The sequence below is a fragment of the Stigmatopora nigra genome, chromosome 19 (assembly GCF_051989575.1).
Source record: "Stigmatopora nigra isolate UIUO_SnigA chromosome 19, RoL_Snig_1.1, whole genome shotgun sequence".
Lineage (NCBI taxonomy): Eukaryota > Metazoa > Chordata > Actinopteri > Syngnathiformes > Syngnathidae > Stigmatopora > Stigmatopora nigra.
Window position 1 is genome coordinate 2444401 of NC_135526.1, and position 552396 is coordinate 2996796.

Genomic DNA, 552396 nt, shown 5'->3' on the forward strand with positions numbered 1-552396 from the left:
TCATCCATTTGGGTTTGAAGAAGCTATTTTAGCCATTTTGATGTGTTCACTTCATCTAATGTGTGCCTAATTTCACCAGTTCTGTCTTTGCAGTCTGATCAGCATGAACAGTGTTATGTCTTTTATTATTCATGGCCGATTTTTCATCATAGGATTCTAAGTCTAAGGTAATCGACCTGCCGACACCACGTATAAAGTATCATCGTCAGCTTCGTGGTGTGTTTTCCAAGACAACACCAAGGCTGACAAGTGTTGATATCGTATCGAGTTCCAGTGGATCCCGCATCGGTTTTCGAGCACATTATTGACAAGGCGAGTGGAAGGTGGTGTTACACGATGGAACTTGATGCTGAGAGAACACATGTTTCTCTGTCATTGATGGCAATCGATGCCTAATCTATTTCAACACGGAGGGTTGGCAGAACTTTTTTTACTGCCATTTTTCAATGAAATTAAACAATTTAGTCACCGCTTATCCTCATATGGGTGCTGGAGCCTATCCCATGAGTATGAGAATGGTAACCACACATATATATTGTGCCCATAGTTGGCTGGGCTGCGCTCCAGCACCCTCCGTAACTATTGTGAGGATAAGTGGTACGGAAAATGAATAAATAAATGAAGGTATTAGATATTACGGAATATTTTATGGTTATTTTTTGCATTTAGGGCAAAAGTTCTGTGCCTGGTTGCAACTAATGATGCTGTATTGATACAAATAATGTCATCTTATTTTCCATTTTTTTTGTGCCAAGCTTTAAATTTGCAAAAGAATATTCCCTACTTGTTTTATTGTTCCCATTCCATCTTCTTAGCTTTTTTTGCTGTTGGCACAACAAGCCAAAACCAGTACTTGTCAAACCTATGTGACGCAATTTTAACTGATGTGATAAGAGGGGATGTAGACAAGAACCCAATTTCATCATTGTGGGGACTTCCTACTGCCCATTTATGGTCACAGCTCATGTTGCATCCGTCAATGATGGTGAAATATTCCCTCCTTGCTTCCTGTCTAATGTCTCACTCACATCCATTTCTGAAGGTTTCTTCCAACATAATTGACCTATAATTAACAGAAGTGTTTTTTACTACATTTTTCAAACTTTTTTTCCATCAATCTCGGAATGTTGTGCAAGGCCTCGGTGACATGTTCTACTATACTATAACCCTTATGTATACGCATAAAGTGCATTAGTTTCCTTACTGATAAGAAAATTCTAGTCTAAATGTTAATAATTTCCTACATTTTTTTTTTTTAGGTTAAACTGATTTTATACACTGACAAGTGTGTTGTTTTGGAAGTGAGCAGATTTTAATAGCTGGGGTTTTTTTTTTGGAGCTATTTGCCTAATTATTTGAGAAAAACATATTTTGTGGAATCATAGATTTAAGGATTTGACTCTTTTTCGTGTGTCATGTTTAGCAGGCTATAAAATGTCCGACTGCGGCTATAAAATGATAACCATGAAGAATTTTGAGTCATATCTGTGACAGGAAGTATCAGACTTTATGGTGCAATACAATACATTTGTATCAAATTTAATGGTTACAGAACCCTCTCTTTATCAATTTTCCTTCCGATTGGCATTTTTTCCTGGTACTTTCATAAAAGTGTCATCCAAGCAGATCAATGTTTGGGTCGCCGATTTGAACGAAGGCAAACAGGCGGCGTCATTCCTGAGGACAATCGTAAATTGTTCACCGGTTCCACCTTCGGTCAATAGGAATGGTGGTGGTTCCATTGACTGCTATTGATGGCCACAAATGTCCAATTTATTCAAACTGGGAAAGGTTGGCAGTGAGAATTATTAGTTTGTCAATGCCAGCCAATGAGTCACAAAATAAGACACTGTTACTGTTCTTAAATGCTAAATAGGGCGTCGTCAGCTTGCAACTTGGCCATCATTCTCATTAAGAAAAGGTTGCCGTTAGACAGGAATGCAAATATTCCGGTTTTTTGTCTAGCAACCTGTCTGATGTTGCCGCTTTGATCAAGATACATTAAAAATACATATAAATGTTCCCTTTTTGTTTTAAAATCGAATCTCCAAATAGGTTTCCCCGACTAAAACTTAAAAAAAAGTGATTAGATCACATCTAACCTTTAGCCAAATGGAATTCATCATGTCTTTTCCCGTTTTCCTACTTCAGGATTATAATAAAATCTTTTTTTTTTTTACCTCTGTGTAATTATGTGTCATTTCAGACCAATTAAATGAGAATTAAGACTGACAGGATCCTCCCAGTATGATGACCTGAAACGACTTGCCATGTTTTTATAGTAATGTTTTGTACTCTTTTCGAGATGTTTTTGAACTTAGTAAAGTATGCGGGCAGACAAGAATAGCAAAGTTTCTACCCTGGGAGAAAAACATACAATACTGCACAACATAATCGTGTCCAAATGCTATGATCTTTTTATACTTTTCCATCTCAACCTAAATTTAAACTATTAATTCCAATTATGACTATTATGATGTGTTTTTTTAACACATCCAGGGCATTTGATAGAGGCTCCAGAACCCTCCACGACGACTCTTGTGAGGATAAGCAGTTGATGAATGAATTGATGAATAATAAAATGCACAAACATTTGAATAGCTGTACTAGTGTAGTGACAACTAGTTTGTTTCACATTATTCTTAAATAAATGTATAAAGAACATATATCATTACTGTTTATCCTCACAAGGTTTGGCCTGCACTGCCTGCTGGCCAAAGTTGCCTGGGATATATGCTCCAGCACCCTCTGTGATGCTTGTGAGGATAAGCGGTATGGAAAACAAAGGTATGAAAATGAATGTTTGTATTTACAAGATGGAAAAAAGATTAGTATTTGTGTATTTTTTCCTGTATTATCTGATGTGCTACCAAATTAGTACTATTATAATAATACTCAGAAACTGATGTATATATATTACACTGATGTATTAAAACTTGAAAGATTGTATGTTTGTTTTATTCGAGACAAATCTGTGCCAAGCAAGTCATGTGTAGTGGACTTCCTGGTCATTTTTCAGGTGAGTCCAGACTCCTCCTTGCAGCCGATTGGCCAGCAACACCTGGTCTCCTCCTCTGATTGGGAATTCCTTTCTTTAGACTGAGCTCAGGTAAAAGCAGTTCATCAGAACAACGTGGAAGGCTTTCCTGGACTTGCGCTGTTGCGTCTTTCAACTGCGGTAAATATACATACCCCCATAATAATAATAATACATGTGCTTATAAACATAAACTTTCACCTGAAGGGAACCTTTTTAAAAATGGCAGCGAGTGTAGCGCCGGTCATGAATCCGCCGCAGGGGAGCGACGAACGGGTTGTTTTCACACAGCTAAAGCCGGTGAGGATGTCCGGAGCGACGGACGGTGCCGAGGACTCATCCGTGTTTGAGGACGTTAAACCCGGGGTGAGAGTTGCCGCCGACAACAACAACCGGAGCTCCGGCTCCCCTCTTTACGCTTTTTACTATTAATCCGGTTACATGTGCGGATTAATTTGACACCTGACCCATCGGACGATATGCTTCGAGCTTTTAAAAGTATTTACACGGTGGAATGACATGCAAAACATACTTTTAAAGTGATGTTTTTTTTCATTAAATCATAATAGGCTCCTATGTTATTCATGTCAATTAATGGGTTGGACGTCTATAGCCATCAGTGACATTCATTCATTCATTCATTCATATATGTTCTGGACTGCTTAATTGTCGCAAGGGTCGCAGAGGATGCCGGAGCCCATCCATGTAAACATGGATTTACTAGCAGCCTCTCCAGGTTTGGAGAAATCCAACTTCTATTGCCGTTAGTGAGAGATAATGACTGTTTCTAGCAAAGCCTCCCTCCTTCCTTCCCTCCCTCCCTCCCTCCCTCCCTCCCTCTCCCTGTTGTTTGAATTGAGTGTCTGTGCCGTGACAGCAGTATGCGGTCAGACCTGTCTGAGCAGGGCCCACATCTCCATAAGCCGCCTTGGGGCACCACAGTCAAAGGCCCACCGCCATGAGAAAGTCAAGTAGTGGAGGGGGTGGAGGCTTGTACGGGTTTACCTGTCACATGCGCTTTCTTTTGTTTGGATCCATCCTTCTTGTATTTGCATGTCAGAGTAAATGCTCGGATCTTTTATGCGTCACATGTTCACATCATTTTTCAATTCCATGTTGAAATTGTTATCTGTACAGTTCAGTTGTATATTTCACTTGGAAATACTAAATATTGCCAATTGATTTGGATTGTTTGTTCAATTGTGTTTATGTGATAGGATCTGGGTATTAGGGTGTTCAACTTTATATCAATTTTCTCGTGTTACTACTTCAGAAAGTTTTTTTGGACCAGGTTGAAACTTTTGATAGCGCTTGTGACAATTGGAAAATGTTATGGTAAAGCCTAAAGTCTAAATTCTTGTCATTGTTGTCAACATGTGAGCTTTTAAGTGGAATCCCGCTTTGGATACCATTACAGATGGAATATTCATGGGATAACTTTGTCCATTCTATAATCATAGTTCTGTTTAAATACATTTAGATATGTATTATTTCTGGAGTGACCACATTCCATGAAGTAGGAAAGGGGTCTTGTATTTTTTTTTTTTACACAACTATAGATGTTACTTTGATGAAGACATCCCCTCACGGCATGAATGGATTTGGTGTCCCACCAGCCGTAAGCGTGGAATCAGTAACCCGTACCAAAAGCACTCACCGGATTCTTTAGCTGTGATATCAGCGGTCCTAAGACGACAGCACCGGTTACACAGTAACCCAGTGGTCACGCCTAATGATCCACGCAGATCAATATTCAGATAGGGGAGGACACGACTTATGACTGAAGGCCTTAGCATTATTGTGCCTGTCTATCGTCTACACAGGAAGTTTTTGACTAACCTTTTGACTTCCACAACAACACGTTCACCATATTTGCATGCATTCAAAACAGCTACAAAGGATTCCCTTAGACACCTGAATACTTATAAAGGATAATGTAGTACCACTTGAAGTAGGAAGTTAAAGTTTTATTTAAGTCACAATAGTTTTCCAAATAGCATCCACCAGTGGTGATCCGTCTCCATTAGAAAAGAAATCTGCTTAGCAACAAGAATCGGCACTTCTGTTGTTCATCAGTTGTCAAAATGTTACAATAGTAATGAATAAAAATGTTATATCTATTTTTTATTTTGTCATACAAGTAGTCATGCAACACGTGATCAGAATGCGCCAAAAAAAATGCTTGCTTCTCTCTCTCGAGTTTGATTTTAATCATTTGTTTTCGTTCTTTGTTGAAATTATATTATGGTGACCCGTGGTGCAAAATTGCGTGCAAAGATAACTCGCTCTTTAAGCTGCTTAACTTCAGTCCAAATCTTTGTTGCCATCTAACGTCTTCAAATGATTACTCACTTACTGAAATGTAATAGTTTACTAAGTAAGTTTTAATATCATGCCTTGTTAATGGAAGGAAACGTACATTCTTAATAATTCAGGACTAACTTGGTTTTGATTGGTGCAGTTTCCTGGTTGCTTACATCATTCCCTTTTGTTTTGCATGCCAACACAAGGAAGTCATTTTGATTAACTTATTGAATGATATTTTTAATCCTATCCCTCATTAAGATGTCATCAAATATTACCAAATTTAGTTTTTGTGCATGCCAGTTCTCTGGATGCTTGCATTTGATAAATTAATGTCATCCTTAGAACTGATGAAACATAATAGCAATCCAAAACATTGTTTTCTCCATTAAAAATGTAAAAAGTTCATGGCAATTTTGAAATGATTTTTTTGCATTTAACAACACACCATGTTAATAAAAAATAGGAAGGAATATTCAGTCGTTAAAATGAACCATGCACGTGCAACTCAGACAAAAAGATGCAGCGTTCCCTTCAGCAAAAGCAAAAACAAAGGCATCAAGTATGCCAAAAACGTGGTGAAACGTAAACATCGTCAAGCCAAATAGTCTTGAAGAAGAGGGTGTGAGAAAAAAACAGTAGTAGAACATAAGTATTCACTTAAAAAACAGGTTTGAAATGAGGTTGAACAACATAAGACAGGGAAGCTAATCCAACTGAGATATTGAAAAAAATAAAAGGGTTAGTTGCTTTCCGTTTTTTTGTGTGTGTGCGTGTGCTTATAATTCCGAAACTCAGATGATATACCGAACAATAACTCCAGGCATCCATTATGGGTTAATGATTGAAAAATGTGCTCAAGTGATCCCGCAATGAATCCTGGCATCCGATGATAACACGATAGTAAGAGTGGCTTATCAGTTCCCTTCTTGACTTTATTGGAGCAAGAGGGGAGTTTCCATACTTCCGGTCCATCTCACAGTTGATCCTGAGGTGACCTCAAATCCCTTGATATCAAAAGCCTGCTGGTTTTTAGAAAACAGGAAACATGTGGTTGTTGCTCTCCATTCAAAACACCGACAACAAACACCTTGTTAATAGGAGTTCAGTATAGCCTCTTTTTAAATGGAGTATTAAGGATTAAAGTCAGTATGAGGACTCATAGTATGTGACTCTTCCTTCCAGGCCCCATTGGAGATGGACAAATACCTCCCCCAGATCCCCAACTCACTCTTGAGTCCCGCCATCGACCTAAGCGACAAAAAGTACAGGCGGGAGAGCGCCTCAGTGGTGGACGAGTACTTTTCCGAGGACAAGACGGGCACTCCGTACAGCCTCAACATCAACGTCATCCTCCCCAGCTCTTCCCACCTTCGCACGGGACTCTACCGCCACAACGCCAAGACCCCGGCCCCCACGCAGATCAAGACAGAACCCGGATTGGAGACCCCCTGCTCCTCTGCCGGCACCCAGGCCTTGCCGGGCTTCACCTCCGTTTTTAACGTACCGCCCGCAGTCAATGGCGTTTTCGTCAAACCGGACCAGGTTTCCGGATCCGTCGGCCATTCCGGCGGCTCGCCGCAACGGCAGAGTTTGGATACGGAGCTTCAAATCGGACCTCCCGCCCCCCAACCGCAGGCCTACCACTTGCCGGTCAACGGCACAGCTGACCTCACCATGACTCTATCCTACTCCGGAACTTCCACGTCCGGCTCTCGGACCATGCTCAATCTAGGCAACGGCGGTAGCGGGGCCGCCTACGTGTTGGCCGAAAACCAGCTGGCCGCGCACCACGGTTACTACCAGGCGTCGAGCGCCCGGCATACGGACCCCCACAGCTTGCCACCCTCGCCTCCCAACTCGCAACCGGGCAGCCCTGAAGCTCAGGCTGAACTGTTGAATTTAGCCAGCCCGCCGCCACCACCTCCATACCAACAGCATCTGGTGGGCGGGATCAAAGCTTTTTCGGGGCTGTCCCCGCACGCTATGCTGATGACACACGGCCAGGGGGTCCTGACGGGGCCCAAATACAATCGAAGGAACAACCCGGAACTAGAGAAGAGGAGGATTCATTTCTGCGACTACCCAGGTTTTGATTTGTCTTTTCATCTTAATGCCTGTGTGTGTGTATACAGAAACAATAGTTAACCTTGACCATTTTGGACTCCTTAATACATTTTAAAGATGCAGAAAATTCTACAGAAAATCTGCTATGCTTCTCAAAACATTACGTGCAATATTTGTAAATTCAGCACCTCAACTAGTTGAATTTACCAACCTTCAAATTTGGTAAACATGTCTATGAAGGCAGCTAATTTTAGACCATTATGACTGCTTCCTGATGGATAGTACTTGTCATTTTTTTTTTTAAATCTAGTATCAAGCCCTGGTTTCTCTGATCCACAGTTGATAGACATGTCAATCATAAGTAGGGCTACCAAAACAATTGACAAAAAAGAAGAATATTAGTTTGCAAATTGTCTTTCGAGGCCATTTTGGCCCTTTCTCGCACGTCCAATTAATTTTCACTCAGTTCAAATGGATGTGGTATTTCAAGCTCTCAATGGCAGTAAAACATGTTCATTCATAGAATAATTTCTCAGAGTAATTTTCCTCCTTGGCACAGGTCTCGAAAACATGATGTTCTTTTCCTCCTTTGAAACTAGGTTAAACATTCATGTATGCAAATCTTTTTCTTTTCATTTGTTTCACTAAGGGTGCTATTAACTCTGTTGTTAAATTGCAACTTATCATTTTTTGGGGTGGTCTCTCATGCACATTTTTATTTTTGCAGGCTGCTCAAAAGTTTACACAAAGAGCTCACATCTGAAGGCACACCAGAGGACGCATACAGGTAAATAAAAGTAAATAAAAACTGTTGACACACACTAAAAGGGTCCAAGAAAGTCTGCTAATATATGGTGATAACTATATAAGAATTCCTCATTTTCTTCGTCCGTGCCGCGTGTTTGTACCTGCCCGGTTAGCAAGAAAGAAAGAAGAAAAAAAAACACAAGAGAGGGAAATGAAGACCAGCCGAGGCTAAAACCAGTTCCTCCTGATTTCTTAGTCCTTTTCAAAAGACGATCGAAGGTTAGGTGGGTTGTTCTTTGAGTATTTGTTGAAGAAAGCTAGTTTCGATACCCGCATTGTAAAGAAGAACTTAAGGATTCTTATTAAGTGTGCTTTCTTTTATTTATTCTTTTAACTCCAAAAAGTGACGTGGGAAAGAGTGTCAGTGTCATAAATAGATAAAACTGAAGTGTCCTGTGTGAAAGTTCTTAGTGTAAACAAAAATGAGGATGTCAAACACACACACAAAAAACTGTATATTCACAGTTCAAGACTTTATTTGGGGTTTATTGTTCTATTTAAGGCTTGTGAAAACATGTGTGTTGGTACTTTGTAGTTATTTTTTCATGATTTCGAAGATATATCTAAGAAGTATATCGGGTGGACTAATTGATCAGTGCTGATTGAATACATTTGAGGTGATTATTACTAAAAATTTAACAAAATTTAACTGCTGATGGCCTCTAACATCGTTTAGTCACTATAGTCCGCCAGCATTTGCACATTGACTGTTATTAATAAGCACATAAGAGCACATATTTTCATAGTTTTCTCAACCCTAACATAATACTTATGATTTTGAAGTCTGTTAATCCTTACTCAGTCTTTCCTTTGTGAGTGAATTCAGTCAAATAATGGATGCTCATATTGGATTCACATTCAGGCTGTTCCTGGATTAGATGCTATTAAGACGCAAAAAAAATGGATGCTTAGAAACCTGATATCATGTTAAAATTAAATCAATTCCATTAAACATTGCCTTCTTTTTTGTAGAGCAAAGTCTTAAACAACCCAGTTTTTTACTGCTGCACGATCAGTTTAAAAAAACAGTTTTTCCTCTAAAAATCAATGTTTTGGCCCAAAAAATTGTGATCAGCCAGGTTTGGCTTGCAAAACGGCACTTGTCCCATCTTGTTTTTTCCGTTGGCTTGACGTTGATGACTCACGAGTGGAGCATGTGGAATGGCGAGAGCTTTGCTGACGACTAATCTGAGCAAAAAGAAGAAACTTGCGTGTTGTTGCCAGTGCTTGCGCAGCAATAGACGGCCAAAAAAAACTTTACCAACAGTTGTTTCCATGGTAGCACAGGTGAAAAATACTAAATTCTAACATTTAAACAAGTTATCAATATACAGTTAACCCCTCCTATGTATATAAAAGACTGTGTTTGAGGTGGGCAACCTTGAACATGGACTTATTATGTGTTCGGACCCCCAACCCTCTTTCTAAACACTAGGTTAACTGATAAAGACTTTATGAGTGTCCTGTAGAAGCTTGTTAAGTGTTTGCTCTTTGCCTCAGTAAAAGCATAAGCAGGTGGTCGTAAAGTGGCGCTATTCTGATAAAAGATACATTTATGGAGGAATGAAGGAGCCGCAATGGAGGAACAAAAGTTTTCTTCAAGTGGCGTCGTCGTAGCACATTTGGGGGGGAAAACAAGTCGGTGCTCTTGTAAAAGGCTACACAGAAAGGCTTTGTGTGCATGAGAGAGTGATGGATGCGCTTTTGCAATGTTTTGTTTTGCACTGTTTGCTGGGGCAAACGTTTCATATGAGTGTTTTGGGTTACTCATATGCCAGCTGCTCAAACAGTTGAAGTTCCAAAGCTTTTTTTAACGCTTTCAATGCCAGTGGAGGTGATAGGTGGGTGTCCAATCAAATGAGGCCTGAAAAATGAATTAAAACTCTTTAGTTTATCACTCATAGACATCCAAGCACTGGGAAACTGCTGGTGAATTAATGTATTTTTCTTTGGGTTTACTTACACAGTTTTGCAGATATATTATGTCACAAACATATTTAACTACAGGGTCAAATTTAAATTTAACTCCTAACATAAAGCTACTGCCATTAAAGTCTGCAAGCAGAAAATCGTGTGTCTATTTCAAAAGTTTTGGTAAGAAATGAATAAAACCTAATCTTCTTAATTATTTCCCATGAAAACTCCCACCCCCAATGTAAAATGTACCCCCCCCCCCCCCCACAAAATCTTAATTTTCAGTCCTAAACATGGCGATCATAGCCCAATAACCTCCCAATATTTGTTTAAAAGCCACGCCATTTCAGAGTGTTTGTTCTGCACGAGTCAGATTTCACCCGCCGATTTGCAAGCCCGGAGGATAATAATAATTGTAGTCGAGCCGCCATGCTTTTGACCAAACACACCTGTGGGGCCCTTTTTTAATGCATGCCACGTTGTATTGTATTGTGCCAAAAGCACTACTACAATCTATTGAAACCTAAGGAAGTTGACGTTAGTTAATTGCGCTCACCTGCTGTTTGCTCTTTGGACCCGCTGGACAGCCGCCGCCACTAATGGCTGTCGTCCCCTGTTGATTGATTGCTCAATAACCGCTAACTAATCTAATCTAATCCACATTGGTAATGAGCACTGGATGACCCTTGTAGTGGAAAAAGACGTTCACCCAATGCGAGTTTTCCTTAAAGATTGCCACTTTGGATCATTTTGTAATATTCCGATCAGTTAGACTGTTTGCACACCGTTAAAAAAAAGTATCTGGCTTACTTATCTTTTTCACATTGTGTTTTTTCTCTCTACCTGCTTTTGAATCTCAAGTGTTTGTTGTAGCGTGTTTGCTTAAGAGCCCATTCAATAAGTGGCTGTTTGTTGATGATTAGCTTTGGCAGCCATGCAATATGTCAAATGTTGGGGCAGGAATCATCAAATTACTTTAAGACAGCCTGCCTCATTATTTTAAACCCTTTAATGCACAATCTTTTTATTCGTTTACCTTTTCATTATGTTCATGTAGGACAGCTTTTATTGTCCCGTAGCAAATTACCAAATTATCATTAACTATTGCCTACTAAAGAATCTTAAATCCAGCCTACATCTTATTGCATTTCTATGTTTTACCACTAGAGGGTAGTCACTTAAACAATGCCTGTCCATTATTTTCAGGCGAGAAGCCGTACCGGTGCACGTGGGATGACTGCGACTGGCGCTTCGCCCGCTCCGACGAGCTGACCCGACACTACCGTAAACACACGGGCGCCAAACCCTTCAAGTGCGTGGCCTGCAGTCGATGTTTCTCGCGCTCCGACCACCTGGCGCTGCATATGAAGCGCCATCAGAACTGAAAAAGCTCACCGGGCGCTGTTCGCCATGCATGGGCTCGCTGATAAATTTGGGAAATTGAACTTTCTTTCTTCTCCTGATCCCAAAACTCTATTTTATTATTATTATTTGGGATTAGGTCTAAAACAAAACGATTCAAATGTCCCGAATTAATCCCATAAAGAAATTACAGGTGAAATTCATCAACTATTTCCCACGGAAAAGAATATTGACTCATATTACAATGTCCAAATTGGTTAGTCATGGCGAGGCAGAAACCTTTGTAACCACTGACATTTTTTTATACACATACCCAAGTAAGTATAAAGTAAAATTCAAGCCCCCCTTTTTCAGTTTTTATTTTGTCTTTACTCATTTAGTGATGAGATTTGTCCATATAAATTTTTCCTCTTGTTATTTTCCCAACTTTACAGGAGCACATGCTGCCATGTAAATAATGTTTATATATCTTTTGTGTCTATTTGTTTCTGCGTGGGGGGGAAAAATGAATGTGTCTAGATTTATACTTGACTTTTTTTCATGATTTTTTTTAATACTTCGCTAAAAATCAATTTGAATTAGTAAAAATGACCGGTCATGCCTGTTTTAGGGCGCCGCTAATGTTTGTTATGGTTACTTAGATGGCAAGACTGTTAGGTAATCAACAATTTTATGGCATTTTTTTTTTGTATTCATTTAAAAAAAATACTCCATAGTCAATGGATGAATGCAATGTTGTAACATTGTCTATTATTTCAACTAAAATAACATTTTGCAAGGAAACAAGTTCTCCAATTGCAATGTGTACATAAAAAAAACATTTTGGATTTTTCTTTTAGGCTTTTGTAAATATGTTGTTGTTGTTTTTTTGCATCATTTCACCAGGATTTTTATGTTGAATCTGAATATTTGACGAGAGCTTTTGTCGACTTTTCTGCTTTTTGGCTACCAACATTTTGCTATGAGGAATTAAAAAAGTTATGAAATATGTGATGCTCATAATTCCTACTCAGGAAAAAAATACATTTTGAGACACAACAATTTTTTTTCCACGAGGACAATGTCCACACTTATAATCGTCATAATTTTTTTACTTAAATGTGCTGAGCGTGTTAAAGCAAAACGTCTCTGAATGTGCATACATTGCGCTCACTAGTGGCAAGTACTTAACATTGCAACTAATCCTGAAATTCATTTGGAAAAAAAACCCTAACTAGTGCACATAAATTGCACCAAAACAAGTTTATTTAAAAAAAATGGAGGATGAGAAGTCATCACAAGTATACAGAAGAGAAAAACAAAGAAACACCAGAGTAGAGTCACAGTATCAAAAAGTTTCTTTTCTTTTTTTTTCCTTCCTTGTCCATCTTGAAACCTTTTTGTTCTGTACACAAATACAAAAGAAATTATCATAACCATAACTGCATTGCACTGAGTAAATAGAGTACTGGCCCTCAAAAAGTTACTGCATTCAAAAGGGATGGAAAAAAGTATTGAAAATAAAAGTGGTGAGGAAGAGAAGGAGGCACTCATACGCAGTCGCCACCTAAAAAGCGGCCTTTAAATTTTTTTTAATATATATCTATATATATGTATATTTTTTTTCTAAACATACAGAATACGTTAGACTAAATAAGGCTGCAAAGATTAAACTGGGGAGGTATCACAAGTATTCTTTAATCACAATATTGCTAACATGTTAGCATGTAGCTAATTAGTACTAGCATTACTTGTGTGTATGTTGTGTGTAAATATCTAAAAATGAGGTGAAATTGACAAAAAAGGTCAAAATATTGACCTGTTTACTGAAACACTACTTTTTGTTTCATGGAACAAAATTAAATTCAACAAATCAAAACAACATTGTCAAAACGCTACCCAGTTAGCATCGTAGCCGAAAGAAACATCGGTACCGACATGGGACATTTTGTCTTTTTTCCTTAAAGGTTTTGTGCGGAATATATCAAATTGTTATTTTTTTTATTAGGAATACATTTTATTCTCTTAAAAAGTCGGATGTTTGGCGTGCGCGCACACTGCGACATGCTCACTAACGTCACTATTGGAAAAACAAGAGGGCCACTCTCCATGCAATACAAGTATGCACAACACAAGTGGGACCAATAGTATTCTTATTATTATCATTTGAAAGAAACTACACAAAACAAAACAGCGGGAAAGAAGAATAACAAAAAAAAAAGTAGAAAGGAGGGTGAAAAGGGGGGGTTCACATTATCTAGTCAGTGTTAAAAATAGAACTTCACCCGTTACATTTACTTTTTGTTTATATACATTTATGTACATGGATTTTTTAACTCTCTTTTTTGTTGTTGTCGCCATCCTTAATGTTTAAAAAAGAATGCATAAACCCTTCTACAAAGATGTGCTTTTTCCGTTGTTTTTTTTTTTTTTTAGTTCGCTCAAGCAAAAGGAGGATGGCGGAAAACGAAATTCTTCCAAATGAGAATCGGATCAAGAGGTTTTTGGCGTCGGAAAGTTGCAAAAGTTGGAACGTTATCACTCGCAAATGCAAGTTTTTTTGATTGATGGGTAGCTAACTCACTGGCAGAAAAACTAAAATAATATCTAAAGTATAAACATTTATAACTAGGATTAGTTTCCCCTCATAGAAATTCTGATATTTGGATACTTGATCCTGTTTTACTTCAGTTCTTAAGGCTCAACAGGCAGGATGTCCAAATACCCAGAACACGTGCTCATTAATAATTTTTTTTAAATCAATAAAACACCCAATCACGGAATCCCCCATCCCCCCCCAAAAAAAGCGTATGTGCGAACACTCGGAAAAAAAGCTCCTGTATTTCCCTGCTAGAGAATTCTAACTTCTCCAATAATGACTTCTTCACAGCGTTTCAAAGACGACCAAAAATCGTTAATAAAACGACAAAAGAAAGCAACGATTCTGTGTCAGGAGGAGGGCAAAAAAGTCTCAATAACACGCAAATACTGTTTTTTTTATGATATATAAATCATGTACACGAGACAAAAGATATGCAAAAAACAATGCGATGTGAAAATTCTTTTAAAAAGTTCACAGTTCTCATAGAGCGACCAAATATATATCAGGTGTCCCAATGCCTACTCCTAAATATTTTTGAAACTTAACGCCACAACCCTAAATGTCGTCCAACGCCTCTATTGAAGAAAACGCCGATTATTTTTTGACCAAATGAAATTCCGCGCCCATAAAATGAAATATGATGGCTTGTGCTGCAGTCGGAAAAAAAAAAAAGTTTGCAGTATAAGTCTCAATATGGTTCAGAAGTCCTATTGCAGAAGCAAGAAAATAAAAAAAGCTAATTTGATTGTCGGCTATTAAATTTGACAACTACAAAGTAAATTCCTGACCCTTAAAAATGAAATAGGCTAAGAGTCTGTGCAGTGAGACAATCTGGCAACAAATTTGCTTACAAGATTGAGTAAATCCCTTCACAAAACTTGCATGGAAATTGAGAAATGTGCTTTGTCTGGATGTCAACTTTTTGATTGGAAAATATGAAACGCCACGCCGCGAAGATGAAACATACAACTTCCATTTGCTGTGCTGCAGTGACACCACTTGATAACAAGTGATCCCATAGAGTGAGGAAGTTGTAAAGGTCAAACAATACCATTAAAAAAAATGAATGCCGTACTCAGGTGCTGAAATAAATGTACATTTCTTGGGCTAAAAGTTTAACCAATGCATAAAATGATGAAAAAAATAGGGTGGAATCCACAAGAAATGAGGTTTAGATCACTTTTAGATCATTCAAAATGAGACACCGCACCCTTAGGATTGCGTCACCTTACGTCAACTGAAATCCAGTGTTCATTAGTCTTTAAAATTAAACACCAACGTGGGATTTCTCCGCTCGTCAAAAAAGATGGACGCAAAAGTAAGGGGAAATAATCCTGCGTTAATAATACCTGGCGCATCCCGTCCAAAGCGAGCCGTAGGTCTGAAGTAGCAACGTTTTGTTGGGTAGGCGGCGGATGGAAAATCCAAATGAAAAGCCTTCACATCATCACGTGGCGCCGGCGATGCAGGGACAGGTGGTCGGAGCGCGAGAAGGATCGGTCGCACTCGGTGCAACGGAAGGGCTTGATGCCCGTGTGCTTGCGGAAGTGCCGGGTCAGCTCGTCGGAGCGGGCGAAGCGCCAGGTGCAGCCCTCCCAGGTGCAGTGGTACGGCTTCTCTCCTGGAAAGGCGAGTGAACGTAAGCGGGTGCGCGCCCGCGACCTATCTCTGACCTGACTGGCTTCACCTGTGTGTATCCGTCGGTGAGCTTTGAGGTGGGAACTCTTGGTGTAGACTTTTTTGCAGCCTTCGTAATCGCACATGTGGATCCGACGCCGCTTCACGTCCGGGGAGTCGGGGTCCGCCGGCTCCAATTCCAACAGCGACCTGAAATGTAGCGTACTTTGAGGCTCAGGGGCCATTAGGTGGCGGCAAAGGGCTGCTCAAGTCACGATAGTTATGTCCATTTCCATCGCCAGTAAATGTTTAATGTTTATTCCATTTATTGTGTATTTGGCGAAATGTATCATATTCGAAAAATACATTTTGAGTAATGTGATTCCCCGATGTATTATATACATATGATACAAATTCATGACAAATTATATTTGAAATATGTCATTTTTTTGATTCTGAATGATAATTTAAGGCATTGCTGTCAATTATTTAATGGTTTGGGATTAATATTCATTCTTATTTAGCACGATGTAAAACTTCATTTGTTGTTATATTGTGTGTGAGTTCTAATTAATGGTGTTCTATATGTATTTATATAAGATCAAATTCATATGTATGTACACTATTTATATAATATTGTTACATTTATATTTGTTATTATTTATTAAGCCTCATTTGTATTTAAAAATGTGGTGTTATTGTAGTTTCAAGTCCACTTTATCTTGACAAAATCATTGTTATAGTTGTTTCTAAAAGATATATTTCATTCATAGCACATTTGAAATATAGTTATATGATGACATTTTCTATAGTCCCACCTAACTTACTTCTCATAACACTTACAGATAATGTTTTTGTTTTTGTTTGCACAATTTATTATTTTAGATAAAGAATCCTGCATGGAAATTGCATTCCCTTATTTATTGTATTATTTCTATATAAATGACCTCATACGGTGTTATAGTTTTAATTCATTTGCCTTATTACATGTTCTGTTCTGGCCCTTTCTTGATAAAGGAAGGTGACACAGTAAGAGGTAGTAGCCTGGAAAACAAGGTGTGGCAGCACACGGACATGCACGCACGCACATACATCAGATTACAGCTAACCTATGAGGTCTCCACCCAAACTTTCCGTTAACGCTGCGGCGCCTCGCCCAAATTGGCTTCAAGGAGACACTAGTAGTCTAAATGTCCCTCCTACGCTCAGAGAATTATAGAAAGCTCAGCTGACTTTCATATTTGTGTGTAAGGAATATATTGTGATGTGCGCTGGCTGGCTCGCTCACCCTGCGTCGAGGCTCTGGGCGCTGAGTGAAGCCGACCCGGACTCGGTTCCACTTTCGGCATCGCTTTCACTGTGATATTCCACAGGAGATGTCGAACCGGGCTTGATGCGGACTGAGATGAACAAGATTGACAGACAAAATTGTCAAATTCAAATTCAACTGTGCTACCAACTTCAAATGAAAAGGTTGACTCAGTATTTCATCTCTACATGGTTTCACCACAGGATGAGTAGACTGTAATGCTACTTATATATTAAGTAGCATGTGCAAGGATATTTATTTTATGATTTTTTTTTTAAATATGCATATCACTGGTTAGTTTTTTGTTTCCCATTGCTCTTCCTTTTTCTGTCTAGCTGATTAGTCTGACTAAACAAAACCATTCAAACAATGACACATTACAACTGTTCGGCCAATCATTTTTTACATTCCTATTCTTTGTCTCGATGCAGCTGAACAGGACGGGTTAAAAAAAAAATTAATTGTAAGTTGAATAGTTCGCTGGAAGCGGCCTACCCTTAAGTGTAAACAACTTTCACCCAGGACCAAAGTAAGAGGGAAGGACTGAGGGTGTGGCACAGTTTAAATGTGACGCACATCATTTTGGGTGGTGCACTCACATAAAGGGCCCTGAAAAGCCAAGAGAAATCTTCTTTTCCCCTGGAGACAACGATTACGCCCACTTAAACTTTGACAACGCCCATTTCAAAAAAAGAAAAACACCCTGTACATGTTCTCTCCTTCACCCTCACTTCCTTTCTGCCACAAATTCCCCATTGTAACTCATTCATTGCCACTGACACACACCAAAGTTTGCCTATCCCATTCAAAATGAATTGGATTCGTACAACACTGATACACCCCGGCGGATTCCTCACCCGAGCCTTCCGAGCGTCCGTCGCTGCCAATGAGGGGCACAGTGATGGCGGCGGTAGCGGCGGCGACGCCATCCGCCGGCACGGCAGTGTAGACTACAGGTAAAGACTGTACAACCACGGGAATAGTCTGCAGTTGGCCCACCTTGCTGGGCATGCTGACCGATGGGATGGTGTGGATGACGTGGAGGATCTGCTGCCCGCCTGCTCCCTGTGTGGCCAAAATGGAGCCCGGCGATAGAACCTGGCAGGATGGAAGAAGCACGGCATGGAGTTTTGCTATGACTGATTTTTGAACTTTTGATTGTAGTGCATATTCACCATGGATCCTATGGACTGCACAGTGGTAGTGACGGGCGTAGCCGTCAAGCCGGGTGGGGCAGAACCGCTTCCCGGCGCCGGATTGAGGGCTAGGCTGACGGTGGTGGGTGGCAGCGAGGAGGACGAGCGAGGCTTGTGGAGGGATAGGTCCACCGGTTCCGTCTGGTCCTCGGCGAGGGACGGGCTTGATGAGGAGGACGGTTCGGCTTTGCAGTTCCAAGCTTCCGTCTTAATGCCGGGATTGCTTTGGTGGGAGCGCTCGTTGCCCGCGTCGGCCTGATGATACGTACACAAAAGTATACAAAAAACAGGACACATTTGTTTTTTGTGTACATATTTCAAGACTCGTGATGGAATTTTCTTATTTCAATATTCATACTACTTCATACTATAGTATTCCTTCAATTTTCCTGATTAATCACCTGGTATTAAGTGAATTTTCACTGAGTATGAACCATATATATTTATATACACTACTAAAGCCTATATATATATATAACATCCCAAGCTAAAGAATGTGCAATTCAGAGGGAAAAAAAGTCACACTGCAGTATAAATAGTATTTCTGTAATAACAGAAAATAAAAAATATATATAATGATAAAATTCAAATGGCCAACAACAGACTAAATAAGCATCTGCTAATGTGACATATCAATATTTTTTTTTCAGATAACTATAGATTGAAAAGGGTTAGGTAATACAGCAGGCCCAGCCAAAGTATTAAAAACGTATGACTTATATTATGGAAAATACGATATTCCACCATCATTATAAACACCCTTGTGCAAAAATATTTGTTCCAATACCCCACTCCTCTATTCAGTCTCATTTTACTTCTTGTACGATTTGGATTTTTTCCATAAATTGCATTTTGTCGGTCACTTTGGACACGGGCGACGAAGCGAATGTAAAAAAAGCCTTCTCCCCGCTGGCGAGGACGGCTTTTCCCGCGTGTCGCTTAGCGAGAAACAATGGGCCGCTGTGTGGGATGCAGCGAGAAAGAGGGGGTAAGTAGACCAGAAGAAGAAGAAGAAGAAGAAACTGGCCAGCTTCCAGTTCAGCTGAGCGTGGACGATTCTGGGCGAGAGCCAGGACGCGAGGCCTCATCTTGGCCCTTTTTAAATCGGGTGAGGCGGGACCAACCGGAAGGCCCAAATAAAAACCATTCTATCCTTTTTCCAAGCGAGAAAGGAGAGATGACGGCGAGCTGGAAAGAGGTGAGGAGCTGAAAGGCGACGAAGGGGGAAGAGTGGGCGGGAAAAAAAACAAGGGCCTCGTGTCGCCATGGAAACTGGGGAGCTATCTATCGGCCGCCTCGGCACTCCTTCGCCTTCCCCGGCAACACCCCCGCCCGTCCTCACTCACCTTTCCTTCCCTCCCTTCCTTCATTTTCCCGCGCCAACCACGCCTGCCCCAACTCTTCCTGCGCCGCCATTTTGTGTTCCGAGCTTTAGAAAGTGTCTCGAGCGCTTGTTTGTCTCGCCGCCAGTAGGCAATTTTGCACGGAATTCTTTCAATGCCTTTCATTGACAACGATAAAGGTCCAATTTATTTATACTGGGAACACTGGCTATACATGCTCATCATTCAGTTCCATTGACTTTCAGTCAAAATGGATTGGATATTTAGTGTCGTCAATGGCAACTATTTTAGTAGGATTTTAATGGTAGTTTTTCCATCCACACACTAAACACACATACATTCAACAAAATCACCAAAGCTGTTTAGTCCGACTGAGTTTCATCTAATATCATCTCTTTTATGGTCTAATGATAATTGTATTCTATAATATTTTTAACTGCAATTCAACATGAATGAGGTGAATAAGGATAGAATCTAATTAGATTGAATAATAACTCAAATATACTCAAAATAGTGTTGATTTTATTCAAATTTAGTGACGTTTTTTTATATTTATAGTATTTAAATGTATGTGACCTTGTATTTCATTTAATTTTTACATGTATTTTGTCATCGAATTGAATTTCTTACATTTTGACACGCCCATATTTCTCATGACTGTTTCTCATGATGTCACATGATTGACAGCCTCATTAACTTTCAATTGCTCTCATCTTTGCCACCATTTCACAAAGTGTGAACAAAAACAAGGACAGCTGTCTTGGATTATACGCCACAAAACTCGCCCGGGTCACCCTTCCCCCTTTTGCCTCGCCCACCTGTTAACGTGGCCCGCTAGCCGCACCCCAAAATTACCTCATGCCGCTTATCGACCACTTGAATACCCACTTTTGGAGATTTGTGCTCTACTAGTACAGCAACATCCTATACTCGATGTTGCATTGATAAAACAATACCTAACAGGTTTTATCACATATTTGGCTGCTGGTGTAATAATACCATAGAATCAGGAAACTACTTTAATACCCGTTAAACCTATTTTTTTGTACAGCATCTACTTGACCTTCTGTGACCCCTCCTTTAATGTTAAATGCTGACAAAAGGGGGAGGAAGACACTCATTGAGCAAACATTATCAAAAGCATATATCTATAAATGTGAGAGAAAATGTCAATGTTAGTTGTTGTAAAGTGCTTGTTTTCCATCTGTTTGTTATGCTAAAATTGATGAACTCCAATAGAAACTGTTGTGACCTCTGGAGTGACATGTCTGGACTTGTTAGGGAGGGAGGAGCTTTTCAGCAAACTTATCCACACTCTTATCCACAGGAATATTTTAATCCAAAGAAAACCAAAACTAAAAAAGTCAACTTTTTAATTCAACCTTTTCAGGGACAGCAAAATTGATGCTTTAACCCTTTATAGGTGAAAGTGACTCTTTTTTTAAAAATGTCATTATAATCAATTGTTGCTATAACATTTGAATGAAAAACATGAAGTCAGATGGAATAGGCTCCAGAACCCCCTCCCACGACTTTTTTGAGAATAAATTTTGAATATTTTTACATATTAATCATAAAAACAGTATATACTAACACTGTCAATAAAAGATCAAGTCAATGAAATAAAAATAAAAAAAGAAATATTCTAATTAAAGCTCCAAGTAATAAAGTATTTTGTTTAGGTGTCTTTAAGTAATTCATTGCATGCCATTGGCAGCAATATTATTAAGTGGAATAGAATATGTCAACTATGTATTTATCTGTCATAAAGCTAATATTGTTACATTTGAAATGACACACTCGCACAATAACATAAATACACAGCCATAATAGAGTGGCAATTTATGCCATAACTCCGCCATGAGGTCTAAAAACTCCCGTTGGTCCGGCCAACGCAATCCGTTTGAGCCATGACATCATCAACTCGCACCAGCCTAGGCGTCGCCGCATTTTCTACCGCGCCTTTCCCCTCCCCCCCAAAAAATGTGAATGTTGTGTCCTTCCACCGATTTGTCACACAAACACACATGAGCAAAAAAAAAAAAAAGCCTCCTGGTTAAAGTGCGAGCTGGCTAACCTCTCATGACACACAAACACGTGTGTTTGTGTGTGTGTTGCCGATGTCGTGCATGACTGCTCGTTTGCTGGAGGACAACCGGCTTGTTTACGTGCACACAAACCCACACACACACACACACAAGGCCTTGTTTGTGCGAGTGTGTATACCAGAGAAAGAGAGATTACAAAGCTATTCAGTTTGCAATGATGGTAGCTATTCGGTGTGTATGTGTGTGTACGTGTGGTTTGCTAAAGTGGAAAAAGGTGGCGCAGGGAGGGGTGGGAACGGGGGAGGGTCTGCGAGTCTTTTTGGGCAACTCCCGCCGCCGCGGTTGCCACGGAAACGGCCAGCGGAAGCGCAATCCGGCCGCTCCCCTCGACACATCCTATTAAGGGTGAAGAGTTTTGAGAAGAATGAAGGAAGACGAGGAAGTAAGAAGCGATAGACGGCAATGTCCACACACTGAACTTTGACCTCTGTGTTGGATTTAACGCTGTTTACATGTTGGAGTCAGGCTTCCTTACGTACAAGCATCCCCAGTGTTTCTCATCAGCTGATACGGTCGGTAGCCAAAGCGTCATGTGATGTTGATACGGAATGAAAAAGGGGCTGAGCGGCCAACCCTGGGGATCTCCTCTGATAAAAACCACTACTATGTACCGTGGTTCTCCGGAACAAAGGCTGACAGTCTTTGGTTATGAATGCGACCAAAATGTGTGATCGTTTTTGTCTACAGCTGAACCTTTGACCTGATACGTTTCATTAACAGACATAGATGTTGAATCCATTTGAAGAGGACCTACAGCTATCAATCCCAAATGGATTGAACATTTAACACCATCAATGGTTGCCAAGAAGAGGTGATGATGCAACTGCTGACTCAATCTGAATCAATTGATATCATAAAAATAGAAAAATAATCCTCATTTTTAACCAGAAGGCTACCCGAGCCCACACTCCGCCTTTTTTAAACTTAACGTCCATAGATGTCAATGGCAGCCGGGAAGATGTGATGCAACTAGTGACTCAATTGGAATAAATGTATAGAAAAGATTGGAATCAATATTAAAATAACTGCCTGATAAAACTGTCCCCACCCACCCTCCAGGCTCCTCCCCTTCCTCACCGTGCAGTCCATCTCCTCTGGCTCAGTTTTGATCTGGACCGAGGGCATGTCTGACGCTTCCTCTTCTTCCTCTTCTTCCTCCTTAGGCGGCGAAGGCGGCGTGGCCTCCTGCGTCAGTGCGGCCGGCGACGGCTTCTTCTTCTTCTTCTGGGCGCCGCTCCTCCTCTAAAAGAAGAAGAAGATGTCGTCAATGAGCAAGGGGGTGTAAAGGAAAAAAGTGCAAGAGGAGGATGTCAGAAATGCACATTTACCTCACTTTGAAGAAGGGAGGGGAAAGTACAAGTTTAAGAAAAGAAGAGAAAGGAGCAATAACTGAGGCCTAACATTGAGGCTTGAAGCGAAAGAAGTGAAATGAGGAGCCGGCGAGGAATAGCAAGCCAGAGAACGCCAGCGAAAGGGTGGAGGGGCAGTGGGGGGGCAGGGAGGAGTCGCCCCTCCCTCCCTTTCAGCCAGGCAGGCGGACACACCCTTTTCTGGAAGCTCGCACACACAGACGCATGCACACAATGAGGTGTGGCGAGGCCTTTTCTGTCCAAACAGCCACATACACACACACACACACACACAAGTACTCACATTTACATAAGTCCCAACTCTTGATAAACCCTCATTTCCTCAAAGAACTTCTTCTACAGCATCATATATGATCAAAAGTAGCTCATCAAGTGGTTCTCACACTTTTTATACCTCAAAAATAGACTTGCCTAACAAAAAAATACAAAAGTAGGGCCAAGTAACTTTTTAAAAACTTTTTATTCCCTTTATCTTGGTAACGCATGTACTCGTGGCCAACAACGAGGTACTCTAAAGTGGCCATGCATGAGATCTATATCATTATCATGATAAAAAAAACATTTTCATTTATATTCATAGGCCTTTATAGATACTAAAAGCATTGTTTTAAGGATTTATCCCCAAATATCTAAATGTAATACAATAACAATATATTGCAATACATTTAATTTGACATGAGTTAAAGAAGATGTAAAAGAAAATGAAAACCCAAGCATGGTGTTGATGAACTAAAAAGCCCATGAAGCAAGCGTATTGGTCCTAAAGTAAACGCGCATTAAATACTAACTCCAGTCACCCAGCAATGAAAGTGAAACAAGCCTATTCAATTATTGACATGCTGAAATGCGAGCTGCATTGAAATGGCTTTGCAAGCTTGTGAACTGGGAAGAATAACCGTAAAATATCCAGTTTCAGTTCCATGACAGCAAAAGATGTCCAATCCATTTGACCTTTGCAAAACCCTAAATGGATTGGACAACCATTGTCATCATCCAAGGTAGTAACTACGTACAGTCAAAATAAAAGATAAATCAAGTATCAGAGGCTCAAAACTATTCTTGAGTGATTTTCTCCATCTACTCATAGTAGAAATTTCTACTAAATTCAATTTTGGCAATTAAACCTACTTTAGGAGTTGAATTTTAAACACATAAAAGCTAAATGTGACTTGGAGATGACCAAAAAATGGTTCAAAAGTCCAGCTTTTCAGCATGCACTAATTTAAGCGTGGCTTTTTTTGTTTTGTTTTTAGCCTTTTCCCTGACAATTAGTATGGACCTCTGCAGACTCAGCAGTCGAACAGTGTTTATCATGTGACCTGGCTCTAGTGGATTCCACACTGAGGTGTGGCCTGAACCAATCAGACACGGGGTGTGACTGGCAGAGCAACCCCTCCCTCCCATCCACGCAAACACATCCACACAGACACCAATGGCCCTCTAGTCCTATTGTAAAGGGGGTCAGAGCCCCCTCTGTGCTTCCAAACAAAGGTAAGGCCTCTCCATGCCATACCTTCTCCCCTTCAGCTGACCAACACAAACCTTTTTACATTTCAAACCACACATAACAACAAACTTGCTTACTGTAAAAAAAAGAGAAGATACACACGAGATGTCAACTATTTCACCCCAAATCTTGTAAATCTTACTCCATTGTGAGCACATACAGGAGTCCGGAGCCTAAGTCTTGAAACTAAATAGGAGAGCACAACAGGAGGGCCAGTTGGGAAACTGTAAGGACAACCAAAACCACACCCCACAGTGTAGGAAAACAACCGCTGTAGTTAAGCAAGCGGCTAAAACAAAGAAGATCCTCCAGTTCAATCGTGCAAAGATCACATCACGACATAAGGTCATGACATCCGGTTTAAAAAAAACAAAAGTAAAAAAAAAAAACATGGCCAAATGGTCAAATTACCAATCTGGAAATAAGAACCATGCTGAAATCCTTCCACTTTCATTTGCTAAAGAGAGGATTGAAATTAGGAATTAAGGTTATTTTTAAGTATTAAAACATTGACAGCAATGAATGATGTCCAATGCATTTTAACCCTACTCAAATTGATTTGGACCTCAATAGAAGTAGAAGACGTTATTGCACTGAGTGAGTGAAGGGCCAATGGGCAACAAAATAAAGATAAAAACAAAAAACAACACCCATTCTTTAAAAGTCATCTGGATTCCAAGAGCGGTCACTCGGAAAAAAAGGGCAACAGTGGGACCTCTTCCGACAATCCTACTCGGACCAGGCAGTCTGGGTGGAGACCACTGTGGGATGGGATTAGGGAAGGGGGTGGAGGGGCGGGGGGTACAGTTAATGTGCGAGACCTTATGAGGACCACTGCACTGCGAGAGGAGGGAGGGGTCTTATGCTGTTAGTGCAGAGTTCCAGGAACTAGAAAAAAAAAAGGGTGGGGTGGGCGCGACCCTGTCAGCTTGTGATCTCCACACAGGAAGTCAGTCTGGAGGGGCGTGGGTGGGGGGTGTTCTAGCCAAAAGGACGACTGAAAATGGAAATACAAGAAGGAAAAACAGAGAGAAGTCTGACATTGAAAATATTCGAAATTGATGGAAAAATCATGGCACATTGGTCAAATCAATGGATAGTTTATATCTCTACTAAGAAAAACAACTACTGGTATCTTGGTACTGAGTAACTACTTAGAAGTGTGTTTAGGAGCTCCATTTTGGATCCAATCAGATTATAGTCCTGCATTTCTACATCATTTGTCAACAGGGTGAACAATACCTGAGAAAAGTGAAAGCCAGGAAAAGAAATATCTAGTTCATTTTAGTCCCGCTATCCCATTTTTAAGATGGTCCGATTGAAGTATTTCTGGAGTGGGCTTCAATGGCGTCTCCATAACGCCGCTTTTTAACAAGCTATTTTTATCGGCTAAAAGGCCAGCCGAGCGTAAGCAGAGTCCACGGGTGAAGCGACCGGAGGACACACAAGAGTCATCTAAGGTACCATGATCATATTTCAGTGCCATCGATGTCAATAGCCGTCACTTTCCAAGCTGAAAAAGATTGGACATCAATTGCTGTCAATGGCAGCCCAAAGGTTTTAGTCACTGACTTCTGATAAGGACAGATCAGTGCTTCCTCCGGACGTGGGGTTACAGTGAAAAATTTCAACTCATATTTTAGGAATGGCCTGCAAATATGCCATCATGTCGTCCCAAAACTGATAGTACAATCGCCCAAATATTGACATAACCCAAAAAACTTAGAATGTATAGGCTTTTAGCTCATCTTAGTTGGTGATTAGCAGATTAGAATATTACCATAGCTTAATTTAAGTGTTGTAACATGCATACGCACACACCCCTTTCCACTCCACCCTCTTTACAGCGTGAGAGAAAGAGGGCGGGGCACCGGAGTCTAAGTGGGTCAGCACTCTGCTCGCTTGCTGTCATTGCAACCCCCCCACTCTGGTCCTCACTATGTATGTGTATGTGTGTATTTTGAGTGGGGGGTGGGGGATTGCCCCCTGCAGGATGCACACATATGTGCTCGGAACGCGGCTGCCCGCTCCCACGAGCTGCTTGGAGGCGCGGCAACCTCCCCCAAGGCACCCCCAGCAAAAAAGAAAAAGAAAAAAAAAGGTATATGCTCATCACATCACAGGGGATTTATTTTCTTTTTTTTTTTGCGGGAGTAAAAAAGGGTAAAAATACAATAACCGCATGATCAGGGTTCATGTCAAGTTCACCCCAAAGAAGTGGTTCTGACACACTGGATTACTTTGAGATAGGAAATAAAAAAATGATAGGATGGAAATGTGTTGTAAGGCAGAAAAAAAATGTAGAAATGAATCTCGACTCCAGCTAAATTAAAATGTTTAGGGAGAATCCTCACATTCGCATTGCACTGATTTCAATTATTATTACATAAACTTGTTTGTTGTTTCTTTCTTTCCAAGATAAAGTTTGGAGAGTATTGATTTAAAACTCTAATTCCATGACAATACAATATTCAATCTTTGGGCATGAAATATTTTCATATCACAAAGAATGCAAGCATTTGGATTTGGGATTTGATCGATTTAGTACTGTTACGTTTCACCCAAATATATCAAAACCAGTTTAAAGCTACTGCACAAACACACACACACACACACACACACACAAATACACATTCCGCTGCACCTTCACATCTTTCTGTAAAAGTTAATAATTTGGACTTTTGATTCCCCCGAACACAAGTCAAAAGAACTGTGGTGGCATTTTGGATTAGGGTGGTGCACAAATTGAACTTCAATTGACCTTCTCATATGCTCTGTCAATCTTTTTGATTGCAATGTTAAAGTCTAAGGCCAGGAAGCATATACCGATTGGAATATCTCATGATTTGTTTTGGAGCAAAATCAAAGCAAGATCCCTAAACATCCAATGGTAGGCTGATAGGATACTCTAAATTGCCTGCAGATACGAGTCTGAATGTGAATGGTTGTCTGTTTCCTTGTGCCCATGCGATTGGCTGGCCACTAATTCAGGGTGTCCCTCGCCCTCTGGCCCCAAGTCAGCTGGGATGGGCACCAGCATCCATGGCCATGACCCTTGTGAAGATAAAGCGGTTCAGAAAATGAATGAATGAATGATGCTCGAAGGCTAACAACATGCTACTCACGGTGATGGAACCTAGCCAGAGTTGATCAATAACATTATTTAGAGTAGTAAATATGATTGCGTATGGAGTTAGGATCACTGTATTAAACACAGTGTTCTTTTACCAAATGTTTATAATGAAAAATACAATATGTATTCAAATGCTTAAAAGAACGCGATGTTTACATAAAATAAAGACATACCTTTATTATTTGCTGATCTCTTTATTGTGAGCGCATGGCTTTATTGTTGGCACATAGCTTTAATGTCAGTGCCTTCATTGAACGGAGTACAAATGATGACATGAAGTTAACTAACTTTTACTAAGGAAACAGCTTAAGATTGCATATTATTAACATGAACACATTTTTGGCAACAAATACAGATCAGTTCAAGCAAACTGCTTTTATCTTGAAAATATATCACTCCAAAAGGTACCATGTTGAGTAACTGGTCTTTCATGCAAACACTAGCTTAACCAGTCACCATACTTTTGCTTGGGACCATGCAAAATTAACTCATACATTGCCATTGACGACAATAGACCATCGGAATTGGGTGAAGCATCAATCTACCATCAATGGCAGCCATCAAGTTAAATTCCAGCCACTGCTTTACTCTCTTTAGTCTCCTCCTGAACGAAACGCGCCTCAATTTTGCAGTCAAAAACGACCACCCTGAAATGGCGAGACCAATCGACAGACGCTAGCGCGCAAACGAGTGTAATGAAACACCGGGTGTGTCCTCCATCTGGCGAGCAGCTAGGCAAGCCGGCCGGCTGCCTCTTATCACACCACACCCTGCTGACGCAAAAGCCGGCCACCACTTCCCTACACACCCTCTTATCCGCACAAGCAGTAGTAGACAAAGCATATACACACACACGGCACCAACAAACAAACACGTTTGAGAAGCTTCAGAGCTTCTGTGGTTAGATGCTTCCTCAAACTGGTGGATGCACAACACGCTAAGATAATAGCAGTCATTCAACTTCTCGGAGACATTTTTTTTTCATCCAAATGGAGACAAAGGACATGAAAAGTTGTATTCATGTGTAAAAATAGCAATCGGGTAGAAATCAACGTCAAAAAGCTGAAGGAAATGAGGCAACTTCTTTTTCAGTTTCTTGCCCCAATAACTTGCCTCAGAATGACATCATTTCATAAAGTAGCCAGTATAAGATCCATAACTCTGTTACAGTATTGATTTTAGAAACACAGTTGTGGTATTCTCAGTCATTCATAAAATGTATATTTTTGAATGGGTGACTACAACAAAATGAAATTGGTCATATTTTATTGATGTTTAGTGGTAGGTCAGGTTGTAAAATTGTTATGGTATTAAAAAAGGAGACTGTATTTGATGTATGAATAAATTGAGTTTTGAGCATTAATGTCAAGGAACCACAGTTTCTTTGTGCCATACCGCAGGAGAGACTAATACCAATAATGCATCCTTTACACACTGGCACGTTAAGCAGTGGACTAAATTGTACCACAGCATTAATTTCACCTCTGCGCTTCTGCCACGAGCCAGCGCTCGTTAATCCTCGCTGACAACGTTTCTACTCGGCGACCCAAGCGCGCGGCCACCCGCCGCCGCCGGCCCTGGGGCCGACCCGGGAGCATTCGGCCCGTTCCTCACTTTGCGTCGGCCAAATTCGGCGAGCACGTATCTGGTGGACACGCATGCGCACAGAAAACAGAATTGGCCAGCTGGTCAACTAACCAGTCATCCGCTCAAGCCACCTGATACCAAAATACTGAGCCACCGCGTGAAACAAGCTTCTCCCGTATCAGCTTCTCTGTGCATAAAACTTTCCTGCCCTGACAACACAGCATAGTTTATACACAGGGGGTATAGAACAGATAATTGGAGATCAATTTAAGGATTGGGCTGAAGTTTCTAGATGAAAATGGACCTCCCTGGCGCCCAATGCCAACACACACACACACACCAACTCAGGAGTGTGATCAAACTTTGTCCAGTCTTGTTAACGATTGACAACTCTGCCCTTCAGTTGATGCATATGCTCACCTGATAAAATCCTGGAAGGACTGGAAAATGGGCTTACCTATCACGATTGTAATTTGTAACTACTGCAGAAACCTGAGAAATTCCAGCATCCGAACAGGAATCGGGAGTCAATCAACACATTGTATTATGGACTTTTAAAAAAATAAAGTTTAAAACTTTCTATTCTCAGCTATACAATATAGGCACATCAGGACAAATGATCACATATAATCAGCTAATATTGACAGGCTACAAGTCAATTACAAGGAATATATTGTATATTACGAGGCAGAAACAGATGAATTAATCTGGTCACCAGTCAATCACATTGCTATTTGTTTCCTTTTTATTATTTAAAGAATTAACATCCAGGTTCAACCTGTCCTTAGATCACGACCCCGCCCCCCTGCCCCGCCCCCTAAAACATGCAATCATAATAAACAAAGGATGCACGCAATGGTGACCGGAAGTGTACCTGACCCCTCTTCAGTGCGCATGCGCGTTGAGAAAAAGGTCCCGCTGGCCCTTTAAACGGTATGATGGTGTCCTGTGAGGCTGCAGCTAGTTCCTTCCGTTCCCCCCCGCTTCGCCCCCTTTTCACCAGCCACTCCGCCCGTTATCATTATTAAAGAGCCCCACTGTACTGACAACGTCACAATGTGTCAAATAGAACGTGCACTTACTTTCTTGTGGCGGCTCTCCGTGTGCATCTCGTGGAGGCGGAGGGAGGGAGAGAGGGAGGAGGGGGGGTCGGGGGGCTTTGGGTGTGTATAGCTTCGAATGTGGGTAAAGGGGAGAAAGGAGGGTTTATGCAAGAGGACAAGGAGAAGGAAGGGGGCGTTGAGCTGTGGATATTCGGGATATTGGAGCACGGTGCTGCGTGCCTCTTCTGTTCAGTTCATATCCGCAGCGTCGATGTCTTTGCGACCCCCCCTCCAAAAAGTGGAATAAATCAGCCAAGCGTTGCGCCTCTGGTTCTTGCCGTTTGCTGCCGTGCATTGAAGGGCTGGGCTCTCTCTCTCTGCCTGTTCCTCCTCCGCCTCTCCCTGCTTGTGACCCCACCCTGCGTCCCCACCCCTCATCTCTGTCAGTGACAGTCACTCACTTGCTGCGCAGAGAGAGCCCTTGGCCGTGGAGCCCGAGCCGATCCGCTACAAGAGGAGTGCATGTGGTGCGCCGGGGAGCACGAATGGACCCAGATCGAACATGCATTGACACTGCGTGAGCCCCCATCAAAGCCCCGTAATTATTTGCCATGCAGCTATCATGCGCGCAAGAACGCCCATGTCACCTTACTGACGTCATGCAGAAGGCAAATTGAGGACACTCCAGCAGGGCGGGGAGGGCTTTGGTCTCCGCGTGCCCGGGTGAAGGGGGCTTTGCAGCATTGGAGAAATATGACACTGTACACATGGTTGATATAAAGCCAAAGCGATGATCTATTATCACTGTACAATGGTGTCATTTAGCAGAACAAGAACGGATTTGACAGCTGGCTTCCAACAAAGATCTCTTTATATAAACGATAACAGCAGCTATAAAAAGGGTATTTTGTATTTTAATTCAATATTGTTCATCTGAGACCCGTATTACTACGAGAAATAATCAAAGTCGGTCAAAAAGGTGCGTTTTAAGTGTTTCACCACATTTCCCATAATGCATTGGTATTTGAATGGATACATTTCCCATGGTGCAACGTCCCGGAAGTAACAGTCTGACGTAGAACGATGCGAAGGTAAACAAAAACTTCTCATTCCTCATTTGGTGTCTTTGTTCAAGTAATAAGCAACATTACTAAATCATTATCCAAATTTTGTGTCTATTGTCAAATCCTACATGCAATTACCCGTCGTTGTTGTGATAATGTTAAGAAAAACAACCGATCCTTCGATATAACTTTATCTTCTCAGTTGCTATATGTATTGCTATAGTATTATGTATCATGTCGGCCTCACACTTTTACGGTCGAGGGTTTGATCCCAGGTGGTTCCTCACTGTATAAGGGGATGCATGCGTGGGTTTCCTCCCACATACCAAAAAACATGCAAGGTAGGCTGGTTGAACACTCTAAATTGCCCTTGGTTTCCTTGCAGCCTGGGATTCGCTGTCCACTGAAAAGTGCTGATTTTATTTCTTGGCGTGTATCTTACAAGAGTGAGCCGACGACCATGCGACGACGGTCCACTGTTGGAAGAGCAGGAGACTGAGGGACAGCGGCAGCTTCACGGCCTCCTACTGCGGCAACTCCACACCCAAGTTGACTTTGACAGGTGACAAAAGGGCATGGACCCAAAACATTATGGCCGTGTTAAAATTGTCAACCCTCGAATTAACAGATGTGTGGCCAAAAAAAGAAGTTTCGCACCAGCGGCACTCTACAAGCCATTCGGTGAGCAGGTGTCCGGCGTGCGGAGCTTGTCTCAGTTCCGGGAACTGCAAGATGATGAGCAGGGGGTGGCCAGTCTGCGAGAGATGGGCCTCACTGAGCCTGAGATTCAGCTATGGCAAAGTCGGGATGATTCAGATGTACCCGAACAGGTCATTGTTTGGGAATCATTGCTTATTTAGGTTTCTGAAGCGTGGCAAATTTTGGAAGATGTTTTATTATTACTGTGATTTTTTTTTTTCCTACAGGGCCGTGGCGTTTGCGCGGCCCCCGGCGTCAAGCGTCAACGCCTGCAGGCCATTCGTGACAAGATGGCGGCAAGGGCAGAGCTTTTGGCCCGGCCTCAGCGCTTCGCAGCCAGCCAGCCACTTTCCCGTCGTGAGATGGAAATCGAGCAGGCACTTTTCCAGGGCAATGACCGCCAGAGTTTCCTCACTTCTCTCTACCATCGAGGTGAGGAGATCAATGTCACTGCCCTTTTGGAAGAATTAGATAGGCTACGGTTTGAGAAAATACCAATTTTTCTCTTCCCTCCAGATAAAAATAACCAAGACAGCTTGCAGGGGCTGGCACCAACAAATCCAATTGACACACTCTATAGAGATCTTCTGAGCGAGTCGACTGTAGATGGAGAAGCTCCATCTGAGCCATCACATAGCCCACCAAAGGAAAGCCACAACCAATCAGAAGAAGTCTCACCTGAAATGCCGGAGCGTCCCAGCACGACTCGACTTGAGATCGGCCGGCCAATTGGCAGCCTACGTGGGCCGGAGGGTTCCGAAACGGGGCAGCCGCTGTCCATTACCGGGCGACTGGATGCTGTGACGGACCAAGATATCCGGGACAACCGGGAAAGTGAGGAGGAGATCCGCAGCATCCCGAGATTCCGGAACTATGAGCCTGGAAAAGCCTCCAAAGTATGGCCAGAGATGTCTCTTATACGTCAGGTATTGCTAGTGTTTACTTGTACTCATGGTGGATTTTCCTCCCAAGGTTATATGCGTCAAGAACTTGAGCCCACAGGCGACGGTGGCCCAGCTGGTGGCCCTGTTTTCCAGGTTCGAGGGGACCGGAAGCAGCCCCCCGCTGTTGTACCGCCTCCTGACTGGACGTATGAAGGGTCAGGCTTTCGTCACTCTGCCAGGTTAGAATGCACCCGCTGCTTAAAAACTGGATGTTAAATGTACTGTTTATTTATTTGTATGGTTTTTTTTTGTGTTGGTATATGGAGACACTGAAACAGCCCAGAATGCTTTGCAGCTTCTCCATGGTTACCGGTTGTTAGGGAAACCTTTGGTGCTGGAGTTTGGCCGCCAGCGAAAAGAGGCCGAGCGACAGGATGAGAAGACGTGAAAAGTAAACACAAACTTTACACCACTAATTTAAGCTGACAGTTGCTTTCTTTTATTTTTTATAATACTGTTGTTGTATGTGATTTTTGTTGTTATAGTTTTTAATTAAATAGACATTTTTGACTCATTGTTTTGAGGCATTTGAGTTGAATGTTTATCATATTCTAAAATATATTTTCTGAATTGAGATTGACAAAAATATGGAGAATTTAATTAATATAACTAAATATAATGTCTAAATAATCTAAAAAAAACATTTTGGACAAAGCAATATTTTTTGGTGTATTTTCTTTATTTTGAACGCTAGGTGGCAATATTATTCATTTCATTTATTTATGAATCATTTTGTAATAATACCACGACATAGCACAATTCCATCATGCCAATGAGACGCCAAATCTGTTTTGTCCCCCCCCCCCCCCCCCCCCCAAAAATGTACATGCATCCTTGTCAATGGCACTAAATCTCAACCTGATTGAGCAACATCTTTGTTCTTAGTAGAATTGCTGTAGGATTATAAAACACCCCAATTAGTTTCTGGTGAATGGGTCTGGTTAAAGAGCTGCAGGCCAGCGGCTCAGGTTTTTGTGCTCCCCCCCGCTGGCCTGGAATCTGGGGAATTTAGATTAAGCCTTCATTGTTCTAGATCATGATTTTAATATGAAATACAGTAAAAGTCACAAAGTGAGAATGGTCAACTTCCTAAACGTTTGAATTCAAGATTCCTTTCTTCTTTTATCCTTTTCCATGTATATTTTCCCTTATAACATAAAGCACAAGTAACAAAGCAGTATTAGGGCTCCATTTATATTGACAAAAATACCAGTTTGGAACTCATTTTCAATGACATCATCACACATAGATTGATTCTATGGTTGGTTTTACTGCCTTGTAACTCCAAACACTGCTTCGAGGCAGCGTTTCCGCCCTTTCAATCCTGACAGGGCTTTCCATTTGCTGGACGTGGCTTGGATAAGCCAACGGCACGACATCTTTCGTCACGTGAGGGTAGTTGGTCACCACATAGGGAAAGTCATCCCGACGTCCTCTGCACTCTTTCCACTGGCAGAAAGATGAAACCAGTAAACTGCCACCCATTATGGAGGCCAATTCAGCAAAAATTCCCAAGTAGATACATTCACCCAACTCTAATTTTAAAACACCAGGCCTGCGGGGGGTGAAATAGGTGGAGATCACCCTGTGGGCCGACCATGAGACAGACACCAGGGTCAAGAAGCCGGCGACTAGGACGAAGCATCCGGCCGATCCCACCATCCTCCTTTTAGACGATTTGAAGCCCTGCATCCAGACAGTGCACTTCATCCCAATGACGGCGAGGACCAAGCCAAAAGTGGAGAGAGCCAGCGAGATCACCATGAGTATTCGGGAAACTTGAACGTAATTGGGCAGATCCAGGATGGCGCCGAAAGCTTTGCAGGTGAAGAGTCCGTCCACCATGGGTATGCATTCCATCCAGAGGCCTCTCATTCTGCTAAAGGACTTTAAAGTCTTGTTGTCCATCACTGAGACTTCCCAAAAGGGGAGCACTGTGCAAATCAGGCTGGCCACTAAGCCCATCAGGCTTAGGAAGAAGCCACTCAACTCCAAAACGATTTTTCCCATTGCGATTCAATACTTTTATGGCTGAAAAGTAGCAAAGGGGATAGTGAGCACACATACATCATAGCTAACAGTAGAGTACCAACAGTTTGAAGTACATACACTTACTTTTTTAGAGTGTGTCCAGAATCGACAACAGAAGAAGTGTTAAAAATAAAATCATTCTCCTCTCTTTCTCCCACTTTGTTTTGAGATGAAAGCTTTTGATATTTCTTTGCTTTATTGCCTCATCATCACAGGCAGCATTTCATTTTTTTCCCTACAATTAAACATAGGTTTCCAACACATAAAAGGTTATGTGTGTTGATTTCCAAATTGACTTTGGTAATACATCATATTCTTATTTTGCAATTACTCTGTGGCATCAAAGCCAAAACGGATGGGGGTCTACATGTAACAGTTTATTTGACTGTGTTATTGATCGAATTTGCTTAAGCGTGTTGTTGTTTGTTTTGAGTTTGTAGGTCAGGTACTGCTCTATAACTGGACTTTAATGTGTACTTGACTTTTATAATTTAGGTCATGGAAGTACTTTACTGAAACCAATTGGAGAGCAGGAACACAGTACTCAAAATAAGTAAAAAGGGCTCAATTTATCTCCCAAAATCACCTAAACATAAGGCTTCTACAGGTATGAACTAGCAACTTTATCTCTAGAATTGCCTATTATACATATCTAGTATACTATATCTACAGAGCCTCTTTTTGATCTAACAGTTCTGTTAATGTAAAGGATCAATGAGAAAAGTAACCAAACACATTCATATAAGAAATAGGAAACCGTTTATTTAGTCCGTAAAAAAAAAAAAATCTCAGTCTGTAACTTTAACATCACACATATCCTGTAACGTCATAGCCTGCTGCTACTGGTTTCCCATGTACTGTACCAAGACTCCCATTACCGGTGGGAACCAGTGTCTGTCCCCGACTGTTCACATTCATGCCTCCCATTTGCAAGTTGGTGGTATTCCGTGTCGCTGGTAGACCACCCGCTGGGTACGGGTATCCCCCGCCATGCCACCTCCCCGGACCTCCTCCGCCCTCCTGGCCCTCGCAGAAGGATGCCGATAGCATAACACCGCCCATGATGGAAAGCAAAGCTGAGATGATCCCCAAGTAGAGGCAATCCCCCAAATCGAACTTGAGAGTGGCAGGCAAATTGGGATTGTAGAAATTCTGGATCACCTTATTAGTCGTCCATGAAACAGGCACCAGTGTCATAAACCCTGCGGCCAGGAAAAAGCATCCGGCCACGCCCGCCACTCGTTTCTTGACCTCCGCTGATTCCTCCAGGCAAACGGTGCACTGCATCCCAAGGACCGCAATGGCCAGGCCCAAGGTGGACAGCACCAGGGAGACCACCATGAGGGCCCGAGACGCTTGCAGGTCGGACGACAGAGCCAGGATAGAGTTGAATGTCTCACACTGAAAGGCCCCGGTGCTTTGGGTAACGCATTCCATCCACAAGCCTTTCACCGTGCCTGAGGCTGTTACTATATTGGAGCCTACGTGCGCCGTGTTCTCCCAGTATGGGAGCACCGTGGACACCAGGCTCCCCAGTAAGCCCAGCAGACCAAGAAAGAAGCCCGCTAGCTCAAGAGCCGCGGACACCATTGCGTTCCAACAGTCTTGGGGAGGACTCTAACCAGGGGAAAGGGAATATATACACTGTTAGATGACCACACGCAAAATAAATGGTAGGTCAGTGACTAGAGTCTAATTGGAGAGCAAGCCATTTAAGATCCTGTTTAAATGATAAGTAATATCTTGTAGTTAACAGCAATACCTCAAAATTGTTGCAGTGTAATCTCATTTTTTTACTAAGTGAGACATTACAATGGATTGATTGTTCAAACCGGATGGTGTTGTTGTTATATAAAGTCTACAAGTGTATATTATGTTTTTCTTTAAACCTTTCAATGTGTTTATTGTTTGACAGAATTTAATGCACTTTTTCAATTGAAGATTTTATAGATTTTGTCAATTGAGGTCTTCATACTTCACATCATTTTAATCACTTCTCTGATACAGCAACAATATACGGTACATCACAACTAAAACAATTTTGGCTTTCTTGTTGCCAGATAAACATTTTTTAAGTGGTAAAAGAGCAGAAAATAAACATTACTCACATTGCAAACTGAGTGAAGAAATCCTTATCCCAGTTGATTAATCAAACTTCAACATTATTACATGTTACAACATTACACTAAAAGTAACCTTTTAAGACTTTGAATGGATTTCCAGAGGCAGGTGGATTTGAAAGGCAAAACAATGGAGGTGTGTGTGTGTGTGTGTGTGCGTGTGTGTTCATCCTCATCCGATGCCGGGCGCCGCCGTCCGGGCCGTCACCTCCTGTCAAACACACGCGACAGTTAATCATTCTCTCATCGGCCAAAGAAAACAACCTTTGCCATCCTTCCTCTGTTCGCTGTATTCCTGCCCTCACGCGGTGCTGTAATGGGATTAGAAAAAAAGCGGAATAATCCCAGCGTGGTGCTGCGTTGCTGCCCAGTGCAACGTCCATTGGTCGAACACACTGAGGCCTTTATTGGGAAATGGAACAGAAGGAGTTATTATATATGAAAATAGGCCATTAAAATACAAGAGTCAACATCTTTTTTTTATTGACTAAGATAGTACCACTAAAATATCTGTTCCTGTGTTGGCCAGATAATATTACATTTTAGAAAATTTGAAATTCTGCCTTTTTTATTAAACAAAATGCACATATAAACGTCTTGCATGTCCCTTTAAATATTTGGCTTTGAATTATTACCAGTAATCTTTATACTTTTATTTTGTGTCGCAATTTATTTAGCTTTTAACCTTGTAAACTACTTAACAAAAATGAATATACAGTATACTTACTATAGTATTCGTCGTCTTGGGGTTTTCTGACCCCTAGTGAATGTTTTGTGAAAGTGCACAACAATGACATCACTTTCCAATGTCCAATCAGGTCTTTTTAAATCACACCGGCTCGGAAGTGGATGATGCAAAATTCGCAGAAAAATTGCAATCCCAGTTTTGGTAAAAAAGTGATTGTATATAGCATTAAAGATCATCGCGCGTGAATTTCTTTTTTTAGTGCATTTACACTAGTCACGAAGTAATGAAATTATAAATAAGTTTGCTTTGACATGGGCATCTAGTGTATGTTTCTGTCATTGCCAGGTTTGCAAACACCAAACTCCTTTCCAAATGTATTTTCTTTAAGAATAACTTGTTTTCCAGAACCATATATATTAATTTTACACAACTTTATGCCTATTAATTATAAATATCAATTCAGATTTTCAGATCGGCATGTGTTTCATACCATAATGGGATCTACATTTTCCAAAATTGACACACGTGTATGTGTTTATTTCGGATGATCTAAATTCCACGATGCATCGATGAAGATGGTGAGTGACGACATAATCTATTGTGTTATTTGTTATTGTGTAAATGTTTCCTTATTTTGAGATCACCGAATGATGCTATGGTGTCAATAAACCAAAAATGTATTGAGAGTAAAGTTAAAATTGATGTATTCTATCTAAAAAGTGGGGATTGTTTAAAAACCACACGTTTTTAAATGGCCTTTCTCCGTTAATAGGAAGAGGAGGGTAGGGTAGGGGGTAGCTTGTAGTCATCTCATCCGTCCCACAGGAGGCTCTGCTTCCCCGGCCCCCTTTGTTCCGTGTCGCCGGTAAGCGGTTCAGTCGGTTACGGGGAGGCTGCGCTATCCCCCCTCATCCACAACAACAAAACATCGCAGAGAGAATCGAAAAGACAAGGGCTAGAAAAAAGGAGGAAATCAGATGAAGACGGGGGGAGGCATTTCCAGAAGATAACAAGAGACAAAAGTTGCTTCTGATGCGTTCGATGTTGCGGGGGCGAGTCGGACATGCGTTTTGCGGAGTGCGAAAACGACACCTCGATGGGAGATTAACAGCGGCTTTTACGGCTCGCTTTTTTTAGGGAAACTGGGTGCTAAGCGCTCCTACAGATCAACGCGGCGGACTCTCCCTTTTCCCACCCTGAGCATCCATATTTGCATCCCCCCAGCCCAGGGAGTGGCATCCTCCCTTTTCCCTGGAAGGAATATTCCAAGTGGACCCTTGTGACTCAGCGTGAGTATCTACTGTGGCTTTTTTGTGGTCCTTTGTTGAATGAGAGTATGCTTTTTCTTGACTTGCTTGCCGCAGTCAGTGCTTTAAAACAGATGCATTTTTTTGTGAAAGTGCGCATTGTGAACCCCTTTTCCCATGCAACCTCCACAGCATTATCAGGTGCAGGCCCTAAGATGGTGGAGGCGTTCATATGGATGGATCAATTAGCATCATCTTTGACCTATTTAATATCCATGCATGTGTCAATCATAGCTGCATGCCACAATGTGATGGACAGTGGGGTTGGTTGTCACATGGTCATGCTGATATTTGGCCGTGGGATATCCTTGCAAAGGTTTTGGTAGAGCAATGTGTTTGTTATTAGACTTGAAATTAGAGAAGCACTGCAGTGCAATGCTCAGAGACGCTTGTAATGTTGCAGCAACCTCATTGAAGGAATTAGGAAGGCTCAGTTGATGGATAACTTATATTTTAAGTAGAGAAATTAGTAGATATACCAAATTATAATGGCTTAAATGCTTAAATGTCCAATTTTCAACAGGCTAACATTGCTTACATGAGAAAACCATTTTATGATGTAAAAATGAAGCCAATATTTATTTGACTCAAAGTCGATGATCTCGAGAAATTGCATTGGTTAATGCGTCAGCCTTACAGCTCTGAGGTTGAGGGTTCAAACCCCCGGTGAGTTCAGACCTTCCTATGGGAAGTTTGCATGTTCTTCATTGGCTTGCGTGGTTATTCTCTGGGTAGGCTGGTTGAATGGTCTAAATAAGGGTATGAGATATGCTCTAGCACCCTCCCTTGTGGGAAGTTTGCATGTTCTTCATTGGCTTGCGTGGTTATTCCCTGGGTAAGCTGGTCGAATGGTCTAAATAAGGGTATGACATATGCTCTAGCACCCTCCCTTGTGTGAGGATAAGTAGTACAGAAAACGAATGAATGTAAAATTGTCTTATTAAATGCAATATAAAAATTCCTGACGACTGTTTCACTTCAGCTTTGTTGGTTTTCCTCAATTCTGCTAACATTTTCTGTGTTTAATTCCAGCTGTAAAACATGGACAGAGACAGTCACCACTCCTTGGCTTAGTGCCTTCACTACTAGCCTTCACAGCCTATTTTTATTCCCCAAATCATGAACATGCTTAAGACCAGTGGGTTAAAGATCCCCGGGCGTGGGCCCAAACATTCCAGCCCAATGGGAAGGAGCGGAACATCAAGCTCCCCTGTGCCCCCCAAAGACAGTAAGTGATTTCCTCTTTCTTTTGCCTAGAAGAAAAACATCTGTGGGGCTCTTTTAAAAAAAAAAAAAAACAACTGACTCATAGTGCAATTTCACAGAGTACACACAGAAACTACTGTCTTCTCAGTTCATCCATCCAGAGGTCATGTTTGTTTCCTCTTAGTTTAAATGACATCACGCAATGACTATCCACAATCAGGAATGAAAAAAAAGATAATCTCACAAAAGGCCGCACATCTGTTCACCGCTTGTGATCTGTGTGCTACTACGATTTAAACAAACTAACTAAAATGGCCTGAATAGTGCAAATGACTACTTTGTATATTATATGTCACTTAAAATTAAAAAAAATGTTTTCCAAAAAAGTATATTGGTGGATAATATCACTCACCTATTGGATTCAGAGTACATAGTATTTGGGCAACAATATCAATGATCAATAGTTTTTCAAATATCTTTTATGAATGAATTTCAATGAAAAAATAACTATATTTATATAAAATGCCATTTAGGGAGAAAATGCATGGGTCACTTCTTATTGATTTCGAGTCAATTCTTTTTTATTCTGGGGCATTCTTGAGTAACTTTCTGCAAAATCCAAGTAATTTCCTGTTTTTTTACAAGGGAATTTCCTTGAGAAACAATCTCTGTTTACGGCCTGATGTAAAAGCATTTTTTTTAGAGTTTTCTTACTATTCCAATGAGTTCCAACTGTCATTCCAATGGAATTTCAGAAAAAGTAAAACATGTTCCCATATAAGCAGTGGCTGGAGATAAACAGTTTGAAAACATCTGGTTGATACCACCACACTGGATCAGTCCACACAAGCTAAGTTTATTTATAGAAAAGAAAACAGGAAATGGCAAACATTTATCCGCCAGCAAGTAGTCCGTCCTCTGGCTGGGCCCACATTTGTGTTGCTATGGCGACTTGAGGGGGGTTCGAGTAAAAAGCCAGCCAATGTAGAGCGAGGACTGGCTACACAAGCCTCCACTTTGACCATTGTGCTGAGGCTCTGTGAAAACCCACCATTCATCCCCCATCTAGCACAATGAAGTCTCCACACTAGTTCCTCCGCCTCCCAACCAACGTTGGCAGCAAACACACCTCTCGGACGGCCTCGGTTATTTACGACCGCTTCAAATGCACAGATGGAAAAGGCCCTAGCTTTAGGATGAAGTCATTTACAATGGATTGAATGTATATTTTGTGCAGGTGTCACTATTGTGTCATTCCTTATTTGCGTTTAAGAAGAGCTCTGTGGTAATGAATCAAAAGAAACACTAGGATCCATTTTTTTTTTATTTCACAGCTTTAAATTAGTTCTTTTTTTCTCACCAAGTGCTCACTTTTAGGTCAGAAAAAAATGATTTAGACCTTTAAAAGCTATAGAAATAAACTAAGATATTTCACAATGGTGTTTCACAATGATAGACGTCCAAATCCATTTACTACCTTAAAAAATGCTTTGGAAAAATGAATGCCCCAATTAAAAAGAATCAATTTCAGGCATGAATCTCTGAGTTATTCATATGTTCCAAAATTTTCAGTAAAATCAGTGCAACTTGGCTATTTTTTTCCTAAACTTTCCCGGTCACATTGTTTATAAAGTTTGCCCAGCCAGTTCATGTAACCGATATTTGAGGGAGGAATTTTTCCCAACTTTCTTAGCTCTTTTGTCATAAAAATGTCTCGCCCCCCCAAGTGGCTTCTTCAAATGTTGATGAGTGACTTTTCACTGCACAACGGTAACATATGGCAGCAATTGGGGCATAAAGCTACAGCAATGGGGCCATGAAGCCTCGAGCAGGTCTTCAAGTCGGGCGGGGTCTTATGGAGAGGCCACCAATTCACGCACACGCGAATCATAGCCCATGTGTGTGTGAGAACGACGGGTTTAATCGCAGATGCGCCTGGCTTTGCTGACCCACTTTTCCGGTGCCAATTAGTGTCCGGCCACACAATCTGCATTTCCATGCCGCACGCTGACACACACACACACACACGCAACTCGTCTTTTTGTCTGGCACAACACGGTTAAAGGGAACGGAAAGACGACAGTCTCACAATGTCACCAGTTTTTTTTCGAGATATGGATGCTTATCGTACTTTGTCCCCCCTCCCAGGTGCTCCGGCCAAACCCGGCACACCGCCCAAAGTGTCCGAAGAGGGCGACGAGGTGGCAGGTGACTACACGGTGGGCGAGCAAGTGTGGGTAAACGGCGTGAAACCCGGGGTCATCGCCTACCTGGGAGAGACTCAATTTGCCCCGGGCCAATGGGCCGGAGTTATCCTCAACGAACTTCTGGGCAAGAACGATGGCTCGGTGGGCGGAGTTCGCTACTTTGAGTGCCAACCCTTGCAGGGTATCTTCACCCGACCCTCAAAGCTGACTCGACAGCCGGCGGCCGATAGCAGCGATGGCCTCTCCGCCGAGTCGCTCTGCCTCCATAATCAGACCCTCATGGCGCAGCGGGCAACGGTACCCCTTCGAGAAAGTTTTCTCAACAGCGCCGTCAAGACGGGAAACGAGTCCGGCTCCAACATGTCGGATAGTGGATCCGTGAAGAAAGGCGGTGGTGATAAGGATCTCAAGACTGGTGATCGGGTTTTGGTGAGTGTACATATTTGGCTTTGTCTTCAGAAAAATAGTGTTAAGTGAATATTTATGTGAATTTAAGTGAATATGACAAGTTAACATAAATATTACCATTTGGTATACAAGTGTGCTCAACATGACTCAAATGTACTTATGTTACATATATTTTTATTATTATTCATCTTTATGGTATGCTCATATTTTTGTTTTTAAAATGTTCAAAACGCTATTAAATTGTATGAATAAAACTACTACACTCTGGTTATGGCCCAAAATACTCAACTCTAAATTTCATACTACACATTTGATAATCCCTTTATTCGCTCTTAAGTTATCATGAAATTCCATTTAGGAACTGAATAATAGACTCCGCCTTCTATAGGTTTGCCCTATTAGCAGAGGTGACTATAGAACATGTACAAGGCAATTTTTTTCACGTATTTCTGGTCAGGTGGGAGGCTCCAAGATGGGTGCCATCCGTTACATTGGGGAGACGGACTTCGCCAAGGGCGAGTGGTGCGGCGTGGAGCTGGACGAGCCTCTGGGGAAGAATGACGGCGCCGTGGCAGGCACCAGGTTTGAATCCCATGACCAGCTTTTGCATTCATTTCCATGGGAAGACTGAATAATTCGACATGGCGCCACCATGTGTGCAGATATTTCCAGTGTCTCCCCAAGTTTGGGCTTTTTGCACCCATCCACAAGGTGATCCGGATCGGATTCCCATCCACCAGCCCAGCCAAGGCCAAAAAGAGCAAGCGCATGGCCATGGGCGTGTCATCGCTGGCCCACAGCCCCAGCAGCTCGTCCATCAGCTCCGTCAGCTCGGTGGCCTCGTCGGTGGGCGGAAGGCCCAGCCGCGCCGGACTGGTGAGATCACGGCTCGTAGATTTTTTTGATGCTGACAAAGCACACGTGTCGTCAGAAATAATCAAACGGGGTAGACGTGCCATTGATTATTTGGCTTTGACCGGTTTACGCCCTTTTTTTTATTTTTTACTTTGCTTGATTGCTTGGCAGCCCTCGTCATCCTCTTTATTTGCCGTCTGTATTGGAGATGGCTTCGTAAGCAAAAACACTCGCTGTGAGTGATGGTTGAGACTCTCTCTGTGATAAAGCATCATTGATTTTGTTGAAAAATACCTGCAAGTGCACGTATGACAGTCAATGAAAAAATAGAAAGGTCATATACTATTGTAGGACTAATACATTATTATCTTTGTGTTAAAAAAAACTATGAATGTGTTTTAATATTATTATCATTTTTAATTTGAGTTATTGATAAGGGTCCCAATACACAATTATATTTTAAAATAAGATATTATATTAAAAATAAGAATAATATTTTAATATTGAAAGTATCCATTTTCTTTCATAGTTTAAAAAACAAGTTTGCAGCCTCTATCATTGTTTCACATTTTATCTGTTATAATAAATCATCATTTCAAAGAAAAATGATCACATCTTTGTGTGCTAATGATGCACAAACAAACTATTTCAGCAATGGTTACTTCAGTTGTTGTATTTTAGACAAAAACAAAATCACCATGATTCATTCATTTAGATAAATACACCCATCATATTAAATCATCATTAAATATTATTTTGTATTTTAAAAATGGTTGTATGTGAAACATTTCCACCCAAATACTTTTCAACAACTTTTCTGTATTCACCTGTATATTCTGTTTGGTCCTTCAAGCTAACAGAGACGTCATCCCGCTACGCCCGCAAGATCTCCGGCACGACCGCCCTTCAGGAGGCGTTGAAGGAGAAGCAGCAGCACATCGAGCAACTTCTGGCCGAGCGTGACCTGGAACGTGCCGACATGGCCAAAGCCACCAGCCGCATCTGTGAAGTGGAGAAAGAACTCTGTTCCCTCAAATCGCAGCACATACAAGTAAGAACATTCACAGACTCGGGCAAAACCTTATAAGGGAGCCATCCAATGTGAGCCCATGTCCTTCACAGTACATTTCCGAGAATGAAGGTGCCCTGCAGCAAGTCACCACCGCCTTGGCAGGTGTGCAAAAAGCCAAGGTAGAGCTCGCCAATCAGCTGGAAGAGGAGAAAAGGTAGGATTCCCTGTTATTAACCAAAAACAAGAGAGTGGTAATTATGACTATTATCAACTGTGAATGTGCTCTTATTGCTTTCAGGAAAGTGGAGGATCTTCAATTCCGAGTGGAGGAGGAATCCATCACTAAAGGAGACTTAGAGGTAATACAAATGTTTCTTGTAACTTGGAAAAATTCCCCCCCAAAAAACGTCCTACACTTTCTTCTTTTAAGAAAAAAAAGTCATATTTTCAGGGTTGGTTTACTGACCAAAGTTGTCCAAAGTATTCCTTATAAGGGCCATAGTAGGTGCATACCGATGAGATTTCGTCTGCCATATAAGGTAGTGGATTTCTGACAATTCTGATGTTAGAGCAATTTTTTATTGTGTGTAGTCCCATGTTGCTAAAACAGGTGGCGCACAAAGACAATGGCTCTTGTAGAAGGGAGCTGGTGACCTTTAAAAAATAAAAATACGTGTTTGACACGTGAGGGGACATTGGATTCATTGGAAAGGCCGCAGACGACCGTTTGAAAAAACTTTGCTCTTAGTAGATAAAGGAGGGAGATATATGTCATGCTGACCATGGAAATTGCTTTTTTTTGTGCATTGACAACATATCTCTGAGGTGATTGTCTTATTGTACCATCACATATTTCTTGGCAGAGATAAGGAAGCAGGTTGTTTATTCTATGTTTTCCTCCACTGATTGATTAGATGCTGATACTTACAAAGTCAAGTTTTGAGTTTCCATCAAATTGATGAGTGTGGCTTAACAAATGATTTTATCAAACCAGATTAATGTCTTATTAAGAACTCCATGTGTGAAGAAAATCCCTCAAAAGTCATTGTTTAAGTTTAATTTAGGTGCAGTAAAGTATGTTTTTGCCAACAGGGAAGACGCAAGTGTGACTCTGCATTCTTCAGGGTAAGAGGAAGGTGACCATTTCTTTCTTTTCTTTCTTTTTTTTCTTATTAAGACATGATCTTTTTTGGGGATGCTGCTTAATAATCTTTAAAAACACTTTGCTCTTCTTCCTGGTGTGCTGTGATGTCTTCGATTCAAATCCAGTAGTGGCTTGCGAAGTTAGAAACGGTTAATGATCTTCTTGTTTTGAATGGAAGGACGCTTGTTCTTTAGATGATCCGGCTATGGATGCACTCTTTTCACAATTTTCACTCTTTCATTTGGCACGTCACAGTCATAATCCTATAGGAAATGTTGGGATGTACGTACATCCAGGCAGGGAGCCGAACAAACATTCCGTGGTGGTCTGCATAGGAATGTATTTATAAATATTGCAAACATTTCTGTGTCGTTTTTTTTTTTTTTTAACATAGCAAACCACGGTGGAGGAGCAGAGTCGCATTGTACAGTTGGAGGAAGAGCTCACCCGGACCAAGGCTGAGGTGGAAAGTCTGAGAGATCGGTTGCCGGGGGGCCGTGACGGCCTCAACCCAGAACTGGGCTCCTCTGGTGGCCCGGCGGCGTTCGACTCCGACATGACAGCAGCGTTGGTGAAAAGCCAGAGGGAAGCAGAGGAGTTGAGAATTTTGGTGGAAAAGCAGAACCAGGAGGTCTCTGAATTGAAGATAAAGGTCCAGCAGGCTACTAAGGAGAACATGGAGATGATGGATACCTGGAAGGTAGTCGGCCAATCACAGGGCATAAAAAAAAAAAAATCAATAGTTGCTTTCTCACTTTTCCTTTTCTGCGCAGTCTAAATTCGACTCGTTAGTAAGCGAGCACCAGCAGTCCCTGGAGGAGCTGAAGGCCTCGTTCTGCAGCGATCCATCTGGGCCAGAGGACCGAGAGCCGGCTACTCAGGAGCTACGTGCCAACTTGGAGGGTCTGAAAATGGAGCACCAGCTGGAAGTGGAGAACCTGAAGGCTAAATATACAATTGAAGCAGCCATCCTCACCAAAGAACGAGAGGACCTCGCCGCTCGCCTCCGGGAGGCTGAGAAAGGCGCCGGCGGACATTCCTCAGAAGAGGCTGCCGATAAATTAAGGAGGGCCGAGAAGAAGCTGGCGGAGATGGAGGCGCTTACGCGAGAGCGTGACAGAAGCGCTCGTGAGTTGAAGGAACGACTAGAGAGTTCCGAGAGCGAGACGTCAGATTGCAGGGTGGAAATGAAGAAGCTGCAGGAGGAGCTGAGGGTGACGGCCAACCAGTTGCGGGTCCTGCAAAACCATCGCGATGCTAATGTGAGCACCAAGAAGCAACAATGGCTTCTGCTGTCTGATTGGTTGTCGTTTAACACTTTGTTTTGCCAGGTGATTGAGGATAACCAACTTTCAGATGACAAGGGAAAATTCAAGCAGAATATGGAAGGTAGGACTTTATTTTATAGTCTGTTTACCAGCAAAGCCACTTGTGCTGTAAACTGTCATCTTTTTTTTCAGAAACCTTGGAAAAACTCCTGAAACGGGAAAAAGAGGTTTCCACTCTTACCTGCCAAGTTGAAGCCCTTAAATCTCAAATCGCAGGTCAGAAATGCAAACTAGAAGACAACATTTTCTCTTCAAAGCTAGAGTTCTATTCTCGATTTTCCTTTTTTTTTTTTTTAATGGCAGTTCTGGAGGGCAAAGTTCGAATGGGGGAAAGAAGAGCTGAATCCCTCACTCGGGAGAAGATACGTCTAGAAGCAGAGCTAGAATCCATGACCAGGAAGTCTCATGATGCATCAGGGCAGCTACTCAGCATCAGCCAGGACCTCTTGAAGAAAGAAGGGTATATTGGATTTATAAACTCAGTCCTAATGATCCCCAAATTCTTTTCCATTACACATGTGTCTTTTATTTTTTATTTTTTATTTTTACAACAGAAGCTTAAATGAGTTGAGGGTTTTACTCCTGGAGTCACGTCGACACTCTCGTGAGTTGGACAAAGACCTGAACCGGGAGGTCCGTAAGGCGGAGTGGAAGGTAAAGGAGCAAAAACTGCAAGATGACATTAAGACGCTGCGTGACAAACTCCTAATGCTGGTGAGGAACCCAAGACAACAATTGACCAATATAGAGCCATTTCTCAATGACTTCAATGTTTTTCTCCTACTTCAGGGCCGCGAGAAATTCTCCCCGGACCACCGCCGTCACTCCATGCTGGACCCCTCGGCTCTGGACTCAGAAGTTACCCGACTACGCCAACAGCTACTCAGCACTGAAGACGCGTTGAGGACGGCCTTGGAGCACAACCAGCAAGTGGATCAGCTAGTGCAAGCGATGGGTAAACATCCAGAAAAAAGCCCGGTAATGTCACCTAAAATCAATTTGACATGGGATGAACATCCTCAGAAGGAAAATATCAAATAAATACTTTGTTTCATATATTTCAGATGCACGGAGCGCATAAATCGGCAAATGGAATACACCATCAAGAGCCCAGCAGCACTCAGGAAGTCTGTATCATTTTAATTGACATTTTCAAAGATGTAATTATGATACTAATATTTCTCTTCTTTGGGGACGGAACAGGGTTTTCAGGAGGAGCACTGACACGACCTGAGAAAGCCTCAATTGGGGCTAGCGGAGGAACATCTATCTTTCTACAGATGAAGTACTGTAATGTAAACATCTGGCGGAATTGCCAATCTGCAAAGGCAACATTTTCTTTTTGTTTTACAAAAGAAAGCATGCCTTGAATCCAAGAATTTACCATTGGAAGACTTTTGTGATTCTATTATTTGCTACTTTGAAATGATCTACCGGGTGACACTTAAGGCTAACAACGAGATCCCCGTGTGGTTTGATGAATTCGGGTCGGAAGGGTTAAACCATTAACGGGTATTAATCGGTGGACATTGAAGTGTAAACATGGACACCAAGGTACGATCAATGTCTAGATTCTCATTATTATGCAGAAGCCCATCAAAAAGCACTAGGCATTTTTTAAATAGAAACCAACAAAAGGTAGGGAAACTGTTTTGAACCTGTTCTGGCTACAGAAAGACAACAAAGTAAGATAGATAGCCATGATTGGACTTCCATTGGTACAGAGGCCACTATGTATGCCCAGATTTGTTATCAGACTGATATAACTGATCAACACTGAGCCCCTACTTCCCCACACCTCAAAGAAATTACAACATTGGTCCAAATCTTTCTCCCCGGTGATAATATAAGTTGAACACCTAGATAACTGGTTAACAATTTACTTGTTGTAAATGCAGACATACACCAAGGGAAGGTTAGAGTGTCCATATCAAGGTTCACCCCTAAAAAAATGGCATGGTTCCCAAGTAAAAAAAAAAACAAAAGACTATCAATTAAGAGTACAGGTTGATTCTTGAAGACTAACAGCCACACAGTCAATAAAGAATCCAACATTATAAGGTGGAAAAGAGGGCATCGGTGGCGAATGTTTGTACCCAAAGGTGCCCCATTTTTATCGATAATTGCACACAAGAACATATGGTTAAGCTACTGTCTGTACCTGTTCTAGGGCAAAATAAGCATGGGTAAATGTACAAAAGAAGGTACCACTACAACAAGACATTGTGCCTTCTCAGTCCTGCAGCACAAAAAGTATGTTCCTAAAATGTAAACAGAACTCTTAAAAGTGGTGGTAGAAGACTGTTGTTCTCCAAACCTATTAAGATTCTGAGGTACTGTCTTTACCAAGGAAGCTCCTCAATATTTAGAAATCAAGGTTCCAAAGGCAGGACCTTCACCAGTTATATCCCAGTGACAAACATTTACCCCGACTTTGGTGGTGCAGGAACAAAAATAGCAAGACTGGCAGTTTCTTGGGCTCAAATTTGCCAGCATCCAACATCATCCGACTGCTGTCTCTAGTTACTCTCTGTAGTCCTATCTGGTACTGTATCAGGAATAGACATAAGGATTCCTGCCACAATGCATTCTGAGATTGACATATTAAACATTTACAACCCAGTTTTCTTCTGGCTGGTTCTTCTTCATATACACAAGTACTTAAATGCAGCAAGATGGTATATCTTGTAGTACATATTGTTTATGCACACCATGTAGCACACACTATCTATATATGTATGTATGTATGTGTGTATATGTATATATGTATATTATTTTCTTTAATAATACATCTGATACAGCAAATCAGTGAAACAAAAGACACAGTTTTTTTTCTTCACTAGGTAAGTTTATTTTTTTCTTTGAAAACATTATTCACTTTTCACATCAAATCTTTAAAAACAACAAACATTAGATTATACCATATTATGATAACTAAACTGTTTTCCCTTCTATAGTGCATCAAGTACCTAAAATAGGAATTGCTATTTTTGATTGTTTTAAACATTTCATGTGTTGTTTGTTTGCATATCCTGAAGTGTATACATTTTTCATTTGTTTAGATAATAAGATGATGAAAAACACTTAGAATGTCATTTTAACTCCTCTTTCCTCCCATCTCTTCCATCCCGTTAATCCTGAGCGACCCCGGGCGGAGCCAATGGACGCAGCCGTTGAGTTCGGGTTGGGATTAGCAGGAGGGCGAATGATTTTCAATTTTACTGGATTACAGAACAAAGAAAGAGAGGAGGGCACGAAAAGGACATTTGTACTACTATTGCTGTCGTGGGGGTAAACAATCGACACTGGGGAGATATTATTATCTTGATTGGGATTACGGCCGTTTCCTGACAGGCTGCGTTAAACGACATTTGTGCGTTTTTTCCTCCCAACAATGGATTAAACAAAACCTATTCCGGGATTGACGGCAACCGACCAGGCAGATTTTAATCGCGAATTAAGGTGAGATTTCGCACTTTTTTCGACCTCTTTTAACCCTAATACTTTAGATCCACTTCAAACATCTAATATAAATGGATTTATTTAGGCATCGGATGTATGTAAAGCATAGATTATTTGGACATGACAGAGGAGGTGGGATGGGGGGAGTGCTAACTAGCTGGCTACTTAGCTAGCCTGTTAGCTAATTAGCCAGCGCTTGCTTTCTCGTTGAACTTTAAATCGGAACAATGTCAGCGACTACAGGCACTCAGCAAACAATCTAAGAACTCTTTACTCTTGTGCTATAAAGGCTACGAGTGCCTAACGATCCTTGTGTTTTTGTTATCTACGATCGTCCTTTGCCAAAGTGCCTGTTTAAAGGTGATTAGGCTAACACAACAAAGCCAACTGCTGTCTCGTCAAACGGAGCCTTAAAGTCGTCATTTGCGTCTTTTGCCATATGTCATGTTGTCAATAAAAGCAAGAGGGGTTATTCATCTTAACTTTGAAGCAGAGTAAAAATAAAAATGTTCATAACACTGAAAGTCCAGCTCAAAGATGAACTCATTTGGACTGCACGGTATGCCAGTGGTGAGCTAGGGGTCTGCATCACGGTTCAGAAGTACAGTGCCCGAGCCTCAAAATTTGTCCTTAAAACTATTGCGACATATTTGCCACACCCCCATTTCTCCACTTCAAAGAAACTTTTTGTGGAGCGTGCCCCATTTCTATTTGATGTATTCATTGTTTTTGTAGGTTATTTTTATACTTACTTCACATAAAATACAATTTATTTTGTTTGTTTTCTTTGGACATGTATCTGCCTTTCCCTACAATTTATATATAAAAGTAAATATGTTGCCACAAAAACCCTAACCTAAGTTACCCTCTTATTTGCTCAACATTTTAATCACATCACATCTAATGATCAATCTGTCTGCCATATTTTCAATAATAGTTACAGAAATATTTAGCTGTCAGTTCACAGGTTTTCCACATAATTACCTTAAACTATTTTTAAAATCTTTGTTTAATAATGCACCAATTACCCCAAATTCAGCTAAAACGACACATTTATATGTGCATCATTTTTCATCCATTTTCCTGATCTGAATTTTGTGTTGAGGTTGCTATTTTCATGCCCTCATCATTTACATAAGAAAAGGACATGGGTGTAATGTTTGCTGTGGCCTCAGGGGGAAACGTGTTTGGACGGCCACGCCCGGTTCATCATCATCATCATCACTGTCTTCCTCATGCTTCTGTCGAGCCAACGGCCAGCATAATGTGGTTGGCAGCGTCTGCAGAGATTAAAGGGCCAGTGCCACATTGTTTGCATGCCCCGAGATTAGTTTCCCGGGATACGGGTTGTGGTTGCCGTGACAACACAGCAGCGAATGGCAGTGAATGATCATGTTTCCTTACCAATGACACAAATAGACGTCCAATCCATCTTGACTTTTGTCAACACTAACAATCATTAGGGAGCCTCCGATTTCAATTATGCTGGGACCTTTTTAATCCCATCACTGGAAGTCAATGAGATTGTGATCAAATGTAAAGTGTGGCATGATTGTTGTGGGTTCAAAGGTCATGTCTCAGATGAGGAAGCTGGCATGCGATGGTGTGCGACCCACCTCCCGCTGCGACTCTTCAGTTCCGACGGCGCCGTCAGCCAGGCAGGAGATCCTCACCAGTCTGGTGTCGGCCCTTGACTCGTTGGTAGGTCTGCCATCCTTTGCTGTCCTGTACTGACCTTTCAGTTATGTGCAGCATTGTAAATAAATGTTTTATTGTCCAGTGTATGGCCATGTCCAAGCTGAATGCAGAGGTGGCCTGTGTCACCGTCCATGAGGACAGTGTCATTGCACTGGGCACGGAAAAGGGACGAATATTCCTCAACTCCAGGAGGGAAATCCAGACTGACTTTTACAAGTTTTGCCGTAAGTTCCTCCAACGTTCTGACAAGAATTTGCTTTGGCAAGGTCACCATATTTTTGACAGTTTTTCTTGTCAGTTTTCCCTACACTATTTCCACAAACTCTTAATTGTCAATGAATTGTGGGTGCACCATATTTAAACTTACCTATGTTTAAATTTAGTATTTTTACACTTATATTTCAGTGAAATTCTTTAATCTGTTTGGTTTCTTGATATTTGGCACCAACTACTTTCCCGTGGGTAATCCTTTACATTCAATATGGAAGCGACAGTGGGACAAACAAGTCATTAATTCTATCAACTGCCATTTGTCAAACTTGACACGTAGATTACTTCTCCCCCAAGAGAACAAATCTGTCACTTGTCTGGTCCAATGACGATGCTCAATCATACTGAAAAGAAAATGAGCCAGACTTTGAATGCCACTTTCGTCCTTTTCTCACAGGGGTGCAGCCATGCCCGCCCAATGTAAACCCAACCAAAGACCAGGATGCGGATATGGTAAAGGAAGGCGAGCACGCCAAAACCAGTAGAGCGGCCCCCCTACCACCACCACCGCCACCACCACCGGCAGACGCCCAATCCAATGTGTTTGTCCTCAGAAAAATGGTGGATGAGGTCTTTACTGTTCTTTACAGTGAGTGTTTCATTCCAGTCATTCCAACCGGTTACTGTAGAGGCATACAACCCTAAACTTGTTCACCAGTATTAACATAAGTGCTTTGGTCTGCAGGTGAAGCGGCCGGAAAAAGCACTCTGGTTCCCGTGCCTTATGATCGGCTCCAGAAGGAGCCTACTTGCCTGACGGCCTACGGCCTGCCGGAAGGCGTCTCTCTTAGGAAGCCATCTGAATATGATGCCAAGACGCTCATTAAGATTCTGGAACAAAGCCACCGGATACATTTTACCGTCACAAGGTCAGCATACCATCCGAGACATAAGTGGGGTTGCCAAATAGTCAACATGATGATTGAGCCTTGTTATTCGCACAAATTCAAAGAAATCTTTAGGCGCTCCAGATGACTAGGTCCATCACTAGTTTGGGGATTTTTTTTTTTATTCTGGTTTGACGACATGTTTAACGCGCCTCCTCTGATTTGTGCACAGGCCGACGGAAGACTTGACTCGCGAAGCCAAGTCAGAAAGCACTGATCTGGGCCATCGTGGCTCATCCGGCAGTGCCGTGGCTCCGGGCAGCCCCGGCCCGGTCAAGACTACTGCCCAGGTAGTCACGCCGTCAAGTCCCGCCACTTGCGCCAACTCTGTTCTCTCAAACTTCCTGTACGGCATGCCCATATCCTCCAAACCCCACCCAGATGGCACGCCGGACTTCAAGCCCACGTCACTCCTAGGCCTGGCCAAGGACCGATTGGCCAATTGGACAGACAAGGGCACAAGTGCGAAGGATACAGCCAGCAATGGTAACTAACACCTTGGGATTTGTGCCCAAAACGCCAAGTAGTTTTTGGTCAATTTGGCTAAATTTGTGTCCCTTTGTTGTCATTTTTTTTAGATGAAACAGCAAGAGTTGCTGGGGAGCAGGGTCAAACACCTGCGAGTATTCACATATCCAAGAGATTACTCTTCTCCATTGTTCACGAGAAATCAGGTAGAGCTTTCCAGCAAATTATTCATATTCCTGCTTTTTTTAATTATAAGGTTGCCACTATGTGCAGTAATGTGATGATCACGAATTAGTCAACCATCATGTGGCTAGTAATAATAAGTTAACTGGCACTTGACTGCGGTAAACACAATCATTAAGGGACTCATAAATCGTTGGTGGCTGAACTCCTATAAATCAACTCGGGCTTTTTGTCAACTCAAACAGAAAAGAAAGCAAAGAAAATAATTGGATTTTCTTTTTGTCATCCGCTACAGAAAAATGGGACTCATTCATCCGAGAAACAGAGGACATTAACACATTGAGGGAATGCGTCCAGATACTGTTCAACAGCAGATACGGTGAGGAGTCAACTGGTATACTACACTGTAAACAACTTAACACGTTTTTTTTTGTGGACTTAAATGACCAACTTTTTAGGCATCTAGAATTGTTAAAAAACCATGGAGTTGAGAGACTTAGGTTCAAATTTGATCAAAAAAAATGTTCAAGTGAAAAACTAAATTTCCAATGTTACTAACCAAACATGTCATGAATTGTGAGAATACATTTTCAAGGGCGTTAACACCATACAAGAAATAATCAACTAAAACAAGCTAAAATTGTTCTCTTTTTTTGTGTGTACTGTAGCTGAGGCCCTGGGTCTTGACCACATGGTGCCAGTACCCTACCGCAAGATTGCTTGCGATCCGGGGGCTGTGGAAATTTTGGGGATCCCAGATCAGATCCCCTTCAAGCGTCCATGCACTTATGGGGTCCCCAAACTAAAACGAATTCTGGACGAGAGACACTCCATCCGTTTTGTGGTCAGACGGTACGTACCCAACGTCGTACGTGCAGTTTGCCAATTTGCCAAATCTGAAATTGACTCATAACTTATCGTCTGTCATGCAATGCAGGATGTTTGACGAAAAGATTTTTACAGGTAAGTGTGTCCCTTTCATGCTAAGTGTATAAATACAACCTTAAATGATGCTTGCATGTATTTTACCGTTGTGGTTTCCTCCAAGCTGCCGGCAAGATGACGAGGGAAGAAGGCAAACATGACAGTGGGGGCGCCGTCCCCGAAGAAATCTTCCCAGAGAATCTAAGCCTCACGCCGGCCCCCTCTGGCGCCGCTGACCTGCCGGTCAATCCTCACAGTGGCCGGTTAGAGCCCATCATTTCGCATACTGCAATTCCATAAGCGTAATGGGAAATACTGTACACGTAAAACATTCTCAAGGTCCACAATAATGTGTTTTTTTTTTTGTATATGGTAGTGTGTTTTTTGTATACATTTCCGATAACCTTGGGCTTGGTACGTTTTTCTAACACATACCTAGACACCATCTCTGCATACCTAATGAGCTGTCTTTGAACAGGTCGACAAGTGGATGCGTGAGTCCCCTAGCTGAGTTTGAAGCAGGTAAGAATGAATGCCAATGACGCCCTTCCAAAAAGAGGTGACTGTACTAATGTACGGAATGCCGGCAGGGCCATCAGGAGATTGCATCCCTTTGAAGAGGATTAAAACCGAACCTCCAGATACAGACATAATTCAAGTCACCGTGCCAGCAGGTAAACCACATAAAGGGGTATAACTTTTGCTGATGAGAACCGTTTGTGAGTGCGAAAGTCCATGAGATATACATGATAACTAATCTTTCACTCATCCATTAACAATGTGTGTGTGTTCAGAAGGGAGCTCCAGCATGGAGGAACCCAGCGAGCCCGCCTCCTCTCCCTGCGGCCCCTCGGCCCTCCACCAGCAGGCAGAGAACCACCCAGGTAACCTCCCCAACTCCTTGATGGTTGCCTCCTTACAAGCCGCCCCCTCCTCTTCCAGGACTGCCAGCCAGGCCCCTACCTGCTTGTTCTTTAGGGCCTCACGTATGAATTTTCAATTTCAAACCCCACCTTAGTGACACCGCTCAAGCCAATCCCGCCCTTTCCCCGACCCCAAAATCACCCCCACCCACCCCCACAGTAGCTCCTCACCCGCTAGTACCTCTCACACGAAATATTTAAGCTAAAAAGAACAGAATGAGAATCCACACCAATGTTTTCTTGGGTTTTAGCGCCAACGCCTCCTTATTCTCATCTTTTCTTTTTATTTTCTTGTTTTTTTTGACTGTGCTTTGCTCAAGTTTCTTTTCTTTCACAAATGACCCCTGCAGGAGACAAACCGGAGGTGAGTGAGTGCACGCGACAGAACGCAGCGTTCTTATGAACATCAAAGTACACCACCCCACCCATTAAATAAGCCATAACTTATCAAAAGGCACTACACTCCGACAAGCTAAAATATAATAAAAGTCGTTTGGAAATATTTTTGGTTGAGGTTTGGAAATGTATAAAGATGATCTTATGATATTTTTCATCTTTCAGCTGGCGAAGCATTATCACCTACTGCAGCACCCCAGGGCCACCGAAGACCCCCTGAAGGTAATGTGGAGACACATGGACTCATCATTTTTGTTAAAGCTCTTAATTAGTGCATTCCAGAAATGGTATTATTTACATTCTAATGTGATGACATAATCATAACAAGGAGTTATTGTGAAATAATCACAATAAAAACAAGTTAAAATTAGTCAAGGGATGGCCACTGTGTAAATACTTTTCAAAACTATGTATCAATGTATGTAAAGTCAAAAGCCACATGGAGTCCTACCTCATGTTTAAAGTCTTAATGAGGACTTTGCAGATGTATTTTGGTCAGTAATTGCTCATGTAAGCCAAAAAAAGTGTTTTTTTTCTTTCTTCAATCGCTTCTCTTACGTGTTCTTGTGGACATTGTTTTGCTCAGCTGGAAGCCTGGTGGATGATATCGGTGAAATGATTCTTCAGCTGCGCAGACAAGTGGATAACCTGTTCAGTATCAAGTATGGTAAGTTTTCCTCAATGTTTTTTTTTCTTTCATTTTGGCAAAAATGTGTTCGTAAATCAATATTTTGTCACCCAGCGGAAGCTTTGGGCCTCCCTGAACCGGCCAAAGTGCCCTACTCCAAGTTCCAGATGTACCCTGAGGACCTTTTCGTCACCGGGCTACCTGAAGGCATCGCCCTGCGACGGCCCAACTGCTTTGGGGCGGCAAAGTTGCGCAAGATCCTGGCCGTCGCCAGCCACATCCAGTTTGTCATCAAAACGTGAGTGGAAAACCTTAGCTTTTTGCTTCGAGCCTCACTAATATGCCCTAACATATATCCGTAGGCCCAAGCTCCTGAGCGATCAAGTCAAACAAGAGATGCCTTCTATCTGCGATACAGGTAGACAAAACATGGGATTTGTAGAAACTAAAATGTCTATTAAAGGTCTGTCGGCCATAAGGGAAAATGCCAGCTTATTAGTCTATTTGTCACACATAAGAGCCCTTTGGATAAAACAGTTATTAAGGCGTGGCTTGTGACAAAAAAACTGGTTTAACTTTTTGAATGGTTCCTCCTTAAAGAATTAGACGTCAATGACAAGACTTCATTGACAGAAGACAATATGGCATTGTCCAAAAGACCTGCTTTCTCAGGTAAATACAGACCAAAAAGATGTCAAATGGTCTTATAAGAGACAAAACTGAGAGGCCTGGCGGGGTCATTTGTCTATCTGCAGAGTGCCTGGAGTCCAAGCTGTCCAGGATTGATCTGGCCAATACGCTACGAGAGCAGGTCCAGGACCTGTTCAACAGAAAGTACGGCGAAGCATTGGGCATCAAGTACCCGGTGCAAGTGCCTTACAAGCGAATCAAGAACAACCCAGACTCTGTCATCATTGAGGGGCTCCCACCCGGCATCCCTTTTCGGAAACCCTGCACCTTTGGCTCGCAGAATCTGGAACGCATCTTGGCTGTCGCTGACAAAATCCATTTCACCATCACCAGGTTAATATCACTCACCTATTGTCTACGTTCATTACAAATAAAAACACCTACATATATACACATTTTTAAAAACGTTCCTTCTGATTAAAAGTTGCCTATTTTTTTTTATTTCTAGACCTTTCCAAGGCTTTATTCCAAAACCTGGTAAGAACAGAACATATTATATCATATCTGGTGAGATTATAAAACCCATTCATTCATAACTTGAGTTATGTTATGTTACTCAGCACCTCGTCGAGTCACTCTTCTTAAGAAGGCGTACGCGACCATTGGCGGTGAGTTACTAGTTAACCCAAACGATGATTTAAACTTGGCTTCTTTTCTTAAATGCCTTTTAATTCGGCGCTAGATGACGACGACCTCAACCGAGTGGGGGAGAAGGTGCTCCTCCGTGAGCAAGTCAAGGAGCTGTTCAACCAGAAATACGGTAATATTTCAAAATACCACATCCACATCATTAGTTTCACGCAACTACTTATCCAGGCCAGGCTTTGGGTCTGGACCGGGCCGTGGCCGTGCCATACAAGCTGATCCGCGGGAGTCCCGAGTGCATGGAGGTCGACGGGCTCCCCGATGACGTGCCCTTTCGGAACCCGGGAACGTATGACGCCGCCTGTCTGGAGAGGATCCTCGGCGCCAAAGACAAAATAATCTTCAGTGTCAAGAACCAGCTACAGTGAGAATATAACCTGTTTTCTCAGCATTCCTATTGAGATGGATACAAGTTGAACTTTTTATTTTCTTTTTCTCAGGCCTTTTTCAGAACTGTGTAGTCAGCCCTGCAACACAGGTACACAAACACAACATAATGGCCTGTTTATCACCCTTCATGAGTGGATAATGAGATGCCATGCATTTTTTTAGCGCTCGCATCCGAAGCCTCGACCAGTCGGCGGAAACGCAAGCGAGTTCAGGAAAGCCAGCGAGGCCCCGTTGCATCCGCTTCAGAGTTGGCGGCCCAGTCAGCCAATCAGATTCCCATCATGGTATGTTTTGGCTTTTGACTCATGTAAGATTTCATGAGCAAAAATGCCTGATTTTTTTTTTTCATTTTCTATCCTTAGCAGTGGCCCATGTACATGGTGGACTACAGTGGCGTCAACATGCAAGTATCAGGAAAAGTCAATTACTGACGAGAGTCGGTGCCCTGAAATGGCGTCACCAACAATCGGTGTTTTGTTCTTTTAACTTTAGCACTAAAAAAAAAAAAAAAGAAGTTGCGATGGTCATGCTCGATTAACGACAAACACAAAAGTGACGTCATATGTTAATGTTTGTACCTTTTATTTTTAATTTATTATATTTATTGAACTATAACGCTGCCATTAGCAGTAATGTTAATAACTATTACTGCTTAGCAGGAAAGTTTTTTTTAATGCTGCAGCCAGCTCTATAAATGTTGGGTACATTGATACAACTCTTTTGTTTTTGGTTGATTAATGGCCATTTATCTTCAGTCCAATCTCAATTTGATTTCAGTCAGGTGAGTAACTTCTATATCTCTCAAAAAAGGCAGGTAAGTGTCTGCAAATATTAACAAATGACCCCCCTGCTGCCTTTGTCCAATTCTGTTGTAAATACTTTCACTTAAAGCTTGTTTTTTTTTTCATTGTGAAGACATTTAAAGCCAAAAACAGAATGTGTTGACTCAATACTTATGGACTCGACTGTATCAGAATCATTTGTTTGAGTTAAACTAGCTTTTCTTTTGTACGTAAGCGCATTTATCGGAAGCCGTTTCAGCGTTTTATTGCGGAGCCAACTTGTCTGTGTATTTTATAAGCTATAAAGCAGATATCTGGAATAAATGCTCAAAAGGCTTTCCACACTTATTAGCATTATGTACCATAACATGAGTCAGTTTGAATGTATCAAGTAGGGTTTTATCCCTGACTTAAAGAGTAAAGAATGCTATAATGACTAACTAACCCCCTCGTAAACATGCTGTACCTTAACGCCAATTAGGCCTTTCCAAATAAAATGTGTTGCCTTGCTTGGTTCGATTGTTCACATCATTCACATCAAGTCTTTTTTTTTTGAATTGTTTTTATTGCAGTGACTTGTACAGAAAGTGAGGCCACGATTGTCACCGGCAGGGAGCTCTTTTGGGACATTGAGGTCAAGTTTAGGAAAGGTACACTTGTTTGTTGGTCACATTTGTCACTTACTCAACCATCATTTATGCTGATAGTGGATGTCTATCGCTATCAATGGCAGTTGAGAAGTCTAAATAGATCGAGTGGGTGCAGTGTTAAATTCAGTTACAATAGTGTCCTATATCTGTACTAATAATTCACTTTCAAACTTTTTCCTCCCATCGAATTGTTGCCACTTCTCATCAAGTATGCTTTTCATTGCATAACTCATCCGTTTTTTTTCTTTAAGTTGCAGTTCTTAATGCGCCGTAACAAGTAAAGTGCTTTATGAGCGTCGGTGCCGTTGTGGCGACGCGACAAGGAGCTGCTATGAGAAAAAAAACAGCATGGGTGTCTGTCTTGCTGGTTTCACCAGCTACATGTAGGTGAGCCCAGAATAATTATGATGCTGCTGAGCAACTTATGCCGGTCTATGCTTTTTCATTTTTTAGCAGAGAGATGATGCGACTGAAGCTAGAAAGGCAAAATTCACAACAACAAAAAATGATTTTCTGGTGTGAGGGCTTGCAGGAATGTAGACCCTTTAGCAGAAGGCGGGTTTACACAGTCTACCAATGTTTCCTTTTCGGCATTTGGGACTCTGTTATGGTTCTAATACGACCCGACCCCCCCACCCAATTGTGGAAAATTTGCTGGGTTCTTCTCCCCGATTCCAGTGTCTGTCTGTTTGACGTTTACACCGCAGTCCGGTGTCAAAGGGGTTCCCTTTAGGTACGTCAAATTTTTGGGGTGGGTGGGTGTTGGGTTTGGGGACTTTAGCTATCGCCGGGGGCTTTGAGGCAATCCTCGGTCACGCCCTGAGAGGCCAGCTCGGACAGGACGTTGTCAAGGTAGTTGGGATCCGGAAAGCCGTGTCCCGACAGATTGGACATCATCTCCGTCTTGTGGTGGATTCCATTCCACACCACTGTGTCAGGCTCCCCGGTGGTGCTAGACGTGCCCACTGTGAAGATGAGGCGACGCATCCATGCCACCTTCAGCAGCTCCAGAACCTTAAGACAGGGAACAAAAACAAAAATGTACAACTCCCTGGCAGAATCTTGACACTAGGATAGACGAGTAGAAGAGTTGGCCAAATGACCTTTCTGCCTTTGTCACTGTCCGGCAAGAAGCAGAAGCGAGGAAAACCCCGGCAAGTGTACGGCTGTCCTGGGTTAGGATGCTCCGGTCCCTGCCATATCATAAAAGAAGGCTTGAGATGCCAGCTGCCATTGTGACCACACATTTTGTCAAGTTCATCAGTCCCACCTGTACTCCGAGGGGGACGCTGTAGATGATCTGTATGGTTCCGCAGTCTGGATGTCCGGGCAGCGCTTGAGGGATGCTGTATATCTCCATCTTGCCTTTTGGCTGCGTGCCCGTTTTCTCGCCGTAGATGGTCTTACACGAGGGGCACTGCAGGCTTCCATCCTGAGGAGATTAAAGCCGGCCAGGTCATCAATTAGTCATCAATTCAGATATTGTAAGAGAACCTATTGATACCTTAGTGCCGTTGTTGTACATGGCCAGCATACAGAGCATGTGCAAGGTGTGCCCACACTTGACAAACTTCCCCACGGCAGCAGGTGGGATGCCCTGACTGGCCTCTTCCGTTGTGGATGATGATGCTGGCATTTCATAGCCAGAAGGATTGGACAGCTGATCCATGCAGATGATGCAATCCTGGGAGGAGAGAGAGAGAGATGGCATTAGGAAAACAAAACAAAAGCTTGGCAGCTTTCGGGTGGACGCTACCTCGTCGGGGACGCCAGGCACCGCCTCCATGTAGCGCCGGATCACCTCCTCGGCTCTCTGAGCAGAAGCTGAAACGAAATGTGGCCTCAGGAGTCATTCTCAGGTCTTTGCAACTTTTCTCCTGATGCATTTTTGCTCAAAAGGAAAAGGGGCTTTTGGTCAGGGTAGACAGGACATTCAAAGATGGGAAATGATGAACACACCGACTCCTATCCTTGTATAAAAAACTGAATTGGCCGCTCACATTTTGATACAGAACTGATGATACAACAGAGCCAGGTGGCAAAAAAAAGACTGGGATATTTACAGCAAGTTGTTTTATCTGGGTGCTCAGCTTCACTCCTACCGAGAGAACAAAGCCTCAAGGATGATTTACCGCCAACTAATGTTTGGCAAGGCTGTTTTGTACCACTTTAGGAATTCTTTTGTTGTCAGATCTTCAGCCCTAGTCTTGAAACACAGCTGCGTGAAATGGATGGGTGGATGGATGGGGGGGGGGGGGGGGCAAACAGCACATCACAAGACGGAATGAGGGGCCGGAAGACGTAAAACGCGAGGATGGATGAAGGTGACAACGTGCTCCTCCGAGCGAGGGCGTTCGGCACGGTAGCTACCTCTTCTGTGCTGCCTCTTGGTTCGCTTAACTGAACTGCCGCTGGCGCCGGCGGAGGGCTTGTTGGGCCTGCCGGCGGGGGGGAACCGGACGGGAGGCGGCAGTGGCGGCGGGAGCGAGAATTGCTGGAGCGGCAGATGCTGATGCGGCGGAGGAGGAGGAGGCTGCGGGTGGGGGGCGGCGGCGGTGAAGTGCACGCCCAGTCCGACCGCTGACATCAAAATGGAGGCCATGCCTGGAGCGAGGGGGGGGCAGGGGGAAGTGAGGGTTCCGGGCGGAAAAGGACCGGGGCGGGCGGGCGAGCGGGCGGGGCAAAGCGGGTGAGGTGCGGGAGCAGAAAGGAAATCAAAAAAATTGAAGAAAAAAAATATATAAAAAGGGGATGAGATGGAGCAGCGACAGATGCACCCACTGCCAATAGTTTCAAGTCACAATAGAAATACCTTTTCCCAGATTAGATTCCCTCAAAAACAACCGTATTTGATGTGATGCTTTCTGTACAATTTTGGTCATTTTAAATGGAAGTAATTGTTTACATAACAGTAGCTTTTACCTGCCAGGGCTGAGCTGACGCTGGTGGATCCGTTGAGCTGAACAGGGATGGAAGGAATGCTGTTGGGGAAGCAGAAAGGGTGGCAGTGAGTGGGTGGGTGGGGGTGACAAAACAAAACACTCGTTCAGTGGGTCCCAGTACAAACATGGTCTTCTTTCGACATCATCAGATTATTTGCATCCTGAGCTTGTGAACCTCCAACGTGTTAAATAACAACAGAACACAGACAAACGCGATAACCGTAATAATAAAGCCTTGGTGCGAGAAAGATAATGAGCGCAGCAGCAGCAGCGTTAGGCTGGAGGAAGCGCAAGTGACCAGCATGTTAATGTCTACTCATTAAAGCAGAGCAATTTCGACCCGTGGGGAACAAGAAGTAAACATCATTCAGCAAACTAATCATTTAGTTCAGGGGTCTCCAAACTATTTGGGTCAGGTGATGCTTGTTTTAGTAGAAAGCAAATATATTATTTCATCTAACTTTACAGCAGGTATTCATACTTTAAATAGCTACTTTTTCAAGGATTTAACTTTCTGCAATTGACCTTATTTTACAGTTGATACCAACCTTAAGCCGTTTGCACCCGAAGAGCTACTCAGAAGGGGGCTGGCTGAAGCCGGAGGCGGCCAGGGGCTGCCCCATGACATAGCCCCGACAGAAAGGGGTCTTCTGGGGTAGGGGGAATAGACAGAGGTTGGATGCGCCGCCGCTGCCGTCACTCTACTCGTCCCCTGCAGACTGGGACGGTTCAGGCTAACCGACGAGAAGGAGTGGCGCGAGCGGCTAGGAATGGGGCCCGTACCCCCATGGCTTAGACATTGCTGGCAGGAGCAGGGCGGGGCTCCCTGAGGAGAGACCAGGGACAAGGGGACACTGGCAGGGAGCGCCGATGGCCCCGACGGGATGGCCGGGGGTCCGAATGAGGCCAGTGGGTAGGGGAGGTTGCATTGGCGCCGCACCTGCCGCCTGAACCCGGATGACTTGTTGACCTGGGCCAGGGAGGTCAGATCCACAATGTAGTTATAGCCATGAGGGCCCAGGTCAGCTGTGCCCTGCCGGGCCTGGTAGCTGTGCTCCAAGAGGATGGAAGTGCGCGTTTCGTAAGGGGTCCAGCCGCCCTCATCGTTGGCCCACTCCCAGTATACGCCGCTACCCAGGCCCGACGACTGGGCGAACAGGGATCGCCTCACGGAACGGGTTTTTCCTGAGGAAAAAAAGTGAGGAAACAGAATTTGAACTCAGGATTGATTGTTTGATGCAGTACTTCTCATAGACAACCTATGAAAACATTTGTTTACATTGACACGTGAGTTTCCCTTTGTCAGTTTGGACATGGATCTCCCTCACGTTTAAGGAAATATAAACAAACTTTTTTTCTCATGCACGAGTCTAAATCTCAAACAAATACATGATTAGAACTTAATGGATTTGTCAAATCGGGTCATCTGATAGGGTCAACATCCCGATGACAACTACGCACATCCGTCATCTGTTTTCATGCTAATCTACCTAGCCGGGGCCTTTCAAGATAAAAGCCACGAGACAACAATTCAAACTCACCCGTGTCCTGTCGAAACTGCTTCAGGCTCGCCACGTCAATAAGATAGGGTGACAAACTAGGGTCCGACTGTCCCAGGCAGATGGTGGCGGCACCGATCGGGCCCCCCCGGTGGCCCCGCGGCGAAAGGCAGCGCTCTATATAAGCGCTCACCTGGCCGCTGTACGGTCGCCAGTGGCCCAGATCGTCCTGCCATTCCCACACAGCGATCATGGGCTGCGAGTGACCTGACATCGGAGAAGGCCCCGGGGTTGCCGTCGCAGCTACCGCCGATGTGGATGGACCGCTCCGGGATCCGTTGACCCGAACGCAAGAGCCGGACACAATCGCCATATTCGATCGGCCCCGGTTGAGCTTTAGCTCGATGCTATTGAAAGAAAGGCTAGGCTGACGCTAGGTTAGCTGGGCTTGCTGAAGAACACCATGGCGAACAGGTTGAAATCGGCGATGTGGCACCTAACACAGCACTTTCTCCTCTAAAATGAGATGTAAGTACATTTAGATCGAAAATGCTAGTCACCAGAAGAGGTGCAAAAAGATAAACGTTGTTGGTATTTTGCGACAGCGTTGCCAGGGTGTTTGGTTGCTTGCGTTTCCTACCACTGCTGCATTCAAAGACACTCGATAAAAATGATTTTGTTAAAGTTCTCTACCGCAGGAGTGTTTAATGTTGTCAAAATGAACGTGTGTTTTATGAGACGTTATACAAACACAGACATATCATGTAAATAGTTATTACACATTTCAACACTACTACTTGTTAATAACCGCGTTTGATTTGCAATGAGCGTTACTTTACTATTTCCAATTGTTTCGAAGGCAGCATGTTCTCTCTTGTGACAGACGCATCTTTTGTCCAAGTCATAAATACGCGCAATGATCCAACAGGGATGGGGCGTCGTCTATCGTCGGTTGATTTTTACGTCTGTGCCATTCAATAATCACAATATTAAAGAAGCTATAAAATGTTGTTTTTAAAACCGTTTAATCTGCTTGTTTTGCAATAAAAGTAATTTCCTGCACACTTGCATACGATTCATTCCTAATACTTACTCTGGTTTGTGATAAACTACTCTGTTTGTTAATCTAGCAATATATATGAGTTAAGTGCATTTATTTAAAATAATACAAATAAACAAACACTTTACACCCTCTCTAGGCGTCTATAACTTCTATATAGCTAAAGCCAGAATTCCCAAATACAGTAATTGAGACAGAGGGAGGCGGCAACGCTCCATTAATGTTTTGGCTGTCGAGCGCTTAATAACACCAAAAAGATCCAGAGTAATACGAAAACTAGTGTTTGAGAAAGAGAATTGCACACAACGTATTATTACGGAAGATGAATGTTTATTTTTTGATGCCAAATTGAAAGTTGCATTCATACATAAAAAAATATCACCAAAACAATAAATTTGGCTGCATTTGCACTCTGACCTCAATTTAAAAAAATCCTCGATAAATCTCTGTGAATATTCCGACTCTTGAGAGCAACCTGACAAGCATTTAAACGTTTTAGCATCTTTTTTATGACGCAGTATACTTATAGTTTTACTCTTGTAAATCAGAACTGGATAGCCATTACCCTCACAGTTAACCTTTTTAATTGCAGCCATTTGACCCCACATATCTAGGGGTAAAAGTAACCAGTAACATTAATACTACTCTACTGCAAGGCATCCTTTATTAAAACCATTAGTGGTGCTGCTCTATTTAATCAATGGTCCTCTCATCAATAACCTTAATTCAATAAATGACAATCAGACTGCCTGGCTCGTCTGCACCACTCTCCAGATTAATTTTGGGGGATAAGAAGAGTCCGAAGCGTCTTCAAATTTTCCACACTCCAAATGGGTGAGTCCATATACTCCACTTCCGTTTTACAAAATAACACCATGTCTCTTAACTGATGTTAAACATTCCATGATTTTGACATTCATTTTTTTTCAGGAGTCAATGAAAACATAGCATACGATGTAAAAAAAATGCTAAAATAATGAATGATATTCTTGATTAAATATTAAATGGTAGTATTGCATTGTTTTTGGCTGCTAGTTAATTCAAGGTACATGTCAAAGTGACATAAATAGATTTATTTGAGACAAATGACTTCTTTGTCGCCACCTTGTGGCATTTTAATGTACGTGAAGGTCACATATTTGTCAAGATCTCATCTCATCTAAGTTTCTGAACAACTTTGTCCTCATTAGGGTCACGGGGGGTGCTGGAGCCTATCCTAACTGACACCCTGAATTGGTGGCCATTGGAGAGAAACAACCAATCACCCTCACACTCATATCTAGGGGCCTTTTTAAAGTGTCCAATTAGCCTACCATGCATGTTTTTGTAATGTGGGAGGAAATCGGAGTACCCGGAGGAACCCCATGCAGGCCCTGGAGAACATGCAAACTCCACACATGTGGACGTGACCTGGATTTGGACCCAGAACCCCAGATCTGTGAGGCAGACGCGCCAAACACTCATCCACCAGACCTGGGCAATTCATTCCACACATAGCTGCCTGCAGTGGTTGCATGTTTTCGTTCCAACCCCTAAGAGGAAATATTTGCACCAATCTGGTATCTTGGAAATGCAATCAGTGGATCGCAGTCAGGTGCGTCTTATTTCAGGAATCGAATTTGTCAAACTGTCAGTGCTGGATCGGTAAGAACGAAAACCTGCAATCACCCCTGCCCTCCAGGATCGGATTGCCCAGGATTGTTTTATGACAGTCAAACAGATAGCCAATGTTTTCGCTTCTCTCGTCTTATTTTGAAAGGCCCAATCGGAATCGACTTGTATACTAACATAGTGGACTTGATAGCTTCAAATCAACTCGATTGTCAGTAAGGTGCGCACGCTCACTTTGAAAGCGTTTCAATAGACGGAACGGAAAATCAACCGGTCCCCCCTCGTGCAAAAATAAACCAGATAGACGATCATCAATCCGGGTTTACGTGAGTCCAAAGAATTGCAAAATCTTGGTGGGACTCCCGTTACTCGCGAGGATGATGCTCCGCATCATTCGCCTCCACAACCCCAAAGTAAAGCGGCAATAAGCGAAGGGGGAAAAAACTCGCCGGACTTCAATCGCGCTCCCCATCCACCCGGATAAACAAGCCACGCCAAGCCAGCCAAGCATCCTTGGAATCAGTCGTGACCACCTGTCCCGTAAAATGCACTTTCAACCCTGCATCCTTCCTCGGAAGAAACCCGAGAAGCGTGAGTGACAGGTCGACCACCGCGGTGCAAATCATCCGGTCTTTCTTCACTCAAGGAATTCATATCTCCCCCTAATTTTTTCCCTGCGATCGCTCCCCTTTTTTTACAAAACAAAAATTGCACCGACTCCGTTTCAAGGAGGAAGACGACATTTGCTGTGAGATTTGTGAATTTTGGGGTGTTGCTTTGGAACTTCCAGAGAGGGGGGGCGCGTGCGCTCTTTTTTTTGATCGGGAAAGGAGCCACATTGCCGGGGCTTGGCTTGTGAACTCACCCGTTGAGGGTGCCAGTCATCCAGCCACCGATTCATCTGAGAGAGATTTACTCCTTCTTGGATTTAATCACTCTACCTGCTGGGAATTCTACCATGTCAGGTGTACGGGATTGCAGAAGGACGCCGCTCCTCCTCCTCCTCTACGTGATGGCTGCGACGCTTTCATATGGTAAGGAGACCCCGACCCCCGTGTGCACCCCTAATAATTCCTTCCTATGGGTATTACAATTGTGATGCATAGACAAATGATTAGTCACTCCGGGAGATGGACACGTATGCTTTAATACTTTTTTTGGAGGGGTTGTTGGGGGGGATTTGTGATGACACAAAACAAATATGACTGAAAAATGTGCAAATCTCAAATATCAACACTGGCCATTTTATGCCCAAATTGCATAATTTTACGATGCCTACTTTGAATTATTGGATGTCTTAGTCACTCTTATACAAGAGATAATCCTACTGTTTGTCCTACATTCACCGGTGGATGCGCAAAGATGATTTTTCAGCATAAATTGAACATATTTCTGAGCACTTGTGCAAAGGCAGCAAAGTACAAGGTACAAGTTAATCTTCATGGATGAAGGTACTATAGAGAAATTGGTTTATGAATTGGATAAGGTAAAATAAAGTGATAGAAGATACCAACATTTTTGAGAATAATTTGGAATGTGTAATATGTTACTCAAAATAACAAAATGCCAACACTGATCATGACATTGATACATGAATGTTACCTTTGGAAATGATATGCAGAATGATATAGTTAAGGTAAGTGATATTAGTGCAATGTTAATTTTTTACCCCCCACATTGTTATCGAAACTATTTGAAACGTGAATGTTCCTCGCCCACTCTTCCCAGTTCAACTGGAATAGAACAACCGATAACTGTCCAGAATTCCTCTTTTCTATCGTATTTCTGTGGAAATATTTTCTATGAAAGGCAAAATATCTTCAAAATAACGTTGCCTTGGGAAGAGTGTACATTAGGACTCGCCAGTTGAAAAACAACATATAATCGTACTGCTACTTACTTACCAATGCCTTTAAATCCGCAATTCTTTGATATGATACGCAGAAAGATTTCGATCCTTATATTTTTCTGAAAGTGTCCCTCCGAACAAAAACACACAAACCATCTCCGCAGCCTTTTAAGTCATTTTCTGGAGGGCCACAATTTATAATGATGACGTGACTGCAATTCAAGCACCTGAGCCACTGCAGCTCATCGCCTCTCCCCGTATAATTGGCTGCATAATGCAGTTTGCACTTTGTGTATCTGCGACGCGGTGGGATCCCATTCTGTCATGGCTTCACAATCGCCTCACTGTCTTACTCATTTTCTACCCTCAATTTCGTTTCATTACCGCACATAAGAAACACCTACCTGTGCGCAAAAAAAAATGAAAAACAAAACAAAACACCCTAGCGCTTTTATTGACGGTTTCGCTACTCAAATTCACGTGCACGCAATCACGCTATTAAAGGGATTGGCGGTCAATGTTGTTAGCACCACCTTTCTGGACTACTACAACGCCGCTGTCAGGAATAATTGTGGTCAAGGCTTTGGCTTGAGGCTAACTGCCTCCCAGCTTCCTCAGGAATTCACAAACTTTGGAACTCGAGGACCAAAGGTCCCCCAATAAAGTCAAATAAATGAATTTAAAAAAAAAAAACAGGTTCAAATATAAATGTGAAAATGAATATGGACATGAATACATCATTCATTCAGTATAACTGAATACAAAAATAACTCAATAGTGACTTTTAAGGCTTTATCCAGTAGGCTCATTTGCACTGTATTGCACATCAGTTAAGCTGCCTTGAAGGTTGGCTTGTTTTTTATATTTTTGGGACTATTCATTACCATAGCCAGTTTTTGTTTACTACTTTTTGTATTTTGAGTCTTTTCACTAGTTTTGAAAAGAAGCTTTTGTCAAGCACTTTGATTAGTGTGCTCAGTGAGAGACATTGCAATGTAAGGCTTGGCTGGAGTGAAAGGACAGCTTCATTTTTCTGGACAAGTCATTTGTGTATAATTTCAAGTTGGTCAGGCGACCATGTATATGTTGTGTTTGGGCCTGGAGGTCATTTATTAATGTAGTCAATTTACCAGCGTTGATACTATAGCCAAGCAGAGACAACACATGTGGCTCCTCTCACAGTTCAAATGAACTGGACGTCTGTCGCTGTCCATGGTGCTGAAGTATGTTTTTGTCATTGTTAGACTCTGTTTTTTTTTAGTAGTGCAGTGTTCTTGCCAGTGGAACACATCCACTTACTCTTAGTAATCAGTTTGTTCTTGACTGCTTGAGTAGTTGTTGCTGCTTTGTTTTGACATGCACAATCATGCAATCAGGACTCCTTTCTCAAGATGAGTGGACTCTTCAAGGACAATTCTGTCATCCTTTTTGCCTGCTTCTTCCGCCACTTTAATGACCGTATGTCTAATTGCGCTGTTAACGTGTCACCACAAGGTCCATACATCAGCACATTAAATAAGTTAGCAATCTTGGCACACGTGTGCGGAAAACGTTCAAATAAACTGAGTCAAGTACAAGAAGTTTTTGAATTTTTAAACGTGTTAATGGAACAAAGTAAACTTCAAGTTGTCACTAGGGATGTAATGATTCTTTTATTTTTCTTTTCCGATCCATTTTTTTTCATACATATGTTTTGCAGATACCTATCCATATTTTTAGAGCAGTAAAAATAATACAAAAATAATCTAACCAGTCAATAATGAATCTTTTTTTGGTACCTCATCAGAAATCTACTATAGTAGAGACAATTGTGTTAAACAGAACATAAACAATCAGGTTGTTATTGTTAGAAAACTCTACCGTTACTAAGGAAATGACAATATAGTTTATAGTTTCAGTCCTAAGCTTGAAAATTGAGAAAAACAGATGACGGAGAAATGTCACGCTGAACCACACAGTATGAGATCTAAAATTATTTGGTGCCAAGATCAAATATCATGGAAAAAAATCTCCCCCTTCAGGGATAACTTGCTATCTAAATGTATATTTAGAAAAACATGCATTGCCAAGAGGAATACAAATATAGGTGACAGGTGCAGCGACAGCAAACGTCAAAAACCCTGAGCGCGATAAAAACCAACATTGGCTTATTTTAGTGAAGTTGTCGCATTTGCTAACGAGGAATTGTTTTCCAGGTTAAAGAACATGGAGAAAAATAGCAACTTTTAAACAATCATTTGCAAATGCACAGACACGGATGAACAAATCTACTAATTGCATGAGCTCACTGTAGAAGTCTTTGTCTTGCTTGCGTTGGATTAAAATACAGCGGGTTTTTAAACCTCTAATTAGTGGTGATCAAGTGTGGGATAATCCATTTTGTATTTCACTGTCTGCAGAAAGGTGATTTGTACTTAATTTGCACCTCTTCCAGGTAATGATGCGTAGGTATTAGTCTTTATTTTTTTGTAAATGTCAGGTTGGACGGTAAAAGGAACACACCAAGTTGTTATGGCAAAGACTTAAAGAAAGAAGGAGCCCTCAAGACAGCCTATTTTCAGCCATGTTTGTGTATTTTGACCAATCATCAATGTCTTTTTAAGTGGGTGACTTATCTAACGGATGTTTAACAGTGAAGAGATTCTACCCACCACCAGCGACTTAGTCTAAAAAGACATGCAAATGCTGCAAAAGCCTAAAGCCAATCGAAAATAGGGTGGGTGGATTCAATGTATATTGTGGATAATGAGGCAGGCCATGATGTTAGAACATAGCAAGCTCAAAGCATTGAAAGCTATAATTAAATATTCATTTGCAAAAATTGTTAGTGCGCTTGGAGGTGTTCGTTTTCAAGGTGATACACTTCAATATCTTTTTGTTTTGGGGTGGCGAGGGAGGAGAACACAATCTTGTGATATTGGTAATTAGCCAAAGGGTTAGAGCAGAGTAGCAAAGGGTTAGAGCAAAGGTGTCCAATCAAAGAGCAGGTAAGCAAAAGGTTAGAGCAGGGGTGTCCAATCAACTGGATTGCTGTGAGCTCTCCAAGTCAAAATGAATTGGACGTGTATTGCCGCCAATGGCAGTTAGGCATTATTACTCAATTCCATACATATCATTTCTTTAACATTCAATGGAAGTGAATGTATACACATATATACACATATTCACACATATATACACATATATACACATATATATACACATGTACACATATATACACATATATATACACATGTACACATATATACACATATATAAACATATATACTCATATATACACATATACACGCATATATACGCATATATACGCATATATACGCATATATACACATATATACACATATATACACATATGTACACATATATGCACATATATACACATATATACTCATATATACACATATACACACATATACACACATATATACACATATATACACATATATACACATACATGCATTTACATATATACTTATATATATTTCGTTATCACATTTATTTCAACAACTCAGGTTTTGGCCCCTTAGCTAATGGAGAGCTGATGTTCAAGTTATTTGCTCCATCTGGTGCTATAGATGAGAAATGCAATATAGGTTGGATGTAAGATTCATATGCTATCATATTTTCATGAAATGTATTGAAATAAAACTTGGACAGCGGGCCGTAGTTTGGTCACCATTGCCTTAACATATATTACAAGTTATAGTAGTGGTTCTAAAGATCAGGAACAACATTAAAGCATGTGTGTCTGCTTATTGTAGTAGGCTACATGGAAAAAGTCAAGTAATCATGCTGGAAATTGAACAAGGAGTTGGACAGGTTTGTTAGAAAACAGACATTTTGAGTGAGCAATATCAGGAAGCTGTCCTCCTGACCCCCACTCAGTTGCCATTATTACAAAGGCTCCAACTGGATCTAAAAAGTACTTAAAGTGTCTTTTTTCTATAGAGTTTGATACAGATGCCTACCCATTAACCTGCTGTCAGTATGCTTTTGTAAAATGTTCCACTGGATGATAACATTTTAGAGCTTTACTGAGGTTTTGTATTTGGTTTTGAGACATTTTGTGTTCAGGTGCACTTACTGGCTTTCTGCTGTGTAGCAGCGGGGCAAAGGAATTGTGACACTCTGGGTTTTTATTTGCTTCTTCTGTAATAAACCTGTAGAAATCTGCACCGTGAAAAAAAAAAAGCAGATGAATTATGCAGTCTACAGTGCAGCCTTCCTCAAGAATTACGTTTCAAATCTTGCTTGTATTGATCTTGACATGCCAAAAGAAAAACTTTACAAATGAGGACATTCCAAAAAATCAACTGTGCTGGAATGTGTTATCTACGAAATGACAAAACTAGGCCCGTCCGTCATTTTTTTTCTTTTTTTTTCTGCTTCTGGTCTCATCATGTTTAATTCAAAGACTCTTTCTTGTGCGTCCAACAATAGGAAACTTTTTTTTTTCTGAGCCTCAAAGAAAACTGTGATGAGAAATGAGACTGCATGGAAATTGAGTGTCGTCAACGTTCCCTGTGATTGGCTACAATTCCACTTTGAATAGCTTTCTTTTTGCTTTTCTTTGACTCAACTCAAATGTCTTAAACTGCCGCATTTGTTCATTCAAATCCTCCTAGTCATAATGTATTGGATGTCCATTGCAGTCACTGACACCAAAAACATGGCCATTGGTAGTCAAGACCTCCCATTTTAATTTTATACATATATACATATATTTTTTTCCATAGGGAAAATCTATTGTGAATCTACTTTTTTTTCAGCTGTCAAAATCCCACTTATTACTTCATCCAGCACAATCTTATGCATGTTAACATTATTGCATAAATAAATTGCATTCATTTTTTGTTCTGTTACTTTTTTAGTAGAATTATGCTTAGAATCGGGCACAGTTTTGAGCCAGTATCCTACCTGATTTGTACACAGCTGTTTGGGCTATTATAAATGAATGAATGAATGAATGAATGTATTTTCCGTTCTGCCTTTATAAGAGTCTTGGGGGTGCTTGAGTATATCCTAGTCAATTTTGGGCAGTAGGGGAGAAGGGATACCCGGAATTGTTTGTCATAGCTAGTGAAGATTTAGATAGGCTTGTTGAAAAATAATGCATGTTTTGGGGGTTGTAGGAAGAAACTGAAGTACCCGGAGAAAAGCCACGCAGGCGTGGGGGAGAACATTTGAAATTATACATAGGAAGGTCAGAGCATACTGGATATTGAACTCTTGACTTCAGCACTATGAGGCCATTAAAAATATTCAGTGGGATCAAGAAATGTCTCACGGCCACACTTTAGGTCACTTTGGCTAATCAAAAGCCTTGAAGAAAGTCATTGAAGATGTAGCACAACATTACTTTTTACTGCTTTTACACACATCTGTGTGTGTGTGTGTGTTCTTGCAAACAGTTCATTCAGTTCATTGATTTCAGGATATTATCCAAACTGTGTCAAACGGAAATTCATCTTGAAATCATTAATCCAAATGAATGAGTTTCACAATCCAAAGCAATTCACTGCATTTTGAAAGAAGCTTGTCAGCAGCAATGGAAAAGAATTCAGGCTCTTCATAAAATAAATGCGACCAGCTTTTTAAATGTTATTGGGAGCGCTTGTTCTGTTTTAATACGAGTACAATTTTCCAGGACGACTTGGCTCGCAGCTACGTTTTTACCACTCGTCGCACGGTCTATGAAAATGTCTTTTTCTTCTACCCTGGAGCCCGTTTGAATCGATTCTTTTTATTGGGGTGCATTGGAGAGAAAAGGAATTGCGACGTGTTGCGAGATGACATTTGTCATCTTTTTTAACAGATGCTACCCAAAAGAATTTAACTGCCATTTTTTTCTCTTCTTTTGCCCACATTGTTTTGTACCATGCAGCATTTTCCAAGTAGGAATTATCAGTGGCGTTTATAAAAAGTGATACTCTCTAATTACAGAAATCACTCTGGATATTGAAGCCATAAATTGACAAATTTATGTATTTGTAAAGTCTTGTGACCTCTAAACATTTTGAATGAGGTCCATGGGAATGTTTGTTTCAGAAGGCAAACACGCAGATGGAAAAATTTGTTTTGGAGAGCGCAAATCTCATCTTCCCGGCCAAGTAATCACACAGTCATTGCCATTGATTAAAACCCTATTAAACTCCTGCAGATAGTAGATTATATTCGCTTTTCAGCCCCTGGGAGAGACAAGTCTTAATTCTACCCTACAGTAGTTTGCCACCACGTTCGTTAGTGCCTGATTAAGTGTGGAAAAATAGTTGAAATTTACTCTGTCTTCTTTCAAGAAGAGTTGATTCAGTGGTTGAAGCGGATTTTGGTGGGATAACTCTACTACTGGTACGTGAAGAATAACCAAATTAATAGCTTAACTCTGTTTAGCATTAGAATGGCTTCATTTAATGGACGTTTTATCATTTGCTTTTCTACCTGTGACCCTTGTGAGGATATGCGGTTCTGAAAATGAATGAATGGTCGTCTGTATTTTGATTAAAAAAATAATGAACTGAATCCTATGAGTAGATAATCTGTAAATGATCTCACAAATTGTCTAATTCTGATTTTGCTTTCGATCTATGTCCCATAATTGAGTACATTCAACCTCTATACAAGGGTCTTCCAATTTTTTACGCAGCAAAACAGTATTTCCTGCCTGAATGGAAGACTCAATGTGATTAAATCCTGACTCATTTGGGCACTGAATTATAACTTGTTCCGCAATGCTTTGTAGATGCGATCCCACTGCTTTTTGAGCATCCAGCGTAAAAAGTCTTACCAAGATGAATTAGTCATCATCGTGATCTCCAAGGATACACATTTGGGTGCTTTGTTGTTGGTAGTGGGGGGGGTTGGGGGGTTGGGGTTGGCCTAAATGCACAATGTTCCCATATTTCCTTTACAACGGAAGTAACCACTCGCCACATTTAGTGGCTAACCCTCGAGCTAGAACAAACTCTACTGGATGCTGATGCCATTTTGCTAAAGTCAGACAACAATCTGTACTGAGTGACTAGCATATTTACCAAACTGAACGTTAAATCTTTTATTTTTTTCTTCCAAAAATTGACTGCATCATTCTAATATAGCAAATAATAAATAAAAGAATGATAGCAATTGTTGAGTGATGAGTACATTGATGCACTCATAATCTGGTGTGCTTTATGTATCAAAACTTTAAACAAAAAACAAGAACATTTGAATTGACTTAATTTGATTATATTTGATCTTCATGTTTAAGACAAAATTGGAACAAAAAAATTGCAAAAAAAATCTATTTTTTTATCCACTTTTGTTGTTCTGCATTGAAATTGTATTTTTTGTTACTATACATTGATCATATGCATTTATTTTTTCCACCAAATTGTATGAAATATACCTCTAAATCATCTGCAAACCATTTACTAACCACTTAAAAAATGGTAAGTGGAATCTAGTTGTACCTTTTTGAAAAAGGGTTGTACTTTTATCTGGTATTGCCACTGACCAATGATAATGAATAAGTTAATGACTGCAGCAAAACTAAAGGTTTTAATCAACTCACAAACTACTACAAAGTTCCCACTGATACACATTCGTCAATTGGAAATACATAGCATTCCACCTCCCCATAAATGCTCAATTTTCTGACCCAACAATTTACTGGTGTTATAATTGGCTGTAGCCGTGGTCTAAATACTGAAATTAAATTGTCATCTCACAAAAAAAAAAAATCGGCTTTCCCTCAGATGAGGTATGGAGGGCGCCCACGGGCCCGTCATTGGCCAATCAATACAAACCCTTCGTCTCCAAAGTATTTTCTAATTGAATCACTTTGCTGTTCCAAATGATGTTATCAAATATGTGAGGGAACATGTCGCAAATTTCCGTGCAGCATGAAAGAATACTTAGTTATCTGTTGTACCCCTCTAGAATGACTGCCAAATGTGGGTAATATCGCTGACCGATGACGAGGGAGCATCATTGCCATAATTAGTCATTAACACCAGATGTCCCCTCCAAAATGTTGATAGGAAACGCGTTTTATTATGTCAAATGGGCCATTGCTGGGTGGAAAAGCTTGGATCTTCAATACAGCATCAGCATAGTGTATAGGGGTAGGGAACATATGGCTCGGGAGCCACTTGTGGCTCATTTGATGGGTGCATACGGCTCTCCGCTAACCTAAAAATATGGAAAGGGCTGGTGATAGTGCTGAGATACTACGTCTAGAGCTGCTTTAATCTTCCTTTTTTTTTGTATTAGACTTCCGGAATGCATACTCATTGATTAGCAAGAATGTTGTCAAAAGTATTCCGTTTTTTCTACTTTAAAAGTGGTGAAATTACAAAAAAGGGCACCCATTTACATGTATTTTGACTTTTAAATTCAGAGTATGCCTCCCAAGGAATAAGATTAGAAAATATGAATTGTTTGTGGCTCTCTTGGTCAAAAAGGTTCCCCCCGACCTCTGACATAGTGGAATAGAGGAAAATAGGCCAGCAAAATGCTCAATTTACAAAGCAAGTGAATGTAGTGAATCCTTCCAAATTTGCAATCATACGTTCACAAATAATATTTTGTCATTTTAGTGAGCTCTGCTCAAGTGAGCAGATCAGCTTGGTTCAATTTGGTCCTAGCCATGAAATGTTGGTCAGAAAATAAGGCAATACTTTCATTAATTTGGTATATATTTCCTTGGTATATTTAGATGACCATATCTCTTGACTGCTAGGCTTTCTTATTTTACACCTTATGCCACTTTAATAAGAAGAAATCCGAGCAGGAAAACATCCTCAAAGCCAAGACTCTCTCTCTCTCTCTGGTTCTTTTTTTTTTCTTCCTTCTTTTTAAATAATGACATTATCATTTGCCTTTCCTATAAGCGAAAGGGCGGGAGGGGTACCTAGATTGTATTAAGGCCCATCGCTCAGCCCAAGCTAACTTAAATGCAAAGTAGCGGACGAAGAGAAATTGAGTAGGCGACTAGAAAGCATGTCATCCCGCCGCCTATAAATACCCCCGATGAAACGTCGCCTTGCCAAAGCCGCACCTTTTAATAAATCAAAGTTACAGCGGCCTCCTGGGAACTCTTTCCTTTGGTGTGATGACTATGAGGGCAAAGTATTCCACGGACGACGAGATTGAGGTTGGGTTAGAATCGACCCCATTTGACGTTTCCGCACCCCGTCTGTCGCACGCATGTCGCATTTCCAAATTGTGTCTGATTGGCCTCAGGGAGGGCGCTTGTCGCGGCATATGCTCGCTCGTACATCATGCATCTTTCATGCTGATGATTGCCGGTGAAGGGACGGTCTGTGGGAACGTCAGCAATAGCGCAAGTGCTTTCTCCTCCTCCTCCTCCTCCTCTACCGCATTTCATTGGCTTTCATTTACATGTTTTTACATTGTATTTAGCATAGTGCTTAGAGTTGTAAGGGGAAAAGGACATCAAATGCTTATCTTGTAAGATACTGCTGTTTTGTAGATAGCTATGCAAGGAGAAATCGAACCGTTCAGGTCTAGTCCCCCGGTTCGTAATAATATAAGAATAATAACCATAACACAATTCTTTTCTCCCCCAAAAATGTAAGAAATATTTGCTTGAATAAAAGTAAGATGTTGTATTTTATGTCTGGTTAAACAAAAAGCCTACCTGGATCTCAATTAAGGTAAAACTGATTGCCCTCAATGAATTATTATAAGAATAATAAGCAAGAGTGTGCTACAGCACACTACAGGCCGTACTCTGGTCCTCGAGGGCCCATATCCAGTGTGTGGATGGAACTGTAATAGTAGTAGTAGTAGTAGTAGTAGTAGTAGGTAGGATTTGTGTCATATATCAACTAAATGGAGATGTGTTTAAGAGAATTTCATACAATACTGATATTGATCCATATAAATGGCGCATAGTCTTATAAGGCGCACTGTCGTACTTTAGTTTCAACCAGTTGAACTGTTGTTGTTTCAGTCTTAACTCAAATCTGCTATGAATTAAATAAATAGTGAAAAATATGCTTTTTATTAAAGGCTGATAAACTGTCACCGCTGATGTAGGAAATGAGCTTTTTTGTTGCATTTAGAGAAAATGATTTGTAATTACAGGCTAAGGTTTTGTTAGATTTGCGGCGGTGTTAAATCATTTGTAATTCTTTAGAGTGAAACTATAAAAAGCGCCGTCGCTCACACGCATGGATCTTGTTTTCCACAAGTCGCTATACATTAGAAGCAAAAGTGTTGACGTTAACACTTTTTTTTTTTTGTCTATATCTGTCCTCCATACGGACTGCTCACTCGAGCGAAGCCATCTTCCACTTGAGCTAAAGTAATTCTTCACTTTGTTTTGTGGAGTGTACGTCTCTTCGGCATTACTGTTTGTATAAAAGAAAAATATAAAAAAATAAAATAAAAAAGCAATGTTCCTGTGAATGTGATTTCACGGTTAGCTGATCAACTGAAGCCGAATACAAGCTCCAGGCAGAAAGGCGGGGGACTAGTGGGAGAACTCCCCCAAAAACATTGGCTGGCATGTTTGGAAATATTGGAAACCCTGCAAATTTGCCCATTTTGGTGGTTTATTTTGCATATTTTAACGACATGGCATAGTGTATGTGTACATAGTAGATGCATGCAAGAGTAAATGTGATTTAAATACAGTATAATCCAATGAATGGGGTTATTATGAGATAACAAAGATGGCGGACCTATTCATATATGCAAAATAAAGTGATATTTGTTTGTGATAAATTGTTTTGACGTAGTTTCCTGTTATATTCTATAAATTGTTACACGTCAAAACTTAAAGAATATGACTTTCAGCATAGGAAAACTCTTGCAAATGATCAATTTAATATTATTTTTTATAAATCTGCAATATTTGTTGTTATACATAGAAAGTAAATATGAATTCATCCCCACTCCTGCTCATTTTGCTCTGTTGCTAAAGTCATTATCAGGCCCTTCATACGCATACGCTGCTGGAGGGTGCAAAATATGAAAGACTCGACACCCACCATTGCCATTATGTCAATGTTATTTTCGCACACCACTGGTGGTCTCGTGTTGCATTCCCCGCTTTCTGGGGCTTGCTAATTAATTAGTGTCAAAGCGTTAAAGTCGGCCAGTCTGTTAACAACCCGGCATCTCACTGTGAACTCTCCCGCCGTCGGGGAAGCTGTTGGAAGCGCAGGGATTTTATGTCGTGTCGACAGTAAGCTATGCTCAATGACAAAAGGCGCAACAGTAAAAGATGGTCTGTTTTGTCTTATGCAAGTTAGAAGACACTGATCACAACCTCTTATTGTGGAAAAGTCAACCCAAATGTCTCCATTTAATTTCATGATATTAAACCTACATTTTGCACAAAAAAATGCCATAACAACTGGATGAAACATCTTTATATTCCGCTTTGGTACGTGAAAATAAGCATAAGTAAACCACTGTAAACACAACCCTCCAATTGAAGACTACTGTGTGGTGATGGAATCCGACTTTTTGGTGACACTGATATCGCTCCTCGATGCTGTTGTCAATTCACCCAAAACCCAATTTACAAACGATTGAATTGCTTGTTTCATTTCACACTTGAGGGATATTCCACATACTCCGGAGAGCCATTTATTGCTATCCAAGCAATTAAAAAGTCAATTTACTATAGTATGTCCCCTTTTGAAGATCTTCTGTCGTGGCTTAGATGGTTGAAAGTGCTTTATTAAAACCTTAATTCTTCTATCTGTTGCATACAATAGACACGTTATTGGTGCTCTTCCCCTGCGTGATCAATCCCTGACATGTATTGTGGCTTTACTCATCAAAATTTTGCTCTTTTATAATCCATCTGAGCCGCCTGGCTTCGCTATCGTGCGAAGATTTGCGCGGGATTTGACAGTCGTCACGGGGAAGAGAGCCTTATCCGGAATGAATGATGGGAGGTCCAACTCCCTCAAACAAGAGCGTCGCTAACCCCCCCCCCCCCCCCCCCCCTTTCCGCCTCTTCCAAGATCCCTGGGGAAATCAAAGGAGCAAACCAAGGAGCGCAAGGTTCATCGGCGCAATGTTGAGCAAGTCATTTCTCACTGCGCGATGAACAAGCCCAACGTTTTCTACGGGTGCGACAGCCAAGTGAACTCATAGCGACTGCCATGGTTTAATGAGGATTAAAAGGCCGCCGCTGCTCCATTTACACATTCCCCAGATGCCGCTCGTGTATTTGTCGGAGTGGTCCTCCATGGTCATAGAGGCGAAAGGTGTCATGGCAGATTGAATGGATTGAATCCACTTTGTTATTTTCATAAACGACATTGGATTAAAGTTATCAAGTAGGAATATTTAGTCCACTCACAAAAAAATGTGGGGTTATTTCCTCTTCTGGGTGACATTTCGGTAACTTAACCTCAATGAATCGTTGTTTTCAATTGTTTACAAATGGCATTGCAATATATATAATAGAAAACATGTTCACTAGTAACATTTTTATAAGTTTAATGCCAGTAATCCTTTGTTCTTAAGTACAGAGCTTGTGTATTTTATGCCACATTTGATAAACCGAGTCAGTAAAATTCTTATTTGTCCTGGGAATTCTCGCTGTTGGCCAGTCTGACTGTTAAGCAGTGGGCGTCGTCTATTTCGTCAAAACAGGTCGTTGAAATATTGTTTTCATTTAGGTGCGTCTTATTTCTGACAGCAATATTTATTTTTTGGTCTTTGCAGTTCAACATTTGCAAATATCACCCCTTATATGCTGAAAAAATATATTGTTGAAAACTTGTATTGGACTCCATCCAATTGCATCTTAGTATTTAGACAGAAATTACATCAGCAATTGCAAATATACATACAAATATATTTTTTTTCAGTCAATTAATAATACGTAATGTTTTCCTTTCTGTATACATGAATAGAAAAGCTCAATGATTTGTTTTCATTATTGTAGTATATAAAGTCATTAGAACTATGCCAACCAATGACTTTATCTGTTGTTCAAAAGCCTTAAGAAAGGTTTATAGTGGAGTACTGTTAAAATGAAGATGATCTCTATGAAGTTAACAGACTTTTATTGGTATGTGTCTTGGCCAGATCTTGCCCTAGGCCCACCCTTCAGTTTTCTACCCAAACTGTAAAGCTTATACCTGTTGCAGGAAATCTGATAGTGTTTGAAAGTCAAAATGTTTGCCATTGGCAAATTAAAGGAAAAAAAAACCACTTGGCAAGTCATCATCGGACAGCGCCGTTAATGTTTCCCATCAAATGGCGCACAGGTGGTTTACATCATCTGTTTCATCTGGCGAGCTTTCCGCCTCCAGCTAATGCAACGCATATATTCGAACGAGACGTCTGGCTAATGGCAAAATCAAAGCCCCGTTTTTTTCCATAGACGGTCACGGCAGTAATTTCCCATTAGGCCTGCACACCAATAACCGATGACCGCTGAATGATCAGACGTAAACGCCGGGAGCCGTCGCATGCTCCAGCTGCCGTTTGGCACTTTTGCCAGTGGGCGACAGATAAGGGGGGGTGTTGTTCATCTCCAGATGGGGGCCGCCAGCAGCATTGACTTTGCAGGGGAAATGCATCCACGAGGCGACCTCCTCATCAGAATTCTGCCGGCATCTTTGCGGCGTAATGAGATTCGAACCGAGATGCGTTTTGCCATGACACACGGTCACGTATCGATTGGTCGCAGGGAGCTCGCCTTCATTGTTTTTAATGTGAACGTTAATTTATGGATGTAAGACCTTCACCCCTGCAAATGCTGAGATATCACGCTATCATAACGGCTAATTGGTGATCTCAGATTTATTGGTGTCTGTCTCTTAATTGCCTCCCAAGAGGCTTTTTGTTATCGTCAAGATACAAAGATTCATCAGTTACTCTGCTTCAAGGCATACTTTCTACACTGCCTGTAGTAAATACAGCAATGACTTTCATTTTAATGAAAACAAATCCTTTCCAAGTACCTCATTTTTTAAAACACTGCTTAACTGTTTTTGATTGAACATTTATCATGGTCAGTGGTATTTATACACGATCATTTTATGCAATAAAATTAATTTGAAGTTCATTCCTGTCAATGACAACCAATGACCATTTTTCTTCTTTTTCTATGACCACAGAAACATTTGCCTATGGATATTTTGTGATGCGTTTGTACTAATTTGTATCACACATGCTTTTGGCAATGCTGATGTGTTCAAGGACATCGGGCTACATTTGGTTCATTCATTAAATCGTTCATTTAGGCTTTGGAGTGGGAGTAGGAGTGACATGTGATCTGCACATTGTCGGCCTGCTGCTCCACTGTGCCGCCATCTGTTTGTTAATCCACTATAAGTAGGTATTACACTACACTGTTTAGACTGATACACACACTTGTTTTTTTATTGTTGTTGTTGCGGGGGTGGATTTAAACAGCAGTTGCAGATTCATTCTTTTTCTTGCTTGTGATCTTAAAAATCATACTGGCTGAATATTGTGGTGGACTTTTCTAGAAGAACTTGCTACCTCTAAGACCTGAAGCTGCAATTAAACAGAAAGTTGATTATTATGGTTTAAATGGACTTCTCTACTTATAAAAGGACTTTCATTCTTGGCCTTTTTCCTACTGAGAACCATGGGTTCAGATTTCAGACTCTGTTACCAATGGTTCCAGTGAGAATTGGATATAAAACGATAACTAAAACATAAAGGTAGTACATACTAAAAGGAAAAACATTATTTCACAAGCGAGGTGAACCCCCCCAGGGGGTTCTGGCCCACCATTTAAAAAGCACTAGGTTACGCCAACCAGATTTGCACATAATCAAGAAGAACAGTCACGAGGAAAAGTCATGATTATTTTAAATTGCAGCCAATGATTAGCATGGTATGAGCAATATCGAGTCAATTGGATTAAATGCATACCCTGCGTGAAACGCTTTCATTTACTCAAAGCGCATCTGGCAGGTAGATTTTTGTCTAGACTTCAATGGCTGTGATCCTTTTTCGTACCTATGGCATATTGGCCATTCGCTGTGATTTGTGTAATTTGCTGCTTCGTTACTCTGAGTCGAGACAGAAAAAGTTAAGGTAGCGTGGATATTTTGCATTTGTTTGATTGCTGAGGCGTAATAATGTAGTTTAATGATTGTAATTCCACATTTAAAAAGGTGGAATATACTGTGTTAGGGCTGCTGACCCAGAAATACCACCATTTCCAAGTTTAATAGTGAATTTAATACATTTCATATTGCCACTTAACAGCAAACTTAAATACTGTCTTACAAGTCCCTCCATTTTTTTTCTGTATTGTGCACCCAAAGACTTTTAGAATGGAAAGACAGTAAATTGTGTTTTGGGATGACAGCCCAATAAAGGGTTAAGTCATCATTTGCCAAAATGCTGATTTACACACTAGTTATCAGAACAAAGTGCACCATGCAAAAGTTTCCTGGCAGTTATAAAGCATTGGCAGCCCTAGTGCATGGTGCTAAGAAATAATAAATAATATATATATTTTAAAATAAGCCGAAAAGCAGAGGCGCCAGAGGCCATAATGTTCACACGGGGAGCATCGGACGTGTGACAGTCCATCCTTCACTTTCAATAGAGTGTCTCTCATGGCACATATTTGGGGGGCCGGGTGGGGGGCGGGGGCTTCTTGCTGTAAAGTTGAAGTGCAGGAAACTTTATGGCTTTGATACAATTTTATGACATTCTTGTAAAATTTATCAGAGCTCTCCTGAAAAAACAACAACAACAATATAGTCAAGTTGTCGGCATCAAGTGTTTTTGCCTGTGTATCGTAGGTTTAAATCTAATAGTCATAGAAAAATAGGCAATGGTTGTGGGGTCCGTAAATAAGAATCCTCCAATTCAACTTCTTAAGCTGTTGTTATCGGATCCGGCCAAACTTTCAAATGAGAAATCCCGAAAAGCATCCATAAGAAGGCTCAAACTCTGCTGGAAACTCGGCAATATAAACAGCAGAGGTAGAAGAAACTGATTAAAAGTGAGCAGTAAAATATAGAAGAAAAAAAACTTCTTTTAGGGTAGACAAATCACACACTATTGTCAGATCCATTAACTCTCTGACCCTTAGAGTTAAAAAAAGGACATGTATTTGTCTCAATGGCAGTGAATTAGTCATTGAGCTTCTTCTTAGTGTCATTGATTAAACAGTGACAAAGATTGAGGCAAAACATCTTAATCTCAGGATTAAGTAGGCCCACCCAACTCTTCTGTGGTGTCCAGTACTCAAAAAAAAAGAAAACAAAAAAACAGCATACCCCCCCACCCATCAAAAGTACTCCTCTCTTATCTCCTTGTAGCTGGAATGATCCGCTTGTTGACTGTTTTGATGGTTTCATAGAGGAAAACATGACATAGTTCATTTTCTGGATGAAAATAATGCCAGTGAACCCACACACACACACACACACACACACACACACACACACACACACACACACACACACACACACACAGGTTTTTTTTTAGAATGTAAAGACATGTTTTATTGGATTGCTTCCCAATTCCCCGCTATGCCTGGAGGTCATATATTGGAAAGTAAAATGAAACTTGCCAGCGTAGAAAAACACAGACCTCAGCAAAGACTCTCTCATTCTAAATTGGACCAGAAAGTTCCGTGATGTGCCAGAGTACAGAAGATTTACATACTTAGTTTGAAGTTTTGAATGAATAATCCTAGAGATTCTCTTGAGAGACAGATTAGCAGAGGGAAAAAGTCATTAAAAATTAAAAGACAATAAAGTCAATGTGATCTTCATGAAAATTTCATTATATTTATTTGCACCTTGGACTCAAAAACAAATAAAAATATGATGGAATTAGTATCTTAGTGGAAAAAAAAATAAGCTGTTAACAATTACTGATGAAATTAGCCTTCCCAAATGTTGATTTTAATTAAGCGGCTAAGACTATTTAAAAAAAAAAAAAGAAAAGTATAAAGGAACATTTTTGAATAATTAGGCCTTTTGCTAAATTTTGCTTTGTTTTTCCAAGTATTCCATGAAATGTTTTACAAATTTTTGCCCCAAATTCTACTAATTACCATTTCCTATATTATATAAATAACTCTTGAAGTTGTTTTTCATCTTGCAATCAGTCAACATTTAACTGAACATGCTAAAATGTACAAGCATCATGAAATTTGACACATTATTTATCAAAATCGGACCACAAATAGTTCATCTGCATCCAGTAACATCATTTAAAAATGTGTATATTTTGTAGTCACAGTTTCAATTTCAAATCATCCTTGTGACAACCAACGGACAGACAAGTATTTGGCATTTTTCGACCTCAGGTGTTATGACGCGCATCTATGTGTACAACTACATCGAGGCCAATCAAAGAGCCTCCCATGCCGACGCACACACATGCTTTAACCTCCCTTCTACCCCCCCTTACCCTGCAGACAGGGTCTGTCCTAGATTCATCACACTATCTCTCTGCTTGGCTCACTCATTCACCCACTTGAGCTACTTGAGGTGTTCGCCCACACTGCTCAACACTGATTTTATTTTTATTTTTTTCGGGGGTATACTCCGCTTTCCCCGCTCTTAATCGATGCGCAATTAGTACCCAAACATGCACGACATCAACTGTGTCCGCATTCGTTCAGCTGTCTGATACGGTCTTTTCTTTTGAGTTATTTGTTCTGCGGCTAAGCTTTGTCAATAATGCGGCTCAGTAAGTGTAATTAGATATATTTATAATATAGTATTTGCTTGATATGGACAGGCAAGTGGCTGCCATTTATGGAAGTAGATGTCCAATGTATTTTGACTTGGAGAATGGTGGAGAACATGGTGATTCGGTGCCATCCGTTCCAGTTCAAGTGGATGTGGTGTCTATTGATGTCAATATGAGGCAATTAAATTCATACTATTGGGGAAGAAAATGACTTTGGAGTGTATTACCGTTGGTTCTTGACCTTATACCCACAATGCATTTGTTTTTCTGCTCTGGAGGTGATAAAGGGAAACAAAACCAAAAGTGAGAGTCTCAGGGTGTGTGTTCAATTACTAATGAAGGAGTACACATGATTCAAAATTGGACTCTATTATACATCTCATTTTCAGTAAGAAAAAAAATAGGTGTTATTTTGAGTATTAAGGTTTGTATGTTTCCATTTTGGAAGGAACATTCCAAAAAAGTTTTCCACTTTAGCAGGTTTTGACAATGAAAATGTCTTTTGAGTCAAATGTCTGGTATTTCTTGTGTCATTGGAAGTGAAAAATGCAGGCTTTGGATACCTATAATTTTGAGTAGTGCCAGTGTGACATCATGAATTGAAATTCATTTTAGTTAGTGTCTGTTTGACAGTTTTTTTTCTGTTCAAAAACAGCTCAATGAATTGCGTTTTGATTTTGTTATCTAAGAGCAGGCAACCCAGTGAACTTTGTTAATATACTGTTTTCATCATAGTGAACTTGATAGGCTAGACTGGAGGAGCTCAGGATTTTACTAAACACCTTCAATGCCCAGATGCTGGGGGGGAAATTCCATTTTGAACCACACGGCTCACTATTCACTATTTTTTTGGGTATTAAGGTCAGCAGTTTGGTGCCTGACAATCCCGAAGGATTCAAATCTCCCAAGTCACTCATAATCTTGAAACAAATCTGCTTATGTTCCCCCCCTTCCTCTCTCTCTCTCCTCCACCTACTGCCCTCTCACTCACTTTCAATTGTTTAGTCATTTTTCCAATTTTAAAGCAATTCTGTTCAAATTAAAGTCCCAAATCTCAATGTCGTTTCTTTAGGATGTTCTGAAACTCGGTGGTCAATTCAACAAACAAGTTTTAATATCTTGATATTAAAAGACGTCATCTGCGCTGGATATATCTGTAGATTTAACCTGATTTTTACGGACATTAATGTCGTTATATAGTCATACGAAAGGAATACTAATGTTCATTAAAAGAGCAATGAAGCCTAAAGTATTAAGTCTAAATTGCAGCACAATTATTTCGTCATTTTGTTCTATTTTTGGTCAATCTTGACGGTCAGATTGTGAAAAGAAGCAGATGAGGTCACGGGTCTTTTTATTAAACTGAAATCGTGCAGCACCGCCATCTTTGTAATTGAAACATAAAAAAAAACGTTTACTTGCACTTTCCAAATGAGAAAAAAAAATGGACAAAAACTAAAGTGATAGTTTTCAGACGAGTACTAGGAATTTAGTTAGTAATCCGTTCCAGACACTCACTAGTATTAAGTAGAAATTCTAAACTTTATAGAGAATGCACTTATGATATAACATAGGAGAGTAATGATTAAACAACACTTTTATCTTTATTAAAGACCGTTGTCTTTTAGATTATGATAGAACATGTAAAAATTGTGACAGGTATTTTTCCGGGAAAGGATTCTGGCTTAATGTCAAACTTCCAAGGCGAGTCAGAAAATGAAGATTAATAATCTTAACTTTAAAGTCAGAATTCCAGAATTCGGAGAATGAAGCCAAAACTATGACACTAAAGTCATTTTTTCCACTTCATCGTCATTTATAGTCAATTCTTCTTACCCCATTATAGTTTCTTAAAAAAAAAATCATCAAAACATACTATGATACCAACTTTACAATTGCCAGTTGTAGTAAGTGGACAGATCTTGTATTCTCTTAAAAATTGTCATAAAACACTATCCCCCCCCCGAAGCTTCAAGATGTGTGAACTAAAATTGTGTATGTGTTTTAAATGCTCAGTAATTAGTTCAGTTACCCAACTATGGTCCACAGGCATATTCCTGTCAACTATGGTTAGCGCTTGATAGATATCTCCTGCGTTATATGGATAGCACTGTACCCCGAAGCGACGTGACTTGGCGCTATAGTCGGTGGGGGTGGTGGTGTGGTGGTTTAATCACCGAAATGTCAAAACACCAACATGTTCGCGTGGTTAAACGGGTACGGCTGGTGCTTTGGATTCCGCCAAAAGAAACGTAAACGTTTAAAACACAGATGACAGACATTTTTTTTTGTCCAAAACTTGACGCCATATGGAAAAAAGATATCCGTCAACTGAAGGACATACGTAATCTGTCCGCGTTGACTCTCTGCCCTCCGAATCTATAAGCCTCTTTTACAGTAGAAAATCTGGCACTATGCACATTTATTTATTTCATTCTTTTAATGTTCATATTCAGACTAGAAAAAGACAAAAGGTTGAAGTCTGTTGTGGAGGATTTTTCGGATTGGCGACCGCTCTCTTCAAACAAGTTAGAGCTCTCGGTGGGATTGCACAGTAATGCGTTGTAGTTAGTAGAGAGTCAATAGAAATGTTGGATTACAGTAAAAGCTCTGCACTACTGCATAAATCTCTTTTGTTTATCCTGTTTGGAGTTAATGCTGGATGCCAGGAATTATCGTATGATTGTGAAAATGCTTAATCAGCAGTTTTAAATCTTCCTGAATGAATTTTGGTTGTCTGTAATATGCAATGGTGACCGTGTCCAAAAATGAAAATGACTGACTGCGCAAATGTAATTTAATGTGTAGGAAACCGATTTTTGGTCCTCACATATGTCTGTTTCTTGCCATTTTGTAGTTCGTCTATCAAAAACACTTTTGGTTGTGACATCACAACCAGAATTAACCATCAGTGTTCACTTCCTAGTGCATTTTGAGCGAATGACAGAACGGTCAACAGTCATTGTAGTATTTCGTGGCACATTTAAAGTGGGAATTCTTTACAATAGCTAACTGTTTTTTTCCCCTCCACCCGCACACGGGGACACTAACGACAAATAGGAAAGAAAGAAGTTCTAATAAAGGTCGGCAGTGTATTTATTCCCAGTGAGAGAAGCTGAGGCCTTTGGTGATTTCTACACTTGCCAGGCGAGTGTAATGCGGCGCCTTAACACGCCATTGTAATAAGTGTACCCATTAAATATTAATGTTTCGTACATATAACGTGTTATTAAATTATTTTGGGTTTTTTCTGATACGCATATACAATCCCAACCCAATACACACGAGACCCTAACGATGCACATATTTTTTCTGCCGCATAGGGAAAGTAGTTCATGGGATTCATCTTTTGTTGTAGTGTGATACATTTTGTAGTCTTTGTCTTATCAACTCAATGTTTTTATTTAACAGAAATATCTTAAATCATTGGCTACTAATGATGGAGAAAAAATGGAAAAACTGTAAAAGAAAATCTACAGAAAATTCAGGATTTTTAAAAAAGAAATAACACTCATCTTACTGCCACATCAAAATATCTTCTGAAATTTGCTATTTGAAAGTCATTGGAATATTCCAACTGTCTTTTCCATTTTTCATAGAACATTTACAACATATATTTAGTAAACATCAGATCGTGAAGCCGTTAGTACTATTGTCATTTCCAAAAAGCGTACGGTTTTCTACCAGATGGACAAAGACATTATGTACTTTCATTTGCAAACCTAATAGAGAAGTAAGCTTCAAAGAACCCCCAAGGCTTTTTTTCTCCATTATTGATGCCTACTTTATGAATAAAATGTATTTCTCTGCCAGATGGAACCACGACTCTGTGTAAAATGTGTCTGCATTGGCCGTATCGTTTACGCTCTGCACCGTTCTTCTTCTTTTCTTTTTTTTTTTCCGGAGTTGTCAATTTAGCATCTATCAGCAAGCGAGCAGATGAAACGGCAAAGAGGACAGTGATGCGTCTCCTGTTAAAATTTCAATTTTCCACCTCAGAGGAGACTTGCTCCACATGATAGAGGATGAGTATGCATTTCTCAGAGGTTGAGGAGGGGGAAAAAAAGACCAAACACCTTGCAGGTTTTAAGTAAATGCTGTAAATGAGGCAGGGAATTGGAGAAAAGCAGCATGGGGGCAACATTTTGGAGTTAAGACTTGCTTGGGTGTCTTATCATTCAAGGGAGCGTATAAAAAAAAAGTTTTTACTTTTATTTACCAATTTTAGGGGCCAGTGCACACAAGTTGCCACGCCCGGGAAAAATATGTTTAGGGTTAATGATGAGATACATTTTATGTCATACTAGTGGACATGTATTTCAATATAATACTTGAAAATATATGTTTTGGAAACTCAAGACTTTGTGTGACTATATTTTGGTCATTAAACACTTATTTTCATCGCAATACGAATAAATATCCTATTGTGAAAGTCGGAAAAAAAAACATGTGGATCCCATACATGCTTGGGAAAAGCGCTGATGTACATTCCAGTTTCAACCTGAAGGTGCAAAACTGTTGCAAATCAATGATGCGCTATTTCCTGAAGACTTCAAATTCAATCAATTGATCAAAAGAGTTTGTTCCGGACAGAAAGCATTTTTTCTCTGCAGTAGAGCGAGACATCTTTCATGCCCGTGAAACGATTCCTCCTTAGCTATTTTTCAATTCCCTTTCAAGTCTTATTCATTCGACCACTTCTTGACGTTTGACGGAAGGTTCGGCACAGCTGGTCAGGGACGCTTCTTCTTTATTCTTTCATGGCACCTTTTATCACATCTCCACAGTTTTTTTTACCCCCTCTCTATGAACTGAAAATCAGAAATTCAGCACTTCAAAGGCATGGGTACCCCTTTATGCTACCCCACCACTAACAAAATATATATAAACCGAAGCCATCTTCCATGAACCATGAGTGGAGGAAATTTAAGACTTTTAAGTGCGCCTTATAGTCGTGAAAATACAGTAATTGCCATTGACTTCCAGGTATGAAGCACTCACTACTTTACAGTCACCTCTAGAGCCAGCCATTGTTGATGTTTTGGATTTTTTTGTATTAAATCTTGCAGTGGGGGAGGAGCTATATGATGGAAGATTTTGTAAACTAAGATGGCATCTGCATATTTAACAGTATTGTTTCAGTACAGGCGTTTGTGTTTTTTTAATATCCGACAGTGGTGGTTTTTGGCTTTCTGTTTTTTCCATATATAAGGCGCACTGGATTATAAGGCGCACTGTCTATTTTGGAGAAAATTTAAGACTTTTAAGTTCGCCTTATAGTCGTGAAAGTACGGTAAATCGGTTTTGGATTATTTTGAATGACTCCTCATAAAATGTTAACCATTTTTGTTTGTCATTGTTTTTATAGAAAATTTCAAAGGTGTTTTTAGCATGCTTTTTTTTTTACAACATCAAATATGAAATGACATCACATCTGCGTGGGAAAACCGTTGCGCTCGGAATAGTCTTTGCATATTTATGAACGCTGTCTTGCTCGTTCTCTTTTATTCCCATTTCTCATGTCAGGGAAAAGTTTTACAAGATGCCTCGACAAATTACAGCAGGGCCGCACTATTGAGTATTGAAGAATTGGCACGTCCCGAAGCGCCAAAGACAATTTCAAACAATAGCGGGTGTGGGTTTGACACTTATGAAAATGTCTTGGAAATGCGCTGAAAATCGCCCATTTTGACTTGAGTTGGACATTTTAAAAGCCGGGCAATACTATGCTTGATTTTCCAAAAAAAAAAAACAATCATACCCCAAAGTCTTGTCAGTTTTTTCAGTCGTATTATATTTGTTATAGATGTCTAACGGGGATAGTCGAAAGGGTTTCAAGAGCTTGAGACTGAAAAGTGAAAACGCAAAAGAAACATTGCCATTTTTAAACAGCCATTTTATGATAATTCTGGCCCTTAAAATAGTAATTTAAAGCTCCACTAACATTAATCCTTACACCTAAATTAAATCATACAATCATGACAAAAAAGAGTCTTTAAAATTAATTATAAAGACACAACTATTGAAACTATATGAAAGAGAAAAAAAAACATCTCTTATGTAACCTTGTGGATCATCCTTCTTAAAAAACCAATGACTTCATAGAAGGACGTGATCCGGCGTATTACTCGATGAAAAAAATTATAGACGAGTACTCGTGTTTATCATGTGACGTTTTGGAATACAAAATCCAAAATGGCCCAGAGGAGGATTAAGCCCCGAAGAAGATCAGATTTGACCGTAACAATCAGGGCCTCCATTTAAATCAGATCTAATAAATGGTAAATATCTTACTTTTATGCCCATTGACTTTAAAAGCAAGCTTGGCAATTGAAAAACTAATCTGAAACTGCCATTTTTTTTTACTGTTACGCTTTTGGCAATGCTAGCCAGGGCCAAGTCATTTTTTTTTTATCACATAACGCTCAGCACAAACCACATTGAGCGCAACGTGGTCACGCAAACGGTCTGACGATGCAATTAGGTCGTGACAAATTCCCCAGAAGCCAAAGGGGTCATACCACCAGGGTCTTGTTGGCAACACCCATCCAGGGACACGGAGAATTAGTCTGCACTTATCTCTAGTTAACACTCATAGCAGTTAATCTTATCCAAGCAGGCCTGCGTTTTAAGCGCACTCTTGTTATTCGCAGGTAGGAAGTGTTTGGGTGCTTTTTTTGAGAGAAGGATTAGTGATTTGTAAAAGGAATTTTTCCATTTTTTCCCCCCCTGTCTGACATACGGGTTAAGGTACTACTTGAGTAAAACTTTCTTGCAAGTTTGATTTTAAAGTGGTAAGCTTGTTTCGGATTAGTTTGGTATAAGTTTTATCCGGATTTTCCAATGTGCAGACTGCTGATTGTGAATAGAAAATGTTCACTTTAGGTCAGACTGTCAGCGATTATGATGGTCTATTTATGGATTTTCTCTCAACAGTCTGGATAACGTTGGGTATGCTCATGTCAACATTCAGCCGTATATTACCATTGACACTATGATCGCGGTTGGGGAGCAGTAAAATATATATTTTTTAGTGGCAGACAAGTAATTGGTAGGAGACATCAGAAGAGATAATTAAATATAAAATATATGTTGTCAGGGGTTTTTTTAAATCTAGAGTAACTTGAGTTGTGTGGCCAACAAAGTTACTTTTTTTTAAAAAGTAAAGAGGTATTGTTGTTGTTACTTCTCTGATGAACTTATCCAATTAGCTGATATAGGCTCCAGCACCCTCGGGGATCTTTGTGTTCCCATCTGAAAAGCCTTCAGTCTGTGTGATCTATACTTGCCATGACAGTGTGTTTTGGTTTAAAAGTGGTTTTGTGTGTGTTTGTTAGTAAGCCATACTAGTTACACCTGCCCTAGTCTGTAAAACTGTTTCTGATGCACGTAACCTGACATCTTGCACTCTGTTAGGCAATCAATAACCTCTTTTGTGACATACTTTATTCTACATTAGTGAGAAGAGCTATGTGGACTCTAGAGGGTTGGTCATCATGAATGATGCAATTTGAGAGGACCATGGAAAAAGATAGTACCAGAGATGTCTGTAAATAACAGGTAGACTTACGTGCTTGTAGTGCAGCAGTGCTCTTGAACATTGCCTGCAGGCTGACGGATCTGGACCAGTTGAGGTTTGGGAACGATGTGTCGTGTGGGATGGGAGAGAGCTGGCGGGGGTTCTGTTCAACCAAAGACAATCGTGTTTGCACACAGTGTGCTTAACATGCTTAACATAAGTACAGATGATGTTTCATTTGGTAGCGTTTATACAGTAACTACAGTGCCATTATACATAGAAAAATGCAAGGCGTTACGTTAGAAGTTACAGCAAAAAAAGTAGTCGTTTTGTTATGTAATGTCACAATGTTTTAGTTACAACACACATCTTTTCCATATTGTACGATCTGGTCAATGTTACTGAGATATTCTTATTTACTGCTGTCCCTTTTAGTTGCTAGAATGTGACATTGTCACTTTAATATTCCTATTCTGTACACTACGCTTCATTAAAGACGCATCTTTATATATGAGGTATTCTAAAGCAAATTTCCTTGGAACAGAGAAATTGGAGATTGACTCCCCCACATCCCCATACTTTTTTTTTTAAACTAGGCCATATTCCGGTGGTATTTTTTTTGCCATGCTTGACAAGCCTCTCAGATACATTGGCCTGTCAAGCTGATCATATCTGACAGCTTGTTCGCCGCCGTGATTCTGCGTTATTTTCATCGGCGACGCCACCACCTCATATAAACAAAGATCCTCCACGCCTCGCGCTTTATTAAATAGCGCCGAGATGACAGTGTGTCACTCGGTGGCAACGCACGCCATGTTCCACTTGACTGTTAATCATTCAGCATTTTTTTTTTTTGTGTGTGCCAGAAATTCAGTTAGGGAGTCGCAAACAGGCTCGTTCGGGAAATGCATTTCTGTTGTGAAGGCACATCTGTCTGGATTTGAGAGAAGAATACACTTCAATTTTTTCACCTCAACGAAACAGACAGTCGAGAGAGTCTTCAAATATCAGGAGATGCCTTTTGTTGAGAGGAAATGTGTCGCATTTGTCGGTAAATTTCATTCCGCGCTTTTCGGACAAAAAAGCCTTCCGAGCAGGATGGAATTCCATGTTCACATTATCAAATGTCAACTAGCAAGCAGTCCTTTTTATTTAGTTTTCCGCATATATATTTTAAGGCATTTGTTCACCAAACTAAAAAAATATAACCTTACCTAAATTCATTTGTTAGCAATTTTAAGGGCAATTTAATTATGCTCATGAAAGGTTATTTAGAAATGAAGTACTAAGAAAGTAGAAGTATATATCTAGGATGGAACATAAATGAATTAATATTTTTTTGTTCACAAAAAAAAATAATTCTCCATGACAAAATCCAAACACAACATTTAATAACCATAATTATTACACTCTAAGCCACTATTTTTTTTTCTGGTCTGCTTTGAAGCTTGCGGCTTGTAGTCCTGTGTGGTTTCTTTATGGATTCTAACTGACTAATTAGCGGCAAGACTTTTGATGTATGTATCCCATAATGCAATGTGGTTACCTGTGGTTTGCAGTCCAAGTGCGGCTTGTAATTGAACAAATCAAGTCTGATGAAATATAGTCGATTTGGCTTATCATTGGGTGCCGGATATAGTCCAAAATTTGCCATAGTTATATACAAAAACGACCTTAATGTCTGCCATTGATACAAATAGATGTCCAATCCACTTTGACTGGGAGGGCAGCCCCCTATTTAAAAAGTTAATGGCTACAAACAACAAAATAATCCTTAGGAATATTGCCAAAAAATACATATACAGTGATACTATACCGTATATTGATGTTGAACAATAACTTAGACTTGACTCCCATTCAAACATAAGCAAACATGACATTTTTACCTTCCAACTTCTATCTGTAATGAATTTTCCCCTCTTTGGTGAACATTAACAGCACAGAGTCCAGAAATCCTCTTAATTCTCTGAACCATTGCTCACCTAAAATAATGAAACGCTGACATTTTCCCAAAGTCAAAGGTCATTTCTCCTCTGTAATCATAACATTTGCTGTGGCCGTAAATCCGAAGCGTCTCCCCATCTCACAGAGATGAACTCCATTACATTTGAGAGGTTGCCATGGCCTCAAGTTTTAATTACCAGTCATTTACTTACTCATTACTTCTTTTTAGGTGTATCAATTTGTGCAATGGAAGTGGAAGAGTTAATAATCCCCCCCCCTAAAGGCTTCCTGACCAGTTGCTCGCCTGTCAGCCACTGGAAAAAAAGATTTTATGGACTTTTTTTTTCCTCCCGAAGATGAATTGTAAAAACAGTTTAGCCTGTCAAGCTTGGATGAAAAGTCTTTCTATTTAGGACAACTGAAAGTTGGCACAATTGCATTTTTTGTGTGGTTATACTGGCCTTAATGGAGTGGCTAGATTGGACTATCTCATTGTTGGAGAGGAAGTGGAGCGAAGCCAATGTACCGGAGATGGAAAGATCCGCCGTGTGCCGAATAGAAGTGAAATAGTCTGATTTTTAGATATTTATTGAGTTGCTTGGAAGTAATGTGGTAATTGTTGGATCATGTCTTCTGCCTTTTTGATTTTTTTCTTAGTCAGATTGTCGTAAATAAACATCCAAAGGTCTCTAAAACCTTTAGTCGGCATTCGGTGAACTCTTTGGTTGCCATTGACAAAGCTAGATGTCATAATTTGCTCATTCACCCCCATAAAGAATTGAACAACAAGCACCATTAATGGTGTTGGAAAAAAAGTGAAATTGGAAATTAAAAACAAAAGTGCCATTAGGGGCTATAAAAGGCGTATTCTTTTCCATTCATTTTGTAAGTGACACTTGATCACCAGGTTTTTTATGGACTGAAGTATTCGTTTGTAAATGTGTTATTTGTTATGTTTCATCTACCATATTGAAGCCTAGTAATGCCACGTATACTTCAGCCAATTTTCTGTCCATAGTTTTAATCGGCGTCTAGCTTCATCTCTCTTTTCATTTCTCTTAAGTGCTTTGTTCAAATTAACTCCATTTGCCAACATGGAATTGTCCTTGTTTAGAGAATAGTGTCTTCATCCAATTGAGGTAATCATAGGTGAAGTTAATTATTATTATTTCCAATTTGCAGGACCTTTTTCGTTTTCAGGCAGCATGTGATAAACGGGCTTTTGTGATGACAGTTAACAATAATCCACCAGCAAACAAACTAGCTTTTTATGTGATGTTTGACAGGGAAAAAATGAAGCTTCATCGCGCTTCCGGGTGAAGGCCCGCTATACAATTCCCTCTCGTGTTGTCATTTTGGTGAGGAGAGCACAAGTTACGTGTCATTTCAATTAAAACCACTCATCACTGAGCAAGTGTACCGCCACAGGATGATTTACGTGTCCAAAAAACACTCGCACTCTATTTTAATTAAGAGCCACGCAGGCTTTTCTGGCAGCCGAGCACATTATGTAGCCCGGGTGAGAAATGTGTTTATTGGCCACGTTGCCGTCGTTGTTGTGCATCAATCGTGCTTTAATTGTGCCGCTTTCTCTGATTAGTCTTTCATTGAATACTGGATTCAAAATATAATGAGAATGCAGACTTTCCGTTTTGACAATCTCGCCCACAAGCTGTTTGATCTCGACTTTGTGTTCCAACAATGTTGTGTTTCTACCTTTAAGATAAAGATGGACATATGGAGTAAATGCTTTCCATATGTCCATATGATGGACGCTTGTTTAAAGGTGTATAATTAGATATTAGTCGCATTACCTGAGCTAATCCACTAGTCTGTCCCGAGTTCCACGCATCCTTCCCCTCTCACAATGCCCATAAGCCCAGCCAGATGCCAGAAGGCAGGTACATAGCACCATGTGAGCGATGGCGGCCATATTGTGGATTACCGGCCCCCTCGGGTGGGCTGGCGCCAAGCTCATCCTCTGGTTTGAGTTACGAGCCACCTCGCTCGTAATACCCTCTCTTCCCTCGCATTGATCTCCCGGGTGTTTTGGAAACAAGCTTACTTTTGGCATCGCCGTATAACCCCCCACCCCACTCCGACACCCTCCAACCTATATAGTAGTCTGCACCTGAATTACATCGCACCCTTTCGCTGTTCATCACTTGGCCGTTGTTACACTTACAGGCCCGCGCGGACTTGGACAAATCTTCCGGGCTTTGAACCCACATGTTCTGACAAGCAATTTCTTCAACTGAGTGTAGGTAGTTTCCTAAAATACTCTCTTGCTGTTGTTAGACCAACTGGTGTAAATCTCCTTCGTATTCATTAGAGCTGAAAGTCTGATACCTTGTAAAGTCCATTCATTCATTCATTCTATGTACAGCTTATCCTCACAAGGGTGGAAAGGCTGTCATTGGCAATCAATGGGTTAGTACCTAAAAAAAATACATCATTTAAAATTAACTTCATATTTTTATTTAACCAATTCCAATTTGATAAAAATGACGTAATCAGGCCGATTTTTAACGGCTATGTTATTTTTATAAAATCAACCTATTTGCTTGAACAATGGCTGCTAATCTTCCCAGTTACAATGTGTTTGATGCGCATCACTGTCATTGGCAGTGAAAGAGTTAAACCATTCATTCAGCACTTGCTGTTCGGACCCTAAGCAGAACTTTCAGCAGCTATAAAGCGCCCTCGCCTGGTCAAAGATGGGTGCTGACCGCATTTGGCACAGTGACATTTGTGCCATAAATTGCCATGTTGCTGTGACACTGCTGGCCAGAGAGAGGTCCAGGCCATTTGAACATGGTCATCCATTAAAAGATTACAGTCAGTCTGACCTTGGATTTATTCCTCATGTGCATTGAAACAGTCTCAAAGTTCACTTTTCATCTCCCCTTACACATTTCTTCTATCTGCTACGCCGCTATTAAATCGCTACCTCCCAAATCTGGCGCCCGATGGGCGGTCAGCACCACGCTGCGACAACATGCCCTCGCCATTGAGGAATGCTCCGAACAGATGCTTGCCCGTCACTAAGCCGTCTGCTCGCCTCAATGTTTGATAGGCTGGCGTTTAGACAACGGCTCTGCCTTGCCTGTCTTTAATTGGCTAGTGTTTAGACTCGGCCTGTGAATATTTCATGAGATAGTCAGACTCCATGCACTCCACAATTAACCGCAGATGGTTGATTACCAAAGAATGGCCTGTGTTATTTTCAAATGGACACGAAATATCCGATACTGGTTGAAAAATCTCTGTGCTTCGTTTTGGGTTGGACGAGTGAGTCGTACTGTTTCACACTGGTAAAAAATGGCTATGATTCGGTCAATTGAATTGTGGTAACAAGCAAGTTTTTGGAGTATTTTTGAGAGACTTGTAGAGCTCCGAGTTTTGATCTAGCGTGTTTTAGATCATGGAACTTTACCGTGTCTGTCGAGTTTTGAAATTGGTCTTGAAATGTGGTGTTTATACAATTTTTGGGGGTAGTTATGGCTCTCATAAATGCGAAATATGGTTTGCTTTTACTTGGGTGTGTTGCCCAATGCAGTGATGGCTACTTGACTTGAAGCATGATTTCAATGCTTTATTTTCCTTGAGTGAATATCCTTTAAAAATAACAGATTTCAAGAGACTGAATTGATTTTGAAAAGTAACAATCTTGAATTTTGTCTATCTATCTAAGAATATTTTAGAATGTCTTAATACTATAAAACTATGTTTTGACACCTGGGGTTAAAATCAATAGACGAGCATAATCACAAATTCATCATCAAATTGGATTTTTAACACTTGACGTGCCAGTCACACATTGAAAAACACATGATCTGCCCAGTGTTGTTTACTGAGTTGATTTACTAGCTGGCTTCTTTTCCCAACGCATCTGTCCGAGCAAACAATAAGTTACCAGAGCGATGAGTCGCTTTGGCCGTTCATCCATCATTCCAGATAAAGAGAACGCACAGCCAAAGGAAAGCATTTCCGTTTACCCCGGTGAGATCAGACGCTTCTTGTTATCGATGTGGCGGAGCCGGCCGACCGGCCCTGCTGAGACGAGCCATTTTGGAACCATTAGAAGCAACATTGGCGAGGAAATAAGCAAAGTCTTATCAGTTTGATTGATGTCAGTGAGACTTTTATTGAAAAAAACAGCTCTAGCCTTTCAATGAGACTAACGAAAGGGAAAAGTCAACTATCTAAAAGAAGAGATTTGCAGTGCACCCAACTGTTGCAAAATGAGGCTTCAAGTCAGGTTTTTGTAATAAATTCCATTTGGAAATGTATTTAAATTATTATTATTATATCTTTCCTCTCTCTATGTTTTTCCCCAATCTTCTGTCCACTATGTATTTGGGCATCAAGAGGTAAAAGCTGTTAGTACAGCAGTTGTTCATGCTTTTTCAGAGTTTCATACTATGGATATGATGGGTAAACCGCTCCCCATAGGCCACAGTGGCTTCTGGTGTGTTTTTTCTCTAGCAAATCCAGAAAAGACATCTTAACTAATTAGGTTTCTTCTAAAAACAAACTGGACCTGAATGAAATGAAGTCCTTACACAGACCAGATTGGTGAAAAGGTGTCCTGTTGATGGCTTGGGCCTTTGTGGAATGTTGCAAATGGTAATGTAAGGTCACTATGGAATTGCTCAACTCATATTCATGTATCATCGATAATAGCATTCATTCAATGGGTTAAACGTGAAGGAAGAATCTCTCAAAAAGTGTGCAATCATTCTTAATCATTGAAGAAATTGAGAGCCCCATTGGACGAAGGGTTCTTCTGAGATCGAGGGTTCAATCCCAGGTTCTAATCTTTTAGTGTGGGGGGGGGGGGGTTTGCATGTTCTTACCAGTTTCATCCCAAGAAATTAGTGTTTATCTAGTCTAGTTCAGTTTGTCACCCCTACCTGCTACTGACTGTTCACTGGGATCAACTTCAGCACCCCCTTCCATCCTTGTAAGGATAATAAATGAAGTCATTGAAAAAAAAAAGGTGTCCCAGCAAAACACTCCTATTTGCACATTTAGAATCACTTGGGAACTGCATTGGGCCGATAGCCGTCATCTGTCACGCGTCTTGACGATCTCCCCATCGATTAACCGACAGAGCCCGGTTGAAAGAAAATCCATGCAGTCCCCGGTCAATTTGGTCAATAAACTCCCAACCTTTCCGCCGATCCGGACACGTCGTCGCCGGGCTAATCGGAGAGGCTGTCGATGTACACGGTGGCGCCATACAAAAGAAAGCCTCGGGACCAAGCCTTCCGCCCCCGTCGCTTCTGGGTGTACGGCACGGATTAGCCGGCAGCATGAGGGCAGCATCTGAATGAGGGTGATAAAGCGTGCAGGAAAAAGGAGAGGTCGTGCAAGGATCATTGCTTCCTGTCGCCGTGATAAAGCCGCCCTAGGCCGGCAAATAGATCCGTCAATCCAACCCTCCCATTCAATACGACACACTCGTGCCTTGGTTTTCGAGTTGGACCAACTCACGAGTTTTGGCTGGTCGTCTATTATTGGTTGTACAGATTCCAATGTGTTTCGTCTTTATATCTGACTTTTGGTGTGCCTGTTCAGACATTATTTAAGCGAGTGTCCATCCAAATCGGAATTGTGCCAGTTCAGACTGGGCAGCATTTTTAAGCCATCTGCAACAAAGGCACTATTTACCATGTGATAGGGGAACCATACCATTATATTAGCCAGTGTATATCACCATCTTCTTATATAAATATATATATATTAGTCGGAATATCTCCTTATGCTTATTCACTGACACCATGTTTATTATTATTATTATTTTCTCCATTATTTTAACTAGTATTTAACTAAACATGATCTTTCATACTAACTATTTTTTATTTTTTAATGCTTACATGGTTAAAAAATGTATTATAACATATCTAAATATGTCGCAACTGATCTAACTAAACTCACTGAAAAAAATGCCTGTTCTAGAATACTCTTTTATAAAATGTTGATTCAATTAATTCATCAACTTAATTTGATTTATAGCATTGACCCATGAACATTTCTGTTGAAGCACAAAGAAGGGAACATAACAGGAAGATTAGAAGAGACTTAATAAAAAAGAAAGAAAAATAGACAAGGCACGAGGCTTCGCTTAAAAAAAATGATGTGATTCATATGCTCTGACCTTTCCTCGGGAAAAATCCACAACAACAACAACAACGGCAAACCACCACCTACGTGAGATTTGAGTAAAAAACGCCGGTCCAGTCCTTGCCAAGCAGCCCTCCGGTGCTTTTAGTACATCTCAGTGAAGACCTTAAACAACAGCCAACCTTGTTTCATACATTAATTGCAGCCTCACTAAAGATTTGCCTACGGTTTAGAGAAAATAGCTCTCTTGGGATGCACTTATAATGTGGAAACATCTTCATTACAAGTTTTCACTTATTCACTTTCTTGCTCACTTTCTTCCAGATGATCTGACACATTGGAATTATCAAATGTACGATTATATATTTTGTACTTGAAATGCATCAGCCATCAAACGGCAGCCGATCAGAAAACATAAAATATCACAACTGTTAGTCAAAGGATTACGATAACCAAGATCATACTGTTAAATTGTTAGCTAACCAATCAGCTACTTACTTTGATGGTTGGATAGTCAGAGTGATAATTAGGATCTAGTTTTTAATCAGTGTAATAGTCAGATGCTTTTATTTCGTAGAGGTTTTTCTTCAGTGGAAGAAATAAGAGATACAGATTCAGTTCATGCATTATAACCCCTTGCCCCCCCCCCACCACTTCTACTTCAAAACCAGCCCACCCTCGCCGAGCCACAGCGACAAGGCGGGCTTCTCACAGTGGCAGTAACCTGGGCGCGGCGTCCATTCATCTGTCTTCCACTTCATTAAGAGGGCTGCTGCCATAATGATTGGACAGATCTGGCTCCCTTTTTTCGTAGACGTCATAAAAGAGAAACACATGAGATGTGCAGGAAATAGCTGTGAATTATTAATTCTTTTATGTCCCTAGAGGAGGTTTGTCTGAGTATGTATGTATGTATGTATGTGTGTGTGACTCTGCACACACTGCTGGCTACTGCTCTCCACTTCATACGGGTTGATTCAAAATTTATGTTGCTGCTTCCTTTGCACGAGAGAGTTATTGCAGGGAGAGAAAAAAAAATAAATGAAAGGCTGAGGTAATGCCGTTGAGATGTACGGCCGGGGTATGTTTTCTTCGCAGCTCGGGAAGTAAAAGAGACCCCGGCTGGACTGCGGGACACAGGCGTAAACCAGAGTTAATTCAAAAAAATTCGGTCGGGAGAGTCACTGTTTACGTCAGTGACAGACAAAAACACTTTTTCATTGATGCACTTTATCAATATGATAGGTTTTTTGATAGAAATTCAATAATTCAAGGATCTTTGACTGATTTTAATCCTTGATCATTAGATCAAAGCAGCCTCAATATATTTTTTTTAAAGATTCCTGATAGAATGATTCATTTTCTGTTCCCGCTTATCCTCACAAGGATCATGGGGGTGCTGTAGCCTAACCCAACTTTGAGCATTACCCAGTTTTTGTTGTTTGTGTGGCAGTTGCAAAAGGGATGAATCCCTTTATTAATTTTGTGTAATGCTACAAAAAATGAGCTATATAACGGAAAAAAAAGTTGATGTCTTGACATTGTCTGGTTTTTGGAAATACACATATTTTGGGGCGACTTTTTTTGGGCCATGCCGCAAAGAATTAAAGAAAAACCAGCAAAAGATGCTGGCAAATGGAGCAATTATCTGCTACCAGCCAAACAAATAAAAGGCTTCCTCTTCATTTAGCTAGTAGGGAAATTCATTCAGCGACAAATCCGCGGGGGTAGAGGAATTTCCGAATACCTCCGGGTGCATTTTTTGCAAGAGGCCGAGATGAAAAGCTTTTCAAACGCCGGTTGCAATGAATAGTCGTTCTGTCCTGGAATTACACTCAAGATGGGATATATTCGAGTGGTTTTCATTCAATCAGGAATGGACGCATTTTATTTAAAAATCTTTTCTTTTTTTTTGTCGGTGAGGGTATTGGTAAATCGCTGTCTCGCCAAGCTTTTTCACTTTGTCTCATACGCGCGGCGGGCACGTCAATTTCAAAGCGTTTCTGGAAACTATGAATTTTTAACGTTAAATCTAACCGCCGGCAGTCAGCATTAATGCCTTCTGCAGCAGAAACATCAGATATGATGCTTTGGTAATATTTAAAGAAGGGAAGAAGGAGTATTGCAGTCACCGAGACTAACTATGCAACTCAAATTAAATTTGGCCTTCTGATTACGCATAGCAAATATCGTTTGTGAGCGTTGTGCATTCACAAAATTAACGTGATACTTTTGTGGAAATTGTAAGATATGCTGGCAAAAGCAAGACTTCATTAAAACAGCTGCAGTTAGGAAAGTTACAGTCTATGTGAATGTAATTAGTTTGACGGTTGGTTAACACTTTTTCCATGCCTTTATACGGCTTCTTAAGACTCAATTCCGTGAGCAACCGAGACTAAACTGTCTAACCTGTCTAAACTGTCTAAACTAAAATGTCTAGTATTGCTATCAATTGCAGCCGTGGCCGGACATTTGGTCGCTGGTCTTTTGGTCGCCGGTCTTTTGGTCCCTTTTGGACACCGGTTGTACTTAGATATTAAACAGTACTTGGATATTAAACTCTCTCTCTTAGATATTAAACTCTCTCTCTCTTTAGCTATTAAACTCCTTCTCTTAGATATTAAACTCTCTAACTTTTAGATATTAAACTCCTTCTCTTAGATATTAAACTCTCTCCAAAAGGGACCAAAAGATCGGCGACCAAAAGACCAGCGACCAAACGTCCGAGCACCATTGCAGCCGACAAATTATTTATCTTTATTTTTTATTCATAAAAGGTATGAATGGTAAGTCCTGGGTTTACGCCAGGTTCAGTATTGTGAGCTATTTGCTGTAACAATTTGTTTACTCCTGCACTAAATCGGATCTTCGCACTTTTACCGTATTAAGTACTATACCTTTTGACATATGAGAGCCTTGGTGATCTTGATACCGCTGTTGTTATTATGCACAGTGGCTTCTATGCAGTAAATTCCATGCTGCGTTTCAGGGAAACAGTACTAACCTTTTTCGTGAAAACAATTCTCAACTACCTCGACCTTTTTATCAATGAGGAAGCTAACAATCCCACAGCCGGGTTTTTTTTTTTTTTTGCTACTCCATCATACCGCTGTCACTTCCAGGCTAGCTTCTCCTGCTGACCTTTTTAGTCATTCAAGGAAATACAACATGTATTGCAACATGTGTCTGATACACTTTAGCTGTTCAGCAAATGGGGTTATATTTTATGTGGTTGATGGGGAGTAAGCACAACCCTTATCCTGAAGGCACTCGTTCTAGAGTTGTAAAATTCCCAGGTTGACCATTTTTTGTTGTTGTTGGCCTCAACAGAACAGAGCTAGAGAAGTGTCAAGTATTAAAGTCTTACTATCACCTCAAGGGGTACTTCACTGAATTTGATAGATTGGACTTTGCTGAGCTACAATCCATACTCCTTTTTTTTCTATAAAATCAACCAAAAACGTGTGGAAACTGTTTTCCACTCATTTGTTTTCAACTTTAATCCATTTTGTATGTTGGCCAAATACTGCGTTCTCCTCTATTTAGGTTCATTTTAGTGGTGGTCAGGGTTTTGGTTGTTTTCATTTAATCATTTTATGGTAAAATCGTCTTGTTTAGGAAATGTGTACCACACCAATACTCCGATATACGCCTGTATTTTACTGGATCTACCCCCAAAGCTGTAAAATTTCCAGTTATCCTGTTTTAATGAAACCATCTCCCAAATGTATATTCTGACTTCATGTTAGATTAAATGTATGATCATTTCTGTCGAGGACACTTAACGCACTTGTTAAGGACAATGACTTAAATAGCTTTTTATTGTTGCCATTTAAGCGGTGCTAATAAACTCTCCTCTTTGTTTTTTTCCCTTTCTTTCTTTCTTTCTTTCATGCATCGCCGCGACGTCCTCGGGGTCTACGATACAGGTGAGTCAACTAAAGTATTCATTGTACTAATAAGACGAAGAATGCATGTGTTGTGTTTTCTCTTGTTGTTGGTGTCAAAATTCAACAGTCGCCCTGGAGCGACCGCTCAATGGAGCTTGCAAGTGACAGTATTTTTGAGTGTAGTGGTAAAGAATTGTCTCTAGATGCTCTTTGATCATAGACACAGACTTGAAAAGTCTGTGATGTTTCACACAATCTGAACTGCTTTGTTCATACAAAATGAAAGGATATTTGCTTGTACAAACCCGAAACAATAGGTCAGTTGACAAAATATGCCATCTTAAGTCTTACACCAAACTTAACTCTTAGTGTATTGACTTTAACGTTACAAATACTTGGGGATAATACCTAAAGAAATCAATTTGTAGACACATTGTATTGGAATTAATTGATCATTCATTGTCATGATTGACAGGCATGACATAACCAAAGTTTGTATTCAAATTTGTTAGCTTGACAAGAAGAATCAATCATGCTGCCGTCTCCAAAAAGTTATTAACTGTCAATTCATCTTGCTACAAATAAGTAAAAAAGACTATTTTAACTGAGTGTTTTGACAAATCACAACATTTTCTGTGAAAAAAAAGTAGAATAACCAGTAATACTTCCACCCAAAATAGTTACGTTTTTTTCTGCATTACTCGATTGCAAACATCTGCTACCCAAATGTTTACATGTGCTCCTATTGCCTTAATAGTGTATTTACGTGCCTTCTGATGGTGTAGAACAAGCGTGGGATCAATTCCCGCTTGGTGGTTGTATAATTGGGGCAGGTGAATAGTTGCTGTATCCTATGGCTGACTGGCGACCAGTCTGTAGTAACCCTCCCGCCCAAACTATCTTGGGATAGGCTCCAGAAACTCCCTCAACACTCGCAAGGAGGATACGCAGTACAGAAGAATGAAAGTATATTTACTTACCATAAATGTTATGAAAACACAAGATTCTTTGTAAATATTTCTATAATGCTAATGGCAATAGATGGGGAACGTAGCCCCAGACATGGAGAAAGGTTTATCGTGCAGTAGTTTGCAGGCTCTCCCCCGTCGTTCTCCTAATAAGATGGCGAATTAACGAGATTCTGTAGGAAATTTGTGATCTGGTGTCGTTTTTTTTTTGTTTTTTCTTTTTACAAGCGCTAATTGCCTCCGCAACCCAGACGGAGAACTGCGCAAGGATTCGCAACGGAGGTCATAAAGCGGGGGGAGCAGACGAAAAAAAAATCCCGTTATTGTCGGGGTTGTTTATTTGAAGGATGGTAATAGCTCTGAAAATGCTCCCCAAATAGCCAATAAAAAAAGCTCTGAGATGTCTGAAAAAGGGGAAATTGGAGCAGCCAAATGATTGAGACGTGTTGCGCGCAAAAAAAAGTTGCGACCATCAGAAATATGCAAATAATTTCACTTGCACCCACTGAGACTGTTGCTATTTTTTTTTTATCATTGGGAGTGTGACAAAGCAAATGCATTAGTTTTATAGCTTGGGGGTCGTAATGGGTACGTGAACCCAGATAACTCATTCAAATTGCAGGCTTTCAAAGGCAAATGTGATGGCAAACAGATTAATATGTTAATGGGCAAGAAACTATTTTTTTTTGGTCTTTTAAAAACAAACAAAACATTACCATCTCATTGGGGACCTTGTAGGTCATAATGTTAACATGTGGCATACTTCTCCAGCCTACAAAATGGGGATTCATTCATTCATATTCCATACTGCCTATCCTCATGAGGGTTGCGGGGGTACTGGAGAGCCTCTCCGAGCTAACTAGAGTGGGATACAACCTATTTGTTGGTAGCCAATTGTAGCTTACACAATCTGTTGTCCACATATGTGGAGTCAAGCTTTGGTTTCTATATATTTATATCGATTTTTTTTAGATTTGTATAATTTTTGTTCTCAGATTGCGGCAAAGGCTGAGTTTCACATATCCGGGAACGTTTAATAATGTCTTTTTCGTCTTCTTCTCTTCACGTTTGCCGTCGGAATGCCATCCCTGTGATTATAGCTGACCGTTTTTTTTCCGCGCATTCGGCCTCATTTCCACCCGCCGCTCGAGAAAATATTTTCTGGCCAGCCTAGTCCTTTTGCTGTGAATTATTCATGTGATCCCGCCATGTTTACATTTGACACATTTAGACACATTTACATTCATCAGTTGGAACATTTCTTTACGTGCTGTCTGCACATGCATTGGGAGTTAGGGGTAGTATTTGACCCCAGCTAACTTGACGGTTTTTCGGTTTTCAAAATGGCTTTTTAAAGTTTTTCATTCAAGTTGCAGGGTGTCATGCAAAAATTTGAATTTCAAATGACCCATATTTTTGGCTACCTCCCTTTTTTCATAAAGCTCAATTTTGTTTTGATTCTGTGTGTGCCTTGATGCATTCAGGTGTTGACAGACAAACAAATAGAATGGCTTGTAATCTTGCCTTTCACATCTGATCGTTGTCTGTCAGAAAGAAAAAACAGGGAGGAGGCATTGATGGAGCAGAATGACGATAAAATACATTTGTCGCTCCGCAACTTGGCAACTGAAAAAGGACAGCTAATGTGTTACTGTTCTTTAACCTTTTATAGGATATTTCATCCATTCATTGCTTGCCATAAGATTTATTTTTCTTCAATCTAATCAAACTATTTTATCCATTTTAATGTGTAGGTTTATCTTAATAAGTGGTAGGGCACACATAGAATAAAACAACTCACAATCACAATGCCGGGTGGCTTGTAGGATTGTTCCTCTTACTTTTAGTAAGAAGTACTTTTTACTCTTAAGACAGACCATACTTTGGAAATCATTTTTCACCTCAATTTCAATTTGATCTGGTAGAAACAGAGCTACTAGGTTGTCTTTAAAGCTTTTATTTTGAACTCGACCAGTGTTGTATTCAAGTGTTATTCAGAGAAGAGATCAAAAATTATCCCTTCAATTATCAGTTGGAAACAAATAAAGGTGATAGAACACCAAAATGTAATACAGAGAGTGGAAATGAAGTACAAAAATATTAATATGTAGTATCTGTGAACCAATAGGAGATTTTTTATTATTATTAGCATTTTCAATATGGCAGTATTCTATTGCAGATCAAGTTGAAAATGTCCTTTCGAGCTTAGTACCAAAAAAACATGATGAAGTATTGAAGTATGAAGTATTTTTTTGTCCCTAGTCAGTAGAGAAACGTGTTTTATAGGGTTTGCCCCGCGTTACTGATTGAATTGCTTGCTTTTGTAGCAGAGATTTTAAATGAAGCTTTGCCAGGCCGCTTTGGTGTAGTACTGCCTTCATTTGTATTCACTGAGTGGATAAAGCATGACCTTATGGGGTTTAAATCTGGCCACTGATGTGATCTCTTTCAGCTTGAACGCGTTTTCCTTCAGTATTGCACCCACGCAGCTCGCCCAAATATACTTTGATAATCTTCATCCTGATAGTTGAGTAGGCAAAGAGCAACGTTGTGGCTTGTGTCGCCTTGTGGAGAAAAAAATACAAAAAAAAAACATGCCGCTCTCCCAGCTGCATGTTAATGCAGTCATTATTTCAGCCTCCCTTTTGCTGATACTGCTTTGACCTTCCCCGTGCTCATTTTCTTGCTGTTCTTCTTCTTCTTCTTCCTTCCTCCTTTCTGTTGGCTGCCGAACAGAAAAGCTTTTAGCCGTCTCGCTCCTGAGAAACGAAGCCGCCCAGGCGGCCAAGTGAACAGTCGGAGGAATTCAAGCACGCGAAGAAGGCGAGGCATAAAATGCGTCGGCCGGCGTGGCTTGAAAATGCAAATGCTCTCACAGTATTGACCGGCTTGTCTCTGTGTGAAAGGGCAATTTTTTTGGAGGACTGTGTAACAAATGACAGAATTTACATAGAAAATACTTTTATATTCATGAAAAAAGAAATCCAAGTCACTAAACAAGTTCTGGAACCACTTAATTTGGCAAGTAGGGGTACCACTAAAAATGTGTTATGGTCATTAACTCTCATCCAAAGCTTTTGTTGTGCTCACGGATTGATTATCCCGCAGAGGGCGTGAGGGAGCGTCCTGCAGCTAATTGTTATGAGCCAGCACGACTGTGACGCTCCCCTTCTTATTACATTACCCCGCCGTGTGTGTTCGTTCACTCCAGATGTGCCTTGACAAAGGACGAATGACGGCTCAGAGTGGATTGAAGTGAAGGTCGTTTGACGGCCTCTCGTCGGCTCAATTCTTTGATTTAGTGCGCGACGTGTGGGTGTGTGGGCCGGTCGGTCGGTGTACATGTTTTTGTTTTCTGCTAAATCATGGGCGCCACTTATGAGGCGCAGACTAGGTCCATTCAATCCCCTTGAAATATTGATAAGAAATGACGTTGCCATTGTGAAAGCTTTAATAACTCTACAGGCAATCTTCTAATCAAATAAAACTATGTACTCCCTTGGAAAAGAATATCACCAAGTATTGTGATTTAAAGATAAAGAATACAAACAATGAGAGAAATGCTTGAAAAGATACTTTAAAAAATGCATTAAATGAAAATAATCAGGAAATAGATATTTACAACAAAGCATTTAAATAGATTTTTTTTAAAGTTTAAAAATATACTTCTAACTTTGGGTGAGAAAAATTAAAAGAAATATTGCATAAAACTTCAATTAAAAAGCCCCCCCTTCTCAATAAGGTTTTAACCTTTTTAAATCCCAATAATTCACCGCAAATACATTTTTCTTCATTTGGTATGGCGGCAATGGTCTTTGTGTATAAAAATGGAGTTTTTTTTCAGAGGAAAAATATCATTTTGCCCAAAATTTGACATGTTTAGACTTCATTCATTCATTCATCTTCCTTATCACACAAGGGTTGCAGGCTTGTTATTGATAAAACTTTGTTTATAACTACTTTATCTTGTAAATATAGGTGACAGTTTCCAATTATTATTCGCCTTGAGATTTTTGCACAAAACTCTGTGTCAGAGTTCAAAAAATAGGTAGGAAACACTGACTTAGACTATAACTATTTCACACTGAGTTGGAAAAGGACTATCTGTGGGAGTCAAACTGGCATGGAGCTGGTTCGTATGGGGAAGGGGGGGGGAATGGCGCTCATCTCCAAACAAAAGATGACTTCTTACGTGTTGCGCTGAAGTGGTTTTGGCGGCGTCAAGGTTGAGTGAATTGATTTACGAGTCACTCATCTGCTTCTAGTTGTATTTTTCTTCTCGCCCCGTTAGCTAAATTGATTGAGGCATCGGGGTGCGTTTAGCAGCTGTCGTTAGGCGTGTGTGACGTGTGCGTGTATGAAACGGCATATGAGATCTAAGCGCGTGTGGAAAAAGCGCTCATTTGTCAGCCAAAGTAAGCTTCTTTTCTTCTCTTTTGAGGAATCTCAAATGGATGTTAATCCTCAAGGAGAATCCAACATGGACACAAGTGAGATTGAGTCAGGCGTGAATGTTTTCCGCCTTGAAATGTCGGAAGATGAGACTCTAGTCGTTAATCGTCTTGAAATGGGATCTGTCGGAATTTGGGGAACTTTGGTTGGAAGGTACGCATACGCTGAGAAAAAATCGCTACCCTTTTCTCTCGAGATTGAAAATATCAAGAATAAATGGCTAAAATCTAAAGCAAATGACATGAAATGTCCAAAATATACAGGCCAAAATCAACAGAAATGACCTCAATCTGCAGGAAATGACTCCTATATGCTCAAAAATAACGTTTTCAATTTTGTCAATATTGTTCCTCCATATGCTTTTGACCTCCGAGACATTTAATCCCTTTGAACCGTTAGAACTGGAGGTCAATGAGATTGTTTGAGTGCCATGAACAGCATGCATTTAGCCTTGGTTTTAACACATCAAAGTAAGGATCCAGGCAAGGACAAAAAGACAGGACAAACAAGTACAGCTGGTGCTTTTTTTTGCAAAACGAAAACATAATCCTACTGTTCCCGAAAAGTAAGGTTTCCCCTCCAAATATGAAATTGGCACTCGAGTGAGGCTGTTTGATCTGCGCTGACAATCATCCGATGCGACGCAACGACCTGGGAAGGACGTTCTTGACTGGAAAACATATTTGACATTTCATTTCAAAAACATTCTTGTTTTTTGTATTCCTTTAAAAATGAGAATACTCCGGTTTCCTCCCTAAGACATGCACGAATGGACACTCTAAATGAGTGTGAGCATGAATGGTAGTTTGTCTCCTTGTGCCCTGTGATTGGCTAGCCACCAATTCAGTGTGCCCTCCGCCTCTGGCCCAAAGTCAGCTAGGATGGGCTCCAGCAGCCCCCCCTGCCACCCTGATTCGGAAAATGAGATGTAAGGGGCATGACAAGACCACCCGAAGACCATATCAGGCCCCAGCGCTGTCTGGATGGGGTGACATCATTTTCTCACCTTGGCTTTCAGTACTGGAGACAACTTACATTTGCCAAAGCAAGTTTATCACTCTCCCAGCATTCTATGCTGAGATAAGTAAAGATATGCTCTCTCCTGCCTAGACTCAAGGACAGATTTTGTCCTTCTACAGTCCTGTTATTAATGCTTGGCTAGAAATATGCACTATATTCATTCCGTTTGTATTAGACTTAACTCATCGCCAGCAAATGTGGAAGTGCTTCGCTGTGAATATAACATAGAGACTCATCAAAAACTCTGAAGATTTTTCCGGAAGTACTTCTTCATTGCCTGGTTATGTTATCCACATTTAAACTCGTGGAACCTCTCAGCAACTTTTTTTTTTTTAATTCTCTGCTAAATAGCAATTTGGAATAAGTTAGATGTGTTGATTCCGGAATAAAAGAAAATTCTTAGTCTGAAGAATTACATTCGAATATGCAGGAATTTACTAGCCGGGCGGCTGAGTGGTTAGCGTGTCAGGCTCATAATTCTGACATTCTGAGTTCAGTTGGAGGTCGGTTCTCTTGTGTGGGGTTTGCATGCTTTACCCTATCTTATGTGGGTTTTCTCTGGGTACTGTGCTTTCCTGCCACATTCCAAAAAACATGCATGGTAGGCTGGTTAAACACTTGAAATTGCAATTTGAACTGTATGTCCAAAACAGATGGGTGAGCATAAATTGCAAAACAGTTTTTGCCAGCGCCTTTTGGGCAGAGCAGTGTTTGACAACTCGCCATAAAACTGAAAAATACTAAAAATTCAACACCTGATGCCAGCCTGGCTTTGCAACTTGACATTTGGAAGCAATGTCAAAATCATGCAAACCCATCAAAAAGTCAAGATGACTTTGAAAGACATGTCACGTTTACCATTTAGGCTTTCAAACTAGGTCATTACCACCATTTTTTTTTAATTTTATCGGCAAAGAACTTCCCATTCAATGCCAATTCCAATACAGCCAATCATTTGAGTAAGTCTTCCTGTTCCGCCTCCCTCCACAGTGTCCTGCTTTGAATGGGTTTTGCATAATGAAAGCCTTTCAAAACATCACTGACTATGCTTCAATATTCACATCTCATTGAATTCGCCATTATTCATTCGATTAGTGTAATTAACTGGTGGGAAAAAATACTTTTCTCCCACACTCGCATTGGAAAATGTCCTGGGATTATTTGTGTGTGCATGTGTGCACCGTTATTTAAAGTCTCTCGCATAAATAAAAGTCGACAGTCAGTCTTGTTTACATATTTCAATCTTTGGCTGCCATTGACGGGGCTAGACATCCAATTCATTTTGACTGAGAGAGGCGAATCCATTCGGAAAACCCAAAACAAGTCAACTTTGAACTTTTTAGAGGGAGTTTTGTTTGTATTCTTTTTAGTTCATGAATTAAAAATACAAAAATATTGATTATTCGTATAGGACTTAGGCCTACATGACTGAAAGTGATGTGCACATAAGTGGAGACCATTTCTTAATGGAATTATCATTTTTTAATGACTAAAAAATAGGCCCTTGCCATTAAAAAAAATGAAACAAAACATTTTATGCTCATACAGAATCGCATTAGGGATATTAGAATTGCACTACATTATTTAGAGAAGAGATTTTGAAAATGTAATTCAAAGGTTTCCACACTTATACCCTTGGGTCTACTTTATATTATTGGCTCACAGAAAATTCTCAAAAAATATCATTAAATATGGCCCGCACAAGAAGCTGGAATTTGGCCTAAATTAAACAGTGCATCTCCTTTATTATTATTTGCTCAAAATCTGACAAAAATAGTGAAATTAATGTAAGGAACAGCCAAACAACAAAATGTGTGTAACAGGTCAATTTATTGCTATGTGAAGCTTTAATTGTTCTTAAATTTAGAATTCAAACATGAAGAGGCTACTTTGCAAACTGATAAGATTTCAGTGAGAAGAGTCTGTTTTCCTTTTTTTTAGCGGCCTCATTCTCCTCTCCAAACAGGACCGTGTCTTCTTTTTTTTCACTTTAGATCAAAGATGAGATGATCAAGCGTTTTAACTTTAGAACAATTTGCCTGAAGAAATCTGCTGAGCTAACCGCCGGAACGTTTTTTTTTTTCATTCCTCACTTGAACGTAAAAAAAGTGAAAAACAAAGTATCTGCTATTGTAGTAACCAGGTGGTTCCGTACTCAAGTTTTCTTGGAGACACTGACATGCAACAACATAACTGTTGTTCATGTTTTTTTTTACATTCTACTGATGATTTTTCCGATAACACTTGATCGCTTGAAGGGTTCCCCTAAGAGGAAGGATAAAACAAATCCATGAATAGCATCGTACAGATTTCAGTGTCTCCTTATGTAGACGGGAAAGCTTTCTGGACAGTTAAAAGGCTTTGAGTGTACACTCTTCAATGTGTATATTTGTAGTTATTGATCAGGAATAAGGAATTCGTACATCTTGTCTTTCTATGTATTGAGTGAGGAAATGTGTGTTGGGTAGAGTTTGTCCTGAACTTGTTGAAAAGGAGAAGAGGCTTCAAAGCAAACATGAAGATTTGTAAAGAGTTTTTAGACATTTTTAGGTATGCTCACTAAAGCCCAGAATTTTTTTTTTTTAAACTCACATCTGCTTGGTACATATAAGTTCATATATCCATTGGTCATGATTTAATTCCAAAAAAATCTGGCCAAATTCACCAAAAAATGGGTCATGCCAAGTCAATAGGTTAACGTTTAAAAATGAAATTAAAGAAGATTTTAAAATCTGATCCTTTACAGCAGATCCCCCTAAAAATGACCCAATCGGACCTGATTTACAATCACATGATTCGATTTAGAACATCCCAAGATGCTTCAAAACTAAATGGCAGACTTTGTGTGTGTTTTCTGAGACGTTTTGTGTGTCAAGTCATGGTAGAAATTTGGAAAACAATACTTACCAAATGCAAATATCTATAGGGCTTTAACTTTCTTTTTTATGTTTGTTTTTGATCCCAATATGTTAAATCTTTTCTTGCCTTTTCACTCCATGATGGGAACACTTTATTTCAGCTTCAATCAGACAAAAGTTGGAAAATGTAGTTGTCTCGGAAAGTTAATCGAGGATGATTATATTGACATTTGAAATGGCCGCTTCACACAATCCTGGCAACCTTTTTTTTTGTCTTCTTAAAACCTCTTTGTGGGTCCAGTTACTCCAGATGTGCAACAAAATTCATCTTCCACAGCCAAACAGGCTTTGGGTTTAATTTTGGGAAGATTATTGTGGTGGAGCTATTACTTTTTTTTTCATAGTGAGTGATAAGATTTGCTTGGCATACTTTTTTTTTTGGATTTGTATTGTATTCCTGAGACTTTTTTATGGGTCTACTCTTGGTAGTGATGTCTACTAAACTCGAGGTTGTACAGTGGAATACTCTTTGGAACCTGAATTTTTAAAGCCAGTGGAAATAGGTGATTTGTGTGTTTATCTCGGAGTAAAAAAAAAAGTCACCCTTATGCTGCTTTCTTACCAAATTAGCTCACTGACTTCCTCTTACCACCTCCACGTTCAATTCCATTTTTGGACCGACTGTGGCAGTGGCTCTGACTCATCGTCCGCTTTTTTTTCCTTGGTGAGTCAATACAAACTTTGTAAGTGACACGGTGCTCATTTTACCCCCATGTCGCTGTCTGGGGATTTTATTGAATTAGCATTTGATTTTCAAGTCAAACAATAGAAAAGGGTGCGACCGACCCAATGGCGACAGTGTTTGCCAAATTACCCCAAAAAAAAACAAATCTAGTGAGCTTTATAGACTTGTATACACAAAGCAGTTTAAGACCATACATAACAACATGTAATGTCATGTAATGTATGCATTAAATCATAAATATGAAATATAAAACCCTGATAAAAGGTTCTTTAAAGCAGGCTTTGGACTATTTCCAATAGAAATACAATACAAAACAGCTCATACTATAAACCCCCAAAGCTAAAGCCAATTATATTTTTTGTTCTTTGGCCATATATGGTAATCAAGATTGATTTGTACTTATTTTCATCCCAGGAGCTCTTTTTCGCCCACCTTTTCACATTGTAGAAGTTGTTCAACATGTACATCTGTTCTCAGTGAAGCGTAGACAGCCTCAAGTACATAATCTGACACATCTGATACCACCTCCCTCCATCCAGTCAGCCCCCCCTTAGAGCTAATATTAATAGTCATAATGGCTGGTGTGGTTTGCTGTTCACACTTAGGCGATCCTTTATGAAGCTGTCACAGAAGCTTGTTCCTTTTTCTCCCCGACTTCCCTTGTGAGACTTCAACATTCATCTTCATTAGCGCCAAGAGCAATTATCCACGTGCCTTCTTCACTTCAACATTTGGCCCTGTAATTTATTTGCAGTGTTTCCTGTTGCTTTTCCAGATTTCAAGCTTTAAAAAAAAAAGAAACGTAAATAAAAATAGCAAAGACGCGACACCACGGACTAAATAACCCCTCGTTCTGTCGTCCAGAGAGAGGAAAGAGCCTGTCGCTGGAAGCCTTTTTCTATTTATCTCGTGTTTGTGAGTCGTGAGCTGTTGGCTCGGCTTTAATACACTGGAGATGGGGGAATTTTTTAGGGGATGAAGCTGCTGCGCACCTGCTGTCGTGCCGGCACAATCACCCAAGTCACTGTTTTGGGAGGGATTCCGATCGGATGGAATATGATTAGCAAAATGGCGTAATATTACGAGATTCAAGTCATTCTCTTGTTATTACATTACATGATTTTTTTGGTTTGACGGGCTTCAACTTTTGTTGACATTAAGTAACGTTTGAGTACAACATTTCTTATCTTGTAGTATTTGTATTATATGTAATATATATAGTTTTTTTTTTTAGTATGTTTTACCAATTTCGTCATACGCAGCTGGGTATGATGACAAAGCACTATGTCCAATTATTATTTGGAGATTTAAGTGGAGATGTTACTTATTTTTACATTACGTGAACATAAAGTTGTTCGATGTCCACAGGTATCAACTTTTGGCCACATTAGGTCGGTGTAAAGAATTCAATTCTGGAATAAGTTGTTACTATTGCTGATATTGTTTTGAATTAGAAGATTTTTAGCTAGTGGTGTGGCTTCAGATTTTTTTTTTTTACTATGCTAAGAATGTGGTGGCCCAGCTCGAAATAGGTTTGGAAACACTGTGCTAGATGACAGGGATCATCATCTTACGTAAGAGAGACGTGATGTAGCGTCCACGAGGGGATTTCTAAATGAAGTCTGGTGCAGATGTGCCTGTTGGCAATCATGGCTGCGGGTATAGATTGCAATTCGGCAAAATGTCAGTACGGTGAAATGAATAGCGGCTTAGTGAAGAGCTAGAAAACACATGCTTACAAAACAATCATGTTGTTTATTCAGTTTTGGAAAAGTAGATATAGTATATTTAATTTCATGTTTGTTTTTTTTCATCATTTGGCCCATTTCATTTCTTACATGGATGGATTTAAACCAAGCAGGGGTGGGGCGCTTACTTCTGGTTGAGTTAAATATCGATGAAAACATTAAAAAACATCAATCTCCTCCAAGGCAAACAATTACCAGTAAGAATATCAAAAAACCAAAGACTGTGACACGTTGTTTTTAAAGGCTTGGCTTAGAGCCACTTTTTCTTACAGTTCATATGAAGACACTTTCACTAATTACTCTTCCAACCATGCCAAGGCAATATTAGGAGACATAGGACACGGGAGGCAAGATAGGACATTAATAGCCTCGCATTGTCACATGTAATGACCCTATGAGACCAACTACAGCACCCACTTGGCCCTACGTTATCCTTTCGTCCACTGCTTCCTCTATTATTATGAACAATATGGCGGAAGGAGCACAAAGCGAACATTTCTGAGGCCTCTTCATGTTATAAACGCTATGTGGATTGGGTCACCATTATTGCCCTGTGGATGGCATCCTTGATGGAAGGCTGGTTAATACGCCCCGCGGCATATCCGCTGATTATGCTCATTAGCCAGGGCGTCATCTTCCCACGCTGACCCTTACGGTTCAAAATGAATTTGACATCTATCGCCATCAATGGCCCTCAAACGTGATTATTCAGCCTTCCACACAGGACTAAAGGCTTTATTATTCAATGCTGTGTTTCTAGGAGAAACAATTCTACAATCCTTGAAACTATACAATGTGAGAGGAAAAGCAGCAAAGTGTTGCCTTTTGACACAAGACAAATAACCCTGCTGAAAGTGTACACTTCCAATTTTGATGGATGAGATTGTTTACAGTGGCTGGGAAGAGAGGGGGGTGCGTAGTGGGAAAACGGGGAATGATGAGAATGATGTCAAGGGGCACAGGCCAAATATAAGAGGCGGACCCTTAGACTATTAAAACGTGATGGATAAGATGGTGTGTGGGCTAAAAGTGGCAACGAAAACAACTACCATGTCGCAGAGGGAGGTCGCTGTCAAGTTGCTTGGAGCCGTGTTTGGATCCCCCTAGATTTGCCTGGTGACTAAGCATATAACTATTGAGCTGATCTTGTTTTCCAATTCAATTCATCTTTTGATTCGGAATACGTTATAACAACCAAATTCCGGCACATTTTTCCAAATAGTAACTAAAGCTGTATTATATATTTTTGCCTGCAAGCTACCTGATTTAGTTTTCCAAAGTAAGTTGCAATATGTGCAGTCAAACTTGAGAAAAATCATTTTGTGTCTTTTTTAGAAGGCTTTTTGTATGACCTTGCACTCCATAAGAAAGTAATACCATATCCCATTTCATCGCACACCCCAAAATGCACCCGCTTAATCATCGTCTTAAACCTCCCGAAAAATAGTAACCCATTTTCTGCATTGATAGTCAACTACGTAATATCATTTTATTTTCATCCCATTGGTTTCTAACCATTGCTGCGTACACGAAGGTACCTTAACACATTTCCCGCTTATTCAATTGAATTATTAATGATAACTTGTATTAGTTTGTAAGAGACAGAAGTGGATTAAGTAGTGTGCTATGTACTGACAACTAATACAAGTGTACCCTCTCCGATGCACCACTTTTAGCAGCCCCCGTCCGTTTTATAAGCTGCTTAGCGTACAACAATGACTTTAGTTTGCATTGCAGATGAAACAGCCGCCAAGTACACAATTTAATCAACATGTAGGTCACACTTGATTCCTTGTGCATCGTCGTAGCTTAGAGAAGTCAGTTTGCCGCGCAAACTTGAAAAAATAACATAGTTAGATGGATGATGATGTGATCCTTCTACTGTGTATTTAAATACCTTTATTGCTAGTTTAATACTACACATTTAAAACATTTACACAAGGGAGGGTTGACGGCAAAAGAATGTTCGCTCCTTCGTCCGGTCGCATATTTTCCATAGTTGAGTCAAAGTGACCTATTTTTTTTTTATGCATGTGCCAATCCCAAATCTGATCATTTAGAAGTGTAATAACGAGGGAAAAATAGCACATCTGCATGTGTTTATTTTCTCAATTCCAAAAGTTATTTTTATTGCACAGTTTCAATAGTTTTGGATTTGTGTAAGTCAGGATATTTTATTTTTGACTATTTTTGACTGAATTATATCATTTACTAGTGATAGTAGGACTTGGAAGTAGGCGATATTATTTTTGAATATTTTTAAGTGAATTGTACCATCTACTAGTGATAGTGGGACTTGGAAGTAAGTAGGCAATATTATTTTTGAATGTTTTTGACTGAATTGTATCATTTACTAGTGATCGTGGGACTTTAAAGTAGACGATATTAGACGTTGTCTTGTCAACCGAATTAAGTGTACAAGCGAGTAACCCTCACACTCTTGATTCCATGGAATTGGATACCCCTCGGCTTGGCACTAAGCGCCTTGCCTCCTGCCAGACAGATAGAAAGACAGACAGACAGATACTGGTTGCTCCATTAGTGTTTCCAAACAAGTGCAAATTATGTGCTGGTGTTGTTGTTGTTTGCTACAGCAGTCACGTTCATGAAAAGCCACTTTTAGCCCCCTATCTGATTTAGTGAAATACAATTAAACAGAACAACTCCCCCTCACCTTTTTATTTTTTTCAATTGGTTCTCTAATTGTATCAGTGCAGTTTAAAGCTTTTCAAGAGTTATCTGTTGCTTAATGAACTTACTTTTAATTGTATCTTCTGTCTGGTAATTGAAAACAATAAACATTCCGGTAATTTCTTACTCCACATTAGAGGAAAAAACTATTCTGTATTGTTTAGCTTTTTTTTTTTTTTTTATGAGGTACACTTAATGCTGAGCACGGACAGAAATCAGATGATTTAGTGGTTTAGTCACATAAAAGTTGCACCGGTTAAAATGATATGACAGTAAATCACACAAAATATGCACAGGTAAATGAATGATATCAATATTAATGAATGAATGAATGTAATTAGTCAACCATAAAGGTACCCCAATATTGTGCAGGTTAAAATACAATAATAAAACTAGAAAAAAACTTGCACATCCCACAAAAGAGTTTAAATTTTACCACTAGTACTGTAAAAATCACCCGAGTTACAAGCATTGAAATGGCATACTTATAGAATACCATAAAAGCCATATAGGCTACAAACACTTCTCCCTTAATCTATTAAAAAAGACGTTAACATTCACCCATCCATTTTCAACACTGCCTGTCCTCGTCAGCATTACATTGTGCTGAAGCGGATTGGCCGATATAGGTAGACAAAACCCTTAACTGGTCGCCAGCCAGTAACAATTTTGACTAATTTCAATCCCAGATAATAACAAAAATCAATTGAGTCTCACAGTGAAATGAAATGAGTATTTTTTTCCCAGACGTTAACACTTTAAGTTAGCTTGAATTTATAAATGTTGCACAAATTTCAATAAGAATCTTGTAAAATCCCTTGAACACTCGAAATCATCTATAAGTTGCCAAAAAATGACAAGGATTTTGGCTTTAAATTAATTGAAAATATCCTTATGGCTTAAACCATACAGGGCAAATCATCAAATGAGGGCTCCATGGTTGACCTAAGTACGGTGGCCAGCTCATGATTTATGGATTTGACTAGCAGTAATTGCGTTTGATGGTTGAAGTTTTGGTTAGCGGCGGGTGGTCCTCTCAGCCTCAGATCAATACACATCGATGGGGGCTGGGACGTGACTCTCCCGGGATAAAGCTGAGTGGAGAGTACAGACTTCCGGTTCTTTCTTTCTTTGTTCTTTCTCTGTTGAACCCTTACAAAACATTGCCGAACCCCTCCCCTCCCAATCCTCCATCACCTTGCCCCTCTAATGAAGCCGAGGACTTTTGAGAAGCACTTACGGCTCCATAGACAATCCCAGATGATTTCCAGCCAGACCACAATTAAAATTTCAGAAGACAATTCAAAGCTTGTGCATTATTGAAGCACCTGAAAGCGTCCAGAGGCCAAGTGGAAGGAACAATGAAGGGCGAGGCCACACGTATGTCTTTTCATCTCTTGGATTTGGCCTCCTTTATTCCAGTTGTCTTCATCTACCTTTTTTTTTTGCCCAATTCTTTGTTCCAATAATTAATTCATAGCAATAACCTGGCTACACTTTTGTTTTGTTTTTTTTAAGCCTGTAAATGGGAATTTTATTGCCGTTTTCTCCACAACATGGAATTTATAGTATTTTTTTTTTTTTAATCTGGAACAAACATACAATGTTTGATTTTGGTAGGCAATCTACAACACTTTCATTTTTTTTACCAGTGCAATTTTGGCTGGTTTGTTCTTAGTAAATATCTTCACCGAAGTAATTAAGAAGAAAATCTTAAATATTTTTTTTTCCACTCTGCAATTTTTGAGAGATTTTTTTTTGGTCACCATATTTTAACATCTGCATTTTTTTGTGCGTTGAACTCTTCTGTTTTTCTGCAATTTTTGGAAGTAGTATTTTCAGGGATGTTTTACTTCTGCAACTTTTAGCAGATTTCTAGTATATTTGTCAACCTTTTAAATCCCTAAATATATATACATATATATTTGTCTCATATTTTTACTATCCATATTTTTTTTTACCAAAGAAGTATCACATTGCTCAAAATGTATCCATCAAATATGATACATTTGGCCATACAAGGTTAACCTTTACAACTTTTGTGGTATTTACCGTAGTCTTGTTTTTGCCTGCAGTGTACATATATGTATGTTAGTATACAAGTATTTACAAGAGGATCGTTGGATTGATTTAAAATACAGTTCGAAAAAGCTTGTTGGCATCACGCAAAACATTTTTATGTGTTACTGACCTGGAGGGCAAGACTTTTTCTCAAACCTTTGGACCTTTGTGTTATATGTTGTTACACATGGATTATTTAAGAGGCTCCAAAACAGTTTTGCTGCATTTTCTACTATTTTTTACGCTTGGCAAAGATATCGACCACCTATTTGGACAAAGGTAACGCTCATGGGCATGTAGGAAGAAAAAAAACTACTTCTGTTGTCAAGTGGAACTTGTTGTAGTATATTCTCTAGTATACATCATATTGAATTGCTTTTAACATGTTAGATCAATCAGGCTGGCTCCATCTCAACTATGTTATATTTCAGCTATGCTTGAACCATTTATAGAGCACTCACTTAACTCATATTGACTTTTTTGACGTCCATTTAGACTCGGAGGGGCGTATTTTGCCATCAATGACACTGAAAGATGAGTATACCCAAAAATTGATTTGGCGAGTAATTCAGGGCGTCAGGGTTAGCCTAGTGTCTAAACCACATGTGTCAAAGTGGCGGCCCGGGGGCCAAATCTGGTCCGCTGCATCATTTTTGTGTGGCCCGGGAAAGTAAATCATCAGTGACCACTGACTTTATGTTTTAGGATCAAATTCAAATGAAGAGTATAAATAGATGTATAATACATTTCCGGATTTACCCCCTTTTAAGTCAATGATTGTCCTTTTTAATCCATTTTTTCTTAGTTTTTAGTTCAAAAATCATTTTGTAAAATCTAAAAATAGATTTAAAAAAAAAGCTCAAATGAACATTGTTTTAGATCTATAAAGAAACTGAATATTCAGGGATTTTATTCCAGTTCTCTTAATCCATTCGTAAAAACGATTAAATCGAAATATTATATCTAAAATGGTCCGGTCCACATAAAATCGAGTTGACGTTAACGCGACCCGAGTCTGACACCCTTAGTCTAAACAGTACAATTTGGCCTTCATAACCATACAATAATACATTGCGATGATATTGTTCATATATACTTTAACACCATTGACCTGCTGCCATTCAAATGGAGTGGACGTATATCGACGTCAAATGCAGTCAATAATTGATGTGGCGCATCTCGTAGGCTTTCTCCGTTTAGCGTACCCTGAACTGCCTTAAGCACATTGGCCGCAGATTGAACTAATCCACTCAGATAGATCAGGTGTGCCAGCTGTCACACTTGGCATGGGCCGCATAGCAGACACTGTTGGCCTGACCTGACAGCCGGCGAGCAGCCATAGCGAGTGGACCCATTAAATAATCCATTAGTTAAACAGACTCTTTACATGTGGTGTGCTTGCAAAAAAATGGAGAGAGAGAGAGAGAGCAGATTATTATTATTATAATGATAGCCTAGTCACTAGACATTGCAAGCGTGGCGAGGATAAATTGCCCCCCAAGAAAAGGCGAGGTTCAGCAGTGTGCTGGAGCAGAATGCTTCATTGTGCAATCGGCACAAAGCCACACAGGCGAGTCACTTGGTCGGTGACTTGTTTAGTAACACAATAGAAATGACCACAAGGTCATGCTACAGTCAGAGTAAAAGCAAAATAAAATGAACAAGCAGTACAAATGCAACCTGACAGGACATGTAAGCTACACACACACGTGCAAAACCCTTTTTCTCTCTTTTTAACCGAGAAAATTGTCCTGTATTACGTTGCCATGTGTCTCAATACTACGTTATTGTTGGAAGTCTCATAATTACACTCATAATTCGAGGGGCATTTTACATGTAAACGCTCTAATTCATTCCAACCGTTTAAAGATTTCCAGTGCTAATCCGAAACCTTTTAAAATGATAAAAGTATACCAATTTTGTATGAAACGCATGAAGAAAAAAGATAAGAAAATTCTTTATGGAGCCATGTAAATTAGTAATAATAAATGGCAGGCGCAAGATGAGGCAAACGTTTGGCAACGCATAAACGTGCGTACGCATGCATTGGCACACAATTTAACTGCAGAGAATAAAATACACCGACAAAAACTCAAGACACACAGTGTTAGAATTCCGTGACGAAGGATTGTCAAAGGCACTCGAATCAGAAACTCCCCGGCCAGTCGAAGCGGCTTTGCCAAGGTCAAAAAAACGCCCAGAAAGTGGGCTTTTGGTCTAATTGTCACACTCAATCACCTCTAGTAAGCACTAGCCTGCTAATAGCCAATAGGAGAGCAACTCTATCTTTGTCATTTTAAAATAAAATAAAGAAGGCCACAAGAAAAAGCTTGAATTTTTTTAGATTTTACCTTTTATAACGTGTAATTTCGTAGGATCTTGAAACAAAATGTGCCCATTTGAGTCTTTTTGTAGTCCGAATCTTTTTGTATGCAGAGACTTGTATTTTGTTTCCTAGTAGCCATTTTCACTTAAATTCAGATAGCAAGTTATCGCAGCAAACCGGGGGCAAGTCAGAATGAATCGGACGTGAAATGTGATCATTCACTGCCTGCCCTCTGAATTTTAAGTTCAAAGTCATCACTTCTTCATGAATACATATGCTGTAATGGCAATCTATCTTTTTTCCCAGCCTCAGGCTAAATAGTCTTGCAACAATTAAGTCCTCTCTAGCGTTTCCATTCTTTACATCTTCCATAGATTGTGCCCGAGCTCCAATGAGCAACTTGTCATGACGATCGCCACGGGCAATGCGTGTAAAGACGCTTGGTTCAAGTTTTTTTTTTTTCCTCGGCAGCATTTCTACTCGGATCAGATCTTCTGATGCGTTGGGTGAAAAAAAGGGGAAGTTATTTTTTTTTCTTATGGATGGAATGAATAAAAACGACCAAGAAAAAAAAAATTGGGCCAGTCGAGCGTACTTGCCTCTAGGCACGCCTGACTCACCACTACCTTTGCTTTTGCTGCCTTACACTTGGTCAGTTTGCCCCAACGATGAAATGTCCCACAATGTCACATCAGTGTAGTACTGATTTTACACAATGTGGGCTAGAATGTCATATTCCTATTGGTCAAAAATTACACATGATTCCTATAGTATGTATATAATGTATACAGGGATATTAGTTAGGATAGTAGTATTGAAAATCCACAATGTAGGATGACAATGTACAAAATGGTTTTTTTGATTAAAAATCATTATTTATGATTAGTTAATGGACTCTTAACCGAACAAAAAAAATGTGAAACGTTCAATTTAACATTTCATTTAAACAGCGAATTTCATTTTTCTCTGCTAAAACACAGATTACAATAAATCAATGAAGTACACCTTCAAAAATCGATTGAAAAGCCACTTCTCGCAAGTAGTTCAAGGTTAGTCTCGAAAGGGATCAGCTAGTTCTTTGAGGATAACCAAAAATGATACTTGCGATGAGTTTGTTTGCTGGTAAATGGAGCATTATACATAGGATGCACTGTTTTTTTGTTGCCAAATCAGTACAGATTCTGGAAAAACTGCATTTTCAGGCACAACGGGCATGTTTGTACATTCAAACAAACTCTGAATAGAGAAATACATTGCGAAGCTTTGGTCTTAACCATCTGTAAATAAATGACGTTATTATAAAAAAAACATTCAGAATAGGTAACACTATTTTAAAACCACAGTGTGTGTGGACTGTCATGTTTTTCCAGATGCACATTCAAACCTCTCCTACACATGCGGCAAGAGATGAAACAGAATATCATCCATATTTTACATCACAACGGTTCCCCTCTGCGGTTTCTTTTTTTCCCACTGATTAAAATATACCCAATGGTGAGGTTATGAACCATGACGTTTTTTGGGGGGTTGTCCTCAACTGTCGCTGTGGTCCAATTTAGCCAAGATTCACACACTGGCGTGCATATCCGCGTGTCTGATTCCAGATTTTCCATCCTTTTCCTTCTTCGCTGGCAGGGCATTGTGCACTGACCATGCACCGAATAGTCCAGGTTGATTTTCAGCCGGGGAAAAAAGCCTCTTCCCCCTCTCTCCTTCCCCCAAGTCCGTGTTAATGGTGAGCCCTGAGGGTAGGCAAGGAGTCTGAGATGCGGGATGAGTGAGCAGCTAGGGACTTGAGAGAAGAGACTGATGTAAATGTGAAGAAATAAGCTGCGTGGATGAAAAAGGCGCTTGAAAAAAAAGGCCTTCTCGGGCCGCCCCTGCGGGAACGTTACGCTCGGTCTTGTCAAAGCAAGGATCACAAAACTCATTTGATCGCAGCAGGGAAGATGTGGAGCAATGTTGCTGTGTCGCCGAGCTGAAAGAGAACATGCGGAGTCGTGCCTGGATCCACCAGTACGGAGCCTTTTAGAGACGTGAAGTCAGTCAAAACAATGAATATCAGAGTTTGGGCTTTTTTTTACTGTTATCAAAACTTGGCTCACATCCTTTGCAATGTCGGAAAAACAAAATGTTTTCTGTGGCAACGTTTAAATTTGGTCAAAGTAAATAGATTCCAGTGTCTTTGGGTTTCTTTGGTATTTTTAGATGGTCTCCTCCTTTACCGAATGAATGTCATGTCCCTAATTCATTCATATTTTATGGCATGCAAAGATTAAAAAGTGCCACCATAGTCATCTTTTTACAAAAAGAAGCATTCGGCGAGCATACTTGTTTTAATACTTTGTATCAATCTGACAATATCTCTAAAACCAGTTTGTTTTTACACTGGGAAAATGCCAAGGATTGTTTGTTCATGGTTGTTAGATGAGAATGACTGGAAGGGGGATTAAAAATTCTGCATGCATGTCTTCTCCCAATCTGTTTATATTAGTGATACCTCTACTTACTCAATTAATGAGTTGTTGGATATTGTTTTCTAACATGGATTATTCGTAAATAGAGAAGTACTTTATATGTAAATTCTCTCATTTGTTCCACAATCCTTATAAAAACTACAAAGTCAACCTTTTAAAAAAATGAATCATAGTCTCCCAATTTTGAATGAGGCATTTATAATTTGAATAAATAACAGACAAAAACATTTTACTATATATCTATCCAGGTGCATGTGTAAGAAAGAAGCTAACATTAGGCAATAGAACAGCACATAGACAACAAATAGAACTCCAAAGGAGAGAAAAGTTTATTGTTCAATACAGAGAGGCTATGCATTGTCGCTTTTAATGCTTCCTTGTCCTTCACTATCGTAGTGATGGTAAGTGGGTTATGGCCATACTATTCCCTTGCTATACATGAAAAGTTCTTGTGAGACAGCCAATGGGAGTTCAATGGAGTGCAGGACACAATGCTACCGTGACAATTTCAAAATACAATACCGAATACAAGAAATGTATTGATATTTTGGGGGATTTTGTAACTTGTGCTTGATTTTTTTGTCTATTGGAAAATGTATGTAGAAGCATTCTTAAGTAGAAGTACAAGGCAAAGAGAAAATAGGATGGATTCGTTCGACAGCTCGACATCTTTGACTCTAATTGACTAAAGCAGAAAAATGTGTGTTCCTTTTTAATAACCCCAACATTGTTCCTTATCAATCCAAAAAGGTATTTGTGCAAATTGTGACAACCTTGTCTTGAGTAACTTAATGTCCTCCAGACATAGTTTGAGCAAATCTTCTGTATAAACAACATATTTCAGGCAAGCGCTGATCAAAAAGACAGTGTGAATCGTTTGGTTGGAGAAGGAAATCAAATCCCTTCCCGACATTTACCCTTCATTCTCATGAATCCGTCACACAAAAGACAATTTCCTAGCTAACTGCGAATTACGGCCAGGATAGATCTTTCCCGCAGGCCATTCTTATGTTACTACTTGGGAAAAGGGACGGCAAAGTTATCCTAATTTATCTGGCATAGATCAGACGGAACTCCATCGCTTTATCGCCTCACCTGCTTTTCACCCCTATTCTCCTCAACGCTATCGCACTTTCTTTCAATGTCTCGGGAGTCCCAGGCTTTTAATTTGGCGGCATCCACTCCCCGACCTTGGCGCCGTGGCTTGTAGATTCGGAGGTTTCAACGAACAAAAAAAAAAAAAAAAAAACGGATAATAGCGCTTGGTGGGAACTAGAGATGGCAAATGGTCTCTTGGCAATTTTCATCAAATGGCTTAAAAGGACAGTTTATGTGGTTTGAGGCCACCCTGGACAGTGAAAGTAATACCAGCTCTTGGATTGGAAAGAGCTAAATTAAAAAAAAATTAATTAATGCAGTGGGGAAAATGAGCTGTGATGTTAAATACTGAAAATATGCTGAGATAGTATATAGGTGCAAAAATTGCCTCCCATCTGCCACCATGCGCATCCCTCAAGCACAGTTTGGCCTCTTAGAATCTGGCACGGACATATTTTGACGTGCATCGACAGCAGCGTGTTTTTTTTTTTTGGGTCCTCAGCCCATTGCAATCAGACGACCGTAAAGCGGAGCTATGGCAGAAACAAAACAAAAAAACTTAATAGCGCAATTCCATTTGTTTGTGATCACATCAGCAGATTTCTTTTCTTCTGTATCTGTGTGTGTGTGTAATTGCCAGGTTGGTTGTTTTCATTGTTGTCATTAAGTACCGCAGTGACATATTATCAGTATTCAAAGCTGTTGACGTTGCCAGTTAAGAAATTGTGAGATCTGAACATTATATCTACTCTCTACTCACTTTACAACTAGACACTGAATAGTTGCTGTAAAAATGTTGCAAAACATTGTTCACTTATGATAATGACAATAACAGTTGTGGATTATTATCCTTTTGGAATGAGACTGTAGTTTACTGATTAATATACTGGCCTTAGGATTTCAAGGCGCCTCATTTAAAGACATTGAATTGAAGAAAAACATATATTTCTTTACATTTCTTACATTTTTTAAACTGGTAGAATCACACATCAGACTCCATGGCAACATGAGACCGCTCGGGGTATTAAAAAAAACCCTGAATCGAGCACAAAACATGCATAGAGCGGTGGCACAAGGACATAAAACTCAGTTTGTAGGTTTGAACTGGCACCAAATAAGACATTTTACTCATTCAATATTTCTTCACAGCTTTTTTTCCCCCTCCAATGTTAAAAAAAATGAATCCCTCAACACTCTTGCGAGCCATTTTCCCCCTGCAAATCCAACAACTAAACAGACCATCTGCCAAGCACTCATCGCTGCTTAAATTAGTTGTCACACAGTAAAGGAACAAAAAAAATGCAGATCATCTGTCACATTTGTGATAACCCAAACCATATCTGTTTCTACTTTGGGAATGGATTTTACCATTTTATTTTTAGACCTGTGAATATGCCGAAATTGTGCTGCTTGGGTGTTTTTTTTTTTGAACAAATTACTTTCCTCCAAAAAATCTATACGTGCCATGTGAGAATGGATTGAAAGTTTGTATCAGAATACGCAAGGACGGGAGGGGGCAAGTGTTCAGGGTGCAACAAACAGTGCTTGGACCACGGCATGAATAATTTACTGGCTTCAGTCTTAAAACGAGAAATGCATAAACGCGCTGCTTCTGCCAAAATAATGGAGGTTTAAGCGAAGGCGCAGAAAGAATTCACGTGATATATTCCCGTTTGTAATTACTCTTAGAGAAAGAGATGGAAAGGTTAGTGAGTCGCATTAACCTTTTGGCTAGAGATCACATTTATAAGTCTACCGTTTTGTCCTGCCTGCAAAGTAGCTGTGAGCATCACTACTGGCATTGGTTGACACTGCATCCATTTGGAATGCAGCCTGCCTGCGTGAGAAAAAATCACCGTAAGCGCATCAAAATTAGATAAACGCTCTTTCAGTGTTTAGAAATGCACTTAACCGATTCGTCAAATAAGAGTATTGGGTGTCATGGGAGATTAGACATCAATTGCTTATTTATAATTGTTTTTTTTTTTGGGTTAAAGATCACGTGAGGCGCTGGAGCCTATTTGGATGTTGGGGGGGATACCCTGAATTGGTGGTCAGCCAATCACAGGGTACAAAGAGACAGGCAAACATATACATATCCAAGGGGCAATTTAGTAGTGTTCAACTAGCCTACCTTGCATGTTTTTGGGATGTGGAAGGAAACCAGAGTACCCAAAGAACCTATACAAGCCCAGAACATTATTTCACTGTTGCTAATCAATGAGTATCAATGAGAGTATGCATGCAGAAGAGTCTAAGGAAGAAAAATTATGATTTAAAAAAAAAAGGCGCTAGGTTCGCGGAAAGCCATATACACCCATCAAAATAACCACATGAGGCTCCCGAGCCATAAGTTCCCCTACCCCTGTTTCAGACATTATATTTGCTCATCATTCTGGAAAAAAAGCGCCACCTCTTAAACAAAAAACAACCTGAAAACCACTGAACTTGTCCTATTCATTCAGTTTAATGTGATGAACGCTCTCCAAGGTTCATTTGTTGTATGGCAATTGTTATTGGTCTGACTTTTTTTTGTCATTGGTAGGTTTGGTAGCACAGTATTCCTTTTGACGCTGTTCAAATTTTAATGAGCCTCCAGAGAGGATGAGGAGGCGGTCTTGTTTACAGGCAGGCGCCCGGCTTTACGGGCAGGTATGGAATATTGACGGCAATTGCACACACACAAACACACACACACACACATACACACATACCTCGTCTTCCCGCAGCTGTCGTTATTTTACTGTGCCCACAAATCTTTAGAGGCAATTTAGATTTTGCTCTTTAGCCTCATGTCGCATTAAAGCGAGCTATTTTTGCAATGATCCTTTTTTTAACCCCTGTGTAGAAATATAAATATATTTTTAATGCCACTGTTAAAAACAAATGGTGCACCCTCACTTAATAGAGGCTCCTTAAAAGATTATCGACAGTAAAACCTTGCATGTTTAATGTGTCGTGTGGCCTAATAATTCAATGTATTCTTCTATCAAATGACCTTTACCCATTTAAGACTTAAGTGCGCCTTATAGTGGTGAAAATATGGTAATTGCCGTATTGACTTCCAGGTATGAAGCACTCACTACTTTACAGTCACCTCTAGAGCCAGCCATTGTTGATGTTTTGGATTTTTTTGTATAAAATCTTGCAGTGGGGGAGGAGCTATATGATGGAAGAAGTTGTAAACTAAGATGGCATCTGCATATTTAACAGTATTGTTTCAGTTCAGGCGTTTGTGTTTTTTTAATATCCGACAGTGGTGGTTTTTGGTTTTCTGTTTTTTCCATATATAAGGCGCACTGGATTATAAGGCGCACTGTCTATTTTGGAGAAAATTTAAGACTTTTAAGCGCGCCTTATAGTTGTGAAAATACGGTATATGAATATTTCTGGAACAGGTACAGTTGTTTCTTGACAGGCCATACTACTCCTGATAGACTGTAATGAGAAAGGGTGCCGTAGCTTTTCCCCAGCACAGGAGGCGTTTTGGACAGGTGTAAATAATGACACGGCTAATGACTTCCGTATGGCGCCTTCTGTCTCGGGGCGGAGATAATCGTCGTCCTTTTTCCACATTGTCTAGGTTGGCATGGTGAGACATTAGTACCAAAAAAAAGCCATTGTTTGAATTCTTAGGAACACCTGTGTTTTCCTCGCCACGTGACTTGCTTCATTGTGTGGCGGTGGAAAATAGGCTTAGCGCTACCCAAGCGGCATCCTGGAATATTTAGCCTTTTTGTGAGCAAAAAAAAGGGAGCGTTTGTGAAATTACATCACGCACAGATAACAAAAGATCACTGGACACTTCTCCGACCTCAGCCAAGGCCAAACAATAACATTAGATCACGATAAATGTCTTTAAACTTTTCTGCAAGTGAACTACTGCTTTACAATAAAATAAAGTATAGGAGGTGATCTTCCACTGCAGGTCTGTGAAATTCAAAAAAAAGGCTTCACAGTATCCTGAAAGTCATTCAGACAATACATACTAAAAACTGGCTCTTTGAAATAAGTGTACTCAGGCAAAATTGATGTCAGGAGTGGGATGCTTGACCCCCTGGAGGCAGTAGGACTGTGATCCTCAAAAATGTTTAACACACGTTGAGAATTACAGCATCGCTGGGTGAAATGCATCCTCTAATGGTATGAGTGTAAACCTACAAACCGTGCATAATATGAATTCAACTTTTATGTCTAATATCTCTGCATCTTGAAACATCCCAGACAGCTCCACGTATAAATGATGCCCTTCTGATACCCAGGAAGAAATTGCTTCCTGCTTTTAATAGTATATAAGCAGCGAGTAATAGTATATAAGTAGATAGTGGGTGAATGGTTAGCGTGTCGGCCTCACATTGGGAGTTCTGGATTCAAATCCAGTTTAGTCCACCTATGTGGAGTTTGCATGTTCTCCCCTAGCCTGCGTGGGTTTTCTCTGGGTACTTTGGTTTCCTCTCATGCATGCAAGGCTGATTAGACACTATAAATTGTCTCTAGGTATGGTTGTGAGTGTGAATAGTTGACTGTCTCCTTGTGGGGCTGGCTACCTTTACATGGTGTCCGCCTAATGTCAGCTGAGATAGGCTCCAGCACCCCCCCCCCCCCCCCTATGACCCTAATGTGGATAATGCTGCTTTGTCTTGTGGGTTCTGTCAGCAACTGCACTGCAACTTTGATTAACATTGGTAGGGAGACTGAGATCCAGCAGTGTGAAAATATTTCACCCAAAAGGACAATGGAAACTATAAAATTAACAACTGCAACATGATAAGAGAACATTTTTTCAGGGGCGCAGATACCATCCTGTCTCTGATGCCAACTCTGTTGCCAAAAAGTGGTCAGGTTGACTTTTCAAATTTTGTGAGAGTGCCATTTTCAGTGAAAATTGAGTTAGTAAAATGGCAGTTTTAAAGGGCAGTGTAAAAGGATTAAGAGCTACTTCAACAGCTTTTGCGAAAACTAGAAAACTTCTTGGTTGACTTTGGTTGTCTTGTTATGTCGAATGCCATCCAAACACCCAGTCAATAAAAAAGGCAGTTTTTTTTTTACTGGAAATGAAACGTCTCTCACAGATCTCTCTTCACAAAATCCCATTGGGTAGAGACACAAGGCAAAAGGAGATTCGTAGCTATCTTAAATACTAATACTCCACTGAGACACATTTCTGCAAAACTTTTTCCTCTATCTCTCGCAGTATAGTTCTAAACATAAACTAAACTACTATCTTGTGTACTGTGGCCTATGTGGGTGTTACACCAACCTTGCATTTAGCTCCAATTCCCAATTTCGAACCTCTCAACTATAATACATCTCAAATTGAGTATAATCCAGGCACCTCTATCTTTAAAAATTTAGTTGGTGCTATCATTTCTTGTCTTTTTTTCTTCTTCTTCTTGGTGGGTTATCGTATGAATTGCTTTTTCTGTACTCGATAGCACTCCTCTCATCTCCTCTAGTGGAGTAAATCAACGCAACGGGACCGCTCAGCCTGGCTGGCCAAGGTTAGAAATTTCCCAGCAACAGAGTGGCATTTATCATCTTCTCCCCAAGCAGAGAGAGAGAGAGAAAGAGAGAGTACTCGCCCACCAAGTCAATTGCTGATAATGGAGGAGAGTAATCATGAAAACGCTATATATTTCATGTGGGGTTGCAAAAAGAAAAGATGAAGGGGACATATCTAGCTAGCCCTTTGCATATTACTACTGTTCTATGTGTATCAATGGTTTTGATTGGCCAGAGTAAGACCAAGTAGTATTTCCCAACCTTTTTTTGAGCTGCGATATACTTTTTTTGCATTGAGATCATCTCAAGGCACATCTGAAAATCTTCCAATTTTAAACTATTTTGCCTATATTAAAAAAATATAAAGTCATTCTAAATTCAAAATTTTAGGAACAGGAATAGCCAAAATGTATTCAAAAATGTCTAAAACTTGAACCCTTCTGGTTCAGGTTATGTAAAAAAAAATGTAACGCAATGTTTTTAATTTCATGATTAAATGAATTTTACTCGCAATATTACTTAAATCTCCTATCATGACGTGAAAACCAGTGTATTCGCGCAAAAAAACACTGGCCTAAAGTACTTCTCACAGTAAATTGAGCAGATTTACTTCAATAATGATAAATAAACCCCAGTGGACTATTATATGATTTTGAAAATATGAATAAATGCATGAAATACATTTCGATTTAACGGTTGTATAAGTTTCGGCAAAAAAAAAACATGGTGTGAGGTCCTTTTCAAGCGTTCAAAGCTTTGGAACCTCAAGAAAACTTATATATATGTGTAACACAACTGGCAGAAATACATATTGAATGGGTTTCTGTACTAGAAGTTTTACTGGTGCAGGCCATTAGTGGTCACTCACCACTACCAAAATATATATGACTTGTTGAGGATGTGTAAAGGACAGTTCTGACTCAAAGTACTATAGTTTTTTGTCTTCTCCAGTTTTGATATTTGACTATGTGGCTTTTAATTGCAGTTTGATGAATTGTCTGGTGATAGGAACATTTCTTAGATTTGCAAACCCATTAGTTCATGAACGGCATCATGGAATGAATTCTAATTTATCTGTTTCGCTAAATTTTATCCAAAAAAAATTCCACCATCTGCATATTGCAAGCTCTTCTATTACAGTTAGTTTTTAGATGTTTTTTTTTTTTTAGTATGAGACAGTTTGAAGATATCTGGTTAATATCTTGACCTAAGTACAGACTCTTGAAGGTTTTTATAAGGTTGAATACAAAGTGTATTTATTCACCTCACTCACGTACAGTATCTTGTTCTTCTTCTAACAGTATGAAAAGAGCAAATGCACCCTGAAGCGGATGTCAAAGCTCCTAACATTCAAAACAAGACGTTGAATTTATTTACTCTCTTGTGTGCTGTAATCCCGCTTCAGGCTGTAGCACTTGGGGGGGGTTGACGCTGCTGGAAAACAAAGCTGGGACCACAGTAGCACTGTGGGTCACAAGTAGTTCCTTCTCTACACACACACACACTGAAAGAGTGTGTATAGTAGAGGAGCGGGGTTTAGTACCGCCCATGGAGACCACACTCATCCTATTTGTGCCTCTCTGACACATCAGCAAAGTATACCCAAGTGGTAAAGATAGCGTTGAAACGGGGCAACCTGTAGTGAGGGCTGGGACTGTCACTGCTTGGCACACTTGCTACCGTTCACTTTCTTTCTTTTCTGGGACGTCAGGGGGGATTTTGTACTCACTGCTTTGTCAGTTAGAGCAGCAAGACTATTTCCCAGGGTTTTGTTGAAAAGCTTTGCCAGTTGTGACTTGAAATGTCAGGCAGGGGGCGAGGTGGCGGCATGATGGCTTTGACTGTGCATTTAGAAGTCAGAGCTTTTCACACTTGAGTCTGGAAAGATCTAAGCACTGCATTTGTGTTCATTCATCTTCTGAATTGCTTATCCTTACAAGGGTTGTTGCAGGGGGTGCTGGAGCCTATCCCTGAAGTTTTGTCCAGCCAATTGCACGGAAATGTCGCTGTTCTTCAGAACTTTTTCCCAGTTGTATCTGTAAAATTCGCCATTTTCTGGATTCCCATTAAGGTAATCCATTCAAACATGGGATGGATGATAATTTGCAAGAAGTGAGTCCAAGATGCACAGCTTCCAGCTGTAGCCTCTTAATTCTTTACCTTAGCCATCTGGTCCTATAAATGGAAGCGAGGTACAAATCTGCCAATTTTCTCCTCTAAAAAAAAAAAAAAAGTTGCTTTTTGATATTAAACACGATTTTAGTGCACTTTTCCACCGCCAGTTGGATTGTGGAATGCGGGAGGACCGGTCTGCCATCTGTGACGAGTTTTGGCCAACTCGGCAAGTGGATGTGGCAAGTGGACAAGTTAGGCTTCACATGAATACAAAGGCTGATTAGAATACCAAATAGCATACACTAGAGGCTATTCTATATGCATTTCTTACATGCAAGCATTGTGCTATAGTTTAAGATTAGCAGATTCAAATGCTATAAGATTCCTTCTCTGCTAAATTCTAAAAGCTACCGTCATCCGAGGTTTACTTTGTAACACTGAACAGTACTCTAGATAAATTGCATACTTCATTTATTTCTTGGGTTGCATTTGCATGCTTACAAAAAAAGCAAGACTAGTACATGAATAATTCACGCTGGCTGGCACGTTTGTTTTTATTTCACTGCTTTGCAATGGAGCATGTTTTCCCTTCGCGATGCTTGGCAAAAAGTTGTGTTGACGACGTTAAAAAGAAACAAGAATTTGTGGCAGTCAAGCAACAGGTGGCACGTTTTTTTTAAGTGGCTTTGTAAAAAGATGTAAAACAGCATATCAAGTGACAAAAATGAAACGTATTTGATCAGTGATGGGGAAAAATAATTAATTGGACATAGATATTAGGGAATTTCAGTCGTGTTCCTCATTTTCTGAAGTAAAAATGGAGGGTAAAAGGTAATTGTCTGTCCGATTTCTGTATTCTGTTTGAGGCTTGGCTACTTTTGATTTATTTTTGTTCCTTGCTTTGCCTCATGAGAAGTTCCATCAATACACAAACACAAAAAAAAACACATTTGCCAGCTGTCAGCTGCAGCATGAATTGGAAAGACGGCAAAGGTTATTCAATGGAATGCACTGAATGCCATATTAAGGACAAAAAAAAAGATTGTTTTCTGAATATTTGTGTGTGTGGACTTTGCCTCAGTTGCCAGGCAGCGTCTCCACTATTTGCTGACATTGCAAAAAAACTATCAAACAAAGGCTTAGTGCTTGGGAATGACCCACAAACTGGTCTTACCTCTCAGAAAGCACCAGCAGCTGCCGATTAAGTTTTTAGGCTGAAGACAAACCAAACAGCTGTTGTTTTGTTAGAAGATTCATTTGACAAAATCTGTTGTTGTTACTAAACTTTTGCCCTTCGTTCATGGACTCCAAAATGGTTGGACAGATGGCTACATAATTGACATTTTCGGGAAATATTCTCTCCAAAAACAACCTTTGACCAATCATTCCATTCATTTCCAGTTTGAACATTTCTGAATTTTTCACCAAATTTTTCATTTTTAAGTCCATTTATTAACTGACGATACACAATCAGCCCCTCCCACTCCAAACAGATTAGACATGGACTGCTGTAAATAACATTCTATGACTTAAACATTACTTTCGTGAGAGCCTATCAAATATTCTCCTTTATAGCCCCACATGTAAAAACGCCAATCTTCCAAAATTGGGGCCCCAGACACGTGCTCTCGAAAAGCGGCCAAGCGCAAAGGCGTCAGCATAATGAAATTAGACAGTGTCGTTAGTGCCGCTGCATTGTCCTTGCTCATCCCCCCCCCCCCCCCCCTCTTCCACAGGATATCGCTAATGCTACACAATGGTGGGATTAGCTGAGGACAACGGGGTCTGAATGTCAGAGTCCAGCCTTGCTTCTCGCCACCGGCAAACTGCAAAATATTACTCCGAAAATACTCCCCGTGAGTGTTGAAGGGGCGAACAGATTAGCCATTAAAGGCTTTATGCCTATATTGTAATATCGGCGTAATTATCTACGTTATGATTATATCCTTGGCAGATCTTTCCAAAACACGACTATATTATTAACATTGGTTGTTTTTTTTTTTTTTACCAAAATCCGAAAGTTTATTTTGTTCGATGATAATTCAACCAATTGTTAAATATAATTTTGAATATATCATGAAATATATGAAAATATAAAATGTCAATTTAAATAGATTAAATGTCATATTGGCTTCCATTGACGGCAACGCCCATTTCAAAGGATTGAACATATATATATCATCTTCATTGGCAATGACACACTCAAATATGTCGGAAAGACTGTAAACAAAAGTTGATCCTGATTAGAACCCACCTGAAGATTTCAACCAAAAACTGATCCCAAGCCAGACTTGTCTGCACATTAACCAAAACAAAGACTCACGACACAGAGGCCACTTGGCAAGGCGACCAATCACCAGCTGGCAATCCAACGCCGCCAAGCTGATTGATACCGCCGGCACGTTTAATAAGCACCATTTACTGGAAAGAACACAAGTTCTCCTTCACGTGCCACCTTGTAATGTCGTATCACAAGCACTAATTCAATAATCGATAAAGGCATTTACTGGCGGTGTAGCCTCGTAATTTAATGCTCTGGACTGAATCATATCAAGAAATGAATGTGATTGGTCGCAGAGTATTTCATTAACAATCATTTTAGTCTTGCGCATGACAGAGACCCAAAAAACTTTTAAGTCTAAAATAAAATGTCATTCTAGGCCGATATTGCCCAAAAAAGTACATGGAATTGCCACAAAATCAATACAAGTATCCGAAAATCTAAAAGAAGTGACTTAAAATAACTCTAAAATCATTTAAATTTAAAAAAAAAACATTTTTAAGGATACTTTGTCCCTGATTAGTGGGTCTGGAACTTGTGCTTAAGTCCACACCAAGAAACTTTTTATCAACCAATTCTCAGGACAAATCTTTTCTTATACATAATTATATTTAAAATAATTTTCTGCGATATCCAGGAATTTTGGTACCAGAGTTGATTTCTTCTTTTTTAGGCAGCCCAATAAGTCACCCAAAAGGGCAAAACAAAAGGCCAAGTCATTAAAAAAAAAAAAAAATCTTTCAAAACTCAGCATTTTATTATGTGAGGGAAAAAAAACAAGTATAGATTTTTCCAGAGCATCCCCTCTACCCTGCCAGGTGCAACAACAACGATAACATTTACACCCCAAAACGAATAAAACCAGGAAGAGCAGATTAACGCGACTCCAAAGCAAACGGAATAAGACGCATACATTATCCTGCAAAAATACATACTCTATAGCTCTGTAGAAATTCTAACATTCAACTATCCTTCTATTCTCCCTCTTTTTTTATTATCCAGTGTGATACAGTGAGTTCTCACCGCTGCTTTTATTGTTCCAGCAACCGTTTGATCTTAATCTGCTCATTTGTAGCCAACCTCCAGCCAAGCAAATAACATTAGAGGCTTATTCTAATTGTCACAGCACACGACTTACTCGAGCAAACATGCAGTGGGTGTCACAACAAACGATTCTCCAGTGGTAGCTTTGCCTTTTCTCTAAAAGGCGTGGAACGGGAAGGGCGTACGTATTCCACTCTTGCTGTTACTTGCAGTATTCAAGGATGATTAAAAATTCTCATTAGCACACGATGGGAATTGAAAGTGTGTTTGTTTTAAGGCAGCACACAAATGTGAACTCGCAAGCTTCCCGGATGTGACACTTACAAGAAAAATGTCACAATGCTTTATTCTTTTCATTCGTTTCAATATGCCACTGTTTTTTTTTTTTTTTTTTTGCATGTCCTGTGATTCGCAGGCACCTTTTGCTGATAGTTTTTGCAACAGTAGTCGGTGATAATCCTGTAAACGGACAGTCAAGGACACAATCAGCATTCTACCAGTGTTGTTGCAAACTGACCTTTAGCTGTCAAGACATCTTGGTTTTTTTTCTCTCACTCTTCAGGTACTTACTTGACTTTCTTCTTTGGCCCTTCTAGCCTGATAACAATGAAACCAAATATAGAAACAGCACAATTTGACTGTTTTCCTGCTTCTGTCAAAGACAAATTGGCTCCTAAAAACAGAAAAAAATGACGTCATTAGTTGGAGGAACTGAAAGAATCAAGTAATGTACGCCCAAGCTTTAAGAAAAAGCAAAATATCAACATTAATCATCTTGTCAAACAAAAAAAAAATAGGTTTCTTGTTCTGGAAAAGAAAGTCAACTCTCTTCGGTTTATTTTTCTACGAGTCCTGAGCATGTTGTCCCTAAAGCATGGCAGCAAACAAAAGTAAATTAAATGTCAGGCAGTGCAAACATGTCGGTGCAATAGTAGTCGGATATTCTTGTCTTAAAAGTTTTGGCGTGTTATTTTCATTTAACTTTGTGTCCTACTAAACAAGTTTTGAGTATAGAGCTGACCGATATTTGGGATTTTTGGGTGATGGCGATTTAATGTGGTACATATATGTTAAAATTTGACAATTTTGTTGGCTTAATCTTGAAATAATACAAGTGGAAAACTACTTGATTGTCTAGTTTCCCTCCTGTTTTTGGTCTTTTGTAAATTGAACAGCTTTACATAACTTGGAACAATAGTTTACATTTCGTAACTTGAATTCTTTTGTTTGTAGAAGTATTCGTAAGTAGAGGTACCTCTGAATTTTCCTTTCCCATCTTTTTCCAGGGAGCCATTAGTTCTAAAGAGACACATTTTGGGATATGTATGGTATCGGACGATGTACATACATTGTGGATACACTTATATACCTTCTTTGTACATTCTTAGTCACTCGGCATTGTTGAACTTAGGTACTTGAAGTCCTTGTAACTTAAATTGGTGGCCCCGAGATCTTGGAATTCACACACATGTATTTTGTTTGGCTCCTGCTGACAATCTTTTCCGTAGCAGATCTCGACTAGCATGTTATTTCTTCAGTTTGTTTAGTGATAATTCACAGTGTTTTTTTTCTAAACGTCACACAATTATTCAAACCAACTTTTGTTTAGTAAAAAAAACCTCTAAATTATCCAACTTGAGAATACTTTATAATTCTAATTAACATGAACTTAGTGCCCTTTTTCTGTCCCAGTTTTCCTCATTGAACTATTTAGTTTTAAGCTTCAAAATCTGTCTTTTTGATGCTGCTTGTCATTTTATTTTATTTTATTATAATGACTCTGAAAACTAAGTGAAGTCGACGCTTTCGAAATAAGCCTGTGGCATTCGGGGAGTTGGTTTGTCATGGCCTGTACAAGATGAGCTGTCGTAAGCGACACCTGTCTGTCACTCATCTAATCCGCTGGGATTCTTTGAAAGTAGTGTAGATTTAACAGCAAACATAACCGTCGGATGTGTTTCCACTTTTATGTTTTTTCCGTTGAAGGTGAACATTTTGGCATTTAAAAGATTTTGGGTTTCAACTTTCTTTGATGAAATGAAAGCACGTTGCGACGATGCTGCTAGTGATGATGATGAATGAATGAAGAAAAGCCTCGAAGGACTCCAATTAAATATTCACATAGCCATGAGAGTGGTGGATCAAGCTGTTTCTGAACATCAGAAATGATAGGGAGCAGATGGTGCAAGGGATTATGGGAGATTTAGAACAAAAACAAAGTTAAAGACAAAAAAAATCCAAACAAAGCAGTGATGCGAAAACAAACAGTGCTCAGACTGTTTTGGTAAGAAAAACAAAACATCAGGAAGAAAACAGCGCAAAACATATAAACTCAAATAACTCAAGTTAAAGCTTTATATATACATCATCAACATTATTGCTGAGAAAATTGTAATTCTACTAAGAACGCTGTGGAAAAATATAAAATAAACAAAAAAACTGCCGTTGCAATTGGATTTGTTCAATTTATACTTTTTAAATGGTTCAATGATTTTAAATTTGCCCAAGATTAAAAATAATCTTCCCCCCAGTTGCGTAAAAGCTTGAAAACGTCCCTCATCTGCCACCTTTTATGTACTTACTAAGGGCTGCCAGTTTGCCGATGTCAATGTCGACTTAAAAGTTGAAAAATCCTAACACAGGCTTTGCCAGTCCAATAACTTCCCGTCTGTTATCCTCTGTGCTGTTTAACTTTCTAGCAGGTGTCACATTGCGCTTACTAACTGCCAAAGGGGATGGATGATGGCCTTTGTTCACCGGGGGTCATCTGGTGGCCTTCATAATGGGGTTTTCTTACAATTGCTCATTTTTACTGCATAAAAGCACTATAAACAACAAAGCCTGAAACACAGATAGGGAGTCGGTAGGAAAAAAAACGTATTCCTTCTGTCTCACAAGGGATTTGTTCCATGTCAAGCACCTTATAACACAAAAAAAATCATGGCGGAGGGAAGACAGGGAACTTGCCAGCTCACGTAAAGTAGCATAATAATAATGAGAGCAAATAGAAGCACTTTTTTGTGACTTTTTTTACTTTACAGGGGTTCAAATAAAGTAACAACTCCAATTTGTTTTAATCCATAGAATGACAAGGAGTTAAGTACACTAAATGTGTACATTTCAACATACTGTACTGTAGCGTATCATTGTTTGAGTACTTCAATTTAATTAATTATGGCAATTATAAGAGTAATGAGAGAAAATACAAATTGAATACTACATGACATACAAATTACACTTAATGAAGTTAAATTAAACCCAACGGTATCAAGTCAGTCATTTATAATTCTTTATTAAACTGAATAAGCGACCCTTGTGAGGATAAGTGTTTCATAAAATAAAGGAATATGCAAAGTATAGTTCATTAAATATATTATAATATTTATTAAATAAACAAGTAAAGATTTATATCAAATAAGCACCATTTTTAAAACGAAATGACATTCAGAAAAGTGAAAAAGCATTTTTTTCATATTTAGTCTTATATTTAAATATGCTTCCTTCTGTTACCAGAAAAAAAAACTCATCTGGAATGTATCGTACATCTAAAAGGTTAGTGAAGAACACACACACTCACACACAGACACACACTTCTATTATTTTAACAGAGTCTTTCAGTAGGTCGTATTTTTAGGCGACTTTGAAAACAATCGTGAGATTGAAAAGTGGCACTAAAGGAGAAAGGCGCTTCGGTCCCTAATGGCTCTCATGTAGTATTTAGAGGAACAGAGGAGGGGGGGAGATTGGTTGGAGCCCCGAGGGGAGCCCCCTCCTCACCTGCTGAACTGTGACAAGACCAAGGTACCAAAGTAATAGCCGTGCAGCACAATCGATGCCAGCGTGTCGTATGCATCACTGTTTTCTTCAATCTAAAGGACTTTGAATACATTGCTATCTCTACTTAGGAATGCCTTTAAATACACCATTTTCAGGTTACAAATCACTTTGATATGGAAACCACTGTTCCTATATAGGAAAACAAGAAGTTTATACATTTGTTTCATTTTGAAAGTGTCCTGGTTGTCACTTTGCTGGAAAATGAGAAAGTGTTATGTTGTTGTTGACTGATATTCCAAGGCAATATGGGAGCATCCCTATAGTATTGAAGCAGCAAATATATAATAATGTCAAACTAACAGAAGCATTTAAAGCGATGACTTCTTGGCATTGGTTCTTTGTAAGGAACAATGAATTGAAGAGACTGTGTTATTGTTACTGGGAGGGTAGCCCAAGTGAAGGTTTTCAAAACCAAAGGGAAGACAAGCAGCTGTGACAGATGGTAAATAATAACCAAGGTTATCGGGATCAGAACTTTGATCCCGATGAGACCCGAATGATTATTAATTGATTAAGATATGTATGTTCATGTGTGATTTTGCGATGTTGCTGTACAAACGACACATTGAAATTAACAGACTCGATTTAATAGTACCTTGGCCTTCTACGTACTGAGTACCCCGATTTAGATAGTTCAATCAGCCTAGTATGCATGCAGAACAAAAAAAAACATGTAACCACAGAAAGAATATCCCCACTCCACACAGAAATGTCAAAACCCACCAGGGATTTAACCCTCAATCTCATAACCGTGAGATAGACATGCTAACCACTCCACCACCTGTACTGCCCTGTGTGTTTATATAATACAAATATTCTCCCCGGGTATTTTAGGAAGCGCTCACCTAATTGCTCCAGTGTTAGATTCATGTCGAACATTATGTGCTTGACAACAACAGCTGTACAGCCACAGGACGAAATTAATTGAAGGAAGTAGGAGCATGGCGTTCTTAGAACGCTTGTCGCTTAGGAAAAAAAACAGGCACTGTATTATTTATTTATTTTCCAGCCTTTTAACATAAAGCAATGATGGTGGGAATAGGTCCGTTTTTACCATAAGTGTTTATTCAGGCCTATCCTCATCTACTTCTTGATTTGTTCCATAAAAATCCTTCTTTCTTGATTTGTTTTGACACAGCAACCCTTTTGAAAGTGCCTCAGATGAAGAGTGACCCACTAACTCATTCATTTCTTTTATCCACCTGTGTGAAAATCTATAGCAAAGGTCTGATGCAGGACTAAATTGATATGCTTTTCAAATCAAAAGAAAAGCGCAGCCAAATCGATAATGAACCAAACTGGCTTCTATTCAGAAAATAGCAGCCAAAGAATGAAAAATGTTGAATATTAAACTTCACACTGCGTATATTGACTAATTTGTAGTGCACTCAAAGTGAGAAGCATTGTGAGGCTTGGCCGTATGGTCCATTTGCTTCAAGGCCAGCAATCGTGTTATGTAGGTAAAACGCTACCAAAATGAGACGACGTATTCTACCGTCAAACTGAATGAGCCGTAAATCAAGTCATGGCGGTCTCGCGGCGTCGGCGTATAATCTGATTACCCCGCTACTTCGGTGATCCAATCAAGGATTCCACTTATCCAGAAAGCTACTGCGCCTTTCACTCGTTCGACATCTAGCTTTAGTTTCCAACCCTCCCAGTTCAAATGGATTGGATGTCTATCGTTGTGAATATCTGGACTTTTAGGATTCGATAAAACTGCTCACGCCAGAGGTTTTAGTCCTCCATTGAAGTATTCCAGATGTTCCCACATTTCCCGTAGTAGTTATTAGGGTTGACTCAATGAATAGAAGGAATCTGATTTGTTTTTTTTCCTGCCGATTGTCTGTAGAAGGCGATTTAGGGATGAAAACTCCCGTAGATGGTTTCCCCCTACTATACGTCTCATTTCACTCTTCTTCATGACAAAGGCTGTAGTGTACAATAGCAATACAAAGTACTAGCTAGAGTATCTACTGGAATGTAGTAAATGTATCTCTTTGTAGGAGGATAAAACCTTCGCTATGACATTTTCGAACAATATTTCAAGCAATCATGCTGCCAAGTGGGTTCAAGTGGTAGAATGGCAATACATTGGTCTTTTTTACATGGCTCATTCAGGGGATTGTTGATATTTTTCTTTTTTTATTCATTTTTTTTCACTGTGAAAACATGGGCTGTGAATGGCTGTTGTTGACGACGATGGATGTCCAATGTGTTGGAACTGGGAGGGTTGGCAGTTCAGTTTTAAAACTCGTACCGTTAAACAAAATAAAATAGGTTCATTTTATTTTGTGCCTAAGAAGTGCAGTTATTAGGAAATGTAAAAGACATTGTACCAATTTAAAATTAAGAAAAGAAACAATTATAATACAATAATCTAATTAACAATGTTTACGTTTCCCACTTATCAGTTTGGACCTTGACATTGACCTTTGTTTGATTATTTAATTTGCTATGCTGACCTAAGTTATCCCTGTTTTTCAAAGTCTCACAATTATTTCCGTCTCTATTTATCAGATAATTTACCCTTGAACAGGTCACTTTGGCCCGGGAACATGGTTGCTAGGTAACGAATAACAAAACAGTTGATGTACTTGTTGAGTTAGTGCTTGCATATTAATCTCAGGTTCCAAATACAATTTTTGGAAATATTTAAGATGAGCATCCAAAGCCAGCTCTCCCAGTTTAAGTGAATTGCAAATATATTGTTAATTTGACTCTCACTTTGTCATTTTAGAGTACTTACTTCTTCCATGTTCTGGACTTTTTCCGAGTGAATTTCTGGACATTTTCTTTTAATATCCCTTTTTTTTATATACAGCATCTAACTTTGGAAAGAGTCTGTCTGTAGTTTACTATCCTTTTTTGTAAGCCTAACTCAAGGATGCTGAGTTATGTTGATCACCAAGGTACAATTTGTAAATTCCTTGAGAAAAAATAGACTTTATTTCATTTTTTTTTGTGTATACTCGAAACAAGTACATTAAAGTGAGTGTACACATTGTAGGGGCGTCACAACAACGGTCCAATTGCTGATAAATCTTAAAAAATATACTATACTATATAGTATTTATTTTTCCCTCTCCACCATTTTGATGGGTAAAAGATTATCTCATCTAGGGAAACTTGAAAATACGACTTCAATGGTATTCATTTGCAATTTTCGGCTCGACTTAGAAGTTTTCAACCTAATTACACCACACCGCATGAAGGCAGTATAAGAGTATCTATTTCATATCAAGTCCTATTGATGCACTGAACGTTCATAGGCCATCGTTTGTTAAAAACGTCTTGACAAGGCCAACAAAGACGACGGAGAAAACACTCGCCAAACACTATGGTCCGGTCACGTCCCGGGGGCGGGGACGCTAGAGATGTCCATAGGCGAGGCTGCCAAAAACAAGGCGAGTGACTAGAATTGAGAAGAGTCAAGGCGACAGGAGGGATGAGCGGCGATAGCAACGAGCGCATGACTGATGAGACGGTGAATGAAGAAGGAAGGCGGGTGGGGGGGCATGAGAAAGAGGGGAAATAGAGAAAGAGGTAGGAGGTTAGAAAAACAAGATGATGATGAAGCGTGATAATCCCTAGTGTGGCCGGTAAATAAACACATCAATATCACGTAGTGGTTACAAGTAGAGAAGACTTGTCGGGAGGGGCGGGAGGTGGGTCTACGAGGGCGACCCAGCCTCCCGGTTACGGACCTTCTGATTAGCGGCGGCGTGCTTTGAGTCAACCGGCCGTGGCTCGCATTTCAATAGCCAGGCCGCGATTTATGTTGACTGCAAATCAGAAACGGGGAAAATCCAAGTGGAGCCTGTTCCGGAAAACTGTTTCAAAGCTTGACCCAAGCCATGCGTAACATATGCTTCAATTATTCCATCAGGAGGAATACTAAAACATATTTGGCTCACGAAATGTTTTTTAAAACTTTCATATATAGACTTTGGTTTGAGGCTATTATTGCCTTAGAAAACGAATGAATTTAAAGTCCGAAATTCAAGGCACCAATCGTTCAAATCTACACTTTAACAAAACAACTTTTGAATTCATTTTCTGACTTTGCCAGCGATAAACTCCAAACTAGCGAATGAATATGAACTTGATAATAGAAAAGCCCTATTAGGTAATTATGTACTATTTTTATAACTGCCCTTGAGTTCTACAACGTGAACCCTGTTGACGGAATGGAATCAAGCGCTCCCACCGGGGAAGAAACATTAATATGGACAGCTTTTATTGTTTTTACCCCCCCCCCCCCCCTCCCTTCCTCCCTGTCTTGGGAGAACATTTCAGTGTCAGTTTAAAGACATCCAAAAAAAAAAAACAGACTGGCGTTCTTTTGTATTCCGAGAGAATTTTTACAAGGCTTTATAAGCCTTGAGGGCCCATCAAACCACACAGTTGTGGATGCTTAAAAAATCAAAACATTCAAGCCAAGCAAGTCTCAGTCAGCATTCCCCATTTCCCCAACCCACATGTCCTTCGGCAAACACTTTAATTACGAGCCTCCACCTTTCCGGCCGCCGGTCTACGCTGACCCGGCTGACCCTCGGCAAAGCTGTGACAGGCCGCCAATGTGGCTGTCAGTCATCCTGAGCGATGATGGACGCTCGGTCCTCCTGCTTCACCACCCGACATCTGCCAGAGCAAAGAGGTTGATGCACATCCTGACAGCGAGGGCAAATGGACAGCTAGACTACTATGTTTTATCACAACAACAAAAAAGACTTCCCATGACCATTACGTCTAAGTCTTTACATTTAACTCCATCAGACCCAAAGACAGATTTTCTCGTTTTGGTAAAAAAAAAGGGGTTCGTAACACCAGAGACTGCTTTACTGTGAATTATATATATATTTTTATACAATATTAACTCATAATTCGCCTCTGATGACCATATCGTTGATATAGCTGTCATCTGCTTTGAATGGGTTAAAAGAGCAGCTATTTATCTGGAAAATTTCCTGCACAATGTTGTTCCCGGGGATCTTAACACATTTTTTTTTGAATGACAGTAAAAGGAAGTGTCGTGAATACAAAAAAAAAAAGGCATCTTTGAACTTCAACCTCGGCTGTCAATAAAAAGCCCACAAGAGGTTTCCCGCCTGTTTTTGGCTGCTTAAAAAGCGATAAGACTCTCAGTTGTGCCACTCACTGTCACGTCGCGTGAGCACAGCAGGGTTCCGACGGCCTGAGAACAAAGACGTCATCCCGAAATAAGTTGCTTATATTTTATTTACACCAGGGGAGAAAATCCCTTTTTGTTTTACGCCGATAGTGGGCTAAAAAACTGACAGCTATTGCATGGCAAACCTCCTTCAGTTGGTGATCAACTTTTTGATATCTCAATTCGCCTTGCTTTTGTGAGTTGGCTATTTTTAAATTGTCTGTTTTAACAAACCAAATGTCATGGGAACGCACCAGTTCTTTCTATACTGGTTAAAGTCGAGGCTAATTGTGCTGCACCTGAAATCTTGAACGCTTGATCTTAGTACAAATATTTGAACACAGAGTCAACTCGGTGGTTAAAGTGCTGGTTTTCCAGTTCGCATGTTCTCCCTGGGCTTGTGTGAGTTTTGTCTGGTTGGCAAGTGCGAGTGTGAATAGTTGTCCATCTCCATGTGCCCTGTGATTGGCTGGCAATCCATTCCGGTGCCCAATTAATGAAAATGAACCATCCCTTAAGACTACAACTTCCAAATGTGTTGTGAGGCTGAGAGTTGGTTGACTTGTACCCTTGTGCTGTTTTGATTTCAGTACACCTCATCACTTCTATTTATATGCAAGGTTTTGTGGGGGCTAACGTGTGTGGGAATGAGGGGGTTGTATTCACATTTTCTTCTTTTTTTTTGCTGACAAAACAGCAGTTCCACTGACTCTTGATTTGACCTATTTAGAGAATATATCAGTTCAAAGCACACACGTTTTCCTGCATTACTAAGTATAAAGGAATGCATTTTTCAATGCAAATTTGCTAATATATCATACTGTTGTTTGAACTGTCTCAAAACATACACTTAAAATTGTGTACCTTTATTTCTATTTCAAAACATTCTAAACCTGACAAAGATTTTGCATAAAATAGAGGCTAAATTAAATAAAAAGCAACAGTTCAAAATCCAAACTTCCAATTTTGCACTTGATTTTTCTGCAATGAAATATTCCAACTTGATAAACTTACATGAACATTTGCATTGTATTGGAGCCTTCTCGCGCATTAAATAACAACTTTTTTTCTATATGAGAGGAAAAAAATCAAGCTGCATATAATGTAAGAGCAAGTAACTTCTGCGTTGATAGAGAACTCTTCAAAAATAGTCAAGCTCTCTCTCTCTCTGTCTCTCTCTCTCTTTTTCTCCCCCGAATCCCAAATTGAATGCCGCCAGGAAGTTTCAATGTGGAGAATGAATATCAAAGATCCTTTTAAGTGTGAAAGGCAAACACAGCCGTGCCTCCGTTTGGTCCAAAAGGCTTGCTCATACACTTTTTTGCACAATTATCTACACCACACACACACATGCTTGACTCAAATTGTTGTTTACCCAGCAATGCTTGATTAAGATGACATTATTTGGAGATGTTTATCAACCTCTCAATTAATGAATATCTTCAAAACAGATGCTAAAAGCACAGAAATAATGGTGAATACACATTCGGAAATTTAAAGCAAATATAATCTGTAGTACAAAGTTAAAACCAGAGCAAAGCATGCCCAGATTGTGCCCAGAGTTCAGTTTTTGTTGGAATACGAAAGTTATACTTGGCCAAGTGTTTAAATGTGCCATCTGAAGATAAAGCATAGATACAATTTCAAATATCAAACACTAAAAGTTTGTCCTCGTAGCAACTGTTCCCAAGTTTTGTGCAAATAAATGTCAGAAGGAAGGATCCAAAGGGGAAAAAACGAGGATCTCGAGTTAATCCTTAATTACAATCCTCCAATTTGTGTTAGTATGTTTTGTTTTTGTGCGCTCACATTTGCTCCTTAGTCTGAATTTCAAAATTGCTACAATGGCTAGATTGACTTTAAAAATTTGACAGATTGGCCGGGTATCACTAGCTATTTCCATATTTTAGCTCACAGGTTAACAAAGAGCTAGATGCACCCATCCAAAGAGCCACATGTAGCTCCCGAGCCATAGGTTCCCTACCCCTAACCGTTAGGGCAACAAAATTGCAGGTTGATGTGTTCCGGTGAAGGTAAACATCCCATCTTGACTGAAAACCTTTGAAAAGTAGCTCTTTACTCAAGTGCAAGAAGTGGGAATGCCTGATGGCTGTTTTAGCTCGGTGCCCCCCGTGAACTGCCTTCGGATAAGCGGGACACGCAATGTGATGAGATTAGATTTGAAAATCTATTATGCAAAGAAAAATAATAGTGATTTTATTTTGGAAACATAGCGCCCGTATTGCTTGCGAGGACTAGATTAAGGAAAACATTGTGGATGCACGCATGTAAGAGTTCCTCTCCCACAATGCCGAATAGAATAATTCACTAAATCGTGTACCGGACTATTGAATATCTTGATAAAGTATTTTTTAGCCTTTGCTTGTAAATGTCATTAGAAAAAGTAACATTAAATGCACAGTATGCTTCCTTGTCATGGTTGTTTGTAGACAATTCTCAAAGCAAGGGGAGAGGCAGGAAGGCAACATGCCTGCTATTAATCAGGCCTCTCAGTGTGTTACTGACAAACACTCAAAGTGAAGGAGCAAAGCGGTGGGCGGCCTGATGGCTGTGAAGGATATTTGCATTTGTCCATCATTGTTTAGCACCAGTCGTGCTCATCAGTGTGATCGCAAAAGCACAAGAATATTTTTTGGAATATGTGCTGCTAAAAAACACAAAAGACTTAAGATAGAGTATGATTTTTTGTATGATTGCATGGTCAAACTTATGGTTTTGCCAGTTTGTTTTAGTGGTGGTAATGGTTGAAATACTAAAAGACCGCTCTTAAAACCTGATGTTAATTGGTGCTGGAAAACTTTTGAAAATGAGTTCTGCACTTTGCATTATTTTTCTTTCTCTTTACCATACAACTTTGCTCAATGAAGTGAATTAAGTAGTTCAAATACATAACTTGACACCCCACAAAGTGTAACCATGCAATATTTTTCTTTTTGGTTTAACTGAGATTGCAAAGTATGACATAAGTCGTCTAATATGATCAGTTTAGTGAGAGGCTAACAGCCCTCTCAATTACACTGGCAGAATGTTTCTCCTGCCTTGCTTATTCAGTGAGCAACACTCAGCCATGTCGGGCCCGATTACAGTCGCACCTCCCACTACAGATGCTCACCACTGGGAGATTGCCGCAAATTGGCTCACATCACCCATTTATCATACGTCGCTCTCTTAAGCACTGCTGTCCAAAAAAGCATAGCACTAAATAAACGTTTGACATGATGACATGTTCTTTTTTTGTATGTTGCTTTAGCACCGACTTCATAAAGCCATAATATTCTGGGCCACAACTGTAATCCTCTGATGCATGCATTATCAGATTATTTCAAACTCTCAAGCAGATGACTTGCCGTCTCTTTTTGGAGCTGACCCCTCCCTCCCTATCTCTCTCTCTAGACTTTACAGTTTGGGACATAAGCCACTAATCTATGATCACGACATCAAAAGATGCTGTCTTTACAAAAAAAAAGATGGAGGAGCTCAATCATGATTGACGTCGTCAAGAGTGGAATTCAAAAACGTGAAAGCCACCATGCACTAAAGATATCAATGTTATCGTTTAACTCAGCCAGCAGAAGGATGCCCTTAACAACAATGGTGGTACCTGTCATGCATGAGATGCTACTGCTGCACATGGCTTTATTGTGAACAAGATTCTGCTCATGTTAGTGTGAGGAGTTAACTCCAATAAAACTTTGGACTAGCAAAATATGACTATGCCACAGAGTAGGAAGACTATTGTTCTGAATGTCATGTGCAAGCCATAAAGGTCATGACAATGTCAATGAGCCGAGGTCTGAAATGATGATGTTAAGCTGCAATTGCCATCACCGCTCTCACAACTTCATGGTGTTGTTACTGTTGACGAGCACGACAGATGTTGGCCGCGACACAATCAGCATGTTGCTATTAAAGAATGATGGACAGATGCAAATGTCCTTCACACCCTTCAGGCCGCCCACAGATTTGCTCCTATCACTTTGAGTGTTTGTCAACCACCATGCTGAAAATGCCTGATTAAAAAAGAGGTGTGTTAACTGCACCTTTTCATCAACTGGGAACAAACATGACGGCAGCTGTCAGCACCTTTGCAGATTTTTTAAATTATAACACTTTTCTGAAGCTAATTCTGAATCAACACTGAAGGGGGTAAAAAGTAGTTATAATAGGGGTGACCCTACTTTGTGATTTTTCCATTATTGCGGCCATGTCTGGTGTGTATTAACCGTGATATTCGAGGGAATACTGTATTGGTCTTTCATAGTTTGTTCTACATGGTCTTGGTCTGTTTTTCAAAAGGTTTAAGGTGTTTACATAAATAAAGTAGGGTTCTGGTTAGGGTTCAAATTAGTAAAAGAGTAGGTAAGTTATTGTGACTCGCAGTTTGTGTTGAAACAACAGTGCAGATGCTCCAACAACTATCTTCACTTCTTTGCCCATGTGATGCAGTTTCTATGAATTATTAATGCTCCCATCCCAGTTTCTCTTCTCAATTCTGACTCCTGGGAGCTCATCAATGAGATCTACTCCAGCTAAAAAAAAAAGAAAAATGGAGAGAGAGAGAGAGAGAGAGAGAGAGAGAGAGAGAGAGAGAGAGAGGGGGAAGCTGACAAACTTGTACAGTCTCTCACGGCGAACACAGCGCCACCCTGCCGTCCGAGTGACGGCCACAGTTCCTACACCTTGTCGACAACTTTGTTATATAGCTCTACTCAGTACCGCACAGCGAGCGATCAATTCCAGAATAAAACCTTAAAACACCTTAAGAGTTGCCTGCAAATGGACTATGGCTTTCTAGTTGGACGAGCCACCGTTTGATGGGAGTAAAATAGTGTGACAGGATTTAATTGTTGTATCAATTGCCTTATATGGCATAGATGCATTTAGGTGAGTGCCTCATGGCCACAAATGCTACAATTAGGCTTTGTCGTGGCTCTTTTAAGGAACTTATTCCACCCCAAATGTGGAATATGTCCATGTCCGCTGTAAACCCACAAAAAAAATCACCAGTTCTTGTTTATAGCTTATATTCCATGTCAATACTTTTAATCCAGACTTTGAATGAAACAATACAAACTCTCTCGCCCTCTAATCATCCTATGTATATTTTGACTCCCTTACTGTTTTTAAGCCGTGGAATATTTCCAATTTAAATTTGCCTACACCGATACTTGTCATAATGTTGGCTTCGGGTGCAACTCTTTATTTGGTGGATTTGCTTGCCTCTTTTTCACTTACCTAATTTGTCACTTTGTCAAGTCGTTGGTTAATTGAGACATTTCTCAGGAAATAACTTGGAGTCAATTCAGTATTGCTCACTCAGTTTTCCTTCTCGTTAGTCAGACATTTACAGTTGGTTATCTAGTCATTTTGTCAGATGAGCATGTATACATTAAAGAGTGTTGACAGCTATTGTGTGTTATTATCTGTTTGACAATAGAATTAATTTGCTTTTTTTCTTCCTGACACCTTTGTACAACAACCTTCCTAATGATATGATAATGACATGGCCTCCAGTAGTCATATTTAAATGTGTAGAAAGACAGGTATATTTGTAGAAACGATGTAAGAATGGAGTTGCTTTCAAAGAAAGTGGCCTTCAACGCTTCTTTGTAGTCTTTACGAGGCGTTTGGAGCATCCTCGCGCCTGTCCTTCGTTCTAATAGACAGCGGCGGACAAGTAACAAGTAACGCCGTTGTGGCTAATCTCCCTTTCTCGACATATTTTTTTTATCACACTGACAGAGAGCGAATTGTGGAGGGTGTGTTACACCCCCTCTTTCCTCGCCCTCATCACTCATCCCCCCCAAAGCAAGGGCTGTTTATTCAGCCCCTCGGTTGCATAACAGAGGTTTTGCGCAAATCTTTTGATGAGCGCTGTCTGATTTGTGTCGGAAACATCTTTTTCCTATCATTGAAGTAGTATATAGCAAAGATCCTGATGTTCGCGACTCGCAGAAGCAAAACTCAGAGGAAGATTTTTTGTTTTTGTTGTTGTTGTTTTGCCATAAGAGAAATAAGTTGGGGAAAAAAAACTGTTCAGAGTTTGCTTCCGGAACTTATTCAAATTTAGTAGTTAGTTGCTCACTCATTTATTCGTTCCGTCCCTAGTTGTTTTGAATGATTGTTCCCAGCTACCATCGCCATCATCTATGTGGTAGAAGCTTGACAACAACCACGGAAGCAACCGAATACCCTCTGTCACACGATTCCTCATTTTCAAACTTCAATCCGTCGTATCTCCCCAGACAGCTGGGTTATCTCGAGCCCTTTTCGAGCCCTTCTGGATGCTTCCTTGCCGCGATAGCAGCCCACCCTGAGCATTCCATTAACCCTGGGTTGGCACAATGTTAACCTCCGCCTTCCAGGGGGGGCAACAGGCAAGCATTTTTCCCCTGCACTCAGTGTTCTATACCCTTATCCGCTCTGTAAAAGGTTCCCCTTTTAAGCCTTTTATAAATAACAATCACAGACTATTGTTCTTACAATCAATAATACAAAAGCCTCCACATTTCTTTATTTTTTTTGATGGGGTGAATATTTCATCAGGGGCTTGTTTGTCTTGCAATGCGAGATCATTGACTTTGGATTGTTTCCTTTCATACGGACCATTTCATGCAACAATAGAAGCTCCAAAGGGACTACAGAGTGCCTTGTAGGTCATGTGACTGCATGGCTACATTGTGTGTGCATATTTAGTCTCTTGTGCCTGTTTGGAAATCCATAGAAAATAACATTGTGTTACAATGTGCCATAGCATTACAGTTAACTGCAATAATTTGATATGGACATTTTAGTTTGCTTGTAAAACACTGGAATAATGCCAGATGATAATAACGGCCATACCGAGATGAGTTTTCTTACCTTTTATAGAGCAAGTGACTCATTTTGGTCATTTAAAAAAAATATATACATAAAATTTAACCACATAAAGATGTGGTGTATACAAATGTGTGAGGTATTGGACACAAATGTATTTTAATGTACTTAAAAGTCAAATAGAACAGAACTATGTTTTGTAAAAATTCTTTACAAGAACTCTACTATAATTTTCGACTTTGCTTTTCCGTTGCTGTTTTTGTAGGCCGAAGCCAAGAAATGTAATTTAAAGCAAGATGAGCAAATTCAGGTTGATTTTTTTTTTTTAATTTAACTTTTTTAAATGTGATATTTTATTGGATATCTTGGTTAGTGGACAATAGATCACAGCACGAGCCAAAAACCACGTAGGTAACACGAACTCACCCACTACCAAATGGCCCCAAAGCACTTCAGACTTGTTTTTTTGGACTTTACGACCGCAAATTACTTTCAAATCCTGCAAACCGAATCGTTCTTTTAATAGCCGTCGACACATTTGCCGACTTTTAACACGTCGTCGCCTGATGTTTTACAGTGCTGGATTTTAATGGGAAATGCTTGCGTAAAAAGATTTACGGTGTTGCCACTGAAACGCTTTCTCTTTTTTTTTTTCCCCCCGCCTACAATTTTCATTAAACCCCCTTGTTGATTCCAATCCTTCCATCCACAACATTTCCATAATCTGCTGCTGGTACATTGTCTCAAGATCCTCCTAAAAGTGAAGGGGAGCAGCCTTTTCCCAGGACTCCTTTTTTTTTCCTACTGCCATTGGTTGTTATGGTGACTCGCCATCAAATTGTGTAACACCATCACCATGAGAACAAAACCCAGCACAAACTGCACGTGGATGTGTGCGTACTTGTATTTGTGTGCGTGTGTGACAGCGATACGAAAGGAGATGTTGAGACAAAGCTGGCTTTTTCTCTGTGGAGTCACTTAGAAAGCTGCCAGTGTGAAGAGCAGCTGGATAATAGACAAACTTTGCTCACAAAAGCGAGACGGTGCCTCTGGTTTCGCCGACATGATGTGGGAAAAACAACCGAGGGCTGTGTTTGGATGTTTTTTTGGGGTTTTTTTGGTGAGATTTCACACCGCAAATCATAGGGACCGCAGTGAGTGACTTTGAGGGACAGAGAAAGTCATGTCTCATCAAAATAATTGCAATTATACATTTGTTAATGATAAAAGACAGATGCATGAGGTGAATATGGAAAACATTACAATCCCAAATTCTAATCCAAAACATTGTGTTGGAAAACATAGAAGTGTTAAGGTTCCTTGAAGCAGAAACTCTTCCTAAAAACTCCAATTTTCTACACTGATTTGAAAGATAATTAACATTCCAATGATAAGATACGCAATTAAAAAAAATCTGTTATTGTTCAATTCCCTTAAGGATTTATACTGATTGATTTTGGGAGGAAAAAAAAGGCCAAAACTCAAATTCTCTACACTGATTATAAATATTTTAAACATTCCAATAAGATACACAATTAAAAAAATGTTTTATTGTTCAGTTCACTTATATATATACTGATTTATATATTTTTTAAAGGCCAAAAGACACTGATGATAAACAATTGGTTGGAAAAATAACCTTTTAAATCTTAATTTTTTGGATAATCTTATCATTAAGTGCCACAAGGAGGTCTCATTTTCATTTTTGCCTTGAAGGGTGAAAAAATAGATCATATTCATAGACAAAAAAGCTTGTGCAAGCTTTAGCTGATCGCCCATAAATTATAATGCTAATGAAGTGTTTGTATTCCCAATTAAATGTTAAAACTAAAGTAATGTGCGATGGATTGCAAACACTGAGCTGTGAATAATTTGTTCATCCTGCTGAGAATCATGTAAACAAAGAATGTGATTAGCAATAGGTGGTCAAGAAGCATTACTCTTAATATTATTTCACATGTATTAAGATGTTATGAAGGCCTTCGAGTAGATTTGTCTCTCATACCAGCACACAGAAACATACAAAATAGTCGGCCATGTTGCTAAGGAGCAGCCCTATTCTGTATTTTAAGCTATTTACTTTAACCAGAAATGAGAAAAGGGGCATTTTTTAATGTCGAAGAATGTCAATTAACACTTTTTTTTCTGAAAAATAGGCAAATTATTCTAGTTGAAAGCTATACATATGTTGCTGGAAATGCAGAATCATTAAAATGTATCTACTCTGAAATATTTAATTTATCCATTGATCAAAACTATAGTTAAGTTGGAGTTGAGTTATTTTGTCCTAATCAATAGCAAATTGGTGACAATAATACCATAAAACAATTCAATAGTTCTATTAACAAAAGTTATTTTGTTCCCAAAATATTTTGTAACTTGAATTTTTCGTAAGTAGAGTTGCATTTTACATCTAAATGGCCTAATCCAGATAAAAGCATATATAGTTTTAATTGACATCCATGGCTTTTTTTGGGTCATATAGGCCATAATTGTATGCCAAATGTTAAGAGTTTGTCCAAAATATGAGTATTTATAGGGTCAAATTAAGGTTATCTTTTATAAGTACCAAACTAAAGGTACATGTTAAGTACATATCTAATATTTGTAGCCATGGCAAATCAATGAAAAGACGCAAATGCCCTGGAGGTGTCTCAATAACATCTGACGCAATCGAAAAGTGTTCCAGACAGGCAGGGCTTTTCCCATAAGGGGAATACTTTGTGTAAGGTAAACTGAGCCATGATGGTATCGCATCGCCGCTTCTACAAAAGGACTCGTGAAACAAAAGAATTGCTCGATCTTATTAACTTAAACAGTGAAAGCACCAAAGTAAGAAGAAAAAAAAGTACACTTTGACACTTGTTTTAGTTATTACATAAAATCAAATGATCAGGTTTCAATTTTTGTATAAAGCAGCAATTTTTCTATAGGACATTTCACATAACAGTCACAAAAATATGAACGTATCACTTTGTAAACAACGAACTTGCTAATATGCCGTGCATTACTTAACTTGTGTATTGCACTTACATTGTGTCAAAGTGCTTAACATTCCACATCCAAGCTTTTAAAACCTAGGGCTAGACAACAAGTTATCTGTTGTTTCCGCCAAGTGCTTTAACTAGTAAATACTACTACGTTCATTAAAATACCCGTGACTATTTTTTGAACTGACATCCATAACGATTAACATGGGCTTATTTGGCTTAATGGCGGTGGGCACGACCTGCACAATACAACAAACCATGGATATTTTGGTGTACTTTGAAAAGCCGTCTGGCAGATATATCAGTCTACAGGGTGTTATGAAACGTCTATTACCTGAGTAGCTTGAATAATGGATGGTGTCTTTCATTGGGGTGCCATCACTTGTCTTGTCTTAGCCCACGTCGCCACCCAAACAGCGTCCGTCCAACCAGATAAGGCAACTGTCAATATAAATTATGGATGATTTTTTTTTTTATGGGTGAACATAAAAAGTTCCCTTTCCCTTAGCTCTTGTCACACTGGTTATATATTCTTTTTTTTTTTTGAAAAAGCTTGCATATTATGTGTGATTAAAGCTGTACTGTGTATAATATAATGCTACATTATAAAAGGGAGACGGTACGAAAGAAGAGCCTTCATCTCTCATAATTAACACTCTTAATCACACCGCAGTGTATTGTACTTGTTATAATAGCTGACAAAGAACCTAATTTAATTTGGTCAAGTCGGGGATTAATGAATGCATGCTAATTTATTTTACCTTGAAATGCATATCATCTTTTTCCACATTGGTTGTGTATTGTTATTAATGCAATTTACTTAGGTTTGGGAAGTAGAAAAGTCAGCCTTTTTTGAACAGTGATTGGTGTCAAAAGTAGAATTTGGAGTTTTGTGAAGTGCGAGATGTTGACTCATTAATTGGCTGCCTTTGACAGTGATAGATGGCATTGGACTTGCAACATGAAACTAAAAGAAAATGTTCAAAAAGTGCTAAATTAGTCCTGCACACATTCTCAGTAAGCCTCACAGTTTCAAGTTGGATACGTTTTTATATGTTGGTAAACACGGAAAAAGATAGTAACTCGTTTTTCCATCAAAATGTCATAAAAATACATGAAATATACTGGTTTGGTGGAGTGGTGTTAAGCATGTACGTGTCATAGTTCTGAGCTGTCGTTGTTCAATCTCCGTTGAGATCCGACCTTCCTGTGTAGAGTTTGTTTACTTTGCAAGTTTTCCCCAGGAAATAATACTTATTTCTTATCAGTAGTCTTCATGTTGTTCCAATTTCCAACAAATCATGTATTAACCATTTTCCGTTAAACTGAATGAATTTCTTGGAGGAAAAAAAACAACTATTAAAACGCTGTATTAAAACTAAACGGAATAGAATGTGTATGTGAAAAGCCTGTTTGTTTGTGATGTCCAGCAGCAAAATAGGATTAAAAACTGTTTTGCGATTTTATTTTTTTGGTATGCTTTACAAAATATGGACTATGAGGTGTGTGGTTGATCAAAATACAATCCTGTCAACTTGGGTAAAGTATACTCCTACATGATAGGGTTTTTAAATGATGCTCCAATCATCATATTTTTTTCTTGAGCTTTCCTGAATTGTGGCGTCACTCTCAAACGCACATCTTGTCAAACATGACAAACGGCCTTAGGCATGACTGCTTTCCGTTCTAGCCCAAGTGACAATTCGGTGAAAATTGCCCTCTAGCTCAAATGGAGCAATTCGCCCACATGTGACTGAAACGTGTTATCTGAAAGAAAGAAGAGAAGAAGAAGAAGAAGAAAAAACCCCAAATCAATTGGGAAATCCTCCATGGTGGTGAAACATTAACATTGCCTGGAGAGAACAGCCCATTTCAATGAGCTTTCCCCTGACCTTTTCGCTGAAGAGACATTTATGCACTTCTCCTTCTCAAGACTTGATGTCTGCCCTTCTCATCACATCCTCTCCATGTTCACACTCACTTGGGTATGGTTTAATATCAGGCAGCTACGTGGACTCGGTGGCACTCTAGGCGCTCCTGAATCCTGACACGAGTGCCTTTATCCGACCCAAAGTGGATTTGAAGACCAACAAGAAAGACGAGGGATCTGCACTTGAATATATTTCCAGGATTTTTGCAGGGGGTTCGTCGAGTTTACCAAAACCCGTGTACTGCTTAGTTTATCACTCATAGACGCCCATTCATTTGAACTGGGACCACCCTCCGAGTTCAAGTAGGATTTGACGTCAAGCATGATTATTTGTAGCCTTACAAAGCTCAGATTGATTGTCCAGTCGGCATTGCAATTGTCCACAACCATTGTGTATTTCTAGTTCATGTCATGGCTTTTTGTAATGTCTTTTTCCCTCTCCTGCATTCCAATTTAGTCACAGTAGATTTCAGAGCTAATTAATCAACAACCAATTTCTACTAAATCCTTTACAATCAATTATTGGGTTATTACGCGCATGCCTTAACAAGACAACAGACTTGGGATGAGCGATTAAAAAGGCTTTAGCACCCGACCTGATGTTTATTAATGGCTTTGAAGTGACTTAATGGGATAACTGTTACCCCCCCCCACACACCCCTTTAGATAGTCAGCCCTGGCAACCCCCCCTACAACAGATGTTAGTTTGAAATGGGAGTGCAACAGGAAGTGAATTGAATCTTTGCCTGACCCGGGGTGTAATAGGACATCGAGTGGAAGAGGGGAAAAGGCATCGGGTTACACTGGAAAGCCCATCTGCGTCCACTCTAACCCGGGGAAGAGCGGATATTGTCTAGAAGGATTTGTTTTGATGGCTTTCAATAGAAAGGTTTTGAGGGTGACCTTGAGACACCGTGTCAATGTGTGGCTCGCCCTCCACGCTCAAGGGGTCCGCCAAATCGCCGCCCACTCCACTAGTGGCCTACTGTCCTGCGTGGTGTGACTTTTTCATTGGCTCCCGGCGTGTAATGTTTGCTTTTTTTAACTCTCGACATTGCGTGTTATGGTGTTTTACTATTATAGCGTTATTTGTAGATGTGATTGGCAATCGAGCCCGAACAAAAGATTGGGTTATTAAAATGTATTGGCATTTTTTTTCTTAGTATGACCTAATTGGCTACAATTCAGTGCAATAGACGTTCAATCTATTTTGAGTAAAAATAGATTGGTAGTCAATTGCAGAAAAAGAAAGATTGCTCAATGCCAGCTTTTACAATTGAAATGGATTTGATGTCTAGAAGAGAAAGAGTAAGGGCTACAGACAACAACAACGAAAATCTTAGGCCTATTGCAAAAAAATACATATTCAGTACTATTCTATATTTAAACTAGTGAAACAAACTGCAAAACAAAGAAAAACTGTGCAGCAACAATATAAAAGTGACGAAAAACAATCACGAGAGCTCAATTTAACACACTTCATTATTTCTTATATACATGAAGAGGTACATTGCAAAAAAAAGGCATATATTGTGTACATTTTATAAATGTTTTGCTAATAACCATCCAATATGCCTTAAATGCTGGATCGCTTTGTTCAAATTAAGTCATTTGGATGTCTATTTTCCCCATTTTAATACATTGTATCCACAGAATCACGTATTTTGCTCCCTTCCTATCGTATTTTCCAGTTGGCCTCTCATTTTTATCTGCTCAGGAGACATCATTTGATTTTTTTGTCAGATCATTACAAGCCCTCCGTCTGTCAAGCATGTCTCACATGGTGGTGAGAGACTTATGATTTGCCAATTGGGCAGTTATCATAGCTAATAAGCGGTTTAATATGCAAAATAAGATATCATTTGTATAATTTGAAGTACTTTTTGCCTCTACTACTGGAAACTCTGCCATGGAAGGTGTAGAAAAATAAGATTTGTCTACTCTAAAAAGGAAACCTGCTTAAACATATTCACTTCCATTGAGTTAAAGTTTAAAAAGGGAAGTCGAGGAGTTGTCGTTGTTGTTGTTGTTTTTTTCCTTCTTGATTTACTCTGCAAAGTCTTCCGGCTTGTGTCGTATCTGGTTGTAGTCTGGAATGATTATGCGAGCTGTCTTTGGAAGATGTCTCACCTCCTTGTAATTTACGCGGTGACATGAGGATAAAGTTTCAGTGGAGTGGAGCGTAGTGCTGTTCTCTCCTCTAAATCAACCTTTTGAATGTGATAAAAACAAAACAAAAAAATAAAAGCAACAAAAAGCAAGCTCGAGAGAGAAAGAACATTTTTGGTGTCATTCAATATTCCTTGTCAGAGTTGTATTTTAGTTACTCAGGAAATCAGAACATTGTGTTAAAGCATTCTTTTTCCAACTGGGTTTGAGCCACTGAGAACTACACTGGGAGACACTTAGTTTTTGTTGACTAAACTTTGGAATATTGCCTATGAAGTTGACCAAAACTTTGCCTTTAACTTGGAAATTTTATTGCTTTTATTGTGAACAAACCAGTATTTTAATCAGAATTTGTATGTTTGTTTTTGTCGTACCAGTTTAAATTAAATTAGAGGAATTATAAGAAAGTTTTGGGTAAATTCAGTTCAAGTTATTAAACAATATAACTGACACAGATTAACTGTTATTAATAGTTGCTCTGAGCCCTAATCTGTTTTTTTGAGGATCATAGATATCAAATAATATTTACTGTTGTGAGGCTGATAGGATTTAGACAATTTAAAAAAAAAAGAATGAAAATATTTGTTCAAGGTGGCCTGGCGACAGTTCTGGGTTTGAATCCAGGTCACTCCACCTGTGTAGAGTTTGCATGTTCTCCCCCGGGCTGGGTTTTCTCTGGGTACTCTAATTTCCTCCCATATTCCAAAAAAAAACCCTGCAGAGTATGCTGGTTCAACACTCTAAACTGCCCTTATGTATGAGTGTGAGCATGAATTTGTCATCTGTCTCCACGTGGCCTGCAATTGGCTGTCCACCAATCATGGCCTAATCATCTGGGATAGTTTCCTTTAGCCCCACGACCCTTGTGAGGATAAACAATTAAAAAAAAAAAGAATGCATATTTGATCACTACCTGGATTGCCTTTACTTTAATAAACTAACAAAGAGCTGAAACAGTAAACACTGACCAAGAAGGACTCATCACTGACATATGAATCAGCCAGATAATAAGCTGCAGATTTAATTGGAGCCATAAAACCTAAATTGCAAGATAAAATATGGAATTTGCCCACATTAGGGTTTTGTGTGGGTTCTGTCTCTGTTACCAAGTAATGACTTTGTTTGCAATGCGCTCCCCCGGCCGGCCTGTTGATCTAACAGCTAGACGACTGCGGCCCATCAGTGACAACGCAAACAGCCCAACTGTGTGTTGTTCTGGCCTGACGAACTCGCACGCAAACATATCAGACGCAGCCTGCCTTCTAATGGGATATTCTCACTTTTTTTCTCATGAACAGATGCCAGAGAGTGAGAAGAGACAAACTGTGTGAGACAGTGGCACAAAAAAAACAAAATTTGAGGCTATTTACTTGTTGTTTGCTTTCACATGGGATTTACAAATAGTCATAGATTTCCTTCATCAAATGGACTTATTAGCTGCCATTGATAGTGACCAAAGTTCAATCTTTTTTTATTAAAAGGGCTACAAAGGTGCATACATCATAGAACTAGAGCCAAAATGCCATTTATAATGTGGTCATGCACTGCAAATAAATAATATTTGACATGATTTATTTTGTTAAATCAAGACAAATATTTAGATGTAGAAATATAAAGATATATATAGATGTTTTTGTTCCTATTGGGCCCATACATCACAAAACAAATGCACTAAAGGCAAAGTGGGTGCAAATTTGTTGGAGGAACCAGCAGCTGACTGCAATAAACTGATTGAGAACAACTTGGTGGGTTGGAACTAACAATTCTGCACATACTTGGCACTTCCTGGAACTAGTTTGACATGTGTGTCATACATTAAAACAAAGGTTGGTCATTTTTCACCTAAAACTAATTCTAGTGATATTTTGTGGGTGTTTCTTGCTTAAAGTGTAAAAACTCAAGTTCAAGTTTTACACAGTTGTGTCACACATTTGACATCTGAGGTTAAATACTACTTTCTGTTTCCATTTCAAGCTGTGTTGGTTAGTTTTGCACCATTTAGTGTAGTTTAAATAATGTTTGAAATAGGTATGCTGCTTTTCTGAAGCTGAACTTTGATGAATGCAGTATTTTTCTTCCCATATCAGACATTTTCTTGAACTATCATGGTATATTTTTGAGGCATTATTGTCCACGTATGCTTCACTTTTATTCTATTTGAAGAAATTGCAGTCTTTCTTTTTGATCGGTTTTGGAGCTCAAATTGCCATGGAACACTTTATTATATTGGTCTTGAAAGATGAATCAAATTCTTTAAAGTGTTTGCCAATAAGGGGGATTCCCCCTCACTTGAAGTACTTTTCCAGACAACATTCTGGACTTTTTCCATTGGGATTTTTGTTTGTTTGATAAGATATCATTTTTTGCCAACTTTTTCATTACATTTATTTACTTGCCAATATTTGATGGCATCTTAAAGGGGGGAAGCCTGTCCGTTAAGAAGCCGCCGCTGGATGTCGTTTCTTCCTCTTCTTTTGTCGCTTGGCGTCCCCCCTCATGCACACACACATGCAAGGAATTCTTTTTCTTTTATGATGGGAATTCCAGGCGTGTGAGGTGCCCCCGTTTCCCCCTTAATCTCCCCTCCTCCAAGGGCAACATGCCTCCATTCTCATGCATTTCTCACGGGGTTGGAGGAGGAAAAGCCAGGCTAATTCATCAATAATCTTAACCTAATCCTTTCTTCTTCTACTACTCTTCTACAACTACTGCCTGGAGGCTGGAGTAGCATCCTCATGCACACACAGGTCTGCCTGAACACGTCCATAAGGGAGCATAAGTGTGTATATGTGTGTGTGTGTGGTCGGCTAAGAAGAGACGAGGTGCGGCTGGGATGGGGCGGCGTCCCGACGCTTTGTCTGCGGCACGGCCCACCGAAGGGGGGTGGGGGCAGGCTTCTCTCTGGCGTCTGCACCCGGAGCCGCATCAGATTGGCGTGGGAGCCAGACGCAAACACACACACGCATAGACCGAGCCCAGCAATTGGAATCCACAAGTTTAAGAAGAAGAAGAAGACTTAACATTTGGTTGGAATAAGGAGTAAAGAAAGTAGAAGTGTCAGTGTTGCTGCAAGTCTACCAAAACAAAGGAAGTTGTTTTGATTTTGGAGGAGAGGATACAGGAAGAGAAGAAAAAGGGGGATGTGTTTTTCAAAGTAAAATTTGGAATATGGGACTTTTAAGACATGAATTGGACCATGGGAAGAGCAAGTCATGTTTCTGCGCTCATCTCTGGATCGTTTTGATAAGTATGTTGACATCATGGTAGCTCGGGCTAAATCCACTGCCATGCGGTTGTTGTTTGTTCAAGCTTCACTGGAAGAGGTCAAAAGGGTCTTTTGCCTTGCAATATCATTTGTTTATTGTCAATACATAAGGGGAAATTTAAACAAATCATGTGATGCTTTATGTTTCTTATTTAAACAACATTTCTCACAGTGAAAATGGATTTTTTTTCAGACATTTTTCCCCTTTTCCCATCATTGACCGTGATGGACGCCAATTTGAGATGGGTAGGGCTGACCCTACCCAGAATATTTGCCTCGCTTTGGGGCAGAATTTCATTGTAAATCTTGAAATATTAGACTTAAAATCACACAGATCATGCCATATCTTGGAGTATTGACGCAATATAATGCTTTGTTGCTTATACTAATTTGACTCACTGTCATTAACTTATGGCAAAGGTGGCAGATTTACTTTATTGACATGATAGGTAACAATAATCATTTGGTTATTAATTTTAGAATGCTAAGATATTGTGTATGTTGATAATGGCCCATTCTGTGACCTTATGACTTATGAAAAATGGTTATATGAAAAGATCTTTGAATTATTAACTCCACATTGTGATTGATGCAGTCTTTCCATGCAACATTAAATAATCCAGACTTCGACATGAACTAGGTTAAATGTTCTGAACTCTTTCTTTTGTTTCTTGGCAGCTCTCGCAGGCAAGATCTCTCCAACCAGTTCCGATGCCTTCTTCAGTTCCTCATCGGTTACGGTCAATCCCTCGCCGCCGACCGTTTACCTCCCGGCAACTTTCAAGATGTCCAACGTACAGCTGGCGTTCTTCTTGCGAGAGGTGGCTCAAGGGTCAGGGCGGACCGTGGGCGGGAGCGGAAGAAGTGCGGGTGGTGGTGGTGGCGGACACCCGCTGCATCGTTCGGAAAGTTTCGTGGTTTTCCAGACAAAGGAGCTGCCGGCTGTCAACATAAGCCTAGGGCCTTTTACCCGTGACCAGACGCTCTCCAAGGAATTGCTCCAACCCACCAGCCCACTGGACATCCCGGGCCAATTGACGGTCAACTGGAAAGTCCGTGCATTCATTGTCCAGTCGCGGGTATTCTCCAATAACCCCACCGTGCAGGTGTTCTTCTACATCGCTGGCCGAGATTGGGATGACTTCAAAGCTCAGGACAAGCTGCCCTGCATTCGCCTGCACGCCTTTAGGGACGTGAGGGAGACTAAGACCTCTTGCCGCATGAAAGGGAACCTGGCGCAGTGTTTGGCTCAGCTAGAGCTGCCGGCGCCTTGGTTTAATGTCAACGTGGCCCCTCTGGGCCGCCGCAAGGGCTCCGGCGGAGACGGGCTCCTGGACGGGATGTCCGGCGAGACCCTGCAGGCCGAGCTGTACTACACTCTGCACGAGCCTGACGTGGACGGCCGATGTGGCGAGGCAGTGGGCCGCAGGGGTGGCCGTGGAGAGGCGCCCTCGCAGCACCCTCTGCTGCGCATCGGAAGCATCAGCCTGTATCAGGCCAGCCAGGAACAGCTGCTGATGGACAAGCAGTTGGACAAGAACATGTTCCTCAGGCTACCTGAGAAGCCCCTGAAGCCTGGAGAGACCCTCAGGATCTTCTTGTATTTGATGCCCAACTCTACTGTGGAGCAGTTCAGCCTCAAGTAAGTCACTCACACTTAAGTGCTGCTTTTGCTTCCACTAGCTCTTCTTGTCCTCTTAGACTGAAATACTGAATGTGTTATTCTGTTAAAAAAAATGATCTGAAGTGACGTGAAAAGGAACCTGGTTTGAAGTATCTTCCAACACTAGGACTATAGCACTCTTAACTCATTTGACCACCATTGATAGATTTCCATTGCATTTTACCTGGAAAGTTGGCAGACATCATATGCTGTCCCCTTCAATGTCTCAGCCAATGAGGTAAACATTACTAAAGTCATTAACTTAACAACTACGAGGAATTGTCAAAGTAGAGCTTAAGTACTTAAGCAAAAGTAATTGGGCAGTGCCAGCTTCCCTTCTCATATGTTACAGGGCAGGGCAAGTCAATATTTACGGTCATTTCAAAAAAAGTTAAGGGTTCAGGACATATATACTTTTTAAAACCGTTTTTTTTTTAGAAAACCGATTAGTCAGCCATCTGTAGGATAAGATTTTAGACTCCTGGTGATGAGCAAGCGATGTTCTCTCCAGACTGCAAGACTGCTTATATGTTCATTATTTTATAACTGTATTGAATTTGATGTCATTTTCATCAATATTTATCTTTTCACTATTTATATAACCATAAAAAGCTATAAAATCCAAAGACTACAACCAGCAGATTTCCCCAGATATACCACAATAGACAAAAGTGCAAATAAGATGGTAAAAAAAATGAAATCCATCCCAATGAATGGCATCCTACAGTGCAAGCAAGTGCGACTAACTCTATGTAAGCTCATTCTGTGCGTTATCATCCATCACGCCGTTGCTCTGTTTTAGCTCCGAGGGGCCTAATGAGCATGTAATCACTTTTTTTTCTTCTTTTACCACCCTCATCTTTCCTCATAATGCTGAGTCATGTTGAGAGAGAGTGTGAGAGAGCGAGGGGGCCGGGTTAAAACGTAGCGTGGCCCGGTAATGTTATCTATGGCTTTTGGAGGACTGCTGTAATGCTCAAGGTTTGCCTCCTGTTCACCCTCTTTTGGAAATGCTGCTTAAAGCACTTTTGAGTAGAAAAGAGGCCAAACGAAAGGTGTGCGTGTGCATTTGACCAGATAATGGCTTTGTCATTTCCAGGCACATTTGAAATAAATCTAATGGAATGTAGTTTTTTTTGGGGTAATCTTTAGAGGGCACTCATTTTACTCCCTCACTAACAGTAACTGCACTAGATGTCCATTGCATTTTGATTGAAGTGGACGTCTATTGCTGTCAATAGTATGGAGTAATTAGGTCATTCATTCATTTTCTGAACCGCTCATTGTGTGGTAAGGGTCGTGAGGGGTGCTGGAGCCTGTCCCAGCTAACAATGGTAATTTCTTGTTGATTTTTGACAAGGATTTGTCCAAATTGTCTTTTGAGCCTCTTAATAGGAACTATTTACTATATAGAAATAATAACAATAATAATAGAAACGTTTTCCTTTATGATCTCGCATCTTTTCTGTTTTTAATTAACTAGGAAAAATTGCAACTTGCGTGTTTTTTTACATTTTTAAAATTGAACTATAAAAGGGGAAAAGAGTAAATACATTTTATGTATTTAAGTTGTAGATTTTACATCCTTATGAAGGTTTTTGGGTGTAGGAAAAACGGAATATTTGTTTCTTTCATTTATTCATTTTAGTATTCCATACCACTTATCCTCCCTCACGAGGGTCACAGGGGGTGTCGGAGCCTATTTGTGACTTTTCAGGGATTTTACTTTTTGCCGTTGGAGTCAAAAAGTAATTCACCATTTTAGTCAAAGCAAGAAGTAGTCTGTACACTCAATTAGGCTTTATTTTAAATTGTTCACTTTAGTTTTAAATTATATATGGAACAATGAAACTGCAGTTTAAAAATTGTAATGGTTGAGTCACTTTTTTCCAGATGTACTACTTTGCTCTCAATTTCCGTCAATGTTAAGTCAGCAATGATGTTGCAAATAATTACAATTTTTTTTTCAGTTCCAACCCGATGGCAGTGTATTTGAGTTTTTTCCCGTTTTTATATTGCTCGCCTAGTGAAAGTGTTGAGATATTAGGCAATAACTTAAGGCAAGATGATGAAACGTTTTCTTTGTAATCTTAGCATAATCGTCAGCACACGCTTGTTAAAAGTCGCAGATTTGCTGAATAATTATTAAGCTTGGCTGACTCATTAAGCCTTAGTTTGGAATAGGGAAAAGTGTATTGTCTCTCCCCACAGACAATTTCAGCATTAATGGTGATTTATGCTAACAATAAAAAAAAACTAAAGAGGGAAACTTAAGGCCCAAATTAATGGAAATCAACAGTGAGGCTTTGTTTTTTTTTTAATAGGAGAATGTGCCTTGGTAAACAAAGTACTCATTGGCATTTAACACCGTTTCGACCGTGGTAACATGATGATTAACACTACTATTTCTGTATGGAGGCAATTATATTTTTCATGGGAAAGCTAACAGCAGATGTATTATGTAGAAGTGCACTTTGGATTTGTTTATCAAAAGATGAGATAATCCAACCTTCAGCCTCCCTGAAAATGTGACTTGTTTAGGCAATTTTTCTAGCTAATTGACTGCTTGAGGTTAAAGGACGTCCAATCTGGTTAAAGTTAGAAGGGTTGGCAGCTTCCGTTTACAATAGTTTGGATGCCTAGCGCCATCCATGTCACTAAAAACATGACTTCAACTGATCAAATGGGAGGAAGTTGAAAAGGGAAAAGAGATGAGGGAGGATGGGTCAAGACCAAAGCGGAATCCAACAAACGATGCTTCAAGTCAGACTTGGATTCCCAGAGTCCGAGTTGAGTCCTCCGGAGGAAGAACATTAAAGATGCAGTAAGGGAAATCTTAAAAGATGCATTACTGCTCGCCTCCTTTGAATATCACTTGGAGTGGTCGTTTCTTTCAAGGGCTTGTCAACTCTCATGCCCAACGATATGCCAGCATCACACTCTGTCGTTCGTCTCTGCCTTATTTTCCAGTTCGAAGAACATTGTTCTTGTATGTGGAAGAGGAAAATATAACATTTTAAACACAGATTCACAAAGATCTATATTATTTCTGCTTCGCTGCAGTATAATAATCCATAGTCTCCCCTTTGCTGCCATGACATACTTTACTCATTCTCTCTAAGCCATATTGACAAAATTACTAAAACATAAAGTTCAGTTCATCTCTGTGTCCAATCAGAAAAGCCACACACTTTGTCAGGCCTCCCTCAGTGATCAAATTATTTTCCAAGAACCATGTGTGAAGAGCCAAACATAAAACCACAAAACATAAACACTTGTTAGACTTTATGTGAGGTTATTTGTTCCATGTCAGCAGAATCTGTCCTCTCCAGGTTCTCCATTTTTGCTGAAATTGCCTGCAGTCTCCAAACCTAAAACTATATTAAGTATATACGCTACATGAATCATATTTTGAGTCAGTCATCGTTCAAAAAAGAATCATTATTGAGCCATAGTCCTTTGTGTTGATGACATTTGACTCATTCTTTCTTACTGTCAAATCGACCGTTTAAATGACAACAGAAATGTTTGTTTTTGTTTTGTTTGGTTTGTTTGCAATCATTCGCCGACACATAGTCTGCCTGGGGAAAGTTGAATCTGGCATATGGCCAATGTAGACAAGGCCTAGTAGGGGAGATCCTCCAAACAAAATGATGCCAGGTCGTCCACAATCTGTCACATCATTAAAAACATATTTTAGTGGTCGAGTGAGCCGGCAACGTCGCGCCATGTGGTTTGACTTGAGCTGGCGGATTCTGTCAGCACCATCTGTGAACAGTTTTGACAGGGCTGTTTTTTTTTAGAGGAAATATGTTTTTATACGTCTCCCTTTTCTGAAATGACTATTGTTACACACACAGTAGCTTGTCCGTCATTTCAGCTGATGTAGCAGTTTATTGGGAAAGGTAATGAATGGCTAGCCAAGTGCAAGTAAGTAGCTTAAAGTCGGAGTCCCGCAGGTCATATCAGGCCAAGTCTCCCCCCGAATTTGGTGAGTCATCATCGCACGGGACACGAAAGGGGTGGCAACGGATTCTGCAATGATCATGTTTCAGTGTCATTGACGGTTATGGATTTATAATCCATTTTTGACCAGGACGGCTGACGGCAATTAATCGAGATTAGTGAACATTTTTAAGAGAAAATATCATACCTCAGCAAGCCGTGAAATGACTAAAATGTAGGGAAAAAAATCAGATTTTCCATTTTCTTTGGTATAAAATACGTAAAGTAATTTACTTGTTGGTTATTCCTCAAACTTTGTTTAGGGTTACTTTACAATCAAAGTAACTAAGTAACTTATTGGTTATATTTGACCAAATTCTCTGCAAAAAAAATCATATTTAACTTTTATTTGGTATAGATTCCTTAAAAAGTAATTCAATTGTTGATTATTCCTCACACTTTATTTATAGTTGCAGTTATAGTCAGAGAACAAGAAAAATGGCCCTAGTTCCCAATTTTAAGTACAAATATAATTATTTCACTTTATTTGAAAATATTATGAAATCACAATGTAGCCTGTCTGGCTTAGTAAGGAAACAAACGGTAAAGGCTCAGCGTCATCTCGTCTCTCCCGCAATAACATGGGCGACTCCTTATGACTCTCAAAGCCGTGCCGCAGCCGCGGGAGACATGGAGCGATGCATTCAGCTGATTTTTATCAGCACTCATCTCCAATAAAACAAGACGAGGTCAGGCAAACCTCTAAAGAGCTTACAAGTCTCATTCCGCTTCGGCAGCACTCGTGCGGGCAATCGATTCATCATTTCTTGCAGGCAAAACTGACTGCAGGAATTCACCTTATAGAATCTTTGGGGAGCACTCAAGCCAACCCATTTTTCCCATAAAAAAAATAAGAATACATTTAAGATATAAATATAAAGTAAGATCTCAATACGTGTTGAATTCATTCTAACTTGGAAGGCTTGAAGTGATTGGTTGGGGTTGTAGTAGTTGGGGTTGTAGTAGTCGGGGTTGGGGTTGTAGTAGTCGGGGTTGGGGTTGTAGTAGTCGGGGTTGGGGTTGTAGTAGTCGGGGTTGGGGTTGCAGTAGTCGGGGTTGCGGTTGCAGTAGTCGGGGTTGCGGTTGCAGTAGTCGGGGTTGCAGTTGCAGTAGTCGGGGTTGCAGTTGCAGTAGTCGGGGTTGCAGTTGCAGTAGTCGGGGTTGCAGTTGCAGTAGTCGGGGTTGCAGTTGCAGTAGTCGGGGTTGCAGTTGCAGTAGTCGGGGTTGCAGTTGCAGTAGTCGGGGTTGCAGTTGCAGTAGTCGGGGTTGCAGTTGCAGTAGTCGGGGTTGCAGTTGCAGTAGTCGGGGTTGCAGTTGCAGTAGTCGGGGTTGCAGTTGCAGTAGTCGGGGTTGCAGTTGCAGTAGTCGGGGTTGCAGTTGCAGTAGTCGGGGTTGCAGTTGCAGTAGTCGGGGTTGCAGTTGCAGTAGTTGGGGTTGCAGTAGTCGGGGTTGCAGTTGCAGTAGTCGGGGTTGCAGTAGTCGGGGTTGCGGTTGCAGTAGTCGGGGTTGCGGTTGCAGTAGTCGGGGTTGCGGTTGCAGTAGTCGGGGTTGCGGTTGCAGTAGTTGGGGTTGCGGTTGCAGTAGTTGGGGTTGCGGTTGCAGTAGTTGGGGTTGCGGTTGCAGTAGTTGGGGTTGCGGTTGCAGTAGTTGGGGTTGCAGTTGCAGTAGTTGGGGTTGCAGTTGCAGTAGTTGGGGTTGTGTTATACATTCTCTTTAAATCCACTTAATGGAACATTAGTAGTAGTAATAGTGGTAGTGGTTAAGAGTAGTATTATACATCCATTAGATGAAGCTTTGCTAAAGGAAATTTCATACTATGATTAATTAATATTGATCCATATGTAAAGTTGGGTTGAATTGTATTATAAGGCACAGTCTTTTGGTGGCGCCTTATGGTGTGGAGAATATAGTAGTTCATTTGCTGTTTTTAAAGTGTAGCATCAGCCGGTATTTCTAATTTTAGAGTTTGTGTTTTCTAAAGAGGGACGCTTGTTTATGTTGCCAATTTCTGCCACTAAATATCCCGCTTCTGAGCAGTTGAAATGGCTTTAAATTATTAATAGAGTCTAGCAAGGAGTGAAACTCAATCAAAGTCTGGGCATGCATTTTGGCACAGATTGACAAGCGTCTGTTTATTTTTATTTATTTTTTTGCCTCACAGTTTCTCTACTGTGCAAGCCCTCGTTTGTCCAAAAAAAAATGGAGATGGAAGGGAAGTTTTCCATTTAACTGCAATAGCTTATTTCACATTCTCTTGTGTTTAAAGTATGTTGTGTTAAAGTGATGTGTCATATTTTGGAATCCCTGTCTTAGTTCTGTCCCACATGTGATTAGTTTGTACACTTTACTTCATGTCTACTGCAAAGATATATGTAGCAATAGACGTGGCATGAAGGATTGTTGCCACTCAGTAGGCTTCAGCTTCAAAGCAGGCAGCGTTGGTGGTGAAGTTGAAGAGGTTTTTTTCTTCTCTTTTTCCCCTCTAACTTTAGCCTTTTCTTTTTAATGATGCCGACGTCCTCTCAGCCGTTACAGAGCTTTTTCTTTCTTCTTCGTAGCCTTTACTTTGCTTGAAATCCAGTACACAAGGATGAAGAGATACTCTGTTTACGGTCCCTTTGGAAACGATACGGACTGTGTAAAAAGAAATTCCAACACCGGAAAAATAATTGGAGGTTACTCTGTAAACTTTCAAATGTCAATTTTGGTGTCAGTTATATACTAATGCTCCCAAGTATGATCATATTTTCTTGACACTGAAAGAGCTTTTTTCCTGACTCTGTAAAGAGTAAAGAGTCTAGTAGGGCATTTGGCTGTTATCCAATCATGTTGCTCTTTTTGTCCGTGTACTGTAAATTTCAACGAGTTTATCACTGGTAACAACTATCCACTCCATTAGAAGTGGGAAGGATGGCAGCGCATCAACTTTTGTTCAATTTAATGGATTAACCAAAGCATTTTTTTCCTTTTCATGATCTTTTGTAATTTTATGAAGGACATTGACATGATTTTTTCAACTTTGGCGGTAATATTGTACAAGTTGCCTCTTCCTCCAGTGCCTGAAATCGACTCTAATTTCCCACCTTTTCACATCTTGTACTATTTTTCCACTTTGGTGTTACTATAGTCTCAGAACATGGATGATACCTATATCTCGGGCCGCCCCCACTAAGCCAGTCTTAAGCCGTACCTCAGCTCCTTTGACATGTTGTCACCATTACAAGAAAAAAAAAACCCATGCATAACCTCACCGCCACCCCGTAGCCACCCACACGTTCTACCTCGACTCCGCAGAACACCAGTGTGGGAAAAAAAAGTCTTCTTCTTTCATCTTCGCTGCTCCTTTTGAGCATCTCAGGGGAGAAGTGGGCTCCAGAGTGGTGGTATGTGCCTGCTGCCAGAAGGGGGAGGTTGTTATGTTCCATTCATTTCAATGAGAACAATTCTAAGCAGACTCTAGCCAACTGATGCAACCTACCCTGGCCCAAGCGGAATGTTTTTGTTTCAGGATTGGGAGATTTTCAAATGTTTCTTTAGTTTGACTGGAAATATAACGTTTGGTACTAATGATACTTGACAATTTTTTGTATTTCTAGCCCTGTAATACATGTTTTGAGTGCTCATAATTGGATTTAATTTGAATAATGAACACTGATGACATCAAGTGTTTAGCAAGTTGGCTTCAAAGTTCTGGGGTCGATGGTTCCACTTTCCTGTGGGGAGTTTGTATGTTCTTCCTGGGCTTGTGGGGGTCTTTTCCAGGTACTAGAGTTTTGGCTCTTTGAATGGCAGGCTGGTTGAGTGCAAGCATGACTGGTTGTTCATCACCTTGTGCCTTAAGATTGGTTTCACTGTTTCAGGGTCTCCCCAGACTGGGGTGGGTTTCTAGCAGCCCCAGATAAGCGATTTGGAAAATGAATGAATGAATATATGAAACATGATATGATAAACACAATGAGTATACTCGTTTCCCATTAAGTCGCGCAGCCACTGCTGATTCCTATCCTTCCGTTACGTCATGGGTTTTCACAGATGCTATTCCACAATGTTACATAAATTATTTGATCTTGGTTGTTTTTGGATACTTTTTCATAATAACAATAATAGTAATAATCTGACATATGTGTGAAAATCTTTGATAGTTGCAGAAATGTAATTAGAATCACCAAATTGTCCTACTTTTGCAAGGAATTCATTTTATCATGAAATATTCTCCTGCGTCAGTGTTGAACAAGTTGACTTGTTGTTGAATGGCTCCAGGGAAGCACTCTCATGTCACGATTCCCCCGTTGGCAATGCCGAAAAAAAGCAAAAACAGCTAGAACTGCTCCTCCCCAGGATCCAAAGGACGATGTCATTCACCATGCGCAACCTGCCTTTTGCCTTAGAAAGCTGCAAGCCTAATTCTATTTGCATCCACCCTTTAATCCCTCTAGATCCAGATTTCTGGATCAAAGTGTGTCATTTATATTTTGGTAGGAAATCATTCTGATGAGAAAAATAGTCCGTATGCAAAACAGTTGTTTAGAAGGAACTGATGTCGGGTAGCAAGGCTCTACAATTTCTAGTCTATATTTTTCCAAATGTTCTTGAATTCAATTATTACTATTAGAGGTGCAGATAATTTCAGCTCTTCAAAGGTAATTATTCTCTCCTTTTTGTCGTCTTTCATCAAAGCAGATTGATTTAGTTTGTTTGATTAAAAGAAAAAAAGATGGTCATACTTAAGGTTTTTATTTGGAACACTATAATCAAATTTATTGTTGATTTTCTACTGACCGAATTAGAACACTTTTTGTGTATTTTCCTCATCTTGAAATACTTGTTTGTGTTGGAAATGAGAAACATTTTAGTCATTCCGATTAATCAAATTAAATGTTATGTTTTAACATCATTTCTACCAAAGATGAGCACACTGTCTATGAAATAATATATGTATATAGTTCTTATACTTATTATTAATCCAGTATATCCAAGTAGCACTGTAACTTGTGGCAATGGCAGACACTCTCCGTTACCCTGGTAACGCCACAGCGGTCGTCGTTTTTCCCCCAAATCCTGACTTGCATTCCCTTTTTCAATTATAATGACAAAAATAATCTTAAAAGTCCTTCCAGGCTAGATCAGCATTTAACCATTTTTGTGTTACTAGGCAACAAGCGTAAGCGTGGCAAGCTGTTTGACTGCATATGTTGATAATATTAGCACTTTATTTGCTTTAAGGGAGTTGCTACATGTCCATACGCAAAGAGTAATTATTGTTTCCTGCTCAAGCTACAAATTTGAATTTTTTTTCATTAGATCTGAAAAAACAGAGTAGTAGAATGGAGAACAACACGCTATATACGCAGGCTTTTACCAAAAAGAAGCTCGGGAACATTTTAAGTCGCACTACAGTTTTGGTCTAGAGTACCAACTAAACTTAAGTACTAGTAAGCTGTTCTGAAATTGCTCTAAAAAGGATTATACATCATTAGATTGGACATCTATTGGCGTCAAAGGCACTATACAACATCATCATTTACTGTCATTCCTCTAAGTTTAAATGACATGGACGTCCATCGCCATCAATTGAGGTGAATAAGTTAAACGGTCTCATTAATTCCTAATATGGGACATGAGTTCTGAAGCGTTCATGTTGATGTCAATGTGTTGACATGTATGCTGCACATACTAAAAACAGCCTTAACCTTTCAGCACCAGAAACCACAGCAGCGACCCATCATCGTCGTTCCCCTTTGCACATGCTCACTCTCTCTCTCTCTCTCTAGAGGAAATCCTCCGATGCGTGAAAACGCCAGGGGCAGCAGGCATGCGCCTCGTACTATCGAGGCCATCAGAAACACCTTAAGTGGTCACGTGATAGAGTGAGTGACTCATTTTTGTGGCATATGTGGTGTAAGAACCAAGAAGGGGGAAACAATATTTGCCAACCTGCTGAATAAAGATGTCATGTGAGAGATAAATGTTGCGGTGACTGCCGCAAAAGTTCCGAAAGAGCCGTTGTTGTGTTGACTCTGACATCGGGTGTTCTTCCGACTCGTTGCTCGCGCATTCTTAGGATGTCCTGGCTGTTGCTGTCGCCGTTAATATCCACACGCTTTACGGGCACAGCCTCACAAAAGTGAGTACACCACTCACATGTATGTAAATATTTCAGTGGATGTTTTCAAGGGACAACACTGAAGAAATGATGACACTTTGCTAGGTAGTGTACTCTATCACAGGGTGATGTCACTGTGCTCTCAAAATAACTGGACACGCAGCCATTAGGCCATTGGCCAGATAAAATTGAGTGTATAGCATCTTGCAGGAAAAGAGAATGTTAAAGGTAGATCTTGGTTGGTGATTGATAAGCAGTGACACTATGACCAGTTACCAGTTGGATTATCACCTGCCTTTATTTATAGGAATTTGCCATGTTTATAGCAAGTCTTTCTAATGTCGTTGTTCTGCCTGACAGGCACTTTGTAGCTCATCCATGCTCTGCATACAGAATTGCCTAAAATACATATATTTTCTGACATGGATGCCATTATAACCAGAATTTTGTTAGTTGTGTGATCGAGTGCATGCATTAGTGGACTTTACGCAATTTTTCCTCAGCATTCACAGTCATCAGATGTCTGTTCATTTCTTATCTCTGCTATAACAACTTCTGAACCTTGCACTGGGAAAGGAAATCTCCCTCCAGCCACTAAACACATTAGTTTTATTTCTCTTAGTGAAGTGATGGACAAATTAACCCCCACCGTTGGAGGTGAAATGGAAATGCACTCCTTGCGCTTCATTACCGTCACCAACCCAAACGTCTCGGCGATGTAAATAACACTTGTGAAGCCCCGCAATTTGACTCCAATCTTTCTTGTTTGACAAACAAGAACATTTTTTAATTTAGTTGGTTTTCCCAGATTTTCCAGTCGAGCTTGTTGAGTAAAGTATTCCAATCCTTTTTGCTTATACCCTACTAATACACCCCTAGAGGAATGTCAAACGGAAATTCATGGCTCTTTGCATCAATTTGGAATCGAAGTTTCATTTATTTATGTGTTTTTCCAAACACATCCATTAGACTGAATAGTTCTATACACTGAAAAAAATGTATGTATGCAGTATTTTCACAGTTTGGGGGTTGGAAGCATTACTTTTTATATTCGTCATCCAAGAAAGATATATATTTTTAAAGGCGCCATTATTCTTCTATAGAAAAAAAGATTTTAACAGAAAATAAAAACAATAATGGGCAGAAAATCCCCCCCAAATATTTTTCGCAGATGTCCATACTGTTTGTACAGAGATGGCGTTTTAAGGGGGTTTAAACCATGAAAATTCTCCCACAGTAGAAAGCCGCCACCCTCCCGTCACCATCTAAATGGTGAAAATGTACAATTGAATTTTGGTCTCATCTGTTTCCATGGTTGCCAGATCTTGGAAAACAGTCTCCAGCCCAATTGCATTGTGAAAGCTGCCAAGTTCAATAAAAAAAATAAAAACTGGCCAAATTACAACCTCTCAGCCGAGATGAGTTATTTTTTTCTTAAAAGTAGCCAAAATTTGATGAACAGCCTCATACATGTTTATCTGGCTCGGAGTATTTCAAAATAGTCCAATTGATCAAATAATCTTTTAAAAAATCTGTTGAGAAAGAAGATACTTTTGACCTCATTTCAATGTCTAGGCTTTGACTTTGATGCAATCAAAATGCTCTTAGGTCGGCCATGTGGGCAGAAGGGATAAAAGGTCTTTTGCATGCTTCTGCCCTGAATTGAAATGATATTCAAATGTTCCACTTTCAATAGATTGAATATCTAAAGTTGTCACTGGCAGTTAATGAGTAAAACAGCATCTGACCAAGCAAGGGAATTACTTCACAATCATTTTCCTCTGAATTTATTAATTTCATATTAAAAGCAAAGAAAGTTATCAGTTGGTATAGACCCATACCGCATCGGAATTGAGAAAAAAAATCGGTGCAACACTGGAAGAAATATTCACTCATTAACCAGCAGTGACAGTGATAGACATCAAATCCCTTTAATCTGGGAGGGGTGCCAATGAGTGAGCATGGTTCACTGCCATTCCCAGCTATAGTTGTCCAATCCAATTTGAAAGGGGTGCCTGGTACTGGTCGTAAGATTGCCTGTCAATCCTCCGAGTCAAAATGGATTAGATGTCAAGTTGGATGCCCTCATTTGGCCATTGAAAATGATACTGTTCTAATCTGGCTGGTGGTGGTGATGGTATGCTTGAGTGCGAATGGTCGTCTGTCTCCCCTTGTGCCTGGCGACCAGTCTAGGGTGTAGTCTGCCTATTGCTCGAAATGGGCTGGGTTGGCTCCAGCAACCTCCTGTGTATGAATGAATGATTTTTCTTAAACTTCCTAGATAAGAAACAACATGGTATGGTTGATGTTGTTCAGCCAGCATCTGTGTGTCCACCTGGTGTTAAGGATTTAGCTATAGTTAGCCTAGCATTGAGCGCAAACCCACACGCAAAGCCGACAAATCGCACTGCCAATTAAGTAAGCCGCTCGGTCGGATTAGCGCACCTTCAGCGCAGTTGTTTCCGCCATGGGGATTTGAATGGTTTTATATGACAATTAATGTCTTTCACCCCCTCTGGTCCCTCAACTCGTGTGGAAAGCTGGATCTCGAACGTCAATTATCCAGACTCAATGAAGTCGCTGGCGTCCAATTTATTTGATGAGGCCAGTCGGGTTCAGATGTGCAGAAGGGGCAAGCGAGGCGGAGGTCGAATGTAGGAGTAAAAAAACCAAAAACAATAAGCCCTGAAACCTCATCTCGTAGTTGTAATAATAATAACAACAATAGGAGCAGGGGTCGAGCAGGCGGCACTCGGCTTTCGGTCCGCTGCACTGACTCATGCTTCAAAGCTACGTTTACGCCACAATTGGAGCGGTCGTCCAAGCATGACACGACAGCAGTGATTACTATGCGGTATGGTTGGAAACAGAGAGGACAGAATACACTCAAGGTGTTTTCTCCAAAGTGCACAAAACCACGTGATGTAAGAAAAGAAGGTCAGAAAGTCATAAGTCATCAAAAACTCAAAAACTTTTTCAGTAGAATCTATAAGGTTGAAGTATATTGTGATAGTATATTTATATATATATGATATTGAATTGATGGTTGATATATTCTGTAAATGTATTACTTTTCAAATCAATGTTCACAATTAAGAATTGATGTAGTATTGTATTTATATTTTTAGAAATATTTTACAATACAAAAAAAGGTGCTTAAGATATTTTTGTGACTGAATTACAAATTCAATGAGATTATTCATATTTGATAGGTACATGAAATCAACTAAAAGTAGCTCTAGTTACATTTATCATTATTTGTAATTAATTTCTTATCAATATTTCATTTTCATGTACATTGTGACATTTCATCTTTATTTTTTCTAAATGCCCAAATTCCTCTATTCTTGCCAATAATATTTACATTTGATTGAAGGTTTATTTTAATATTGATGTAGACCCTGAGACAAAACAAAAAAAAACAAAGCCAGTCCACAAATAGGAAAACATAATGTATTTATATTCAATTTGTACAAATCCGCTGACTTATAGGCTTCAATCAAATTTCCTCAATCCTTCACCTAACATCAATGGACAGGAGAACTATCAGGAGAAGTGCGGCTGTAATTCAAAGTCGCGTGGGCGGGACATTGACTTCTGATGCACTCCGCTTTTTCCACATGCGCTCACTCCCCAGAGGACCTCCTCTTTCAAATTGGAGCGCTTCGGGTAAAACGAGCTTTCTCCGGGGACACTCACAACCTCGACTGTAAGAAAAGACATACTGGCGTACTCACACACATACTTACACACACACACACACAAAATTGAATTTGACAAATCACAAAGAAATTGCCCACAGCGCCCCGCCATGCAAAGCTAATGATGGCACAGCTGAGGGCATCCAATTTTTTTGAGCACAAAAAAATAACTTTTTCTTACTCTTATAACAACATCTACACACTGCCCTAAATTATAGGAACAGAAATTCAGGACATGCGGAAAGATTAAACATTTATTCCATTTGTGAATGAAATGCAAATTGGTCCAAAACAGGCATTTAAAGCTTTTTGTACACAACAACGCCTTAAAAATATTGACTGGTATTTATTATATATAGTTCATTTTGTAGTTGAATACATTTTATTGCCAAAATATTGCCACCAGAATTTGACAAAAACATCCCATATTATTTCCAATTCCAAGGGGAACAAATGTACAGAAAGTGAGACAGAAATTTCTATAAGTATCCTTAATTTAACAGTTGATAAAACTTTAAGAACTATGGGCAGAGTATTGACCCCTTATGCACTCCAATGACCTAAACTGGAAAAAAAATGCTGCAGAAAAATGGAAGATTGTGACATAAAACAGTAGATATATTCCACATTCCTCGCAGTGGAATCATTTTCCACACTCCATAATACTGTAACTTCTCCTATGACATTTTTGCACCATATTTAGCGTCAACTGTAATTCCCACAATGCAAACAGACGGACAAATTCCCCGTCTACTTTTCCGCTGGGTTCCTTTTTATGAGCTGCCAACTCCGATTACCGTAAATGACTCTGGGAGAGAAAAATGTGCATGCGGCGCCATTGTATTTAAACGTTACTGGAGGAAGCTTTGCCAAAAAGAAAAAGGAAAAAAAAGGAAAAATAGGCTTCCTTTGCTTTGACAAAATGATCACTTAACTTGAACGGCAATTCTAGTGAAAAGCCGGCTTAGAAAGGACGGCAAACGCTACGACCAACAATAACAAATGAGTCTTTCTCCAAGATCTGGGCAGTCAGCTGTAACTCTCTCATTCATTTTCTGAACTGCTTACCCTCACAAGGGTCGTGTGGGGTGCTGGAGCCTGACTCAGTGTCCAGTCAATCAATCGTAGACCAACCATTCACACTCAAACTAATACCAAGGGGCAATTTAGAGAGTACATTCAGACTACTATGCATGTTTTTGTAATGTGGGAGGAAACCGAAGTACATGGAGAAAACCCACGCGGGCCAGGGGAAAGCTCAGCTGTAACTCTCGCGTCAATTAGGGGACATTAACATAAAAGTAGTACATTGTAAAGCTTGTGAACATTGTGCAAAAATGTGGAAATGTGCAAAAACAATGATTACCAAGTGACCTGAAAGCTTTTTGCTTAAAAGGTTGTAAAAATTGCTGGTTTAGTTACTAGTCAGGATGTGGGGGAAAGCAGTGCTGATAGTGTCATTTGTTCATTTTTTTATATTAACTTAACTTAACGTATTCAAATCCAGATGCCCGATGTTGTAGTGGTTCACTATTCTTCTGTGGCTTTCAAAATTGAGAGCTTTTTTTACAGTCCCTTAGTTGATTTTTGTTTTTGGGTCGGTGCATTCCTTAGGTTGCCTGGTAACAGTTTCCATGGCTTATGGTTTCTTCACCTGTTCTTGTTTGTTTTTTCTTTTCTTTTTTTTAACAGCTGTTATCCGCTGGCTTTTCATTAAAACCTTTAGGATGCTGAACAATTTCAAAATAGTACATCTTAGTATGTGTGAAACCTTTATTTAAAATATAACAAAAACTAATAGTCATATTCCAAATATGTTTTATCTCACTGCCCTTTTGCCAAACTACCACAGCAGATTAATTTCCAGTGAATATATGTCAGATGGGGGGGAAAAATCAATGAAATATCACAAACGCTCACCCGCATACAGAATGTGAATGTCAATGTTAAAACCCTGCAATTTTTTTTAAAGTGTTTACTAAAGCTGAACAAACAACTTTGCTCTAAATCCATCCAAGTGAAAATAAAATGGAATTAGTACAATGCCTTTTTAACTCAGACAAAGCAAAACAAACAAAAAAGACAATGGCCTTCGGCTCAATTAAAACTACTTTGACCAATTGGAGCAGCTTTTCCTAAACTGTAAAAAATGAGATGGTCATTGCGTCAATGCAAGATCGCGATGTGATGTTATTGTTTATAGAGCGCCCCAACTGGCACGTGCAACATTAATGCTCACTATGATCCCTAATGAAAAGTGAATCCATCTATATAAAAGACTTAAAAAATGGAACAACAGATGTACGGCAAGCACCAAGCTTGCCAAAAGCTCCTTAAAGTACTCGCTACGCGGTGTCGGCATCAGGGCAGATGGCACTCGTCTGCTAATGATTATTTTACTGCGTCTACTTGTCGCCTGTCACAGAAATTTTAGGTTGGGATTGATTCGATTTCTGCGATAAATGGCCGCCGGAATCATCGTCTGACGATCTGAACTTTTACAGTGGGTCTTTAAACGCCTCGGAAGATGTGATATTTTGGAGTTTATCGAACATTTTTTTGGCGAAAGACTTTCAGGAGTCCATCTGTTGATGCACTGTTTCGTTAGTATCTAGCTGCCAGGTATTCGGCGCGTTAGTATGGCGGAAAGAGCTCATTAAATGTTTATCTACAACTTAATTGAAAATCAGGTCTTAAGATGAGAATGAGAATCTTTTTATTTGATTTTTTTTGGGCCAAGTGCACAAGAAATTCTGTTTTTTTAGTTATTCACAGACTGGCAAATCACCCAATGTTGGCGGCCAAATATCTTGGAGGAGATATTTGCATTCCAAAATTTCAGATTAACGAGAGATGAATATGTTCACAACTACTCTATAGTCTAGCCACTATCTATCTCATTGAAGAATATAATAAGCTGCAAATGTATTCAAGTTTTTTTGCTACTATAAAAAATAATGCATGTGATTTTTAATACTATTCTGGCATTGGGAGCCACCATATTATGCCAAATTGGCATCAAATCCAATATTTTTTATTCATAATGATCATTTTCAACTTTGCAAGTTTATTGAATGTAAACATTGTGCATTTTAAAACTGAGATAGATTAGAAGCCAGCAAAAAAAAAGTATTTTATTTGATTTTATATGACCACTAAATAGACAACTTCTGTTTAATCTGCAATAATCTTAATTCTCTCAAAACCCAAGCACTACAGTAAAAAAAAAAACACAAAATGCCAGCTTCTTACCTAAAAAATGACATGCCTAGATATGAATACTCAACCACTGCCATTCACTAAACATTTAGTACTACCATCAATGTCATCCAATGAGTTCCCTAAAGGCTTTTAAAATGACTTTTTTAAAAGAACCTTTCAGCAAAAAAATGAATCTGCACAACAACAACAACAACTTTTACCCTGGTGGTACTTGTTTTTCTGGAAGAAAAGCTATTTTACTAAATGTTGCAAGAATTATATTTTTAGTTGAGTCTATTTTCTTAAGCAAAAGAGAAGTCTTTGCAAGTGGTGGTCGCTGTGCCTGATGGATGGTGACTGCAGTCCAAGTAAACAAGCAAGCAAGCAAGATGTCAGCACTTAAATGGCCACTGAGCACTTTTCGCATTAGCGGAAGGCAACTGCTAAAATTGGACAACCGGGGTCCATTTTTTTTTTTCTTCTTTCTATCCCATCCATCCCCTAAAGGAAGAAGCTCCATTAGTTCCCTTGGCGGGACACTTTGCGCCACCGCCAACACGACAAATTTGGTCCAGGCAGGATATGTATAATTCACACTAAGTGCACGTTGGCATTTGTCGTTTTGTTTTACTTTTTTGCTTGGGTGGAACACTGCGTTTTTTGCGCTTTGATATAGAAACGGCGATTGAGGAGGTCACTGAGGGAATATTTTGGTGCTACCACAGCAACGCCATCCAAAACATTCAACAAAAAAGAGCAGCATATTCATCCATTCAATACCTGAATCGCCTGTCCTGACAAGGGCCGTGGGGGGTGCTGGAGCCTATGCCAGCGAACTATTTTTTTTAAATTTTACATTTCAACTATATGTACGTATATAAATAACTTCCACTTTGAGGATATAATGGTTCAAAAAATGAGATGAGATAAGATTTTTACTTCATTTCTGTTAAAAAAAGACATCTTAAATAAATAGTAATTGTAAAATGGATCAAAAATAAAATATTTTTGTATATTGTATAAAATATTATATTTGGTTATATTTTTAAAGGAAAAATTACAAAACTCATAAGTTAGACCTTTCAGATATTCCTTTAAAACATTTAGCAATATTAGCAATTTCCTTCAAATGAAACAATATTCAAACAAAAATGAAGATTGTTTTTTTTTTTTAATCCAATGTTTTCTTCCTCTCTCAAAAACTTGATAATCCCCCCAAAAAAGTGTATGTTTGTGTTAAAACAAAGTGAGGATAACTGGCAGGTAAAGTCTCCCTCAATTCCGCCCTCACGGTGCTCATCATTGCGCTCATCATGGCTCATCTAATGTGACCTTTCCTAACGACTCGGTGTAATTACTCCTTCCCAGTAGTCCCCAAGGGAAGGAGGCTATATTTAACACTCGGAGATTAATTGGCAACAATGACGGAAGTGTTTCGTCTTTATCCCGCAGATGTGACATTTGGTAGCTCCGGGTCCTCCGACACCCTCCTCCCTTTCCCCACCAACACACACACACACATACACGTACAACACTACCCATTGTGATTGTCTTCCCTGGAGGGAAAATGCTTGCACTTTTGCTAAAAAGATAAAAGGGTAAATAGCTGCACTTTGCCTGTGGTAGTCAATTTGCCACCGTCGGAGATCCCGCATCAAACACACAGAACCGCGTGCGACCATAGATGTTCAACAGTTGTTAAAAGACACCCGACTGTGGTGTCGCATCACCCGAAGGGTCCAAGGGGAGTTAAAAGCATGACTTCATAGTCTGGCCACTCACATTTCTATCTTCTAGACAGAATCGGGAAAAAGGAGCCTGGTTTGTGGATCTAGTAGATCTTATTATTACCCACGTGAAATCCGAATCGCATTACGTGAGCTCACCACCCAGAGGGACTGGGGAGTAGAGATAGGAAAAATGGAAGGGTCGCAAAGTTGATGATGAGAAGGAGAAAAGTATGGTGGAAGGACAGTCAACTGTTGTTATCAATGAAATAGCATTATCCTTTTGTGGATGAAACTAGCCATGCGCTCTAATCTAAGTGGTTGTCTGACAACTGGTGTAGAAGGGGTTTGAATTCATGTTTAAGATCAGGTTTAGTTTTGTCAGTTGATCACAGATCAAATTCAATTCGCTCTAAAAACACTCATAGTACAAATATAACATTTTGATTCAAAATTTTAGTTGGAAATTATTTTTTTAGCAACTTGTGATGAATGGTTAGTGCGAGTCGGCCTCACAGTTCTGGGATCCTGGATTCAAATCCAGGTCAGTCATACATGGTAGGCTCTTTGGACAATCTAAATTAGTCATAGGTATGGGTGTGAAGGGTTTTCTATCTCATGCCCTGCGATTGGCTGGCCACCGATTCATAGGATAGGCACTATCACCCGTGTGACCATTTTGAGGATAAGTGGTCCAGAAAATGAATGAACTCAGATCTGATAGTTAAAGAAAAATAAGAATCCAAATTTAAATATAATTGGTTCCAGTTTATTTCGTAATATGGATTTTTTTTTGTAAGTAGAGCAGCCTGCTGATGCGAGTGGTTAGTGTGTCGGTCTGACAGCTCTAAGGGTCCCGAGTTCAAATCCAGGTCACTTCCACCTGTGTGGAATTTGCGTGTTCTCCCTGGGGCTGTGTGAGTTCCCTCTGGGCACTCTGCTTTCCTCCCACATTCAAAAAAAACATCATGGTAGACTGATTGAACACTCTAAATTGCCCCTAGGATTGAGTGTGAGATTCAGGGTGTCATATGTAGAAGCATTGGTAACTAGCTTTAACAATGTCTATTATAATTGATTCTGCTGGTAGTATCTTTGTCATTTAATATAGAAAACATCCTAACTTTTGGACATTTCCAAAAATGTAGCTAGTGTCTCTTTTTGGGGGCGATGTCAAAATGCAACAACAATATATTTCTAAATTTCAACTTGTTACAATGCATGTACGTACTTCTATGTTTTGCAAGTGTGTGAACAACACTGCTGCTGTATGTTTTCCATCATTTTGAAGTCATTCTCATTAATCAACGTAAACGGTCTCCAACTGAGAGTCAAATCGCGTACACCCCTCCTGCAGGGTCCCGCTGTTTCGCTCTAGTTTAGCAAAACCAACGCGTCATTGTCGGGAGGGAGAGGGTAGGGGGGTGAATTACATTCTATAGTGAATGAGGTACAGAATATAACATGGTCTTCAGAAGATTAAGTTAGGCAAAGGTAACAGCAGTGATGGGATTAGTTCTTATATTCTACTAAATGGGATGACAGTTCCAAGTATTTGTGTTTATTAATCAAGTAGCAACTGGGTCACCTTGTTTAGCATCTCCCTTTTGTGTTTTTTTTTCTAAGATGACATCAAACGAAAGATGATTTGTTAAGCGTTACATATTTCCGTTTCATCTCCCCATTACTTGTCAGCTAATCCGCAAGCGTCGTCTCTAATGAGAGGAGCAACAAGGAGAAACAATGTTTCAATCCCTGCAACCTGTGACAAATGCTTCCGCTATATTTTCTGTTGATTTGATTTTAATTTTTCAAAAGAACACACTGGCATATGCAATGGTACTTTTGTATTTCAAAAATACATGATTTGTTTCATTTCAAAATCCAATTGTTTTCAACAAAATGCGTTTTTTAACCGAAAATTCAAAAATTAACACTATTTTCATTCATTTATTTTCCAAATCATTTATCCTCACCGGGATCACAGGGGGTGCTGAAGCCAACAACGGGAAGTAGGCGTAGTACACCATGAATCAATTGCCAGCCTTTTGCAGAGATCATTTAAATATGTATCTTTTTCTTTAAATCTTTTTTAAATACTAAAATGGGATATTCTCTTGGATGTACAAAATGAATATTTCAAAAATAATATATCTTTTTTTAATTATTATTTTACTTATTCTCATGAATGGACATGAATGAATAAATTTTCTTGTCTAAAACTACAAGTGAACACATTTATGCCATTTATGACTTCAAAAATGGAGTACATTTGTTCTTGTGTATATAAAAACAAGCTTCAAATATATTTTTTTTATTATTGACCCTGCAATTGACCATTAAGTTGCATCCTGAGACACTAAATAGGCAATACAAAAGATCATGGAAGGTATTCAAGGCTCATTTTTCGGCAATTCATTGCAACCATGTGAGCTGACAGCAATCATTCTCAGTACATAGAATCTCAGTACATACAAAAAAATGTCTGCAACACCCGCTGACCCGAGTGCGATGGCGGCTTTTTCCGCACTGGTTTATTTCTCCTTTCATTCATCTCCCTCATTGATTCATCTGCGGAATTGCTCAGGAGGGCCGGCAACCTCTGACCCTCAACGTAAATCATCTCCCATGTTAAACTCTACCTTTCCTCCCCCGCAGGGTGAAAGCAAAGAAAGGCGTAAACCTGATACAGACCACGTCGAAGAATGCCCAGTGGAGGGTGGATTGGGAGGTTGTGTCTGGTGCCAAGCATTCCATCACCACCATTGATGTCAACAAGAACAAATCAGTCAAGCAAGGGTGAGTCCATGTTTCATCCACAAACAGTATTTAGTCTAACATTACATCTCATAATATTAGAAGTTTTTCCTCCAAAATGATCAACTCATCATTGTTATGTCGCATTTCAATGTCAATTCAAAAGAATACTTTTGAAGCGTTATGACAAAAACAACTGGTACTTATTCTGGTGACATTTTTGTATTAGAAGTTTAGCTTTTTATCCGATTCCGATCTTCTGAAAATGACGTACCTGGGCCTGATTTCCGATGACTTGTTCGGATTGGGGACATCCCCTAATTTATTCTAACATTACAATTTTTTGTCGTTGATATTACATTCTGAAACTTTTTTCCCCCTCCAAGATAACCTAATTTTCTCAAATGTTTATACATTTATTTTTCTAAACTTATAACCCAAAGGTATTATTTCAAAGCTGTATACTATTCCATAAAATCTAACATTGCACATATCTGTTAAGTTTTAAAACATTGCTCCTTTTATCTTCTATCTTGTTCTTTGTGAACCATTTTTTAAGAAAAAAATCATCAATGAGCAAGACGAAATATTGAAAAGAATCAGTTCAGCCCTGGAAAAATCATTGTGTAGCAGTAGCATTTTTGTTTTGAGGTTTTGTTGTGCTATTCTTTAGGAGGTGAATTGATAGGTGACATGACAAAGGCTCCCAACGTGAGTGCTTGTCGGAGAACAGTAATCATGTCAACAGCTTCTGGGGCGAGCTTGCCTCATCCATTATTTAGACGACAAGGCGTGAAGGTGCCGCGACACCTGCCTTTGACATCGAACATGTGCAGGGACAGGTATTCGAGAGGAATGGCTCTTTTGCCTTATCATTTGATATGGAAACTCATTTTGCTAATAGGACTCTGTTTTCATGAATGTTTTATCAACGCAATCCTGATGGCGATAGATGTCAGCACATATTTAAATAGGGACCCTGCTAGTGATCATTTCCAGTCCTTGTGGATCTGTTGTCAATTCAGAAACCGTAGTTTAAGAAAAATACAAAACATAAAGCTGATTTTATCATTGTTTTGTTATATGGCTGAATTGTTGGCAAGTTATTAGTAGAATTCCCTCTTTGAATACACATTTTTTAGTCAGAAAAGAACACTTGAGATGTCCAAAACATTTGTGAAAGACATTTTCAGTGTGGATTCCAGTCACTGTTGTCCATTTTTTGAAATAAATCAAAAAGCCAAAGGCAAAAACCCCATTTACTAGCTCCCAATCTCTAGTTCTCTAGTTCTTATTTTTGTCCTCTCTATGAGAACATGGACGAACTCATTGACTTCCAATGGCAGTCAATTAGAAGTCAAATTTCAGGTGAAACCTAACATTAGCTTTGCTTGTAATTTTCCTCTCCAGGATCCTTTTCTTAGACTAACAACAACGTTGCATTAAAGCTGATAATACTTAAATGCTCCACTTAGCTAGTACCGACAAACCCTATTCTCTTTTTATGATAAGGTCTCGTAAAAGACATTGTATTCTTTTTTTTCTCCACCCTCTTTCACGCTCGAGTAGCCTTTACGGGGAAAGCTTCGGGTGTTACGCTTGAATACTCGGATTCATAAACGCATCCGGAATACCTGTTTTTAAAAAATCCTCCAGGCAATTATTCCCAGTGTGTCCTCTTAAATTCCAGTCATATGTTAGGAGTATCACTAAATTCAATAAGTTTTGCGCTTTTGTCCTCTGCGTAACCCGCAAAAAAAGAGGAGGCAACGCATCTCACGGCCGATGACGAAGAGGTTGCGCTCCGACGATCTTCACTTCATTATTCTATTTTTTGCCTGACGTTTGCTCTTCATCACATCACACCCGCGGTTCATTTATCTTCTGTGACCTCTTTTTTTCTTCTTCTTCTTCGCCATGTAGCAGTTTCTCAACCCTTAATCTGTGTGGGCCGATATATTATTGATCGTGGTCAATGGCTGTTCCATATTAATAAAATAATAAAAACAGCCAACAAGGTCGTTATTTGGGGAGGGGGGTGTTATTTATATCGAAATAAAATGTCAACTTTTGTAGCTTATTTTTCAAAAAGTTAAGGCAGGGGGTCGGGAAGCTTTTTGAAAGAAAGAGCCGTAAACATATCCCAATTTCTAATGTTATTCCTTGAGAGCCATACTCACAATTTAAGAGTCAAAATACATGTAAATGTGCACATTTTTTGGGAGCATTTTCCAACTTTTTATGAACAAAAAGTCTCTGAATTATTACATTATTATTCTGTCGCTAATTAATGAATGTCAATGAGTTCGATGAGTATCAATGAGAGAGAGAGAATGGATGCAGAAGACTCATGAAAAAAAATGAATGCTTTTTTTGAAAGTTATTTTAATATTTCTTGATACATTCCTTTTTACTTGACTTTGTACTTTATACTTTTGACTTTAATGATGAGTGATGAGTATGTTAATACTTTTGTCCTTTTTTCTGTTTATGTTTCATATGTACTGTTAACGGATGCACTTTTTTAGTTGTATCCTATCTTGTGCTGACGAACGTCGTGCAAGTGACAAAACTATTTAACAAAATAATCTTGTTTTTTTTATTTAGTTTAAAATTATTTTTGTTGAAATACGTTAACCTTGATAACCTTTATTAGGTTCGAAAATCTCCTACACATGCGCCACAGATCAAGTGATAATTTCAACAAGGTCACCTTTTAATCCCCAAATCTTTTTTGGTCGTAATTGCAAGAAACAAACCGGCAGCATCGGAAGTGTGAGAGGATTTTTTGTTTCATCTATTAAATCATTATGTTCAGATTTTATCAACAGCGTCAAAATGTCAAGTGTGGGTAATTACATCGAGATGGAAAAGTAACTTTTTTTTCTCGGCCCGGGGGTCTTGTTGTCGACACATCTTCACCATGATTGTTGACGAATCCCGCCACAGTCTTCCCGAGGGTAGACCTCTTGCCGAAAACCCGACATTTTCATTAAAAGACGCTCACGTTGAAAGGCAGTCCATGACGGACTCCAGTTAAACGTCTGGCTTGGGTTTTATTGACACTTTTTTTTTTATTATATACGCCAGCGAACTCCAAGACGGGCAAAGTCAATTTGAACTCCTTTTTCTCACGTATACAGTCCAAGGGCGATGGTGGGGGGGAAAAAAGACAATCAATCGACACTGAGAAAATGGCCCGAACTGGCAATTATTTGCAAGTGAGAAGACCCAGCTAAAATTTGCAATCTCCACCAGTCTCGTTGGGGTCGGCGATTAAGGTGCGGTGATTGTTTATTGACGAGAGTTGTTTTCATTGGTGCACGAGGGTCCAGGTGAGCCGCTGATTAATTCCTGGACTTTTGATATGGTAGGCACTCTCGAACCAACAATGAAAAATGTCACTGTGTTCTTTTGTTTTCATTGGAAGTGATGTTTCAAGTCATTGGAATCTGGAATCAATCTAAAAGTGCCAAGTGCCAAGTCAAAAAATAGTTCTATCTAATCCAACGATATGTACCCATTTAAATGTTAAGACGTGAGCCCCTTAGAGGACAAGTGTGGACATTGCAGGGTGAATGGAGCTCACTGTGTGTTTTGTTTTATTATTCAGGGAGGTGGAGGGAAACGCTGAAGTGATGCAACTGGATTTTGAGATGGAGAACTTCACCAGCTTGTCTGTGACACGACGCATCAACTGGAACATCGATTACAAAGACCAGAGCCCCACCCTCGAGTCCGAGAAAGTGGTCACTGAGCTAACTGTGGTCCAGCGGGATATCCAAGCCATACTGCCCTTGGCCATGGTGAGTTCAACACCTATCATATCATATCAGACATGGATGACAGAAGACTAGAAATAAGAAAAAAAATGTATGTCCAGCTAAACAAATGTAATACTAGTAACATGAGTAGATATCCAATCCATTTGGTGTGTCGCGGTTGCAGTTGGTTTAAAAAAAAAATGTTGTATTGGTACAATATTGGGTGCTCGGATGTTTGGTTGCTGGTCTTTTAATATCTAAGTACTGTTGAAAACAGTGGATATTTAGATATTAAACTCACTCACATGAATATAATTTTGAGAGCTGGTTTCAACAGTACTTAGATATGAAACAGTACTTAGATTTTAAACAGTACTTAGAAATGAAACAGCACTTAGAGATGAAACAGTACTTAGAAATGAAACAGTACTGAGATATGAATTAGTACTTGGATATGAAACAGTACTTGGATTTTAAACAGTACTTAGAAATGAAACAGTACTTAGAAATGAAACAGTACTGAGATATGAATTAGTGCTTGGATATGAAACAGTACTTAGATTTTAAACAGTACTTAGAAATGAAACAGTACTTCGAAATGAAACAGTACTTAGAAATGAAACAGTACCAAACGTCCGGTCACGCAATTTTGGCATCTGTGACAACACTAAAAGTTAGTATACATAATGCAAAGTAACTTTTATAAACAAATTCCCTGTCAGGGTCGCAGAGTGCAGTATCCTATCCCAGCAGACTTCTGAGATGGCCCTGTGCAGTTTGTTGTTGTCCTTTCGTCATGCCAGTTTCACGGCCGTATCTAAGGTGTAAATCCCTCATAATGCTAGTTCTTTTTTTTTTTTTATTCATAGTGGTTACCACTCGCCTAGTGTCCTTGGAAAAGGATATTGTGTCCGTCTTCCGAATGTTGGCTTATTCTTTATTGGTAAAAATGCACGGTAGATTCATTTATATGCAGCAATGGCATGATACGCCTTTGGCATAACAACTTCACTTTTTCGGTCACTGTCATATTTCGTTTTTCTTGGGCTCATTGGCGCTTAGGAGGCATTTTCAAGGACGATTCTAAATTTTAAAAAGTGGGTTTGGGGTTAGTGTTTCTCCAAAGGTAATGTGCGCCATTCAAAATGTAATCCCAAGAAAACCCGCAAATCAGAAGACGCCGTCCTTTTCGGCCTTCTCATATTATTCAATGCGTCATTCTTCTTCTATGGTAACTGCCAATTTGTCATCCCATTTTCCGCTTGCGAGTTTCAGCATGAATGTTGACATTTTCATGTACTTTGTTATTTACTTAATATAAAAAAAACGACAATGTACTGAAGCTGCAAAGTGGCGAAAGATCACAGTATTCATGTATTTATTCATTCATGTTAATGTATTATCATTACAATTGTCAATAGTATTTACCCAACATAATTGGAAGGTAACACGAATACTTGTAGATTAGCATTGAAGTATTTTTTGTACTTGCACGGGCGCATACAGTGCAAAGAACGCTGGCAAGTCTCAGTGGGCGAAGCATTTTGACGCATTTGCATGCTTGCGAACACCACACAGCCCATTACACATTCTCCAAACGGAGTTGCACATCTGCCGCCAACATAAGGCTCTGGCCACGCAGCCGCCAGTCAGCATCTTCCTAGCCCCCCCTTGACATTTGGGGAATTAGCATGCGTCTTGTACGCCCATGCAAATTTTACACTCCACGCCGCCTTGACTTTTACTCGTAAGCCGGCGCCCTTGTTTTCCTCGCTTGCGTTCCCACCTGTTCCCGGCACGTTGTGGTGCTAGGGCGCATCTTTTGTCAAATTGTCAACAAGGCCAAGGCGAGTGAGTGCACCATTAGGTACCTTTTGCTGTGCTGGGTTTTTTTTTTTCTATGCTTGTTTAACAAGTAGTGATGTTCCAAATGAGGTGATCAGAAATCGGATCCGATTAGATTGAGGTGTATTTATGAACTTATTACACATCTATTCATGTCTAAAATGCCTTTCCTATTTCTGAATCCTCACCCTTTTGCTACTGTGACAATGAAATTTCCCAAATAGGGGATAAATAAAGCTATCCAATACAATCCAAATTGAACATAGGTGGACTGAGCTGGATTTAATAATTTATTAAACAAATTGATGAGGTCAGAAATGCAAAGTCAGGTGACTGGAACTCAGGTGCAATAAGATTGGACATATATAAGCACATATACATACACATACATATATAAGCACATATATACATACACATACATATATATACATACACATAGATGTACATGCATGCATACAACATGGAACAGGACGTTGACCTGGCGTATGTCGTCTTTACATCTGCTGTCTGTTTATCATAACGGCTTTTAATACATTCATTGTTTGCACATTTTACCATTAATGATTTTCCTAATCTCTTGTTTTGCCCACCCCTCCCTAACTTGATAATCACACACGTACACACACACACACCTCAATAAACGTTGGGGGAGGACAACACGACAACAGTCGAGCCGGGGCGATATTATCGATTGGTCGCACGGGGGAAAGAGTGGAGCGCCGTGACCTTATTCATCGATCGGTCACCGAGCGGCGGCTCTATTAACATAAGGGTGTCTTGACAGAGCGTTTGTTTATTACTTTGCTTCGTGGTATAGTCGGCGCAGGGACAAGTCGCCAATTTAATGGACTTGACTTGTTTGCTCCTGGAGTACTTCCTCCAAATAGACGCCATCGGGCTTAAGCTACATCCCACTGAAATGCTCTAATTACAATTTTAGAGGTGACACTTTTTTTTGGGAAGCTATTTGATTCTTTTTTTCTTGATAAAAATGTAAGGGAAAATACAGTCAAACTAAAATATGTATTATGATGATATAATATAATGAACAAAACCAAAATGTCAATGACATTAGATGAAAAGGTTACTGTCATTAAAAAAAAGGAAAGAAGTACATAAAAAAATGAATGCAAATGTGCAAGCCATATTGATGTTGAAGGAGAATACTGTCATTTTTAAAGCATTACATCTGTCCCATAATAACGATTTTAACAATTTAACATACACTTGATCTTAATAACTGTAAAACCTCAAGTTTATCATGTCAAATTTGAATTGAAAAAGTATCCCATGACTTCAAATTTACCATGTTATAATTTGATACAATTTTAAGACTAACATGTTAACATTACAAACCGTAAAATTGACCACTTTAAAAAGTGAAATTGATTGCCTCTTATCGTACATTTTTCCCCAGTCTAACAATGATATAGTTCTGTGTGATTTTTTTTTTTTTGAAGATGAAGAGCTTCTTTCAACTCCACCTTTTTCATGTCTATTTCCATCTAGATATCAATATATATATATTTGAAGTAGTTGATGAAATCCTCTGAAATGTGCCAGAAGTTTTAAAGACGCTCTTTCAATTATTCACACAGGACACAGAAATTATCAACACAGCCATCCTAACTGGTCGCACAGTGGCCATCCCCATCAAAATGGTGTCCATAGAGATGAACGGCGCCGTCACTGACGTGTCCGCATTTGTACAGTGCAAGTCAGCCAACGAGGACATCGTAAAGGTATGTCCGAAACCAAACTTTTTCCAACTACTCCCTTGCAGTCATCAGGATACTCAAATGGAGTTTAAATGGCCTAGAAATAAGAAAATCGTCCCCTTTCCCAGGAAAAAAAGGCAAATTTATAGCAAAGCCGACATTAAACAACATTCACTAATAAGCATTACATAGGAAATAGACCGAATTATTGCTTCCCTAAACCATTGTTTTACTGGTGATTCAGCACCATGGACAGCGGTCACATCTGTGTGACTTGAATTGCTGGGATCGGACGAAGTTTACCTACTGCTTTGCAGAGAACGCACATTGCATAATAGCACCCTTGGCAACTTTTCTAGTGAAGTCTCTTGAGTTTGTGTAGCAGCATCAGGGCTTTATTTGTGTCACAAAACGTATTTGAACTATTTGGATACAATCCACGCAGTACTTTTAAAATATTTTCATCCAAATGTTCATCTATTGTGTATTTCAGTGCCTTTAAACCCACTTTAAAGCCAGAAAAAAACTCATGATGTCCACTGAAGGATTCCACTTCCTAACTGTAATTATTTCAACGTGTAAAAGTATCCATTCAGCGCAGTACTTTTGGAGTTTTCATCCAAATATTAATCCGTGGCCAAAACATGCATTTTGCAATGTGAAAAGCACTTAAAAGTAGTCCGTACAGTATATTTCATCCAAAATAAAACTCTGGTTTTCGAGATATGGTTTCAAATCACAATAATATAGATACATGTATTCCTAAAAACTTTCTCTACATAGACTTAGATGTGTTCTGTCATAATCCCATGAGGGGAAAAAAGTCGTATTTTCTTCCCGACCACCGAGCAGCTGAGCCTAGTCTGTTCGAGGCCCCTAGTTTTCGACCGGGCGCTATAAACTCCGTCTCCCGCCTGGCCGTAGAAGTCAATTTGTGCCAAGTTAATCCGGTTACGTAGCCTCGGCACATGAGCGTAAACCTCCCCTTGCGGTGCCTCTTCTCAGCGTGTCTTCCTGATTTGATTCCTCAAATAAAATCAATAGTTCATAAAACACTGAGATACATCAATGCAGGAAGAGCAGTAAAAAGCTCCCCGATGTGCCTATCGGCCGCCTTGTCTCATGTAGTCCGGCCCTCATGCTGTTAACTTTAGTGCTATGTCTACAGGCGAACTAGGGAGCAAAAAAAGAAATGAAGTAAATAGAAAAAAGCTCTTCTAAGGATGCAGAGCTTCCATAGTGTCGTTTAGTTTTATTGACGGGTGGTGGCTTGTCAGCATGTGTTTCGTTTTGCCCAATCGATTGTTCGATCAGTGCCTAGTTGGAGAGTCAAAGGTAAAGTGGTAGATGAGCACTATAAAATCAGGAATATAACTCCAGTCTTGCAATTGGGAGACTTAAAAGTAGCATTCCTGTGCCTAGAAGTCAAATAATCTTCACACAATCTTCACTATTTCGCCACTGGGCATGTGAGAGTCCTGTGTCACATGGTCTTGAGCAATGATAGTGGATATATATATAAATATATATTTATATAATGCATTGCTGTGAAAAAAGATGTCATAAAGGTATTGCTTCACTATCAAGCCTCGTCTTGATCTCTATTGGAATCATCAAATAATCACCCTCCTCTTGTTTCCCCTCCAACGCTGAATTATTAATTGAAATGGATCTAGAAGGAGCTTTGGGGCCTACCGTCTCAGATTCATCCAGTGGTTAGGAGATGATTTTAGGATCTAATCTCCCGCAAATAGGAGACAGTCAGCCCAGACATCACTAGGGGACACATCATAACCAGTAAGGCAGTGAGGGGGGGTGGGACAGGACTGTTGTCAGGTAATATATCCCGTCTCTCCGCCATGAAGACAGGCTGGACAATCTGTCTTCTTGTTGGGTTAATGCAATTTTGCCGGAAGTTGACCTTACGTGGGCTTTACTGCGTTGCAAAGTCTGCTGATGCGTATCTAGATGATGCAGACTAAGATACGACGTAATTCACTGTGATGAGCGCAAAGCGCCTGATGGCCGGTCGGCCTTGGCACTAGAAATACTCCCCCTGGAGCTCCCGCGCCCATTTTCCGCTGATAAATTTGGTCTGCTAATTGCGAGTCGAAAGCTGTTAGCAAGTGCAGCGGGTGTTCCGCTCGCTGGGGTAGCTTTACAAGCACCCTCAACCCCCCCACCACCACCACCGCCACCACCTCGAACTCTCCGCCGCAGTGCTACTAATGCGCTGTGGCATCCGCCGCGGTGCCAGCAGATTGCTCAGGCGGGAACGCGTCACATTGTGTCGTATTTAACGCGGGATAAAAATGTGCCAGGGTTAATAAGGTCAACGTCACCCAAGGGCCTTTTTCACACGTAACATCAATCTAACCATTTGAGGAATGAAATGTCTGTTCTTCAAACTAGAGATACTTTATTGCCATGCCGATATCAATCTTCTCTCACAAGATACTGTCATCGTCAAATACATTTTGGCAGCAATCTGTCAAAATGTGGAGGAAAAACTCCAAGTTGGCCCTGAGAGAACCGCTTCAATCTACAGTTTGTCCGCTGCATTCCAAAGCATTTTTTTGGGGGGGACTTTTGTAGTTTTGTTAAAAAAAAAGCCATCGCAAACTGAAAAAGCCATTTTGGACTGAGATAGCAGACTTCCAGTTCATTTCAAGTATGATTTTATGAGACTTTTTTCTGGTATATACTGAGTTTTCACTCAAATTTGAAGCTAAAATATTAGTCATTTTGTTGGTCAATTTTTCAGAGCTTCATGCCAACTACAAATATTTTTTTGGGGCTCACCTGCTTGGTATTTTCACACCTTTCCATGGACTTTAACGTCCAAATGCCCGTGGCCACCGTCAGTAGTACTTTTGCGACTGAATGAGAACAAAACCCCTTACAGCAGTTTCCCTCTCTCCCAACTTTTTTTTTTACTTCATTTTCCCAGGCTAGCAGATTATCTTCAGCCTCATTAATCCGAGTAACAAGAGGCTAATATACGTGTAAGTGTGTGTGTGTGTGTGTGTGTGTGTGGGCCGCTTAGACTAGCCGGCTAAATTAGCTCGCATCCGTTTAACACACATCCATCACGGTGGCGAAAGCTCCTTAACGGCAACGCCGTGCCTGCTAATACCGAGCCATGTGTCAGCTTTCATTCCATTTAACACGCCGTCGCTGAGGAGAGAAAAAAAAAAATACTAACCCCGCCACCACCGCAGGGCGGGCAATTAATCAGGGGACGTCGGAATATGAGAAGAGATGATGGCGCTTTCTTGTTCCCACATATCATTCATGTGGCATTCATTTGTGACACGTCCTTACAAATTGAAGGCGATTAGGCCTGTTTGTGTGTGTGTATTTGTGTGTGTATGTGATCTACTTCAATGATAGCAGGTAATTAAAGGGCGGCAGCATCTGGACACTCCCACCTTTTAAAGAACGGCTGTCCTGGTCAGATCTTTCTAGGCTAAAAAAAAAAAAAACAATCTCATTAAGGACTGGTATTTGTAATCGAAGCGTCTGCAGCTTTTATTTTTTACTTATTTTAGTCCATTTTACTCATTTTAGTCCATTTATATAGTTGGGTAACCCCTTTCTATTCAATTTATCACAAAAGTCCAACTCCAATTCCATCTAAATCATTTTTTTCGGTGACAAAAGTGTATGCGCTAGGTTCAGGTAGTCGGCATTGGTAACGACCGCAGGCGTGAGATGTGACGGGGTGAGACAAGGTCTTATCTTTTCTTGCTTTCACATGGCATCTGTGAGTCATTGCGCCTTAGGAAAGTGGCATGGGGGAGGTCTACGACAGCAGTGTGGGATGGGACGTGTTAGCTTATCTTATATTGATATGTGCACACTACTGCATGAATCAAGAGTAGATTTTCATTCCCGTTCCATCGAGTCCCGATGTTTTGCAGGTTTTTTTTTCCCCCAACCCTTCAAAATGTTGTACCAATGCGCAAGTACTATTTTTATTTACCTATTTCATTGCCTCCAAATATTTTGACATGTTTTCCTGTCACATAATGCATTTATTTTGATATTTATTTAAGTCTGATATTTATATTTGCATTCATGCTGGAGGCTATCCCAGCTAAGGGAGGACACACTGATTTGGTGGCCAGCCAATCAATCATAATCAACTGTAAATCATAACATGAGGAATACACTATGTATACATGCCATAATCCATTTCAAGGAAATGCCTCTCATCCTAATTTTTCATAACGGGGAGAGCTGCTCAAAAAGAAAAAAATATGCTCTAGTTTGCACCAATTGGAGTGGAAGGAATATAAAACAACACAACACTGTTTTTAACTGTTTTTGGGGGGGACTCATTGAACTCATTGGTTAGTTTATCTGCACCTTTGTCCTCCACAACTACAGATGAAGCCTTCCAGGAAATCTTGGTTCCTGGCTCTAAAAAAAAACTTTGAAACAATTACTACATTTGGAGCTTGATTAATGATTGTGGCTGAACAACCTGATCCAAAAGCATAGCTTTCACTTTTTGCTACAGTATATTTATCAAAGCTGCCATCCCCCATCCCATACATTCCTTGGGCTTCCCCGCGGTCCTCTTCCAGCCCTGACAAATGACCCCACAACTACTGTACAGTAACTGGAGATGGATATTGAACTGTCAAGTGTATTTCCCTTGCATGAAGGTCTTATATTAATTAACAGAGGCTTGGTTATCAACCAATCCCACTCAATATCACAGGACAAAGTTACTCGTGGCATTAATGGATAATGAATAATGATCAACCATGTAAGTGAGATACTTCTAATGTACTTCAACACCTGTTCCTCTCCGCAATGGTGTTTTTTTTTGTGTCTGTATAGGGGCCTTTTCTGCACATCACACTTTTTTTCTCGGTTATGTTGATTCAAAAACATTTGCATAGAAGACAACAGGGGCGGGAAACAAGGTGACACACATACGGGTCCTACGTTCAATATCCCGGTTTCGCCCTGTAAACTCTTATGATCCGCCTCGCCCGACCTTGAGGATACAGGCGGATTTTATTATCCTGCTACCCCATATGGATACCGATACCCCCCATCAAGGAGATTTTTTTTCTTTTTTTGTCATAGTGAGTTATTAGTTTTGATCGATTTCCCAAAAAAAAAGTGGTGCGGGTGAGATATTTAATATAATATTCTGGTACATAAAGCAGGAATGCTAAAATACTATAAAAATCTTTTTTCTAGTCTTGAAGAAAATGAAGTGAGCATTCTTTGGTCTTAATTACCTCATGCCAAATGATACACAAATGAAACATACACCTTTTCTGTGTTCCTGCTGGCTAATGTTATGCCATGCCATATATTTGCTGTAGAGTCAACCTTGAAAAAGCAAATAAACTCTAGCATTGACAGCCTTCCATGTACCACCCGCCCGCTCCATAAATCACGCCTAAAGCTGAAATGACCATTACCATATAGACCTATACTCTTTACCTTGACTTTCCCCCCGTTCTGTGTGCAGGTCTCCATGAATTGCGACTACGTTTTCGTCAATGGCAAGGAGACGCGAGGCTCCATGAATGCCAGGGTCATCTTCAGCTATGAGCATCTGAGTGCTCCCCTGGAGCTCACAGTCTGGGTGCCTAAGCTCCCCCTGTGGGTGGAACTGTCTGATAACAACTTGAGCTTCATCAAAGGATGGAGGGTCCCCATTCTGCCTGACCGCAGGTAAGGGTCTTACACACACACACACACACACACACACACACACACACACATAGTCGCCTTCAAACCCAGAACGATGAGGCAGACGCACTAACCACCGGGCTGGGCCGCATGACAAGATGATAATCATAAAAATGAAAGATTGGGGCTGCTGATTTTTTTTTTTCTGGATAAGCGCTGCACTAAATATGAAATTATGCCATTAAGGCCATTCAAAATGTTGTTTATCTTAATGAGTATTTTATTTTTTTTAAACCCACACATTTATAGGCCGAAAAATGCACAAAAGCGACAGTAAAATTGAAGTCCCTTCTACACACACAAAAGCGCACATATACATATGATATAGTTTTAAGTCGATTTGTACTGTTTTAAATAGTATTTCAAAGAATTTCACTCTTTTGCATCCTAAACCAACACCCACACACACACACATTCGCATTTCTTAGTTTTTTTTGTTAGTATACTGTTTCCTTTAGTAATTTATTCATTCATTTAGTCAGACTATCTTGGATTTGGGGGTTACACCCATGGTGGACAATTTGTATGCAGGCGCCAAGGTTATATTTTTATGGCGGTACAACCAGTCCAAAGAACTGGAATGCTGCATTAAATGTTGGATGCTCACTTTCTGGATCAATAGAAGTGTCTGAAATCCATTGATTGTTGCATCGAAGCACAAACGAGGCCTGATAAAAAAAACAAATATGCGCTTGTGTTACAACGTGCAGACAAACAGCTGGATCAAATGACCTCTAGTTTTCCATTTTGGCTTCACTGCAAATAGATAAAGGCCATCATGTCCTGTTCATTTGCATTTGTTTATAGAATATAATCAAATCCTGTCCGTGTTGCTGTGAGAAAAACAGGGCCAGAAACAAAGTGGCAGCAAATCATGGCAACCATCATAATATTAAGGATTTACAGCAAGAAGGTCCAAACTATGGCTTGTGGGCCAACTGCAAACAGTTGCCCTCTTTTTTTATTGGCCCCCCATTACATATTGAAACATAATTAAATATCGGCCACGCAAGAAGCTTGAGTTCTATTGAACTACTCACCTTTGATACTAGATGGTGCTATTCACTTAAGTCAATGCGGGCCGATACAGTCCTGACGACTTTCGATTTATCTGAAAGCCTGCCTTCCGAAAATATTTGCAGTTTGGACACTGCTTTACAGTGTCTGACTACCTTCAAAACACATATTCCCCGGAACTTGAATTGATTGGCACTGATTATTGAAAGAGCATTGGCCTTGTTAGAGTGAAAAAAAAACCCTTGAAAGGGTCTTTGTCGGTCTTGTTTTGTTCCAATTAGACGGAACATGGCACAGAGATGTAGCCTTGCCAAAGAAGGCTCTCAGGTGCAATTTCATCAGGTTTGTGGTGGCCACACACTCAGGCATCTCCCCACACCTAACCCCGTTAGTCACTGTGGCCGAGATGGAGACTTCATTAGCGTCGTGAGGACAACTACCCGAGGCTTGTCAGAACAAAGAAGGGTTTTTCCACACCTCGGCGGGGATGATGAGAGTTTTGCTCAATACATTTGATATTGAGGACCCTTTTTTTTCTCTCTCTCTCAATGGCAGTCATTTAACTTGAGTGTGCTTGTGTTTTTTTTTTCTTTACATCAATGGTTGAAGATGAATTCCTTTATGCTAGCTTGTGCAATTGAAGGCAAGATATGTTGCTTTGTTGATCTTCCAAAGACTTACTTGAAACATAGGACAAATTAAGTCGCTTGGGTCGTAATTTATTGGCAGACATAGACAGCCATTGACATCCAATTCATTCTTTCAATGCCACTGATGATGATTTTTCTTTTAATTCTGTCAATTCAAGCGTTTTTATCACTGAAGGTAGCTTAATAAAATTAATAGAGGACCATCTTAAAATGATTTATTTGTTAAATACAAGATTAAATCAGGTTTGAAATGTAATTGAAGTATTAAATCATTGACTACCATTTTATACAGATAGATATCCACTTCGTTTTGACTTGAAGTGGACTAGGATTGGCTACCAAGAAGGCTGACCTAAAGTTAGCTGGCATTAGCTCCAGCACCCCTAGGAAAGGGGTTTTGAAAGATAAATGAACAAGATTACTAATGGATAGGGTGTATATCTCTCTCAATGGCAGTGAATAAGTTTACAAAAGCAGCCAATAGGAGATTGAAACTCATTGAATGCCTTTGACGCGTATAGAAGTCAAAGAAGCCGTCCTCCGATGACTAACGGCTGTCCTGACGACAAACGAGCCCGTAACACTTCATTTAGGGGATACTTAACGGCGCCGCGCTTGGCTGCCGTCCTCGCCGCCGGAGTACATCATCCACCACGCAAAGTACTTCAACACGCGCTGAATGCAAACGCCACGTTTAAGGAGCTGGCTAAGGGACGAGGGGGGGATGTTGGAGGGGAGTTCAATAGACCTTGGGTGCCTACAAAACATATTGCAAAGGCTCCAATCTCTCTTTTTTTTTACGTTTTAACTTGTCTATCCAGTCAGTCAACTGCCATTTATGGTCGCAGAGTGCCTTTCAGAATAATTCATAATACCCGAGATTAGTAAGCACCATATGGAAAACATTAGTTATAGCTTTACCCCTGTCAGTTGTATTATTAAAAAAAAAAAAAGACACTGTAAATTTGGAAAATATAATATTCACCATGAAATTCTATTTATGATAAAGTATGGCAAAAATTGTTATTTTGTTTAAAAATAAATGTGTATTTGAAAAAAGGAATCATTTGAAAAGAAATGCAGTAGAAAGAATAAGAATTTTAGGATAAGAATGTTGTTATATGAACAAACTAATCATTTTAAAAGAATAAATATTCTATAAAGGTGATAAATCACGCATTTTATAACAATTCCAACTTAACCAAGAATAAAGAAGGAAAAAAAAAAACAAGAAACATTGCAACTCCCCAAAATATCACAATGGAACCCAATTTACACTGTAATTTTATCATTATCTCACTGGATTGGACGTTTATTGCTGTTGATGGCAGCTTCTTTCTTCCAGTCAGATTCCACTTGACTATAGTCAGTCAGACTAGACGGGAGCTCAATTGGATAAGACAGAATTCATCTGGCCAAGGAACAATATCAACCTTACTAAAACTAAACTGCAGCCTGAGTGCTTTCTGTCTCTGTCAGAGAAGAAGTAGCGCCTCCGTGTCTGCGTTTTATTTCTCCCCTTCTTGACTCTCAAGTGGTCCGCTAAACTCACTTATACCTGAGCGTACAGTGGCCTTGGGGCTCTTGTTTGACTGGCACGAGACATTACGCAAATCCCAGATGACAGTCAGGCGCGCGCTGTAAATGGATTAAATGGATGTGGATTAAGATTTGAGTTGGAAATGCTGGAAAGAAATTTCAAAAAGTTTATTTCAGAATTAGATTTTTTTTTCTAGCCCATACAGGCAACCCATTTAACCCATTTGCTAACCATTGATGGGGCTAGATGTCCATCCATTCCAGTTTAACCGGGAGGGGCATCCATAGTAACACTTGAAATGAGAAATGAAGTATTATTGTGGTTGTAATCAATATTTTTTCTGTTTTGTATTCATTCAATTTAATTTAAACAAGATTGTGTTGACCTTTCTCTCCATTTCAAAATGAAATACATTAAAATTATTGTTATTTATATACCATATTTTCACTACTATAAGTCGCACCCTCAATGAATGACACATTTTAATTTTTTTCCACTGGATCATAAATGTAAGACTTTTAAGTGCGCTTTATAGTCGTGAAAATACGGTACGAGTTTGACAGACTATATAAGACTATTATTGTCTCTAATGATATATTATCATTTTGAAATCCTATCAAAGGAGTGCAAGGGACAGCGATGCAGACGAAGACGAGGACGACCGCCGTGTAAGCCGTGGCTGCACGCTACAGTACCAACGGGCGCTGGTTAAAGTATTGACGCAGTTCCACACTACGTCCAGTGAAGGCACCGACCAAGTCATCACCATGCTGGGGCCTGACTGGCGGGTGGATGTCACCGACCTGGTGCAGGACTCGCTCAAGGTGGCCGATCCACGAGTTGCCGAACTGGTGGACAGGACGGTTCTTGTGGGCCTGGAGCAAGGATCCACCGTCTTAAAGGTTAGACAATGTTTTTTTTGTCTTTCTTTGTTTTTTCCTACACGGGCCATGTCGTCAAATTGATTGACGGCTGTTTTGTGAAGCCGAATGACCATTGCGAGCCTTCCACGCTATTAACCTCAAGGTTAAAAACCGGCGTCAATGAGACAGGGTCGAGGTTCCTCCGTTAAAGCGGGCGTCACCGGTTACGATGGCTGCCGAGCTGATTTACAGACACGTGGACGCTCTTTTTTTTTTTGGCGGGCAGGGAAAGTTAAGCTAAAGTTGGGATGAGGGTGACGAATGGCGCTTTAATGGCGTCAGGGGCGAATGCGCCTGCCTGATGGATGGACGCCAGAAACGAGCAGGAAAGATACAAGGCGCCCATTCCTCATCCTAAACGAGTAATTGATCATTTGCAATCTTGCCAAGGCTCTGTGGAATCTGCAAGCAGATGTAGCTCACCCACATTGAGGGATCAATGGCGTACGTGTTCACGCCGTATGCCATTATTGGATTGGCGTGCTAACAACAGCCCGGAGACCAGTCGAAAATCCTTTTGGTGCTTCTCTATTGGAAAGGAAAATTCAAGAAAGGGAGCAAACTGTCATGAATTTCTTATCTTTTAAATCTTGTAAATGGCCCTCAAATAGTTGATTCAAACCTAAATGACTTTTTGTAATGATTGATTTTTTTGGAACTGGTATTGAAGGCTCTTTTTTTCTTCCCAGTCAAAAGGAATCTCCGTCAAGGGCAACTTAAAAGTGATAAAATTAAGTCTTATTTTAAGAAACAGTAGTTAAGCATCCTCATAATCAATGTTACTGAAAATAGATGATTCAGTCCCAGTCCTTGCAGTTGAAATTAATTTGATTTGTCGTTTTTTTTTTACTGTAAATGGTAGCCATTGACTTGAAGGGTTTAGTGGAATATTTATACTAATTTTCATAATCCTGTATATGGAATTTCACCTCTTTTTTTAGCATCAACTTATTGAACATATTCAATATATTTATATTGTTTGACAAAACATACTAACATTTAAATTGTGTATACACTATCCTTTTTGCCCCGCCTCCTCACTGAGTTTCTAATACAAACTATCGATGGTAGTTTTTTATTCCTTTTATGAGTAGTATCTCGTGTCAGCTGTCTACTCGTATATCAAAATGTGTCTTGTATCTCAAGATAAATATTTGCCCCAAATTTTACTCGTATCTCAAATTGCTCGTATGTCGAGGTACCACTGTATATATATATTTTTTTGTATTGCTTAGTGGGTAAAGTCAATTTGAACTGATATTGACAAGTTTTTCTTCAAACAATAAGTCAAAAAACTTGTTTAAAAAATGTTTCGAACCATAAAAAGTAGTCTAAAATAGTTCTTTCCATTAGTTTCGTATATATGGTGTCGTGGTGCGTGTAGAAGCCAAATGCTACATTTAACATTTTAATTTGTCTTTTTGCCCATCCGTGCTTTTAATATGCTTTGCCAGCTCCTTGACGTTCATGCATCATCATCGTAAATAACGTCTTGGAAGCGACTTGAGCCGCCCCATCGCGCCTCAATTGCATATGCATGTTGTGGTGATGGATTCATGGGCCACAAATTCAGTGGCTGCTGAGGCCTTACAGGAAAGAAAGTTTGAAATGAAGGCTAACAGAGGTGAAAACCTTCGGGGGTTGACGGAGAGAACCAATCGATTCATGCTAAAAAAAATGGAGGGGGTGATTTTAAATGGCTGTTTGTGTGCTATCCAAATTTTGATATATATATATATATCGTCTTTCTTGGCTATGAGAAATTATTGAGCATGCATTGAATGGAAAAAAAAATCTATAATGCTAAAAATTGCTGTATAAGAATTTGGGAAAAAAAATACATCATTGGCTTTCATCTGTGCCATTGCCAACAACTAAAACGGAATAAAGTCCAGTTTGGTCATTTATTAGAGCCCCAAAATCCATGTTGAATATCATAGGAAAGAAAACATTAAGAATAAAATTGCAATATTTTGATCTTATATTTTCCAATAAGGTGGACGTGTGGATAGCATGAGCCTTTACAGTTCTGAGTTCGATCCCGGGTCCATCCTCACGGTGTAGTTTGCATGTTCTCCCTGGTCTTGTATGGGTTTTCTTAGTATACTCTGCCTTCCTCCCACATCCAAAAGTACACTGGTTGAACACTGTAATAGGAACTGGAATTAGGGTCCAATACTAAAGTTCTAATATTCCAAAAAAAAAAAAAAACTAAAAGTTAGAAAGTACAATTTTTTTGTCAACAGATCAGAATTGACAATGTTAGGGTCATATTTTCCCATTATATGAACCAAAGTGGTTTGTAAATTGAGTTAAATGTGTGTGTGTGTGTCCCCACAGGTGGACTCCCCTCTGGCTGTGGATGCGGCGCTGGGCCAGGCGGCTTTCTCCGTTACCGACGACAAAGTTTCCATCAGTCAACTGCGCGTCCACGCCATTTCAGGTTTGAGCCTGTCGCTGCAGCCCAGCCCCGGTAACAGCCACACCACGGTCGCCAAGGCGACCGGACTCCAGACGCTCGGTGCTCCCAAGCAGGTAAGCCCAATGTACACATTGCGTTGCGCCGGTTTGGTTCGCGGTGTTATGAATTCCTAAAAATAATGTGGCTGGAATATTTTTCTGTCATGTGGGAAATATGTTTTTGAAGTAAGAAATGATGATGAGGAGGGAAAAAAAAGTCTTGATTTATTTTATTTTTTTGCCTTTGATGTTCTGTAATCAAAGCTTTTGGTAAAATGAAAATATATTGCATTGGAATTGAATAGTGAATTTAGGGCAAAGAGTCATTTTCATAAAGTTATTGGAAAAAATAAGAAGGAATATATACTCTAGAAAAATAGATTTGCCCCTCTCAAAAAGAATTTAATATGGAGATATACAATTATAAGTCAATCTTAATATTAAGTATGATACTTTTTTGCAATAACATTTAAAAAGCATTCCATCATCAAAAATTGAATAATTGTAACATATAAATATAAAGTTTCTTTTATAGTTTAGCTGTTGCATATTAATTTAATGTAACATTGAAATATAGGAAGATAATGTGAATTTAATGAAAAGGGAAATAATATACCGGATATATTTTGTACCCTTATGAAAATAAAGTTATAATTCTAAAAGAAATATTTTTACTAGTGTTGAAATATGATAAGAATATTTATTTATATACATGAGAAAATGTCCCAATATTAAGAGAAAATATGTTGTTAGTTTACTAGTATCAATCTGTCAGACAATTTGAAAATAGCACTTCATGTGAATAGAATTGGAATGAAGATGTGTTCACATATAAATTATAAATAGTTTATTCCTCACGAGGCTGCAGAAGTAATTGGCAGCCATTTATCACCTCAAGCCACGTGTTTGAAATGGAACAACACATTGGCATGTATGCAAACACACACACACACACTGACAGGTATTTAATTCCCATTTTGCATGCTTTCTGCCTGTTGGCCACCTTGAAATGTAATTATTGCTATGTATTGTTTTAAGTGCTCCCCCAGGCAATGAAAGTCGGTCACTGGGTCCTCCCAAAGGATTTCTGCAGCTATTTAAAGCCTTTTTTTGATTGTGCGCACAAATTTCCCGATGGTCTTTGCAACACCTGGAAAGAGTAGAAGTGGTTTATTAACAATTGCGCAAGCATTTTGCTTATCCTAATGACTTGTAGCTGTTATACCGTTGCACATTTAGTTCTCCTTTCTTCAATGAGGTGTTTTTTCGTGTCATTAAAAGACTGGAGGATTTGTCGAACTTGACAAAATCTTGTCAAAGAGAATCTGTTACTTTACGCACCCCGCTTGAACCCCAAGTTACCTCGCTTGCCTTCACACTGTAGGATAGATCCGAGACAGCTTCCGACGTGGAAGCTTAGAATCTAAAATGCAGAGTGACACCAAAGCGTAGCCTAGGGTGCGAGACCACCTCCACATGGGGTGTTTTGACAGAGACGCCAAAAAGACAACTAACTATATGTGTCCTCAGCTTTTTTTTTTTTTGCCATGAAAATACAAAATAAAACGGAGAAGCTATAAAACATACTCGGTACATTTGACTTCTTATTAGCCTGAAATGGAATGAGAATAAAACATTTTTTTCTCAGGAAAAAGAAGCATGTCTTTTCTTTGGCATAATCATAAATCCTAATATTCCGTGAGCCAAAATGGCTACCAATATGGATTTGGTTCGTCACATTCTGCTCCTAGTCGGCTTGTATTTGCATTACAGAGATTTCATTACAGAGATGCTATGAAATGCTACAACAGTTGACTTTAAAAGCATAGAAAAGCATATTTTAGATTCAAATCTGCCAGAGAAAATGACAGAACAGGTCTTCCACCAGCACTGGTTTAACCCAAGGACCTTTGTTTTCTTTACAGGAAGCCAGTTTATCTGTATGGATGCTCTTCAGCGACAACACGGCCGCCACGCTTTCCTACTTTGACCCCAGGGACTACAACTTCAACGCTTCCACATTAGACGACAAAGTGGTCTCCGTGTCCCAGGAGCCCCAGCAACGTTGGCCGGTGGTGCTGGCGGAGGGCGAAGGCTCCGGGGAGCTGGTACGCGTGGAGATGACCATTGGCGAAGCCTGCCAGAAAACCAAGCGCAAGAGCGTCATCGCTTCGGCTTCCGTCTACGTCAGAGTCCGCTTTGGCCCCGAGGAGGACGACTCGGAAGAAGAGGTGACCACCGAGGGCGAGGTGGAGTCGCCGGCCGTCACCGGACGCCCCTTTCCGGAGGCAGATTCCGACTCTGGCGGGCGAATTTACGAAACATCCAACGAGCAACCGGCCAGCGTTCCCATCGACTACACAAACTTCCCCACGGCAGGGAATCGGGAACGACCCACTGAAATGGACGACGAAGAGGACCAAGAAGAAGAAGAGGAGGAGGAAGACGACGACGGCGACTTTGTACACTCGCCCCGCAACATGACCGACCTGGAGATCGGCATGTACGCCCTCCTGGGGGTCTTCTGTCTAGCCATCCTGGTTTTCCTTATCAACTGTATCGTCTTTGTGCTGAAGTACCGCCACAAGCGCATCCCACCCGAAGGGCAGGTTAACATGGACCACTCGCATCATTGGGTCTTCTTGGGAAATGGCCAGCCTCTCAGAGCCCAGTGTGACCTGTCCCCGCAGCAGGTGGACAGTCCCGGCAATCCCCTGGACGGCGTCCAGACTTGCTGCCACGGGGACCACCACAGCAGCGGAAGCTCGCAGACCAGCGTCCAGAGCCAGGTCCACGGCCGGGGGGACGGTAGCTCCGGAGGCTCGGCCAAGGAGAGCGGCGAGGAGGCCAGCTCGCCCACCTCCAAGCGCAAACGGGTCAAGTTCACCACCTTTACCACTCTTCCCACCGAGGACATGCCATACAATTCCATCCCCGTCGCCGACGAGGAGGAAATCCAGTGGGTGTGTCAGGACATGGGTTTCCAAGACCCCGAGGAACTACACGACTACATGCGCAGAATAAAAGAAATCGCCTGATGAAATCATTCCGGAGAAAATAAATGGCTCCTTTTTATCACAAACAAAGAGAGAGAGAGGGGAGGGGGGAGGCCAACTGTCATTTTGGTTAGTTTGTTATGTTTAGTTTGCACAGTGCTGTAATCTTACCACACTGAACAAAACAAAACAAAAAAAGAGAAGGGCGCATAAAGGAAGCCAAAGACTCGACGACCCGGAGAGCAATGGCGGCGACAAACAAAGAGGCCTTTGATGAACACTCAAATACTGTCAAAGACTCTCGTACAAAAAAAATATATATATATATATAGATATAAAATGTTTTTTTTCCTGCCAAAGTAGGTACTTTTTCTTCACGGTCTTTTTTTTGTCACTTATGATTTGCTTATATTTTTTGACATGTCACGGCCAATCGGAAACCCCGTCAAAGACGACGCCCCCTCCGCTCCCGCCCCTTAACTGTCCAATGCCTTACAACCACACTCACTCGTCGTATCAATGGCGAATCGGAAGCGGTGTAGCGTCTACTCTGTAGCAAGCAGCTTTGTGTCTAGGATGAGGATCTTTGCATGGAAAGATGAAGTGCAATCACTTTTAATATTTTGTAATCTGGTATGCACCTAATCCCAGTTACATGCCATTTTTAATAAGAGCAGTGTGTACATGTGCATTCTTTATTTTACCAATGACATGGGATTTGGTTCATGGAAAAAAAATAACAATCTTGGTAATTTTTTAATTTAATTGAAAGAAAATTCCTTGTTTTGCAGTTTGTGGTTTAGGTAGCCTGTACGCGATCCGTGGAATATGGGTAATATATATATATAGATATATATAATCTGACTACCAATTTGTTCAATGTTATCCATGTCATTTTATTCTGAGTAGCAAAAATGTCAGGTGGTCTAAATTTACAGATTACTTTGCATGATCCATGTTTAATTGAATCCAGTGATCTATAATTTGGGTTCAAATCACTATTAATCCGGGTTAAATTTACTCTGGATTGCATGCAATCTGGGTAACACGTCATTTGCAAAAGTGTCAAATAGTTCCATGTTCAAAAAAAGAATGATGCTGGGTTATTTTTCTTGTGCATTTGAGGCTTACATTGAATTTTGGAAGCAGCTCAACTGGGTTACATGCAAATGGGATTACATAATCTGTTACATGAAATTTTATTTTGAATTTCACATTCTATTCATTTTATTTGTAAATGTTTGGACGCTACCAATATAACTCTAACCTTACTGAAGTAATCACTCGCATGATACATACCAAGATCATTTTTTTTTTCCTTTTGGTTTACTCTGCACAAGTTTTTTCTTTTCTCCATATAACCAAAATCATATTGTTCCATGCATATTTGATTTTTTTTTAATTTCCAAAACTGATCCGATATCATGCAGGAAGAAATAGCTGTATGTAGCTTACCTGTAATTTTTTTAATGTTCCATGAAATCTGGGTAACACATATCTGAAGGAGTCAAATTTGGATAACATTTCTCTTGTTTCAGTGCCACTGACAACGACGGAGCGTTCAATCCATTTGAAATGGAAGGGCTAGTAGCAGTTGGATTGGACATCCGTCACCCCCAATGGTAGCCAATTAGTTAACATGCATACAATTTGGGTGTCAAAATTTCAGTTTGCTCATACATATATGTAGATATGTATATATATGTATGCATGTATGTATGTATATATATATATATATATATATATATATATATATATATATATATATATATATATATATATATATATATATATATGTAGGTAAATATATATATGTATGTATACATATGTATGTATATATATGTGTATATATATATATATATATATATATATATATATATATATATATATATATATATATATATATATATATATATATATATATATATATATATATATATATATATATATATATATATATATATATATATATATATATATATATATATATATATATATATATATATATATATATATATATATATATATATATATATATATATATATATATATATATATATATATATATATATATATATATATATATATATATATATATATATATATATATATATATATATATATATATATATATATATATATATATATATATATATATATATATATATATATATATATATATGCATGTATGTATATATATACATACATACATACACGTATATATATACACATATATATATATATATATACATGTATATGTATATAAATGTATATATATATGTGTGTATATATATATATATGTATATATGTGTATATTTATAATGCTATGGCAAGTGTTATTTGAATTAAAAAATAACTCCAGTGGCAGCTGAGCTTATCCCACTTTTAATTAGTGTCCCGCTTTGATGGCCGGCACTATTGACGCTCATAAAACAAGCTCCCCCTTTTCCGGCCTAACGAAGCAACTAGGAGATGAAAAATGCTTTTCTTGCCTAACTTTTTTTTTAATTTTTTTTTTGCCTTTCGTTCCAAACAGCATCTAAAGGCTCAGATGTGTTTTTCTTCTCGTCTTTCTTCGTGGCAGTAATTAGCCCTGGTTTAATCGCGAAGCTTTATTAAAGAGCCCATCCAGAATTGTTCTACTGTAGCGTTACAAATGTCAAATGACACATTTTACTTTGAAAGTCTTCAAAAGTAGAGACCAAGGACTCAAGTATTTGCTACATTAATTTAATTTCTCCGCGGACGGTAGCACACGTCTCCCGTTTAATTTTATCAAGAAATCACTTTACCCTGACAAAATGCGCGTCAGGAAAGCCTTGACCTCCACTGAGTCCGATATGCGAAAATGCAAAGTTGAAATTTAATGTTCTCCTGACTTTTTTTGCAAACATCTAGCCTTGTAACTTTTTGAATAATCTTTAAAACTCTGAAATCAACAAACACAATTTGCTTGGTTTTGACACAGACAGACTTGTAAATATTAGTAAAAGATATATTCAGTCCATGACCTAAAGTATAGTTTCTTTTCAAGGATACTAAAGTACAAAAGTTAGGAAAATTGGGCAGAGGTTTGCTTTGCAAAATGGATGAATGTTTTTGGTAGATTTTGCTTTAATGGACATGATGGGCCAGCCACTTCTGTTTCAGGTTATTTCTTTCTTAGCATTTCAGTTCTTTAATTCGTCAAAAATTGGCTTTTTCAAACCAAAATGTTCCCTTTTTTTCAGTTCTGACTTTTGTTTTTTGTTGGTTTTTTTTAGACATTTTCTTGTTATGGTAGACGTCCAACCTAACTCACATTATTTAGTGAAACTGATATTTTTTAAAAACTTGAATACCCAGTAATTTGTTTATACTTCCTGTTCCATTTCAGAAAAGAATCCTTAAGGCAAAAAAATCTTCAAATGAAAATCTACTTTAAAGCTGAACTTCCTAACTTTAATTTTGACTTACTGATTGGACAACAAAGTTCACTTTCCAAGGGTGAATTCCAACAAAGTGAATTCTTAAAGTCATGCAATCCTGTCCTGATTTCAACCCTGATACCCATATCACACATTCCATTTTCTAGTCTTCTTGTTCTCAGCCATGTTTTGAAATTTCTTATTGGCCAACTTTAGCTTTATCAGAATGAATGTACGTCTTTGTCAATTCCCTCACCACGAATCCAACAAACCGGCTGCTCTGTGTTCACTGTAAATCCTCATGGGTCAGTGGCTTTGCTGTACAGATGAAGCGCGGCTTTCTCTTGAGCTTCATTTTTTGTTTTTTTATTCATTCATTCATTTAAATATTTTGCCACGTTTGGTTTTGCCTTTTTTTTTATTTTAACGCTGCTCGGGTGCACTCGTTTGTATTTTTCTTACAAGCTGCTAAATGAAAAATGGTCCTCCCCCACTACCACATAACGCCGCCACATTGACCGCCATGTTCATGTTACACAGCACTGATCTATTTCCTGTATTCTCTTGGAAGCAAATCCTTGTATTTTCCCCTCTATATGTAAAATACTAAAGAAAATACATAAACGCTCTGAAAGCCTCATGGATTTTCTTTAACGATCTATAGAAAACATATAGCTTTTTTTACATGGCAATTTGAAATTTTTGTCCAGATTTATTTCATTGATTCATATAAATTTGAAAAAACTTTGCAAGAGGGAGACAAACTTTAAAAAATGTCAAAACCCATCATAGAAGTGTTCACAAATCCTTCTTTTGTTATCCCGGCATGCCACAGTGGACTGTGATCACCCATCAAGTTGCCGCAAAGGCGCCTGACAGCCCGAATATCTTTTTAACGCCATAAAGCATCAGCTGTAAATGTCACATTTCAGCGTCAGTCCTTGTAAATCCCACTGAAAAACATGTTCTTTTCCTAGATGCATTATTTTCTCTGGCCTCCAGCAGCAGTACATCACAAAGCGACGTAGAGACATTATAAAAAGGGCGAGACTTTCTGTTTAATTTAAAGGGTGGAGTCAACTAACTTTTTTTTTTAACTCATAGATTGTCATTTTTCCATTTTTTTTTCCAGCAAACCAATGTGTGTACAAGTCAGCCCAGTGGAAAAGTGGTTAGTGCATGGGCCTCACAGTTCTGGAGTCGAGGGTTCAATATCAGATGCGTCCTCACTGTGTGGAGTTTATATGTTCTTGCGTGGGTTTTCTCCAAGTATTCCAGGCTCCTCCCATATCCCAAAAACATGCTTGATAGAATGGTTAAACACTAAATTGCCCCTAAGTTATGAGTGTGAGTGTGAATGTTTGTTTCCTGGTGCCGTGCAATTGGCTGGCCACCATTTCGAGGTGTACCATAGTTGGCTGGAATAGGCTCCGGCACCCCATGCGACCCTTTTGAGAATAATTGTGTGTATAAAGAAAATGGTCTAGTAGAATAAACAACAAAGTGGATTTTAGTGGCAACTTTTAGTTAAGCTCCACCCTTCAGTTATGGTCTATCTTTACTATCTTTAAAAACAAATAGACAACTTCATCTATTTTCAATACAGCTTATCCTTGTTAGTGTCATGGTGGACTGGAGCCTCCTATCCCATCTGATTTCAAGCTACCCTCTAAACTGGTTATCAGTCCCAAAATAAGTCCAATGCAATTCTAATCAAGTGAAAATGAACTGAGCACTTTATATTGCTTACTACTGGGTGTACGCCTCCACTCATAAAAACCTCTATGCTTTCAGAGTTGTCACGGTAACCGCAGCTTATTGGCCCAATCAACACAATATTGTCAACATCTCCTTTTACTCTGTAACAAACATCTTTCAGCTCAGATTGCAAGTGTGTTATTCTCTATTCCAGTGGAAGCAGCAGGCTTTTTTTTCTTCTTCTTCTCCCACTTGTTTTATTCGAGGCTTGCAGCCAAGGACAAGTGAGTCATTATTCATGGCACAGGGCCGATTCGGGCTTGGACATTAAAGGCACCTTTGTCAAGTGTTACCTGTTTGAACCCTGATCAATGAAAGCTTAGCCTCCCTCTCTATCCTCATGATTACACTTTCAAGGTTTTTTTTTATTTATCTTCTGTCACAGTGGGAGTGTGTGTGTATCTCACGGACAAAGAAAATGAAACTAGAGGGAATTTCCAAGCTTTTTTTTTTTTTTGGATGGTCCACCTTATGCCAGGAAGGAGACAGCGAGCGGCGACACTGCCATCCAGTCATCATGCATGTTTAATGCAAACTAGGGTCCAAAATGTTTTTCGAAAGTAGCACGCATTTGTCGACATGTCCTGCAGAATAAGGGCTAGGGCATAAGGCTTAAACTATTATTCATGAGAAAGTTCCAACAGATTCCAGTGGCACTAAAATTGTCCGTACTGAACTAAATATAAAGAAAATGTCAAAAAGTTGCTCCTTCTCACACAAACTTTTTGCATTAAACTGCAGAATGGGTTGATTTCGTATAGAAAATGGTGCACTATTGTCATTTGCTGGCAGTTGTGCGGAAATAAAATTGTTTTTGCGCATAATTGATGAATATGCTGGTCAATGTTTAAATTATAATTGGTGAGTGGGTTGCCCGGCGACTGAGTGGTTAATGTGTCTGCCTCACAGTTCTGGGGTCAAGGGTTCAATCCCAGGTCGGTTCTCATTTTGTGAAGTTTGCATGTTCTCTTGAGCTTGCGTGGGTTTTTTTCAGGTACCTCAGTTTCCTCCCACATCCCAAAAACACTCTAAATTTCCCCTAAGTATGACTTTACCTGTCCTTTGTCTCCTTGTGCCCTGCAATTGGCTGGCCACAGGTTCAGGGTGTCCCCTCCCCTTAGCTGGGATAAGCTCCAGCACCCCTGGCAACCCTTATGATGATAGGTGATTCAGAAAATGATTGATTGAATGTGTTAGTGTACTCCTCAATGATAGTGAACCATTTTATTCAAACTATGTCAGTTTAATTGAACAATAATCTTTTACACTCATTTTTCAGAACTATTTGTGCATGTTTGCTTAGCTTTTTTAACATTTTTTTACTCATGGGTTGCCATTGAAGGCTATTGATGGGCGCCACTAACCCACAAATTGGATTGGGTGTCTATGGCCGTCCATGGAAACCAATGAGTTTTTTCACCTTGTTCAAAATGATTCCTAGAGAGTTGAGTACATAAACGCGCCCCCCTTTCCAATACGGCTGCTGTTAGTGGCTCGTATATTACCTGCGATGCACTCACAGAACCACCCGCATTGGTCGCAATTGAGATTTTACGAGTTGTGACGCCAGCACGCGGCGTCTGCGGGAGGCTGATAAACTCCAGCCGACATGTCCGAGCCACTTCATCACGGCCCCTCGGTGGGAAATGCCAACAAATAAACTTCAGTGCCACTCAAAACCTGGTCCAATATGAGACAGACCCAGCTGGAAAAGGGCCCTTTTCATATTTTATTATCCTTTTATTTTTTTTTTCTTTAGTAGATGTGTTTGATGTCCAAACAGTACCAGTGAGGCGTTATGGCCGGACGCATTGCAAATTTGGCTGCGCTGTCGTGCACATTTTAAGCTTTGATTTCAGCCCAATTAGCTTCGCTCTTCGAGTGGAACACTTTTTACTCCAACAAGTACCAGCTAAAAAAACATAATTAGCTCTCAAAGTAACACCATCAAAACGAGAGAGCCCAGCGTTGATTCACAAAGTGTGGAATGAGGATAAATTTGCACATGTATCGTAGGCAAAGACAAATGGGACTTTATTTTTTTCTGGATGGTAGTGAAGTGTTTGGAGACTCTTCTCTTTCCTTTTCCTTTTATCAGCCGTGTCGTTTGTTTAGAATGAGACGGGTAATCAGCTGGCGAAGATGGGATTGTTGCAATAAAGGTGTTTACTTGATAGTGGCTTCGAGCTTTTCGCACATTTTGGTTTGATGGCTTCCGAGCGGCCTGCTGGGACTGCTGTAGTTACCATGACGATGGAGAAACTTTTCAAAAGTGGAGTTAGAGGGGAAAAAAATGGATGGGTGAGTTTCTTTATGATATATCAAAATTCGGTCTTATTATAGTATTTCATTTGTTGTATGATATATACATTTTCTGAACCGCTTATCCTTTGTTTATTGCAAATTATACAGTTTAAATCTATATTGTGGAAATGTATGTAGTTTTTTATGAACCCCTTATCGTCACAAGGGTTGCAGGGGGTGCCGGTGCCTATCCCAGCTCATTCACACAAGCCTTCCCTACATGTTTTTGGGATGTGTGAGGGAACTGCTGTACCCCCCAAAAAAACTTGTAGTTGATTATTTATGTAAATAAAAAAGAAGTATGAATAACTAAATATTTGAAAATAATAATTATTGGTGTTTTAATGTATTGCGTCTATTGCCATCAATTGCAGCCAATGATTTAATATCAACAATATTTGAAACGAGTCGTGAGCCCATTTCGCATACTATATAGTACTAGATGTACAACTACTACTACACTACATTGCCAACAATGCATTACGGTTGGTTCGATTTCCTCGTGCGCTGTTTGATACGGAAGATCCATGTGTTTACAAGTCAATACGCGCAACTATCCCAAGGCAACGAATATAATGATTTTAGCTATCGATCGGCAACGAATATAATGTTTTTTACCTACCGATCGACTTATTGATCGATTGTTTAACTGTTTTTACCATAGAAGTACTTTATTTGACTAGGTAACGATACCAGATGGTCAACGCTCATCCTCTAACATTACAAACAAAAGCACGCTCGCTCACGAAATGAGCATTTTTCATACTTGCGATTCAGTATTTCTTACTTTTTTAAATTTTTATCCATGGTGCTCTTGCGAGAAGGAATGTGTCCCGGACTGGATCAAGATCTAGTTCGACGATTGCGAGATCTTCACGTCAAAACAGGTCAACAAACTTTCCTACAAAATCTTACTTAAATGACAAAATATATCATTTTTTGTGTCCGATCTGTCCTACAGTGGAAGACTATGTCTCGTCAGACATCGAGGACCTCGCAAGGAAATGTTCGGCATCATATCAGGTATGTATTTTACGTTTTACGGGGATTAAATGACACTTTGACGCTCCTTTTAGGTCAGACGCTCCCAATAAGCTTTTTTTTTTGGTCGATTTACATAGAATTTGGAAATCAAGGTAATATTACACAGTCATACGTTTGGTCTGACGTATACATTATTTTTTTTTAAATAGGAATTATTCCCATTTTCAGATAAGGCTTTTAGTCCTAAAAGTTGTACTGTTTCCAACATATAAATTCAGTCATGTATTGCATTTTTTACACAGTTTTTGTGATGTCACCAAAAAAAAAACCTAAAGTATTCAGCTTCTTAATATTAAGATGAGCTTCAAAATATTTTTTAATTTTTATTAAGCACCAAATATCACAGAGCCCTCATTAGCAGCTTGAACGCATAAAAAACATCACGTTTTAATCATTTTCACTAAAATCAAAACCGGAGAGCTCTCAAGATATTAATTTCTCAAGGTTGACCTCATGAGTAGCCAAAAGGAAACTTCATTTTTATACATAAGTCTTTTCCAGCCATGTTTTTTTTCCCCTACCGCACAAATAATGATAAAATGGGACTTTTGGGAGAGGCCTCACTTGCTATGCGTGGGCGGTAGAGGTCACAGAAGGTTTCTCCAGAATTTATCGTTTCCCTTCCCAGAGCAATTGTCTCGGCACCCCGTCACGAACTAAACTTTTTCTTTAACTGTTGCGAACAAAATCTCCTGCAGAGTCCATTGTGAATTTGATATCTGAAACTGTCATTGGCTTTGAAAGATTTAAGGGTCAGAGATGGGACATGTTTTTTTTTATGCTAATTAAACACCTCTTAAGAAGCATGTCAATGCCATCTTACTTAGCGACTGCCGGAAGGTGAAATGTCATCTTTTGTTTTTTCTGACAGGCTCTGATAGCCATCCGTAGGGTGCTGCTGGCCCAGCATGCCGCCTTTCCTGTGTCGGGGGCCGACCTCTATGATGAGCTACTTAGCTCTTCTGCCATCCTCGCCACAGGAAACCCTGAGTAAGTATTTTACAGACTATATTTCTCAATTTTTTTTCATAATTTGCTTGGCCCTGCGACTTATACTCAAGGGTGACTTATGTCTTTTATTTTTGCCAACAACTTCTTAGTAGTTATCCAAAAAAATGTAATATGTTACATTAACAGATGCTCATATTTGACTCTTGTTCTCTATTTTCTATTTACTATAACGTATATTGTTGTGTAACTTATAGTCTAGTCTATAGTGCAACTAGAGCATGTAAGCAAATGAAAGTACACTGGATTTGACACATCTACAGTTTTCAATGGTAGTCAATGAGGTAAAATATCCAATGTGTTTCTTCTTCTGGCCAAGAAACACCCTCCCAAAAATTGAACATCCATTCATTGCCAACCCTCTGACTTGAATCTGATTGGATGTCTAGTGCAGTCAATGACAGACTAGTTAAACAGTGACTAAACCATGTTATCCATTATTTTACAGTCAGTTAAGTAATTTAGTATTAATTACGCAACAAAACGTAGGGGTAAAATATCAGCCGATACCACACACTTATTAGAATGATTGTCGAGAGCCAAAATATGATGTTTTGATGGAACATTGTGAATTTGATCCTTGTTGAAAGTGGAGGACACATGTAAGTCAAACCAACCACACATGAGATATTTCTCTTCTGGCGAGCAGCTTCCACTGAACGAACGCCTCCCCAATCAATCACAGCCAGAGTCACGTCGTCGTTCAAAAATTGAATTTGCATCGAGCCGCGTCGCCCGTAGCGGAACATTCCGCCGAGCGTGTTGCACAGCCAAACCGTCTTCTAAAGGCCAGGCTTGTCCCATTTGGGCCCTAAGTGCCGTGTGATGTATCAACCGCATTAACGCCGGCTCCGGCTCGACTACTTTTAAACAAACAGTGGGGATGGAAAAGAAAGCCTTCAAAAGCGTTGTGAGGAAAGATTCCTCACTTAGAAAATCTTCCTTCAGTCCGTCTTGTTGGTTATTTTTAAGAGTCAAAGTTTCTCAAGCATGTTAAAAAAGGCTTGAGAAACTGGGAAATGTCGTGGCTGCCCTCTAGTGGTGATGAAATGGAAAGGGTTGACTTGCAAGATACTATTAAGAGACATAATGTACCTCTTGATTGATAAGTCCAGTTTTGGATTGATTTGACAAATATTTAGATCTGTTTGTCATGTTTAACTGCATTAAAAAAGACAAGTTATAGGCAATACATCTTCAAATGAGCCTTTTTTCCCCACTGCATTTTCGTTAAATAAACTGTAGCTGGAGATCAAATGTGTAATCTTAGGTTCATGTTAAATACTCATTGACTCACTGTATTTTCTAAAATCTTTTGTGTCAGTAAAAGTAGCAAAGTAGTTTTATTTTAGTCAAAACTTGAACTTTTTAATTGTAATTTTTGTCTTATAATAGTCAGATATGTCCAGGTAGAAATTAAAAAGCAATCTTGCATCTACAGGTGTGTAGTAGTATAATGTTATTTTTTTCTTCTTTTTGTTTCAGCTTGGATGCGTTGCTTGATTCCGGCGTGTACACGGGTGAGGTCACCGAGCTGGCGGGTGGACCTGGCAGTGGAAAAACTCAAGTAAGTCCTCCAAAAAACACAAATAAGTTACAAAAAATCATTTATCAAAACCATTACAAAGCATTTTTTGCACCTCTTTGTAATTTTGCCTCCTTTTCTTGCAATGTATCTCCCTAAACTGAAAATAATCCATCAAATTTGGATTTTCTTCTGATACAGTAGCATTTTTGTTGGAGGATGATACACTTAGAAATCATGCATTTTAGTCCTAAATGGCCTTTTTTTCTGAAAATTTTACGCTTCAAAAAAATAACAGGTGTTTATTTTCCTCTGGTTTGCAGGTGTGTATGGGCCTAGCGGCCACCGTGTCACAGCACCTGAAGCAAAATGTGATTTATGTGGACACCACGGGGGGGCTGACAGCGGGCCGTCTGCGGCAAATGCTGCAAAGCCAGACAAGTAGCCACGAACAGCAGGTAGCTTTCAATCTATCAATAACGTATTTACACACATTCTGCGCCAACATAGTGAGTTATTCCTCTATAATCCATTGTACAAAACTATTTGTCCTAACAATATGTTATTCAAATATTTAAGTTAATAGCTGAATTAAATATGCACTAGCGTGAATGTTATTAACACATGCCAACTCCAAGCAAGAAGGTCTTCTTAATCCATCTGGGATTGAACCCTTGATCTTAAAACTGTGAGGCGGTTGTGTTAAACTATCTCATCTTATTTTCTGAACTGGTTTATCCTCACTAGGGTCGCCGGGCTAAACCTGTCCATCAAAATAATAGAAAGTATCCCTAGCCAAATTTGGAAGAAGCATAAGTGTGCCTCTGCAGGACCATATTTAGCTCACAACAGTATTGTTAAGTGGTTTAGATAATAATAATATTAATAATAATAATTGTATGGCAATCAATATAGTGTCACGGTGTACCCCACTTTTTAGGCTCAAGCTTACCCCTCGAACCTTGTGAGGATAAGCAGTTCAGAAAATGATTGATGGCATGTTATCATGTAAAGAAATGAATAGAAATCCCCTCAGAATAAGCAATTACAAAGACGTTTTATTTTTCCAATGAGGCTTGTTTGAATGAACAGTTATTTGTTGATATAACTTGTTTTTAGCTGTGTGTTTTTCCGTAAGTATCATCTCACCATCACTCCTTAAAGTTTTGTCATTAACAACACAGAACTTGTGTCATTTCTTTTGCCTGCAGACAGAAGAAGCCTTGCAGAGGATTGCCGTCTACCGCGCACTTGACATCTTCTCACTGCTCGACTGTCTGCACCGTCTCGGCGCCAACGGCGGCGGGCTTCGGCAGGTGCGTTTGAAACTCATCCCCTGCAAATCCCCACGTCAAACGTTGATTTTTGTCAACGCGGCGCCGTCAGGCTAGCGTCGGCGGCGGCTCTGTCAAAGCGCTTATTGTGGACTCGGTGTCGGCTGTCATCGCGCCTCTTCTGGGTAGCAGACATCAGGAAGGTGAGTGTTGCACAGAAGTAGATTTTTCAAAATTGTATTCTTTATTTGTATTTTTTTTTTATGTGTAGCCATGATTATGATGACCCAAGTGGCAATCTCCCTAAAAACCATGGCCAAAGATTTCAACTTAGCTGTGTTGGTGAGGCTTTAACACACACTTTTCCAGACTTTTGCCACTTCTGAGCATGACGTCCGGTCCGCAGGTGACCAATCATGTGAGCCGGAATGACGAGGGGACGGTGCAACCGGGCCTGGGGGTGGCTTGGAGTCACGTCCCTAGAACCCGAATCCTCCTGGAGCGACTCCCCGACGCTAACCGACCCGCTCTGCGATCTATCACCCTCATCAAGTCGTCCAGACGGGTAAAAAGAAAATGACGCATAATTGACTTTACACTGAGACTGTTGAGTTTTCTTTCACTGTTGTGTTTTTGTTAGCCGTGTTTGATACGGGCCGAGTTGGACCTTCAATGGTGGAGTACATCCAATTCCCAGGCTTCAGGAAAAAGAGAATTGGACGTGAATGATGAACTTTAAAAGGTAAGCATATACAATTGTGTCCCTGTATTCTAGAAATGAGTAGTCCCCATTTAGAAGTAGAGCACATGGAGATAGACAACAATTTGCATTGTTTTGCTCATGATTTTATTTGAAAAAAAAATCTCAGCTCTAGTTTACACTTTCTCAGAGCTCATTTCATGATTTTAAATAAATGACAAATGAAAGAGTGCATCCTCACCATTATATTAATAAACAACAAAAGCAAAAGGTTGACATAAACAAATGACAAGTGTTTTTCTTTTGTTCCTAGCAGGGAGCCACCACACGCCTCTTGCGGATGCACTCCCAGATCCAGCCGGGCGACACCCGCTGGGCTCGACCTCCGCCCGTCTCTTCATTATCATCAACCGGGGCTACGGCGTGAGTGGCTGAGTCGCCGTCAAAGTCGGCCACCAGGTCACCGTCATACGCCACGAAGTAGCGGCGCAACTTGCCAAAGTCGTCCACGTCGCGTGGTAGGAAGAGTTTGACGCCGCTGAAGATGTCCAGCAATGTCTGCATACAGAAGGCAACGCAGCTAATGAAAGACACTTTGTAGGTAAGTACACCTCACACACACACACACACACACCACACTGTATACATCACACATCCACAGTGTGGTGTACATGTGTGTGCGGGTGTTGTGAACATGTGTGTGTATGTATGTACAGGTGTCAACTGACCTCATCTTTGGTGGACTCCAGCATCTGCGGCGGACGAGGAGGCGTTGCTTTCTCCATTTTGGTATGCCCATTGCTCTGCACACTTTCACTTTTCTTCACCTGTAGAATAAAAACACCAAATCAAAGTTGATCATGGCTCTTTTTTTCCCCCCAACTTCCAGTTTACTACCTTCTTGGGAGCGGGAGCTTGTGGGGCGGGTGAGGTCGGTTCCAATTTTACCGCCTTGCGTTTGGCCGGGGTACTGTTAGCTGTGGAAAAAATATCTTTAGTGTTCTCATGGGCAAATACAACTTTTTGTATATCAAAACACTAGTACTGGGGTCAGACTTAAAAGTATTTGGGGATGTCTAGATAATGCACATACAGTGGATATGAAAAGTCTACACACCTATCAGTGTTATCTCTTCATGGGATATGCCACTCACCAGCCTTTTTGGTTGCCCGCGATGCAGAAGATGATGCGGGGGCAGGTGAGTTCCCTCCGCTGTCGCCTTCTGACGAGCCCTTGTCTTCGCCGGACGGTCCCACTGTCACTTTGAAGTCGCAGTTCTCTTTGGAGATGCGATACAGCTCCTAAGATAACAACCCGACAATAATAAGCAATCAAAAGGTGATGGAAAGGAAGCGGCGGTGCAGTACTTTGAGCTGTGGCAGGTTGGTGGCGCTCTTCCAGTCTTTGTCGTCACGGATGCGCGTCATACGAGGGAAACGGATGGAGATGCCGTCTGCCGTGTGCATCTCCGACTTGGAGAATTCGGCGCCGGTGATCTCCCATACAGGCGCTTGCTGCCAACGAAACAACACAATTGGAGAAAACATAAGTACAAATACTTAGTATAGTAAGGCTTTTTCACGCAAAAAAAGCCTTACTATACTAAGTCTTTTTCACGAAAAAAAAGCCTTACTATACTAAGTCTTTTTCACGAAAAAAAAGCCTTACTATACTAAGTCTTTTTCACGAAAAAAAATAAAGTACTAAGTATTTTCTGTGAAAAAACGACATAGTATAGTAAGGCTTTTTGCTTAAAAAAACGACATAGTATAGTAAGGCTTTTTTTCCTAAAAAACGACATAGTATAGTAAGGCTTTTTTTCTTAAAAAACGACATAGTATAGTAAGGCTTTTTTCTTCGAAAAAACGACATAGTATAGTAAGGCTTTTTTCTTCGAAAAAACGACATAGTATAGTAAGGCTTTTTTCTTCGAAAAAACGACATAGTATAGTAAGGCTTTTTTCTTCGAAAAAACGACATAGTATAGTAAGGCTTTTTTCTTCGAAAAAACGACATAGTATAGTAAGGCTTTTTTCTTCAAAAAAACGACATAGTATAGTAAGGCTTTTTTCTTTGAAAAAAACGACATAGTATAGTAAGGCTTTTTTCTTCGAAAAAACAACATAGTATAGTAAGGCTTTTTTCTTCGAAAAAACAACATAGTATAGTAAGGCTTTTTTCTTCGAAAAAACGACATAGTATAGTAAGGCTTTTTTCTTCGAAAAAACGACATAGTATAGTAAGGCTTTTTTCTTCGAAAAACCGACATAGTATAGTAAGGCTTTTTTCTTCGAAAAACCGACATAGTATAGTAAGGCTTTTTTCTTCGAAAAAACGACATAGTATAGTAAGGCTTTTTTCTTCGAAAAAACGACATAGTATAGTAAGGCTTTTTTCTTCGAAAAAACGACATAGTATAGTAAGGCTTTTTTCTTCGAAAAAACGACATAGTATAGTAAGGCTTTTTTCTTCGAAAAAACGACATAGTATAGTAAGGCTTTTTTCTTCGAAAAAACGACATAGTATAGTAAGGCTTTTTTCTTCGAAAAAACGACATAGTATAGTAAGGCTTTTTTCTTCGAAAAAACGACATAGTATAGTAAGGCTTTTTTCCCTAAAAAACGACATAGTATAGTAAGGCTTTTTTTCCTAAAAAACGACATAGTATAGTAAGGCTTTTTTCTTCGAAAAAACGACATAGTATAGTAAGGCTTTTTTTCCTAAAAAACGACATAGTATAGTAAGGCTTTTTTTCTTAAAAAACGACCTAGTATAGTAAGGCTTTTTTCTTCAAAAAAACGACATAGTATAGTAAGGCTTTTTTCTTCGAAAAAACGACATAGTATAGTGAGGCTTTTTTCCCTAAAAAACGACATAGTATAGTAAGGCTTTTTTTCCTAAAAAACGACATAGTATAGTAAGGCTTTTTTCTTCGAAAAAACGACATAGTATAGTAAGGCTTTTTTTCCTAAAAAACGACATAGTATAGTAAGGCTTTTTTTCTTAAAAAACGACATAGTATAGTAAGGCTTTTTTCTTCGAAAAAACGACATAGTATAGTAAGGCTTTTTTCTTCGAAAAAACGACATAGTATAGTAAGGCTTTTTTCTTCGAAAAAACGACATAGTATAGTAAGGCTTTTTTCTTCGAAAAAACGACATAGTATAGTAAGGCTTTTTTCTTCGAAAAAACGACATAGTATAGTAAGGCTTTTTTCTTTGAAAAAAACGACATAGTATAGTAAGGCTTTTTTCTTCGAAAAAACAACATAGTATAGTAAGGCTTTTTTCTTCGAAAAAACAACATAGTATAGTAAGGCTTTTTTCTTCGAAAAAACGACATAGTATAGTAAGGCTTTTTTCTTCGAAAAAACGACATAGTATAGTAAGGCTTTTTTCTTCGAAAAAACGACATAGTATAGTAAGGCTTTTTTCTTCGAAAAAACGACATAGTATAGTAAGGCTTTTTTCCCTAAAAAACGACATAGTATAGTAAGGCTTTTTTTCCTAAAAAACGACATAGTATAGTAAGGCTTTTTTCTTCGAAAAAACGACATAGTATAGTAAGGCTTTTTTTCCTAAAAAACGACATAGTATAGTAAGGCTTTTTTCTTAAAAAACGACCTAGTATAGTAAGGCTTTTTTCTTCAAAAAAACGACATAGTATAGTAAGGCTTTTTTCTTCGAAAAAACGACATAGTATAGTAAGGCTTTTTTCCCTAAAAAACGACATAGTATAGTAAGGCTTTTTTTCCTAAAAAACGACATAGTATAGTAAGGCTTTTTTCTTCGAAAAAACGACATAGTATAGTAAGGCTTTTTTTCCTAAAAAACGACATAGTATAGTAAGGCTTTTTTTCTTAAAAAACGACATAGTATAGTAAGGCTTTTTTCTTCGAAAAAACGACATAGTATAGTAAGGCTTTTTTCTTCGAAAAAACGACATAGTATAGTAAGGCTTTTTTCTTCGAAAAAACGACATAGTATAGTAAGGCTTTTTTCTTCGAAAAAACGACATAGTATAGTAAGGCTTTTTTCTTCGAAAAAACGACATAGTATAGTAAGGCTTTTTTCTTCGAAAAAACGACATAGTATAGTAAGGCTTTTTTCTTTGAAAAAAACGACATAGTATAGTAAGGCTTTTTTCTTCGAAAAAACAACATAGTATAGTAAGGCTTTTTTCTTCGAAAAAACAACATAGTATAGTAAGGCTTTTTTCTTTGAAAAAACGACAGTATAGTAAGGCTTTTTTCTTCGAAAAAACGACATAGTATAGTAAGGCTTTTTTCTTCGAAAAACCGACATAGTATAGTAAGGCTTTTTTCTTCGAAAAAACGACATAGTATAGTAAGGCTTTTTTCTTCGAAAAAACGACATAGTATAGTAAGGCTTTTTTCTTCGAAAAAACGACATAGTATAGTAAGGCTTTTTTCTTCGAAAAAACGACATAGTATAGTAAGGCTTTTTTCTTCGAAAAAACGACATAGTATAGTAAGGCTTTTTTCTTCGAAAAAACGACATAGTATAGTAAGGCTTTTTTCTTAGAAAAAACGACATAGTAAAGTAAGGCTTTTTTCTTCGAAAAAACGACATTGTAAAGTAAGGCTTTTTTCTTCGAAAAAACGACATAGTATAGTAAGGCTTTTTTCTTCGAAAAAACGACATAGTATAGTAAGGCTTTTTTCTTCGAAAAAACGACATAGTATAGTAAGGCTTTTTTCTTCGAAAAAACGACATAGTATAGTAAGGTTTTTTTCTTCGAAAAAACGACATAGTATAGTAAGGCTTTTTTCTTCGAAAAAACGACATAGTATAGTAAGGCTTTTTTCTTTGAAAAAACGACATAGTATAGTAAGGCTTTTTTCTTCGAAAAAACGACATAGTATAGTAAGGCTTTTTTCTTCGAAAAAACGACATAGTATAGTAAGGCTTTTTTCTTCGAAAAAACCACATAGTATAGTAAGGCTTTTTTCTTCGAAAAAACGACATAGTATAGTAAGGCTTTTTTCCCTAAAAAACGACATAGTATAGTAAGGCTTTTTTTCCTAAAAAACCACATAGTATAGTAAGGCTTTTTTCTTCGAAAAAACGACATAGTATAGTAAGGCTTTTTTTCCTAAAAAACGACATAGTATAGTAAGGCTTTTTTTCTTAAAAAACGACATAGTATAGTAAGGCTTTTTTCTTCGAAAAAACGACATAGTATAGTAAGGCTTTTTTCTTCGAAAAAACGACATAGTATAGTAAGGCTTTTTTCCCTAAAAAACGACATAGTATAGTAAGGCTTTTTTTCCTAAAAAACGACATAGTATAGTAAGGCTTTTTTCTTCGAAAAAACGACATAGTATAGTAAGGCTTTTTTTCCTAAAAAACGACTTAGTATAGTAAGGCTTTTTTTCTTAAAAAACGACATAGTATAGTAAGGCTTTTTTCTTCGAAAAAACGACATAGTATAGTAAGGCTTTTTTCTTCGAAAAAACGACATAGTATAGTAAGGCTTTTTTCTTCGAAAAAACGACATAGTATAGTAAGGCTTTTTTCTTCGAAAAAACGACATAGTATAGTAAGGCTTTTTTCTTCGAAAAAACGACATAGTATAGTAAGGCTTTTTTCTTCGAAAAAACGACATAGTATAGTAAGGCTTTTTTCTTCGAAAAAACGACATAGTACAGTAAGGGTTTTTTCTTCGAAAAAACGACATAGTAAAGTAAGGCTTTTTTCTTCGAAAAAACGACATAGTATAGTAAGGCTTTTTTCTTCGAAAAAACGACATAGTATAGTAAGGCTTTTTTCTTCGAAAAAACGACATAGTATAGGAAGGCTTTTTTCTTCGAAAAAACGACATAGTATAGTAAGGCTTTTTTCTTCGAAAAAACGACATAGTATAGTAAGGCTTTTTTTCCTAAAAAACGACATAGTATAGTAAGGCTTTTTTTCTTAAAAAACGACATAGTATAGTAAGGCTTTTTTCTTCGAAAAAACGACATAGTATAGTAAGGCTTTTTTCTTCGAAAAAACGACATAGTATAGTAAGGCTTTTTTCTTCGAAAAAACGACATAGTATAGTAAGGCTTTTTTCTTCGAAAAAACGACATAGTATAGTAAGGCTTTTTTCTTCGAAAAAACGACATAGTATAGTAAGGCTTTTTTCTTCGAAAAAACGACATAGTATAGTAAGGCTTTTTTCTTCGAAAAAACGACATAGTATAGGAAGGCTTTTTTCTTCGAAAAAACGACATAGTATAGTAAGGCTTTTTTCTTCGAAAAAACGACATAGTATAGTAAGGCTTTTTTCTTCGAAAAAACGACATAGTATAGTAAGGCTTTTTTCTTCGAAAAAACGACATAGTATAGTAAGGCTTTTTTCTTCGAAAAAACGACATAGTATAGTAAGGCTTTTTTCTTCGAAAAAACGACATAGTATAGTAAGGCTTTTTTCTTCGAAAAAACGACATAGTATAGTAAGGCTTTTTTCTTCGAAAAAACGACATAGTATAGTAAGGCTTTTTTCTTCGAAAAAACGACATAGTATAGTAAGGCTTTTTTCTTCGAAAAAACGACATAGTATAGTAAGGCTTTTTTCTTCGAAAAAACGACATAGTATAGTAAGGCTTTTTTCTTCGAAAAAACGACATAGTATAGTAAGGCTTTTTTCTTCGAAAAAACGACATAGTATAGTAAGGCTTTTTTCTTCGAAAAAACGACATAGTACAGTAAGGGTTTTTTCTTCGAAAAAACGACATAGTAAAGTAAGGCTTTTTTCTTCGAAAAAACGACATAGTATAGTAAGGCTTTTTTCTTCGAAAAAACGACATAGTATAGTAAGGCTTTTTTCTTCGAAAAAACGACATAGTATAGGAAGGCTTTTTTCTTCGAAAAAACGACATAGTATAGTAAGGCTTTTTTCTTCGAAAAAACGACATAGTATAGTAAGGCTTTTTTTCCTAAAAAACGACATAGTATAGTAAGGCTTTTTTTCTTAAAAAACGACATAGTATAGTAAGGCTTTTTTCTTCGAAAAAACGACATAGTATAGTAAGGCTTTTTTCTTCGAAAAAACGACATAGTATAGTAAGGCTTTTTTCTTCGAAAAAACGACATAGTATAGTAAGGCTTTTTTCTTCGAAAAAACGACATAGTATAGTAAGGCTTTTTTCTTCGAAAAAACGACATAGTATAGTAAGGCTTTTTTCTTCGAAAAAACGACATAGTATAGTAAGGCTTTTTTCTTCGAAAAAACGACATAGTATAGGAAGGCTTTTTTCTTCGAAAAAACGACATAGTATAGTAAGGCTTTTTTCTTCGAAAAAACGACATAGTATAGTAAGGCTTTTTTCTTCGAAAAAACGACATAGTATAGTAAGGCTTTTTTCTTCGAAAAAACGACATAGTATAGTATGGCTTTTTTCTTCGAAAAAACGACATAGTATAGTAAGGCTTTTTTCTTCGAAAAAACGACATAGTATAGTAAGGCTTTTTTCTTCGAAAAAACGACATAGTATAGTAAGGCTTTTTTCTTCGAAAAAACGACATAGTATAGTAAGGCTTTTTTCTTCGAAAAAACGACATAGTATAGTAAGGCTTTTTTCTTCGAAAAAACGACATAGTATAGTAAGGCTTTTTTCTTCGAAAAAAACGACATAGTATAGTAAGGCTTTTTTCTTCGAAAAAACGACATAGTATAGTAAGGCTTTTTTCTTCGAAAAAACGACATAGTATAGTAAGGCTTTTTTCTTCGAAAAAACGACATAGTATAGTAAGGCTTTTTTTCTTAAAAAACGACATAGTATAGTAAGGCTTTATTTTCTTAAAAAACGACATAGTATAGTAAGGCTTTTTTCTTCGAAAAAACGACATAGTATAGTAAGGGTTTTTTCTTCGAAAAGACGACATAGTATAGTAAGGCTTTATTTTCTTAAAAGACGACATAGTATAGTAAGGCTTTTTTTTCTTAAAAAAAAACTACATAGTATAGTAAGGCTTTTTTTTCTTTAAAAAAAACGACATAGTATAGTAAGGCTTTTTTTCTTAAAAAAACGACATAGTATAGTAAGGCTTTTTTTTCTTACAAAAACGACATAGTATAGTAAGGCTTTTTTTCTGACAAAAACGACATAGTATAGTAAGGCTTTTTTTCTTAAAAAAAAACGACATAGTATAGTAAGGCTTTTTTTCTTTAAAAAAAACGACATAGTATAGTAAGGCTTTTTTTCTTAAAAAAAACGACATAGTATAGTAAGGCTTTTTTTCTTTAAAAAAACCACATAATATAGTAAGGCTTTTTTTCTTAAAAAAAACCACATAGTATAGTAAGGCTTTTTTTCTTAAAAAAAACCACAGTATAGTAAGGCTTTTTTTCTTAAAAAAAACGACATAGTATAGTAAGGCTTTTTTTCTTAAAAAACGACATAGTATAGTAAGGCTTTTTTTCTTAAAAAAACAACATAGTATAGTAAGGCTTTTTTTCTTAAAAAACGACATAGTATAGTAAGGCATTTTTTCTTAAAAAAACGACATAGTATAGTAAGGCTTTTTTTCTTACAAAAACGACATAGTATAGTAAGGCTTTTTTTCTTAAAAAAAGACATAGTATAGTAAGACATTTTTTCTTAAAAAAACGACATAGTATAGTAAGGTTTTTTTCTGACAAAAACGACATAGTATAGTAAGGCTTTTTTTTCTTAAAAAACGACATAGTATAGTAAGGCATTTTTTCTTTAAAAAACGACATAGTATAGTAAGGCTTTTTTTCTTTAAAAAACGACATAGTATAGTAAGGCTTTTTTTCTTACAAAAACGACATAGTATAGTAAGGCTTTTTTCTTAAAAAAACGACATAGTATAGTAAGGCTTTTTTTTCTTACAAAAACGACATAGTATAGTAAGGCTTTTTTTCTGGCAAAAACGACATAGTATAGTAAGGCTTTTTTTCTTAAAAAAATGACATAGTATAGTTAAGTATTTTGTCTTAATGAAATGATATAGTAAACATGGTATTCTCTGCTTAGTAAACTTATCTAACTTTTCCCACTTAAAGGTACAATAAAGTACTAAGTATGACCTGGGAGTGAAAAGAGCAAAACCACAAATACTACTAACTAATCTTGTAGAGTGGTGGCCCAGTGGTTAAGTCATCAGTTTTCCACTTCTTTGGTCCTGGGTTCAAATCCAAGTGCATGCAAAGATTTTCCCAATATTATTCAGTCAAAAGAATTAGTACTAAGTACAAGTACCACTGCTTTCTCTCACAAGGTGGTGGCCCAATGGAAAAGTCATCAGTCTGTCACCTCTGAGGTCCTGGGTTCTAATCCCAGTGCAGGCAAAGATTTTCCCAATATTATTCAGGTAAAAGAAAAAGTACTAAGTATAAGTACTACTGCTTTCTCTCACAGGGTGGTGGCCCAATGGATAAGTCATCAGTCTGCCACCTCTGAGGTCCTGGGTTCAAATCCCAGTGCAGGCAAAGATTTTCCCAATATTATTCAGGTAAAAGAAAAAGTACTAAGTATAAGTACTACTGCTTTCTCTCACAGGGTGGTGGCCCAATGGATAAGTCATCAGTCTGCCACCTCTGAGGTCCTGGGTTCAAATCCCAGTGCAGGCAAAGATTTTCCCAATATTATTCAGGTAAAAGAAAAAGTACTAAGTATAAGTACTACTGCTTTCTCTCACAGGGTGGTGGCCCAATGGAAAAGTCATCAGTCTGCCACCTCTGAGGGCCTGGGTTCAAATCCCAGTGCAGGCAAAGATTTTCCCAATGTTATTCAGGTAAAAGAAAAAGTACTAAGTATAAGTACTACTGCTTTCTCTCACTGGGTGGTGGCCCAATGGATAAGTCATCAGTCTCCCACATCTGTGGTCCTGGGTTCAATTCCCAGTGCAGGCAAAGATTTTCCCACAATTGTTCAGATAAAACAATAAGTACAATTGCCTAAGTGTTTAACTGAATAAGTGTTTAAGTGTATAAGTATTCAGTGGTGTATGAAGCATTTTGTCCAAAAAATGACTAAGTGTTTCACCCCATTTCCTTGGATAAAACGTTTCAACACCCTTGTATAAGTGGGGCACGAGTTGGTGTAGTGGGTTGCACACTCGCCTTTGCACCGAGAGAACGTGAGTTCGCTTCCCGGTGTCGGCGGTTCACTGACCAAGCAAGCGGTCGAGGGTCGGCCGAAGGCCGACCCGAGAACGCCTTTCGCACATACAGGTCCATCAAGTGTCTTCCGAACTGCCGAAGGCAGTTCGGAATATAACCTTTTGCTGAAAAGTATGACTAAGTGTTTAATAAAAATTCAAAAGTTTTTCTTTTTTTTTTCTTGTTCCATTTCCAGACTACTTGGTTCGGTGATCAGCCAAACGACGGCAGCGGGAATCGAACCCAGGTCTCCCACACGGGAGTCCAGTGATCTAACCTCTGCGCCAACCAAGTGACTACACTTTTCATTGTGATCATTTGAGTATTTTTAGAAGAAGTCCACAGAAACAACTAAGTGAAAAAGTGTCCAAACCGGGAATCGAACCCAGGTCTCCCACACGGGAGTCCAGTGACCTAACCTCTGCACCAACCAAGTGACTACACTTTTCTTTGTAATCGTGAGTCTCTTGACAAGAAGTCCACAGAAACAACTAAGTGAAAAAGTGGGAGTCATGAACAAACCTCTAAGCCACAAATATACATAAATATATATACATATATATATATATATAAATATATAAATATATACATACATATATAAATATATATACATATATATATAAACATATAAATATATATATACATATATATATATATATATATATATATATATATATATATATATATATATATATATATATATATATATATATATATATATATATATACACACAGACATTCATACATACATACATACATGCAAACATGCATACAAACACACACATGCACACACACGTGCATGCATGCATACATACATGCATGCATATATACATATATGCATGCATACATGCATGCATATATATACATGCAAGCATATATACATATATGCATGCATACATGCATGCATATATACATGCATACATGCATGCATATATATACATGCAAGCATATATACATATATGCATGCATACATGCATGCATATATACATGCATACATGCATGCATATATACATGCATACATGCATGCATATATACATGCATACATGCATATGTGCAGCCTGTGTCCATGCTTATATTCCTTACATTGCATCTGCAGATCCCAGTAGCAACTCACCTCAGGGATGCGGATAAGGAAATCCGGGTAGTAGTTCTTGACTATTTTCAGCCAGCCGGGAATTTTACTGGGATCCTACACAAATGGCGCATGAGACTAATTGTCGGTAGCAGAGCTTGGAGCCCGTCATGCTGACCTTGCTGATCTTGACGACGTCCAGTTCGGTCTGTAGGCGAGCCAGCATAGCGTCGTCATAGCCTCCCGAGCACTTGGTGACAGTACACCACTTTTTGGTGTCCGGATCGTAGCAGCCCATCAGGAAGCTTGACATGATGCCCCCTAAATATGGACAGAATCATTACTAAGGGGGAGAGTTAACGAGCAAATGAGCATTATTTAATACTACGTCACCGTTAGACCCTTTCCCGTAGAAGGCACCCAGCACCACCAGGTCAGCAGTGTCAGCCATGGCGCCCTCGTTCAAGTAGTCCTTCTTCACCTTCAGCCAATGACGTTTACCCGGTTCGTACGAGCCCTGGCCGAGGCGCATTTGCGGTCAAGACATGGCGTCATCTCGTCAAAGGCATTTAAATGTCTCACCTTTACGTCTTTGAGCACAAGGCCTTCCAAACCTTCTCGGATGACTCTGGTGATCATGTTGGCCAGGTCCCCGGCACGCTAATGTGCACACAATGTATTTAGATGGCAGAAAAGTATAAAGTAGGTAGATGAGTAGTCGTGTACCGTGACGTGCTTCATCTCTGAGAACAGGATACGGTTGGGCACTTCCACCATGTTGTCGTGCAGGAATTTTCTCCGCTCACACAGTGGCCTGCAACACCAAGATTTTTTTTCTTTTATATACTAATTTACTTAAGCTAAGATACAAAAACATGTCAGTTCCTATTTTTCGTTAATAGGCTATAGTATGGAAATAATCCCTCACACAAAAGTCTAACTTAAAATTAAAAAAAAAATAATAATAATAATAATAATTTCATTGCAGTAGTTATATATCTAACCTAAGTCATATTTTAAACGCGGTATTAATAAAAAAAATAAAACCAGATTTTCCAAACTATAAATCTCACTTATTTTTTTCATTTTGATGATGGATTACCTTTCCATAAGGCTGTTGCCATTGAAGTAGATGCAATCAAAGACAAAAAGGCACACTTTGGCATCTTGAAAAGCAGCTTTCTGAAGAACAAAAGTGCAAACGCTGCCGACATCAGCTTGCATTTGCCAAAATTTCTACCAAATCGTGTCAATTCTCGCACCTTGTGCACGCCCAGCGTCCCGAAGGGGAGGGGCTTGCTTGTGTTGGTGTCGATGAGCAGCACCTCCGCATCCAAAATGATACTGTGGCCACCGGGAAACGCCAGCGGGATGTATTCCTTGAAATGGGCCACCTGGAGACACATACAGGGGGAAAAAGGTCAATATAGTACAAAAAACTGTATTTACTTGGATATAATCGCATTTGCCCGACAAAAAATGATGACTGGATGGACAAAAGAGGCTTAAATGTGAGTAAATACGATATAATCAGAGTTCATACTCTGTGTGTGTGTGTTTGTGTGTGTGAGACTAACTTTGTGCGGCAACACAGGTTTGAGACTGCGGCTAAAGTAGCTGAAGGTGTCTCCGTTTTTGTGAACCTGCACACGTTCGCCGTCGTACTTGATCTCCGAGTACATGCCATTGGGACACTTTTTCATAGCCTGCTCGATGGATTTGCACGCCTCGGCCTGTCGGGAGAAAGCATCACTGAAAAATGGCTTCAAAAGGGGAAAGTAGATGTGTTTGACGCACCAGCATTGGCTGCACGGGGGTCATGAGCGAGGCCTCCACCGTGAGCAGCTTCCTGGGCCCCGAGCCATTCGATGCCTCCTGCTGGTTCCTCAGCACGCGCTCGATCACGTCGCCCAGGTTGCGGGATGCTTTGAAAGCATCGTAGGCGTTGGGATCCACTGCGTCCAACCTGCCCAGATCAAAAGACAAGTGTAAGAAAGAGTATTTGGCAGTGTGATAGATTTAAAAAAAAGAGAGGTCACTTACACATGCTTGGCTCCAGAGCTCATCTTGAGGTCATGCTTGATGAGGCGGATAATACCCTTCAAGTCATTGCTGGTACACCTGTGGACGAGGCAAGACGTGTCATTAGAAACGCGGTAAGATTCAGACTCGGCGACGGCTCTTTTACTTTTTGGCGATTTGCTCCAACTCTCCCTGCTGCTCGTCTTCCTTGGTGAGTTGTGCCAAGCGACACAGCGAGGCGTCCACCTCCTGGATAGTCAGCAGGCTTTTGGCAGCCGGAGGGAAGGATTTGCTCTCATCGAAGAACATGCGAACCGTCTCGGACACATCTCCCTGGTTAGAAAAACGGAAAAATATTCAATTTAAACCTTTTAGTGTAGGGCAAGTGACTATTTTAGCAACAAAAAAAAAACATGGTAAATTTCCTATTAAGAAAAGAAATGTGGCCCAGACTGTAATGTCCCCAAATGTGGACCTCCACTCTCTAAACAGTGGGGCAAATAGACAAACATTTTCTGTATCTCCTTTTCACAAATTCACAATAATTTGGCCCATTTCTCCATGCAGATGGTGGCTGACCAAATACTTCTTTGCCCCACTATATATAGAATTAATTGTTTTTTTAACCAATTTTAATTTAATTCAATAAAGTGACTGTTGAAAAGCAAGCATAAAATATCATTCCATATGCAAACAGATTTGGATTGACATACATACCTTCTCTAAATCTCGCACCATGTCGTCCTGGTTGCATCGGAAAATACGGCTGAAGAGTTTAACAATCTGCTTATCGTTGAGGTTGTATACGCTCTTCACCACACCGGGCAGCAGCAACTTGACCGTCAGATACAAGTCGCCGTGGAATTTATCTGCCATGGAAATGCAAAATGAAGCCAATGACGCAGTTACATGGATGCGTACGAGTCTTACCTCCAGATGTGCCTTTGCGCAGGAACTTCTCAATGATCTGCGTCTTACTGTTGTAGCTGTTGACTTCAGCTACCATAGCGCACAGTTTGCGGAACTCCCTAAACAGGCAGTCTTTGTGCTGCGGGTTGCAAAGTTGGGTAGCCAGAGAGCTGCCCTGATTGGCCTTGGCGGGCGAGGGTGATGAGAGGGGCGAGGATGAGGATCCGCCCGCCTTGGCAGCTAAACGGACAGAACACAATTAGAAATGGCGACTGGTAAATGTGTCGCCACTTTAACATTGTTGATCTAATATGAAAGAAGGCCATAAAGAGAATTGAGCGAAAGATTACCGGTGAAGCCTGAGAACTTGCGTGGTGCGTTAAGTGAGGCTTCGGGGGGTGACGTAAGCTTGCCTGCCGCGCTTGTCTTGGCCGGCGTCTTCTTCTTAGGAGTTGAGTTGGCTTTGGCCATGAAATCTACAATGGGAACAGTAACACATTATGTTGAGTGGCCACATTTATTTTGGTACTTCAATTTTAAAGTCATAATAAATGTTTAAAATATGAAATTCATTGGTTTCCAAAGTGGTTTTGGGAGAAAATCAGGAAATTTACTATCCATCCATACTTTTCATTTTAATTTGATCCTAAAAAAGGAAGTTGAGTTACTTTCCCGGACCGCACAAAATGAAGCGGCGGCCCAGATTTGGCCCGCGGACCGCCACTTTGACACCGTTCTCTAAAGCAATTAAAAATGATGAAGGTATACCCATTTTGTATTCATTACGCAAATAATACATGTATGCAAAAATAGGGTGAATTTAAAAGAAACTACAATGACAATCAAAATACCAAATAATACAAGGTTTACTTATGTTTGTATTTTTCTTTGAATTCGTTTGACTTTGTTTATGGAATATTTTGTATATAAAAGCATTCATAAGTAGATATACCGCTGTATGTAACTTTTGGATGAATCTATGACAGTCATACTTGTTAAAACAGGTTTTCATTGACTAGCATTTCCGTACCTGAGACATGTTTATTAATGATCTCCTTGTCTTCATCTTGCAGCTCCTCCCAACCCTCCAAGTCGGTGATGTCCTCGATCTTCTTGGTGGTGGCGCGGGCACGCTCTTGCTTCTCAAAGATGCACTTGACGTGATACCATTCTTTCATCTCACCAGCCGACTCACTGAACGGGTTGGGTACCACTTTTCCGACACGTGTGACGCCCTTGGCGATCTTGTCCTTGCACTTTTTGCAACCTGCCGTGCCACGCTTGGCGTACTCCACCACAAAGCGCTGCTCCGCCATCGTGTCGAAGGGGAGTGAGGAAAGGCGGCGGAACGGGGAGAACGGGAGGCCTCCGTGACGCTCAGTTGAAGGATAGCCACAGAAAAGTTTGGGAGGCGGAGCTAGGAGGAGACGTAAATGATGGAGCTGAGGGCCAATGGAAAAAGTCCTCTTCAATAACAAAAGGAAACAATTCTGCATCAACACTCCCAACTTAGAACCTGAGGAAAGAAGAAGGTTTTAAGTGTATTACAACTTCACCAGTTGCTAAACAACAACAAAAATATATACATATGACATTTGAAAACTATTTTTGGACGAGATTTTTTTAACTAAAAGACGGGGTGGAAGAAGAGGAATTTGTGATTTCATTTGTTTAACATTATTTTTATTGACCATATGAAAAAAATGACAAATATTTAACAATCTCATTAACTATGTACAAAATGTGCATGCATATTGTGAGTAGACACAGTGAATAAATAAGTTATATATATAGATCTAGATATATATAGACATATACATAATTATATATTACATAATACATGCAGATGAAATGAAGTATTTTATACACATGTTTGTTAAGAGATCCTCACATGCATTTTTTTAAGTAAGCAGATGGTCCAGCCTGTTTTATATCAACTTGCTTTATGCACCAAAATCCCATCGAACAAAGATGAGTGTGCATGGATCTAATCGACACTCAAAATAATATTTTTAAAGTAATCAGAATCGTGTGCGTAAGCCCGATCGCTACAAAAATGATAACAAAACGTGGGGGACAAAAAAAAATCTGATGTTAACTCACTATGGAATCGCCAGCGTCTAATACATACTAGCCCACGAGCTAACTAGTCAGGCAGCTTTTCGAGCAACAACTGTCACGAATCTACCCACGATCGTGCTTATCCAGAGCCATGCTTTGAAATAAAACTGTTTTACAAGGATCATTTGGATGTTTAACCGGATTTGGAGACCATACCTTAAAGAATGTAGGAAAAGAGTTGAAGCGAGGTTTAAATGGAAGCTCCGTGGCATTGTTGCAGTAGCCTGTGGAGTCAAGTTAGAGTGTGTTGTGTTTTCAGGGTTTTTCCGGTTAACAAAATAAAAGCAATCACTTTGTACTTCTTACTTCTGCTATTTTCGCATGTTGAATGGTGTTTATGTACCTTAACGTTACATAATGTTATTCATATATCACAAATGGATGATAATAAAGTAAGTAGTATTTCTAACTATTTTGTAGTACTTCCGGTATGACTTCCTCTGCACCGTGCAACTTTACATCGTGAGCGACAACGGGTGATGCGCATGCTTGTTTCGATGAATGGATGCAACTAAAGGGGCGGCCATATTGGGCCGGTGACTCTGACTGACTTCAATTTTGAGAAATCTTTTTGAAAGAGTCCAACTTCAATCTGACATTTTGTGGTTCAAATCCTTTTTTGATTTGATTAAGGATTTTGACTTATATTTTTAAACATCTTTGTCCATAAATTCCTTAAACAGAAAAGCACTTCCATCATTTTCATTCATCAACTGCCTGCGCAATTCCTTATTTTCCTCTTCCAGAATGAGATTTTTCTGAAATGTTTTTGAGTTCTCCTCCAGAACCGTGAGGTACTGCGTCAAGGCGATCTCGGCGGCATCCCAGATCCGGAGCTTCTCTTCCGGTACGACATTGACCATACTCTCCCAAAAGGCTTTATCTGCATCAGAGTCCCAATCCAGAAAATGTCGCAGTGAAGAACTCTTTATGCAATGCACGCGGTAGCTGACAAAGCTCAGAAATGCAGGTAAGATATTATTGGGATGGATGACATGCTCTGATCCGCAGGCGGGTTCGTCGTCGGGCCGGTGCTGCTCCTCGTATTTGAGCAGAAACGCCGCCAGCCGGTTGAGGTCGTCGTCGTAGAAGTCGAAGGCATTGAGGAGGCCGAGGAGCTTCTCGGCCGTGTGTTGCTCGTTGTACAGAAAGCTGAGGTGCTCACTGTTTTCCATCAAGAAGCCCAATTCTTCGCTGAGCAGCGCCAGCAACGCCGCCATGGTCTTAGAGTCCACCTCAGCCACGCTCTCGGAATACACCTGCGCCGCCATCTCGAACTTGTCCTGCGGCTGGATGGGATAGCTTTGCTCCATGGTAGTCACGGGCCGCTCCCACTTTAGTCCCAGATGGGCACAGAGATGCGAGTCGGCCGCCAACGCGCTCTCGGCCAGAAGCTTAACCTCGGCCACCAACATGCGCGACATGTCCACGAAGGTCTGCGCGTCAGTCAGGGCAAAATGCTTGATCTTCTTCTGGATGCGCTTGTGCTGCTCGATGCTATGGCGGATGTCCTCCAGCAGGTGTTGCTCGCGTCGATTGAAGCTCTCCTCCTCCATTTGGATGTTCTTCATGATGTCGCTTAGCTGTACCTTCAGGGTGTTGACACGCTTGCGCAACAAATAGATGACCTCGGGTTTCTCGTCACAGCTCAGCTTGCGGGCCTCCAGCACGTTGCGTTTGCCCTTAATCTCCTCCTGCTCTCGCTCCAGCTCCATCAACTTCATGTCAATGTTGCGTTTGGACGTATTGCACTCTTCCTGAGTCAACTCCAGGATGGGCATGGCCTTCTCGTACTCCTCCATGGCCAGCTTCCTCTGGGTCAACCACTCCTTGCGACGCGCCTTCAGCTCCGTCTGGTAGCCGTCCCACTCGCGCAAGCTCTGCTTTAGGAAGATATCATGCGGGCTCTGGATGTGGGCCAGATCCTTATTGGCCATGGTCTTCTCCCGGACCTTGTCCATGCGTTCGATCATTAAGTCCAGAGCCTCCGATTGCTTGCGGAGGTCAATGGAATGGCGCTCGTCGTTGTCCAGCCATTTCTTCTGCAGCTCGGCAATGAGGTCCATCTTGTGTCCCATTATCTCCGAGCACAGGGCCTGTTGACGGTCCAGTGCACCCAAAAGGTCCGGCAGTGTGGTCTTGGTGGCGGCCTGAGCCCATCCCTCCTTGATTTCTTCCAACTTCTTCTTGCTGAACTCCCTGGAATTGTCCAGGCGCTCCGTACGCAATCGCAGGGCCTCCTCGTACTTGGTTCGCCGCAGCGACTGCTTGGCGTCGGCCCCCGTCTGGAGGTCATTGAGGAAGGAGAGCAACTCAAAGTGCAGGCGGATGACACGTTGAGCAGTCATGGGTTCTTCGCTCACCGCAGCTTTCGGACCCTCCTGGGTGTCCGGCCTGCTCGCGCCACTTTCCTGGCTCTGCATTTTAAGGAATTCTCAAGATTGAACCGTGTGCTTAATTCCAATCTGGCCTGAAACCAACAAACGTCGGTGACACGTCATAACTTTATGATAGGATGACGTTGTAACTACATTCCAGTCTGTGATCAGACGATGTCATTACATGACCTCATAATGTAAGGATTCAACTAGATCCATTGTGGTCAATGATTGATTTGGATTTTTCAAATCACTTTTTACGAAGAAAGGAATTGGACTCGTGAAAATATCCAATGTTTTGGCTTCCTTCTTGCTAAACCCTATTATATCATTTGTTTAAATCAGACCAAAACGGTCCTCAAGCACCACTGTGGGTGCAGGATTTTGCTCCAATCGATCCGACACAAACAATTGAACCAATGAGATTTCTAGAAGATGTTGGTTGTCCAAATACAGGCTGGAGGCGATGAACAGTGATTTAAAAGCTTTTATTACAGAATATTCTGTGCACAGGAGAACCACAGGCAAGGCAAAACAGATAACTTACATTGACCCTCATTCTCTCAAGAGGGTGGAACCGAAACCGAACAGGGATGGGGTTTTCCCTTACATCATACATTCATACAATACGCTATTGTTATGAACCGCCAAATAACTAGAGACATGCAAAATACACATTACAATATGAGACCCACTTCAATATGCATGATTCATTCATTCATTTTCTGAAACACTTATGCTCAACGCATTGGCATAAGTATTAATCTTGAAGTTTCTGAAAACCATTAAAGCTGCATATAAATTGCCCTATCTCATTATTTCTAAGAAGCACACACTCCGTTGAAGAGGTTAATTTGACGGACTTGTGATGACACTCATTGACATTGGCTCACAGCGCGTATTAGACATCTAGATTTACATATATGATGTCTATGGCTCGATTTACTAGACCTGTACTGCGTCTGGGCGGAGTCGGGTACGAAGCTAACCTCAGTGATGCGTTTACTGACGTAAACTACGCATAAACAAACACACACCACCGCATCTACACAATAATGGAACGTGGTACTGTCGGATTTAATTCCACTTACCTCCTCCGGTTGATTTTCAACGTTTTATCCCGGGGTGAATAGCCTTCCCTCCCCTCAAACGAGGTTGGCGGCGGCTGGCGGGCAAGCTTAGCATTGGATATAGGCTAAGCTAAACAGTTGCCTTTTGGTTTCTTACCATTTTGCAGAGCTACCTGCCAAGATCGACTGCCGGAGAAAATGGTAAGTGTCGACTTGTTTAAGCCACGTAGCCTGATTTCGCCGAAAAATGAATTAAGACAAGTTTGTTTTGGAGGTTGATGAAGGGCCGAGCAATGCAAGCATAAGCCTAGCACTTAAGGTGGACACGCTACACAACATCAACAAACACTCAACAGCTTCATTAACTAATTAAAGAAAAAAAAACAATAACTTTTTGCAATCGTGAATACACCAAATTTAGGACGCATTCAAGGGAAGTCGTAAAATAAGATTTTTTTTTCCCCAAGAAGAAAAGGTCATAAAACATCATCAACAAGCTCAATGTCATTTTAATATTGGTTTTGGAACCATTTGTAAGGACGTCACTTAGCTCCATCACTAAATCAACATTAAGTCTCACTTTAATGGTGTTTGCAGGTGCACCTTTTAACCCCTCTGGAGAACCTAAGAAGCTACATCAACAACCGCCCACCATTGGTCATCTTTATGATCAGCGTTAGTGCCGTAGCCATCGCTTTTCTTACCATCGGCTATTTCTTTAAAATCAAGGAGATCAAATCTCCAGAATTGACCGAGGTGGGTTCATTCCTACATAAAGGTGGCACTAATCATGAAAGACTAATTGGAACGTACATCTCAGGACTGGAACACGTTCCTGTTACGCTATAATGAGCTGGACTTCTGCGTGTCAGAGAACGAGACCATCAAGCACGGCCTTAACGATTCCACAACGCCGGAGAGCCTGTCGGCGACTAGCGGACAAGCGCGGCCCAGCACGTCGGCACCGCTACTCTCCGAGGAATCGGGCTTCATCAACATTTCGGTGCCCATCACTCTCACATTGGACCCCCAGCGGCCCTTTGGAGGATACTCTCGCAACATCACGCATTTGTACGCTAGTGTCTTGGGGCAACAAGTCGGCTTGTCTGGTGAGACAGAGTATTTGTCCTTATATCTTGATAAATAGAGAGAAAGATATGCACCAGAGAAAGAGAGAGAAATAGGCCAGATGTACAAGAGATAGAGATATGTTAGGAATTCGGTTAAGTTTTTGGTTGCATCCTTATGAATCATGTCTTCCAGGCCGAGAAGCCCATGAAGAGATCAACATCACGTTCACCTTGCCGGTGTCCTGGAGCGCCGATGACTGCATCCTACACGGCCACTGCGAGCAGGTGGTGTTTAGCACGTGCATGACCATCACGGCGGCCAGTAACATCTTCCCAGTCACAGTGTGAGTGACCCATCTAGACAGCAATGGAGAGCTATGTAACAAATCTGGGTGAAAAGTGACCATTGTTTTTTTCTGTTTTCTCCTTTCTAGGCAGCCGCCCCACTGCGTACCGGAGACATACACCAATGCCACATCGTGGTACAAAGTTTTCACCACTGTGCGCGACTCGGACACCAAGTATAGTCAGGACTACAACCCCTTCTGGTGCTATAAGGGCGCCGTGGGCAAGGTCTACCACGCCCTCAACCCTAAACTCACAGTTATTGTGCCCGATGTGAGTAATTCATTTGAAATGAATCATTCCGTTCAATCCTTAATCCATTTAAACACAATTTCTTCCCGTCTCCATTATTTTGCCAGGATGACCGTTCGCTAATTAACCTGCACCTGATGCACACCAGCTACTTTCTCTTCGTTATGGTCATCACCATGTTTTGCTACGCCGTTATTAAGGGCAGGCCTGGAAAAGTGCGGCAAAGCACCCCTGATTTTTTCCCCGAGAAGGTAATGCACTTAACACGGGGGTAGGGAACCTATGGCTCGGGAGCCACATGTGGCTCTTTTGACGAGTGCATCTGGCTCTTTGCTAAGCTGTGAGCTAAAATATAGAAAAATCACTGGTGACAGAACTGAGATTTCACATCTAAAACTGCTTTAATTTTCATTTGTTTTTGCAGTAGACTCTTCTGGAACGCATCCTCTCATTGATTGGCAACAGCATAAGAATCTTTTAAAAATATTCTTTTTTTTTCCACTTTAAAAGTGGTAAAATTACAAAAAGAAATTGAAAAGGCACTCGTTTACATTGATGTATTTTGACTTTTAAATTTGTAGTATGGCTCACAAGAAATAACTTTTTAAAACTTGGTTTCTTTTGTCTTGCAGGTGGCACTTTCTGACGGCTAAGATGCTATGAGAAGATCATTTGAGGTAAAGATGACAACTACCCCCCTCCAAAAAAAAATACAATAAAAACCACGCAGCGACATCTCACCGAGTTGCCAGGTGGACTCCCAAAAATGATTTCGAAACTCTGCTCGCAATGATGTTGGGATGGTCCAACCAAAGATACAAGTGCCTGCCATCTGTAATATAGTTAAGACGCATTGAGGAACATTTTTTTTTCCATTTTTTTTTTTTGGGGTGTCAATAATAGGTGGATTATTTAGTTGATTTTGCCTCTGGAGTCTTCCGTTGCCATATCGGGACAATGCAGTAGAGGGAGTCAACGTCACTTCAAACATACCTGAATAAAACACAGGAATCAGATAAGGTATTTTAAAAAAAAATACAAAAACAAAAGGGACATGAAAGAGAACTTTCCAGAATTGGATGTGTTTCTTTCGTCCTGCTAAATTTTTTGGTGTTTGGTTTGTAATTGTTAATTGAATTTTATGCCAATCTAGTCAAGAATGTTTATTCATCAGAAACGATCAGATTCAAGATTGACATTTTTTTTGTCTGTCTAATTGTTAGTATGTGATTTCCTGACAAACATTACAAATGGCTCAGGTGGGAGCTAAAAAATTCCGTGAGTTTTTCATTGGGGAGATTGAGTTGTAAAAAGTTGTGACTCGTAACTCATCAGCTGTCACTGACAGATTTTGAGTAAGAAGGTTTGAAAAGGACCTTTTTTTTTAAGTTTGCGCTGCTTTTGGCACAAGAGAAAGTTGCCTTACCTGCGATAGATGAACTTGCGTCATTGTCGTTTATTTGTGAAATTCATCTTTGAGTTCATATCAACAACACCGGAAATTATTTCATTTTGGGGGTCATTATTTTCTTTGTTTAGATAGTGAACGCACATGGTAGATTTTTCTTGCACATTTGGACTTGATTTCCTTTTTTTCTTCTTTCCTTCCATTTAGTTTTATTCCTGCACCAAAAAAAATATTTGTATACTTATATTTATGATTAAAGTAATTTATTTTTTTCTGTAACGATAATGTACAAAATGACTGAGCGTTTGGACGAGATTCTCTCATAAACATTTGACAATCATTTAACGGAAATCAAGTTCAAGTTATCATTTGTTGCTTTTTAATGATGAAGCGAAATCCTGCCGAAATCTGCCTTTTTCTGCATTATTATTTTCATACCTCTTCTTCCATTGACTTCCATGTAAAGCACCTGTTGAATGTACTTTATTTTTTGCCCCCTTCAATCCTGCAATACAAAATCATAACACCATTTCATCAACTTATTAAAGGACCGTGTTGGCACAAATACTCTCCCATCTCTTCATTTATTGTCAAGTTAAAGCAGACTTAATACATACAAAAAAAGGATAAATATGCTAGTACAACTTTCTACGATTTTAATAGACATTTAATTAAAGTTGAAGTTGCACATCATTAAAACATTGAAGTTATTCAATTTGCTTTTAACTTTTCAATTTTTTTCATATATTCATTTATTAAAATTAAATAATGCTTGTTTAAAAAAAAGAGGCTCAATTTTCGCATAGGCTCCAGCACCCTCTGTGACACTTTGTGAGGGTGAGTGGTTCAGAAAATGAATGGATGTTTTTAAGAAAGGCTTGAAAAAATAAATGCAATTATTATTAAGAATTTATTTTATAATGTATTCATTAAAATATAGCACATAGAATTAGGTGTATTGTCAAATTAGATTTGAGTTTTTTTAATTTAATAAATATAAGTCATTCTATTGTTTTCAAATTCAGTTAATAGATACTTGAAATACTTTTATATAGTTCTGTAATTGTCTTAATTGAAAATATGAATACACTTTTAACACTTAAGTGCTTTTTAAATGAGCCCATTGGCTTAGCTTTCTTTTAAATCCACATTGAAATTGAGTGACAGTTGAAAAATGTGCATATAAACCCTTGTAAATTAATACGAAGTGAATGAAAGTGCCTCAAAATCATGCTGGTGCCTTGATTTCTTTCAGTATATCTAAAAAAAAAAAAATCCCCCAGGGGGCAAATTTGTAAGCATTATTTTTACATCAATTCTTATCATTTCTTATAAGAGGTTTCTTTTAAAACTGTCACCACCAGGGGACACTCTCTTCTAAAGCAGAATCTCTGATGTTAAATTACTCTACTGTGTGCTTCAATTCGTTATCTGTGTGAATGTGTTGCTAGAATGAGTTGTTGGTGGTGATAACAATGGCCGATGGCACAATTGGCTGCCTCACTTTTGTCAGACTGCCCCCACGGGTAGCTTTGTCTACTATACTTATTTGTCATCTTTTAGTTTGGAGCCAATGAAAGTAAAGTGTCTGAGTATCCTGAGAAATTTAGTGTCCAATCAGCCTATCATGCATTTTTTTGTTTTGCACGCAGGCCTGGGAAGAACATGCTGACTCACACAGGTGGACCGACCTGGATTTGAACCCAACTGCGAGGCTGACATGCTAACCACTCATCCACTGGGCCACCCTCAGTTAAATATGCTCTATCTATTTATGTATTGATACTGGGTGTATTAAATGATAGGGTGTGGTGGAAGCATCAAAGTATGCTTCCTCATAAACAGTATAAGGTTTAGTAGCCTGAGAAGGGAAAATGTGAAAATGTGTTATACTTTAGTGACCCAAAACCAACCACTTTTGCCCAAATCAAAAATAAGTGAATCCAGGGGTTCTTCTCAATACACCTTGAATCGTTCAGTGATTTCAACCACTGGTGACCCTAAGTGAGTCCTAAACAGTCTGACCCGTTCATCTCCCGTTACTTTTAAAGCGAATTCTAATGTCCCCAAACTCCGTCGCCAGTGACGTGGAAATGAAGCAGCAGTTCCTGTTTACCGGGCGGTTGCCGGGCAGCAACATCAGCTGATCCCGCAGCCACCCCCCTCCCTCGCTTCCTCCCTTCCTCCCTTCATCCTTCCCTCCCCGGATAATCCCTCCACTCTCCCCTCGTCGGCGCACTCCTGCCTCCGCTCTGGTGCAGATCGACAGCCGTGGGTGGAGCACGGGGGTCTCCGAAAAAGAGAGCGGGAAGGCGGGAGGGGCGGCAATCAGACGGCGTGGGGGGTCTGAGGAGGTATCTGGCACGTCCACCCGAGAGGAGACGTCTTTTTGGATTCTTTTCTATTTTTGTGGGTGCTGCGCTTGGGAGAAGGTTCCTATCTTGGACCGCATGCATGACACAACGCAAAGGCGAGAAACCCACCATCAGCATCCAGGAGCACATGGCCATTGACGTATGCCCCGGACCCATCCAGCCCATCAAGCAGATCTCGGACTACTTCCCCCGCTACCCCCGGGGCCTGCCGCCCGTCGGGGGCCCGTGCGCCGCCCTCTCCTCCTCCACCCCGGCCGCCACCTCGGAAAGTGAGGACAGCCCGGATCGGGCGTTTGCCGGCGCCTCGGCTTCCAGGAGAGACGACGAGCCCGACGTGGAGGCGTACGACTCGGATGACTCCAGTAAGTGACGCGGCGTTGGTTGCCAGGCATCTCCTCCTTTTCTTTTTTTCTCTTTTTTTTCCTCCTCTCATTCTGAATGGCAACTGGCCGCCTCAACGCAGACAACTGTTGCATTCGCTCCGAAGCGCCCCTCCCACCCGTCTTCCGCTGCGCTCCATCTCTTGAGAGCGACGCCTAGCATTTGACAGCATTTTTTTCCCCTTCCACAACTCCTCGAGCTTTGCAAAGGCGTGCAGTCAAGGGTGCATTTCCATCCACAGGTGACCAAATTATTCTCACTGTGTTAGAAGAGCACAGTGCAATCAAACCCTCTTCTCAAACGTCGCCCATCCTCCACTGCACTCCATTTTTTAGTGATGACATGCGGCTTTCTAGTATGGAATAGCTGACCCTAAATTGAGGAGATGTTATTTACTAGATAAACCTAAATCACTCTCAGTAGTCAGTAGAAGTTTCATCAACAGGTGACTCAATATTACCCACTCACAGTACAGGTGACCCTAAATGGCTCACTGTTTATCTACAGGTGACCCTAAATAAACCACATATGTGACAATTCTTCACTCTTAATTCCACTAAATTACAAAATGCTAGGTAATTATTTCATCTCATCACTTGGTAGAAAACATGGCAAAAAGACTCTCAAAGCTTTACGATAGAATGTCATTTAGATGACCCTAAATCCATCACATGTTTCCTGTAGGAATGTTATGCCTATTAATGAGACATAGGTCTTATAGGCATGTGACCCAAGGTCAATTGGTTGGTGGCTTTTAATTCATGCATAAACCAAAGCCATTATCAGATTCCCTTCATTTCATTTTGCCCAAACAAGTGATAATTACCCTCCACTCAACCAGGATGACACTTATTGGAGCAAATGGTGACCCTTACACCTTATATGTTCTCCCTGGGCCTTCGTGGGTTTTCTCTGGGTGCTTCCAAGTCAGCTGGGTTAGGCTCTAGCACCTCCCGCGACCCTAGTCACAATAAATCGATTCAGAAAATGAATGAATATTTCTTCATCATGAATACATAAACAAACACACATAAAATAAGAATACTGTGAAGAATATTAAATACTTCTAATTTACCCCTGTCATCTTAAAAAAAAAAAAGATACTAAACATATGTCAAATTCTAATTGAGCCCTAGTGTCCATACACGGGATTTGACACTAAAGAAATCATTTTCTTGGTGTCAGACCCCTAGCTGTTATTTTTTTTAAGCAATGGGGGGGTCAACGTGTGACACAAACTGAGTTAATCCGGCTGCGATGGCGTGTAGCAGCAGGAGGGGGGGAGGAGCTGAGCGGGCGCAAGGGTTTAAAGCCACACTAATCCTCCAATGGCCCAAAGAAGGGAGGATGACTATGGTGGCGGTGGTATTTATCATCATGGCGTGTGTTTTTCTGTGGGACATTATCTTGGGTTGCTTTCATCAAATGATGGGGCCTCGCCGTTGGCCGACTTGCAAGCGTCACTCGCAACAGGTGTTGCACGGCTGCCTGGTGCTGAGCAAAAGCTCCGTCTGCTCCGTCCATCTCGCTAATAAAGCAGTTAGTCACTCACCATCATTATAGATAATTAAGCCATGTAGACTGCCATAAATAGAGTGGTAATGCTTGAATTTCTTAGGTATGAAATGAATCCAATAACTAAATAATGAAGGGCAGACCGAGAGACAGTCATTTTGTACAATTTTACTGGTTTTTATCCTCTTCATTCAATAACAATCATGCTCATTAAATCATCCCCATGTCAATTTCCTCATCAGGCATGGCAAAATCAATGTCAATTTTATAGACGAGATATTTAATCAGTCATTCAAATGATGATCAAGTGACCCTAATAAAACTGCTTAATTAAATTCATGCACAAGTGACTCCAATTTCAATTTCATACATTTGACCCTGAATTAAACATGCATTCATTCATTCATGCATATTTTTGTTTGTATTGACAATTTGTCCGTTTTTATCTTTTTTTGTAAATTTGACACTTTTTATGTCACCAAAAAAAAACATTCAGACCAATTTTAGATTAAAAAAAAGTCACTCTTTGAAAAGTGATGAAGCCGAATAGAATAGATAAAATTGGAAAAGGTTGTGTAGAATTGCTGGCATTATCATTACATAACGTGCCTATCCAGACGAAGCCAAGGGTCAGAGGTCATTCCCAATGGAGTATAGCGGTAGAAATGATGTGGCACATCATTCTTAACCCTTTATAGGGCAAGTAACTATTTTGGGTAATAAAAAAATAAAAAAAAGAAGACCTGGCCATTGTATTGAATAAAACGCATAGGTATTTAAAACGAAATATGACAAACTGTTCTGTATTCAGGCAAATCATGATTTAAAAGTTCTTGTTGGAAAACTGGGACACCGTGTCATCTGCATTAATGAGGACAAAAACAATCGAAATTGTTAAGAGCACTCATTATAAAAGCCAGCTTTCATGAAGGGGGTGTGGCATGGACATTTTGCTTATCTGGGAATAAAAAGCCACTGTGAAAGCAGAAGCAAGACTGAGAGGGATGGCGGCAATTATTCGCTATTTGCTTCTCCTAGTCAAAAAGAATTTAATGTCGAGTACCATCAGTGGCAGCCAGTGAGCGTATTGAGTGTCCTAAATTGATAACAGAGTTCTGTTTTGAGTGCAGTGTGGCTCGGGGGAATTTAGAGTGGATTGACGCCAAAGTCCGCCAGCAAAGTTTTGGTGTGAAACCAAAAAACAGGTCAAAAAAAAAAAACAACAGAAAATTTCCCCCCAAAAATATACATTTTCTTCTGGTCCCAACACTTAGATTATCTGGAAAATGTTCACCATCAAGGTAAAACTGCTCTCATGAGGGGATTCAAGCAATAATACTCCTTCAAACCCACCTCTAGCAACAAACAATTGTCTTTGAAGCTTATCTCTACCAAACATAAGAGCGGTGTCTGTTTGGTGGCTCGCGTCGGCTTTTTCTTTGCAGCCCGGCGAGGACGTGATAGCCTGGCCTGCCGCTAATCGGCCTCTGGGTCTGCACTTCAATTAAGGAAGTCAAGGTTGAGCCGCAATGAGTGGCGTGTGTGTGGGGCGAAATGGTGCTTTTATGCAGATTAGCCGCCACTACCACAATGCCCTCTCTCGCTTCCATTCGCTGGGGACTCGGCCCCACCCTGTCCCCTAAGGAAGCGCGTGTACAGTACTGAGTCTCGCGGGATCCAGAATTGACAATCTGGGCCTCGGCGGCTTAGTTGGAGTCAAAAACATTCTCATTTGCTTACAGTCTTTGGAAGACGGATTACCCGGGATGATACACTATTTCACGTTTTATTTCCGCAATGGGTATTTTTTCCTCTTTTTAAACTGTGAGCGGTAGAAAGTAAATTCAGCCGTGGCTTCCCGAGAGGCCGACGGTGTGCGGTCACCAAAATGAAAAGTCATTGTGGGAACAACAACAAAAAAAGAGGGAGAGATGAATGAGAAAGTTGGCGTGTTAATGAGGCAGCACTAATCGAGGCCACGTTTGGTCGCAATGGTTCAAAGCTTTCACGACGTCACCGCGGGATGCCAACTAAAGAGACAAGCGCTACCACTTGAACATTTTAATTGGGTTTTTAGCCAAATGGCACTTAAACGAGATGGTGGCGGGGTGCCGAAAATAGCCATTTAAGACAATTAGGAGTATCATTTCAAAAAATGTCAAAAAGCTGTGGTATCCTGTGACAAATTGTTGACATGAAAATCATTGCTATTGAGTTTTTAAAACACACTTAATTGAATGGCTGTAAAACATCTGTTAAATGGTCCTAAATTACCGTGAAATGGCCTCAAGTTTGCCTTGCGTTATACGATAAAACTAAAATAAAACAACTTTAAGCGCAGAGGAACTATTTTCACTATAAGTACAGTATATAAAGTAGTTACATTTTTCAACATATACATTATATTTACACATTAATACATTACAGTCTTTTCACATGCGTATAGCTGTAATATTTAATAAATATACACTTTTTGATAATTGTACGTGTGTACTTGTATTTCTGTAGAGGCTCGAAAACATGTATTGTGGTAGTTATACTTATAATGAACTTATATTAGTTATACTTCATGTATTTTTGTTTGTGGTGGTCATATCTGGTTTACATTAACAGTGATATTCGAGGGATTACTATATACCTATACTATACTATACTATACATACATATACTTTTATTTTTACACTAACGCCGTAAAACCAGAAAATGTGAGTATGACTGTTCAATTCATTTTGACAGGGATATAGCGCCATCAATGGCAACCCGTCTTTTAACTTCTTTGGCCAAAGATATAAACTAGCCTGTCCCACATGAGCTTTAATTTCCATATAAATGGCCCACAAACCAAAGTGGGTTGGACAGCCATGTTCTCCAACTATGAAGAGTGTGTCGCCGCTTTCAACTGGTTCCAAAAGTCACGTTGGACGCGAAGCGTTTTTTCTTGATGCCGAGGGCATCAATGAATACATATTAAGAATAGGGCCATTTTTAATGTCAGAGATGACAGCATCAACATTGCACTTTTCATTGTATCTGATGACATTTCATTGACATTAGGTCCAGCATGCAAATTGTGGCTGTGCCAAATCAGCAGCATGGAGGCATTTGGGTTAAATTTTCAACCAAAAAAAAAAAAGAAATAGAGTGAAATCTTCAAAAAACTAAAGCATTTTATTAAATATGCAACATCTAAATGCAACAAGTATTGTGACACATAACTTTATGATCAAATACAATCAAAAGCCTTCATTGTCAATATACACAGCTGCTTATAACAAAATTGTTGATGCTACTCCACAAAGTGTGTTTTCCCATTAAAAACATGTATAAGTAATATAAAAATGTAAAAAGTCGTGTCTGGGCAAGGTAAATTCTCAAATTCTAAAATATTGCTCACTATTCTAATTTATAATATAAATGGATTCCCTTTGAAATGAATTAAATATCATTTTTATTAAAGACAACAACAAAAATCTGAAATAAAATGTAAAAACTGTCTTTAAATATCCTAAAAATATTGTTTTTAAAAAGCCATTGCTTCGAAAAAGTGAGCCAAAAAGGTCCCTGCAGTTTGGAAGTTGTTTTGGAAACATAACGCATTATGGTTGAGTAGTCCACATCCAGCTTTAGGCTTTGCCATGAGCTCCATGCTGCTTCACCACAGAAAGTCTTCTCGGCTCACATTCAGTAGCCGCAAGCATCACAATACAACAATGAGTACAAAAAACAAGCGTGTTGATTAGAATTTTCCTCCTAGCCAGCAGGTGAACAATTTGACCCAGCAAAAAGCAGCAGGATAACTATTGTTCGCCATCCTCGCACTTCCTCGTAAATGATACTAGGGGCCTGCTTGGAAAGGCCACCCCCCCTCCTTGTTGTGCAGTCTGACTCACTACTTTTTGGTTTGTATGGGTATTTTTTGTGTGTTTTTTTTGTGCGATTCCCAAACAAAAGTACATCACGACGCCCATGCACCGTTTCCGTCGATTATTTCCTGGCAGATTGGAATGAACCGTCTGCGGGTGATTTTATAAGTCTATAAAAGCAAACTACCCAAACAAATCACTTTCTGAGAAAACAACACATAGCCAGCAACTAACCTAGGTGTTTATTTTTACTGCACGGGTGTCCAAACCCGTCTTTCGTGGACTACCTGCAACCTGCTGCCAATGTTTTATTGGTTGATTCTTTAATACAGTGGTACCTCGAGTTAAGAGCTTAATTCATTACAGAACTGAGCTTGTATGTCGCTACTCTCGTAATTCGAAGGAACGTTTCCCTTTGAAATGAACTAAAAACAAATGAATTTGTTCCAACACCAAAAACAGGATATTGGATTGGAAAAACATGTTTTATTTCTTCAAATTTGCAATCTATTAACAATATAACACATAACTAGTGTTTTAATATTGCTAAAATGTGTTTAATAGTACTAAAATGAGAGGGATGGACAGAGAGGGGGCGGGGGGGGGGGGGCAGATATCTATTATACATGAAAGTGATGCGGCAAAAAAGACAGTGTGCTAAAATCTTAAACAGCCTCTCATATCTTGGCCACCTGGCTTTCTCGTATCTCTAAATTTGTCTCGTAAATAGAGATAATTATTTCCTGGAAATTTTACTGGTATCTGGAATTGCTCGTATGTCGGGGTACCAGCGTATTGTCCAAATTCTGTTCCATTTCTCAGCTTTAATACGAGTTGGAGGTAGTCATATAAACAGAGCCATTTCCTGTGGCACACCTGACCATCACTCACAGCACACCATGATGTCACAACGCAGTGGTTGGGAAACTCTAAACACTGTGCTGAGGTTTTTTTTTTTATGGGGTCTATGAGACAGACTGCTGAGGTTCTGGCAGATTGATCACTGAAACAGTGTCTCCAACTAACAGCAAAACTCCCACTGGAGACATCTGCTGGCCTTTCATTCTTCTCCACGTTTGTTTGTGGCAAGGCGACAACATATGGGATCAAATGACTTGTCATGGTGACTGTTTCTTTCAAAAAAATGAGCAAAAAAGATGCAGACTCAATAGCCAGGGAGCCAATAGAAATGACTGACAAAATGTAAATATAGGGGGAAAGGAATCCTAACTCCTAATCTCTTTCTGATTAAAATATTTTAACCCTTAAACTCACTTGTTCTAATTGTCTTTTTGGAAAAAATTGCTCATTAACAGTGGCTTCTCAACATTGATTGGAAATGACCGACCGGGCCAAATGGATAAAAATGTTTGGAATAACTCTGCAGATGAAAATTATCGTGTCTCATTAACATGCATTCAAATCTTTTATTCATTAATAGCAGTGAGACCAATCAAAAATTGGAATTGGGATTTGATTTAAGTCCATGGCAAGCGTTTTGAAGCATTTCTTTGTTATTTTTATATGCTATGCTTCTTCTGAAGTTGTTGTAATTTGGGCAGATTATTGTATCATGGAACAAAATGTATATTGAAGCATTTGTAGGTAGAGGTATCACTGTACTTTGTTTTTAAAGTTTTGATAGTGACCATTCACCAGCCCATTTTAAATGAATTGAAAGTCTGTGACTGTCAATGGCAGCCAATGATTTAAATTTGAAGTGTAACTTAAAGATAGCTTGTTGTGTGTCCATTCGCATTTTTTTTTTTAGGGCTGGTGATTGCACAACGCAACAAAGAAGCCCAATCATGGGCTGGGTCAGGGACGGGGGGGGCAATCAAGTGATTGAAGAGGGAGCCCTGGAAAATGGTGGGATGGAGGGTGCAGTCACTTCATGTACTCTTCAATGCGTTCCTCCAAAATGGCCTTTTTGAAATTGTCGGACGAATTAAGGACATTTCTCCGCTTTGTGTGGTGGCGGCCTTGGGGAGAGAAAAAAAAACAAAACAAAACAAAACGTCCAATGCTGTTTTCAGACAGTCGCCAAGCGGTGCACTCAAAAGAGGCGGTAGAGAATTAAATAACAAGAACTCTGTGACACTGGCGGCAGCTGTTGGATAACAACCTGTCAATTTTACCCCTGCTGGCAATATTTGAATATTCTTAAGTGTCATTAAAGTAACACCGAAACAAACAGCAAGTCGTCATGTACAAACATGGTGAAAGCCAAACAAAACAGGCACAAGTGACCTAGAGCAACTCCTCCTTCCGAAGACCAGTGATTGACAATGTAAGGAACCCTGACCGCTTCATTGTTTATTTACAATCTGTGCATGTTTCTTTTTTTTTCTTTCTTTTCGTGGCTTTCAATTTGCTCCTCTGGCCTATCAAGCTATAACTCTCACCACGACCTCCAACCCACAGCTTGTTCCTGTCACGGGCAACCACGACGTGATAAACTGCTTCAATTTGATGCATAAAATTGCCTGTGACTTAAAGAGAAATATAGGCCTTATATGGCACCCAGTACTACAACATTAGTTTGTTTTTTTTTAAACCGTTGACGATACTTATAGGCCTACTTTTATGAGTAAATGATATAATCTTGTCAGACTATTTAAAATTATCAAGAATCATCCGTAAATATTAAAATTGTAAATCATTTATATAACGTTGCTATCAGCTTTTTTAAAAAAATGGTTTCACAGTATTGAAAGAAGTACAGGTCGTATCCCTCAATAGAAGCAGGTTATGTAGACAATTTTTTATTTATTTTAATGTTCTATTTTGGTACAGAATACATATTCATCATTTACCCATTAAATGATTGAATTGCCTGAGGAAAAGAACCCAACTAAAACTGTAGAGTAAATTAGAGATCATGTACAGCAAAATCCTATCCAACTGTATAATGGGATTAACTTTTTTTGTGCTTTTTTTGGGTGTATTTTACTCGGAAAAGGACTTTGGGTAGTGTCTCAGTAAAGTCCAATCTTTCGAATTCAGTAGAATAGCCCCCCCATGTGATCTGGGGCCATGATTGGGACATACTTGGTTGAATACCCAAGTAGAAGATGAACAAAGTATGACCTCCACTGCTTGAAACCAATATGGCTGACCTCCTGTTCAATTTCACTCATGGATTCTTCAGACTTATTCAAGCATCCTGTTATGAAAGATGTGTCCACCCAATTTTATTTCACTGGGTTCCTTTCGAGCTCTGCAATTTGACATAAATTGTCTGCTTCAAACCAATATGCCTCACTTAATATTAGATTTTCCGCATTGGTTCGAGAGACTTTTTTTTGGTGTATGATTGACATTTCCATCAAATTTCATGTCACTGGGTAAAACTGGGAGCCATAGGTTACCCCTGCTATGGATGCTTGTTTGTCACTCCTACAACCCTATGGAAGATGAATTAATGACTGAATGAATGGGTGAAAATGGTATTGTGTTTTTCCATAGGCCTCTTTTGATTCAGAAAAAAAAATGAAACACACTGCAAATGAGCACTATCATTAGTTGTTGCTCTAAATAAAAAGAAACCTCCAGTAATCACAGGACAGCACACGTGATTGTCTTGGACTAGGCTTCATTAGAGTGTTGATTACTGAGATTTGCTGCACACGATGGCTGCAGCAAATTGTGGAAAACACAGTTCAATTGTTTGTCCACAGCACAAATAATGAAAAAGACGGCATTCCAAAGTAATTGCAAAGCAGCCAGTGAAAAATAATAAACAAACACGAATTAGAATGCACCCATCATGCAATGTGTAAGGAATAATTATAATACGTAAAGCATATTTTCTAAGGGTTCCATAAAAAGGAGTTTTTTTTTTTTTTGGACTATTAGGCGTACTAGATTATAAGGCACATTAGTGGATTAATATGCTGACTTTGGACTTTTTTTCCTTATCTTTTGACATGGAAATGATTGTTAGATATGTTATATTTTTTTTATTTATAATTTAATCACCTTAAAATACTCTAGCCTTGGATGCACAAGACTGTGAAAAACAGGGTGTGTGAGGATAATATGATTTCCATTCATTTTCTCCTAGTGGTATCAATAGGAGAGATGTTTTACTGTTCTACCCGGCGATAGGAAGCAAAAATCAGTCAAGTCATATCTGACAGCGGTGTATTGATCTCCAGTGAGAAACCAAAGGGTGCGTAAATAATTCTCCTTGCAATCGGTCCCTATCGTGCCGGAACATCTTAAATCCGTGAATTGGCAGGCGCCCTGAACGAATGAGATATGTGACGTGCGACCATTCGTGAATTTACATGTCGTGGCCCGAAAAACAGTTCTTGATCTCTCTGTGACCTTTCGTTTCTTTCATTTAGCCTGTAATCTGAGACTTTTTTTTAAAATACAGTTTATATGTACAAATTGTACGATTAATTCCGTCACAAAATGCTTGAAGGTGATCTTCATGCGAGTGACGTTAAATCACAGCCGACAGACAGCTTGACTGAGCGACATCTGTCAGCAGACATCTTTACGCTGCTGTTGAATTACCTCGCAGTGTCATGGTAGATTGAGACAGCCTGATTTCTTGGATTGAAATATGGCCATTTGACCCTTAATGGTTTATTTATTATATATTTGATGAACTCATTTCATAAACAGTTCCACGGTCCAGAAAATGAACGAAGGACAGTTAGATGACCAATCATTGAATTGGCCCAAGGTATTCACCACAGCATTTGTGAATTCATGGAAATTGTCGGCAAGCACCTTGAAAATAAGCATGCAATGTAACAAATAGAGTGTCCAGAAAATAGACCACACTTGGCTTCATTTTCCACATGACCCCCTCTGCCCCCAGTTCCAATCTTCCACAGCAGCCCTTTATCTCCTCCTGGGCTCAAATTAGATCAAATCCAGCCCAATGTGACGACCTAGTTGACGAGTGTACAAAACGAGGGCCGGCACAACCGTCGGCTGGACTCGGGCACTTCCTGGCAACCAACAAGATTAGTTGTTCTGTTTCCCCTTTGGGAAGATCCAGCGTGAGGCCAGATAGAGTAATTCACTTAGGGAGACGTAATGGTCGCATGTGGCCAGACCCAACGTTCAAATCATAAAAAAAAACTGTGGTTTCAAACACACCAGTCCTGGGAATACTTTTCCGCGACACTATATTACGGATGAGATTTAAAAAACAGCCTTACGCCCGTTAGGATTTCAAGGCATTTAGCAAGGTTTTCCAGGCGTAAAGTGTCTCAGTGTGTCGTCCGTGCCTGCCGGGGGGAAGAAGACAAAATCCCATAATGGACAATAACGTGCAATGATGATGATGATGGCCAGATAAGCTGCCAAAGCAGGGACGCGGATGGGATTACTGTCAGAAGTAGAACGGCCGCTGTGCAAAATCATCATGCGTGACGGAAAAAAAAAAACATGTCAGTGGGAAACAACGCTTCCATCAAAGAAAGCCCAAAACACATTTAGATTTTATGGCAGTTTTACGACTAACGCAGGTTAGCACTTACAAGTGTGAAAAACGTGTGTTTAAAGGTTGGGCTTAGGTTTCAAAACAAAGGCTATCCCTTTCATGCATAAATTATTCATTCATTCAATTTCTCGACTGTTTATACTCACAGATTTTTTAATCTTTACACAGCACTTCATTATCTAATTGTTAGCCTTTGACAGTTATAGAAATTAAATCTATTTCTCCATCTCAGGCTATAAAAATACTAAGTTCACATAGATTGGACTTTTGTCACTTGTATTTTTTTTTGTCTTTCCTTAAATGGCTGATCAATATTAATCTATTGAGTCATTGATTTAATTCATAGAAAAAGTGGAAATCTATTTTTGCCGAAAATAAAAAAAATACGAGTCACTCAATCCTCCTATCTTGTGAAAGAATAGTGTCTGTATTATATCTCTTCTTGCTTAAATACTTATATCTGCTGTCCATTACAAAATCTCTGGCCATTTTTCTCACCTATCTCAAACTTAGTCTCTAAGCTCATTGTCTGCTAATGACTCACAAGTCAAGTTTGTCATTTGTATTAGACTACTTGGACGTCTACTCCCAAATTGTTTTGGCCTTTAATTTTGCGCCACGTGCGGATAGAAAAGACGCAGCGTAAATAGTCGTTGCCTGCGTGTTCGGACGTTGACGTGATCTTAATATCAATTGAGTGGATGCGCTACGTGTCGCCATGCCACTTGTTATGTGTTGCGCCCCATGCAGAAGTGTCAACCACCTTGAACCCGCTTCAGCAATGCATCGCAAATGCCGTTAAATGCCCTTCTAACAAGCACACATACACATACACACACACACACAAAGCATCTCTTATCCCGCCTCACATGCTCAAGGTCCACTTGTTGTCATTTAATACACTTTATGGATCTTCTTCAGTTGTCATGGCGACACCTTTAGAGTCAGGCGATTCACACGGCGCACTTTTTAGAAGCTCTCCCTCTGTCGGGGCTTCTATGACGACCGAGAAACCGCACGGGAAAGGTGTTTTCGACCCGTTTTGATTGTTTGCCGGATTTCTTTGCAGTCTCGTATTCGTTAAAAATAGGTGCCGATCAATCAGATATTGGGAGAAGCTACTACTTTTTCTCATCAGGTATTTTAGTGGACCATGCGGATATACCGTATTTTCCGTGATAATAAGTAGCAGTGGTAGTCGTAGTAGTAGTAGTGGTTGTAGTAGTAGTAGTACTGGTAGTAGTGGTTGTAGTAGTAGTACTGGTAGTATTGGTAGTAGCAGTAGTAATAGTAATAGTAGTACTAGTAGTCGTAGTAGTAGTGGTAGTGGTAGTAGTACCCTGAATTGACGGCCAATCGCAGTATACGAGGAAACAACTAGGACAACCAGGCAATTGCCTGGCATGCCACCAGTAGGCAAGGGAGTAAAATATATGTTTTTTTTTTTTAAATTGGTACAACATTGCCATCTTCTTTTTCGAGGTGATTACACCAAACACATCATTTCTTTTTGTTCCACTCCTGTAGCTATTTTGCGGTCCGTTTTGGCGCATTTCCACTCCGTGTCGAAAGCTTTTCTAACATTTGTGATATTTTTAGAAGCATTTGAGGCGATAAAGCACTCGTTCAACTCTGTGTTAACAACGGCTGATGACTCACAATCACACCTGCGTGAAAAGCAGCCTGCAATCGACACATCGACTGCACACCTGAAGAGCTGTAAAAGTTCATTTGTGCCATACGTTGTTACTAAACAAACTAATGCAATTTCAGATACCCTTGTTTTCTTCTATTTTGGATATGTCTCCATCCATTGATAATACCATATACATTTTTTTGCTGCAGGCCACTTAAAGAGAAAGGTTCACTAATCCAGGTAGTATTAGATAGACACAGAGGCTAATGTCGTAGATTAACAAGCGTTCCATCCTGCTTTATTAAAAGGGGAGATGTAAATTAATCTCTTGGGATGCTATCCCAAACGCGTCTGATTCTACACAGCAAATGAAGTTATGTGGAAATAAAGATCTAAGGATTTTATGAACTCTCATTTACCGCCTTAGTCCATATGTCCTTTGTGTGACTTTGGTTGTCAGGCTACTTTGTTAGATGCAAATCAGTGGAGAGTAGATGCCAAAAAAAATGGGTGTAAAAAGACACTTGTTCTCATTTTAGTTATGTTAGAATTAAATTGCAAAGAATGGCATCCTAACACTTTCAGGGACAGTGGTCGCTACCCTTAATAGTTATTTAGAAGTTGACGCTTGAAACCTTTTGAACCAAAATTTGCCCTGCCCCTTCAATGAATTAAATGACTATATTATGGTTCTAAAATATAAGTCATAATTTACATATGAAAGAGTTCATACTTGAAAAATTTGGATTAGAATTGATGGGAATCAGTTGTAATTGAACAGAATGGCATTGTAAAATATATATATTTATATAGAACTGTTTGAATCGCAATTTCTATTTGGGAAAGTTAATTCTGGTTGCAGTAAATGATGAAAGTTAAATTGACTGAATGGTTCCACATGGTTTGTTATAGGACTCCATCTCATGGCATTTACACTCAATCGGGTTGTATTGGAAACAGTTTAAATTGAATCACATTTCGCATTGGTATCGGTATGTTGATATCACAACTTCCAAAAAAATTTCATCATATGGTAATTTGAGTCAATCTCATCGTAAATTGTCTAAACGGGACGTGGAAATTCAATTCCATCTGAACTCATCCCAGCTTGATCTAACTGTATCGGTGACACAAAATGTTGTTAAAATACCTAGTTTGAAATTGGGGGAGTAACATAATACTGTGTGTCACCTTCACGATAAAGAAATGTGACTGCAAACAATGCCAATTATTTTTGATTTGCTCTCCTTAACCCTTAATTTGGAATAATGATGAGCTTGGTTGGGGCATTTGGAAAGGGTCAGAAAAATCAGCCATTTATTTTTGATCAGTATGCAAATGCGTAAATCATTTCTGCCGCCGTGATGGGAAGGAATCGCTTCTGTCAAGCGGGCTGCCTTCTTTCTATTTGGCCCCTCAATAGAAGCCCCCCGAGGTCAGCCGCAGATTGTTGTGTCAAGTGTCTGTGTCTGGCTGTTGAACAAATTCCAAAACAACTCGCTTTCGCTAGCCGACTGAAATCATCTCTTTGGTAATAAGCAAAACAAACAACACTTTTTTTTCCCCCGTTGAACAGAATGTGACATCCCACTCTAATGAGAAGGAAGTAATAGGATGGCACGGCAAAGCACACTGGAAAATTGCTCATTGGAGCTTGGCACGGACAAGTAAATGATCACTGAGACACTTTTTTTTCTTACAACCACATGTTTCCAACCAAAGAGTGTCTGTTTGCTTGTACGTATTAAAAAAAAAACTACCTATACCTTGCTACCATTGACAGCAGTAGATGTCTAATCCACTGCCATATATAACCCAGAACTGTATAGCCATTGGAACGACTACTTTTCCGTCTAATTTGTAACAAGACATCTAAAGGCAAAGCAGGCAAAGTTTAAGCATCTGCTGACATTGTCCTCCAGGACCAAAACTGTTAAGCTAAATCAGGAAAACGTTGCTGAAGTGGCACGTAAATGCCATTAAAACACAATCGGCAGAGTGCAGGAATTGACTGGGACTTGCTTATTCCTGCAATAATGCAAGACTCCCTCCTCTCTTCAACGTCTCACATCCTATAATTACCCCAAGCATGACCATATATAGAAAGTTGGCAAATTGACCAAGGAAATTTGATTGTTTTTTAGGATATCGTACAGGTATTGCTGAAAAACAATGTATCTTAAAGGGAAATGATTTTTGCTGTAGAATGATGGTTTTTTTTTATGTCTTTGGAATTGGAAGAAATTGAAGGCAAAATTTGATAAAAATGATGGGTTTTTCTTCTTCTTCTCTTGACTTCTAGCTACTCTTGGAACTTTGGACTTCAGCTTGCTGTACGACCAAGAGAACAATGCTCTTCACTGCACCATTAACAAAGCCAAGGTAATCATTATTCCACTCCAGTAGCTACTGTAATTACAGTCAAACTGACATCCTTTTGTCTATCTCAATTTTGAAAGGGAAAAAAAAATCTATCCCAGGTTTGTTAAAAGTATCTCATCGTAGTTCCTTGCAATAGTATGGAAACTTTATTCTTTTTTTTTTTTGCTACTTTTGCACCCATACACTTGGTATCGAACTAAAATGATTCAGACGAAGTATTCTGCTGGCATTTTAGCAAAATGAGTTAAATAAAAATCATAATGTCTGTAAATAAGTGTAAATCTAGATTGACCTTTAGTGTATGAGGAATTTTATGGGGGCGCTTGAACTTGAGACTATAGACAGCTGCCTAATGCTGCCTCACGGTGACATGAGACCACCACCGTCAAATGAGGACTATGGCCTGACTTGATGTTTATATGCCACTTAATTGATCTGGTGGCCCACACGGTCACTGGGCTTGCGTAAGAATTAGCACATATTTTACATACTAATGCATCAAAGGCACAAAATGGCACTTATGCGCCTTGCCTTGATTAAAGCAATTACCACTCATGCCTTTGCCACTGCTTTTTCCTTCGCAAGACAAATGAGGTTATTTCCACTCCCCCGTCTATCTTTGAGTGCTCCACAGAGTAAAAATGACTGGTACCTCGGCGACATACACACAACGCCTCCGTAAGGCTTCCTCGCTCTGTTCTTGTTGCTCTAATTGAATCAGCACCAAATCGAAGCGGTTTGTTTGGTCAAGCGGGTTCCGTAGGAAATGAAATCGAGTTGTTGTGTTTTTTTCGCACTTCTCATTCGTAAACTTTGAGTTTGGTGTTTTACCAGGAGTCAGGTCAAAAGCAGCGATAGGAAAGAAGATGTTTTTTATGTCAGCTTTCTACATGTTTCCTATAATGGAGGTTCAACTCGGGAATTGAACGTAGGCACAAAAGTTAAGTCCATGGTCAGTACCTATTATTACAATTTTTTTTACTGGGGCACTTTTGGAAACACCAGGGCTATTAACCCCATCCCATTTCATTCTTAACTATGTCATTTGTCACTGCAGTTAAAAAAAAAACCCAATTCATTGGCCAAGCATCATTTGTCACTTGGTCAAAGCAATCTTCAGTAAAATGTTAGGATCGAAACAACAGAATAGACTGCCTACTGCTCCTTTCCCACTGCTCAATTCACTCAGTCAGGCGGAGAAAAAAAATAGAGGATAAAATGGGCAGTGTTTGTAATGTAACAATTTCCTATACGACACATTTGAACCAATTTACCAAGTAATTGAATTTCTTGGAAAAACAACTAAAACCCTGGTGGCCACAGTAATGAAACTAAACAGAAGACAAACCCGCCATCCACGCATGACGTTACTCGGTAGCAACTCTGACTTTTTGGTCAACTGCAAAATAGAATGAAAACTGTTTTTTTTTTTAACATAACAAGGGACTATGGCTTTGAGTGAATGTTTATGTTTCATTTTCAATTTCACTTATTAGCAGTAGACACTAGTAATCTATTTGGTGTTTGAATCACAATTGAATGGAAAAGTTGTTTCTTTATGTTGTCGCTTTCTCTTTCTCATAATTCTGTTGTCTTCCTCCCAACTCATTTTTTCTTTGCATGCCTTCATCTGCATGTTGCCGTTTTATATGCACACACACACACACTCACACTCACACACACCTACACACACACACACATCCATCCGCAACAGCTTCCTGTTCCCAGGTACAAAAAGGTAAGCCTGTGAGATAAGCAAGCTCCAATCCTTGATTCAATCATTATGCCTTATCTACGCAACCGCCCGTGAACCCTGATTGACATCCCACCCCTGAACCCCCCCCCCCCAAAAAAAAAAAAACCCTTCTCACTTTCCTCATTGTGATTTCCCACCTTACACCACTGGTGTCAAACTAACAGCCCAGGGGCCAAATGTGGCCCGCCACATGACTTTGTGGGGCCTGCAAAAACAAAAATCCTGTTTCGTGCTAAAATTCAAACGAAGATTATAGATATATAAAGAATATTAATCTTTTTGCCTTTTTTTTTTAGAAAGTCAGCTTGAATCTGACCATTATTACCTGATCATTTCCAGGAAGCCTTTTTCCCCCCTCTTTCTATTGTTATGAATACATTCGAATGACTAAAATCAAAATAATAAATAAATAAAAAGGCTCCTTCACCACCATTACGCTCTGACACCAAACTCACCTGGCGCCATGCACTCCTTCCTGTGTTTCCTGGGCAAAATAAATGAGTCTGCATCAAGCCGTCCCCTTGCGACCCCCCCAAGCCGTAACTCCTCTCTCCCCCCTTGTTGGTGCCGTCACCAGTGATGAGTTGGACCCATCTGCTCGGTTGGCCACATTACCCACCTCCATCACTCGGGGGTCTGACGTGGAGGTGCTCCCCGACAAAATCAACCCTTTGGGCTTGGGTTATTAATCCCTCCATTAACATTGTTCTTTGTATGAAGTCCATTTTTTTTCTCAAGAAGTTAATGATAATTATTCAATGGTATAATGGTGATTAATGTCCAATTCATTAAAACCATAAGTGCTAACAGCGAATGAACATCACTACCAGGACTCCGATTTCAAATGATTTGGACATCTACTAATATACTAAGTATAGTACTACTTAACTCAAAATATCACGATTTTTCTCAAATAACAATGGCCATATTTTCCCAATATGAAAATATTTAAATTTAATGCTCCGATCTGAATTACATTTTTATAGCATCACTTTTGAATAGAGAAAAACGATAAATCAATGCAACTTTTAAAAAAAGGTATAGAAATATATAAGCTCTGATAACATGTTTAGTATTTTAAAATTCAATAGTATTTACAATTCCTTTTCTCCATTTGATAGGAATAGAAGTCCCACTCCTTATAACGGGTTGTACTTAGCTTCAATGGGTTAAACTTGTTTTTTTTTTTTTTTGTTTCTCTATTCCGTTCCTCTAGTTAACCTAAAAATACTAACTCTCCCAGTTCAAATTGATTGGACGTGTGAGTTAAGAATGATTTTTATTGGTGTCACTCACTTGTTAGGCAGAAGCACATAAGCAGATGTTTTTTTTCTTATCGTGCCTTACACGCAAATACGACATTGTGATGCATGTCGTCCATCTGGCTTTTCACCACAGTCGTCCGTCTCTAATGAATCGTTAATTACGATCAATGGAGTCTCCAAAAGAGCGCACCGCTGCAGCTGTCCCTTCAACAGATGGGGACTAAAGTACATACGTACATGGAACAGATGATACTTCTAAAAGTATTTGTCCCCCCGTGTTGGCCACTGCTGTTGTCCATCCAACACCTACGTAATGACTGGATAGACTGGAATGGTGGAAATTCCAATTAGGTTTTTTTTATTTAATTCTCAGCCGTCTCTTTAATACGATGTCCACCAAGTTTTGCCTTAAAACCCTAAAAAATAACACCCACCCCCGGAGAAAACCCATGTAAGCCAGGGGAGAAACATGCTAATTCCCCCCCTATTGAGAATTTTGACCTATAACTGTGAGGCGGAATTATTTTTTTTAATAATTTGGATATTTTTGGGGGTGAAATGCATTTAGCTCTATTTTTAGTGCATTTGAAATACTGTAATAAAAGGAATAGCGCCATCCGTTTCCGCGGAAGTTTGCCGTTTGCTTGGTGGCGTGGCGGTAGGCCCTCCTACCTTCCTTCTGTTCTTGTATGCGCCAATATCCACAGTATTTCATGGGCGCCACACTTGCACTTGGCAGGGGTGCCGTTCCTAAACATTACCGCCGTTGTTTCAGACTCGCTGCCCGTCTAGCATCTTGAAATAGATAAAAGCAGATAAAAAGGAAACAAGAATAAAAAAGGGAAGCCGTAAAAGCTGTTGTGCATATTAAAACAAACGAGCTGCTGCAAAATCATCAAATATTGGCCAGGCGGATGAGTGGTTAGAGCATCGGCATTGCAGTTCTGTGGTCTTGGGTTTGAGTCTAGGTCATTCCACCCTGTGTGGAGTGGGTTTTCTCCAGGTACTCTGGTTTTCTCCCACATTAAAAAAAAAAGACATAGTAGGCCAGATGCCTGAAGTCAGGTGGGATAGGCTTCCGGTGAATAACATCATAAATATACTCTGTGGCCTGCAACAAAAGCTACAAATGTGACACCCTTGAGTTAAGACAACAATTTTGCAGTGTTTTTATACATTTTAATCTTTTTCTTGGGGCAGGGGCTCAAGCCGATGGACCACAATGGGCTTTCCGACCCCTATGTCAAGCTGCACCTGCTACCTGGCGCCAGTAAGGTAAGTTTTGATCATGTTAGCAATGCATTTAACAGAAAAAAACTATTAAACTAACCCAAAAAAAAAACAGTTTGACACCCCTTCATTAATCTTAAGTGGCCAAAAATGAACTGGTCCTTCCCACATGAGCTCTAATGTAACCAAACTGATTTAACACCCCAGCCTTAGAGCAAAGACAAAAGAACATCACGCTGTAATAAATTCAATATACTCGTTTAAATGAAATTTTGTTGGACGATACCGTCTTGGTGTGCGAAGGTCAAGGTGCTCATCTATCTCTGGGGAAAAGAACACCTTGAGTCTCTCAAACACTTCACCCGACAGTCCTTAAGCGGATTGTCGGCAGGACGGCCAAAAAAGTTGCCGCGTGTTGAATTCCGATGCCATTGGCGCTCCACACAGATGTCGAGACTACCAGAACTGCCGGCATTGCGGCCTTTTCCCTTAAAAGATTTTGATGTCATCTTGGCAGCATGTCAATAAAACGCACAACCGAGGAATGAAGCGAGGCAGCTCGTCGATGGCGGCCATTCTGTCCGATACGTCGACCTGTCTGTCCTTCCGTTGGTTTGTCTCTCTAATTTTCTTACAGGCTAATAAACTTCGAACCAAGACCCTGCGTAATACGCTCAACCCCGTCTGGAGTGAGACGTTGACCTACTATGGCATTACCGATGAGGATATGGTCCGAAAAACACTCAGGTACCCCTGATACCTTTTGGGTGGGTCTACTCAATGTTAATGTTGGATTGATGACAAAACTAAATCCTTAAATACTTGTGGGGATAAGTGATGCAGAAAATGAATTAGATTAGATACCGTAAAACGTCTATTTCAACAGCATGTCGTTCTTTTTTTCAAACTCTCCCCGTAGTGCCGTTCAATTAGAGGGTACTGTTCTACTTTTCAATTCTTCCACCAAAGTGCCATTCTATTAGAGGTGCCGTTCAAATAGAGGTGTTGCTCAATTAGAGGTTTTACAGTAACTTTATTCATCCCGTATTCGGCAAATTTCATTGTCACAGTAAATAAACAAGCGTGTTGCTGAAATATATATAAATATACATACACATATACATATATATATATCAATATACATATACATATATAAATATACATACACATATACATATATATATATATCAATATACATATACATATATAAATATACATACACATATACATATATATATAAATATACATATACATACAAATATAAATATACATATACATACATATATATATAAATATACATATACATACAAATATAAATATACATATACATACATATATATATAAATATACATACATATATATAGATACACATGTACACATGAATGAACAAAAGTATATTAAATTAATACAAAGTTGACCAAGAAAAATATGTTCAAAATGAGCCACATTATTGAGTCATCTGACAGGTTGCCGTGGCAACAAAGGCATCATCCAGCGCATGTCGTGTTTGACGTGGCAGGCAACCAACGTTATTATGACTTTATATTAATCTGTACTATAGGACATTTTAATTTGAATGCATTAAGCTGGTATCCCAGGGTTTTACAAAACGTGCAAATCTCATGATAATTAGGTAAAAAAATTAATTCAACGTGAACGACCTCGATGCCGTGTTTGACTCTTTTATTTTCACCACAACAGGATCATTTTAAATGTGTCGGTTGTCATCGAAACAACTTTTAGTTGCCTGAAAAAAATCCAACACTGTACATTACTTATCACAAAGCATTATGTAACCTACTTGATAACCCGATAAAAATAAAGGAGCGCAGAAGTCACACTTTACACCTTGCATAACAACAGTGTTGTTTTTCATCTTTTAAAAAGTTGAAACATTGCTTCTTCTACCACATTTCATTCTCAAAATAGTCTCGCAGCGATATCATTATTTTATCCTCGGATACCTATTGCACATTTTTACATTCAAGTCCATTTGTAACTGGCAACGTGTTGGAATTTAAGGACGTATTCAACTCAGGAAGCGCAAGAGTTTGTTTTCTTTGGACCAGACCAAAATTCAGTGTATATTTTGTGTTTTTTTTCCCGCAAAATTCCTTCGATTTGACAACAAATATCGTTAAATAATTGGGCGAAAACAGTCTGGGTTGGGCAACACTGTAAAAAATGTTCTTCATCATAGGATGAAACATCTCAAACAACATTGATAACAACTTTTTATGTGTCCACCACATTAAAATGAAAATCTTTTTTAACTCATTGGTTGCCATTGACAACAATAAACATCCAATCCATTTGAACCCTAACCCTAAAAAAAAATCAATTAAAAACAAAAACCAAGTGGGTAATAACATTTATTTCATCATTTAGAGAGCAATTAATTAGCCTCCCATGCTTATATTCAAAATGTCGAGCCATTGTTTGGAGAGATTTAAAGATTATGGAGTCACTCATTATATTCAGATAAGATAAGTCCATCTCATTCGGGGTTTCATCATCCAACTGCCTCGTGTTTCTTCTTCTTTTTTTTTCCTGCAGCAAATTGAAAAGAAGAAATAGAATTGTAAAGATCACTGCTGATTTCCAAACAATCATTTAATCCGTACAAGAGCGCAAATAACAAAGCTTTTGATGTGAGCTGTTGAAAATGTACTGTGGTGAATTTATCGTCGGTGTGAGCGGAAACCTTATCGACGCTCTGCAAACAGACGTTTTTTTTCTTTTGTGTGTGTGTGTGTGTGTGTCATCACTGATGAAGCCTTTTCACAATCATCGGTGAGCGAAGAAGCCCTTGCACATTTCCACAGCGCACATCATTTCTCTGGCTAAATTGAATTCAGCAGTACGCGTCCATCCGTGCAGCATAGGCTTGTTTTTTTTTTCTTTTCTCCCCTCCTTTCCCTGTCATTTCATGGTAATGCCGGGGTCACGATACGCCAAGCAAACACTCAGGTGGGCAAAGGCCACACGGCTATGCTGATGGATTACGTGGAGCCAAGTGCTTGAAATGCACATTTATGCCATCATTTGGGTTGTTTTATCTAGACAATGCAGTGTTTTGAATTAAAAAAATGGTCTGATTCCACAATGTTTTCAAAGGAAATTGGATCATTTGGAGGCAGGAAACGGAAGCGCCCCAAACTGCTGTTTTGTTTTTTTTGTAGTCTGTTTATGGCGAGTCCGCAAATTCGAGTCAATGAATCAAATCTTCTGAGTCGACTGTGCTTTTTCGCATAGTTTGCACAAGTTGACAAACTGAATCTGATGAGTTGCTAGCGTGAAATACTTTAGTCTGCAATATTTACCAAGAGCACATTTTTGTAAGTGAGACGAATCATTAGAATCTACAAGACTTTTAATTAGGCCCACAAAATCAGCTATTGGAATCTTTTGAGTCAAAAAACGTGAGCTCATGTGGGCCTAACTATTTTAGATATAATATTTAGTTGTTGTGTTTTTAATATTCAGTTTTTTATAGATCTGAAACAATGTTTATTTTAGCTTTTTTATATATATTTTTTTAGATTTTACAAAATCCTATATGAATTAAAAACAGAAAAAAGATCATTAAAAAATGATAATTATTGATCGAAAAGGGGGAAAATGAGGAAATTTAATATACATATATACTCTTAATTTTAATTTCATCCTAAAACAGAAAGTTGGCACTCATGATTGACTTTTTCGGGCCGCATGAAATGATTCGGCGGGCCAGATTTGGCCCCCAGACCGCCACTTAGATCCCTAAACCTGAGTCAAATCATTGGAGCCTGACTCAAATCAATGAATCCCATAATTCCACTCTACTATCTTTCACATTTCTCTTTAGGATTTCAGTGTGTGATGAGGACAAGTTCCGCCACAACGAGTTCATCGGCGAGACCCGAATCCCCCTCAAAAAACTGAAGCCCAACCAGACCAAGAACTTCAACAACTGCCTGGAAAAACAGCTACCTGTAAGTGGCTGAGGCCATCTTTGGTTTCTGTTCAAAATAAATGTCACTCTCAGTGTACTTTTTATAACTTTTCTAAATATAAAACTATCAAAGTAAAGAAGAAGCTTTGGACTTTGAACCTGAACTAAAAAAGGCTGCCTACTGTGCTTTTTTGGTATTTTTTTTAGGTGTGATTTTGGGAAAATAGAAAGATGCAAAGTCCAACATGAAATCCTTTTACTTTCATTTGTTAAAAACTGGATAGTGGGCCGTATTTGTTCCCGCAAGCTGTAGTTTGAACACCCCTGAATTAGCTCAACTCGTACGTTATGACACTATTTTTATCACAAAGGCCAACATGTGACTAAGACCTCCTGCAAAGCCTATTCAAAGAAAATGTCATTTTCTTTTGAACTTAGACCTTAATGTAAAAAAAGGATGCCCACCTGAGCCCCTTGTTAACAATATCCTTCAAGATATCAAAGATTTTTTTTCAAGCTTGTAAAGGGTGTAAACAAAAAAAAACAAAAAAAATATTGGGGAATTTATTCAGGCTTAAATTATTGGCTTATAAATTCAGCCCAAAGTGTTGCGTTACTAGAGAAGCATTTTTATTTTGGTCCAATTTTACGACAAATCATCCGTTGAGTCACTGAACTGGAATTTCTAAATCCATTAGATGTCACAAAACACCTACATTTTACTGTATTTTTTTTTCCGGCTTTTAAACACCAGAAAATTGTCATTGTTTTTCAAGAAAGAATTTTCATTTTCAATATATGAAGTATATTACAGAAAAGTCTATTCAGGTGGGAAATTGTCTCCACAACATCAGAAAAAAATATTCAAAATAAGGAAATAAAACATATTGTAAGTAAAAATGCTATTTTTCAGACACAGCACTCCTGTTATGTCACTCTTTAGTGAAAATTGATGTTATCTCATATGATTGTTTTTCTCATTTTGGGCCAAAAATGGGGAAATATGTATTTGGTGTCACTTGGGAATGTCATTTATGAGAGAACAATACAATTTTCTTCCATAATATGTTTCCTTGGCGAAAAACACCCTCCAGGCACCAAGTAATACCTGAAAATGGAAAATGGGGGGTGCTGGTGCCTGGCTGCTGACGGACACTTCACGTATCAATGCTTGGCTGACCATTCCGTTCAATTAATGGATATCCTCCAACAGATGCTAATTGATTTGCATTTAATCATGTCATTTGGTCATTTGTGGAGCATTCTATTAATCCAATGCACAAATCATACTACAAATATGGAAATGTATGTCCTTATTGTGTGGACACTCTAAATTGGCCGCCAATTGAGGATGTACCCCATCTCAGACCCAGCTGGGATAGGCTCCAGCCCCCCTGCGGCCCTTGTGTAGGTAAGCAGTTTGGAAAATTGAAAAAAAAAGGAATTGATGAGCAGACTCTCGAGTGACTTCAACTTGTCAGTTGTTTTTTTTTGCGCCTTCAACTCATTGCCTAACAAATGACACTCGCACAGTGGTCCAAATATATTAATAGGCATCCAATGGAAATGGCCCTGAAATTCAATGGGGAAAACCCACATTTGCACTTTCAAAGAGCCCTTGATAAGCTTGATGTGTGTTTTGTTGTTGTTTTTTTCCTTTTTGAGGCCATGGTGTGCATTTTCCTTCGCTGATACAGCACTTTTTTGGCGACATTTGATTGAAAAGTGTGGTCTGAAGGGACGGCACATTCACACAATCAGCGACTGCAGGGTCGCTTACTGGGAAATTGCATTGTGTGACTTCTGTCGGCCGCAAAGAAGAAAAAAAAGTCTTCCGGTGGACTGAGCAAAGAGATGTGAAGAGCTTTGTTATGCATGTGTGTGTTGGAAAGGCAATTAAAGCTATATTATAAGAAGAGTGCTCTCGAGATGAAGCTAATACACCAGCAACTTCTCACTCAACTTAAAACTCTAAACCCTGATTCTAATTAAGGGTTTGTCCACAATAGTTCTCCCAAAAAATCTCAAATTGAAATTTCAAGGGATTTCTGAAGCTTGGCGCAAGTAAAAAAAAAACATTTTTCTTGGTGTAATTGTGGTTACAGGTGAACAAAACGGAGGACAAGTCCCTGGAGGAGCGAGGGCGCATCATGATCTCCCTGAAATATAACACCCTCAAGTCTTGCCTGGTGGTGGGCATCATACGCTGTGCCCATCTGGCTGCCATGGATGCCAATGGCTTCTCAGACCCTTACGTCAAAACGTACGTACAAAATACTTGATCAAATACTTGCCTGAATGCACTCTTTTTGAAGGGAACTACACAGTCACCTCTAGAGCCAGCCCTTGTTGATGTGTTGGATTTTTTTTTTGAACAAAATCTTGCAGTAGAGGAGGAGCTATGTGATGGAAGGTTTTGTAAACAAAGATGGCATCTGCATATTTAACGGTATTGTTCCAGTTCAGACTTTATTTTTTATATATATATCTGACGGTGGTGGTGCATTTTTGTTTTTTTTTTGTCCAATACTTTAAGATTATACATATAAATGGTTTCAATTGACTTTAGTGTTGTCTTGATGACCAACTTTTTAGGCATAAAGTCATGTATGATATGATTATGGTATATTTCCAATCCATTTCCCAGTCAAAATAGACAGTCAAAAAAAACAATGAGTCTTCCCCACAAAGTTAAACGTTTCTGCAAAAAAAAATAATATTTCAGGAGCCGAATTTACAAAACTGTTGAGTTATACATTTAATTCAGATTGACACCAGAGTCCATTGTCCCTATTTTACAATACATACGCTTCTCTCATAGAAACTTCTTGCGCGTGACTCATGTTTCTCCAAAAAAAATTGCCATATTGGGCAAGCGGGAACCAGTTATAATACATTGTAATCATCTCTCCTCAGGTCCAACTGGCCTCTGATTACATCAAGCGGTATAAAAGCCACAATTTGAAGGAGAGTTCTTTTTGTCTCTCCCACTTGAGAGTTTGCCTGCTCCTTTCATCCGGCCGACAATTAATTTTCAAGGAACAAAAGCAAAAGGAATCATCCCTTTTGGGGATTTTTTTTGGGGGGGGGGGGGGGAATTAGAAGGGCAATGTCCGTTGTCTCGTGGGCTTTTGGGGTCCTTCGTTGGGTACCGGCGGCTGAATAATTACGTCCGCTGTAACATTTTGCGTTACCTTGGAAAATTGAAAGTGAAATGGCTGTGTGGAAAAAAAAATGTGGTTGCTGAGAGTGATGAAAATGCACAAATTATGAGAGAAGGCGCAGTTATTTTTTTTTTATCAAGGTTGCAATAAAAGGAAAAAAAAGGCACTGATTTGAATTGAGTTATGCTTTGCCCTCATTGAATTGGATTTTCTTTTTAGAAAATTTTAGATCCGTTGTTTTGATAGCAGACGGCCTGCCGGGTGGTGGTTAGCGCGTTGGCCTCGCAGTTCTAGGGCGCTGGGTTCAAATCCAATTTAAATTGCTCCTAGGTATGAGTGTGAATGGTTGTTTGTTTCATCGTGCCCTGCGATTGGTTGGCTACCTCTTCAGGGTGGAGTCATCTTGAATAGGCTCCAGAACCCTCTGCGATTCTAGTGAGGATAAAGCGGTTCAGACAATGAGATGAGATTTCAAAAAACTTTTTATATATGTATTTTTTGGTTAAAATTTGGTAATGTATCAAGTTTGCTTCCATTGCAAAATGACATGTTGATGGAAATCAAACCCCTTTTTTTTGTTATCATAAATCAACGCTCGTGTGTAATTAAGTCAGTGCGCATGTGGTGTGAATGGCAGACTCCACGCTCCCTCTAGTGGACAACTTTGTAATAACATGATGTTGTTGCGCTCTGCATCAGGTACCTGAAGCCCGACGAGAACAAAAAGTCCAAGCACAAAACGGCGGTCAAGAAGAAGACCCTCAATCCCGAGTTTAACGAGGTAACAAACATTTTTGCAGGGGGGTGCAGGTAGGATGCCCCCCAACCTCTGCATGCCCACTCAAAGGCCAGCACCTTGACATTTGATTTGACATTTTTCCTTGGTAGATTCCGCCATCACCTCTTGGCCTTTAGTTCCAACACAAACATCTGTTTTAGCTTTGATATTAAGACACTCTAGCAAGTATGACTTTTAGGAACTCATGAATATGTTTTTTTTTTCCAAATGAAAATGCTCAAAGATGAACCCGATACACCTATGTACCTTGCACCTTAAAAGTATCGGGATTTAATCTAAATAACGCATCGGTTGCCATTCAAGGTGAAAGTTGAACCAGAGTTGAACTAAAAGTAAACCGTTTTATTTTCTTGTACTATTATTTAGTTCATGTTTGTATCATTGTTTCATGAACTCTTCATCTTGATCTTGGACTAACAACTGAACCACTCTTTTGCAGGAGTTTTGCTACGACATCAAATACGCAGACCTTACAAAGAAAACCCTTGAAGTGACCGTGTGGGACTACGATATTGGGAAATCCAATGATTTCATCGGTAAGTTTGGGGGAGGGTTGGGTTTCTGGAAAGATCTTCCTGACTCCATTCCCCATCCATCTCCAGGCGGTGTCTCTTTGGGCATCAACGCCAACGGTGAGCGTCTCAAGCACTGGTTTGATTGCCTCAAGAACAAGGACAAGAAAATCGAACGCTGGCACACGCTAACCAACGAATTACCCGGCTCACTAAATGACTAAAATCCCACATGACAGACATCGGACCTGAATAATTTCCACCAACCTGGAAAGTGGAGGTAGCACAAGAATACATACAACAAGGCTATCTATACACAGCAAAGAGCAGAATAAACATAGTATTTCTCTTTATAAAGCACTGTGCAATGGGTTCAAAGATGAAATCCATCTTGAAATATTCTGGTTTTAAAGATGGCATCAAAGTCAAGACTGGAATTGTAAATTATAAAGATATATACTACAATTATACCCATAACTGAATGGAGAAAATAGTACCATTTTCAATCTGGCTCTGGTGATTAAAATTGACAAGTATTTTCTCACTCAAACCAACAACAAAAAAATGCCATTTGTTTTCCACATGACAAAGTTCTTTACGCAGATATACTAACAATTGACAATTTTCTGGTTTTGGAGGGTAAAAGCATGTTCATAAGGCAATTCTGCAATGTTGTAACTAGGGTTTTTAACACTTGGGATGCACTTATACGAGGACTTTAGATCTTTTTTTTTCTCCTGTGTCACTGTTGTGCATAAAGCATGTCAATGCAGAATGAGAGATACATATGTACTAAGTAGACCTGGCAATTTGGCAATAATATCAGAAGTGCAACAAAGGCTGGACACCTTTGCTTGGAATCCTGGCACTTAAAACCGAGTACAACCAAGTACCAGATTGCGCACAAGTTTTCCTGCTGAATGAAAATGAAGTTACTGTGTCATGTGTCATTGTATGATGATGCTAACAAAAAAAAGCATGTCTTGTTTACAGACTTTTCTTGGTGTTGTTTTAGCTGAGGTGGCTGGAAACCAGTGGAGTGAGAAGGATTCTTCATTTTTTTTGTTATTGTTCTGTAACTAAAAAAAAACAACACACAGTGCAGGGGTGTCCAAATAATGGTCCTTCAAATTCTTGGCTGGTATCAATTTATGTGAATGTTGAATATGGGCAAGAAAAGATGACTAAATTCAGTCAGTCTATGTTCTGGTGGTGCATTTCTTAGCTTGAAAAGGAGATAGAATTAGTAAGTAAAACTGTGCCTCTGCATTATTTTTTTTGTTAAACTGCACAATTGTTTTACATCAATACACTTTACAAAAAAAAATGGCAATTTATCATATTGAATGATCTTACTTGTGATTTTCTCCTTGTTTTTTAAACGTAGTTTCACTAAATTTAAATAAATATTTACATACTATCTTACTGCTATCTAAAAATGATGAATTCAACAGTTAACTCCCGATGAATCACTTTTTGCATGTTTTAAGTGCAAAATAATTGTATACTTCAATCTTATTTTTACAGGATTGTTCTTATTGGTAGCCCTAACTCTGCCATAGACATAAAAAAATAACACTTCAATGCCATTGACATTGATAGATGTCCAATCCAATTTAAAAACAATTCAAAAAGTCTGGACACCCCTGCTATATTGCCTGCAAAATCTTTATATGTTAAACAACATGTAAAATGCTGCCCATTCATTTTGGAAAGTAGCACTTATTGACCCTATTGCACTTTATTTCTGCATCTTTTTTTCCACCTACCTGAAAGTAATATGACATGTAAGAAGAAGTCAATGAGTCATTTTCCATCCTTGAAGGAAGTAATAGACACAAAATGGTGTCTGTGAGTGATGCCATTGAGAAGCAGGCTTTTCTTTACTTTGTGAATTTTGTCCCGCCTTGTTGTGTTGGTAAACGCTTTCTGTTACGACGAATCTGCTGCATGAATTTGGCGGCATCTCCGTTGAATGTATAAGTCGCGCAAAAGCGCCCCAAGAATGTGCACCTCAGTGTTCCTTTGTGCAATTAATGTTGGGATTTTAAGACCCTTTCCCCTTCATTTTGGTCAGTTTTTTTTTATTTGATGGTGTTCTAGAGGCTCCCTAGAATGTCAGCAGTAAAAGTCAGCCAAATACAGGCTAGGATGCACGTGGTGATTTTTTTGGGGGGGACTTATTTATGGGTATGAGTCTGCATCGTGACCTTTTAGTGCAGACGTTTTCTTCCCTGCGAAAAGTGCAACCGTGCACGGACTGCTAAGACAAAAAAAAAAAGTCAAAGCTCTCATCTTGTCAAGGCTCAAATTATTATTATTGTTATTATTTTTTTGTATTTGATTTGCCAGTATTTGATTCATTTAAAAGCACTGTATTTTGATGTCAATGATTTAACTGGAATATCAATTATTTGTAAAAAAAAATACATATATATATACCTTCATGTTTTCATTATTTTAGTATTTGTTTTGAATCATTTTTTGTGATGTAGTCTTTTTAATTGTTTTCTCATTTTATGTGAGTTTTCATGTTTAAGTCCTATTAAACTTGTTTTATTTTCATTATGAGTTTAATCCTACTAGAAGGAATTTGAATGTTAGATTTGTTTACCTTTTCATTTCATTCATTTTAAATGAATCGTACTTAATAGATTTTTCCTAAGTCACTGCATTTAATTGAATGTAATAGTTGTAACATTGTGCAGGTAATGTATTTCCTTTATTACCTTTCATTTTATGCCATACAGTGAATTTTCCCATGATGTATTCTATTTTAAATGATTAAGTTTTAGACAAACAAGAGCCAGATTGACTTGGCAGTTGTTTGTTTGATGAAGCGTTACAAAGTCACCTTTATTTATTGTCATGATTCTTACAATTAGGACAATTATAATTTGTGCTTCACCCTCGTTCGGCACTGTACAATCCAAGATATCGACCCCAATAATCCCAATAATCCCAATATCATGCAGTGAGCCTGACCAACACAAACTGACCGAAAGCGACAATGTGATTTTTGTAAACCATCTGCCTTTGTATGCAAGCTAAATATTACAAAGAAAGAAAAAAATGCACGTGTATGCACTTGTTTTATTTATTTATTTTTGTCTTGAGATGATCTCATGTTTGATACTGTTTTCAGTATATAAAAGTGAAAAAAAATCAAACAAAAAAATGGAAACGTTCCAATAATGATGCTTTCTTCTGGACTCCACTTTGTACCTGTTTGGCTGCTTTGATGTGAATAATGTTGGTTTGTTAAATGTTTGTATAAGTTCTGATGTCAATGCTTTATGTCAAATTATATTTTGGTCACAATCGGGGAGAAAAAAAAGGGATTAAAGTGGATCTGTTCTGTTTGCACTAAGAATCTAACTGTGTTAATGTGTGAGATCTGGCAACCAAATGCATTTCAGTTGTCAATGGATTTAAATGAGTATTTTTTGGATGCCAATGACAGAACTCAACGTCCAAAACATTTGAATGGGGAAACCCTGTTAAAGTAAAAATGGAAATTGGTCCTTTACTGATAATATAGAGGTTCACTGCAAAAAGAAACAGCTGATGAAATGGACCACATGCAACTATTATTATTCAATTATTAAAAAAATACTTTTGCCAATTATTTGTCCAGTGTTAGGGCTGTTTTTTTTGTTGCTGAAGGACCATGAAAGCATCAACAACACTAAGAACACATGATTCTTGATGATGTCATCTGTGGGCCTGGTTTAGGGTGAAAGGTAAGCAAGACAACATTTCCCATCAGACCTTCTGCTGGGCTTGATCTGATCCCCTCCCCATCCCGTTTGAATAAGCAGGTTGTTGTTTTTTTCCCTCAGTGCAACCAGCTGCTGACTATTCCAGTCTGAAAGCAAACACGGGGAGAAAGAGGCAGGCTGGCAGGCAGGGAGCTCCTGCTTGTGCCTCTTTCCCATTCAGGACCAGCGCTAACCTGCTGCAAGTAGCTTCCGCTTTGACTCCCCAGGCTTCAAAATAAGAGGAACTTAAAAAAAAGAATACAATTCAATCATTCATTCTAAATTTGTTTTTAAATCTTTTGAGACAAAATTCAAAGTGATTGAGATGTACTATTTATTATTAAATTAAATCTTATAATATTCAATGATTTTCTCTAACTGTTTTACTCACAAAGGCCAAAACTATATAATTTTTATATTAAATTTGTCATTGAAAGATATGTTATAGAAGTATCAAAGTATAGTTTCACAGTGAATATGGATTTTCAATTTTACATGCAAATACAGTTTGGGTTACTGAAATACTGTTAAAAATAAATTTAAATAGCATATTGCAATGAAATGTCTAAAATGAATGTTAAAAATACAACATATCTGGAATGAAAGGACACATATAAGTAGTAACGAGCAAGTCATTTGGACTTTTTTTTTAATTTGAAGAAATTTATTTTATTTTGTAAATCCATGAACCGGACTTGCGAGTGTTTCCGTCTCTACCTTGAAGCAGGTCCGTTTTCTTTCCTTTTTTTTTTACCTCTTGCTTTCTTCCTCCCTCTCTGCTTCTCTGTATCTCTCTCCTCTTTCTCTATTTAAGACGACTTTCGGCATCGGCCCGCAAGTATTTATTAATGCCATCGTTTTATGACAGCACGTAGCTTTGTTGAGTTTCGTTATACTTTGTTTTTCGTAGCCGCCCCTTTTCCAATGAGAAGACGTAAAAGATGGAGCTTCACATTTTAGAGCACAGCCTGAAAGTGGCCTCTATAGAAAAGGAAGGCATCCAGATTTGCACTCACGGATTAATCAAACTCGCCTTCCTGGCCTCCAAAACCAGGTACGTCCATACTTGTCATTCACGTCTTTAACCCTGCTCGTCAATGTCGACTTTAAAGGCAGCTAGCGTCAAATGTCTGTCATTTTCACTGGGTTCGCTAGCTTCCCGTGGTGCATTGAACGCACCATAATGCTCTTTAAATGTTTTTGTGTGTGCGTGTTTGTCCGTCCTAGCACGGCTTTTTCTGGACATTTGCGTGCTTTGTGTCATCTATGGCTGGGTCCTCGCCAACTCGCTGTGCATAGAAACACATATGAGAGTATTTTACTGCATGCGTTGGCGTCAAAAGTATTATTTAATCGCCCAAAGTGGCATGATTGCTGCTGTGGGGCGTTCAAGGACCGGCTTCAAGACCCGGGGAACGAGAAGATCGTCGTGCGAGGGGAGGCCTTCGCACTTGTTTTTCACCGCCAGACTATGATTAATGGGAGGCTTAATCATGTTAACTTCTCCGAAATATACCGTCTGATCTCTCATAAGCTTTTCCCTTAATACTTTTTGCTCTCCAGTGATTCATTGACGACGGATTTGATTTTCCCAAAAGGGAACGAATGGAAGGAGAACTGTTCATTACTCAAGCAGTTGCATTTTCCAAATTGTCAAGATCCATCTTTTAACGACTAGTTATTTGAGTTTGATAAAAGTTGAAGCAGTAATTTAACTCATGTACGTGATTTGAAAAAGTACTGGTTTTTTGACTTCCATTGACAGAAATACACGTCAAATGCATTGGACGTCTATTGCAGTCAATGGCTGAATTATGATCATTCACTGCAAACACAATATAACTCATCTTTTATGGTTTACACACAGTAATAGCGTGTTAGAAACTATTTTTTTCCATTTTTCTGTGTATTCCTGTGTCTTTTAACTAATTTTCTTTTCAAAAGCAAAGCGCTAAAACACCATAGTACGTATACTTTTGTCCTTTAACTCTTCTTTTTCCAATTTTTATGCCCCAGCATTTGAGCTACCCTCATAGATCTATTCAATGTGCAAATATAGTTGATTGTTTGATTGATAACCCCTCAGTGCCAATAGATTGTCTATTGTCTTCAATGGTGGCCATTGATTTAATCAAATGAATCCTTAAAACAGAGTGTATAACCATTTTCTGTTAAGTTTAATACTTCATGTAATGATAATCTTATTGATCACATGACTTTATTGTCTCTTCTCATTTTGTCATTTAAAAAAATCATTTTTTTTCCCCCATAAGAGTAAAACCTATTTCTCGGAAGACTAGAGTTCCCGTCACTAACATTTTATTCACTTAGCGTTTGCATTCTGTCGAATACTTGTTCTTTGTTTGCCTGGGAGCATTTCAGTCCGGTAAAAGTTAATTAGCATCCAAATGCTAAATAGCTATCATTTTTAAAACAATCAGCGTCCTCCTGTCGTGATCATGTTCACAGCAAATCCACCCACCCACCCCTACAAGCCTTCTGGCTCCCTTTCTATCCACAAATATTTGATGTCATTAATGCTCCCCGCCTGGTCACGCAGAGTTCAGCGGCAACAAAAACAACAACAACAAGACTCTGTCAAAGAATCCTTGTAAAGTTCCTTACATGCATTGGGAATCTGACTAATGCGCTGCTTGAATGAGCTCATTAGCAAGAATAGAACATCACTAGGATGAGCATCGAAAGGACAAAACAATGCCAAGAGAACTTTAACACTGGTTCAAAAATGTTTAGCTACTTTGAAAATACTACATGCAATGGTTTTTTTCCAGCCTGTGGCAGCATAGTTCTTTGGGGTTAAATTTGCGTTGTTGCAAGGATGGCTGCAGGTCCATGATTTGCATTTTATTGGGCGCACAACCTTGGCGCAGGTCATGCTCGCAATAGCTACACGTCAACGATTAACTTGTTCACACACCGGTGTTTTCTCAATTTATAATGGGGGAAAAAATTCCGCCAAAATGTGAACTCGGATTGGGGACCATCTGGCACATTTCCCGATTAAAAGACAATGGCACAACGCTCAAGCTCATCTCACATTATTGCTAATGTATAATAAAACAATTATCAATATATGGGTCACCCTATTATTACTAGCATGTTACATTTTTTAAAACCTATTCAAAAATACAAGTGCAATTATCAAGAAGTGTATCTATTGCTTTAATGGTCACAAAACAAGTTCTTAGAACCAATTAATTTTGTCAAAAGAGAGAGGTACAACTGTATTTCTAAATGTAAAAATAATTATTTTTTTGCACCGTCGCGGGCAATCTGCAAAAAAAAAAATCCATGCAGACTGACAATATTTCTGTATATCAACGCATCAATACTATATCAATACAGGATATATCGGTAATGTATTGGGATAAAAAGTATTGTGATGAATCATCGTCACACTGCTACGGCCTTTGTAAGTTATTCTTCCAGTGCATTTTTCATGAGGATAAGAAGAAAATCAAACAGTCCTAAAGCACGCACGTTTGACTTGTCCTTTTTTTTTCTCCACTCAGGTGCAAATTCTTCAGCTTGACAGAAACGCCGGAGGACTACACCATCATTGTGGACGAAGAGGGCTTTAAAGGTGAGACTGGCTGGTCGCCGCGGCAACTGTGACATCATTCCCTACCGCGTTGTGTAACGAGAGTCACTACGTTTCACTAGGCGGCCCGTGATGTTTGAGCACACTTTGTCGTTAATGGTGGAAGGCCACAGTGTGTGAATGCACCTCATCATATCTCCTCGGTTACCCTGGAGAGTACGAGTGTTTTTTTTTTTTGTGTGTGTGTTTTTGGCTGTGTTACTGTGACTTCCCAAAGGCTAACATAAACTCTCAGGTGTATCCCCAAAAAGATTACGTGGTCTTTATCTTTTGACCGTTTCAGAGCTGCCACAGTCGGAGCACATCAGCGTCGCCGAAGCCACGTGGTTGGCGCTCAACGTGGTGTCGGGCGGCGGCAGTGCGTCCAACTCTCAACCCATTGGCGTCACCAAGATTGCTAAATCTGTCATTGCACCGTTGGCCGACCACAACATCTCAGTTTTCATGCTGTCCACGTATCAGACCGACTTCATCCTGGTGAGTGTAGACTAGGCCTTCACGATATATCCATAAAGTCCCTTAACGTGGACTAAACGGTCAAAACTTCAGTGTTTTTGGTTTGGGGACTAGTACTGGCAAAATGAGTTTTGTTTGTAAACCAGTCCAATGTTGGTGTTGCAAACCAGTCCTAGTTTGGTCAGAAATTAATGTATTGGGTGCACTAGTACCCCAGAATATGGCTTTATGAAGAAATCCTCTCTCAGCAAAGCTTCCCTAGCCATGGGGGGTCTCTGGATTGCTTCAATGTCGGGGGGTAAAGATAACAAATTCTGCTGAACATATCTACCATGGGAAAAAAAGAAAATGGTGTCCATGTTGACAAACTGTTACATAAAAGCTGTTCAGGAACTGGCTGCTGGAATTCCAGGTATCGTACATTTGCTGGTTTCCTGTCTGCACTCTGGCATCTCTTGACATATGGTCATGATTACTGGGCATTCTGATAATACCAAATGTGACTATGACCAATCAGTCAGTGAGGCTAAAAGTTTGAATGGGGAGGTTATGCCAAAATACCCTTCAAAGGCCTTTGTGAAGTTAAAAGACGTCCTTGAGGACTCACTGGACGCTTCTCCCACCAGGTCCGAGAGCGAGACCTGCCCATGGTCATGCACACGCTTTCCTCGGAGTTCACGTTACTGCGAGTGGTCAATGGAGAGACTGTGGCCGCTCACCACCTGGGGGTGACCAATGGCTTCGTCAAACCCAAACTTGGTATGTGACCAATGTAGGAATAGAGTGACAATTGTTATTTTCAGATTGTTCTCACCGTAGTTTTCTCCTTCTTTCCTTCAGTGCCACGTCCAATCATCCACCCGCTGTCCAGTCCCAGCAATATGTTCTGCGTAACCAGTTTGGATCCAGACACGCTTCCCTCTGTAGCCACTCTGCTAATGGATGTCATGTTCTACTCTAGTGGGTGAGTACCAACCGGCCAGGCTGTGAAAAAAAAAAAAAAGTTCAAGTTTAAAAGTAAAATGTTCCAAGTTACACACATGCTTGACCGATATATGTATTCTTAAAACATTGCAATGTGTGGCAGCCCAGTGTTTGAGTGGTTAGCACCACGGCCTCGCAGCTCTGGGGTCCTGGGTTCGAATCCAAGGTCAGCTGGGATAGGCTCCAGCACCACCGCAACCCTTGTAAGGATATAGTGGTTCAGAAAGTGTCCCATCAAAGGATTTTTTTTTTTAAGCAAGCATGGATGCCTTTTATATACAGTGCTCTCCATTCGTCACAGATGAATCCCCTTAGCCTGGATTAAGCCGTATGATATTAATACAGTGTGGTCATGGTGAGTCAACTAAAGTCTTCCCACACAAAGTTATTCAACTCCTGGTGGGAAAAAAATCCATTTTTCTTATTGTAACATATATGGCAGACCCTCAAAAACTGTGATCCGACCCCCCCCCAATACTGTTCAGCCCAAGTTTTAGCTTTTGTTTTATCTCCAGGTCGAAAGAATCCGCTGCATGCGGGGAAGATTCCAGCCACATCCGATTCTTCTCTTTCTCACTCATCGAAGGCTACATCTCTCTGGTGATGGATGAACAGACCACACAAAGGTTTGCAGGAAAATCCTGACCGCAGCTATTTGGAATCTGGCTAAATTAACCTCTTTTTTTACTTTTTTTGCTCCAAAAAGGTTCCCAAACAACGTTCTGTTTACCAGTGCCTCTGGCGAACTGTGGAAAATGGTCCGAATCGGTGGACAACCTTTAGGCTTTGGTGAGTTTAGCACCTTTGCTCAAGCTCATGATTCCCCCAACTAAGTCTGCAATTATTTTTTTTTTTGTACAGATGAGTGTGGCATTGTGGCTCAAATTTCAGAACCTCTGGCGACTGCCGACATTCCAGCGTACTACATTAGCACGTTCAAGTTCGACCACGCCTTGGTGAGCGTCTTTTTAATTTTTTTTTTTTAAAGATAATTTGTTAAATGAACTCAAAAAACCTACAATGTCTTCTCCAGGTTCCGGAAGAAAACATCCAGAGTGTGATTGGAGCACTCCGAACTGAGTGTACTCTAGCATAACGAAGATGGAGGAGAAAAAGAAAAAAAAAAGGTTTTAACTGCCAACAGCTAACTAGCGCATGTTTTCCTTTTCATGCCACCCGAAGGTAAGCCCCCCATCCCCCCAAAAAACGGGGGTTTGCCCTCGGCTAAGCACCCTTACATGTCTGACCGTGTTAGTTACAAAGACCCCATATTATAAGGACGATGAATGTACTCACGCAAGATTTGTTTTCTGTTGCTTATGTTCTGTTTCATATTTAACATATTTTGGCTTCCTTTTTTTTTTTTACTGTTTTTCCTTTTGCTACTCTTATTTTCTTTAGGGATTTCCATTTTTTCCCCACTTTTTTGTTTCCATTTTTCAGTTTTTTTGTGGGTGCCAATGTTTTTTTTCTTCTTATTTTTATTGCCTAAAGTGATGATGCCTTTTGTTGTGCAATTGAAGGTCGCGCTTTATTCACAGCCGCAAACGTGAAGTTGTTGACCCATCTGGACGAGAGTTTTTTTTTTGTTGTTTTTTTATTTGCGTGTGCAAGCGCTCACACACTGCGAGCAACCGGTCGCTTCCCATTCGGAGTTTTGATTTCAATTCTCCCGCCATTGCCGGTGGGTTATATGTAGCATTGATAGTTTGAATACTTGATTGCGAAGAGAGGAAAAAAAACTAACCTTTTTGGCGCATAACCTTACAATACAGTATATTAAAAATCAGTGGCGGGCCGTGAATTTCAATCCTTTTTATCTGTACACAAAATCCATTCATATGAAAACACATCTGGAAGCAGTGCAACCAGGGGGAAATCAATGAAAAGGAAGCTGACAGACAATTTGGAATTATTTAATAAGTATTCATAGAAAAAAAACATAATTAACCTCAGTCTGTGAAAGCCAGACGGTCCACCACTGTTATTAACGTAGTTCCTGAGATATGGGTTGTTGTTGTTACCCCCCCATCATCCACTGTTAGCAAAATTTTTGTACCGAATGAATGTTTCAAGCTCTTGGTTTTACATTTTTGCAAAGCCAGTGTCGTAATCACTGGTTAGCTTTTGGGTAATGTGGAGGAATTTGGAAAAATAAAATGTCAAGTTGTATTTAGTTTTACATTATCTTACTAAATTATCACATTCTTACATAACTTGACAATTAACTGGAATATTTGAATTGTAATTATAAGTTTAACAAAACCCAAAAAGATCATGTTGAACTGAAAAATAGTTCAAAAACTAAATTTTTGGGGGTCAAAACTAGCTTTAAAAAAGATTTTTAAAGCTTTTTAATCTACCACACCCTCCAAATTAGCCAAAGTAGCAATTTTAAAAATGGTTTTGGTAAAGTTGTGCTCCCAGCCTTTGTCATGAAGTCACTCAAAAACACTAATTGACTGCCATTAACAAGGATTAGATAGTACTTTGAAATTTTTCCTGCTTAGTTTTATTCACTGAAAATCTCTAAAAGTGTTTGTGTCAGCCGCGACATCGTTGCTCTCAGTGTTGGCGTTTTTTTTCTTCTCCCAAAATGTATTACCGAGCCACTTTTCCGACCAGAATAATGACAAGGTAAAAATAAGCTAAGGCACGTTGGAGTTTCCTTCTGCGTGTATTTTCCGGTTTTGAAGCTCCGCCTCTCCTTTTTAGATCTTGACTAGTTTTCTGCACTATAATAAAGATTATCCCCTTACCCCACCCTAACCCAAACCAGGCCTGCTGTATACTGATGAGCAAAGATGACTGTTGGTCTTAAGCATTTGCTGATGATAAAACAAAAAAAAAAGTTTTTTTGTCGTTATTGTTGATGATAGTTTCTTCACCTTTCAGACCCGAATAGTTGATACAATTTTTTTGTCAGTGTTAAACATAAAAATATTTCTACAGATTTCCATTTCAGAGCTTTTTTTTTTGGTGTGTGGAAAATAAAACCAGCTTTTAAGAATAGTTTTTTTGTTTTCCTCTAATAAAAGTTGTGACTTTGGTGTTATTTTTGTCAGCTCTCAATGATCTGTTCCCGATCTGTACTTTAATCAATAAACTGGTGACACTGCAGTATCAGTGTTTTTTTGTGTATTTATTTATTAAATTAAAAGAGCAACATTTAACGAAGGTACTGGAATATTTGGCAAGTATTGGTTGTTGAGTAAACTGAGGATAGTATAATAGTTTGGCAATGACCTAGGCCTTATCTTACAAAAACAACTATTTAAAGTCCATCCCATGTTCGAGTTCCACAGCGGAGCGCTCTGCACGTTTCCTCACTGCACTGTGGGGTGTGGAGACCAAAAAGTGGGATCCTGTGGAGAGCAGCTGGCTTGACAGAGCAAGTTGCTTCCCTTTAGAGTTTAATTTAAAGACTTTTCTTCCGTGTGGAGCATACTGAAGGATGATCTCTGGTGGGGGACATACTCTCACAGTGAGGGCCTTTAACCCCAGAATCCTGCAGAGCCAGTCAAGAATCTTGCTTTGCTCTGGAAAACCACTCCAGTGACATGATCCTGATTTTTGTTGTTGTTTTATTTTTATTTTTGCATTTGAGTACCTTTGGAAAAAGGATGAAATATAGTACTACACATTAATTCAGCTTGGCATTCATACTCATGTTAATGAATAAACAGCCAATATAGCCAATAAAATATAAATATAAAAATACAGTACACATTTGCATGGATTTAAATTATGAACATGCGAGAAAAGACAATACACAGGCTAAAATTGATAATTGAAAACATTTTTTCATTGCACTGTGAGTTTCGACACAAGATGGCGGTAGCGTGCCCATTTACTACACAACCTTGTGATAAAAGCGAAGAAGAAAATGCCGTGTTGTTATTGGAAATTGTTACAGAAAGGGGTGGGGTTAATCCACCATCGTTTTCAATACAATCGCATCTCCTTCCATTCGGTGGTTAAACCGTACAAAGCATCGGTGCATGCCAATTTCTCGTTTTATGGGAAACATTTTGTGGGAAATCTGGACGTCAGATGCCGCCTGCATCGTTCATCAAAACAAGATCATGTAGCTTCCCTTTTCTACTTGACGTCGTTTAATCCAGGTAGGACGAAAATTCTTCTTTACGACGATATCTTTGGTAGGTGAGCGACAGGAGCTAACGTAAAGAAGACGCTAGTTAGCCTTTTGCATTATTAATCCCTCGTCAGGATCTCATATTTCACAGATTGCTTTTATGTCCAATGGGTCCTTTCATATCATATTATCGTATGATGAGTGCATCCACAAATGCTTTCATGTTTAACTGAAAATATTGCATTCATCGTTCAGCCTCACCAGACAAATCATTAGGAACACCTGCTTAATGTGTCAACATGTACTTAAAAGAAGAGAAGGTATAGATTGTTTATTTTAACATTTCTGCATAATGCATTACGCTGAATGGTGCTTTGTTAGTCGCCTCAACAATTATGAGGTAATAGATCGAATCCTGCAGCAAATGAAAGGAAGGATTTTGGCTCCTTTTTTGCATTACAATGACATGTAATAATGGGCAGCAGTCTTTCAATGTATCTACTAATTACTACTTGCGTTATAATTGTTAGATAAGTATTGGACATGTCCGTATTTTTTTTTATTCTGATCTGATCTCAATAGGAAATCTCCCTAGTGTCAAAAAGTGTTTCTTTCAATTTTAGGTGACAATTTCTCTACCAAGTGCACACGATAACGGATTCAAACTGGCAGAAATGGATGAACAAAGTGTGGAGGTTAGTGTCTCGATGCACAATTCCTCCTTGGAGTGCTTCAAATACTCCATTTTTTTCTGAACAGAGCATCGCTGAAGTGTTCCGCTGCTTCATCTGCATGGAGAAGTTGAGGGATGCTCGCCTCTGCCCGCACTGCTCCAAGCTCTGCTGCTTTAGCTGCATACGCGTAAGTAATCCAAAAGAAATCCCATAATTTGAGGCACCCATTCACATCGGGTGTATTATTAACGCTAATGTAATATGTCATGCATTTTTATTCACAGCGCTGGTTGACGGAGCAGCGAGCACAATGCCCACACTGTCGGTAAGACCACCAAAGTTGACATTTTCTTGGAAAGGAAGCCTACTTTTTCCCCAGAGTCCTATCTCAAAGTTTTTTGGTGTTATGTGTGCGCACGCAGAGCTCCACTTCAGCTGAGGGAGCTGGTCAACTGTCGGTGGGCTGAGGAGGTAACGCAACAACTGGACACGCTGCAACTTTGCAGCCTCACCAAGCAAGAAGATAACGACAAAGACAAGTAAGATCCTTCCCCAGTAGAATATTACCTCCAATTACAAAATTAATTAGGCTCAGCACCCCACGTGACCCTAGTGAGGATGAAGCGGTTCAGAAAATGAGCTGAGGTAGTTAAACACAATAAGGGCGATCCTACTTTGCGGCTACGTCTCGTCTGCATCAACTGCGATATTTGAGGGATTACTACATCCTTTTAATAAAATCATAATAAGTGGTGCCTGTAGGTGGCAGTAGTGGCACTCAAATTTCTTGACATTTTCCCACAGATGTGAGAACCATCACGAGAAGTTGAGTGTCTTCTGTTGGACGTGTAAGAAGTGCATCTGCCACCAGTGCGCTCTGTGGGGGGGCATGGTAACCAAATCTGCCATTTTACTGCTGCTAGGCCCGTTCTTCTCTCCAGTTTTGTGATGATGTATTCTTTGCGTGCAGCACGGTGGTCACACCTTCAAGCCGCTTGTGGAGATCTACGAGCAGCATGTGACCAAAGTGAAGGAAGAAGTGGCCAGGCTGCGCCGACGTCTCTTGGAGCTCATCAGCCTGGTGCAAGAAGTGGTGAGTGCTGTTCCACTTCCCTCAAAGATAAAGTTCTCCATGGTGACATAAATAGGAGACTGAGTTCATGTCCACATGCAGATAAGCACTAAACAGAAAATATCTTTAAAGGAATAATAATAAGAATTCTGTTTAGTACCATAAATCTGCATTTATTTTTTATGTATTGGTGATAAGCCAATTTTAGAAAATATCAACTTTGTGTTGGCACGCCTAAGAATTAGGATAAAGAATGATGTTGGTGTCATGCACTAGATAGCACTAAGGTGTCGCTGTTGTGTCAGGAAAGGAACGTGGAGGCGGTGCGGGGGGCCAAGGACGAGCGGGTCAGGGAGATCCGCAACGCAGTGGAGATGATGATCGCTCGTCTGGACAGCCAGCTCAAGAACAAACTCATCACCCTCATGGGTAGGCTGGCCGGCCGGGCTCCACATGCAATGGAAAGAAAGTCCATGAAAATGAAGGCCTTTCCATCGCTATGCACAATATAAAATATTCATCCGACCACACCAAACATAAGCTCAGCCATGCATCAGAGCCTTCTATTTATACATGCGAGTGCTCTGAAAATAGAAACACTTTCCTTCTCCTCCGTCATCAGGCCAGAAGACATCCTTGACCCAGGAGACAGAGCTGCTGGATTCCTTTTTGCAGGAGGTGGAACATCAGGTTTGAGCCTTGCTTTCTGTTAATGACTCTTAATGCTTCAAATAACATTTTTCTTCAGGAGTTGGAATAGAGATAGGTATTTACTCAAATCAACTATTTAGAACATTTTTGGACTTTTTATGGTAGAGCATTATCTTGTCTAAAAGTACCAGATTGTTCAGATATTGCAGTAGTTCAGGTTTTTGCACCTATTATTTTGGTCCTTCAATGAATGAAATGAATTAAATTTAACAGAAATTTCAGTTCATTGTCCACTCTAGTGGAAGTCTGAATATATTTCAGCTATATTTTAACTCTTTGGCAGCTCCACTCGTGCAGTAAGAGTGAACTGATCTCCAAGAGTCCAGAGATCCTGCTCATGTTCCAGCAAGTCCACATGAAGCCCATGCAGTCCTTCGTCACGACCCCTGTGCCCCCAGACTTTACCAGGTGAAAAAAATCAACCATTTCTACAATTACTACAATTACTTGTATGTATAGAATAGATTTGCCCATTTAATTTCCATGGTACTTCTGTGTTTTCTTATATATATATGTGTTTGGGACTTTTTACCATTTCAGTGAGCTTGTTCCTGCTTATGACTCCAGCACTTTTGTATTAGTCAACTTCAGGTATGTTCATCAACACCCCGACATCATTAATTCATACGATATATGTACAAGCCAATTAGTTGAGGTCATTAACTAACTCACATGTTCTTAGCACCCTGAGGCAACGGGCTGACCCAGTTTATAGCCCTCCACTGCAAATATCTGGACTCTGTTGGAGGCTCAAAGTCTACCCGGTGAGTTTAATTGAAGTAATTTTTAGAGTTCTTTCAAGCTTTTTGTTTATTGTTGATCACAGAAAAAATACACATCGATTTTTGTTCTTTCAGGATGGTAATGGTGTCGTTCGTGGAAATTACCTGTCCGTGTTCTTGGAGCTTTCCGCAGGACTCCCTGAAACGTCAAAGTAGGTCGCGACAGATATGGATGGGCTCAGTCCCAATCCTCTCTTCTCCATTGACGATGCTTTCTTCCGCCTAGGTACGAGTACCGCGTTGAAATGGTCCACCAGGCCTCCAACGACCTGAGTAAGAATATCATCCGAGAGTTTGCTTCTGACTTTGAGGTGGGCGAATGCTGGGGCTACAACCGCTTTTTCCGGCTGGACCTTCTGGCCAGCGAAGGCTACTTGAACACGCAGACGGACACGCTGGTGCTGCGGTACGTGGATTGGCGGTGCTCACGGTGAGCGGCGTGTTGCTTTCAGAAGCGGGTCCTTCAATGAGTGCTTTGTTCAGATACCAGGTGCGATCGCCCACCTTCTTCCAGAAATGCAGAGACCAATACTGGCATATCGGCCAGCTGGAAGCGGCTCAGAGTGGCTACATTCAGCAGATCAACAACCTCAAGGAGGTGAGTGACTAAAGGAATTTGAGGGCATTTATATTTCAAATATTCCATAAATACAATACTAAGAGAAAATATTGGAATACGTAGCATGCTGGATATTAAGATATTTCTTAAAATACTAGATAAGTGTGGTGCTTCATTTTTTTTTCTCTTGTGTCCAAATTAAATCTCAAATATAAGTTCAAATGACAATTTCATTTAATTAGTTGCATTTTGTCTTCTATTACCGTACCCATTTTATTTCTGTTGATAAAGCAATGAATGTATATGCAGTTTATAGTAGTGCAAATTTATGCCTTTTTTATGTATCTTTTTAAGTCATGTAACCATTTTATGCATATAATAATAATTATTTTAAAATTATTAGAATATAAGATACTCTAATTACTAATTTTAGAGTATTAGAATTAAAAATAAAGACTAGTTTGTGTGATTTATTAATGAATATTTAGTAGACAACTACAAAAGTACAGACCTATTTCCCCAGAATTTCTGGAATGTCCCTTATGTTGTTTCCCCAGCGGTTGGCCTTCGAGCTGTTCCGCCACCGCTCCTCGCCCCCCGAGTCCAGGCCGGCAGCGGCTTCGGAACGGGACCCCCGCGCGATCAAGAGTGACGGCGACATTCAGACCACACTTGGCGATGCCAAAAAGGCCGGCGACACCGACGACGGGCGGACCTCGCGCGATGACTCAAACGTAGGACCCGCGCGACCCCAAACCCCCCCCCTCCCCCAAACAGGACGTGACTGAAAGCGCTTCCGTTTCAGGACTTGTCCGACGGGGACCTGGAGGTGGACTGCCTTACCGAGGAAGAAGTCAACCCGCTGGATGGAAGCAGCACTTCGGGGAGCTCCACCGCCACCAGCAACACCGAAGAGAATGACATTGATGAAGAGACCATGTGAGTAGCACTGAAAAGACAGATGTTAGCGAACCATTTGTTCTGTCGGTATATTGCATTTTCTTTCTTTCTTTCTCAGGTCTGGTGAGAACGACGTGGACTTCATTGGGAACCTGGACACGGAGGAAGGAGAGCTACCTGAGGACTTTGATGAAGGTGCAGGCATGGCAATTCATTCTTTCAGTGTCATTAGGATCATAGACGTTAGATCAAGTGGCTCTTAAAATAATCGTAAAAATCTGTGGGAGGGCTGGCTAGCGAATGAAGGAATCGGCACTATTGAACCAAAATTTAATTATTCATATATTTGCCTGCAGCCATATCACTTTTAATGCAGACCTAATGCCAACAATTGCAGCCAGCTCTAAAATGAAGAGGAAAAAAAAGACTCATTTCCATTGCAAATGTTTTATTTCTTTTTAAATAATATATGCATTTATGCATAATACACTGGCCATATTCTTGATAAGTAAAAACTACAAATCTTAAATTATAATTTCATATCACTGGTGAGCTGTTTTCATTTTCAATAATTATGGATCACTGTAGTTCTTTAAAAAAAAAAAAAGCTCATTGTGTCTTTTCTTTTAGTTACATCCAATTCATTAATTTGGGTAAAAAATGATGACAGTAGGACTTAAAACCCGTTCTGGACATATATATGGCTAAATCTTTTGTATGCATACTGTTGGATTCCCTGGTAGATGGTGACTCATAGACTCTGCCGTCGTCTCTTTATCGTCTTATTTTCGGGAGCTGGAGTCAAACAAAAGCAGTCGTGTTGTTTGCATTTTTAGCGCTGGCTGGCTGGCTGGCAGAGACAAAAGCCCCCTTCACTCATCAGCTGACTCGTGTTGGTGTGGAAGGCATGGAGAGTATGAGTCACAGTTGCTCCTCTAACTGGACGCTGAACCAATATAGAAACACTTGTCATTGTACAATTCAAAGGCACATTTATATAATCCAAGTTGTTTGAACTCCCGACCGACTACAAGAACTTAGAATTTTAGTGCATTACCTGGGAAAAAGAACTTGACATTTTATGTCTGCTTAGAATTTTTGTGGCGTTCTTTTGCTTTGCTGTCCAATATTGCTTTCAATTGATGAGTTATTAAATGTTCATTTCTTTTTAGGTGGTTCCAGCTCCTGCTTGCGTTCATCACTCCTCAGTTCCGCTCTCGGACGTGTCTGCGGGAGAGGCGGCGGGGCTTCTTCCGCCGCTGGTGGTGCAGCCGGCGGAAGCAACAGCTTTCTGGACATGGACCCGGTTATCCTCATCCATCTACTGGATTTGAAGGAACACGACAATGTGGAGTCCTTGTGGGGGCTTCAGCCTCGCCCACCGGAGTCCATTCTCCACAGCCAAGGTATACCGACCCATTACTACCCAGAATCCCCCATTATTATGTGTGAAAGTCATGCCATCAAATGTTACGAGTTTAAAGTTATAACTGATCTGATGTAGTATGACATTTACCCAAGCAAGCGCTGTATTCCCTCCAGCCGGGATATCTTCAAGGAAAGAGCGAGAGCGCCGTCCTCAAGTGGTGCGTCGCTCCGCCCCGGATTCGGCGGTCCTGGTGCGACTCAAGGCCCAGATGGCCGAGGTGCGCAGCAAAATGTCCGACATCAAGAACCAGGCGCCAGAGCCCCGCGCAAGCGGAGAACCTAGACCCGGTCCTTCGGCCATCTCGCACCGCGTCGAGCCGCCGGAGCCGTCCAACGGTCGCCCCAGGCTGTACCGTCCAGGTAAATGAACATAGAATCAGGGTTAAGTCTAAAATGGACTAATGTTGCCAAAACGTAAATACATTTCCCATCCCAGTTGATGTATTATGTTCAATGCCCTCTTTCCAGGCCAGAAATGCCTGTTGTCTGTCCTGGAAAGTGGCGACGCATCTGGGGGATGTCAGAGGAGTTCGGATCGAACGGAGAAAGATGGCGTGGAAGTCGGCCCCAATCTCAAAGAAGCTGTAGACGGTTGTTCAGGGGGAACAAAGCACACGGAGGGTGCTCAGTTGCCGACCGAGCAGTCGTCCTCAAAGCGTCAGCCGTGCACGCCGTCGTCAGTTCGCAGGGATGACATCTTCTCCCTGGTCGGATCCAGTTACGCAGCAGTGAGGACGCTGGGGTACGGCCCTTGGACTCGGATCCAAACCAGGGGGTCGGAATTGAACGTGTTTTTCCCCACCTTTGCAGCTCGGCAACATTGGACTCCGAAAACGAAAGCTCCGGAAGCTCTCGTCATGGCTCGCGAGAGGCGTCGTCTTCACAGCCGCAGTCCGGTGAAGCTCAATTTGCTCCAGGTAGGTTTTAGGGCTAAAACATACTTTTTCTGGGGGTGCACGCTGACGTGGAAACCCCCCACTTGCAGAGCCCCCGGCGTCCGTTCTGGCCGCGCCTCCGCCGACGAGCAGCGAGAGCGACAGTGAGGACGAGGACGCTCTCCTCCTCACCGCCAGCGCGCGTTACGACAGCCAAACTCCGCCTTGCACGGGTAAGCAATGCTGCAACATCCAATGTAAAGGCTAACGGGCTAATGAGAAAAATGTATTGACATTTGTCTTTGTATTTTTGTGCCCTCAGGGGAGTCGTTGTCTGAAGACATGACGGACAGGTGATGGACCTGCCCCACAGTAGGAAAAAAAAACTTTGTAAACAAGGAAAATATTTCTAAGGCCTTTTCCATAAGATAGCAAGTCAATGTCCACTTGACTGCATGATTTCAATTAGAAGACAGAAAGATGTCACTTTAACATTCCATTTTTTTCCCACACCACCGTTTTATCAACACGCTTTAAAGATCTTTGGGCAGGGTTGCCGTGGAAACTGTCTTCCGCTGCATTAACACGCTTAGCCAAACTCATTTTGCACTAAAACGGAAAATGAAGATGTTTTTGCACGTTGGGGCTGCTAGAAAAACTTTTTTCCATACTTGACAACCGCAAGGGCATTTCCCTTTCTGCACTTTTTAAAGTCGTTAACTTAATGCGGTACGTGTCCACCCGACATTTCAGTCAATTTACTTTGTAATGGGAGCCGAGAGAACAAGGTTTAACATTTTCACATTATCTTAATTGTTCCTGCAATGCACTGATCGTCTTTAATGTTGTCTACTTTCGTTTTACACCTAATAAAGTTTCATCAATGTTAAACTGCCTCGTGAACTATCTACAGCTTGCTGCCTAGTTACATTTTGACAATTTTCATTTCAAGTTTTTTTTTTTTTTTGAACGTTGCAACTTTTTGAATGTAACATTTGACATTTTTTATCTTTTCAGGTTAAGAAATGCCATTCACTTCAAAAGAATACTTACAGCACTTGATGTTCCCAGGCGTATGTGTAGTCCAGAGTTTCCAATAATGACGAAGTAAAGTGTGGTCCCTTCATGGTCTAGTGGTTCACTCACCTGACTCCCGTGTGGGAGACCTGGGTTCAAGTCCCGGTTTGGATGCATTTTCACTTAGTTGTTTTTGTGTACTTCTAGTCAAGACACTCAAATGATTACAAAGGAAAGTGTAACCCAGGAAGTGTCCCTTGGTGGCGCAGAGGTTTGTTCACCGGACTCTTGTCGGGGAGACCTTGGTTCAAATCCCGGTTCGGACACTTTTTCACTTAGTTGTTTCTGTGGACTTCTTGTCATGAGACTCAAATGATTACAAAGAAAAGTGTAGTCACTTGAATGGCGCAGAGGTTAGATCACAGGACTCCCGTGTGGGAGACCTGGGTTCAATTCCCGCTGTCGTCCTTTGGCTGAAAATACTTGGAAAGAAGAATTGGTCAATGGAATAAGAAGAAGGGGGAAAAAAAAAGAAAAAACTTTTTAATTTATATTAAACACTTAGTCATACTTTTCAGCAAAAGGTTATATTCCGAACTGCCTTCGGCAGTTCGGAAGACAGTTGAAGGACCTGTCCGTGCGAAAGGCGTTCTCGGGTCGGCCTTCGGCCGACCCTCGACCGCTTGCTTGGTCAGTGAACCGCCGACACCGGGAAGCGAACTCACGTTCTCTCGGTGCAAAGGCGAGTGTGCAACCCACTACACCAACTCGTGCCCCACTTATACAAGGGTGTTGAAACGTTTTATCCTAGGAAATGGGGTGAAACACTTAGTCATTTTTTGGACAAAATGCTTCATACACCACTGAATACTTATACACTTAAACACTTATTCAGTTAAACACTTAGGCAATTGTACTTATTGTTTTACCTGAACAATTGTGGGAAAATCTTTGCCTGCACTGGGAATTGAACCCAGGACCTCAGAGGTGGCAGACTGATGACTTATCCATTGGGCCACCACCCTGTGAGAGAAAGCAGTAGTACTTATACTTAGTACTTTTTCTTTTACCTGAATAATATTGGGAAAATCTTTGCCTGCACTGGGATTTGAACCCAGGACCTCAGAGGTGGCAGACTGATGACTTATCCATTGGGCCACCACCCTGTGAGAGAAAGCAGTAGTACTTATACTTAGTACTTTTTCTTTTACCTGAATAATATTGGGAAAATCTTTGCATGCACTGGGATTTGAACCCAGGACCTCAGAGGTGGCAGACTGATGACTTATCCATTGGGCCACCACCCTGTGAGAGAAAGCAGTAGTACTTATACTTAGTACTTTTTCTTTTACCTGAATAATATTGGGAAAATCTTTGCCTGCACTGGGATTTGAACCCAGGACCTCAGAGGTGGCAGACTGATGACTTATCCATTGGGCCACCACCCTGTGAGAGAAAGCAGTAGTACTTATACTTAGTACTTTTTCTTTTACCTGAATAATATTGGAAAAATCTTTGCCTGCACTGGGATTTGAACCCAGGACCTCAGAGGTGGCAGACTGATGACTTATCCATTGGGCCACCACCTTGTGAGAGAAAGCAGTGGTACTTGTACTTAGTACTAATTCTTTTGACTGAATAATATTGGGAAAATCTTTGCATGCACTTGGATTTGAACCCAGGACCAAAGAAGTGGAAAACTGATGACTTAACCACTGGGCCACCACTCTACAAGATTAGTTAGTAGTATTTGTGGTTTTGCTCTTTTCACTCCCAGGTCATACTTAGTACTTTATTGTACCTTTAAGTGGGAAAAGTTAGATAAGTTCACTAAGCAGAGCAAACCATATTTACTATATCATTTCATTAAGACAAAATACTTAACTATACTATGTCGTTTTTTAAGAAAAAAAGCCTTACTATACTATGTCGTTTTTTAAGAAAAAAAGCCTTACTATACTATGTCGTTTTTTAAGAAAAAAGCCTTACTATACTATGTCGTTTTTTTAAGAAAAAAAGCCTTACTATACTATGTCGTTTTTGTAAGAAAAAAAGCCTTACTATACTATGTCGTTTTTGTAAGAAAAAAAGCCTTACTATACTATGTCGTTTTTGTAAGAAAAAAAGCCTTACTATACTATGTCGTTTTTTAAGAAAAAAGCCTTACTATACTATGTCATTTTTTTAAGAAAAAAAGCCTTACTATACTATGTCGTTTTTGTAAGAAAAAAAGCCTTACTATACTATGTTGTTTCTTTAAGAAAAAAAGCCTTACTATACTATGTCGTTTTTTAAGAAAAAAAGCCTTACTATACTATGTCGTTTTTTAAGAAAAAAAGCCTTACTATACAGTGTCGTTTTTTTAAGAAAAAATGCCTTACTATACTATGTCGTTTTTTAAGAAGAAAGCCTTACTATACTATGTCGTTTTTTAAGAAAAAAGCCTTACTATACTATGTCGTTTTTTAAGAAAAAAAGCCTTACTATACTATGTCGTTTTTTAAGAAAAAAAGCCTTACTATACTATGTCGTTTTTTTTAAAGAAAAAAAAGCCTTACTATACTATGTCGTTTTTTTTTTAAAGAAAAACGCCTTACTATACTATGTCATTTTTTTTAAGAAAAAAAAGCCTTACTATACTATGTCGTCTTTTAAGAAAAAAAAGCCTTACTATACTATGTCGTCTTTTAAGAAAATAAAGCTACTATACTATGTCATCTTTTAAGAAAATAAAGCCTTACTATACTATGTCGTTTTTTCGAAGAAAAAAGCCTTACTATACTATGTCGTTTTTTCGAAGAAAAAAGCCTTACTATACTATGTCGTTTTTTCGAAGAAAAAAGCCTTACTATACTATATCGTTTTTTCGAAGAAAAAAGCCTTACTATACTATGTCGTTTTTTCGAAGAAAAAAGCCTTACTATACTATGTCGTTTTTTCGAAGAAAAAAGCCTTACTATACTATGTCGTTTTTTCGAAGAAAAAAGCCTTACTATACTATGTCGTTTTTTCGAAGAAAAAAGCCTTACTATACTATGTCGTTTTTTCGAAGAAAAAAGCCTTACTATACTATGTCGTTTTTTCGAAGAAAAAAGCCTTACTATACTATGTCGTTTTTTCGAAGAAAAAAGCCTTACTATACTATGTCGTTTTTTCGAAGAAAAAAGCCTTACTATACTATGTCGTTTTTTCGAAGAAAAAAGCCTTACTATACTATGTCGTTTTTTCGAAGAAAAAAGCCTTACTATACTATGTCGTTTTTTCGAAGAAAAAAGCCTTACTATACTATGTCGTTTTTTCGAAGAAAAAAGCCTTACTATACTATGTCGTTTTTTCGAAGAAAAAAGCCTTACTATACTATGTCGTTTTTTCGAAGAAAAAAGCCTTACTATACTATGTCGTTTTTTCGAAGAAAAAAGCCTTACTATACTATGTCGTTTTTTCGAAGAAAAAAGCCTTACTATACTATGTCGTTTTTTCGAAGAAAAAAGCCTTACTATACTATGTCGTTTTTTCGAAGAAAAAAGCCTTACTATACTATGTCGTTTTTTCGAAGAAAAAAGCCTTACTATACTATGTCGTTTTTTCGAAGAAAAAAGCCTTACTATACTATGTCGTTTTTTCGAAGAAAAAAGCCTTACTATACTATGTCGTTTTTTCGAAGAAAAAAGCCTTACTATACTATGTCGTTTTTTCGAAGAAAAAAGCCTTACTATACTATGTCGTTTTTTCGAAGAAAAAAGCCTTACTATACTATATCGTTTTTTCGAAGAAAAAAGCCTTACTATACTATGTCGTTTTTTCGAAGAAAAAAGCCTTACTATACTATGTCGTTTTTTCGAAGAAAAAAGCCTTACTATACTATGTCGTTTTTTCGAAGAAAAAAGCCTTACTATACTATGTCGTTTTTTCGAAGAAAAAAGCCTTACTATACTATGTCGTTTTTTCGAAGAAAAAAGCCTTACTATACTATGTCGTTTTTTCGAAGAAAAAAGCCTTACTATACTATGTCGTTTTTTCGAAGAAAAAAGCCTTACTATACTATGTCGTTTTTTCGAAGAAAAAAGCCTTACTATACTATGTCGTTTTTTCGAAGAAAAAAGCCTTACTATACTATGTCGTTTTTTCGAAGAAAAAAGCCTTACTATACTATGTCGTTTTTTCGAAGAAAAAAGCCTTACTATACTATGTCGTTTTTTCGAAGAAAAAAGCCTTACTATACTATGTCGTTTTTTCGAAGAAAAAAGCCTTACTATACTATGTCGTTTTTTCGAAGAAAAAAGCCTTACTATACTATGTCGTTTTTTCGAAGAAAAAAGCCTTACTATACTATGTCGTTTTTTCGAAGAAAAAAGCCTTACTATACTATGTCGTTTTTTCGAAGAAAAAAGCCTTACTATACTATGTCGTTTTTTCGAAGAAAAAAGCCTTACTATACTATGTCGTTTTTTCGAAGAAAAAAGCCTTACTATACTATGTCGTTTTTTCGAAGAAAAAAGCCTTACTATACTATGTCGTTTTTTCGAAGAAAAAAGCCTTACTATACTATGTCGTTTTTTCGAAGAAAAAAGCCTTACTATACTATGTCGTTTTTTCGAAGAAAAAAACCTTACTATACTATGTCGTTTTTTAAGAAAAAAAAGCCTTACTATACTATGTCGTTTTTTAAGAAAAAAAGCCTTACTATACTATGTCGTTTTTTTAAGAAGAAATGCCTTACTATACCATGTCGTTTTTTAAGAAAAAAAGCCTTACTATACTATGTAGTTTTTTAAGAAAAAAAGCCTTACTATACTATGTCGTTTTTTAAGAAAAAAAGCCTTACTATACTGTGGCGTTTTTTAAGAAAAAAAGCCTTACTATACTGTGGCGTTTTTTAAGAAAAAAAGCCTTACTATACTATGCATCATTTGGTGCGGTCCGAGAAAGTAAACCATGAGTGCCGACTTTGTTTTAGAATTGGATTTTTTTTTTTAAATAGTACAATATACTGCTTTTTTGGTGTCAAAGTGGTGGCCTGGGGGCCAAATCTGGCCCACAGCATCATTTTATGCGTCCCAGGATATTATTGATTTGTGTCCTTAAAATATAAAAGACGAGCCACTGTAGAGTTGTTCTTGTCTTTATATACATGATAGTTACCAGTTACAGTACATGTATTTATTTACTGTATATACTAGAGGAACACACATCATACAAGTACTGATTATTTTTACTTGAATACTTTGTTAAAACTTAACCTGCACATGGTTTTAAGGTTTTGTGGACAAAACCCCAAAAAAGGCTAACCCCACCCACCCCAACACTTTATTGCTTACAGAGAAAAAAAAGCTTTTTTTTGTGTACATTAAGTGGACACAGTGCAGATTGATGAATGGCTCTTATACACGCAATCAAAAAGATATGAGATTAATCACTGAGAACAATAATGAGCTTGCTTGCTTGCTTGGTTTTGTTAGTTTATAGAAATCTGACATGTTAACGCTGGTTTAAAAATCGAGCTTTAGTTCCAATTTGGACATTTGTACAATTGTGGCAGTCCAGTTTTCGTACTTGACAATGAAGTGTAATTGAGTGCAACGCTTGCCCAAGTTCGATCCAAGATGGCATTAGATCGTTACTAGTTTTTGTTTGCAAAAGTTAGAGTGAAAAATACTGACTGTATCCCAGTTGTGGTTGAGTCCAAAATCATTGAAATTCTGTCAAAACAAATCAGAAGTATTGCCAAAAAAGCAATTTGCAATTTAAGAAATGAATTGCCTATTGATGAAACAACAAATACTTTGTGTTAAATGTTGATATTCCTGAAATATGACCATATTGCACGGATAACTGTAGTAAAGAAAAAATACTTTGGATGGTATTTTGGACCCATTTAATTTAGCGCTGCTTTTTTTTTGTCCTCAGAATCCAACTTTGATTTATTGCTCGAACAGTTTGAATTTAGATTTTTTTTTGCCGGATAAATTACAAACCGATTGGAATTTCAAAGAAGTCACTATTGTAAGGTGCGTTGTGACTTTTCAAATAAAAGCCGATGATATTCCGTTCACAAAACGAGTGCCATATTGTGATTGGTTTGTTACAATTGCAGAAATCTGCAAAGTCTTTGTAATAATATTATTAGTGGATTTTAACGTACGTCACGGTGACCATCTTTAACAGACGGGTGGCGCTGATGCAGTCACTCAACATTACGCAGAGAGCTTGCCAATTAGCCAGAAATGGCTGTTTTTGCGCAAAGTGGTGCGTCATTAGATGAATAAACGGTCAAAACAATGACTTTGAACACAAAAGTGAGTGTCCAAGCTTTGCTCTGCCCTGATTTGATCTTTTTCGTCAAACTCAAAGTGGCAGGCTACTCACTTTTGGCCATTGGCCGTGTATGCTTCATTCCGAAGTTTAAGAAGACATTTTTGTGGGAAAAGTGGCACAAATACGATAACGATGGGGACTAAACGGTGACGTTTTTGAGGAAAGAAGGCTTTAACAGAAGGCACGTGTTCTGTAGCTTTCAAAGAGTGTGTTTTGGCTTCCAACAATGTCAAGGACGTCAACGTACGTAGTCAAAACGGCCTATTGTCCTCTCTCAAAAAACTAAATCCGCCCGAAGCGGAGAACGATACTGCACTTAATCAGGTAAGTGACCACTAATCTCACGTAATCTGCCGTTTAAGTGCTCTTATCTGTAGACCGGCCACGCACGGGTAGATAATGGTTTGGATCGCCGGTAGAACCGGAAAGGTCAGTGGCGGCGGAGCCCAAAAAAAAAACATTTAAAAAACAACCCAAATTTGACATCGGCGTGGGCGCCGTTTGTTGGGTGATTTTTAGAAAGAAGCGCAACAACAACAAAAAATGTGAGCTCATCTCCTGGCCAATGTGTGTTGACTTTGTAGCTTTGGAGATGATGCGCTATACTTTGGAGCAAAGCTAGTGTTTGTTTGGCGGGCTGGCTGACATTTAATTCCTTTTTTTTTTCTTTCCTTTTGTGGGGGACAGACAGGACCAGTCAATCGTCACATTCACGAACGCGGGGGCCACAACTAGCTAAACTATTGGAAAAGAAAGCGCCCCAGAAAATGTGTCGGGTTGGCGGAAGTTATACTGGGCGAGGGCGGCTCCGCCTTTTCGTGCGGTGGCGACGGCGGCGACCACGCCATCAGATGATGGCGTGGCGGGGCAGCCGGGGTAGGGCCACCCCCGGCGGCCTAGGGAGGGCACGTAGGGGCGGGGCGCCCAAGGCCCCGGCCAATCGGCGCAGCCGCCTCGTCCCGGCAAACGGGCGGCTCGGCCCGAGGTAACGGCCGAAGGGCGAGGCGCTCCGGGGCCCCGGCGGGTCCGTCAAAGTGCGGCGGGACCTGCGCCCGGATGGGCGTTGTTTCTCTAGGAAGGAAGGGATGCGGCCTCCCCCGAGCGCGGGTCCCGACAGGCTCAGGCTGGTCCTGTCCGTGAAGGAGTCCGTGCGGTCTTCGTAGGCCAGGTCGGCGGGGGCCGAGCACTGCTGCAGGGGCCAGCCGCCACGGCTTTTCCCACCGTTGTCCGCCGCGGTGCCCGCCTCGCCGCCACGCTCGGCCCGGCCCGCCTCCTCCTCTTCTTCTTTTTCTTCTTCTTCTTCCTCCTGTTCCACTTGGTCCTCCGCCTGGGCGGCGGGCTCCTCTTCCGGCTCCGCCTGCGCCGGGCCTTCGTCCTCGTCCTCTTCGGCGGGCGCCGCCGCCGGCGGCGGGTTCCGGGGGTCCCGCAAGAAGACGGCCACGACGGTGATGTTGTCGCTGGAGCCGGCGTCTCGGGCCGAGGCCACCAGCTTGTGAGCCACCATGGCCGTGTCGCCGGCGTTCTCCTGGAGGTGGTCGCTGACCACGCGTACCGCCTCATCCGGACTCACCGTGTCCCAGAAACCGTCGCAGGCCAGGAGCAGGTAGTCTTCCGAGCCGTCCAGCGGGAAGGCAGCGTGGTCGGCGTCCCCGCAGATGTACGGCTTGTGCTCGGAATCACCTGGAGGGGGAGAGAAAAAAATGAATTTGGCGGTGACAATTGCGCTTTGGCGGCAGAGGGCCATGTTACCTATGGCTCTGGATACTGAAAGACTTCCGTTAACCCTCCACGTCCCGAACCAGATGACGCAGCCTCCCAGAGCTTCAATTCTTTGTTTCTCATCCTGTAGACATTTGTATGAACATTTAGGGGAGAACTGGGTTGGTGGTCACACCGGTTGGCTGACACACTTGTTAAAATGCAACTAGTGGAGGAGGGTGCCTTTGTAAATAAATAATCAGATTAATAAAAAAAACAATGGCATGAATAAAGTTGGAATAAAGCGGCAAAGACTGACCTCTCTGTCCGGTTTGTGCGGTTTCATCAGCTCCACCCCTTCACCCCGGCGAACCAGAATGACTTGGGAGTCCCCCAGCCAGGCCACGTGCAACGTCCGACCCCGGAGGAACGTCACCACGCCCGTCGTACCGCAGCGCAGGTTCTTTCGGGAAAAAAAAGACGGACGGCATAAAGTCGGGTGCCGACCCAACCCGAAAAGGAAAAGCCGTTTCTCAGACCCCCCTCTCACCTCACGCGACGCTTTCTTGACAAAATGCTCGTCGGTGATTTTGAAGGCGCGACGCAGGGCCTCGCCGGGGTCTTGGGATAGCGAATCCTGGCGTGCCAGGTTGACGTGGAGATGGTTGGCGGCGTAGATGGCGGCGTCCACGCCTCCGTGGCCGTCAAACACGGCAAAGAATGCCTGTTCTTCCTGGTCCTAATGGACAAGACGTCGCCATAAAATCCATCTAATTTTAGTCATATTCAACACATTTGAGTACTATTAAACCACTAGTTATTTGTTACTTTGTTACTAGATGGCGAATAAGAACAAATAATAATGTTTTTCCAATCCAATATCCTGTTTTTAATGTTATTTTCAGATTGTTAGAACAAATTAATCATTTCTATGGGAAACGTTCATTTGAGTTACAACTAACTCGACATATGAGCTCAGTCCTAGAACGAATTAAGCTCGTATCTCGAGGTACCACTGTATATGGGTGCCATTGACTTAACATTCATTGCACCTCCCACTTGAAATAAATTGGACAGCTAGCTCTGTCAATGGCAAACACTCACACACAAAAAAATGCTATTTAGTTAGGCCGTTACCTGAATGTTAAAGAGCGTATTGAAGTCAGGGATGATGAGGTGTCTGTCCTCCATCTTGCGCCTCATGTTCTTGATGGCATGGATGGAAGTCTCATAGTAGGGCTGTGGACGACGGCGGTAGGGCAGATCCTTGGCCCACGCCGTACACGTCTCGAAAAGTCGCCGGAAGATAAGTCGAGCCAACCTCATCGCTTCCAGCTCTGCAAAAAAAAAAAATCCAAAATAAAGCAAGATCTCGCGCCATCAATGGCAAATGCAAACTTGAGTACTTAGAGAAAACACACAACCTGGTATCAAACCCTCGACCCCAGAACTGTGAAGCCGATGGCCAAACCACTCCAAATATTTTGAGTACTTAGCATTTCAGATACCACAATTTTTTTTGACTTGAATGATCAAATGTTGAGGAGCAAGATGATTTTGTGAAAAGTAAGCGCCACATTTCCAATTTAGCAAAGCCCCCGTTTCCATTGCCAGTGACACACATTTTGTGAAAGTCAAAGCCCCGGCGGGAGCTGTTTTACTTTTACGGTGAGGGGCGGGGGGGCAAAGGCAGAAGTTTCAAGTTAAGAGCCAGAAGGATGACCTATTAATGCTCATAGCAGGTGAAATGGTCAGAGGGAAGGAAGATGGAGCTGGATTGTAAAGAGGTCAACTTCGGACTTTAGTGGAAGACTTTTCTAGAACACGGTTCTAACCTAACCTATCATTTTGGTTGTGTTAAGTTGACAAAGATTGGACTCACGTGGTAAAGGTCCCACTCCATCTTCACCGCTCTTAATCAGGTGGTGAATGGTCAGGTCGCTCTGGAGGATGCTGTCAGATGTGGCCCTCGCCAAGGCCGCCGCCAGCGAGCACGGGCAGTTACTGTTAAAAGTGAAGAACACACTCTTAACATCTTTACTTTTCTTCAAATTCATTTTGCCACTTTGATGCTTTGAATATATATACATTTCTAAATAAAAATGAAAAATCTTCCACTTTTATTTTCAACATTTACATAGATAAATTAAAAAAACATTTACTGTTAAAATATGAATGATTATTTAATGATTTTCACTCTTTAATTCCAATAAAAAACAAATTATTGATAAGATTGAATGTTTTTCCTCTTTTTTTGTTCATAAAAAAACTTAAAATACAGAACATTTACTAATAAAGAGGATTTGCAGAAATGGATGTTTGACACTATTAGAAAGAAAAGTCACGATTCAAGGGGAAGAAGAAAAAAAAATCTGAACATCCATTCATAACAAGACCCCCCCCCCCCTTCCCTCGATGGAGGGGGCGGCTATCGAAGCGACAACCTACGATTGGTCCGCGCACCAGTGAGAGCATCCGCATCACAGTCAAGTCATGCGGCGCGTAGGCGGATAAAAAGAAGCGTCTTTAAGTCCCCACACAAGCGCCACTATGCCAAACTAAACAGTGAACCAGCCTCCTCCATCCCCATTGACAACCATACAAGTCCAATCCAATTGAACTGGTGGTCTGTCTTTCCCCTTAAAGGGCACCTGCAAGCATAGTGACAAAACAAAATGATGCTTTGCGCCACCGCATCCGGGAGGCCGCCAATACGTGTTCGCCGATGACTCATGCATGCGGCGGTCACGCTTTTCTCTTTTTTTTTTCTCTCTCTCTCGATTTTACCCTGCAACGGAGCATCAAGGTTGTTGCCACGGTAACACAGAGCCAACAGACAAGATGCTCAACCGTGTTCCGATCAATCAAAACGATGCAACCCCAAAAAAAATGTTGTTGTTTTTTCATTTGTGTGCGCACGGCAAGCGCAGGGTTGAGAGGACACGCTATTCTCTAGAGGCGGAGTTACATCATTTGCTTTTACAACGGCGGCTTCCTGAAGAAGAATTTATTGGTGGCTTGGCAGACGCACGCAAGCTCGCCGTCAGACGTTAACGGCGATGGACGCCCACGAATTTGGAAGAGGAGACATGAAAATGAAAACGTTTCCGACCGACCGACCGATTCTTCAGATTTAGTAGTGTTTGAGACTTAAAAAAAAATGGTAGTTTTAATAAATGTGATATTGTGGTACGTGGTGAAGCTTTAAATCTCATTATAATTGAATAATGACAATAAAAGTAATGAATTCATCAAATTGAAAAATCAAATGATGTGAAATGCTTATCATATGCTTTGTTTAGGTTACATAGTAATGATTTTTTTTATTAAGGTTAGAGAAAAATAAAGGTTTTGGACATCCCGATATTGAACGGCTGACTCTGTTTAATGTCATGTGCAGGTTAGCCATGTTAACTAAAAGGAGCCCCTCCTTTAAGCCTTGACACCCTCCCCCCCATTTTTCTCTCTCAGGAATTCTATTTTTAGGTGCACCTCTGGATGTTTGCTGGTGATGTAACACTCACATGCAGCCAAGAACCCACGACGGCCCTCCCGCGGTTCTGTCCGCTTCCCATCTACTGCATTTTTGGGGCTTATCTTTCAGCACCAGTGCCTTTATGTTGACTACTTCTAAAAAAAAATGCTCAAGTATCCCAAAAAGACGGCGGCAAAGAGCCTCCTGAATGGGAAAGTAGTAATTTGGGAGCGCGCCCTGGCCAATTTCCCACGACTCTGTCGCAGGAACTCCAGTCGCCCCCGGTGCTAATCCCAGTGAGACGCTCTTATTAAGGGATTACTCCTGCCACTAATGTCAAAAGGATAGCCTCGGATAGCCAAGGATAGCCTAGGATAGCCTGGGAAAGTGGCCGAGGCGCTGTACAGAAGAACTTCCTCAATACTACAACACATGCATCTCAAACAACACCACATCTGATATCACATTCAAATTTCCCTTTGAGCCTCTCAATAGCAATTATTCTCTTGTATTTAAAATAATTACTTAACATGTAATAAGGAAAAAAGGGTAATGTTACATTTTTGTACCTTTTTTCTTTCAATATTTTTATATTAATGAAAAACAAGTTGAACTTTTAATTGTAAGAGTAAAAATATTCCATTCTATTGATCTATTTTTGATTTCCAGCTTTATTTTATAAATAAAAGAAAAATATGAACCTTATTAATAGAAAAAAACTTGCTTATGTCTGAATAAAAACAAAAAAAAAATCACTGGATATCAATAATCTTAATTTGAACATTAGCATGAATCTAACTGATTGGCTAGATTTAGACCGCAAACCCTAGCTTTGACACCTGCCATGTATTTGAATATGATATATTAATACAAATGGTTTTGAGTCATTAACTCATTACCCTTGCCTGTGATAAACTTCCCGTCTCTTTCAAAAAGTCCACACTTTGAGAATCCCTGCATCAAAGGACGATTAAAATATCTACTTCCCTTGGGATAGTCTGCACGAGGTTAAAGTAGGTCAAATGCTTTTAAAGATGTGTGTGTGTGTGTGTATAAACTGGAGTAGCCCAGAAAACACCTCCGGGGTATAAAGCAGGGTAACCCACTTTAACCATGGCCGCGATTTCGGGACCAGTCTGATTGGGAATGACTGTCATAGTCCGTTACCCACATTTTTATTTTATTTTTAAAACCCTCTGCAAAAGTTACTTTAGCAAGACTCGAATTGGCGAAGGAGAGGCGTCTTGACTGAGATCAAATCTCTTGATTAAACAGTGAAAAGCCAACAGGCAGACAAACAGATGGCGGACAACTTACAGCAAAGTTCTTTGCGCTGTTGACATTCACTTTTCAATCCGATTCAATTCATTTTTTTGGGTGGAATAACAGTCGTTTGAAGTTTTTGACGACACTTGTGTTTCTCTTGGTCATTGGAATCCAGCTGGGTTCCGCATCATCGCCACGGTGACGCACATTGGCGGCGCGCCCGCGGGATTCCGCGTCCTAAAAGCGGGATGCTAATGGCTCTGTGTGGAAATGAAAAAAGCTCAGGGCTTAAAAAGGTGCTTACTATGAGACACAATGTCCCACTGTGTCGTAGACCTTTGGTCCGAGTCGCTAGCCTCTCCATCTGTCGCGCCCGATGGCGCCGTTTTGTTCCAAACGTGTAAAAAAAAATCACTGATTAAAACATAGGAAGACGCAACCCCATGGCGAGAAAAAGACTGGCCTGTATAATATTGTCCTTTAAGTGTAAACGATGTGCAAATAGTTCTATACTTTTCTTTATAAACCAAATAGTTGATCAAAAAAACTTCCATTCCAAAAGAAAAATGGCAACAGGGGCAAAATATGACCATATTTTCTCACATATAATTCATATTTGTAACTAAAAAAAAAGACTTTTATATGCACAAATGACACTTGACATTCAGTTACATGCATTTAACTTAGTTAAGACAATTAGTATTCATACTGAGTCTCAGGTCTTGCAAAAATACCACTAGTACTACATCAGAATGAGTCACTTAGTAGTAGTAGAGTTAGTCACCACTCTGAAACTTTCAAAAGAATTCACATTCGATTTTTTTTAGTCGAAATGAGCTCCTCCCACCCCTTTCGATATCATGGCATTAACTTGATTAGATCCGCACGGCGTCTTAAGTGCGTCTAGGCCCCCAATTTGGCAGAAAGACGGTTGTCATGACGCCACGGCTGAACTGTCGGCATTCATTAGCGCCGTAGCACTTTTCCCACTCGTGCGCTAACCTTAAATGCGTGGGTGGGTGTGTGTGTGTACGTTGCAAAAGCAGCTCAACCCCCCGTGTCTTAACAGCTGTGAGAGACGTAAAAGAGAGGTGAGCCTCGTCCAATCTTTGTGACCAGTCCGCTTTTTTAACTCATTGGCTGCCATTGATGGGGCGAGACAACCCATCTAATGAAATAAATGGTAGGACTAACAACTGATGGAAATGACCAACAAATTGGGGCAACATCGACACTCTACAGCTCAATAAAAGTTGGAAAAGCTACTATGATACACATGACAAGCGCAAAACAACTACCACCTCCTCAAATGTGTTCATTTTTCTCCAACTTACTACTACATCTTGCATAACACTTGCATAAATGCCACTGTGAAAAAAATATGATGGCATTTACTGTACTTGTTTGCATATTAGCTGCCTCAGCATATAAGCCATCCCCTTAAAATGGTTGAATTTGCCAATTTCTCTCGTATAAGCCGCACCCCGGATTCACAATTTTCCCCTCCATATTCATGGTTTTAATAAGTTGTACAAATGTGTTATTTTGAAGGAAAAATCTTAAGAAAAATCATCCCACATGGTATTTCTGAGATACTGTATTTCAATGGCTATTAGTACAACCTAAGAGTCCACAGAGCAATTTGGTTTCATTTCCATACTGAGGAAGACTTTTGGCTAAAAATAGCAAAAGACCAAACGGCAAATGTCCAACTGGTTGCCCACAGTGAAGTTTACATACAAGGCCATTAGCCAGGTACTCATCTGACCTATAATTGCAATCCCCGCGAGGGAGCCTGTGCTGTTGCCATGACAACTATTGTCCATACTGCAAGGATGTGTCAGAGTAGACATTTCAACAGCTAAGATTTTTTTGTGGCTTTTGCCATACTGCTACTGATTTTGGGAAATGCCTGATAATCAGACATGACAATATTGATTTCTATTGCGTTTAACCCCCCATAGAGCAAAAAATAAGTCCCTGGACCTTACGTACTTTGTCAGCACACACTAATCTTGACCACAATATTATATATTGGTAACATGATACAAAATTTGGAGTTCTACATATTGTAATTTTTCTTCAAATATCAGGTGACCTCATTGAAAGTACAAAGTTATAAAATAAAAGCAGTGTTTGTGCAGAAACAGGAAGTTCCCGGAGGAAGTAAAGAGGGTGGTGTCTCCCTCTGGCCTTCAACACAATCACCAATCAGTTGTCAGGAAGGAAGTCGTGACCTTTTCTTGCTTTACTGCAAAATGGTTCATGCCAAATGCAAATGCGATATTTTCACTGGACTTATAAAACAAGAACGTGGCTTGGATTATGTTGAAAAATGGGAAATACTTTGTATCACTAGGGTAAATATAAATATATAATATAATATTTACTCTATGTATTTTTCCAATGCCTCTGGGTTATTTTCATTTATATAAGAAATAATCCAATGTGATAAAAGCTCTCCTGATTGTGGTTTTCTTGAATTTTATAATTGCTCACTGGAATTTTTCATTGTTTGGAAAGAACACTATAAAATACTAGATAGACATATTTAGAATACACTATATATTTTTTAAAAACCTGATCTGTACCTGATCCCAATCTTCTGTCAATGACATGATTGGGCCTGATTTCCAATCACATGTTTGGATCTGGCAACCCAGTTTTATAGATATCCCCAAATTGCCTGTCAAACATCTGAAAAACCATTTCCATGAAACTATTTGTGAAAGACTGCTAACTCTAGTTAGGCCGCATTTCCGCCAAGGCCGAACAGGCATCCAATTCCATCCGACACCCTTAAAAACAGCAAAACCGTCAACATGGAAATGATGTAACGCTTTCGCAAGTCGCTCCTCGGTGTTACTTCTCTCAACTCGATAAATTGACAAGTATTCTTGGATGTTTATCAGTGTGCTCCACGATTGACGGCCATTGAAATTGCTAAAAACATCTTCCTCTTCCCTTGATATCTTTACGATTAAGCCTTTTTTCCCGCACATTCTCGGAGTACCTCAGAGCACCTACGCACGCCCACGTGATGTTTAAAAAAAACTACAATCATACTTCTTTCCAGACAAGAATGTGTCGCGGGTGCCCTAGATGAGAGCTTTCCTTGCCAGTGTACTCCTTTCTGCACCTATTTTGGATTCCAAACCAGGCCAGCATCTCATTTTCTCACTTTCTTTTCTTCTTCTTTTTTTTACCATTTCTGCCAAGTCTGTTCACTCACACACATAATCGCACGGACACATTTAATCCAGTTCTAACCGCACACTTCATTATGTAAGAAATGCATCATCCACTTGAATACGTCTTGTGTTGCTGCATTTTTACTGTCTGGAATTTGACAAATGGAGGCAAATAACAGAAGCAAGTGAGGTTATTTTTAGCCTGGGAGAAGACGATGGTCTTCCTCAACCCCCCCACAGCCGCCTATGCAATGATGACGTCGGCCTGTTACGCAAAATCGGGGGTTCACCTTCAGATTCGGGGATTTTTTTTAAAAAAAAATACAAGTACTTCTGCGGCACAGATGTAAGGAAAGACTCAAAGTAAAAAATATGCAAGTGGGTTTTAACAGGGGGGGGGGGGGTTTAACACGCCCATTGTGGTCGAGCGTTAAGCGGGCGTGTTGAAGCGTGTACGTGAACTAAGCACATTTGTCACGAGCATGCAAAATAAAGGTTGACAAATAAAAGATGGACTTAACTATTTGTAGAGGTGTTGCAGACACAGATCGAGGCATTCCCCCTCCACTTCGTCTTCACACACCAGATCCGTCAAAGGGCGAGAGGGCAGGGGGTCACTGTCCTGCAGAGGAGGGCTCATCTCCCGTAGAAAGAGCTCCAGGAACCGTCGGAAGGTTTTCTCCTCTGCTGCACAGCCGGCCATCATTGCTCATTCCCGGACACGCTCACGCTCGCAAACGCAGCTGAGTCCGTCGGTTCGCTTTGCTGGCCCGGACAAGAGGCTGGACACTTGGCGTTTTTTTTTCTTTCTTCGATTTCTTCTTGGAGGATGAGCGATCGAGCTAGCGATCGAGCTAGCTGTGGTGCCCGGCGATGGCAACAGAGATCGAGGCTAAACTATCGGCGTGGCGAAAGCAAAGAGACGAGGGAGATTTGAGTTGGAGTGGCCCCATTCACGGCCGAGTGGGAGCGCGACGCTTACTGGGATTTCGTCGTATATTGGATCGGAAGGCGGGTGACGTCAGTAGTGACGTTGGCCTGCAAGATGTGAGCGCGCACGCACGCACTGCAGTTATTTTGGTCTCGTTTGTTTTTTTCAAAATACACGAAAACGACGAGTTCAAGTGTACGGAGCCGTATTGCATTTACATTAAAAAGATAAAATGCATCATTTTGGGGAGTTGTTTTTTACTTATTTATTTATTTTTTTCGAAAACAAACGGAAGTGTGGTTGGTACGTCTGTATTTTGATTCCGCGATGAAACAAGTCAACATGGCCGCTCCAGTGAGCGTTGATGCTCTCCTCCGAGCGGCCGTCTCGGAGGACGCAGATCATCGGGACGACGGGCTATGCGTGGTGGGCCTTTTCGGGAAAAGCAGCACGCAGCTGGGCGTCCTCAAGGAGTCCCTCCTCAACACCCTGGCGGACAAGCACGTCTTCTCTGTGTTCGGTGGAGGCGACGAGGAGGGCGACGGTAGTGGCTGCGGCATCCAGGCGCTGTACGACCCGGACAACCGCATCCTGTACCTGCTGCTCACATCGGTGTGCGACGGCCGCCGGCTATTGTGGGCGTGTCGCTCCCAGAGCGCGAGCGCCGGCCACGCCGAAGCCCACGACTTCTGGAAGGGCCTGGAGCGACAACACTGCCTCCGCCTGCTCTATCTGTTCTCGGTGTGTCACGTCCTGCTGCTCGTCCACCCCAACCACACGTTCGACGTCACCTACGACCGGCTCTTCCGAGCCCTGGACGCCCTGAGGCAGAAGGCGCTTCCCCTCATCCGTGCGGCCGTCAAAGACTGCCTGGTGTCGAAAGAGTGGAAAGTCAACTGTCGGCCATGCCCTCCTCGGCTCCTCTTCTTTTTCCAGATGAGTGGAAGTCTCAAGGTCCACCTTTTACATTTTATACATATTTACTCAAATAGTAGTATTCCTTCCCAGGGGCGGTCCTGGAAAATGGTGCGCCCTGGGCAGACAACACCCTCCGCCCCCCATAACATACACAAATATATCATTTATCTTGACCTAATTCCCGTCCGGGTACTCCGATTTCTTCCCACATCTACATATTTATACTTCTGAGTGTTACCCCACAGGTCCCCAACGGGTCCGAGTCGGGCGTCCACCCGGACAAACCCAAAAAGCACTCGCCCAGACGCCGCCTGCAGCACGCCTTGGAGGACCAAATCTACCGCATCTTCCGCAAAAGCCGCGTCCTGACCAATCAGAGTGGCAACTGCCTGTTCACCGTGCCCGCCAATCAAGCCTTCGTCTACGTGGCGCCCGCCCCCGAAGAGGACCCCGCGGGCGCCCTGCTGTCCCAGCTGCGCTCCAACTGCGCCCTATCCGAGCACGACCCCGGCGCGGTCGTGACCGGGCCACGACGCTACCAGCAGATGCGGCGCTCGATCCGCCAGGTGACGGCGGAGCACGTGTCAATCACGTCGTCGGCACCGCCGGGCGGCGATTGCACGTTGAAAGAGTTCTTGTGGCAACATGTCGAGCTGGTGTTGACCAAAAAAGGCTTTGACGATAGCGTGGGTCGGAACCCTCAGCCGTGCCACTTTGAGCTGCCATCTTTCTCCAAGTGGGCGCAGGTGAGTTGGCTTGAAGTTTTCCCCCAAAAAGACACCATTTAGCTCGGCTCTTTTTTCACCAGGTGGCGCTAAAGATCCATCAGGTGCTGTCGGGCGGAGTCGAAGACGACTCGACCGAGCCGGCGCTTCGGGCTCAGGCCCAGCTCAAAGTTTTGGACGGCTTCCTGGACGCCGACGCCAAGTTCTCGGAGAACCGGTGCCAAAAAGCGCTGCCCCTGGCGCACGGCGCGTACCAGTCCAACCTGCCGCACAACTACACCACGGCCGTGCACAAGAACCAGCTGGCCCAGGCGCTGCGGGTCTACAGCCAGCACGCTCGCGGCGTGGCCTTCCAGCGCTACGCCCTGCAGCTGCACGACGACTGCTACAAGTTCTGGAGCAACGGGCACCAGCTGTGCGAGGAACGCAGTCTCTCCGACCAGCACTGCGTCCACAAGTTCCACCTGCTTCCCAAGGATGGTAAGCGGGGGGAATGGGTGGCTGACTTTTTGGCTGTTTTTCTATTGATTTGCCCTTTCCTCACTCGTAGGAGAGAGCACAGACGTCGATCACAACCCGCCCATTCTAAACCACAATAGCAGGGGGCGCTCCACCAGCTCGTGCAACTGCGGGAGAAAGCAGGCTGCCCGGGAGGATCCTTTCGACGTGCATGCGGCAAACTACGACTTCTACCAGGTGGACCGACACACACGTTATAATTCTACTTTTTTTTTTCAATGTACAGCTGTCAAAAAGTTGACACTTGAGACATAAACAAGGGGTGTCCAAACTGTGGCCTGCGGGCCAACTGTACTTTAACACCTTAGAGGTCAGGGCTTTGCAGTCTAAAATAAATCTAGCAAACTATGTTGACTTTTAGTATGATATTTGGACTAATTAATTCAAATATATTTATCTATAATCCATGCATGAAAGAGTTTAAAGTGTGGGAATGTTCTCTTTTCAGGGCTTAGAAGAGAAATGTTGCAGCAAACTGGAAAGGATCAATTTCCCCGTCTTCCAGCCGAGCACTCCCGACCCATCGCCCGCTTGCGACCGGACGCCACGCTCTCTGTGCGAGGCCGACGGCGAGCGGCCCAAGGAGCCTAGCGGCGGTGGTGGTGGTGGTGGCGGCGGTAGCGCCCAGCCCAGTCACACACCGGGTGACACTAGCCTGAGTCTGGCTCTCAGTCTGGGCCAGTCCACCGACAGTTTAGGCCCTTACGGCGAAGGCGAAGCGTCCGGCGAGGGCCAAGCGCCGCAGAAGCGACCCAGCCTGGCCGACCGGCAGCCATCCACCGTGGAGTACCTCCCGGGGATGATGCACTCGGGCTGCCCCAAGGGTCTCCTGCCCAAATTCTCCAGCTGGTCGCTAGTTAAGCTGGGCCCGGCCAAGTGGTACAATTGCCATGTGGGTTTGGAGCAGCCAGGCTTTCTCCCCGCCGCCTCCTTCCTGCTCCCGTGGGACCTTTTAGTGCGCTCGCGCTCCGACGACGACCCCTCGGAGGCCCAGGACGGCGGCGCGTCCTCCTGGCCGACCCCCAATAAGACGCCGGCCAGCAAGAGGGGAGGAGTGGGGGGCCCGGGTAGGAGCCGGAGGCGGGACGACACGGCGCGGGCCTACGTGGGCTTCGAGTATGAGGACGGACGAGGGCGGCGATTCATCAGCGCCGGGCCCGACAAGGTGGTCAAGGCTTTGGGATCGAGTGGAGCCAAGGAGCCCGCCGCTAGGGTGCTCAACGCGGACATGCCCCTCTACGTCCCGGCGCCCTCGCAGGGACGAGGAGTCAAGCCGCACTTTGCTCAACTGATACGACTTTTTGTGGTCGTGCCCGACGCTCCGCTTGAAGTTACACTCAGCCCTCAGGTAAATTGAAATTTCAAATATTTTAATTTGAAAATCCTAAAAAAAGGATAAAAATGTTTTTATGCACCAATGTCTCCAATTTTTTTTCCCCGCCCCAGGTACAACCCGGCCCTCCGCCTTGCCCACTTTTCCACCCGGAGCTGGCAGAAGTGACATTACCACCCGACGGTGTTTGGGTATTACGCTTCCCCTATGCGTATGCCACCGATGTGGGACCCTGCTACCCCCCTAAGGAGAACCAGCCGCTCGCCAATTACAAAGTGCTGCGAGGAATTCTCCGCGCCTCCGCCACCAACACCCAATGAATGACAAATCTGGATAGAAGAGCAAATGTTTGGGTGTCCATTATTTGGCTTAGTAGACATTTTCACTTGGGCTTTTGTTTTTAAAGGGTGTTAATAAAAAAATAAATAAATAAAAAACATTTTTTGGGGTTTTTATGTCTTTTGTTGACTGCGATATGCCTCCATGGACGACACACAATGTTATCTGACATTTGTCTCACACACGCCACCTGAAAGTATGTGACTAATAATAACAACGTGGTTAATAACAAAGCTGGAAGACCTTTCAAGGTCATCAAGTGGGACAAGAGAAGCACAATTGCCTAGAAATCAAGTGGCTTTTTCCACTTGAGTTGTACTTGTTGCCAGCAAGTGGGTCCCGTTTTTTTTCCCCTTTATAAACTTTTTCATGCATGGATTATGTTTATCTTTTTCTTTCTATAGTTTTATTAAATACATCCCATAAGAAGACCCATATATAATTTTAAGGGAATAGATAGGATAGGAAATGACTAAAAACAGTAATTTAACAAGGATGTGCAATACAAAACACATCAAACTAAATAAAATAAAGTTTTTAAAATAACTATAAACATGTTAATACATTGAAAAATGTAAGACATGAATAAGTGCATTTTGCCTTTAAAAAAAATGTGCAGCACTAAAAGTGGGATTATAATAGCAAGACTATATCCTAAATGACCTTTTGAGTTCCATTGGTGTAAATCTGGGCGAGTGTTGAAAGCAACAACAAGCAGAAAACAAAACAGCTAGAGGGTTTTTTTTTCCCTTTCCTTTTAGGTGGATAAGTCAAAGCTGGGGGGAATTATTTTCATCCACAGTGTGCCAAAGTTCACCTGTTAAGGCGGGACAAAAGGTGGAGAAAAAAATTCCGAGGACGACTCTAGAGAAGATGTTGACAGGTGAACGTCATTCTACCAGGAGAACCTCCGGACATGATCAAAAGGTGAGCGAGATCGCAACTTTAAAAAAAAAAAAAGATCTCAACGGTTTATGCGACTAGTTACATTTCAACTAGGTATAGAGAAAAAATAATGGAAATGGAAAAAAAATGGAATTATGAAGGCAAAAAATGAGCACTTAAATGTGCTAAAAATGAGAAAAATGATTAAAAACCACCCCGTTATTGTAACCAACATGAAAATAAGGTTAAACTAAACTGCTCTTGAATTTTGATAAGATATTTTTTTCAAGTGTTTATATCTTTTCAGTTTAATTTTTAACTTTTGTGGCATTATAGCTGGAACTAATTGACTACTATTTCCCCTGGTCAAACTCTACGGTAGCTTATCGCTAATTATTTACAGTGTATAATTATCCATGTTAAATCCATGTCCAAATGTCAGAGATGTATAAAATTAGCAGCATACTTTACTATATATATATATATAAATTCTGTATATAATATAAATAATTTGTTAGGAAGAAAGTTTGCAAAAATTGTCAAGATTTCTTGAGTCAAGTGTATTTTTGAAGGGGAAAAAAACTCACAACTCAAGTTTACTACAGAAGAAGTCTAATACTTTTAGATGGCCATCGATTACTAACATTGCCGACTCACTAGCTTTATAAAATAGTCACAAAAGAATAAAAATTGGGAGAGTAAAGGGCAACTTACGTAACAGCTGATGAGCCAAATTGGTTAAATCCTTCCCATCACTGTGTTTTCTTTCTCAGTTGTTGTGAAGAAACTGCATCTAAAAGACAAAGCGCAATGGCGGTTGGAAAGGCGGAATTCCGTCGTCGAATCGTCTCCAAAGACGGCCGCAACAACGTGCGCATAAACAACGTGGAAGGCATGGTCAAGATGTACCTGCACGACATCTGGACCACGGTAGTGGACATCAAGTGGCGCTACAAGATCACCCTGTTTGCCTCCACCTTCATCATGACGTGGTTCATCTTCGGGGTGCTCTTCTACCTCATCGGCATGGGCAACGGCGACTTCGAGGCCAACCTCAGTTCCAACCACACGCCGTGCCTGGAGAACGTCAAAACCTTCACGGGGGCTTTCCTATTCTCGCTGGAGTCGCAGACCACCATCGGCTACGGCTTCCGCTACATCACCGAGGATTGCCCTTTGGCCATTTTCACTCTGGTGGCTCAGCTGGTCATCACCGGCCTGGCCGAGATCTTCGTCACGGGGGCCTTCCTGGCCAAATTGGCGCGGCCCAAGAAGCGAGCCGAGACCATCAAGTTCAGCCGGTGCGCGGTGGTCTACCGCCGCCGGGGTCAACTCTGCCTGGTGGTTCGGGTAGCCAACATGCGGAAGAGTCTTCTAATCCAGTGCCAACTCAGCGGCAAGCTTCTTCACGCCAACGTCACCCGGGAAGGTGAAAAAACGCAAGTCCACCAGACCTCGGTGGACTTTTTCATGGACTCCAGCAGCGAGTGCCCCTTCCTCATTCTGCCGCTCACCTTCTACCATGTCCTGGACGAGCGCAGCCCATTGGCCGGCCTGACGGCAGAAAATTTGGCCAGTCGTGAGATGGAGCTACTGGTGACGCTCAACGGCACCATGGAGTCCACGGCGGCCACGTGTCAGAGTAGGACGTCTTACGTTCCCGCCGAGATCCTGTGGGGCTACGAGTTCAAGCCGGTGATCTACGGCACGGAAGGTGGCCGCTACGTGGCCGACTTTAACTTTTTCGACAAGGTGCGGCGGGTCAGCAACGACGACGGCTTCTTGAACAATGCCGAGAAGTTGAAGCTGGAGGAGGACTACAAGAAAGAATAACTGGAATGGGAGATGTTTCGACATCTTGGCCTATTAAACAAAGACAAAAAAAAGCAAAAATAAATTACGTATTAGTCAGATTATGAATACGTGTTTAGCAGATGCTCATAAAGTCCATGGTCACTTTTGAGGGGCCAAAACTAAAAAAATATGTGACATTAAATGACTATGGGTAGCCCAATACAAATGGTTAGCTTGTTGGTGACACTGTTCTGAGATTGAGGGTTTGATCCCAGGACCAAAACTTTGCATGTTCTCCCTGGGCTTGTGTGGGTCTTCTCCCGGGGTCGGCATTAAATAATTGGTAGAAAAATATTGTAATCCATGTCCATAAATATATTTTCAGTTGAGCTTTTACAATGTAAGTAGATTGGTTTTATGCTGAAAAATGATCAATTACTGGTCGCTGGACCAAAATTATTTGGAGTAATTTTGTTTAGCCATTCTTTGCGTATATATATTATAAATTGACCCTAGGTATTGAGAGCTTGTATGGTTGCCCATAATAAACTCAAGCACCCCCCACCATTATGGAAAATTTTGAAATGACTAGGGTAAAAGTGTCGTCCTACATTTCCAATTTGTTGTTGTGTAATCTCCTGTTGTGACAACATTTGCAACTATTTTCTGTAAACCTTTTTACCCACTACTATATATCTATATATAAATATAAACACAAAAAGTCCATTTGCGTTTGATTGTCTTTTCTAATGTACGAGGAAAATATTAATTTGAAAGAAAACTGCATTATGTGAGGGTAAAAAGGAATATATGCATTTTGTAGTGGTTAAATGTCAAAATTGCATTGAAAAACAAGCTTAAATATATAGTGAAGTGAAGTACGTTCTAGTGACACTTTCAGGACGTTGGGGGAACTACACTTAGGCAAAACTCAACACGTACCTGTTGACTTCCCAGCATGTCGCTTCGAGTACTGGGAGTGACGTCACAGGCCAGGGCCGACTAAATTGACAGTCACAGTTGAGGCGTCGACCTTAATCTTTGTACAAAAGATGCCGTCATTGGCGATCACGCGACGTCCGTCTGTGGTCACCCGTGAGTCGCCGTGACGTCACACTGTGAATTGGAGTGCGCCACTTCTGCTCCTGTGTTGTAGTCCTCTTGTCACTCAGCCTCTGGAAAAGACGAACACAATTGCATTTTTTTTTATCTATTTCAATTTCTGCTATGCTGTAAAGAGCTCCTGCTGTGTTTATTTGCAACACAGGTGAGTCCTACTGACATTACAAGTGCACAATTTAATAAACTCAATCCAAATGATGCACTTTTGCAGGAATTAAGTGCTAAAATTACTTTCAGAGTGTGTTAAATGCTTAAAATAAATGATTTCTTTAAAGTAATTCTGTCATATATTACACTATTTTTTTTAACCTGTACAGTGAATATGCTACAGAAGATCATTGTTGAACTTTTTCTCCCCAAAATTAAAATACATTTTTTTTATCAAGTTGTCATGAGGATAAATAGGCTTGGTTTTGATATGATGGTTTGTTTTCTCCTGTTTAGAATCCTCTTTAGACTGGAAAAAAATAACAGTGTAAATGAGGAAAATTTGAGTCAACAGAACTCAGGTCTTCCCAGAAACTGACATTTCTACCGAGGATTCGACTTTTCAGCGAGCCGTCGTCCGGGGGCGTCATCAAACCGATGACGTCGTTGAACCTGTGACATCGCTTCGCAGCCACCCCCGAGATGGAGGTCGACTATTTCCCGAAAGAAGTGATTCTGGAGCTGGTGAAATCCAGCTTCGAGCAGATCTCCGCAGCCCAGTGGGCTCTGCTGGTGGCGGGAACCCCCGACTCGGAGACCAAGGCCATCATCGCAGACACCATCAGCGATGTGATCCAGAGGATCTCCTCCGACGTGGTCAGGCACCTGTTGCCCGCCATCAGCGACCACCTGCGTGGACAATACTCGCAATCGCAGGTCAGAATTCTTAATGAAGTCCTTCATCATTTTTTTCCTTGAGCCCCGCCCCCCAAAATAACATCATCCCAATTCCTTTTGTGGGCCGCAGATGAGTATGGCCATCGACCGGTGCAGTCCCAAGCTGAGCGGATGCCTGACCGAAACCTTCGCCGCCGCCCTGGACCTCCCACCGCAAAAGTACGAGGGCTCCGGGGAACTGACTACGCTAGTAGAGTCTGAGGTGAAGAACCGCGTGACCTCGGCCTTGTCCGTGGCCCGCAACGCCTCCGAGTGGCCGTCGGACCCCACCCTCTTCATCCGCGGTACCATGTCCAGCGTGGGCAACCTGTCCTCCATCTTCCGTAAGGCGGTGGAGTACTTGAGGCAGGTGTTCGCCCGGGCCCGCACGCCCTGCGTGGTGCTTTGCGGCCGCTCGGCCATGAAAGCCACCGACATGACGGACGCTGTGAGCGGAATCCTCTTGAAGTGGTCTCGCCTGAGCAAGTGCCACAGGAGACGCGATAAAATCATCAACGTGGAGAAAGTGGAGAACAGTTCCGACGAGGAGGGCTCGGAGCAGAGAGTGAGCAGGTACTCTGACTCCCAGGCGGTGGAGAGTGCTAAATCGGCCGCCCTGGACATCACCAGAAGCATCATCCAGAAGCCCCTCAGCAGCTCCGGCGGTCGCGTGGAAAGCCGGCTGACCCGCTTCAACCTCAACCTGAAGCTCATCTCCAACAAGGTCAAGAATTTCTTCAAGACCCAGGAGAAAATCAGCCCGGACGGCGACGTCAAACGCCGGCGATTCCACTTCTTCCGCTTTGCGCGTATGCAGTTTGGCCGAATGTTGGGCGGACTCAAGCGCGCCTTCAAGAACCAAGAAGGCTGTCTGGTTTCCCTGCGATCAGATAAACCCAAGTCCCCGAGGGGGGACTCCAAAGGAACCTTCAGGAGCAGCACGTTACACGTCAGGCCGTCGCAGAACCCCAAGTTCGAGTTCGAGGCCATCCAAGAGATGGTGTCCAAGCTGTTCGAAGAGCTCAGCAAGATGGATCCGGAATCTCGCAAGGCCGTCATCCAGCGCTACATGGACGAGAACCTGCAGAGCTTCTCCCAAGATCTCACTTCTCGCCTGTACGAGTACATCATGTCCAGTCAAAGCGAAGTCTACGAGGTGCCCTCCAGCCGCTCCAACACGCCTTTCGTGGACTCGGTGCTCTGGGGACGGCGCGGGAAAAAGAACTGGGACGGCGGGCAGAAGTTCTCCCCCGAGGTCTTGTACGCCATGACCGAGGACGCGGCCTGGAAATTCCTTCAGCAGCTGTTGCTGTGGATCGAGACCGAGCCACAAGGCGAGGAGGTGTACGCCGACGAGGTCTCGGGCGCCGTGGGCGAGATCAACCAGCTGGTGGTCACCGCCCTCAACACGGCCGAAGATATGGACGAAGACATCGACACGGAAACCCCTTTTAACGATACCTTAAATAGCGAAAGCCTAAACCGCTCTTCGTGTGTCCAAGAGAGCTGCGTCAGGACGTCCAAATCTTCTTCTGAAGGGGAACCGCTGTCCATGCAGGACCTGAGCGAGGTCCTAGCCTTCATGCTAACCACTCAGTTGGGCCAACGCCTGCCTAGAAATTGCAAGAAGAATCTGAAACCGGACGACTTGATGCTGGCCACCCAGCAGATGTCATCCATGGCCCTGAGACAGATCGGCCCGGGGAACATTGACAACATCGAGACGCTGGCCAACCTGGAGGAGGTGATCCTACCCGTGGTGACCAACGTCCTGGCCGAGTTCCCAACACCGGAGCAACTGGTGGGGGCGGTGTCGGGCGCCGACAATGTCTTTGACGACGCGGTGCTGAAACACCTTTTGATCCAACTCAACGCCCGCAGAAAGCCATCCAAGGGCATGCTTTCGTCCATAATGTGCTGCTACCCCTGTCGCTGATTCCGTCGGAAGCATCGATCATGTATTTCTTGACATGGATCGACTATGACAAACTGAAACATCTCAGGTGGAGCCGCTGTCCCATAATTATTAACACCACCACATGGAGAAGAAGCACTTGGCTTACACCGGAGGTGCTAGTTCACCATTTTACCATGTACATAGATTGCGTTATAAGTGACCTCAATGCTTCCTTCAAACCTGAAAGAGCACTTTAAAAAGACTTGTTGTTTTGTAAAACCAAATGAATCAAACCTGGATTCTTCAACTGATTTATTGATCCATACAGAACTCCTCTCCATTCAGACCCTGCATAGCTTCAGCGGGAAGTTCTCCGTGATCAGGTGGTCGTCGTGGAGAACCGTGACGATGTTGATTTCAAACTCTGCGGGGAAAGTAACAAATTGCTTAGCTCATTGCATAAACTCCAAGATGTCGATGTACTACAAAGTGCATGATTCGAATTATGGATCTGACAGAAAAATGGTATGGATTTTTTTTTTCTCTCATACTCCCATACTTAGTGGGAACACGTTGGTTACTTTTTAAATTCCAGCTATGTGAAATGTAATAAATACAATATTTACACATAGTGAACTTATTTTTACACTGTCTTTTAATGCGAATGCTTCAAACGTTAATGATTGACTTTTGAACAGATGATTTCTATGGGGAATTTACTTTCAAAGTGGAGTACGCGGAGCATGTGCCATGCTAGTTGGTTTATAGAAAGTGCGTCATGATGGTGCGAAATGAATGCAATGCATTGAGTGATCTGTAAATAAATTATTTTGCCATTGAATTTGCCAATTCTCCTTTTATCCGTGTTATGCCTGGACATCCAAAACTTTTCAAAAAAATTCTTTATTAAAAAGCCCTATACTGTCAATAATCTGAATCAAATGTTCTTCAGGTTGTCGCGCACGTGAGCTGGGATGGATCTACTGACCCACTTTAAAGTTGGTGGTTTCCAGGGTAGGGCAGGTGAAGAGCCTGGGAAAAACCATGTAGATGGGAATAGGCAGCCCGCGGCAGACGTCGCCTTCGGCTATCTGGATGTTCTGGATCTCGGTGGGGTCTCGGGCGTAGCCTTCGGCGCAGCCTGCGTTTTGTGACATTGCCAATGAGCCGTTCGAGTCAGGTGTATTTCGGGAAGCTGGCAAAAAGGACGACTCACCGCACGTCTCCACCCGAACCAGCTGCAGGTCGATGCTTTTGATGGGAACGTCGGAGCTCTCCACCGTCAGTTCTCCGGTCAGGGGCCGGCTTATGATGCAGGTGGTGTTGTCCAGGTGGCCTCGGATGAGGAATTTGGGCAGAGAAGTCCGCTGAGGATGGAAAAATGGGTGTTTTGTGAGTAGAACTGTCAGCAACAAAGAAGCAAGTCAAAGATTTGGTTGGTTCACCTCACGGATGTTCTGAAGCGTGTCTGGCGTGATGGTGAAGTTGACTGGGGTGGCGCCCAACTGAGATTTCTGTGGCTAATAAATGAGAGATACGTCACACTATACAAAAGTGCATATTAAGAAGGTGCAATTTTGTCCACTTTCTCAAAATGTAAATTTGATTTAGTTTTAGTCACTTCATTCAAATGGTATGTTACAACTCACATTTAAAGACACATTTGAACATGATTGGTTCATTCTAAACAGTACACACAGGGAATTGGTGGCCAGCCAATCACAGGGCACGAGGAGACGGACAACCATTCATGCTCACACTCATACCTAGGGGCAATTTAGAATTTATATAAATTGTAATCTAGTGTGTTTGACTCACCTGACTGTGCACAATAAACTCACAGTTCCTGCTGAGGTCTTTGGCCAGTAGGGAGCGCTTCAAGTCACAGCGGAGAGAGTACTACTTGGAAGCAACAAGGTATGAATGATATTTTATTGCATTACATTATTAACTCATTCACTGCCGTTGTTGGCAATAGACGTCAACGGCAGCGAAATACTTAAGCTAATATGTGCATACCTGAATGTTAACAAAGACGCCGTGGTAGGTCTCATACAGAGTTTTATTGGCTTTGGCGTTAAGGGGGAACTCGAATGGAACCTCAGTCTTGCCTCCTGGGATCTTTCCAGCCTTGGCCACCTCGATGCTACTGCCGAGCAATGTTATGGGCTGCGGAAGAGAAGCTTCACAAGTTAAACACTTTCTTTACAATGACAAACGGACAATGTCGTCATATATTTCTTTACCTTGACTGAGTTGTAGAAGGCCTCAAAGACACCTACGCTCTTGGAGCTCAGTTGCAGGTTGACCAGGCCTTCCATGCTCAGGGAGATGCCGTGGTGCTGCATGGGCTCCCTGCATGCCAGCACGATGACACCGGCCACAGACTCCTAGAGATTGTTCAAAATACACCCCAAAATGAAAAAAAAGGTAAAGACGTATTTAAAGCTATAAGGGCAACTCCGTTCCCCAAGGGTACCTATCTAGTCTGTTTTCCGATATCGGGTATATGGGTTTATTCACCCTTTTTGTTTGAGTCTATTTGTTATTGCTTTAAATTGCGAAAAGAAGGGCGGTACCCCCGCCTAATGAATTTATCACAAGTAAACGCCCAATCCATTTGAAGGATGAGAGTGGCAGCGAAAGAACGTCTATAGTTGTCAATGGCAGGGAATGGCTTTATTTACATTTTTTTTCAATCAGCTAGTAATATAGCAACACATGCGTTTTCACAAAAAAAGACAACATTAACAAGATTTATTTTTGTGCAGTAGTCATTTTGAAAATATTTGATTCGACAAAAGACCAAATGTTTTGTTTCTTATTTCTCAGTATTCGGATGCTACGTCGTCGTTTGTGAACTATGCAACAATGCTTTTTGATTGTTAATAACATCTTATCGTGCCTAAATCATGAGACAAATGGGATGACGCTTCCTCTGTCAATACAGACGTTAGCTTCGTTTTTTAGCATTAGTTGATTTTCAACGAACTTACCCCCTCATGATAAACTTTGTTGGCTCTTTTGAGTCGTATGTCCAAAGTGACGCTCATCTCCGGTCATCACACGCCAAACGTTTGAAAATGTTTACATGCTGAATAAAATGAAGTAATCAATTACTTCCTGGTTGCCAGCGGAAACTAGACATTTTCCTGTATAGGATTTTCGATGTAAAAGTCCACATATTCGCATCTAAGCGTATAAATGTTTAATTTTACCATATTGGCCAAAACAATTTTACTTAAAATGGGTACTGTACTATAATGCATTTTGTAATACAGAATAATTATACCATAGAGTGAGACCTTTTGAGTCATAACTTTATCACCACATGTGTTATAATTCATTATGATACATTTTGCATCCTATAAAATATCAAAACAATTAAGTTCTATTCTTTTTTAGAAAAAAAGGCACACACGTACAAATATCAAATAAAAATGAATAAACAAAAACACTACTCAAAACTTTTGTTTGTCTGTTTTTATGTCACTTATTACATGCTTTTCACAGTGCCAAAAATCCAATTGATTTTGGCTTTAAAATGAATTGAAAGGGTTCAAAAGCAACTTTTCCATTTTATATGGCAATATTCATTATGGAAAAATGTGTAATTCATCTGTTTCATGATTAAAACTTGACTTTTTTCTTATTGATTATTTTCCAATAAGTAAACATGGCAAAGGAGGTCTTTAGGGAGAACACACGCTGTTAAGTTTGGCGAAACAAACAAGAAAAACAAAATATATAAAAAGAACACTTGGCTCCCATTATTGAAAACGTGTGACGTAGTGGGGGAAAAACTCAAAAGAGCGCTGACATATTTCTCCTAACTCAGTAGTTGAGGAAAGACAAGGGCACCACAACACAGTAAGTCAAATCGTAAATGAAGTGATGTCACGGCTGGTCATGGCCCACCACAGCAAGACGTCTAAAGTTCGCCGGTGATGTCACCTTTTGTACAAAGATCAAGCTTCACCGGGTGGATGAAATTTGACAGAACCACTCATGAATGCGCGACATTCTATTGATAGTTCTGCGCAGCCTAAATGTAGTGAACCCGAACTCGTGACGTCGCCTGTTCTGCCCACCGAAGCGACCCCGAGATGGAGACGGACCGTTTAATCAAAGTGGACGCCATCCTAGAGTTGGTCAAGTCCCGATTCAATCTTGTCTCCTCGTCCCAGTGGGCTCTGCTTGTGTACGGGACCCCTGATTCGGAGACCAAAGCCGTCCTGGCTGACACCATCACCGATGTGATCCAGAGAATTTCTTCCGAGGTGGTGCGTCAGCTCCAGCCTGCCATCACCGAGCATCTGTGCGGACAATCATCTCAGGCTCAGGTGCGCAAGTGGACAATAATAACAATTCTTATTTTTAATATACATATGATTATTATATATTTTTAAATGTATATACGTATATGTGTGTATGTAAGTATTTTACGATTCTCCAATTTAAAAACGCAAAAAAATGGTCGTGAATCTGGATCAATATGTTTTAACTGGCAGTTACTCTACATAAAAGATAAACATAGACAAAATTTTGTATCTTGTTGTTTTCGAGCCACTTTGGCTCAACATCAAGTATCAAAATACTTGATAAAGCTAACTAACATCAACTAACAAAAAAAAAAAGAAAAAAATAGATGACTGAAAACGTACCAGTTTTGTTGCTTTTCACTGAAGAGTCCTAAACTTAGAAGTACCTTCGCCGGTTTGTTTTTGCACACACTCCATGGTAAAATTGTAAAAGTATAAAAAAAGCAGAAAGAGCAAATAGAAAAAAACAGCACTAATAAATTCCACTCGGCAGGTAAGTAACGCCATCGACCGATGCAGTCCGAAGCTGAGCGAGTGCGTCACCGAGACCTTCGCCGCCGCCCTGGACCTCCCGCCTCAAAAGTACGAGGGCGCCACGGAACTCACCACACTGGTGGAGTCCGAGGTGAAGCACCGGGTGACGTCGGCCCTGTCGGTGGCAAAGAATACCACCGAGTGGCCCAAGGACCCCATCCTCTTCATCCGAGGCACCATGTCCAGCGTGGGCAACCTGGCCTCCATCTTCCGTCAGGCCGTAGAGTACTTGAGGCACGTGTTCGCCAAGGCGCGGACGCCCTGCGTGGTGCTCTGCGGTCGCTCCGGCATGAAGGCCTGCGACATGACCGACGCCGTGAGGGGGATCCTGTTGAAGTGGTCCAACGCCAGCAAGAGGGCCAAATCCAGCGAGAGGGAAAGCACGACGGATGTGTCCAAAGCCAGCAGAAGCACCAAAGCCAGCGAAATCGAGAGCTCCTTGGACGTGAGCGAACAATCGGCTAAAGAGAAAGCTCTGGTGGCGGCCATCGACATCACCAAAAGCATCATCCAGGAGCCCTTCCGCGGCTCGGGCGATCGCGTGGAAAGTCGCCTGACTCGCTTCAACCTCAATCTAAAGCTGATCTGTAACAAAGTCAAGAATTTCTTCAAGTCGCAGGAGAAAGCCAGTCTGGACGGCGAAGTCAAACTACGGCGATTTCGCTTCTTCAAATTTGCACGCATGCAGTTTGCACGAATGCTGGGAGGACTCAAACGGGCCTTCAAGAACCAAGATGCATGTCTGGTGTTCCTCAGGCTGGATCAGCCAAAGTCACCCAGGGACTCCAAAGGGGGCATCTTCAGGTCCAGCACGCTACATGTCAGGCCTTCACAGAATCCCGTCTTTGAGTTCGAAGCCATCCAGGACAATGTGGCTAAGATGTTCGACGACCTTAACCAGATGGAGCCGGAAGCCCGCGAAGCCAAGGTCAAGCGCTATATCGACGAGAAGCTGCGCACCTTCTCCCAAGATCTCTCCGCCCGCCTGTACGAGTACATCATGTCTAGTCAAAGCGAAGTCTACGAGGTGCCCTCCAGCCGTTCCAACACACCCTTCATGGACTCGGTCCTCTGGGGCCGGCGGGGCAAAAAGCACTGGGACGGCGGGCAGAAGTTCTCCCCCGAGGTCTTGTACGCCATGACCGAGGACGCGGCTTGGCGTTTCCTTCAACAGCTGCTCCTCTGGATCGAGACCGAGCCGCAAGGCGAGGAGACGTACGCCGACGAGGTGTCCGGCGCCGTCAGCGAGATCAACCAGCTGGTGGTCACGGCCCTCAACACGGGCGAAGACCAGAACACCCCCAAGAGCCGACGAGTGACGCCTCTGAAAGACGAAGAAGGCACACAGAAGACCTTCTCCCGGGCTTCTGGCTCACGTCAAACGCAATCGACCTCCCAGCGCTCGCCGCTCACGGAGGTCTCGGAGCCGTCCACTGACACGTCGTGCAGGTGGGAACGTACGGCGTCCTTCAACCTGAAGATGACACGCCTCCTGGCGTACACACTCACCACACAACTGGGCCAGCGCCTGCCCAGGAAGTGCAAACAGTCCCTGAAGACGGACAACCTGATGCTGGTGGTGGAGCATCTGTCGTGCAGAGCAGTGGAGGAAATCAGCGCCTGCTACATCCGCGACATCGACACCATGGCGAACCTGGAGGAGGTGATTGGGCCCGTGGTCAAGAAGATGCTAGCCTACTTTGGCTCGCCGAGTAAACTAATGGAGGCGGTGACGGAGGACGAGGCTTCTTTCGACGACGCCCTCTTCACGCTCCTCCAAAGCCAGCTGGCCGTCCGCAGGGAGCGAGCCAAAGGCGGCAAGGGCTTCTTCTCGTCCGTGGCCAAGCTGTGCTTTCGCTCCACGTGACCTACGTTCCTTCTTCCAGGAGGCGTTCCATAACATGACTGCTCAACTGTGCCTGTGTATAGAGTGTAGATATTTTTATCATGCATGTATACATTGGCGCGTAGTGATACTTTTTATTCACCAGGAAACCCGGACTGTGACTTTTTGCAGTTATGAGAAGTTGCTTGGTCAATTTTTGGTTTAGATGTGTCTCCACTTGGAAGATATATATCATGTATATATCATGTGTATATATTACAATAATACAAAGAAAGAGGAGCGATGGGAATTATTACCTCAATTAAACAGAGTAATACTGTGAGGGGTGGCATCTTAGCTCTTTCAATTGCTTTACGGAGTTAAGCTTTTTCTTTATGACCAAAATTGACCACTTGCCCTATAAAGGCTTCCATTTAGAAAAGAAAAGGTACCACTATGCGTACATGTATCGTGGCTTTTTACAATACAACTTGAATATTTTAGCGTATTCTTAATATTTATTTTCTTGTAGGCTTGTAGCTTAGAGAGGGAACAAGTAGTGTTTTGTAGCCAACAATATGCCCTTATGCACTGCATGTTTTGGTATCGTACTACTGCATTTTCTAATGTATAAAATCAAGGAATAAGGAAAGTAAGTCATGTTCAAGACATTTCAGAATGCTTTTGCTTACAATCATTTTGATTGACAAAAAAAAAAAGTTCTTTACACACAAACCAACTTGGAAAAGAACCGTGACCCAAAAAAAACTGAGTAAAGAAATCAATTGTTTCATTTGAATGACTCTTCATTGGAGCACTGATGCACTTTAAACTGAGGGGCTATTTGTATATTGTGCTCTGACACTCAAATGATAGAAGTATTGACCATTTATATACATATGTATTCATATATTATTATGTATAATTATATGATTAATATATTTATATATGTACATGTGTATGTGTGTGTATGTATATGTATGTATGTGTATATATGTATGTATATGTATGTATAGGTATGTATATGTATGTATATGTATGTATGTGTGTATGTGTGTATGTATGTGTGTATGTGTGTATGTATGTGTATGTATGTTTGTATGTGTGTATATGTGTGTATATGTATGTATATGTATGTATATGTATGTATATGTATGTATGTATATGTATGTATGTATATGTATGTATGTATATGTATGTACTATATGTATATATGTGTTTGTATATATGTATGTATTTGTATGTGTATATATATGTATGTGCATATACGTATGTGTATGTACGTATATATATATATATATTTTTTTTGCCCGATTTAAAAAGAAAATGGAAAATGATCATGAGAGAAACTGAGGAAATTTGTACTTTGTGTGACAAATAAAAAAGCAATCAGATATTTGTTTGTTTGTTTTTAAAAACCACCTAAACGCAAAGGAACAATTAAAAAGAACAAGTTGAGATGGTGAGTCAAGGGGCTTTGCGCCTGCAATTGCGCAGCACGGGGAAGTCGTTAGGCGACAAGGCAAGCTTGCGGCAGTTGGGACACGTGCTGTTCTTCGTCAGCCATTGCTCGATGCACTAGACACAAAGACGTTTTGAGTCAAGTTGCTGAGCTTGAAGTGGGAAGATCGGCATCTCACCTGGTTATGAAACGTGTGTCCACACTCAAGAACACAGTGGTCATCTTGTCTAATTTCCTCAAAACAGATGACACAAGAGTCGTCCAAGTTTAACTGCAATTATTAATAAGTACCTTTGAGAAACTCATTTTGACAAACCAGGTATTCTCAATTGATTTTTTTATTGCCCTTACTTCTCTGGGTTGGGCTGGTTTTTGGTATCCTGTCTTCCAGTAGACAGGAGGCAGGTCTAAGCCCGGGGTTGCCATCGCAGTAGCCCCCTGAGAGAAAAGCGGTCCAACGTAAGTAGTGAAGACGACTTAAGACCATTTGAAACGGTCTACCTGACTGTCCAAAATTTTCTGGCTCACAATGTTGACCACTTCTTGCAAGTTCACACTGCTGCCATTCGACCAGCTCGATTCATTGAAAAACTTTTTAAAGTCAGACCTAGAGGGAAGAAAAAGGCCAAAATGTTTCAGAAACATCATTTTACAGTTAGCAGTTTTTTTTAAGTGACGAGTATTGGGTGTCAAATTTTCAGCATTGTTTATTATTTTGAAACTATTAACAAAACCTGAGGATTTTTAATTTCTTTTTTTTTAATAGCAGAAGGATACAAAGAGTAACTTGATTGGATGTTTAGTATCTTTAACGGCACTAAAAAAAAGCTAATAGCAAATATTTTCCTTTTTTTGTCATACATTTTTTTATTTAAAGGACACATAGGCTCAAAACATTTACCAGTGGATTTAAATTGTTCTTTGTTTACTCTTTTAAAATGAAAATATGTGAAAAAACTTTTTTTTGTTCGTTGACATTTAAAAAAAAGTATTTGTACCTAGTAAAAAAAACATTTGGTATTCACCTATTGTAGTTGGGAAACATGGTACCCAGTTGTTTTTCTGCCTCCTCAAACACGCTATTTGAGGCCGGTTTCCGAGTTTCTAGCTCCGACGCGGCCTGCATCCAGGGCCCAATGCGAAGTGATGCTATTCCTGAAAACAACTGCGAGGTTTGATGCCAAGGTCAGGAAAGTGTCCAACAGTAAACAATTTTCTACCTCGACTTCTCACCGGAGAGACCTCTGCGTCGATCTGGTTGACTCTAAGCAATTCCGTGACACTTTTGCCATTTCTGACTTGCATCAGCTCCTCCTCATATGAGGCCTGTGGAGAAAATGACGTCTATGAGCCATTGTATCAAAGTCAGTCTGGCAATTATGTCAACCTATGTACCTTGGTGGCGGCAATTTTCTGCTCCACTTCTTGTACTTTTGCACAGGCGTTTTGTCTGTACGCTTTCAGTTGAGGAAATCTGAAAAGAAATATAGAACAGCATCACCTAAAATCTTTCCAGCTGCACTCATCGTTCATCATTTTGACACTACAGACGCTCCCTTACTTATGAACGAGTTAGGTTCCGAGCGCTTGTTCATAAGTTGAAAGTGTTCATAAATTGAAAGTGATCATAAGCTGAAAGTGTTCATAAGTTGAAAGTGTTCATAAGTTGAAAGTGTTCATAAGTTGAAAGTGTTCATAAGTTGAAAGTGTTCATAAGTTGAAAGTGTTCATAAGTTGAAAGTGTTCATAAGTTGAAAGTGTTCATAAGTTGAAAGTGTTCATAAGTTGAAAGTGTTCATAAGTTGAAAGTGTTCATAAGTTGAAAGTGTTCATAAGTTGAAAGTGTTCATAAGTTGAAAGTGTTCATACGTTGAAAGTGTTCATAAGTTGAAAGTGTCCATACGTTGAAAGTGTTCATAAGTTGAAAATGTCCATAAGTTGAAAGTGTCCATAAGTTGAAATTGTTAAAAAAAAGGGTTAAAAACACTTCCTTACCGCTGCAGATTTTCATCCAACTTCGTCAGGAAAATGGTGGCATCTTCCAGTTGAGTGTTGAGGGTGTAAAGACGCTGATCCAGACTGGTTTTCAACACAGACAACTGTGGAAGAAAATGAGGGAGTTTTGTTTTTTCACTTAAAAATTTATTTCTCCAAAATAAAAAGAAGATGAGCCACAAAATATTTTTATGAAAAGCTTACTTGGGCGGCATGGGATCTTCTCGTCGCCACAGCCACGGAGTTGTTGTAGCGTTTGATTTCATCCTCGAGACTCATCTTCTCAGCTGCTGAATGGTTGCTTGAAAATGGAATTATATCAAATTATATGTATCCAGTCATTGACGACAACAAGAGGTCTAACCTATTTGAAAAGTAAAATGTACCTGAGCTCCAAAAATTCCCTTAACTTGGCATTATAGCAGTCATTTCCTTCTTTTATTCTTTTGGCGAGACTGCGTAAAATCGAATAAAACCTGAAGTTTATTAAAAAAAATTCAATTTTAGGCTCTATTGGATTTCCATACCTCACATTTTCCGCTACTATTTTTTCCGTTTCCCTTTTGAGGGCCTTCCACTCCTCCTGGTTGGCCGCCTTCTCTTTTTGATCATTCTTGACCTCTTCCTTAAGCTTCTGCTGGAACATGATCAACTCTTTGTGGGTGACCTTAACAGGGAGTAGTGGAGAGTGTTTAATTAGAGATGTGCCAGATACACCAAATCTGCATTTCTTACTGATGTATTGGTACGGATTTCTTGGATCTCTTTGTTCAAGGACTCCAAGGTCACATGGTGCTTTTGATCCACTTTTTCACTTAAGTTAATGTCACCCTGGAGAAAAAAAAGACAGTTACATGAGTTTGTATGACATCTGGATGATAACTGCTACACAAGAACTCACATGGACGCTCTCATAAGGCTGCAAATGTTCCGTGTTCATGGCAACGCAGTTTTTAATATGTCTGTGGATGGATGGAAAAAGTGCAGTTTTATTGGATGAATTTCGATTTTATTGGATAATATTTTCCTAGAATTTTCTAACCAACATAGTCACTAGCAGAATCATTTTCAAAAAAAAAAAGGTTGCTGTATAAAATAATACAACATTAATAACGCAGTCCATATACAAAGCGAAAGGTTAACGCATACCTGCCTTTATCCGATTTCAGGCAAAAGGCAAGGCAACACTACACAGTCTGTTAGATCCGACTGTATTTTTTTAATAAAACGTTGAAATGAACTTAATGACTTAGAATGTGTGATTTTGGCTCCGTCGCATCACAAAAAAAGCTGTAAATCATACGATCTAATGTGCATTACTTACCACTCTGTTGGCGTCAACGGTAAGACCAAACGAGGTAACAGATAGCAAGACAACTCGTATACCTGACGGAAATTTTGTGTACAAAAACAAACACGGACAATTCTCTTCGTTTAACCCTCGTCGCTTGTAAACAAAATGAAATGAAATGAATGCTTGTCAGTTCCAAATTTAGACACGCCCATTTGTATTAGAGACATGATATGTAAAAGGTGCTAGATGCGGTATCAGTAAACAGCGGCCATCTTAAAGCGGTGGTTTCCTCTGTCATGTTGTGTGATTTTCCCTACTAACATCTAAAGTTTAGAGTCTAAACTTTTTAGAATGTTTTGTTGATAACAAACTGTATTAACATGTCTGTGAAAAAAATCCAAATTCATTTAAAAAAAAAACTCTCATTGTCAATCCACATTCACAATCTAGTTGGTGTCAAGCTCAAATGCATCAACTTGTGTGAGCAGTTTCTGGAAGACTTTTTGGGGGAATAAGAAAAAGCTTCTGCTATTCTCCAGGTCCTGTGCATTTATGATCCGTGTGACGAGAGCTTGCTGGATAGCTGGAGACTCGCAGGGGTGATGGTGCACACCGTGAGACACGTTTCTCCCCGTCTCGATGAGCAGAAGCCCCTCTTTCCAGACAGATTCCCCATTTCTGGAAACGTTGCCATGGGTTGTCTCATTGAAGGACATTTGTCCAGATGAGGTCCTATTGGTTGAACTACTTAACTGGGATGAGTGTCGAGCGGGTGCCGATGGTGCGATTTCCCGAAGGTTCCTGTGAAGGTAGACAGTGTAACCTTGAACCAGACGGCTGAATGCCGTTTTGTAGGACAAGCGAAGGGACGCCGCCGAACCAAATGGCACAGAATGAAGACGAACCTGGCGAAACAATAAGGCGACCTTTGTGAGGATAAGCAGTTCAGAAAATGAATACATGAATGTATCAAATAGAAAATAAAGATTCTGACCTGGTGTATCCTCATATGGAGATGAAGAGCAGCTCCAGTCAACCACTGCTGCATGGAAAGTGAACTCATTCTCTTCTTATTGATCATCCTGTGGTAATGGTCCAGCATTTCCAGTTTGAGCCAGTTGTCATAGATCTCAATGGTCTCGGCCATCATCTCCCGGTCATTGGCGAGGCCTGGGATCAGGCTAAGGAAGCTCTGTGCAATCCCGCCAATTCTTGAGGAAACTGGGATTCCAAAAAGCTTACCAGATGGATCAAACTGAGGTGATTGACCGGCCTCTGCTGAAATGTTGCCTCTGACCTGAAAATAATGATACTATATTTATTCTGGAATGCCACAACTTTAGTCAACAAACAATTTCTGTGATGTATCTCAGCTGAATTTGGAAATTATTTTTCAGATATGAAATAAACTAGTCATTCCCAAAATGTGAGCAGCAATTTTTTTTATGTATCGTGACAATACGTATTTTTTGATACAAATTTTCATACAATTTGGACAAATTCAAATTTATTTCAGATAACTCATCAATTATGATATGGTAATGATTTTTTTTTTTTAAAGATGGTTAGGGTTCTGAGATCGAAAGTTTTATTTCAACAATAAATATAATATATCCCAAGGAAATTTCTACAAACCTGTTGGGCAACGTGGTCCAACAGCATGGACAAAGCCAGCGCCACGACGCCGACGCCCCCGTGAGTGACCTTGGGGCCTTTGAGCTCTTGTTGAAGGCGGACACCCAATGTCGTCCGCTGTGTTTCGTTTAGGCCCCTCCGCAGCGAGGCGTACTGGTGCTGCAACGCCGGCGGCGAGTCCAGGGACAGGAAGGCGGCGAGGGCCGGGTCTAGCGAGATGTTAGGGATGGCGTTGGCATCCTGGGCCGCCAGAAAAATGTTCTGGACCGTGACCTGTGAAGGCAGGCACAGATTGTGGCCCAGCAGGATCATGGCTGGAGCGCAATGGCTGTGCAAGAAAACAACATGCGTTAGTCAGCACTATCTTTGACCTTGTGTTTGTTTACTTATGGTCGGTTGGGAAAAAATGGGAATCTTTTCCTTAATGTTTTTAAAGCCCGTGACGATAAAAAAATATTGTTTATTTTACATGCATATGTTGTATTATGGATAAAATACAAAAAAAATTCAACGACTCGACTTGAATGACACTCGGCTATTTCCGCCAACTTCCGAAAATCCTGGTATTCCGTTGCTTCGTGACGTCACGATAGAGTATCACCTCTCATTTGAAAGCTGCAATGTGGACCCAATAAAATAGGTACAATGTGATATAACCCGCTCAATTACGGATTAAAATCAGCACGCGATTTTATTCCTTATACCATTGTTGACATTTCCGAGCATTACCCAAAGAAGATCCTGGAAGAAGCTCTTCGCTGTGTCCAGTAAACTTAATCGAAGCCCTGTGAAAAGATCTTCAATATTTGCGCTTGAAAAAAGGTACGGATTTGACGGCGTGTATATCGTATATATTGTGTTAGAAATAGCATCAAAATCCATGGGTTTCAGTTCCAGTAATACTCGACTCATTTCTATGCTTAGCTACAACAAGAGCTAACGTTAGCATCGTGGTACTAAACGTGTAATTACTTCATACATTTTGCTTTTTAGATGACTAAAGGCCAAATGTGTAAACTGTCTCGATCTCTAGAAAAGCGGTTAGTATATTTAAAATTACATCAAATTCCTGCTCAGCTAGCAAAATCATGTAAAGTGGAGCCCCTTGTGGTTGATAGAAGTATATGGATGAGGAAAAATATCTTTTATACGGTAGTATCTAACATTATTTACTGTCATGACCTTGCAAGGAGAATCACTGATGTACTATTTAATTTTTTTTAGAGACAGTATGAGTCAAAAGACGGAGCGTCGCGGCATCCACGTGGACCAATCGGAGCTGTTGTGCAAAAAGGGATGCGGTTTCTACGGTTACGGTGCCTGGCAAGGCCTCTGCTCCAAGTGTTGGCGTGAGGAATATCAACGGGTGCGCCAGAAGCAAATCCAGGATGATTGGGCCTTGGCTGAAAAGTAAGACTTTGATAAGTCCTTAAATAAAGGCCATTTAAGTATAACAGTGCCATTAAGAAACCATAAACAATGCGTGATGATGACTTGTGCTTTTCCCAGGTTGCAACGAGAAGAGGAGGCGGCTGCCTACGCCAGCAGCCATGGCACGCCGCTCCCGACCCAGTCCACGCCACTCCCTACAAACCAGTCTCAGTCCTTGCTGGGACCCTTTTCCAAGTTTGAGGAGAAGAAGAGCAACGAGAAAACCCGCAAAGTCACCACCGTTAAGAAGTTTTTCAGCCCATCGTCACGTAGTGCTTCCAAAAAAGGTACGGTTGGAAAACCAGGAAAAACTCCAAATAAAAATAAATAAAATAAAATCAGACATAGGCACTGTCACCAGCATTGAATTGACAAAAAGCCTAATTGTCATCATACGAAATTGGTAAAAACACAATATTTCCAGCCGGTCTCGAACCAGGAACCTTTCACGTGATAGGCAAATGTGATAACCACTACACTACAGAAACTAGATGTTCATTGATCAGACTCTCCAGAAGTGAAGACCAGCAGTCCGTCCACGCTTCGCCATGCCGGTTTTGAATCGGATCAGGCGTCCAAGGACTTTGTGGAGTTTTTGAAGAACATGCAACGACCTGTACGGGAAATCCACAAGCAGTGCCACAGCTTCCTGATTAACGTTTCCAGCAAGAAGGTGACCGCTTGAGAAAGAGTTCATCAACCCATAGTTATCACTGACATTGTTGAAAAAAAAATGGTGTCAATGAATGCATTTTTTTTAGGACTTAAGTACTGAAGAAATGTCAGAGTGTGTTCAGGACTTCTACCAAAACCTGTCCGACCGCTTGATGAGTCATTTCAAGGGTGAGCAGCGAAAACAACTCCTCATTTGTGATAAATATGACTGAAATGAAGTTCTTCTAGGTTCCTCCGAGCCTGTGGAGCAGGTGATGGACCAGGTAGAGAAGTACATCATGACCCGACTGTACAAAAACGTCTTCTGCCCGGAAACCACCGATGACGAGAAGAAGGATTTGGCTATGCAGAACAGGATCAGGTTAGTTCCTCCTGTCTTTTAATGTTCTGGCGGCTTAGGTTACTTACTTATCCCACTTTTTATCTCAGAGCACTACACTGGGTCAACATCCACATGCTTTGTGCGCCCATGGACGAAGAAGTTCCGGAAGCTTCGGGGAATGTAGTCAAAGCCATCACCGGTAACGTCTCCTTCATTTGAGTCGAGATCTCTCGTTGGTGTTTTACTGAGATAAAGATTCCATGCAGATATTATCGAGATGGACTCCAAAAAGGTCCCCCGGGACAAGCTGGCGTGTGTGACGCGTTGCAGCAAGCATATTTTCGCCGCCATCGCCGGAACCAAAAGCGAACCGGCGTCGGCCGATGATTTCCTGCCGTCGCTCATTTACGTGGTCCTGAAGGCCAACCCTCCTCGACTACAATCCAACATCCAATACATCACACGTTTTTGCAACCCTAGCAGGCTGATGACTGGCGAGGATGGATACTACTTCACTAATCTGGTCTGTTTTCCTTCCATTCATAGAGTCTAATGAAGAAAAAATATGATTTCAAAAGGCAATAGAGTACCGTATTTTCACGACTATAAGGCGCACCGCATTATAAGGCGCACCCTCAATGAAGGACATGTTTTCCATATATAAGGCGCACTGTATTATAAGGCGGACTGTATATTTTGGAGAAAATGAAAGACCTTTAAGTGTGCCTTATAGTCATGAAAATACGGTATATAAATGTCTGAAATTCCATAAGCATGATTAAATCTGAAAATGAATGGAAATTTGTCAATATTTTTTCTAAATCCACCAAAACAAAAAAAATGAAAAGACAATTTCCATTAAAAAAAAATATATATCCATACATTTTATACATTTTTGAGATGGCTGGGAGTACCCAGCAAAAACCCACACGATAAAGCAAATAAGGACCAACCTGGGATTGAACCCTCAACCCAAAAAACTCTAATCTAAAGGCAACAACACACTAACCACTCATCCACCTGACCACTATGAAAAGATTTTTCTATATAGTACTCCATTTTCCTCCCAATATCCCCCAAAACATGTACTTTCCTATAAATGGCAATTTTGTTTCTTTTTTTTTTTATCCAGTGTTGTGCAGCGGCCTTCATTGAGAAACTGGACGCGCAATCCCTCAACCTGACCCCGGACGAATTCCAGTCCTACATGTCGGGCCAGGTTTCTCCTCACTCTGAGCGGAGCCGCACCGACGCCCCTCCAGACTCGGGACACTCGGCACCCGATGGTCCTCTGGCCCAACTTCGCCGTAACTTGGACCTCCTTTCGGAGCTGAGCTCACGTCAGGAGGCCTTGATGGAGGCCGCCCACGTTTTTCACGCCGAGCTCCTGTCCTGGCCCGACGGGGTGCGGCAGGAGGTGAGGGACGCCGTGGCCAAACACCCGCTTAACGTTAGCAGACCCACTGCCAATCCACTCGCCGACCCGACGAAGATGTTCGCGGGGTAACAAAGTCCAAATGTGACACTCCTACTTGCTAAAATTCTGTGTTATTTGATGCCATAACCGGTGTATTTCAGTTTTTCATTGTTTTTATTTTGATTAATTCTGTTCTCTTTCATTAGGGGGGGTTTATTTAGCTATGAGTGCCGTTTTTTTAAATGTATTTATTCTTTGAAATCAATTCTCTTAGAGTTGACTGCAACAATGCCATATAACATTCTAACCTGATCCTAAATGTGCTGTGTGTATTTAGATCTACAAACTCATTATCTGCCATTGAGGATCACTGCTAGCCTTCCCTGGCCCAAAAAATTGGACATCACTCACCATCAGTGGTAGCCAATGAGTGTAACACTGCAGTATTCCAATGAAATAAAACACTGTAAACATACAAACTACCTAAACGAATCTTGTTGTTGTTCCTTCACAACCACAATAAAACAACATCCCAATATGCAATGAAAGAGTTTATTTATCATACTTATGCTCATACTGTATGGTGAATTATCAGGTTTTCCAAGGAGCTATTTTAAGGATTTGTACTGCAACGGCGGCTATCTATATCTCGAAAAAATAAATGTATGAAAAAGCATTTGTTTTTTAAAGGGTAGTTCAAGGTCATGGCTTACCGCCTGAAGTGTGGAGCAGGTGTGTAGAGCAGGTGTGTGGAACTTTCCACAAGCAGCTGGTGGCGTTAGGGATGGGCCAAGAGAACGACAAGGGGCGGGGTTTACAAGGGAAGAAATTGTCCTTGTTTTTTGTAGCAGAAATAAAACACGGCAGACGGGATTAATTCATGTTTGTACATGCGCCAATATACACGCAGAACACATCATTAAGGACACCTCCGCCAACGCAAATGATTGGACAGTAATCCCTCGGATATTGTGGTTGAAAAAAAAGATGGATAAATTGAACGGACACGGCCGCGATAAATCAAAAAAACGTGAAATAGGAAACTAGGAAATAGGATCATCCCTATAATAACTACCTTTTATTTTCCCTTCATGGCCGAGTCCTCGTAGCAAGCGAACGATATTAAAAATAATAATTTAAATAAATGTTTTTGTAGTGAAGCTGCGAAAGTTGAAGCTGCAATATTCCAGGGATTACTGTAATAATTACTCATTGAACCTGATGTGACCCCAGAATGAACATTTCCGGGTGACAAAACAAGTTAAAAGATGTTTTAGTAAGGCATAGATTATGTACAGGTCTAACCTAGTATCAAACCTCTGGCAAATATTCACACGGCAACTCCCCAGTAAAGCTTCCAAACATTTCGTGATATGTACAAAAATACTCAATATTAAAGGTCCCTATAGGTATTATCAGATTAGAAAAAAATAAGAGGGTCTCCGTTATAGTTTTTCTTTTTTGGTGGAGTTAGACTTTGGACTCACTCTCGGCGTTGGAAAGGTCGCCGTTCCGCTCGGCCCGCGCTTCCTGGCGCTCCACCTCGGGCGCCGGTCCCTGCTGGCTCAACTTGCTGGCCACGGACCAGGTGAGGGGGAGTCGGCCGCGGCCGTTCATGTCGGCCAGCTGCCGGGCGCTGCAAGTGGGCGTGTTGGTCTCGTAGATATCGTGGAAGCTGTTGTAGTCCACCTCGTAGAAGCCGTCTTCCAGCGTGAGCACGGGCGTGAAGCGGTAACCCCACTTGATCTCGCTGCTTACGTAGGAACTCCGAGCTTGGCACGTCATACCTGAGGACCACAAAGTCACCGAGTGTGTGTTTACATTTCAACAATAGGTCTGATCAGTGTTACTTTTGCTCCGTTTTGATTGTCTGTCCATTTTGTCTGACAGTGGCCATCTGCCAGTCCCTCCCTTGGCGTCAGTCGTTTCATTGGTCTATTCGACAGCACCTGCTGACCTCATCTTCAACATCAATCAGTCCAGGTCTGTCACAGTGTCTGTCAAAAACCCACGCAATTGGTCCATCGGTCCTTTCATATTTCCATTTTTTCTTATTTCTGTCCCTTTTTGATTGTTGTATTTGTCTGTTCTTGGTTATTCTTATAGGCTATTGATCTGAATGGGCACTCAATAGGGCAAACACGCCGTATACGCGAGAAAATACGGTAATTGTTGATCTCAGAACTGTGAGCTGACCTTAATAAGTAGTATTACTGTTTGGATTGACCTTCAATGGCTTGCTATTTCATAACATTTCATAAATCCACCCAATTTCATATGTCCATCTGTCCATTTCAAACTCAATCAACCACAATTGTTCAATCAGTCCGTCTGTCCACACTGTCGGTCTACGAGCACTTACAATATCACAGTCGATATCCGTACATTCAAGTTCCGTCACCGTCAATCTTAGCCTTTCAGTCATTTGGTAGCCTTAGAGCCAAAATGGTGGCAAATCTGAGTTTTCCGCGGCGACTTACCCGTGGCCTCGACCATGCCCTCCAGAATCACCACGATCTCCAGCTCCTCCTTGGCCAGGTGAGCCGGCGAGACCTCCCAGAAGGGACTGTTCTGGTTGATCTCGTGGCAGATGATGAGCGGCGACACCAGGAACAGCCGGTCGTCGCCCGTGCTGTAGCCCACGTTTATGTCCGTCTGGTTCAAGGGGATGAACTCTCCCTCCTTGGTCTGTTTGGACTTTATCAGTTTGGCACGGATGGAGGCCTCCACGATGTGCGAGTTGCGTAGATCCCCCACCCGGAACATCAGGCACAGGCGTCCGTCTCTCATGGAGATGACGGCGTTGGTGGAAAAGACCAACGTCTCGGCACGCTTCTTAGGTTGTGAGATCTTGACGAACATGCAACCCACCATGAAAGCGTTGACGATGGATCCCAGCACCGACTGGATCAGGAGCAGTAAGATTCCCTCGGGGCACTGGTCCGTGATGACCCGGTACCCGTAACCGATAGTGGTCTCCGTCTCGATTGAGAACAGGAAAGCCGACACGAAGCTGTTGAGATTGTTGACGCAAGGAGTCCAGAGGTTGTCGGCCAAGTGGTCCAGGTCGCCTCGTAGGTAGGCGATCAGCCACCACATGAAGCCGAAGAACAGCCAAGTGACCGTGTAGACCAACACGAAGATGAACAGGTTGAAGCCCCACTTCAAGTCCACCAGCGTGGTGAAAATGTCCGTCAGGTAGCGATAGGTTTCGCGCACGTTGCCGTGGTGGACGTTGCACTTGCCGTCTTTCTGGACGTAGCGTTGGACTTTGCGGGTCCGCTCGACGGCCGCCAGTTGTTTGGGCAGGTTTTTGCCGGCCGGGTGACCCGACTTTCCGCTGATGGCTGGGCTCTCCACATCCTGCTCCATGAGGGTTCTGGATGGATTCAAGGCTGCGGGGGGGGGGGGGGGGGGGGGAACGCAAATGAGGTTAGCAGCAATCGGATGTCATTGACGTAATTTCTCGCATTATAGGCGCCTTTTGGTCCTTCAAATTGCCTTAAAATGTTTGAATTTGACTATTTATCTTGTATAAGACACCCCCTGATTCACAATTTTCCCCTCCATATCCGTGGTTTTAATTGAGGGGTACAAATGTTTTATTTTGAAGGGAACATTTCGAGAATTTCTATTGTATTTATGACTGTATAAATCGAATTGCAAATTCCCGAAGGAGTGTTCCGTGCACGTAGAATTTTTTTTTAAAGGAAGTCTTGTGATCAGTACAACCAGGATGTGTGTCTCGTTTGTAATCTCTAGATTTTCACGTCTTATGCTAGGCTTTTAGGCCCGTTCCTTGTATTTACCAGCGGAACAAATGTCGGCGTGGAAGCTGTTGAGTACTCCATCCACAGGGGAATATTTTGAGCTTGAGCAGCGCCGGTAACCATGGCAACACGCCACTCCGTCTATCTATCAAGGGCTCGCAATATAGCAGGAATGTTCTGGAACGGGCCGCGGCTTTGGGAAACTGTACCATGTCTATCGGCGTCATTGGCGGCGAAGGAGTGAAGATTTTTCAATGGCGGTTGAGCCGCCACATTGTGTAATACAGTCAAAAAAAATCCTAAAGCCCGATGGAGCGTCTGACGGTCGTTGCTAGGCGACCATTGTTTGGGGATTGGGCTTTAGCAAACAGAAAATGGGATTGTTTAAGCAGGTGTGCGGCACAATGGCCGACGCCAGCCAATTATGTTTTGATCCGTTTTGGAGTGAAAGAGAAACCCTTGCTCAGTCTGAGGAAATTAAGTAGATTAAATTGATTGTATTAAATGTATACTAGTTCTTGAATAGAGAGGAAGAGTCTGCTATCAACCACTTGACTAAAAAGAAGGGCAAAAACTGGGATTTTAGCTCAATTCAATCGAAACGAATCTGTAAACAATGCAATGACAATCCTGCCTGAACTATTTGAGGCGGAAAAGGAGAGGGAGGGGGCTCGTACAGGAAGAGGCTGTTGTCATGGAGACCAAGGCCAGGTTCTAATACCAATCCTTCTAATATTTTGCTGTGAATTCTAACTGGAGCTGTTTTTAGAAAGCGACGCAGGCCTCGGGCCCGTCCGGATGGCCGGCGAGGTCTCCCGTCGCCCCCCGTCGCCTCCCCTCGCCGTTTCTCCTCCCCCTTCTCTTCGGAGGTCTCATCACGTCACGGAACCGACACATGTCGCCACCGTTTCCAGCGTCCTCTTCTAGTTACGCAACCCGCCCCCCTGTCGTCCTTTTCTCAACCCCCCCCCCCTCCCTCCGCGAGAAGGTGTTTGTCATCATTATGGCGAGCATAATCAGAAAGAAGACTTTTACCTGCGACAAATAGGCGGCCTGGGTCATTCCCGCTGGCTTACTTCCCATCAGATGAAGCGGATGGCTTAGAAATGGCCTTTTTCTTCTGCCTCCATCATCCTTGCTGCAGCGAAGCTGAGAGAAGAGAACTAACTGGTCGGCCCGTCAGCCTCCTCCCACAACCGCTATCCCCACCTTCTTTCTCCTCCTCCTCCCCCTCCAGCAGCAGCAGCACCGGCAGGACCACCAACCTTGGCCCTCCTCCTGGATGGATGAGAGACACTGTCAATACTAAAGAACCACAGACAGAGAGAGAGAGAGGTAGAGAGACATTGAAATTGATTAGATTGATGCCCAATTCATTTTTAAATGGTAAAAAATCGGGAATTTCATTTTTTTTCAAAATGTTAACAATACTACAACTGTAAGGATTAATGTAGAAGATTCATTTTTTTGTATGCTTCCTGAAAAAAACAGAGGCCCAGCAACATGAGTGGTTAGTGCGTCGGAATCACAACTTTGGGGTCCTGGGTTCAATTCCAGGTCAATCTGCCTGTGTGGAGTTTGCATGTTCTCTCCAGGGCTGTGTGGGTTTTCTGTGGGTACTCTGGTTTCCTCCCACATGACACAAAACATGCACGGTAGGTTGATTGGAGACTTTAGGGTCTAACACCCCGTTCCACCCTAGTGAGGATAAAACAGTTGGGAAAACAAGATGAGATGGGAGTTGCAATTATGATTATCTATATCAGGCTCCAAAGATGACTATACTTACCTTAGATGGACAAATCTATCAATGCCAAAGACAAATATATACCTACATTTTTTTAAATGTTACCATAACAATTTTAATATTAGCTTTCCAGGCAATTTTAACACTCCTTTGTATTATACTGCCTCTAGTGGTAACCATCAAATACAGCACATAGCATAATAACGCACCTTTTTTAACCTTCAAAATTATTTTATTAAACACAATCTACTATATTTATGATTGTTTTGGAGGGTAGAACCTTTTAATGGGAGGTTGAGAAGGTTAAATTACAAGCGTGGTCACAGAACAATCTTAAACACACTTCTCAAGGCACTGTTGTACTGGGAAAGCGAGGTCATTTAAGCAAATATATATATATGAATACACTTCAATTTGTCAGTCAAAAAAAAAAAATGTACAAAGACTACAGCTTCCTAGAAGCCAAAAAATATTTCAGATGATACAGACAACACAATAAGTTGCTTGCTATGAACATCAAAATAAGCAGGAACACTGACTGATACATTGAGGTAAAAAATATAAACCTTCAGGTGATGTAACACTACTTCATAACTTTTGCTTCTAGTGAATTATAAATAATAAAAAGTGTGGAATGCTTGAAATAAGAAGAGTAAAATTGGGTTAATTATAAGTACATGTACACTACAACATTTTACAATTTTGGGCTAGGATCTTTTCCCAAGCAGATCAAAATAAAAACTAAACAAAACATCTACAGGATAATTATTTGACAGATATCTGCTAATCTGGTTATAATCAAAGTGGAAGGGGTAAAAATAGCTTATATTTTGGTCAATTAGAAATAAGTGTCGCTACTTTTAGCATTGACTTTGATGGCGGGGGGTGCTGGAGCCTATCCCAGCTACTAATGCTGACTGAAGGGGAGTTTTCCAACTGGTTCAAACCATCACAATGTGTGTGTATGCCCTGATTTGAGTGAAAAATGCATTCCTGAACATTTTTTGTAAAGATGTTACAGAAAGCTCCATTCGGTTCCAATTCCGATTAAATGTAAGTTGCCTCTGGGATTATCTTAAAAAAAAAAAAAGTCCAAAGCGGGACTTCACCACCACGTGATCTTGAACTCGTAGATGGGCCTCTTGCAGTAATAGTGATTAACCAGATGCTTGTCGCACACGCCTATGCACTGCTGCTCTGCGGTGACCCCCAATTCGGACAGGTCGCCCACGATACAGTGCAGCAGGTCGTAGACGTCGGCCACCGCCTCCCACGGCCCGAAAGAGACGTCCACCTCGCAGTGGTGTTCGAAAAGCTTAGCCTCACCCTCGGAGCGCTCGAAGCGTAGCGAGTTGAAGAGTGGACGCTCATACGGCGTGATGGGTGTCTCCTCTTTGTAAACGCAGACCTTCAGCTTGGCGAAGCGAGCCTTCTTTTGCGTGGCACGCAGCTTGGCGATCTCAACGATGCGCTCCAGATTGTCTGCGAGGGCGAAATATTCCTCGCTGACTGACGTTGGATTTTTTTTCTGGTTTGAGCGAGCACGGGAACTCGCTCACCTTTGTAGTAGGGCAGCAGGTCCAGGAAGGCCTGACGGACTTTCTCCCCGGTTAGAGGTTGCGTGTCCTCTAAGCGCTCCAGTAAGGGAGCGATGGAGTAGTACTGGGCCTCCCGGTACACCGCCCTGATTCGCTCCCGGTGGGGAAGTTCACCCTCACGCAGGAAATTCAGGATGTCCCTTCAAGAGATGAAAAAGACATTTTTTCTATTTTTGCAATTGATTCCAGTACTACTATCATATTTCACTGATGTCAATCTGTTTTTAACAAGCAATTGCAGCCCAGTTTACCCAAAGTAGGCACCGTCCCGGTCGATAAAGAAGCGTCCGTCGGCATCACGCGGGATGTGGTGGCGTCCGCTGAACATGGCGGCCAGCATGGTGTCGTCATGGCGGCGCAGCGTGGAAAGGCGGGTGGTGAAGTGAGAGCCGCCCACGTTCAGGGAGATCACCTCGGGAAACGTGAACTAAAATTAAAAAGTCAAACAGTTTAGGGATAGTTGGGAACATTTTAGTATTTTCCATGTAGCCCGTGGATTATTGCTCCATCTAACAGTAAATAATGATTCATATTTTATCTTTACAGTTAAAAATAAGACATTAAAATACTTCAGTTTTGTCAAATTTACACTACTGGTGATTAAGATTTAAGACAAATTGTGTTAGTGTCGACCACGGAGGGATTATTTTGCCATGTTTAGGCTTCTAATCACGTTAGTAAATTACTACAATCGCCACGTGAGGCACTGTCTACCAATCAGACTGCTGCAATAAAACCACCTATTTTACGCCGCCCGTGGCATTTAGGCGCTTATTTATGACGTCATGTATTGTACTTCTCGCTGACTTCATCAAAATATGTTAGAATAACAAAACTTTCGAGTTACTTTGGTACCTCTTGTTCCTGCACGGCGTCCAACGGGCAGCGATGCGGCTTGCCCCGGCCGACGCTAGCCGGGGAGGCCGGCTTCCGGGACTCTTCTTCGGCCACGGCATCGCTGGCTTTGTCAACGTCGCTCGCGGCCGAGAATACGACCATGACTTTGGGCAGCGGGAGCGTTCGGCGCTCTTGGATGAAGCGCCTTACCCGAGTCGTCGCCGCCGCTGGCAGCAGGAGGCTCCGGGATGGAGATGGAGAGTGTCGCTCTCCATCCCCGCCGCCTTCGCAGCCGTTGGAGCTACTCGCTCCATTCTGCTGCATGCGCGTCGAAAACAACGCGACTGCTAATGACAGCCAGTCTACCGAAAGCCTACACGAGCACAAAATGGAGCAGAATCGGTGTCATTCGAACGGATTCAGTTTAAAGATTAGTTAGAACACCGCTTCGGTTCAGGGGGGTGTGTTTCTATTTATATTCGCTTCTACGTACTACTACAGCGTCGCGAGTGACTTACGTCATCACGTCGACGGAGCTATCGACAACAGAATCATTTTAATAAAAATCATTTTAATTTTATTTTAAAATTACACAGAGTTGTGTGTGTTTGTATATCAATGCCTACAACAATATTTTATAGTTTTATAAAAAAGCGTCCTTGAATGTAGCATGATTAATGAGCTCATCACTATTTTGTTTATTCATATAAAAATATAATTGACACCTGCTTTCTGTGTGGAATTTGTATGTTATCCCTGGGCATCTGTAGGTTTTCTCTGGGTACTCCAGTTTCCTCCCAGACCCCCAAAATGTGCATGGTAGGCTAATTGAAGCCCCCAAATTGCCCCTATGTATGAGTATGAGAATGGGGGTTCGCCTCATTGTGCCTTACAATTGGCTGGCAACCAATAAGGGGTGTCCCCCACCAAATGTTGGCTGGGATGGGCTCCAGCACCCCCACGAGGATAGGTGTTCCTGAAAATGAACCATTGACCCAAAATGTCATATAAACAGTATTTGGACACCAGGTCTATTCTGCCAGTTTTTTGACTGGCCAAAAAATCTGATGATAAATCACATTTTTTTTTATTATGAGAATGTACAAATATAAGCTACAAGGTATTGCCAGCTCCACATTTTGTGATTGTGAATTTTACAAGCCTAAAATGTCAGTGAAACCACTGACTATGAGCACAATATCACTCATTTGGATCAAATTTAAGATTCTATTTTCAATGTCTACATGAATTTATAAAGCTTTTTCAGTCTGCCCTGTATCTTGAACATGCAGTGGATGGGGTGGATTTTTGTTAAAGCCGGCCCACGCGCTTGGTCGCCGATTCCAGCGTAAGCAGGAAGACGAGCAGTTCAACCACCGACGGAGCAGTAACGCAAATACTGCTGTGATCATCTTCAATTTGGTGAGCTCATGTAAAATTTCACTTCACTTTGGGGCTTGTTTTGGTTTTTGAAGAAAAAAAATCCAATAAGAGCAATGTAAAAAATAAATCAAATAATTTTCAATGTGACTAAAATGTTTCATTTTGTTCTATTAATTTGTTTGATAGTGTTAATTCAGAATGAACCCCATTTATGTTAAATATCCACTAACAATAATCTGTTTATCATTTGTTTAGTATGTATTCTTTCTTTGGCCCCTTTCCCGTTGGTTTTATTAACTGCCTTTAGCCACTAAAAGAGGTCAAATATATATAAGGAAAATAGAAGCATGAGTACCATGTGTCCATTTTGGACATAAAACGTGGATATTTGGAATAAAATAAATAAAAAGTTCATTTGATTTAATGGGTAAGGTCTGTTCAAGTAGATGACTGGTTAGTCCTCAATTTAAATTGCATGAGAGAAATGTTTATGGGTTTTGGCCAACCACATCCTGGAAGCACAGATCTTTACATGTGAAAACAAAAGCGAAGATGCTGCCTGTATTTGGACTACAAAGACAATATGTTTTAATATGAGCTGCTTTCAGGTATGGTGGGAAATTCCGGCGAGCGGTGGACAGTTGTGACTGTTGTATTGCTAACCACACTGAGTCTGTTGGCCCTTCTGTGTCTGAGATGCAAAAGGAAATCTAGTAAGTACTCATAACATGGAGTACCTTTTCTAACATTTAAAAAAAAAAAATCACCCCCCCCCCCCCCATTATGACTAAACTGTTAGTATATGTGTAATTTTTTTTCTTTTTGTCCACACAGAAACCATACACGAAGAACCTCAAATATACAACCCACACACATTGTAAGTATCAGGTTTTGTGACAAAAATCACCAAAAAATAACTCACTTTTATGAATAATGACACTTTTTTGACAGCCAGCGTGAGGGGAGCAGATTTGCTGTAATGCGATCCAAAACTGGTAAATGCAACCATTTCATGTGTAATAGGTCTTTCTATACATTGAAAAAATGTACCATTTATTTTTTCAGTCACCAAAGCCAATCAAATCGCACCATCATCCTCAAAGTATGCTTTTGCCATAAAAAAAAATCTAAATGTTATCTAATTCATGCCATCTTAACACTTTGTGTTTGCATTTTCCAGTGAGGATTCATTTGCTGGTAAGTTATGGATAATTTTTAAACAACAAAATTATTATTTGAGTGGCAATACATTAGTCCTGGTAAAATGTAAACATTTAACTTTTCACTATTAAAACAGCTACATATTCAGTGCCTGCATCACCAATTAGAAGTTGGGAACCCATTTATGTGTAAGTCATTAAAGTAGGTACTAATTGAAACCTCAATACAAACTACCATTGATAATTATAAAGTGTACTTTTTTTTTTGCAGACATCCACTCCCCATTACAGTTTATGAAAATGACAATGTTACACCATTAATGATTAAAGGTAGGTTTGTTCTATAGTTATACCATTCAAATTGCATTATTGGTAACAGGTCCAATTAACTGTTAACTTTGGGTGTTTTTATACTCAAAATATAACCAAATGTCATTGAATTTTCTTATGTATCAGATTTTATAGGGATTTTTTCTAAAGATGTTAGCTTCATGAGAAGAAAAAGTAGGCTAGTGAATATTTATTGAGCTAAAGTTTTAGAAAAGTTTAGTCATTTATTGTCCCAGGCAGGCTATTCAAAAAAAGTATTAGTGTAAAACATATGAAATAGTAGAAGTATGACACTAGCTAATTGAAACACTAGATGGTAAATAATTGAATAAAAACACAGGGTTGTCTTTAGGTTGGGATCCTGCCACAGCCCATTACGCCAACGTGGCAGAAAAAAACGACGGTACGGGACGACGTCACTCATGGGCGTGGCATTGCTTTCACTTTAAAACTTGACAAAATTGCTTTTGTCACCACACAGACGACACCAACGTCTATGAAAACTTGGCATTCCTGGCGCAACAAGCTCAAGAACAGGACAATGGTGAGTAAGGACTCTTTTTGTCCAAACATGAACTCATTGGCTGATTTACAGATGTCCAATCATTTTAAGTGGCCGGGGGTCATTTAAATTTTTAAAAACTAGCATCTTTTTTTGGGACAGATTTGGTGTACCAGAATGAAAGAAGACATTTTCTATGGAACCAACACTGCCGCCCGGTGGTCAAACCGTGATTCCCCTAAACACACTTTTATATTTATCTGTCAGTGGGTGCTTTGAATTTGGTTGCTTAGGCAGAAAAAGTTTTTTTCTGAAAGCAACACTGTCAAATGTTTGTTTATACTCAGTCAAAAAGAAATAAAAAAAGTACACCAAAAATGTTTTTGGGGACATTTATTCACTTACACAGGCGACCGGAACCACTGTAAAGTACACAAACACCACATGAACCGTTCTGTGTGGAAACCCAATATGCGTCCAAGTTGTGATGTTTGCAAAATATCCATCCATCCATCCATCCATCGCGCGCAATTTAACAAGGAGGAGACTAACGTGCTGTCTAAAATCCATAAGGATGTCACATTTATCACGGCAAAATAAAATTCCACCGTAACAATCCTTCTACTCTTGGACTCGCCGAGTCGTGTTGCAATAAGGCAGAACTTCTAATCCGTTCTAACGCCAGTCTGCTTTTAGTAGCTACTCACCTCTTAGCATACACACATTCACGCGCTCTCACACACACGTCAGCGGGTTTGACGCCAAGGATGTTTAAACGTTGCTGAGGGCGTCCACTCCGGGAAGAACTTTGCCTAAAAGACAACATGCACACACACAATTATTATACACAGAGCCCTCATAATTTTAGGATTATCATGATGTTGTTCTTCCACGCACCTTCCAGCAGTTCCAGGCTGGCTCCGCCTCCGGTGCTGACGTGGCTGACCTTGTCTTCGGTGTTCCACTTGGCACAGCAGGTGGCCGTGTCGCCCCCACCTGTTGTCCATGACACAAACGTCAATTTTTCAAAAAACGCACCACAGCTGGGGCCTCTTACCGATAATTGTAACACAGCCCGACTTGGTGACCTCCACCACCTTGTCCATCAGGTTCTTGGTCCCCTTGGCGAAGTTGTCCCACTCAAAAACGCCCACCGGGCCGTTCCACACAATCTGCTTGGCCCGGCCCACCGCCTCGCCATAAGCCTTGGAGCTCTCCGGGCCGCAGTCCAGACCCTAGCGGGAAGACACTGCCGACTTAGAAACCCCCAAAAGGGGAAAAGGCGACTCGGCAGCTTCTTACCATCCAGCCGGCGGGGATGCCGGCGGAGACGGTGGCCACGCCCGTGGTGGCCTTCTCGTCGAACTTGTCGGCGGTGACAAAGTCGACGGGTAGTGTGATCTTGACGCCGTTCTTCTCGGCTTTGGCCATCAGGTCCTTGACGATGCCGGCACCCTCCTCGTCGTACAGTGAGTTGCCGATCTGACCAGAGCCCAAGAAAATATTTCAAGTTTTCTCGAGGATTTTTTGGATATTTCAATTTTTTTAAATTTTAAGGTATTTATCCATTTTAAGGTCTAGCAAACGTCACACATTCTCATTCATTGGTACACAGTACATGTTGCAATAAATTATCTAGCCAAGCAAATAGTGGCCCAGATGTACATTAGGTCAATAAGAGTTCAATGTGTGGGGCAAAACAATAGTAGATACGTAAAATAAAGAGTATTATTTGACAGATTAGCTGGGTTTTGCTTTTTTTCATAGGGTTGTGCAAGCTGTGGTTCATTAAGAGTTCATTCCTGACTTTGTTTCACTAATAAATGTCCCTTCTATTTACTTGTTGGAAGAAAATGGCTCATTTTTAGAATGATGCACGTGTTACATCACATGACCATATTCTCCTCCAATCAACATGAATCATTATTGTTGCTCTCCTGCCTCACCTCCATGTTGTTGAGAACTTTGAGGAAGGTGAAGGCCATACCACCACCAATGATCATCTCATCCACCTTATCCAGCATGTTGTTGATCAGTTGAATCTTATCTTTAACCTTTGCCCTGAAAAAAAAGAAGAAAAAAAAACTTGTATTGCACAATTCAAATGGACTCTGAGCTCTTAACTAGTAAAACAAACTGATTGTGAAGTTGTCTCACCCGCCAAGGATGGCCAGGAAAGGCCTCTGGGGTTTCTCCAGAGCCATGGCGAAGTAGTCCAACTCCTTCTTCATAAGGAAGCCAGCTGCCTTCTGGGGCAGGTTGACGCCCACCATGGAGCTGCGAGTGGGCACGGCGGGATGTCAGATGGTCATCCGACGTCGGCGTTCCCGGGCCGCGGCTCACCTGTGGGCTCTGTGAGCCGTTCCAAAGGCGTCGTTGATGTAAACGTCTCCCAGTTTGGACAGAGATGCCCGGAAGGAGTCAATCTGCTCCTGAGAGGCCTTTGTCTATCAACAATTTGAAAGGAAAAATGGGTCAAAGCCACACAAAGATAAAAAATAACATATTTTAGGTGTTGTATTAAAGTGACCATTTACTAGGGATAATAAGTATTATTGTGTATTTTAAAAAAGGAATATAAACTGATTGTTTTGCATAATAAATCAAGCAAGTCAAGAAGGCTTTTGATTTTCCTTTTGTCAATTTGTATTGTTTGTGATATATAGTTATATTTTTGCCAGTCATTTTTTTTCATGGTGGAAATTTCAAGGGAGTTAAATTAAGGTAAAAGTACTTTCAAAACAAAAGCAATCAGTAAAAACCTTGTTTCATGTTAAAAAAAAATGATCAGACATAAATTTGAATATGAGAAAAGTGAATCTAATTTGTTATCATTTTATTTTATGTTTAAAAAAAAACCCTGAAACTTTACATAAATTGCATGAATTGAAAATGCAATACACAAAGTATAAATCCATCACCCCTAGATCGCTATATTATAATCTTACAACGACATCTAATGGAGCAATTGGTACATGAGAAATGAATCTCAGCGGGTTGCATACCAAGCACTCCTTTGACGACAGGAAAAGCAACAGTGACCTTCAGGATAAATGTCAGCAAGTTTCAGAATGCTTTCTCATGTTTATTCATTTTAGCGCCTTTTTTTTTCATTGACCAATCAATGCGTTAGCCTCACCTTGTTTCCAGAGGAGTCTTTGCCCTTTCCTTCCTCAGCCACGTGGAAGCGGAGGTTCTCCAGCAGGATGACGGACCCGGCGGCCGGGTTGGCGCAGGCCGCTTCCACGTCGGCACCGACGCAGTCCTTCAGGAAGGTCACGTCCCTGTAGGCGAGGAATGGATTTTTGGAAAAGCTGACATTTTTTTTGTCGCCCAGACGATCTTACTTTCCCAGCAGGGTCTTCAGCTCGGCGACGACGGGCTCCAGCGAGTACTTCTCGGGCACAAAGTTTCCGTCGGGGCGGCCGAGGTGGCTCATCAGGACCACCGACTTGGCGCCGTGATCCAGGCAGTGCTTGATGCTGGGGACGGCCGCCTTGATCCTAAAAGTAAATTGAGGAGGTGGTGATCCTTTTTTTTGTCACTGAAGAACGAGTGAGGAGGATGAAAAATGTTCACCTTTGGTTGTTTGTGATGTTCTTGTCCTTCATGGGGACGTTGAAATCAACCCTGGTGGGGGGGAAAAGAAAAAAAACTAAGTTAACTAAGTTATAAGAATATTTTTATTCAAATAAATATTATTAATAAATGTCAACTGATTGATCTTTATGTTCACTTTTTGGTTAGGCACCACCTCATGGTGAGTGTTTTTGTTTATGGTGTCTATTTCATATTATAAAGACTTTTAATGATTTAACTCAATTCAATTGAATTTGCCCTCTAGCGGCCAGTGTACGAATCTGCAATTGTGACTTGCCATTTTTGCCCATTTCATGTGTATAATTGTTCCTATACTATAACCTTTTCATATTTAATTGGTGGATCCTAGCCCAAAATATATATCTTCTTATCAAGATTTGTGATTCATTTTGAACTCAAATGTTTTGTTTCATAAAATCTTTATTCATGCAGATAAGTCGCACCCCTGCTAATTTGGCACCTCAAGGTAAAGTCATTTTTGACCAATGAACTGAATGCTAAATTAGATTTCATGCAGTTCATGCAGCATCCCTGATATGCCAGCGTTACATAACTCTCCCTCCTCCCCACCTGATGCACTCTAAGCCTAGATCGGTGTGCTCACAATGCCTTAAAGTACTGTAAAAGCATTGTCTGGTCTGGAACCCTACCGGTCAGCTTTTCATTGGCATTTTTGGCAGCCGAGGCGTACGTTAGATGATCCCGCTGCCTTACAAACACAGCACTTTCGATAGTGGCGGAAAGCCGTGTCATTATTGGCATCTGATACGGCCTAACAAACCGACAGACCGAGCAGATTCTTGGCTGCCAGAGCAATTGTTGCCATAGCAACGTACCGCCTCGCCCCGTTTTCTTTCGGATTGGCGTGCCGAGGCCCGTCCCGGGTTGGGATGCACACGCCGTTAAGACGCATTGCCGGATGCATTTCGCGGTGAACTTTGACCTTTGTCGCCCGTGGTCGAAAAAGTCTAAGTGGAACCTCTGACATTTTCACAGTGGGGTGAGTGTCGGGTTTAAGTGTGGTGGTGGAGTTATGGACGCAAGCATGAATAAATACTTGGTTCTAAATTTTGCAAAACATGCGTTTTTATGCAGAGTGCCTCAGGGAGTCCATTCAAAAGCAAAGCTTTTTTTTGGTACTTTCTTTGGTTTGGTACTTTATATTATGAATTTAATGCACGTCGGTAATACAATTTTGACACTAAATAAGTGAATTTCCAAAGTCTAATCTCACTAGTATCTATTGTTTCTAAAAAGTTAACATTTGGCAAATAAATAATAAGTGAGTTTGATGTGTGTTGGAATTAAAATAAATAGATTTTGTTGCACATTTCAAATACGTTAAATATTAATATCGCGATACTACTGAAATATGATGTAAATATGAAACGTGACAAAATGAACATCCGCCGTAGTTAAAATGAGCACTCCACGCCCCCTCAGTCATTTCGGATCCTTATAATATCTCTCAAACTATAATCGCAATAAAAAAATACTAGCTATAATAACTGTAAGACTAATATAACACGAAAAAACGTAGTTAGCCTGCAAGCTAGTCCAATCTCCAAATATTTTTCTCAGTTTTCTACCTCATGATGACTCGCTTCCCCTTGACGTCCACTTTATCCAGGGTGAGCTTGTTGGAAAGAGACATTTTGTTCGTCTTTCTGGTTCGTCACGTCGCGTTCCTTGCTGTGTCGCCTCCGCTTCGGTGGCTCTGAGGGCTCTTCGGTGGGTGGCTAGCTCCCGAATGACAGCGGTGACCTTACCAGCGCGCCGGGATAAGGAGGTAGAATGAGCACACGCCCTCCTCAACATGATTGGCTGTTGCGCAGAAGGAGGGCGATACGTTTGATTGGCCCTTCGTAATGTCAATCACTGGACTTCTCTCAAGCGAATGCAGTAATGCATATGTAGTACACTACTGGAAAGTGTACTGCATACATGACCTCAGTTGGGTAAATCCATACAGTAATTTAACTTAAATCTTGTGATAATTTGGAATATTTCATCAACTTTGTTTAGGTTGGTTGAACACTTTAAACCAGCAGTGGCCAAGATCAGTCCTCGAGAGCCTGTTTTCGATATCTCCCTCCACCAACACACCTGAATCAAATATCCATATCCAACACTAATAGTTAAAACCTTTAAAAACTTGGAACAACCCAATAATTACATTTCATTTATTTTGGACAAAATTTAAACAGGCAGATATTTTCTGTTCATCTGTACAGTAAGCCTAACATTAAGGACATGATCGTCACCACGGCAGCTTGTTTTTTTTCCTCCTTTCTATTCCTCTGCCTCTCTCCATGGTTTAGGCATGACCTTCCCAACAGGAGACAGATTCCAGGTGATGCCAGTCTGAGTCAGCACCTGCAAGGTACAATTGCACCAATTTTGCATTTGAGTTTTATAATGAAGGAAAATGAACACAATAGGGTGAGCTTGACTTACGTATGACCAGACAGCTGTGCAGAATGCAAACCCACCAACCATCAAACCAGTACCATACTTAGCATGGAAGTCCTGGGGAGCAGTAGAGCTGTGTCTCACTTGTCTTGCAGATTGACCTGAAAAACAAAACACATTTTTTCTCATCAATTGACACACTTCTACCATGTAATTCTGTATGTGCTATTCGTCTATATGTAACAAAAATCCCACTGTTGTCGTCATTTGAGTAGATATTAGTTTTATTTTGTGTTATGAGCATGACGCCCACTGTCAATTCATGACTTAAGTCCGCCGCCCAACGTGCGTCCAATCACGTTTTCTTATGAATTTCAACCCCGCAGTAAATCCACACACAAACAAGAACAAAATATGTTAATCAATATCTGCAGTACATTTCCCAGACTTATTACAGCCATAGAAAAAACGGAGGTGTTAGCATTAGCATGCAAGCTGACCGCGGTGACCCACCGGAGATACTGTTACAGACCCATTGCCGGTCAAATAGCTAAATACAGGACACATTTCGGAAAAAAATTACTTATTCGCTCTTCAACATTGACAACATAGGTTACCTGTGATGTTCACAGCGGCTTTTGCGAACCTGTACATGTTGACTTGCCTTACGTTTAAAATACCCTTGAACAGCGGAAGTTTGAGTAAGGCCGATGGAAATGACGTCTGGACACGTGGGATTGGTATGAGCAGGCGCAGTTGCTGTCTTTTATATTTTGCGTAGGCGAAATGGCTGAATGTAATGTTTTATTGTACTCTTCTGCCCTCTAAGACACAAATTCGAACGACTTTGTTCATCGGAGCATAAGGAAGAAGTTATCATTATACAATGTACTAGTGTTGTTAAATTTGTATAAAATGCAAAGTTTCAGCCGGCTAAGTATCTGTGTCAGGATGGCCGAGTGGTCTAAGGCGCCAGACTCAAGGACTAAAATCCTTCCAGTGAATGGGCATTCTGGTCTCCGAATGGAGGCGTGGGTTCGAATCCCACTTCTGACATGAGCTTTTGTTGAAAGAAAATCCAATACGTTTTTATTTATATTACGTGCCTTTTTAGATTTGTATCAAAGATAAAGGCAAGTTTACAATAATGCCAGTTATTTGACACTCTTGTTTCATGAATGCCTTTTTTGTTTTGAAATAATTTCATTGTTATTTTCTAGCGAAATATTTTTTAAACAGCCTGAGCAATAATATTCATGTCAGAGTGTAACTACAAGAATGAAAGACACATCAGCAATAGAGAAATTATTGCTTTATATTGGTTTATTTATGAAATTGATATCATGTGCAGCCTAGCAATTTTATAACATTCATTCTGTATGTGCAACCTCAGGATATGACCGTTATCAAATCAATGGATGTAAATTAATGGAAACCATTTGGCGTGTTTTAACTGGAATGACGGCTAGAAAAGCAAAGCATAATTTGAAAATGAGCGCTTTATGCTTGGTCCCAAAAAAATAGATCTCTAACTGTTTACATTCCTTCTGATTGGCCCCTATTTCCCCACTTATGGAGGGTCGTGCGTCCATCTGCTGGCTCAGCCTAAAGTCATCCATTACTCGCAATTATTAATAACACTTATTTGACCCCTTTGTTTGCAAAACAACGATCCAGTTCACCCTAACGACATCAAGGGGCAGTGCAGACAAAAGGCAGGATTTACCATAAGTAACTTACCGTTACCTTTGTGTGAACAGCATTTCAATAACATCACGCATAATACAGCATTAAGGCGTCGACATCGGTTTTTCCACCAACAACCCTCCATGTTTTTATTCTTTAATCTGCTTTCTTGTCCTTCCCTTCCTCGTCATCCGTGTACTCTGCCGGCTCCTCTCCGGGCTTCAGTAGCTTCCCGATTAAGTCGTATTTAGCTGCAAAGGCAAAAATAATAATAGTAAATCATGAAAATTCAAAATTACAATGAAATTTAAGACAATTAAACGTTTTCCCCAACTTTTTCCACACACTGTATGCTAGATAAAATCAACAGGAGTCAATATTTGCACTCAAGAGAGACATTTCCGGGCCCTCACAGGTAAACTGCTCCTCCCACTCGGCAAGGCTCTCCTGTTGCGCGGCGTTCAGGTCGGACAAGTCGTCGTGTTCTTCTTTCAAGGCTTCCTGGCCCAAGCAGAAGGTAGCCAGGCCTCTGGACGCATCCCTGCCGGCAAACACGCCGTATGGCCCGTCTAGAAAAGGCAAAATGTTAGTTTACTGCTCACACGTGGGAGATACTGTATCAGTAGTGGGTGTGTGCGGACTACGAATAAGTTAATTTGTGTGTTTGGAATGCTGGTCAGAGGTCATGCACAACAGAAGTTGCCACAATGAGATTAAAAAAAGTCCTATTTACTTTAATGCATGTTATATTGCTAACATGAAGAACTAATAATTTGAATACAATCGACATGTCTTTAATGCCTCCACGGTCATATAGTTTTTTATGTGCATGGCCTTAATCTGACCTTGAGGTTTGGCAAGGGGGGGATGGGCCAATGCGAGCAAAACAAAAGATACAAAAAGAGATGTTGGAGTAGTAGATAATGTATGAATCTAGCTCAAGTTAAACTGTCAAAACAAGGGACAACAAAGCTTCAAGTAAAATAGTTTGCTAGGAATATAGGCAAAACACAACATGATCTGTTTTAATTTGTTGAACAATAATTCCAAATAAAAAAGTTTAAAAAGTAATTATTACCAAAAAAATAATAATTATGCGATAAATTGGAAAAAAAGAACAAATCATTCAAACAAATGTAGCCTGTGTGTATTTTGCTCGAGGGATTTTATTTATTTTTGTCTTGTTTCCTAAATCTTGTGATCTTAAATACCTATAAAAAAAGAAAAAAGAAAGGGCGCAAGCACCAACTTGTTCAAGTTTTAACTCATTAATTGCCATGAACAGCAAGAGAGGTACAATCTATATTAACTGGTAGGACAATACGTTAGATCGGTTGCCAGTTGAAATGGATTGGACGCGTATAGTCGTCAATGGATATTTCCATCGTAAGTTTCACTCTGACTAGCGTGAATGAGTTCATCTGTTAATAACTTTTAAACAGATATCCATTATACTTTAAATAACAAAACAAACAAAAACAAGGAAAATATTCATGATATATATTTGCGTTTTTCACGTTTTTCCTTAACGCAATCTTTTTAAGGCTACTCTGTCAAGGAACTACAAAAGAATAGAGAAAACTCATTTTATACATTAAACGCAATTTGTAAAGTGATCGTATGAAGTTACCCGGCCCGTAGAACTTTTTGCCTCGAGTCACGTCGAAGACTTTTCCACTGACAGCCATGAGGATTCTCGGGTTCTGCACGCCATCGTAAGGCTTCAATTCTTCCAGGGTGAAGTCTCTTTTTTTCAGTTTGGGGAGCGGCTGGTCCACCTCGTCCTGCACCTGCGGCTTGTCCCCGCGGAAGATTTTGTACAGAAGGTACAGACTCAAGGCCAGAAGGGTCAGGTTCAAAGGGGACGTGAAAATCTCCTGCAGGATCCCGACAGAAGTTGACTCGCGGTCCTCGGCTTCGGCCATGTTGGATCTGTCCGTGTTTTCGTCTGTCTGGAGCCTGGCCGATTTTTTAGCCAATCTGTGCCAAGGATACTGTGATCCCCACCAGAAGGGTTGACCAATCAGATTAGAGTTCGAGTTTACCAGCTTCTTATATAAAATGTAATAAATCCCATGAAATTTTTATGAAACTCCTCCTGTCATCCGTTATACAATCACAATGTTTTCTTTGTTTAGTTGTTTCTTCATTTTTTAAAACGGTTATATATGATGATGTGATAAAATGGGATGCTTTCATTAGGTTAATTTAATATGTTAATCATTCGTATTTATTTTTCATTATCAAACGTATTAAAAAAATCAAAACATGAGAGTGAGGTATTTTTGAGTCGCAGCCCATTTCTTCCGTCTAGACACAAGGTGACTTTAATTTCTTGTTCCTCCCATTATGTACAGCCAAACAATGATGAAATCGAGAAATTTCCCCCTCGGACGAGTCGCTTGGTTCTTTTTTTAGAAACCCGTTCGGCATTTTCCAACATTTTCCATTTTGAAACGGCGAAAATATGTAGATTTTGTGTTTCTGGAAAAAAATTGTAACGTTGGTGTTTTGGGGCATTGCGCAACACGTCCGTAAATAGCAGCCGGGTCCGCTTAGTCTAGCTTTGTTTAGATTGAATAGGTTGGGCTGAGATGACAAGTCTACTTTTTGTGCCCCCTTAACAGCTTTAAACACATCTATTCGTCAGCTTCTCTTTTACGGATTTTTGTTGCTGTTGTTGGGGAGCGACAATGAAGACGTTTTAAGTCAAGCTAGCTGCGAGGTAAGCTCTCTTGTTTTTATAATTCCATTATTTACTGATTTGCTTTCACTAGTTTTCTGTAAAAGACTCAACAAACAAACCAAAAATATTAAATAACTTCACCAAAATCAGTGTTGATTTTTGATCTCAATATGATTTGAAATGTTTAAGAAATATTGTCTTTCTTGTTTTCCTCCCATGTGATAACGTTTTAATTAGGTGAATAAGTCTGAAGTTTATTTTTTATTTTATTTTTGTAAATCCACATTTAGCCGAGATCTATGTTTATGTTTTCATGAAAAAAAAAGTAATTTTCTTGTTGTTATTTCCGATTTTACTATGAAGAAGTTGGGTTTCAATTAAAAAAATTGAAATGTTGTTTTGGAATTCAATTCACCAGACAACATTTCAAACTTATTCTAATGTAGGTATTGTTATATTTCATGCATTTTTTCTTCTTCTTCTTCACAGGTCAGCTTTTTCTTCATTCCTTGCACATTTACTTTCCACTAAATTGTGGAGGATTATGAGCGCCATGCGGGTGGATGCAAAGGTCGTGATGCTGGGCAAGGAGAGCGTGGGTAAAACCAGCCTGGTGGAGCGTTACGTCCACCACCGCTTCCTGGTCGGTCCTTATCAGAACGTAAGCTCCAATATGTCAATCTATATTTGGCTGTACATGTGAATATATTGCAAGATTACCCATTTTTTAGAATGCATAAAAAAAATTAAACAGTAGTATCGACTAACAAAATTAATTAGTTACAGAACTTGTTTCGTATCTTGGATTTTTCGTAAGTAGAGCAGTATTATTACAACTAAGTCTTAAAAAAATAATCAAAGTGTCTCAATTTTGTATAATTTTATTTGCACCAGTAATTTTAAATAAAAAAAACTGCTTTATCCACAATCAAAACAAACATGGGGAGTTGTTGTTGTTGTTGTTGTGAGACAGCCAATGGGAAGCGAGCAAAGTGCAAGGAGATTTTCAAGCAGAACATTACTCTAGCATGACAATTTCAAAATAAAATTCCGGATACAGGCAATGTATTTACATTTAGAGGGATGCTTGATTTTGTAACTTGGATCTTGTTTTTGTATATTAGAACTGCTATTTGCAAATCAAAGGCTTTTGTAACCTGAAAATGTTGTAAGTAGAAGCATTTGTAAATAGAGGTACAATTTTGCACATCTTCCCTCCAGACTATCGGCGCCGCTTTTGTGGCCAAACCAATCCAGGTGGGAGACAAAGTGATCACTTTAGGAATATGGGTGAGTCACCGTGACTGTGCTAAGAGTGTGCTCTATCTAATCATTTAAATCACATGACTTGAAATGTTTTGTTTTTCTAAGGACACGGCCGGGTCAGAACGCTATGAAGCCATGAGCAGAATCTACTACAGAGGAGCCCGAGCTGCCGTTGTCTGCTACGGTATACTCCGGCTGGCTGGCCATTTTGTGTCAAACTGTTGCTGGACTTCATTTGTTTATTTATTGTTTTTAGACTTGACGGACAGCAGCAGTTTCCAGCGAGCTCGTTTTTGGGTGAAAGAGTTGCAAAATTGCGAGGAGGTAAATTTTGCTTCTCAGAAAATCCCTGGCTCTTATTTCGGTTTGATATTTATTTATTTCTATGTTTCTAAGCATTGTAAGATCTACTTGTGCGGTACCAAGAGCGACTTGATCCAAGGAGACCGAAGTCTGCGTCAAATCGACTACCACGATACTCAAGACTTTGTTGAAGGTGACGACACGACCGTTCCAAAAGAGGAAACTGGGGTTTCCGTTAAAATCAAATCAGGCTTTGAGGAACAACTTGTCAAGTGCTCTGATTGTAAAACACTTCCTTTGCAGTCACATCCGGATCGCCTTGACTAATACGCTATGTTTATTCAACTCTGTAGAAATCGGCGCGCAACATTTTGAGACCTCCAGTAAAACGGGAAGCAACGTGGGTGAGTCACAGACACCCGCAGACACGCGTAGGCATCTCACGCTTGTATTCTTTTTTCCAAGCACATTAGTTTGTCGCAGCAGTTTTTGATAGAATTGCTCAAGAATGAAAATGAAAGTCATCTGTTATTGACGCAGACGAGCTGTTCCAGAAGGTCGCTGAGGACTACAACAATGCCGCTTTCCAGAACATGACAGGTGAGACTTGTTGTCACTGATTGGAAACACTGTAGGTTTGGAAAAAAAAAAAATCAAGTGTGCACTAATTCAACACTAATAAAAAAAATACAGATTTTTTTTAATGTATTTTACAAATTAGCCACAAAAGGCATCTGTTAAAATTCACATTGAGGCTGATTTCATCTGGAATGTGACTAATTTGCATCAATAGGCTTCAAGGGGTTAAAGGCTAAAGGTCATAAGCATCTACTTTGAAATAGCTCTCCACTATAGTGACAAATGTTTTATTTTCAGACAAGTTGGACATTCATTAACTTATTTATTGCCTATTTTATTTATGTCTAAAATGTATATTCCTGTATTCACACCCTGTATACTGGGCCTTTTCAGCAGAAGAGACGGGAGTCAAGCTGGGCTACAAGAAAGACTCGTACTTTTATTCGTGCTGCAACGGCAACTGACTCTCGACTGGGGAAAACAGCAACACGTTGGATGGAAACACACAAAGCAACAAACCATTCACTTCTCTTTTGCCACAAGGAACCTCTGCCGGGTGGAGGCTGAAATCCACTTGGGTTTTCATCCAGAATTGTGCTGATGATAAACTGACTTTTCTTTTGGGTGGGTGCATTTTTTTGCCATCCTTATTTGGGAGTTTTAGTCAAATTTAGCACGATTCTGCCAAAATATCCCATGGATCAGGAGTATGATGACCACCTACCTTTTGGTTTTTGAATGGACAAAAGACATGTCTCGGTCGTGTGTCCATTTCTTGTATGTCCTCATTACATTGTTACGTTGTCCTTTGAGATGCCTCAATGAAAAATTGACTGACTTTTCTATCTTAAAACACTCAAAACTGAATTGTTGACGTCTAGAAGTCATGTTTGCGATATTTATTGCCTTGAATAATCACGGTGCCGTTTGACACTTGGTGAAAAATAAATGCTTGAATGTTTTTTTTTTTTTTAATTCATGCTGCAAAGCGTTTAATGTAATAAAAGATCTTGACGAATTCCACGTTTCATTTTTTGATGGGAAAGTCACAGAAGAAGTTAGTGTTCATTTATGGATTGCAAATGAGGTCGATATTACTAAATATTTGTCTGGTGCATTTAGAAAATGAGCAATATTACCAGCTTTAAACATCTACATGGAGTTTTTCATAAACTGAAATAAATGTGCAAGAAAACACTTGAAAAATGTGTTTTTGGATATTTTACTAGTAGCAACCAATACAAAATGGCTGTTCTTGAATTTTAAAGATGCTTAAAACATACAAAAGAGACCAAAAAACCCATTTTTTAAAATGACATTTAGCCATTTGCAACTCTACTTTATTTTGGCTTCATGTTGGAGCAAGTAAAACAAAAGAAAATGAGGCCAGTACAAAGTGCTTATTTCACAACATCATATATATATATTTTTATATATATATTTACTGTATATTTATGTAGATTTGCGCTGTATGGATGATTGAGACATGGAACCGACCGGAATGAAATTAGTAAGGGGCAAATGATCCATTCCATTAAAACAGCTCCTGGGAAAAGACACTTTAAGGCATACACACTCACTCACTCACTTATTCTCACACACTCTCACACAAAATACTTAATTTAGTCTCGAGGACGACAAACGCACACTCTCACATCATGGTGGCGGTTGTGTCACAATTACAGTACTAATACAAATAAAAAAAAAAACTACGGTGTACACACTTCAACTCAGTGCAACTGCGTTTCAGTGTTAAGACCAGTTTTTGTTGATGGAAATCTCGTCCGACCAAAAACACTGAGAATGTCCCAATCGTTGCAAGTATAAGAATGGTCCAAAATGTGGGAGGGGGGCTATAGTGGTTCTACAACCCCAATCATTCCCAAAAAATGATCCAGGGCGCAAGTTTTTAGTTCATCCGATAAATCTGGAACAAAATTGTTGTCCATGTTCTGAATTTATATTGTCATCGGTCCATATGTCCCAATGCTGGATAGACAAAGTCTTGGGAAGTGACAAGTTAATCCCATGGAATAACAAAAACGGGAAAGTATACAGTCCAGAGTGATGAAGGGCTCAGTTCTACTGAGGCTGCTACTTGGGGGGGTCAATATGGTGATTCAATATGAAAGCTGCATCAAAAAAATGGCCTTTAAACACACGGCAAAACATTTTTTTATCGCTTACTGCTACTCTACACTATGTGCATGTATTTGTGAATATTGTAATCAATATTTAAAATTTTCAGACACTTTTTTGTTGTCAGGATTTTCCAAAACTATTTTAACTTTGGATAGGGTACTCATTGGCTACCATTGGTGTACAATGTATTGGAGGTTAATTTATTTAGTAAAGGGACAGCACATATGTTCATGAACATATGTAAATATGTAAGATTGTAGCTGAGGGCTAATTTCATCGATTTCATTGATTCATTATCCGTACCGCATATTCTCATGAGGGTCGCGGAGGGTGCTGGAGCCTATCCCAACCAAGTAGGGGGCATCAGAGAGGGAGCACCCTGAATTAGTGGCCAGCCAATTGCAGAACACAGAAACAACAACAATCATATCCATCGTGATGTGTGTAATAGGCCAAAATTTGTGGCAGCAGCTTTCATATTGGTTTTGCTGTGTTGTACTTAAAGAACATGGATGAAGGTTGAAATGAGGTCACGGAATATCGTGTTGACTTTTTTTTTTGGAAACTTTTTTTTTTTTTTACAGTTGTCACTAGTGTGTGTGTGTGTGTGTGTGTGTGTATGTGTGTGTGTGTGTGTGTAAAGGCTCCTAGCTAGTCAAAAGCGCTTCCTGAAATGTAACTCACTCCTCCTTGTCGTCGTCGTCCTCATCCTCTTCATCATCTCGGATCTCGAGGTACTCCAGAGTCCCCTCATCCAAGTCATCCTCGTCCTCATCTTCATCCTCATCATCCAGCATCTCTTCCTCGTCCTCCTCCAAAATGTCCCTGTCGTCCTCGTAGGAAGAAATGGGCGAGTACTGAGGGAGGTGGAAGGCGCCCGGAGGAGATGAGGCCGCCGTCGACGAAATGGGGATGGTGATGGGCACCGGGATGGAAAAAGCCGCAAATGACTCCTGGCTGACGTCCGGGACCGGAGGCGCCGCGGAAGGGGGGATGCCTGGCCCGCCCAGAACACCCGGCGCGCCGACGACGGTGGCGGAGGAGGAGGAAGAAGGGTTGATGACAGCCATCCCCAAACCCGACGTCAAGGCCCGCGACTGGGGGTTGTACTCGCGGATCTCGCCCGGCTCCAGCGGGTGCGGTCCGCAGGGGTCGTGCTCGGTGCACGAGAGCTTGCCGTCCAGCTTGGAGATGAACAGGAGACCCTCGCGGTGCTGCGCGCAATAGGAGCTTGGACACATCTCGCAAAAGGACAGCGCCTCTTTGCCGCAAATGTCGCACTGGTGACGCGGACACTCCCAGCGTCCTGAAAACAAACATACATACATACATATCCACATATATACATATACATATACACATGCATATATACATAGACACATAAATACACATGCATATATACATATACATATAAATACACATGCATATATACATATACACATAAATACACATGCATATATACATATACACATGCATATATACATATACACATACATACACATGCATATATACATATACACATACATACACATGTATATAAGATACTGACCGGCGGGCCTCCTGGTGAGGTTGAGGCAGTCGGCGTGGTAGACCTTGGGGCATCCAGGCTTCTTGCAGGAGACCATCTGGCCACCATCGCCACAGCTAAAACACTCGTCTTCGCGCTCTTTGGTCACCACCACCTTCTTCTTCCTCCTACCGTGACCGCGCCTCTTCATCTTGCGACCCTTGTCATCCGACGGTGGGGGGTTGTTCTGAGGCCACAAGTCCACCGTTTACAACAGATGGCAAGTGATGCACCAATAACACCATGTAGAATTAGCGGAAGGGACGGAAGCTTACCTTGGGCCTGACGCCGAGAAAACCGCTGCAGTTGGGCGCTCCACATTTGCACACCGTCTTGCCATTGCCCAAACACTCCAAGTTGTAGTTGAAGGTAAGTTCAGTGCCTGAAAGTGGAAATACTCGGTCGGTATCCATCCAGAAAAGACGTTTGTAGTGGGCGAGCCTACCTGCCGTGACATCCACCAAGGCGAAGAGTCCCACCCGCGTATCGCCGCTCACCGTCCACTTCTGCGTCTCGCAGTTGGGCTGGCAGCAGTGGTTCATGAAGCGGGCCTCGTTCCCCTTGGGACCCGCGTCAATGATGCGATCCTGGCCGGTTCAAAGACGATTTATATATTCAATCAGTTGCAGAGCAACACAATTGGAACTTACTTTCTTCCGAGTATTGCTTCTATCCTTCACATACCTCGACATAGGAGTGCTTTTAAACCACTAGTTATTTGTTACTTTGTTAATAGATGGTAAATTAGAACACATAAAAATGTTTTTCCAATCCAATAACCTGTTTTTGGTGTTTTTTCAAGCGGGTTGGAACAAATGAATTTGTTTTTAGTTCATTTCTTTGGGAAATGTTCCTTTGAGTTACGAGGAAATCATCAACATACGAGCTCAGTCCCAGAACGCATTAAGCTCCTATCTCAAGGTACCATAGTATTAGAATGGAATCCAAATACCTTGTCCAGAGTGAGCATATAGAAGTTGCAGATGTCGTGTTCCTGAGCGTGCCTGATCCTACTCCTGCACTCCTCCTCGTCGATCACCTCGCCGACGTACTCGCTCACAAACTGCCCCTGAATGGAAACCAACGAGAGATGTTTCACCAAGTTGGATTGGTTAGGAGAAATGGGTGCGCCGTGCCGCATTTTTGCACCTTCTTGATGTCGTGCACGCAGCGGAGCCCCCAGCCTCGAGACAACGTTCTGAAGATCTCCACTTGGCTGTATTGACGCCGGCTGAACGTCTGGTTTAGGCAGCGCTCGCCCGCCGGGCAAACCTGGATTGCAATGACGTATACTTTTTAAACCAAGTGTACATATATGTGTATAACTACTAATATACAAGTACAAGCGGCATTTAAAGTAGTTTAGTGAAGAGAAGTGACAATACCAAATTAAAAATACAAAGAATTGCATAATAGCACTGTCAGTTATTAATTATGGTGGAAAAATGAAGCATTGTTTTTGCTACCTGCGGATGGCATTCGTAGAGAAGCATGCGGTTGATGCATTCCGAGTCCATGCCGCACGGGCTCTCGTCCGTCGCCTTGCAGTTGCAACGTGGGATTTCCGAAAGGTCGGCCGTAATGATTTGGACCTTTCCTATTGGCCGGTTCACCTGTTCAAATGTATATTAATATCGCTTTATTTCCGAAACTTAATTCTGTGCGATATGGGGAAAAAAGAACAATACAAAAACAATGTCTGACCTTAATATGTTTGTATGGTGGTGGTTTTCTGTCATTTTTTCTGTCCTCCTGAAGTTGGCGAAGTTCCTTCTCGGCCTGGAGCTGGCGAAATCGCACCGCCGCTTCCTCCAGCGCTGCAGGTTAGAACCGGTCGGTAAATTGTCCGCGTCCGTTCAGACCGGCGGAATCTTTTCTAACCTTTCTTATATGTGGCGTCCACACCCTTTCCCATCTTCTCCTTGCTGTTGGCGTCCACGTCCATGTAGGGAAAGACACGCGCTTGGTAGGTCCACAGGTAATCGTTGGAGCCGAAGAAGTGGACGGGGAACTCGCCAATGTCGTGCCTCATGCGTTGGATGTTTTCCGGGATGCTTTTTGGGTGGCTGACTTCAGCGGGCCACCACCTTGGCAGACCAAAAGCAAAATAGAAATTGTTACAGTATCAATAAGTGATATATCACAATATTTGTATAAGGTGATGGCTTATTTTAAAATTTGTTTCATATATATAAGGTGCACCAGACTATAGAACGCAGAAATAGTAGTGGGATGTGTTAAAAATCTACTAGATGGAGTTGTACTAGTGGTTAGGAGATGTACTATACACCAACTAGTTGAATCTGTGGTCAAGGGAATTTCATACAATGGTTAACCAATTGGCTTTTGTCAAACTTTAACTCTTTTAGTTAACCTTATAGTACAGAAAAAGCAGACTGTTATTGTGAGTATTGTATTCAATAGTAAATTGTATCAAATCGATGGATTAGGTATCTATAATCGTGACGAGTCCATTTGATGAAAGGATTTGAAGAATTGTGCTGTACTTCTATGAGAAATGTAGTCTGCCACTGACCTGTAGCGTCCAACCTTGACCCAGAGAATGTCCTTGAAGCGAGGCTTTTTGCCAGCCTTGCAGTCGTTGCAGTACCAGCTGCCCTTGGGCATGTCCATGTTCAGACACTCGCGGTGGAAGGCCGCCGGGCACGACTCGCAGCACAACAGACTACCGCCTGTAGAAGAGAAAACCGCCATTGACGTCCATCTCCGTCAGAGATGGGGTGGTTTTCCGTTACCTTCGGTGCACACGAAGCACCAGCTGACGTTCACGTGCTCGTGATTCTTCACGCCGCGTCTGGGCGTGAAGTGGTTGGGGCAGATGACGCTGTTCCCGGAGAGGATCACGCAACCAGCGGCTAGGCACATGTCGTTGGCGTGGTAAGCCACCGGGCAGCGCACGCAACGCAACAGGCGACCTGAAGGCGAGAACGTGGCGTCATCACACCAGGTTTGGGCCGGGGGGGGTCCCACGTTTGGATCTCTTACCTTTGGAGACGGAGGCACCGCCGGGGTTGGAGATGAAGCAGGTGAGGCAGACGTGAATGGAGCAGCGGAAGCCACGGTTGACGGGGACGGTGGGCGCGTAGGCGGCGATGCACTCGCCGTGGTAAAATTTGCCGCAGACTGGGACCATGCATCGCCGTACGTCCTCACTGCGCTTTTTGCACACAAAACAAGTATGGACACCTGCAGGGACAGAAGCAGACCTGTGTTGACGTTGACCAAAGATTCCCCTTATGATAAAACATCCCCAATGAGCTTATTATGTAAATCAAATCCATACACATTCAAAACCAAAGTGTGTGTGTACACTTGCTAATTGTTATTACGTCTATTTTGTTGACGTCGACTACAGCTTCTACCGAGCGGTGTGAGCGTTCTTACCCGACTTGCACTCGGGGCACACAAACTTCCCTTTAGGGGCCTCGGCCAGGGAGATGCAGGCCAGGTGAAAAGCTCCACAGCAGTGACCCTCGCAGAAGAGCAATTCCCCCGTCTTCTCGCACACCTGACAACACACTAGTCACCATTATTAAATTGAATTGAAGGCTTTATTGTCACTGTCCTGCCATTACGTTAAATACCATAGTTTTGATCAAAAAATGCATCCCAGCAAATCAATTTCTCATCATTTTTTTTCATTTTTGTCTGTTTCTCGCATCTTTCATACAAAATTGGGACATTTTTAAAGGGTTGAGTTGGTGTTTTTTTGAGGAAAGTGGAACAAATGAGGGAATTGACATATAAAGTACTGCTCTACTTACAAAATATTCAAGTTTTGGAACCACTCAATTACGATTGTGTTAATATTTTGGAATTCAATTCCTTTTTGTATGAGTCATATTATAAATAAACTCAATTATAACTAACAATATAGCATAAGGGGAAAGGAGTGCAATTCATTTCGATTTGCTGTCAATCAAAATGGATTGGACAACTAGTGGGTATTCCGATTTTGCACACGTAAATAAGGTCACCTGGCACACGTTCTCCTTTAAAGAGGCGGGTCCCCCTCGTTCCCCGATGGTCTTTCGGCAGGGTCCGAGCGAGTCGTCACATGGCGACGAGTCGTCTCTGGTGGACGAGAAGCTCTGATCCAACATGGACGTTTCCCCCTAAAGGAAAGAATGGAAGCAGGATTCAAATTTTAAAAGGTCCAAACAATTGTCAATACTGCCAAGCTATCTTGGTTGTGATTTTTTTCACTATTTTGGACATCATCAGTCAACATTAGAGAAATTCTAATAACATGTAAAAATTATGATGTGTATAATGACAATAAAGGCTTTTGACTTTGACTAAAACAAAAGAAAATGGCTGCCGATACCTCCGATTCCGTCGTGTACTTGTAACTGTCGTCTACTTGGGCAGCTTGGACATCGGCGGACGCGTCCTCCACCTGTTCGGAGAGCGCCGGCGCCAAAACGGGGGGACCGGGAGGAATAGGGGATGTCGGTTGGATGCCCCCAGATGATGTGGAAGAAGCCGTGGACACCGCTGGGCTCAGAGGTTTTAAAGTCGGAGGATCTCGATCCGGATAAACTGTAGGACGAGAGGAATCAGGTGGTCAAAAAGTGGGGTTTTTTTGCACATTTTAATCTTTAAAGCTGACCAATTTGCTACAAGTGCAATCAGTGGATTACAGACAGGTACCTCTGGTTTGGGTAAAAACCTTAACTGGCCCTTGAGGACCACTAAGGATTTCTAAAATATTTCACTCACCAGTTTGAGAAGCAGCACTTGTATTGTTCCTCACAATTTTGATCTGCAAAAAATAAAAAATAAACAATTATTACTGGGAAAATTGTCAATCACAACAACTACTTTCAGTCCAAAAAGTTTGGGGTGTTATGGTATACCAAAATGTAGTTATTATTTGTTTTGCTTGTTATTATTTCCGTGCACTTTGTACTGAAGCTTTAAATCTCTTTATGCTTGTATAGTGACAATAAAAGCATTCAATGTCATTCTATTTGGTCAAATACTTTTTCAGTTGTTCTCAATCCAAGTATGAGACAAGAAATTTATGGATATTGTTCAAAAATGATGACTTACTTTCTTCTTTGGGCCCACCGATGATGCCTCGGCTTCGAGACAGTATTCCAGAATCTTGGGTGTGGGTTTTCTCTTCCGCTTCTTTTGCAGCGAAGAAGCGGGGCCTGCCGACAAGAAAAGTCGTCCGAATGACGTCGGGACGTCACAAAGAGAGACGACATATGTTATCTCACCGTCATCTTCAATTGGCGGCGGTTCCACTTCAGTCTCCGGAGGCGGAGTCAGTGTATCGATGGAAAGCGCCTGCGCTTTCTGCGGTGACGGATTTACCGCGCTGGGGATTTGGAGTTGCGTGGTCAGGGTCATTTCCTCCGGAGGTGGCGTCTGCATTTCGGGAAGTGCGTTCAAAGATGGGGCCTCAAGCGCCGTCTTGTCCACTATCGGCGTCTGGGATGCAAGTGCTTGCTCGTCCTATTAAGAAACCAAATGTAACGGATTTTGATAAGACAACCATTTTTTTTGAGACATTTCTTACCGTAATTGATGAAAGGGGCTTTTTGTTTTTCTTCCTGGAAGAAAATATCTGGTCGTATTCTTCGGTCCATTCTAATAGTCTCTTGCTTGGTTTCCGTACTCGTTTTTGGGCTGAAACACAGAAATGTATTCATTTAAAGTGATTTGTATTTTCATATTTCATGAATTTTCTTGTGTTTAGCTATGAATTTGGTGGTGTCATTCAAGGTGGAGTTGGAAAAAGTATTAATGATTGCAATAAACGATAAAAAGCAGTACAAATGCAGTATTTGCTCACATAAAGCACAGTTTGGATTAGAGTCGAAATGGTTAAAACAAGATTGGTTTTACAAAAAAAACATACCAAATTCTACACAAAAGATTGAAATGATTAAAAAAAACAAATAAAATCAAGTTACAACTTACAAGTTGACAAGTCTGTCAATTGTCCTTACCCGATGAATCGTCATCAATTTCTTCGCTATGACATTGCAGACTAGTCTGAGCTTGTCCGCAATCAGAGACCAAGCCATTCATCTGTTCAAAGTCTCCGTCCCATTTTAAAAGACCTTCATGGTTTCCAGGATGGCCCTCCCATTGGCAGGCCCCCACGTCCAAAAGGGATCGGACCTTGGCCGAGTAATCCAGTACGGAGGTAAAATCGATTCCTAGCAAGGACCCTACACCCGGGTAACCGGGTCCTGACCTAGCAGGACGAGCGGGCACTTTGCGGTCAGCTTTACTCTTCGTCCATTTGGAGCAGCTCTTTTTCTTGTAAGGACCCTTAGAAAGGTGACTGCCACACGAGTCCACATACGGGTTAAAATCGGGATCGCCCGGTTCTAGCGTGGCGGTTCCCGGCATCACTGATGGTTCTTCCTTGACATGGGCACTAGGTGGTCCGATATCCAGTTCCAAGGGGGCACCGTCCCGCTCTCGGGTATCGTGCATGTCTTTCATCATCATGAGAAAAGTGCTGAATTTATAGTTCATGTCTGGTTTGAAGGTGACGGCCTGGCCGCCGTTGGTCCCATCGCTCAAGGATTGGAAAGATACTTCTTTGACATTTTTTAAAGGATTCATGAAGGAAAACGGCGAGGGAGGAGACGATAAAGACGTACTTGGGTCTAATGTCTTGGTCTTGGGGTGAGATGTTAGGGGTATGAAGTCCATTGGAGGTGTGGAAGACACCGATGGGACATCTTCTTCGCTCTTGACGACGTCATTTGATATGGGAGGAGTGGCATTAGTGCTTGGAATGGAGTCCTGATCAGAGTCGGAAACTGGACCATGTTGACCAGAATTGGTTGATTTTTGTTCAGTTAGGACAATAGGATTTTCTTCTAGAAATGTGGTTGTTTTCTTGGAATTGCCCATTTGGGTTTTTATACGACGCAACAAGAGTTCTTTGTGGGCAGCTTTCTTCTTGGCTTTTCGCTGCTTCAACTTTTGCAAAACCTTCATGGTTTTTAGGGCTCTTGTCATGAGTCGATTGCTGGCCGGAAGATGGGGAGCTTCAGTTAGGGCTGGAATTTTGCCTAATTTATCAGGGAGCAGCTTTGGTGAAATGCCATTGTTGTCGGATGAAGTTTTGGGAAGCGGAGTTGCCGTGGACACTAAACTTGGGAGCAAATTGGGATGTTGCTGTGTCATTTGTGGAAGATAAGAAGAAATGGTTGGACTTTTGGAGGCGCCGCTATCCAATTTGGCTTTTGTTTTTGCCAATGCTGTCGGAGGTTGGGAACTCTTGGCGCTATTTTGGAAAACTATTGTCTCATTTCTGGACACATTCTTGTCTTCAGTAGTTGGAATCACAAGTTTTTCATCTGTTTTGGGGAAGATAGTGTTTTCCTGACTTTTTTTGGACACAATGCTGTAGTAGTCCTGTTTTCTAGGAACATTTTTATCTTCACTATTTCGGAGAGCATTTTTGTCGTCCAAAATTCTTGACACGTTTTTGTCCTCAGCATCTTTGAAAGTACTTTTAACTTCAGGATTTCTGGACACAATTTTGTCCTCACTTTTTTGCAACACAATTTTGTCTTCACTCGGGCATTTTTCTTCAGTTTGAGAAATAATTTGATCTTCACGAAATCTGGACACACTTTTGACTGCTTTTTTGCTTTTGTCCTCAACATTTTTGCGATGACTCTTTTCGTCACCATTCCTAGGGACACTTTTGTCTTCAGTATTTCTGGAGAACCCTTTATTTTCTCCAATTCCAGACCGCCCTTTTTCTTTAGCAGCAACAGTGACGTCGTCCATGTTTGTAAAACCAATATTATCATCCCTATTTCCAAAAACATGTTGATTTTCGCCATTTCCATAAAAACATTTCTGCTCGCTATTTCTACCAATCATTTTTTGATCACCATTTCCGGAAATCCATTTGCCATCAGCAATTAAAGAATCCTTTTTGTTGTCTTTATTCCTCAAAACATTTCGACCTTTGCCATTTTCCAAAGTATTTTGATCATTATTTCTGGACATGATTTTCTGGTCAATATTAATCAAATCTTTTTTGTATCCGCCATTTTTACAGACACTAACTGGTCCATCAAATCCAACTAGTGAAGGTCTCCTGTCATTTTTTCTTGGGGACTTTTGAACATTTGGACATTGACTTTGTTCATTGAAAGCAATAGCAATTTTAGACTTTAAGTAATTCTGAATATTTACATCTTCACGCATCAATTTAACATATGGTAACTTGCAACTGGCAATTAGGGATTTTTCAAGATCAAAACGCTCTTGCTGGTCATTTGACATGCTTAATTTGGACTTGGTCTTGGTATTATATTCCCTTTCTTCTGTCTGGTAAAAATGACGTCCTGTAATCTTCGATTTAGGATAATCGCTTTGACTACTCGTTTTGACGGTGCATCTTTTAACATTTGTGCTGCTGGTCTGTTTGGTCGTTGGCCTACGATTAGAGATCGTTTGCTCAGCCTTGGTATAGCTACACTTTTCAGCAGGCCTGCGGGAATCCGCAGACAGTTCTGGGGAAGGATAGGAATCCCTGTACTCCAGTTTTTGGGGTGATACCCGATGTTCAGATGGTTCTACCGACTTCTGCTTGTGGGATAATCTTGGGGGCTCTGATGAATCAACTAACTTGTGCTTTTGCGTTCCCGGACTGTGAGAAGAATCACGGCACTTCTGCTTTTGTGACGATCCTCGGGAGTCGGAAGAATCCACCGACTTGGGCTTGTGTGAGGAAACTCGAGAGTCTGAAGAATGTTTGGAGTCCTTGTGTTGCTTTGGTGAGGACACTCGGGGGTCAGATGTATCCCTGTAATGCGACTTTTGTGTTGAAGTTCGAGGTTCAGAAGAATCCATGGATTTATCCTTATGTGAGGATCTTTGGTTCTCCAACAAATCTTTTGATTTCTGCTTGTGAGATAAATCACCAGGGTTGGAAGAACCAGTGGACTTTAGCTTTTGCGAAGAATCCTTTACGTCAGAGGGATACTTGCAGAGCTGCTTTTGTGACAATCCTCGAGGTTCAGAAGAGTTCCTGCCCACCGGTTTATGCGATGGTCCTCGAGGGTCTGAAGAACCCACAGACTTTGGCTTTTGTGATGAAGACTGACGATCAGAAGTATACTTGGCTAGCTGTTTTTCAGAAAAATCCTTGGACTCCAGTTTATTGGAGTCACTAAAATTCATTGACTTCAGCTTTTGTGACAACCCATGAGAGACCAAAGAATCCATGGACTCCTTTTGGGTCAATATTTGGTCATCTAATGAAACCAGTGACTTCTTTTGTGGCGACTTTGGCCGGTCAGAAGAATCCATAGACTGCTTTTTTGACCATCTCTGGATGTCTGAGGAATCCATTGACTTATGCTTTTGTGACGATCCTTGAGGTGAAGAAGAATTGACTGCCTTCTTCTGCTTTAGTGATGACCTCTGGTAATCTACAGTATATTTGGACATCTGATTTTCAATAGCCTTCTTCTGGGATGTTTCTCCAAGGGTAGATGAGTCTTGCTTTGGCGATGATTCTTCAAGGTCAGAGCAATACTTAGACTCTGGCTTTTGAGAAAAAGCTCGAGAGTTAGAAGAATCCCCGGAGCCGTGCTTTTTTGACGAGTCACGGGGAACCGAGGACTTCTTTTGTGACAATCCTCCAGGGTCGTGAAATTCCACAGACTGCTTTGCTAATATTCGTTGGCTATTTGAGAGATCCTTTGCCATCTGGTTTTGTCGAGGTTGAGACAAATTCACGGACTTTTGCTTTTCTGATGACCTTTGGGGAGCCGGAGGATCTACAGACTTTAGATTTGGTGGCCATTCTTCAGATTGGGAAGCATCAACTGATTTTTTCAGGGATGATCCTCGTCGATGAGAGGGATCTATAGACTTCCACCCATCTGACATTGTCTGGGGTTGACAAGAATCATAGCTCTCTTTCTTTTGGGAAACACCTTGATGACCAAAAGAATCCACCGAGTGGTGTTTTTGGGTGAATGCATGGTGCTTTGAAGATTCCCCAAATTTCTGCTTTTTGGGTGATTCTCGTGTGTCTGAACAATAATCCCTGGACTGTTGTTTTTGCGACGTTTGGTGGTGAAAAGAATTTCTGGATTTCTTTTTTGACAATCCTTGAAGATCCACATCATTTTCTGGTTTGCGATTTTGGGAGGAACTTCTATGGTCATCCTTGGACTTCTGTTTTTTTGAAAGTCCTTCACTATCAGAGGAATCAACAACCTTCCGCATTTGCGACGGTCGTTCTGGATCAGATGTGTCCACCGATTCTTGCTTTTGTGAGGATTTTTCAAAGCTTGAGCAATTGGAGGATTTTTGCATTTGTGACAAACTTTTAGAGTTTGAAGATTCCTTCAACTGCTTATGTGAAAGCTTTTGGTGGCTGAAAGAAACCACCGTCTTCTTTTGTAAAACTCCTTGAGAGTCAAAAGATTTAATGGACTCCTGTTTTTGTGATAATCCTTTACGGTCATAATAATCCAGAGATTTCGGTTTCTGCAAGATTCCATCGGGAGAATCCACAAGCTTCTGTTTTCGTTGTGATCTTTGAGGGTCAGAAGAATCTGAAGATCTGTCCTTTTGTTGTGATGTTTGAAGATCAGAAAAATCCAGAGATTCTTTAGGGGAAAATGCTCGAGGGCTAACAAAATCTACCAACTTCTGTTTTTTAGACGATCCACGACGATCGGAAGAATCCTGTTTTGGGGACGATGCTTGAGGGTTAGAAAAAGCAACAGATTTCTGCTTTTGTGCTGGTTCTTGAGAATCATTGAAAGATGCAGGTCTTGGTTTTTGCAATGATCTTGGAGAATCAGAAGAATTCAAGGATTTATGTTTTGGGGATGTACTTCGAGCTTCAGGCTTGTGTTTTTGCGAAAATCCTCCAAGGTCAAAGCAATTCCTAGAATCGTGTTTTTGTGCAAGTCCTCGAAGGGAAGAAATATCCTCAGATTTTTGTTTTTGGGACCATCCTCGACACTCGGGCGAATCCCTACTAGAGTCTGGCTTGGGTGACAATACTCCATGGTCAGAAGGTAGCAAAGAGTCTTGTTTTTGAGGCAAGACTGGAGTATCAGAGCAATGGTTCGAATCCAGATTTTGGAAGGAGACTCGAGTGTCTAAAGTACCCACGAACTGCTGATCCTGGGAAGATCCATGAGTTTCAGATAAGACCAGAGACTCATGCAATTGGGATAATCCAGGAGGCTCTGGAGAATTAGTCGAGCGCTGATTTTGCGACAGCTGCTCAGCGTGACTTTCCAAAGGTTTATTGGCTACATGGATTTTTATAGCTTCCAATGGCCCCGACTGTCCAGACATAATCTTTGTTTCAGAGTTTACCAATCCAAGATGGTCGTCTTCCATAGCATTGGTGGTGGAATCCCCTTGCGCTAGATGGCTTTTACTAACAGATGAGATTTTTTTCTTATTGTGCATATTGGTAAAAAGGGTACGATCTGAGCGATCTGGACTTACAGTTTTGGGTCGCCTATCTTTGCCGGATTTACTAAACCATAGGCCACTATGCATTTCTGGTGGTTTCTTTTCCTCCTTGTTGCTATTAGAAGATGACTGAGTCAATGAAGTTTGACGTTCAAGTGCTTTGGGACACAAAATCTTAGGGACCGAGTCAAGGTCCGAGTAAGGGCACCCTACATTCTTACTTGATTGGTTGTTGGGGCTAGTATAGTATTGAATCTTTTGAGATTGCTTATTTGAGGAAGGCCGGTTTTCCAGCTTGTTTAAAGTGCCTTGCTGATTTTCCATTGGGGAGGTTACCTGGGAAGATAACGATTCATTCATTGTTTGCAAATTGGAGGCAGCTATGCTACAAAAGGGCTTGGTGGCCATTAGGGAATAGTCTTGGAAGGCAGGGTCTAGGGTTAAAGAGTCTAAGTTGGGTCTTTCCCGCAGAATTGTTTCGGCTTCAGCCACGCTAGCGTTCCAAGATGCCTCGTAACGTTTGGCGATCTGTAGAAAACACAAAGTTGTTGGAGATCCAGTTTAGCATACAAATTGTCACATTATGGCTATGAATCAAGAACAAAGATGAAAAATTACTGTGTATTTCTGGTTCTGTCCCTTTTGCTTCCCTTTTCGGCGAACTTGTGCCAGTTGCTCGAACTGGAAACCCCCATGAAAAATATGAGTGGACTTATCCTCCACCCAGGCTTGCTCCTGCGGAACTCCAAAATTTCTGACGTGGTAGAGTCGACAGGGTCGGTCACTGGGTTCTAAAAAGGTCAGAATTATTGATTAGCATGGAATTTTGGCAAGTGTGTGACCGGAACCTCCCATCAACAATGCTATTGGCTTACCTTTCACCCTGTGATAGACTCCCAACGCCGGGTCAACAATCACTTCACATGGCCACCACGGCCGTCGGTTAAACTTGGCCCAAATGACCTCGCCTTCTAAGAACTTGACAGGTGGTACAGAGCTCCGTTTCGTGTCGTTCTGCTTTGGATAATGACAAAAAAATGTCAGCCGTGACACATTTAATAGTGAATGATGTTTAGTACTCATTTGTCATGTCGGTTCTGGGACCAAATGCAACAAATTTAACCTTAAATACAAACAGGTCCAGTTTACTATGGTCTTGCACTAATCTGGTTTGCACTAGGAACTGTCACTAGAAGGTAATAACATTCTGCCATTTTATCCGACAGTATTTATATTTTTTTAGGTAAGGTTTTAGAAATGCTTGCTAGTTACAGAATGACTTTTAATAAAATGTTAGTTAGGCCTCCACCAAGAACCCAGAATGCAAAATTGGGGTAACACTTGCCGTCAAATGCCTGGAGGGGCTATCACCAAACAGGAAGAGATCAGTGTCGCTATCCCACTCGTCGTCGGAAACGTCCCAATACCTTCTCCGAACACCCGACGACTGAGATCGGGTTATGACCTTGGCCGCTGAAACATTTGTATCCTTGGATTCCGATTCCAAGTGGGCCGAGGTGGACTGAAGCTCGTTCGCTGGGGATTCCTGTTTGTGAGGCGACTCTACATCAGCGGGGAACATCTCCTGCTGCTCTTTTTCACCGCCATTGTTATCCTCATCCTCGAACAAAGAGGATTCAAAGTGAAGGAGACCATTTGCAAAAGGGCTGTTACTATCAAGTGAGAAAGCCGGGCTAGGCGGGCACGAGAAGCAAGCGTCCGTCTTCCTCTCCGAGACATTTGGACTGCTACAGCTCGCCGCCGCCGCCTCCTCCTCTTTACAGTTTCCGTCCGCAAGGTCCGCCTTCTTCGCAAAACTGTTGCTGTAGTAATCCCCACCAGCGCAATCGACCCAAGCGTCCTGCTCCGGCTCCTTCTGATCGGACCCCCACGCCCAGTTTTTTCCTGTGCGAGCAGGTAGAATGAGGTCAGGCTGGCTCACCATGGTGGTGAGATGCTGCAACCTCCTCAGGGGGCTGTAGGTAGATGAGGGTGGTGACGAGTCCCTCTGCGCAAACCCGTAGATGGAAGTGCGTTGTAGGGAGGAGGAGGTGGCGGCGGACATGGTTGGGCGAGGGTCCTTAGTCTGCTGGGTTTGGGGAGATGGAGGGATGTCACAGGCGGGGGTTACTGGGCGGCTGGACTCCCGGCTTGGGCCTGCATGTAGCCCACTCATGCTGGCATGGTTACTCCCTGAAACAGGAACAGTGTCATCAATATTTTATTGTTCGAATATGTCCCCACCACTTTTGCCAACAGTTTGGAGTAGATTTTCAGTTGGGAATTAAGTAAAGGTCTTAAATTATTGTCATCTCTGAGGGGTTGGTTAAGGTATTGAGTGGATGGATTAAATAGTTGAGAAAATGGATGTAGATTAAAATCGCATTATTTTGATGTTGAGCTGAAAATTGAGCAATGGCAATTTACTATTTTAACTGCATATCAGGATTTTTTTTTACTAAGAAACATTTCAAATGTAGTCTTATGTTAATGCAAAGTGCATTTTATACAGGGTTGATTTTTTTTCTTATCTAAAACTCAAAATTGTAGAGTCCGCATAACATTTGAAACAGCAGCTTGGTACTGATTTGTTTACATTCATAAGCAAGTCATTGGATTTCATCCTTTGAATTATATATTATAATATTTTTAACCCTTTATAAGACATGCATTTTACTAATTGGCTGTAATTAAGAGATTAAATGACGGTAACAAGCTCTGCCAGTCCAAATGAATTTGACATCTGGAGCCGTCCATGGTACTGAAAGGTGAGCATTCACAGCCAATTTCAGCACTTTTGAGGAATAGGTTAGCCATCGTTGTCAATGGCAGCTAATGGGTTAACCCTATGCAGGGCACCCATTTACTCATTGGCTGATAATAATAGCACAAGGATGTCCCATCTATTTCGACTGGTAGAGATCCTTTGCTGCCAGTCTTCCCAGTCAAACTGAATTGTCGTCAGTGGCACTGAAACATGAGGATTGGCAGCCAGTCCTTCCATTCTAAATGCATTTGACAACTATTGAAGTCAATGGCAGGTGATGATTTGACAACAGGCTCCATCTATGTGACAATAACAACTATAGTAGGTGACATCCTTCTGCAGGTGGTGCATTCATTACAGAATATACCTGTGAGGAAAATCACCTCCTGTAAGTGCGTGCGTGTATTTTTGTATGTCATGTGTGTTGCTTAAGGATACACACAAATATTAAAATGGCCCTGATCGTGCGTGTGCGCGTGAACCCGTGCCCAAATGCGCGTTTGACAGTGTCAAAATAGAACAAAACATGCAACAGAGGACGACGCCAGCACGCACATACACAAACGCGCACGCACATAGATAGGAAAGGCTCGAGTCTTATTAGTGTGTGTGCGCGCGCATCAGTACGGTTAGAGAGGCGTGTAGAGAAAAAACACACATACACAAAAAAATCAGGCAAAACGCATGCGAAAGCGGCATCCGAGGTCAAAATCTTACCATTCCCACGTCGAGTCGTTTCCACGCGAGCCCCGCCGCCTCCATTGTGCCCCCAAATAAGGCAATTCCCGGATTTTTGACAGCGGATGAGAGCAACGGGAGAGTCCCGGCGGCGGCACTACTAGGCCCGGATCCCGAGGAGCACTCACCCCCACCCCTCCTCCGACTCTTCTTCCTCCACCACCACCACCACCCTCCTCCTCCTCTTCCTCCAACACCTCCCCTCTACCTTCTAATACATTCTATTGCAAGATAAACGCATCCCCCTACTCTTTTCAAAAACTTTACACACACAAAAAAACCCTGATTTCTACCTGTCCTAAAGATCCATTTTCTGCCTTAACACCCCCCTTTTCCTCATAAATCCACCTCGCCTTAACGAGCCGTCAATCACGAGCGGTCAACAATGGTGACGTCACGCCCCCGAACTTCCACCCAGACGTGCACGTTAAACCAATGCGAAAAAACTCCAAAGTATTCAGACTCAAGAAGAAAACACGCGTGGGTCTAGTATCTCTATTTTCTCCCCTGCCCTGAAAGACGAAGAGTTGAGTGGCTGCACACCCTTCAAAATGGAGTCCTCCACTCCACTCTCACGGGAGGTGGTGATGGTGGTGGAGGGGGGGTGTACAAGGGAACAAATAGGCCATCAAAGTGTAAACAAGCGTGTGTTTTCACTACGGCTTTATTGTGAAGGGGTTAAAATAGTCAACTATGTATTCCCCTCTGCGCGCCTGGCGTGAATTTTCACGAAAAGGCGCTCGCGACATTGAAGCCCGGAAGCGCTACCGCAAAATGGCAACCTTCCTCTTCTCGAACCGAAACCTCAATGTAAGGGGTAAACAACCATGCCAGCGCACCATCGTGAACGCAGTGAGCAAAATGGTGCTGATTCGCCTGCGTCATGGCGAAATTGGTGTGTGTGTTTTTACGATTAACAGCGAAAGGGTCGTTTTTCGGCGTGAAAACAACGAGCGGAGGAGAGAAGAATGTGGTGTCGCTGACAGGCTGACAAGGGCCCATGAGCAAAGTCAGAAGGCTTGTTGGTGTACATCAGCGACTCCTGTGGTTAGACGTGCGCAACTACAGGTGAGCCGCTCGTCGTGCAGGCCCAATTTTGCAATTTTGATGGTTATTCAACACAAAGCCGACAGAACAAAAGCAAGCTGAAAAAAACACTTGATATCCAACAAAGAAAGGGTTCAATGACAAAAATAACAATATTCTGGTTTGGTGGGCCACACATTGGCAGTCCTTAACGGCGATAAACGTCCATTCTGACTAGATTGGGAGTGAATGTCCATTTGGGTGTTTTTATTCTGTTGCCCTTTGGGATGGGCTTCATTTAGGTGTGCTCGTATCTCGAGTCATCTCTGTTAAATCCATTCGGGGAAGAAATGAGCCGAATTAGAGCTAGTATCAAAATTGTTAAACAGCTAGCGTGCCATGTAATGAGTAGGGTGATTGATAATATAAATACTCTCTGAACGAAAAGGAATCAGACTTAAACCCTTCTAATATAGAAATGTCTAATAATACCAACGATGAGAAGCGCTCTGTTGTTTTTGTCGTATGCCTGCATGTCGATAGTAATGCCACAGGAGGGCGCTAGTGTTCCTCAAATGAAACATTGTGAGGCCCAAAAAAAAAAAGTAAGGGATTGCATGGGGTTGGTTCATCATCCCATGTCAGTGCCACTGGCATAGATAGACGTCCAATTAGTTTTGAATGGCAGAACGTGGTGGTGATCAATGCCAGTCTCCCATTCAGTTTAGATTGGACATCAATGGCTGTCAAGGGGTTAATGAGCTGAAGTCATTTGACAAGAGCACCTTCAAGTGGATGGGGCAAGTCATTGATGACTATACCTGTAAGAATGTGCGTCAGTGAGTGTGTCTTCCTGTTGTTTAGGAATCTGCTTGTCTTCCCCCACCACACAATGTGACCTTTGACCCCAGCTGAACTCAGCTGTCAGCTGTCCCGGCCCGCGTGGGACCACTCTCTCTCTCTCTCTTCCTTTCTCATTCCATGATCTCTCACTTGTCTCCACACAAAGCCCACCAGACATTGATTTTCTTCAAATTTGTGAAGGAACGTTGAGAGGATGACGTTATTGGAGCAATCTGATTGGATGACCATAAATCTCACTAGTTCAGAAAAATTAGACGGGGGCCAATTTTAGAAAGTAATGATGTTTTTTTTATGCTCACAAGTGTTAGAACTTTAAATAGCTAAATTGTGCAATATAAACATTGCAGTCATGCTTGTTTATTTTGTTGTAGTAGGGAAAAAAATGATAAACATGTAATGAGGCTGGGTCGGGGTGTCAATACAACAACAACAATATTTGTACAAAAAAAATGCCTCTTGAATTTGATGAGGAGGACTTGGACTAGGATAGAAATCCATCGGCATCAACTTATTTAGATTAAAGACAAAGGTGGGACAAAAGCTTTTGTGGCCAGACTCAAAAGTCTATGGCAAGAACTGGGAGTGGTTTTCAGCGAATGGCCGATTCCTATCCAGAAGAACTTGACGTCTATCATCACCACACCAAAAACGTAATACTACTTACTATGGTCACTCCTTCCAGGACAACATTGCTCTAAAAACAGAAGTCATATTTAAACTCTTGTTTGTGGGATTCCAAACGGCCGCAAAACATCCTAATTAAAGGCTGTGTTTTTGGCTTGCAGCTTAAAGACACCATTCAAGCAAATGAAGTGTCACATGGTGGCCAAGAAGCATATTTTGCTATAGAAATGGGAGTCCAATTTGACATGGTTAGCCACACAATGAGGTGGTTGTCAAGATTTTGATTTCATATTTTTATACTTTTGCTTGAGGCGCTTGAACAGGTCTTTAAAAAAATGCTGGTGTAAAGTCAACGTTTTTAAAATATAAATTTTCTTCGACACTCGCATTTTAGCTTTTTTTTTGGATGAATCAATGCAGAAATTCCACTTTCCATCCAGAGACTGTCCCGGCATCTCCATTTGAGTTTGGCGACCTGTCATCTGCCACATCAGATTGACACGTAAGCTTTGAAAAGAGGAGGCAGCACCCACGACCCCGCAGTGGCGGCGTGTCATGTGGCCGACAGACAGAGACGTCAAATCATCAACGGGGACACAAACGCTGCCGTCCAAAAACACAAAGAGTGGTCCGAGTCGGATGCGGGTCAGCGGGCTGAGTCGCTTGGGTGTGGGGTGAAAGTTGGGATTCTTCCTGACAGCTTTGCCCTTTCTAAAGACTCCCCGACTGGACCAGAGACTGAAATTGAGCGCACATTTGTCCTCTCATCTGTCTGCCGCCTCTTCCTGCCAATTGGTTCCCGGCGGGCCGATTGACAACTCAATGAGACCAACGGCGGCGTGCTTTTAGTGCGGCCATTTCACGGCGCTCTTTGTGCGCATTATAGCCTCACACATGGGCACCCTCCAGTGAACACTTATTTGACCTACCGGTCGCTCAACGTCCAATCTGTTTCCATCGGGGCACCGTTCCACCCATTATAGTTTATGACACATAGATGTCCAATTCATTTTTTTTAGTGGGAGGTTGGCAAGGAATTCACTCATTCACTGCCAACCCTCAAACTTCAAATGTATTGGACGTCTAATAGCGTTATTAGCAAATACTACTAATACTTCTACTACTACTTCTAATACTAATACTTCTACTACTACTACTACTACTTCTAATACTGCTACTACTTCTACTACTTCTACTACTACTACTTCTACTACTTCTACTACTTCTACTACTTCTACTACTTCTACTACTTCTACTACTTCTACTACTTCTACTACTTCTACTACTACTACTACTTCTAATACTGCTACTACTTCTACTACTTCTACTACTACTACTTCTACTACTTCTACTACTACTACTACTACTTCTACTACTACTACGACTTCTACTGCAACTACTACTATTACTACTACTACTATAACTACTACTGCAACTACTACTACTACTACTTCTACTGCAACTACTACTACTACTACTTCTACTGCTACTACTACTATTACTACTACTACTATGACTACTACTGCAACTACTACTACTACCACTACTACTAATACTACTATTGCTACTACTATGACTTCTACTACTATTACTAATACTACTTTTACCACTACTAATTCTACTATTACTACTACTACTTTTACCACTACTACTTCTATTACTACTACTACTTCTACTACTACCACTACTACAACTACTACTACTAATACTAGAATGCTCTGTAAGTGCTTCTTTGTACTAGCCGTAGTCTTTGAGGGGCAAGAAAAAAGATTTGAGTGTATATTCAAGAGACTATTGGTGGGGATTAGGAGCCAAAAGTGTTTGTGGCCGCGTGTCTGCGGGCTGACCCGTAGCTGTGCGACGAGACGTCGCCGGCAGCTTTGAGCCTGGCGGTCACCGGGGCCCTCGCCGTGCCGTCTGGCCATCCCCGCGGGGCCGCGAGACAGACGGGAGCCTGAGGTCTGAGGTCGTGTCAATGCAAATATTAGGGACGCCAAGCCAATGACGTCCAAATGTGGGATCCGGGCGAGGGCCGAGGTATTTGTCGAACATTGCGGTGGCCCTGCCGGGGTTAACCGCAACATTAGCAACACCTTTTGTGCAATGACATCAACATCCATCCATCAATAAAGGAGGGCTAAGAAAGTAAACTGTCAGACTGGCTGCCAATACCCATTATTACGTGCCATACTTCCAATCTGTTTTGATTGGGAGGTTGGCAGAATTTATGTGCTGCCATCCCTCCCAGTCCAATCAGCTATTTTTAAATATGCTCATACCCACAGGTATACAGTATATAATTTATATATATATAGCTCATTTTCTTGACTATGAATCACATTGTTGTTTTTGTCTTGAAATGAGTGAATAGCCGCCATCCTTCAAGCTTTCTTTTCAACTTTGTTGTCCTCAGAACCTAATTTGTTTGTTTGGGGGAGCCGCTCCCCGGGAAATCCTTATCTGGCCGTCAGAGCGACTTAGGGCACGTAAACAAAGCGCAGATGGCGGCTTTCCTATCAAGAATGTCCGAGAATGCGAGAAAACACATCTGGACGCGGTGGTTGGAGCCCGATACGCCCGTTTGACGCACGTTCTCCCCTTTAACCACGTCTGATAAGGCGCGACCTACACGCGCAATTACAGGCCCAATTCTTTTGGAGCGCACCGTAATTGTTCACATGGGCCCAGTGACGATAGCTTTTAAAGTAAATGCCGGATAAATGTTGACACCTGGAATTGAAATGAGTCTTCCATTGGAACGTTAGCCACAACATTATTGGCTTTTGAAAAACGGCTTCATTTTTGTCACATATCAGATTTATGGTTCCATTACAGATCATTTATAAACTTTAAGATTTGGTTCAAATCTGTTTTTGAGCCCCTTAATAATTACTACTACGGACTTGGACCCTCGATCTCAAAACGGGAATGGCCAAGCTAACCACTCGGTCACCCTAAAAATTAATTTTGAATGAAATAAATTGGAAAAAAACATATATATAATAGATAAAAAATATTTCAATATTTATTGAACACAGAATTGTTTGAAGGCATTAAAACCAAAAAATTGCATGGTAGGCCAATTGGACAATATAAATGACCCCTAGGTATGAGTGTGAATGGTTGTTTGTCGCCCCCACCTCAGGCCCGATGTCAGTGAGTCTAGGCTCCAGCACCCCCTGTGACCTTAGAGAGGTTCAGAAAATGAATGAATTATATTACCCCACGTCTATCTAGTGGTCAATGGCAGCCAGTGAGGTAATATCTGGACCAAGTGGAGCGCAGACTTGAGTCTTTTTACGAGCACCCCCCCACCCCCTTTCCCCCGACCACTCGGGGCCTGGTGCCCCCGCTGTGCCTGACATGAGTTATCACCCGGCTCGGGCAACATAAATCTGCTCCGACACCAACGCGCGGCCCAACAGGAAACAAGTCAGTCAATAAGTCAGTCAGCGAGATTTACTCCACGAGTATTTGGAAGGTACTCGGAGGAATCGGACTCCAAAGTTGGGTCCGACCGAGTCTCTTATTGGTCAAAGGATTGGTCCATTTTTGTAATCGGACCGATCGAGTAACCAGTCAGGCGTTTACAAGGATGCCGTCGACTTTTATAGTGTAATAATACGCTCTATGTTTGTGGTGAGCGCTACGTCTTGTTTCCTTCGGCTTCCGAGCCCGGGTACCCGGAGGGGGCGGTTGGGGGGGTCCTGCCGGAGTGATTAAGATTTTAGGAAGCCGGCTGGCTGCTCCGGGGGTCAGAGGGTAAAGAGAGTGGGGATTTATTAGGGCTGTAAATTAGAGCCAGACGTCTTCAGGCTCACCCGATTCGCCCTCGCCATTATTTCCAAGTGCAAATTTCCTTTCACGATGAACGCAAGGCCCATTCAATTCCAGCGTCTATTTTCTGTCCTCTAAATCGCTCTTTTGTACTTCAATGTACTCGTCGACGCATTCGTCTTATTTCATCGCCAAAATGGAGGATTGTAAGAGAAGGGATTGGACCTTGCCATTGAGTATTTGGCTAAAGACAAGGCTGCCATTGAGGGGGTTTTGGGGGGGTCAATAAGAGTAAATGATTCTGCTGTAATTACGGGCGGCGCTCCAATTCGTCTCCGTCGTAAACAAGGGGAGAAAATAACAAACATTTTTCTTGGATTGGCTGCCTCTTGAAGCCTATTTTCATACTAAGGATGCTTTTGTGTGGCTGAAGGGCCACTGTGCGTTTTGGCCCATGCCAGACCATGCACAGGGTCTCAAATGAAAGAAATAATCACTCCCTATAAAGCCTCTTAGACAAGAAATAATCATGTCCAACCGTATGTATACATGTAGTACAAATCTATGTGTATGTATGTATACATGTACTACATCTATGTGTATGTATGTATACATGTAGTACAAATCTATGTGTATGTATGTATACATGTACTACATCTATGTGTATGTATGTATACATGTAGTACATCTATGTGTATGTATGTATACATGTACTACATCTATGTGTATGCATGTATACATGTAGTACATCTTTGTGTATGTGTGTATACATGTAGCACATCTATGTGTATGTATGTATTTTAATAATTTGCTGCAGGCCGTTAAAAAACATCCGTAGTTTGAACATACTGCCGTAGATGATTCGAGTTTGGTCCAGGGGGTCGGAGGTCAGGCCTCGCCAGGATGCGGTCGGTCAAGTTTATTTTTCCTGCCGGGAGGGGGGCGGGCGCAGCGGATGAATGAATGAACGCTAGTGGAATCGTGAGACGGGATTCTGTGAATGAAGTGTTATGTGCATTGTCCGCAAACACACACACACACACACACACTCTCTCCACTGAAAAGCCCCCACACTCGAGATTCATTATCGGGGGGTCACGACATAACATCCTGCAGGAAGTAAACATACACTTTCACACTTTCTTGTGTCATTCTCAGATTTCACTGCATAACATCCTGGAGGAAGCTTGGTGTGTATACAAATTACTATCAGGTGATTGTGTGTGGGATAAACTCACTTTAGGGACTATTTTTGAGTAATTGTGTAACATTCTGTTGATTTCTTATAGATTTGAAGTATTTTCACGGTGACTTTTTGTATATTATGATGATTTTTAGGCGTTCAACCTATTTTAAGTCTACTTAAATGTCAGAATGAATGCCGTCAATGAAGTGCATTCCTACAAGAGCCAGTTTGACACAGAGTCACATTAATCCGGTTTGATCATGAAAAATGATTCACTGAGTGTAGGAAAGGATGAAAAGACAATTATGAGTCATGTGTGAAAAAAGCCCTAGTTGTCTTACTGTGGTGGCACGAAGCAAACGAAGAGATGACGTATGTGAGTGGGTGGGAGTTCCAAACCCCCTAAACATCAGTCCCTTAAGCTATTCCTGTAATCTCACTATAGATTCTCCTCGCATCAGAGCCCCCTCTTCCATCTTCTTCCCTGCAGGAGTTACATCAAAGAACTGTGTGTTATCTGCGTTCCTTTAGCAGAGCCCCCTTGATTTATCTCTTTATCTCATCCCCTCCAAAAGTAACCTTTTTGCATTATAGACCAAAAAAACAACAAAGTGCCTACTAGGCAGGGAATCCAAATGCTACAGAATTAAATAAGAAGGAAAAATCCTCATATGGAAATCCCTTTTAAACTAAAACACATTCACTAATATTCAAATTTATGAACAGAAGTCAGATTATCAGTGTTATAATAATAGGGAAAAAGTCCAAAACATGAATATGAACACTTATATTGGACATGTAACACTAATATGACATTGATAAAAGGATGCATCAAGAAACAAACAAAGTGGTCATGTATACACAAATGTGCATTAACGAGACATTGCGAACAGGCGGGTGGAGACAATAGTGGAAAGCAATGGGCAATCACAACGACAAGCTATAGAGAAACTAAGATTATATCAAAAATAGATGGCAAAAGAAGACAAATTGAACATCTTGCTTGCAAACAAAGAAGGATTTCTTCCCAGTTGAAATGGATTTGATATCTACTGCCCCTTTAAATATGAATTCCTCTTTGTTACTAACCATCACAACACCTGCTCTGTGACCTGGGGTAAGTTATGCAAACTTTTGAAGGAGTTCCACTGTAGTAATGACTGAAGGCCTTAAAAGAATGCTAAGCATTGAACACGTTTTAAAGACAAAATTACATAAACTAACCAAATCAATGGTATTCAGATATGTTGTTTGGATTTGGTGCTGCCTTTCAGCTAAGAGTCATTAATGAAGATAATGAACACACTTTTAGTGAAGGGGAGAGAAGAAGAAAAAAGCAGTCTGACTTGTAAAAGCATGGAAATAGTCATTTGTGCACATAATCCATGTCATTATGTACAGGTAGTACTTTTTCTTTCCCACTCTCGCTACGCTCCATCACCAAATGTGCAGTATTTAACCTTTGCAAGGTCACCAATGTGACACCTGGATGCCATTAAGTGCATTTCTGTTCCAATGTATGAATTATATTTGTAAAAATAGAAAACTAGCAACTGTTACGCCTGAAGGTTAATTTAGCGATTGCTGCAGAACTTTTACAGACTAAATGGATTTGCTGTGTATTGTCTTTAAAGTAATTGAACATTGATTAAATATATATATTGGTCATATAATTTTAGGTGGAAAAAAATGTATTTTAATCAATTAGCCCTACACTGTTGCCACTGTGTCTGTCATCTTTCGACGCCATCTCCTATTTGTTAACTTTAACGCCTGGCGATTACAGGGCCTCGTAAACGGGCTGGGATGCGGACCCCGCCCTCCTCGCCCCATCCTCCCGCTTCAAGGCCACCCAAGACGCCTTGCATCAATGAAGCCACTTACGACAAGGTATTTCTTCCTTTGTTGTTTTGTTGTTTTTTCCACCCCAAATGAGAAGTTGGCGCTCATTTAGCAAATAGAAGCCCATAAACACAGAAACTGAGATTAATGGACTGTTTACAAGCAGTAGAAAGGGGCGGGACTTAAATTGGAGTAGTTGAGTGACGTGTATTGCAGTTGACTGTGGCCTGGACTAATAGAGGATGGTTGAAAACAACCTTTGTAAACTGTCACTCTTGTTCAGTTGGTGTAAAAATGGATGGGATGGAAAACATGCGTGTAGCGTCTTTGTCCTGAAGTGAAGATGCCATTTTACCGAGTCGAGGCCAAGGGGGTCTTTTCTCTTTTTATAATTGTTATGCAAATCAGGCAGCGTTGCGGACACCCTGGTCACCGAGCGGAAAAATTATTCGGGCAGTCTTGACAGCAGACGCTTCTTTGGGAGGAGAGCACAAGTGGGAATCCCGCCAGGGAAGCTTTGACGCGCAACATGAACTAAATCAAGATGGACCTGTCAAATGCGGAACTGATAGAATTGTAGGTGGAATTAATGCTGAGGTAGTATTGCCAAAACTAGGAATGGAAATCACTCTGCAACTGTAAAAACAACACTTCCATGTTGTGATCACTAAACGTTTTATGTAAGCAACACAGATTTTTTTAAGATTTGTCATCCAATTCTTATTTGAAGTATAGTATGGTATGTAGTAATAACAAGGGTGATCTTACTAGGTATTTTTTTCATCCCAAGTACTATAAGGGAAAACTAAAAATATGAGATATCCCTCATATAAATCCTTAAAATCGGGTCCGAAAACGGATTGAAATCGGGTAGAAAATTGTTTTAAACTAATTTAATCTTCAATGGCAGTAAACATAATGTAAACATAATCAGTCAATGTCCAAATTTACAGTATAAATGGATTTGATATCTATAACTATCAATTGCAGTAAAAGTTAAAGGCTACATAATAAAAAAATAGTACGATACTATCTGATTTAAACTGCTGAAACAAGTTTTGCAGAATAAAGAGAAAAGGTCTGACTACTGTATAAACGTCACAAAAATCCCCATCACATTAAAATAATACAAATTTGTATTGCAAAAAAAATACACGTGTGGTATAAAAAGTACTCTTTATATTCATTTTAGCATAAAAAAACTGTAGAATCGAAAAAAAACTAGTTCTAATTTTCTATCATTTTGTCAATGGGAACCAAATATAAAACGTAAATTGCATTGATCACAAACCTAACATAGTCTAGCACCGTTTTCTTTTTTTTTATCGTCCAGCGGAGACAGCGAAAGGTATTCTCCAAAAACATTGGGGCATTAGCAGGAAAGCCTGTTTTTACAATCCCGCCAAAGCACAATAACATTCCTGCACATATTATTTGATGGCCAGCCAATCTGCATCACACCCATCTGAGCCTAAAAAAAAAAAAAACCCCAACACGTCCTTTTGCATTTTGAGTTGACCGGCTTTGATCGGCCCTTTGTGCGAGCACTGACGCTGAAGAAAGAAAGACCTGGTCCACTGTAGGATTAAGAAGATCCTTTTGGAGGATGATGGGACACGAAGAAGAGGGTCGGGGTTTTTTTGGGGGGGGTGGTGACACTCGCTGGAGATTAACACTTTGCTTTGGTTTTCCCATGCAGCCTTTCAATCCCTTTGGAATGTTGGGTATTCCCAGTACCCTCCAATGATTGCAATGTTTTCACGTCACAGCCGGGATATTCCTCAAATTCCACTGCTTGGGAGTCATGGCACATTGTGAAAATATCTCCAATGAATTTTAAAAATGGATTTGACAGATGCCAAAAATTCTAAGCAGGACTTTGTAATTCAAATGTGAGGAAAACAGCACATTTTTAAGACAATTTAACTCAGAAAAACCACCATGGTGACTTGTGCAGAAGAATCTAAGACAAAGTAAGAAGAATGATCTTGAATTGGACCTGAAAATGCTCCAAAAAAATTTTCCTCTGTCTATTTTTTATCCCAAAATGCGGAAGAACAGATTTCCAAGAAGAAACAAATGAACTAAAATGTAGTTTATTACACACTTGTGGATGTCACTCTATATATTTAGATATATTTTCACTCATCCAACACTACAAATATCAGATATAATTAACCTGTTGCTACATTAAGACCTTTTTAAGCTGCTCACTTCACATCTAAAGATGGATTGGGACATCATCACCCGCAAGCGGACAAACGTTCCGCCACTGGCGCTGAAAGTAGGAGATTAAATTCTAAAGCCCTCATCGTCTAACATCTCATTGTCTCAGTCACCCCCAGCAAATCCAAGCCACCTTTAGAAGAAGCTTGGCAACAATGTGGCCCATAAAACCCCACCACCACCTGGACAAAGAGAGATTCCCTCAAGTCCCTTTTCTTCATCTTGATCCTCCTCCGTGAGGAGCTCTTCATCAAGGGCCAAACAATGAGGCTTCCAGATTCCTGCTTCTTTTAGACTAGGGGGCCCTGATCTAATAAGCGGGGTACGGTTGACATGGGGAGAGGGGGGTGTGGGGGTGGCACCCTGATCCAAGGGATTAGTGGGAGCGATCTGACCAGGAGAAAGCTTGGAACTGGGAATGGAACCCATCAACAGTGTTGGCATGTGGAGGACATCCCAAATAAAGGGCCTTCTTCCCTATTTTATTGGGTGGTTTTGGACACTTTCATGTTTTGAACTGCATACCTGGCAACCTTGGCCAATTGCTCTCCTTATTAATGATAGCAATTCCCCTCTTTAAGCAATTAAAAAAAACGTACAAATGCAACGCGACACATATTTACTCACATAGGGGTGCACTTAAAAGTCTAACATTTTCTCCAGTAGGTGCACTAAATTCAAGATTCTGTAGATGTTGCTGTCAACGGTGACGGCGCTCCTGTCTGGATACATTGCTTGTTGACGCGCTATATTTATGTAGGGGGAATTCCGTTTGCATATCATGCTTAAGGCCTGACACTCCACATAGTGGGTCAACCCTACTGTCGAGAGGTTCCAATTGCCAGAACCAGGTTTTCCCATCAGCTGTCTGCACAATTCTCTTCATACTTGTGTGGCTTTCTCCAGATGTTCTCCAAACTTCCATTCCTAGATGTATTCAATATGATTTGGTTTTCACACGCTGCATATGGCAACCAGTCTAGTCCAGAATTCAACCAATGTGGGATTGAGGCAAAGTAATGGATCAATGGATGGATATGAAGCAGAAGCCTGATTGGTTGAGAGGAGAGGAAATAGAAGAAGAAGGAGAAGAAGAAGCGTTAAGGAGGCCCAGAGCTTCCAGGCGAGCCTCCAGCTCGCCTCTTTGATTCCTCCAACCTGGCCTCTCAATCTTAAAGCCTCCCTTCATCCCCCGAGCTTAGCCAACTCTTAACCCGGCCATCAACCCCTGAGGCCCCCCCTACCCTCATAACTTCTTCATCCTCCCAAGTTGTGACCACACCCCCTTCTGCCCGAGTCTGCAGGTGACATCCATTGGACCCCATAGGACCAAAATATACAAAGCCTTATATGCTGCGTTCAGACCGGACCTTTTTAAGTCACCGAAAATTGAAATGAGTTTACTCCAATCATCTTCCAGAGCACATAACATAACATAAATTATATAGCACTTTAATCTCGTCTTCAATCTCTTAATATTCCATATGGCAAAAGTCGATTTGTGTTGATACATTGCCAAAAGTCTCAGCAACTTTGGTTCATTAAATGTAAACAGAAGCAACAAACAACTATATTCTTGTAATATTACAAATGTAATCTTGTACTAGCAGTACAGAACCAAAATGCTCTCAAAGGACACCTTAAATAGAATAACAGACCTGGTCCAGTTTGGAGAAGAAAATGGAATCTGCAATAGGTCAGCAGCTTGGTCTGACAAAATCATCAGGTGTTTGTGTTTGTGTGAGAGTTTGGTTTTCTGTTTTTTCTGTTTCCCCTGTAAATAATGTTGCCTGTTTGCATCTCCCCCGTTAAGATTGTATTTTTCTTCATTTCATCCCAGTTTTTCTCTAAATATTTTTGTATAGTTGTTTTTCTAAGTGGTCCACCAGCACTTCCCTGCATGTTTGCCTGCTCCCTCCAACTAAATACAACAAATGATTGACATTGACCAAATACGTATACTATTATCAACCATCATACCATTTCTATCAGTCCATTTTTATCTTGGGCGAAAGAAAAGACATCTTAAGAAATTGCTCCGGCATTTCCCATCCCTAGAAGGACAACAAAGACGATAAGATGAATCACTTGTCAGGGGGTAGCGTCTTTGTAGCCAATTGTTTCCGTCCTCTCGCACGTGTTTATTGAAGTGCAATGGTGAATAACGCTCCGCATGTGTAACACGTTAACAGGATTTCCTCTGGAACAGCGCGAGCGGGCGTCTGCATTCACTCGCGGCTCAGCGTTGAGGTTAACCAAACATGTCTGTGTATGGACATCCTGCGTGCGTCCCGCCGTGTTTGGAGGGCACTAATCTGGGCCGGTCATGCCCCGTCGCTGCCAACTGTCTGGAACAACGCACTCCTCCACTCGCTGTCAATTACTACCTACTTTTCTATTTTGAATAGAAAAATACATCATGATTTAAATGATGTTGTCACTACTTCACTCGTAAACTTCCTTCTGGTTGAGGGAAAAACCTCCCACCAATTAGTTGATCAATGGTTGATGTCCAATTCGTGTCAAAGTGGGCAGGACGGCAGCAAATGAATGTTGATTCATTCAGGATAGAAATTATAATATAGTGAGTATGTGTGAACTTGCATGGAAATATTTGGATTTTTTTAAAGGTTTCCCTTTATGAAACATTGCTCATTACTTTAATATGTAAACAAAACTTGCATATCTGCTTGTAATACACATTAAGGTGACTTTGTTTTAAAGTCCACTATTTTGAAAAATGTATTTTGAATGCAATAAGAGATTTTGATTCCAAGTAATCAAGTGAAATAAGTAGAGTTGGGTTTAATTTGTATCTATAGAATTTTTTTTCTTTCCCCAGTATTTCAGTATTTCCATTTTAACAAGAAGTGACAAAGGAGATTGAGCAGGCAAAAGCATAATGAGCAACACAGGTATTGTGCTCAACTGCAGGTTACCAAAGTTGAACTGTGCCACCCATGCCGCATTCTTCAAAGGCTGACCCAAACAAATAATTAACAAAGTCAGTGAGATTAATTAAAGTGGCGGAGTTCAAACAGGGTTCATCCTTCTGTATGTGACGGGATGGAGGGGGGGGGGGGGGGGGGTCGTGCCGGTCGGGGTCGGGGGGGTGGTGGATCTTGCCTCCCCTGCTGGATGTGATTAGGAGAAGAAAGGGAGAGAAGAGGCCAGGGCAAACAGTTCTTCTCCATGATATCCATCAGCTTTGTGTGTAAGCAAAGCGTGTGTGCGTGACCACTTTCAAAGTGGACCGCGTTAAAACCAAAACACACCCGTGTAAAAGCCACGTTTTGGATTGGTGCTTGCCAATTAAACATTTGCTGTTATGGACATGAGAATTAACACAATATTGATGGTATTGATTTTTGGTTTGTTTTTGTTTTGCCAGGTCACCAAAACATCAGATGGCATGTTTTAATAGGAGTGTCTCTTGCTGAGGGGACCCTCAAGCAACCCCGAGTGACCGAGCCCCCCCCTCCAATTTGACTGATCTCTACTTTGGCAGCAGTGATGCACCCCCACTCTGAATCACAAAGACATGTCCTCAAACATGTCCTTTTGTGTTGCGAACGTAGCAGGTAATCATTACCACAAACACACTACGCTACAATGAGGTCAAAAAGTGTGAGCTTGATTGAGAACCAGAATCGCCATTTTGGAAAATGTTTACACTTTGGTTTATATTTACTTATTTGGGATGATGCCAGATCTTAAACCAGTACCGTTCAGGGGGAAAATATCAAATGTAATTTCTTACAAATTGAAATTTGGGCCAAAATTTCTCTTGACTCTTCTATTGATGTTTTTTAAATATATAAGTCGTATATATGTGAGGGCATTTTTTTTTCAAGGATCAAGAACATGCAGAAAAGTAACTAAATTGAGAATAACAGGCAAAATAGGCATTTTTTTTAAAGTTTTAAATGTTTCAGATAATTATAGTATAAAAAAAACATACCAAACATAAACAAACGTAAAAGTCGCACTTGAGTAGTCGGCATAGGCCTAGCCAAACTATTTGCTGAAAAGCACGGCTTATAGTCCAGAAAATACGGTAAAACGTGTTCGTAAAAATGAATAAAAACACAACATTTTTGTTTTATAGTATTTCAATTGTTGGCAACAATAGACTTCATCCATTCATCTAAAGTGGGCGGACTGACTGGCTGGGAATTCTCACTCTTCAGGGCCCAAAAAGTAAAATAAATGCCATATAAGGCCTTTTTTTTATCAAGTAGTAGTATTGGGGTTATCTTTGTATCACCTAAACACCTCGGGCCAAGATAGAATCCAAATTCTCGGGTGCTTTCATCTGATGACATCAGTGATATCGGCTGGTTCCGCTCCCAGATAGAAATGATAGTGCATCCTTTGCATACTTATGCTAATGACCTATGTGTGTGTGTGTGTTGGGGGGGGGGGGGGGGCTGACAACTGATAACAAATTTGGCAGGGAGGGCGTTGGGGGTAATGATAATGATTGGTTGAGGTTATGTGGGGAGGGAAAGTGAGGTGGACTAAAGGTCAAGAGGAATGCACGAGGTGTGGCTGCTCGCTCATTAGTCGCTGTCACAGCAGGGGTGGGGGGGCTATGATGGCAACATCAGGGCCTTTTCACATTTAAAGCCCCTCTCCCCCCAACAATTTTGCATCTTCTTTTAAAAGCATGCTACATTTGCATTTAAGTGATGTCATATCATGTCACATGACCTGTTGCTTGGTCCTAAAATTCCCTTTTTGGGGTTCTCATTTTGGCAAGTATGGATTTTAAAAATCTGGTGGTGCAGAAACTAAATGAATTAATAATTTGTTAGACATTTGGATCCCTATTACACTCATTCTCTTCATTAAAAAATAAAGTAAAATAACATTCATATTAGATTGTGGTCCTAAACGTGGCCTGCAGAATAATAATATTTGGCCCTCATTTCACATCCAATAATAGTAGTTGTAGATGTGGTGTTATATACTGCGAAGATTTATTAAAATATATCTTTATACAAACCATTTAAAAATAGTACTTTTCTAGATGCAAAACATACTACCACAATACATATTTATTTCACTAAAATATGCTAGTTAATCTGTTATCTAATGATAGGCTAACTCACAACTGTCCAATTGGATCGAACTGGGAGGGCTGATGGTGACAAACCCAATTAAATACAAGGAAGCATGTGATCCGACATCCATGTACAGAAAAGAATCATTTTTAAATCATTTCCTATGAGAAACCTGAAACAATCTGTAATACATTTTACAGTTTGCTTAACCACAATCGTTCAAGTCTTGAAGTAAATCAACTGCCGTAATGTTGCCAGATTATCATTGCGCCTCCTCTTGTATTTTGACGATAAACAGGATGTGCATTGTAGTGCGTAGGGGCGAGGGGGGGGGGGGGGGGGGCAATCATAAGCTACAAAGGTCCTGACCCGGATTCAAACCGCAGTTACACGATACCTGCTCCAACCAAGCGAGTCACTGCCACTTAAAAAAAACAGTTGTGGGGTTGCGGCGTGGGGGTTTCCCACTTTGCACGGGGGCGCCAAATAACTCGGCGAAGGGAAGGACGCCACCACGAGCCGGCGTTTCGCCGCTCAAGTGTTGACATAAATTTCGGGCTTCGGCCTTTGGTACCACTCGGGGTCAGACCGTGCTTTACGGCGAAAGTCAAAGTACACAAATAAAGGAAGTCATAAAGTAGATAAGGCCGCCGCTTAATGGCCACTGGCGCTGATCGGGGAGGGGGAGGGGCAGGCGTTTGCGTTTGTGCACGTTATGCACGTTTGCGTTTAACGTGGTTTTCTTAAACTTGTCACAAAACTTTATGTACGCTAACCTTTGGGATGTCATGCAAAAGAGAGGATAGGTGGTCATAAAATATGGTGATTTATGACCCTCGCCTTGTCGTTGAGGAGAGCGTCTGATGTTGTGAAGACTGCATTTCCCATGATGCATTCTGGGTATCAGCAATTGTGCTTTAAAGACCGTGCGGAGTATAATTGGAGGTAGTTTTAGAAGATGTTAGCTTTGATGAAGGGTGCACAAAGACTTAAGTTATATTGGAGGAGATACAAAAAAGATGTATGGATATTTTTTAAGCAGTTTGATAGTCAGTGAATTTGCGTGCCAATGTGTCATTGAAATAGTGGCGGCTGTAGAGCGCCTCATTGCCCGCAATGAGGGAGTGCAAATCGTGCATAGAAAGGCAAAGAGTGATGAATTATGTTGGTTTGTTTGTCTTGGAAAAATCAGAGTTGACAAGCAGCGTGTGGACAGGGTTTTATGGATCGTGTAATATTGTTTTAATGACTGGTTGTTGCCATAGCATTTATCATTTTTGCCATTTTCAGGACTAAATGATAGTATTTTATTTTGTGGTATTATGGACAATCGAATAAGAATGAAAATAGATATGGGCTTCAAATATAGTTTTGTCATTGTATATGTATTGTGCATTAAGCTTAATAGTAAAGTAAAATGATATTTTACAATACCTAATTCTATAAAACTGCTTAATTTAAGCAGTATTCTATCAATACATTTTGAAATAAGGATAGTATTCACATTGCATTTATAGCTGATCATTTTATGACTTTGTGTCATTTATATGTAACTAAAATGGCAATAGTTTTTAATTATAAAAACATTTTGACTACTCATGACGTCATTAGCCACCATTGACTGCGATAAACGTCCAATCCATTTGAACTACTGATAAACCTATTTAAATTCACATCAGAAGGATTTAAAAAAACGTGATTGAAGTCCATCATCATCAATGGCAATGTTAATGAGATGATTAAAGCACATCAATTGTTTTTTTACACTTCCATGGAGTGTTAAAGTATAGAAAAATGCTTATTCTTGCAATATGACATACCATCAAGTGATAGGTTGACGTCTTAATAAACTAAAAAGAAATCTATTACACCTTAATGGGATTAAAATTTGTAGTAAATTCACAAAGCATCCCTTCAATAAAGCCACTTAATTGGATGCGAAATCTACCAGAAGGACCCCCCATATACCCCCCTTCACTCAAACATTTGCATAAAGGGTCATTAAGACGCTATAAATATGTACTTGTCAAAAACAAACATTTTAATAACTATTTATGACTGGCATGACACGCCACCACAAAACTTTGGCTCCAATTTACAACTTATATAAAAAAAAAAAAAGATTCCACTATTTTCCTGATGATTTTAATATTTATTTACAGGGTTTGGGAAGGATGAGGGGAGCCCAATCAGAGGGAAGGGGGTAACAGAAGCACACCCTCCCCTCTTTTCTATTACCCACCCACACACACACACACCCTCCCCCAGCCACTCACACACACACGCATACACACACCATTGTTGTTGTGACTGCGTGCCGGTTTAGCGGCAGTGCAGTTGGAGCCCGACTGACGCACACACGCACATACACTCCCTCTTAAGACCCCGCTTGTCTTGAACGGACTCCTTCCTTCCTTAGCGGAGGTACGCCAAAACTATCCCGGATAAAGGCGCACATCGGAGGAGAGTGGGGACCGATTGGACGCTCCTTCAAAAAAGACGCACCGGGCGGCTCAAGGATAAGGCAAGACTTTGGGGGGGCTCACCCGGAGAGGACCGGAGAGGAGTGGATCGGAGAGGAGAGGAGAGGAGAGGAGAGGAGAGGAGCCCCTCCATGGATGTACTCTGAAAGCTTTTCCCCGCTCCTCGCACCAGGGACCCCGGCAGCTGTCGCCACTCGAGGGGGCGGGGGGCGACGCTGGATGCTGGTTCTGGTGGATTTATCCCCCCCGCGGATACACGAGGGTCCACTTGAGCAACTTTTTTTTCCTGACAAGTGGACTATATGAGCCAAAAAGGAGGATTTCTGCGTTGAAATACTGGGATCAAAACACAAAACAAACACAAAAAACTAAACAAAAACAAGGAGACGACGAGGTGCGTGTGCTTGAAACTTGGTTGCGTTCACGGTCCCCTGTTTAAAAAAAAGTATTTTGAATGTGGAGTTTATTCGAAGTAGATATTCAAAGCTTTGTTTGCGAGATCCAGCCAAACAAATGTTAGACATTGAACCCGGTGGACGAGCGCTTGGTGGGCCAATCGCGTGGAGTTTGGACTTTTGGTACGTTTACACGACTTGCAAGTTGAAGTACAATTAGCTCATGGGCTGCCATTGACGGCGATAGGCGTCCAATTCAAATTGGTCTGGGTTGATGGAAAGATTTGGAATGAAATGCAACTAAATGAACTGGAAAGAAGAAGTACATTCGTTATCTAGCTGACTACAGAAAGCTGTCCAATTCATTTTGAGTGGGAGGGTTGACAAAATAATTGCATTACATGGATTTGATGGCCATTAATGTCAATTGCAATGTATTACAAGTCAACTTGGTTCAAAATAAGTTGGGTCGTGTGACATTTTTAAAAGTTCTCTACTTGGTCTCCACTTATCAAACTCTTATTTTTATGAAAGCCATACTGTAAAATGTTATATTCGGAGAATGATAGTCGCAAATATATAATTAAGGAAAGTAAAAATTGGAAGCTGAATGACATGTTTTTGCCAAGGAACTGCATTGAAGTACACTTTATACCCTGTAATCCTAAACAGTTCAACTGTGTGTACTTTGCTATTAAGTTTTGAACTCTTAAGATTCATGGCACTTTAACTGAAAGTGACTTCAAAGTCTCTACATAGTTTTTTTTTTATCCCATGCTTCAAAAAATGTAGGAATCGCCCACTGTGTCACACAAATATGCTCTAATTACAACTGACTTTAAAGTCAAATTTCACTGTACATTAAACTACTCATTCTAAATTGCGGGTTAAAAAAATCCCGATATAAAATAAAACATATTCGTACAGACGTGGTAATTGGCTTGAGGGAGCCAGAACGTGCCACTTTATCTCTGTGGTGCATTTAAATGTTGTTGTCTTTTGTGATAATAAAACCAGATAACTGGAGACGGAATTTGCATTAAAGAGAGTCTCCAATGTGGGGGACATCACCAAGACAGAAAATGATTGCTTTAACAAGTCTGCTAACATGGATTAGTTATTTTCTTTCACCTTAATGTTAAAGAAAACATTGGAGAGCGTTTCCCTCATTGGTTGGGTAAAAGCAGAGTTCGATTCCTGGCAATTTTCAAGTGTTTTTCATTCTTTGGTTGGTTTTAGGCTTTTGCAGGGGGCACCTAGCTAACCACCCACATTTTGTCTTGTTTCTGCAGGATCCACGTTTGGGGACCGGCAGAGTCGCCGATGCCAGAAGCGGGCGCTTGATTGGCCGACTCCGGGCTTCCCAGAACATTTGGAAAAAGTCTCAAGGGGTTCGAGGATGGCGAGGGTTTACGCACTGTGCCTGGTCCTGATCTGCTGCTTGGACAGAATCCCGGCCAGAACCCACAAGGGGGCAGGAAGACTGAAAGGTCAGGAAATGGTTCTTTGTTGCTTCTTCATTTAAATCGGCAATATCTCATTCTAGATTGGGTATTTGTACCAATTTTACATACGGGAATAGTTTTCCTAAAAGACAAAATTCAGTTAATGTGTCAATCCGTCCAGGTTTTATTCTCCTTATTAGGCTACCAGATGAGTTGGCCTCCTGGGATTGGTCACTAGTCAATCATTAAATGTCCCAACCCAGAATTTGAGAATTCATCCATTTAAAATAGGCTAATTGGAATCTGTTATTTGAGCTAAACTCCAATCTGAGACTTGAAAGGGCTTTTTGACGTGACTATTTTCCTCTTTCAATTTGGCTAAATTCCAACATGATTTCTTTCGGTGGTTCCACTGTAAATTCCACGTCGCTTCACCTCCAGCTAGATGGAGAGCACAAAGGGGGCAAAGTGTGTTTGGGCTGCCTTAAAAAAAGTGCTACCTGATCTGCTACATGCCCCCGGGCTCGGAAGTGTAAATCTGCTGGGTCGCATGCCAGCTGGAGAAGACCAAGAAGAAGAAGAAGAGGAAGGGGGCGGAGGGAGGAAGGAATAGGGCGCCGTTCCTTTGACCATTTTCCCCCCCCGTTTGATGCTTTTCACACAAGTGCCAAAAGCAATAAGAGCGAGGTTTTTATACGTGGCTTAAATGTTTTTCCACGCATGGAAATGAAAGGTCTGTCGAAAGACATTGTTGACGCTCGCTGGGGGGCATGGAGCCAGCGTGGAAGGTCTAACCTGAGGCAAGGCTAGCCGAGGCCTGCTCCATAGACGCTCCGACGACTATATTTGCCAGACAAACCAGTGAAGATGCATTGTAGATACACCAACAATTTAAAGACATTCCGAGCTTCTTTTAAGATGTTGGTATGCAGAGACCACAAGAAAGAATGCAACTAAATTGCCCTTATTGAACATTGATTCAAAGTTAGGGAAGTTAGGCAGAAGAACTTTTTAAAAGCAGCGTCATTGCAAAAGTAATACCCTATTTTCTCGCATGTTTTTCACTCAAAAAATGAGGACTGAATCAAGGTTGCTTAAATTAGACTTGACATGCACAAAACTGCAAGGTGACAAAGACAAAACGACATACAGTTTGTCCAAAATACAATGTGCAATATTTTTTCTTAATATTTTAAGAGTATGGCTTATATGCGGAAGTGGCTACTATGCAAGAAAATATGTAAGATGAAAATTGTGAATCAGGGGGCGTCTTATACAAGGGAAATTGTCAAATTCAGCAATTTTAAGGGTGCGGCTTCTATGCGAAAAAATGAAGTACATTTGCTTGGGTTAAATTTGTCATTAGGATCTAGTTAAAAACTGTACAGTAATTGTCAACAGTATGTTATGTGTGATCTCGGACAACTACAAATGAGAGAATAAGAGCTAAAAGGCATAAAAAATGAGGCATAAGTTGCTCCAAAAGAGGATTGTTTGAGCATGGCAGGGGTCCTTGTTTAAATATAAGGCATCCTCTTTAGCAGACAATCAAAAGAGCAAAAGAAAAAGGGGATTATTTGTGGTCTGAACGGCGGCAGGGGGGGGCTAGCGACATCAAGGACTAGCGACTGTGCCAAAGAATCTTTAATTTTTATTTATTCCCGAGAGTGCATCTGCTGGTCAGGCCTTTGAGCGGCGGGACCACCGAGAGGCTGGTTACTCTGACAGCTTGACTTGACAGGCGCTTTGGCGATTTGACACCCGCCGTTTGAATTTGTGGACAATTGAGCGATTTAGACGACAAAGATGCGCTGCCAGCCCAGTTTGTTTATGTTTTGTGACTTGTTTTGTTTGCCCCCTCGCCTCCGGGTGACAATTCACACCCGGACGCAGGTTCAACGGCAGGGCACGGTGGTCCCGGCAAGTTCATTAGCGCCAGTGGTCGGGCGGATTGCGACGACTCCATCGTTTCCCGAACTTTGCGAACAACACCGATTTGTGTTTTTTCCCCTTACGGTCTTTTTACTTTGTTTTTTTTTTCCTTCGATGCTCAATGTTGCAATTGTGTATTCTGTTCCTCAGTACATTAGCAGTGTGTGTACTTTGGGGCAGTTAGTAAAAAGGGGAAAAAAAAGGACAGCACTTCACTCTGACAGGGGAACAGATTGCCTTTTCACTAAGCACTCGCAGGAAGCAATCAAACAGAAAATTGCCCTGGAAAATTGCTGGTTCTGAGTGACTGAGCGGTAATGGAGGTCCTCGGCCGGGGAGCGTGTATGCCAGTGGGCCGGCGCATGAATGGAGCGAGTGACCCAATGAATGGAGGCCACTGTGGCCGATGGTGACACGATAGTAGCCGGGTTATCTGGGCATTCAATCGCCGCTTCCTGGTAGCATTAAGCCAAGCTTGTTCAGGTAGGAAGACATTCTCTGGATGACGGCTGTTGCGAGGGCCAACTGTTACTGTGCTTGTGTAATGTTTTCTTTCATAGTACAAGACGGGATTTTGACCATATCTGTCAACTTGTAGGTTTTTTTCCCCGTATTTTATATGTTTTTTTGATCATTTCAAAATTGTGTACACAAGGCAAAGCATCAGTTTGCATTCAACTTTGACTTTGATTTATTTCATAAGGGACAGCACATATTAATGAACATATTCATGTTAATCATCATATACATGTATAGAAATCTTAGAAAAAATTTGCTTTTTGAGTGTTGTGATCGCAACATTTGTACAGAATTTTTTTTATAAGTATGTTTTTTAAGTCTATTCTGGATTGTTTTGGTCACTGGTAGCAGAGGAAAATATTAGATTTTAAAGTGCGCCCTATGTAAGTAAATATATGCCGTGTTGTGGTTGTATGCTTCATTATTAGCGCCTAATAAGGGGAATTGCAATCATTAATAAGGGGAGCCAATTGGTATGTTTGATTCAGTTTGTTTTCACCCTTTTAGATCGTCGACTGTCGAGGCCCCTAATTGTGCCGGGCTACCCGGAGAACATCACGGCGTCAGTGAGCGGTCAGGCCAAACTGATGTGTAAAGTCCATCGACCGTCATCCACCAAGGTGCAGTGGTTGAAAGTGGGGCTTGGTGAGCCTGGCCAGGGTGGACCACCCCCACGTCTCAGACCACTCACGGTGAGCGATGATCGACAGACAGATAACCCTAAAAGTTACCTCGCTAAAAAGTGCCTGATCTACAGCCCCTGCAAAGCAATATGTCCAAGATGAACGTGCTGCATCTGTACAACATCAGCCTGGAGGACGCTGGCGAGTACGTCTGCATGGCCGAGAGCAAAAACAGAGGCAAAACTGTGCAAGCTATGCAGTCGGCGTGGATGAAAGTTCTTCCAGGTAAGATACTGTGTCCTGGAATTCCCGTCTAACTGACAGATATCACCTAAATTTGTAACACCTCAACCTTCTCACACAGGGGCCATTATTTCCAAAACAATGGATTCGGCCAAAGCAGCAATTCCAAAAGGTAATGCCAATCGTTAAGATTTTTTTTTCCTCAAAATATGACAATAGTTTTGTATAGAAGTAATGAGACATTTTAGAAGATGGTAGGAAAGTGAGACCTCTAGATCTTGGTAAACATTTGCACCAGTACTCGGTTTAGTGTCACACTTTGACATGTTCATCAGCTTCATTCTCTCCTATGCATTTGTTTAAAATGAACTGGGGTAACAGGGATTTTGCCACTATCGCTTGGTCGCTCTCCACCTCTCAGTAAACCACAAAAGGGACGACGACGGCGACATAAAGGAGCTCAATAAGTGGGGGTGGGTCAAGTCGGTCCATCCCCGTCTCCATGGCGATGTCATTGTTTGGGGGTGCGATACAACGGAAGGGTGACCGACTGCCTTTAAAAAAATTGGATGAAGAGCTAACCCTTTGACTGGTCTGATTTGAAGACTCATTGTCCACAAGTAGTTTTTGTTCAAGCTTTTTGAGAGTGATCTTCTCATCATCTTTTTGTGATATTTCTAAACAGTTGTTGGGCACCAGAGTGACAAAAGCACACAGCAACTCCTATTAGAGCCTGGAAATGTCCTGAAACTGCGCTGTGAAATGACCACTCGGCCGGGAATGGCAGTCAACTGGTACAAAGCGGGAACCCGACTAGTACCCACGCCAAGAATCCAGATCCGAGGTGCTGTCCTGATGGTCACCGACATTACTTATGAGGATTCTGGAGTTTATGTATGCGTTCTACGTGGAACCAGAGGACCCGTGAGGAACTTCACAGTCACTGTCACTGGTAAGGATGCAAAGAAAGTTACCTATTTAACGGTATAGTTCCAATTCAGGCGTTTGTGTTTTTTTTTTAATATCTGACACTTTTTTTCCAATCACTTTTAGTGTTGTCTTGCAGGCCGATGACTAGTAAATCATGTGTAATATGATCATTGTGTCAAAACATTTTTTTCTGTATTTCATAGATTCATTGGGCTCGGGAGATGATGATGATGATGAAGACAACGGCTTGGATGACCCATCAGAGATTGAAAATGATCAGGTTTACGTTTCCAGAGGTGAGTTTCAGGCAATTAGCAACATACAGTAACTTGTTCAAGTCCAACCAAAGGCTGAAACCTCAACTGGAATTTGGTCTTCACAGGTCCTTACTGGACTCACACCCAACGTATGGAGAAAAAGTTGTATGCTGTACCGGCGGGCAACACGGTCAAGTTCCGTTGTCCGGCCATGGGCAGTCCAATGCCTGGAATTCGTTGGCTGAAAAATGGAAGGGAATTTAGAAGTGAACACCGTATCGGTGGAATCAAGGTAAGACCGTTTTTCCCTTTCAATTCAATTGAGAATAGGTTTTATTGTGTTTTTATTGTTGTTTTTTTGCTAGTTAAGGCATCAACACTGGAGCCTGGTAATGGAGAGCGTGGTGCCGTCAGACAGAGGAAATTACACCTGCGTAGTGGAGAATAAATATGGCTCCATTTCTCACAGCTACGTCCTTGACGTCTTGGGTAAGAATCAGAAAGTTTGTGTCACTCCAGTCGAAGTTTCCTTTCGCATTTATTGTATCGAAATGTCCTGAAGAACATTTTTTACGGCGTCAGACCTGGCTCGCCTGCTTCCAAATGTAAAAAAAAAAAAGTAATGTGTTCCCTGGGCTGAGGTTGTAAACAGTAAGTCTATAAAAGAGAATTAGATCTTAAAAGTTTGAATTTCAAGCCGTGCCATCTGACTGACTGTATTCATGGTAGGCCCGGCAACGGTCATTAGTTAGCTCTTATGGAAAAAGCATCGCGCCTGCAAATGAAAGCCTCCAGTGTGAGGTGGGGGGTGTGGGGGGTGATAATCGGGTGAGGGAAAGGTGACGGAGTGCCTTGGCGGCCAGAATGTGGACGGTCAGGCGTCCAAAGCAGTTTTCTACCTGACCTGTGACTTGAGATGGAGGAAGGCGGCGAGCTTGTTTGTTCATTTGTTGGCTCGCCATCCACAGCGGGGTCAATTTCATTTCCCCGGCCCACTCGGGGGAAAGGACTAACGAGATGGTTAACGAGATCACAGAGCCAGACTAACCGCTGATCAAAGAAAGCCCGGTCGGTGGCCAGCTGACAAATAGCTATGCCATTCAAGCTCCATTTTTTTTTTATCTGAAAATGACATTTTTTTCTTTCTGTGGCGCCAATGTGGCATTGGCAACTACCGTATTTTCTCGCATATACGCCGTAAAAAATGAATCAAGGGTATGGCTTATATGTAGACAAATTAGACCTGACATGCACAAAGCTGCAAGGTGACAGACGGAATGCTAAAATGCAAGACAATGTTCATTCATTTCAAAATAGAGAAAAGATTTTCCCTTCAACGTTACATTTGTACTTAAAATCATGAACATTGAGGTAAAAATTCTGATTTGAAGGGTACAATTGTGAATGTTATCCACAGAGGTGGCTTATATGCAAGAAAATATGTATGAATAGTTTTCCAAGTATTGTTTTGACTACTCCAGTTTTTCTGCTACCCTCTTCTTAGCCTAGTGACCCTTGATCTCCATCCATCTATCAAACCTGAGATAACTTAGCCTTATTCCTTTGCCCATTTAGAGCGCTCCCCCCATCGACCCATCCTCCAAGCAGGTCTACCGGCCAACACCACGGCAGTCGTGGGTAGTGACGTCCAATTCCAATGCAAAGTCTACAGCGACGCACAACCACACATTCAGTGGCTCAAACACATCGAAAGGAACGGCAGTCGATACGGTCCTGATGGGACACCCTACGTCCAGGTCCTCAAGGTTGGTGATTCTTCTGTATTTTATGTCTGGACTGTTATTTTTTTACAGGTTCTTACTCTGTTTTTTTTTCCTCTGGTATTTGATGTAGACTGGCAGTCTGAACACATCTGAGGTGGAGGTCCTCTATCTGTCTAAAATCACCATGGATGATTCAGGAGAGTATACATGTTTGGCTGGAAATTCAATCGGTTATACTTACCAGTCGGCCTGGCTCACCGTCCTGTCAGGTAAAGGAAAACATATTCCATGGGGGGGGATTGAACCACATCTGGAGGCCATATTTGAACGACTAACGAATGGATTCCATCCCGCAGAGGAAGAAGCTGTAGACGCCGCGGACGCCATCGAGACAAAGTACACCGACATCATCATCTACGCCTGTGGCTTCCTGGCTCTGGCTATGGCCATCGTCATTGTGGTCTTGTGTCGGATGCAAGTCCAGCCGAGACGTGAGCCCTTCGACGTCCTTCCGGTGCAGAAGCTTTCAAAGTTCCCTCTGCGCAGACAGGTACGTAATACGCAAACGCCGGTCTGAGCAATTGACGAGAAAGAGATAACGGAGCCTTTTATTTCCCATTTCAGTACTCGGTGGACTCCAATTCATCTGGGAAGTCCAGCGCGTCTCTAATGAGGGTCGCTCGCTTGTCATCCAGCTGCTCTCCCATGCTGGCCGGAGTGATGGAGTTTGAATTACCCTACGACCCCGATTGGGAGTTCCCAAGAGACAAGTAAGATATCCATACCATTGTAGATTTTGCTTGAATCTATCATGTAACCAAAAACATCTGTCTTGAGCTTCAAAAACAGTCATTTCTCCACAGCTTGGCTTAAAGTACCCAAGGCTTAGTCACAAAATTTTAAATTGTAGCTTTCTGGTCATGCAGGGGGACTAAAAAGAAACCTATGTTTGAAGAAATGGGCGCCCCAAATTATGCCTGTGTACAATTTTCACTCCAAGGCATTTATTTTTAACCAAGCCCTGTCATCTTTCATAGCTTGACACTTGGGAAACCTCTGGGCGAAGGCTGCTTCGGCCAAGTGGTTAGAGCCGAGGCCTATGGCATTAACAAGGACGCTCCCAACCAGGCAACTACTGTGGCTGTTAAAATGCTCAAAGGTAAAAAAAAACAATACCCTTCAAGTTATATCTTCTTAAGAAGTTAGTTAAAGTCCCTAGGGATATAGAAAAAATATATATTTTATTGTCAAAGATGATGCCACGGATAAAGATCTGGCAGACCTCATCTCCGAGATGGAACTAATGAAGGTTATGGACAAACACAAGAACATCATCAACCTGCTTGGAGTCTGCACACAGGATGGTAAGTTAAGACCCATGGATGACTTAACCAAGCACCAAAAAAAAAATGGTCAGTTGATAAGTTTTCCCATTCTTTTTGCTCCCTTAACTGGAAAACCAGGACCTCTGTATGTACTGGTGGAGTACGCTTCCAAAGGCAGTCTGCGAGAGTACCTCCGTGCACGTCGGCCACCGGGCATGGACTACACTTTCGATGTTACTAAGGTGCCTGAGGAACAGCTGACTTTCAAGGACTTGCTGTCTTGTGCCTACCAAGTAGCTCGAGGGATGGAGTATCTGGCCTCTAAAAGGGTAGGTCTTGACTTGAAATGGACAAAAATTGAACCCATTGGCTTAGTATACACAACCCGCAAAACCACAATAGGTGATAAGCAATCACGATAGACCGTATAATCAATAAAATATTGCTTACAATGCCACAATTTAGTGGTGCTTGCAACAATGAACCGCAATACAGCACAACCATATCAGATTTGGACCATGGTTTCTCCAGTGTTTAAACTTGTTTATTTAGAGTAAAAGCCAGATGTTTTGTGGTCAGTCAGTTGCTCCGGGCCACTTGCTGCAGTTTTGGATGTTAATTCAACCGCCAGAATGCGTTTGCGAAGAAACGGCGCCAACCTCGTAGGAAACTCAAAATCGGATATCCCGGAAGGGTCAATATCTCCTAAATTGTTCATGTTTAAGTGCAAGGGTAATGAACTGTCTTACAAACTTGGAATTCACAGTTAGGCGAGCATAGACATTCCTAAAGACGGGAAAAAGCGTATTTGGAGTTAACAGCTTAAGATCAATACCCCAGATGGGTCTTTTTGCCATCTTTTTGTTGATTTCCCATAGCATACTCTCTCTCTCTCTTTTTGCGCTCTCACTTATCAACATACTTCTTTGTCCAGCAGCCACGGTCTGAGACTCTTGTGCTGTTTACTCTCCTCCACCCATCTGTCGCTCCTCGCCATCTTCAGGCTTTTGTCCCTTTTAGCGCCGCCATAAATCTGTTAGCAAACAGACTGTCTGGGCGGAGGCATCGGGTTTCTGGGCTGTGAGGCCATTGCCAGAGACTGAAAGCAACCCTCCATTATGGGGAGGCCCGCAAAACCCCGGGCCTGCAGGTTCTGCAAAAAAAAAAAAAAAAAGCCTGAGTCTATTTCGAAAGAAAACCAAAATAAGCTTTAATGACACCCATTCAAGTGGAATAAAATGTGCCTTTCACAAGATTTTCTATATCAAGATGTTTGCGTTGAGGAAAATACCACATATGTATGTTGACCTATGTATACAAGAAAAAGCAAAAAAAAACAGATAGCATGGTCAGCACTCTTGCCTGAGGTTCTGGGTTTGAATCTTAGCTTCAGCATTCCTGTGGTTTTTCTAAATGTATTTGTTTTTCTTCTTCATACAAAGAACCAGAATATCATTTTTGGATGAAAAATGTGGGTTTATCGCAACATTACGCCACCAATGCCAAAGGGTACTGGTCATAAAACATGACCAGTTCAGATACCAAGATGGAGGGCTCTTTTATTTCTCTGTTTTCTCTCAAAAACAACCAGACAAGAAAAACTTTGCATTTGTTTTAAGCCTTATTCCTCATTTTTATCTACTATGAGTGTATTCTGCTTGACCAGAATAGATTCAGAGTATTAAATCCCCTCTTCCGTTGGGGGTCTTTGTTTTTGCAGTGCATTCATCGAGATTTGGCAGCCAGGAACGTTCTAGTAACGGAAGACAACGTGATGAAAATCGCCGACTTCGGACTGGCTAGGGGTGTCCACCAGATCGACTACTACAAGAAGACCACCAACGTGAGCTTTGCACACTTTACATCCAGACGCCGCTCAGATGGCTAACTCTTGATTGGCGTGAAGCTTAATGGGATGTAATTAGAAAGGAGGGTAGGAGGGGGGGGGGGGGGGGGGGCTAAAGCTCTGGCCAGACTTTAGCGAGGGAGGTGTCTTTTACAGTCAGACAATGAAAGTTGTACTTTTTAATGCATGCAGCTGTGTTGCCTAGGCAACTCAGGGGTGGGGTTCTAATGCCTGTCTGCCCCCCCCCCCCCCCCCCCCGATGCAGGGACGCCTGCCAGTGAAGTGGATGGCACCGGAGGCCTTGTTTGACCGAGTCTACACCCACCAGAGTGACGTGTAAGCACCCCACGGCCACGTAAACAAAAAACTTTTCTAACTGTCCCTTGACTCAAATCTCCCAATCTGGCAGGTGGTCATTCGGGGTCCTCATGTGGGAGATCTTTACCTTGGGGGGGTCGCCGTACCCTGGTATTCCCGTGGAGGAGCTTTTCAAATTGCTGAAGGAAGGACATCGCATGGACAAGCCGTCCAACTGCACCCATGAACTGTAAGATGGAAGGCAAAGTTTTTTTGTTTTGCTCAATTTTTTGACCATTTTTTTTTATGATTATGAAGCTACATGATGATGCGGGAGTGCTGGCATGCCATGCCCACCCATCGGCCCACTTTCAAACAGCTAGTGGAGCAACTGGACAAGGTGCTGCTGTCCATCTCTGATGAGGTAAGATGATCATTTGATGGTGACTCCGCCATTTTTTTGTTTTGTTTTTGTGACGTCAAGCAAGCAAAACGTATGATTTCAACCTCATTTTTTTTAAACATAATCTTTTGCCCATCTGTCACTTTCCGAGCAAAATGTAACCCCAAATTTACCCTCTACTACAGTGCGCTAACACACATGCATGCCAGATGGGCTCCATTCTAACACCGGGATGTAAAATTTGGCGCAAAAACCCCAAAAAAACAAAACAAAATGCTTTCTATCCACAGTGTGCAGCAATTATATGTTATTGATTTTTTTGATGAACAACAGATGTTCTCGGAATGGCACGTAAAAGCAAAGTAGCCACAAATGAGACCAAAAAAAACGCTATTGGCACCACATTCTGCAAAAAAAAAACATGTCATTACAAAACTAGCATTCAAAAAGTGTATTAAGACATTATTTTTGGACCAATGACGATGCCGGAAAGCTCCAAATTTCCGCAGTAACTTTATGATTGTTCTAATTTCCTCATCTGATTAACACATGCCTTTTCTTTCTCTGTCTCTGTACAAGCAGTATTTGGACCTGTCGACGCCTTTTGAGCAGTACTCGCCATCTTGCGAGGACACGTCCAGCTCGTGCTCTTCGGACAACGACTCAGTTTTCGCTCACGACGCCGTTTCTAACGAGCCCGGCTTACTGGGCGGATACCGGGAGACGCCGTCATCATGCGTGGACGCCAAGACGGCCCTCCGATAAGACCCCCTTAACAGAACTCGCAAAGACGCTACGCAAACAGAGCACTGAGGACCGAGACGTACTTTGAAAAACCCGTTCCAGGTAAACCGTGGCACTAAAAAAAAAACATACCCGAAGAAATGCCAGGAGTCGGAATTTTCATTTGAAAGACTTTTTTTTTGTTTTAACAAGGAAAAGAAATATAGATTTATTTTGCTATGTTAAAGAAAGGAAGTTAATTATAAATCTCTCTATATAAGATTATTTTACTTTTCTGTCGCTTATTTAAAAGAAAAAAAGTCTTAAATCTCAGGATCTCTTGTGCTTAAAAGAAGAAGAAGAAAAAAGGTGGAAGAAGTGCCTGAATTTACGATTTCCTGTGAATATATTAGAATAACTAAAGTATTGTATGTATATATATATCTATGTATATATATAGATATATATATATCATCTAGCGGTAACGCAAATACAATTGCCTTTATAAATTATTTTGTACGACACAATTGAGTCACGTGTCAAATGTTTGGACCAAAAGTAACAAAAAAAAATCTTTCATTCATTTTCAGCACTGCTCATCCTCACCGGGGGTGCTGGAGCCTATCCCAGCCTGCTTTTGCCAGTATGCGGGAGGCATCCTGAATTGGTGACCAGCCAATCGCATGTCACATAGGGACCAATCATGCTCACATTCATACCTAAGAGCAATTTTTGAGTGTTCAAACTATTTTTGTGGGATGTGGGAGGAAACTGGAGTACCCGGAGAAAACCCACACAAGCCCAGGGCCACACAGTCATGTTTCATCTCAGAATTGTCAGGATAAAAATATGCAAATCATTTTGATTTATTTTTCTTCTAACTGAATCCTGATTGGATTTTTTTTTAACTAAAATATTTTTTGTAGATTACAGAATTTTGGAGGCTTTAGGATACAAAGGCTTCCTATTTTAGGGTTTTGGGGGCAATGGGGGGGGGGTGCGTTCTTGTGAATGTAAAAGCCAGTGTGATTGATTTGAAATAGAAGAGCATCCATAGAAAGGAACTGGAGAGGAGGATGGTGGGGAAGGGGAGGATGGGGGGGGGGGATCTCTCATTGGTCATTCCTTTTGTGAGACACTAACCCTTCACCCAGGCCCCAGAGTGGTCCCCGGGTGGGTCCCCGTGCGGTTGGGACAATGAGAGCCTTTAAAACGGGCGTGTCTGCTGTCCCGTCGGCGCTTGTGTGCAAATGAAAAGGGGCTCTTATTATGTTAATAAAAGACATACCCTGATACCAAACCACCCCACCCAACCCCACCCACACAAAGCTAACCTTCCAGACCCCCAAACAAACACCCCCACTATCTTATGGCCAGGACACAATCTTTGAAAAGAAATGTCTTAATTCATGGACTCCAATAAGAGCAGCTGCAGATCACATTGGTGTAGCCTTTATTTTAGTATAGCATTTTTTCATTCATTCATTTTCCTAACCGTCTATCCTCACCAGGGGGGTGCTGGAGCCTATCCCAGCTGACTTTGAGCTCAAGGAGGAGGACAACTTGAATTTGGGCTTACACTTGGGGGCAATTTACAGTGTTCAACCAGTCTACCCTGCATATTTTTGGAAGGAAACTGGAGTACCCATAGAAAAGCCATGCTAACCCAAGTAGAACATGCAAACAAGGGCCAAACCTGGGAAATGGTTCAAATTTCATGAATACTTTATATTTACATGGAAATGTTTGGTTGGTGTTTCATAAATGGCAACACTTCATTTGTCTGCGTAGAAGAAGAAAAGCAAGAAAAAGTGACACGACAGAGACGAGAGACAGACGGGCGCTGAGGAGGAGACACGGCCAGACAAACCCGGGTGGGTTCAAAGGTCAAGAGGAAGGGTGGAGAGAGCAGTGGGCGTCCTCGTCGGCTTTTTCAAGCCTTGGCGTCTTATCTCGCCGCGTGCTTCACATGATCTTGTAGCACATTCAAAGACGCTGTGTGGTCTTCTCTGTATGTGTGTGTTTGTGTGTGTGTGTGTGTGTGTGGGTACAATCACTCACGCCCGATAAATCTCAGTTAGTCGGCACGTCCAGGGCACCCTGGGGTCTTCGGGCAGGTCATGCTGAAGGTGTCCCAATGTTGTCTGGGGTCCTAAATGCCTAAAGTTGGTCAAGTCAACTTGTGTTTTTTTACCGAAAATCAGTTTGACCTAACAATGTTAAACTAAGTAGGCCCATTTATGACGAAGAATAGACCCACACATGGAAAAAAAAGTCTGCCAGGAAGGCACAGAATGTCTGCTGTTCTGCTTTGAGACCTCCCTTTTCCAATCGTTTTGAGCCGTTTATATGCTACGTCCGTTCCTAAAAGTGCTTCGACCAGTCATTCTGTCTAACTCGACAGTGTCAGGAATAACTAAAGCAACAATCTCTTTCCGGCAAATGAGAATTTTGGCCTTTTTATGCCAACGTGGGGGTTCCAATCATACTTTTAGCCACTTCAATCTGTGAACACTTCCTGGAAAAAAATCAAATAAAATAGTATAGTACATTTTTAACCCTATATTTTGGAGTATGATTTGAAAAAAAAAACATGCCCCATGTTTGGTTAAAAGTTTAAAACAACATGTTCCTCTCATGTGTGTGTGTGTGTTTGGAGCCAGCTAGTGATTTTACAAGGCTGTCATTATGCTTCCATGCGCTTACGTTCCGGGCCAATGAAAACAGCCTTTGACTTCCATTTCCCCGATTGTAAGTGTACGGCTCAAAATAACTCCGTCTCAGCACTGTCGTCCGTCTATCCGCAATCCGTTTTCTCATTAGAGGCGCCGGGGAGGGATGGGCACACCCGGACTGGTCGCCAGTCCTCAGAGGATGAGAGTGTCCTTATAGACAAAGTAAGTGGAATATTTACTGCTTCTCCTTGTTTTCAAACTTACTTTTGATATACAAATATATATTTTTGCTTTTTCTAATGTTTTTTTTAATTCTATTAATAAAATAAAACTAAATATATTCTGTTTTCCATTTTTTTCATGTAAATATACCTATAGGTTTTCACTAATTATATTTTGTTATTCTGTTTTTTTAATTAAATGATTAAAATATTTTCAAATATGCAAATTATATTTAATTTCCTGTTCTTTTTTTATGAAAAGAAAGAAAATAACAGAAGATACTTTCCTTTCCTCTTTTAATCTTATGAATGAGAAAAGTCTAAATGCAGTATCTAATGTTTTTCCATTTTAATTTAAAAAAAGGATACAACAATCAAACATAAAATAATAAGAAAACAAAAATAAAAGAGAATATATGGCAATTACAGACTCAAAAAGAGGTTTTAAACAAGTCTTAATATCTATAAATAATCTAGTGGCAATCCGGAAACGACCATTCATCATTCGATTAATCATAGATATTACTTTGACAGGACATACCACTGAGATCGGAACAGAGCGTGATAAGCAAGCCGCCATTTTTTCCACATTCAATATGGCGGCGGGACAATATGGGCGTGGTTACGACCGTTTTCTACCCAGGTGGTTAAATTACGCGGAAGCGCAGTCTCTCGGCCTTTCAGCAGCCATTTCTGCGTGGACTCCATCGAGGTAAGACGTACAGCCATTGACTCGCCTCAGTGCGCTTTTATCACGATACCGATCGATTTATTAGGACTAAATTGAGCCCAACACGCCAACAAATCTGTTCGTATAATGTCAGGTTAAACACACCGTCGATCATTTAAGTTTGGTCACCTATTGACTACCGGTTGTGTGCCACATTTGACTTGTTATCTTAGCAATAGCATTAGCTTCGCGATGACGCTCCCCATTTGACTTTAAAAAGTATGTGATCCGTTTTCTCTTTGTTATTGAGCCGTGTAGAAAGACGTTTAATGTAATCGAGCAGAGCTGAGACACCAACGCACAGTTTGTTGGGCATATGGTCACTCAAAAATGACATCCAGAGGTACGACTTAGTTCCTGTTGTGTTGTATGTAATGATAACTTTAAGGCAACAGTCTCCTAGCTGTTAACATCAGTCTGTATATTTAATCGCCTTGGCTGGAAAGGGGAAAATAACACGGGGCACTCACTAACTTATTTACATTCTTTATGTTGACCGTTTAATATCTTTCTCTTTCCTGTAATAATTGTTTGGCAACTAAATAGCTTGCTTAAACCGCTTTTTCCTTGTCTAGCATCAACGTGTAGCACCATTGTGATTCCAGGAAAGGACACTGGGCCAGATCAAGGTAAAATTATTTCCCCAAAAAATACGCTTAAACCTATCTATTGAATTTCCAGTCTCTATATGTGCTAACTTTTGCTCTTTTTTTTTTTGTTTCCCCTGTTTATCATCAACGTGCAGCTCTTCTTGTGTGCCCACAACACTCACAGGAGAGGTGATTGGGTCAGATCAAGAAGATGAAACTACTTTCCACCTCAGCCTATTTGTTCCATCTTCAGGTTTTATTTATTAACTGAAAATCCAAATGAAATAAAAGCCTAATTCATCATGGTGATAATTCACTGGCCATTCATTTCCACAGCTCTTTGAATCATTTCTTGTTGGTACAGGAAACCTATGTTTTATTTTTTTAAGTGTTTATTCCCCTAGTTTTTTTCTAATTTATATTTTCCAAGTATTTATTCCCCCAGTTTTTTTCTAATTTATATTTTCCAAGTATTTATTCCTCCAGTTTTTTTCTAATTTTTATTTTCCAAGTATTTATTCCCCCAGTTTTTTTCTAGTTTATATTTTCCAAGTATTTATTCCCCCCGTTATTTCTAATTTATATTTTCCATGTTCATTCCCCCAGTATTTTTTTCAAGTATTTATTCCCCCAGTTGTTTTTTCTAGTTTATATTTTCCAAGTATTTATTCCCCCAGTTTTTTTTTTCTAATTTATGTTTTCCATGTTCATTCCCCCAGTATATTTTCCAAATATTTATTCCCCCAGTTGTTTTTTCTAATTTATATTTTCCAAGTATTCATTCCCCCAGTATATTGTCTAAGCCCCCAGTTTTTTCCCCATAAGTGTTTATTCCCAATTCATGTTTTCTCTGTTCATTCCCCAATTTTTTTCTAAGGGTTTATCCCCCTTTTTTTTCTAATTGTTTATCCCTCATTTTTTTTTCTAAGTGTTTATCCCTCTTTTTTTTTTCTAAGTGTTTATCCCTCATTTTTTTTTCTAAGTGTTTATCCCTCATTTTTTTTTCTAAGTATTTATCCCTCATTTTTTTTCTAAGTGTTTATCCCTCATTTTTTTCAATGTAATTTTCTAAGTGTTTTAATTTCTTGAGTGCAATTAAAATGTGTTCCTGTTAATAAAATGTTTTAACTTTATTTGTTACTTGCAATTTTTGTTAGATAAGACAAACACATGCATACATTTAAAAGCTTTTATTTTGAAAAACTCTAGTAAAATGAAGTAATTCCTCCAGTCACCAGCAGGAAATCCAGGAAATAAAAGCTCCAGCTTTTATTTTGAAAAAGTTTGTAGATTGGTTCCCGTTGTTGGTCCAGCATCGTAAAAAATCGAATCTTCTCCACCCCCTGGTGGAGAAGATTCGAAAACTGAAAAGGGGGGTTAGTACACAGTTAGTTCAAAAAACAATGAGAAGGGCTCACCTTTTATTTTGAAAAACTTCATAAACTGGGGCTGTCTGAGGCTATCTGTTCATAGGCAGAAACCAGGTCCCCCCTGGTGGAATTCTGATAAACAAAAAAAGGGGTTGAGTACACAGAGTTAAATAAAAAACCATTGAGAAAGGCTCACCTTTTATTTTGAAAAACTTCATGGATTGGAGGCACCTGAGGCTATCTGTATATTAGCAGGAAACCTGGTCCTCCTTGGTAGATTCTGCAAAACAAAACAAAAAATGGGTTAAGTTAAACATTCACAAGTATGGTATTATCTGAATCAGGGAGATCTTTTATTTTGAAAAATGTCTGGCATAAAAATAAACATTCACAAGTAGGGTTTTACCTGACATGGGAAATATTTTATTTTGAAAAAAAATATTTTACCATGTTTAAATGAGTCAAAAATTACCCCTGAACTATGGTTGAATAAATGCCTCTTACATTTTGTCAAAACTACATTTTAAACTAAAAGGGGTTAGGGTCTTTTATTTTGAAAACATAAAACACTTGGGGCAGAGCTTTTCCGTCAATTTCCTATCTATTCGTTCTTAAAAAATAAATCCCAAAAACCTTCCGTTTTGCTCTTACGCCAAGAAAAAAGGTTATTTTACCATATATTTTTAAATGATTCCAAAATGACCCCTGCACTATGGTTGAGTAAATGCCTCACTTATATATTTTGTCAAAACCACATTTAAAACAGAAAGTTAAGGGGTTAGGGTTTTTTTAATTTTAAACACTTATAAAACACTTAGATCCTACTTTTGCCTCGAGTTTTTCAGTTATTTCAAATCTATTTGTGCTTAAAAAATAAATATTCCAAAAAGCTTCAATTTTCTCTTCTTACGCCAAGAAAAAAAGTTATTTTACCATGTTTAAATGAGTCAAAAATGACCCCTGCACTATGGTTGAATAAATGCCTCACATTTAAAACTAAAAGTTAAAAAGTCAAAGCCCTGGGGTCTTTAAGAGGGTAAAAGTACATTTATTTAATCTATCAAATATCACTGCTTCATTTTTTGCAGTTCCACTACATGGGAGATTATTTTGTTCTTTAAATTCAGAAAAATGTGAAAAGCCACATTGAAACTCACAAGCGGATGCTACTCCTTTACTTGCAATTAAAGTATTTTCTTTAAATTAATTACAATAGGGATGGCCCTAATTTGTGTTTTTTCCTTTGTGACAAGGTTTACATTAACCGCGATAATCGAGAAATTACTGTTTATTCGTTACGCATCCACTAATGGCATTTGTGTGGGTGACTAATCCACAGGTTTTTGTTACTAAAAAAACAAAGTTAATTAGTGTTTTCATGCGATATTTGAAAAACGATCCAATTGCGCAAATCCTTGGAATACTGAAAGCTGACGGTGAAATATTAGATAGATGGAGAAAATGGAACCATTTCAAAATGACTCACTTGGTTATGGCGTCGACAAGCTGCTTCTTTCTGGTCGTTTTGGCCACATTCTTGATGTTTCCCAGCAGTCTGCGCTCGTTGAGGGGCTGAAACAAACAAACAATGCAATGATTACTTTTGAAACAAAGAGCGATCGGTAACGCAATGTAGCCAATTTGTTTGCAAACATTTTGCAGTCATGGCTAGATCGCGCTAACGGATCATGCTACCGTCAAAAATCACTCTTAAGATGAGAACTGGGGCTTCGAAATCCCCAAACGACAACATACTGAACGTGCTGCAACGATCTTGGAGAAGTTTGTCGACCTTTCTTCGGCAAATCGTCAGGTCTCTGCAGTGCACGCCCGTGCAGTGTCATCCGCCATTTTGGGGTTTGACGTCGGCTATTTGAACCCTGACTTCCGCCACGCCTACTAAACATAGACACACACAAAGTAGAAATTGTTGTCATAGTGACATGCATTAGTCAGTGTGTGTATGGGGTTGGGGTCGTTTTTTTGGGGGACTTTAATACTTGGAAAAATACATTGTTTTCATAATAACATGCATTAGTCAGTGGGTGGGGCGGGGGCGTGCCTGTAAATACGTGTTGAATGCGCTTTCATACTTTAAAAAAGATACATTGTTTTCATCATGACGTGCATTAGTTAGTGAGGGAGCAGTAAATAATAAGGTAAAATTTAAGTCAGATTTGTGCATATTCTAATGACATTTATGAAGATGTTTTATTCATAGATATTTTTCCTTTGTTTTCTGAACCGCTTTATTCACTCGCGGGGGGTGCTGGAGCCTATCCCTGCTGACTTTGGGGCTGGGGCGTGGGACACCCTGTATCGGTGGGCAGCCATGCACACACATACCCTTACCTAGGGGCAATTAAGATGATATTAATCATTACATTTTATTATTACTAAATCCTTTTTTGTGTAGTAGACATGCACCTGCTTATGATGATGTTGCTCATACTGGTATTGAGTGTGCCCAGACCAACGAAAAATTAGAGGGAACATTGCTCAAGACCATCTTTAGAAATCACACAAACATCAACACACAAGCGCCAGCTTTCAGGGTGGACATTTTTAGTGTGTGTGATTCCCACCCGGGCACAGTCTGTCTTTCATTGGTGTCCAGCCACGCTGACATCGGTAGGAAAATCACCCAGTGAGCTTGACAGGTCGATGAACGAGATGATTCAACGGGAGGGAAACGTTTCAATAAGTGGTCTGAGTTTTGGGGAAGGCTGGGGGGCCGCCGCGTGGTGCGGGTGGCAGGAATTGCTGAGATGCGAGAAGTGGGTGGTTCTGACTAAATAAGACACTTTAAAGCCAGCTGTGCGGTCCAGAAAGAAAGAGCCAATGTTATAAGTAATATAAGTTGTACACCACGAATGCAAGCACCTTCCAAAAAAAGATGGATGACGTCAAATCCATTTGAATTGGAAGGACAAACTAATATAAAATCATTGCAGAAGGATGAAAAAGGGCTCTATCTTTCCCTTTAAGGGGATCAAATGGTCCAAATCAGTTAGAGGCTTAGCGCTGTCAATGGCAGCCTATCAGATAAATATTTAAATAGGTTGGCTGATATTATTGCCCCCCAAAATAAACTACGGCCCGCCATATTTTTGTGATTCATGCATCTCTTCAAAAATAATAACCAATCTTAATATAATGTGGTTTCATTTAGTATAATGACGATTTGGAAATATTTTATCATGTATTATAGTGCACATATGGAAGGTGGCTAAATCTCCTCGTCTGGAACAAAGAAGCACTTATACAAGCAACAGCTAAAAACATCTTAAAACTCCATGCTAATTCTTATTTCCAATATTCAGCATTTCAAATGAAAAAGAAATCAAGCAACATGTCTCCTAGTACAAAGTTTGACAATACAACAAGTGGTCATTTGTTTATGCCATTATGCCACCAAGTGTATCAAGTCATGTCAGTGGCTGGCCTGACAAGCCTCCAAAACAAATATGGAATGGACGCCCAGCTCTCTCTTCCGCCCGCCCGCCCGCCTGCCTCCCGTCTCGCTTATCTCCCGCCCTTCCTCCAATGCCAGCTGTTGTTTTGAAGGCCGTGAGAGTGGCCGGGGTCCGCGGGTCAAAAACCCCGCGCTCCTCCACCCGGACAAACGCATCTATTGTAAGTTGAAGTGCGCGGGAAGAGGCATGGGGGGGTGTTTAGTACATGAGCGTGATGTGACAAACCCCCCCCCCCCCACCCAGCCGAGAAAGTTAAGATTTTTTTTTTACACTTTCAGTCATCTCAAAAATGTCAATGAGTTGACACCAAGGTGGTTGACTCACGACATCTTCATTGAACAGGTTGTCAAAATTTCAAAGACTAGCAAACCAAAGATGAAAACCAGCATCTATGTGGTATGTGCCTAAAAAGCACATATTAGTTTTAGCCAGGCCAAAACCCAAAGGACTTGAGTGCAGTCTCGCCCGAGCCTCAATGCCAGCATTGTCCCGTCTCAGAGTCAAGAGGAAAGAGCGCGGTTTTCTGACCTTTAACCTGTGAACCCCACAGAGGTCACATGTCCCTGGAAGCCATTTCAGAGGCCCCGAGCGGGGGGCAGCTGGGAGATCTCAATGGTAAACGGCGAGAGTGTACATAGCAAAAGGGTATCTGTATTTTGCGGCGCTCGGCCCTAAGTGAGCCATCTGGGCTTTTGTTTGCTTCAATGATCTATTGGGGACATACTTGCTGTGAAAGTTGGATTTTACTTGACGGATCTGATTGGACAATGACATACACTACTACACTATGATGGGTTTGTGGGTACTCTGGTTTCCTGAAGTCAGAGTGTCTGTCTGGGAAAGAACAACACAAGACATGGTCACTCACGGCAGCATTCTACTACTTGTGTGCCAAAGGTGAGGAGGGTGAGTTTAACCTCTGACATGCACTGGGGTCACACAAACCAGAGGTGTTGCACTATGTTAGCTGAACGTTATGTATACTCGGTACACCTGACTGACTGACTGACTGACTGAATGGGAATTCTCATGCAAAGAAACCAGGCAAAATGTCAAAGATGCGTTCCCATTGAAAATAATTCATTCATTTTTGGCATGTGGAAGGAAACCGGAGTACCCACAGAAAAACTACGTAAGCCTGGGAAGAAACTATAAAAAAAATCTATAATCCAATAAACATTGACATACATTCGAATTTGGGTTATTTCCGAAAATCAATGACTACAGTTAATATGAATGTCCTTCCTTAACTCCATCACTCTTAAATGTGTCTCAAGTTTTGTAAAAAAAAAGATAGATTAAAGTCTGGACTGCATAGACAGCGACCAGATTAGGTAACAGATCCGAACTTTAACCTTCGCCCTCGAGATTAAAAGTCACATGTCTTCATAAGCCAAAATCTGTTAGAGTTAAAGCAAGTTGCTGAGAAATATGGCTATTTACAACCTTAGAAATAAAGCTAAGTCAATGTACTAATCTGCACTTTTCCCCCGAGTTCAGGCAGTTACTTTATGAGCTGGCAACTTTTTTAATGTTAAAAATAACTCTCCTAGTTTGAGTGTGTAGCAGCTGCGTGTCTCTCCAGTAAGGTTAGTCCGTCGCCTTTAAATCAAACTTAATTCATGTCGTCAGCTTCACTTTGTTCCACGTCTGCGGAGACCAGACGCCACATGCGGCGCGGGTTACTCGGCAGAACTAATCGACGATGCGGGTGGTCCCGACGTCACTGGCGGGTAGTCAGTCGCCGGACGCCAAATGAGCAGCGTCGCCCTGCTGAAGAGAAGCGTCGCAATTGTCAGTTCAAATCCATAATGTTCTTGAACTTAAACTTGAGGCCACAAAGTAGTCACCTGGTACGTTCTTCTTCCCTAAAAAAATGCACTGTGGAAAAAATCAACATTTAATGGTGAATTATCATCTATTGACTTCATTATAGGGCTTTTTTTCAGTCTTTTTCAACATTTTGGCATCATAACCTTGTGTTATCTTATCTTAGCTCCTGCTAGATTGCTCAACCAGTCATATTTCAGGATTCCTGCCCTGCATAATTGTGCTTACTATTATATTCAAGCCCATTAAGTTCCTCTGATGTGCTTTGAACCCACCCACATTGCATTTTCTGATCTATATTAAAGGCAACAAAACACACTTTGGAACCACCTCCACTTTCCTGGAGACGCCGAGACCCGCCGCTGAAATAGGAGGCGGATATCCTGCCGCGAATAACTTGCTAATTAGATTTGGCCCGTAGCGGTTGCCATAATCAAATCTATCCGGTGCAACCCGGCTGAGAGGCGAAACACCATCTGCAGTCCAAAATTTGCGCTCTGACTTTTTCTCCGGTCTGTTTCCTCTCTTGGATTGTCACACTCAAGGCTCTGCCAATGATGTTTTTTTTTTTTATAGAGTTAACTTAGCTTGGAGGCTAATAGGAAGTCAAGACCTGAAAAGTTCACTCAAGCGATAATACCTATGCGATTGCTGTATAATCATTTTTTCCAGTTTTATTGTATTATTTTAATGTAGGACTGATTCGACCCACGTTTACACGCTTCTTGTAAAGGAAGCGGAAGCACAGCTGAGAGAAATATTCCAGCAGTCATCGCCTGTGGACTTGCTATCCACCCACCCACCTGTTCTCCGTCCCAAGAACTACTTCCTCATCCGGATGTGGGAATTTGGGAATACGGATGACTTTGTAAGAGGAAGCAAGATCTTTTCTGTTTTTTTTTGTATGTTTTTGTGTCTTTGAATAATCCGATGAGCTAGTCTTAATAACACTCCGGATGGAATTTAGTTGCGGCGGAGAACGTGGCAGCCGTGCAAAACCTCGGCGTGCCTCAAATATGCCGGAAACAAAACAGATTGCATTTTGGTTGGCTAGTCCAACTTTTACATTGAATTTGTGCCTTGGTGGGCCTGGAGAGGGGGGAAAAAGGCCTTCCTCTGTGGTTGCTTCATTGTAAACAATGTGGTGAAAGTTACTGTTACGCAAACAACATTTGGCCCTTTGTCGATTTTATTAGTCTTAAAGTTTGTTTAATCGCCATTTAAGGTTTTTATAAAGGAAACGTTTTGGGTTTTTTTTCCAATTCTGGAACTAGTATCTGTTCTCATGAAAAGCATAAATGTTTGATTTTTAACCCTTGAAAATTCTATTTATTTAACAAAATGTCAAAACAACCAAACTTCCAAATTTGTGAGTTTAAAATTAAAGCCTTTCAAAGCGGATCTGAAAAGGCAATAAGTTAAGGTTAGACTCAGTTTTCCCTCTACATTTTCATATATTTGGGCATACAGACAGCCTAACTGAGTACACTGACGACCAGTGTGAGCAACATCAGATGTGGGTCAAAAGAGTGGATGCTCAAAATAGACATCCCGTTTAGTCCAAGCATTACGGTAACCCCATTCAGAAAAAAGGACACGTACAACTATGAAAAATCTTGATATGTATACATCTTTGCAACTTTCATTTCAATTGTATCCAAATTGAATCTGTGAAATTGCATAATATTAAGTTGGTGAGTAGTGTATGTAAATGTTTTGATTTACAGTACCATAAACAAATGGGAAGTGCCACGATGAGTACTCTTGTTTTGAATAGAATTACCGTAACGCTCGGACTAAGCGAGCGGACTATTTTGAGCGTCCAGTGGCCACACACCAGTATTACACCTGTAATACCAAGTGCATTATAACTACCCATTAATGATCTATCCAAAACATTTCATTATAAAGAAACCATACATATAGCATCTTAATAAATGACACTATCATTTGCATAAATCTGACTTACCTTATTTTTCACATTCACTGTCCTTGAGGGTGTATAGTTTCTTTAAATGTTTTCCATGGAAAAATCGCTCACAACTTTATCTTGCAAAACAGACCTTTTGCACTCGAAAAACAAAAGATGTACCCCAGTTTCAACGCTTGTTTTTCTATTTGCAAATATTCTGACAGCCATTACAACTTAAAAGATGCACATTTCTTTTTAACGCTGGTTTAGGGAGTCAAGCTTTTGCCTCATGCGCAAGTGCGGTCAATGACGTGTATGGCTGCGTAGCGTGCAGTTTGCGTCGCATCCCATGATTGCTGCAGAAACACCTGTTTTGATTCTTCTTCTTTACCCAAATTCAGTTGTATCAAACTAAGTTTGGGCACTATTTAGTGGTTGATAGTGGAATTGCAGCCAAATAAATGAGTAGATCTGGAAATAAAGCTTCATTCATTCATAATTCAATAATGTTCCTTCCACTAAAATGTTAGAAGTACAGTATTGGCAGTTGCATTGACTGTGTATTACCAGTAGTTGTCGCCGGTTGACGTGGTCTGAGATTAGAAGTATATACAACATGGATGTTTTTTTTGGTTTTGGTCCAAAACAGAAGATTGTCAAATAGCAGAGGGAAAAAAGTAATGTTTTTTTGCAAAGCATTCTCTTGCACAACATGCCAAATTCCCATTTCATCATCACCTCCGGCCAAAACGATGGACACAGCAGACCGGCGGGGTGGAGCCGGCCGGCCGGGGCCTGCCGGCGGGTCACGCCGGGACCGGAAACCCCGGGAGGAAGCCTTTAGTTGATCCAGCTGTTTTTCTCCCCCTTTGCTCTTTCCTACTTTTCACTCGCGTATCGAGTGTCCGAAGGGGGGCATCTGGGGGCCAACAGGTGTCTGACAAGTTGGGCTAACTGCTGCCCGCTCATGTACGCATACTGGTTGGTGCTGTAGAAAAACACACGGCAGGCACAGCAACTGTACACTCACACAGTCTCACACACATACACAGATAGGAGAGTCAGCATTTGTCCATCTGTGACAAGAATTCCCAGTAATCCATGAGAATTTTCACATGTCATGGATGAACCCAAGTGTATGCGATGCGTGCGTGTACACTTTTACTGGTCTTGTAACTTGATCGTTCAGCCACCTGCAACACGAATAGCAACCATCTTGAAAGTGCCATACTCACGTCTAGGCTAGTTAAATGGCACTTATATGCATTTTCAGATCCAAAGTCTTTTGTTGCTGTTTTCATCTGTTGAATGACAGCTCACCAGCTACTAGAATGTTAAATTGACATATCATAATATGTATTGGGATTCTGGGCTTCAACTTACAATATCAATTTCAAGGCCAGACAATAAGTTAAAAATGTATTTTTTTTTTTAGAGAAAAAAAATCATCCTAATGTATATGTGTATATATATATATGCGTGTCTAATGGGTTTGACATTTTTATTTTTTGAAAGTAGTTCATCACTTAAGACTAATGATGGAAAAGAATGTTTCAATTAAAAAATAAGATTCTGGTGGGCAATATTTTGTAATCAACCTCGGATAACTCAATTCTAGTGTTATGAAAAATATTTTAGAATTTAAGATGACATAAAAATAATTGAACCAGGTTAATATTTTTGACATTTAAGTTTAAATAGTAGTTTTTTTTGGCCATGTACGAAATAAACTACTCAAATCTAGAATTGTCATCAAATAGTGCTGTGGCGGTGCAACAGTGCCGCCCTGTGGCAAAAAGTGGAAATAGGAGTTATTTTACTAGACTGTATAAATCATAGCACTCTACTTAAAAAAGTATATATAATGTATTCAAAATTGAAAGAATAAAAATATCTCGAAGATGATACATGATGTAAAACTTTATTATACAGTACTGTATCCACAACATGGATGAACATACGACCAGACCGCTTTACTACCAGTCTTTCGGGATCGAATGTGGTCATAAGTAGACGACTGCCTGTATTCCATCATGTAACACATGCACAACTTGCAACTTTGCCAGAAAGTAAGACGACCAAAACGCCACTAACGACGATGATGACAAGCTGTACTGCAAAAAAAAAAAAAAAAAAAAAAAGGCTTTTTCCCCTTTTTTTTGTACAAAGCAAAAATTCAGTAATCAATTTCCACCCAGTCAAGGACAGGTAAGACTTGATACTCACTGACATCACTTATTTTGACATGACTGCAAGAACGCTGTGAAATGCAGGACTTGTTATCCACCGTCAATGACTGTAAAAGCGGAATAAAAACAAGTTAACCGTACAGTAAAACATAAGAGAAGAGTTCCTTGGAGCAATTTCTCTTGAGTAATAAAGTTACTTCCAGTGTTAAATTGGAACCAACAGAGCACATCTGGATGTTTTTTTTGTTTGTTTTCAAAATTGTTAAATCAACAATGGGTTAAGCGGAATATAAATTGTACTGATATACAGAACAACTATCTTGGGTAGATCATTCAGTTAAAAATCATCTTGTATTTTTTTTTTTTTAATGGAATGGAATTATGGGATACGATCAGGGAATACAAAGAGACCCTTCCTTGCGTCCTTTTGTTAGGATGGATGTCTTCAATGCGGTTGAGTAAGTAGAATGCTGACTCAAAAGTCAAACTGGTATTATGTAGTGAAAAAGCTGCCATAATATGTCGTCACAATTTTTACCTTAAAAAAAAAGGGTTACATGAAATAAGTTCAAAATGCATCTTCATTCGGGACTGTTAACAATAGCTTTTGACAGCTATTAATGAATTCAACAGAAGGACTGCGCTGGGTTGTGGCAACCATATTGGTTTCAGTCAAATTTCAATATCCAGCAAATGTATTATTTTTATGCCAAAGTTGTCCTCCGAATATAACATTGGCAAAAAGAAATGGCATGCTGAAAGAAAAAAGTTGCGACGGTGACAGACCTTTCGTAGCAAGAAAATTAACTTGAAATGAATCCGGATTCTACTTCTTAAAGTAAGAAAGTATTTTTTGTTGTTGTGGTGGTGGTTGAATAGCGGTAGTCGTGTTTTGGCATATCCTGACTAAATCCGCCATAGTTTGGTGATAGACCAGGTCTTCAGGTTCTACTACTTGTTGGGAGTAAAGTATTAGCTGTTTACGTTAAACTTGTCTTCAGAAGAAGGGAAAATGTCGCCTCCTATTCCGAAAAAGTTGCCGTCCGCCTCGAAACTTTCCGATACAAACGAGTTCTCCGTTGACGTGTAGTGCTGGTGCTCTTCCCCGTCATTGCCCAGCTTGTCGTTTGTGGCCGACCGCTCGTCTCCGTCGTTTTGCTTGTTTATGGGAGTGGACGTCGGTGGGTCGTCTGGTTGGCCCAAGCCGTATTTCTTCATTCTGTAACCAAGTTTTAAGGAGTGTCAGCTGGACGCATCATTGACATGAAATATGAGAAATCCAGTCCAGCATAGCATAAAAAAAAAATTCTAAAAGATGGTACACATACTGGTTCTTGTGTTTGGCTCCGCTAATGTGAGACTGGTACTGGTCCACAGAGTTGAGCTTAATGTTGCACAGCTTACATGGCAAGCCTTTTGTTGCGGATGCTGTGGAAGACAGAAAATGTTGAGTTCACAATGTGCAGTAATACTTCAAATGTTGTGGTTGATGTTAAGTTTACGCTTGGATTTTTACATTTTTATCAACTTTAAAAAAACTAAATAATGAATTAATGATTAATAGAGGATGTGCTGCATTGTATGTGTATGTTTATTTTTTAAATCAGTGAATAAGGGCAATTGCAATAAGGGGAGCAATTGGCCGAGGTTGCCAGATATGCCATTTAACAGTCTGTGGTGCTAATGGGACAGTGTATGGAATTGCTGCTGACCTGGGGTGGCGGATGAGGTGTAAATCTTCAACAGGTCCTGTTTGGCTAGGTTCTTTTTGTGCTTTTTGCCCGAGTAGTGCTGCTGGGCCATCTGCGCATTGTTGAAGGTCGCTTGACAGATGGAGCAGACGCGGTTCGGGTCGTCCTGTTCGCACACACTGCTAGTCGGAGCAGTCACCATTGGCTCGTCTACCGTCGCCGCCGCCACCAGTGCTGCTGCTTTCTTCTTGGATGATGCCGGTGTGGCCTGTTGGACTACTATTGTAGAGGAGTGGAAAATATGGCATTTTAATGATGTGGGAGGAGCCCAAAAGCCAAAGGACAAGCTGGAGGTTGCATACAGCTTTGAGGATCTGCCGCTTTGAGTTTCAGGTTCTTGGCGTGGATCTTGCCCTGGTAGTGGGAGTGCGCCATGACCGCCGACGTGAACGTCATCTTACACATGTCGCAAATCTTCATGGGGTCTGATTCGACTTCGTCGTCCGTATCGAGCTGAGGAACAAAAACGGGTCAGCTTTTTCCTCACAGCAAAGAAATACATTTACATACACAGTTGGAGGTTGACAATTTGAACTTCTTTGACTCTGGCTCCTTGTCGTTTTGAATGGACAGATAACGTCGCATCTTGTTGCCGTGTTTTTTACTCTGGGGAGAGGGAAAAAAGGGAAAATAAGTTTTAACAACGCCGATGAGAAAATCCTAAAATTCCACACCAACCTGATAATGAGCCAACTTCTGTGACTCGGAAATAAGCACGGCATTGCAAACGCTGCAGAGGTTATCTGTGAACAGGTCGCTATGTTCCTTTATCATCTTGTTGACTGCAGGAGAGAAGACAAAAAAGAGGTAGAAGTGACAGAATGAAGGTTTCTGCACCACTGAAGGGCACCAGATGTTGAAAAGTACTTTTAAGTTCATGTATATTTTTTTTAGGGTTGCACTCCTTTTGCATGACTCCACAATTAGTGACACCAATAACAACAAAATCAAGCACTCAATTTTCACTTGAATAACATGAGTGAGAAATGCTAGTGCAACGTGCAATCCAGCGAATAGTCATTTTACACTGCAAAAACAAGCCCTTGAGGCTTCTATATTGCCATTGAAAGTGAATTTCACTGTCATTGTTCACAAGTTAATGGGGGGTAATTGCAGCATGCCATTTAGCTACAAGCTAATGACTTCAACGCGGGGGCAGCTAGCCGCAGTCCACATGTGGCAAATCAACGGGGGGACAGAACGTCAAAAATCCCGGTTCTATGCACAACGCATCGGGGTCGTTGAACCGGAACCACCGTTACAGTCCCAAAACGCCAGCAGACAAACACGAGCTCTCCTCGACCTTGGCAACGAATGGGCTCCCGTTAGCTTAGCCTAAATTAGCATCATTCAATGTGCAAGAACCTTATATGACTTCATTAGGATGATGCAGAAGCTAATGAATGGTAGCTTCGCTAACTGTTTATTTTCAACAACAAAAAAACGTGTACCTTGCTCCAGCCCGGAGGGCAAGTAAGGGAATTGGTCCGTCTCCATCGCGACCGCCATCATAACTTAATCTCTTGCAGTTCGGAGAAAGAACGCATGCGCAGTCATTTGGCACAGCCAGGGGAAGTTTGAAAAAGAGGGGCGGAGTTTGGAAAGAGTGCACACTCTGTTTAGTATTTGACTTCTTTGGACCATCTTGCCAGAGTAACAACAGGCGATCTTTGTGCCAAACAAACGATCTTTGAGCCAGCGATCCTTTGCGCATGTGGCAAAAAAGCAGTTGAAAAAAGAGCCTGCGGGTGTCGCTGTAGTCATACAGAACTGCAATTATGCAATGTAAAACGTAAATAACTATCATTTTCATCACAATACTGCCCATCATAAAACAGAGAATACCATTTAATAGTCTACGGTTATGATTTAATTGCAAATATGCCGATTAATTCAACAGATGTGCAAGGAATTTTATAAAACGTGCTTTTCCCCAGAGCAGTTGTGTAATGTTAAGCCTTGTAATTAATTTGTCATCTCTGTTAGCAGATTAAGCCTAAATTAAGAAAGTTGAATTTGGGTCTTCATTTTCAAAGAAAGTAGTTTTGCATTATCCTTCGTCACACCAGTGTTTAGACTAGCCTTATTTTCAGATATTATGTAACGACATGCATACGTTTGCAGTCACTATTAACATTTGTCAGGAAACAAGGATATGAAAATATATGTGCAAATAATATGTGCACTTAAGTTAATACCAATCCAAATACTTGAAATGACACATTTAACCAATGGTGACTCGCTTATTCATGCAAATGTACGATCCTCCCAGACCCCCACCAAAATGTGATCCCAGTACATTTATATGAATCGTCTCCAAAGTTGACCTTCTCAGTATTCACAAATCCTATTATTTTAATCCACGTCCGTGATTGTTTTTTTTTTTTTTTTGACAGAAAAAAAAAACTGCAAGGGAAAAGATTTCTGGGCGGAAAATGACCATATATGGCCAGTGGAAGTGATGACGAAGAGTGGCAGACTTAAATGTAGGACAAATCCGACAATTCCGATCTTGGTAGTTGGAACTGATTCCGCAACTCCAGATGGGATTCCATTTGGAGTCTTTATATCCGAATTCATAATCGCTAGCCAAAATCTCAGAAATGCATTTGCCCTGCACGAAAATAAAAAAAAGCTCCATACCAGGAAGTCCGCTGGCAGTCCAACAGGAAAGTCCCGACGGTGTCCAAATATGGGCTTCCGTCTCGCCTTATTTGGTAATCTACGTCACGGCAAGAGTCTTTATAAAGGCCGCTTCACCGAGGAATCCTGTCTGACTTTATATTTGTCACTGCGTGAAAACACAAGCCGCGCGCGTCATCCCCTCAACTCACCTCATCCGTCCACCTGGACCAGACTTGCGCGCGCGTTGGCCTCTTCCGAAGGTACGAGCCCCGGCGAAGAAGCAAGCCGGGTCCTCCCGCACGGTCCCCGGGCAAGTGGGCACAGCCGGAGAGAAGTGCTGGTGCTCCGGAGCGACCAAATCCCAAGGAGATGGCTGCCACCAAAGCAGAGCTGCTCCTCTCAGCCCTGCAGATTTCAGAACCCATCGCCGGATTTCAGACTGTCGGGTCGTCGCTGGACGGCTACCCGAAGCTGGAGGAGCTGCAGATGCTTCTGCACAACGCCGCCGAGGGTGGAAGTCTGTTGAGTGGGGAACCCGGAGACTACGGAGGTGGGTGGCATCTTGGCATGTTCTTGCGGGAATGACTGACACTTGTTGCTATAATGATAAAATATCCCAAAGTGTACTCAGAAAATGACAATGACGTTTGATATACGATGCAATATACTTCTTTGCTGGTGAAAGCCTTTTAAACACTATCAAAGAGGTCCAATTCATTTGCATTGGGAGGCTTGAAAGTGAAAATATATGATATGCCCTCTAGTGGCATCTATACGCAAATACATTGGACGTCTGTCAACATCGTTCATTTGCTCTGGGGTCCAGTTTTGTGATGTTCTCTGCTCTTGTTTCAGACCTCCTGTCAGAACTGGCTGATCTGCAAAGCCTCCCCCCACTGACCCCCCGCATGCCTTCACTCACATACAGCGGGCGCTTCACCTTCGAGCCATCCTCGGGGGCCGGAGGGAATGGGAATCTGTGGCCGGAACCCCTTCTCAGCCTCTTGGGCGGTTTGGTCAGCGTGGCGGCTCCTTCATCTTCGGCGACGTCCACGCCCAGCTTCAGTGTCTGCGACACGGGCCTCTCTGCGGCGCCGACCTTCACCTCCAATCTGGCCCCCCAGCCGGCGGCCCATTTCCTCTCACAGGGCCTTCCTCCGGCCTACCCCGCATCCAAACCACCCGTGCTCCCAGACTACATCCGACCTCAGTCGCAAGAGCCACCTCGGCCACACCTAAACCGTCGGCGGAATCCCCCACAGCCCCCACTCACCCCACTCTCCGCCATCAAAGCCTTTGCCGAGCACCCTCCGCCGGGCGCCCCCGCCTCCCAGCCTCCCAAGACATGCAGGAGAAAGCCACAGGGCAAAGCCCCCACGCAGGAGCGTCCTTACACGTGTCCGGCGGAGGGCTGCGACCGGCGCTTCTCGCGCTCAGACGAACTGACTCGCCACGTGCGCGTGCACACGGGCCAAAAACCCTTCCAGTGTCGCATCTGCATGCGCAGCTTCAGTCGTAGCGATCACCTGACCACGCACATACGCACCCACACGGGAGAGAAACCCTTCGCCTGCGCCGAATGTGGACGCAAATTTGCCCGCAGCGACGAGCGCAAACGCCACGCCAAGATCCACCAGCGACACCGGGACCACCACAGCAGTGGCGCCCCTCCGATAGTCGCATCCACGCCACCTTCCTCTTCCTCGGCCTGCTCCTCGTCTTACTCCTCACCCGCTCACGAGTCGTCCTCGCCCACGCCGTCCATTTTTAGCCCTTCCTCCTCCTTTGCGAGTTTCCCCAATTTCCGCTGTTCTACGTCTGCGCAGTCGGAGCGGGCTTTGCTAACGTGAACTCTGACCTCTGACAGTTTCACTGAGGGAAAACATAACAAAACAATTTAGCTGCAGGCACTAAAATGATCATGAAAACTGTCAACTCATGAGTTACTGTTTTACTTTTATTTTTTTGCCATTGTCATCATATGTTATGATTACAAAACTGCATTTGACGTTTACATGCCTTATCTCTGTTGTAAGGGCTCCACATTTGAGGAAGGACCAAATCTTGCTTCAACTTAATGGCAGTGACCAAAAAACTATATCTAAAAAAAAAAGTTCTCTTTATGAACTACTTTTGTAAATATACATATACATTCAATGTATTGTATTGTATATATGTACATTTAAAAATGAGTAATATTTTTGAACAAATGTATATTTTACTTACCTGTCATGAAGTTTTGTATGTTCATACGCACTTCTAAACAAACGTTATTTTTGAATAAAATTATCACAATAAATACATGTCATTACTGCAATGAAGAAATAACTGATTCGAGATTTAAAATACTACAATGATTGGGTCAGCCAGCATAAAATAATCTTAATGCATTTATGTAACTGTGTGTGTGTGTGTGTGTGTTCCACAAAATGTCGTTCCTTTAATGCCATATTTAGAGTTTCCTGTGGCTGCAGCGGATGTCCGTAAGCCCAAATAAGGAGCTTCCTGCTTTCTTAATGAGGAAACCGTCCCATTGCGCAAGCTTATAACACACCTAGTTTTCCTTGGCCCTATTCCCTTTCGTGATTTAAATTCCTGGTGAATAAATGAAAACCGAGTCATAAACTGGCCAGACTGGCTGAACTGGGCTACCATAATAAAAGGCATACTCAGGTCAAAACTACCTTTAAAAAAAAGAGGTAGACACTCCTATTTATTTTGTTCTTGCTGATGATTAATATATTGAAAATAAATAAACATGAAGGTAGAGAACAGGAACTTTTAAAAGGTATGAACAGCAGCTGCTTGACAAGCAAGGGAAGAGGTTGTGCTAATTTTAACTCCAACAACTTGACACATGTTAGAGATCCTTGACGGAAGGTGAAAACACACTTCCCGCTTCCCCCCTTGTATGTTGCACTGCAGCTTTTGTCTTTGGCACAGGCTTAAAGGAAGCACAAAACATCCAATGGTGAGTACACTCTCATAGATATAAACTGTATTCAAACATATCATAACATAGGAAAGACAGTAATGGAGAGGTTGGATGTTATTGCTTTCTATTCCTGCGCCATGCTAATGGCATATTTTTATGTGTCAGCACACTCACTGTGGGTCATGCTACAGCACGCTCTGCCGGGCGCAGGTAGAGGCGGGCGTGTGCTGCGCTCTGGTGGCATGCCCACTGAGCTGTGGGGCGCTCTTTCACTCCTGCAAGGAGGAGGAGCACCTCCTGCTCTGCAACCGCGTCCGCACGCCTTGCCTGAATTTCAGCTTCGGCTGCCCGGCCAGACTCCCGCGCGGCCAACTCGCTGCCCACTTGCGGGTGTGCCCGGCTAGCGCTGTGGTCTGCTGCGTGGAGTGGAACCGCTGGCCTGCCAATGATGCCCACTCATACCCGAGTCCAGAACTGCATGGCAATTTAATGAAGGAATGCAAGGGGGGTGCACGTGAGGACTTGGACCTGGCTATGGCGATGAAGGATCAGATGCGGTTGTTCCACTCGTTGAAGATGAGGGAGCTTTTCCCGGAACTGACCCAGTGCGCTGGGGAGGAGGAGAGAAAGGAAGAAGAGAAGAAGAAGAAGGAGGAGAAGAGGAGGATGGAGGAGGCTTTAAAAAGGGAGTCTGCTCCTAAGATTTGGGCGTCTTTTAGCCCTTTTCAAGTCAATGTTGCTACCAAGGAGGATGATGAAGAAGAGGAATTGACACAGCAGGAGCGGGAGGCACTGGCCAGGAAGCCTTTGGATCAGGAAAGTCGAGCCCGGCTGGAAAACTTCAGCAACTGGGAGAGCATGTTCAGTATGGCAGAAGGAGGCTGCAGAGAAGCGGGGAAAGCAAAAGAACAGGACAGGACGGAGGACGAGAGGCCGGGTGGAGTCACCGCCCGCTATGTAGCGCCCGCTATGTCGCCCTCCGGCGGAGAGGAGGCCTCCGGTTGCAACCGTGTGGAGCCTACGAAGATCGTGACCGTGAGGACTTTCAAGATTCCCAGCAGCTTCTCGGCCAAACAAGGTCGAATTCGCAACCCGGGATTTTACAAGAGGGACAACAAAGCCGTGGACACTGCAGATCTGTGGCGGCCTGACACGCCCTTCTGGGAGGAGGTTCAGGCCTCGCTGCTGTGCTCTCTGGAGAAGGAGCAACGAGGTCACCTGATCGCAGAGAAGGTCTGCACCGACGGCCTCCTGCAGGATGAAGGCACGCAGACTTTCCAATTCCTGTCGGCGCCATTCGCCAACACCGCCTCCCTGGCCGACTTGACGGCCGGCAGGGAGGAGGAGCTACATCTGCAGCTGCAGCTGGAGAGCGTCAACAGCCGTCACCACAAGGCTAGCTCCGCATTCACCGCTGTGTGTGGACAAAGCGTCCGGAGGCGAGATTATGCCGCACATTACAGGTTTGCTTTTTTTTAAACTTGCATTGTAGAACCCCAACAAGGAATAACTTTATTCCTGTTTCTGATTCAGGAATGTCCACAGCGACATCCAAATGAACGTCAATGGATGGTTCCAGCAGCGATGTCCATTAGCGTACTTGGGCTGCACCTTTAGCCAGACCAGATTCACGCCATCCACCCATCAGGCCAACGTGGTTTTCACGTAAGGTTAATGTAGAACTCAAATTTGAGGGGACAATGTCCCCAAGCAAGGATTTACAGAATCTTTTCTTCAGGGAGGATCTGGGCTGTTTCCAGCTGCGTCCCGTCATCCCAAACGGAAGCCCTTCTTCTTCCTGCGATGCTCTGAGCTCGCTTCCCTTTGAGCTCCTGTGTCTCATGGCGGCCTTCCTGGACACTTTATCGCTGTCACAATTGGCTTTGGTGTCCCGCCTCATGAGGGACGTTTGTTCCACGCTTCTGACAACACGCGGGACGGTCTCTCTGCGGTGGGAAAAGGTGGCCCGGCCCGGAGTGAGGGTCCGATGGAGTCCACAGAATAAGGTTAGAACGGGTCAGTTCAAGGCCAACTAACTCTTTTAATTCAGGTTGTTTGTGAGCAGGTTTGGCACTTTAGCAGCAGTTTCTCCGAGGTGGACAAGTGGAAATTCCGGGACATTTCGTCCATGTCGGAACACCTGCGGGTGTGTCCCTATTACCGGCGAGAGAGCAGAAGTGAGCGTGTTTTGTTGCCGGACCCCACATGCAAACGTCTACGTGGAATGCAGTCCAATGATCACCAATAATAATAAATTGTACAGGAATAAAAATCAATTCCAAGTAAGACATGTGACTGTTTATTTCATCTTCTGCTAGCTAACACACAACAACAATGGCACTTTGTTCCACTTTGTTCCACTTTGTTTCAATAGTCCAAGGAACAATAGTCCTCCATCCCAGAAATTCCACCAGTCCTCTTGATATCCTGTGCTTTCTTCTAAAAAAAAATATCCTTGAACAAATTTTGTTGCGCTTTGAAGTCTCCACTTCCGTGCTCAACTCCACTAAAAGACTTTCAGGGCACGTCGTTGCTTAAAAGTGGCAAAGGGGTGCGGCTGGGGGCGGGACTTGTCTCTAAGCAACCATCTCGCTGGGCGGCGTAGCGTCGCCTCCTGTTGGCTCGGTACTCCTCCAGCCTCTCTTCTTCTGCCCAAGGGTCTTCCAGGACCCCCTCCCACCTCAGACACTCCCTGACCTGCATGTCCAGCTCTGCCACCTCCGGCTCTTCGACGGGGCTTTCCTCTTTGGTGGGCTGGGGGTCCCTTAGAGGGTCTTTGTTCTTCTTGGGTCGACGTTTGGACATTTGAACCCGAGGTACTGTGGTCACCTGCACCACCTCGGGGGCCTTGACCACTGGATTGGCTTCATCTGCGGTTAATGACAGCCTTAATGAGGGTTGACTGATATTACGGCGACATGCCACACAGCTCCAAAATTTGAATATCAAGAAGAAGAAAAAGGTCTATATTTTGGTTATTTTGATTTAGAAACAGACACAGGACACCCTCAATTGATGACCTGCCAATGATGGGCAACCAATCATGCTCACACTAATAGCTAAGGGCAATTTAAATTGCATTTGGATTGTAGTTTGGAAATAATGAAAGAAGCAGAATATCCAATTTTGGAATATGGAATTATCACATACATAAAGCGATTGAATCACTGTTGTTGCCATTAAAGGCTGTTAATGGCGACAACAGCAAATTTTTTAGTAAGCAACATTAGAAAGAGATTTTTTTTCTTCAAAATTCCAAACATCTGTAGTTACCAGGGAGTTGTGGAGGTGAAACTGGGGTGTCAACTTTCTTCCTCTTCTTTCTTTTCTTCCTTTTCTTTTTCTTTTTGTCATCCCAACTGCTTGAAGCCTTAAGTTTTAGGTTCTCTTCATCAGACATGCTTGCAAGTTAATAGTCACCCCGACAAGACGTTATTGTGAAAATTCCTTGCTTTTAAGATTTGAAAAGAAAATGACGTGAGTCCTGGGCTAAACTAAATTTGGCTACTCGCTTTCGCTACTTGTCGTTTCCATGGCAACGGGATGCAAGAGTCAAGACGGCTGTTTAGGATTCCTCATTTAAAACAAAAAAAACATATTTTCAAATTATAAAGCATTAAATCAAGATTTAAATTTCAGTGAATGTAACGACTTAAAATACATATGTTACCATGTTTGGAAGGTTACGATGGACTTTGAGCGAAAAATTTAACTTCCTGTTTATTTCCGGGGTGGGGAAACCCAAGGGAAATACAACACTTGTGAAAAGTCTAATAAAAGCGTCATTAAAGCTCTACCATGATGTAATTTCAGCACGAATCGTCTAATATAAAGGCACGCGATTCCAAGTCATCCAAATAATCGTTTGTAAAGACATTTTGCACATTGACAATAATCTCTTTTCTAAATAAATGAATAAATAAATTACCCAGCAACTACCACCATTTTAACCAGATACAACTCAAAATATGCTTGCTCCCGAGGTACGGTTAAATTACGTTACATTACATTGCATTGCATTACATTGCATTGCATTGCATTGCATTGCATTGCATTGCATCGCATTGCATTGCATTGCATTGCATTGCACTACATTACATGTTACTACATTTCATTAAATTACATTACCTGCATGTGCGTTGACGTGACCCCCACCTCGTCATCATCCTCATGATCGATATCTATATTTCTTCAATCACTCCATTGCTATTTGAAGGGGTGGGCGGGGGCGAGAGGCGCGGCCTCGACGAGTCAGCTGACTAAGCAGCGACAACTGGTGTTACGTTGTCACGCAGGCAGGCGTCTGTCTCATCGGCGTGTGAAGCCGGCGTGGCTCACTTCCTTACTTGGACGCGATCGAGCCGGAAGAAGAAGGAAAACGACAAGGAGGCTTCGGACTTTGGTTCGGAACGTCTTCGTCTGCGTCCGTTTGTGTGTCACTGCTGTCGTGGCGTGGATGAGTGGATTTCCTAGTGGCGAGACTTTGGGAGGACACTGCCTGTCTCGGAACCCTATTGAGTCCTAAAGGCTTCGGTCAGGTTCGAAACAGGCCTGCTCGTCTTCATGTGACAACGCAATGTCACTTGTCGACAACTTATGCAACAACATTCTTTCTTCGGCTGTCGTTGACGGGGTTAGACGTCCAATCCATTTCGACTGTCGGCCCCTCCCAGTCAAAATGGCCTGGACGTCTGTCAGCGTCAAATTTAACCATTCGGTGCCAACTGGGTCGTTAGACGTCTATTTCCGAGTTTACCTTCTCATGCACAAATAAAGGACTTTTTTTTAATACTCTTTACAGGGCATTTATTTATTATATATCCACAATTTCTTTAAAAAAAATTCCACTCTTTGGCATCATTAAAATGATAATGAAAATGATATACTGGTCTTGAATACAACTCCCAAATACTGAAAGTACCTTTTTTTTCCTTGGCAGGATGGCTCGAAGAAGGAAAGCCAACAAATATGATTGGCTGATGCTCAGAGCAGTTCTTCACTCGTGTGCTTTACGTTTGTGATGCTTGCTAAAGCTGCCAGCTGAAGAACTCTTCTGCTCAGCTCTACCACCAAACATGGAGGAAACTACTAGTATATATACAAAGATGACAATCATACAAGTACCAACACCAAGTAGTATCCAAATGATGATGAGTTTCACTGCCAGTGGTGGCGAGCATGTGGCTCTCGAGCAGCATCTGGCTCTCGGTCAAAAGGAATGTGTCTATTGCTCACTATCATTATTATTATTATTTTGACTAATTCCCAAATATATCAAATCACACAAATATGAATGATACTGTAATGACGTCATATGTATAATATGTTTCATGTACATTGATCATGCAAGTTCCACTAGCCTGCCAGTCAAAATGGATTAGTCAATGAGAGCCAATGAGTAAGCAAAGATGATGTAGTTTCTCATTATCAACACTTGGTGGCACTGGCAATCTCTTGCCTTTCTTTTAACTATACTAGTATACTTCCAAAATATTTATGAATCCATAAATATTAGGAATGGGATTTTAATAAGGTCATATGTATAAGGTGTTTAATGTATATAGAGACAATAGAAATAAATCCTTCAAAAATCTACTCTGTCCTCTCTGCTTACCGCTATTAGCAACATTAGAGCCAAGTCAATAATTGATGATTGCAAGCATTATTATATCCATTATTACATTTCACTTTGATAAGCAGGTTCAAGCGACACGTGATGTCATAGCCGATGAATAAACTCTTAAAATCAAGTATATGTTATCAACTTTATGGCGACCATATAAGTCCAATTTACATTGGGATCCTTCCCCATCCAAATGGATCGGACGTCTATCACTGTCAATGGCAGTGTATCATTTAAAAACGTGTACTTTAACTGTCCGTGGCACCGAAAGAGTTAAGTGGCAATAACTGCTCTCTATTTCCGACTTTCTTGGCGGAGGTCGGGGGGTCCATTAAGCGCGGTACCGGTTCGACTGAGCTGTGCACTTTTGAGCACCCGCGTGCACGCGCACATCTGACTCAGCCTTGCTCTGCGTAAATGGAAAGCTTTTACGCGCTGGCCGGCGTGCACGCGCGCGCTAAGTGTGGCGTGTGGGTGTGGGGTTACCTCGGACCTGGATGAGAGCACCAAAAGCTCCCCGATGGAGAACCTGTGAGCTTGGCCTCTCCCGAGAAGACTGCAGGACTTTCGAGCACTTTGGGATTTCAACATGGCCCTCAACACGGATAGCACGGTTCTGGTCCAAAGGGATCCGTCCATCCACGGAGACTTGTTCGATACCGAGAAGCTGTTGAGCGCCGGCGGCAACCCTCCTCCCCCGTCCGGCTCGCTGGATTTGCGGGCCAGCATCCGCTCGCTGGATGCCGAGCAGAACGGCCGGCGTTCGCCGCTCAAGTCCGGCTCGGTGGGGCAGCTGGCGGCCGCGCCCAGATCGTCGTCCCGCCTGAGCTTGGCGTCCAGCGTCCCGACCGGCCCGGTGCCTCCCAGTTACCTGTGGCTGGCCGTCTTGTCGTGCCTCTGTCCGGGCGTGCCGCTTAATGTGTGCGCACTGTGGTACGCCAGCGTGGTAAGAACATTTCAACATAAAGTCCATATATACATTTAGTACTTTCTGTTAGAATACATTTGACATTTTCATGGAGCAAATGAACTTTGTGTGGTCCCCAACCACCGGTCCGTGGACTGGTACCGGTCCTGGGGCCACCGGGCGCCGGTTCGTCAGAGTCATAACAGTCAAGTGTGTGTATGTGTGTGTATGTGTGTGTGTGTGTCAGGCACAAGTCCTTCTTTGCCTTAAAAAAAATTGCTTTGCTGCAAAGATACGCCAAAATATGAGTAATTGTGTACTATATGTGCCACTATGTGGTAGCAACACACGAATTAATCAGAATGAAATTCTTCAACTCACTTCAACATGCTTTATGATACAATGCCAATTTTCTTCAGTTTGCCACAATTTGATTCATTTAAAGGTCTTTTTATCAATTGAAAATGATATTATTTACATATTTAACCCTCTTAGTGCATTAACAGAAAACAGTACACATTTCTGAAATAAATTGTGTCATTAAAATATAATCATATAAAATCTTGAGAGACAATTTGAACTGAAAAAATGGATTGGATTGGACATGTATGGCCGTCAATGGCATTGCCAAGATGATGAATTTGGTTGAGGGTGGTTGTCTGTCTGTGTTTGTTATGACTCAATAACCAATCAAGGGATTTGTATCAAACTTTTCAAGTGGACAAATCGTCATGTGCTAGTCACGGACTGACCTCTGACCTTTAACCTCCCTCTCCTCTCGTCGTCAGTCTCGCTCGGTGCTGAACAACGGCGACGTGGAGGCGGCGCGCAAGTATGGCCGCGTCTCCTTGCTACTCAGTTGCTTGGCCATGCTGCTAGGCGTGGCCGTCATCGTCTTCATCTTCTTCACCATTGGTACGGAGCCATGTCACTGTATGAGATAATAATACATCATATGTCATCATATCTACAATATATGAGAATTTGGCATATTTTGACAATATAGTAGTATATGTATACCATGTACCATATACCATGTATTTGAACAAAGGGAATTGACCCAAAAAGTATCACTGCATTCCAAATGATATACTTCAGCTAATAGTATGACACAGTATATTCATGAAATGATTATATTTACTTTTGTTTTCTGTATGCAGAACTCCAGCAGTGAAGTTCCTTCCCTCAGCAGGAGCGGCATCAAAACCTCCTTTGGACTCCGTCCCAAATTTTGCACAAGGAAGGAGAAGAGGAGGAAAAGCACAAATGGAGACGGAACCGATACGACGGAAGACCACCGACCGACCGACTATGACATCCGTCTGCAACCGCTTGACCCTAAACAACCCCTGAGGTCAGAATCACAGGAGGGAGCGCCTTAAAACACACACCTGACACGACAACACACACACACACACACACAGACAGGCAAAGTTCTCTCACTAACCAGTGGTCAACGGCTGCAACCCGAATTGAAGCCCCCCCAAACCCCCCCCAATCCGCAACCCCTCCTCCCCACGTTGACTCTTGAGCGGGTGCGACCCGTGTGTCCGTTGTGTTGACGTGTACTTTGTATGTTTCTACTGTATGACTGACACGGTGTGTGCCATACGTTTGTTTGCATGTGTCAAATAAACTGCAATGAGCATGTGCAAGTCAAGGAAGGCACTTTTCTTCACTAATTTGTTAAGAATACCAAAGTATTGATGCTATGTGGCCAAATAAAAATGTCTTAATGAGGGTTGAATATACAAAAGTCACCAAATTAAATAACTGATATATAATAATTGATAAAAATGCATTATGAAGTCTTTTAACAAGTTCATTCAAACGAGTCACACTGAATCATTTCCATCAAATCTGGAACTGTAAAATGTCACATATAGGAAGCAATATAGTACCAAATAAAACAGTTAAATTTAAGACAGCACTAATTAAAAACTAAAGGGAAAATATTGGTGGAGGAATCCTGTTGGCAAAGTGACTGGACTTTGTGAGTGGAAGAAGAAGCAGTGAAAATGCAAGCAGCACTTTACCGACTGCTCAATCACCCCCCCTCCCCAAATCAATAATGTTTTCGACGCATCCGGTCTCTTTCCCCCGCATCCCTCTCGTCCCTCCGTTTCTAATCTTTCTTGCCAAGTCATCTGCGAGGGAGTGCAACGTCGTCCGCCGACTGGAAGAGGGCGGCGGCGCCTGTTCGGGAATATCGCCACTCTTTCCCGATATATTTTTACACAGATACACCTCGTAAAGTCACCAAAAGCCATTGTCATTAGAGATTGCACAAAAGCCACCAAAAATCCGGCTCAAATCCCACCCCATGCCTCCTTCCCCTAGAGTGAACAAAGTGATGATTCCTCCTCCATCACCGACTTCCTGCATTAAAGGCCATTAAAGCGATTAGCGCTGCTTAACCCTCAGCATCTCTTATTTACGCCGCCGCCTCTTTCTCTCCTCCTCACCCTCCTCTTCATCACAGCCGCCGGTCGGCGTGGCGACGAATGGCCGCGGCAGAGTTAGGGAACTCCAATTTGTCAATGACAAGGATCGGGCAGGCCGCGTGTAAACACTCTTGCGAGCGCCATTCTGTGGTTTCATTTACTGGACGAGGCACTTAGAGGAAAGCGGACCCCCAGAGATGAGGTGGTGGAGGAAGGGGGAGGGGGGGGGGGCGCTTCCTATTACAGGCGTAAACTTTAAAGGGCCCAAATCATCTACTGTGTGAAATGTTCCTTTCTCTCCAATGGAAAGACGCTTAACTATGATAAAGATAAGTATATGTAGGAATACTAAATTAGGCCTGGCATATAAACTGTATTGGTAACAAAAAAATATGTCTGAATCAAAGGTACGACTTATATGCGTATAAGACTTGCTAACCCAAAGTATTATTTACTATTTGTTGGTTATATTTTGTTTTGCAGTAAGAAAACAAGTATTACTGGATGAATTAATTCCTTATATAGTGCTTTTGATTGATACAGTATCTCAGAAATACCACAGCTGATGATATTTTTTCCAAAGATTTTTCCCTTCAAAGTAAGATTTGTACTCCCTATTAAAACCATGAATATGGAGGTGAAAATTGTGAATCAGGGGGTGGCTTATATGTGAGAAATGGTTCAATTAAACGGTTATAAGGCAATTTTAAGGGTCTGGCTTATTTGCGAGTAATCAAGCAGTGAAATTAGCTTTGGGCAAAAGACAAACTCCACTCTAGACTGGTCACCAAACGTGCGATTGACGTTGCGATTGGACATCTTTGTTCTTTTTATTCAAATGTGCTGAATAGAAACTGCTGACAAAGCCATAACAAGTTGGCACCTGTCTTTTCACGACTGGGATCGAGCCAGAACACAAAAGCGCCGCAGACGACGGCCAAGAAGCCCCAGTCCGTCCTGGACCGGAGTTGGGAGAAGGACTAGAGAAGAAAGAGGACTTCAGTGCTGGATCCTCCTAATGGATTGAATCTGGGGGGTCTGAGCGTGGGAACCAAACTCCCTGTAGGTCTTGTACTCCCCACCACGGCAGTCTGACTCCAGGATGTACTGCTGCCCTCGGTAGCCGGGGAACTGGTAGCACACGAATCTGGCGCAGGAAAATCACTTTGACTAACTGACCGCCATTGACATCCATCAGCCTCAATGATAAATCATTGCAGTGGCGGAACAAAGTTGTGTGGTGGCGCTAGGGCCTATTTTTTTCCAAATGGGCCTCCCTTCTTAATGTCCAGGATCCAGTTGAGTGGAAATGAGGGCTAACCAAGATATTCTAATACTCATTCATTCATTTTCCTATTTGAACTAGGGTGGCGGGGGTGCTAGATACTATCTCAGCTGATATATATATATTTAAAATGACTTACGCTCCGCTCTGGATGTGGATGGATCCAACCTGGTTGTTCAACCACCCCATGGCCTGCAGAGAAGGGTAGTCATCGGACAGCTCAAACTGGCGCCCCTTCATGTTTTCCATCTCGTAGATGGTCATGCGAGCTTCCTTGTTGTTCTAAAAAAAACAACAGCAAGATGATGAACACAATGCCGCCCGCCACTCATTGGTAAGTCTCAGGGGGCGTTGGCTTACGGCGCAGCAGATGGGCCTGAAGGAGATCATCCTTTCGATGCGGTTAGAGCTGCTGCCACTGTAGGCCTCCACGCGAGGGTAGTCGCCTTTCTCCAGAACGAACTGCTGGCCGCAGAAGCTGGAGTGTTCGTAGCCCACCCAGCTAAATGCAACAACAACAAAAAAGGAGCCAAAATGGAACAATGTATTCTCAATCAGATTTTGACTTGAAATTTTAGTCCCTCATTGTCAACAAAAGACTATGTTACATTTGCATTAAAACAGTGGCAGCTGGTTTTCACCCAGTATTTTGAATTGGGGGAAACAAGCTACATTTTACAGCTCAATTTTCCTCACATTTCAGCATTCATATTGAATTTCTTCTTGAAAATGTAAATATTCACTACCCGAGTCTGACAATAATTCAGCCCTGTACCCAAATAAACAATCTGGCTGTTTTTTTGTTGTTGTAGTTTTTCACTTTTGGGGGTACATACGTACGCGCCACACTCCACTTTAAGGGATCGAATGTTGTCCAGGTTGCATTCCACGATGTTCTGGCAGCTAGCCGTGAACTCCACACGCTTGCCCTGGAAGTGCTCCTGGTCGTACACGGTGATCTGTACACATACATATACACATGCTTAAACTAAGTACCATAAAATGGAAGTGAAAACAAAACAAAGCATGCCACTCACTCACCTTCCATGGACCTGTGGGTGAGGGATTGGTCGAAGCCATCTTGTTCCTAGGTAACATGCCAAAGCGTGTCAATGACAAGTCGTGCACGTGTGAGCACAAGCTAGGAAAGTGTCGGCAAAGTACCCACCAAAGTGCCGATCCGAGTGTCGCAGGGTTTCACTGGCGGGGCCGCTGGGGGATTATATACCTGGCGCTCGGGGGCCCGCTGGGGGATGACCTGGTGTCAGCATTTTGCTTTGGACTTGACACTATTGTTGGGACACGCACGCATGATGGCATTCCCTTCAACACGATTGGAATCTCTCCATTCAAATGGATTGGACGTCCATCGCCGTCAACGTCGGCCAATGGGGTGTCTTATTTGACCTTTTTTTTGTCTGCGTTTTTGCTGACACATGCACCTCTCATGTCGGACAATGGGAGATGCAAACTCAGCAGGCCCTATGGGTGGTGACCCCCCCGAGACCCTCACACCAACATTACTAATGACACATGCCATTATTGTACATTTGTATAGAGTTCATGTAATGTTAATGTGTGTGTAGGTAGGTTATTTCACACACGTATAAAAGACATGTTCGTCATTTTATTGTTTTCGTTATGCTAAAAATTCTTTATCTTTATCATTTTCTCAACATTCACATACTGTATATTATGATGCATTTTTTTATGAATGATTAAACAAACATTACACTGAGAACTTGTAAAATTTAATCTTATTTAAAGATACGGTGTTGTGAATACTTACAATTGGAATTACACTGTGACCATAGCATGCTTCTGTAAAAAAATATAATAAAATAAATGTTAGTGTCATTCATGCTGATTCTTTAATAATGCATTGTCTGACATGTTTTATTTTTCTAACCTAACATTTTTCAATACTACCTTGAAATATCCAGTTGTTAAAAAATGTGAAATATTTCAGATTAAAATGATTCTTGGGGGTGTTGAACATACACAGACGTTAACACAGGTGGGTGCGAATGCTATTTATTACTCCTCTATTGAAAAAAAACAAAGAGCAATGTGTTTACAAGCAAAAATTGAGTGCGCGCATGTATGTATGTACCAATCATTGGCAGGCTGATACAACACAAACACACACAATATGATGAAATTAAAGAGGCACGGCCAGCTCCGACGAGATGGTGTAAAAAGTGCAAGAAAAACTACGACACGCATTTTGTAGTTGTTACAGTACAAGCATTACAAATAATGACCAATGTAGAACCCCCCTAAAAAAAAAAGAAAAATCAAAACACCTGTTGTTTGTTACATAAGCATGCGTTTCGCTAAACAAAGAGTTGAAAAAGCCAGTACGACATTTACTACAAAACATAAACGTCGAGATGTAAAGAGCGAGCAGACGTACACTTGGACTAAGAACTAGCTGGTGTCATTTTTTGTTTGTTTGTTTGTTTGTTTGCTTTTTTGGGGCAAAAATTCGGAGCCAGCGCGACCAACCACGAAGGCGGCGGGATTCGACAAGCGTGGTTTTGGCAGACTATGTGTTGTGGTAGTTAGCAGGTTTCTAAAGACAATGAATTTTCTTCTTTTAGGGATATGAATGAAGATATTTCTTGGATTATATGTCATTAAATCTTTTTGTATAATCAGTTTTCATCACCTGTTAATCACATTTTAGATGGGATTCTGGCCACGAGACTATGTTTGTGTTTAATGAATAAAATGTACATTAAAATGTTACGAGTGTATGCTGTGGTAGTTAGTAAAAAAAAACAATGATAATAGTAATAGGATTGGAAGTCTAGTATTACACTTAATGGCAGCCATTGAGTTCCTCAATTTTGGGAAGGATGGGCAATGGATATATGCAATTTATTTGTATTGTTGTTTCATCTCCAATTCGTAAAACAACTTCAATTTGTTTAATTTTTTTTTTTAAATCACTGTGTTAACATTAAGGCACAGGCACGGACGGAGGGGCGCCGCCTTTACATGGTGGTCGTAGCGTCTGGTTACCAAAGTAATTTGGTCAAAATTATAATAATACTAATGAAAATAACACATTTGACAACTGGCAAAGTTGAAAAATGAAAAAAAAATGCAGGGAAGTCCAGAAAAAAAACACTTGTACTTTCTGATATGAAATTTTGGGTGACAAATGAGCTGTTTTTTGTGCTCCAAGGGAGGCCATACAATGTCTGCCATCTGTTGGCATCTAGCAACCATGGAAAATTGCTAAACAGAGTTATGTAGCTTTATTTGGACAGTTCATCGGTATTTGCGGTTGAAAACATGTTAGAACCTTGAACATTGGACATGACTCCACTAGGCGGCAGATCTGAGCTCATCTAGAAGATTAGCAAAAACAAAAGCGGCCTTGGCCTTGAAAGCATTGCAACATGATGTTTTGACTGACACTGACCACGCCCACTTGGTCACACACACACACTCACACACTTACAAGGAGGTAAAGGACCCTGATTGGCTGAAGAAGAGCTTCAGCATCCACGTTTATTATTTGACAAGAGTAGCACACGGAAACACCTCCGAAGAAGAGAACAACATTTACTGGCGGGAATTCTCTCTCCTTTCTTTTCCGGAATTGGAAAAAATGCCACAGAGTTCCCGTCGTATCCCAACACACATACACACACACACACACTTGACAGCCAATCAGCCGGCGTTTGACCCTTCCACAGAACTGGCAAAGTTTTGCTACTTCAGTCGTTTTGGAGTGAACGTTGACCGTTTATTTTTTTGAGTGGATTTTGTTGCCGAGCATGTAAAGTTATTTGAGAGAAAGGCCATTAAAAGTCCAGATTTGAGTCTCGGTTGTTGGCGTGCCATTATACAGTACAGTGATATAGAACTTCTAAGCCCCACCCTCCCCCCTCGTGAAGTCACAAGTAGAAATCAGTTTACAAACGCTAACAATATAGCTCTCTAAGCTGTACATCACCCTGAAGAAAGTCAAAGCACAATCACTTTTTTCCATAGGAAACCTCATCTCAAGGCAAATGGATCACCGCCACGTCGCCAAGTCGACCGTCGCGGACCAGGTCGTAAAAACCCCCGCAGCGGTCCGGGTCATCGACGGTCGGGGACCGCAAAAAACCCACTTGGCCAGATCGCAGCCCTAAATCGTAGGTCAAAAAGACCACGGTGACTGACGGAACCACGAGGAGCGGCCTATCAAGTACACTTGCAGCATTCACACGAGGCCTTTTTTTAGCAGCAAATGGAAGAAAAATGCTTTGCTTTTTCTTTGTTTCCTTTTTTTTCAATTTCTTTTTTTTGGACAAAGTGCAATTGCGTTAAACATATATAATATTCTCGACATATACTTTATGGATATATATTTATATATATCTATATATATTTACTCTTCTATATTGTAGATATCAAGCACACTTATCTTTGTGATTATTTACAAAAAAAAAATGGACCAGGACGGGAGAGGAGAGGAAAGCGAGTGAAATCAAATTCTCGGATTATCATTCCCAAAGAGCACCAAGTTCTCCCTTCTTCAAACGGAACCACGTCGGTAAAAATATAAAAGATTTCTACATTGAATACATATTGTACGTCTGCACGTGTAGAGCAAGCTGCTAGTCAATGTCACCATGCAAAGACGGACGACGGGGTTAAGAGAACATTCTCTAAAACTCTTGAATGTCAACTCCATGCGCTCTACTTCCCTGGGAATGTAAGCGTTTCCTGCCGCTCACTTTGTTTAAAACCTTCATTGCCGGAGAGCCAGCTGGCAGCTTAAGTACAAAAATAGTACGACAATTATTTCGGGTCCCCCCCACCCCCCAATCGCCAGGGGACGTGAAAGCTGGACGTACACGACGCAGAAAGAATCAAAATGCTACTAAACTATGTGTTACAATTGGGGAAATCTGTAACGTAATCATTCACTTAAAAACGTTCCTCTGGGTTTTATCACCGTGTGTGTCCAGCTTTACACATTGGAAGGTGCCCCCCCCCCCCAAAAAAAACAACAACAAATAAAAAGGCCAAAACATGGGACAGGGCATTTTGGTTTTTGTGCAATCACCAAATAAATAACTAGCTTATCTAGTTAACGCACTTGGCAGAGTTAGCGTGTAATGCGGCCTGAAAAGAAATGTTCCATTAGTGGACCCGACATAGCTTCACAGTTCCATTGCCCCACAATCCCCCTCCCATACCCACCCACCCACCCACATAAACCCAAGCCCCTCCCACCCCCCTCTCCCCACGCACGTCTACATTCAATACGGCATCATGTAAGCTGTGCAAAACCTTACGTTGCCTGGCTGGCTCGCCATTTTGTTGCATGTGTCTTTGGTACAAAACAATCAATGAAAATAGATTAATAGTGTGCAAATATTCCTTTGTAACGAAAAAAATAGCTCTCGGCCTCGCCCACCTGGAGAGTAGCGACAAGCAACGGTCACCTTTTTGCGGAGGCCTCTCAAACAGACCACCCAACCAACCAACCAAAACGCATACATACAGTGACTCTGTGGCATCGCGCAAGCAGAGCTCTCGTATTGACGCACATTCACGAGATCTTGGAACACGTGGCCACGTTTCTTAACCCACGCACTCACGTAAACTTCTCCCGCCATCACACCTGCACGCACACGCACACACAAGGCACAATGAATAGAATCGAATCACTCGAAACACTAGCATGAACCCACTCACGGCTACTGTACAAGAAGGGGAGGGGGGGTGGGGGGGGGAGCCATCTTCCTTTTTTTTCAATTCCTCCTGGCGGTCTGGCGCCCGTCTGCCCCACCCGTGAAGAACTAGCACCAAACTACGCCTTTCCGGTCGTCGGGGCGGGAAGCCGGGGCGCGTGACGACACGTGTGCAGGGACGCCGGGTGGGAGGGGCATGCAAAAAGGGAGCGTGGTTATACGGGGAACAGCAGGGCGGGAACGCTGGGGCCGCGCCCGTTTACATTTTGGAGGTGGGCACGCGCAACCCCACCAGGCCACCGGTGGGGTCACCGCATCCCGTGTTCTCCAAGATCTTGTTGACAAAATCCGAAGTCTGCCCGGCGACTGGGGGCGACACTGTGGAATAAACAGAAAGTCAATTGGAGATAAAGCTGGGAGGGAGCAAAATGATGCCTCGACTCTGGGATTAACACAATATATGGCTATGGAGGTAGACGGGGAAAAAAGACCGGATAGGGACCCCCAAAGACCGGAATTGGTGAACCCTGCCATAATTACCGGCTAGCAGACATGGTGTCCCGTTGAGGTTGAACCTTACCAAGCTTATCTTGAATCATCCTCTCCAGCGTGTCACTCATGTTGCTCTCACGAGGGGACGAGTCCTCCGCTCGGCTGACGATCTCCTCCTTGATGGCATTGATGACGAACAACAGGCGATCTACGGGAAGACGCCATCGTCAAGTCGACCTCTTTTTGGCGAGCGGGCGCCATTGCCCAAACGTACCGTACTCTGTGCTGAGTCCCCACAGTTTCACCTTGTTGGCTTCGTACTGCGCCTTCTTCTTCAGACGACAGGCCCTGCGCAAACGGAGTCATGTGACCTTGGTGGCCTGAGGGAGGGGGGGAGGTTGGCGTTACCTGGACGCTAGCTTGTTCTTTTCCTTGCGCGACCACGGCCTAGCAGTGAGAGGCAGTTCGCTGACGGGCGTCAGGTCGCCGATCACCTTGTTGAGTTTTCGCAGCTCGGTTCCAATCTGCAGGAGCTTCCTGGGGTTGGGCGTCAAGTCCTCCACGTCCGTTCGCCGGGACTTTTTCAGCGCGTATTTTCCTACGAGTGACAGAGTAAGGTGTTGCGGATCGCACTGACGAGAGAGTGGCAAGAGGAGGGAGGCTTTACCGTGCAGCGGGCCTTTCCTCTGGTACAAGTTGCTGGGCAGAGTGTGGCGGTCCCACTCGGAAGGTTTGAGCATGCGTTCCTGCTTGGACGGCGTCAGCTGCTCGCTGTACTCCCAGAAGTAACGACGCTTGCCTCGCTTGCGGCTCGACACGCCCGCCGTCAAACCCTTCACGTCTTCCAGGAGGGACACGTCGCAGCCTGTGGGTCCAAAGAACAAGTTATATACAGTGGTACCGATGAATGATTTTTAATGGCCCTCTATAACTTTAAAATAATGTTTATGGATATGGGACTTTAGAAGATGACTAATCTCTTTGAATTGGCCGTCAATTCAAATGGAAATTTGTCTATGCACATACCGGGCTCTGAGAAGGCATCGCTCATGTCGTCGTCCTTGTCGGCCTCGTAGTCCTCATCTTCATCCTCATCCTCGTTGTCAGACAGCTCATGCTCACTCCCGAAGCCTTCGTCGTGGTCTTCGTCGTCCAACTCCAGCCCGTCGCCCTCGTCGTCGTCTTCCTCTTCTTCTTCTTCTTCTTCCTCTTCCTCCTCTTCTTCATCTTCCTCGTCGTCATCCGGAAGCGAAAGGCTCCTCCTGGCCAGCCGGCTTTGCGTGAGAAACAAGGAGTAGTTGTGTTCTTCTTTGCTCTTCTCCTCTTCCACCACCAGGACGACGCCAACCTCCGGCCCCCCGGGTACACCGCACTCTGTGGCGGGGCTGGCCTCTTCCGCCCCGGGCGCGACAATAGGCTTACCCGGGGCGGCGGGCGATGGCGGGGCGGCCTCGGCCGACGTGGACGCCGCCGCCGCGTTGTGTCGTTTGGGGGCCGGTGGGGGTTCCGCCCTCTCAAGGTAGGTTGGCGGGGGGACCTCGGCTGGAGCTTTGCGAGCGCTCAGGCGGACTTTGGCTTTGCGGACAAAGTCAAAGTTGGCCAACAAAGTGCCCGTCTTGGACACTCCCGCCTGGCCTTTGCCCTGGGGGGTGTGGTCCGGGGTGGCGCGCGGGGGTGCTTGAGTCTTGGTCATGGTCTCAGTGCTGGAGGGGACCGGCCGGGTGGCCTTGCGGAAACCCTCGGGGAAGTCGGGCACCATGCTCCTGCAGAGGCGGGACGAAGACCCGGGGAGCGGCGACCTCTTGTCGGGGGTGGCCGTCTGCGTGGCTTCGGCGGGGGGGCAGAGAGCCTCGCACACGGGCTGAGAGTCCTCGCTGTTGAGCTGAGCCAGAGTGGGCGTCTGGCCGATCACTTCTTCGTCTTGGTACGGGCTGGAGAAGTCGTCCAAGCCCAGAAAGTCCACCTCCTTGGTACCCCAGATGTCGCAGCTGGTCAGACGTGTATATCTGTGTGGAAAAAGCAGCACGGCAAAAATGCATGAAGCTCAGCATGGGGTGGGGGTCTTCTCGGCGCTCCCACCTGGTGAGGTCCTCCCAGTACGAGTCCCACTGCTCAAAAGCCGGAGCGCCGTGGGCCGCGTCGCACTCTCCGAGGGCCATCATCAGCTGCTGCTCCGCCTCGCAATCTTTGGCACCGTCGGCCACGCCCACCATGGCCTCCCCATAAGGGCTCTGTCGGTGACTCATGTCTCTGTCCTGCAAAGGCAAGTTTTTTCACAATCACAAATTTTACATAAAGAGTGATCAATTTCAAAACATACATTAATTACCACATATTTTAAAGCAATAAATGGTAAGAGTTACATGTAAACATCACAATGTTTTTGTCGGGCTATGCAGCTCATTCTGCTATGCATACCGTGGCCACAAGAGGGCCGTGAGAGTATTATACGCGTACCAGCTCATACATGAAGTCGGGGTCTGACGTGTTGGCGAGAAGTTCGGTGCTCGTCAACGCCTGGTCGGCGAAGGAGAATTGTTGAAAGTCGTCCCCAAAGGGAGGTTCCATCCCACTCACGCTGGGCTGCAACAAAGACCTCCATTACTCATATAGCCAATTACATGTTATAGTAGTAAGCAAGAATGCAAAATAATTACCCTTTTAAGTTCAAAAGCTATTACAAACTGATCTCATGAAAGGCATACTTTTCCCCCAAAGCTAATTTTTCCCTAAAATTGGAGGAAGATATGTTTTTGGGAAAAACGTATGATCTTCAAAGGTTTATAATGAATGACTAAAATGTGCAAAGTGCTTAAAAAATAATTTTCACAGTTCCCCTTTTCTCGCCAATAAATTCTAACAGTGAGAGAGGGCTTCTCGGCGAAATGCTGACATGGCACCTGCTTGCGTGTTAATTGGCAAACAACACAAGCGGCCCTCGCCTCTGTAATCAAGTGCAATTTCTGCCGAGTTAGGGATGGATTAACACGGTGGCGTGTGGCAAAATCCCACCTGAGGCATCGCAAGGCACAGCTCAGAGCACCAGTGGTGGGGAACCTCTGGGCCCGGCGTCCAGTCCCAGAGGCGCGAGGGCTGTCGAGGGCGGGTCACGTTGTGACTCTCGTTCTTGATCTAATCAAAGAAAATCAAATGGAAAAAAACAGCATAGAATGTTAACAATTCAGCAACCAGTTAAAACCAGTTTTGTCTAGACCCTGGTTTGCTAAATTAAGGAAATCTAATGGAGGTCATACTTGTCGTCCAATTCATATTGACATATGGGTAGTCAATCTTACTAAAAATGATCTGTCAATGCTTGAAAAAGCAACCAAGCTAATTTGTAAACAAAACAAATCCCTTGCTACTTAATCTCATTTAAATTTCAAACCTCCAAACTACCTTATTATTAACCACACCCCCTCCAAAAAAATAAATATATCAATCCAAAGCATGCGACAATCAAAGTTTTCTCAGCAGTGCAGAAAAGGGAAGCCGCGGCATGGTGATGCTAGCAGATCCAAACACTGGCGAGTGTCCAACTAGGCCAACAAGCGTGTTTGGAACTGGCTGTTGACTGATCTTCATCCCGTCGCGGATATCCGCAGCCGGAACTGAACCGTCGGTAGCATCTTCAGCTGCTCCTGACAGCAGTTGTGTAATGTACTAACACACACGACTCAAACACACAAAGGGTGTGTACTACTTGGCCCATGTTATGTACACACTCGATATGACTCAGCACAATGTAGGAATAACACAGACTCTGGTAACATGATCGATTTCATGATAGATGTAAAATTCACCTTCAATCATGATCATTTTCACCATAATATATTGTTATGACTTTGACGAAATAAGATGTTGTAATGGAGATTTTTCAATGCAAAAAGTGTGATGCATCTCAAAATCACTGACTGAAATACACTGTTGTGGCCATGAAATAGAGTACTTACTGTAAAGATTTATTATTTTCATAATAGATGAAAATTTATATTTATATTCCAAATTGATCCTACTAACAAAATGAGATGAGAAGAGCCACCATCCAATCAGCATGAAAACAAGTCAATTGGCCTCATCCCATATTCATGTGTCATATCTTTGTAATGGATCAATAGAACAATCAATATGGCATGCCAGGTTAAGTCAAATCTGCCACATTATTACACAAAATTAACGTGTTAGAATTAAAATGTGAATATTTGATATCATAGGAAAAAGGCAGTAATTGTAGTGTAATTCACTTGAAAGGTGTCAAAATGTCAAAAACCTCATAGAACATGCTGTGCTTATTACATCCTCAAGGAAGCAAAACACAACCTAGTGCTAAGTTTACAGTGCCAACACCCACGTAAACCCGTCGTTCTATTGGTCGAAAGCCGGTCATGTTCCGCCTCCGCGCTCAGCCAATTGGTCTAATCCTCTGTCCGCAACGGGGCAATCGTACATAACAACGAGCCCGCGCTCAAGGTAGGTTGAGGCTGAAGATAAACAAGTTGAGGGCCTGCGTGGTTTTCGCTGGCCTTCAAACAAACATGTTCCACTTTTTCCATCCTTGACCACCGTACAAACATTCAACAACGCCCAACCACCAAAACAACCTCAACCACGGACCGATTTATGATGTTAAGCGCTAGCTACTCACGTCAAATATGTCTAATTAACACCAACACTCGCGTTACGTCGAGTCCACTTGACAGGCGTCCATCAAAAAACATTCAGATATATTTTGATTATTATTTTTGTTGCGTTTTTTTACCCAAAAATGGGGAAAGCAGGATAATTCCAGCGCGTGTTTGCGTGTTGGGGGGCGTGTACCCTGCTTGCAGAAGTCAACGCGACAAACGAGCAGTCGAATCCCATCAACAAGACGAGTGAAAAACGTCCCGTGTGTGTTCAACATGTGAACATTAGCAACCGAAACACTACCTAAGCATTATTTGTTGAAAGTCATCGTCACCAGCAATTAGACGGGCACCCGCGCTAGATGCTAACAATAGTGTTTCAATTACGTTCCAATGATCAAAGTTGTTTGTGAATGTTTGTCGCTCAGCCGGGGTAACAATAAAAGCACTGCACCCGCTCACACAACCGGGATAAAGAAAAGGCATTTATTGATATTTTTGTTATTGTTATTATTTGCAGTTTTGGATCTGGACGGAATAGCTGGGTTCGACTCGGCCTTCGACCGCCCCAAATACAAGAAGAGACGCTTAGCTGTCAAGCTAACCAACGAGCGAATAATCCCAAATCACCAAAGCGCGAGCCATTGCTTGCCCCCGAGGCGGAGGAGAAAGAGAAAGCTTACAAAAACGAATACGCAACACTCACTTGCGGGTGGAGCCGCTGGCGTTCTGCTTAAAGATTCAATCCGCTTTGGACGCTGCTGCGCTCGGGTCAGCAGCTCGTTTGTTTCGTTTCCTTGGCGAGTTTTTGCTGCTCGCTGGTTTTGTTTTGTTTTGTCGCTTCCTGGAAGGCGCGTGACTTCGAAGCACGTGGTGCAAAGCTTAGCCAATGATAATGGATGGATTCGCGAGCCTCATGAGAAACTCAAGACACGCACACACACACACACACACACACACACATAGTGCACAATGCACCCGAAGAGAATGAAAAGCAAAACATAATTGGACGTCTATTCTCGTCAATGGCATTGAAAGTGTAAGAAAACGCATCAAACAGGCAGTTGATAAGAACTCCCATTCCATATTCAAGATGTTCAGCTCAGTTATATTTCATAACTTATTTATTTCAATCCTTACAATGTATAGTAGATTGCAAAATTCGAGAATAGGAATGTTATCTGATGCAATGAACAGCAAACTGCTGGTGTCTTCCATATTTGGACTTCCTGTCTCAAATGCGACCACTTGGCATGACTCAGGACAAGTCTATCTTTCTATTACAGTGCACCTCTAGGATTTGTTTGGACGAGGGAGAGGTTTTGAAGAAGGAAAATAAGCATAAATGTGATTGTAAAAAATTAACTGTTCTGCCATTCACTGTGGTAATTTGATTAAAATGAAAAGAACATCTATATCAGCTAATTAGATATAGTACAGTATGTGGTACACTGTGTTTAATTATAAATTAGGGATGGAACTCGATTTAAAAAAACAACTTAATTAATTAGAGGCTTAATCTTAAGCATTTGGGAAAATGAATGAATGATGAATGTTTTTGTAGGATGGCAGAAAATACTCATCAGTAATATCTGATTACAATTTTTTTTTTCAGCTAAATCTTTTTGTAATCAGGATTCCTGTACTTTATTCCCCACCTCATTAATGTGACCAAAACACATGACTCAGATCTCCTCCATCAGTTTTATATATTTACTTTACATAGTAAAAGAATGATGACATTCCATCCCCAAAGAAGCAACAAAGGAGCTCACACTTGATCAAGCAAAATGCACCCAAAAAACATCCAGCTGAAAAATAATCATCACTGTCACTATTTTTTTCACTGCTTTGTTTTTCCCCTTAATTTCCAGCGGTCTGTCATAATTCAGTTTTGATTCTGTGCATGAGATCCTTGTGGTCTACTTTATGGCTTTGGTTCTTCCAGCGGTGGAACGCCAGTAAAGCGATGTTCTTTGCCGCCACGGCGCTCATCTCCATGGCGCTGCCCGCCCACTCCACGCCATTTAAGTAGTACAGGTGAGGCCGTAGTTCGACCGGGGGAAGGGATGCCTCTGCTGAGCTACCGTAGCGAGGGTACGCCTGCCAATTTGTCACCTGCACCGAGTAGTATGACCTGGGTTGGGGGGGGGGGGGGGGGACACAACCATCAATAAAGTTCCCACTTGTTAACGGCGATGGACGTCCAACCATTTCCACGGCGATGGCGTCTCACCTAAACAGCATTTTGAGCTGCTCTTTGGTGAGCACTTCGGGTGAGAAGACTTTGTAGACGGCGGCCTCGTGTGCCCGTTTGCGGCGGAAACCCGGCGACACACTGACGGGGTAAACGCTGGCCACGCTGTTGAAGAATAACGCCGGCGCTTGGGTGGTCAGCACGCCGGCGTACGGGAAGAGGCGTGCGTCGGGGAAGCCGAAAAGCGAAGTGTTGAGGTAGCCGTGCACCACAGTGGCCACTGTGCCATGGTAGCTGCCCGATGCCGGTTCCACCGCCGGCGTGAAGTCTGGGAAGGAGACGTTCGAGCCCTGCAATGGCGCCGCTAGCACCACTGCATCGTAGGTGGCGGATGGGGTCGCCTCGTCCTCTTCGGCCAAGAGCAGCTGGTATCGAAGAGCGCCGTCTGCAGTGAAAAGCGTCAAATGTGCGTCAATTTTGTCTTATCCCATGTACCCATAACATGTTTTTTTTTGTTTAAAATATTAAAAAAAGCATACCGAGGCCGCAGCCATTACTTATTTAAGTTAAATCTGGGTGATAACATTGAAAATATAACCACCAAATGAGTACATTCAACAACAATGAACACAATAATAACTATCTTAATTCCACTTTTTTCTTCGTTTTCGTAAATGGCATTGAACTTGGGATAGGCAATCGGTGGTTGGAAACTAAATCTCTAAGAGACGTACCCATGTGTAGTGGTCGTACAGCTGTGACGCGTGCCGTCACCAAGTTAGCGTTAGCCGTTTTCAACAGTCCTTCGCAAACCCGCTTATTGCCGCCTTCTACTGCCCACAAGTTGGAGTGGGCGCTCGCCAGCGACACGGCACCTGCAAATACAGCCAAAATTCAACTCAATAAAAGTACAAGATATAATATAATCCAAAAACTAGGGTAACTTGGTCCTCACCTACAAAGGCAGGTATGCTGACATTCTGGCCATAGTTTAGCCTTATGATGGGGGCGATGACCTCATCAATGAAACGTTGGGACACGCCCAACTCCAGCAGGGAATCGGAAAGCGGCCTGCGCGTCATATTGACGAAGCCGCTCCCACCAAGCGAGTCCACGAGTTCCTCCACCGAAGTGAACGCGTACCCGTGAGCTTGGTACTTGTAGATCCTACAAATGCGCAGAATACCACAGCCGCTACGTTGACATCTGATGGATGTACGGCGAAGGCGTGTCTGACCTCATGAACTTCTCCATGACCTCCTCCAGCCACATGTGTACCCGGATGAAACTGGTGCCGTAGCGCCACCACAGACGGAGAAGGTCCAGCAGGTACCAGTCGCTCTCCTCGGCAATCACTTCGGTGCCGTCGAACACGGCCGTTTTGCCCGACACGCCGCGCCGGTACGCCAGGCCTGCGTGCACGTGTGCGCGCGTCACGGGGTGGTGATTTGCGTCGGTGGGTGTGGTGGCTTACCCAGCTGCTTGACAAAGTCTTGCATGTGCATGTTGAGCGCGTGCACCACGGAGCCGCCTGCCTCGTACTGATTGTTGTTGACGGTGACGGTGGCCAAGCGCCCGCCCACCTGGCCCTTCTCGTACACATCCAGCTGCACTTCGGGCCCAAAGTGCTGGCGAAGGAAGTGGGCTGTCGCGCTGCCCCCGATGCCGGCCCCGACCACCGCTAAAAAAAAAAATATTGACACGGTCATGAAACATAGCCATTTCAAATTTCGAGTGTGTTTTATGAGTGAAATTATTCACCCATTAGTAAATAATTTTTCATAATTTTATGCAGCTTGACCATCCAATTAAGTTAAAAAAAACGTATATTGTGTGAATGCTTGATAGAAAATGAGAATTTTGAGAAAATTTTGTTATTTCATTATTATTACTATTATTAGTCATTACATGCTTTTTTTCTCACTCCCCTTCTTTCTTTTGCATATTACAGATCTACTTAAAACCTACTTGGGGTCAATATGTGCAAAATTCCTATTCAAGCAAATGTTGACCTGATTTTAAGATTTTGATCAGGTCTTTAGGAATGTGAATTACTTGGACACTTTGAAGTGTAATGCTTGAACATGACTGTTCAACGAGTTAAGTAATCGATTATTTGGCTGTCCCGTCCAATCCAATTGCAAATGGAATGGGAGTCTATTATTGTCAAAAGGAGGTCAAAACATAATAACGTACGTATTCACTGTCAATACATGTAATCTGTGTTCTTGCCTATTCTGGAGGGCGGAGCTCCATCCTGAGCGGTGGCCGCCGAGGAGAGGGCGACCAAGGCACCTAGCAGGTATCCCAGGACGCCACAGGGGTCTTCGTCAGTGGACCTGGGCAGACGACGCATGTTGGCTGCCACTGGCCGACGACGAGACGCCGAATTCGGAAAGAAAGCAACAAACGTTTGCTTCCTCTGCTAACATTTACTGGCTAGCTGATACAGACGAGCCTTACACAGGGATATCACGTGACAGGATTGTGTCCACTTGTGACCCAATCAGATTCAGGGGTTACGTCACTCGTTTCAATGAAATTACTCTAGTATACAAGTCTGGTCCTCGAGGGCCCCTATCCACATCTCCCTCCACCAACACACCTGAATCAAATCACTGGATTGGTATCAAGTTACTGGACAGCTTGCTGAGGAGTTAATCATTTGATTCAGTTGTGCTAGAGGAAGATAGAGAAAACAGACTGGATATTATTTGGCATTTAGTCTTACATAAGACTGTTTTTAATTTTATTCCAGCATTAATTTGATTTTTAGTTTTAACAATGGAATATAATGTTCTTTTATTTAATTTGACAAGCTACTGTTTTGTAATTTCTCTTTAAATTAGTTATCACAATCCTTCCTATTAATTCATTATAATTGGGGAAAAACTCCCCAGTTAATAAAGTTTACTGTCACTTTACATTGTGCATTTCTAAAAAAAAGTCCAAAGAAGTTGAAAAAGACGAGAAGTTGCATTTATTAGAACGTGGAGACAAAATTAGGGGACATTCCAGATGGTGGCGCTGCTGTAAGGCTTACTTCCAACACGCTTGTACTCACTCGCACTTACACACACACACTTTAGTTGATTTACACAATCTATCACACACAAATGGCCGCAAACTGCCACAGCCTCATCATCCGCCAAGGCAGAGGTGAAGGGTCAAAGTCGACCCAGTGTCCGCAGGAGGGCGCTCCATCTCTCTGCGGATAAGCTCCCAGTACTCCCTCAAAATTCTGGGATCTAGTTAACTTTTCATGGGAACTTTCACGGAAAAACTCAAGTTTGTCACTTAATATGGAACTAAAACTGCTGAGTGCAATCCATAATTACATTAAGCAGATATCATGCAAGTCTTGTGATATGTAGACTTAGCAACTTTTACAGCACCAATGGTTGCTTGCCGGATGTTTTTTTTAAAGCCCCAATATAAAATCAGCAATACGCTCAAGCTTATGATTTGCTGTCAAAAGAGCTTTATCTATTATGCATTGCCATCTGCTTACATGAAGACAAAATGTAACCGTTCCTTTAAGCTTCGCTAAATTCCCATGGAAAGGCAACATCCCAAATTCCTCGGCTATCTTTAAAATGTACTGGAAACCTTTGCCCTCTTTTTTTTTCAACCTGAGCACCCAGCAGGGGACGGCCCGCCATGGTAGGCGGGAAGCCATTTGGTCAGCGGGCACGCTGAGAGGGAGGAGGAAGGGGGGGAGGGACCTTTCGGGTCACTTGGTAGAGCGACGCGTAGGCTCCGAGGCGGTAGGCGGCGGAGGAGGCCCACGCCGGTCTAGGTCCTCAATGTAGAACATGATGAGTTTGCGGCGTTCGTCGGGGACGCAATCCAGCACCAGGTAGCGCTTATCGTTCTGTAGGATCTTCTCCACGTCCTTCAGGTGCTGTTCCGACTCCTGGATGAACTTGCGAGACCTGAGTTGACAAAATACAAACAACGGCTAGTCAACTTAATGTCACGGATGGGTTTTCCAACGGAAGGTACCCACTTGTATGTGATGAACTTTGTCTCCTTCAGTAGAGTTCTGAAGTCGGCTTTGGCTGTGATGTATTTATCTTTGATGTAGTCTTCAAATTCACGTTGTCGCTTCTACAGGAAGAAAAAAAACAAGAACATTACTCCTATATTCAAACACAACTGAAGACGGGCCACTCTAGCCTGGTCAGGTCATACTCTGTCACTAGATGAGAACTTGATACATCGGGGGTCCTCCTTGATGATCTTCTTGACTTCTTTCCACGTGGTGGTTAGCGTGATCTTGAAAAAAAAAGCACGGCGGGCTAATGTCATCATACGGTAGCGATGTTTTTGAGTTTATTAAAAAAATGTTGCTCGATTGTTCGGGACTCTGTACATTTACCATGGTGGTCTCGTCTAGGAGCTGCCTGAAGTGCTCCTTTTTCTTCTTGGCCAGCGCCTCCACGTGATCATTGAAAAGTTTCTCCTTCTCCTCGCGCTCCAATAGTGACGACGACTCCCAGCGATGGTCTTTGCGAAGGTTACGCCGCGTGTCCGACCACGTGGCGTCCGACGACCGCACCTGAAGAGGACGGGGTTGGACTTAAAACGTCCCCACCTAAACCGGGCGCGTGTCTTTCCTCACCATGTCGGACATGAGTGCCTTGAAATGCTGGATGGCTTCTTCACGCTTGTGCTGCTCCCTCTCTCGGTCAATCTCTTTGGTCTGTTCCGATCGGGCCTTCTGGACCTCACGCTCACGTTCCCGCAGGCTGGCCTCGATGCGAGCCTGGCGCTCCAACTCGCGCTCCTTCTCCAAGTCGAGGTTCTGAGCAAGGAACATGAACGGTTAAAGAAACATGGTCATGTGTTGGCGCCTATTTGTGAAACTTTGGCAGTAATCACCTTGGCGAGCTTGTCCAAGTATTGCTTGAAGTAATCCTCCCTGAGGGCGGAGGTCTCCACGGCCTTGTAACGGGGGTCCGTCTCCATTCTCTCCTTGACTTTGCTCCAGCGTTGTCCTCCTTCTACGTGCTGGTCGCTCAACATCTCAAAAAAGTCCTGCCTCACCTGCCATCAAACATGAGCACTCTTAAAAGCTGGCAGCCAATCAGAGAGGGGAGGGTTTGCCCATACCTTATCCCCTCTGGACTTGGAGTCCTCCTTGTCTCGCTTTTTCATGAACGTCATGTGTTCGACAAAAATGGCTTCCCTGTCTTTCATCTTGTCGATGCTTTTGAATCGAGGGTCTCTGCCGTTTTTGACGGCAAACTCACTGAAGGTAGTCCTGCGAAGACGGAGACGCGTTTAGGGTGCCACAAAGAGCGCCACCTGGACCGGTCTTCCTCACCTGGCCGTCAGCTTGACCTCTTCCATCATCTTCCTGAAGTCGTCTTTGGCCTGCATTAACTTGTTCTTCTTCTCTTTCCGCTCCTCCTCTGCTCTCGTCTTCACGTATTGGTCGAACACCTGTGGCGACACGGACCTCGTCAAATCGGCCTCGTTTGCCACGTGGAGGGGAAACGACGAAACCTGCCGCACCTGCTTCCGCTCTTTGGGGTTCAGCAGTAGGTAACGAGGGTCAAAGACAATCTTGTGAAGCTCTTTGTCCCACGTGGAGAATGCAGACACCTGTGCCCACGCGGATGAACATTTACAAGCTGCGAAAAATGAGAGCGCGTGTGGCACTTACCCCTCTTTCTAGGAGCATGTCTTTGAATTGCGTCATCCTGGACTCGAGGGGCACCACGGCTCTCTCTCGGGCCGCTCGAAGCTCCGCCTCCATCACCGCTTCCTTCTCAGAGTCCGGCTCATTGGTGTCATCCTTCCTGTTAGACAGTAAAGAATGTGTGTGAGACTTTAAATAACTTTGACATGAGTAGCCGTCTAATCTATTTGACCATATGAAGTCCAAGGCATCCAACTCAAATGGATTAGTCAACAGTAGCCAATGACTCATAATACAGTATAGATTGAAAACGTGACTGACTTTCTCTTCTTGGCTTTGGAGGGCTCATCATTGTGCGCATCGTCTGAAGCAAGGCTCAACTCAGACTCCTCCCTGTTAAAAGCTACACACACGCGTAACAGTTATAAACCGCCCGCTATCTTGCGCAATGTTTGCTTTACCTGTCCTTTTGGCGTCATCGAGGCCTCGCTTATGTGGGGGCTCCTGGATGTGCTTGTCCACGTCGGTGCGACCCAACAGCTCCTCGGGTCGGTCCCACATGGATAGTCGGGTGGTGGGGTTGTAGAAGAAGACGCGCTCGTCGCCCGTCCACACCACGCACCTGCCGCACCATAAGGGGAGAAACGGTGAGGCAGTATCTTGGTGACGACACTCATCTCCTCTCCTCTCGCACGTACCACGGCGTCCCCGGGATTGGGTTGGTGGCTACCGGACGAGCTTTCTGGGCCGCTCTCTCTTCTTCGGTCATTTCTTCTTCTTTGCGCTCCTTTAGCAAAATGAAAAGGCACATATATGAATTACACCATGGACATAGTTCATTTCTGAAGTCCCACAATCAATTAATTGACAACTGTCTTGGCAATTTCAGGAAATTAGGATTGGTCAATGGATTTATCAGGGCCATTTGACCTAAACGATACCAAAACTCACCTGTCTTACGTGTTTGTCATTATTTATAGTGATCATTTTGCTCTCCTCCTCTTCCATCTCCATAGCTTCCGCCTCTTCCATCGCCAGTCGCTCCTTGGCCTTTTCCATTTCTTTTTCTGCACACAAGCAAGCAACGATTCTTAACTTTACACCTGAATATTTACCAAGCCACTCCTAATTCAAATCATCCTCTGCCCACCTCGTTCCAGCACGGCCTGCGGCTTCTCCCAGGTGGATTCTAGGGTGCGGTTATTGTAGTAGTAGGTCTTGCCATCCACCGTTTTGTATTCGGACCACTCGGGCAGCTGCAGCGTGGCGGCCATGGAGGTGGCGGGTGCCGCCGACAACGTCAACTGAGGGTGCATCATGGACACCAAAGGCGGGCCCATGCCAGGCAAAATTCCTGAGAGACGGGACCATTGACAGTTAGCGACACTTGCCAAAAAACGGGGGGCAACCCTAACCCCCCCCCCCCCCAACTTGTTAGACCAGGCACTGTGCGTGTTTGTACAGTAAGCAGCCAAGATGACATTACATTGTTCCAATGGTGACAGCTGACATTGATTGCCACTAACGACGACAGACACATACACACAAACACTACATTAAAGATTTTTTCATAGTCGCCTAAAAAGTACTTTTTCTTTATACCAGTCAACTGTTATGCCCGTTTTTAAATCGCTACTATTACTCTCAACTTAACATTTTAGCTCTAAAAAATTATCTGACTGTTTTCCAATTATTTCTTTTATTTGGATTTACCAGAAATATAATTAATTGTGATAACTAATTTAAATGTACAGCGAAAGGATGAAAGGAGCCACATGATTGGATGTCTATCATCATCGATGCCATTTAAGAGGTCATAGGTCAAAGAGGCTTTGGACAAATTTGAGGCACAAAGGTCTCTCAACGATTAATCAACGGTCAACAGCTGTTGATTGTCTAGTCAACATCCCTAACACAACACATGCACACATACTCTCTCACATCTTCCACAAATGCACGCGCGCGCGCACACACACACACAAAGGCTTGTAGTTGTAATATGCTGATGTAATCTGTGCATGTGGTGTTGCTGAACGGCGGCACGACTGGGGATGGGGTTGCAGGGGAAGTAACAGACAAGCATGCCATCTAGCAGGCCGGCGGGCGGGTGCGTTTACCGTTGGCACCGGGGCCCGCCTTTACACAGGGAGCGCCAACTATCTGCATCATTGCTACACCTGCAACAACAACGCACAAGCAAGCATCGCGCAGACAAACGGAGTAGGGGTCAAAGGTCATGCTATGGTTTTGGGGAGTTGGAGGGGGGATTCATTCAAACTTCTCTAAAATGTGCAGTTAGTGCAGTTGAGCTCATTAGGGTTGCCGTGTGAATATTTGCAGATGAGAGAAAATTGCTGTGTAAAGCAATGATGATGCGGCTGTCTCACCTGGTAGGGGGATGTGCATGCCCGGTAAGGGCACCCGGAAGGGCGGCACCATGACGGGCGGGAAGGCGGGGATCGCGGCAGTGGGCTGGGCCACGCTATGAGGCAGAGTGGCGGTCAGCAGAGGGACGGTCTGCACCGCCGTGACGGGGGACGGCACTGTGGACACCGTCACCACGGTCACCGGCGACACCGAAGAACTGGCGGCGGGAGCGAGCTCTGCCACAACTGTGGCTGAGGGACCACGAGCGTTGGATTGGAAAATTTGATCATGGTTTTACATGCGTGTGTGAGTGTGTTCCAACCTGTATTAGTCACAGTGGGCGCCAAGGTTGTGATGGTGGAGTCTGGACTGGAGATGAGCGTGTGCGACGGGGTGCTGGAGGGGGCGATGGTGGGGGTGGTGACGGGCGAGACAGCTGTGCTTGGCGTCGTGTTGATGCTGATAGAGTTGGTGGCCGTGGTGGCGCCCACGCTGGCGCCAGTCACCGTGCCGGCCCCGGACACTAGTAAAGGGTTGAGCTCCGCCTGTTGAATGATTTTCACTCCCTCCGGTTTTGTCCACGCCGACTCTCTAGTCCGAGCATTGTAGTAGTACGTCTTGCCTTCCGGCGTTTTGTTTTCTACCCAGATCTCCTCGGTCGGATTGATGGAGGGGGTAGGGGTAGGGGCGGGGACAGGGGTTGCTGAAGTTTGAACTGGAGGCATACCAGGAGGAAAAAGCATCCCTGGAGGTGGTGGTAGATTGCCCATTGGAGGGGGGAGGAAAGGGGGTCTCTGCGGGGAAGAAAAGACAAGCAGCAACTTTTAAAAAGCAGAAAAAACATACTTTGGACATGAATTCATTCCATGAGGTAAACAAAGCTAGGGTATCCAAACCAAGTCACCTGCATGTGGGGCGGGCCCATAGGGGGCGGCATGCCTCCCGGTGGCGGGATGGGGGGCATGCTGGGGTCAAAGGGCGGCCGCGGGAATGGGGGGCGAGGCGGTGGTGGTCCTCTCATCATTCCGAAGGGTGGCGGTGGCGGCCTGAGGAGAGGCGGAGGGCCACGCAGCACAGGCGTCTGGGTGGGAGCTGGCACTGTGGTGGCGGCAGGGGCGGGAGCAGGGCCGGTGGCGGGCACCGGGACGGGTCCATGGAACCGCACGGCCTGCTGGGCCATTCTGTAATGCAGGTAAAAATAGTTGTACAAAATGATTTGGTCAATTATTTATAAAATACATTCTACTATCTATTTATGTGTGGTTTATATTCACATGGGCCCCCATATGATTATATTAGCTGTTTTTTTTTGGTAATAATAAACACACCCCCAAGCATAAGTTTCATTTTTTTCAAATTCTCAAACACTTACATGTTGAACACGGTAATGCAAAACAATTAAAATCACAACTATTAGTTAGAAATAAACAACATTAAAATCTTCATGATGCCTTTTATTTACACTATACAATAAGTCGGTTGACAGATCGATGTGTACAATTGCGTTTCAAGCAGCCACAAGTTGTTTAGAGATAACCACGGAAATGTGAATTACATCACTATAATGGTTTTGATGCAACAATGTAACATGTTGGTCACGTGTAATGCAACTCATCTTTGAAATTTGACACTCAATGGGGATTGCAAATATTTGAGGGGAGCCAAGTCGCCTCTGCAGACGAAGGCGAGCCAATGGCTAATTCACAAGAACTATGAATAGTGCTTTTAACCAAACAAGAGTCGACTGTCCGGGTGGGAACATCAGTAAATATCCATACTTTATGTATATCAAGCCTAAAATCTCCTTGCTGGTGTTTACCGCGTGCGTCAAGACTCGCCACTGGCCACGATCCACTTGGCTAAACGCAGATTAGCTTCCAGGGCTACATCCCTAAATAGTGCCTTTGTTTCACAAATTGTTGCGGGCCAAAGTTCATGGGGAAAATTATTACGCGAAGCCAACATTTCATCAACATCACAAGGTGGGAATATTGATAGAATCACTCGAATTTGGTCATATTCTGACCTGTTGTCGTTGAATCCGATTGCTTCGCTGTCCGCTTGGTCCGCCATTACAGGAAAATGGTAAATGCTTCTTCCTGGAAACGCCCTTAAATCAATATAGAGATTTCCATTCGACGGCTACCATGTCATTCGCTTATCGTGCGTCCTCCGACTGGACGACGGATTGTCCGTCAGGGCGGAGACACACCTTAATTTGCTACGTCGCTTCCAATGGATAACTATGTCTTTGTTCGGTCACAATGCAGGCCGCGCGCTGATTGGTCGAGTTCATCCCATTCCCGCACATTTCAGTGTTTTGACTTGTTAAACTGGCCCTTACTAAACTCGTCAACTGAATTTGATAACCTATTTGTGTGTTTTTTCCCAATACATTGGATGTAACATGTTTGTATTTTCATCCTCTTATTGAAAACAAGACATTCTTTAAGTCTACCAGTACATAATTTTCTAAATTGTTTGAAAATGTCTCATTTGTACTTAACACAAATAGAATCCGTTTGGCTTGATGAATGTGAGCAGAAATTGGAGCATGTTTACTGTTGTGAGAGGCTGAATATCTGACAATTGGGCAAGTGAAACTGATTTGACACCAGATAGCCGCCAATAAGGCAGTTTAAGAAAGTTGCCAAAAGAAGTATACTCAAACAGGTACTTGAAAATTGCATTTAAATACAGTAAAAAGCATTTGTAGTTGCATTACCAATGAAGTCAAAATGATGAACTCATTTGTCATAATTCCAGTGACTGTCCAGCCAAGTACATAAAGTAAACAATTGAAACAAACAAGTGTAGGACTGAAAAAAGAACACAAATATGAACGTCATCATTACTGCAGTTGTGCTCCGCAGATGAAGACATGTCAAGTAAATACGAAACTAAAATCTAAAGTGTCGTTCTGAGAGTAACAAAATAAAGATTTGGTCATTTGGAGCACACAAAAGGCTCACCTTAACTTTGTGTGCATACATCAAATAAGGTAAAGACACACACTTGATTCCAATCAAACCTACACACACACACACACATTCATATGCAGTCAAACGCACATGCGCTTCCGTCACTGATAAATGTTTAGCTTAGCTTTCACCATCGAGATGATTGAAGTAGACATCTTCCATGACGCAATGTCATTTTCCCGGATTCGGATGAATCGCTTCTGCTGATTAAGAAGGGAGGACGAATGGAAGTGTACATTGGAAAATCAATAGCATCCAATTTTTATCCCAGAGATACCCAACTGACAATATAAAGGTAAACAGAAGCCAGTGTGCAACTTGGGGAAAAAGCTCTGCACCTTGCAATAATCTATTGTTCCACAAGAGGTAACATGAATTGTTACCCCCATGTTTACAATCATTATTTTGAACCTTATTAGCTCAATATTTAAGATATTTTAGCTTTATAACTTTTCTTTCAATGTAACTGTAGTGGGCATCAAATATTAATGGATTTTCCCTTTATGCAGTTTCCAGCGGCCAATAACGACTTGACAGTATAGGAAATATGAGTGCTTGGGTTCCCCCAGAATGTGAGAATTCCAGGTGGTGCTACACACCAGGACCATGTCGCATGCACATGTCAGCTTAGCTCACCTCAGTTCAATCCACACACACACATACATACATACCCACACACAAACCTACCCATACACACTTGCTTATTTTCCAAAGTTGCCAAAGTTACAAAAGGCATCTTGCTTTGCCGGGGTCCTCATTACGGGGTGCGCGCCCGTCGTCATGGAAGGTGGCACGCTTCCCAAGGTCATGCTGGGATTGGCCAGTAGTCTTATGGGAGGGGTGTTGGAGTGTGGTGGCAGGCTGAGGTTAAGACCCCCAAAGTTGCTCGACAGCGCGCCTAGAAAGATGCAAACAGGAGTTTCATCAATTAAAAAAGAAGTATTAACTTGTAAATTCTAATTGCCAGTTTAACCACAATGCACAAATTATGATTTGATTCATATGGTCTATTCAGAGTCATAAGTGGATTGCAGACGGGTGTTTCTTGCTTTTGCAGAAATCATTGTACCCTTGACCTAAAGTGAGGAATCACCCTGAAAGACTTAAGCGGATTGGATATCATAGTTTTTCTGTTTACTTCTGCTAACATTGATAATTTTTGTTCTTATTTATCTAAGCACTTTCAATTTTGTTGTACCAGTTCAAATGTATTGAATGTCTGTTGTTATTCATGGCGCCCAATAAGTTAAGAAAGGGACATGTTACCTTGCTGTTCCATGATGTTGTTGAGGGCGGTCTGCGTTTTGATGGGGTTGACGCCAGTCGACAAGAAATCCAGACTGATGTCGACGGACGGCTCCGACCAGGTGGAGCCTAAACATCCTTGACCTCCAAGCCCGATGTTCTGTTTTGGTCCGACAGGCGGATGAGAGGTCAAAGCTCCCAGACTCTGCCATCACACAGAAATATGACAACCAACTTCATCTACAGGTGAAAAAAAAAAAGTCAAAATAAAAGCTGGAAGCGCATTTGATACCTGCTGGGAGCGAGATGGTGGCAAATTTGGCCCGGCCACGGACGAGAAGGTCAAACTCTGTGAGGCGCTCAATGCCGTGGAGTGCATGCTGCCGAGTGGCTGACTAACCCCGCCCATCAGGTCAAAGAGCTCAGCGGAAGGAGGTACGGCAGTGGGCAAGGGGGCGGGGTTGAGCGGCGGCGCCACAGTGCCGAACAGGTCGGAAATGGGTTGTGGGGTGGTATTGGTGGAGTGGGATGACGTCAAGGGGTTAGCGAAGGCGCTCCAGTTTCCAAAGTCTGCGTTCCCATTGGCCGGTGCAGTGGCTGGTCACATGAAAAATATTAAAGGATCCTCTCATCTGTGCAATATTTTAGAATTACATTGCCCGTATGTGACTTTTGAAATTACTTGTGTTTTTATTGGGATGTACGCACTTTATGGAGTAGCACCACTAATTTCGTTATACACAGCTGTTGTATAATGACAATAAAGGCTTTTGACTTTGAGGTTTAAATGAAAAATGCCATACATAGATGGGCAACCCCTGCCTTAACTACTTGCAATGTATTTGTCCTGAAAATAAAAAATAAAATAAAAATTCTTACTGCTGGTGGTCGGCAAGCTGGCGGACGCTGCCGGGGAGGAGAAGTCGGCAAAGCCGCCAATGAGGTCATTGGAGCATCCCCCTGAACAAAAAAAAAAACATGTTGATAAGTGTGCTATGAATCACAAACAAAAACACACTAACTTACCTGCAGCAGAGCTCTGATTGGCTCCTGACTCAATGTCCAGCAGGTCTGCAAGTCCATCACTGGAACGCCGCCGGACGGATGCCTAATAAGACAGGGTGGAAAGTGGGGATTAAACATGGCTGCTAAAAGGGCCTGTGTTTTTGTTGTTGTTGTTGTTGTTGTTTGCACCCAAGCACAGCATAGATGGTGATGGCATGTAGTGTACCTCGTTGTCTTCAGGAATCTTGTCTCCGGTGTAGTGGGCAGCGGCACCGAGGTCCAAAGTCTTATTGGCGGGTGCGCTGCCACGTTTCCGCACATTGGTCGTGGTGGTCTCGGAAGCCTGAGTGATATGGGCGACGCTCTTGGGGGTGACCGTTTCCTCCTCGTCTTTGAATTCGTTAGCTTCCTGACGACCGTTCCTGGATGTCCTGTCTTCTTCGCCGTCGCTATAGAAACGTGGGAAGAGCGGTGTAGGTCAGGTAAGTGCTTTGATATAGCAAATTACACAAAAAAACGCACACTGTGACCACAAGGGGGATTTATTTTACCTGATCCTGTCCGGGGAGTCGTCTCGCTCTTTCTTCCGAAACTTGCTGATGGTGTCGTCAATGGTGCTGCCGATCTTCTCACCGATCTCGCCAAGCTTCTCGCTGAAAGGGAACGCCGCTCGGCTCTTGTCCCAGTCTTCGTCCCATTTGCTGCGCTCCAGCTCGCAAGCTATGGATAGGCAAGTAGACATGTTGGGATCTCAAAGGAACAAATCAAAAGCTGAAAAGTGACAGTGTGCTTGTCAGACCACTCACAGTTTTTCAAAATCCCCCCTCCCATGCTGTCAGACGACACTCCAATGTATTTGTCCTTATTCTTCTTGGCCTTTTTGCGCTCCTCTCTGAGTCGGTCGTCATCCTGTACGAACTCCACCATCTCCTTCACCTTCTGACGTACGTTGATGCCTTGATCTTTCCCATTCTCATCTACCCGGCACAGAGCAAAATTCTTGTTGGTTCGAACAATTGTGAAGATTGGCATCAATTGCTTTCAACAATCTCAACATGCTGACCAATGAAGTGGTAGTTTTCCAGAGATCTCAGGTCATAGATGTGCTCTCGCGCGCTGGTCACCACTCGTTCTGATCCATTCCTTATCAAGTAAGCCAGCAGCAGCAATGCCTGAATGGACCACACACACCATATTGCAAAACAACACAAATCTGAGGATGACCAAGTGAGAATGTGCCACCCACCTTGTAGACCCGCCTCCAGTTCTTCTTGTTGTCCTTCAGCATCCTGGTCCACAGCATGTTCATCACTTCAGGGAACTGCTCATACATGAAGGTTGACCTGTACATCCCCACACACATCATTAGGTGAAGGAATAACCATGCAGGCATACATAATAGTGCATTAGTGTCTGTACATACTTTGCAATATCTCCCATCAGCTGACCCGAAGGTCCCCATGGGTCATCATTGGTGGCCTCTCTCACCTTGGACTCGATCTCGGAATAGTTCATCACCACATTGGTACTGGTGGCGCACAGGAACACACATTTTATTACTGTTTATGGACCGTTGACATCGATAGACGTCTCCCAATTATATTGAGTTGGACATCAATGGGATAAAATTCCCACTATCCATGAAAGATCAGCCAACGATTCCTTTGTGTTATGGGTGGGAGCCATCGTTTAGACTTTGTGGAAACGTGTGCAGTCGAGATATGATGGAAAAGGGCGTGATACGACTGCAGCGTAACGGGCCGAGCTACGCTAGAGACATTAGCTTGCTGCAAGGGGGGTATCTCCTTCCTTCACAATAAAGGGAGATCAAAACTTCATTTGAAACAAATCCAGCTAATTCACCCGACCTAGTGTGGGTCACCACAGTCTTTAAAGATTAACTTTTGACCTCACAAATGGGTTGATCGCCGCAAGGTTACAATAGCTTGGTCTAGCATGCTAACGGTGGCGAACAGCTGAGCCGAAGCCGTGACGTCAGAGCACTGGGACGCCCGCTAGCCGGCTTTTCTTCACTTCATTGAGCTTTTAGAGGTCTACTTACGCTTTGTCCACTAGTTCGCGAACCTTCCACATGTTCAGCATCTTCTGGCGCGTGGATCCTCCACGCACGCACGCCGTCGAGGCACCTTTTCGGACTCACGCGCACGCACGCCTCGAGACGCCTCAGCTCGAGTTTTACGGCCCAGTTGCTTGGGCAACGTCAACGTGACGTCATTATCTTATAATGAAATGAAGAAATCCGCATAAACCTTGACATTTGTAGTTGGATTTCGATTAAGAATAGATAATATGATTTTTCTTTGAACGCCACATCATCCCATAATAATCTGTAATCACCTAAATAAAGTTGCACATTTAGTTTTGTCGTTTTTTCAATAGATGAGTTTCATTTTTTATTAGATGACTTCAAATTTCTTTTTAATATTATTTAATATAAGCTTCATTGATATTTTCGGTGCCATTGATAAGGAAATGTAATGTGTTGTACATATATTAATGCCGTCTAAACTGACCGGAAAATGATCATCAAAACAAAAATGGCCACTTCCGCGGATGTTCACGTTCGAATATGTGTTCAACAAATGATCAAATTTGACCTTCAAGTTAAGGAGAACATTCAGGTAATATAATTTATATCTATCATTTGTATTACGTACATTAATGAAAGAAAATTTAAAGCAAAAAAAGCACAAATATAGGCCAAATTTGAAGAATGGAATCATTCATTGTACAACTGCATGTACAGGATTGAATCGAAGGCTTTTATTGCATTATACAAGTATAATGAGATTTAAAGCCTTAAATGTTTTGCATGTGTCGTCCTGTCCAGTCTATTCGAGAATGTTGCGGGCCTCAGAGTGCAATTATGGAGCTCAACTGTCAAGTCAAAGACAAATTCAAGCAACTCAGACGCACAATTCAGGTCAGAAGCTAACATTAAATTATTTTTTTAAGGTTATGTAAAGACATGTTAAATGTTTTTTTTAGGAGCTGGAGCAGATGGCACGAGAACAGGACAAAGAGTCTGACAGAATTTCCATTCAAGCCGAGGCTGACAGCCAGAGAAGACAAATGATCAGGTTGAAAAATGGCAGTCGCCATCAAGGTGTAGCTCACATGTTAATCTATTGTGTATTCATGTCAGTAATCAGACGGCTTGGAGAAAAGCCAACCTGGCGTGCAAAGTCTCCATGGACAAGATGGAAAAGGATGAGCTGCTGCGTGAAGGAGACGGAGCAGGCATCAGGAGCAGGTTTTTGCTTTCCATCTCTTAGTCAACCCACCAAATCACCCCAAAAACAATTTTCCCCTCTCATTCATGTTCCACAGATATGATCTAACCTTTATTCTTGCAACATCCTCAGAAAAGCCACTAAAGAAAGCCTAGTGGAGAGCAGCAGTAACATCACTGAGAGCCTCATGTCCATCAGCAGGATGATGGCGGAGCAGGTTAAGCAGAGCGAGGACAACATTGGCACCCTAGGTAAAAGAAAAGAAAACAAAACAACAATATAGAACTTTGCAATTTCACGTTCATCTACAAAAGCTGCATGTTGACTTCTTGTTTTCCAGCCACTTCCTCACGCACGGCGCAGGAGACCAACGAAGAGTTCCGGAATATGACGGGAACGATCCACCTGGGCAGAAAGTTGATCCTCAAATACAATCGACGAGAGTTGACTGACAAGCTTCTCATTTTCTTGGCTCTGGCACTCTTCCTTGCCACCGTACTTTACATCCTCAAGAAGAGATTCTTCCCTTTTATTTAGTAGTTATTTAGCTGACTTTTTGTTTGTTACAACTGTAATTATTTATTGAATAGATTAAAAATATTAACATAATGAAGGAACGTGTGAAGATTTGTGTCAGTCATTCACATTATTGAATTAAGGAACCACATTGCTATTACATAATGATAGTACAGATATTGCAAATTAAAAAGAGAGTAAATTACTCCTGTTATTGATTAGCTTTATTTTTATTCATAATTAAAAAAAAACACATGACAACATTGAGAATTGATTTTAACAAAAAAAAACATTTTCTGTTCAAGAACCTGAATTGAAAAATATTTCATGTTAAAAGTAATGTACAATAAAATACTTTATAAATAATACAATATAAGTGAAGGAGCTGCAATCCAAAATAGTCATATTTGTTTCCTTAAATTTGGCATAAACCTAATATGCACATCACAGGTCAACTGGATTGAACCTTTCATAACAACAAGCTGAAAAATGTACGAGCGTTTGAGGTAGATGTTTGTTTAGCAGTACAAGAAAAAGTCACTGTTGAGTAACATTGGAATCTGTGATGTGTTCTTGGGGTGATAATTGTCTGGCCGTGGTTGGCACACTAGTGCTGTTGGCCACTTTAGGGGTGCAGGTTCCACCCAGGCTGGCACACAGTAAGCCCCAGTTCACCAGGCATTGCATCCGCAGTCGACGCCGCACCCAAAGGCCAACGTCATCGCCGCATGTCAACAGAAAGTTGATGAACTCTGCATGTGGCCTAACAACAAGCCATCGGAAACCAATTAAATCATTTTCACTGGCTTAAATTGGCTGCCAGTCGTGGGTCACTCACCCTGGTGGGAAGAGTAGGCGGAAGTGGACCAGACTTGCCAGGGTGTCCTCGTGGTCCCGCACGGCATGACACAATTGATGTTTGGAGAAACATTCCATCTGTAGCGAGGATAACAAATCCTTAATGGCGGAGCAGCGGCGACTCACGCAGCTCAAACGCTGGCGCACGCCCGCGGACAGGCAGCGGAGGGACTCCTTGACCTGCCACTTGCCCTGAAAATGGAGGCAGCAAAGTTTGTTGAAAATGAGACTCGGGATACAAAAATGTATTGTTTCTGTGCCACCTGTGCGTTGTATCGTCCGGCATGCTGCAGTAAGGTGACACAAATGCGATGCAAGCCGTCCAGTTGGCACGAGTTGTTGTTGAAGCACTGAAAGGTCCCACAGCCGGCGTCCCCAGAAGTTGCCAGGCAGTTCTGGATGTCCGCTGCGGAACCAAAAAAAAAAAATCGGTTGAGTTAGACTTTGATGCTGTTTGGAACCTAAATTTGACATGCTCATAACGAGGGAGCCATTTTTGTATCATTTTGTCTTATTTTTGTGTGTTTAGTTGATCATAGTTTTCTGTTTTTTTTAGTACCGTGTAACAAATAAGAGAATTTACATATAAAGTACTTTCTCTACTTACAAAAAATCCTAGTTATAAAACAATTTGGGTAGCCTATTCATTTTGTAAGTAGAGGTAAGAATGTATTTTGTATAAAACAAGCACAAGTTAAGTAGAGTAGTTTTCTTTTTTCAAAAACTTTTTTTCATTGTCATTTATTGCTATTTAAGTGTTGCTCTGCTCAAATAGTTATAACAATATGTAATTAATGACACTTTCCTGTGAACTAGATGCACTCAATTGTGTTTCCTCGAGTTTTAAAGAATAATAATCGGGAAAAAAGTAATGCGTAGGGTTTCTCTTATGGTCTCTATCAAAGTACAGTTCACCTTTATTGAACCTTTTTCCAAAAAATATATTGCAGTAAAGCCCACCTGTGCTCTGCGGGGACAGCTGGCGTTTTTGGGGCATGTGTTTCTCCTGAATGTCATGTGGTGCCTCGGAAGCGTGGATACAAAGCAGAAGAACCCAAAAAAAGAGTTGGAGAAGCAGAAACCGTGCGTGGGTGGCCATGTCGGGCGTCCTGGTCCTGATTCTGTTCCCCTGCGGATTCAGCTCCCCAACCCTGCCGAGGAGCGGTCGCCTGCACTTTATATGCGTGCGCGCTCACGACAGTAACCGTGGTGACGCGCACACGACTGCTTCCATCATTCAAAGTGGACCACGCGCTTTGACAATACTATCGATTACTTACATACATAGTGATCTTTCACTGCCACTTCTCCCAGTCAAATCGCCCCCTGCCGTCCATGTCAGCCAATGAGTGGAACGAGTGCCTCACCAATGCTTAAATATCATACATTTTGACGTTGTTACGTTAGCCTTTGGCCATGTCAATCATTTTAACACGTTATGTCATACCACATGAATTACCTGTGACCCAATTTTTCAATCTCCAATTCCAAGCTATTTTTTCGACCGACATTTCAAGTTGTTGTGATGTCCGCAAACATTTGTCCCACAAGTCAAATAGCACACGAGATCTTATCACGCTTGTTTTTGTGCGTGTGTATCACGTAACGTTATTGTGTGTCTGCTGGAGGTCAAAGGTCATCTTCACTTCAAAGCATTGTTTTGACTTTGGTCACCATGACCCCCGACCCCACGGTCACGTGACATCGTCTGCCCGCCAGGCCGTTTCTACTCCGCTTGTTTGGATGTTTTTCTGAACGGGGGGCACCCCCCCCCCCCCCCAGTTTCCATCCCACCCACATGAGCAAAGCCAACGTTTTGTTGACGTATCGACTTTATTAAGAAATTCAGTTGATTTTTTTAACAGTCAATGCAAGGTTATTGAAACTGCACTATAAAAAGCAATTAAGTGTGGAATAAACTCCAACATCAGAGAGTATCACATCATTTAGTATATACATCAGACACAACGTGACTTGTTGTCCAAACAGAATGCCCATCGGAAGAGTTTTCAAGGTGTTTTGGGTCCTTCAGACGGTTCTGGCGGCTCCGAAGGGACAGCATTGTCGTCCTTCTTGTCCCCAGACAGGAATTCGTGGATAGCCGTTTCAATGTTTGGTCTGAAAGTGTGGTTCATTTTTGGGTCCACCACCTGAGTGATGATCCGGTCCACCCCCGACTCCAACATGCCGGACCTAGACACACCAAGCAGAACGATGACAGTTAGCATGACCAAAAAATGAATAGCAGACAATTCAAGTAGTTCTCCCTTACTGGACCACACTTTGCCGAAGTCCGTTCCTCATCTGGTTCTTGTTGATGTACGGCTTCCACTCCTGAGTGCTCAGATGGGATGTCACAAAATTGTCTACCTTTTGACGAAGGTTCTGATAGGCTGGCTGCACAAAAAGCAAGATTTTAAATTGTGTAAAAAGGAGAAAAAAAGTGTGTATATTTGTGTGTGTAGTGTATGGCTGCTACCTTGGTATCAACGTCCGCCAGACAGTCACGGCGGAATTCGTCAAAAAGTCCACGGCTTTTTAGGTGCTCCACGATCATGGCGATGAGCTGCGGGTCTCCCGGGGGCAGGTTAGCCGGGTCCAGGCCACAGCTGCCGCTGCCTCCAACCCCGTTGCCACCACTGCCCTCTGCCATTTTTCACAAACCTGATAGCTAACGCGCCTGCTTGATTTGTGTCTTTGTATTAAACGTAAACAGAAGACGGACCGTCGGACTTGGTGGTTGTTTCACACGGAACAATTTACAAAGCACAGTAAATGTACAAATCAAGCATGCGTAATCCTAGTCCGACCCGGTAGTACTTGATTCAAGCCTCACCGCGAATTAGGTGTGCAGCTAAAGGTTCCAATAGCCTTTTTGTTGCAGGAAATTTCATTTAAAACACTTTTGCCAAAAAGAATGATTGCAGTTTAGGAGTTGGAGCCGCCCACTTCTTCCCTTTTTCCCCTCAGGGACATTTGAACGTGCTTCGCTGCATAACGGTAATGTTAGCCGAAGAATGCTAATTTAGCATGAACTGTGTTATAAATAGCAACTACGTACAACGGCAAAAATAACTCAAGTACACGTTTGTTTACAATGATAGCGTCAAATGCAATCACGTCACTACTAAGTCAAGTCAAAATAGTATAAAATGTGTTTGATGAACCCATTAAATCGGGCAGTGTTTTTTTCAAATGTTATAGCATACTTTTACAACGCAGTCAACGTAAATAAAATCGTTCAAGGTTTCATTATATATTTTTTTCACTCTGTACGAGGCCACTCCATTTCACACCCCAAAAACATGCATGGTTGAGCACTTTAGAATGGCCTTAGGTATGACTGAAATCGTGAATAGTTCTCCTTTGTCTCCTTTTGTCTTGCATTTGGCTGGCCACTGATTTTGGGTGTCTCTCGCCCAGGTGGCTGGGATAGGTTTCAGCACTCACTGTGAGCCTTGTGAGGATAACAGTACGGAAAATGAATGAATTAATAATAAATGTATTTTTCGGGGCTGGAGAAAATAAAGTAATGGCTATCTATTATTCATGATGTTTTTCTTGCTGCTGCTGATAATGATTATAACAATGTTGTCATTGTTTACGCAGATGAGCGGCCAGGCCAACAAAGAGTTTGAGGAGCAGCTCCGCCTTCAGGAACTCTACAACAGGAGAACCCAGGACGGTTCGCAGCCGGTCACGTACACGGACACCGACGGCACAGTTTACGACTGGGACCATGACAAGAAGGCTTGGTTTCCAAAGGTACGACAGCGTTCATGGGTATATGTGGAAACTTCATATTTTCTTAACTGTTGCAGGTCACAGAAGACTTCATGGCCGCGTACCAGGCCAACTATGGCTTTACTCCAGAAGGCCAAGCAGGCGTCGCCGCCACCACAGAAACGGAGACGACGACAAAGTCAATGACGACACAAGAACCAATCCTGGATCAGCAAACGAGTGTGGGTGCCGACGGCAAGCAAAAAGGAGAGAAGAGGAAAGCAGATCCGGGTAATGACAAAAAAAATCCAGAATTAGCCGAATAACCGCGATGTGTGGGCCCCTAGTGGCCAATAAAAAATCTAATTGATAATAATAATAATAATGTGATGAATTTGGGTTTTTCTTTTTTCCTTGAGTTGCATGGTCTACTCTGTTTTGTTGAACACTGTCATAATTTGGACATGGGAGGTAGAAACATATTCCTTACCTTTTGTGAAAAATTAACAACATAATGCCGCTATGATGATGATGACAATGTCTATGTTTCAGGCTGGTTTGATATGGAGGACACCAAGAACACCAACGTCTATGTGTCAGGTGGGTGAACTCTCGCTCGACTGGTTTCCCATCGTCAACCCGGCGCTCTAATTGGCCCGCGTGCAGGCCTGCCGCCCGACACGAGCCAAGAGGAGTTCGTGGAGATGATGTCAAAGTGCGGCATCGTCATGCGAGACCCCATCAGCGAAGAATACAAAGTCAAACTCTACAAGGACAAAGACGGCAACCTCAAAGGGGATGGCCTGTGCTGCTACCTCAAGGTCCCTCCAGGGCGCAATGACCATTGACTGACGTGTGCGTTAACATACTCATCCTGAGGGATTTTGCCCCTCACGCGCAGAGGGAGTCCGTGGAGTTGGCGTTGCGTCTATTGGACGAATCGGAGGTCAGAGGCTACAAAGTGCACGTGGAGGTGGCGCGCTTCGAGCTCAAAGGGAAATACGACGCCAGCAAGAAGAAGAAGAAGAACAAGGAGTACCGCAAGAAGATGCAGCAGCAGCAAAAGTGCGTGTGTGAGAGCGTGCGCCCGTGTGTGTTACTCTTGTGCAAACGTGTGTGGGCGCACATCCGCGCAGGCAGTTGGACTGGAGACCCGAGAAGCAAGCGGAGGCCAGGATGCGACACGAGAAAGTGGTCATCATCAGAAACATGTTTCATCCCAATGACTTTGAGGTGTGCACACGCACTCGCCCACACCGAGGCGCACTTGCGTTATCGTATGTGTGCACGTGGTGGTGTTTCAGGAGGACCCCCTGGTCCTGAATGAGTATCGAGACGACCTGCGCTCCGAGTGTGACAAGTTCGGCGAGGTCAAGAAGGTCATCCTGTTCGATGTGAGTGCCGTCGGGTAAAGTGGGTCACGTGCTTTAGGCCTCGCTAACAACTCTGCCCTTGTCCCCTTGCCCCTTCCGTCAGCGCCACCCGGACGGTGTGGCATCGGTGGCCTTCAAGGACCAGCCGGCGGCCGATGCCTGCATTGCATGCTTCAACGGACGCTGGTTTGGCGGACGCCAGCTCACTGCTGAACTCTGGGATGGGAGCACCGATTATCAGGTGCGCGCTCACCGTCACTTTGGGAAAAATTTCAATTTAGTGCTTCTGCCTCACAGTTCTGTGGTCAAGGGCTCAAACCGAGGTGGATCCTCACTGTGTCCTAGAACACCCATTATATATTTCAAATTCCAAATTTACAAGCAAATCTACATTCATATAAAATTTTGTGTTTTAAAGTCTTTATAATAATAATATAATTAATATATAATGGTGATGCTCTCCCGTCAAGGTGGAGGAGACGAGCCGTGAACGTGAGGAACGACTCAAAGGCTGGTCCAACTTCCTGGAAGGGGCGGAGCCGGCTGGGGGCCCTGCCCCTCCACCAGCAGCTGCTGCCACTGAAGCGGCAGGCGACGCACCTGCTCTGCCGTCCAATGAAGCAAAGGGAAAAAAGGAGGACGAGGACGCCAAGTCCACCGACAGCAGCTTGGCGGGAAGCGATGACGACGAGGAGGCTTAAGCCAAGAGACGGACGGCGTTAAATGAGGAGCTTCACTCGTCATTTTAGCGCACATGACTTGTGTGGTCACCCTAACTGCGCACGGGAGCCAAACGCCAGCCACAAAAGGTTTGTCCTTACCTCAAGATGCAGGCAGCAGAGCAAGTTGTTTCATACTTCATGGTGAAATACATTTGAAGCTCCTTCCATCGCTTTAATTGGAATGCTTGGCGCCCAAGCAATATTTGATCAATTCAGTGACAGTTGTTTACAGATTGGGAGCCATCTTAAACTAATGTTCATGTTTGTTAGTAAGTGAGCAGATGCTATCATATGTCATCGCCATTGACTGCTACAGACGTCCAATCCATTCATAGTCTCGTTATCGTCATCAATGGTGGCCAGTGTGTTAAAATAGTCAATAAGAGTGCCGCATTGACATACAAGTTTAATTTGTTTTTTTGACTATGCTTGTATATTAAATCATATGTCCCCACTGAAATGAAAAATCAATTCCAGTAGCCACAAAAAATGAGCACACAATCTATTTGTGCCAAGCATTGTCCTAGTTCTTGTTTGTGGTTGGCAAGGCAACTGTTTTGGTTCATTAGTGCCACCTAATGGTATTGTCCTTCCACTGCAAGGAAATCAACTTGAACTGAGGGCACTTGATGCTGCCACTTTGTGGTATCAACAATAAAAATTCCATCAAGTGGTGCCATGTTTCTCAAATTCATAGCCCCAAAAAAATCATGTAAACAAGCTTGTAAAACTTGGGATGGAAAAGTTGAGTTTTTGGTCCTCAACTACAGTTGGACCCACTTTTTGACACGTAGTGATGCGCTAAAAAGATCCAATCATAACAATTTGCAGCTAAATAAATTAGTCTTAATTGTGGTTTTGTTTATTGTTGGCAACCACGACGAAGAGCTGAGCATCCGTCCGTCCATTTGTCCATCTCTCCGAATAATTTATTTAAAAGTCATAAAAATGTCCGACGAGTGGTTCTGACATTGCCAAAACCCGTGGCGCTGCCGTCGCTGTGCGAGTCCACAGATGAGGAAGGGGGAGGGGCAAGGTTGAAGGAAGTGCGTCTCTGATCCACGGGACGATTTTTTGGTTCTCTAGGCAGGTCCGGAAGGTTCTGCCATCTTCCAAAGCAGAGCGAGGAGAAAGAAGAGTCACTCGTGTACATAATTAAGACTTAAAAATGATCCGTAAACTTACCAGTGCAGGGTTGGAGAGCGAAGGTGCACGGGCGTAGTCGGGCGGGTTGGCACGCGGGTCGTAGCCCAGGCGAGCCAACATGGGGGCCACCTTAGCCATGTGCTCCACCACGTCGTCGGGGATGTGGCCCACCCACTTGGCCAGGGCATCGGTGTTGACCGGTTTTACCACCTGGTCGGTGGAGCGCTCAACCCTGTCAAAAACAGATACTTTAATGTAAAATAATATCAGATAAGGATAACCAAGACTAAACTTAAAGTTATGATTTATTCCATGTCAAAGCATTGACTTTCATGGTCTTGGGAGCCATGAAATAATATATGTGTAACATTCAAAAAATGTGACTTTGTTATTCGCTTTCGAATAAAAATGTCTGAAAGTGAGCTAGCCAGCTGGCAAAGCTATTAAAATTGTGTGCAGTCAGTGATGATTTGCATTGGTTTAACGGTGCCTTACTTGGACAGGGAGACCCCACCGGCCTTGCCGATGAGCTCCTCGTGGTGCAGGACGGCCGGGTCCCACTGAAGCTCCAAGAAGCGCAGCAGCTTCTTCATCTCCCGCTCGGGTTGCAGCACCAGGTGCTCGTAGCGCACCGGTAAGCAGCGGTCTTGTCCCGCCGCCACGCACTGGTTGAACATGGTCTCCACTGCGTTGCTCCATTTGCTCAGACAGTCGCGCGGGTTGTTCAAATCGAAACCCGAAATGGTAACCTGAGGACAGACGGCAGCCATCAGTTTTAGGCCAGGCCAGCCGAGGTGGACGCCAAAGGTACGCCCCCTCCCACCTTGCGTGAGATGACCGAGTGTATGGAAGCGCGTCCATCCCGCACCATCAACACAAACTTGCTCTTGGGGAAGATGTGAGCCAAGTAGGTGAGTGACTTCAAGGCGAAGGGGTCTTTGTTGCAGAGGCGGGGGGCCGGCTCGCCATGGCCCACGATGACCTGAAGCGTTCATTCAAAAAATGTTTTTTTTCCCTTCTCAGGACATCTTTGGCCGCCATGAGTTAAGCGAGCGATGACATTTACCTCCAAGAGGAAGGCGCGCACGGCTGTGTCAAGGACCTGGTCGGTGACGCCGGCCTCATCCAGGCGTATTCGCTCCTTGACCGAACGGCTCCACGAGGCTCGCATGGTAAGGAGCCGCGGGATGACGCGGGTCTCCTCCCCGCAGCGGACGGCCTTGTGGGCGTCCAGCATGACCCGCATCAGTGTGGTGCCGCTACGGGGGAAGCCGCCGATGAAGATGAGGGGCGTGTCCTCGGGCGGCCGCTCGCCCAGCGAGGCGTTGGCATTAGCCGAGCTTCGACGCATTGCCGACCAGCGGGCGCTCTGGCTCTTGGGGGGGCAGTCCAACCCGCTCAGGCCCAGGTAGAGCAAAGAGGCCGAGCAGAGGAGGACGCAGCCCAGCAGAACGTTGGAGCGGCTCACTCGCATCTTTGCCGGGGGGCGCGTACGCAGACTTGCGCCACTCAGGTGAGGGGGGGTGGTCTTCTGGCCTGGCCCGTGGGCCGGCTGGCGGGCATCCTATCGTCCTGAAATAACAAAAAAAAAACGGGCCGTTTGTGTCAAGTGAGCAGAAGCGCACAACAAAATCTCTCCAGAACATTCCCAAGGAGCGGTGAACCGAGCTCTGGGCGCTATCACCAAGGTCATGACACAGCCATTAATTATGCGCCACGTGCATTTTCATTCTCGGCCGAGTCACATTTCGATGTTGTTTGGAATGCCGAGACCACTTTTGGGTCCACTTTGTTCCCTTTTCCACTTCAACAACAGGACCCTTGTGTGGTTACTGGATCAACAGAGCATTCAATGAAGACGAAGGACATCCAACAAAGACGACAAACAAAAGATTAAGTCGGCTAAAAACATCCATCTGATTTTCTACTGGTATTTGGACCAATGATGTTCCGATCTAATACGCCAATATCGACTATAGGACCGATTTGGATTTGGTTACTAGATTGGATCTGATCCAGAAGTGTGTTTTCAGTACTATATTGTGCTTTTAGGCTGATGTAACATATATCTTTAGAAACTAATTACAGAAGCAAATCAATGCATATTTTCATAAGCAAAGCATTTCTTGACTTTACCACAGGGGATTTAGCATTTACTGATAACATTATATTTTGCGTTATTTTTACTCCTCTAAAAATATGGACATCGGATCAGTATCGGCAAAACGTAAACAAAAAAACCGAATCCGATCTGAAGTCAAAAAGTCACTATGGAGTCATCTGGCACAGTTTTGAACTTTAGAACACTCCAATTCAAATAGTTTTGATTCACATTCCTCAAAAATATTTTCGTGGCGGCTCTGCCCCATTAATTTCCAATAAATATCGGAATTTATGAGGAATTTCACGATCACTGCCAGTTGTTTTTTTTAGCTTTCAGAGGACTCAACTCCGACTTAAACCCCTCGTACGAGATAAAACCATCTCTGTACTCCAAAAAGGACGCGCGTTCCTTGAAACGACGCCAAAAGTCATTAATACGCAGCGCCATCAACAGGTCAATTCGGGTCAAGGCGCCGCGTCGAGGCCTGGTGGCCACCAGAGGCACATCTGGACGCACTGTTGAGCCATCCTGTCGTCAACGGACCTCCGGGCGAGACAGCGCTGGGCACAAGGCCCGGCCAGGAAAGGCCTGACCCGGCCCGGAAAACGCAACGTATCGGTGTCCCCAACCCAAAAAAAAATCAGCTTCCATATAAGCTAGTTAGCCACTACGAAGCTTCGCGAGCTCAACACAAACATTGCGGATGGACTCGACTTACCGGAGCCTCCTGCCGGGAAAAAATGACGCTGAGGGAAAAGCGTCGGGAAGCCCTTGGCGTCTCGGCGGAAATGCCTCGGCTGTGTGGTCATGAAGAAGCGGCGTGAAAAGCGAGCCGGAGCCCCGCGAAGTTTCCAACCGCCGAGCTGCAGGTAGGCGGCGCTACTGTCGATTTCACCACCGAGTCCGCACAATGTCGAGAGTAAAAAAAAGGCAGAAAAGAGTGTTGCAGCCAGCTTGTGAAAGCTCGGCGCTGATTGGACGACCGCATTTCAAGGTCTCCCATTGGACAGAGCTTTAAATGGCAATTCCGCCATAACAGAACAGATCCTTTTCTTTTACTTCCGTACTCGAGATTATAAAGATTCTTTCTAATCGATTGCGACGATCTCTCTAAAAACGAAGCATTTCATTTCCGACAACAAGCTCATAAAATGTTTGACTTCCAGCTTTATTGACAAAACAGCTGCGCGTAATCGTTTTTCCAGCAATAAAGTACAGGTGACGTAATACCCCAAAGGCCGTGGTATCAAACTGACGGACTTGGGTTCACTTCACTTTCTTTAGTAAAGTGCAGTACACATACACAATGTGTGCCCGGATGAGTCAGACTAAATAATAGGCACCAATAAATAATAAATGATTGGCGTCAACAGATGGCTGGACAATCACTAAGGAAGTGATGCAAATAATGGAAGATCGATAAAAACGATTCCCTGACATATGGCACTTTTTCTAGGCTGTTTTTCTATGGTGAAATTGTAAGAAAAGCAACATATTTCATCTTTTCGCTAAGGAAAACAATGATCCAATTACATAGTTTTTCATTAATGCACATTTCCAATAAAGACGTAAATCACAAAGTAATATGATAGTAAAATATTTTATATTGAAATACAACATGCAGACATGGTGTGAAAGCCCTAATATATCTACAAAAAAATAATAATTTCACATGAAAGAAAGGCATCACTCCAAATTGTGGCGCAACCTTTTCCACAATGTTGTCATGTAAAAACAAGAAGTGCAATCTGGTTGGCGTAAGCCTAACTTCCTTTGTGGTTACTTTGTATTCCCTCACTGCATTTGTTGCCCGAGTCGGGACTATGACGCTCAAGCCATCTCTGCGCCAGCATTCGCCGGAACTTCCTGCTCCGGGTCGCCGGGCAGAAGTTGGGAGATGGTCTGGATGAGCTCTTCAATTTGCTCCTCGGAGAAACGTTCCTCGCTCTCCTCCACCATCTAATGCGCCAAAGAAAAAAAACAACATCGTAGGGTTATGTACCAAAATGGGCATGAGAGATGCCATTTTTCAAATTCAAAAGACACACCAGCTGCATCTCCACGGCAGTCTGTGGTCGATGGTTCAATAGCTGCAGCTTCTCAGCCCTGTTCAAGTATGAAATTGCACAAAAGTGACATCATAACATCTATTCAAGTGCATCTGTTTTTTTTTTTCTTGAGTAGAAGGTCGGACTGACTTTGTGAGTTTGTGATCCCTCATGGTGGAAAGAAATGCCTGGACCATTTCGGGACGTTGGCGACTGCTCGGCGTCTTCGATAAGTACTTCAGCGTCTGCAGAAAGTATAAAGTTGGGATATCACTGTATTTTCAGATATTCTGGTTGTGACATCACAACCTGAAATGGACTTACTTCATACATGATGGTGTTGAGGTTTTGTTGTCCGGCGCTATGTTTGCTCTTGCCACTGTCCTTTTTCTGTTCCTTTAGGTCAGTGAGCAGCCTGAACACCTGATAGAACACATGTAGTGTATTTTTATTGATAAAACCTGTTTGGCAAGATTTTTCAATTCAATTTAGTTTGCACAAAGGGATCTTTGCACTTAACAGCGTGACAATACTATTTCACATGTTCGGTTAACAGCTGGGCTGGTGAACAAGTTAGACATAAAGAAGTTGGACTATCAGAAAAGTAAATAAATAAGAAAAGAACACATAATCTTACCTCATAGTTGCTAAGCATGGCAGCGTTAGCATTTTTCCTATTATGAGAAAAAAATGTAAACTTTACTTCTGAAATCGGGACTGAGATCCAAAATAAATGAAGGTGCTTTGTGATTGCATATTAACAATAATAATAAACGTTAGACTTACACTTCCATGTTATCAGCTTGTCTTTCGTTTTGGTCCTACACGAAAAGAGTCCGTGTGAAACAAGACGTTTTTTTGCCTCTTGTTGTCTGCACTATACAAATAAAATAAACATGTCGATCATTTTTTACATTAAAATGAGCTACAAAAACTAATTGATTTGCGATCCGTGCATTAATTTGTTTCGTTGTTACGTTGACGAAGAAGTTTTTCTTTTGGTGAATGAAAACATCCCAGGATGCATTTCACGCTCAGTCGGCTGCACGCAGGTAGATCTCTTCGACGTCATTTTCCCTTCCCATGTGTTTATTTTGATTCATTGATTCTTAAAAAAATGGACATCCATCTATTTTGAGACATTTATTGCTTCCGTTGAGCTGATTTAAGGCAACACTTCTTTCTACAGGTAGCGTGAGTTTCAGCACTAGTTTTTTACCTTCCAGGCTTGTAAACAAAAATACATGTTTGTTTCACTCGTGTATTAGCTATTATTCGTTTGTTACTACGAATAAAAAAACTGTCAAATTATTATTCATCCATCATCTTTTTTTAAACAAGAACCAGCATTCGACATGACTGCAGAGGTAAGTAACAATAAGTTTATATACCGACAAAGTTTGATTAACAGTACTAGTATTTGTTTTCTGTATCGATCAGCCGTGCCTAATTAAATGGCCTAATATCCGCTGCAAATATACGCGTGCTTGTACTTTATGCAATCAGTCAAATTCTCATTAGATGTGAGTTACAATAGTTTTCCAGATGAATTTTCTTTTTTATTAATATAAAAACATGTTTAGAAACACAAGATGCCTAAGTTATGATTTAGCAATCAAACATGATTGAGGAATGACAAACTTTATGTGTAACCGTGTTGGCACGTTAGGGGTCTAAGCTATGGGGCGGACGTTTTGTGGGGGCCATCGACCCAGTGATGGAGCGCTTCAACGCATCCATGGCGTATGACCAGCGGATGTGGGACGCCGACCTGAGGGGCAGCAAAGCCTACGTGAAGGCTCTACACAAGGCTGGCCTGGTTACTGGAGATGAAATGGCCAGCATACTGCAAGGACTAGAAAAGGTGATCATACAAACGTACTCGCAAAATGTTGCGCTGGTGTCACATTCCTGCGCCTTCGTCAACAACAAGGACGAGAATTCACTTGACATGCCACGCATGCATGCATTCACTCTGGTAAAATGCTTAGTCATTTAAAGCCAACAAGGTGTTTAGGAATGTGGGAGGGAGAGAAAAAACATCACACAAGGAGGCCCAAATTTGAACCTTGAACCTTAGTTCTAAAATATTTTACTGTTGTTTTTACAGATCAGTGAGGAGTGGAGCAAAGGTGTCTTTGTGCTTAAAAACGATGAAGACATCCATACTGCCAATGAACGCAGACTCAAGGTCAGTGGTTTATACAGTGTCTTCATATCCATTTTTTTGCATCATTTTAATGTTACATTTTAGTCTCTCCATCTCAAAGAGCACTGCAAAATGTACATTATTGTACTGCATTGTTAAAGGTTTAGAAATATTTTTCTATTCAAACCCGGCTTTAAAGTTCATCTTGGTCTTCATAATGCTGAATAATAAGGCCCTGCATTTCAGTTTTTTATTTGTTAAAAAAAAGTATCCAATAAGTTTCGTTCCACTTTATGATTGTGTTATTGTTGATTTTTGAGAAAAAATAATAATTACATTTTTTATCCTAGAAGCCTGAAATGTGGCGGAAGGTTGAAAAGTTCAAATACTTTCATAAGCCACTTTATATGAGCCTTGCATCATAAATTGCATCGTACCAATCATTCTTCTTGTCATGCAGGAGTTGATTGGCGTCGCCGCGGGGAAGCTCCACACCGGCAGAAGTAGGAATGACCAGGTGGGGGCACTGTGTGTGAGCCCTCCGTGACATCCCCCTGCCGTCTTTCATGCTTTTTTGCTACCCAGGTGGTGACCGACATGCGCTTGTGGTTGCGGGATGCCATCGCCACTCTGTCGGATGAAGGCCTCCTCCTCATTTCCGCCATGGTGGAGCGCGCTGCAGCGTAAGTCCTGCACATAGCAAGATGGACGCTCACAACCCATGTTGATATTCACCCTTCTTTCCCATAGAGAAATAGATGTCCTGTTTCCCGGTTACACCCACATGCAGCGAGCTCAGCCAATCAGGTGGAGCCATTGGATCCTGAGGTGAGCCCTGTTTGAGGGATTTGGCCTGTTCTTCTCATAGTGCTTTATTTATTTTTTCCTATTTTTTTTCCCCGACTTCCGGATCATAAGTCATGCCGTGGCATTGCGGCGGGACGTGGAATGGCTGCAGGATATCAGGAAGCGGGTCAACGTCTTACCTCTAGGCAGGTATGTGCGGATTAGATTGGCATGCAAAATTGAAGGAGAAAATCATCCAATGTTAACTGGGTTGGTTGCCACAATTTTCAGTGGCGCCCTTGCTGGAACGCCGTTTGCCATTGACAGAGAACTTCTGAAGACAGGTACAAAATGGAAATGCTTACATTAACTCATTGGCCGTCATTGATGGAGTCCACATACAGTTGGTATAAAAATATCTCCAGTTTTGAATTCTATACAATAAAACCCCACAGAGTTGTCATTTGACCAAATCAGCTTGAACAGCATGGACGCCACGGCGCAACGGGACTTTGTCGGTATGTATGTCGACATGGGCCGACTTTTTTTTTTTTAGTTGTGGATCAAATCGTTCTTTTTGTGCACGTCAGCCGAGTTCCTGTTCTGGGCCTCGCTCTGCGCCACACATTTGAGCAAGATGGCGGAAGACCTTCTGATGTATAGCACCAAAGAGTTCTCCTTTGTCACACTCTCTGATGCCTACAGGTCAGCAAACATAGTGTGGCATTGTATTAGATTTGGAGGGCATTTTGCCTCACCATTGGATGTCTGTCATGTCATTTTAGGCCCGTAATGGTGAAACATAAATAAATACATCTTACCTTGTTCAGAACATGTGATTTAGCATATTTTAGCATTTCCCTTAAAATAATCTCTAATTACAGCACAGGCAGCAGCTTGATGCCCCAGAAGAAGAACGCTGACAGCCTAGAGCTGATCCGGAGCAAAGCGGGCCGAATCTTTGGCCGAGTAAGTCTGCGGAGCTCTCACACAAAGTCTCCACCCATTAACGTTAATGTTGTTGCATTTGTGTTAGTGTGCAGGTTTCATGATGACACTAAAGGGCCTTCCCAGCTCATACAACAAAGACCTGCAGGTTCAATTTCAATTAAATTTCAGGCTTTCTACCCAATACATCCATTTAAATGCTGTATCTATGTTGTTTTTTTGGCCCTCAGGAGGACAAGGAGGCCATGTTTGACTGCTATGACACCATCCTTGCTGTTCTTCAGGTCACCACAGGAGTTGTTTCCACGCTAAAGGTCAGCGGACCGGATAGAAGCCGGCTCAGTGGCGTATATTTAACCCATTTGCGCTTTGATTCTTTAGATCAATACTGCCTCCATGGAGGCCGCGCTCAGTCCTGACATGTTAGCCACCGATCTGGCCTACTACCTCGTGAGGAAAGGGGTGAGCAGAACATCGCTAGTTTGCATGCACTGGAGGGACAAGCATCATAAACGTGCATGTTTCTTTTTCAGGTGGCGTTCAGGGACGCCCACGCGCTTTCAGGCAAAGTGGTTTTTGCAGCTGAATCTAAAAATGTCGCCTTGAACCAGCTGACCTTAGAAGACCTCAACAACATCAGGTGATTCAGCACTCAAATACATACCCATACCGACTCCAAACTAAAATGGCGACCACGTTTGTGTGTGGTCAGCCCAATGTTTGGAAGTGACGTGTCGTCCGTGTGGGACTACACGTCCAGCGTGGAGCAGTATGCGGCGCCGGGCGGCACGGCCAAGAGCAGCGTGTCCGCTCAGGTACAACAACTGCGTGCGTGGATAACCCAGCAAAAAGCGTTTGCATAAAAAGAAACAACTTGACACCTCCTATGAATCAAGTTTACTGTTGCCAAATAAAGACTGAATGTCTTTGTGATCTTTGGATGAAAGTCATTTTGTCATTTTGATCAACAAATTACAATAACTACAATGTGTCACATTAATTCCACATTAATTCAAAATTCTATTTAAAATAATTGAACCACGACTGAGTTCCCCTTTTCCCAAAGATATTAAAATAGAACCATCAATTAAAATATTTGAGCTTCTAAGCCACAAACACTTTTGAAACGTGATAGCAATTCTGTGCATGTTTTTTGATAAACCTAATGTATGAAGACGGCGATGGTTGCGAGTAAGGCGGAGAAAGTGGCCGAACGGAGACGCGCAACCGAGTTGGAGCGGTACACCGCTCGTCCGTCCAACGGTTGCGTAGGCCTGAAGATGTCCATCATAGGCTGTCCTGTCCAGAAACGACACTGCTGGACAACGGCGTCAAGCTGCCAAGGAATGTAGGTATCTATTATAACTTGTCCCACGGCCGTTGCATCATACGCCTTCCTACCTGCCGACTGCTGACCGGCAGCCTCTTGTGAAAGACGGTCCACGCCACAGCCTGTTCGCATCCTGGCGTCGTCATGGAGCCCACATAGCGATAGTAACCTCGCAGCTCCTGAGACGGCGGGATGATGTCGCTCAATAGGAAGTTGGATATCAATGCTGTGGAGCCTGGATGTGAAAGGAAAAAAATCGGGTAATCTCAGTGATCCAACCTTCTAAAAATTCATAATATAGTACTTTAGTATAGTACGTGTATACATGTGTATACATGTGTATACATGTGTATACATGTGTATACATGTGTATACATGTGTATACATGTGTACGCATGTGTACGCATGTGTACGCATGTGTACGCATGTGTATACATGTGTATGCATGTGTATACATGTGTATACATGTGTATACATGTGTATACATGTGAATACATGTGTATACATGTGTATACATGTGTATACATGTGTATACATGTGTATACATGTGTATACATGTGTATACATGTGTATACATGTGTATACACGTGTATACATGTGTATACATCAGTGTTCATGAGTGTACATGAGTACATGAGTGTACATGAGTGTACATGTCAATACACGTGCATACACGTGCATACACGTGCATACACGTGCATACACGTGCATACACGAGTATACACGAGTATATTAAATATCACGGTAATTTAGTTTCCCTGATCTAATATGGTAGGATTTCCCGGGCCTCCCTACCGTTGTGCTGCACTTGGCCCAGAGCTGCTATAACGGTGTCCAGATGAGGATGGTCATCAGTGGATTCCTGCAAGTAGAAGAACCAATCACTTTTTTTTCTAATGATGAAGAAGTTCTGGCAGTACCTCAAACAGAAAGGCCAGCAGGGCAATTCCTGCCATGTCATGTTCCGCTTCAGTCAGAGAGCCATATGGCTCCTTGATGTGGACTATGTGAAGCTGTGGAGAGGATAGAAAGGTTGGTTGCTAGTGTTTAACTGTAAGTAGATGTAATTACAACCTCCATGGGGAATCGCTCTCCATCGACGGTGTGCTCCGATCCAGGCGTTCCGCTGGCCCCCCAATGGAAGTGGAACTGCGCGGCCCGGTAGTGACCCGGCAGGGCTCCTCCGCTCAGGCGAACCGACTGAGGCAGGTGGAAGTGAGCTGGACAACGTTTGGGGTCAAAGTGAAAAAAAAAGTTGCTGAATCAAATAACCCAAAATGTACATTGAGGTTTTATATTTAAGTTTATAAGTTGTGTTTTTTGCCTTGATGGCAGTAGACGTCCAATTGATTTGACCAGGGAGTGGTTGTTTGGACCCTCGCCACCAATTCTCAGTTCAAGTGAATTGGACATCTATCGTGGTCAAAAGGTGATTTCTCTCCCATTCACCCGAATGTCCTTTGTTTTCCACAGTAATGTTGATGCGGTCCTCGTGACCTATGAACTCCAGGGGTGGCAGCTGCGTGTTGATGTGAACTTTGCGGCTGACAATGTTGATGGGGGACTGGCGCAGACCCCCGCAGCGAGGGAAATCTGAAGACCATCTGCTCGGGTCTGAATCCAAGAAGAAGGGTGAGTCTCGTTTACCTTTGGGTACTTCAGTTTCAAATTTAACTTCAAACTCAGAAGCTCAGCTTCCTATTTTGAAACTTGCGAGAATACTGTGTACGTCAGGGTCTTACCTCTGCAAGTATTGTCACAGGAGGATTGGCTCTGGTAACACCAGCCACCTACACACACACACACACACACACACATACACTTATTTATTAAGTCTCCTTATCTTCATCACCTAAATTCCTCTTCATCCTCAATCCTTCCAATTTTTTAACACTCTTGCACCCATTATTCTTTGTATAATGGACTGATGACCATTAATCCGTCATTCTCTCTCTCTCTCACACACACACACACACACACACACACACACACACACACACACACACCTGGTCCATTCATCCACACCAGTTCACCTATTGTGCATGCGTGAGAATGCTGTAGGAATCCCCCTCCCACGATGCACCTGTGTTCTCATGAAACATCTAAAGCAGGGATCACCAACTCTGGTCCTCAAGGGCACCTAGCCCACTCTGTTTTCCATTCCCATTGACATAGATAGGACTGTAGTTGATGAGCCCTGATCTGACAATATCGGATTTAAAATGTAATTTCTCAGACTTTTGTACCCATGAACCTTCTTAAACATATTGAGCTACTAGTCCTGGTTAGGATTCCATCCCTGGTGGGTCCTCACACTGTGGAGTTAGCATGTTCTGCCCAGGCTTGTGTGGGTTTTCTCTAGGTGCTCGTTTTTTTTCTCCCACATCCCATAAATATGGATGGTCGGCTGGGTGAACAATCCTAATTGCCCTTAGATAATGGTAATACACTAAACTAGTAGATACGAAAATAAATGTATGGTACTTTAGTCTAGTCTGGCCCCAGACTGTTGTTTTCTTGCTTGAAATAATAACATGTCAATTTTGATGATGGGTTGTAGTCATACCTGCGCATAGTGAAGGGAGAGCAAGGATCAGGCTGAGAAAAAAAAGATGCATGACGGAATCCAATAGATTCACTCCATAAACATGTAAGGTTGAATCGTGAAAGCTTTAATCCGCGGGTTTTCTTCAAAACTAATGTATGTGTAGTAGGTGTGGAGAGCCTCTATTTATGTGTTGATGGGTGTATTCTTGGGAGGGGCGAGGGCTTCAAGAATAGGTTGTTATTGTTCTTGCCTACTGTGTTAAGTAAGTGATTCCTGAATTGACTCATTAAGGCCAATCTTCACTTTAATGGGGTCATGTGTCGGTAGGGAGTGGGAAGATAGGTGATGCCCTCAATTTTTTTTGTTTACAAAATTAAGTCCTGGAAGTGTTTGTGGTATGTTCACATAACTCCCAAATCCAGCAGACTGTGTTCATGTAAATGTACCCATTGGCCATCTGGGTCAATTTTAGACTGCCCGATTTCACTAAAAAAATACTCTATTTTAAATCTAGTTCTAACTTTGAATATAAAAAACAGTACAGTTTGTCACAATGACCCACATGAGATCAATTTAGCATGAATATGGCTTTGCATAGCAAATTGGATTGAACACCCCCCTCCTCCGAAAAAAAAAACCTAGAGCCAGGTGTGAATGCGTGTATTTAATGTTATTCATAAGTAGATTAACATTTTTCATTCAATATCAAAATAAAAACTTTGCACATTGTTACCGTTGGTCAGTTCTGAGTGCAGGCGTTCTTTCAAAGATTGCGAAATTAACAAGGACAAACAATTTGAGGCCTGACGCTGACTTGTGAAATGGAAAGGATTCGCCAGCGAGCCACCTTTAGCTTAAAATTGTCTTTTAAAAATGGCTTAAGAACAATATAGTAACATCATATATTATACTTCAAAACAGAAATGTACCATTGAGTACTTGGCTAAAGAAATGGTTAAAAACAAATCAAAATGACATCAAGGATCAACAGCTAAATATTAACTTTGTAATGTGTGCAAATATTGTTTGAAATGATTGGTCAGGTTAGTGCTGAGGACAGGACGGTCCAAAAAGAGCTGTCAGTCTTTAGCCATGGAAGAAGCACCTCTGCAAAAAAAAAAAATCTTTTATCTTTTATATCCTTGGGGTGGCAATCAATTAGTAAAGCTACTAAATTTTGCATAGATGCCCATTCAAGTGGCCATTATCTCTAAAATCGAGCTCAAGTTTCCAAATGTGCTCTCACCTGTATGAAGAAGGCAAAGAACAGGGCCAGGACGCTGACTAGCAAAAGTTTTCCGAAAAAGCGAAAGTTAAACTTCTTGAGGATGAAGAAGCGCGCCCAGCCTAGCTTCTTCTCTGTGTGAGGAGGGTAGCGCATTTTGTTCACGGCTTCCATTCTAAGCCTCTTGATGAGGCATCCTCGAAGATGACTCAGCTGGTCGAATGTGTGCTTTCCGTGGTAGCAACCCATTCCACTGTTACCTGTGAAACAGGGCAGACATGCCATGACTACTTCTGATGGGATTAATGACAAAGTGCTTTAGCTGAGAGCTTTAAAATCCCACTATCCTGTCTTTATACACAACAATTAAATGATAACTTCTTGTCAGACAATTCAAAAATGTTCAAAAAAGGTGTATGTCTGAATAGAAATGGAGTACATAGACAAGTTCTGATTACTTTTACTATAATGGCATACAAAATTGGAAGCCATGGAATGGCAATGGAGTTAAATATTTTTGGTTTATTGACTTCAAGTTGTAGCTCAGCCAATCTAGCAAAATCAGTAAAGTTCATGTGATAGGATACCTCTAAGAGTCATTGCCGCTTGAATACAAAGTTCTATGGTTTGACTTGTGGCCTTGACTTGTGGCTAGATCATTTGAAGATTAAAGTTCTGTGAGGGTCTGAAGGTTGAATCTTATCAGCATGTGTGTATGAGAGAGTGCAATTACCAACGCCCCCAAAAGGCAGCGAGCTGACAGAGTAGTGCACCAGACAGTCGTTGGCCAAAAGCCCTCCGCTGGATGTCTCGTCCCTCATTTTCTTGATAACCTTCGGCCAAGAAAATAAATCCGTTGGAGAAACAAACACTTTTGACTAACTTTTGACCCGTGCTACCTTTGTGTCGTCGGAGAAAACGTAGAGCGCCAGAGGTTTCTCGCCCTTGTTGATAAAACGGATGGCTTCGTCCAAGCCACCGATAGGCAAGATGGGCAGCAAAGGTCCAAAAATTTCTTCCTGCATCACCTTAGCGTCAGGTTTTACATCCCGCAGGACTGTGGGAGCTGGACCATCACAAGCGATTTTTCTCAGGGCTCTTCTGGATCTACGGACTATGTTTTCTAGGGAGTGGTTGGTTACCTATGAAGCAGTCGTCCCCGTCATTGTCTCCTCCCACGGCGACCGTGCTATCCTCCATTAGGTTCATGATCCTTTTGAAGTGGCGCTGGTTGATGATGCGGCCGTAATCCGGGCATGTCTTGGGGTCGTCCGTGTAGAACTCCTACCAGAAAGTAGGTTTCTTTCAATGGGACTTTGGAGGGTTAGAATAGGAAAAGGCCATACCTCGATGGCTTTGCGGATCTCCTGGATGATGTCCTTCTGCATACCGGGCTCACAAAGGACATAGTCGGGCGCAATGCAGGTCTGGCCACAGTTGGTGAACTTTCCCCAGGCCACTCGTCTGTACACAAATCAAGGTTCTAAGACGGCATGACCCGGCTGGAACTGTCGTTTGCTCGGTACCTGCAGGCGACGGCGAGGTTGCACTTGCTGTCGATGTAACACGGGCTTTTCCCACCGAGCTCCAGAGTGACGGGTGTTAGATGTTTGGCGGCAGCGGCCATGATCAATTTGCCCACGGCACTGTTACCCGTGTAGAATATGTGGTCAAACTTTTGCTGCAGTAATGTCTGCGTCTCGGACACGCCGCCCGTCACCACTGGGTAGAGGTCCTAGGTGGGAAGCAAGCAATAGACAGAGAAACGGGCACTGTCAGATATTACATAGTTAGTTTACAAAAGCATCCATCACAACAAAAAAAAAATGAAAACAGATGTTTTACTTTGTCCAGGTAGAGCGGCAGCAGATCTTCCATCACTTTGGCCGTATGCACGCAAACCTCAGATGGCTTCACCACAGCAGCGTTGCCTAGTGGACGACAAAATGGTGAGTCGTTGAACTTTAGTGGGTTCCTTACAGTGCAAATTGGAAGTTTCCATTTAGTGGCTAGAAGGTGTTAAGTTACCACTCGGCAAATGTCCTTTTACCAAAGCCTGCAGTGTTATGCTAACACATATACTTTGCATGACTAAAGGCTTATGCATGCGCATGCTGCTTAAATAAAGAGGACCCAAAAAGCAAAAATCTTGTGCTTTTTCTTGCAGTCAAGATCTCCAATTCCAGTTTCCTTTTCACCCAAACAAACTCGGAGACCAAATGTCGTTACCAGCGGCGATGGCGCCAATGAGCGGTTGCAGGGTGACGGCCCATGGGTAATTCCAGGCTCCGATGATGAGGACCACTCCCAGGGGCTCAGCTTTGACGTACACCGTGTCCGCCATGGTCATGAGGTTCTTCTCCACCGGCCGCGGTGCCGCCCAATCTTTCACTCTGTGGATGGCCAGGCCAAGCTCCTCCTCCAATCCCAGCGTCTCGAACAACTCGCACACCACCTCGCTCTGAGATGCATAGGCATTGAACCGTGAGTCAGAGACAGAAAAATAATGAAAGCTACTGATCCACCATTGACCAAGCTGGATGTCCAATCATGTGGTTTTCATATTTTTTTTTGCAGATGACCCTGACCCAGCAAAAATGTCCAAATCTGATTGGTTGAGAGACTGAACAACCTTTCAACTGATACGGCCCCACCACATCATTTTGGGCGGCTCGCAAAAGTAAGAACAATTATTTTGTACAAAGGGTAAATATTAACTAAAAACACTAACAATGACTGAATGACCAAGTCGTCGAGCAAGCTAGCTTCAAAGTTGCAATGTCGTTTAGGGGTGTGTCCACCTTATTGAGGTCCTTCTTGATGGCCAGGCAGATTTCTTGCCGACATTCAGTGAGGAAGCGCTGAAGGTTCTTCAGCTGGTGGATGCGATAATCCACACATTTGGAACGGCCCGTCTCGAAAGCCAGTCTGGCCTTCGCCACCGCCGTCTCCTCACGAGACATCCTGTCAAAAGAGCATGATTCAATTGGGGATGCTTCCTAAATTATAGTGGCTTCGGAAGTATATTTTTGGCCCCTCAAACTATTCTTTCCTAATACATGAAGAAGCCAAATACTATACTTAGTCTCAAAATCAAAGGCTAATTTGGCCACCAACCCTATCATAGCCACACTACAAGAAGTCAGAAATTTGCTCATTTTGAATTTAAAAAGAAGGCATGAAATTGCTGATAAATGTGTTTGAACATGTATAAGCCACTGTAATAGTTGTCAACCACTATTATCAGTACTATTACGTTATGATGACTTGACAGAAGAAGTTTTTACTTCTTCCTCCTTCCACATACAGACCAGTCAAAAACAAATCCAAAACATGTATAGTAGCTCTTTTGACAAGCCACCAACTCCAAAATCTTCTGATTGGTCTCCCGACTGTCGCCCCCTAAGCGAATGTCAACAACGTACGACGCACAAAAGGCGTGCACGCGCTCCCTCCAGTTACACGTTACAAAAAGGGCCGAAGCGCGTGCACGCTAGCAGCGGATTTCTTAGAGAACCTTGTTGATGATCACTGAGGCACACTTCCGCCCCGTAAAATAGTCCTCGAGGCGAACACGAATTAAAACCCGGACACATTGCACGTTTGTTTCACTTACCTCGGTTCCGTTCGTGTGCGTGCGCGTCGGTCGTTAACGGATCGACCGGACCACGGACGGACGGAAGGACTAGTCTTGACTAGGGTGGACCGCTGCCTGACTTTGGCTGACAGTCTTACTCCGCTATGCCCTCCTCCTTGTGGGCGTGGTCTCTTGCTCTGTTCGTGCAGTATACTGTTCTTAGATTTCATTTAGTTTTCTTCCTTTATTTGCGGATATATTTATATCCATTAAAATAATATATTTATACAACAATAATAATGCAAAAGCCTTATATCACGTATGTGCTCCAACGTTTCATCTCAACTCAAGCAACCATTAATACAAATTATATTACTATTTATCAATAGGCTCCAGCACCCCCTTACCCTTGTGAGGATAAGCGGGGCTGAAAATAAATCCCACTCATATTGTGTTCAACTTGCCTAGCATGCGTGTTTTGGGGATTTGGGAGAATACTGGAGTACCCAGAGAAATCCCATGCGATCCCGGGAATAACATGCAAACAAACTAGAATTTAAAATGTACATTTGCAATGTGCAATGTGTTAAGATCGAAAAACATGCTATTCTTGTTTGGTTGTGTTGACCATCATAACCAGTCATGTGACACTGCTTGGCACCTGGCGCCGTGGCTTAGTTGGTTAAAGCGCCTGTCTAGTAAACAGGAGATCCTGGGTTCGAATCCCAGCGGTGCCTTTTGAGCAGTTTTGTTTTTACTGTTCTAAAATAACCAATACACACTTAGTACGTATTTATAAAAGAAAATAAATAAGACTATTGTACAACTTGTAAAAGTGAAATCCCTGAGACAGCATGCAATTCCATTAATTCCCTCACAAATACAACAGGAAAAGAAAACCAGTAGAAGAACCATTTGTGGCCATAAATGTCTAAAAATTAAAGTATATACGTAATTTAATAAGATTAATTATGTCTGCCATTCACAGCACTGTAATGGAAATCAATTTTGCCTGCCATGGGCCTGCAGCGAATGATCGCCAAAGGATTGGACGGCTTGCACAGTCAACGGCAGCCTGTTTCATGTGAGAAAGAAAAAACACACTCCAACAAGTGATTGTTTCATTTCTTTTAATTCCAAATTTTTGCAGTATAGATGATGTATGCCCCTCCAACAGGAGGCGCTCACTTTGCCAATCACTCTTTGCAGTCTAGTACCTAAAAAAGATAAACACAAGTATTAGTGTTGCACCCATTCAGTAGTTTGGATGCCGATTTTTGTGTTGTAGTGGCCAATGCCATTCGATTAAAAAAAAAACATTTTGAGAATATTATATTGCTTTTCTTCTAATACTAAATGACTGTCTACTCTCTAATGTAAAGTAAATGCTATAATAGCTTGGTCAGTGGGAGAGTTGGCAGATATTCATGTGAGAAAAATTGTAAAAGTAATTTCTATTTCCACCTTTTTTTCATCTCTTCTCAGCTCTGGTGGTGTCAGGCGCATCCACTTGCTTGCAGCCCAACCAGAACTTGGCAATGGAGCGCGGGTATGGTGGAAAGGCTGCCACAACGCGCTTACTTTGGAGGTCCGCACGGTAGTACTGATCTGCGCACGCACACGGGTAGTAACGTAAACATGGGGACAAGTTCAAGTTCAACAAACACACATTCTATCTCACCTCCTTTGAAGAAGTAAACGTATTGCACTGGCGCGACAACTGGCACGGGCGCCGCCACGGCGACCTCCGGCGACGCTTCGTCGTCGTGGAACAAGTCGATCCAAGCGTCGAACCGCGCATCCCGACTTTGCCTGTGGCGATTCTTCCTGGCGGGCCTCCTCCGTCGGGAGCTGGGCTTCCTGGGGGATGGCGGACGCACTGCGCTCACAGAGACGCGCCCCACCATGGCCGCGTTCACCGGGGGGGTCACGCCAGGCCAGTTCTTGGCGATGAAGTGCGGCCCCGGAGACGAGGTTTGACCCGCTGCGCCGAAGAGCTCGGCGAAGAGGTCCTCCAACGTTTGGTCGTAGAAGAGGTTAGTGTAGCGAGAGAACAAAAGCGAAGGCGACGATCGACTCATTTGGACGCACTCTTGATGAGAAGGCTGAAGGACAAATTCGTACACGTGGTAGACGTCACCTAGGAGAAAAAAGTGCAGTTTTATATGTAGAAAATACATTCCAAAGTCAAATATGGACCATTGTTACCATTAGATTCTACTCAAAACAAAGCAATAGCATCTTTTCTTTCAGCATTTCTGGTTGTGACATCACAACCAGAATGGATGCACATGTCTAGATTGGAAGTTTTGCTAGTTGCTTGCTGTAGTATTTGATAGCATATTTAATTCATGAGCTAGCTTAGCTAGCAGTCTGTTGGCATCCATGCTCACCCTTGAAGAAGTAGGCCTTCTCTTTTTGCAGGTAGTTGGCAGCCGGCACGGCGAAAGCGGCGTCCAGTTCGTTCGGAATGCCGTCGAAGCCCTCCGTAATGTCCCGAGGATATCCCTCGTCCAAGACGTCCCCGTCAAAGCGCCAGTACTTTCTTCCCTGAGTATACCAGCAGTTCAAATGCTTTTCTTGTAAGTGAATTGATGACTTTTATGACCTTCACCTTAAAGATGTACGACTTTCCCTGACAGTTAATGCGGGTGAAGGCGGCGTCCACAGGGCCAGGCATGCCCCACACGTCCTGGATTCGTTTGGGGTAACCGGGAAGCACCGATGTGTCGTCCAACTCAAAGAAATATTCGCCTGCGTGGAGACCGGCAAAAAAAAGCTCTTACTGCGAAAAAGCGTCCTTGGTAAGTTCTTTCATTTCTTCCAAAATAATGATTGGACATATCCATTCTTAAAAAATATTTATGGTGATGAACTTGTTAAAAATGAAATCAGTATAGTATTTTAGGTCAGAATTCTTTTAAACTCTGAACTTTTAAGGGCCTTCGTAAAATCGATACTACACAGTAATTCTCCCTTTCACAGCAGATTTGCAACATTGACCACTAGATTGTTTGACATTGTAAATTTGGCTAATGTGGAAGAATGAAAACCCCCAAAAAGGTGATATACCTCTGAAGGCATACACTGATCCGTTCTTCAGTTGTAAGAATGCGTCAAATGGCCGCCCACTGCAATTGGCCGCGTCTCGGTCCGCGGGGGGTGCCATGGGCACAAACGCCGTCTGGGTTGGAGGCTCCGTGGTGATGCTTAGAACTGTAGTCGCTTCTGTAGTCGGAGCCAACACGCCCAACAGAGACGCTGTCGTGGTTGGCAGATGTTCTTCTTCTTCCTCGAAAGTGTCACCGCGGACTGATGAGGGAATATGTCAGCCATTTTGAGCATTTTCACAAGTTTTCCCAAGAAACCATTATAACATTTGCAGTTTTTAGTGGAGACCCATTGTATAGTGAAAACCAGATTTTGTTCAAACCTGCTTACAACACCTACATGCTGCATACTAGTGCATGGGAGTGGAAGTGCAGGAACCAATAGTGGTATTGTGATATTGCGATATATCGCAGAATCGATTTTTTAAAAACACCTTTAATATAGTATACTGTTCCTTCTAAAAAAGGAGCCATACTGCCATCTTCTGGCATCTATGTGGAATTGAAGCAGAATCAGTCTTGCTCAAAATGCAATTGACGAAAAGTATGCATTTGTAGGAACCAGTTAGAGGTCACTGACCTTTCTTGGGGCATTGTTTGTCAAAATCATGACAGCAACTTCCATAGTAAACACACATGGAATCACACTGACATTTCCTCAGTGCGTCGAAGGAATTACAGCGACCGGAGCATGTTTCTGCACAAAAAGAAAAGATCCATGTCATTGACACTGTAATGTCATTGACGTGTCTGTTGACGTACCGTCTGCCGCTGAAATGGAGTCCATGGTCGTCATCATCAGCATGGCGATGATGGAGATGTGCAGCGTCTCCATAACCGCTATTGTTATGTTAAATTCCAAAAGTGAAACAATTAGTTTCGAGCGACCAGTCCAAAGGCAGGTCTTGCTGTCTCGTTGGTTCAGTGGATTAGGACGACGAGCGTGACCTCGAAAATAGCAAAGGTCATGTTTGCTTTTTCGGGGGTGCCATCTGTAACACAAACATACAGAAGGTCATAGTCTGCGCTTACATTCAGTTTCAAGCAATAGCATGTGTGAATGAACATATTAGGGCCAAATCATTGCTGCTAATACCTCCTAGTTCAAAAGCAAAGGACGGTTATCACCGTCAATGGTTTCAATAAGTTGGACGTGTCTACCAAGGAGTCATTCACTTGACTGACAGATGCATTTAGCCGTGAATAAAGTGTATTTGCATTGATATTACAGGCCTGGCAAAATTAAATGGGGTAGATTCATTTACAGGTACGATTAACGCCACTAGGTGGCAACAAAACTCTTGTGTACAGTCTATAGAATAGATAACAATAGTACTAGTATATGTATACAAATCAAAGGGCACAAGCATATTACTAAGTGTTATTGGGAGCTTGAACAACAGTATTAAGTTTTTCTTTTCCTTTGAATTTATTTTTATATTTTTCGAACCTTCCTGTGTGGAGTTTGGGTGTACCAGGGTCGCGTGGGTTTTCTCTGGGTATTTCCCTTACACATCCCCAAAATCTGCATGGAAAGCTGATTGAACACTCTAAATTGTCCTTTGTCTCCTTGTGCTCTGCAATTGGCTGGCCACCAATTCCTGGGGTCGCCCGCCTGGTCCCCATAGTTGGCTGGGATAAGCTCCAGCACCCCCATGCCCTTTGTGAGGATAAACAGTATGGAAAATGAATGAATATATATCCTCACAGAGGTATTTTAGTATCTAACTAAAATAGTTGTTTGCTCTATGAAGAGTTAAAAGAATAAATGAATCGGTTATTAAGTAAGCTACTATTTATTTCAGTATTTAGTTGATGCAAAAGAAAATACAAGGAGAAAAACCCACAGGAAATGCCTGAACAGATGGAAATCCAAAATGTGTACGAGTGACTACTGTACACAGGAAATGCGCCGCAGCTGCGGGAGACCTCTCGTGTTTATCCTAATTCTGTTGATGGCAGTATAGACGTCCACTCCGTTTGAACTGGGAGAGGCTGGACGAGAATACAGTAATCCCTCAAATATTGCAGATCACATTGACCAGACATGGCCTCAAGATGTATTGAAAGTGCAATTGTTTGATTGGCAAAGCATCACGGGAATTGCAAATTTGGCGTTCACTATGCGAGTGCTGATATAGGGAAGTGAAAGTGGCCTGAATTCAATTCAACTGTGGGCTCTTTTTATAAAACGCGGCTGGTGTTTGTGCACGGCTACTTTTAGATGCACAACGGTCCACTATCCCTCCAAAAACAACACTCGGCCAAAAACGAACTTTCACTATTGTTCCGCGTAACATAAACACACTCCAACACAAGCGCAGGTGCATGTGTGTACCCACACAAAAACAAACACATGAAAACACAACCACTGCCAGCCTTCCCAGTCCAACGGCTGGGAGGTCTATTGTCAGTTATTTTTTGAATCCAAGCCATTTTCTTTTTGTGTCTAGGTATCATACGATCGTTCTTTCGCAGGTGGGTCGGGCCTATTGGGGGTATTTTATGAGACTTTGTTCAACTGGTGCTTTTTTATAGTGTGTGTTTTGATGTGAGGTGTGTTAGATAAATCCTACTTTTTGCTGATGCTGCATTACATGCATGCATTTTTATCGAGATGAGTATCTCACACACACAGGCACTCATTCACTAAAAACACACAAACACACACACTAGTCTAATTATCCCACCAACGTGCTTTTTTTCTATTTTCAGGCTGATGTCGCGTGAGGTGTCTTCTTCTTGCTCGGAGCATCTGTTGTCGTGCCGACACCCCCCTTTTATACGGAACTTAACCCCCACGCTGCAGATATACACACACACATACACAGCCTTGACGTTTGATTTCCCTCTCGTTAAATCAGATCTAAATGAAAAGAGACATTTGGGAAAGTTTGCTCTTTTCTTCATCCTCATTGTTATTCCAAACCGGGACGTACATGTGCAATTTCCACCTCGTTTATTGTAGGAATGATCATGTTTCTGTGCCATTGACGGACGGTGATGGACATCCAAGGCAGCCAAGGAGTTTTTAGAAAATATACCGTAAGTATATGCGTGACTCACAAAGTGAGATCATAGTGTGTTTGCAATGAGTTCACCGACACCAATTGGATCTTAACTGTCTCACACACACACATTTGGCTGGTATGTGTCAATCATGTAGTGATGTCATTTGGGTGGAGGTGAGTGGGTGCAGTTTTTCCGTGTCTTTTTAGTCATGTAAAAGAACAAAAACGACCAGACCGTTTCAGTCTTTGTGTTTATTTGACCTTTTACTCAAGCAAGCTTTGGAACGTTGTGAGAAGAAAAGCAGTTTGAGAAAGATTGGTCATGTGTGATAGGTCTTATGCCATGTAAAGCTTTTTTATTTTGAGTGTCAAGGGGGATTTGGGCTTATTTGTGAATGGTCCCTGGGCCTGTGTCTCCGAGTACTCCGTTTTCCTGCCACATCCCCAAAAGATGCATTGTAGGCTGATTGGACACTCTAAAATTGCCCCTAGGTAAGGGTATGTGTGTGCATAAGTCCAAAGTCAGCAGGGATAGGCTCCAGCACCCCCCGCGAGTGGTAAAGTGGTTCAGAAAACGAAGGAAAAATATCTTTGAATAAAACATCTTCATAATGTCATTAGAATATGCACTGACTTAAATTTTACCTTAGTATTTACTGCTCCCTCACTAACTAATGCACGTTATGATGAAAACAATGTATCTTTTTTAAAGTATGAAAGCCCAATCAACACGTATTTACAGGCACGCATCCGCCCCACTCACTGACTAATGCATGTTATTATGAAAACAATGTATTTTTCCAAGTATTAAAGTCCCCCCCCAAAAAAACGACCCCAACCCCATACACACACTGACTAATGCATGTTACTATGACAACAATTTCTACTTTGTGTGTGTCTATGTTTAGTAGGCGTGGCGGAAGTCAGGGTTCAAATAGCCGACGTCAAACCCCAAAATGGCGGATGACACTGCACGAGCGTGCACTGCGGAGACCTGACGATTTGCCGAAGAAAGGTCGACAAACTTCTCAAAGGACGTTGCAGCACGTTCAGTATGTTGTCGTTTGGGGATTTCGAAGCCCCAGTTCTCATCTTAAGAGTGATTTTTGACGGTAGCATGATCCGCTAGCGCGATCTAGCCATGACTGCAAATTGTTTGCAAACAAATTGGCTACATTGCGTTACCGATCGCTCTTTGTTTCAAAAGTAATCATTGCATTGTTTGTTTCAGCCCCTCAACGAGCGCAGACTGCTGGGAAACATCAAGAATGTGACCAAAACGACCAGAAAGGAGCAGCTTGTCGACGCCATAACCAAGTGAGTCATTTTGAAATGGTTCCGTTTTCTCCATCTATCTAATATTTCACCGTCAGCTTTCAGTATTCCAAGGATTTGCGCAATTGGATCGTTTTTCAAATATCGCATGAAAACACTAATTAACTTTGTTTTTTTAGTAACAAAAACCTGTGGATTAGTCACCCACACAAATGCCATTAGTGGATGCGTAACGAATAAACAGTTATTTCTCGATTATCGCGGTTAATGTAAACCTTGTGACAAAGGGAAAAAACACAAATTAGGGCCATCCCTATTGTAGTTAATTTAAAAAATACTTTAATTGCAAGTAAAGGAGTAGCATCCGCTTGTGAGTTTCAATGTGGCTTTTCACATTTTTCTGAACTTAAAAAAAAAATAATCTCCCATGTAGTGGATCCGCAAAAATTGAAGCAGTGATATTTGATAGATTAAATAAATTATGTACTTTTACCCCCTTAAAGACCCCAGGGCTTTGACCTTTTAGTTTTAAATGTGAGGCATTTATTAGTGCAGGGGTCATTTTTGACTTTTAAACATGGTAAAATGACTTTTTTTCTTGGCGTAAGAAGAAAAAATTGAAGCTTTTTGGAATATTTATTTTTTAAGCACAAATAGATTTGAAATGATTAACTGAAAAACTCGAGGCAGAAGTAGGATCTAAGTGTTTTATAAGTGTTTAAAATAGAAAAAACCCTAACCCCTTAACTTTCTGTTTTAAATGTGGTTTTGACAAAATATATAAGTGAGGCATTTACTCAACCATAGTGCAGGGGTCATTTTGGACTTGTTTAAAAATATATGGTAAAATAACCTCTTTTCTTGGTGTAAGAGCAAAACGGAAGGTTTTTGGGATTTATTTTTTAAGAACGAATAGATAGGAAATTGACGGAAAAGCTCGGCCCCAAGTGTTTTATGTTTTCAAAATAAAAGACCCTAACCCCTTTTAGTTTAAAATGTAGTTTTGACAAAATGTAAGAGGCATTTATTCAACCATAGTTCAGGGGTAATTTTTGACTCATTTAAACATGGTAAAATATTTTTTGTTCAAAATAAAATATTTCCCATGTCAGGTAAAACCCTACTTGTGAATGTTTATTTTTTTATGCCAGACATTTTTCAAAATAAAAGATCTCCCTGATTCAGATAATACCATACTTGTGAATGTTTAACTTAACCCATTTTTTGTTTTGTTTTGCAGAATCTACCAAGGAGGACCAGGTTTCCTGCTAATATACAGATAGCCTCAGGTGCCTCCAATCCATGAAGTTTTTCAAAATAAAAGGTGAGCCTTTCTCAATGGTTTTTTATTTAACTCTGTGTACTCAACCCCTTTTTTTGTTTATCAGAATTCCACCAGGGGGGACCTGGTTTCTGCCTATGAACAGATAGCCTCAGACAGCCCCAGTTTATGAAGTTTTTCAAAATAAAAGGTGAGCCCTTCTCATTGTTTTTTTTAACTAACTGTGTACTACCCCCCCTTTTCAGTTTTCGAATCTTCTCCACCAGGGGGTGGAGAAGATTCGATTTTTTACGATGCTGGACCAACAACGGGAACCAATCTACAAACTTTTTCAAAATAAAAGCTGGAGCTTTTATTTCCTGGATTTCCTGCTGGTGACAGGAAGAACAACTTCATCTTTTCAAAATAAAAGGTGAGCCCTTCTCATTGTTTTTTGAACTAACTGTGTACTAACCCCCCTTTTCAGTTTTCGAATCTTCTCCACCAGGGGGTGGAGAAGATTCGATTTTTTACGATGCTGGACCAACAACGGGAACCAATCTACAAACTTTTTCAAAATAAAAGCTGGAGCTTTTATTTCCTGGATTTCCTGCTGGTGACTGGAGGAATTACTTCATTTTACTAGAGTTTTTCAAAATAAAAGCTTTTAAATGAATGCATGTGTTTGTCTTATCTAACAAAAATTGCAAGTAACAATTAAAGGTAAAGCATTTTATTAATAGGTACACATTTTACACTTTGGCAATAAAATAGAAAAAAATAACTTAGAAAAATGAACTGGGAAAACAAGTTAGAAAAAACACTTAGAAAATAAATTTGAAAAATAATGGTGGCGAATAAACACTTAGAAAAAAAACTGGGGAAACATAAAATAAAAAGTGTGGGATAAACACTTAGAAAAAAAACTGGAGAAACAAAATAAAAAGTGTGGGATAAACACTTAGAAAAAAAAATAGGGAAACAAATAAAACACTTGATAAAATTAGAAAAAAGGACTGGGGTATTAAACACTTAGAAAAAAAATTAGATGGAATAAATGCTTGGAAAATAAAAGAATGAACCTGTGGAAAAAAAGAACTGGGGGATTAAACTTAAAAAATTTGTCCAGGATTAAGCACCTAGGAAATAAAATCAGAAAGAAATGGGGAATAAATGTAGAAAAAAAAAATTGGCCATGGTAAACATTAAGGAAATATAATCAGAAAGTAGGAATAAAAATTTAGGTAAAATAATCAGAAAGGACTGAGGAAATAACCTTTAGAAAATAAAATCCCATTAGATAAAACTAAAAATTGAGTGAAAAAAATAGTTTTTTCAAGTCTACAGGTAGAGAAAAAAACTCCACATCAATCAATACTTCAATATGATGACTAAGTGATCAAGATTTAAAATGTTTTCTTGTTAATAAATAATTTGAACTTCCCATGTTACGTGCATTCTTTTAAGTAAATTAAGTAGTTGACGTGTTAAATTCAAGCCTTTTATTTTTTCCACAAAAATTGCAGTTATGCAGTTGAAACCTCTGCTCGGCGAGGGGATGGATGTTGGTGTCAGAGGAAAACGTGTCAGCCTCGGGTGGACGCTGAAAACATAAAATGAGCAGCTTTAGTAAACATGACAAGAAAATAATAAATAACATGAAACAGGTCCTACCTCATCCACAACTTAAGCTTCGACTTCTTTGGTCTTCATCAATTTGAACAGCTTTCACCTCCTCCAGTGTCTCCTTGGCTTGAAACATCTACAAAACACCAGTGTGGTTATAAAATTGCTTATTGAAGCATTTTGATGCACAAATGACCCACATTTCATCCTGGTTTTTCAGTCTATTATTTCAAATCCATTCAAATATTAAATACATATCCCAAAAAGTCATCTTTGCTTCGGTTTTTCTAAAACACTGATTAAATTATTTCTATCATATGCTTAAACTTGAGTCAAAAATGAGCCCTGCACTCTGGTCAATGACGGTTTTGTCAAAAACATTTAAAACTAAAAATGAAACAATCCAAGTCCAGAGGTCTTGCTATAAGAAAGCGAAGGGCAAATGTATATTCTATATTCTATAAACGTACTTTTTATTTCTTACATCTCCACTGATGGCATTTGTGTTAGTGAGTTATCTATACAAGTTCATGCTATTAAAAATCAACACGAAGCCAGATAGTTTTAAATTAAAAATTAGAATGTATCAGAATGGGAAAAACAAGCTAATTGAGCAATGCCTTGAATACTTAACGCTGACTATTACACGGATAGAGAAAATAGAAACTATTTGAAAAACGACTGACTTTGCTAACTAACAGCTCGCAATCGCGTCAACAAGCTGCTCCTTTATGGCTGTTTTGGCCACCTTCTCGATTTTTCCTTGCAGCGGGTGCTCTTAAAGGACTTCAAAAGCACAATGGAATGATATCTTTATAGACACAACGAGTTATAGGTAGCGCAATGTAGCCAAATTGTTTGCAAACATTTTGCGGTGTCCATCCACGTGGAGCTACATCACGCTACGAAGCACGTCATCGTCAAAAAGTAATCTAAAGATGAGATCTGCGTATTCGAAATCCCCAAATGACAACGTACCGAATGCGATGGATTGTCCTGGAAGATGTTTAGCAGGCGTTTCTTCAGTAAATCGTCGCTTCTGACCTGCTCTGCAGACGCTGCCGAAGTGGCTTCTGGTTCATTAGCCATTTTGAAGGTAAATGGCCGCCGTTTGAACTCTGACCTGGGTGACGCCCATTAAACATAGACACACACATAGTAGAATGTTGTCATAATAATGTGTAGTATTGGACGAATACACGTTATTATGAAAACAATGCAGTATTTTCAGTGCATTTTATGTGTACCCTCTCAGTATTGCTACAATTTAATCAAGGCAACCCTTAATAATTATTTTATGGCTATAAAACCTTTACTGCAGCTACAGCTGAAAAGCATCAATAATAATCTCATACAATTGAAATATTATTTAGGATACAATATAAACTAAATGTAAAAAAAGACATTTGAAACGGAAAATGTCCATAAAACATAAAAAATAATTCTAATTGGTGAAAAGGTGACAAACAAGCTGGTGACACACAAGAAAGTTTAATTAAATATACCAAAAGTTTTTTTTTACAGCCCAAAGTGAAAAAAAGAATATAAAACTATTTTACAGTGTAGTTTGTCCAAAGCAAATAAATAGTCAACTGTATTTTGGGTGGTAACCATGGCAACAAATCCAACCAGGCTTATTCAGTTGTCGGTGTGCACGATGGCGAGCGATTCCACGAGGCACCAAAAGTTTGCAAAGTTTAAAAAAAAAAAAAGGTGAATAAGACACAAACTCCTGAAGAAAGAAATTTATAAAATTATTGAAAGCAAATTTTTGATTGGCCAATTGTGATTGTAAAAAAACAAAAAACAATCACATTAAGTGCTGTACAAAAACATTAAGAGAAGCCCTGCCAAAAAAAAAAAAATACAAATTCCTTTCCTGACGCCCTGTCCGGATGAGCTGAGGAGGTTCTTTTGGCAAGGCTTTTACAATCATTCCTGGGACGTCTGCCAAAAGGAACAGAAAAAAAAATGATCAAGTTTTTAGTGGCAGATCAAAATTTACAACATGAAACAGTTCAATTATAATGGTTAACCAATTGCCTATTCTATTTATATGACTGTAACTTTGCAAAACAAAGAGGACAAATGATGTCATTCACCGTCATTCTACAGAAAGGCGGAGAAAAGTGGAATTAAACTTACTTCAACTGAAAGCCAGGCCCTGAAGAGCGGCTGACGACAACTTGACAGAATCGGCAAAGTTGGTATCTGCGCACATGGCAAGAGAAGAAGAGTTAGGATGCTAAATGACAGTGGTAACGTCTTCATCACTACACCTTGGTGGGCGTTGGTACAAGAAGGCGACGGCGATGATGGCGGCCTGACCACCGGGGCGAAGGCCGACTTCTGCTTGACGGCCGCTGATACCAACGTGGCGGGGGAAAACGAGAAGACGCCCGTCGCCGCCGCCGGTGCCGAACAGTTGGTGGCCAAAGATGTGGATGACGCCATCGTGGGGCTGGAAGGGAGCACTGCAAACATGCGCTTGGTTAGGAATGTTGGGAAAATATAAGGCCATTTCTAATATACAGTGGGTACCTCTACTTACAAATGCTTCTACATACAAAGTTTTCAGGTTATGAAATGCATTTATATGCAAATGACTGTTCCAACATACTTAAGTGTGATACTTTGGAATTATATTACATTTATTTTTTTGTTAAATACTGTAACAAATCTTGACTTGCAGCATGTGAGTGACGAGAAAAATAACTTGTTTAACTTTGGTTCTGTACCGTGGTGCCATTTTAATAAATATTTTTTTGCATACATACTTTTGTCAATATATTTCATACAAATTTGATATACCTTTATAATTCCTATAAATTTTAGGCGGTAGTATTAAAGATCATGAGAGGATTATGCTTAATGTAACCACCATATATGTCCATTCTAACAAATAATACTAGTTACAAAAAATAAATATCAATTAATTTCATAAGTAGCGTTAACACTGTACTTACTTGCATATGGCGAGTTGGCCACAGATGCATTGATGAAGGTCGGCGAGGCTCCCAGGTTGCCGATGGCGGCGGCGCTATTGGCGTACGCGTTGATAGCGGCGTGGGGAGGCGGCGTGTGCGAGTAGTGCTGTGGCGTGGAGCCGGCGGGCGCGTACCCGTGAGGTGACCCGCCACCAGCGCCACTCCCGATGTAACCGGCGGGGGGTGCGCTGGATGAGGGCTCCGACACGTTGACAGACAGCTGGCCTGTGAATGAACTGGCGGTCATTACGCCCGAGTGGGCGGGGCCGGGCAGCTGGGCGTGGCCTCTTGGGACGCTGTATAGAGCTTCCGCGATGTCCGCCGCTCGCTTTACCATCACCTCCTGTCACAAGATCAAAATACGTCAGGTGACATAGAGTTTGTAGCTGGTTAACTCACTGGATGCCAAATTGGACATGTATCACTGTCAATGGCAGCCAATTCATAATTGTAAAATCTACTCCTAAAATTCAACCTGTAGTTGACATGATCATAATGTGAGCTGACCTGGTTGTTGTGCGGCAGAGCGTAGAGCGCTTCCACCAAGTCGGCGGCACGCTTTAGGATCACCTCCTGGAAAATGAATGAGAAAGAACAAGAAAATGTTTCATTGAACAATATTCTGAAAATATCAGTCTTTTGAAGAAACATATTTGAATTCAAATGAACCAAAATAAATGTTGTTCTCAATCCCAGGTTCTGCCTTTTTGCATGTTCTCCCAGAGTTTGCATGGGTTTTCTCCGGGTACTCTGGGTAAATTCAAAAGGATTATTCACTAAAATGGGATGTCCATCAGCAGCCAATGGGTTAACCTCTGATTTCCTCATCAGAGATGATGAAGAGGAGGAGCTTTCATCATCCACTTAACATCTTGGAACGGGCGGAAAAGGCGAAGCCACGTCCGGACGGCCACTTAAAGTGCATGTAATGGCGACACATTAGCGGCGTTACGCCGCGCTAATGTTCCATGAGTAACAACGGCGTACGCGGCGGGTCACGCCTCCCTTTCGTCCTGATGTCATTCTACACACGCAGATGAGATGATTTGATGACTTTTCTCCGTCGTCATCCTCAACATTGCCGTGACCTCATCACATGACATCATTGCAAATGTGTCAAATGGCATCAGCTGGGTGGGGGGGAGTAAAAAGGGTGTGGCCTGAATGTGGGGGGCTTGCGCCTTGACGTGCACATATGTAGAGCAAAAGTGTTCATTGAACAATTTGTTTTGGGCAATCTGTTTGTGGCTAATCCCGTCACACGGCCCACTGCGCCGAATCCAAGTTGTGAGTGTGAGTGTACAAACCTTTGGAAGCTTCTCGGGGTCTCCGGGGTGACGAGGGATGACCTTCTGTAATCGTTGGAAGCCATAGTCGATGGTGGGCTCATTGAGAGCTTCATAAATGGCAGACATCGAAAAAAAATGACAATTAGAATTGATATAAGACCAAAATGATGAAGAAAGATAAATAGTAATGAGTGGGCTTGAGTATAATGCTAACATACAGTCATTGCTATGTTGATATAAGTCTGTATTATTATTGTTTTTTGAAATATTGAGAAGATCATTTTTTGGGTACAATTTAAATAAATATGGATCTGTGTTTTGAATAGTTATTTTTGAATAATTTTTGACAAGGTTTTATCATTTAAATGGTATGTAAAAATCCATACTTTTACACATCTTAAATTAGGGCGCCTATATAACTGTGTGTGTGTGTAATACACATTTTAGAAATCATTTTCAATCTGAATTGCAGCCATGAAACTTGAAATAATCATTTTTCTGTACTGCAAAAACTTTTTGGTTTTGTTTATAAACATCTTTTCCCAGAAGAAAAGATGTGCACATGAAGCTTTGTCATATTGGCTTCTCACAGCTGGAGTTTCCCGGGTCACACGCTGAAACCATCAGCCAATCAATGGGTCACATCGGTCACGGGCGCCCAATAAGATGGTCGAGTAAATAGCAGAGGGACCAATTAGAAACTCGCTTGCCTCGGGGCGCAATTTTGAGCCAACAAAAACAACACAGTGCGAAAAAAAACCGTTTTCCAGTTTCACAGCGGAAGCTCATTGGATGCCTGTTGCGATGATGTCATCATGCCAAGCGTGTTCTTTGCCTAATTGTTCCAATGTGCTTAAAGACCACCCTTTTTACTTTTTTTTTAGTAAGGATCTTGTCAGGGTATCCACATTTCCACTTTGCGGCCATTTGTTTACATACCCGTGTATATGAAACGACCCGGCGTGCCCTTGCAGAAGTGTTTGGACTTGTAGGACAGCGTGACCTCCACCATGCCGGGAATGTGTCGCGGTGGCGTCTGCACTCGGATGGCGTGGGCCGTGATTAGCTGCCACATCATAAGAAATGGCTCAACACCACAATGCAATAATGAGTCCGTTTTGACCTGGAATTGGACGTGTAAAAAACCCACCTCGCTCCAAACCATCATAGATCCAAAAATGACTTGCAGGCCGTCAAAGAAGTTTTCGCCAATGACGATCACTGTGGCGCCACCTGTGGTCCAACCCTCGCTTGGACTGATGGCTTTGATGCAAGGCGATGCTCCTTAAAAAAAAAACACACACACACATGTACAGTTACACTGATGAGGCAGATGGACAGGCAGGAATGACCTGATTGGATTAAACCATCAACCATCTGCTACTCATGATGCTCAAAGACAAACACACACAGAGACAGACACAAACACACACACTTTCTAGTTTGTTACCATGGTTGAGGTATGATGGCATTCCGTCTGCCAAGTCGAGCTTGCGAGCCCGCCGTCCGTGTTTGGAGTTGTTGTGGACAAACATGTTGTCGGAAACGGAGAGCACGTGACCCTCCACGCTGACTGTTGTCGACACTACCACCTGACCATAGAGAAGTAAGAGGAATGAGTATTAGTGCAATTCAAGGATTTGGAAAAAAATAGTGTGTTTTTTCAACTGGCAAGCTTCTATCATCACATTGTAGCTCAGTCTTTAATTATTCAACAAATATCAAGCACGTTTGGTGATAGTATTGCTGATGATACATTTGTGAGTTAAGTTGATTGGTGCCATTACAGAAAACTAATCACAACTGCTTGATAGGTTTTTTTTAAAGTATATTCAGTTTGCTTTTCAAAGCAGTTGCCTAATAAGGTAAATAAAAGCTAAATGATATTATAAAGAATACTTTTAGGTGCGATAAGCGTTTGTTAAGTGCGCCTTGGAGCATATCTGACACATCACACACACATGCACAGACTAAAACTACAGCTATGAACGTGTGTTAAACGTGGGTGTGTGTGTATATATTTTGCGGTGGGGTGCCGGAGTACCCGTGAAGGGTCCAACGCTTAATTATCTCCCAGGGAAACAGAGCTGTCTCCTGTGGTTCCACTACAATAAAGCCGCACAATTAGACACACTTCCACTTAGTGCCTGCTGTCAGACCCACACACACACACACACACGTTTAAAAGTCAACTAAATTGCTTTCTTTCCCATTTCCATGTGGGGTGGCGATAAGGAAATAATCAAGATGTGGATGTAATCGCCCACTTGACTTCCTGTCTGTTTGAATGGAAGACGGTCAAGCGCACATACCTGAAACCTTCTCATGTCTCGTGGGTTTCCCGCGTTTTTCAGGCAATTCTGGTTGCACTTGAGGAAAAATTTCAGGAAAAACCTGTCAAACACAATTGTGGCGTTAAGGATGAGAAAAAATATACAATATGTTTCATTCATTCATTTTCTGTACTGCCATATTACATGAATGTAGTCAGACATTGTAATATTGTGACATTAAAGTGGTGATATTATGAAAGTGATGTCATACATTGTCATATCACATGATTAAAATTGGAATATTGGAAAGAGTAAAGTCATTTGTTCAACCAGTCTATCATGCATGTTTGTTGGATGTAGCAAGAAACTGGAGTACCCAAAGAAAACCTACACAGGCCCGTGGGGGTAACATGCAAACACCACACATGCATAATCGCCTACTTATTACAATGTATCAACACAAAACTACTTTTGGCGTAAAAACATGACCAGATTGAGAAAAAAACTTGCAAAATGACAATGTTAGTTAGAATTATTTTGACGTTACATGAACAAAAAGTTCCATGTTTTTGGGGATGTAAAAGTCAGTGTGAATCCAAAACGGCAAAAAAGCGTGGGCGCTCTGAACGCAACATCATTTTTTTCTTCTTCAGGCCTACCACAGAGTCACGTCCCTGGAGCTTCCTTCCAATGGCATGACCAATGTGGAATGAGAACAAAGAGGAGGTACGGCGTGCTCGCCAGACGGCCCAGCGGCCTGGCAGGTCCCGGTGTAAAAAATGTGCGTTAACGAGCTTGGGCCGACTCAGAACACGGGACGGCGCCATTCAACGCGGATAATTACGTTGACCTCTCGCCCTCGGGTGACAGCCTATCACGGCGCAGGACAGCCACGCTGACCCCCGGCGACCTCGCACTGTCGAGTCCTTCTCACAACGGCGTGCGAGCGCACCGCCAACACGCGTCGGCGCACATTCAAAAGTAGCATCAGAAATATAGGAATTATTACACTTTCAAGTTTAAGCAATTAGGAAAACTAGCTATTAAGCAGGCATTGTATCAAATAAAAATGTGGGGGACCAATAAGATGCCACAATGAATCGATGAATAAATTGACAGCTTTTTTGATAGTCGCCAGATCAATTATAGCCCTCTTTTTGAGCCTTTTATAAGCAAATATTCTCTTATATTTTTAATTATGTTAACATTTAATTGCATTTTTTTCATCAAAAAGATTTGATGATGTCACAACCAGAATAAGCTGGATATATTTGCACTGATTGGAATAGCATTGACAGCATTATCAATTCTAATATCATTATTGTAGTCACTTGCATTTTGTTAATATGCTTAGCATATCACAGCACCTTTCAAATTTTTTTCTCATCCCATATTTTCAATGATTTTGTGTGGTCATGTTTGTTCCCTTTACTCTCATTGGCTGACAAGCTTCTTGATTTCAAAGACAGCGCTCTCCGTGCCCCCCGCCATTGACCCCATCTGGCCTTAACTACGGAACGTGCGCACACACAGAGAATGGCTATAAATTGATTGGCTGCTTTGTGTGCTGGTGAAAAGGCCTCCAATTATAAGAGGCAATTATAAAAGCCTCAATGAGTGTGGTGGAGGGGCTGGGGGGCTGGGGGGGGGGGGGGGGTCTCGTGCACAACCCCCCCTGCGACAACCCCCCACCAAATCCCAGTCCCGATCTGTTTCAAGTGATAACATTGCACTTGACTTTTGCATGCCAGGGGGCGGATCTAGGAAAATACCCCCTTTTTTTAGGGGTATAATACATGAACAATTCTATGGGCAATTATACAATAGATTGTAGTTATGGTTTGTCTAAAATTCTAATGGGGGGGATTTCTTAGCAGCATGTTAACTCACAATGCCAACGCTTGGAGGGAAGGAAGGAGGAGCCCTTCCTGGGGAATTCCACTGGAGGTGTGTGCGCGGGATTTTGTACGCGTGTGTCCGTTCTATCCCCCAAAGGACTCACCATGTTGCTGCTGAGCCAAAAATAATCACACTGCTTTACTGCAGACCAAAACATGCCCACACACACACACACACACACACACGGGAGTTCCGGGATAAATACTTTTACCCGCGATTGATGGCGATAGAGCTAACCTAGCTTAGGGGCCTTGGCAAATAAGGGGTCCAGGAGGGCCACCAAATTGGAAAAACTGCCCATTTATACAATACTTACTGTACAAGTCCTTTAAAAAAAAAGCTTACTATACATGGTCATTTTCAATGGGAAAAAAGTCTCACTATACAAGGCATTTTAAATGAGAAACCAAAGTGATAAATGGCTTGACTATACAAGGTCAATTTTTAATGAAAATGCTATGATGATTTTTTTTAGGTAGACTGATACAGACTTGAACCCAAGGCCTCAGTACTGTTAGGCCAATGTGCTAACCACTCAACTACCAGGTCACTCTTAGATTAAACAGTCATTTTTTAATGAAAACAAAGCTATATATGTATATATATTATTATATATAGTACGTATTTTAGTCACACACTATGGGTGGGCATTATACTCGAATAAATACTGTATATAGAATATAATGTGTATCTGCTAACTTTAGATTTCTTTTGATGTGGCCCTGATCATTGTTTATCTCTTCATTCCACCTTCACGTGTGCAAAAAAAATATATTTTTGTGACAAGCATAAGTGGGTTGGGCTTTCTTACTCAGAGACCCTAGAGACGCCCGGAAAATGGGATTTGAGGGAAAGCCGGCAGACGTAAGAGAAAGCGGGCGACATGACTTCATTTGCATAAAGACAACACCTAATTGATAGGCCGACAGCTGGCTGTCAATCAACGTGTGTCTCCTGGGAAATATGCTAATGAGGACGGAGAGGAAAATCAGCCTACGTCGCCGTCGACGCCCTTTTTTCGCCACCCTCAGCGTGGTGTCACGTGACAGAAAGTAAGAATCACTTGGATGATGTCATTTCCTCATAATCAAACCACCCCGATATGGAAGACATATATAAAACAATGATATAATAATATTAGTTATAAGTTGGCGAACGACTTTACGGAGGAAATATCAAACTGCGACTGATTTTGACGCCTCAAACATCACGGTGCGATCAGGTGAAGGTGTTGTCACCTAAGCGACACACACGTAAACACGTACAAGCTCATTAGCAGACAACACAAGTCAACACTTTGCCAAATGCAGAACAAAGAATGGCACGATCGAAAAAGCAGTGTGAACATTTTTTTAGTTAAAAAAAAAACTAATTATCACTTTCCGTTCCACACACACTTCCTCCTCCACATGTGGTTGCAACACAAACTGGTGGTCACTACAGTGAACTGTCATTCAAAATGATTTGATATTTTTGAATTTCGACATGCTAATAGACAGAATTTTCTCTTTGTGTGTGGCCGCCGTGCATGTACCCTCACACCCTTTATTTCTATCTTTTTGAATTTTTTTTTTCTTTTTCATCTCACCTACTGTTAGCGTGTGCAGCGGGATTACGCTGTGCTGACGGGGCGCTTTCCATTCAGACCACTTGACCTTTGCGGGGCGGCTAAATGAGCGCGCACATGTCAAGTCGCCTCACAGTCTCGCAAAAAAAAAGTGCGCGTGAGTACGTGCGATAAAACATAATCATTCATTAAAATGCAGCTTCACAACCTCCATCACATCCATGATGGCTAACCCCCCACCTTCTAAGATGGGGGAGCATGTTGAAAAGAGGGCTGTCTTGTGTGAAAGGGCTTTGCTTTCTCAGTTATTTAGAAAGAAACACACCCCAATAAAATAAGTGTGTGTGTTTCCTGTTATTGTCACATGGAGATGAATTGTGCACATGTGATGAAAAAGCACTTCCTTGTCTCATTACGAAAAATAACAATCAACATTGTGTGTGTATACAGTGTGTGTATTAACTTCCACCCTGACAGATTTGATGCTTTTCCTATCAGGAAAGGAAGTGGATTAGTGCCACTTCCTGTACACAGTGTATTTCCTGAATGTCGTTACATATTTGAGACCAGATGGCGTGTTTACACCTGCCCTGTTTGATCTGGATCAAACCTAAAAAATGATTGGTCCCCATTTGATGAATACAATTCTGGTGTAGATACAGTGGTACTGCTACTTAAAATAGTACTTGTTTTGTAACTTGGATTTTTGTAAAATAGAGTAGTATTTTCTGGGTGAATTTTGGAAACCAAGTCATTTTTGTAAGTAGAAGTAGCAGTGTATTTTGGTCTGGAACAAAGAAAAGTGAAATATGGACACTCCCAATCACAAATGTTTCCACACTAAAAAAAATGACAGAATCTTGTCAAAGAGGAATAAATGTCCAGAACTCACAAAGATCGAAAACTAATACGACATCTCCCTCTTGCTACTGTGACAATGAAATTTTCTGAATACGGGATGAACAAAGTTATCTAATCTAATCTTATGATGATATTAAAGTTGTCATATTACCTTATATTACCATGTAAAACGACGGCATTTATAGAGGAGCAGCTTCAAATTATTTCGTTTTTCACCTCCTGCTAATTCTGACAAAACACACACACACACACACGGTGTGTTAGAGATGTTAGAGAGTAAATCTGGAGTCAGTGTGTACGCGCCAGATTGTCAGAGATATTTTGGTAACTGACAGAAAGAAAGGTGTGCGTGCGAGGAAAGCAACAGCGGCAAAAGATGAAGAGATCGTTTAGAAGATTTCCTTCAAATTACTGACAGTCACCCTCCCCTTACTAGCGCTGTTTGATTGACAGGACTCCCCAGCGTGAGGTTTAACCTCCCAAAAGAAAAGCCAGCTCCTCATCTAGCCTGCAATTCCATTGTGTGACTGCAAATCCTCCTCTTTGTCTTTTTCTGGTTTGCGGTGCGTGAGAAGCCGGCGCTCTTTTGCGCAAACTTCCTCAACTCTCCGTCGTTTCTTGTCCGTTACCCCACTCAACCCTAACCCTTGTCTCAAACTGGATTGGCAACAAATGTTCCGCACACACACACACACACACACGCTCACACACACTACGCACGAGGCCCTTTAGCAGTCAAGCAGGCGTGTGATAGGGTATCATCGCATCTCGTTAACCTCCTGTTAACCTCAAGTGAGACGGATTAACGAGGCCCACACACACACACTGATTTGCACTCAACTGTCACTCACTCATGTACACACACACACATTCCTAACCCACATTATTATTTTTGGGTAACTTGATCAATAGTAAAAGACGCACTGAATTTGCTTTCTATCCTTCCAAAAGGTTCCAAAAATAAACTTGATGTAGCTCTCTTCTTTTATTGTTATTTACTTCGATTTTTTCCTCCTTGAAATTGATTTTTTTTTAAACTTAACTCAAACTCGTCCAATCCATTTTGACACAGAATCAACCATTTTATGCATATTTTTTTCTATTTATTTATTTAAATATCAATTTGACCTATTAGTTAGCAAATAGTTACCTGGACTATAAAGAGTTAAGTCTCTAAAATGTTAACTTTTGAATAGCTGTCCACTATAGTGACCACTGTCCCTTAAAAAAAGGCTATAACACACTGTATAGTACATTGCTCATTTGATACGTACTAATTAACACCAACAAGAAATCCAATAATATTTTGCATATGTACTATGCCAAAATGTCTTTACTGTTACGTATTTGATGATTTTAAAGTTTTCTGAAAACGCAGATGCTAAGAGAAGAATGTCCTCCTATAGTTGAACTCATTTACTTCAAATGGGGGGGATCAATCAGCCAATCCATTCGGATTACGGGGCGCTGGCAGCCGATGATCGATGGCGGTGAACGGGAAGAGCCCTGTGTGTGTGTGTGTGTGTGTGTGCATTAGCGTATGTGCGCAGCCGTGCTAGTGTGTGTCCACATGTTGCAGTACAGACTTCCAGATGTTGCAGCGAGAGTGTGTGAACGGACATCGACAGGAAGTATCCCACGGTATCCACGGTAACCTTGACATTCCATCTCCACCACGTACTCTAGCATCTCCCATCGTGGTCCTCTCAAACACACACACACACACACACATATGGACTATGATTGAAAACGGGCCCTTTAGTAAACTTGTTTAAACTATTGAGAAGGAAGAGAAGAAGACATGAAGGAAAAAAAGAAAGGAGTTTCTTTTTAAGTAGAAAAAGGATAAAATACAAACCCGTAGACGAAGGGTTAAAAAAAAGCGCCTCGGATTGCGTTTCACTTCTTCACTGTCACATTTTCACTTGTTTTTTTTTTTTTTTACTCGTGACCCATTTTACGAGAGTGATGGAAGAGCGATGAGTGTGAGCGTGGGCAGGGCGAGTATGTTGGGCGTGTGTGTGTGTGTACTGTACGTGGGTAACGAGCATGTATGTTGTACTTACTCTCTGTGCTAGGCTGCTGTGCCACTGTTTTTGAGGAGTGTGTACATGCGTATGGCTGGTGACTGTCAAGTGTGTGATTGTCAGCTATGTGTGAGACAAGTAGGTGACTGGTGTGTGTGTGTGTGTGTGTGTGTGTGTGTTTGCGTACATCTGTGCGGTTGTGGGTGCGAGGGAGGTGGCTGAATGCGAGATTTCCACGTGTGAACATATGTTTGTGAGAATATGTGACAACAGCGTGTAGGTGTACGTCAATGTGTGCGTTCATGTGGAGTGTGTTGTTGGGCAGATTTTAAAAAGTAACTACTGTATTTTACGGACTATAAGAGGCACTTTTTTGTCATTTGGATGGGCCTTTGTGTCTTTTTTAGGCTATAACCATGTGCTATGAGAGACACTTTTCAAGCGTCCCAAAAAGTTTGAAAAAGCGCAACTATGCGGAAATCGGAGTATTAATATGGAATATGAGTACAAAATATTCCTTTCCTCTTTTTTTTCATTTGTGCATGTGTAAAAGTAGCAGCATTGACAGATTGGCCAAATTTACCGGCAAACTGAATGGTTTAGATTTACAGTGTTGGCTTAGACTGGAAACTTTGGGATCTGGCAACCCCGAGGTGCAGCACACCATTGGCACAAGACCTTCATATAAGCGCCAATGGTGTCTCGTGTAAAATATTTCTTTTTCTAAAGGACCAGCACCCAAGTGGTTTATGGACTGGTACCAGTCCGCAGGCCGGTGGTTGGGGACCAATCACATCCATCCATACTAAAACTAGATGCTGTCAGTCTATGTGCATTTGCCTGCGAGATGTGACGCAAACTAGACACACACACATGCTACCTGTCAATGATGACGGGGTCTGACGGCGTCTCGTTGCGATTTCCGCAGCTTTTCTTGTCACAGCATCGACTGCGAGGAGACAAAACAGCTGTTAGTGTGCGCACATGAAAGCCACGCGCTGGAGCGGGAGCTGGCGGACAGAAATAGATGTAAAAGTTGTGTCGGAGCCGTTTTCGCTTGACACTGTCAGCGCACTTGCACATCTTCTACGTGAAGATGGATACACAACATGGATAGCAAAATGGATGGAGTGATGGAAAATAGATTTGGAACATTCTATTGTTTAGATCATTTGATTGTTTTGTGATTGGGGTTTTACATTTGCATAAATGAGCCATTTGGACTAGAAAAGGGGGTGTCATTGTGTGTGTGTGTGTTTCAGACCTGCACATGATCTCGTGTGTGAGCAGCACTCGGCACATCTCGGGGTTCTTGTCTTGCCCCTCGTACACGATGGGCTGTGAAAGAGTAAAAAAGTTCATGATATGTGGATTTGAAACATGCATTTTGACTAAATAGGTGGCTGCCCATTACTTCAACACAAATAGTCACATTTTTGTAGGTCAGACACCTCTGAGTTCAATAATACGAAAAACAGATTATATATAGTGGTACCTCTACTAAAATTAATTAGTTCCAGAACTTGTTTTCTTAACTTTGATTTTTTTTTGTAAATAGAGCAGAATTTTATATGTACATTTTCCATGGTTCAACCTGGCAATGATAGGGAGCTCACCTGTTTGCTGGCTGAATCGATGAGCCTGACATAAAAGTCTTGTTCGGTCCTGATGCCTGCACATCACCACACAGCAAAAAGCCAAATTAGCATTTTGTTACTTTAAATTGTCAAATGTTTAAACTAAACAAATTCAGCCAAAAAATCTTGGTTTCTACCAAATCATGACATCATGGGCACACAGTTAATTATTTTATTGTATCCACTCCAATATAAAAAGTCTTTCTCTTACCATTTGAATAGAGCAGCTGAAGCTTATAATGGATGCCGTTATTTGTCTTCTCCCCCGCGCGCTCCTGCGCACAAGAATAAACAATCAAATCCAGTTTCAACTTTCGCTCGCAACATTTGGCATTGCAACAGAATATATATATATATATAAATATATATCCCCCATATATAAAAATAAGTTCAGCAACAAGATATGTGTGGCTTTTCTCCCATATCCCAAAAACATGCAGGATAGGCTTGTTGAACACTCCCAATTGCCCCTAGTTGTATGTGTGGGTTTTCCGTGGGTACTCAGGTTTCCTCCCACATCCCCAAAACATATTTGCTAGGCTTGTTGAACACTCTAAATTGCCCCTAAATGCGACTGTGAGTGTTAACACATTTGACAAATTCATCCGGTCAGTAATAAATAATTGTTGTCCGAATGCTGCGGGGCCTTATGATGACATCATGGCAAATAAATCCACTGCAGTACCTTGTCCTTCTCGATGAAGCCCACAAAGTTGGTCCTCTCCACTTCCACAGGTTGCCCTTGACGGTCGTAAAGCGCCACAACGAAGTGGAAGAAGTTGGACTTGCGCAGGTTGGAGGGGGGCTGCTTCTCAAAGTGGGCCCGGCCCACCGCCACCCCGCTGTGGGCAGACATACAACAAGAATTATTTTACAAGACCAAATGTGTATCACCGGGGTTATTTTTGTATGATTATATCAACTTTCAACAATAGTGAATGCAATTATGTGGATTCATTTGAGAGGAGACAATGTACAGCACAGGTGTCAAAGTGGTGGCACTGGAGCCAAATCTGGCCTGCCGTATCATTTTGTCAACTTTGTGTTTAATGATCAAATTCCTTTTTTCCCCTTCATGAATCAACAATTTTTAAATGAAATTTGTTTGTTTGTGTTTTAGTTCACCAAGCATTTTTTTAACATCTAAAAATAAAAATATGCAAATATTTGCCATTTTCAACTTTAGTATTGGTCATATTTAAAATATATTGTTTGCTATTGTGATGAAACCCTAAAAAAAAACTCATCAAGATTGTTTCAGATTTTTAACAAAATCCATATTTACTTCCATATTTTTAATCACAATTTCCCCTTCTATTTTTCACTATAAATAAACAGATTTTAAAAAATGTGATATTTACTACTATAAATATATATGACTATACTTGCCCTCTTTTCTGATTTAAAAAAATTGTAAATAAATGTAAAAAAATTAATCCAAACAAATCAAGCATGGATACTACTACTGACCTCTGTGCAGCAGTGTTGGCGTCCAGCACGCCGCCGCCCCCCAGAGCGCCCAAGCCCCCTTGCATCCAACCCCGGACGGCGTTCATGTCCCCCAGCAGCGGCTCCTCCTTCAGGCTGCTGCCGAACATGGGCGCACCTCAAGCGGCTCCGCTCGCTCCGCACTTGTGCCCGGTCCTCCACGCTAAGGGGTCCGAACGGAGAAGGGGGCTCTCATACAAAAGCTCCTCATATGAAATAAAACAGGGGCTCCCCAAGTCATCACGTCTTCATTTCCTTCATCACTGGAGTCTTTCTCCAGGTTGTGGAGGGTCTGGTTAGGATCTACTCCTGCAAGGATGAGAGTGAAAACAAGGAGTTTGGGGGGGAGGAGCTTATGATGGGTAAAGGGGCGTGGTTGGAATACATGACCACGCTCTTTTTAAGTGACTGACAGAAGGGTGGGGATAAAAATGTGGTCCTGTGCATGGTATATTTGTAAGTAAGATTATAAAATATTATCATACAGAAACACAAATGGCACTCTGATTAAAATAACTCACAGGATGCCATTGACAGGGTATAGATGTCAAATTAATTTCAAGAAGGATTTAGTTCAGGGCCCAACTCCGGTCCCGGAGAGCCGTTGTTTTCCAACACACAGGAATCAAATCATCGATATCAGTATCAAGCTTCTGGGAAGCTTGCTGATGAGTTTATCATTTGATTCAGGTATGGTAGAGGAGGGAGATATGGAAAACATTGATTTACTATAGTCGTTGGAAATGAACTTTCAAAAGTGAGTCATTCCAATACACACGCGTGAAAGAGCCTGTACTGCCGCCCTGTGGTCAACGTTCCAAACTGCAGCGTGGCGTTCACGTGACTTTTTTTCTTCCCTATCAGAATGTGCTTTAATTTTACTTATTACCTATGCCTTCGGTATTGTTACGTCTGAATCAACCCAACACTCAATAACTATTGTATTGCTATAAAACCTTTACTGCAGCTACAGTCGCGACATATATAAAAGCATCAATAATAACCTCATAAAATCGAAATATTTAGGAGTATAGCCAAATTTTACTCACCAACAATCCTTTCTATTCGTGCACAAAATCCATCCTCCTTTCTATCCTCAAGATTTCAATTACCGTGGTAAATAACAAGCAGTTAGTGGACTGAAAGTTGCAAACGAGGCTTTTTCCAGGGTGCAACATGCTTGCTGGCTTTGGAGTTGTCCAGTCTTTCTTCATGTCCAGCTTTTCTTGAAAAGTCCGTCTCGAAAATGGCTTTGATAGTAGATCTGCAACCGGATCCCCTCTTCTCCTTCAGCAATTGTATGTGAACAAAATCGCTATTAAATCAACACAAAAATATATGTTTGTGCGGCTCGATGCAAGTACAGTTTGCTAGCTCTGGCTAGTCCAATCTACTACTAGCCAATCAGTCTGTGAAAGTGATGACGTTTCACTGCACCTGCAACAAGTTCTTGGTGTATACTATTTCAATTTTTAATACTATTTAGGATCATAAATCCAAATTCTAGACACAATTTTGTCAGAACTAATCAAATCACTTATCGTCAAAAGGGGCGCAGGGGGTGCCGGAGCCTGAAAAAAAAGTCAAAATTTCCATAGCCATTAATGTTTTATGTTACTGAAGGCAAAAGAGAAATAACCACAAATGCAAATTTTTACTTAGTTTACTTTTATTTTTGACCTTATCTCCAAACAATGTCCTGTCTTTGAACAAACGTGGAAGTCAGTGATGGTGTTTGCCCCAATTGAGTTTGTAAAAAAAAAAAACTCGTGCAAAACCATTTCATAACTTCGGAGAAAGGAAAAAAAAAGATAGGCAGGTGTTCATCATACATTGCTCATTGCAAACGTATTCATTCTGAACCGTGCTAACACTGTGAAGGTAACAGGTGCCGCCGTCTGCGTCCCGCTAGTCCCACGCCGAACATCGGCGTGATCACACCAGCTCAAGAGACACGTCATACGGGCCGGGGGTCAAAAGGTCAACTCGTTAAAATGACATCAGTGCAAATGCTCGTACAACTCGAGCGTCCGCCTCGTTTTGTAACACATCGGGGAACGAAAGAAGAAAAAAAAATGCTGAAGATGCTTTGGCCACCGTGGAAACGTGCAAGAGTTCACGCTCGAGCATGCATCGTCATCAGCGTCCAATTAAAATATCCCGTGCTAGTGATTGGCGAGTGGCGAAATGAGAAACGATTTGGCCGACAGAACAGATGCGTAGAACCGCAGGTTCAAATACTGACTTCCCCTGTCTTGTCATGTGAGCTTTGAAAGACGTGAGATAATGCTTTGCCTTCATCCGATAGGACGCCAGATTGTCCCGAGGCTCCGCCCCTTGCGTCGTCGCCACCTTCCAAACCGGAAGCGGCCAGGGGCGATTCGGAGGAGGAACATGGGGCTTGGTCTTCTTCCACCGCTGTTGCTTTCTCCTGGCCAATATCTTCCTGTCCCGCAGGCGCCCGATTGGGCGTCGGCGCATCGGAGTTGGCGGCCGATTGGCTCTTGAGTTGCGCGTGACACAACGGGCACGTCTCCTGCACGTACAGCCACTTCTTCAGACAGCCCGCGTGGAAGAAATGGCTGCACGGTGTGATGACGGCGCTGCTCAGGTCCTGAGGGAACAAGTTGAAAATATTTAAATGATGATTGTGTATTACTAATGATATTTAGATCAGTGTTCTACATAATGCCCTTTTTAAAACATGGATAGTGTGCAGCTCTATGAGCAACGATTGTCTATCGCCTTTAATGGTGGTGCCTACCTGGTAACAAATGGCGCATATATCGTTGTAATGGCGCAGTTGCGCATCAGTGGCGGTGGGGAGGCTCTTGATCTTGTTGACGGCGTCTCGACGCAGGAGGAAACTCTGCCAGCCCAGCTGTGCCCGCAGCCAAACATTGTAGTAGGAGTGAACCAGGATGATGGTGGTCCCCATCACACTCCACTCGCCGAACACCGTCTCCGACACGCCGTAGCACACCACGCACACTGCTACCTAAAAGGCGTACAGTGTCATGAAATAAGAGAACGGAGGAGGCACAGTATTGTGTGAGAGCGCTCTTACCAAAAACTCCAGCAACCTGTACGTCCCATTGACACAGTAAATAACTTCATCCATGTTCTCCACTGGAGCCTTGCGGAACTCCTCCACCATGAAAAGCACATAGATGAGCAGGGTACCCAGCACCTGAAAACAAAAAGGCACGTATAGTCAGTGACAAGCCAATGGCTGGGGGATGACACGCGCCAACGTGGCGTTTGGTGACCTGCAGCGATGTGAGGATGGAGGACGAGATGATGATGAGGAGCCAGAAGTCCATGTGGAAGAATTGACAGATCATGTAGGCCATGTAGGCCGGGAAGATGAGCAGGAAGAGGCAGAGCGACACAGCTCGGAAGTGCTTCCACAAACTCCTAGAGAGGATAACGACAATCATTGAGGACATGAACCAACGGTCAGTCGTGGCCGGCCGGGCGGCCCGTACTTGTCCCTGGAGGCCCCGAGCGCCAGGACGATGGGGTCGGCAATCTCCAGCATGGACTGCAGGATGGAGGCTACCACGATGAAGAGGATGATGGACAAGAGGAAGGCCCGGTGGATGACCTGCAGCTCGATCAGTCCGGTTTGGACAGCCAGGATTAGCAGGGTGATGCCCTCCGTCATGCCCCTGCGTGTGTGTGTTTTGAGTGTCACTCCATTGTACAAAGGCACGCCAAGTGTGTCATTTGGGACCCACCTGTGCATGGTGTTGTCGTTGATGAATGCTCGGTACCCCTGCAGGTAGAACTTACAGAGTGTAAGGACGCCCAGTGCGATGAAGGAGACGGTAAATACCAAGCCCAGGAGAGAGTACGGCGTACTGCAGCACTCGGCGATGCTGTGCGGGAGTCGCAAAATGCACTTTGACGCACGGGCAATGACAGTATGTGAAGCGTGTGCGCACCCACCTGGTGAGAAATAGGAAAAGAAGCCTCTCTCTGGAGGTGGGCTGGTCACGGGTACTAAAGTAGGAGTAGATTTGAAGGGCAAAAAGCAGCAGCCAGAAGCACATAAAGAGGACAGGCAGGACCAGCTGGTTCCACAAGGTCATCCCGAGAGCCAGAAGACCGTACACCTCCACCACCTGGAAATGGATGGGGAAAAATGAGGCCCCCAACAAAAAGTGACGTAGACCGACCGACTTCCTAGTTTTGGCGAGCCTTCCACGCCACACGTGCCTGAACAAGCTCCCGGTACGCCGTCTTGGCCAGGTTGTACGGCACCAGCAGGTTGGATGCCAGAAAGTAGATGACCTCCAGGCCGGTGAAGATCATGGAGAACTTGTTGATGAAAACAATGGTCTCCAGAGGCACCAGGCAAAGACGAGCAACCAGGGGGAGCAGGTGAGCCGAGAACAACCAGATCCGCTTGGTTTGCATCACGCATGAACACAGCGTGCAAACCACAAGCTGACCTGGGAGAGCCACGTGCATGCCATTAACACTGCTGATAACGGGCTACTTTTGTTGGAGAGATATGTACTCATACAAAAAAATATCTTACCTACGAGTGCGGTAGTGAATCTATTCATGGAGAGTGGCTCCAGGTAAACGGCTCCTTCGTGGCCGAACTCCAGTTCACTGCGCACATAGTCCCTGAGGACAACACAAAATGGAAACATTGGAGTTATCATGTGGCAATGGCGTCAGACTCATTTTTGTCATGTCATAGTTACGCTTTCATTCGGAAGTCGTTATCTGTCAACAAGGCTGCCACAATTAATGGACTATTGAGTTAAAAACTTTTCTGGACAAATCATTTATAGATATTAAATTTTGTCCAAATCCTCTTTTCGAGAGTCTTAAAAGATAATTTCTTGTTATATTATTGATTTTTATGAATTTACATTTGTTTGTTTTTTTAATCAAAAAGAGAGATAACATTATATATTCATTTTTTAAATTGGACAATTTATTTAATTGGGAAAATGAAAGGGGAAAAATGCCCATTGAAACGGACCTAATAATTGTTTGGATTTGCAATCTCCATCGACTAGCATGTTTATGTGCATATTTATTCAGTTAGCATGTCCGTGTATGCATGTTCTAACTGTACCTGGACACTTGGTGGCCAGCAAAGAGCAGCAGAGCGGTGACCACGTAGAGGTAAAGCTTGACCAGGTGCTGACGAGGAAGCGTGAGCAGCACCAAACTCAGGATGTAACCTGTTACAAACATGTTTTTGGATGCTAGCACTACTAGTGGGACTATATCAAATTTGGATGCCATGAACACGTCTTGTCCAAAATATTAAAGTGACTTTTGTAATCTTGAGTTTTGTTCTCTTTCCACTCATGCTTTAGCATATTTCTCTGTGTGGTGGTGATGGTACTGACCGACATAGTGCAGGTAGAGCGCCAGGTACTTGTATTGGAAGACGGGGTTGTTGGACAGGCTAGATCGTTGAATTTTTTGGAAGAAAGAGCCCACGTCCCAGCGGTAAAGGACATCCAGCAGCATGATGCTGGGTACACGCAGACCCACGTTGAGCACCGCCTCCACACGCTCCTTCACCGCCATGGTCGCTAGTTTGCCTCCCCCCGACCGGCAGCCACCACACACCACTAGGATGGGACGCTCCAGCAGGGGGCGCTTTTTCACAAAGAGGGAAAAAAACATTAATCAAATATTCAAGGTTTGAGAGTTTGTAAAGAAGCTGTAAAAAAAGGATAAGGGTTTAAAACCATCCCCGCCCAGTTGAAATTTTTATTTTTATAAAGAATAATTTAACTAGGACGCGTTGTAGTCACGCCAACCACATAAATCCCGAGGATGCTGCGTTACATAATAGTGAAAGCTAGTGTTCCTTACGTAACATAATTTCCAAAGTCTTTGATTTTTGTTATTTTTATAAACTTAATCCGTGCTCACAATTAGTGAGGTTGGCGAGAACGGCGGATAAGCGGTGAATGGCGTCGATGAACTCGAGTAACCTCTCCATCCGTCGGTCTGTTTATCTCTGACGGCTCTGCATTCGTGGAAAATGAATATGCATAAATATCACGCGCCTCTATAGTTGTGTTTTCATATTTTTTAAATGACGAATGCACGCTACCGTTGAACACTACAGTTTGTGCGCATAAAGCAGCTGTCTGCAGGCACAGAGCCAACAAATAAATGGCAGTTGCAGCGCACTACCTTACCTCATCAAAGTGACGTCATCAAATCGCAAGTCACACACTTAGGGCAACGCACGAGCACAAAGCAATTACTCACTGACACCCAGAGGCAGAAAACATTAAACTTAGGTTGCACTTCTCTCATCTTTAGATAAATCAGATTTTAGCCTGCTCGCATGAAGCTTAGCTAGTTCAAAATGGCGGAATGGGCTAACTTACGCACGAAGGCTGTCGTTGGTGTTAAGAGGGCGCGCACAAGGCTCGGCGAAGTGCTTGCCGGCAAAGGAGCGGAGCATTTTAGCGGGGCACAGCCCGCCTGAGTTTGACGGTCCTTGTGAGGATGGAGTTGGGTCGAGCTTACAGTAGGAGGCCGAGTCGAGCATCTCGCTCAGACGCCATTATAGTCGGCATCCTGCCAACCAGCCAGCCAACCAACAGCCTGGGAGTCGAGGCGGGAGTACGCATGCGCAATCACAGCTACCTCCTCTTTGTCCAATATTTATTTATTTATGTATTATTATACACTACACCACACTGAACCGTCCATCAGAATCACGTCGTACAGTAACGAATAAGTTACTACTATTTCTGTAACTAAAAAAAAAAAAAAAAAAAAAAAATATATAGAAAACATTTTTCCTAACATGCCTCTCCTATTAGGTTCACTTGCTAATAGTCACTGTCGTTGTAAATGGTTACATTATAAAGGGAGTACAGATTTTGAAATCCAAACTTCGCTTCAATAGAACGAGACAGAACATTGTAGTACAAGCGGTGCAGTTACCATGGCGACGAGGCTTTGTCGCTGCGTCACTGCCGGCAGGAGGCGACGCGCTTGGGGAACTCTCTTTGCTGTCTTATCGCTCTTTTCTCCCTCGTGGCGTTGAATGAAGAAGACAAAGTGATCGGATGCCCGGCCAGTCGTCATCACGATCCGTTTGTCGCTTGTCCCGTGTTAGCATTGCATGCTAACTCGCTTCGCCAGGTAAGCCCGATTATGTGCTCGCGGCCAATGCTAACCGCCTGTCTAGCTCTAGCTAGCCGCCTTGGCTAAAAACATCACGATCATCTTGCTATACTGCAGTGTGTGTATGTGTGTGAGTGGGTGTGAGTGTGTGCGAGTGTGTGCTCGTGAGCCATGTCCGTGTCCGTGATCATAAAATGGGGGGGACACGAGTACTCGATCACGTCCCTGTCCGAGGAGGATACTGTCATGGACCTCAAGCAGTCCATCAAGACTCTGACCGGTGTGCTGCCCGAAAGACAAAAGCTGCTTGGATTGAAAATTAAAGGTGAATTTTAGACGCAAAATGTTCACTGCTTTTTTCATTGTGAAATTCCAACATCAGCCACAATGAGCATCGTCAACTATATCTCTTCCACACAATGAAAATGAAACAAAAATGTACACAAAATGATGTTAATTGACTGATGGAATTGCTGTTCGATCGTCAGGAAAACCGGCTGAGGACCAAGTAAAGTTGGGCTCCCTCAAACTTAAACCTAACACCAAGATCATGATGATGGGCACCAGGGAGGAAGGACTGGTAAACATCTACAACATGCTTCTCCTCTTCCTAATCTTTCGCCTCCTTCCTGTATCCCAGTATCCCATCTGACATTTTTTATTCTCACGCAGGAAGAGGTCTTGGCGCCTCCTCCGGAGAACGACGACGTTGTCAACGACTTTGACATTGAGGAGGAGGTCATCGAAGTGGAGAACAGGTCAGGATAGAAAACAAATCTGTTCTGGGATCAGCAACGTCATGAAGGAAAACACAACAAAGTGGTTTTGTTGTTGGCAGGGAGGAAAATCTTGCCAAGATCGCTCGCCGTGTCAAAGACTACAAAGTGGAGGAGATCAACTGCCCCAGGGAAGGAAAAAGACTCCTGGTCCTGGATGTGGACTACACTTTGTTTGGTAAACAATAGCCTTTTCAATAGATCCGTTAGACACGCCCCTTTATACATGCCATGTCATGTGTGTTTGTAGACCACAAATCATGCGCAGAGACCGGTCAAGAGCTAATGAGGCCCTACCTTCACGAGTTCCTGACATCGGCGTACGAGGATTACGATATCGTCATTTGGTGTAAGACTGACCATACTGCAACATCATAATGATAATATCATCATGTGTGTGTTTGTGTCTTTCAGCTGCTACAAGCATGAAGTGGATTGATGCCAAAATGAAGGTGAGTAAGGCTATAAAACTGTGAGGGGTTCAGGGCCAATATTAAATATTATTAAATTTGTGTGTGTGTTTTAGGAGCTGGGTGTGACTGACAACCCAAACTACAAGATCACATTCATGTTGGACAGCGCCGCCATGATCACAGTGCACACGCCCAAAAGAGGTGTTGTGGAGGTGAGGCATTCACATCTGTGCACGAACATAAGACGAGTGTGTGGCTAACCTTGCAGTCTTCCAGGTGAAGCCACTGGGTGTCATCTGGGGCAAGTATGAGCGCTTCTACAGCAAGAAGAACACCATCATGTTCGATGACATCGGACGTAATTTCCTCATGAACCCGCAGAATGGACTTAAGGTAGTTCACCTTTGCGCCATGACTACCTGAAAGTGAAATGTGTGTTGACCATTATAGCCTAGTTGATAAGGTATATATTTAAATGAAACCAACTATGACTTATCCCACAAGAAAAATCCATTATCCGTCTTTGCTTTGAGATACGAGTGCAAAATGTACGCAGATCCGGCCCTTCATGAAGGCGCACATGAATCGTGAAAAGGACCGCGAGCTGCAGAAGCTCAGCGAGTACTTGAAAGAGATCGCCGCGATGGAGGACTTCACCACACTCAACCACAAACACTGGGAGAGGTAGCCAAAAACACTGTGGCACTACCACACAATCCAAATCCCCACTCTACTACCACTATTATTAACTGATATGTGCCCTCCTTTTTTTTTCCAAATCTGTCTTTAGGTACTTGTATAAGAGGCAGCAACAACACTGACCACAAAGTACAAAAGACCATGACATCATCATCATAACAACATACTGGAAGAACACACACCTACTTTGCCCCCTAAACACACTTGCTACGTGCAGTATGGGTGGGTCTGGGCGTGCGACCAATCACGTCTCACCCTGGTGCTTCCTGCCACAATAATACACACGCAGCAACACAAAAATGCAACAATTAATTTTTTTTTAACCCAAAACTGCAACGCAAGAACAAAGAACACATCACGACACAATGCAGTAAATGTGATCAAGGGAGAAACAAGTGCTAAAATAAAATAAATAAAATGTGAAATTACTTTTCTAAAAATATAGAACACATTTTGGAATAAATATAGCCTAAAATACATAACATGGAATTGCATAGATATAAATGACTAAAGATATTTGTGGAAGTACTACAATATTAAGTAACACATTTAAGTATGTATTTAGTTTTGGCACTTCTGATCCTCCATAAGCGATAAATCAAAATAACCAACTTAACTTAGCAACACAACACGTGGAACAATATTTTTTTTTAAATTCAAGGCTTACAAAGTGCACTCCCGTGGCATGTTGTCATGGAAACAGCTGAAGGAGTATGCGTGTGTAAATATGACATCAATAAAAGCTTTTTTTTTACCCAAATTCTTGCTTGGATTTTTTATTTCTCATATTTCTATTACATATTCATAAAAAAAATGTGTGTTAAATGTGACATACCTGCATGAGCTCCAATGGCTCCACGGCCCGTGCGTGTGTTTGTCTTGAGCACGCACGCAGAAAACAAAGTTGCTGGCATCTGTCACGGCGATCTGAAAAGTTGATGGAAAAGTGTCAAGTAGTTTTCAAATTTTCAGGTAGCCATTAGAATTTTGTATATGTATATATGTATATATGTATATATGTATATATGTATATATGTATATATGTATATATGTATATATGTATATATGTATATATGTATATATGTATATATGTATATATGTATATATGTATATATGTATATATGTATATATGTATATATGTATATATGTATATATGTATATATGTATATATGTATATATGTATATATGTATATATGTATATATGTATATATGTATATATGTATATATGTATATATGTATATATGTATATATGTATATATGTATATATGTATATATGTATATATGTATATGTGTATATGTGTATATATGTATAAATGTGTGTGTGTATGTGTTTTTTTTAACCTCATTCAAATACTGGAGTTGAAAAAATACTTTATCTCCTTCTCAATATGTACAGTACATGTACATGAGGTACCGTGTAAAGAAGAAGAGAAAAAAACAGAATGTTGCAAAGAGTGGAAGTTGGGACGTCTGCATGGAATGGTTCAGTGTTAAACATAAAAAAAGACTTCCTATAAGGGAATTTTCCTAAACTACCTTCCGCCTTAACACATTGAGAATGATACATTATTTCATATATCATTACATCATTAATTATCCATTTCAGTAAACAGTTTAGCCCAGACAGAATTGGCTGAATAAAATGTTAAAATCAATATTTTAGATAAATAAAGTTGAATAGGAGCAACACGGTGACTTGAGTGGTTAGCATGTCAGGCTCACAGCTCTGGGGTCCTGGGTTCGAATCCATGTCTAGGAGATGGATAACCATTGTCATTCACAAATAGAGACAATTTAGAGTGTTCAACCATTCATGTTTTTTGGGATGTGGGAGGAAACTTGAGTACCTGGAGAAAACCCACAAAGGCATAGGGAGAACATGCAAACTCCACACAGGGAGGTCCTATCTGGGTTTTAACCCACGACCACAGTCAACAGTCAAGTTAAAAGTCAGAAAAGTTGAAGTGTTGCTGTAGTTAGAAGTATTCATGTGTCATAAATTTGCTCAATTTCAAAGACATTTTGATATATGAAGACTGAATTGAAGTTGTATTGCAAAAGACCACCGTGGGGAGCACCTTTTTGTCTTTCAGTCCAAGGGCGAAAGGAGTGGTGGATTCATTCTTAATTAAAAAAAATGCTTTCAAAAACACAACAAGTCCTCAACTCTACACTTGTTGTGTGTACTAACTATACACATTGTGTAAGTGATAGCAAAACATTCCATTCAGCATTGTGATCATCCACCAACGTGAGCAAAAGGGGCTTTGTTTGGTCTTTTTTGTCACTTAGCCCCCCCTAGCAACGAATAGCCCGTTGTCTTATTTGTCAGAGCGTCCAAACATAGTTTTAAGAGTCGTTTTCAACTGTCGACAGGCGTGGGTTCCCGCCGGGGAGGCGTGCCTGGGGGTTGGCTGATGATAACCTGGACCACATACTCCCGTGAGATATTGATCTGCTCCAAACGCAGCCTGTCAGTGAGTGGACGTCCAGAGAAGAACCAACGCTGTGCGGCGGCCGGCACGCCTTCCTGACTATGTAGGCGGCGCTTCATGGCGCCCACTGTGTCGGCCGAGCGTACCCGCAGGCGTAGGTCGCGGCCCGTGGAGAGGCGCAAGCGCAGCTGGCGCTCACCATCCTCACCCGTCGAGGCATCGGCGCCACCAGAGTCTTGGTCAGAGCCGTCGGGTTCGTCCGAGCGTTCCTCGATCATGTTGACGGGTGGCGCCAGGCAGTACACGGGCAGCTGGTAGCGGTTGCCCAGCTCGTCGTAGCATTCGCTTAGTGCACCTGTCCAAAAAAGATTTGATGTCAAAAACTGATCAAACCTCCAAACGCATCACCATACCAACCTCTGAGATTGGAGTACTGTTATTTTCACATGGTTATTCCAGTTAGCGTCATTAGCGAGACTAACCGTGAGGCAGCGTGATACTGGCGCCGTCCAGGATGGCTTGAGCTAGCTGGTGGTCTTGGTTCTCGAAGGCCCCTGCGGCCGCCCTCAGTGCGTCCCAGATCTCCTTGCGGCCTTCGAATGCAGGCGCAGTGTCCCAGAATTCGTCGCGCTTGCTCCGAAGCTGACCCTCCGTCATGGGGTAGTCGCTCTTCCATTTGGGTGGTTCGCGCTTGAGGGGATGGTTCCGCCCCAGAGCCACTGACCACAAAAAAAGATGGAGATTAATTGAATGAGCAACCTGAAAACTCAAGATCTGCCTTCAGTTAAATTTGAACCAATCAGAGCGTTTTAAATCAAATATATTTGGAAACAAAAATGGTCTACAATCTACATCGTTACAGAGAATTTTCCCCTATCTTCCATCTCAAGGATGAAAATAGTAAACACAATATTGGAATAGTATTTAAATAGATATTTTAATAAAGCAAATGCATGGGAAAAAACAGTAGAAACAGAGGATTTCAAATGATATCTTTCTCATACCGTTACCAGTCATCGGAAAAAAATAATAACAATAAAAACATTGATTAATTGATAAATACAGCAACTAGGTTCTTCACTTAGCTCATTCAAACTACTACTTCAAGGTTTTCATCAACATTAGTTTTAAACTCTGCGGCGTCTTTCTAGATTCAGATTTCAACATATGGATTTACAACACACAGGAATGCTTGAAAACGAGAGGAAAAATAACACAACTATCATGTACCTTGTAAGCAAATAAAATGCTAACTAGCTTCAGATGCTAACTAGCCAAATGCTAAGTGAACAAAGACCTATCGCTCAAGACGCGACGCGTCAATCCACCGCCGATCACCCGGCACATTCCTCCCCATCCTCGGACCACAAATTCAGTCCGGATCCCCCCGACCCTCTCTGCGAAGCAGACGGGAAAGATGACAGGCGGAACCCCCAAGCCGGCCGGTGTCGATGCGACCCCCGGCCGCTGTCCAGGCCGGACGACAGCGAGCGAGTTACCTCCGGTTCCGTCCGAGTTGTCGTTCAGGCTGCCCGAGGAGTCGTGCTGGCTCCCCACGCAGCCACCCATGGATGGTTCGGCTCAGCGACCCGGGCCGGGTAGATCGCCGCCTCCTCCGCGCCCCCCCGCCGCGGTTCGGCAAGGCTGCATCACATCGCCGAAGGAGACCTCCTCATATCTTACCCCCCACCCCCAACAACAAATTCAGTGGGAAACGATGCTTCGAGATACGAGCTAGGAACACAATTCACTTGTCCCTCAAAGCATGCACATTGCCCTATGTTGACTACATACTACTTATTTAGTTGTCTACTACTAATTTATTATGTTGACAACTGATGTTAAACATGCATTTGGAAAAACCTTGCATGAACAAATATTTTAACGGGGGAGTTATGATGTTATTACTCTATGATTGAGACGTGATCATACTTGATTTGTGAAAATCGCCAAGGGAGAAGATGAACAATCAATATTCCACATTTTAGTCCTTTAGCTTCTAGGTTCAGGGTGCCATTAAGTCTGCCATCTTGTCTGGAGTGAAGATCTCAATCCAGTAGCCATCTGGATCTTGAATGAAGGCCAGTCCTTTCCTCTTGCCTGCCAACACCACAAACAGTTGTCATACAAACATTTCAGACATCTCTGTTTAGGTTATGTGTGTTTACCAGAGTGCGGTTTCTTGATAAAGGTGACACCCAGAGATTGAAACAGATGACAAGCAATCCCAACATCGGGCACAGCTATTCCAATGTGACCTGTTGTGATGTGACCAAAACAAATCGATTTGAAAAAGTAAAATGAATTTTAGCCTGAATGAGCAGCTGCAGGGCTCACCAAATCCGATGGGGTCACTGTTTCCGTTGTGATATGACAAACTTGGGTTCGACTCAGACCCCCAATTGCTAGCACATAAACATAAATACATTGTTGGGAATATGTATCACAGAGATAATATTGCATCTTGTCAATTATTGTTTTTTAATCCGCGGATTGTTTACGCACTGTGTTAGCTCCAAGGTGGCTCTCCGGGAGAATGTCCAGGCTGTTCGTTCCCGGATATCGGACGGAATGTCAGCTTTATTCTCGAAACCCAAAAAGTACAGAGTGAAGTGAACTGATGGGAAGTCGATCTTCTGCAACAGCCTGACAAAACATGCACACATTTGATATCATTGAATGGCAAATTTGACTCATGTGTCATGACTAACGTCATTCCGAGGATCCGGGTGTAAAAGTCCAAGGATCGAGCGGGATCTTTGACCCTCAGCATGGTTTGCTGCATCATGTAGTCCTACACACAGCAAAAATATATCACCTTTTTAACTCAGAAATCAAGAGTCTTGGATATAATGAACTACATTTTTTTAGCCCACTTAAAATTTCCCATTCAAATGTCTACATTCTGAAATCATTCAAAAACTAACTGCTTTCTTGAATGATTGTAAATAATGACAAGTACTTATTGTGCTTCAAAGCAATGGACTTAAGGTGTGTTCAACGCGAGGGATGCGTCATGACAACAAGCTTTAAAAAATAAATGCTGTTTTCACGTATTAACTCGGAGAATGAATGTCAAATTGAAAGAGAAGGTGCGTAACCTTGGTGGCGGGGTCTCCTTCCTTGCAGGCCTCGGCTACCGCTTGCTCCGATAGACCTCGGTCCATGACGGCGTACGAAGATTTGACAGCAGACTAAACAATGACGGCAAAAAGCAGTTGTACCTGCCCTAGCAGGCACGTTTGTGTGCAGGAATGTAGTTGCGTGTGTCAGCATGTGTTGTGGAAATGGAGTGTGGGACTGGAACCAATAAATGGCCTGGGCCTATCTTAATGTAGTAAGTAGCATTATGAGTAATGATAATTAAAAAATATATTATAATTTGGCTGTCCTGGAGCATTGTGTTTATATTGAAAGTTTATAATACAACTGTCATGGCCGAGAAACTTATAAAATGAATAAATGCCCAGTATACCCGATGGCAGCACCCGGGGAAAACCCACGCAGGCCCGATGAGAACATGTAAACTACACAGGTGGACCAACCTGGATTCGAATCCAGAACCCCAGAACTGTCAGGCCGAAGAGCTAAACACTCATCCTATTGGTATAGTCATTCATTCTATATATATTACTACGTATATTAATTCGTATATACCCACCCACCCACCAACCTACCCGACTCTACTGCCTCCTGCTGCTTGCCGCACCTCAGTACAAAAGGATGCTGTTGGTTGCCAATAGCAACAAACACGGCTGCTGTCGTCCATCGACTCTGCAGAAACAATTCATTTTCTGAAGTTGCACAATACTTGTCAATAAATTGATCTACTGTACACATGACTGCACAGACAATGAGACAAGCAAATGGGAAAAACACACGGAATCGTATGCATACTTCATGAGGTTCATTGAAATACGTTGGAAGCAGGCGAATCATTCGTTTTCTTCATTGTCCCAGACAAAGAAAAACAACTAATAATGTTTAGCATCTTTTCAAACGGGGTAGTGAGATTTGGTTCTCCGGCTCTCTAGGCACTAGGACCCGGGGGCTACCCTGCCGTCCAGCGGTGGCCACGAGTCCGCCCGCCTTCTCACCATCCGCCCTCGCTCCATCCGGAGGCGGTCAGCGAGCTTTGCCGTGGCCGCCCCGAGGCTCACTCAGGCCGGCTGCCCACCTCCTGGCGGTGGTCCGCCCCGACAACTATCAACGCAGCGGAAGTCTTCGCCCCCGAGGAAAAGTAGACAAAAGTACATTTTGACGTCATGGAGAAACGGCAAAACGGTGAGTTTTCACTTCTACTTTTCCCTTTTATGGTTTAAAAGTTCAACTTCAACTTGATCTCAATTCGCCGTTAGTACTTCTGGTTAGACGCTCGCCGCCTTCATTCAAGCACAAAGACTCACATCATACTTTTAAAGTCAACTAAAAAGTAAGTTAACTAAACGAGGATCTACTGTTGAACTGGGTGACGCTGTTAGTGGGTAATTACTACTTTATAGATCTATTAAGATTTGTAAGTAAAACCAGACGTTCTTTTAAATCTCCAAAAAATCAGGTAAAAAGACGTCATCAAACGTGCACCTCTATTCCATTTCTTATTTTACATCCTTTTCAATTACTTTATGAGAACATTCCCACTATTAGACATCCAATCCACCCATCCACTTCAACGGATTGGACGTTGAATGTTCAAAATAACAGTTTATGAGTCAATAGTTGGAGTCATCATTTCACAAAATCCTATCATTTGAAAAGGAAAAGTGGCGCATTTAATGACCAATCACTGAGACGGCAAAGGGGATGTGTGTCCCTGCTGGGCGCCAGGACGTGACCTTTGACCCGTGCCACTGAAGAGGTCCAGTGTTTGAAGGGAGATGAAGAAGGGGAGCGGGGAAAGGCACTGTTGTCATCATTGTTTGGTCCTCGAAGATCACAAATGCAGTGAAACAATCCGAAATTGAAGTCGCATGGTTCCAGTCTTATGACTTCGTGTCCATGTGTTGGGGATGCGGCTTTTACAATGCTGCTGACTGTGTGTGGGGTGAGGCCGACCACAAGCTGCTACAACAGCTGATCCTCTCTTGCCTCTCGGCCTGAAAGAATGAAAGTCAACCGCAGGCAAAGATGGAAAAATACACTCATGTGAAGAACACAAAGTTATATGGTGAACCACTACAGTTCGAGACTGAAAATCAAAGAAAACTCCATTTTAGGTATTCCTCTTATACACCACGCTGATTCCCCCTCAACTACTGTGCTACAAAATGGCTGACGCACTTCCAAGCCGACAAATAAGGATACCCAACATTGTGGAGGACATACTTGTCAACAACCGAGACAGGAAACTACAGCTGCTCACACACACACACACACACACACAAGCTGGATTCATGAATGGCTGCTCACAGAGACAATGCAGCTGTGGTTTGCCACGCCCCCCTTTTTGAACATGTTTGTATGTTTTCTCTTCGAGTCTAATTTGGGTCTCTCAAGACAATATGCTATTGTCTGCGCGTAGACTAAGGGATTTTGCCACACTTTATTTCAGTTTTTTTAAAAAAAAACATTTTCATGATTACAGCTCATTGGATGCCATTAACGGAGAAATACGTCCAATCCACTTTGAGTGAGACTGAAATGATTGACAGAGCAGAATGTTTAAATTTGAAGCATGTGGAAAAACAGGATGTCCATTTTTGACATAAGCACAATAAAATCTTGACAATAAAACCCACATTATAAGATGTGGCATTTATATAATCCTGCATATTATTTATGTGCGATTTTATCACATTATAATCAATTCAATCCCTATCATTTTATACCATGTCCACATGGTTGGCTTTTATAGAACAGCTGCTTCAAAAAAGTTAAAAACTCGAATGGTGTATGTGTACATGCAGAGACAGTGGAGCGACTGGTCGCCGAACTGGTCAGTCTGCTCAAGATGTTGGATGGCGAAAGTGTCAGCACCGCCACAGCTGACAAGATGGTGTCAGTGCGCAACATCCTGGACACGCTGCAAGTTTCAGGTATCGAACAAAGCACATTACACACATTTACAGGAACATTGTAGTGTGCATTTATTTCCTTTTTACTTTTATTGTAATTGAATGGTAAATCTGTATAGCTTTAATTCTATCCATTGTAAATGGGTAATTGTTCACAGACAGCAATTCGGATGTGTACATGAACAGCTGTCTCTACGGCAACGGCACCAGCTTTGTCGAGTCCTTATTCGATGGTTTTGGTGAGTTAGCATATAAAGTAACCATTCGCAACCGCTGTACTACGTAATGATGATGTGCTCTTTGCTGTTACCAGATTGCGACCTACACACACTCAGTACCTCTCCAGTCCAGCAGAGGGAAGAAGAGGAGACGCTTGCCGACAAATCGGTCAGTTCCTGAATCGTTTTTTTTTTTCTTCTTCTTTTCTTAAACGCAGTCGGTAACAAACCTGAGCTGCCTTCATCAGATTCCCACTGACACGCCCCCGCCCATGCCCACCACTGACCTCCCGGATGACTACTACGAGGAGGCGGTTCCGCTGGAACCAAGCTCCGCCCCCCAGTACTTCACTAACAACATGGATGGTGCGTACCCATGCATGAATTTAGTCACCATCTTGTTCTCAAAAAACTTCAGTGGATCCTCTACTTACAAAATGAATCGTTTTTTTTCGTAACTTGGGGTTTTCGTATGTAGAGGTATAATTTACATTGAAGTAGAGGTACTAGTGTATATCCATTTTTCTTCAACAGCTTGCAGGAACTCGGAGGAAGACGCCTACTACGAAGACGCAGACAACAATTACCCCATCACCAGGATAAATGGGCCTCCCAAAAATTCCTGTAAATCCCCAGACCCGAATTAAAGAAATGCCCTTTTTAATGAGAGAAATAACTAATCTCAACTCTGCCCTTAGACAACGACTCGGACGCGGTAAGCAGCTCCTACGAGTCATACGAGGAGGAAGACGACGAGTCCAAAGCGCAGAGTCCCCCGACAAGGTGGACGGCCGCCGACGAGGGTGCCGAAGCTCCGGTTGCCGACTGCCGGATTTGTGCCTTTTTGCTACGGAAGAAGCGATTTGGACAATGGGCCAAGCAACTGGTGGTCGTGCGGGATAACAAACTACAGGTATAAGGGAGGAACTTTTCGCTTGTCACCTGTTGTGTGTTCTCAATTGTGTACATGTGTGTAGTGTTACAAGAGTATCAAGGAGAGCCACCCCCACACGGAGATTCCGCTCGGCCAGTGCAGCGTGCTCTACGTCAACAAGGATGGACGCAAGAAGAACAGACACGAGTTGCGTTTCTCCATGCCGTCTGGTGAGGTTCTGGTTTTGGCTGTGCAGAGCAGGGAGCAGGCCCAGCGATGGATCAAGGTAGTATATACAAACCGGCAAATACAGTCCAAGTGGGCTTGAATGAATGAAAATGGATGTAAACCTCCAGGTAGTGCAAGATGTGGGAAGTCATTGTGGCAATATGGATTCCCTAAGCGCATCAGCTTCTCCCATCATTCAGAGGAAGCTGGAAATTGACAAAGTAAGTTGAAAGATGATCATTCACCAATTCATCATTTCATTTAAAGTCGTAGCAAAAGAACCACTTGACTTGATGCATGTCATTTTCAATGGCAGTGAAAGAGTTCAAGATGAATTAAGAACAATTATTGTGCCTCAGATGCTTCAGGCCGACAGACACACGTCAGACTCGGACAGCGGGCCCACCACAGCCGAATGTCAATTATCCACACATGGACTGACACACACGGGTGATTCACTCGGTATGATTCCATTCAATTAAATCATTTCTCTTCACATAGTGTATGGAGATCATCTGTGTTTATATTTATTTAACATGTAGACATTTCAATTCAATTTTACTTGTTAGGTCTGTTATGCTCTTGTTTTCTGGTTTGAGGGGGTCAGGGGCTAACAGGAATTGAGACAGGAGAAGATAGGACATCCTTCCTGACAATTTCCTGCAATTGTGTCCCCATGACTTGACATAATAGTAAAATAGGGAACAACAAACAAAATAAAAACCTCTAATGTCACATAATAACAGCCTAAAAAAACAGCATAACGAGTAAAAAAACATACAAGTCACATTTGAGTATAAATTGCAGGCCCAACCAAATCATGAAAAAAGTCTAACTTCTAGTCGAGAAAATATGGAAAGTATTGATGAAGTCATTGATTAATAGCAAATTACTATTTCAATTTCAGGCAAAGGAAAGCGCGGCGCCTTGTCAGACCTGACGGGATCCATGAGCCGTGCGGCAGGAAAGACCATCAATCAAATCATCACTTTCTCCAAACGCAAGCCTCCGATTGGTGGAGAGCACGCCGTCCCCGCCGGTCGCCACGACAACCCCGGCTGCGGTGAGGCTGGCCGTTGTGTTAGGCTGACATCCATGCAAACGTGTCGGTCCACCCGCCAGGCTATCTGAACGTCTGTGTGGGCGGAGTCTGGAAGGAGCGCTGGTGTACGTTACGTGGCGGAAGTCTGCTTCTGCGGAGGGACCCGGGCGACCGGCGGCCCCCCGTCACAACGTTGCCCTTGCGGGGGGCAGAGGTGGTTACGGGAGGACTCGGCCCCAAACGTCCCTTCTCCTTCCGCATCTTGCGGGGAGGGGCAGAGCTAGCGGCCCTGGAGGTGAACCGGTGACTTTAAACTTTTTCTAAACATGGTATATTGTAAAATTGAATTTTTAAATGCGTGATTCTTTTGCATTGATCAGGCAAACTGCTCGGAGAGCCTCGGCCGCTGGTTGGGCATCGTGCTGGCCGAGACGGGCAGCGGGGCACTCCCCGACGAGCTTCACTACGACTACATCGATGTGGACACGCTGACGGACATCCGTGATGCCGCCACACACTCTTTCCTGTGCGCCCTTGGTCCATCGCGCCTCCTACTACTTATTGCCTGACTTGACTTGATATCAAGCTTGCTCTTTTCCTCTCAGGTGGGCCACCACAACTGCCGCCACTTCAGTGAACGGCGGTGACGAGTATGATGAGGTCTACGAAAGTGTGGCGGTGAGATGTCCTTCTGATAGAAAATGACTAATATGCTTCAGCTAATGACACTGGTTTTAATGGGAATTATGTCTATGTTCATCAAGTTAGGCTTGACAAAAAAACTTGCATTTTTTTTCTTCCCTAAAAATTGAGGTTGTCTTCATACCACTTTTAAGCCCAATAATAATGACTTCAAATCCACAGGAGGATGAGGGCGGGGCAAAAGGTGGCCCGGTCAGACGCCACGCCTCCTTCTCCAGTAGGGATTCTGATAAGACGGAACAGCAGGCCGCCATCAAGAGACACGCCTCTAGTGAGTTACCAACACTTAGTATTTTTTTTTCTCACATGGTCAACTTAAGCAAAACAATCAATGAAATACTCCCTACTCTCTAAATATGGATTATAACCTGAATTTTCTTCACAGACATTAACCAGTACGGTCGTTACGGGAAAATGCGGGCGGAGGATGACGCCAGGCGCTACTTGATGCAGCAGACGGACTTGGAGAGGCAGAAGGAGGTCCTAAAACGCGCTCTTAACGTCCTGCGTGCCGAGAGGAAATCACTGAAGGATGCCAAAGAATTGAAGGACAACGCCGTGACGGGTATGTCGCTCTCATCCCGCTGCTGCAATCCAGACAACGTGCCAACAAGTGTGTTTTTGTGCTAGACTTGGGCGTAGAACGTCGCCTGGTCCAGTTGGAGGCGCTGTGTAAGCAAAAGGAGGAGGAGCGGGTGGAACTTGAACTTAAGCTGACCCAAGTTAAAGAAAATCTCAACAAGTCTTTGGCCAGGGGCGCCATTGTGGCTCCACCCACTCCCACCATGGTCACTGCCAAGGTGAGAATTGGTAGCCATTCTATGTTTTTAACTCATTCACTGCCATCGAGTGTGAATGCATCTGAATGCAAAATGATGCTCATTTCCTCTTTTTTTTCCTCAAATTCTCATTTTCACAAAAAGATACAAGGCAAAAAGACAAACAAAGTTTCCAACAACAACAACAACGACAACAACATCATTCCTGTCAACTCGGCGGCTGAGCTCCGAAAACGACCACCCTCTCTTTATGCCTCTTCCAAGGGAAATGTTATGCAGAAGGCTAAGGTACGACATTAGATTAGATAACTTCATTCATTCCATATTGGAGAAATATTCAGTTTTTCTTCATGTTTAC

General features: G+C 41.5%; 59 protein-coding genes, 7 long non-coding RNA genes and 2 other non-coding genes across 106 annotated transcripts in view; 32 read left to right on the forward strand and 36 right to left on the reverse strand.

The window, feature by feature from the left end:
* Positions 1-3054: 3054 nt before the first annotated feature.
* klf5l (Kruppel like factor 5 like) lies at positions 3055-12479 on the forward strand. 3 transcript variants are annotated; one of them, XM_077741457.1, is made up of 5 exons: positions 3103-3178; positions 3267-3403; positions 6527-7430; positions 8136-8195; positions 11336-12479. In XM_077741457.1, exons 2-5 carry the CDS (start codon positions 3284-3286, stop codon positions 11512-11514), a joined length of 1263 nt encoding a protein of 420 aa, XP_077597583.1. In that variant the 5' UTR covers positions 3103-3178; positions 3267-3283; the 3' UTR covers positions 11515-12479. The 3 variants fall into 3 exon arrangements, with proteins under 3 accessions (XP_077597584.1, XP_077597583.1, XP_077597581.1); XM_077741458.1 differs by lacking the exon at positions 3267-3403 and having other exon boundaries at positions 3055-3178; XM_077741455.1 differs by having other exon boundaries at positions 3115-3403.
* Positions 12480-12714: 235 nt separating this feature from the next.
* klf8 (Kruppel like factor 8) lies at positions 12715-30704 on the reverse strand. Of its 3 annotated transcripts, none has more exons than XM_077741459.1 (7): positions 30325-30704; positions 22723-22887; positions 18174-18449; positions 17856-18096; positions 16978-17089; positions 15760-15899; positions 12715-15693 (listed from the first exon to the last, which is right to left on the reverse strand). In XM_077741459.1, exons 1-7 carry the CDS (start codon positions 30349-30351, stop codon positions 15512-15514), a joined length of 1143 nt encoding a protein of 380 aa, XP_077597585.1. In that variant the 5' UTR covers positions 30352-30704; the 3' UTR covers positions 12715-15511. The 3 variants fall into 3 exon arrangements, with proteins under 3 accessions (XP_077597585.1, XP_077597587.1, XP_077597586.1); XM_077741461.1 differs by lacking the exon at positions 30325-30704 and adding an exon at positions 29700-29981; XM_077741460.1 differs by lacking the exon at positions 30325-30704 and adding an exon at positions 22974-23366.
* LOC144213153 (uncharacterized) lies at positions 26627-27728 on the reverse strand. Its single transcript, XR_013329898.1, has 2 exons — positions 27648-27728; positions 26627-27576 (listed from the first exon to the last, which is right to left on the reverse strand). It is a non-coding gene; the product is annotated as an uncharacterized LOC144213153 (long non-coding RNA).
* A 39-nt stretch (positions 30705-30743) lies between the features above and the next one.
* On the forward strand, positions 30744-33794 carry rbm41 (RNA binding motif protein 41). The gene is made up of 7 exons (XM_077741463.1): positions 30744-31376; positions 31795-31911; positions 31978-32179; positions 32276-32480; positions 32565-32944; positions 33021-33171; positions 33259-33794. Exons 1-7 carry the CDS (start codon positions 31369-31371, stop codon positions 33378-33380), a joined length of 1185 nt encoding a protein of 394 aa, XP_077597589.1. The 5' UTR covers positions 30744-31368; the 3' UTR covers positions 33381-33794.
* A 437-nt stretch (positions 33795-34231) lies between these two features.
* On the reverse strand, positions 34232-35002 carry LOC144212903 (claudin-7-like). Its single transcript, XM_077741096.1, has one exon. It carries the CDS (start codon positions 35000-35002, stop codon positions 34232-34234), a length of 771 nt encoding a protein of 256 aa, XP_077597222.1.
* A 757-nt stretch (positions 35003-35759) lies between these two features.
* Positions 35760-37745, reverse strand: LOC144213155 (claudin-14-like). Its single transcript, XM_077741464.1, has 2 exons — positions 37132-37745; positions 35760-36640 (listed from the first exon to the last, which is right to left on the reverse strand). The coding sequence occupies exon 2, from the start codon at positions 36611-36613 to the stop codon at positions 35831-35833; it is 783 nt and encodes a 260-aa protein (XP_077597590.1). The 5' UTR covers positions 36614-36640; positions 37132-37745; the 3' UTR covers positions 35760-35830.
* A 282-nt stretch (positions 37746-38027) lies between these two features.
* clip2 (CAP-GLY domain containing linker protein 2) lies at positions 38028-48778 on the forward strand. Of its 3 annotated transcripts, XM_077739832.1 has the most exons (19): positions 38028-38409; positions 38969-39120; positions 40171-40366; positions 42493-42980; positions 43417-43541; positions 43622-43835; positions 44668-44865; positions 44937-45040; positions 45125-45185; positions 45919-45951; positions 46365-46670; positions 46744-47232; positions 47302-47359; positions 47431-47514; positions 47602-47758; positions 47853-48012; positions 48088-48276; positions 48363-48425; positions 48502-48778. In XM_077739832.1, the coding sequence occupies exons 3-19, from the start codon at positions 40258-40260 to the stop codon at positions 48520-48522; spliced, it is 2859 nt and encodes a 952-aa protein (XP_077595958.1). In that variant the 5' UTR covers positions 38028-38409; positions 38969-39120; positions 40171-40257; the 3' UTR covers positions 48523-48778. The 3 variants fall into 3 exon arrangements, with proteins under 3 accessions (XP_077595958.1, XP_077595956.1, XP_077595959.1); XM_077739830.1 differs by lacking the exon at positions 38028-38409 and having other exon boundaries at positions 38640-39120; XM_077739833.1 differs by lacking the exons at positions 38028-38409; positions 45919-45951 and having other exon boundaries at positions 38640-39120.
* A 1651-nt stretch (positions 48779-50429) lies between these two features.
* gtf2ird1 (GTF2I repeat domain containing 1) lies at positions 50430-60154 on the forward strand. Its single transcript, XM_077739829.1, has 27 exons — positions 50430-50760; positions 52329-52461; positions 52541-52682; positions 53126-53317; positions 53414-53597; positions 53788-54101; positions 54194-54289; positions 54562-54645; positions 54935-55118; positions 55204-55229; positions 55315-55453; positions 55669-55712; positions 55781-55864; positions 55985-56074; positions 56675-56731; positions 57096-57176; positions 57252-57435; positions 57500-57555; positions 57738-57809; positions 57893-58160; positions 58276-58304; positions 58388-58435; positions 58510-58587; positions 58644-58836; positions 58913-58950; positions 59025-59146; positions 59225-60154. Exons 2-27 carry the CDS (start codon positions 52333-52335, stop codon positions 59291-59293), a joined length of 3003 nt encoding a protein of 1000 aa, XP_077595955.1. The 5' UTR covers positions 50430-50760; positions 52329-52332; the 3' UTR covers positions 59294-60154.
* Positions 60155-60180: 26 nt separating this feature from the next.
* dtx2 (deltex 2, E3 ubiquitin ligase) lies at positions 60181-65403 on the reverse strand. Of its 2 annotated transcripts, XM_077739834.1 has the most exons (9): positions 64778-65403; positions 63785-64421; positions 63217-63275; positions 62665-62898; positions 62051-62118; positions 61799-61978; positions 61565-61726; positions 61398-61487; positions 60181-61308 (listed from the first exon to the last, which is right to left on the reverse strand). In XM_077739834.1, the coding sequence occupies exons 1-9, from the start codon at positions 65106-65108 to the stop codon at positions 61072-61074; spliced, it is 1998 nt and encodes a 665-aa protein (XP_077595960.1). In that variant the 5' UTR covers positions 65109-65403; the 3' UTR covers positions 60181-61071. The 2 variants fall into 2 exon arrangements, with proteins under 2 accessions (XP_077595960.1, XP_077595961.1); XM_077739835.1 differs by lacking the exon at positions 62665-62898 and having other exon boundaries at positions 60182-61308.
* A 2067-nt stretch (positions 65404-67470) lies between these two features.
* Positions 67471-213486, forward strand: tmem132e (transmembrane protein 132E). Of its 3 annotated transcripts, none has more exons than XM_077739922.1 (9): positions 67471-68440; positions 166679-167642; positions 189059-189199; positions 192771-192963; positions 196365-196508; positions 201982-202187; positions 206035-206314; positions 208676-208870; positions 210721-213486. In XM_077739922.1, exons 1-9 carry the CDS (start codon positions 68365-68367, stop codon positions 211831-211833), a joined length of 3312 nt encoding a protein of 1103 aa, XP_077596048.1. In that variant the 5' UTR covers positions 67471-68364; the 3' UTR covers positions 211834-213486. The 3 variants fall into 3 exon arrangements, with proteins under 3 accessions (XP_077596048.1, XP_077596049.1, XP_077596047.1); XM_077739923.1 differs by lacking the exon at positions 67471-68440 and adding an exon at positions 164435-164561; XM_077739921.1 differs by lacking the exon at positions 67471-68440 and adding an exon at positions 165659-165982.
* A 6254-nt stretch (positions 213487-219740) lies between these two features.
* On the forward strand, positions 219741-225664 carry rad51d (RAD51 paralog D). Of its 2 annotated transcripts, none has more exons than XM_077739925.1 (12): positions 219741-220147; positions 220222-220283; positions 221176-221294; positions 222798-222879; positions 223161-223295; positions 224049-224153; positions 224224-224314; positions 224383-224453; positions 224518-224676; positions 224752-224853; positions 225125-225412; positions 225528-225664. In XM_077739925.1, exons 1-10 carry the CDS (start codon positions 220066-220068, stop codon positions 224848-224850), a joined length of 1005 nt encoding a protein of 334 aa, XP_077596051.1. In that variant the 5' UTR covers positions 219741-220065; the 3' UTR covers positions 224851-224853; positions 225125-225412; positions 225528-225664. The 2 variants fall into 2 exon arrangements, with proteins under 2 accessions (XP_077596051.1, XP_077596052.1); XM_077739926.1 differs by having other exon boundaries at positions 225128-225412.
* lig3 (ligase III, DNA, ATP-dependent) lies at positions 224942-241690 on the reverse strand. The gene is made up of 21 exons (XM_077739924.1): positions 241227-241690; positions 239980-240465; positions 239300-239425; positions 238971-239189; positions 238758-238909; positions 238207-238373; positions 238062-238139; positions 237816-237984; positions 237596-237751; positions 237281-237412; positions 237121-237200; positions 236745-236832; positions 236601-236678; positions 236412-236535; positions 236197-236339; positions 236061-236135; positions 226180-226326; positions 225966-226113; positions 225709-225788; positions 225540-225638; positions 224942-225369 (listed from the first exon to the last, which is right to left on the reverse strand). The coding sequence occupies exons 2-21, from the start codon at positions 240443-240445 to the stop codon at positions 225121-225123; spliced, it is 2976 nt and encodes a 991-aa protein (XP_077596050.1). The 5' UTR covers positions 240446-240465; positions 241227-241690; the 3' UTR covers positions 224942-225120.
* Positions 241691-241720: 30 nt separating this feature from the next.
* On the reverse strand, positions 241721-243493 carry LOC144212904 (dynein regulatory complex protein 1-like). Its single transcript, XM_077741097.1, has one exon. It carries the CDS (start codon positions 243491-243493, stop codon positions 241721-241723), a length of 1773 nt encoding a protein of 590 aa, XP_077597223.1.
* An 888-nt stretch (positions 243494-244381) lies between these two features.
* Positions 244382-248158, forward strand: tmem248 (transmembrane protein 248). Its single transcript, XM_077739927.1, has 7 exons — positions 244382-244719; positions 245116-245274; positions 245339-245627; positions 245782-245932; positions 246023-246206; positions 246293-246436; positions 246818-248158. The coding sequence occupies exons 1-7, from the start codon at positions 244717-244719 to the stop codon at positions 246836-246838; spliced, it is 951 nt and encodes a 316-aa protein (XP_077596053.1). The 5' UTR covers positions 244382-244716; the 3' UTR covers positions 246839-248158.
* A 1654-nt stretch (positions 248159-249812) lies between these two features.
* Positions 249813-279855, forward strand: doc2b (double C2-like domains, beta). The gene is made up of 9 exons (XM_077741240.1): positions 249813-250330; positions 265133-265212; positions 269434-269508; positions 270101-270210; positions 273311-273437; positions 275503-275660; positions 277261-277342; positions 277800-277896; positions 277963-279855. Exons 1-9 carry the CDS (start codon positions 250048-250050, stop codon positions 278094-278096), a joined length of 1146 nt encoding a protein of 381 aa, XP_077597366.1. The 5' UTR covers positions 249813-250047; the 3' UTR covers positions 278097-279855.
* A 2408-nt stretch (positions 279856-282263) lies between these two features.
* Positions 282264-289815, forward strand: castor2 (cytosolic arginine sensor for mTORC1 subunit 2). 2 transcript variants are annotated; one of them, XM_077741084.1, is made up of 10 exons: positions 282264-282360; positions 282544-282687; positions 285167-285237; positions 285539-285732; positions 286338-286470; positions 286552-286675; positions 287211-287321; positions 287402-287484; positions 287557-287651; positions 287729-289815. In XM_077741084.1, exons 2-10 carry the CDS (start codon positions 282575-282577, stop codon positions 287789-287791), a joined length of 987 nt encoding a protein of 328 aa, XP_077597210.1. In that variant the 5' UTR covers positions 282264-282360; positions 282544-282574; the 3' UTR covers positions 287792-289815. The 2 variants fall into 2 exon arrangements, with proteins under 2 accessions (XP_077597210.1, XP_077597209.1); XM_077741083.1 differs by lacking the exon at positions 282264-282360 and having other exon boundaries at positions 282369-282687.
* Positions 289816-290641: 826 nt separating this feature from the next.
* Positions 290642-298683, forward strand: trim37 (tripartite motif containing 37). 4 transcript variants are annotated; one of them, XM_077740943.1, is made up of 24 exons: positions 290642-290855; positions 291415-291486; positions 291551-291652; positions 291750-291790; positions 291888-292004; positions 292270-292357; positions 292436-292558; positions 292843-292966; positions 293160-293227; positions 293532-293656; positions 293789-293839; positions 293931-294012; positions 294106-294182; positions 294257-294436; positions 294514-294628; positions 295147-295323; positions 295395-295528; positions 295608-295690; positions 296662-296895; positions 297032-297277; positions 297386-297659; positions 297728-297834; positions 297903-298025; positions 298115-298683. In XM_077740943.1, the coding sequence occupies exons 2-24, from the start codon at positions 291466-291468 to the stop codon at positions 298147-298149; spliced, it is 2727 nt and encodes a 908-aa protein (XP_077597069.1). In that variant the 5' UTR covers positions 290642-290855; positions 291415-291465; the 3' UTR covers positions 298150-298683. The 4 variants fall into 4 exon arrangements, with proteins under 4 accessions (XP_077597069.1, XP_077597068.1, XP_077597066.1 ...); XM_077740942.1 differs by having other exon boundaries at positions 290643-290819; XM_077740940.1 differs by lacking the exon at positions 290642-290855 and adding an exon at positions 290993-291111.
* A 5824-nt stretch (positions 298684-304507) lies between these two features.
* Positions 304508-315771, reverse strand: ppm1e (protein phosphatase, Mg2+/Mn2+ dependent, 1E). The gene is made up of 7 exons (XM_077740271.1): positions 315276-315771; positions 308705-308826; positions 307960-308159; positions 307373-307561; positions 307142-307285; positions 306874-306967; positions 304508-306804 (listed from the first exon to the last, which is right to left on the reverse strand). Exons 1-7 carry the CDS (start codon positions 315458-315460, stop codon positions 305972-305974), a joined length of 1767 nt encoding a protein of 588 aa, XP_077596397.1. The 5' UTR covers positions 315461-315771; the 3' UTR covers positions 304508-305971.
* smg8 (SMG8 nonsense mediated mRNA decay factor) lies at positions 315267-319600 on the forward strand. Its single transcript, XM_077740270.1, has 6 exons — positions 315267-316639; positions 316849-317349; positions 317412-317808; positions 317879-318024; positions 318296-319195; positions 319294-319600. The coding sequence occupies exons 1-6, from the start codon at positions 316013-316015 to the stop codon at positions 319498-319500; spliced, it is 2778 nt and encodes a 925-aa protein (XP_077596396.1). The 5' UTR covers positions 315267-316012; the 3' UTR covers positions 319501-319600.
* Positions 319601-320334: 734 nt separating this feature from the next.
* kcnj15 (potassium inwardly rectifying channel subfamily J member 15) lies at positions 320335-322867 on the forward strand. Its single transcript, XM_077741025.1, has 2 exons — positions 320335-320446; positions 321178-322867. The coding sequence occupies exons 1-2, from the start codon at positions 320436-320438 to the stop codon at positions 322235-322237; spliced, it is 1071 nt and encodes a 356-aa protein (XP_077597151.1). The 5' UTR covers positions 320335-320435; the 3' UTR covers positions 322238-322867.
* A 93-nt stretch (positions 322868-322960) lies between these two features.
* Positions 322961-326922, forward strand: LOC144212854 (uncharacterized). Its single transcript, XM_077741024.1, has 3 exons — positions 322961-323465; positions 323765-324184; positions 324276-326922. The coding sequence occupies exons 2-3, from the start codon at positions 323951-323953 to the stop codon at positions 326118-326120; spliced, it is 2079 nt and encodes a 692-aa protein (XP_077597150.1). The 5' UTR covers positions 322961-323465; positions 323765-323950; the 3' UTR covers positions 326121-326922.
* Positions 326379-329236, reverse strand: vps26c (VPS26 endosomal protein sorting factor C). Its single transcript, XM_077741026.1, has 8 exons — positions 329078-329236; positions 328328-328471; positions 328101-328250; positions 327900-327980; positions 327527-327601; positions 327298-327448; positions 327070-327222; positions 326379-326505 (listed from the first exon to the last, which is right to left on the reverse strand). The coding sequence occupies exons 1-8, from the start codon at positions 329132-329134 to the stop codon at positions 326423-326425; spliced, it is 894 nt and encodes a 297-aa protein (XP_077597152.1). The 5' UTR covers positions 329135-329236; the 3' UTR covers positions 326379-326422.
* A 697-nt stretch (positions 329237-329933) lies between these two features.
* LOC144213090 (uncharacterized) lies at positions 329934-334142 on the forward strand. The gene is made up of 2 exons (XM_077741348.1): positions 329934-330424; positions 330897-334142. Exons 1-2 carry the CDS (start codon positions 330188-330190, stop codon positions 332802-332804), a joined length of 2145 nt encoding a protein of 714 aa, XP_077597474.1. The 5' UTR covers positions 329934-330187; the 3' UTR covers positions 332805-334142.
* ttc3 (tetratricopeptide repeat domain 3) lies at positions 333407-337058 on the reverse strand. The gene is made up of 12 exons (XM_077741349.1): positions 336955-337058; positions 336747-336886; positions 336606-336674; positions 336424-336520; positions 336220-336323; positions 335620-335698; positions 335458-335550; positions 335250-335389; positions 334726-334831; positions 334576-334662; positions 334403-334495; positions 333407-334340 (listed from the first exon to the last, which is right to left on the reverse strand). Exons 2-12 carry the CDS (start codon positions 336863-336865, stop codon positions 334230-334232), a joined length of 1098 nt encoding a protein of 365 aa, XP_077597475.1. The 5' UTR covers positions 336866-336886; positions 336955-337058; the 3' UTR covers positions 333407-334229.
* Positions 337059-337896: 838 nt separating this feature from the next.
* LOC144212518 (uncharacterized) lies at positions 337897-343788 on the reverse strand. Its single transcript, XM_077740469.1, has 4 exons — positions 343707-343788; positions 339149-339476; positions 338508-338810; positions 337897-338418 (listed from the first exon to the last, which is right to left on the reverse strand). Exons 2-4 carry the CDS (start codon positions 339458-339460, stop codon positions 337960-337962), a joined length of 1074 nt encoding a protein of 357 aa, XP_077596595.1. The 5' UTR covers positions 339461-339476; positions 343707-343788; the 3' UTR covers positions 337897-337959.
* rabgef1 (RAB guanine nucleotide exchange factor (GEF) 1) lies at positions 339666-343475 on the forward strand. Of its 2 annotated transcripts, XM_077740467.1 has the most exons (10): positions 339666-339970; positions 340373-340558; positions 340658-340866; positions 341086-341252; positions 341341-341422; positions 341483-341615; positions 341684-341775; positions 341843-342099; positions 342709-342993; positions 343331-343475. In XM_077740467.1, the coding sequence occupies exons 2-10, from the start codon at positions 340380-340382 to the stop codon at positions 343355-343357; spliced, it is 1431 nt and encodes a 476-aa protein (XP_077596593.1). In that variant the 5' UTR covers positions 339666-339970; positions 340373-340379; the 3' UTR covers positions 343358-343475. The 2 variants fall into 2 exon arrangements, with proteins under 2 accessions (XP_077596593.1, XP_077596591.1); XM_077740465.1 differs by having other exon boundaries at positions 339668-339970; positions 342709-343475.
* kcnj6 (potassium inwardly rectifying channel subfamily J member 6) lies at positions 343269-347983 on the reverse strand. The gene is made up of 3 exons (XM_077740468.1): positions 347799-347983; positions 345474-346388; positions 343269-344780 (listed from the first exon to the last, which is right to left on the reverse strand). Exons 2-3 carry the CDS (start codon positions 346363-346365, stop codon positions 344464-344466), a joined length of 1209 nt encoding a protein of 402 aa, XP_077596594.1. The 5' UTR covers positions 346366-346388; positions 347799-347983; the 3' UTR covers positions 343269-344463.
* A 738-nt stretch (positions 347984-348721) lies between these two features.
* kctd7 (potassium channel tetramerization domain containing 7) lies at positions 348722-351455 on the reverse strand. The gene is made up of 4 exons (XM_077740745.1): positions 350964-351455; positions 350360-350535; positions 350070-350248; positions 348722-349992 (listed from the first exon to the last, which is right to left on the reverse strand). The coding sequence occupies exons 1-4, from the start codon at positions 351267-351269 to the stop codon at positions 349616-349618; spliced, it is 1038 nt and encodes a 345-aa protein (XP_077596871.1). The 5' UTR covers positions 351270-351455; the 3' UTR covers positions 348722-349615.
* A 794-nt stretch (positions 351456-352249) lies between these two features.
* LOC144212700 (uncharacterized) lies at positions 352250-354677 on the forward strand. Its single transcript, XM_077740785.1, has 11 exons — positions 352250-352367; positions 352937-353041; positions 353163-353205; positions 353280-353323; positions 353394-353430; positions 353509-353525; positions 353626-353677; positions 353760-353818; positions 354171-354221; positions 354300-354362; positions 354483-354677. The coding sequence occupies exons 2-11, from the start codon at positions 352939-352941 to the stop codon at positions 354551-354553; spliced, it is 540 nt and encodes a 179-aa protein (XP_077596911.1). The 5' UTR covers positions 352250-352367; positions 352937-352938; the 3' UTR covers positions 354554-354677.
* Positions 354678-354698: 21 nt separating this feature from the next.
* Positions 354699-359688, reverse strand: pgk1 (phosphoglycerate kinase 1). Its single transcript, XM_077740784.1, has 11 exons — positions 359510-359688; positions 357900-357950; positions 357668-357823; positions 357460-357604; positions 356664-356767; positions 356478-356597; positions 356267-356381; positions 355623-355802; positions 355378-355555; positions 355218-355316; positions 354699-355132 (listed from the first exon to the last, which is right to left on the reverse strand). Exons 1-11 carry the CDS (start codon positions 359572-359574, stop codon positions 355092-355094), a joined length of 1254 nt encoding a protein of 417 aa, XP_077596910.1. The 5' UTR covers positions 359575-359688; the 3' UTR covers positions 354699-355091.
* Positions 359689-360089: 401 nt separating this feature from the next.
* cox7b (cytochrome c oxidase subunit 7B) lies at positions 360090-361105 on the reverse strand. Its single transcript, XM_077740864.1, has 3 exons — positions 360950-361105; positions 360378-360493; positions 360090-360296 (listed from the first exon to the last, which is right to left on the reverse strand). Exons 1-3 carry the CDS (start codon positions 360984-360986, stop codon positions 360213-360215), a joined length of 237 nt encoding a protein of 78 aa, XP_077596990.1. The 5' UTR covers positions 360987-361105; the 3' UTR covers positions 360090-360212.
* Positions 361106-361277: 172 nt separating this feature from the next.
* trnal-caa (transfer RNA leucine (anticodon CAA)) lies at positions 361278-361388 on the forward strand. Its single transcript has 2 exons — positions 361278-361315; positions 361343-361388. It is a non-coding gene; the product is annotated as a tRNA-Leu (tRNA).
* Positions 361389-361637: 249 nt separating this feature from the next.
* pgrmc1 (progesterone receptor membrane component 1) lies at positions 361638-364018 on the reverse strand. The gene is made up of 3 exons (XM_077740885.1): positions 363649-364018; positions 362432-362587; positions 361638-362269 (listed from the first exon to the last, which is right to left on the reverse strand). Exons 1-3 carry the CDS (start codon positions 363941-363943, stop codon positions 362175-362177), a joined length of 546 nt encoding a protein of 181 aa, XP_077597011.1. The 5' UTR covers positions 363944-364018; the 3' UTR covers positions 361638-362174.
* A 336-nt stretch (positions 364019-364354) lies between these two features.
* Positions 364355-367870, forward strand: rab24 (RAB24, member RAS oncogene family). 4 transcript variants are annotated; one of them, XR_013329812.1, is made up of 10 exons: positions 364355-364743; positions 365194-365365; positions 365926-365994; positions 366076-366154; positions 366227-366294; positions 366367-366466; positions 366627-366677; positions 366814-366873; positions 367246-367372; positions 367421-367870. XR_013329812.1 is itself a non-coding variant. In XM_077740884.1 (9 exons), exons 2-9 carry the CDS (start codon positions 365249-365251, stop codon positions 367314-367316), a joined length of 612 nt encoding a protein of 203 aa, XP_077597010.1. In that variant the 5' UTR covers positions 364355-364743; positions 365194-365248; the 3' UTR covers positions 367317-367870. The 4 variants fall into 4 exon arrangements, 2 of the variants coding, with proteins under 2 accessions (XP_077597010.1, XP_077597009.1); XR_013329813.1 differs by having other exon boundaries at positions 367249-367372; XM_077740884.1 differs by having other exon boundaries at positions 367249-367870.
* A 1536-nt stretch (positions 367871-369406) lies between these two features.
* On the reverse strand, positions 369407-385680 carry nsd1b (nuclear receptor binding SET domain protein 1b). Its single transcript, XM_077740294.1, has 24 exons — positions 385512-385680; positions 383373-384220; positions 382903-383041; positions 382646-382818; positions 376546-382555; positions 376113-376222; positions 375811-376048; positions 375638-375741; positions 375305-375347; positions 374910-375124; positions 374560-374697; positions 373967-374090; positions 373568-373768; positions 373318-373497; positions 373098-373254; positions 372443-372648; positions 372266-372378; positions 372028-372174; positions 371711-371833; positions 371514-371630; positions 371007-371148; positions 370837-370943; positions 370544-370748; positions 369407-370300 (listed from the first exon to the last, which is right to left on the reverse strand). The coding sequence occupies exons 2-24, from the start codon at positions 384201-384203 to the stop codon at positions 369675-369677; spliced, it is 10449 nt and encodes a 3482-aa protein (XP_077596420.1). The 5' UTR covers positions 384204-384220; positions 385512-385680; the 3' UTR covers positions 369407-369674.
* Positions 385681-385925: 245 nt separating this feature from the next.
* Positions 385926-400605, forward strand: LOC144212433 (uncharacterized). Its single transcript, XR_013329765.1, has 4 exons — positions 385926-386342; positions 386453-386600; positions 394796-394899; positions 400469-400605. It is a non-coding gene; the product is annotated as an uncharacterized LOC144212433 (long non-coding RNA).
* Positions 400606-404404: 3799 nt separating this feature from the next.
* fgfr4 (fibroblast growth factor receptor 4) lies at positions 404405-417723 on the forward strand. Of its 2 annotated transcripts, none has more exons than XM_077740618.1 (21): positions 404405-405020; positions 406314-406511; positions 409425-409609; positions 409675-409825; positions 409905-409955; positions 410469-410735; positions 410917-411009; positions 411096-411262; positions 411336-411459; positions 412546-412736; positions 412825-412963; positions 413051-413244; positions 413319-413464; positions 413732-413853; positions 413948-414058; positions 414158-414348; positions 415740-415862; positions 416131-416201; positions 416275-416412; positions 416481-416586; positions 417148-417723. In XM_077740618.1, exons 2-21 carry the CDS (start codon positions 406421-406423, stop codon positions 417328-417330), a joined length of 2844 nt encoding a protein of 947 aa, XP_077596744.1. In that variant the 5' UTR covers positions 404405-405020; positions 406314-406420; the 3' UTR covers positions 417331-417723. The 2 variants fall into 2 exon arrangements, with proteins under 2 accessions (XP_077596744.1, XP_077596747.1); XM_077740621.1 differs by lacking the exon at positions 404405-405020 and adding an exon at positions 405061-405204.
* Positions 417724-420120: 2397 nt separating this feature from the next.
* LOC144213053 (uncharacterized) lies at positions 420121-421816 on the forward strand. Its single transcript, XR_013329873.1, has 4 exons — positions 420121-420185; positions 420719-420896; positions 421490-421543; positions 421660-421816. It is a non-coding gene; the product is annotated as an uncharacterized LOC144213053 (long non-coding RNA).
* An 863-nt stretch (positions 421817-422679) lies between these two features.
* Positions 422680-430466, reverse strand: LOC144213052 (uncharacterized). Of its 4 annotated transcripts, none has more exons than XR_013329870.1 (6): positions 430150-430466; positions 424630-424773; positions 424361-424446; positions 423071-423154; positions 422923-423006; positions 422680-422847 (listed from the first exon to the last, which is right to left on the reverse strand). It is a non-coding gene; the product is annotated as an uncharacterized LOC144213052 (long non-coding RNA). The 4 variants fall into 4 exon arrangements; XR_013329872.1 differs by lacking the exon at positions 430150-430466 and adding an exon at positions 425460-426381; XR_013329871.1 differs by lacking the exon at positions 430150-430466 and having other exon boundaries at positions 422680-422868; positions 424630-426382.
* Positions 430467-431999: 1533 nt separating this feature from the next.
* znf346 (zinc finger protein 346) lies at positions 432000-435677 on the reverse strand. Of its 2 annotated transcripts, XR_013329754.1 has the most exons (8): positions 435484-435677; positions 434711-434814; positions 434543-434638; positions 434335-434485; positions 433994-434251; positions 433610-433709; positions 432319-433500; positions 432000-432206 (listed from the first exon to the last, which is right to left on the reverse strand). XR_013329754.1 is itself a non-coding variant. In XM_077740193.1 (7 exons), the coding sequence occupies exons 1-7, from the start codon at positions 435542-435544 to the stop codon at positions 433254-433256; spliced, it is 1017 nt and encodes a 338-aa protein (XP_077596319.1). In that variant the 5' UTR covers positions 435545-435677; the 3' UTR covers positions 432000-433253. The 2 variants fall into 2 exon arrangements, 1 of the variants encoding a protein (XP_077596319.1); XM_077740193.1 differs by having other exon boundaries at positions 432000-433500.
* A 1118-nt stretch (positions 435678-436795) lies between these two features.
* LOC144212376 (early growth response protein 1-B-like) lies at positions 436796-438960 on the forward strand. The gene is made up of 2 exons (XM_077740192.1): positions 436796-437207; positions 437513-438960. The coding sequence occupies exons 1-2, from the start codon at positions 437027-437029 to the stop codon at positions 438505-438507; spliced, it is 1176 nt and encodes a 391-aa protein (XP_077596318.1). The 5' UTR covers positions 436796-437026; the 3' UTR covers positions 438508-438960.
* Positions 438961-439270: 310 nt separating this feature from the next.
* Positions 439271-441878, forward strand: LOC144212375 (F-box only protein 40-like). 2 transcript variants are annotated; one of them, XM_077740190.1, is made up of 5 exons: positions 439271-439628; positions 439758-441055; positions 441126-441257; positions 441331-441598; positions 441643-441878. In XM_077740190.1, the coding sequence occupies exons 1-5, from the start codon at positions 439569-439571 to the stop codon at positions 441838-441840; spliced, it is 1956 nt and encodes a 651-aa protein (XP_077596316.1). In that variant the 5' UTR covers positions 439271-439568; the 3' UTR covers positions 441841-441878. The 2 variants fall into 2 exon arrangements, with proteins under 2 accessions (XP_077596316.1, XP_077596317.1); XM_077740191.1 differs by having other exon boundaries at positions 441658-441878.
* LOC144212378 (uncharacterized) lies at positions 441869-443543 on the reverse strand. The gene is made up of 2 exons (XM_077740194.1): positions 442866-443543; positions 441869-442462 (listed from the first exon to the last, which is right to left on the reverse strand). Exons 1-2 carry the CDS (start codon positions 442990-442992, stop codon positions 442110-442112), a joined length of 480 nt encoding a protein of 159 aa, XP_077596320.1. The 5' UTR covers positions 442993-443543; the 3' UTR covers positions 441869-442109.
* Positions 443544-445606: 2063 nt separating this feature from the next.
* Positions 445607-447296, forward strand: LOC144212905 (trafficking regulator of GLUT4 1-like). Its single transcript, XM_077741098.1, has 3 exons — positions 445607-446161; positions 446911-447037; positions 447283-447296. The coding sequence occupies exons 1-3, from the start codon at positions 445805-445807 to the stop codon at positions 447294-447296; spliced, it is 498 nt and encodes a 165-aa protein (XP_077597224.1). The 5' UTR covers positions 445607-445804.
* A 2064-nt stretch (positions 447297-449360) lies between these two features.
* cryba1b (crystallin, beta A1b) lies at positions 449361-451134 on the reverse strand. Its single transcript, XM_077741388.1, has 6 exons — positions 451020-451134; positions 450893-450938; positions 450692-450810; positions 450212-450353; positions 449991-450133; positions 449361-449713 (listed from the first exon to the last, which is right to left on the reverse strand). The coding sequence occupies exons 2-6, from the start codon at positions 450929-450931 to the stop codon at positions 449566-449568; spliced, it is 591 nt and encodes a 196-aa protein (XP_077597514.1). The 5' UTR covers positions 450932-450938; positions 451020-451134; the 3' UTR covers positions 449361-449565.
* A 3938-nt stretch (positions 451135-455072) lies between these two features.
* On the reverse strand, positions 455073-461544 carry crebrf (creb3 regulatory factor). The gene is made up of 10 exons (XM_077740450.1): positions 461377-461544; positions 459058-459177; positions 458503-458628; positions 458125-458300; positions 457072-458051; positions 456713-456910; positions 456454-456643; positions 456320-456393; positions 456134-456253; positions 455073-455931 (listed from the first exon to the last, which is right to left on the reverse strand). The coding sequence occupies exons 2-10, from the start codon at positions 459064-459066 to the stop codon at positions 455813-455815; spliced, it is 1992 nt and encodes a 663-aa protein (XP_077596576.1). The 5' UTR covers positions 459067-459177; positions 461377-461544; the 3' UTR covers positions 455073-455812.
* Positions 461545-462369: 825 nt separating this feature from the next.
* pcyox1l (prenylcysteine oxidase 1 like) lies at positions 462370-465387 on the reverse strand. The gene is made up of 7 exons (XM_077740451.1): positions 465100-465387; positions 464342-464548; positions 464105-464279; positions 463823-464034; positions 463602-463742; positions 462907-463312; positions 462370-462807 (listed from the first exon to the last, which is right to left on the reverse strand). The coding sequence occupies exons 1-7, from the start codon at positions 465221-465223 to the stop codon at positions 462552-462554; spliced, it is 1521 nt and encodes a 506-aa protein (XP_077596577.1). The 5' UTR covers positions 465224-465387; the 3' UTR covers positions 462370-462551.
* Positions 465388-465824: 437 nt separating this feature from the next.
* Positions 465825-472986, reverse strand: tcerg1b (transcription elongation regulator 1b (CA150)). 5 transcript variants are annotated; one of them, XM_077740917.1, is made up of 20 exons: positions 472908-472986; positions 471786-472062; positions 471204-471675; positions 470902-471132; positions 470632-470691; positions 469665-469868; positions 469466-469581; positions 469213-469301; positions 468976-469136; positions 468836-468917; positions 468539-468674; positions 468388-468477; positions 468197-468315; positions 467983-468133; positions 467752-467916; positions 467492-467674; positions 467249-467428; positions 467062-467145; positions 466877-466977; positions 465825-466802 (listed from the first exon to the last, which is right to left on the reverse strand). In XM_077740917.1, the coding sequence occupies exons 1-20, from the start codon at positions 472952-472954 to the stop codon at positions 466601-466603; spliced, it is 3150 nt and encodes a 1049-aa protein (XP_077597043.1). In that variant the 5' UTR covers positions 472955-472986; the 3' UTR covers positions 465825-466600. The 5 variants fall into 5 exon arrangements, with proteins under 5 accessions (XP_077597043.1, XP_077597041.1, XP_077597044.1 ...); XM_077740915.1 differs by having other exon boundaries at positions 467243-467428; XM_077740919.1 differs by having other exon boundaries at positions 466029-466802; positions 467243-467428; positions 469475-469581.
* Positions 472987-473555: 569 nt separating this feature from the next.
* Positions 473556-478337, reverse strand: LOC144212789 (clathrin interactor 1-like). Its single transcript, XM_077740921.1, has 12 exons — positions 478175-478337; positions 477536-477640; positions 477359-477455; positions 477176-477284; positions 476919-477089; positions 476664-476832; positions 476339-476561; positions 476134-476215; positions 475987-476067; positions 475400-475704; positions 475129-475312; positions 473556-474760 (listed from the first exon to the last, which is right to left on the reverse strand). Exons 1-12 carry the CDS (start codon positions 478213-478215, stop codon positions 474564-474566), a joined length of 1764 nt encoding a protein of 587 aa, XP_077597047.1. The 5' UTR covers positions 478216-478337; the 3' UTR covers positions 473556-474563.
* Positions 478011-479991, forward strand: bnip1b (BCL2 interacting protein 1b). Its single transcript, XM_077740926.1, has 6 exons — positions 478011-478754; positions 478964-479056; positions 479122-479213; positions 479279-479386; positions 479499-479617; positions 479707-479991. Exons 1-6 carry the CDS (start codon positions 478653-478655, stop codon positions 479901-479903), a joined length of 711 nt encoding a protein of 236 aa, XP_077597052.1. The 5' UTR covers positions 478011-478652; the 3' UTR covers positions 479904-479991.
* Positions 479992-480088: 97 nt separating this feature from the next.
* Positions 480089-483758, reverse strand: bod1 (biorientation of chromosomes in cell division 1). Its single transcript, XM_077741099.1, has 7 exons — positions 483220-483758; positions 483013-483137; positions 482759-482933; positions 481701-481914; positions 481004-481146; positions 480721-480932; positions 480089-480645 (listed from the first exon to the last, which is right to left on the reverse strand). The coding sequence occupies exons 1-7, from the start codon at positions 483391-483393 to the stop codon at positions 480420-480422; spliced, it is 1269 nt and encodes a 422-aa protein (XP_077597225.1). The 5' UTR covers positions 483394-483758; the 3' UTR covers positions 480089-480419.
* On the forward strand, positions 483520-487413 carry htatsf1 (HIV-1 Tat specific factor 1). The gene is made up of 10 exons (XM_077740923.1): positions 483520-483740; positions 484350-484505; positions 484562-484754; positions 485016-485063; positions 485130-485284; positions 485365-485528; positions 485600-485696; positions 485768-485857; positions 485940-486077; positions 486307-487413. The coding sequence occupies exons 2-10, from the start codon at positions 484350-484352 to the stop codon at positions 486535-486537; spliced, it is 1272 nt and encodes a 423-aa protein (XP_077597049.1). The 5' UTR covers positions 483520-483740; the 3' UTR covers positions 486538-487413.
* On the reverse strand, positions 486952-490751 carry tpst1l (tyrosylprotein sulfotransferase 1, like). Its single transcript, XM_077740924.1, has 6 exons — positions 490527-490751; positions 488771-489276; positions 488528-488686; positions 488200-488453; positions 487744-487936; positions 486952-487667 (listed from the first exon to the last, which is right to left on the reverse strand). The coding sequence occupies exons 2-6, from the start codon at positions 489176-489178 to the stop codon at positions 487641-487643; spliced, it is 1041 nt and encodes a 346-aa protein (XP_077597050.1). The 5' UTR covers positions 489179-489276; positions 490527-490751; the 3' UTR covers positions 486952-487640.
* Positions 490752-491389: 638 nt separating this feature from the next.
* On the reverse strand, positions 491390-492822 carry crcp (calcitonin gene-related peptide-receptor component protein). Its single transcript, XM_077740927.1, has 6 exons — positions 492643-492822; positions 492494-492530; positions 492181-492279; positions 492007-492101; positions 491857-491914; positions 491390-491767 (listed from the first exon to the last, which is right to left on the reverse strand). Exons 1-6 carry the CDS (start codon positions 492648-492650, stop codon positions 491639-491641), a joined length of 426 nt encoding a protein of 141 aa, XP_077597053.1. The 5' UTR covers positions 492651-492822; the 3' UTR covers positions 491390-491638.
* Positions 492823-492872: 50 nt separating this feature from the next.
* On the forward strand, positions 492873-496672 carry asl (argininosuccinate lyase). Its single transcript, XM_077740922.1, has 16 exons — positions 492873-493223; positions 493526-493720; positions 493967-494047; positions 494466-494522; positions 494591-494688; positions 494756-494833; positions 494924-495001; positions 495083-495135; positions 495247-495309; positions 495382-495496; positions 495676-495760; positions 495828-495887; positions 495970-496053; positions 496121-496201; positions 496273-496379; positions 496452-496672. The coding sequence occupies exons 1-16, from the start codon at positions 493212-493214 to the stop codon at positions 496600-496602; spliced, it is 1398 nt and encodes a 465-aa protein (XP_077597048.1). The 5' UTR covers positions 492873-493211; the 3' UTR covers positions 496603-496672.
* Positions 496673-496901: 229 nt separating this feature from the next.
* ca4c (carbonic anhydrase IV c) lies at positions 496902-499687 on the reverse strand. The gene is made up of 7 exons (XM_077741101.1): positions 499636-499687; positions 498519-498683; positions 498144-498289; positions 497990-498082; positions 497865-497931; positions 497141-497304; positions 496902-497075 (listed from the first exon to the last, which is right to left on the reverse strand). The coding sequence occupies exons 1-7, from the start codon at positions 499685-499687 to the stop codon at positions 496902-496904; spliced, it is 861 nt and encodes a 286-aa protein (XP_077597227.1).
* A 581-nt stretch (positions 499688-500268) lies between these two features.
* Positions 500269-504586, reverse strand: LOC144213005 (aldehyde dehydrogenase family 3 member A2-like). The gene is made up of 11 exons (XM_077741241.1): positions 504459-504586; positions 503644-503806; positions 503072-503303; positions 502688-502773; positions 502369-502577; positions 502189-502306; positions 501985-502126; positions 501742-501908; positions 501576-501675; positions 500864-501102; positions 500269-500724 (listed from the first exon to the last, which is right to left on the reverse strand). The coding sequence occupies exons 2-11, from the start codon at positions 503803-503805 to the stop codon at positions 500704-500706; spliced, it is 1476 nt and encodes a 491-aa protein (XP_077597367.1). The 5' UTR covers position 503806; positions 504459-504586; the 3' UTR covers positions 500269-500703.
* On the forward strand, positions 502696-503523 carry LOC144213007 (uncharacterized). Its single transcript, XR_013329862.1, has 3 exons — positions 502696-502791; positions 503010-503326; positions 503420-503523. It is a non-coding gene; the product is annotated as an uncharacterized LOC144213007 (long non-coding RNA).
* Positions 504587-505082: 496 nt separating the features above from the next.
* trnat-agu (transfer RNA threonine (anticodon AGU)) lies at positions 505083-505156 on the forward strand. Its single transcript has one exon. It is a non-coding gene; the product is annotated as a tRNA-Thr (tRNA).
* Positions 505157-505535: 379 nt separating this feature from the next.
* On the reverse strand, positions 505536-508466 carry vtnb (vitronectin b). The gene is made up of 8 exons (XM_077741356.1): positions 508292-508466; positions 508110-508226; positions 507492-507731; positions 507034-507173; positions 506813-506969; positions 506101-506559; positions 505884-506027; positions 505536-505636 (listed from the first exon to the last, which is right to left on the reverse strand). The coding sequence occupies exons 1-7, from the start codon at positions 508362-508364 to the stop codon at positions 505891-505893; spliced, it is 1323 nt and encodes a 440-aa protein (XP_077597482.1). The 5' UTR covers positions 508365-508466; the 3' UTR covers positions 505536-505636; positions 505884-505890.
* Positions 507039-513752, forward strand: LOC144213100 (uncharacterized). Of its 5 annotated transcripts, none has more exons than XR_013329883.1 (8): positions 507044-507223; positions 510245-510574; positions 511449-511592; positions 511772-511857; positions 513056-513139; positions 513204-513287; positions 513343-513509; positions 513564-513752. It is a non-coding gene; the product is annotated as an uncharacterized LOC144213100 (long non-coding RNA). The 5 variants fall into 5 exon arrangements; XR_013329884.1 differs by having other exon boundaries at positions 513364-513509; XR_013329885.1 differs by having other exon boundaries at positions 507039-507223; positions 513204-513509; positions 513585-513752.
* A 41-nt stretch (positions 513753-513793) lies between these two features.
* Positions 513794-515821, reverse strand: LOC144212830 (uncharacterized). Its single transcript, XR_013329827.1, has 3 exons — positions 515681-515821; positions 514751-514838; positions 513794-514679 (listed from the first exon to the last, which is right to left on the reverse strand). It is a non-coding gene; the product is annotated as an uncharacterized LOC144212830 (long non-coding RNA).
* Positions 515822-516177: 356 nt separating this feature from the next.
* LOC144212829 (transcription factor COE1-like) lies at positions 516178-532101 on the reverse strand. The gene is made up of 17 exons (XM_077740985.1): positions 531780-532101; positions 530713-531039; positions 529928-530084; positions 529454-529517; positions 529222-529277; positions 528870-528943; positions 528486-528554; positions 521291-521372; positions 520429-520570; positions 520129-520262; positions 519918-520044; positions 518997-519085; positions 518197-518262; positions 517669-518032; positions 516982-517176; positions 516848-516913; positions 516178-516649 (listed from the first exon to the last, which is right to left on the reverse strand). The coding sequence occupies exons 2-16, from the start codon at positions 530838-530840 to the stop codon at positions 516849-516851; spliced, it is 1812 nt and encodes a 603-aa protein (XP_077597111.1). The 5' UTR covers positions 530841-531039; positions 531780-532101; the 3' UTR covers positions 516178-516649; position 516848.
* A 286-nt stretch (positions 532102-532387) lies between these two features.
* LOC144212628 (RING finger protein 145-like) lies at positions 532388-537812 on the reverse strand. Of its 3 annotated transcripts, none has more exons than XM_077740656.1 (12): positions 537676-537812; positions 536109-536364; positions 535829-535937; positions 535277-535368; positions 534952-535187; positions 534682-534857; positions 534471-534611; positions 534219-534401; positions 534000-534147; positions 533798-533920; positions 533495-533728; positions 532388-533344 (listed from the first exon to the last, which is right to left on the reverse strand). In XM_077740656.1, the coding sequence occupies exons 1-12, from the start codon at positions 537676-537678 to the stop codon at positions 532964-532966; spliced, it is 2082 nt and encodes a 693-aa protein (XP_077596782.1). In that variant the 5' UTR covers positions 537679-537812; the 3' UTR covers positions 532388-532963. The 3 variants fall into 3 exon arrangements, with proteins under 3 accessions (XP_077596782.1, XP_077596783.1, XP_077596784.1); XM_077740657.1 differs by lacking the exon at positions 537676-537812 and adding an exon at positions 537111-537360; XM_077740658.1 differs by lacking the exon at positions 537676-537812 and adding an exon at positions 536644-536857.
* On the forward strand, positions 537542-540506 carry ublcp1 (ubiquitin-like domain containing CTD phosphatase 1). Of its 2 annotated transcripts, none has more exons than XM_077740660.1 (11): positions 537542-537876; positions 537994-538183; positions 538347-538438; positions 538531-538616; positions 538697-538812; positions 538885-538983; positions 539049-539086; positions 539161-539259; positions 539324-539440; positions 539604-539731; positions 539838-540506. In XM_077740660.1, exons 2-11 carry the CDS (start codon positions 538030-538032, stop codon positions 539866-539868), a joined length of 960 nt encoding a protein of 319 aa, XP_077596786.1. In that variant the 5' UTR covers positions 537542-537876; positions 537994-538029; the 3' UTR covers positions 539869-540506. The 2 variants fall into 2 exon arrangements, with proteins under 2 accessions (XP_077596786.1, XP_077596785.1); XM_077740659.1 differs by having other exon boundaries at positions 537547-537876; positions 537976-538183.
* A 594-nt stretch (positions 540507-541100) lies between these two features.
* On the reverse strand, positions 541101-543866 carry ubtd2 (ubiquitin domain containing 2). 3 transcript variants are annotated; one of them, XM_077740829.1, is made up of 4 exons: positions 543681-543829; positions 543479-543578; positions 542664-542900; positions 541101-542536 (listed from the first exon to the last, which is right to left on the reverse strand). In XM_077740829.1, the coding sequence occupies exons 3-4, from the start codon at positions 542836-542838 to the stop codon at positions 542109-542111; spliced, it is 603 nt and encodes a 200-aa protein (XP_077596955.1). In that variant the 5' UTR covers positions 542839-542900; positions 543479-543578; positions 543681-543829; the 3' UTR covers positions 541101-542108. The 3 variants fall into 3 exon arrangements, with proteins under 3 accessions (XP_077596955.1, XP_077596953.1, XP_077596952.1); XM_077740827.1 differs by having other exon boundaries at positions 543412-543578; XM_077740826.1 differs by lacking the exon at positions 543479-543578 and having other exon boundaries at positions 543681-543866.
* Positions 543867-543926: 60 nt separating this feature from the next.
* Positions 543927-552396, reverse strand: part of LOC144212728 (lactoylglutathione lyase-like) — an 8570-nt gene continuing 100 nt past the window's right edge. The window contains exons 1-6 of one of the 2 annotated variants that reach the window (XM_077740830.1): positions 545283-545416; positions 544893-544975; positions 544687-544827; positions 544519-544586; positions 544350-544439; positions 543951-544281 (exon numbers count right to left, since the gene is read on the reverse strand). In XM_077740830.1, coding sequence (XP_077596956.1) covers positions 544187-544281; positions 544350-544439; positions 544519-544586; positions 544687-544827; positions 544893-544975; positions 545283-545348 — 543 coding nt within the window. In that variant the 5' untranslated portion in view covers positions 545349-545416 and the 3' untranslated portion in view covers positions 543951-544186. Of the gene's footprint in view, positions 544282-544349; positions 544440-544518; positions 544587-544686; positions 544828-544892; positions 544976-545282; positions 545417-552396 lie in introns of those variants that run through there. The other variant, XM_077740831.1, reaches the window with a different exon arrangement.
* LOC144212725 (actin filament-associated protein 1-like 1) overlaps positions 546280-552396 on the forward strand; it is a 6393-nt gene continuing 276 nt past the window's right edge. Inside the window, exons 1-18 of the mRNA XM_077740825.1 lie at positions 546280-546465; positions 548088-548216; positions 548354-548434; positions 548509-548582; positions 548662-548779; positions 548948-549037; positions 549112-549326; positions 549391-549573; positions 549644-549736; positions 549875-549977; positions 550423-550578; positions 550638-550852; positions 550938-551083; positions 551163-551235; positions 551422-551530; positions 551645-551824; positions 551890-552059; positions 552183-552326. Of these exons, the coding sequence (XP_077596951.1) occupies positions 546447-546465; positions 548088-548216; positions 548354-548434; positions 548509-548582; positions 548662-548779; positions 548948-549037; positions 549112-549326; positions 549391-549573; positions 549644-549736; positions 549875-549977; positions 550423-550578; positions 550638-550852; positions 550938-551083; positions 551163-551235; positions 551422-551530; positions 551645-551824; positions 551890-552059; positions 552183-552326 (2298 nt within the window). The 5' untranslated portion in view covers positions 546280-546446. The remainder of the gene's footprint in view (positions 546466-548087; positions 548217-548353; positions 548435-548508; positions 548583-548661; positions 548780-548947; positions 549038-549111; positions 549327-549390; positions 549574-549643; positions 549737-549874; positions 549978-550422; positions 550579-550637; positions 550853-550937; positions 551084-551162; positions 551236-551421; positions 551531-551644; positions 551825-551889; positions 552060-552182; positions 552327-552396) is intronic.

Coding starts and splice junctions, on each gene's coding strand:
- LOC144213005 (XM_077741241.1), bottom strand. CDS start 503,805: ATGTCTCGTGAGGAGACGGCGGTGGCGAAGGCCAGACTGGCTTTCGAG. Junction 501,676..501,741: donor TTTTCTCCGACGACACAAAG/GTAGCACGGGTC, acceptor TCTTGGCCGAAG/GTTATCAAGAAAATGAGGGA. Junction 500,725..500,863: donor TCTTTGCCTTCTTCATACAG/GTGAGAGCACAT, acceptor TTTTTTTTGCAG/AGGTGCTTCTTCCATGGCTA.
- kcnj6 (XM_077740468.1), bottom strand. CDS start 346,365: ATGGAGCAGGATGTGGAGAGCCCAGCCATCAGCGGAAAGTCGGGTCAC. Junction 344,781..345,473: donor GGGCATGGTCGAGGCCACGG/GTAAGTCGCCGC, acceptor TGTGGTCCTCAG/GTATGACGTGCCAAGCTCGG.
- bnip1b (XM_077740926.1), top strand. CDS start 478,653: ATGATCATCAAAACAAAAATGGCCACTTCCGCGGATGTTCACGTTCGA. Junction 479,057..479,121: donor AACTCAGACGCACAATTCAG/GTCAGAAGCTAA, acceptor TGTTTTTTTTAG/GAGCTGGAGCAGATGGCACG. Junction 479,214..479,278: donor CAGAGAAGACAAATGATCAG/GTTGAAAAATGG, acceptor TATTCATGTCAG/TAATCAGACGGCTTGGAGAA.
- tpst1l (XM_077740924.1), bottom strand. CDS start 489,178: ATGCGAGTGAGCCGCTCCAACGTTCTGCTGGGCTGCGTCCTCCTCTGC. Junction 488,687..488,770: donor TGCGCGCCTTCCTCTTGGAG/GTAAATGTCATC, acceptor TGAACGCTTCAG/GTCATCGTGGGCCATGGCGA. Junction 487,668..487,743: donor CGCTCTCCAACCCTGCACTG/GTAAGTTTACGG, acceptor CTGCTTTGGAAG/ATGGCAGAACCTTCCGGACC.
- LOC144212700 (XM_077740785.1), top strand. CDS start 352,939: ATGGTGGGAAATTCCGGCGAGCGGTGGACAGTTGTGACTGTTGTATTG. Junction 353,042..353,162: donor GAGATGCAAAAGGAAATCTA/GTAAGTACTCAT, acceptor TTGTCCACACAG/AAACCATACACGAAGAACCT. Junction 353,206..353,279: donor ATATACAACCCACACACATT/GTAAGTATCAGG, acceptor CTTTTTTGACAG/CCAGCGTGAGGGGAGCAGAT.
- LOC144212628 (XM_077740656.1), bottom strand. Junction 535,369..535,828: donor GCTGGCCACCAAGTGTCCAG/GTACAGTTAGAA, acceptor TGTTGTCCTCAG/GGACTATGTGCGCAGTGAAC. Junction 533,921..533,999: donor CCATCCTCACATCGCTGCAG/GTCACCAAACGC, acceptor TTTTGTTTTCAG/GTGCTGGGTACCCTGCTCAT.
- ubtd2 (XM_077740826.1), bottom strand. CDS start 543,750: ATGGGTGGCTGCGTGGGGAGCCAGCACGACTCCTCGGGCAGCCTGAAC. Junction 542,901..543,680: donor CAACTCGGACGGAACCGGAG/GTAACTCGCTCG, acceptor TTTTGTGGTCAG/TGGCTCTGGGGCGGAACCAT. Junction 542,537..542,663: donor CAGTATCACGCTGCCTCACG/GTTAGTCTCGCT, acceptor TTTTTTGGACAG/GTGCACTAAGCGAATGCTAC.
- smg8 (XM_077740270.1), top strand. CDS start 316,013: ATGAAACAAGTCAACATGGCCGCTCCAGTGAGCGTTGATGCTCTCCTC. Junction 316,640..316,848: donor AGATGAGTGGAAGTCTCAAG/GTCCACCTTTTA, acceptor GTTACCCCACAG/GTCCCCAACGGGTCCGAGTC. Junction 318,025..318,295: donor CAAACTACGACTTCTACCAG/GTGGACCGACAC, acceptor TTCTCTTTTCAG/GGCTTAGAAGAGAAATGTTG.
- rab24 (XM_077740883.1), top strand. CDS start 365,249: ATGAGCGCCATGCGGGTGGATGCAAAGGTCGTGATGCTGGGCAAGGAG. Junction 365,366..365,925: donor TGGTCGGTCCTTATCAGAAC/GTAAGCTCCAAT, acceptor TCTTCCCTCCAG/ACTATCGGCGCCGCTTTTGT. Junction 366,155..366,226: donor AGCTGCCGTTGTCTGCTACG/GTATACTCCGGC, acceptor TATTGTTTTTAG/ACTTGACGGACAGCAGCAGT.
- kctd7 (XM_077740745.1), bottom strand. CDS start 351,269: ATGCAGCAGAATGGAGCGAGTAGCTCCAACGGCTGCGAAGGCGGCGGG. Junction 350,536..350,963: donor ACGCCGTGCAGGAACAAGAG/GTACCAAAGTAA, acceptor TTTTAATTTTAG/TTCACGTTTCCCGAGGTGAT. Junction 350,249..350,359: donor CGGGACGGTGCCTACTTTGG/GTAAACTGGGCT, acceptor CATCTCTTGAAG/GGACATCCTGAATTTCCTGC.
- tmem132e (XM_077739921.1), top strand. CDS start 165,904: ATGGGACTTTTAAGACATGAATTGGACCATGGGAAGAGCAAGTCATGT. Junction 206,315..208,675: donor AAGGATCCACCGTCTTAAAG/GTTAGACAATGT, acceptor GTGTCCCCACAG/GTGGACTCCCCTCTGGCTGT. Junction 208,871..210,720: donor CGCTCGGTGCTCCCAAGCAG/GTAAGCCCAATG, acceptor TTTTCTTTACAG/GAAGCCAGTTTATCTGTATG.
- LOC144212854 (XM_077741024.1), top strand. CDS start 323,951: ATGGAGGTCGACTATTTCCCGAAAGAAGTGATTCTGGAGCTGGTGAAA. Junction 324,185..324,275: donor GACAATACTCGCAATCGCAG/GTCAGAATTCTT, acceptor TGTGGGCCGCAG/ATGAGTATGGCCATCGACCG.
- clip2 (XM_077739832.1), top strand. CDS start 40,258: ATGAACATGCTTAAGACCAGTGGGTTAAAGATCCCCGGGCGTGGGCCC. Junction 43,542..43,621: donor GGCGCCGTGGCAGGCACCAG/GTTTGAATCCCA, acceptor CCATGTGTGCAG/ATATTTCCAGTGTCTCCCCA. Junction 45,186..45,918: donor TCACTAAAGGAGACTTAGAG/GTAATACAAATG, acceptor TTTTGCCAACAG/GGAAGACGCAAGTGTGACTC.
- rad51d (XM_077739925.1), top strand. CDS start 220,066: ATGGTGCTCTTGCGAGAAGGAATGTGTCCCGGACTGGATCAAGATCTA. Junction 220,148..220,221: donor AGATCTTCACGTCAAAACAG/GTCAACAAACTT, acceptor TCTGTCCTACAG/TGGAAGACTATGTCTCGTCA. Junction 223,296..224,048: donor CAAGTAGCCACGAACAGCAG/GTAGCTTTCAAT, acceptor TTTTGCCTGCAG/ACAGAAGAAGCCTTGCAGAG.
- fgfr4 (XM_077740618.1), top strand. CDS start 406,421: ATGGCGAGGGTTTACGCACTGTGCCTGGTCCTGATCTGCTGCTTGGAC. Junction 414,059..414,157: donor TGGAGTCTGCACACAGGATG/GTAAGTTAAGAC, acceptor CTGGAAAACCAG/GACCTCTGTATGTACTGGTG. Junction 416,587..417,147: donor TGCTGTCCATCTCTGATGAG/GTAAGATGATCA, acceptor CTGTACAAGCAG/TATTTGGACCTGTCGACGCC.
- ca4c (XM_077741101.1), bottom strand. CDS start 499,687: ATGCATCTTTTTTTTCTCAGCCTGATCCTTGCTCTCCCTTCACTATGC. Junction 498,684..499,635: donor TCTCCCTTCACTATGCGCAG/GTATGACTACAA, acceptor TCTTGGATTCAG/ACCCGAGCAGATGGTCTTCA. Junction 498,083..498,143: donor GAGAGCGATTCCCCATGGAG/GTTGTAATTACA, acceptor TCCTCTCCACAG/CTTCACATAGTCCACATCAA.
- vps26c (XM_077741026.1), bottom strand. CDS start 329,134: ATGAGCGTCACTTTGGACATACGACTCAAAAGAGCCAACAAAGTTTAT. Junction 328,251..328,327: donor CCTTCTACAACTCAGTCAAG/GTAAAGAAATAT, acceptor TCTCTTCCGCAG/CCCATAACATTGCTCGGCAG. Junction 327,449..327,526: donor CGCTTCAGAACATCCGTGAG/GTGAACCAACCA, acceptor TTCCATCCTCAG/CGGACTTCTCTGCCCAAATT.
- LOC144212518 (XM_077740469.1), bottom strand. CDS start 339,460: ATGATCCTGCTGGGCCACAATCTGTGCCTGCCTTCACAGGTCACGGTC. Junction 338,811..339,148: donor TGGACCACGTTGCCCAACAG/GTTTGTAGAAAT, acceptor CATTATTTTCAG/GTCAGAGGCAACATTTCAGC. Junction 338,419..338,507: donor TCCATATGAGGATACACCAG/GTCAGAATCTTT, acceptor TTGTTTCGCCAG/GTTCGTCTTCATTCTGTGCC.
- asl (XM_077740922.1), top strand. Junction 494,689..494,755: donor ATGGTGGAGCGCGCTGCAGC/GTAAGTCCTGCA, acceptor TCTTTCCCATAG/AGAAATAGATGTCCTGTTTC. Junction 495,310..495,381: donor GGCGCAACGGGACTTTGTCG/GTATGTATGTCG, acceptor TGTGCACGTCAG/CCGAGTTCCTGTTCTGGGCC.
- LOC144212904 (XM_077741097.1), bottom strand. CDS start 243,493: ATGCAGAGCCAGGAAAGTGGCGCGAGCAGGCCGGACACCCAGGAGGGT.
- vtnb (XM_077741356.1), bottom strand. CDS start 508,364: ATGGAGACGCTGCACATCTCCATCATCGCCATGCTGATGATGACGACC. Junction 507,732..508,109: donor CAAACAATGCCCCAAGAAAG/GTCAGTGACCTC, acceptor TTCCCTCATCAG/TCCGCGGTGACACTTTCGAG. Junction 506,028..506,100: donor CGTTTACTTCTTCAAAGGAG/GTGAGATAGAAT, acceptor GTGCGTGCGCAG/ATCAGTACTACCGTGCGGAC.
- LOC144212378 (XM_077740194.1), bottom strand. CDS start 442,992: ATGTCTGATGAAGAGAACCTAAAACTTAAGGCTTCAAGCAGTTGGGAT. Junction 442,463..442,865: donor TTCACCTCCACAACTCCCTG/GTAACTACAGAT, acceptor CATTAACCGCAG/ATGAAGCCAATCCAGTGGTC.
- ppm1e (XM_077740271.1), bottom strand. CDS start 315,460: ATGATGGCCGGCTGTGCAGCAGAGGAGAAAACCTTCCGACGGTTCCTG. Junction 308,160..308,704: donor TGGAGTGGGACCTTTACCAC/GTGAGTCCAATC, acceptor TTTTTTTTGCAG/AGCTGGAAGCGATGAGGTTG. Junction 307,562..307,959: donor ATACGCTCTTTAACATTCAG/GTAACGGCCTAA, acceptor CTTGTCCATTAG/GACCAGGAAGAACAGGCATT.
- htatsf1 (XM_077740923.1), top strand. CDS start 484,350: ATGAGCGGCCAGGCCAACAAAGAGTTTGAGGAGCAGCTCCGCCTTCAG. Junction 485,285..485,364: donor GCCTGTGCTGCTACCTCAAG/GTCCCTCCAGGG, acceptor CCTCACGCGCAG/AGGGAGTCCGTGGAGTTGGC. Junction 485,858..485,939: donor AGAAGGTCATCCTGTTCGAT/GTGAGTGCCGTC, acceptor CCCTTCCGTCAG/CGCCACCCGGACGGTGTGGC.
- nsd1b (XM_077740294.1), bottom strand. CDS start 384,203: ATGAGTGGGCTACATGCAGGCCCAAGCCGGGAGTCCAGCCGCCCAGTA. Junction 373,498..373,567: donor CGGTGCCTCCGTCTCCAAAG/GTAAGAGATCCA, acceptor TCTCGCCTTCAG/GTCGCCTGTTGCGTTGCGTG. Junction 370,944..371,006: donor CTTGGTGGATGTCACGGCAG/GTAGGCTCGCCC, acceptor TTCCACTTTCAG/GCACTGAACTTACCTTCAAC.
- doc2b (XM_077741240.1), top strand. CDS start 250,048: ATGACACAACGCAAAGGCGAGAAACCCACCATCAGCATCCAGGAGCAC. Junction 265,213..269,433: donor GCACCATTAACAAAGCCAAG/GTAATCATTATT, acceptor TTCTTGGGGCAG/GGGCTCAAGCCGATGGACCA. Junction 277,343..277,799: donor TCAATCCCGAGTTTAACGAG/GTAACAAACATT, acceptor ACTCTTTTGCAG/GAGTTTTGCTACGACATCAA.
- trim37 (XM_077740940.1), top strand. CDS start 291,091: ATGTACTTAAAAGAAGAGAAG. Junction 295,691..296,661: donor GGACTTTGATGAAGGTGCAG/GCATGGCAATTC, acceptor ATTTCTTTTTAG/GTGGTTCCAGCTCCTGCTTG. Junction 296,896..297,031: donor GTCCATTCTCCACAGCCAAG/GTATACCGACCC, acceptor TATTCCCTCCAG/CCGGGATATCTTCAAGGAAA.
- klf5l (XM_077741455.1), top strand. CDS start 3,260: ATGGCAGCGAGTGTAGCGCCGGTCATGAATCCGCCGCAGGGGAGCGAC. Junction 7,431..8,135: donor TCATTTCTGCGACTACCCAG/GTTTTGATTTGT, acceptor TTATTTTTGCAG/GCTGCTCAAAAGTTTACACA. Junction 8,196..11,335: donor ACACCAGAGGACGCATACAG/GTAAATAAAAGT, acceptor CATTATTTTCAG/GCGAGAAGCCGTACCGGTGC.
- znf346 (XM_077740193.1), bottom strand. CDS start 435,544: ATGATGGCGGTCGCGATGGAGACGGACCAATTCCCTTACTTGCCCTCC. Junction 434,486..434,542: donor AATTGTCAACCTCCAACTGT/GTATGTAAATGT, acceptor TTTGTTCCTCAG/CTCGATACGGACGACGAAGT. Junction 433,501..433,609: donor GGAGCCAAACACAAGAACCA/GTATGTGTACCA, acceptor ACTTGGTTACAG/AATGAAGAAATACGGCTTGG.
- crcp (XM_077740927.1), bottom strand. Junction 492,102..492,180: donor TCAACACCATCATGTATGAA/GTAAGTCCATTT, acceptor TACTTTCTGCAG/ACGCTGAAGTACTTATCGAA. Junction 491,915..492,006: donor AGGGATCACAAACTCACAAA/GTCAGTCCGACC, acceptor ATACTTGAACAG/GGCTGAGAAGCTGCAGCTAT.
- cryba1b (XM_077741388.1), bottom strand. CDS start 450,931: ATGGCTTCGACCAATCCCTCACCCACAGGTCCATGGAAG. Junction 450,811..450,892: donor CACCCACAGGTCCATGGAAG/GTGAGTGAGTGG, acceptor GTATGTGTACAG/ATCACCGTGTACGACCAGGA. Junction 449,714..449,990: donor ATCCACATCCAGAGCGGAGC/GTAAGTCATTTT, acceptor TTCCTGCGCCAG/ATTCGTGTGCTACCAGTTCC.
- rabgef1 (XM_077740465.1), top strand. CDS start 340,380: ATGAGTCAAAAGACGGAGCGTCGCGGCATCCACGTGGACCAATCGGAG. Junction 340,559..340,657: donor GATTGGGCCTTGGCTGAAAA/GTAAGACTTTGA, acceptor TGCTTTTCCCAG/GTTGCAACGAGAAGAGGAGG. Junction 342,100..342,708: donor GATACTACTTCACTAATCTG/GTCTGTTTTCCT, acceptor TTTTTTATCCAG/TGTTGTGCAGCGGCCTTCAT.
- LOC144212789 (XM_077740921.1), bottom strand. CDS start 478,215: ATGCTGAACATGTGGAAGGTTCGCGAACTAGTGGACAAAGC. Junction 477,456..477,535: donor CTGATGGGAGATATTGCAAA/GTATGTACAGAC, acceptor GGGGATGTACAG/GTCAACCTTCATGTATGAGC. Junction 476,833..476,918: donor AGGGGGGATTTTGAAAAACT/GTGAGTGGTCTG, acceptor GCCTATCCATAG/CTTGCGAGCTGGAGCGCAGC.
- LOC144212903 (XM_077741096.1), bottom strand. CDS start 35,002: ATGGGAAAAATCGTTTTGGAGTTGAGTGGCTTCTTCCTAAGCCTGATG.
- tmem248 (XM_077739927.1), top strand. Junction 245,628..245,781: donor GCAACAAGTCGGCTTGTCTG/GTGAGACAGAGT, acceptor CATGTCTTCCAG/GCCGAGAAGCCCATGAAGAG. Junction 246,437..246,817: donor CTGATTTTTTCCCCGAGAAG/GTAATGCACTTA, acceptor TTTGTCTTGCAG/GTGGCACTTTCTGACGGCTA.
- crebrf (XM_077740450.1), bottom strand. Junction 458,301..458,502: donor CCGACTTCATGTATGAGCTG/GTACGCGTATAA, acceptor TTGCCTTTGCAG/GACAGAGACATGAGTCACCG. Junction 458,052..458,124: donor TACTGGGAGGACCTCACCAG/GTGGGAGCGCCG, acceptor TTTTCCACACAG/ATATACACGTCTGACCAGCT.
- LOC144213090 (XM_077741348.1), top strand. CDS start 330,188: ATGGAGACGGACCGTTTAATCAAAGTGGACGCCATCCTAGAGTTGGTC. Junction 330,425..330,896: donor GACAATCATCTCAGGCTCAG/GTGCGCAAGTGG, acceptor TCCACTCGGCAG/GTAAGTAACGCCATCGACCG.
- pgrmc1 (XM_077740885.1), bottom strand. CDS start 363,943: ATGGCCGAAGCCGAGGACCGCGAGTCAACTTCTGTCGGGATCCTGCAG. Junction 362,588..363,648: donor CAAAAAGTTCTACGGGCCGG/GTAACTTCATAC, acceptor TGCCTTTTCTAG/ACGGGCCATACGGCGTGTTT. Junction 362,270..362,431: donor GTGGGAGGAGCAGTTTACCT/GTGAGGGCCCGG, acceptor TTGCCTTTGCAG/CTAAATACGACTTAATCGGG.
- tcerg1b (XM_077740915.1), bottom strand. CDS start 472,954: ATGGCGGACCAAGCGGACAGCGAAGCAATCGGATTCAACGACAACAG. Junction 467,917..467,982: donor CCAAGTCCAGAGGGGATAAG/GTATGGGCAAAC, acceptor GTTTGATGGCAG/GTGAGGCAGGACTTTTTTGA. Junction 467,146..467,242: donor ACGAGACCACCATGGTAAAT/GTACAGAGTCCC, acceptor TTTTTTTTCAAG/ATCACGCTAACCACCACGTG.
- LOC144212829 (XM_077740985.1), bottom strand. CDS start 530,840: ATGTTCGGCAGCAGCCTGAAGGAGGAGCCGCTGCTGGGGGACATGAAC. Junction 529,278..529,453: donor TCAGCTGCTCTATTCAAATG/GTAAGAGAAAGA, acceptor GGTGATGTGCAG/GCATCAGGACCGAACAAGAC. Junction 528,944..529,221: donor TCGATTCAGCCAGCAAACAG/GTGAGCTCCCTA, acceptor ACTCTTTCACAG/CCCATCGTGTACGAGGGGCA.
- dtx2 (XM_077739834.1), bottom strand. CDS start 65,108: ATGGCGATTGTGTCCGGCTCTTGCGTTCGGGTCAACGGATCCCGGAGC. Junction 62,899..63,216: donor CGTCAGCTCAGCCCTGGCAG/GTAAAAGCTACT, acceptor CCCTCGCTCCAG/GCATGGCCTCCATTTTGATG. Junction 61,979..62,050: donor TGCCTGGCGTCCCCGACGAG/GTAGCGTCCACC, acceptor CTCTCCTCCCAG/GATTGCATCATCTGCATGGA.
- LOC144212376 (XM_077740192.1), top strand. CDS start 437,027: ATGGCTGCCACCAAAGCAGAGCTGCTCCTCTCAGCCCTGCAGATTTCA. Junction 437,208..437,512: donor GGAACCCGGAGACTACGGAG/GTGGGTGGCATC, acceptor CTCTTGTTTCAG/ACCTCCTGTCAGAACTGGCT.
- klf8 (XM_077741459.1), bottom strand. CDS start 30,351: ATGCACACGGAGAGCCGCCACAAGAAA. Junction 17,090..17,855: donor CGGACGCTCGGAAGGCTCGG/GTGAGGAATCCG, acceptor TGTTCATCTCAG/TCCGCATCAAGCCCGGTTCG. Junction 15,900..16,977: donor GCCCAGAGCCTCGACGCAGG/GTGAGCGAGCCA, acceptor GCTACATTTCAG/GTCGCTGTTGGAATTGGAGC.
- lig3 (XM_077739924.1), bottom strand. CDS start 240,445: ATGCAGAATTGTTTCCTTTTGTTATTGAAGAGGACTTTTTCCATTGGC. Junction 236,340..236,411: donor CTACGGGAAAGGGTCTAACG/GTGACGTAGTAT, acceptor GTCCATATTTAG/GGGGCATCATGTCAAGCTTC. Junction 226,114..226,179: donor CCAACCTGCCACAGCTCAAA/GTACTGCACCGC, acceptor TTGTTATCTTAG/GAGCTGTATCGCATCTCCAA.
- LOC144213155 (XM_077741464.1), bottom strand. CDS start 36,613: ATGGTGTCCGCGGCTCTTGAGCTAGCGGGCTTCTTTCTTGGTCTGCTG.
- cox7b (XM_077740864.1), bottom strand. CDS start 360,986: ATGTACAGGTTCGCAAAAGCCGCTGTGAACATCACAG. Junction 360,494..360,949: donor AGCCGCTGTGAACATCACAG/GTAACCTATGTT, acceptor TTTGTTTTTCAG/GTCAATCTGCAAGACAAGTG. Junction 360,297..360,377: donor GCACAGCTGTCTGGTCATAC/GTAAGTCAAGCT, acceptor TGTACCTTGCAG/GTGCTGACTCAGACTGGCAT.
- ttc3 (XM_077741349.1), bottom strand. CDS start 336,865: ATGTTCCAGCAGAAGCTTAAGGAAGAGGTCAAGAATGATCAAAAAGAG. Junction 335,551..335,619: donor AGAAAATTGCCGCCACCAAG/GTACATAGGTTG, acceptor TTTTCTCCACAG/GCCTCATATGAGGAGGAGCT. Junction 334,496..334,575: donor AACCAGCCCAACCCAGAGAA/GTAAGGGCAATA, acceptor TAATAATTGCAG/TTAAACTTGGACGACTCTTG.
- bod1 (XM_077741099.1), bottom strand. CDS start 483,393: ATGGCAGAGGGCAGTGGTGGCAACGGGGTTGGAGGCAGCGGCAGCTGT. Junction 481,147..481,700: donor GCTGTCCCCGCAGAGCACAG/GTGGGCTTTACT, acceptor TTGGTTCCGCAG/CGGACATCCAGAACTGCCTG. Junction 480,933..481,003: donor CCGGACGATACAACGCACAG/GTGGCACAGAAA, acceptor CTCCATTTTCAG/GGCAAGTGGCAGGTCAAGGA.
- pcyox1l (XM_077740451.1), bottom strand. CDS start 465,223: ATGCGTCGTCTGCCCAGGTCCACTGACGAAGACCCCTGTGGCGTCCTG. Junction 463,743..463,822: donor CAGCATACCTGCCTTTGTAG/GTGAGGACCAAG, acceptor CTGTATTTGCAG/GTGCCGTGTCGCTGGCGAGC. Junction 462,808..462,906: donor CAGCTCAAAATGCTGTTTAG/GTGAGACGCCAT, acceptor CCCCCAACCCAG/GTCATACTACTCGGTGCAGG.
- rbm41 (XM_077741463.1), top strand. Junction 32,945..33,020: donor AGCCTGGAAAAGCCTCCAAA/GTATGGCCAGAG, acceptor TTTCCTCCCAAG/GTTATATGCGTCAAGAACTT. Junction 33,172..33,258: donor GGCTTTCGTCACTCTGCCAG/GTTAGAATGCAC, acceptor TGGTATATGGAG/ACACTGAAACAGCCCAGAAT.
- LOC144212905 (XM_077741098.1), top strand. CDS start 445,805: ATGGCCCTCAACACGGATAGCACGGTTCTGGTCCAAAGGGATCCGTCC. Junction 446,162..446,910: donor CACTGTGGTACGCCAGCGTG/GTAAGAACATTT, acceptor TCTCGTCGTCAG/TCTCGCTCGGTGCTGAACAA.
- pgk1 (XM_077740784.1), bottom strand. CDS start 359,574: ATGTCTCTTTCCAACAAGCTCACCCTGGATAAAGTGGACGTCAAGGGG. Junction 357,824..357,899: donor AACATCACAAACAACCAAAG/GTGAACATTTTT, acceptor ATTTACTTTTAG/GATCAAGGCGGCCGTCCCCA. Junction 357,605..357,667: donor CTGAAGACCCTGCTGGGAAA/GTAAGATCGTCT, acceptor CCTCGCCTACAG/GGACGTGACCTTCCTGAAGG.
- LOC144212375 (XM_077740190.1), top strand. CDS start 439,569: ATGTTGCACTGCAGCTTTTGTCTTTGGCACAGGCTTAAAGGAAGCACA. Junction 441,056..441,125: donor GATTATGCCGCACATTACAG/GTTTGCTTTTTT, acceptor TTTCTGATTCAG/GAATGTCCACAGCGACATCC. Junction 441,599..441,642: donor GATGGAGTCCACAGAATAAG/GTTAGAACGGGT, acceptor CTTTTAATTCAG/GTTGTTTGTGAGCAGGTTTG.
- ublcp1 (XM_077740660.1), top strand. CDS start 538,030: ATGTCCGTGTCCGTGATCATAAAATGGGGGGGACACGAGTACTCGATC. Junction 538,617..538,696: donor GTCATCGAAGTGGAGAACAG/GTCAGGATAGAA, acceptor TGTTGTTGGCAG/GGAGGAAAATCTTGCCAAGA. Junction 539,441..539,603: donor ACCCGCAGAATGGACTTAAG/GTAGTTCACCTT, acceptor AAATGTACGCAG/ATCCGGCCCTTCATGAAGGC.
- castor2 (XM_077741084.1), top strand. CDS start 282,575: ATGGAGCTTCACATTTTAGAGCACAGCCTGAAAGTGGCCTCTATAGAA. Junction 282,688..285,166: donor TTCCTGGCCTCCAAAACCAG/GTACGTCCATAC, acceptor TTCTCCACTCAG/GTGCAAATTCTTCAGCTTGA. Junction 287,652..287,728: donor TCAAGTTCGACCACGCCTTG/GTGAGCGTCTTT, acceptor TGTCTTCTCCAG/GTTCCGGAAGAAAACATCCA.
- gtf2ird1 (XM_077739829.1), top strand. CDS start 52,333: ATGTCTCAGATGAGGAAGCTGGCATGCGATGGTGTGCGACCCACCTCC. Junction 55,119..55,203: donor ATCCGTTTTGTGGTCAGACG/GTACGTACCCAA, acceptor CATGCAATGCAG/GATGTTTGACGAAAAGATTT. Junction 59,147..59,224: donor CCAATCAGATTCCCATCATG/GTATGTTTTGGC, acceptor TTCTATCCTTAG/CAGTGGCCCATGTACATGGT.